Source organism: Dipodomys merriami, unplaced genomic scaffold, assembly GCF_024711535.1.
Source record: "Dipodomys merriami isolate MVZ:Mamm:240054 unplaced genomic scaffold, mDipMer1.0.p SCAF_22, whole genome shotgun sequence".
Taxonomy (NCBI): Eukaryota; Metazoa; Chordata; class Mammalia; order Rodentia; family Heteromyidae; genus Dipodomys; species Dipodomys merriami.
Window position 1 is genome coordinate 8,449,556 of NW_027203604.1, and position 490,723 is coordinate 8,940,278.

The window sequence follows — 490,723 nt, forward strand, 5'->3', positions numbered from 1 at the left end:
AATCTTAGCTACTTGAGAGGTGGGATCTGGAGGATTATGGTTCAAGGTCATATTAGGCAAAAGTTACCAAGATCCTATTTCAACCAAAACCTAAGCATGGTGGCATATGCCTTTCATCTCAGCTATGTAGAAAGCATAAATAGGACTGCACTCGAGAATGGCCAAAAGAAAAAAAAATCCAAGATGCTATTAGAAAAATAACTGATAGGGCTAATGTCTTGACTCTAGAGGTAGAGTGCCTGCTTAGCAAGTATGAGGCCTTGAGTTCAAACCCCGGTACTTAAAAAAGATCTTTGAAAAATAACTAGTGGTAAAAAGGGCTGTGAGTGTGACTCGACACAAACACACACACAAAATTTTGGGACTCCAGACTCCTTGAGAAGGAACAGCTATCTCAATGAGTTGAAATTTTCTGACAGTGACAGAGTAGGTAGTACAGACCCAAATTCAATTTGTGAACAAAAGAAATGGAAGAAAATATTAAACACATTTAATGTATATATATATATATATATATATATATATATATATATATATATGTTCGGTGTTGAGGCTTGTACTCAGAGCCTCATCATGACTCTTGTTTGCCTTTTTTGCTCTACCACTTGAGCCACAGCTTCACTTTTGGCTCTGTGCTGGTTAAATGGAGGTAAGAGTCTCTCAGATTTGTCTACCAAGGCTGATGTCAAACTATGATCTTCAGATCCTCAGCTTCCTGAGTAGCTAGGATTACAGGCCTGATCCACCAAAACTTGGCTCACATTTAAATTTTTTGAAAACACAGGAGGCCAGCATGGTGAGACAAGACTTCCGACTAGAAACAAGGCATACTCTGGAATTTGAGGTTATTACTAAAGAGATGTTATCTAATTCTTACAGCAAATACTAGCCAAGTGAGGATGGAGAGGGTTTTAGACAACTTGATGGGACCGAAGATACAAAAACCAGAATTCAAGTCCTCTCAAGGAAGAGGGGCCTGATAAATCATCCAAATTCTGGTCTCCTAAACATAAGAATGAAAACCCAGGGGCTGGGAAGGTGGCTCAGTGGTAGAGGGCTTGCCTTGCATGCCTGAGGCCCTGGGTTTGATTCCTCAGCACCACATAAGCAAAAAGAAAAAAGCCGGAAGTGGCGCTGTGGCTCAAGTGGTAGAGTGCTAACCTTGAGCTGAAGAGCTGAGGGACAGTGCCCAGACCCAGAGTTCAGGCCCCACGACTGGACCCAAAAAAAAAAAAAAAAAAAGAATGAAAACCCAACCAACCCAGACGCCGGTGGCTCATGCCTGTAATCCTAGCTACTAAGGAAGATGAGATTGAGGATCACGGTTCAAAGCCAGCCTGGGCAGAAAAGTCCATGAGATTCATCTCCAATTAACTACCAGAAAACCAGAAGTGGTGCTATGGCTCAAGTGGCAGAGCACTCACCTTGAGCTGAAGAGCTGAGAGACAGTGCTCAGGCTCAGAGTTCAAGCCCCACGACCAACTAAAGAAAAGAAAAGAAAAGAAAAAAGAAAACCCCAGATACTCTTCATAGAGACTGAAGTCCAGGTGCAAATAATGTCAGTACATGATTGGATAAAAGCAATCAGGGACTGATAGTGTGCCTGGCCTTGCCCCGTTGAAAGCCAGGGCAAATCCTCTCTGGAAGGAAACATTATTCAGACCATCTTCTCTCCACAATTTTAATACATAGTGCTTGGTAACTGATTTAAATGGTCCCCACATATATGAGGAGACATGACTAAAAATCCAAGGAAAACAATAGTCAACAGAAGCAGATCATTAGGGGGATCTACATAATGGGAAGAAATTGAGAAGGCAAGGAAGCAGATACGTCACTAAGAACTTCTCCATATGCATTTAAAACTACTAGGCTACCCACTAACAAACCACTGCAAAGGCCAAGCAGGATAAATACATAGAAAATCACACCTATACATAGTGAGGATAAAACTGCTGAAAAGACAAATTGATATCAAAAGAGATGGAAACAGGACATCAGTGGCTCACACCTGTAATCCTAGCTCTTCAGAAACCTGAGATTGGAGGACTGAGGCAGCTCATTTTTCAATGGGAGACAGATTATAAATATTAATATTAAAATATTAGTAAGTCCCAAATTAGAATTTCATACACACTAAAAGTAATTTTCAAACATAAATGTAGGGGCTGGGAAGATGGCTCAGTGGTAGTGTGATTGCCTTGCATGCATGAAGCCGTGGGTTCAATTCCTCAGTACCACATGAGCAGAAAAAGCTGGAAGTGGCACTGTGGCTCAAGTGGTAGAGTGCTAGCCTTGAACAAAAGAAGCTCAGGGATAGTGCTCAGGCCCTGAGTTCAAGTTACAAGACTGGGGGAAAAAAAGCAAGCTAGCCAGGCTCTGGTGACTTACCCCTATAATCATCTAGATATTCAGGAGGCTGAGATCTGAGATCTGAGGTTCATAGTTCAAAGCCAGCGAGGGAAGAAAAGTCTATGAGACTTGTCTCCAATAAATTACCAAACAAATAAACAAAAAAAGAAAGCCAAAAGTGGAGCTGTGGCTTAAGAGCTAGAATGCTAACCTTACATTAAAAAAATGTAAGAAGCCAGGTACCCGTGGCTTACACTTGTATTCTTAGTTGCTCAGGAGGTTGAGATCTAAGTATCTCAGTTCAAGGCCAGCCAGGGTGGGCAAATCTGAGATAGTTTATCTCCAATTATCTGGCAAAAAGACAAAGAACTATGGATCAAGTAGTAGAATACCAGCCTTGAGCGAGAAAGTCAACCAAAAGTGCAAAGCTCTAAGTTCAAGCCCCAGTATTGGCTCAAAAACAAAATAATCAATACAAAGGCTGAAAATATACTTCAGGAGTAAAACATATCCTTAGCATAGGATAGGTCCTAGCACAAGGAGTGGGGAGGGGAGAGAGTGCCTGGGTCCAGAGGCAGCTTGAACAGGGGCTCTCTAGGGGGCAGGGGATGGATGAAGGAGAGAAGGAGATGGATGAAGGAGAGAAGGAGAAGGCACAACTCTGTTTATTCCAGCAAAAGCCTCAGCTATATACACTTTCTGTATTTGTCAAATGCTTGCATCACATTGTTCCAGGAACCACCAGGCCAACAAGCACAAGACAGTACGTATCCTTCCTCGTTCAATTTCAAACAATCTTTGTCTACCATACTCCCTCAGATAAGCCCCCAGACCCAAAGCTGAGCAAAACACTTCCTCAAATAAAAGGACAAGTACTTGCAGCCAGCAGGGTTGGAGTCAATGGCCGGGAGCTTTTGCTCACACATTGCCAGCTCCCGGCACTTCAAGATCTGCAACAAGGGAGAGAAGGGTAGGAGAAAGGGAGTGAGGGAGGGCAGGAGAATGGGAGGGAAAGAAAGAGGGAGCAAATGGCACTTCTAGAAAACAAAAAAGAATTTGTTCCCACTACATCCACACTGAAGGAAGCAAGAAAAAAATATATCCCATGGGACTGGGAATGTAAAGCAGAGATAAAATGCTCTCCTAGCATGCACAAGGCTTTAGGGTCAAATCTCAGCACCTCCAAAACAGAAGGCAGTACAAAGGAGAATGATTCCAGGAGAAAACTTACAGAACAAGAAAGAATTAAAAAGTAATGAAGCCAGACGCTGGTGGTTCATGCCTGTAATCCTAGCTACTAAGGAGGCTGAGATCTGAGGATCATGGTTCAAAGCCAACCTAGGCAGGAAAGCCCATGAGACTTTTATCTCCAATAAAACACTCAGAAAAGCGGAAGTGGTGCTGTGGCTCAAGTGGTAGAGTGCTATCCTTGAGTTGAAGAGCTCAGGGACAGTGCCCAAGCCCAGAATTCAAGCCTCACGACTGACCGAAAAAAAAAAAAAAAAAAAAAAAAGGTAATGAGAAGGGTGAGCTGTAATGTAGTTCAGTGGCAAAGCACTTGGCTAGCAATGCAATGGTCTCAGTTAAAATAAAAGACAAAAAAAAGTAATTAGAAGGGTTAATTCAAATAAACATTGAAACAATAACTAGCAATGCCAAATATATGAAGAATTAAAATACATGACATCAACACCATATAAGTCCTCTTGTTCAGAAGTGGTATAGTACTAATTTAATAAGGAAGTCTGCTTATTGTATTCATATCTGACAGTGCACTTAAGTCAAAATCATTACTACAATAAGAGAACCATTAGCCGGGCGCTGGTGGCTCACGCCTGTAATCCTAGCTACTCAGGAGGCTGAGATCTGAGGATCGAGGTTCAAAGCCAGCCCGGGCAGGAAAGACCATGAGACTCCTATCTCCAATAAACCACCAGAAAACCGGAAGTGGTGCTGTAGCTCAAGTGGTAGAGCGCTCGCCTTGAGCTGAAGAGCTAAGGGACAGCACTCAGGCCCAGAGTTCAAGCCCCACGACTGACAAAAAAAAAAAAAAAAAATAAGAGAACCATTTAGAGTGATACTTTCAATTAAGCAGAAAAACTATAAACTTGGATATATGTAAAAAAGGCAAAAATTAGTAGCTCTAAAAGAGAAATTCACAATGTTCTGTAAGATTATGACACATATTATTCAGTGTCGATTAAATAAGATTAATATGTAGTGACTAGGAAAGGAATACTTTTTTCAAGTATCTAACTGCATTTTTTCTAATAAAACAATCTAAAATGCCAGACAATTTTGTCTCATTGTATTAGAGGGGAAGAATTCTAGGTTTTGAAACACATTTTTCTTTCTTTCTTTCTTTCTTTTCTGTCCGTGGTGGGGCCTGAACTCTGGGCCTGGGTGTTGTCCCTCAGCTCTTCAGCTCAAGTGCTCTACCACTTGAGCCACAGTGCCACTTCCAACTTTTTCTGCTTATGTGATGCTGAGGAATTGAACCCAGGGCCTCATGCATGCAAGGCAAGTGGTCTACCTCTTAGCCACCTTCCCAGCCCACCCCCATTTTTCTTCAGTTGCCCATTTTTCAAACAAGAAATTAGTAAGAAAGTAGTTTTATTCTTTTCATTTTTGTTTTGCTTTATGCTCCCAAGACTTGCTGGCTTGGCTGGCATTCTACCACTTGAGCCATGCCTCCAGCATGTCATTTTGCTGGTTATTTTGGAAGTGGAGCCTCAAGGGTTTTTCTGCTTGGGCTGATCTCAAACCTCCATCCTCTGGATCTCAAGCATCCTGAGTAGTTATGATTATAGGCATCAGTCACCGGTACCCAGCAAAAGTGCAGTTCTCTACATTGATGAGGATCTGAAGTACCATCTTCCAGATTTGGGTTGCTGTGGCCACGTTCTATGATCCTAGGGTCAGCTCTGAAGTGACAAGAAATTATAAAATCCTTCCTTACATCATTGATCACAGGCTGAGATCATGCATATGGCTCTGGGAACCTACTGCCACAGCATATACCAACAAATACTATAAACAACAGTGGGAATTTCCCAAAGGAAGGGAAAACAGTTAAGTCCTTTCTTTGAATTTTTAGTGCTAATTTTCACAAAAACTGACTTCTTTTTATTATAGACTTGAATTGACTTGATTCATTTCCTTAGGAAGATTAGACAATGAAAAATATTTCTTGCCAATTATCTTGCTATAAAATTTTGGGGCTGGGCACCAGTGGCTCATGCCTGTAATCCTAGTTACTCAGGAATCTGAGATCTGAGGATCATGGTTCAAAATCAACTCAGGCAGGATTTTTTTTTTTGTCAGTTGTGGGCCTGAACTCTGGGCCTGGGCACTGTCCCTCAGCTCTTTAGCTCAAGGTTAGCCCTCAACCACTTGAGCCACAGCGCCATTTCCGGCTTTTTCTGCTTATGTGGTGCTGAAGAATCGAACCCAGGGCCTCATGCATGCAAGGCAAGTCCTCAACCACTGAGCCACCTTGCTAGTCCATGGCAGGAAAGTTGATGAGATTCTTATCTCCGATAAACTACTCAGAAAAATCCAGGCATGAACTGTGGCTCAAGTGATAGAATGCTAGCCTTGAGCACGAAGAGACTCAGGGACAGAGCCCAGTCCTGGAGTTTAGGGCCAGCAAAAAAAAAATGGGATTCATATTTAATAATTTTGCTATTCAGGGCATAAAAATTCAAAAGTCCTGAATTTATTTAGTTGCTGCTTTATCAAAAAAAAAAGAAACAAAAGTAATGTGAGTAATCTTTTTGTATGTTTTTTTTTGAGGGTGGGGGTTAGGGTACTGTTGTATTGTCCAGGCTGGTCTCAAACTCCTGGACTCAAGCAATCCTATCTCCGCTTGACTACAGATGGGATCACTGCACCTAGCTTTTGCTTTATTTTGTAGGGGCCTGAAAATCTGTTGGGTAACCAAACATGGTTGCTGTTAAACACTTGCTCCAAAGTAAGGGTAGTAATTGACATTAGTTACATGAACTAGACATAGGTTTTCTGTTTAGTATGAATTTTCTGGTGTTTAATAAGATTTGATCTGATGGTAAAGGCCTTTCCACATTCAGCACATATATATGGCTTCTCTCCTGTGTGAATCCGATGATGCTCATGGAGTTGTGACTTCTTAATGAAAGATTTCCCACAGTCACTACATTTATAGGGTTTCTCTCCAGTATGGATTCGTCTATGTCTATTTAAGTGTGATTTCTGGATAAAGGACTTCCCACATTGAGTACAAATATAAGGTTTCTCTCCTGTGTGAATTCTCTGGTGCATAATTAGTGTTGATTTTCTTGCAAAGGCTTTCCCACATTCACTGCACTCATAATGTCTTTCTCCTGTGTGGGATTGCTGATGGATATGAAGGCCTGATTTCCGAGTGAAGGCTTTTCCACAGTCACTACATTTATAGGGCTTCTCTCCAGTATGAATTTTCTGATGTGTAAAGAGATTCGATCTATCAGTGAAGGCCTTTCCACACTCAGCACATCGATATGGCTTCTTGCCTGTGTGAATCTGCTGATGGACATGGAGTTGTGATTTCTTAGTGAAGGATTTCCCACAACCACTACATTCATAAGGTTTCTCTCCAGTATGAATTCTCTCATGAGTAATAAAATGAGATTTGTGGAAGAAAGCCTTCCCACATTCTGGGCAAACATAGGGTTTTTCTCCTCTGTGGATTCTCTGGTGCATACTTAGTGTTGATTTCTGAATGAAGGCTTTCCCACATTCACTGCATTCATAATGTCTCTCTCCAGTATGGCATTTCTGATGGATCCTGAGCCGTGACTTCCAAGTGAATGATTTTCCACAGTCACTGCACTTATAGGGTTTTTCTCCAGTGTGAATTTTTTGGTGCTTAATGAGATTTGACCTGTCAGTAAAGGCCTTCCCACACACAGTACATATATAGGGTCTCTCTCCAGTGTGAATTTTGTGGTGTATAATGAGATTTGTCTTGTGAGTGAAGACCTTCCCACATTCTGAACATATAAAAGGATTCTCTCCTGTGTGGATTCGCTGATGTACATGGAGTTGTGACTTTTTTATAAAGGATTTTCCACAGTCACTGCATTCATAAGGTTTCTCTCCAGTATGAATTCTCTCATGTGTGATAAAATGTGACTTCCGGATAAAGGCCTTCCCACATTCAGTACATACATAGGGTTTTTCTCTTGTATGGATTTTCTGATGCATACTTAGTGTTGATTTTCTTGTGAAGGCCTTTCCACATTCAGTACATTTAAAGTGTTGATTGATGGCATATAATTTTTTATGTGTTTTGAGGACTGAATTCTGAGAGATGCTTTCCCCACATTTGCTGTATTCATAATGTTTTTCTCCTGCATGATTTCTTGGGCATCTGAGCAGATCAGAGTTCTGAATAAAGGTTCTTCCATACTTAGCACATTCATGGGAATTTTCCTCACTTTGAGTTTTCTGATGGTTTGACACAAGGGAAAAATCCTCCAATTCAGTACATATCCAAGGTTTCCCACCTATACAAATTCTCTGAGATATAGCAAGTTGAGATTTCTGAGCAAAGACTCTCTCATGTTTGTGACACTCAGGCTGTTTTTCTTCAGCACAAATTTCTTGATGCTTAGAGAGAGGCAAGTCGTGGGTGAAAAGTTTCACATAGTCAGAAAATGAATAAAGGTTATCCTCAGTAGGAACTTTCCAATGCTGAGTGAGAGCCTGCTTTTGACTCAGAAGGGGCTGTCTGTCTTCACAAGCATTCACAGTTGTGGGAAAATTCATATATGTAAAAATATCACTATATTCCGTCATTTCATCAACAGTTTCTGTCAGATTGTTTCTGCTGTGATTATATAAGCTTCCAAGAGGCTCTGAACTCTCTCCACATGAGTCACAGGAAGGGAATCTTTTTTCTGAAGGAGCGAGGTGTGTGTGTACAGGAACCATTTTCTGTGTCCTCATGTTCACAGTCCCTCTCACAGGCTCTTGTTGCCTTGTTGCAGAACGAAACACAACTTCCAGGTTTGCTCTGTTTTTTCTCAGATCTCCCTCTCTGTTTCTCATCTTGCCACAATTCTCTAATAGCACAATAAGAGTCATGTCCTTGGAAAAGACTAATTCTCTCAGATTGGAAAGAAACTGCTTCACAGGGTCCCTGTTGTAGATTCTCAAAACCAATGGCCTCATCTAAAAAGAAAGAAAAGATACAACTGACACACAAAAAATTAGTGGGACATGTAAGGATTGATACATTAAATTAATTAATGGTGAAAAACAAGAAATGGGTGAAGTGCTATATAAATATAACATAGATATTTAATATATATAAATATAAGTGTATCATTTCATATATAAACATAGTATGATAATATATGGCTATGAAAGTAACCCATTGCACTTATGATAAACAATAGTATTTAGATGTATTCTTCTAAGTCTTATATTAGCTCATTTAAACTATTTGCTTTTTTGTGTTTTGCATTATCAGAGATTTGAACTCAGGACTTATTTGGATTTGTTAGGATGTTAAGATATCTGAGTCATGTTTCCAACCCTCCTTTTCACTGATTGTTAGTATCGATATTATTTCCAGCTTGGGTATATTCCAGTACCTCCAATCATTTTATTTTAGGCTTACCATCATCTCTAGGATCACAGGCACATCCCTGGGTGGGAAAGTTGATGTCAGCCTGACCATTTCTATAAACTACAAATACCAACATTCTAGGGACTGGGAAGGTGGCTCAGTGGTAGAGTGTTTGCCTTGCATGCATGAGGCCCTTGGTTCGATTCCTCAGCACCATATAAACAGAAAAATCCAGAAGTGGTGCTGTAGCTCAAGTGGAAGAGTGCTAGCCATGAGCTGAAGAGCTGAAGGACAGTGCCCAGGCCCAGGGTTCAGGCCCCATGGCCAAAGTAAAAACAAAAACAAAAAAAGAAACAACCAACATTCTAGATTTTACCTATACCCCACAAATTCAAGGACAAATAGTATATTCACTAGAGTAGACACCTTTGGGAAGGATAAAAATAAATATGGGGAAAGGGGATGGAAAGGAATAAATCAAGTAAGAGGGGACCTTAAACATATTCATGATAACATCAACCACAAACTAAAGCAATAAGCATAACTCGATATCTTGCACATGAGGTATAAAAGCTGCTGTGACCTATCAAGAAGTACAAGATTAAGTTTGTGCTATGTTGCACTGGCCAAGGAAGAAGCAAATGTCCAAGTGCCCTCAAAGTCAAGTTAGAGAAGAGCACAAAGAGATAATAAAAAGCTCATTCCTAAGTGACACAGAAGGAAAATAGAGCCTATGAAAGAAAACAATGAGCAGGAGTGTGGCACACCACGGTTTGTACAGAAGGTAGATCTGTCAGTGTTCGAATATGTAAGAAAAGAAGCTAAGTCAGGGGTGCTGGCTCAAGTCTGTAGTACTAGTAACTTGAGAGGTAGAGATCAGGGGATGGAAGTTCAAGGCAAGTCCTGGCAAAAAGAAATTTACAAGATGCACTCTCAACCACTACGCTAGCTGGGCATAGTGGTGCTCCTCAGCCATGGGGAAGCAGGAAACTACAACTGTTATCCCCAGTGACACCAGGAAGCACAAGCAGGAGGGTCGCAGCCCAAGCCCAGGCATAAAGTGTGACCTCACATCAAAACCAACCAATGGGCCAGGTGGTGGTGGCTCATCCCTGTAATCCTAGCTATTCAGGAGACTAAGATCTAAGAGTTGTGCTGCAAAACCAGCCCAGGCAGAAAAAACCCATGAGACTCTTTCTCTAATTAATGACAAAAAAGCTGGAAACAGAGCTGTGACTCAAGTGGTAGAATACTAGTCTTGAGCAAACAGTCCAAGCAAGAAAGTAAGGCCCTGAGTTAAAGCTACATGTGTGAGTATACACACACACACACATACACACACAAAAGAAAAAGAAGAAAGAAAAGAAAAAAAGGATATTAGATAATCTAGGGTTTTGCCAAAGTAAATTAAGCAAATTATAATAAATTCTCTCATAAGAAGTGAAGCAGCCTGGTGCTGGTGGCTCACACCTGTAATCCTAGCTACTCAGGAGGCTGTGATCTGAGGATCATGGTTCAAAGCTAGCCCAGGCAGGGAACTCCAGAAAATCTGAAGTGGCATTGTGGCTCAAGTGGCTTCAGGGACAGCACCCAGGCCCAGAGTCCAAGCCCCACGACTTACCTCCCCTCCACCCCCCAAAACAGTGAAGCAAAGCTAGATGCCAGGGACTCACGCCTAGAATGCTAGCTACTTAGAAGGCTAAGATCACAGCTTGGGCAGGAAAGTCTGTGAGACTCTTGTCTCCAATTAACCAGTCAAAAACCAGAAGTGGAGCTGTGGCTCAAAATGGTAGAGTGCTAACTTTAAGCAAAAAGAGCTCAGAGACAGTGCCCAGGTCCTGAATTCAAGCCTCATAATCAAAAAAAAAAAAAAAAAAAAGATGAATGAATGAATGGATGAATAAATGAATTTAAAAAGTCAAGCAAAGGAGGCATTGGAAGGAATGTAGTTTTGGAAAGCAGTATTTAAACATTCAAGGGTCTATATCAACACTATCCAAGCAATTCTGAAAGTTCCAAACATAAGAAGGAAAAGTCCTATTCTTGGCATTGAAAATATCCAACCTTTCCCAGCACAAGTACTGGGCCATTGTACTATCTTCTGAGTTCTTGGCTCTTGACTTACTTAAACATCTTGGACTTGAGATTTTACCATCTAACACACATAGCTCTTTTCCTTACTCCAAGTTGAAGATGTATTCCAGTTTGGGAACTTGACACTCTATGGACAAGAAAGAATAAAGGACTTGGTTTCAGAGGCCATGCAATGAAACATGCCATGTGTCCCTCAGAGATGTTTACTGGGAACAGAAGTATATTCACCAAAGCCAAGAGATATTATTAAGAATATGGGACAAAATTAAAATAAAACCGTCACTTCAAATGCCCTACAGATTTTAGAAGTTCCACATACCTCAGAAAAGTCAGATTTCAAAAATCCCACTAAGAAAGAAAGTACAATAATGTGTGTAGGTGAAGTTGTTATACAGCGGTAGGGCTGTACTTACCCACGGAGATCAGGTTGAAATAGTTGTCCAGCATCACATCCCTGTACAGGTTTTTTTGAGCAAGGTCCAGGTGTTGCCATTCCTCCCTGCTGAAGGTTATAAGGACATCCTGGAAGGACACTGATCCCTGAAAAAAAGAACAAAAACAAATAATTATCTCACAGAAAGGATCAAGACTACAGCATTGAAACAAGGTGTTCAAGACCTCACTTCTGTGTGTGTCTGACTGTGTGTGTGTATGTGTGTGTGTGCCAAAACTGGAGCATGAACTTCAAGGCCTTGTGCTATAGCTTGGCTTTTTCTCTCAAAACTGGCATTCAGCCACTTGAGCCACATCTCTACTTCTAGCTTTTGCTGGTTAATAGGAGATAAGGGTCCTTCAAACATGTCCATCTGGGCTGGCTTTGAACTGTGATCTTCAGATCTCAGCCTCTTCAATAGCTAGGAATACAGGCATGAACTAATGATACCCAATTAGGAATCACTTAACACAGCGGGTGCCAGTGGCTCATGCCTGTAATCCTAGCTACTCAGGAGACTGAGATCTGAGGATCGAGGTTCAAAGCCAGCCCGGGTAGGAAATTCTGTGAAACTTTTATTTCCCAATAAACCACCAGAAAACCGGAAGTGGTGCTGTAGCTCAAGTGGTAGCTAGCTTTCAGCTAGCTTTGAGCTGAACTGCTGAGGGACAGCACTCAGGCTCCATGACCAACAAAAAAAAAGGAATAACTTAATGGTATATGATATTTAAGTTCCCATTAAACACCCATATTTACATTGAAAAATTGTGTTGAAATTATCATGCTACAGTAGTCCTTTTTCAAATTAGTGTGTCAGTTACCCAGGAATAAGCTACAAAAAGTTCCCAAGCTGTACATATTTCTATGCAATTTTCTCTGTATGCCATATTCTAATAATAGCTCATTCAATAAAAGAAATATAACATGACATTCATTTCACATTCAATTATCAACTAAGTTAATTTGTTATTTAAAAACAACCATTAAAATTGGCTGTTTAAGCTAGACAGCAGTGGCTCCCACCTACAATCCTAGTTACTTAGCAGGCTGAGATTTGAGGATCCTATTTGGAGCCATCCTGATAGGCAGATAAATCCAAGAGGACTTGTATCTTCAATTAACTGCAAAAAGCTGGAAATGAACACACAGATTAAATGGGAGACTGTGGGTGAGCCAGAAAGCCAAGCAAGAGCACAAGACCCCGCGTTCAAGCCCCAGTACTAACACAAATACATTCCTATTCTGGGAAGCAGAGGCAGGAGGATTACTACATAGCAAGTTCAAGGCAAACAAAAAAAAAGGCTGTTTTTTTCAAAACAGTAGTACTGGTATATGGGTAGACATAGAACAAAGGAACATAAATGAGAATCCATAAATAAACTTTTATATTTATTGTCACTATTCACTAAGGGACTAAAAACAAATTTAAAAGTAAGTAATAAAGAGTCTTTTTTTTTTTTTTTTTTTGGGTCCAGTCATGGGGCCTGAACTCTGAGCCTGGCCGCTGTCCCTCAGCTCTTCAGCTCAAGGCTAGCGCTCTACCACTTGAGCCACAGCACCACTTCCGGCTTTTTTCTTTTTGCTTATATGGTGCTGAGGAATCGAACCCAGGGCCTCAGGCATGCAAGGCAAGCGCTCTACCATTGAGCCACCTTCCTAGCCCCCTACTTTTTTTTTTGGTCCAGTTGTGGGGCCTGAACTCTGGGCCTGGGCGCTGTCCCTCAGCTCTTCATCTCAATGCTAGCGCTCTACCACTTGAGCCACAGCACCACTTCCGGCTTTTTTTTCTTTTGCTTATATGGTGCTGAGGAATCGAACCCAGGGCCTCAGGCATAAGCGCTCTACCACTGAGCTACCTTCCCAGCCCAGTAATAAATAGTCTTTTAAGCTGGACACCAGTGGTTCATGCCTGTAATCTTAGCTATTCAGGAGGCTGAGATCTGAGAATCACAGTTAGAAGCCAGCTAGGGCAGGAAAGTCCATGAGACTCTTATCTCCAATGAACCACCAAAAAGCTGGAATTGGAGCATGGCTCAAGTGGTAGAATGCTACCCTTGAGCACAAAAGCTCAGGGATCGTGTCCAAACATTGAATTCAAGCCCCATGACTGACAGAAAAAAAAAGTGAATAGACTACTCATGGATTGGGAGAAAAAAAATTCAAATCATATATTTGTATCTAAAAATATAGAAAGAAGATTCATAACAACAAAAAGTCAACCCAATTAAAATGGGAAAATGATCCAAATATGTGTGTGGATAGATAGATAGATAGATAGATAGATAGATAGATAGATCCAATAAAGACATACAACCACAAACAGCTGGGTGCCAGTGGCTCATGCCTGTAATTCTAGCTACTCAGGAGGCTGAGATCTGAGGATTGTGGTTGAAAGTCAGCCCGGGCAGGAAAGACCATGAGACTCTTCAATAAACCACCAGAAAACCGGAAGTGGTGCTGTGGCTCAAGTGGTAGAGCACTCGCCTTGAGCTGAAGAGCTCAGGGACAGCACCCAAGCGCAGAGTTCAAGCCCCATGATGGATTTAAAAAAAGAAAAAAGAATAAAAGACATATAAACAGCTAAAGCACATGGAATAATAAAGCACCATTAGCCATCTCAGGGAACTGTAAGTCAGAAATCACAAAGAGATGACCCTTTAAATTCACTAAGAGTACTATAATTTAAAAAGTGCTTATGGAGCTGGGAAAGTGGCTCAGTGGTAGAGTGCTTGTGGCTTATACCTGTAATCCAAGCTACTCAGGAGGCTAGGGTCTGAGGATTGATGTTTGAACCAGCCCCAGCAGAAAAGTCTGTGAGATGCCCATCTCTAATTAATCACAAAAAAGCTGGAAGTGGAGCTGTGGTTCAAGTAGTAGAGTGCCAGCCTTAAGGAAAAAAAAAAACAGTGAAGTGAAAGCAAGAGGCCCTGAGTTCAAGCCTCACTACAACACACACACACACACACACACACACACACACACACACACACACACACACAGATAGAAAATGTAAACAATAGTATAAACATTAAAGAAGTTTAATTTGTACCTTTATAACTGCCAAAAAAAGGATCTCTGGGCATACATTGTTTCACTGGAGAATTCTGCCAAATATGTAAAGAAATACCCCAAAAGCCAGGAGTATAGTGCAGTGGTAGAGGCCTTGCCTAGAATGCATGAGGCTCTGGTTTCAATCCTAGCATACTACCAATACTTCCCCCTACCTACACTCCCTGAAAAAACCCAGATTTTTTTTTTTTTTTTTTTTTTTGGTTGGTCGTGGGGCTTGAACTCTGGGCCTGGGTGCTGTCCCTCAGCTCTTCAGCTCAAGGCAAGCACTCTACCGCTTGAGCCACAGTGCCACTTCCGGTTTTCTAGTGGTTTATTGGAGATAAGAGTCTCACAGCTTTCCTGCCTGGGCTGGCTTTGAACCATGATCCTCGGATCTCAGCCTCCTGAGTAGCTAGGATTACAGGCATGAGCCACTGGCGCCCGGCTAAACCCAGAAATTTTATAGAATCTATTTCAGAAAACAGAGAAGGGAATATTTCCTAATTAATTCTATGAGGTCAGATTGCCTTGATTAGAAAAGTCCAAAAAATTTGGACAAAGTACAAAAAAAGTAAACACAAATTAATCTCTGGCAGAATAATATAAAACCACACATTACAAATTCATTTATGAATTAAATTTTACCATGATATCCAAACCAAAAACAACACAGCAAGAGAAAAGAGCAAGGGCAATAGCTCTTAAAATTTGATGGAAAAATCCATAACAAGCCAGGTGTTGGTAGCTCATGCCTGTAATCCTAGGTACTTGGGAGGCTGAGATCTCAGGATCATGGTTTGAAGCCAGCCTGGGGAGGAAAATATGTGAAACTCTTACTTCCAATTAACTACCAGAAAACTGGAAGTAGTGCTGTGGCTCAAAGTGATAGAGCACTAGCCTTGAGTGCAAAAGCTCAGGGAATAGCACCCAGACCCTGAGTTCAAGACCCATGACCAACCAAAAAGAAAACAAAACCAATGAATGACACCAGGAGGCCCTTAGTTCAAGCTCCAGTACTGACATACACACACAAATTATTTTTCTCCAATATCAAGAGCCAGGAAATCAGTATCACTGGTGAGTTATGTTTTAATAATATATCCCATGTCTCTAATTGCCACTATTGGAAGATCAAAGACAATTGTATAGTTCAAAGTTTGTTGCCATGTGTGACAACCACAAGACTCACAAGTCTTTATCTTCCAGTTTGACTTGGAGCTGATAGTTTCTTCTTGTTTTCTCTGATCTTAGGTTTTTATTTATGTATACTGGTCTATCTTACTATATGGTGTGTTAGAAGCCTCCTAGAATCCACAAGAAAAACAAAACAACACAACAAATAGATGAAACAAATAAGAACTCACCAGTGACTTGTTCATTGCTGGCTCTTCTGGAAAAGGGGCAGTGATCTGACAAAACAGAGCAGTGCAGGTGAGAAGAGAAAGTGGCAGTGTCATACATGAACACAGCCATCGTTTGAAGCCTAAGTGCCTCAAACATAGGCATCCCTTCCTTTTGTGTGTGTGTGCCAGTACTGGGGCTTGAAACTCAGGGCATCCTGATCTCACTTGGCCTTAAATCAAGGCTGGTGCTCTACCATTTGAGCTGTACCTCCAGCTGGACTTCCAGCTGTTTGTTGGTTAATTGGAGATAAGAGTCTCATGGGCTTTTCTGCCTGGACTGCCTTCAAACCATGATCCTCAGATCTCAGCCTCCTGAGTAGCTAGGATTGATTACAGGCTAAGCCACACCTTTCTAGAACTACATAAATTGACAAATCATCTGAGGTTGAGTAAGGACTTAAAGGCAGGAGGTTTACCACAACAATAACTAAGCAATAACTAAGGTTAGAAACACCTTAGCACTCAATGGTGTAGAATGCTATTATACACAATTCCAAAACACAGACTGTTACATGAAATTAAAATACTATAGAAAAACTATAAATGCCAAGTAAAAATTAAAATATAATCTGGGTACTGGTGGGTCACACCTGTAATCCTAGCTACTCAGTAGGCTGAGATCTGAGGATCATAGCTAGCTAAGAGAAGTCCATGACACTATTATCTCCATTTAACTACAAAAAAAAAAAAACAACTGTAAGTGGAGCTGTGGCTCAAGTGGTACAGTGCCAGTTTTAAGCCCCGGTACCAGCATGTTTCCTTCCTTCCTTCCTTCCTTCCTTCCCTCCCCTCCCTCTCTCCCTCCTTTCCTTCCTCTTTCTTTTTCTCTTTCAAGAAAACAAAATTAACAGTTATGAATTACAGGCTTGTGATTCATGTTTACTGTAAAGTGGAAGTTAAAATTGTCTAAAACTTTAAGCTTAGTAATTCTGAATACTGAAACATACACTTAAGACACAGTAAAAAAGTTCAGTATTGACCATAACAATTTTCATCTTTCCTCAGATTAGCTATGTTGCAGGAGTGTACCTAATCAATGAGCATATTTAGGTTAAATCAGTTTCACTTTGTTAAATGTTGTTCATAAATATGACAATACACTGAAAATTTCAGATGCATGTTAAGAAACATGCTCTTCTGTGAAACTCAGATATAGGGACTATGGCTACAATTCAAAGTAAAAACATTGGCATGCTTGTTAATTCTTGCTTTTTGGTTTACTATACTATAAGGCATGTTCATGTGTATTTTCCTCTTTTTTTTTTTTGTAAGAACTGGGACAATTTTGAGATGTAATACCAACTTTAGAAATTTGGTCATGTCGCCAGGTGCCAGAGGTTCATATCTGTAATCCTAACTACTCAGGAGGCTGAGATCTGAGGATCATGGTTCAAAGCCAGCCCGGGCAGGAACATCATGAGACTCTTATCTCCAATTAACCACTAGAAAAATGGAAGTGGTGCTGTGGCTCAAGTGGTAGAGCCTTGAGCTGAAGAGCTCAGGGCTAGTGCCCAGGCCCAGAGTTCAAGACCCATGATTGAGAAAGGAAGGAAGGAAGGAAGGAAGGAAGGAAGGAAGGAAGGAAGGAAGGAAGGAAGGAAAGAAGGAAGGGAGAAAGAAGGAAAGAAATTTGTGTTGTTTGTATGAAAATCAGAGTCTTTGATTTAAATCTTTCCTGTATTGTGATTTCCATTGTTAAAATATATATTCCTTTAAAAAAATGACAAAAAAAAAAAAAAAGGCTGGGAAGGTGGCTAAGTGGTAGAGTGCTTGCCTAGCATGCATGAAGCCCTGGAGTTTGATTCCTCAGCACCACATAAACAGAAAAATCTGGAAGTGGTGCTGTGGCTCAAGTGGTAGAGTGCTAGCCTTGAGCTGAAGAGCTGAGGGACAGTGCCCAGCCCAGAGTTCAGGCCCCATGACCGAAAAAAAATGACAAAAAAAGTTAAAATAAAACCTTTTTTATTTATAGTACACTGTGTACACACACACACACACACACACACACACACACACACACACACACAGGTAAATTCATTCATGTGCATAGAAGTTATCTGGAAGGAAAAACAGTAACATTTTAAAATAATATTATACTTTGGTTATGGTACATTTGATACTTATATTTTTTTCCTGTTTTTCATTGTTGGTGTGTGTGTGTGTGTGTGTGTGTGTGTGTGTGTGCCAGTGTGTGTGTGTGTGTGTGTGTGTGTGCCAGTCCTGGGGCTTGAACTCAGGGCCTGAGTACTCTCCTGAGCTTCTTTTCCTCAAGGGTAGCACTCTACCACTTGAGCCACAGTGCCACTTCTGACTTTTTCTGTTTATGGGGTGCTGAGGAATTGTGTGTACTGAGAGCTTCATGCATGTTAGGCAAGCACTCTACCACTAAGCCACATTCCCAGCCTCTTTGTTGTGGTTTTTTGTTTGTTTGTTTGTTTTTTGGGGTCCAGTCATGGGGCCTGAACTCTGGGCCTGGGCGCTCTCCCTCAGCTCTTCAGCTCAAGGCTAGCGCTCTACCACTTGAGCCACAGCGCCACTTCTGGCTTTTTTCTTTTTGCTTATGTGGTGCTGAGGAATCGAACCCAGGGCCTCTGGCATGCAAGGCATGCGCTCTACCACTGAGCCAACTTCCCAGCCCCTTTGTTGTGGTTTTAATGTTTATATTCTTATTTGCCTGCACAAAGCAAAAGAACTTTAAAGCATACAATTTCTTCCCAATGTTTTTACACTAGGATTTTGTGACTAACTTAGGTTGTGAAAAATAATCACAAAAACACCAATAATGGGGGCTTTCTAGTTTTCTCAAGGTTATTTTTCATACATAGTTCTAAAAAGAAATTTTTCAGTGGAAATTGGCTAGAATGTGCTAGCCGATCACATTCTTAACAGTGGAACCAAGTCACCAAATGACTGTGGCCATTGCTCTCCAAATGTTTTAGACAACTATCTAACAAGGAAATGTTAAATAATTAGCAGGAGAAACGTATATATACCAGGTGCTGGTGGCTTACTCTTGTAATCCTAGTTACTTAAAGGGATGAGATATTAAAATCATAGTTGGAAGCTAGTCTGGACAGGAAAGTCCATGAGACTCTTATCTCTTAATTACCTACCAAAAAGCTGGAAGTAAAGATGAGGGTCAAGTGATAGAACACCAGTCTTGAGCAAAAAAGCACTAACTGATGTTAGCCTAACGTCCTCCATCTCAGGAGCCACTCTGCTATCTTAGGCCCTGCTGTAAAGCATGGCCTTGCCCTGAAATCTGGTGACACAATCCCTTCCCCAAAATTAGCTAGCTCAGGCTTTATGTCATTGGGTGACACAGGCAGCTGCAACCATAAACCTTAGACCTGCCATAACAAAATCCTGACTCATGCACCTCACAAACTATCTCACACAAACCAGACTGCAGAGTACTCCCCACCCCTAGTGACATTCCCGCCCCCCAGCCATATAAACCTCTTTGCTCAAGGAGAAGTGCTATGGCTACCCAAGAGGGTCAGCCTGTCAGCTTGCTTCCAGTAAACTTTGTTGTATGTGACTTGGTATCCATGTGGTCTTCTGGGCTGAGGCTTTCATTTGAGAATTCAAGGTCCCGGTACTGGTACCAAAAATATGTTGCCTTACCTTTATACTTTCTACTTGTATATCTTATGCCTAAATGAGTCATATAAATCTTCAAAAAATCAATATTTAATCTCAGAAAGTTAATAGTAATTTTGTATCATTTCAACACCATTTATTGTTATTACAAAATCTGTAATGTACACAAAGTACAATGATGATATCAGACATTATCTGACTCCACAGTCTCTCCAATTACACCCAGTGGGGGCACCATCAGTTCTCACTCATTAACCCATTTCAACTGTCATTTGGTGCAGTGACCCAACTGCAGAAGCCTCAGAGTCACCATTTCCCATGCTCTACTGTAGTCAGGGATTATAGCACCTCCAAGGCTTCTTCTGGCACTCCTTATTCAATCTCATGTCCCCATCATGAGCTTCCATGCTTACATTAATATCCACCACCCATCTCCACAAGTCATCATGAGATGCCCAGCTCCAGACACACCTGCAACCCATCATCAACACAACTAAACCTGAACCATTAGTCAGGCTTCCCCAACACTTCTGCACACACACACACACACACACACTCACACACAGAGTGATGTAGTTAGGGCAACTGAGCATCTAATACAAGACTTTAGAAAATAAAGGTAAGAACAAAAAATTACAGCAAAGGGAGAAAGATAAAAATAATTACACGAGGGGCTGGGAAGGTGGCTCAGTGGTAGAGGGCTTGCCTTGCATGCGTGAGGCCCTGGGTTCGATTCCTCAGCACCACATAAGCAAAAAGAAAAAAGCTGGAAGTGGCGCTGAGGCTCAAGTGGTAGAGTACTAGCCTTGAGCTGAAGAGCTGAGGGAGAGTGCCCAGGCCCAGAGTTATGACCGGACCGCCCCCTAAAAAAAATTACACAAGAAATAAAATCAATATAAAATGAGTTACAGAATATAAACACACAGAGCCAGTGTTTCAAATTGGTCAATGAAGTGGATAACCCTTAAAATGCCTGATATTTAAAAGAAGAGAAAGAATGACATATAAATATAATAATTGGCCGGGAGTCAGTGGCTCATACCTGTAATCCTATCTACTTAGGAGGCTGAGATCTGAGGACTGCGGTTCAAAGCCAGCCCAGGCTCTTATCTCCAATTAACCACCAAAAATCCGGAAATGGTGCTGTGGCTCAAGTGGTAGAGTGTTTGCCTTGAGCTGAGGAGCTGAGGGGCAGCGCCCAGCCTGAGTTCCAAGCCCCGCAACCGACCAAAATAATATAACATATATAATAATTGGAATGACAAAGGCAATACTAATGAGGATATGGAAGAGAGCAAAATAAGGTAAATAGGAACTCGCACGCGAGCCCATGAGATCATATATATACATAGGTATACAGATAAATTTGATCTTTGGCGAATATGCCACGATCCTGAGTCAGAACCTTAAGTGGGTCGCCATCACTCATCCCTGTCCCGTGACCTGGTCCCCATGGCCGTCAGCTCCCACTTCTTCAGCTGGTCTCCCCCCCCCCCCCCCCCCCCGCATACCCAACATCCACGGCCCCTCCTCCCCTCCCCCCCCCCCCCCCCCCCCCGTCACTGCCCCAGGGCGCACCTCGGACTGCGGAGACCCTTCTTGGAGGAGCGCGGAACGCTCCACACCCTGCACTCACCTGTTCCCCTCCGCGCTCTCTGCCGCAGGCCGTGACCCGAGAGGCCCCAACTACACCGTCACCGGCTTCATTTTAACAACAGCCCGTGGATTCCTGGGGGTGGGGGGCGGAACGCGAGCTTCAGGTGCGCATGCGCACTACGAAACCGCTTGTACGGACCAGTGGTCAACACGGTGCTCCGCTAATCTCATTGCAGATTGGGTGCTGAGGTTCAGCGCCAAGATGGCGGCGCCCGGAGGACACTGCAGTCTGTAGGCGGCCCTGCTCGGAGTGACGCGGCGACGGTGGGGGTGAGCCACTGGAGGTGCCAATGTACCGCCAGAGCTTGTTGCCACGAGTTACCCACATTTTCCTCAGTGCCCTTGCAGCTTCAGCACTGATAACCCAAACCGGCTAATCGGCATTCGTAAAACACGGCATGGCATCCAAGAACAACACACAGCTCTGGGCGCGCATCTCCGTACCGTTTATCCAGGATAGGTCCTGTGCTGGGCTCACACCTGTAACCCTAGCTATTCAGGAGGATGGGATCTGACGATGGCGGTTCTAAGCCAGCCTGGGCAGGAAAGTCGGAGAGGCTCATCTCAAATTAACGAGCAAAACAGTCGCAAGTGGAGGTGTAGCTCCAGCAGTAGGGCACCCGTCATAAGCAAAAAGCCTAGCAAGAACAACTCTACCGATCACTTTGGGTAGTTACATTTTAACACGAAACCTTCCTATTCACTATTTAAGGGTATCTCTTCATCTGTTTGTGCTTTATTTGGTAACTTCCAGAAGTTTTCAGTGTAGCGGGTCTTTTGCCTCCTTGCTTTATTGTTTATTATTTTATGTATTTTATTCTGCTCCTCCTTCCTGATTGTGAGGATCCAACCAATGGCCTGACACCTGGCAGGCAAGCGCTGTCACTGATGTACATCTCCAGCCTTACATGTCATCCTCTTTTGATGTGATTTTTAACTCGAATTCTTTACTTTTTCATTGCATAGAAATGCAATTTATTTTTGTGAATTTTGATAGCTTAACTTTGCTGGACTTATGAGGTAACAAGTATCTTTTTTTAGTGGATTTCTTTCCCCCCACAGTACTGTGGTTTGGACTCAGGGATTACTGGCTGGTACTTTACCACTAAACTACACTTGGAAGCTTTTTGCTCTACTTTCATATAAGGTTGCAAGCTTTTTGCCCAGAACAGCCTTGGGCTATGATCTTCTATTTAGGATTGATGCATACCTGATATTACAAGAATGAATGAATGGACTTATTTGCTGAGATGAGACCTCACCAGCTTTCTCCATAATCATTCCAATCTTCACCATCCAAGTAGCTAGGATTACAGCTGTGTGTACCATGCCCTAGAGATTTCCACCTAAGATTATATCATATGTAGAGAAAGGTAATTTTATTTCTTCTGTTTCAATGTGAATGCTTTTTGTTCCTTTTTTGCCCTTGCTTTGGCTAGAGCCTCTAGAACAAAGTTGAATATAAGTGGTGAAAGTGAGCTTCTTTACGTTACTGATTTTAGAACTAAAGGTTTTCCACTATTAGTATGATGTCAGTTCTTGGGTTTATTATAAATTACTTTTATTATGTATTCCCAATTGTTTAGATCCAGAAAAGGGAGGCTGGGAATGTGGCTTAGTGGTAGAGTGTTTGCCTAGCATGCATGAAGCCCTGGGTTTGATTCCTCAGTACCACATAAACAGAAGTCAGAAGTGGTGCAGTGACTCAAGTGGTAGAACATTATCCTTGAGCTGAGCTGAAAAGCTGAAGGACAGTGCCCAGGCCCACAGTTCAGGCCCCACAACGAAAGGACTTCTTAGACTCAGTAATTGTAATATTCCTCCTCTCCTATCTTATACTTTTAGTTGTTTTAGCATTTGGAAAAATTCCCTGACATTATTTTCCAAGGATTCTGTTCAGTTATTTTCTTTTTTTGTTTTTGTTTTTTTGGGTCCGGTCGTGGGGCCTGAACTCTGGGCCTGGGTGCTGTCCCTCAGCTCTTCAGCTCAAGGCTAGCGCTCTACCACTTGAGCCACAGCGCCACTTCCAGCTTTTTTTTGCTTATATGGTGCTGAGGAATCGAACCCAGGGCCTCAGGCATGCAAGGCAAGCGCTCTACCACTGAGCCACCTTCCCAGCCCCAGTTATTTTCTTTTTTGTTTTTCTTTTTGTGCAGACACTGGGGCTTGACCTTGGGACCTCAAGTTTTTAGCAAGGCTAGTGCTCTACCACGTTGAGTCACACCTCCACTTCTGGCTTTTTGCTCGTTGATAGGAGATAAGAGCCTCATAGACTTTTTGGCCTGAGATGACTTCAATTCTTGATCTTCAGATCTGTCTGCTGAGTAGCTAGGATTAGAGGTATAAGCTACCAGCACCTAGATCTCAATGTTGAATATTTAATTTCTGCTGTGTGATCAAGAACATTTTCACTTTTTTTTTTTTTGTCAGTATGGGGTTTGAACTCTGGGCCTGGGTGTTGTCCTTCAGCTCTTCAGCTCTACCACTTGAGCCACAGTGCCACTTCTGGTTTTTTGGTGGTTTACACCAAACAAGAGTCTCACAACTTTCCTGCCTGGGCTGACTTTGAACTGCAATTCTTAGATCTCATCCTCCTGAATTGCTAGGATTACAGGTGTGAGCCACTAGCATTGTGCTGTTTTCTGATGGTGTACTACATAGGGGAGAATAGGACCCCAATCGGAATGGATGGTTTTGGAAACATCCCAACAGATACATCCAAGTGTGTTTTACTAATTTCCTAGGCATTTCTCAATCCAATGGAGTTGACAATCAAAATCAACCATTACACCATTAATAAAATACCTTTCAGTAAGGATCCTGAGTCCTTGCAAATTATTTACTCTAAGAATTGAGTTAAGAAGAACTCCAAACTTGCAAATATTTGTTATTGTGATTCTGCTACCCAAGGCCACAATCACTCTATTGTCTCTCTAGAAGATAAACCTTCACATGCAAAGTGGCCAGTGTTGTCAAGCAGTGTGGTAATGGGGAGACACTTGAATTGTTCAGTCTTCCCTAAATTTATTTATTTATTTTTTGGGTCCAGTCGTGGGGCCTGAACTTTGAGCCTGGGCGCTGTCCCTCAGCTCTTCAGCTCAAGGCTAGCACTCTACCACTTGAGCCACCGCGCCACTTCAGCTTTTTTCTTGTGTGGTGCTGAGGAATCGAACCCAGGGCCTTGAGCATACAAGGCAAGTGCTCTACCACTGAGCCACCTTCCCAGCCCCTCTTCCCTATATTTATGTCTCATCTTTACCTAGACATCAGCTGGTGCAGAAGATTCTGACCCTATGTTTCTTAATCCCTCAATTGTTTGTTTATAATTGTTTATGTTTTCTTCTACCTATCAACTTATTTAATATTCATTTATCTGCTTTCTAATTCTCCCAAATCTGGCTGTTGTTTTTCTTCATTTCTCCAACTTTTGTGGGTTTGTGTTTGGGTACACTGAGGAACATCATTCAGATCAGATCATTCTTCAAAAGAATGTAATGTGGATAGCTGTTCTACTCTCAGACATACTGATGCCAGTGACACAAATCCCGTTGGCTGATTTTGGACATTGATCAATGCAGGAATACGAGGCTAGGACACTCACTGTTTCTAAACTTTGAACTAGACTAAATAGAACCTTTATCTGGAGACTCCACTAGTCTGACCATGAATTAGTTTCAGAGTTTCATTGTATTCTACAGTTTTTCTAATCAATCTTCTTGTATTTCTTTCAGTGTCAAACCCATTGTTTTTTTTTGTCAGTCGTGGGGCTTGAACTCTGGGCTTGGGTGCTGTCTCTGCGCTCTTCAGCTCAAAGCGAGTGCTCTACCACTTGAGCCACAGCACCACTTCCAGTTTTCGAGTGGTTTATTGGAGATAAGAATCTCATGAACTTTCCTGCCTGGGCTGGCTTTGAACCGTGATCCTCAGATCTCAGCCTCCTGATTACCTAGTATTACAGGAGTGAGCCACCGGCGCCCGGCCCACATTGTTGTCTGATGGGGTCTCTACCTATACTTGCTCCCCCATCCCCTTATCATTCAGTAAATACTGACATATCTAATTTTGCCTTGGCATGTTTCTCTAAGGACTCAAACTGTTACCCAGGATTTTGGGAAGAGGTAATGTTGGTTTTAATAGATTATCTTAATATAGATAGTATTTTTAACATTTCAAGTTTCATTAAACTGTGGAAAAAAATGAAATTACCCCCCCCCCACACACATATATTGCTAAGAGTCTGCTTATTGTTTTGATCTGCTGAAACTTAAAATATTCCATTAAATTACCCAGGAAAATCCAGGTAGCAGAAATATAAAACATGATCACTTATTTAGGAAATTTTAGGGAGTGGAGCTGTGGCTCAAAGTGGTAGAGCACTAGCCTTGAGCAGAAAAGATCGGGGACAGTGTCCAAGTCCTGAATAAGAACCCCATAACTGACAAAAAATAAAACAAGATAAAAGGAGCTGGGCGCTGGTGGCTCATGCCTGTAATCCTAGCTACTCAGGAGGCTGAGATCTGAGGATTGTGGTTCAAAACTAGCCTGGGCAGGAAAATCTGTGACACTTACCTTCAATTAACTACCAGAAAAGCAGAAGTGGTAGAGTGCTAGCCTCAAGCAGAAAACATCAAGGACAGTGCCCAGGTCCCGAGTCCAAGCCCCATAACCACAACCACCATACTATCACCACCACTACCACCACCACCACCAACAAAAAGGAGATTTCAAATTGGCCTGAGAAGTCCATAAAATGATAAACATATATATATATATATATATATATACTATGCCATCTGAAATCACGTCTACTGTCCGTGCTTAAGAACTTAAGTACAGAAATTGTGGTGCTGAGGTAACAGTATAACCTTCTCCCAACATAACTGCATAGGTATTTAAGGTTAAGTGTGATCATTATGTAAAGTTTCAAGTCACTTAATCCCACTTCAGTTTCAGGCCAAAAGGAGCATATAAGTCATGCACCTAAAGGAAGTATCTTCAGTGAGTCGATGTGTATGTACATGTAAGGGATGGGTATGAACCAGGAAAAGGCTGACGGTACCACAGCAATGACACAGTATTAGCTCTCTGCAGTTGTTGGTAATACAGAAACATACACAGTCTTCATATTCAAAGTCTTCATGGGGATATCTTCTGTGATTTCTAGAATGTAAAGGGAAAGGTTTTATACACATATATACATAAACAAATTGACCAAAGGATGATATTTACAGAAGAGTACAATGGTGTAACTCCTTTGAACAACTAACAAACTGTTCAACAATAAAATGAATACCAGGAAGCTGCAACATGTTTTGCAGGGCAGGGGAAGGGTGTGTGTGTGTGTGTGTGTGTGTGTGTGTGTGCGTGCCTGTGTGTGTGTGTAGAGAAAACAAACTATGTCATCTCTGTCATTATATTAAATGTACATTATGTAAAAACTAAACTATGTAACTTGAGGACAGGGATGGGAGGGACGGGGGAGAGTGATGGAAGTGGTGACTCTAAATCAAGATGCACTGTACTCATAATCTAACCTGTGGAGTTGAAACCTTTCGTACAACAACTTAAAAAAATAAATGTTTTACCTATTGGGCATATACAAATATAATACATGTATATATAATTTTGAATGTTACCTGTGTAATAAAGAATTTGGTAAGATAGGTCTTACTATTGTCCCAGCTCTGAGGGAAATCTCTACACATGATCATTTATGATATTGAGATGACTCAGGGTAGACTCAGTCCAGCTAGGACTAACTATATGGTACAAGTGGGGGACTTGGGATCACATAATAACAGTCAAGACAAAGAACAACTACATGGGCAATGATTCAATCATGCCTATATAAGGAAATCTCTAAAAACTCTGGACATAAAGACTCCAGTGAGCTTCTCCATTTGGTCATACCCTATATGTTGTCACATGATTAAGGCTAGAAGGGGGTGACGCTGACCATTAAGCAAGGATGACCTGAAGTTCCTCATTTGTCCACTCTCCAGATTCTGCCCTTTGTATCTTTCTTTGTCTGGTTCCAGTTGTTTTCCTCCCCTATAACAAATCTGTGCGTTTTAACACCTTTCAGTGAGTTTGTCTTTCCAGCAAATTACTGAATATGAGGGCTCAATAGCCTTAGGTGGTAGATGGTATCTGAAGTGATGATAATCGTGTGTGTGTGTGTGTGTGTGTGTGTGTGTATGTGTGTGTGTGTATGTGTATGTGTATGTGTGTGTGTGTGTGTGTGTGTGCCTGAATGAGTTTTTTTCCTCAAGGCTAGCACACTACCACTTGAGCAACAGCTCCACTCAGGCTTCACTTAGTGAAAGATTTATTATAGGGCAAGGATAACAACTGGAACCAGACAAAGAAAGATACAAAGGGCAGAATCTGGAGAGTGGACAAATGAGGAACTTCAGGTCATTCATCTTTGCTTAATGGTCAGTGTCACCCCCTTCTAGCCTTAATCATGTGACAATATATAGGGTATGACCAAGTGGAGAAGCTCACTGGAGTCTTTATGTCCAGAGTTTTTAGAGATTTCCTTATATAGGCATGATTGATTCATTGCCCATTTAGTTGTTCTTTGTCTTGACTATTATCCCAAGTCCCCAACTTGTACCATATAGTTAGTCCTAGCTGGACTGAGTCTACCCTAAGTCATCTCAATATCATAAATGATCATGTGTATATGAAGTACTTCTATCAGGGAATTCCGATAAATCCAAGGATTTAGAGATTTCCCTCAGAGCTGGGACTTTGATAAAACTTGTCATACCAAATTCTTTATTACATAGGTAACATTCACTTAGTCAATGCCTAAGTGGAGCTGTTAATTAAATAGTCTCAAGGACTTTCCTGCCTGGTCTGGCTTCCAACTCGATTCTCAGATATTAGCCTCCTGAGTAGCAAGGATTCCAGGCATGAGCCACCAGTGCCTAACTAAAAGTGATGATAATCTTGTGTAGATTATTCCCTCATAATTGAATGTAACTCTTTGTAGATGGAGTCAAGAATTTTGAGTAAATTACCAGAAACTATCAGATGACTTATTATCATTTTTCTTTATGAACAAGAAATTTCCTAGGCCTATAGAAATAGACTAACAGAAGTCTCCAGAGTGGCTTCTAAATGAAACTCCCCAAGAATGAAAGAATAGCTAGCTCTAGATAAAGGGAAGTAGAAGAAGAGATCCCACACGGAAGAGCTGTTTAGGGACGCAATTCCAGTGGCAACAATGGTAAAGTGAACTAGATGAATACACAGGATTATACAACGGAGCTCTGAAGTACAGCTTGGATGTCTATCCAGAGGTTGACAAAACAGGCATGGAAGCTGGGAGATGAATGAAAGGGGAGGAGATGCCAGACAGTGGCTTGTGCCAGTCCCTCTCCTGAGTTTCTGTTCTCATAAATACTGGATGTGAAATATGTCAACTGCTAATCCAATTCTCCATATTATAATGGGCCCCAATAAAGCAATGCACGTGAACATGCTTTATACACTGAAGAGTAAGGTAATTGATCGTAGTGCTAGTTGTAAGTTTCCTTCAGGTTGCTATTTTACAATACTATAGAATTTTGGTTTTTGGGGAAGAGAATAATTTTAGGGTGGACAAATATGCTTGTTTATCTAAAAAATATTTTAGGTTATTTCCAAAACAAAAAGTATTCATCTCTTTAATTATTTATTCCCTCTCTCCTTCCCTTCTATTGTCCTTTTATCCCACCCTCTCTGTTCTTTTTAATGGCACTGAGGATTGACTTGCATATGCTAGGCAAGCCTTCTACCACTGAGCTACATTCTGCCCTTAAGTATTATTATTATTATTGATTGTAGGGCTTGAACTCTGGCCCTAGGGGCTGTCCCTCAATTCTTTAGCTCAAGGTGAGCACTCTACCACCTGAGCCACAGTGCCACTTTTCATTTTCTGGTGGTTTATTGGGGATAAAATTCTCACTGACTTTCCTGCCTGGACTGGCTTTGATCTGCAATGCTCAGATCTCAGCCTCCTGAGTAGCTAGGATTACAGGTGTGAGCCACTGGCACCCGGCTTTAAATTTTTTTTTTTTGGTCCGGTAGTGGGGCCTGAACTCTGGGCCTGGGCGCTGTCCCTCAGTTCTTCAGCTCAAGGCTAGTGCTCTACCACTTGAGCCACAGCGCCACTTCCGGCTTTTTTCTTTTTGCTTATATGGTGCTGAGGAATCGAACCCAGGGCCTCGAGCATACAAGGCAAGCGCTCTACCACTGAGCCACCTTCCCAGCCCCGGCTTTAAATATTTTTTAAAAATATTATTTTCTGAAGGAAAAAAAAAATACCATCTCTTATATACTTATGTACAAATTATTAATAGCATCAAAATCTACTTTCAATGAAGAAAAAACCTTCTGGTGCATAATCAACTTACCTTGTGTTTGAGCCTCATTCAGAAAGAGCTTGAGCTTCCTGCTTCGAAGGCCAAATACCTTGGCTGCTTCATGCAGAAGACCTTGATGGGTGAGTCCATTCTGCCCAAGTGGGTTTTCAAGCAGGAGAGTGCCTACTGTTCCCATTAAACACTCTACAGAAGAAACAACATACTGGATTAATTCCCCAGGGTGTACTGTAGCAGAGGAGACAGCAGACAGCTCTACTGGGCCATGATGAAAGCTTCAAAAGCCTCCAGTGGGCACAGAAGTGACACTCTGACAGTTGGAGGTACAGTCTATACAGAAACAGCCTTCAGCCATTCAGATGAAGAGGAAGGTAAAAAGAAAAAGCAAGTTGCCAGTACCTTGGGACCAGTTAGGCTAATAAGATTTCAGTAAAAATATGTACAATAAGATACAAAGCGAGTCTGATAATTAAGGTCTGGATATGTACCAGCTTCCAGAACATTTTCCAATAAGAAAAAAAGGAAAAAAAAAACACAAAATGAAACTAGTTTCATTTAGCTGTAATTTCTACCTATTTATTATATTTTTATCTATCTATCTATCTATCTATCTATCTATCTATCTATCTATCTATCTATCTATCTATCTATCTATCTATCTATCTATCTATCTATCTATGTATGTATGAAGTGAGCTTTCTGTGCAGATAGACCATGCTGGTTATAAACTGTCAATCTTCCTCGCACAGCCATCCAAGTAGAATAACAGTAAGTATGGGCCACCATGCTTGGCTATAGCTCACATTTCAAAACACTACTTTGAAGCTGGCATGAAAAATACAGGATGGGCCGGGCGCTAGTGGCTCATGCCTGTAATCCTAGCTACTCAGGAGGCTGAGATCTGAGGATCGCGGTTCAAAGCCAGCCTGGGCAGGAAAGACCGTGAGACTCCTATCTCCAATAAACCACCAGAAAACCGGAAGTGGCGCTGTAGCTCAAGTGGTAGAGTGCTCGCCTTGAGCTGAAGAGCTGAGGGACAGCGCCCAGGCCCGGAGTTCAAGCCCCACGACCGACAAAAAAAAAAAAAAAAATACAGGATGGGTGGCTCTTGCCACCCATTATAGGCTTATGCCTATAATCCTAGCTACCCAAGAGGCTCAGATCTGAGGATCGTGCTTCAAAGCCAGCCTGGAAGTAGAATTGCTAACAGGAAAATCCATAAGACTCTTATCTCCAATTAACCACCAAAAAGCCAGATACGGAGCTGTGGTTCAAGTGGTATCCTTGATCAAAAAAGCTCAAGGGCTTGGTATCCTTGATCAAAAAAGCTCAAGGGCTTGGTTGGTGGTCTTTGTGTCTTGGCAGATACTTATTTAGTATCTGGGGACAATTTATCACAGCCAAGTATATCTTTAGGTTGTTGAGGTTTTGCTGCTTGTATTTATTGAATTTGCATTTTAGTTGTTATCTTTGTGTCATAGCATAACTTCTTTTCACAACCATGCATCAATAACTTTAGAGATTTGTAGGGGTATAAAATCTGAGAGAGAAATGTTAATGAATTAGCTCAGAATTGCTAACACAAATGTAAACTGAGAAGAGTAATCCATTAAAAGAAAAAACTGCAAGAAGTACGTACTATTAAAAAGTTGAGTTTTAATGATTTGTTGCATTAGTATGTTGTCTGAGATGAAACTCTGTAAAGAGTAGCTGTAGGAACTATGATGTTTTCTTTAATGTCATTTCCACAGAATGTTTCAGGACATATTTAGTAAACTGAGGGTATGGATAAAAAAAAAAAAATTACTACCACAGACTTTGTGCCCAGAAACCTAGACTTAAATGCTAAAGAGTTGTGTAAATTTGTAAATTCTAAAAACCTTAATTTGCTCAATAATAAAGTGGGGGTAATGAAATACTTAAATCACAGCAGTAGTGAAAGGTAAAACAAATAATATTTACAACAAATATGAAAGGTCTAAATAAGCATCTAACAAGAAGAGATATTGTTATTGCTTTTGTTGTTACTGCCTCTGTATTATTGTGATAGATGGGAAAAATTACCTGTAACATAAATAAATACCTATGCGTAAACAACGACAACAACAAAAAAGCTCAGGGGCAATGCCTTGGTCCTGAGTTCAAGCACTAACACTAGCACTAAGCAAATAAAAAGAAAACAATTTGGGGCTGGGAAGGTGGCTCAGAGGTAGAGCGCTTGCCTTGCATGCATGAGGCCCTGGGTTCGATTCCTCAGTACCACATAAGCAAAAAGAAAAAAACCAGAAGTGGCGCTGTGGCTCAAGTGGAAGAGCGCTTGCCTTGAGCTGAGGAACTGAGGGACAGCGCCCAGGCCCAGAGTTCAGGCCCCACGACTGGACCCAAAAAAAAGAAAAAAAGAAAACAATTTGTCAGACATTCTAGTCACCTTACTGTTGACTGTTGAGGGAGAACATACCTTGTGGCTTTACATTGAGGAGTTGCAGGTTAATATATTGACAAAGAAGACTGCTAGGACTGTTGGTTGAAGAGGGAGTGGATCCTGTAGTCACGCAAAGTGTTTTTCCACTAAGATTCAGTAGGTCAGTTTGGTTTTGTATTTCTAAAAAGAACAATAACAAGTTTGGAGCCATTTACTTTTTCCTACTTCACTATTAAATTATCATGATTTTTTTTTAAATGACTCTTTCCATTTATTTTTTTTTTTACCAAAGGATATTGCCTTTTCTTATAAACCAGTCTTTAATGATATCAAGGATTTAATTTTTTTGGAATGGGGAGAAAGGGATGTTGGGGATTGAGCCTGGGGCTTTGTAAATGCTAAGCACACATTCTACCACCAAATTTTCATCCTGCAAATAGTAGGAAATCAAAATGCTGCAGAATCAATGGCATGGTATTCAAAACTTAAAATTTTAGTGCCTGAGTTTAATAAGATTCAGGTACTATGTTTAAATGAAACTGTAAGTTACCAGAGAGGATTCTAAATTGTGTCTAACAGGAGCAGAATAATTTGGGAAATTTGCTTCTTGGTAAGTCCAAGGTTTTTAGCTAATTATCCAGTGAGGAGGCAAAAAGAGACACCATAGGGTAGGTGCTGCTGGACAGCGGCTGCCGCCTCAGAATGCAATGGTTCTGCAGCACAGCTGATGGGAAATGAGGACCTGCAGACATCCATGCACTTCCTCCATACCTGAGTTACCACAGAAGACAGCCAGATCTTCATTTTTAATACCAAAAATGCTAGTAACAACACTCTTTAGCTTTAAAAGGTCCAATCTGTTTTCACCTTTTGGATTTTCCAAAAGCAATACTCCACCTAAAAACAAAACAAAACAAAACAAAACCCTCACACACACAAAAAGTAAGATCACATTAAATGAAATTTAAAAATCAATGAATAAAATTTTCTTCAGCAAATGTTAAATTTGAGAAAACTCAATGGATACAAAGAAGGTTCAAACTCTTTCCCTTCCCAAGTGTATAGTACGTATGTTTCCATAATATGTATTTGGTTGAGAGCTGTCCTCTAATAAGCAATCTGTTGTCATCTTTTGCTAGATTTAAATATCATAATTTTTAATCACCATTTTGCATTTTGTGTCATTTTTTTTTTTTTTTTTTTGGGTCCGATCGTGGGGCCTGAACTCTGGGCCTGGGCACTGTCCCTCAGTGCTTCAGCTCAAGGCTAGCGCTCTACCACTTAAGCCACAGCGTCACTTCCGGCTTTTTTCTTTTTGCTTATGTGGTGCTGAGGAATCTAACCCAGGGCCTTGAGCATGCAAGGCAAGCGCTCTACCACTGAGCCACCTTCCCAGCCCCATTTTGTGTCATTTTTAAGTCCTTATGGTACAGAGTGGTTAAAAATATTTGAGGGCTGAAGGCGTGGCTTAAATGGTAGAGCACCAACTGACTAATAATCAAGCCTACCAAGCATGAGGTCTCAGTTCAAACCCTAGTACCAGAAAAAATACCCAGCCAGGAGAAAAGTCTGCAAGAACCTAGCTCCAAAACAGAACAGCAAAAAAGGCAGACTGGAAGCTCAGCTATTATCAGACCAACTCAGTGAGCAAGCCAAAGAAGAGTCAGGCTCTGAGTTCAAGTTTCAGTAACACAAAAAACAAAAGAAAACACCAAAAAACAAACTGCAAGTGGTCTTTCTTTTTGGTCTATGTACTACAACTTGAACTGGATTCTTTTTTTTTTTATTTTTCTTTTTTTTTGTGAACACACTGTACAGAGGGGTTACAATTACATGGGCAGGATAATACGTACATTTATTATCAAGCATTGCAGCCTCCTCCTTTGTTTACCCTTCACATCCCTTCCCAGCCTCCCCCCCACCCAATCCACCCCGCCCCCCCCCCCCCCCCCCCGCAACATTGTAAAGCTCGTTTTTGACATGACAACTTGTTTGAACTGGATTCATGATCAGCCTTTTCTGTTCCATTTTTCTGCTTCCATCTGGTGCTCTATTAGTTGAGACACATCTCCAGTCTAGCATTTTGCTGATTAATTGGACATAAGAGTCTCATGAATTTTTCTGCCAGGGCTGGAAAGTTGGCTCAGTGGTAGAGCACTTGCCTTGCATGCATGAGGCCCTGGGTTAGATTCCTCAGCACCATATAAGCAAAAAGAAAAGAAAAAGCCGGAAGTGGCGCTGTGGCTCAAGTGGTAGAGTGCTAGCCTTGAGCTGAAGAGCTGAGGGACAGTGCCCAGGCCCAGAGTTCAGGGCCCACGACCGGACCACCAAAAAAAAGAAAAAGAAATTCAGCCTCCTGAGTAGGCAGGATTATAAGCCACTGGTGCCAGCCCAATTTTCAAACTAGATGGTGTTTCCACTAATTTTATTTGTTGGTCATAATGTTTGTAAAAGATACCCAAGCCTGTAGATTGCTTTTGATTCTTTTCTTAGTATCTTTTACAAGGCAAACTATTTTCGTGTTGAAGTTCAATCCACTATTTTCTTTTTTATGAACAGTATTTTCAGTGTCAGGATTTTAAAACTTTTAATTGGGCTGGGAAGGTGGCTCAGTGGTAGAGTGCTTGCCTTGCATGCCTGAGGCCCTGGGTTTGATTCCTCAGCACCACATAAGCAAAAAGAAAAATGCCAGAAGTGGGCTGTGGCTCAAGTGGTAGAGCGCTAGCCTTGAGCTGAAAAGCTGAAGGACAGCGTCCAGGCCCAGAGTTCAGGCCCCACGACTGGACCCCCCCAAAACAAACAAAAAACTTTTTTTTTTTTTTTTTTGTCGGTCGTGGGGCTTGAACTCTGGGCCTGAGCGCTGTCCCTCAGCTCTTCAGCTCAAGGCGAGCGCTCTACCACTTGAGCTACAGCGCCACTTCCGGTTTTCTGGTGGTTTATTGGAGATAGGAGTCTCACCGTCTCTCCTGCCCGGGCTGGCTTTGAACCGCGATCCTCAGATCTCAGCCTCCTGAGTAGCTAGGATTACAGGCGTGAGCCACCAGCGCCCGGCCAAAAAACTTTTAATTAAAAAAAGTACTCAATATAAATTAACGTTTCTCTGAATACAGAATTTGTTTAGTGTTTGCTGGTACTAAGGTTTGAACTCAAGGCCTGGATGCAGAAGGTCAGGATTCTAGACCAGCAACAAATTAGCAAGATCTGGGGCGGGGAAGGTAACTCAGTGGTAGAGTGCTTGCCTTGGGTGCATGAAGCCCAGGGTTTGATTCCTCAGCACCACATAAGCAGAAAAAGCCAGAAGTGGCGCTGTGGCTCAAATGGTAGAGTGCTAGCCTTGAGCTGAAGAGCTGAGGGACAGGGCCCAGGCCATGAGATCAGGCCCCATGACCAGCAAAAAAAACCAAAACAAAACAAAAAAACAAATTAGCAAGATCCATCTCAAAAAAAAAAAAAAAAAAAAAATTAGCCAGGCTTCATGATGATGTTTGCTTGTGGTTCCAGTTACCTGGGAGGCTGTAGGAGGGAAGATCCTGGTCCAGGCCAGCAAGTAAAAATATGAGACCCTATCTAGACAATATTATTGAAACTAAAAATGATTGGATGTATAAATATACACACATGTATACACACATATATGTAGGCATATATACATATATATTTATATATGTATATATATATACATATACATGCATATATAGACATATGTATATATATATATGTGTATAGATGTGTGTGTATATATCTCAAGTACAAAGCATTAGTGCAAACCTTTGAGTTCAAATCCTAGTATTGACAAAAAAAGACTAACCAATCAATATTAAGATCATACTAACTGGGATCATAAGGCTAGGTAATAACTTCAAAAAATAATTAACTGGTTCATAAAACTGCAATCTCAGTATTGAGTGTAATAACTAAGTCAGGTGCCAGTGGCTCACCCTTATAATCCTAACTACTCAGGAGGCTGAAATCTGAGGGTCACAGTTTGAAGCCAGCCCAGGCAGGAAAGTACATGAGACTCTTATCTCCAATTAACCATCAAAAAAGTCAAAAGAAGAGCTGTGGCTCAAGTGGTAGAGCACTAGTCTTGAGCACAAAAGCTCAGGGACAGTGTCTAGGCTCAGAGTTCAAGCCCCAGGACCAGCAAATAATAATGAACAAATGAGTAAATAATAAAATGAATATTAACTAAATATCAAGGAAATGCAGCAGCAGCTGTTCATGTAGAAGCCAGCTAATTACTGAAAGTGGTAGACTATGAAATCAAATGAACTCCATAAAACTATGCCAAGGCACTTATGATAGCACACTTAAGGACTACTGTTTATCTGATTGGGGAAAAACAACATCAGTATGTATACGTACATAAACTTAATATTGAAATGTGGGGTCACAGAGGGCCTAGGTGACCATTTGACCCCACTAAGTATTTAGGTAAGCTTTCTTTTTTCAAATTTTTTAATTTTTATTATGAAAATACTGTACAGAGGAGTTACAATTACATGGGCAAGATAATTAGTACATTTCTTTTTTTTTTAATTGTGAAAATACTGTACAGAGGGGTTAAAATTACATGGGCAAGATAATGAGTACATTTCTTATCAAGCATTGTCACCTCCTCCTTTGTTTCCCCTTCCTAGCTTTCTTTATTAAAAGCATTATCATTGGTTATCAGTGGGTCATGCCTTTAATCCTAGTTACTCAGGAGGCTGAGATCTGAGAATCAGGCATTCCCATCTCCAATTAACTAGCCAGAAGTTGGAAATGGTGCTATAAAGTGATAGAGCACTAATCTTGAGCACAAAAGATAGTGTCCAGGCCTTGAGTTCAAGTCCCAGAACTGGCAAAAAAAATTCAAAAACATTCTCATGCTTTACCATGGATCATAATGGAGAACAATGCCTACCATGTGGTCTTTACTTATACTTACAGCATTTGGCTTCATTATTGCCATAGTCTTATTTTTTTTTTTTGGGTCCGGTCATGGGGCCTGAACTCTGGGCCTGGGCGCTATCCCTCAGCTCTTCAGCTCAAGGCTAGCGCTCTACCACTTGAGCCACAGCGCCACTTCCGGCTTTTTTCTCTTTTTTTGCTTATGTGGTGCTGAGGAATCGAACCCAGAGTCTCAGGCATGTAAGGCAAGCGCTCTACCACTGAGCCACCTTCCCAGCCCCTTAATTATTCTTTTTTTTTGCCAGTCATGGGGCCTGAACTCTGGGCCTGGGTGCTGTCCGTCAGCTCTTCAGCAAAAGGCTAGCGTTCTACCACTTGAGCCACAGCTCCACTTGTGGCTTTTTCTGCTTATGTGTGCTGAGATATCGAACCCAGGGCCTCATACATGCAAGGCAAGCACTCTACCACTGAGCCACCTTCCCAGCCCCAGTTATCCAATTTCTACAACTACTTTTTTTTTGGTCGGTCATGGGGCCTGATCTGGGCCTAGGTGTTGTTCCTCAGCTCTTCAGCTCAAGGCTAGCGCTCTACCATTTGAGCCACAGCGCCACTCCTGACTTTTACTGCTTATGTGGTGCTGAGGAATCGAACCCAGGGCCTCATGCATGCAAGGCAAGCACTCTACCACTGAGCCACCTTCCCAGCCCTCAACAACTCCTTTATGACAGATTTCCACAGATTAAAAAAAAAGAAAGAAAGAAAGAAAGAAAAGCTATATAAGGTGAGTGCTAGTGTCTTACACCTATAAGCATAGCTAATCAGGAAGCTGAGATCTGACAATCATGGTTCAAAGCCAGCCTGGGCAGACAAATTGGATGAACTCCATCTTAAATTAACCAGCAAAATGCCAGACTGGAAAGACGGCTTAAGTGATAAGAGTGCTTACCTTGCATGCATGAGGCCCTGGGTTCGATTCCTCAGCACCACATAAGCAAAAAGAAAAAAGTTGGAAGTGGTGCTGTGGCTCAAGTAGTAGAGCGCTAGCCTTGAGCTGAAGACCTGAGGGACAGTGCCCAGGTCCAGAGTTCAGCCCCATCCCCCCAAAGTCAAATAAGATTATACATGCCTCAATTTAAACCCTACTACTGGAAGGAAAAGCCATTCATTCTTACCTTGTTCATTGCCATTTGCACAAATGTTAAGATTGACATAGGCACAAGCAGGACCAGGCAGTGATGATCCTTGAGTGAGTGTAATTTCCAGGTCAGATCCCTTTAACTGAGCACATGAGAGGAAATGATTAAATGCACTGTGCTCCACTATCAACACCTTAGTATGAACAAAAGCTATTTAAAGTCAAAAGCTATAGTTTACACCCCCATTTCCTGCTCTATTTATCCTATTTTTTTAAAAATGTAAATTTTTTCTGATTATATAAGCAATGTAATTTCATTAAAAAAGAAAAAAACAAGTCAGCTAGGCCTGATGGTTGCTCACATCTGTAGTCCTAGCCACTTAGGAATTATAGATTCGTTGGATTGTGGTTTGAAGCCAGCCTAAGCAAAAAGATAGCAAGACCTTTATCTCCAGCTAATAAAGTTGGTGAAGTAGCAGACCTGTTGTCCTAGCTAATAGAGAGGCATAAATATGAGGACTGTGGTCCAGGAAGGCTTGGATAAAAAGTCTTGAAAAAAGACTTGAATAATGAAAAGACTTGAAAAACAATGAAAAGCAAAAGGGTTGGGGTATGGCTCAAGTGGAAGAAGTCCTTGCTTACATTTGATGCTCTGGGTTCTTGCCAAAAAGAGAAACAAACAAGCAGGACACTGGTGGCTCATGCCTGTAATCTAAGTTACTCAGGAGGCTGAAACTGGAGGATCCTGGTTCAAGGCCAAGAGAAGCAAAGTCTGAGATTCTTAACTCCAATTAACCACCAAAAAACTAAGACACAATGCATAGGCCTTGAGTTCAATCTCCAATACTGCACAAAATAAAGCAATTAAGTAAACAATATGCAAAATGGAAAATGAAATTACAATGCATGCCATCCCATTGAAGACAACCACTTTTAGGTTCTCCACTGTCCTATTATTCCAGATAAAATAGAAATGGATAGAAAAAATAACTCATATACTAGAGATGACCTACTTAGGAATTATGGGTCACTATCTTCCATGTCTTGGTATCTGATTTTCATAGTTACATCTAAAATACCTAGATGTAAAAACAGGAAGAGCTATTATAATGTTATGTACAAGCTACTATCATAAAGCTAAATCTGGGCTGGGAATATGGCTTAGTGGTAGAGTGCTTGCCTAGCATGCATGAAGCCCTGGGTTTGATTCCTTAGTACCATATAAACAGAAAAAGCTGAAGTGGCTGTGGATTCAAGTGGTAGAGTGCTAGCCTTGAGTAAAAGACTCAGAGACAGTGCCCAGGCCCTGAGTTCAAGCCCCAGGACTGGCAAAAAAAAAAAAAAAAGAAGAAAAAAGCTGACTACTTCAAGCTGTTTGCTTTTAATAAACATGACTCAAATCTAAATTTTCTAGTTTTAGACAAAACAGGCCAATATAGCCATTTTATTTTCTGGCAAATCACACATGCCCTAATGGCCACCTTCCCTAAGAGAACGGTTATAAGAATAGTTCTGCTTCCTCTCTATGCTTGACCACGCAGGCAATACTTTAGGACTGAGTAATATATCAATCCATATGGCAGGCCAGAACAGCCAGATTTAACCATGTAAAGTGAGACCATATCTGAAATTCAGTAGTCCAGCACACTCAGAACTCACCTGTGTTTGTTCTTGAATAAGGATTTTATCTGATGTAGGGACTGGATATGGCTTCAAAGGAGCCTTTATGGTGGCAAATATGAACTCTGTGTGGCTTTCAATAACATTATTCAGGTATCCTTCAGACTTTGCCTTATAATAAACTGTTACTTCATCAGTTGGAACCAGATTACACTGAAAAAGCATTTAGAAAAATTAAAAAAAATTTAAATTCATAACAAGGTATAACTGAGCACAGTGGCGCATGCCTGCAATCCTAGTTACACAGGAGGCTCAAAGACTGGGAAGATAGCCTGGTGCCTGTGGCTCACTCAACAATCCTAGCTATTCAGGAGGCTGAGATTTGAGGATTGCACTTCAAAGCCAGCCTGGGCAGGAAAGTCCGTGAGATTCTTGTCTCCAATTAACCATCAGAAAACCTGAAGTGGCGCTGTGGCTCGAGTGGTAGAGCACTTGCCTTGAGCTGAAGGGACAGCATCCAGACTGAGTTCAAGCCCCACGACCGAGACACACAGACACGACACACACACAGACACGACACACACACAGACACGACACACACACAGACACACAGACACACAGACACACACACACACACACGCGCGCGCACACGGTAGAGCCCAAGCCTTGAACTAAAAAAGCTCAGGGACTGCATCCAGGCACTGGTGTTCAAGCATCATGACCAATAAAGAAAAAAAAAAATTGGGAGGATTAAGGTTGAAGGCCAACTGGGGTAAAATGCCTTCCTTTTGAGATTCAACCAATAAGGCTAGGCATGGTGGTGGTGGTATGCATTTATTACTCTAGCTATAGCAGGAAGTGGAAGTGTAATTAGGAGGAACATGGTCCAAGCCAGCTTTGGTAAAATGTTTGGTTAAAAATAACCAAAGCAAGAAGAGCTGAAGGCACAACTCAAAAAGTAGAATACCCATGCCTCACAAGTATGAGGCCAAGTTCAAACATGGGTACTGCCAAAACAACTACAACTCCCTTAAAAACAAAACCCTTCAAACTTAAGATACAGACAATAGAACAGATTCTATGCTGAATAACCATGGGAAGGCATATGTATTTGTACCTCTTCAGGTGATCTATAAGACTAACTACACTATAGTATATGGTTTGCTTTGTGCTCTACTGACCAGTATTGAGGGTTGGAGGTAGGGCAGCTATCTTTTTTTTAATCATGATCATGAATGCTAAAACAAAGAATGATTGAAAACCTAGTCACAAGGTGTTCAGCTGGGACATGATGTACAAGTACTTGTTATCTGTTGGAGTAGCCTCCTTAGACCCTGACCCATAGGTCTCAGACACCAGTTTAGGGAAGATGTGTGTGACTCCTCCTTAGCATCAATGTCTCCTGGAGTAAGAGCTTCCTGACTCTTACCTAGTGGGGGTTTGGTGCCCCCTTTGGCCTCCAGGCAGTGTTCAGATCTGAATATCTTTCTCCTCTATGCTCAGAGCCCTCCCACATTGACTCTATCTTTGGTTTCCTAAGAAGCATCCACTGTAATCTGATTACCTTCTATAGCAGTCAGAGCTACCTATACAGAAGCAATTTAGTAGAAGTCCAAGTGAACTGAAAAGGCTGTAAGGAGGCACAGTGTGACAAAAAGTTTTTGGTCAGAGAAATAAAAGAAATCATATTCAGTCTGTAAGTAAGGAAGTAAGAGAGAGGAAGTAGCCTATCTTTGCTGCAGATTACTATCTGAATACATTTACAGGTCAGTGAATCATCATCATCAATTAACCACATGGCCCTCCAAACACATTGGCCAAACCAAACAAACACAAATCCAAAAACAGCAGCTTATTCTTCAATTACAAGCTGACCTTCTTGCGAAGTTTCTGGATGCGATTGATGACTTCCCGAGCCATGCCTTCATCTACCATTGACTGGTCAGGGGTGACATCTAATAAAACCAAAGCCTGCAGGAGGAACAATGCACACAGTGATGATCAGATATGGAAGGATGTTTCTTTCAAACAAAATTAACAACATTTAGAAAAATTCTATTTAAAATTAAATTCAGCCAGACTCCAGTGGCCCATGCCTGTAATCCTAGTTACTCAAGAGGCTGAGATCACAGTTTAAAAACAACCCTGGACAGGAAAGTCTGTGAGACTCTCTTTTCCAATTAATCACCAAAAATCCACAAGTGCAACTGTAGCTCAATTGGTAGAGCACTAACCTTGAGCTAAAAAAACCTCAGGCACAGTGCCCTGGTCCTGAGTTCAAGCTCCAGTACTGGTACATACACAAAAACTAATTTAAAAAAATTAAATTCAGTGAAAGCTCTAAATGTGACATCATTCACTTGATTGAGCAAATGAAATAAAATTAATCTTGTTTCTATCTTATTTGGGTACTTTGTAACTAGCTTAACTCCATCTCTGAAAAAAGGTACAGCTGTTTCTTCTTTGTAAGGTGCCCTGAGACAAAGCTTGGCATACAACTGTCTTTGGTCTATGAAAAAAAACTACTCTTTTTTGTTGTTGGTCAAGGGGCTTGAACTCAAGACTTGAGCTGAGCTTTATTTTTTTTTTAAATTTTTTCTGGGTCCGGTCGTGGGGCCTGAACTCGGCCTGGGCGCTGTCCCTCAGCTCTTCAGCTCAAGGCTAGCACTCGACCACTTGAGCCACAGCGCCACTTTCAGCTTTTTTCTTTTTGCTTATGTGGTGCTGAGGAATCGAACCCAGGGCCTCATGCATGCAAGGCAAGTGCTCTACCACTGAGCCACCTTCCCAGCCCCTTGAGCTGAGCTTTTATGCTCAAGGCTAGCATTTTACTACTTTGAGCCACAGTACCACTTCTGATTTTCTGGTGGTTAATTGGAGATGAGTCTCATAGACTTTGCTATACTGGCTGGCTTTGAACCATGATCCTCAGATCTCAGCCTCCTGAGTAGCTAGGATTGCAGGTATGAGCTACTGGTGCCCAGTGAAAATACCCACTCTTCTAAAAATTAAGAAGATGGTGGGCTGGAAATGTGGCTTAGTAGAAGAGTGCTAGCCTAGCATGCATGAAGCCCTGGGTTCAATTCCTCAGTACCACATAAAAAGAAAAAGCCGGAAGTGGTGCTGTGGCTTCAAATGGTAGAGTGTTAGCCTTGAGCAAAAGAAGGTAAGGGGACAGTGCCCAGGGCCTGAGTTCAAGCCCCAGGACTGGCAAAAAAAAAAAAAAAAGACCGTCATGTGCCCCTAGAGCTTTACCACACCACAGACTGAAAGTCTCAAAGCAGCCAACTTCTAGTAATTTTTCTTGCTCCATAACCTGCTGATTCTTTGATTCGCCAGTATGATTCAAGACATTAATTCTAAAATGGACTACTATGTGACTCAGTTTAAAATGTTTACTATGTGCCAATCTACTTACTTTTTGTATCTCAGATATTCTGAAATAACATTGTTGACTATTAATTTTGAATATTATTGAAATAATATTCACCAAAAAATCAGAAGTGAAGCAGCAACTCAAGTGGCAGAATGACAGCCTTGAGCTAAAAAACTAAGGCACAGTACCCAGGTTCTGAGTTTAAACTCCAATAATGGTAGACACACAAATTGACATAATCTTTGTCAATCAGGCACAACCCTATGAGCAAATCCTTTTAGCAAATTCAGAAACTTAATCTCACTTCCCATAGGCATAGGAGGCAGTTACAAAAATCCTGCCTAGGGGCTGGGAAGGTGGCTCAGTGGTAGAGTGCTTGCCTTGCATGCCTGAGGCCCTGGGTTTGATTCCTCAGCACCACATAAGCAAAAAGAAAAAAGCTGGAAGTGGCACTGTAGCTCAAGCGGTAGAGTGCTAGCCTTGAGCTGAAGAGCTGAGGGACAGCACCCAGGCCCAGAGTTCAGGCCCCACAACCGGACCCAAAAATTAAAAAAAAAACAAAAACAAAAACAAAAAAACAAAAACAACAAAAATCCTGCCTACTACAGCATGTGAACTGCTAAAGAGATTCAAAGCTACTGGGTGCTGATGGCTCATGAATGTAATTTTATTTGAAGATCCAGGTTCAAAGCCAGTAAGGACAGACAAATCCAAGGGACTCTTACTTCCAGTTTACTAACAAAAAATGAGATGTGGAGGTGTGGCTCAAGTGATAGAGTGCTAGCCTTGAGTAATAAAGATCAGGGAAAGTGCTTAGGCCTTGAGTTCCAACCTCAGGATTGCATCCCCCCAAAAGAGAAAGAAAAAGAACCTGATATATATATTTTTTGTCGGTCATTGGTCTTGAACTCTGTGCCTGGGTACTGTCCTTGAGCTCTTCAGCTCAAGGTGAGCGCTCTACCACTTGAACCACAGTGCCACTTCCAAGAAAAAGAAAAGAAACTCAAAGGCTTCAAAAGAGCACTGAATAAATTTCTTTAAACAGAGACAACTTTTGAGGTCCCTGGAATATATTGTGATTAAGGAGGACTGCCTGCTTTCACTGCTGATTAAAGCCTTTCCCTCCCTTTGTGGAGTTCTGTACACATCCAACTCAAATCTCTGTGCGAAGGCTTGAGGAAGTTCCCCTTCAATCCATGGAGACACTCCCACTTCCCCCTGCACGTAACAAGTAAGCACAGCAAGACTCTACCAATAACCAAATCCTACCCAGATAAACTTCCTGCTTTTAGATGTCTGGTCATACTGACTGGAGGGAGACATTGTGTCCCATCTGAACCAAAAATATTCCAGAACCTGCAACAGTCTGTTCAATCTCTTTCTTGAACATTTCCTCACAACCATAATTAATAACTAATTCTAATTTTCAAACACTGCCTTCTCTGAATTTATTTCTAACTGATAACTCAGGGAGAATATTAACAGTCTGGCTTATTTTGCTGTGTCCAGGACGGACTTGTTTACTGTGCAAACTAACACTCAAGACAATCATTAGTCAGGCAAAATCATATGATTAAACATTTGCTTAAAAAATGCATATATTAAAGCCTATCATAGAGAAGTTAAATAGAACCAATATTAAATGAATAACTGCTTTATTTATCTTGAGACAAACTATCAATAGTTTGGAAAGGCAAAACACTTCCTCATGTTCTCATCTCATGGTAAAAACTGTCTGGAATTAGTACAATACCTGAGCATCCGAATGTGCTTCAAATTGTGCAATCCCACCTGTGCTTTGGTCAAAGGTATACATGAGGCGAATGTCTTCTTCATGTAATTCATGGCCTTCCACAACAATGCTTCCTATAGGAAAAGCAGACACCATGAGCTCCTCTTCAAGCACCTCTCTACCAGTGGTATTGTATTATATACGCCATTTTTGGTGGTATTAGGGGTGGAACTCAGGGCCTATGTTCTATCATCTAACCTATATACCCCAGTCCTTTTGTGTGTTCATTTTTTCAAGATAAGGGCCAGGAGCTGGCTTCTGACATATCCTCCCAGCTAGAGCCTCCCACGTACATGGGATGACAGGCTTGTGTCACCATGGCCAGTTTGATGTGTCTTGCTAATTTCTGCCTGGGCTTACTGTGAACTAAGATCTTTGTAATCTCTGCCTTTCAAATGGATGATATTATGGGTATGAGCCACTGTGTTCAGCTTCAGAAGCCAGAATTTTAACAGTACATTATCACTAATTATGCTAGATATTCAATGGCATAGGGTGGGCACCTGTTTGTTAGATGGATGTGTGTGGTGGGCTAGGGGTCATATTTATCTTTTCTGTAAATGATAAGAATAATCTTGTGTAAGTGTGTCCTAGTCCTGAGGATTGAACTCAGGGCCTGGATGCTGTCCCTGAGCTTTTGTCCACTTGAGCCACAGCTCCACTTCGGGATTTTTTGGTGGCTAACTAAGACAAATGTCTCATGGACTTTCCTGCCCAGGTTGGCTTCAAAGCACAATTCTTAGACCTCAGCCTCCTAAAGATTATAAGTATGACCACTATAGCCTGGCTACAGGAAAAAGTTTTTATTTATAGAAAGGATGTGATGATACATGTGTAACAAGAGCCACCATATGAATTATCCCTTGGCCCGGACCTAAATGGGCTCTGTGTGAGCAGATACCTACCACTCTTCTGGAACTCCTCCAGCGCCTCACTGCTCAGCTGCTTGATGGCCATCATCACTGATTTAAAGGCCCCCTTTAGACGTTTCCCAAGGACCATGTGATCTGGTTCTGCCCTTAGTCGAATGCCGTATTTGTTTTTATCAGTAGATAGTGTAACTTTTCGAACATTCAGTTCCTAGAGGTAGTACAAAAGAGAAAATAAAAATGTGAGAAATGAAACCACTTAACACAAAAACGTATTTGTGACTGTCCACAGCAGCACTACTCATACTAGATAAAAAGCAGAGACAGCCCCAAAGTCCATCAACTGTCATGGGTAAACGCAACCTGGCATATTCATACAATGGTGTATTATTTAGCACCATAAAGGAATTATGCACTAATTCATGTTACTATGCAAATGAAGACACTACCTCTAGTGAAATAAGTCACTATTTATATAATCTGTTGGACAACAGATTATATAAATTGTGATTTCATTTATATGAAACATTCACAGTAGGCAAATTGAGAAGCAGAAAAAGTTATGGCTGCCAAAGGCTGACTTGTTGATGTTATAAGTCAAAATCAGGGCTTCACACTTCCTAGTCAAGTGCTTTGCGACTAAGCTACATCCCAGCTAGCGAATGGTCAATTTTATGGGGAAAAGATATACTTGAAAATGTTCTAAACTTGAGATAATAGCTATATAATTCTATAAATGTACTTAAGAACTACTTAGTTGTATGGTGTATGTGTGTGTATGTATGTGTATAAAGTCTCATTACCAGATGCCAGTGGTTCACACCTGTAATCCTACTTACTCAGGAGACTGAGGTCTAAGGATCATGGTTCAAAGACAGCCTGGGCAGGAAAATCAGTGAGAGTCTTATCTCCAATTAACCACCAGAAAACTGGAAGTGGTGTTGTGGCTTATAGTGTTAGACCACTAGCCTTGATCAAAAGCTCAGGGACAGCACCCAGCCCAAGTTCAAGCCCTATGACTAACAACAAAAAAAAAGTCTCTTAGCACAAAATAAAGACAATTTTGGTCTAGGTGCAGGAAGCAACTCTATCTCAAAAAACAAGCTAGGCACTGGCGGCTCACCTTTGCAATCCTAGCTACCAGGAGGCTGAGATTTTTTTTTTTGGGTCTGGTCGTGGGGCCTGAACTCTGGGCCTGGGCGCTGTCCCTCAGCTCTTCAGCTCAAGGCTAGCATTCTACCACTTGAGCCACAGCGCCACTTCAGGCTTTTTTCTTTTTGCTTATGTGGTGCTGAGGAATCGAACCCAGAACCTCAGGCATGCAAGGCAAGCGCTCTACCACTGAGCCACCTTCCCAGCCCCGAGATTTTTTTTTTTTGGTCAGTTGTGGGCACTCTGGGTCTGGGCACTGTCACTCAGCTCTTCAGCTCAGGCAATTGGCTTACCACTTGGGCCACAGTGCCACTTCTGGTTTTCTGATAGTTAATTGGAGATAAGAGTCTCACAGACTTTCTGCCCAGGCTGGCTTTGACCTGCGATGCTCAGATCTCTGGAGTAGCTAGGATTACAGGTGTGAGCCACAGGTGGCTGGCCCAGGAGGCTGACATTTGAGGCTTGTAGTTCAAAGCTAGTCCGAGCAGTTAAGTCCATGAGACTTTTATCACCAAAAAGTTAGAAGTAGAGCTGTGGCTTGAATTGTACAGTGAGTGCTAGCCATGAACAAAAAAAGCTAAGTGTAGCACTTAGGCCCTGAGTTCCAGACCCAGTATCAGAATAAAAGCAAAAAGAAAAACTAACTTCACAGAATATCGAAATGATCCTCTTAAAAAGTTTTTTTTTTTAAAGATGAACCAATATAGACACATTGTTTACCTTACCTCAATGATATACTTCTCCAAAGACTTGATATCTTTAAGAGCTTCTGGATCTTGATGGATAACAATAATTTCTTTCAAAGGATACTAGGAAGAAAGGGGAGAAAAAAGTTCACTAGGCAGCTAGTCCTCCAAATGGTAGAAAAATGGGATATGAAATGTTTATCTGAAACTCAAGTCCTATTGTTATTGTTAAGCTAAACTACTCTCATTGTAGAAAGGGAAAAAAACTCATAGCTGGGTGTTCTGTATATTAACAAAGCATTCCTAAGAAATAATCATTTATGTCTCTATAAAACAATAACAAAAAAAATCAAACCTTTATTGGAATAGTTTTGCGGTCCCGGATCACCCGTCCAAGTTCAATGACAGATTGCATTCTAGACACGGCACCCTCAGTTTTCTTGTCAATCAGTTCCTCTCTGATTGGTAGAGGTAGGAATATAAAAGAGATGAGACTCAAAAGGTGAAACTCCAAAACAACAGTCTACACCACATGAAAAAAAGGTCAGACTAAAGACGGGATGGGTTGGGCTACATTTCCTGGTGAGCATGTGGGAAAGGATATCACTTGGGCTTGAGTTGGGGGACACATAGTAAGCTTCCAAGGTGCTCTAGGATTCTGTTATTCCCTGCCCTTCCCCTTCCCCCCAAGAATCCCTCCTACTACCTGCTAATACAGGCAGCATCCTGCGGCTCTAACAGCTTTGGTGGGATAAAGTGCATGGAAGGGCTGGAGCAGGGAAGGGTCTGTTGTCTGTGTTCCTTCCCTGAGGGCTTGGGCACCTACATGCAGCTCCTCTTCTTGTGGCCTATATAAAGGTTATCTATTTGATTCCTACCGAACATGTGGCAGCATGAGGTAGTGAATACTCAGTGTGTCCTTGTCCTGGACAGAAGCAGGGTCTATGAGCATCTTTAGATTCTGGTACATCAATTCAGTGAGAAATGGAGTATAGGGAGCCTGTATGAGGACAGAGGACATCATGTTAGTTATATATAGACATCACCAGCTGACCTCATTTATACTGAGAAACTGCAAGTAAACATTTTAGAGAATGACAGTGATACGTAGACACTGATGTGAGATTACCAAACATGCTTTCTGAAAGGGAAATGACTTCATATTTAAGAACAGTAGTAGGGCTACAGCGAGAGGATCCAAATGTATCTAGACTTCTGGATGTCTAAAAACTAGAATCTCCTGACCAAGTACCAGTGAAGTCAATATTTGTGAAGAACTGAATGTCAAACCCTAGAAACCTCATCTGTAATTGGGGGAAAATACTACCTGCCTCACAGGGCACAGGTGTATGAGGTTAGGAATGGAAGGCACAAGACCTGTATGAGGCAAATTCTCCTGTTAATGTTATGGAATTAATAGACAGCTTTTTATCATACTGGCATAGCAGAACAGGATACAGGGAATTCGTTTCTCATTTTGTTAATAGTTTGACTGACAGGAACTTGTTGAAACTATTACTTGCAAGCCAGGTACCAGTGATTCACACTTGTAATCCTTGCTACTCTGGAGGCTGATATCTGAGGATCAGGGTTAAGCTACCAGGGGGCAGGAAAGTCTATGAAATTCACCTCCAATTAACCATCAAAAAGAGAGCTAGCCTTCAGAAAAAAAAAGCTAAAGGGCACCCAGGACCTAAGTGGGTTTTTTTTTTTTAATTTTTTTTTTGTAGGTTGTGGGGCTTAAACTCTGGGCCTGAGCACTGTCCCTCAGCTCTTTAGCTCAAGGCTAGTGCTCTACCACTTGAGCTACAGCACCACTTCCAGTTTTCTGGTGGTTATATTGGCAGTAGGAGTCTCATAGACTTTCCTGCCCGGGCTGGCTTTAAACTATGATCCTCAGATCTTAGCCTCCTGAATAGCTAGGATTACAGGCATGAGCCACCAGTGGCTGGCTGAGGACCTGAGTTTAAGCCATGGTATTGGCACCAAAAAACACCAATTATGCATGCATATTTTTGGTGGGGAGGGAAGGGTGGATAATTGGGGTTAAGAGTCACAGATACTCTTCTACCTGGGCTGGCTTCAAACTGCAATCTTCAGATCAGTAGCTAGGATTACAGGTGTGAGCCACCTGTGCCTGGCTTGCATGTCCACCCCCCTACCCGCCCCCCCTGCCTCCCGCCATGCTGAGTTGAGAATGTTATCCTTGTATGGTTAGATATGTAAGTTCAGGAACCTTCTGGTTACTTATAATTATGGAACCCACTTCTTTCTAAGCACAGATCCTTGTCTGAATGTGACTATATTGCTGGAAATTAGGAATCTGTATTTCTTAAGCCCTTATTTGATATGTATAAGCTGGTGGGATTTTTGAAAAGGAACTAGGTTTGAGCTGTTTTAATACTTCTATACAAAATAGATGAATAGAGAACTATACCCAAAGGGCACTGCAAGTATCCCACAGCCCCAGTGGTTCAGGAGGGGCCAAGCAATCTCACCATCAGTCTGCACAGAGAAAGTAGGACACTGAACAAGGTCTCCAGGGCCATGACACAATCTTCCAACCCATTTTCACCCTAGCAATTGAAAAGACAATCATTCAACTACTAAAAAGTCACTTACCATAAAACAAATGTTTATTAGAAAGAAGCAACCCACAAAGGCGGGCATTGGTGGCTCACACCTGCAACCCTAACTAATCAGGAGGCTAAGAGCTGAGGATCATGGTTCAAAGCTAGTTTGGGCAGGCAAGTTTGTGGACTTTTATCTACAATTAAGCATCAAAAAAGCCATATGTGGATGGAATTGTGGCTCAAATGGTAGACTTCAGAAAAAAAAGAATCAGGGACAGCACACAGGCACTGAGTTCAAGCCCCAGGACCAGCACAAAAATCCTGCTAAACAAACAGGCAAGGCAAGAGACCAGAGCAAGAAGAAATGGCAACTACCAGTGCTTGGGGTCATGCTCCATAGTTGCTCAGAGGGGCCTCAAGGAAAGTCAGAAGGGAGGCAAGGAAGGGGCAGGCATACGTATGTTTCTTGCTAAAGTATGGGCTTGGATTAGGATTCACCTATTTTTTTCCAACCTTGTTGGCATGAGGCATATGTCAGCTTCTCTTCATTAAGATGATCTTTATTGTCTGAACTCTGGGCCTGGGTGCTGTCCCTCAGCTCTTCAGCTCAATGCTAGCGCTCTACCACTTGAGCCACAGCACCACTTCTGGCTTTTTTCTTTTTGCTTATGTGGTGCTGAGGAGTCGAACCCAGGGCCTCTTGCATGCAAGGCAAGCGCTCTACCACTGAGCCACCTTCCCAGCTCCCACAGCTGTCTTAGGGCTTACCAGTCTTAGGGCTTGAACTCAGGGCCTGGGCACTGTCCCTGAGCTTTTTTTTTTTTTTTTTTTTTAATATTTTATTATTGTAAAGATACTATACAGAGAGGTAATAAGTACATTTCCTATCAAGCTCCCTGAGCTTCTCTTGCTTAAGGCTAGCACTCTATCACTTGAGCCTCAGAGCCACTTCTGGCCTTTTCTGTTTATGTGGTACTGGGGAATCAAACCCAGGGCTTCATGCATTCTAGGCAAAAACTCTACTACTAAACTACATTCCCAGCCCCACAGCTGTTTTTTCTTTTCTTTCTTGTGTGTATGTGTGTGTATTTACCCTTCAAGTAGTACTGGGTTGTGAATGCAGGGCCTTGCACCTGCTAGGCAAATACTCTACCACTTGAGCCATACATTCAGCCCTGTTTTGCTTTTAGTTATTTTTTGGGTGGGGGGGTCTCACATTTTTGTCCAGGGCCAACTTCACATCACAAACCTCTACCTCTACCTCCTAAGTAGTCAGGATGACAGGCAAAGTACCACTATTCCTAGCAGTGTTGACTAAGATGAATCATTAATAACTTTTTGTCTGAACTGCCCTCAAACTACCATACTCTCTCAATCTCTGCCTCTTGGGTAGCTAAGATTACAGGCATGAATCACCATGTTTGGCCCCTTGATTTATTTTTTTGGGATAGTGTTTTGTGTCCAGGGCTGGCCTACAAGCCTGGTAGATCCTTCTACCTATGCTCCTCACATAAATTGGGATTGTAGGAATGAGCTACTGTACCTGGTTTCCCACTGTTACTTTACATGGAGTTAAGTAATGAGATGGGCTCATGTATCTTAATTATAAATATGTAATATATAGTAATATATAATATACACATATATTACATATCTATCAGAAATATACATGTATCCTAAATACACACACACACACACACACATACACACGTATGTATGTGTGTTCATGTATCCTACATCCCCAACAGCTAAGAAGAGTTTTGTGGACAGCAAACACTTGATAAATCACCGTTTCTCTAGGAGGTAGAAGCAAGGAAGTGCCTCTCTCAAGACCTCAGCTACACCTGAGAAATCCAACTGCAAGACATTTGTTCTATTCAGTCCTACATGGGACTCACCGCTTTTCCCCTAAGATGACATGTCCACAGTTGTCGTATGAAAATACACAAAATGACGTTTTTCCCCCCCAAAATGACTCTTAAAGGTTCCTATCAAATGGCAATGACTACAGTTAATATGCAACATAAAAGGAAAAGAAAAAGCTTCAAAACCAGAATTTCCGACAATTTCCTTTGGCTGTTCTCATGCTCTTTCAACTCTCAAACATCATGCACTTTTAGCTTTACCCAACAGCACTTACCTTTAATCTTCTGCGGTTCATTCTGACATACCAATTGGTGAGAGTATCCACAAACTTGACCAGGCGAGGCACTACAGTATAAAGCCTGTAAGCTACAAGTAAGAGAATCAAACTCAGGCAACCTAGGCCAGGCCTTGGGGTAGAGGGATGGACACAATAAAGAACAAGCAGCCTCTAATAGGCAGGGTCTTCATGCATTAAGGAGACGAGAGTCAGACTGAAGGAAACACAAATGGCTAATCCATAAAGGATGTACTATATATCCTAAATTATTTCAAGAGTGCAAAATACTTTTCACTTTCTTGGAAGCTTAAGATTCTCGGAAGTTCAGGGTTCAACTCTTTTGTTTTGTTTTGTGCTGGCATTGGAGTTTGAACTTGGCTTGAGTATGTTATACCTAAGTTTTTTCTCTTAAGGCTGGCACTCTACCACTTGAGCCAAGCTCCATTTGTGGCTTTTGCTGGTTAACTAGAAATAAAGAGTGTCTTAATCTTCAGATTTCAACCTACTGAATAGCTAAGATTATAGGTGTAAGCTACTAGTATCTGACATGGGTTCAACTCTTAAGAGAATAAATGAGCCTCATACATAATGGGCAGCTAACTAGGGCCACCAATAGTCACTAAATGATGCAATCACAACTCTATGAGACAGGATCTCCTTGTTCTTCCAGATGTGAGAGCCATGGGCATGGAGGTTATGCTGGCCAGGTTGGGTTCTAAATGTAGTATGCTTGCCTTCTTGCATATGAACCACTCATGTAACTAGTGAACTCTAATTCCTAGGTAGACTGGCTCAGGTTGGGTTACTTTCCAGATCCAGCTTCATGAAAGAATTGGCAACTGGTGATGAAAGATGGCAGGAGCCTGGTGCAATAATCCTGTTTCCCTCCACTTGTACAATGCCTGAGTGTGTGGGGAGAGGCGGCATGCTTCCAGCACCATTGTTCCCTGGCAGAAGTCAGCCTTGTAGTGGCTTCCATCTCCATTATATTAATAGAACCAACAGTCTCTTGGTTTTTGTGATCTTTATGCATGTTTAGTGCGGTGATCACATTTTTGTGACACTTGTAGTATTATCAGAGACTCCAAGTCCTGGGGGGGGTGGTGGGAAGAAGGGAGTGGCAGACTAACTACAGGTCTCTTGCTCTGACCAGAGGGTGCTGTCAAACAGGGTACAGGAAAGACAGGTTAATTTTCCTGGGGTGCACAGAGATCACACACTTGTTGCCCTCACTGTGTTGATGGGTATCTGCCTTTCTACTTACGAGAAACTCTGAGTTATCTGAGAAAATAGTTTCTGTACTCAGGCTGTGTCTATCACAAATATAATGTACTTTCCCAGCCTTGTACAAAACCAAACTAAATGTTGCTACTTAGCAGAAATATGGGGAAAAATCTATATAATTATGGCTATTCCAATTTTTATATTTTTATGTAGCGGGACTATTTTTATTTTTTATTTTTGTGCAGTTAGAAGGGCTTGAACTCAGGGCCTCATACTCTTGCTTAGCTTTTTCCACTAAGGTTGGTACTTTACCACTTGAGCCAAAACTCCAGTTCTGGCATTTTGTTGGTTAACTGGAGATTCTAAGAGTCTCTTGGATTTGCTTGCTCAGGCTGGCTTTGAACCAGAATCCTCAGATTCCAGCCTTCTTAGTACTAGGATTACAGGTGTGAGCTCAAGTGCTTGGCTCAAGGATTATTGTATTTAACAATGAAAATAGACCTAACAATAATTTATTATTTTTATTGTTATTATAAAGGTAATGTACAGAGCTAACAATAATTCTTAACTGTACTAATAATGAATACACTGAGTCCGTTTCTGAGGCTCAAAGAACGGAGTCAACCCTCAGGTGAGTGGTAAAGCTAGTTTTTGTCTTTTTTTTTTTTGCCAGTCCTGGGGCTTGAGCTCAACCACTTGAAGCCACAGTGCCACTCCAGCCTTTTCTGTTTATGTGGTACTGAGGAATCAAACCCAGGGCTTCATGCATGCTAGGCAAGCACTCTACCACGAAGCTACATTTCCAGCCCAGTAAAGCTAGTTTTGAATGCATGGCTAACAATAAAGCCTCTACTCTTCGGTAGGGGACATGAGGTTGCCGGTCTCCTCATACAGGTACCCAAGGCCTCTGAAACAAACCTTTCTATATGCCTTAACAAAATGGCAAGTACCCAGAAGACACTTACAAAAAGAATAAACAGTTCTTATCCATGGGAGAAGAGGCTGAGAGAAACTTACCTGCCATTTCAGTCTCAAAGAACCCTATGAGTGACTGCATGAAGGATAGGATCCATCGGTCTGTGATGTTAGGGCTTTCTTTAACTGTGTTCTCATTGTAAAGGAATTCTATTTCTTCCTCCTAAAAATGGAAAAATTAATTGCCTGGGGGGAAATTCCATCACTAAAATGGAAAAGAAACAGCACAAAATCTGTGTTTGCAGCCTAAACTTCTGATATTTAGTACTATTTCCAAGACAAGTACTAATTTGGGACATAATGTCTTAAATTAAGTATGGTAATAAGTGAAAAAACTCTTATACTACTGCACTAAAGAGTGGCTCTAAAGCTGGGTGCCAGTGGCTCATAACTGTAATACTAGTTACACAAGAGGCTAAGGATATGAGGATCGTAGTTCAAAGCCAGTCTGGACAGAAAAGACCTGTGAGATTCTTCTCCAATGAACCATTTAAAAACCAGATGTAGAATTGTGGCTCAAAGTGGTAGAGCACTAGGCTTGAGATAAACAGCTCAGGGACAGTGCCTAGGTTCTGAGTTCAAGCCCCATGACAGAAAAAAAAAATAAAGGAGTGGTTCTAAATTGATATTTGAAAATACTGTGTAGGACTTGATTTCTTTCTACTCTGCACTTATCTTTCTTGATGCTACAGGCCTTTTTACCTATCTCTGCTCTGAAAGCTCAACTCCCTTCATGGTCTGGTTTTCATGTAGCACCAGCACCATCAGGGCAGAGGTAATAGAATTTCTCCCCAGAATTAAGTGTCTTATGGTAGGTTGCAGTCTATGTCTTTATTTTTGTGGCAATCTTGGGGCTTGGAGGGCCTGAGTGCTGTCACAGGTATTTTTGCTCAAGGCTAGTGCTTGTACTACTTGATCTACAACTCCACTGTTGGCTTTTTTGTAGTTAACTGGAGGTAAGAGTAATAGACTTTCATGTTCAGGCTGGCTTGGAATCTTGATCCTCAGATCTCAGCCTTCCAAGTAGCCACCAATGCTCAGTTTATGTCTTTTTTTTTTTTGTCGGTCTTGGGGCTTGAACTCTGGGCCTGGGTGCTGTCCCTTAGCTTTTCAGCTCAAGGCTAGAGCTCTTCCACCTGACCCACTGTGCCACTTCAGGTTTTCTGAGTGGTTATTGGAGATAAGGGTCTCATGGACTTTCCTGCCTGGGCTGGCTTTGAACCACGGTCCTCAGATCTCAGCCTCCTGAGTAGCTAGGGTTACAGGTGTGAGCCACCAGCGCCCGGCAGTTTATGTCTTCTTAATGTTCCTGGTAGGGACCCCCACCATGGGCAGCAGTATTGCTTTTTTGTTTAATTCCACACCATCATTTGTAGAGCACACCTGTCTTCTAAGGATTGTCTTCCCTACTTGGCAGGATCACATGCAGAAAAGGTGGAAGGGTTACAAAGAGAAGAACAGCTAACATGTTTGTCTTTTTTAGTTACCAGGGAAAAGCATGACTGGGAGGCCCAGGGTGCCCTTACTAGCAGAAGTTGGACTAAATACAGAGGAAAATCACACACGCACTAAATAGAACAGTTACTACAAATTCTGTTGTTAAATAGTGGGATAACAGGATGAGCGGGCTTGGAGCTAACACCACCTTAGTCTTAATGCACACAAAGGAACATGTATTGGTGATAAAGATGATGGGCCCTAGCAATGGCCAACTCAGGACAGAGGATGGGCCTGAGCCCAAGAACTTCTCAGCATGGGTTTCCTGGATGGGCAGAGATCACCACTCTGAAGGACACAACTGGCATTTTCTATCTTAACAACCTATCTAGAACTGCTGTCACAAACCAATGCCAATCTAGAGTGGTCTTCCCTGACCACCCTCTCACACAGGTGACCCTATTCCAGGCTCTGTCTCTACCCTTCATTCAGGTGCTTACTCTTGATAGACTTTTGTTGCTGTGGTACTGGAGCTTGAACTCAGGGCCTCATGTTCTTGCTTGTTTTTTTTGTTTTTTTTTCCCATTCAAGCCTGGCGTTTTACAGCTTGACCTACACCCTTACTTCTGACCTTTTGCTGGATAAGGAGTTAAAGAGTCTTCAGGAATATTTCTGCCTGGATTGGCTTTGATCTGTGATCCTTAGATCTCAGCCTCCTGAGTAGCTGGAATTACAGGCATGAGCTACCAGCACCCGGTTCTAGTAGCTAATTCTTATAATTTCTCCCCCAGTTTTACATCCCATTGGTTCCCTGAGGGGAAGGAATGTCACTTAACGTGGAATGCTTGCAAACCAGAGCTGACTGATGAACCAAATATGTGATATTACTCTTCTTCTTCTTCTTTTTTTTTTTTGTCAGCATGGGGCTTTAAACTCAGAACCTGAGCGCTGTCCCTGAGCCCTTTTGCTTAAGGCTAGCCTCTTAACACTTTAAGCCACAGTGCCAGTTCTGGTTTTCTGGTGGTTAATTGGTCTCACAGACTTTCCTGCTCTGACTAGCTATGAACCACAACCATCAGATCTCAGGCATCTGTGTTGCTAGGATTACAGGAGTGAGCTACCAGTGCCCAACTGACACAACCTCTTCTTTGGAGAAGGTTCATGTCTCCTCTATGAGACACACAGGACCCCATACAGCTGTACCAACTTGGTGTATGGCTTCCAGGGCTCCCCATCTGTGGACAGTAGAAAAATGTGGCCGTGAGGACCTACACTGAGCTTCATCTCATGGCTCAGCCAAAACACAGTCCACTGGGCTGGGAAGGTGGCTCAGTGGTACAGGCTGTTTGCCTCGCATGCATGAGGCCCTGGGTTTGATTCCTCAGTACCACATAAACAGAAAAAGCCAGAAGTGGCACTGTGGCTCAAGAGGTAGAGTGTTAGCCTTAAGCTGAAGAGCTGAGGGACAGCACCCAGGCCCAGAATTCAAGCCCCACAACCGACATAAATAAAATAAAACAAAAAACTCCACAGTTCATCGTAGTGCATACCTTGTGAAGTCTCATGACATTCTGGATGAAGAAACGATATGCATTGTACCAGGGGAGCAATACATCCTTCAGAACGTCCCGCACACCTTCCTCCTTAAAGCGGAGATTTTCTGCTCTCACCACAGGGGAATTAATCAGATATAACCTGAAGAGGGAGATATTTCATGCAGGAAAGTTCCATAGCAAAGCAAATATTGACATACTAACAGGGCAAGATTTAAACTATATACTTTCTACAAAATGGGAAGCTTGTGAATATGCTAAACAATTTGCAACACATAGAGTTCTTACTTTGTGTATGACACCTAACAAATTAAAGGATAGAACCAGATCGAACCCCATAGCAAAACATGGCAGGAGCAAGAGGAGGGTTAGTCAGATCCTTACCATGAGCCAGTTCCTCTGTTCTATGGATACTAGTCATATTCCTGGCATAGGAGAACATGGGTTCAACAGGAACAGCTGACCCAGAATGAGTGCAGTCTAGAACGTCGGTAGCAGAGGTCAAGGATGCTGCTATACATCTCTAGGACAGCCCTTGCAATAAAACAGCCTCTGATCTTAGGCTATGCATGACTGTGTCTGATGGTACAAGCTATGGGGCTGGGAATAAGTTTTACCTAGGACTTAAGGATGCTAAAGATGACGTTTATGTCCCTTTCAACTCGAAGAATGTGTAATTTCATGATCATGGCTACTTGAAACAATGGCTCTAACTTCTTCTAAATGGTTCTGCAACTTCTTCAATATTAATTTTTTATTCTTGTATAAAGGTATCCTTTGGCTGGGAAGGTGGCTCAGAGGTAGAGCGCTTGCCTTGCATGCCTGAGGCCCTGGGTTCGATTCCTCAGCACCACATAAGCAAAAAGAAAAAAGCCAGAAGTGGCACTGTGGCTCAAGTGGTAGAGCGCTAGGCTTGAGCTGAAGAACTGAGGGATAGTGCCCTAAAATAAAATAAAATGCACAATGGGATAATTCTACTACCAATAAGGAATCTAGAAAGGAAGCATAATAGAGCAAGCCCAGGGATGCCTTAGATGGCTCATGAAATCTAGAGTAAGTCTTCCACAAATAGACTATTAGGTTAGAAAATACCTTAAAAACTATGCTTAGGATTTAAAATTAGCAACTATATCAATGTAACGTTCCATATAACATAGATCCATAGTTAAAAACAAATCTAAGATTTTGATTAGTAGGATTAGAGATGCTGTCATAAAAAGCGAAAAGCAGTCGCAAGGCAAAGTACTGGTTAGTACCTGAGCGCATCAGCACCATACTTCTGGATGATCATAATCGGATCTGGATAATTCTTTTTTCTTTTGCTCATTTTTTGTCCATCACTGTAAAAGAAAAAGAAGATGTCAATTAGACAATTAAATAAGTGACCCTTCCACATGAACACAGATTATTTGCAGAAATACATAAATGCATGTATGTATTAAATTACATTAACTTAGATACAACTAGTGAGTGTTAAGGCACAACAATAAGGTAGCTTTGTTGACTCTAAATACCATGATTAAATCTATGGATAAAGCTTTAGGGTAGATTAGAGAAGATGCCTAGCATTTATCAAAGAAAAATGAAAACTTAGCATTCACAAAAAAATGTACACAAATGTTTATGATAACTTTCTTCACAATCACCAAAGAACCCAGATTGCCTTCCAGTGGTGGAAAGCTGGGAAGTGTGAGACCCTGGCTTTGAACCCCAAAACAAAATAAAACAAAAAAAGTGAAATGTAAAAAGGTTTTTTTTTTTGATGGAGGTACTGGGGCTTGAACTCAAGGGCCTCACACACTCACACATTCACTTGACATTTTTATTCAAGGCTAGTGCTCTATCCAGCCCCATATCAAGCTTTTTGCTAGTTAACTGAAGATAAAAGTCCCGTGTACTTTCTGCCTGGGCTGGCTTTGAACCTTAATTCTTAGATCTCAGCCTCATGTGCAACAAGGACTACAGGCACGAGCTACCTATGTCCAGTTGAAAAGATTTTCTGATATCTATGTGCAACATCCAGACCTCTGAGGAATTCCACTGAATGGAAAAGGGTTAATCCTCCAAAATTATATATTGGATGTCTAATTTTATTGTTGTTGGCTTGTTTTGGTGCCAGTCTTAGGGCTTGAACTCAGGGCCTGGACATTGTCCCTAAGCTTTTGTGTTCAAGGCTATCACTCTACCAGATGAGCCACAGCTCCACTGCTGGCTTTTTCCTGTGCTGGCTGACTTTCATTCTGGATCTTCAGATCTCAGCCTCCTGAGTATCTAGGATTACAGGCAAGAGCCACCAGTGCCTAGCCATGGGTATGTAATATTCTTAAAATGATGAAATCACAGAGATGGAGAACAGGTTACTAGAGATTGGGAATGGTGTGTCAAGGGTTCATGTGGGGTAAATAATGTTATAAAGACTAACAGAGATTTTTTATGGTATTGAGTGCCTGGGTAGAGTATGACCTGACTTTCAGTAGCTCTGATCCTGATATTCATACCTCTGGAACTCAGAGGTATAAACTGCCTATTTGTCAGGTGCCAGTGTCTCATACCTGTAACCCTAGCTACTCAAGAGGCTGAGATCTGAGGATAACAGATCAAAGCCAGCCTGGGCAGGAAAATCCATGAGACTCTTATCTCTAATTAACCACCAAAAACCCAGAAATGGTGGCTCAAGTGGTACAGTGGTAGTCTTGAGCAACAAAATCAGAGCTAGTGTTGAGGCCATGAGTTGAAGCCCTGGGGCTGGCAAAAGCAAAACAAAGCAAAGCAAAACAAGAAACAAACAAAAATCCCCAAGCAACAACAACAACAAAAAAAAACCCACTACATTTCAGGAATGATGGACAGAGTAAGTAAGACCTATCAGGAAAATGCCAAGTTAAGTAAGTTATAAGCATTGCCTGACTATGAGTCAGTCATTCCATTGCTTCTGATTCTCAATGTACAGTCTTCTTTAGAAAACAATGGACATGTGAAATCAGAAAATTAAAGGTGGACACACGCACAGGAATGGTAATAAAAAGGAGGATCTTGCACCAGATGTAGTGCTGTAGGCTTCTAATCCCATAACTTGGAAGGATGTGGCAAGTATAAAGATTCCAAGTTTGAAGCCAAACTATACAGTGATACTATGTCTTTAAAAAAAGGAAGGGGGCTGGGAAGTTGGCTCAGTGGTAGAGCGCTTGCCTTGCATGCCTGAGGCCCTGGGTTCGATTCCTCAGCGCCACATAAGCAAAAAGAAAAAAGCCGGAAATGGCGATGTGGCCCAAGTGGTAGAGCGCTAGCCTTGAGCTGAAGAGCTGAGAGACAGCATCCAGGCCCAGAGTTCAGGCCCCACAACCGGACCCAAAAAATAAAAATAAAATAAAGTAAAAAAATAAAAAAAGGAAGGGTGCTAGAGTGTGGTTCAAGCAAGCATAAACTCTGACTTCAAATGCCAGTACTGGACAAAAAAAAGAAGAAAAGAAACAAAAAGTCTCAGATGAGAAAGGGAAGGATTAGAGGTGGAATTTAGCTAAATTCTTCTATTTAAGAAAGAAAATGTGGCTTAAATGCAACCAGAGTATGGTTGTTTTGAAAACTTCTGGGAGATAAGAGCAGAGTATGTGGGCTGGAACTAGTCACTTCAGAGAACAGTAGACAGACTTACCTTGCCAGGACAAGTCCATTTACAATCACATTCTTGAAAGGTGGTTGTCCAAAGAGGGCTGTGGCCAGCACCAACAGAGTGTAAAACCTGTACAAAAACAAAACAAAACAAAAACCTCAGGAAAACCAGAAAGAAATTGAAGCACAGGAAAAAAAAAAAGTATTGCTTACTAGATTGAACCTGTATTTGATACATTATACTTTCTGATAATCATCACATAAAGCAATTATTCTGATTGTACATCAGAATCATTTAGGATAGGCTAAGAAATACAGAAGCATAAAATTCACAGGTCAATCAAATTAGGAGTCTTTGGTTTGTAAAACAAAATTTGCTTTAAACAGTGATATGCTGACCCTCTTGCTGCTACCAGGATCTCCAAAGGAGGGGAATCCTCACTTCTTTGGAGCCAGTGATCTGGCCAGAAATGCATGCTGAGAACAGCTGGTATATATGGGACATTCTGATGGAAAATATGTAAAAAACATTCAAGTAAAACTCAAAAGACTGGCTAGGCCGGGCACCAGTGGCTTACTCCTGTAATCCTAGCTACTCAGGAGGCTGACATCTGAGGATTGCAGTTCAAAATCCAGCCTGGGCAGGAAAGTCTAAAGACTTTTATCTCCAGCAGTGGCACAGTGGCTTAAGTGGTAGAGTGCTAGCCTTGAACTGAAGAGCTGAGGCCAAAAGTTTAAGCCCCACAAAAAAAAAAAAAAAAGACTGGCTAGGTGCTAGTGGTTCATACCTATAATCCTAGCTACTCAGAGGATGAGACTTGAGGATCCTGGTTCAAAGCCAGCTTGGGCAGATAGAAATCTGAGTCTCTGATCTCAAAGTAACCAGCAAAAAGCCAGAAGTGTGAGTCTCAAGTGGTAGAATGACAGCCTTGTGAGGAAAAAACTAAGGAAGATCTTGAGGCTCTGGGTTCAAGCTCTAGTATCAATGCAAACAACAACAACAACGAAACAATGACAACAACAACAACAAAAAGTCTAAAGACTATATTACATATGTTACAGAAGTCTAGAAAATCCTTTATTTGGAGTGTGGACCAAGTACAAAACAAAGCCCTGAGCATAAACCTCAGTATCAGTAAACAAAGCAACCAACCTACTTTTTTCTTTGTCAGGCACTATGCATTGCTCACACCCATGTTATTTATTATTATCTAGGGTGGTGTTCTCATGCTATCCTACAAGAAACATGAACCCATGGGGAGGAGACTAGACTTTAATCTTAACATAACTATAGGCCCAGAAAGCCCTCTGTTTCCAAAGAGGCAGCCAGTCCTAAAGGAATAGGAAAAGGACAGAGAAGTCACAAGACTCAGTAAAATTTTAATATGTAACACTTCATCTTTCCTTAGAGAAACAAGCTCACTAGAAAATCATCTGCTCTTCCTAAAAACCCAGAATTTGTTTCTAGAGTCTGTTCTTATGGATAAATGGGTTGAAATCTGGAAACAGCTAGCTCATGGTACAACCCTACAGCATGAATCCATTAACTAACACAAGTTGAAAAAGCAGAAAATATCAATTGTTTAATTTTACTCAAAGCAGCATTAATAATGGAAGTATTTAAGTAATGGACTAATGAACAGTCTGAGGCAGGGGGGAATAACAGTCTGACTTGGCCCCAGCTTAATAATACTGGCTTAATAAAATCAACCAGAACACTTGCAGGAAGAACAGGCATACCATCCTCTGGTTTGGTCAATGCCTTCAGCAATGAAATCTGCAGGAAAAGCATCTTCAAACTCCTTCTTGTTTTCAAATGGATAATGAACTTGAGCATAGGGCATGCTTCCACTCTCAAACCAGCAGTCAAATACTTCAGAGATTCGCCGCAATGAGCCTTTCCCACAACGGGATGGAATAGTCAGGTGGTCAATGCTAACAAACAAAAGTTGCAACTTTAAGTTAGGCACAATGGAACTTGCAGTTTAAGCATCAGTAGGAATCACAAAGCACTGACAAGATTGCAGTTATGTACAATATTTTGGTCAATGAGGACGATGTATACAAGTAATCTCATAAGATCATAATGTAGCTATAGAAATCCTGTCACTTAGTGACACTGTTGTAGTCCTAAAACTATATAGCACAATGTATCATTCACTAGTTTGTGAAGTACACAAACCTACTAAAGCTACAAGATGTATAAAAGTACTGTATAGTACATATAAATATGCAAAGTCTATAGTACATAATAACAAAGACTGTAACAGACTTAAATATTTACTTTATGCATGGTTTGATTCCTATGTTAAAAAGTAATATGCTCTATTATGCTACTGGCACCCATTTACAGCTTATGTTTAACATGTGTCTTGATGCCATCTAGAAGTTGACTATGTTGAAGAAAGATTGCTCTAAGTTTGTGAAGCATGCTCTAGGATGTTTGTATCATAGCACAATTTTCAAAGAACACATACTATGAATAAATAATGCAAGAACTATGTGCATTTACAGACTGAAATAGCAGTTCTTAAAAGCTTTCAGAGAAAATGAACTATATAACTGTAGGTGGGAATGAGAGGGAAAAACAAAGGGGTGACATCCAAAAAGAAATGTACTCTTTATCTTTGTACATTACCTTTATAATAACAATTAAAAATTAAATTAAAAAGAAAAAAAGCTTTCAGGGAGCATCAGGAGTGTCCAGTCATACACCAAAGTCACCTGATGTTTTAATCAAAGAGAGAGGGCAACTTATCTCAGCTTGACATGAACTATCAACAAAGTAATTAATAAACTAGTGTTTTACAGGTATACCTGCAATGCACTACAGACTGTGTGGTAACAGGAGGATGACAGGACTGAAGTAATTCAAGCATTCAAAAACTAACCTCTCTCGGTGGAGATCTGAGATCTTTACTCCTGACAGTTCTTCAAGTTCTGCCACGGATCCAATGCAAACTACCTATGAAAAGTGAAGAACAGGAGTTCCTTAGTGCCAGAGATCATGCTGAGTTAATTCATATAAATGAGACTCATGTTTAGTTTAAGAAATCTCTGATTTTCTTTAGAAGTTCATTAAGAACTATAAACATGGCTCAAGTAGTAGAGTTACCTGTTCAACAAGTGCAAAATTCTGAGTTCAAACTCCAGTACTGCCAAAAAGCCAAAACCAAACCTTAGTCTGGGCTGAAGGACATGGAAAAGGCAAATGCTAATTTTTCTTTTTTTTTTTAATTGTGAAAATACTGTACAGAAGGGTTACAATTACATGGCAAGATAATGAGTACACTTCTTATCAAGCATTGTAGCCTCCTCCTTTGTTTCCCCTTCCCCCGCCCCCAACCCTCCTCCCCCACCCCCCAGCAAATGCTGATTTTGCTACTTTGTTACCCATACCTGTACCAGAAGGTTCCTACATACAGAGAATTTTAAATATTCAGTCATGGCATGTGTGCATGTGTGTTGGTACTGGTGTTTGAACTCAGGGTCCTGAGTCCTCTTTTGGCTTTTTTACTTATAGATGATGCTCTATCACTTGACTCCTACTACAGAGAATTTTAAATATTCATAGTCATGGCGTGTGTGTGTGTGTGTGTGTGTGTGTGTTAAATATTCATAGTCATGGCGTGTGTGTGTGTGTGTGTGTGTGTGTGTGTGTGTGTGTGTGTGTGTGTGTACATGTGTACGTATATGCTGGTACTCCTGAGTTCTCTTTTGGCTTTTTTACTCATAGATGATGCTCTATCACTTGACTCATATCCCCAGTCCAGCATTTTGCTAAAGATAAGGGTCTTTCAAATCTTTCTGTCTGGGCTGGCTTCAAACTAAGATTCTCAAGATTAGCTTTCTCAGTAGCTAGGATGACAGGCTTGAGCCACTGGTGCATAGATGAATAGGTATTTTTGAAGGATTTACTATATGCAAATCTCTGCCAAAAACAACCTGAAGTTTATTCTAAGGTAACTTAGTTTCTTTCTGATCTCTGAATCTGGCTCTTTAACTGGAATTCAAAGATAATTCTAGAACTAAATTATATACTAGATCACAACAAAAAAAATCAGGATTGTATCTGGGTAAAGAGCTTAGAGGAGAGGCTTTGGCACCTAGAATGTGATGATCATCTGACAGGAGCTGTACCAGCAGGAATGGCTGTGGCTTTCAGCCAGGAAGGGCTTCTGCTACCTACAGGTGCTCCTGCCCTCTGTCATAATCTACTAATCTCTGGGGTACTATTGCTTATTATTGCTGCAAAGCTTGGTACTACACAGAAAGCTCTACCATGGAAGTATGCATGCATGATTATCTATCATCTATTTATACACACACACACACACACACACACACACACACACACACACATCACAAAATTAGAAGTTAAAGATCTGCCATGCATTGTTTAACTTAAAAAAAAAATCGCCAAGTTTTCCTTTAACCTTAGGTTAATGCTACAGTGATTAAGAGGACATCAAGAGAAATCAATACAACACAAGAAGTAAACAATGGGGATTTCCCTGAGAAAAACACACAAAAACACTGTGTATACGTGTGTGTGCGTGGGCAGGTGTTGATATTGGCACTTGAACTCAGTGCCTGGGCAGTATCCACTAGCTTTTTCCCTCAAGGCTGGCACTCTACCACTTAAGACACAATTCTACTTTCAGCTTTTTGGTATTTAGTTGGAGATATGAGTATCACAGACTTTCTTGCCTAGCTGGCTATAAGCCATGACCCTCAGATTTCAGCCTCCAGACTAGCCAGGATTAGACATGAGTGACTAACAATTGGCTACCAACTGAATTTTTCTTTTTTTTTGGTTCCACTCCTGGGGGTCGTTAACTCAGTACCTGTGTGCTGTCCCTAAGTTTTGTTTTTTTTTTTAAACACAAGGCTAACATTCTACTATTTGAGCCATAACACCCTTTCTGCTAAGGGTCTCACAAATCTGCCCAGCTGGCTTCAAACTTCAATTTTCAGATCTTAGCCTCTTGAACAGCAAGAATTACAGGCTTGATCTACTGGAACCTGGTCAAATAAAATTAAAATAAAATTTAAAATAAACATTAAACCTCTAAAACTAGATTCTTATATCATCCCACGAGGAAATAAAACAAAACATAAGGAAATAAAACAAAACAATAAGAAAGCAGCAGCAGAAAAAAAAAGCCGTATTTTTATACCACATTCATAAACCACGAAGTAGCAAAAGTGAACATAAAGACATATGATGCTACCTCACCTCCTTCAAGTCTTCACTGACCCACAATGGGATGGGGGTGCCCCAGTATCTGTTTCTGGAAATTGCCCAGTCATGTGCATCTTTTAGCCAATTTCCAAACCGTTTTTCTCTCACAAACTCTGGGACCCTGCCATAAACAGATTATCAATTACGTAAGAACCTAAATAAGACAAAAGCCTATGTGCAATTCTTTGTGGACTGAACACTCTAGAAATGCTGAGCTCACTGCGAGAAACATGTCTTCTGGATATGTCTTCAGTACATGCAACCATCTGTGCTGTCACCACTGATTCTTAGCATACATGCCTGCCACACTCACCTCTCCACCTTACTCTCAGCTCAAGATCCAGTAATAAGGCAATTTCCTCAGCTTGCGGTTTCTCACCTGTCTTTGCTGTCTCTCCTTCTCTGCCATCCCTCCCATTCCCAGTATTATTGCTTCTGACAGAAGAAAGCTCCTAATCCCTAGAGGTTTGGCTCCATATGATCCTTCCTAAACATAGGAATGAGTCAGAGCACACCAAGGCTCTCAAGTTATTCTCTTCTTCTCTCTTTTTTTTTGGTTGGTTATGGGGCTTGAACTCTGGGCCTGGGTGCTGTCCCTGAATTCTTCAGCTCAAGGTGAGCACTCTACCACTTGAGCCACAGTGCCTTTTCTGGTTTTCTGGTGGTTAATTGGAGATAAGATGACTTTTCTGCCTGGGCTGGCTTTGAACTGTGATCCTCAGATCTCAGCCTCCTGAGAAGCTAGGATTACAGGTGTGAGCCACCAGCATCTGGCTCTCTTCTTCTCTTCATTATTAGACTTAGTATTCTACACAAATCAGTTTCTATATTCACAGCCATCTTTACTACCATTCTGTACCCAGTACCTCACACACTGGAGAACTAATGAGCTTGCTATCCATAGAAATTCAAAACTTGTTTTAAGAAAGATGAGGATGCTTTTACTATATTAGAAAAATTACAACTTGTAAACCACATCCTCTATTATCCATTCTCCCCAAATCCAATGTATTGTTGAGGCCTTGTGGGAAGTACAAATTTCAGTGTAAACCCCCAGTGAAAAACATTTTTTGAAATACATAAAGCCTTTTTCCATTTTTGTACACACAGGCTGAAAGGATGTAATTTCCCTCAGATGTCTGTGTTGTGATATCTCCACAAAGACAAGAGCAGGAGGCAACACCTACTCCAGGACTGGATGTGATAAGCATTAAGAAGCTTTGGCAGATACAGACTAAAATAATGCTTATCATGAAATTAGACTCTTGAGTATAATCTCAGGGTCATTTCCCAGCAAGTGGCATTGCTTATTTCCATTGTGTGTATAAGAAAAGGTCTGGGACTTGAACTTAGGGCCCTGGCATTGTTCCTGACCTTTTTTGCTCATGATTAATACTCTACTACTTGAGCCACAGCTCTACTTTTGACTTTTTGGTGGTTAATTAGAGATAAGGGTCTCTTAGACTTTCCTGCCTATCCTGGCTTCAAACTGTGATCCTCAGATCTTAGCCTCTGAGTGGTTAGGATTACAGGCATGAGCCACTGGTATTCTAGTTGTCATGTTTCAAAAAATGTAATTTTAGGGGCTGGGAAGTTGGCTCAGTGGTAGAGCGCTTGCCTTGCATACATGAGGCCCTGGGTTCGATTCCTCAGCACCACATAAGCAAAAAGAAAAAAGCTGGAAGTGGTGCTGTGGCTGTGGCTCAAGTGGTAGGGCACTAGCCTTTAGCTGAAGAGCTGAGGGACAATGCTCAGGCCCAGAGTTCAGGCCCCACAACCGGACCAAAAACAAAACAAAACAAAACAAAATGTAATTTTATTGTTGTTATTAATGTGCTGTACAGAAGTATTATCATTTCATAAGTCAGGTAATGAGTACATTTCTTTTTTGGACAGTATCACCTCTTTCTTTACTTTCTCCCAGTTTCCTCCTCTGATCCCTAACTACAAGTTAGGTAAGTCATTTTTCACATAGTGGACAATGAATAGCAAAATTTCAATTGTTCACCATTGTTTTAAAAAAAGGCCAATGCTTCCTTGAATGCTGTATTGTAAGAAGAGTATTACTTTTGTCCTAAAATATTGAATTATTTTGTGTGACAACACATGGAATAAAGACAACTGATACAATAAACAACAAAAGATGACTATTAATTTGGAGGGAGTATGACTTACTATTAATTTGACCATTAATTTGAAAAGGACAGTATGAGTAAACATCTCATGCTTACCAATAACACAGGTCGTTGTTCTTCAGAAGCTTATCCGCCATGTGCTCCACGCGCACAAACCAGCTGGGCACCGCTTTGTAAATAAGTGGGGTATCTGACCTAAGAACAATGAATCACACATACAGCTGGGTAGATGGGGGCATGCAGGCACCCAGAAGAAGATCAATTTTCATTCTCTTACTAACATCACCACTGTCTTCTCAGCTAATATTCACTTTCATTATATAAACATCTGTTTCCAAAACTGTTCAGCTCCCTTCATGATACAAGAAGCTAAAACCTAAAATAAGAGTAAGATTAGAGCCAAGTTCTTGTGACTCATGCTTATAGTCTTAACTGCTCAGGAGGCTGAGATTTGAGAATTTCAGTTTGAAGCCAGCCTGGGAAACAAATCTGTGAGACTATTATCTTCCATCAATCACAAAAAGCTGGAAGTAGAGGTATGGCTCATGTGGCAGAGTAATAGTCTTGAGCAAAAAGCAAAGTAAGAATGTTAGGTTGAGTTCAAGCCCTAATGCTGGCAGAAAAAACAAACCACTACCACCACAACAAAACAACAACAAAAAATAGGATTAGAAATAAAAGTTCTGTTCATGAGTTTTTTGAGGTGTGATATGTTAACACAGAGAAAGAAATGTGGAGAATGAATTTTAGGCTAATGAAAGTTACACTTGCATCTGAATATTTATGTTGTTATTTCCCCCCTGCATGCTGGTTATTGAACTCAGACCTAGGTACTATGCATTAGCTTTTTTGTTTGTTGGTTGGTTGTGGGGCCTGAACTCTGGGCCTGAGCGCTGTCCCTCAGCTCTTCAGCTCAAGGCTAGCATTACCACTTAAGCCACAGCACCACTTCTGGCCTTTTCTGCTTATGTGGTGTTGATGAATCGAACCCAGGGTCTCATGCATGCAAAGAAAGCATTCTACCACTAAGCCCCTTTCCCAGCCCCTGTCCATTAGCTTTTTGCTTAAGCTTGGTGCTCTACAACTAGCTCTACTAGCTTTCTGAATTAGAGATAAAAGTCTCAGACTTTCCTGCTTGGGCTGGCTTTGAATTGCAGATCTCAGCCTCCTGAGTAGCTGATTATGGGCACAGACCATTGGACCCAGTCTACATTATGATCTTCTATTGAAATCTGACAATACCATTAGTTTCTCAATAAATCCTACTATAGACTTGCAGAAATATTGGTCAGTCTAAAACCAAATGTAGTGACAACACAAGATAAATTTGCATATCTCTTCTTTCTGTTTTTAATTTGGGGGTTGTTACTGGGGTCTGAACTTATTAGGATTTGACTTGCTAGGCAAGTCCTCTGCTACTTTAGCAGGTGTGCCAGCAAGTATGTCTATTTTTGTCACAGTACACCTAGGGAAAGAGACAATTTAATGCATTTATAAAACTCTCTTCCAATTAAAATAAGGGGAATTTCTAAGCACTAATTGTAGGATACACATAAAATGGACCTACAGATTTAAAGGTACAGCACACACAAGTACACAAACACACTTGAAGCTCTACTACAAGTCTTTTTCTCCTCTTACCTCCAGCAGAACGGGTAGCTGTGAGTGAAAGTGCTGGCAATAAGAAGTCGGCCATGTTCCTTCAGTGTCCTGATGATATTTTTGTCAGCATCCTTTTTTTAAAAAAATAGAAAATTTAGTCAGTAAACAACATACCATACTCAGTAACAATGCAATTATATTACTAAATTCTGACCTTTTGTTGTGAAATAAAAGACACAAGTAACACATTTCATTTAAAATTAGTCTGTTTAAGTCAGGCTCAGTGGCTCATATCAGTAATCCCAACTCTCAGGAAGAAGGGATAAAGTCAGCACAGGCAAAAGATTCAATGAAACTCCTATCTCAATCAAAAAGCTGAATGTGGCAGCCCATGGCCGAGGTCCCAGCTACTCAGGAGGCCATAGGTAGAATGTTGTTCAGAGGCTGGTCTAGACAAAAACATAAGGCACTATTCAAAAAAATAGCTAAAGTAAAAAAGGTCTGGAGGCAAGACCAAGTGGCAGAGCAACCATAAGGTCCTGAGTTCAAACCTAATTTTGCCAAAAATACAACACACACACACATACACATATATATGTACATATTATACATATATACAATGCTCTGTTCAGGGGACAAGATATAATTCAGTGGTAGAAAGCTTGCCTAGCATGCATAAGGCTCTGGGTTCAATCCACAGCAAAACAAAAAAACAGCAGCAACAAAAAGCAAACTGCTCATTTTTAACCATTCAAGTATTTTAAGTACTTAATATTACATTCCACAACACTTAAGGTGGTGAAGGTTTCCATCAGAAATGATTTAGGGTCAAAAGATAACTTTATGAGACATAAATCAGATTTTCTGACTTCTATATCTAAAGCTAAAGCAACATTGCCTCTAAGATGACTCTTTGAGAGGAGCTGATATGTAGTGGGAAAAAAATCCAAAAACACTAAAAGACAAAATAAAAATAACTTAATGGATTGATTACAACTCAGTTATAAATAATGAAGGATATCAATTAGTTGCACTAACTTCCTCAGTGGGGGAAAAAAACCTGATGAAGTAAGTATGATAAGACCAAATCTACATCATATGAACTACAGACCTTCACATACTGTCCCATGAAATCTGTCACTTCTGCTGTGAAGCAGCCTGAAGCATCCACAGGGCAAATGGGGACTGAGTCTTTCTGAATAATGTTGGCATCCATACAGACTCGATAGTCATCCTGGGAAAGGCAACAGGAGGCAGGGTGGAGAGAACAGAACAGGAAAAACAAACAAAAAAAGTGGTTGTGGAGAAAGAAGGAAGCATAGATAGATTTGGGAGGATTTTTCAATAGTTCAGTATCTATACTGGATCACTTCAGCCTCTTAACTGCAGATGACACAAGACCATTTAGAGAATGAAAAGCCTCAGAGCCAGGCAGAAATCAGACCATCCAGCCCTATTTTCCCCACCATTATAGTGACACAAAACTGTCCTAAAACTAAATCAAATTTGACTTGTCATAACAGCAAATAAGTACAGCTGGGAAAGAAAAGTAATACACAGTTATGAGGCATGAACTATTTAGTATATGGGACTAATATACACACAGATGAAATGTCCCTTACACCCTTGTCAAGAAACACCCTAAAGGATGGCCACACTGATCTAAATTAAATAAGTAAACTGGCCTCAGATAGCATAGCTGCCCTAGATTACCATCATGCTTCATAATATGTGTTAATAATTAATAATAATTAGAGCTCTGGTCAGGCAATGGTCTGAGCACTTTACCACATTAGCTTATCTCACCCTAACAAGGATGCTGGGAGAAGGCAGACTGGTTAGGATGGGAACTATATATACAAGTTTCCTGAGCCATCTGGGGGCAATGAGCCAGAAAACAAGCTAACCCAATGGATTAGACACAGTAAAGAACTTTAGATCCACAGCTTATCATCCTATGATATTTACTTCTCACAAACACATTCATGGAATTATGTTACTCACAGCACCGAAGTAAGGGGCTTGATGCACAACCCCTGTGCCTTCTTCCTCCTTCACATAGTGGTCAACAAGCACAGTGAAAGCACCCTTCTCTTTATACTGGAAAAGAAAGGCCAGTGTGTATTAGGGTATAATACAATGGGTTCAACTATGATAAGAACCTGAAAACAAAACATTCAACATGTAAAGTTATTTTTAGATAAGAGCTCACCATTATTATAGGTTGGAAAGAAACATATTGATCTGGTACTCCATTTCCTTAGATCATGGCTTACCACATACATAGGACATAATTATCTGAAGTCTTGCAGAAAAATTTTCTAAACACTCTGACCAGATAAGTGGGCCTTTTCATTACTCCCAACCTCCACAATTGTCCCAGTATGAGTTTATTGTACTGTCTCAGAAAACTTGTTCCCTCCCTAGCACAAAAAAATGCTGGGTTCAATCTCCAGCACCAAAAAGTGCTTTCCCGAAAAAGTATTCCCTAAATAATTCACTTCCTAGTGCATTTTCAGTCAATATGTGTGCTTTGGTTCTCCTTTTCCTTTTAATTGAGTTCAAGCTCTTTAGACATTAAAGTAAAATACGTCATTACCTAATCATGCCTGTAATTCAACTAGAAGTGAGGAGGTTGAGATCAGAGAATTTGAAGCCAGTTCAGGAAGAAAAGCCTGAAACATTCTATCTCCACCATGGCTCAAGTTCTAGTGGACCAGACAAGCAAGTTAGCCCAGCAAGTTCAAAGCCTTAAGTTCAAGTGTTGATTGACACCAGTGCGCGCGCGTGCGCACACACATGCGCGCACGCGCGCGCACACGCACACACGCACACACACGCGCACGCACACACACACACACACACCAGCTAGCAGTGATAAAACCTGAAGAAACCTCTTCTGGCTTATGATGAGATGTTCTTTTTAACTACACATACCATGGCATTCTGTTTCCTTACATCTTAAAACTGAATCTTTAATTGCTCTAACTTAAGTCACCTTGAAATAATTAAAAATTTAAAAAAAAAATTTTTTTTTTGGGTCCAGTTGTGGGGCCTGAACTCTGGGCCTGGGCACTGTCCCTCAGCTCTTCAGTTCAAGGCTAGCGCTCTACCACTTGAGCCACAGCGCCACTTCTGGCTTTTTTTTCTTTTTGCTTATATGGTGCTGAGGAATCGAATCCAGGGCCTCAGGCATGCAAGGCAAGCGCTCTACTACTGAGCCACCTTCCCAGCCCCCTTGAAATAATTTTGTAAGGTGTTGCATGAAGGTGTTAGGAAGTCTTTGACATCATAGGTATTTTTTTTGTTTTTGTTTTTTGGGTGAGTCGTGGGGCCTGAACTCTGGGTCTGGGTGCTGTCCCTCAGCTTTTCAGCTCAAGGCTCGCACTCTACCACTTGAGCCACAGCGCTACTTCCTGCTTTTTCTACTTATGTGCTACTGAGGAATCAAACCCAGGGCCTCATGTTTGCAAGGCAAGCACTCTACCACTGAGCCACCTTCCTAGCCCTGACATCGTAGGTTCTTAAAATCATGCACACAGGAAAAACCATGGAGTATCAATGGATCTAATTGTAAGTGAAGAAAGGCATCACTGCCCTCTGGTCTCTAAATATCCATTTCAGAATATACCTAAGCTGGGCTGGGAAGGTGGCTCAGTGGTAGAGTGCTTGCCTTGCATGCCTGAGGCCCTAGGTTCAATTCCTCAGCACCACATAAACAGAAAAAGCCGGAAATGGCACTGTGGCTCAAGTGGTAGAGTGTTAGCCTTGAGCTGAAGAGCTGAGGGACAGTGCCCAGGCCCTGAGTTCAAGCCCCATAACCAACAATAACAAAAAAAGAATGTAAGAAGAAAAAAAAAAGAACATACCTAAGCTGAGTCTGGGCAGCCTTCCTGGCTAGCTCAGCACATACCACTAAGGGCTGCAATGCTGTCCCTAAGGCAGCAAATATAATCATAGCTCCACTTAAGATTTCAGAACAGGAGCTGGGAAGGTGGCTCAGTGGTAGAGTGCTTGCCTTGCATGCCTGAGGCCCTGGGTTCGATTCCTCAGCACCACATAAGCAAAAAGAAAAAAGCCGGAAGTGGTGCTGTGGCTCAAGTGGTAGAGCACTAGTTTTGAGCTGAAGAGCTGAGGGACAGTACCCAGGCCCAGAATTCAGGCCCCACAACCGGCCTCCCCTTCCCCCCAAAAAAAAGAAAAAAAAAAAAAAGATTTCAGAACAGTTGAGTGCTAGTGGTAATCCTAGCCTACTCAGAAGTTTTAGATCTGAGGACTAAAACTTGAAACTAGCCTAGGCAGAGAAGTTTGTGAGACTCTTATCTCCAATTAGTCATGACAAAAAATCTAGAAGTAGAGTTGTAGTTCAAGTGGTAGAGTGCCAGCTAAAAAAAAGATAAAAAGCTAAGAGACAGAACCTAAGGCCCGAGTTCAAGCTCCAGTGCCAGCACACATACACATACACAGAAATATTTCAGAACAGTGTAATTTAGGTGTGTATTATGCAATTTGGTCCCAAGCAGAACATACAGTATTTGCATAAAATTCACTGAAGTTCTGAAGATAAATCAGGAAGCTTATTTAGTGGATAGGTGCTATTCACTTTATTCCAATATATACTGGGTGATTATTCCAGAGAGAAGTTTGACTTCAGCTGACTGTTCCTGTCTAGGGTAGGTAGCCCTGTGTATTGCTGTGAGTGAGCCAAGTTTTCCTGTTTTTTTTTTTTCTTTCTTTCTTTTTTTTTTTTTTTTGGTCAGTTGTGTGGCTTGAACCAAGGCCTGGTACTGTCCCTGAGCTATTTTTGTTCCAAGCTAGTGCTCTACCACTTTGAGCCATAGTGCCACGTCCAGTTTTCTGGTGGGTAAGTGGAGATAAGAGTTTCACAGACTTTCCTGCCCAGGTTAATTTTGAACAGTGACTCCCAGACTCCCGAGTAGCTAGGATACAGGCTTAACGCCACCATTGCAGGGCTACTGAGATTCTTAATAGGGTTGTAATTTGGAAATATGACGAGTCTCTCAGATAAGGAAGAGATTTTCAACAATGAACATGTATGATATACAAAAGAATGTAGGCAAATTTTTCAAAGGCATATCAAAGAACTGTTAAAGAAGGCATTTTAGTTCAGTCATGAAGCAGGAAAAAAAAAAGGATGTTTAAAATGGGAGGAAAATTTTATGAAAAAAGATGAAAAAAAAAAAGAGTCAGTGGGCAGCAGGGCAAGGGTCCATTGGTAAATGGTCAATGGCTTGCAAAGAGAATGGGTCAAGGGCAGAACACACAGAAATATTGAACTTCAACTTGAAGGTCATTAAGGAGAAGTAGAAAGACGTGAGGAATCAAGATACAGAACACCCTGCTGTCAGTGGTAGAGAGCTTGCCTTACATGCCTGAGACCCTGGGTTCGATTCCTCAGCACCACATAAGCAAAAAGAAAAAAGCCGGAAGAGGCGCTGTGGCTCAAGTGGTAGAGCTCTATCCTTGAGCTGAAGAGCTGAGGGCCAGCGCCCAGGCCCAGAGTTCAGGCCCCATGACCGGACTCCCAAAAACAAAAAAAAAAGAGAAATATACTCATTACCTGACTTATGAAATGGTAAAATCCTCTGCATATCAGCAGTAAAAAAGGATATATGTTAAAAAAAAATGAAGGAGATAAAGTTAGGACCTGTTGTAGTGCCTAGATTTAAAATATCTACCATGTCAAATTCCTTGAACGAATTCTATATACTTTTACATATGATATTATATTCTGAACACTATCTTAAACTGTAAGAATTGTCTCAAATTCTCCTAGCAGACTTAAGGACTAAAAATAAACACATTTAAATCTTATCGAAGCTGGGCACTGATGACTTATACCTATAATCCTACCTACTCAGGAGGCTGAAATCTGAGGATTGTGGTTCAAAGCCAGACCAGCAGGAAGTCCATGAGACTTTTTTTTTTTTTTTTTTGCCGGTTGTGGGGCCTGATTTCTGGGCCTGGGTGCTGTCCCTCAGCTCTTCAGTTCAAGGCTAGTGCTCTACCACTTGAGCCACAACGCCACTTCCTGCTTTTTCTGCTTATGCGGTGCTTAGGAATCGAACCTAGGGCCTCATGCATGCAAGGCAAGCACTCTACCACTGAGCCACCTTCCCAACCCTCCATGAGACTCTTTTTTTTTTTTTCATTAATAAAATAAATGGTTTATGTTTTATTTATTTTTCCCATGACTCTTATCTCCAATTAACTACCAGAAAGCCAGAAGTGGTAGTGTGGTTTAAATTGGTAGTGTCAGCTTTGAGCAAAAAAGATCAGGGACAGTACCCAGGCCCCTAGTTCAAGCCCCATGACCCCTACCTGCCTCCCACAAAAATCCTATCAAATGTAATGTAATTCCTTTTGAGAAAATTGTTTATACGCATTCCTATATAATTTTAATTTCAAATAAGAAGAAAGCAGAATTAATGACAATGCTAAAGTAGAACTTTCAGATTCAGGCACATTAACCAGACCACTATAAGAATAAGACAATGTAAATTCCATTTCAGTTAGCAAAGTATGAAGAGCTGAAGAACAGTGTCTCTGAGCTTACCTTCAGAAAATAGTCAAACAAGGGCTTGTACTTCTTGCCTTTGAGATAGGCACCAGGGAACCTAGAAATAAGAGAAAAAGCAAATTCAAATGAACAATAAGGCTAAAAGAACCTAAGAAATGAAACTAAGTCACATTAAGTCACCATCCCTTCTGGTTAGTCACAAACAAACTAAACTTAGAACTTAATTTGAACATGAACATAACTTTCAGATAATAAAGCTATCTTTCTCTTTTTTTTCCTTGAAGCTTATACTGAGGCTTGGACTCAGGGCCTTCCATTGTTGCTTGGCCTTTTTGCTCAAAGCTAGTGCTTTGCCACTTTACGCCATGGCTATTCTTCTGGCTCTTTGCTAGTTAATTGGAGATAAGTCTCTGGATTTTCCTTTTTTTTTTTTGTCGGTAGTGGGGCTTGAACTCTGGGCCTGGGCGCTGTCCCTCAGCTCTTCAGCTCAAGGCGAGCGCTCTACCACTTGAGCTACAGCGCCACTTCCGGTTTTCTGGTGGTTTATTGGAGATAGGAGTCTCATGGTCTTTCTTGCCCGGGCTGGCTTTGAACCGCGATCCTCAGATCTCAGCCTCCTGAGTAGCTAGGATTACAGGCGTGAGCCACCAGCGCCCGGCCTGGATTTTCCTTTGAACTTTGAACCTCAATCCTCAAATCTCAGCCTCCTGAGTAGCTAGGATTACAGGTATAAGCAACCAGTGCTAGGCTAAAACTTGTCTTTTAAAAAGCAATGTCAGACACACATACCCATCAATTATTTGAATAATCACCTTTCAAGGATCTCATAGTCACTTTCCAATTTATAGAGGGCTGATAATCTAGCTTCCATTAAAATGAGCAATCTTCCTCTGGCAACATCTATGAAAACAAGGAAAAAGAGTGGAGCTCAGTAATATTAGACCAGCTGACTTTAAATACAAACATCAGGCATGCTATTTTTTCTTACTGAGAAGCTTCTACATCTCTTGTACCTACAACTAGTGTGCCCACAACCCACAGAGGAACCCTGCAATGCTTCAAGGATGACAGTAAGACACAGACAGCAAAGGCAGTAAGTAGATACTATTAATTGTGTTGATATCCCTTTTAAGAAAATTAGTGAAAATAAAATAAAATGAAAAAAAAATACAAACCAAAAAAAAAAAAAAAGAAAGAAAAAGAAAATTAGTGATATACAAAGTAAAGTTCTCTGTAATCTAATCCTTGTACATGTTTATTTAGTCATCTATTCATTTAGATTATTTTCTTTTTTACTTTCTTTTTTTTTTGGGTCTGGTCGTGGGGCCTGAACTCTGGGCCTGGGCACTGTCCCTCAGCTCTTCAGCTCAAGGCTAGTGCTCTACCACTTGAGCCACAGCACCACTTCCGGCTTTTTTCTTTTTGCTTATGTGATGCTGAGGAATAGAACCCAGGGCCTCAGGCATGCAAGGCAAGCGCTCTACCACTGAGCCACCTTCCCAGCCCCTCATTTAGATTATTTTCATGGCATAAAATAACCCATGTACATACATAAAATGTGTAAGTCTACCATTTAAGCAATGCCTATTATTTTTTCTGGTTAATGAAAGATGGAGTTTCTTAGACTTTTCTGACTAGGCTTGTTTTGAACCGTGATCCACCAGTTCTGAGTCTCCTGAGTAGTTCAGATGACAGGCATGAGCCACCATGTGAAAGTTTATTTTTTTTTCTTTAGTCTAATTTAATTTTATTATTTAGTAGTTGTACAAAGAGGTTATCATTCTATGTCAGGTTATGAGTACAATGCTTCTTAATCAATGTCACCCCACCTATTGTTCCTCCCTATTTCCCACCCATCCCGACCCTCAAGTTATGTAGTTCATTTTTACATAATGTATTTAAAAATTTCAAAACAACCATAAATTATTAAAGTATTACTATAGTTTTCCAATTTGTGATTACTTAATATAAAAAACAATCCACTAGGTCTCAGCCTCCTGACTCTGACTCCACTCTTTTCTCAAATTCTTCCCTTACCAACACAAGCTAGTATGAACCTAGTTACCTGGTATAATATAGCCTTTTGGTTTTATTTTAAAAAGACATGTTAGGAAATGGCACTGTGGCTCAAAATGGTAAAGTGCTAGCCTTGAGCAAAAGAACTCATGGATAGTACCCAGGCCCTGAGTTAAGCCCCACAACTTACAAAAAAGTCACGTTAACCAATTCTCCACTTCTAAGTAGCATTAAATATATCAGCCATCTTGAATAATCACTAATACTCAGTATATCCAAACTGTCATCATTCCAAACTGAAACTCTGTGCTCATTAAACTAACTCTCCCTTCCCTCTCATACTTGGGCAACTGTATGTGCCTTCTGTTTGAGTGTGACTACTCCTTGGAATACTAATCTCTATGTGATCGCGTTATAACAGCACACATTTCCTCTTCTTTCTTTTTAAAACTTTTATTGTAAAGGTGATGTACAAGAGGAGTTCCAGTTCCAGTTTTTTGGTGATTAATTGGAGATACGTTTCAGACTCTTCCTACCTAGTCTGGTTTTCAATCTTTAAGCCTTCTGAGTAGCTAGGATTACAGGTGTGAGCCACTAGTCCCTGGCTATGCTTTAGTTTTTTTGTGTGTATGTGCGTCCGTCGTGGGGCTTGAACTCTGGGCCTGGGCGTTGTCCCTGAGCTCTTCAGCTCAAGACTAATGCTCTACCACTTTGAGCCACAGCACCACTTCCGGTTTTCTGGTGATTGATTGGATATAAGAGGTTCATGGACTTTCCTGTCTCAGCTGGCTTTGAATTGTGATCCTTAGATCTCAGCCTCCTGAGTAGCTAAGATTACAAGATATGAGCCAACACCCTGATTTTTGCTTTATTTTTTGAAGAAATGCCACAGGGTTTTTCACTGCAGGTATACCAGTTACTGTTTCTGTTTTTTTTTCCTTAACAATAATGTTTATCTTTTTCTTCTTTCTTTTTTCTCATAAACTATACAAGTCTCCAAGTCTGAAAGGCATTTATTTGTTCACAAAATACCAACCTTTTTTGCCACATAAATCTGTATGGAAAACTAGTTAGGACTATAACTCTCTACAAAACATTTTTTTTGTGCCGGTTCTGAGGCTTAAACTCTGGGCCTGGGTGCTGTCCTTGAGCTATTGCTCAAGGTGAGCACTCTACTATTTGAGCCATAGTGCCACTTCTGGCTTTTTTTGAGCAGTTTAAGAGTTTCACAGAGTTTCCTGCTCAGCTTGGCTTCAAACCATGACCCTCAGATCTCAGCCTTCTGGAGCAGCTAGGATTATAGGCATGAGACACCAGCTCCCAGCAACTTTTTTTTTTTTTTTTTAATTTTATTTTTTATGCCAGGGCTTGAACTCAGGTCCTAGGTGTTGTTCCTTAACTTTTATTATGCAAAGCTGGCATTCAACCACTTGAACAACAGCTCCACTTCCAGCCTGGTTAATTAGAGATGGAGTCTCTTAGACTCCATCTGCCCAACTCCTTCTGCCCAAACAGGCTTCAAAATGTCATGTTCTGGCATTTGCCTCCCGAGTAGCTAGGATTACCAGTATGAACCACTAATGTCTGGCTTCTACCAGGAAATAATTGAGTGACACAAAGTCCTCCTTTAGGTACCAATTTCTAATACTAATGTTTCTGAATCTTAGATTCTGTATTTGCAATAGAAACACGATGTATAAAAGTACATCACAAACTGAAAAGTTTTATTCATACTTTTTTTTTCTCACATCAAAACTACTTTAATTTTTCTTCTTCTTTTTTTTTTTTGTCTATTGTGGGCCAGGGCCTGAACTCAGGGCCTGGACACTGTCCCTGAGATTTTTTTTGCTCAAGGCTAGTGCTCAACCACTTTGAGCCACAGTCCAACTTTCAGTTTTCTGGTAGTTAATTAGAGATAAGAGTCTCACAGACTTTCTTGCCCAGGCTGGCTTTGAACTGCCACCCTCAGATCTCAGCCTCTTGAGTAGCTAGGATTATAAGGCATGAGCTACCAGTACCCGGTAACTTTAATGTTTTGTTCATTAGTTTTCAATCAGAAATTAAAAAAAAAAACTTTTTAGAGGTATCTTTCATTTATATAATACATAGGGTCTCACTACTTAAGAAGTAATTGTCCTATCAATATAAAGCACAAACAATCAGGCTCATATTATAATTAATTTAATTGACAGTCCTGGGGCTTGAACTCTGGGCCTGGGCACTGTCCTTGAGCTTCTTTTACTCAAGGCTAGCACTCTACCATTAGAGCCACAGCACCAATTCCAGTCTTTTCTGTTTATGTGGTACTGAGAAATGGAACCTAGTGCATGCTAGGCAAGTACTTCCCAGTCCTCTTACCTTTAATCTTTACATACTGCATATCAGGATTAACACATAAAGCAAGGTTACTAGGCAGAGTCCAAGGAGTGGTTGTCCAAGCAACCAAAGATATATTTTCATCTTCCTCCAAAGGGAAAGTTATAAATACTGAAGGATCTTGAACATCCTGAAATAGAAAATATTTTCTAAAATCTGTAATAACAGACACATATTTAACTGATCATAAAGAGAATTAGAAGACATGAAATTTTAGGATAACATAAGCTCTTGAAAAAAAAACACTTGCTGCCAAACAAAAACAAAAACAAAACAAAAAAACACTTCCTGCATTCTTATAATGGTTCACGACTATAATCCTAGCTACTCAGGAGGCTGAGATCTGAGGATTGCCGTTCAAAGCCAACCCAGGCAGAAAAGTCTGTGAGAACCTTATCTCCAATAAACCACCAGAAAACCAGAAGTGGGGCTGTGGCTCAAGTGCTAGTCTTGAGCTGAAGGACAGCGCCTAGGCCCAGAGTTTAAGCCCCACAAATAACCAAAAAAAAAAAAAAAAAAGAAAAAGAAGAAAATACAGCTGAGTCCAGTGGATCATGCCTGTAATCTTAGCTACTCATGAGGCTGAGAGCTAGGGGATGGCAGTTTAAAGTCAGTCTCAGCAGAAAAATGTAAGAGACTCCATCTCTAATTCATAAAATACAAACAAAAAAAAAAAAGAAAAAAAAAGAAAATTAGTGATATACAAAGTAAAGTTCTCTGTAATCTAATCCTTGTACATGTTTATTTAGTCATCTATTCATTTAGATTATTTTCTTTTTTTCTTTCTTTTTTTTTTTTTTGGGGGGGGGGAGGGGTCTGGTCGTGGTGCCTGAACTCTGGGCCTGGGCGCTGTCCCTCAGCTCTTCAGCTCAAGGCTAGTGTTCTACCACTTGAGCCACAGCGCCACTTCCAGCTTTTTTCTTTTTGCTTATGTGATGCTGAGGAATCGAACCCAGGGCCTCAGGCATGCAAGGCAAGCGCTCTACCACTGAGCCACCTTCCCAGCCCCATGGCTTGATAACTTTTTTTTTAAAAGAAATTTCTTTTCTTTTTTTTTGGGTCCGGTCGTGGGGCCTGAATTCTGGACCTGGGCACTGTCCCTCAGCTCTTCAGCTCAAGGCTAGCGCTCTACCACTTGAGCTACAGCGCCACTTCCGGCTTTTTTCTTTTTGCTTATGTGGTGCTGAAGAATCGAACGTAGGGCCTCATGCATGCAAGGCAAGCGCTCTACCACTGAGCCACCTTCCCAGCCCCCTTGATAACTTTTAAAGCCATGTATTAAGTAGAATAAAGAAAAGAGGTTTCACTACTATAATTGTCCATTCTACAGAAAGTCCATAAAGGTTTTATCAATGAAATAATTGATTGAAATTAATTCAAATCAATAAGATCTCTACAAATTAAGAATTCAGTTACATCAAAAATAAATCTATGAGAAGAGGATGCATGGCTCAAGCGGTAAGAGTGCAAGCCTTGAATGAAAAGGCCAAGGGAGAGAATGAGACCCTGAGTTCAAGTCCCAGTACAAAAATAATTAAGTGAGGCTGGGAATGTGGCTTAGTGGTAGAGTGCTTTCCTAGCTAGCATGCATGAAGCCCTGGGTTTGATTCCTCAGTACCACATAAGCAGAAAAAGCCGGAAATGGCACTGTGGCTCAAGTGGTACAGTGCTAGTTTATAAGAATAAAGGGGCTCAGGGACAGTGCCCAGTTCCTGAGTTCAAGCCCTAGGACTGGCAAAAAAACAAAAAAAGTGAAGTAAATAAGTAAATAAATCTATGGCTGAGCATGGTGGTGCAGATTGCTAGAAGGCTGAGGCAGAAAAATCTCAAGTATGAGGCTAGCTTAGGTTATATAGGGAAATCCTGTCACACACACACACACACACACACACACACACACACACACACACACACACACACACACACACACACGCGCGCGCGCGCGCGCGCGCGCGCGCACAGAAAAAACAAAAATAACAATACTATATCATCAACAACAAGAGAACCCAAAAACCAAGCAAAAAAAAACTATAGGAGGAAACAAAATCTAATTTTATGTATCACAAATGTTTACTTTGTAGCAAGGATGAAAGGGCTCACTGTTATAACTCAGTTGCCTACATATTTAACCCCTTTTCAATAAGAATATACTTTATCTATTTGTAGGCTAAAAGCTCCCTAGCAGTAATATGAAAGTACTAGCATAGGGGCTGGGAAGGTGGCTCAGTGGTAGACCGCTTGCCTTGCATGCATGAGGCCCTGGGTTCAATTCCTCAGGACTACATAAGCAAAAAGAAAAAAGCCGCAAGTGGCGCTCTGGCTCAAGTGGTAGTTGAGCTGAAGAGCTGAGGGACAGCACCCAGGCCCAGAGTTCAGGCCCCATGACCAGACCCAAAAACAAAACAAAACAAAAAAAGAAAGTACTAGCATATGAAAGTACTGTTACCAGCATAAAAGCACAAGGAACCATATTAATGATAGTATCATTAAATAAATGAAGTATATCCCTCAAAAAACTCAGATATTTATTAAAAGAATGCATAAATTTCAGTTCATTTGTGTTTTTTTTAATATTAAAAACTCCATCTTAAAATTTACTAGCTAAAAGGTGGGCTGAAGGTATGGCTCAAGTAGTAGAACACCAGTAGCCAAGCAAATACAAGGCCCAGGGTTTAAGTATCAGTACTGGTAAAAAGGAAAATGTCAATTATCATTTAAAAATAGATGGTTAGATAAAATGGCAAAATGACCAGGTGCTGGTGGCTTATGCCTAAAATTCAGGAGGCTGAAATCTGAGAATCATGGTTTGAAGCCAGCCCAGTTAGGAAAGCCCATGAGACTCTTCTCTTCAATTGGCTCAGGGTCACCACTCAGGCCCTGAGTTCAAGCTTCAGGGCTGGCAAAAAAAAAAAAAAAAAGGCAAAAATGAGACTAGTTCCTAAATATACACCAGTGAAGACTTCATATTTCAGAAAACTTGGTGTTTATCTTCTTTCTAGATGAATCAAAGCACTGAATTCTGTAACATTCTAATGTCTCAACATCTCTATGATACCAATGATGGATAACCAGTGACTCCATTTCATAAGAAAAATGACCGTAATATAATTCTGTACCTCAAATTTAATTCTTCCTACACCTTTGATATAAGGTAGCAGATAAAGCATAAAATCATCCCAACCAGTAACCCTGAAGAAGTGGTGACTAAAGGAAAAACAGGTCAGAGCTGGATTTGTTAACCCAAGAAGAGACACAAAAACATGGTCAAAGTAAGTAAAATTCATTATAATAAGACACAATATAAATACAATGAGGGGAAAAATTACTTTTGTGTGTGTGTGTGTGTGTGTGTGTGTGTGTGTATGTTTTGCCGGTCATGGGGCCTGAACTCTGGGCCTGGGTGCTGTTCCTCAGCTCTTCAGCTCAAGGTTAGCGCTCTACCACTTCCGGCTTTTTCTGCTTATGTGGTGCTGAGGAATCATGCTTCATGCTTGCAAGGCAAGCACTCTACCACTGAGGCACCTTCCCAGCCCCTTTTTGTTTTTTGTTGGTTGTGGAACTTGAATGCAGGGCCTGGGCACTGTCCCTGAGCTTTTTTGCTGAAGGCTAGCTGTCTACCATTTTGAGCTACAACACCACTTCTGGTTTTCTGGTGATTAATTGGAGATAAAAGTCTCACAGGCTTTCCTGCCTGGGTTGGCTTTGAACCGCGATCCTCAGATCTCAGCCTCCTGAGTATCTAGGATTACAGGCGTGAGCCACTGATGGCTGGTTCCCTCATTTTTATCTTAACAGTGCTTTTGTGCATGATTGATAATAATAACATCAGAACACTATAGTGACCAATGATTGGGGCTGGCACTCTACACAGGGAATACCAGTGAATACTTAACTTGATTACAGTTATTCAACCTCCATATATTAATGCAGCTTATTCTTTCACATACCTTGTAATTCTGGTGTGATTCGAAGTTAGAAAGAGGAGTATTACATGTGGTAGAGAAGGGCATGACTTTCACACCTCTATAAATGAGGCCTTTATCATACAGTTGTTTGAAGACCCACCTATCAAGTTAGGAGAAAAAGTTCTATAATTACATAACCAAAAACCTATTTGCTGAAATGCAAACAACTTTGCCAATTCCTACTGAAAAAGGAAAATGTTAGATCATATTGCATAATGACATACCAATGATATAAACCTATGCTGTACGTATCAGTGAAAAAATTTACATTTTTCTTTGGAGATGTTGAAAAAGTAGTTTTATCAACATATTAACTATGGTTGGTCTTTTCCCTTTAGTTTTCTGGTGTGTTGTTTAAATTTTGTGATAATGGACAGTTTTATAAGAGCACTGTAAAAAGTATAAAACACTGGGATTAGAATCAGGTATGACTTCCACAGTTGGTAAAAATCTTTTAGTGAACACTTAGTTGCGTTGCCTAAAGCTTAGGGTACACAGACACTACAGAGATTAACAATAATAGTCACCTAAAGTTGAACAGTGTTGACTACTCACCTCCTGCAGGTAAGTATCAACATACTTAGTGGGAACCCCTACTAAATTCTTTGTTTTCATCTTCATATTCTGATTCCTACTTGCCTATCACAGAGAGTTAAACTTTTTTTCCACTAAGCTGGGATATAGCTCAAGGGTAGAAGGATTTCATTGCATTTATAAAGTATAAAATATACTTCTCCAAATCAAATACCTACATGAAAGCAAGCTAACTGATCTTAGCACATTTCTCCATTGACTAAGACAACAAATAATTTCAACATACATACAACTTTAAGTAAACCTACCAGACAGACTCCATAAACTGTGGATACAAAGTTTTGTAGTCATTGTCAAAGTCAATCCATCGGCCAAGTCTGGTAACAGTAGACTTTAAAAATATGAACATTAGAATAAAATTAGAAAATTATATTTGCTATTATACAACAATATGCCTTTTAGTTTTTACTGTCATTATATGTAATTCTGAGAAATCAGAACAATCCATGGTTCAGGCAAATTTCTAAATAATACGTTATATAATGTTAAAAAACCATTCTTCTTGGCATTTACAAGTATTCATTTATAAACCCTACAAAAACCACTATGTGACACACAGCACAGAAACTGTTATTGCTACCAAGAATCATCAATGGATGCTAAAAATAGATTACTGAACTTACCACAAGGAAAAGACTATTTGTAGATAATCTCATTAGAAAATATTTACTAATTGCAACGGAAAAACTACAACTTTACAAAGAAAAACTGACAAGTTATACCTAAAGTGAACAAAAGTTACCATCCTGTCTTATAACATGATATACTGAAAAAGGAAATGACATCATTTTTGAGGTTTCTTGCCCCAAATACCATAAATTGAATCATTATGCAATATTAGACCATGAGGGGCATTCTGTAAAATAATTTGCCTATATTTTTCAAAAGTGATAAAGCAGCAGCTGATGTGCAGCTCAGTAGTAGAGCTTAGCATATATAAGACCTTTGATTCAGTCCCCAGCAAAATAGTCACACAGTCACACAGACAGACAGATAGACAGACAGACAGACAGACAGACACACACACACACACACACACACACACACAGCAAGGATTTGAAAGACAAAGAGTTGCTTCAGACCATGTTTGTGATTTTTTTTGGCCAGTCCTTGGACTTGAGAACTCAGGGTCTAGGTTTTGTCCCTGAGCTTTTTTTTTGCTCAAGGGTAGTGTTCTACACTTGAGCCACAGCTCCACTTCTGGCTTTTTGGTAGTTTATTTAAGAGTCTCAGAGTTTCTTTCCCAGGGTGGCTTTGAATCACAGTCCTCAGATCTCAGCCTTCTGAGCAGCTAGGATTACAGGTGTGAGCCATTGGTGCCCAACCCATGTTTGTAATTTTTTAATACAAATTATTTCAAAATGAAAAGTTCTGTGTGTGTGTGTGTGTGTGTGTGTGTGTGTGTGTGTATGTGTGTGTGTGTGTGTGTGTGTGTGTTTAAATTTAAACAGAGAAAAGAGAAGAAAAGTCTTAAGCCAGACACTGGTGGCTCATATCTATAATCCTAGTTCTCTAAGAGGCTAAGGTCTGAGAATGGCAGTTTGAAGCCAGCCTGGGCAGAAATATCCATGATTCTTATCTTCAAAAAACCAAAGTGGATGTCTGGTTCAAATAGTTAGGTGTTAAGTCTTAAGCAGAAAAATCTAAGTAAGAATGTGAGACTCTCAGTTGAAGCCTCCTCAGTGCCAGCACGAAAGAGAAAAAACAAAGTTCTCTACCTCATATTCATCATAAGATTTCCCCCTTCTAGTGACCAGGGAATAAAGTTACGCTGGGAGAAAACTGAGCTCTGACTTTACATGTAGATGAAATAAGACTTTATATTTCAGTAAAGTAAAGCCACTGAAGGTTTCTGGACAGAGAAGCATGATGAACAGTGCTGTGGAAAGAGTACAAGGCAGTCTGACTGACACCTAAATACTTGAACCAGACTTCCATTTTGACTTTTTGAAGGTAAGAGGCAAGGATTTTTATGCTCAGGCTGGCTTCAAACTGTAATTCTCGGATTTCAACCTCCTAAACAGCATGAGGAAGAGACTGTTTTAGAAGAGAACATGAAAGTGAATAAGTTAGTTGTAGGTAATAAAACAACCAGATACTGAGATTTGATGCTTGATGTGATAATAGGAATTTAAGTTTAAAGACTACGGGAATGATACTATTGGCAGAATAGGAAATTCTGAACAAGACCAGGTTAGTACTTGAAGTTAAGATGAAGAAAACAAGTTAAGATGGAGAAAACAAAAGCCAGATTATTTTTAAATCATACAGGCCTACAAATGTAATCTGAGCAGCAGAGAAGAAAGGCGAAACTTTGTTCCCAAGCCAAAAGAACGGAGAATTCTGCACACAATAAAACACTATTAAGTAGCAAACAACTTGAGAAAAAAAAAAGAAAGTGGTTCTTGGCCTGGAGGTTTAGGCTCTGATTTCAACAAACAGACATCAAAACAAAACAAGGCCTGGTCAAAACTTGAATTTTTAAAAATATGGGAATTGTTGCACTGGAACATTCTAATAAATCTGTTTGTAAGAAAAGCACAATTCCTGTCACATTCTATGAGCAGGTAGGAGATTAAATATGGAAGACTAATTAAGCACACAGAAATTAGGGGGGAAAACATGTAGCTGAAGCTAACAAACTCCTAAGTGGAAGTTAAGGCTTGTTCTTTGGTATACACAATACAAAAAGGAGTGTGAACACTTCTTGTGTCACAACCACACATGAGAAACATACTTTTGGGAAGACCTCATAAAAAGTACAAAGGACCATAAAGCATTTTAATGTCCATTTAAAAACATTTTCTGACAATAATTTAACATACCCTCCACTCAGCAGAGTATCTCATCACAATTGCCCGGCACTGACGGTTATATTCTGCAATCCCCATTTTGGCCACATCCTCTGGTCCTCTGATTCCCAGTGTCTTATCAATTTCATATTCCTGAAAAGTTGCAGTGAGTGTTAATATTCTTATAAAGTTGTATTTATAACTAACCAACTCTAGAAAATAAAAAAGCTTTTTAGTATTATTATTGTTGTTATTAAGTAGTTGTACAAAAGGATTACAATTTCCTATGTTACCTGAGTACAATGCTTCTTGGTCAATGTCACCCCTTCATTTATTCTTCCCTCTAGTCCCTACCATCAAATTACATAGTTCACCTTTACATATTATACATTGAATATAATGACTACATTTGCTCACCTTTCTTCCCTTTATTTCTGGGTTTTCCCATTCTTCACTTTTGCCCAACCCCAAGACAAATTCAACTTTCTAGTATTCACTTTGATAAACAGTACTGTAATTGTTCAGGAAAGTTATGCCTTTGAATTCTTCCCCTAATCAGTGTGTGTGTAAATGCATTTAGCCCAATGTAAACAACTTTGAAAAGAACACTAACTCTCAGAAAATCTATAAAGGTATGGGAATGTGTATTAGTGGTAGAGTGCTTTCCTAGTATGCACAAAGTTCTGGATTTGATTCCATAGTACCATATATACAGAAAAAGCCAGAAGTGGCGCTGTGGCTCAAATGGTAGAGTGCTAGCCTTGAGCAAAAGACGCTCAGGGACAGTGCCCAGGTCTTGAGTTCAAGCCCCTGGACTGGCCAAAACAACAACAAACAAACAAAAAAAGCAATGAAGACCACAAATTTCTATCATATATGTGTGGAAACTTAAAAATTCATCATACTTTGACATAGAACAGGATGAAATATATTGCTTATGAAAACAACAACAGATAACTTAAGGTTGGAGTTCAACCTACCACAGGTAAACCATGACAATCCCATCCAAATCTTCGATCAACATGAAACCCATTCTGGTGAGCATATCTTGTAACTATATCTTTAATTGTCCCTGCAAGTATATGTCCATAGTGAGGCAGTCCAGTTGCAAAAGGAGGTCCATCATAGAAGGTAAATCTAAAAGAGGTAATAAAAATACATTAAGGCCATTTAAAAATGACAGTCAAGATTTAGGACATTTTTCTATATGTAGATCCTATCACAGTAAAATGTATTAGGAAGAAGAAAAGCAGTAAGGCTAGGGAATTCGGACCTAATGGGTTAGATATTTATTGCAGGTCCTACTTTCAGAAAGTTACTACTTCCAGAAAGAGCCGGGGAGGTTGCCACTATACTATTCGTTCTTCTATTATTCCCATGACAGAAGGAAAATTTATTAGTCCTGACCCTAATTCATTTTATCAGTAAAACAAGGTAATGAACACCTATCTTATGAAGTTTTTGTACAGAAAACATACAGAATGAAAACAGAGATTAAACAGATTAATTAGGTGAAGGGAGACTAGTACTATAGTGGCCATCTATAGACTTAACCTAAGGTTTAAGTGCTAAGTAAGAGTGGAGATGAGGACAAAGGTGAGTAAGAAGGCATTTTAGAAACTCTATTTACATTATCTCTTAATAAAATGGGAGTAAAAAACAGTCTCAGAAATAACAACTCTTTCTCTGTACAACCTCCCCCTTTTTTTGTCTGTCATGGGGCTTGAACTCTGGGCCTGGGCACTGTCCTTCAGCTCTTCAGCTCAAGGCAAGGGCTCTACGACTTGAGCCACAACGCCACTTCCGGTTTTCTGGTGGTTTATTGGAGAGTCTCATGGACTTTTCCTGCCTGGGCCGGCTTTGAACTGTGATCCTTAGATCTCAGCCTCCTGAGTAGCTAGGATTACAGGTGTGAGCCACCGGCACCTGGCTGTATAACACCTTTATAATAACAAGCCTATATTGAGGCTTGTACTCAAGATTTGATGTTCTTGCTTGGCTTTTTTGCTCAAGGCTGGCACTCTTCCACTGGAGTTATACTTTTATTTCTGGCATTTTTGCTAGTTGATTGGAGTTAAGAATCTCACAAACTGTTCTGCCTAGGCTAGCTTCGAACTCTCAACTTCCTATAGGTGTGAGCCACCAGTGCCTGGTTAGAAATCACTACTCTTAACAGCTCCACATTTACCAAACAAATTGACATACTTTGGCCTATGCTTTGACTGCTTTAAGCATTCCTGAAAACAATCAAATTTGGACCAGAACTGCAAGATTTTCTCTTCTTCAGCAGGAAAATTGATGTTCTCTGGAACTTGTTGTACCATTCTGTTGCTGCAAGAGAAATCAAATGTATTATTGTGACAAAGAAATATTGGAATAGTACATACCATATTATTAAAGTGGACATACATATACTTAGTCATATTCTGCATAAATTTAGTGGGCAAAATTCACCTCTGTTAGAGTGTATCTCTCCTTTGTCGAGTAGTACTGGGGTTTGAGCTCAAGGCCTTGCACTTGCCTGGCAGGTGCTCTACCATTTAACCCACACCCAACCCTTAAGTACATCCTTACAGCGTACAGTCCTTTGGCAAATCACATCCTCTTCTACTTCAGCTCCCGACAACTACTTATTTGCTTTCTGACTTTCTAAAACTTGTATTTTGAACATTTCTTGTACAAGGAAAATATAAGTGAAACATGTACTTGTGACCTATTGTTTTGGGGTTAATTCCCTTATCAGTTTTTCAATGTTTATCCCTATAACAAGGTCCAAACATGTATTCTTTCTATGGATGAATCATATTCCCTTTGACGGACATGCCACATTCTGCTTATCTCTTCATCAGTTTACAGGCATTTGGATTGTTTCTACTTTTTTGGTTGTTGTGAATAATGTTACTATGAACATTCAAATACAAGTTTCCATGCAGACATTTCTCTAAGCTATTATAGCTATATACTGCTATAAGCAAAAGTTGGAGCTATATATTAGCTTTGTACTTGTTTCTGTGGTAGTGGTACTGTGGTATGAACTCAGGGTCTCCAGGTTGCAAGGCAGGTACTCTACCACTTCAGCCACCCTGCCAATTCCTTTTTGCCTTGATGTTTCTTAGGAAGAATCTCACATTATGCCTGGTCTGACCTGGATTTAAATTTTACTGTTTCCCTTGTAGCTGGGTGCACTTCACTGCACTCTATCTGTTTCTCAAACTTATATTACAGGCTTGAGATACCATTACTGGCTGTACCTTACTTTTTGAGAAACTACCAAAATGTTTTCAGTGATTGTACTATTTAAAATACTACCAGAAGTGAATGGGGATGCCAGTTTCTCCATATCCTCCTTAATAATCTTTACTATCTTTATGTTACAATTATCTTAACATGTATAAAGTAGGACTTAATTGTACTTTTGCTTTGCATTTCCCTAATGACTAATTAGTGACTAATGATGTGCTGATTGCCATTTGTTTATGTTTTTTGGATAAATGTTTATTCATCCTTTACCCTTCATAACTGGTTGCTTATATTCTGTGTGTGTGTGTGTGTGTGTGTGTGTGTGTGTGTGTGTGTGTGTGTGTGTGTGTATGCGCGCGCGCGCGCGCGCGCGCACGTGAGTTCTGATGATTGTAGTTCAAAGCCTGCCGGGGCAACAAAGTCTGAAACATCTCAAATTAACCACCAAAAAGCTGGAAGGAAAGCTGTGGCTCAAGTGACAGAGTGCTAGCCTCGACCAAAAAAAGTTAATGGACAGTGCCCAAGCTCCCAGTACTGGTTTAAAAATAAGTCTCTTGGATTTGTCTTCCTAGGCTAGCTTTGAACTGCATCCTCCGATCTCAGCCTTTTGAGTAGCTAGGATAACAGGTGTGAGCCACCGGCATCCAGCAAAGGCCTCATTTTTAAATTGCAGTATTTTTTCATAATGGCAAAAATATATTTTCCAAAAAGCTAAAAAGAAAATCTTGAAATCCTTTCTGATGGTGCTAAACTCATTAGTAATACAAAAAACAGAAATAAAAAACAAAAACAAGTAGCTAGTAATTTTCTTACCTACATTCACGTGACAAAAAGTACTTTTCTTAAAATAACCTCTTCCTCTAGAATAGGGGAAACTTTTTTTTTTTGGTCGATGTGGGGCTTGAACTCTGGGCCTGGTTGCTGTCCCTCAGCTCTTCAGCTCAAGATGAGCGCTCTACCACTTGAGCCACAGCGCCAATTCTGGTTTTCTGGCTATTTACTGGAGATAAGAATCTCACGGACTTTCCTGTCCAGGCTGGCTTTGAACTGTGATCCTCATCTCAGTTTCTTGAGTAGCTAGTGCCCAGCAGGGGAAACTTTTTTTGTTGTTCAGTTATGGGGTCTGAACTCTGAGCCTGGGCGCTGTCCCTCAGCTCTTCAGCTCAAGGCTAGCACTCTACCACTTAAGCCACAGCACCACTTCCAGCTTTCAGCTTATGTGGTGCTGAGGAATCAAATCCAGTCAGGGCCTCATGCCTGCAAGGCAAACACTCTCCCACTGAGCCACCTTCCCAGCCAGGAGGGAGGAAGCACTTTTAAAAAGAAAAACAAAACTTAAAGCAAAAAGGCAAAAATGTCATATTCAAAAATATTTTTTTCTTTTCTTGAAAATAGGGTCTCATATATAGCCCACGGTAGCCTCAAACTCATGATTCTTCTATTTCTACATCCTATGTGCTGGGATTACAAGCATTTGCCACCATTTAATTCAAATACCTTTCTTGCTATGTGGTTCTGGGTAGTTAATTCAAATTTTCATTTTATCTTTTATTGATTTTTCATGATTTCTGTAAGTAATAAGTTCCTAATGAGAGAAATATTAGTATCTTTAAAATTTTTACTAATAATCTCTAGCAGATACTGGATCAATTTATAACTCAACTAGTGAGCAATCCTCATTGCCTACTTCTTCTGACTTAAAATTCTAAATGAGTTGCTGACTATACCTCCAAGCCAACATCAGATTAGAAAGGGACAGGATTGCTAGCAATAAGAAAAGAGAAGACGAAAAACCTTAAGTACTCAAGAAATCGCAGCAATCTGGAGCAATGGGCTCTAGGAGGAAAAAAAACACACCTCTACAAACCTCTAGTAGTTGTGAATATACTAAAGCAATGTTTTTTTTCCCAGCTTAACATGCTGCATATTTATTCTATAACATAGCAACATACTATGCTAGCATCTACCACCTGAGCCACAGTGCCACTTCTGGCTTTTTCTGTTTATATGGTACTGAGGAATTGAACCCAGAGCTTCATGCATGCTAGGCAAGCACTCTACTAGTAACTCACATTCCCAGCCAGAATCTGGATTTTTAACAAGATCCCTAGGGGATTAGCATGCAGATCAAGGACTGAGCACCACTACTCTCACACTGTACTGACAATTATATAATTATATATGAATAAGACTTGCTCTCTCCTCTCAGACCAATCTTTTCATATATCCAAGGATCCTACATGAAGCATTTGCCTCTCCCCTCTCAGCCCAATCTTTTTATATACCTAAAGATGGACTATGAAGTACTGACTCCCACCTTAATCCCCCAGGTCAAGCAAAACACCAGGTGTGTGCTAACCTGCTTGCCCACAGGCATGCCACTCCAACCTGGGCTCAGCCAAAAGTCCCCATCACCCCAGGCTGGACATTCCACTCTGGACCTAACTGAACGTACCCACCCCTAGCCTCCTGATTTTACTCTTTTGATTCCTTGTTAAGACCCATATAAAAACCAGACCCCAAATCCAATACCTTGCACAACTTCCATACCTGCAGGAAGGTCCATGCCCCTCACCGACAATAAACAGTCCTAGCCTGTTGACGACTGAGTCTGATCTATTCCTTTCCCATTCTCTTCCATTTTCCTAACAAGGCCAATGTCTATACCAATGTAGATGATTGAAGATGCCCTGAAGTGTTGTCTTCCCATAGCTGCTATGTTATAAATCTCCTCTCTCTGTCTTTCTCGGTATCTTTTTCTTTGGCATATGGGGATAAGTGGCCAGACTTAATGTGAGACTCTTGGACTTTGAGCCTGGGGTATAAAAAAACCCCCTGCTTTCAGTATTACAATATCAGATTGGATGATTATATGTAATTGGAAAAAACCTTGTACCAATGACCGGGCTATGGCAGTTGCTGAGGACAAACAGCTACCATGCATAAATCACAGGATTGCTCTAGCCCATTGTATCCACTGGAAAGCTGTACCTGCACAACAGTATCCAGCAACCACAGGGCGATGGGTGGGGGTAGTAGCTAAGTGGGGTGAGGACAATTTGCCAAGTTATTCACAATGATCCCATCCCTCATTCCCTCCCCTATGCCCCCCACTATCAGGCTACTTTAGCCTCAATGTCTTGTCTAAAACTCTCAAAGCTTTTGTTGGGTACAGCATCACATGCCTGACATACCAGCAGTCAGGAGGCTGAGACAGAAATAAGGGACTGGGAATATGGCTTAGTGGTAGAGTGCTTGCCTCCTACTATGCACAAAGCCTTGGGTTTAATTCCTCAGTACCACATAAACAGAAAAAGCCAGAAATGGTGCTGCGGCTCAAGTGGTAGAGGGCTAGCCTTGAATAAAAGAAGCTCAGGGATGGGCTGGGAAGGTGGCTCAGTGGTAGAGCGCTTGCCTTGCATGCATGAGGCCCTGGGTTCAATTCCTCAGCACCACATAAGCAAAAAGAAAAAAGCCGGAAGTGGCGCTGTAGCTCAAGTGGTAGAGCTCTAGCCTTGAGCTAAAGAGCTGAGGGACAGTGCCCAGGGCTAGAGTTCAGGCCCCACGACGGGAACAACAACAAAAAAAGAAGCTCAGGGACAGTGGCCAGGCTTTATGTTCAAACTGCAGGACTGGCAAAAAAAAAAAAAAAAAAAAAAAAAAAAAATTCCCCCTCAAAAAATCTCAGGAGCTCACTTGCTTCATTGATTTCTCTCTGTTATTGGTGGTATTGTTTGTTTTTGCTTTTGGAGGGAGGAAGGGTGGTATCCCTTTAACTCTACTTAAATGTTTCCACTACTCTTCCTATTAGATAGGCAAGACATTTCAGTCACCAAATGATCCCCACATGCAATTAATCAGCAACTCCTGGATTCTACCTCTAGGATTCTTTCTCAGTTTCCCTTTTGAACTCCTAGATCTTCATACCTTATTACAATATGTCAAATTTCACACCAAATGTAGGTCCATCTTAGGTCTTTTCCCTTAAATAATATCCTATTAACATTTATGCTATAGACATACCAGTAAAAAGCACAAAATCTTTATATAAAGATATTCATATGTGAAAAGTGATGCCAAGATGAAATCATTCTGGAGACACCCAGATAAAATTAGGGGTGAAAAGTTACAAAGGGAGAGGGCTCATACCTGCTATACCAATGCTCTTCTAAAGGTTCAAAAGAGGAAATGTATAGCCAGGTGCTGGTGGTGGCTCATGCCTGTAATCCTAGCTACTAAAGGAGGCTCAGATCTAAAGATCACAGTTTGAAGCCAGCCCTGGCAGGAAAGTCTGAGAGATTCTTTTTTTTTTTTTTTTTTTTTACGTCAGATGGGTAATGTGCCCACGTTGTAAAGGTTTAGAGGAAGGCACATATCACAAGTGCGTGAGAACACAATCATCACGCTTATGAACAGGAAAAGGATCGGTCTGAGATTCTTATCTCCAATAAACTATTCAGAAAAAGCCAGAAGTGGAGCTGTGGCTCAAGTGGCAGAGTGCCAGACTTGAGCACTGAAACTCAAAGACATGGCCCAGGCCCTGATTACAGGCCCCAGGACTGGCCACAAAAAAAAAAAAGAAAAAAAAAGAGGAGGTGAAGGTCCTGATTTAATCCACAATACCAAACAAACCCCAACAAATCAATAAATCAGATAAATATGTTTTTTTTTGGGGGGGTAGGGGAGAAAGGGCAGTCCTCTACCAGTGCCATGTCCCCAGCCTTTTTAGATAAGATCTAGTGCTTTTGTTCAAGTCAAGACTTGGACCATAATCCTTCCTTCCACCTCTGCCTCCCTAGTAGATGGGAATACAGGTCTACACCATCTGCCCAATCCTCATACAATGATCTAAATAGAATATGTGCCAAAGAATGGTACCCTCACAAGTGAGCTAATACCAACCTTATCCTCAAGTCTCCAAGACCAATGGACTCTATCTAAGTAGCTTATACAAATTTCTCCCTGTTTGCCTGGAATTCCTGGAATATGATCATGGTATACAATGACATGCATATTCTCATTGCAGTACTCTTCTATTCCCAAATAGATACCTTTGGAGAATCTCCCTCTCTTTATTTAGGTTGGTACACAGGAATAATTCTATAGGCAAATAAGTGAAAATATTCAAGATGACTAAAAATTCAAGATGACTAAACTATGGTGCATCAAGACTGGATATCATGCAGCCAATAAAAATAACAAATAGAAGCTGGGCGCCGGTGGCTCAGGCCTGTAATCCTAGCTACTCAGGAGGCAGAGATCTGAGGATTGCAATTCAAAGCCAGCTCTGGCAGAAAAGTCTGTGAGAGTCTGATCTCCAATAAACCACTAGAAAACTGGAAGTGGCACTGTGGCTCAAGAAGTAGAGCGCCCTCTTGAGCTGAAGAGCGCAGGGACAGCGCCCAGGCCCAGAGTTCAAGCCCTACAACCAAACCAAACAAAACAAAACAAAACCCAAATTGGTATAATAGTTGGCCTAGGCTGGGGTGGTAAATCACTGGTAGAGTGCTTGACTAGCATGTGCACAAATCTGAGTTCAATCTCCAGCACTGTTAAAAGCTAAACCAAACAACTTTCTCCACACCCCTAAGTGTTAATGGGAGTTTATTTCCAGGACCCCTAGAGATGCCAAAATCAAAAGATGTTCAAGTCCTTTATATATAACAGTGTATATAACTTACATGTATAATATCACATCCTTTAGATTATGTTCAGATTACTTGTAATACCTAATATAGTTGAAGTGGTATGTAAACAGCTGTTATCCCGTATTAAGGAATAACCAGAAAAAGATAATTTGAACATGTCTACTACAGATGCAACTCAGCCCCAAACCACATGCTGGTTGAGTCCCTAAATGCAGAATCTGTGTGTAGGGGTGACTGTACACATCTCACACACATACGCGTACATATAAATAGAAGTCTCAGATACACACACTTATATATCATTTTCAAAATACTCTTACTCATTTCAATACCTCCTCTAAAAAGAAAACTACAGATGAGGCTGGAAAATCTAAGGGCCACATACCATTGTATCTCAAATCCAGTAGCAAAAGCGACTCCCTATTTTCTGAACCAAGGGGATGGGTACTTTCAAATCCTACAGAACTTTAGGGATGGTCTGCCCTTCTTCAAGCCCCCGGGCAGCTCCAGACGTGGAGCTCCAGGCTTCCCAGCTCCTCCCATTGAAAGCTGCCTTTCTCCCCCGTGTTCCCAGCCAGGCATGCAGCGGGGACTCTGAGAGCCCAGGATAGGGATGCAAGCTTGGACAGCGGTACATGCAAGGTCTCGGGAACAAAAGACAGGAAGTGGAGCTTGAGTATCTCCAGGGTGCCAAATCACCCCGAATGCTCACAAAGCAGCGAGCTCAAGAACCCCCCTCCCCGCCCCCGAGACTGCTGAGGAACTTCGGCGGGTTACACTCCTTGCACTCCTACTTCTGAAGGTCTTTCTACAATCTCTTCTCATCTCCATTTTAGAAGAACACAGACGCTAATAATGTAAAGGCAGGTGAATCTGAGGGACCCTGAGCCCCTCAAGGGGCGAGATTTACCTGATGGCCTCGGCCCGTCAGCCTAGAAGAGCCGCGACCACGCTGCAACGCGCCTGCCCGAACTGATGCAACGCCCTGACATCCCGGCGTGCTGGCCCCACGGAGACCAATCATCATGAGCAGTCTAGCACGCACCAACAACCTGGGTGGCAATTGGCTGCGTGGAGTCTGACCACGCCTACCGCCCGAACCCTGAACTGTTGTGCGGGCTGGGATCCCGGTTCTTTCCGGGAAGAGACTGGCAGAGGGACTCGCGGATGGTTGGGCTGGGCGGGGCGGGCGGAGCCGGACCTCGCGCCAAGACTCTTGAGTTCCCGTGATCTCCTTCCCCGGTCCTGGGCCTCTTCTTCTTGTGTCAGCATTTACCTAGTAGGATATTTAAGGTCTGTACATTTCACTTGTAAATCACAACTAAAATGTAATTTTTTAATACATCTAAATCACAACTAACAACGGCTTTCTTAATTACACTGTGGGGCCTGTGCAACTAATTTCAGAGGCTGCTTCCCCTGTTACCACAGGCCAAAGAGAAAGAAGGGCTTAACAATTAGCTAGACACTTAAAAAAAATTGTACTTTGTTTAAAATGCTTACCACAGCGCTCAAGTAGCATAAGTGTCTGCTGTAGAAAGCCATAAGGTCCTGAATTCAAAATCTTGGTAAGAAGTGGGTGGCTCACACCAGTAATCCTAGCTACCCTGGAAGCTGAGATCTGAGGACAGCGGTTCACAGCCAGCCCTGGCTGGAAAGTCCATGAGACTCTTATTTCCCATTAACCACCAAAAAGCCAGAAGAGGTGTTGTGGTTCAAGTAGCAGAGTTGTTAGTCTTTAGCTAAAAGCTCAGGGACAGCACTTAGGTGCTGAGTTCAAGCCCCAAGACTTGCACAAAACAAAAAGCACACCACCTCAGTATGTCTGGGCTTTGGTGGCTTCAAACCTGTAATCCTTAATTCTGAGGAAGCTGGTTGAGTCAGCCCCAGCAGAACAATCCAAGAGACTTTCCCCTTTAATTAACCAGAAAAAAAGCTTAAAGGGGAAGTGTTACTCAAGTGGTGGAGTGCTTGCCCTTGAACAAAAAAGCTGAGTCCCTGAACTCACACACTCCTCAAACAATAAAATAGCTGGGTGCTGGTAGCTCACGCCTGTAAATCTTATCTATTCAGGAGATCTGAAATCTGAAGCTGTGGATTGTGATTTGAAGTCAGCCCAGGAAGGAAAGTCCTTGAGACACTCATCTCCAGTCAAAAAAGCCAGAAGTGGAGCTGTGGCTCAAGTAGACAGTGCTAGCCTTAAGCAAAAATCTCTCTTAGAGATCTATTAATCACTCAGAGATCTCTTCAGAACTATGCCGAAAGTAGTGTCCCGGTCGGTCGTCTGCTCAGACACCCGGGACCGAGAGGAATATGATGATGGTGAGAAGCCCCTCCATGTCTACTACTGTTTGTGCGGCCAGATGGTCCTGGTGCTAGATTGTCAGTTAGAGAAATTACCCATGAGGCCCCGGGACCGATCTCGTGTGATTGATGCTGCCAAACATGCCCACAAGTTTTGTAATACGGAAGATGAGGAGACTACCTACCTTCGCAGACCTGAAGGTATCGAACGACAGTACAGGAAGAAGTGTGCAAAGTGTGGACTACCGCTCTTTTACCAGTCCCAACCGAAGAATGCTCCTGTGACCTTCATTGTGGATGGAGCTGTAGTGAAGTTCGGCCAGGGTTTTGGGAAAACGAATATATATACTCAGAAACAAGAGCCTCCTAAGAAGGTGATGATGACCAAGAGGACTAAAGACATGGGTAAGTTCAGCTCTGTTACTGTGTCCACCATTGATGAAGAGGAAGAAGAGATTGAGGCTAGGGAAGTTGCTGACTCCTATGCACAAAATGCCAAAGTGATTGAAAAACAGTTGGAGCGCAAAGGTATGAGCAAGAGGCGGCTGCAAGAGCTGGCGGAACTGGAAGCCAAGAAAGCGAAAATGAAAGGGACACTGATTGACAACCAGTTCAAGTGACCCGGATCTTTCTCTGAGCCCAGACTGGAAGCAAGTCATAAGATCATAAAGAAAAACATCTTGGTTTCTATTTATGCTCCAGGAGGATTTTGCTTCCTATTCACTAGGTCTTCAAGTCCATTTGACTTATTTTCTACGATATATATATTAGTTTTTGTATAAGGTTTCTGTGTTTTTCTTTTCGTCTATTTGGTAAAAAGTTCTTCAGCTGTTTAGAAACTATTAGTACATAAGTGTTTTTTTTCCACTTTCTAAGGTGGCTTGTTTTGTTTCCCAAAATGAATTCATATGAAAACATACAAGGCGGAATACCCAGTAATTGGTAAAGCCAAAACTCTTCCTTTATAACTAGAGGTATTTACTATTCTGAATTGCTTCTCCTGTGGAACTGTAAAATACATATTAAGATCATTAATATATTTTCATTGTAGTATTTTGAGAAATATTTGTATAAGGAGCTCCCTACAACATATCCGTTACATTTCTATACTATATGCTGAAATATTTGTTTTTATACTAATCCTAATCATTTCAACATCTGGTTCAAGTTATGTATTTTGCTTTATAAGATTGTAAAAGTGTACATTATTAGCATTAGGCAAGCATACGTCCTTCATTATATTTTATTCTTTTACAGTGATCCCTCACCCATGGCAGAAGTTACATTCCAGAAACTAGTAATAGCGCATGCTTATTAACTCCAGGTTACAGAGGGAGGAACATCAAAATCAGAGATTGCCTTGGTTAAAAAAAAAAAAAAAAAAAAAAGCAAGGGGCTGGGAAGATGACTCAGTGGTAGAGCGCTTGCCTTGCATGCATGAGGCCCTGGGTTTGATTCCTCAGCACCACATAAGCAGAAAAAGCTGGAAGTGGTGCTGTGGCTCAAGTGGTAGAGCACTAGCCTTGAGCTGAAGAGCTGAGGGACAGTGCCCAGGCCCAGAGTTCAGGCACCATAACTGGCAGAAAAAAAAAAAAAAGCAAGACTCAAAATCAAACTGCAAAATGACTGTGAACACTAGATCTTTAGTTCAATCTCTACCATTAGAAACAAAAAAAAAACTTGCCTAAATATTGGGTTGAGAAGTATTTTATAGTATGTTGCAAGGTATTGAGTGACAATCTCTAGACAAAATATTTTAACAAGTAATAAAATCATAAGAAAAATTATTGTGATCAAACATACCACATGGATCAAAGACCTGAATCATTTTTCCAGAGTAACAAACCTTCCTATTTGGTGAGGCATGCAGCTCAGTGATTTGAGAACTTGTCTAGCCTACACAAGGACTTGGATTTGATTCCATCATCTCCAAAGACAAAATTAAAACAAAACATCCAAGAAATCTGAGCATGAGTAAAACAGGCAAAAATAATGGAGGTTACTATCAGAGGAAACAGTATCTTTGAATGTGGTTGTATGTAGATAACGGGATAGGGGAGGCATCTTGATGTCATCTATTGCTTTGTAGATAAAGCATGTGAGACTTAAATATGGTCACAAACTTTCACTCTATATGTGTTTTGATCTATAGAATACTGAAGTGAGTGAGCTGGTTCTAGAGTTTGGCAATATCTGTCCTGCCTCTGGGAACATCTACCCTTGGATTCAAATTGCCATGTTTTAGAAGCCCTTGATGGGTATCCAAAAGTAGATGCTTAGTGCCCACCTGAACTATTCCAATCACAAAACATGCAGAGAATAATGCAAAAGTTTTGACCAAACAGCAGGTTTATGAGCAAAATAAATGTTACTTGGATGGTTTGCTATGATGCAATAGGTAAGAAGATATAAATAGGATTTCTATAGAAAAGGGACAACATTTAAAGTATTTATTTTGCCAAGGAGTTATTCCCATTTGCCTTGAAATCCGAAGTCTTGAATCCAAAAGGACTTTTGAAGCTACTTAGTTCCTTGCACTCTTATTTATTAACAAATATACAAACTGAGCATCTGTGTGCCACACATTTAAGAAATAGAAACATGTTAAAAACCCAGAGGATTCCAACCCTCATAGTTTGTATTCAATAAATCAATGAATACTAAGATAATTTCAGATATACCCATAATTGCTTATCATGTATAGAGGCCTATCAGTCTTCAGTCCTAGTCAGGTTTATTTAGTGAAATATTAAACTAGCTTCACTGTATGGACTAGAGATCTGACTCCTGTTGGCTACATATTTCAGGTTTATTTCCAGATGCCTGTTGCCAAGGTAGAACTTTGGGCCTGATGTACCTGCTTCTATAAGTTGCTCCCCAATTAACTGAGGCCAAGATCAGGAAAACTATGTATTTGGCTTCTTTGTCCCACATTTTTTTTTTGGGGGGGGGGTCAGTCAATTCTTGGGCTTGAACTGGGCTTTGGTGCTGTCCTTAAACTCTTTTTACTCAAGACTAGAGCTTTACCACTTTGAGCCACAGCACTGCTTCTGGTTTTCTGGTGGTTAATTAGAGATAAGAATCTTATGGTATTTTCCTGCCCCTGTGGGCTTTGAATTGGGATCCTCAGTAGCTAGTATTACAGGTGTGAGCTACCAGCTCCCATTGTTTCTCACAGTTTCTTATGATGGGCTGAAATATTCCTACATATAAGTCACTATCAGAACACAAGTGTAGACTTCTTTTTTTTTTTTTTTTTTAACTGGTCCTGAGGCTTAAACTCTGAGCTTGGGCACTGTCCCAGAGCGTTTGTTTTCAAAGCTACTGCTCACCACTTGAACCACAGTCCACTTTTGGCTTTTAGTGGTTAAATGGAGATAAGAATCTCTTGAACTTTGCTGTTGGGCTGGCTTCCAATTATGATCCTTAGACAACAGCCTCTTGATTAGCTAGGATTACAGGCATAAACCACCAGTGCTGGGCTTAAAGTTGACTGTTAATTGTTCCTTTTATATGCAAACAACAAAATGGAAGTGCAAAATATTTAGTAAATTAGATATAAATATTTCAAATAGTCTATAATTCACACAAAGACTAATTTGGAAAATGTAAGTATACCAAACCATTTATTTAAAATAGGCTTCATGTAAACTTATCAAAGGATGCCCATTAAGCCGGGAGCTGGTGGCTCATGCCTGTAATCCTAGCTACTCAAGAGGTTGGGATCTGAGGATTGCTGTTCAAAGCCAGCCTGGGCAGGAAAGTCCTTGAGACTCTTATTTCCAATTAACCAACAGAAAATCAGAAGTGGCGGTATGGCTTAAAGTGGTAGAGTATCAGTCTTGAGCAAAAGAGCTCAGGGGTAGTGCCCAGACCCTTTGTTCAAGCCATACAACAGACAAAAGAAAAGAAAAGTCCATTAGTTATTTAGGATGGAAGGTAACAAGAAGCACTGAGGAGTATCTTGTACCTCATCTTGCAAAAGTTCAAAAAAATTTTTTTGATAGTTTGAACAGGATGGTCAAAAACTTCTAGATTCAAATTATCTTCCCACTTTAACATCCTGAATGCTTGGGCTATAGGTGTACACTACCACACCACCCAGCTCCATTTTTTTCTAGTAGCCTTCTAGGAAGAAATACAGAGAAATTCCATATAAAAATAGACCATAACTAGAATGATGTTTCATCAGCCAGACTTTGAATATTCTCTGAAATTTCTTGTCAGTTCATTTTCTGGCTCAATTTTCTTCTGAAAGTCTTCTTCATATTCAGTGTTAAAACCAAGGTCAACATTTATTATTTTGGTTTTGCTTTCCTTTTGGCTTCTTTATGTTTCTTCCGACAATCCTAGAAAAATCATAAAATCAAAAACCTCTATTAATAATAAATACTAATTGTTCTCAAGGTGTTCAATAATTACAAAGTAAAATTTTGATCACTATCATTGCCAGGGTTGTCAAACCCATTTTGGAAATGCTCACTGGAGTAACAGGGACCATTCAAACATTTGGCTGTACATGTTTAGGAGACCATAATTCAGTCTTTGAAAACCTCCTGATGTCCTGTTAGTCCTGCTACATTCTGGGAACAGTCACCCAACAAGCAAGTCTGTTTCCTCACCTGCAACAGTCATAGGTTTAATTAAAAAAAACCTTAATTCCTTCCAGTACTAGAATCATGAGAGTTTAAATCAAGTTCTCAGTTGTTATCCTTTCTAAACCTTCATCTCTTATTCCTGCTATTCTTTTTTTTAAGGTTTTTTTGTTTGTTTGTTTTTGTTGGTTGTGGGGCTTGAACTCTGGGCCTAGATGCTGTCCCTCAGCTCTTCAGCTCAAGGGGAGCACTCTACCACTTGAGCCATAGTGCCACCTCTTCCTGCTATTCTTAAACCTGGGAAATTTTAACACAAAAACAGCACCTTATTTACTGGAAGAGACAATCATGAGGGGAAACAATTACTTACCATTAGTAGACTATTTGTTCGGGCTTCCCAAGCATTCTTGCTCATATTATTTCCCACACCTCTCCAGAATAAGTCAGAACCTATAAGGGAAAAAAAACAAGTAACATGAGGTAGCCTGTTATAGAAATGGAAAACATTCTTGGGTTGGCATTACCGAGATCTTCAATTCTAGTCAAAACCATTTAAACAAATTTCTACAAAACTTTGAGCTAGAGTGACTTCTAGTTTTCTGATGATTACAGACTTTCCTGCCCAGGCTGGTTTCGAACAGCAATCCTCAGATCTCAGCCTCCTGAGTAGCTAGGATTACAGGTGTCACCGGCACCTGGCCAAACTTTAAACAATGTTTCTTTCAAAATGAAAAACTTACTAGAACTTTTACTGTTTATAGATCATTACAATTACATTATGTCTTTTTGTGTATTCTAAGCTTTAAGAAGCAAAGAATTCACTATCAGCCTCAATTTTTATGAGAACTTTTAGAGTACTGAAAAACTTACAAGTTTTATATGTTCGCATCTAAGCACGTCCTTATTAACAAAAGAGGCCCTTGTTGAGGATAATGAATGAGCAGAGAATTTGGTAACTAAGGAGCTCTTGAGTCTCCAGGAGCTTTACAAGTTAATATACACTAGTATGAAAGTAACATGGGGGCTAAACCATACAACATTACAAAGGATCAGAATTTTCAGCTGTGAATTATTGGACCAGTACAGAATGATAACAGGTATCCTATTGCCTTTTAATGGAAAAATGTACTTACCGTGAAGTCTTTTATCATTTTTAGAGAAAAAGAAAAATCTAGTGGTCTCATTTTCAGGTAATATTTCTTCTCTGAAAAGGGAGAAAAATAAAAAGAAACTAGTTAATTCACCTTATATATACATATATATGTGTACACACACACACACATACACACACACTTTTTAAGGCAAGGTATATAGCCATAATGGCCTGGAACTCACTACGCAGCACAAACTGTGATCCTCCTGCCTCAGACTTCTGAGAGCTGAGATTACCAGGGTACCAACATAATCATTTTAATTTGAATACCAAAGAAGACAAAATACATTGAAAATATAAATTATGCCTTAGAAATAGCTGCTATGTTTGGTTAATGTTGCTCTGAGTTAAAATGACTCTCCCTCTTTTTTTTTTTAAATTTTATTTTATTTGTGAACATACTGTACAGAGGGGTTACAATTACATGGATAGGATAATGCATACATTTCTTACCAAGCATTGCAGCCTCCTCCTTTGGTTTACCCTTCACATCCCTTCCCAGCCTCCCCCCTCCCCCCATCCCTAACTCTTTAATTCAACATTTTTTTTTTTTTTTAAATATTTGAAGCCTTGACAACAAAGACTTAAGTACAAATTATATCTTCCCCACTCTGGTCATTGATACTTGTACTCCCACAGTGCTAGGCTTTTTGGCAGTGCTCTCATGTAGAGGTACCCAGCCCACTGCAGCATTCAAACTCACTTTCCCAAGCACATCCGAGCCCTGCCTTTCCCCTGCCCCCCAATTCTGCCCAAATCTTGAGAAAAAAATAATTACACTCTCCATTATTAAAAGGCTAGAGACCTCTAGAAAAGGTCCACCGAAGAGAAGTCTAGATGCTTCCAAAATACTTCTGAAGGCATGTCTTACTCAGAGTTTACAATGATCAAATATACTGTTACACAATTACTTACCCAGGGTTGGGCTTTTCATTATCTATTTCTTCAGTAACATCCTCCTCTTCTGAACTGCTATCTTGGAAACGGGGATCTGCCTGCCAGACAGTCTTCCCAGGTTTCAGGGCTTCAACTTTATAGGTTTCTTTATTTTTATGACAATAAAAGATGATGAAGTTATAATGAGCACCCATGTATTTCTTTATACAAAAGTGATTACACTATATACACATGTAAATTTCAAATATATTATGTAGAATTCTACTTATAACCAGTTGAAAATAGGTAGTATCATTTTGCCCCTGGTGCTGGAGAAAATCTTTTCATGTGAGGCAAGTAGTCTACTACTGAGCTTCAGCCTCAGTTCCTATGTAGCATTATCTTTGTTAATTTTCAAGTACTAAAAGAAACCACAGTCTAATCTTGGCATTGATTGTGACTAGGCAAGGAATATAACAATAAGAAAAACATAAAACTAAAGTTTTATAAAAGAACAACACTTTTTTTTTTAATGCCAGTCCTGGAGTTTGAACTCAGGACCTTGAGCTTTTTTTAGCTCAAGGCTGGCACTGTACCCTCTGAGTCACAGCTCCTCTTTCGGCTTTTTGGTGGTTAACTGAAAATGTGAATTTCCTGGACTTTCCTGCCCAGGCTGGCTTCAAACAAGGATCCTTAGATCTCAGCTTCCTGAGTAACTAGAATTATAGGTGTGAGCCAATGGTGCCTGGCACCACACAATTTTTCAAAAAGAACAGAGAATAACCTTAACATCTGTACTATTGAGAGAAGTCTAAAATATAACAAAATTCAGAAAAACTAGGTTTTCTTCTGCTTGAGGAAAGAAATATATCTTGATGTTTTCAAGTCCCCAAACCTCTTTCTAGACTGCTGAAAAAGCTACTAGGCAACCCCTTACAAGTCTCCAGAAGTTTCCAACTACTAAGAATAATTCCCAGGTTGATGGTGAGTAGGACTCATTTCAAGGTCAATTTCTCATACTTGGCTCTCAGATTAAAAAAATTATTAAAAAAAATATATATAGCATTTGAATTAACTCTATACAAGAGACTTCAGTGTTAGAATGAACCTTTTCTACAAGAATATTATGTAATCAGAGCACACAATACACCACATAAAAAAACCCTGCTAAGCCTGGCGCCAGTGGCTCAAGCCTGTAATCCTGGCTACTCAGGAGGCTGAGATGTGAGAATCGCAGTTCAAAGCCAGCCCGGGCAGCAGCAAAGTCCGTGAGACTCTTATCTCCAATAAACCACTAGAAAACCAGAAGTAGCATTGTGGCTCAAGTGGTAGAGTGCCCACCTTAAGCTGAAGAGCACAGGGACAGTGCCCAAGCCCAGGGTTCAAGCCCCACAACTGACCAAAAAAAAAAAAAAACCCCAAAACTTGCTACATTGGTATAGTTCCTTTTGGAATAACATACATGTGCTACACACACTGATGCTATTTTATGTGCCAATCTTTTACACAGAATCACAAATTATTGTGTATTTCTGGATGGTCTACCCTGCTTTTTATAGAGAACTCCCAGAAAACTGAACATGAATTTTAAAAACTGAATAAGGAATAGGTTGCTAAAGAACCGACATTTTAGGCAGGCATGGTGATATACTTCTTTAGTCCTATAATATACTCATATAAAACTCAGGGTATTTAGATAAGAAGATTATGAGTTTGAGGCCATCCTTGGTTATATGGCAAGACCCTATATCATAAAAGAGTAGTTATTTTTCCCTGTGGCTGCTTATGGTTGAGATAGGATAAAAAATTGTAACTGATGGTAACACAGCCTACTCATATAAAACAAAGAAGGCTATCTATTTCTCCTATCATAAACAATAGTTTTGCATGTCATGGCATCTCTTATGGCACTTAAAGAAAGCTATTTGCTTCACATCTTCCTGTTTTTATGTAACAGAAGAAGGTATACAATCTTTTCCTTTTTTTGGTCGGTCCTGGGACTTGAACTCTGGGCCTGGGTGCTGTCCCTGTGCTCTTCAGCTCAAGGCGAGCACTCTACCACTTGAGCCACAACGCCACTTCTGGTTTTCTAGTGGTTTATTGGAGATAAGAGTCTCACGGACTTTGCTGCCCGGGCTGGCTTTGAACCGTGATCCTCAGATCTCAGCCTCCTGAGAAGCTAGGATTATAGGTGTGAGCCACCGGTGCCTGGCTAGGGATACAATCTTTTTTTTTTTTTTTTTTTTTTAACACAATACATGCTTTTATTACAAGGCTACTGAGCATACGAGGGAAATTCATCATTCAGTAACTACATCGAAAGCACAGATACTTGAAAAAAGGGAAAAAAGATTCATTAAATTATGATATGATTAAACTATGACCAGATAGAAAATTTATATAATAAAGCCAGAAAAAAGTTGTAAAATATAGTTTACAATAATTATTCACATTCAAGGCTGTACATCAATACATACAACAATGGTGGCCCCGAACATGAATTCAATCCAAATAATTCATATAAATTAGAATTTAAATAACACAGACTAAATTAGAGGCCAACCTTAGCCAGCAAATAACCTTATAAGAATAAAAATACAAAAGTGTATATCCTAGTATTATTGCATTATTTGTTTTCAAAAGTTTTTAAAAAATTTTTGCTTTGACTGTACATCACAGTTACAGCTACAGACCAGTAGGGATACAATCTTATTCTCTGGCTTCCCTACATATCTCAGCTAGCTCCCCACGTTTCTCCCTGAAATGTAAAAATAGTAATTTCATTCATCACATTTATGGTCATGTAACACTGAATCTCATATTATTTATCTAAATCAAGGAAATAGACCTTTATCCAGACAATAGTAAATCCAGTACAGTGAATAGACAAGCTTAATCTGCTCAAAATAAAAATGTGATAAAAAAGAAAAGTACCTTCATTTTCATCTTTAGTGTGTGAATCAAAAAAGGAGAATGTGAACCCGCTGGGCTGTGTGTCCCCACTTGTCTGAGCTGCAGAATTATGGCTTCCCTCTATTTCCCCAGCACAGTCCTCTTTCTGTGGTATGTCTTCTTCCTTTTCATTGCTATCTTTTGGAGTCTGGAATATTTCTTTCAAATCCATAGCAATATCATAATACATTTCTTTAGATACTTCAGGTAGCTTCTCAGCCTCTTCTCGTTTTTTCTTTCGCTTTGCTTTACTGCAATGACATATAAAAACATGAATATCATAAAGGCAAGTTTTGAAAAATTTGAAAAAATTATGTCACATCCTTGGATAACTTTAATTCCATCCTTTTAATAATTAAGATTTACAGAGAACCTTGACCAACAAACTTTTTATACAAAATGATCTCAAACAAATGCAAATATAACTTTTTTTATTGTGAAAATACTGTACAGAGGGGTTACAATTACATGGGCAAGATAATGAGTACATTTCTTATCAAGCATTGTAGCCTCCTCCTTTGTTTTCCCTTCCCATCCCTTCCCTCCCCCCCCCCACCGCCTCCTCTCCCAATCCTCCTCCCCCACCCCCTGCACCAAAGTTGTAAAGTTCGTTTTCGACATAATGACTTGTACATCTCATTGTTGCAATGGGTCCACCTGTTTCCCTATTTAAATGATTTGTTTTTCCCCTTCCCCTCCACAAATTATACCCACATCAAATACAGTGAAAGCAGGGGTTATACCATGGGGGAGGGACATACAAAGCAACAAAGAAATAATCTTATAAATGTGTTAGAAACAATCGCATCAATGAAAAAAAACATTTGAATACTTATCTTAGGGTTCATTTCCCTAACATCAACCTATCTGACCTTTTCTGCTTGAAATGCAAATATAACTTGATTCATATTCTCTCTCTTTCTTCCTCCCTCCCTTCCCCCCATCTCTTTTGTGCCAGTTTTGGGGTTTGAATTCAGGATCTGGACATTGTCTCTTAGCTTTTTTGTTGAAGGCTGGTGTTCTACCACTTGGCTTTTTGGTGGTTAACTGGAAATAATAGTCTTATAGACTCCTGCCTGGGCTGGCTTCTACCCATGATCCTCACATCTCAGCTTCCTGATAGCTAGGATTATAGGAATGAGCCGTCAGTATCTGGTACATTCTCCTATTTCTTATCTTCTAAATTACAATTCAGAAATTAATGAAACTATCAGCTGTAAGAAGTCACAGTCAATGGGCCTATATCCTCAGTTGCAAAAGGAACATAATAAATCAGATGCTTTCTATGATTTTAAGTTTTAAATGAAAAAGGAATCAACTATAATTCAGTTTTAAAAATGAAGTAGACATGTGCTAAATTTACTAGACTCTTTTGGAATTGTCTATATTGTCATGTCTGCTCTATATTTAGAAATGAATATACTTTTCTCTTTAATCTCAGACAAAAAGTAACATGGCAGTTTACAGCACAGAGTTTTTAGAAAATAAAAGATCAAAAAATACCCTTTCCTATTAGAGTTCACTCTATACAAGCCATAAAGTTGTTAAAGATCTAAAATGGGAAGAAGCAGGATATCCTGCCTGTTCAGAGTCAGAAACAGTTTATCCTTCAGAAAATGAACCCACCTGGTTAGTTTTAAGATAGATATACTTCTTGTGAAAAGGAGTCCTGTAAGAAAACGTCACACAGCAATTCTTTTTTTTTTTTTTTGGTTGGTCGTGGGGCTTGAACTCTGGGCTTGGGCGCTGTCCCTGTGCTCTTCAGCTCAAGGCGAGCGCTCTACCGCTTGAGCCACAGCTCCACTTCTGGTTGTCTAGTGGTTTATTGGAGATAAGAGTCACACGGACTTTCCTGCCCGGGCTGGCTTTAAACTGTGATCCTCAGATCTGGGCCTCCTGAGTAGCTAGGATTACAGGTGTGAGCCACCGGTGCCCGGCTCACACAGACAATTCTAATACTTATTACAGAGGTAGTATATGTGGCTTTAAACCTGGATCCCATAACTCCTTGATGCTTCTTTCAAGAGTTTGAAGTTAATTTACCTATCCCATGAACGCGGGCTAGTCTAAATGACTCAGAGAAAATGGAAAATAATCTCAAAGATTTAGTATGTGACTTCTGGCAAAAAGAGCCAGGGAAGAAAATGAAAGCACAAAAATGTTTATTACATGGTAGTAGAAGATTATATCAACACTATCACCTTTATTAATACAGAAAATAGAAATCCAAATAATTGAGATATCACTCAGATGTTAAGAAAGTGTTGCCATTTTCTGACAGTTTCTTTTTCTTTTTTAAAAATTTCTTTTTTTTCTTTCTTGCTAGTACTGGCACTTGAACTCATGGCCTTGGGCTCTTGCTTAGCTATATTTATTTATTGATGATTGCTGGTCCTGGGGCTTGAACACAGAGCCTGGGCAATGTCTCTGAGCTTTTTTGTTCAAGGCTGGGCTCTACTACTTAAGTCATAGTTTCACACCCAGCTTTTGTTGGGTAATTGACAGTTGCATGGACTTTCCTGCCCAGGCTGGCAGTGAACTACAATCCTCAGATCTCAGCCTATGAGCAACAAGGATTACAAAGGGATTTTAATTCAACATGTCAATTTACAAGTACAATGATCTTGATCAATGTTACTTTTGCTTCGTGTTTTTGCTCACAGCTGGTACCCTACTATTGAGCCATTTTGTAGGTCTATGATTTCTTTTTAAAGTGAAATGTGAGAGCTGAGACTAAAACTTTTTTTTCATAAGAAGCCAGGACCTCACAGTAATCCCCAGTTTCCAGAAGAAAAATGACATGAAATTTAAGGAATGTTTTCAGCTGAAGATCAAATGGATGACATTATCGGGAAAACATGATGTAAAGCATGGGCCATGTGTCAGATCACAACTGCTTCCTACTTTTTTTTTTTTGGTACTGGGCTTGAGCTCAAGTGCTGTCCCTAAGCTGTTTTGATCTAGGCTAGTGCTCTATCACTTGAAACACAGCTCTACTCCTGGGTTTTGGTTTAATTGGAGATAACACTCTCACAGACTTTCCTGCCTTCAAACTATGATCCTCAGACTCAGCCTTCTGGATAGCTAGGATTATAGGCCTCTGCTTCTTTCTTTCTTTTTTTTTTTAATAGTCTGCAATAAAGGAAAAAAATGATTTCACAGCATGCAAAAATTATACAGAAGCAAATTCCAGTGTCCACTAATAATTTTATTGAACACAGCCTCCCTTCATATGCTACTTTTCTACTATACAGGTAGCGGGGAGCTGTCACGCACAGAGACTGGCTTGCAACCTAACATATTTATTGTCATGTTTACTAATATATTTACTTCCCAGAAAAACCTGTAGACCTCAGTTTAAAAATAAATCTTTGCTTATGGATAGAAGCAAAAGGAAGAAAATGCATGGGAATGAAGGGAAAGGGATGACACTGACCAAAAAGCATTGTATTCATAACCTGACTTATGGAATTCTAACTCTTTGTACAACTACTTAATAACAATAAAATATGTAAAAAAAGAAATGGAAAATTAAAAAAATAAAATCCTACACAGTGCTAGGAAACATCAGCAGTCTGAACCAATGCATCTTAGAACTGTATGTTAACAATTTCAGAAACTAAGGTAAAAAGTAGCTCAATTTACCTGTCTTTGGGTTTATCATCCGTTTTTCTTTCATAAGTAGCATGGTCATGCCTTGTTGGGTCATAATGTATAACATCCCTATGTAAAAAGAAGGGAGGTTAGAAGAAATCCTCAGATCATATATGTAAAACAACTAATTGCAAATCATAATTTAAGACTAGGAAGACTAATTTGGGGGCAAAAATGAAGCTAAATAGAATCAAAGAAGAGAATTTGTTTTTTTGGGGGTGTTTTGGCCGGTCATGGGGCCTGAACTCTGGGCCTGGGCACTGTCCCTCACCTCTTCAGCTCAAGACTAGTGCTCTACCACTCGAGCCATAGTGCCACTTCTGGCTTTTTCTGCGTATGTGGTGCTGAGGAATAGAACCAAGGGCCTCAAGCATGCAAGGCAAGCACTCTACCACTGAGCCAACTTCCCAGCCCGAGAATTTGGTTCTTGTTAGAAGAGTATTTTTAAATTATCTGCTTTTGAATTTTCCTGAATTTTTCTGATACCTTAAAAAATTTAAACATACTAAGTTACATACACACAAAATGATATACTTCTGAAAATTTACATAAAATATTTCACTGGTTAAGTCAAGAGTTGAACAGAAGTAGTAGAGAAGAGAAAATGGGTCACATGTTGGTGACCAACCCTGATGATATCCCAGGGTTTCATTACACTAGTCTATCTAAATTAAACACTTGAAATTTTCCATGCTATAATTACATAGATAAATAATTTTATTTGTTTGTTTGTTTGTTTTTTGTTGGTCCTGGGGCTTGAACTCTGGGCTTGGGCACTGTCCCTCAGCTCTTCAGCTCAAGGCGAGTGCTCTACCACTTGAGCCACAACACCACTTCCAGTTTTCTAATGGTTTATTGGAGATAGGAGTCTCACGGTCTTTCCTGCCTGGGCTGGCTTTGAACCGTAATCCTCAGATCTCAGCCTCCTGAGTAGCTAGGATTACAGGCGTGAGCCACCAGCGCCCGGCTAGATTAATAATTTTAGAATTAGTACTTAAACAAGTTTACAATGGTTTAACAAATGGGAGAAATGCTATTATGACAACTATGTATAGAATAGGACATATCTATACATAGAATACATAGATAGATATCCAATCGATAGAATATATATAGAATATGTCTATACATAGATATAGAACATATAAAAATAATTTAAGATTAGTTTCTTAACAGGAATCACTGGGTTAAAGATAAGGCTATTATAAGAGGCCATACGCGTTGTCAAGTGCTTGTCCCAAGAAGCTAAAAATGACCTGGCTAGGCTGATTGACTCAAGGTCAATCACCTAGATTGTTTTTGTGTAAGTGTGGCTGGTACTGTGACTTTACCTCAGGGCCCAGGCACTGTCCATTAGCTTTTTGGCTCAAGGCTTGTATTCTAACTTGAGCCACACCTCTACTTGTTTTGGTGGTTAACTGGAGATAAGAGACTCTAGAACTAGATCTCCCATGGTTGACTTTGAACCTCAATCCTCAGATCTCAGCCTCCTGAGTAGCTAGGATTATAGTAGGTGTGAGCCACTAGTGCCTCGCTCAATCAAATAGTTATAGCTCAGTTAAGGCACTTATGGCAAAGAGAAATATGCTAGAAAGTCAGAACATAAACCATACTTAAATTTCTTAGCTGCTGGTCCCTTGTTTAGAGGGTTGTTCAAGCTGGTGTGTAAGACACTTTGCACAACATTCAGGGCTTTCTTTTTTTCTGCAGCAAGTTCATCCTCCTCAGCACTTCTCTTTTCATTTACCTCTTTGAGGAAAAAAAGGATAAATTAGAAGACCATATGAAGTACATAAACAAAACACATCAAGATAGGATTAGAGTTTCACCAGATTTTTTCTCTTCTATCTACAAGCACAACAAATTCCGAAATCACTTGACTAGCAAACAAAATGTTCTACATTTATTCCCAATGACAAATGTAAAATTTGGACTTAATGACTTTAGCAGCAAGTCCATGGCAAGTGAAGACTGAAAAATGTAACACAGCAAGCTACTAATTATAAAATTGGAAAACTGATTTTTAAAAAATATTCTAAAGGCATTAAAATACTCTAAAAGTATTTAAAAATATTCTAAAAATAATAATCTTGATTGCATGTAAGTAAAATTGATAGTGAAAGATGGCAATTTATTTATTTATTTTGTTCCAGTTCTGGGACTTGAGTGCTATCCCTGATCTTTTTCACTCAAGTATAGTACTTTACCATTTAAATTACAGCTCCACTTTCCAGCTTTTTGGAGGTTAATTGGAATTTAGTCTTACAGACTTTCCTGCCCAGACTGGCTTTAAACTGAGATCCTCAAATATCAGCATTCTAAGTAACTAAGATTGCAGGCATGAGCTACTGTTATCTGGCCATAAGAGATGGTAATTTAATAATGGTTACAGAAATATTGGTATTACAGAAATAAAGCCATGTACCCTACAAATAAGGTACCACTGAACTCCATAAGCTGTCACTTTAAACTACTGGAAACAAACAAATACCAGAGAACAAAACTAGTTTGGATAACAGAAATGTGAAAAAAGCCCAAGCCGGTTTCTTCCAAATTAATTCTGGAAATCAACAACCAACAGAAACTAGGGAAAAAAATGACTAAGGGTTCAAAGCAGAGTCTTCAACCCTATCAAGAAAAGTTTTATAAACTATTTGGAATATAGGTGGGCAAACAAAGTAGAGTCTCAGGAGGAGAGCACGCAGAAACAAAACGAGCACATATGATAAAATAAAAAAGTATGAAAAAGCTTTCCAGGTTATAACATAATGAAAATGTCAATATTCAACAATTTATATATATATATTGTTGTTGTTGTTGGTCATGGGGCTTGAACTCTAGACCTGGGCACTGTCCCTGAGCTCTTCAGCTCAAGGCTAGTGCTCTACCACTTGAGCCACAGTGCCACTTCCCGCCTTTTCTGTTTATATGGTGTTGAGGAATCGAACCCAGGGCCTCATGCACGCTAGGCAAGCACTCTACCGCTGAGCCACCTTCCTAGCCCCTATTTTTATATACTTTTTTGTATTAAAATGAAAAGCATATTGCCACAAATTACAACAACTAAAGCAGGACTAGAATGATGATGAATCACTTCATCCCAGAAAAGATACTTTCAACAATATTAATGTTATAATACAAGCTTATTCAAGTGTTTTACTTTTTGATTCTTTATATATGGTATCCTAGAGCACATGGTATAGATAATATACTATGAGCATAAGGTGACACCTTCTCTGCAAAGCCAGATGATGAGTTTTCCTTCCCAATAGGAAAAAAGGCTGGAAGTTCTTATCTTCTCTGCTTATCACCATAGCTGAAGGAGAACATGGGGTCTGGAGAGAATTCAGGGACCCTACTACACGACAGGTACTTTAAGAGTTCCTATTCAGAAGACTGCCAGATGATCCAGACTTCCAGATTTTAGGCAAAAATCTTCACCCTCCCTATTCATCTACTCACCCTTTCCTGTCCTGCTTCCATGGCCTCCTTTGTTTTATAAATCAATTATCAGAAGGGAAAGAAAGAGCTACATTGAACAACTGTGACATGGGACTCAACTCAGACCTCCATCTCTGCCCTAGTAGCCCAGGTTGGAACAGAGCTGGACAGCTCTTCTCTACTCATAGTGTATCTACTCTTAGGTTTGGGAGGGCAGAAGAGAAACCTACCCTTTCTAGGACTGAGGAAATTAAGTTACCATTTTAACTTAAAATTTTAATCAATAGCAAATAGTCCACTATATGGTGAATAGAATAAAATGCTCTGAAAGACTCAAGACATAGGCCACAATTTTGCTCTGTGTGTTTATATTAAGGTATCACTAAAGCCTGGGCTTGCTTTGAACCACGGTCCTCAGATCTCAGCCTCCTGATAGCTAGGATTACAGGCATGAGCCGCCTGTGCCTGGCTAGGAAAGTCTTAACATAGATAGATAAAGCCCAGTTGACCCTGTCTCAAAAAAAATTATTATTATTTTTTTAAAAGGTCAGGTACCCGTGGCTCACTCCTGTATTCCTAGCTACTCAGGAGACTGAGATCTGAGGATTGAGATTCAAAGCTAGCTGGGGCAGGAATGTCTAGGAGATTCTCATTTCTAATAAACTACTCAAAAAAAAAAAAAAAAAAAGCCAGAAGTGGAGCTATATGTAGCTCAAGTGGCAAGAATGCTACCCTTGAGCAAAAGAAGCTAAGAGAGAGTATTCAGGCCCTAAGTTCAAGTCCCAGGAATAGCACAAAAACAAAGGTTGGAGGGATTTCTCAATGTTTAAGAGTACAGCAATGCATGAGGATAGGATGAAAACAAAAAACAAAAACCTATAGTACTGGCAATAAATAAATAAATTAAATAAATAAATGGAGAGGATAAAGTTAGAGATTGTACTTGGGAAAGGACTGAAAGTATTAACAGTGAAGATTAAGATACACATTAGATTTAACATAGAAAGGAGAGAAAAACCAAATTAGACAATGACAGAAGTTCTGAGATTGGGAGTGGGAAAGGGAGTAGCACATGTAAGATGGCTATGTAGAAGGTAAGTGCTTAAAGATGTATGGAACCACTGCTGTGAAAAATGCCTTCGCAGGAAGTAGAATGATGCCACCATCATTCTTCTATATCCAAGGTCCTGGGGGAAAAAATTCCTAGAAAGCAAATGTGAACAAATGTGGCAAAACCTGCCACACTAACTGATACAGATTGTTATGTAGGATACTTACCTTTCTCTATCATGCCAGAATGACACAAAGGATATTTAAGGAATTATTACTAAATATGTGTAAATTTAAGTTAATGAAACATCTGACTATACATTCTTCAGTTGAATGCCTTGAGGTGCTGTGTCTGTTAAATGAAAGAGGTCCACTGGATGATTTCCCAGCTCTATGTCAGGACTGTTTGGACAACAAAGTATTTACCTTCCTGCTCCTCTTCACTGTCACTTTCTAGAAACCGAGAATCCATGCGGAATCTGTCATCACCGCCAAAGTGTGATTGTAAATTCATGAGCTATATGGATAAAAAGTATACACAGTGACAACCAGATTCACAATAAACTGCTTATCAGACCACTTGCCAAGTACAGTTCCCTCCACCGGTATATTCACATCATTAACATTTGCATTGCATCACCTGTGAACCAATCAGAGCTAAGAGAGGATTCATGCCCCAAATAAACACTCAACACAACAATGTGAGATAAGGCCTATCTGTATTTACCTAGATTTAAGGACTACCTTGAAAAATTAGACATGCATCAAGTCAATTTTCAGTCTTCACTAACCTTCTGTCCAGCTCTGCCTTCAAACTGTGGCTTAATCTTGAACCTGTCACTGTCATCTTCGGAATCAGATTCGTCATTATCACTGCTATCAAACAGCTTTCCAGTTGTGTTACCCATGGACTCCTGTTAAATATAAATGTTTATTAACTGAGGCAATCAGGATTTCCTTCATAATGCAACCTCCCCATATATAAAAACCAACAACCTCGATGCATAAACTGGGAACAAGTAAGTGGTGGGGTCAGATGGAAACTCCTGACTCATGTTCTTCTAACTGGCCTCTAGGATCATTAATTCACATGCTCCCCAAGGATACAAAGTTCAAGGTATCATTTTTGTATGCAAGACCCCCTGCACTCTTTTCACTAACACTGACCTAATGTTGCAGATGTTGTAAAGCCCTGTCATCTCTGTGTGTGGTGGCCTGGGGAGTACTAGGTCTCACTATAGTTCCCAGAAAGATTTTATGTTGAACTGGCAGTTGAGTGGACATCTTGTTATACAATATACAGGAAATGGATCTGCTTCTGGGTATGCTGGCATAAGTGTGTATCCCGGCCACTTGCGAGGATGAGGTAAGATGACTAGCCATGAGTTCAAAGTTGTCCTGAACTATGTAGTAAGACCATGTTGAAGGAAGGGAGGGATAGAGAGAGGGAATAAGTAAGTCTGCAAAGCAGATGAATGTCCACAGGGATGTCTGGAATATCTTACTTTCATTAGCTTCTCTCCTGGGTGATTTTGCTCCTGAGTGGATGTCTCATCTGTCTCACTTTCATCATCAGAACCAAAGATGATGTGTGTTGACTTTTTCTCTGGATGACCATCCTAAGGATATTCAAAAGCATCACATTTTAGGACAACTCAATCTCATACTGAACATGTCTAAAAGCCATTATCTCCTCCAGCTATCTTTTAAAGCTTTTTCCCTTTTCTATTAAGTGCCATTATCACCTGTTTGTCCCAGAGAGAAACTCAGGACACCTTTTTCTCCACAGTGACCAAATCCTGTCAATATGACCTTCTTGGTATTTTTTTTTAGTGTATTCAAAACATCCTGCTTTGATTCTGGTCTCGACCTGAAGGTTCTCCCTGGTTCCAGATATGACCCTTTCAATTCATTGTTTTTGTCATGGTCTGATGGATTTCTCCTGAGAGGTTAAAAAATTTTACCTATAAAAGGCCCAAGATAAGTATTTTAAACTCTGCAAACCACATAGGGTATGTGTCTTATATTAAAAAAAAAAAATCCTTAGCAGCCCCATGCTAGTGGCTCATATCTGTAACACTAGCTACTCTCAGGAGACTGAGATCTGAGGACTGGAATTCCAGGCAGGAAAAAAAGCCAGCAGTGGAAATGTGATGCAAGTGGTAGAGAGCTAGTCTTGAGGGGAAAGCCTAAGCCCTGAGGTCAAGGCCAGTGTGGGCATAAAACAAAACAAAAATATTGTTAGCTGTACATAAATGCGCTATGCAATGAATGGCCTATAAGCTGCAGTTTAACACCTGATCCACAAATGTATAAAACTAATCTTCTAATTTTCAATGCCTTAAAACTCTTCACTGAATTTTTGTTTCATAGCTTTAAGAATAATGTCCAAGCTCAGCACAAACTCAGCCAGACTTATTACTATAGCTTCATTTCCTTCCGATTGTTTTTTTCTTTTTTTGTTAGTCATGGGGCTTGAACTCTGGGCCTGGGTGCTGTCCCTACGCTCTTCAGCTCAAGGCAAGTGCTCTACCACTTGAGCCACAATGCCACTCCTGGTTTTCTGGTAGTTAAGTGGACCTGCCCAGGCTGCCTTTGAACCGTGATTCTCAGATCTTAGCCTCCTGAGTAGCTAGGATGACAGGCGTGAGCCACCAGCGCCCAGCTTCCTTCCCATTTATCATCCTTAAGTTTCAGTCTCACTGAAAATACATTCTTGTATTAATTGCTCCCTTTTTTCTGGAGCATCTTTCCTTTTGCTGCTTTTACTTCTTATTTAATTCTCCTGTGTTCCAGCACATTACTCAGCTCAGGCTAAGAAATTATTCTGTCTGGCTTGCTGCCTCATGAGAACTGAATACTTGCATGCCAATCATGTGAGTCAGGAACATTATCCTCATTCTGTAAACCTAGCACTTAAGGTCTTTGGGAACTATTGGAGGAATGAAAAGGCACATCACAATAAATCCCAGACACATAGAAATCTTTTTGTAGTCACCATTCCAGTTATAGTATCTAAAGAAAATGAAGAAAATTTTAAATGAAAAATTGTTTTTTCTTGCCAGGTGCTGGTGGCTCATGCTTGTAATATTAACTATTCAGGAGGTTGAGATCTGAGAATCACAGTCCAAAGCCAGCCCAGGGAAAAATGTCTGTGAGACTCTTATCTCCAGTTAACCACCAGCAACACACACACACGCAGAGGCACGCATGCATGTATGCATGCATGCACACACAAAGCCAGAAGCAGACCCGTGACTCAAGTGGTAGAACACCAAATGTGAGTAGAAAAAGCTAAGGAACAGTACTCAGGTACTGAGTTCAAGCCTCAGTTCCCACACAAAACAAACACACATAAAAATTCTTTCCTGGGCTGGGAAGGTGGCTCAGTGGTAGAGTGCTTGCCTAACATGCATGAGGATCTAGGTTCGATTCCTCAGCACCACATAAGCAGAAAAAGCCGGAAGTGGCGTTGTGGCTCAAGTGGTAGAGTGCTAGCCTTGAGCTGAAGACTTGAGGGACAGTGCCCAGGCCCAGAGTTATGACCTAAGACTTACAAAAAAAAAAAAAAAAAAAAAAAAAAAGGGAAAAAAAGAACAAGACTGGCTGCTCTGAAAAGCATCTTTGCATTGTTCCTAGGTCCAGGTGGCCGCAGCCTCCTCAGCCACCCCGGACTCCAGTAGCTCTCTCGCCCGAACTCCCACTTTCTTTTTTCCCCTGGCTGCACAGGATCAGCGGCGTGCCCCATGGGCCACCTCAGACACGGTGTAGATACCAGCTCCGAGACACCACCAAGGTCTTGAAGGAGAAGAGGGAAGTTGTGGAGGAGGCAGAGAATGGAAGAGACGCCCCTGCCAACGGGAATGCTAAAGAGGACAATGGGGAGCAGGAGGCTGATAATGAGGTAGATGAAGAAGGTGGGAAGGAAGAGAAGGAGGAGGGAGGTGGTGATGGTGAGGAGGAGGCAGAGGCAGCACAGGCAAACGGGCAGCTGAGGATGATGATGTCAGTACCAAAAAGCAGAAGACTGATGAGGATGACTAGACAGCAAAAAAAGAAAACTAAAATAAAAAGGCCACCGTGACGCATTCACCCTCCACTTCCTGACTCACAAGCTAAGTGTGGTCACCTTCAAGCAGAGGCCCTCTGCAGGCAGCACCACCGAGCTCTCCACCACCCCACCAAAACCATGAGAATGTGCGACAGGGAGGAAAATACCAAAACTTCCAAGGCCCTGCTTTTTTTCTTAAAAGTACTTTAAAAAGGAAATGTATTTTTATTTACATTTTATATTTTTGTACAAATTGTTGGGGTCAGCCATTTTTAATGATCTTGGATGACCAAACCAGCCTTCAGAGCATTCTGTCCTTCTGCCTACTTGTGCTGTGACCATGTTCATTATAATCTCAAAGGAGAAAAAAAAGCCTTGCAAAAAAAGCAAAAACAACAACAACAAAAATCTTATCCTGAGCATTCCAGTAACTTTTTTTGTGTGTGTACTTAGCTGTACTATAAAGTAGTTGGTTTGTATGAGATGGTTAAAGAGGCCGAAGATAAAAAAAAGTTTCTTTCCCCCCCCCTTTTTTTTGTCTATGAAATTGCTGTTTATTTTGTGGGGGAGGCTGTTTGATGTATGTGTGAAACAATGTTGTCCAACAATAAACTAGAATTTTATTTTGCTGAGTTCTAACAACAACAACAACAAAAAACCCAAAAATTCTTTCTTTTTTTGGGGGTGTGTGTGTGCTGATTCTGGGGCTTAAACTCAATTCATTGTGCTCTTGGTAGACTTCCTTGCTCATGGCTCTAGCACTTGAGCCACACTTCCAATCCAGCTTTTATTCCTGGCTAACTGGAGATAAGAATCTCTTCAACTTTACCCAGGCAAGCTTCAAACTCTGATCCTCAAATCACAGACTTCCGGTATTAGCCAAGATTAGTAGGCATGAGCTGCCAGTGCTTGGCTTATATAAATTTAAAATATTTTCAACAGTTTAATTTCACTTCCTTTAGGATGCACTTTTAGAGTTACAAAAGCTCCTATCTTAAGGACACAAAGTCAAACTGGTGAATGCCTTGACAATGAACTCTAAGTGGGCACATCCACCATCATCAGATGGAAAGGCTGGACTTTGAGAGTATTTTCTTAAATTCACAGAATGAAAATATACTCACCAAATTTGCCAGTGCATTATGTACTAGCTTCTTCTGTACTTCTTTGGCTTTCTGTCTTGCCTCCAAGGCTGCCAAACGCTTCTGATTGTCTTCAGCATGCTTATCCTTAGTATTCACATCTGAAGAGTTACTAATAGAAAGTGAGAAATCAGCTGTGCTTTTCTTGTCTTTGCTGGGAGAGATCTTGGATAGTTTCACCAAAGATGTGAGGCTGCTTGAATTAGAACCCTCTTCCTCTGAAGCTTTTTCTTGATTCTTGGTACTATGGCAAGTATCTTTGTCAAAGCATATCTTGTGAGTCTTTACAGTCGCAGTTAAGGATTTCTTACTTTTTAATGGCAACAGACAGGAAATTTTACTTCCGTCTTGAAAACCATTAGAGGACAATACCTTATGGTCCTTACTCTCAAGAGTCAACTCTCTATTTTGAGGCTGAATGTGGTTTGGGCCATTCAGTTTCTCTGCAGAATGGCATGCAGTCTGTGTACATGATGGGTCATTAGTGTATGGGCCTTTATTTTCCATAGAAATGCTATTGGGATGCTCATGTTTCAAGGAACTTGGATCTTCATGAACAGTCTTTTTCAATTTTTTTTTCACTGATTCCTTCTCATAAAGAAAACCTACTCCCTTGAATGCCTGGAACTTTGGTTTGAAGTTGTTTTCTTTTGTTTTCTGATTACCATAAGTGTTTTCTTCTTCTAAAAGGGAAGCCACAATCTCCTCAGGACTAATACACTGTCGGCGTCTATAGAGGTTATGGGGAGTCTTGGGGTTCTTGGGAGCTATGTCAGACTTGCAGTGGTTGGTTGTTTCTGCACCATCACTCTCAGTATCTTTTTCTGGAATCTTCTGATCAATGCCCGCCAACTGTTTCAAATCAGCTAACGTGAGATTGATACGAGAACAGTTTTCCATCATGGCTTTATATTCTTCATCACCCTCAGACTCTTCATCACTACTGCTAGAGCTAGAGTTGGACAGAGGATTATGATTAGGTTTCACTCCATGACTGAGGACTGACTCTTTTTTTTTTCTTTTTTGTACTTTGATACAGCGATCAGAAAGTTCTTTCTTTTTAAAAGATGTTTTCTTGCGTACAGATGTTTCTGTCTTTGAAAATTCTTCACTGTTCTTAATCTTACCAGTGTTTTTCTTCATTGCAATGATTTCATCTGTATCATCTGAGTCACATTCACAATCATTTCTTGAAGTATTTTCACTAACATGGCAGGCATCATTAGTGATACCTAAATTTGTTTTGTGAACATCTGATTTGAAATCATCTCTTACAATTTCAAAGGGATCATTTTCAGATTCATTTACCGAGGAACATGTAACTCTCTGTAAGTTTTTCTCTTCTTCAATCATCATTCTCAACTCATCTTCAGAATCAATATCATCATCAGACATGCTAGTTTTTTTCTGGGAAGATTGTAAGCCAGAAGTCTGAAAATGTACACTTTGAGGTTTCTGAGAAGCATCATGGACAGAGAGTGATTTAGGAGTAACAGGGTCACAAGCTATCTTCTGTGTGGCCTTTTGCTGTGTTGCTGTGTTATCTGTTGCCCAACTTGTTCTCCGAATTGTAGCAGAACCCTTGGAGCTAGTACAGTCCTCACCCTTCTGTACTTTTATCATCTTTTGTGGAGGGCCATGAAATTCAGAGAACTCTCCTCGACGTTTCTTACTCATAGGGTCATTGCCTCCTTCCAGTTCCCAAGTGAGGCTACTTATGGGAATGGTACTTGTGAAATCCTCTGCAATTTTCTTTAGGTTGTGGCAGTATTTTGATGGATCATATTTCATGATGTCACCCAGAGTCAAGGACTAAAGCAAAAGCACTAAGTGTTAAAAAAAAAAAAAAAACCCGTCAATATGATATGAAACAAGCAATATTGTATAATCTTTTTTTTTTTTTTTTGTCAGTTGTGGGTCTTGAACTCTGGGCCTGGGCACTGTCCCTCAGCTCTTCAGCTCAAGGCTAGCGCTCTACCACTTGAGCCACAGTGCCACTTCTGGTTTTCTGGTGGCTAATTGGAGATAAGAGTCTCATAGATTCTTGCCTGGGCTGGCTTTGAACCATGATCCTCAGATCTCAGCCTCCTGAGTAGCTAGGATTACAGGCGTGAGCCACCAACGCCTTTTATTTATTTTTTTTTGGGGGGGGGGAGGGTGCTGGTCCTGTGGCTTGAACTCAGGGCTTGGCCCATACCTTGAGCTTTCCCCCTTTAAGTTTAGCATACTTCCATTTAAGCCACAGCTCCACTTTTGGCTTTTTTGGTGGTTCGTTTGATAGGAGTCTCATGAACTTTCCTTCCCAGGCTGGATCCTCAACTCAAGTCTTGATTCTCAGAGCTCAGACTCCTGAGTAGTTAGGATTATAGGTATGAGCCATTGGTACCTGTTTAATCTTGAGCCAGTCATATTTACTCTATCTTATCCTGCAGCCTGCTATAAGGCTGTTGCCTAGATCCCACAAAATGATGATTCTATTAATAATCCGGTAGAACCTATGAAACTGAGATTTCTATGACATTTTCATGGGTAAAACAAAGCACCAATATTGTAAGTTGGCAGAAATTAACTGGATGGCTTAAAAATACTACAGCAAACACTGATAATACATACCATCTGCACAGTAGTCTGTAATATGAGCTTTTCAAGGCCTCAGATATAATCTGATTTCATTCAACAGGCACCAAAATCTGTTCTCCATGCTATTTTCCTACCTACCATGTTCCTGCCTGTTTGGTATTTTTACCTACTGTTTTCCTCTTTTGGAAAAACTTTTTTTTTTTTTTTTGGGTCCGGTTATGGGGCCTGAACTCTGGGCCTGGGCGCTGTCCCTCAGCTCTTCAGCTCAAGGCTAGCGCTCTATCACTTGAGCCACAGCACCACTTCTGGCTTTTTCTTTCTTTTTGCTTATGTGGTGCTGGGGAATCGAACCCAGGGCCTCATGCATTGCAAGGCAAGCGCTCTACCACTGAGCCATCTTTCCAGCCCCTCTTTTGGAAAATTTTATCTTATCCCTTCTTTTAAGGATTTAAAAATTTTTTTAAACTGTTTTTAAAACTTTTTATTTATGTGATACCAAAAATTTGAACCCAGGGTCCCATGCATGCAAGGCAAACAGTCTACCACTAAGCCATATTCCCAGCCTCATCACTTTTCTATTAATCCAAACATCAATTTTTAAAAGTCTTCACAGTAAGACTTGTACTTTTTTCACTCTGTATCTCCAATGGCTGTGAATCCACATGTAATAAGATGAATAAATTAACAAAACTGCTTTGGCATTTATCATTCATATTGTTTAACTATACAAAACCTCATGATATTCTCTCATTTTCTCTAAATTGTTTTATGTTTGTGTGTGTGTGTGTGTGTGTGTGTGTGTGTGTGTGTGTGTGTGTGTGTGTGTGTGTGTGTAGATAAATAGATCTTACCTTGCATAGAAAGTGCGAACATATAACCTGTAAAACACCTAAAAATTTACCAATAGAGATAGTAAGATCCTAAGGTTATTTCATAAGTTTCTATCACTTTAGTAAACAGTTACCCTTAGAAACTAATCACAAAGGATATTTTATGTTTATGTTGATTCTTAAGGTGAAGAACAGGTAAGACTCTTCCAAATTTACTCACAACCCAATTCTAAAAAACAAACAAACAAACATATCAGGCAACAGTATACCTATCTATCTATCTAGATACATATATATATGCATATACATACATATATATAATTTTTAAAAAGTTAAACAGTGGGTTATTAATCCTGCTGGGGTTAATTTCTGACAATGAAACTAGAACTCCCAAACAGAAGTGTGAAAGGAAAGAAAATAAAAAGAAGTAGGTATTAATCTCGTATCTATCATGGAGGATATTGCATAAAAACAACTGATAGTAAGAAGATAATCTTGAGCTGAGTTCCAGTGGCTTATGCCTGTGATCCTAACTACTCAGGAGGCTGAGATCTGAGCATTGCAGTTCAAAGCCAGCCCGGGCAGGCAAGTCTGTGAAACTCTATTTCCAATAAACTACTCGGAAAAAGCTGTAAGTGGCACTGTGGCTCAAGTGGTAGAGCCTTCATCAAAAGAAGCTCAGGGACAGTGCCCAGGCCCTGTGTTCAAGCCCTAGGACTGGCAAAAAAAAAAAAAAAAAAAAAAAAAAAAGACAATCTTGGGTCCTATATATATTTCTTACCACCTATATAACTTGGGAGACAGCTTCTTCCCAAGTTTGGACTTCTTTTTATATAAAGTGGCAGAAAATTATGCTTGATTGTAAATCTACTCTGAAAATCTAAGTGCAGTCTATGTTAATGCTGCAAAGTAAGGTAAAAACTGACACCACAATCACATGGACTCAGGTGAATTCTTAGATTGGTTTAGGCTAACAGAGAAGACTCACTTTATGTCCTGGGACTTCTGTCCCTGGCACAGCTTTCATATGGAAATTCATTCCTCCTATCTCCTCAAAGAAGTTGCTGTTGCTTGTTTTTGATTTTTCTTTCCTTATCTTTGCTTCTTCTCTCTCTTGTGCCAACCTGAATCAAATAGGAATTACAAAGAAAATAGTTAAAATAATCAACCACACATACACGCTTGTTTTCCCTCAGTTGTCCTTAAATGTACACTATAAATAGGTTCATAGCATTAAAAGCTAAAGTAAAACAACACTTTGTTTATAGCTAATGACTTATACTATTTTCTGAATAGAAAAGACATTTTCATTGCAGAGTAACACAGAAATGCAAAGAAAGCCAGGCGCTGGTGGCTCATGCATGTAATCCTAGCTATGCAGGAGGCTGAGATCTGAGGATTGTGGTTCAAGGCCAACTTGGCAGGAAAGTCCATAAGACTCTTATCTCCAATAAATCACTCAGAAAACCAGAAGTAGAGCTGTGGCTCAGGAAGTGGTAGAGCACTACCCTTGAGCTGAAGAGCTGAGGGACAGCACCCAGGCCCAGAATTCAAGACCCATGATGAACAACAAAAAGAAAGAAAAAGAGAGAGAGAGAAAGGCAGGCAGGCAGGCAGGCAGGCAGGCAGAGAAAACAAAACATGTTCCTCATTTCATATTCTACTCCTAACAGTTTGTCTATTACTTCAGCTTCTATACAGGTGTAGGTGTAGGTGTGTGTGTGTGTGCGTGCGCGTGCGTGCGTGCATGCGCGTGCGCGCACATGCGTGCATGCACACATTTAAAAGTGCAAGCCAGCTAATCCTATAGCTATAATAGGCATCTTTTTCCCACTTCTCATTACATTCTTTGAAAACATCACTGATTGCTATACCATATGAATCATATAATCTCTTATTTATTTGTCAGTTCCCTCCTGTAGGTGAATAAACAGCATAAAATTAAGCATGGAGACATCTTGTCCTGACTCCCTACTCCAGTCAGTCTTTCCAACCCAATGTCCATTCCCAATTGTGCTCTGCTCCAGCAAAGGTCTCAACACTTTTTCGTGGCAGATATGGAGACCATAGACCACAAACTCTACTGGTATATTCAAACCCAAGGCCTCACACATGCTAGGCAAGTATTAGCTACAGCCTAACCTTTTTCATCTATATACTCTTAAATGTTTCCCAATTTGAAAGCTCCAAAAAATGTCAGGCGCTAATGGCTCATGCCAATAATCCTAGCTATGCAGAAGGCTGAAATATGAGGATCAGAGTTTGAAGCCAGCCTGGGCAGGATAGCCTGTAAAACTCTTACCTCTGTTTAATCACAAAAAGCTGGAAGTAGAGCTGTGTTTCAAGTGGTAGAATGCTAGCCTTGAGCACAAAAGCTTAGGGACAGTGTCCAGGCCCTGAGTTCAAGCCTGAGGTCTGGAAAAAAAAATCCTAAGTTTATCTTTTCTCCCTTCAAATTAACTGTGTTCAGTAGGGTGGCATACACCTATAAACCCAGCTACTCAGGAGGCAAAGACAGGATCAGGTCTGAGGACAGCCTGGGCAAAGTTAGCAATCTACTATCTCAAAACCAAGCTAGATTGGTACACACTTATAATCTAGATAATTGGTTGGCAGAGGTATGATGATCTGACATCAGCATGGACAAAAGTACTTTTTTTTTTTTTTTATGCTGGTCCTGGGGTTTGAACTCAGGATCTGGATATTGTTTCTGACCTTGTTTTATTCAAGGTTAGTGCTCTACCGTTTAAGTCACAACTCCACTTCCAGCTTTTTAGGGGAAATATCATTGGAGATAGGAGTCTCATGAACTTTCCTGCCCAGGCTGGCCTCAAAAGGCTATCTTCAGATTTCAGCTTCCTGAGTAGTTAGGATTAGGGGTATGAGCCACCATCTTCTGGCTTACAAATCCCTATCTTTTTTTTTTTTTTTTTGCCGGTTGTGGGGCATGAACTCTGAGCCTGGGTGCTGTCCCTCAGCTCTTCAGCTCAAGGCTAGCGCTCTACCACTTGAGCCACAGCGCCACTTGTGGCTTTTTCTGCATATGTGGTGTTGAGGAATTGAACCCAGGAACTCATGCATGCAAAGCAAGCACTCTACCACTGAGCCACCTTCCCAGCCCACAAATCCCTATCTTAAGCACAAACTTAAAAGCAAAATGACTGGGGGCATGGCTCAGTGGTAGAGCATTTGCTTAGCATGTACAAGTCCTGAGTTCATCTCTCAGTATGGACAAATAGTTACATAAATAAAAATAGTGTAATAATCTATTGTTAAATTATTTTTTCTAAAATCATGTGCATTACTCTTATACTTTTCATATGGATATCTAATGTCTTTATATGTTTGAATGACAATAGTATTAACATTCAAAATCAATAAAAACAATTCAGTAGCATCTATTAAACTTTAAATGGACATAATTCAAAGATTCAACAACTCCACTTTTTGCCATAAACCCCACAGAAACACATGTACATATATAAGAGGTATGTTCAAAGATCATCTACAATCATGAAAAGATAGAAATATTCTAAATATCCATTTTTTTGAAATTAAAAAGAATGGGAAGGATACATTACCACAGAAGGTCTGGGTGAAGACAATATATTTATATATTTTTATAGCTTAATACGTACACACATAAATGCAATAAATCCTTTATCTGTGAAGTCTAGGGTGAAAGAGTCAGAAATGAGAGTGGTATCAGCTCTAATTGCAATGTGTGATTTTGCTAATACCATAAAATGTGTTATTCAATTTTTCAAATAAAGAGAATATATAAAATGGATTGCAATATAAATAGGACTTAAATCCACATGGGACAAATCTTACCTGTGCAAAAAGCTTTCTTTTGCTAGCTGAATTTGAAGTGTTCCACCTTTCCATTTTGTTTTATTTAAAACAGACATACCTGTGAGGTAAAATCATTACTAAAGTAAATAGTATGCAAAAATATATTTTAAAGCTAGGCATCAGTGCCTCACACCTGTAATCCTAGCTACTGAGGATAGTGGTTGAAAGCCATCCTGGGCAGGAAACTGTGTGACTCTCTTATCTCCAATAAACCACCAGAAAACCAGAAGTGGCGCTGTGACTCAAGTGGTAGAGCACTAGCTTTGAGCTGAAGAGCTGAGGGACAGCACCCAGGCCCAGAGATCAAGGCCCATGACCAACAAAAACAAAAAAATATATATATATAAAAAAATACACACACACACATATGTATATATACTAGCACATGCTTTCTTCTAATTAGCACCAAGAAAGTAGATTTGTTTTTTTTTTGTTTTATTTTTTGGGTCCAGTCGTGGAGCCTGAACTCTGGGCCTGGGCGCTATCCCTCAGCTCTTCAGCTCAAGGCTAGCACTCTACCACTTGAGCTACAGCGCCACTTCTGGCTTTTTTTTCCTGCTTATATGGTGCTGAGGAATCAAACCCAGGGCCTCATGCATGCAAGGCAAGCGCTCTACCACTGAGCCATCTTCCCTGCCCTTCCGGCTTTTTTTCTTTTTGCTTATGTGGTGCTGAGGAATCGAACCCAGGGCCTCATGCATGCAAGGCAAGCACTCTACCATTGAGCCACCTTCCCAGCCAAAGAAAGTAGATTTGTTTAGCACAAAACACACCTAGAGAGAAGAAAGAAAAATGTGATCTAGAGACTTGTTTTTCTGTTTCACTATCAATACTTAACAGGTGTTTTTCTTTTTCTTTTTTTTTTTTTGTCGGTTGTGGGACTTGAACTCAGGGCCTGGGTACTGTCCCTCAGTTCTTTTGCTCAAGGCTAGTGCTCTACCTCTTTGAGCCACTTCTGCTTTTTTGTTTTTGTTCTTTTTTTGCTTTTTTTCCTAGTCCTAAGGCATGAACTCAGGACCTGAGCCCTGTCCCTGAGCTGCTTTTATTTGTTGTTTTTTCCTGGTCCTGGGGCTTGAAAACTCAGGACCTAGACACTGTCCTTGAGCCTCTCTGTGCCACAGTGCCACTTCTGGCCTTTTCTGTTTATGTGGTACTGAGGAATCGAACCCAGGGCTTCATGCATACTAGGCAAGCACTCTACCGCTGAGCCACATTCCCAGTCTCCCTGAGCTTCTTTTGCTCAAGGCAAGCACTCTACCACTAAGTCACATTCCCAGCCCCCACTTCTAGTTTCTGAGTGGTTCTGTAGATATGAGCCATCAGCACCTGGCTACCAGAGATTTCTTATACTCCCTAACTCAGAGTTACTAGAATGACTAAGATGAAAAAGAGTGTGTAAACTAGAATTTGTTAATAAACTAATCTCAAGAACTTTTGGTGAATAACTGACATTTATTTGATATTCCGCTGTTATTTCTCATTCTGTAACTATGAAACAATGAAATCTTTTCAGTGTGGTCAAGGCATTTTAGAATCCAATAGAAGTTCATTTTTATTTACCATTTCATACTAATTATCATTGTCCAACTTGAAAATTAACTTAAAGTGGCTGTTTCTAAATATCTGCTATCAGATTCTTTAATAACAACCATTAACTAAGTCCTATTTAGTATCAGGAGGTAAGCATTATCTTTTTTCCATTTACTAGATAAACAAATTGGAGCTTATAATTTTGTGTACCACAGCGTTCATAACATAACTGATACGTTCTTAACCATAACTTCCTATTTATCACACATACCTCCTCAAAGGGCAATCATCTTTTTGCGAATAACATTATAAAAGCTGATGGCTTTCTAATAACATGTTCCTTTTCTTTTTTAGTGTCTTGACTTTCTTATCTCCAAGTAATAGAATCTATTACTGTAGCAGCAGCACAAAAGCCACTACTCTTTGCTGAAAGGTATCACTGACTTTGAGCTTTACAAAACTCATAACAAAAGATATCACAGTTTCAAAGATATGGCCTCATAAAAGCATATTCTAACATCTGTCCTACAACATTTGATAAGGATTAGCTGCTCAAGAAAAGTGAAGACTGAAGATGTAGCATCATATCCAGTGGGATATGTGTATCAGTAGTTTCTATGTAAGTTTGGTCTTTTGTCCAAATGATGTGAGAATATGCAATTCTTTTCTGCTTGCTCAGATGGCTCTCTACCATTTGAGCCACACATTTACCTTGACCTTCTCTAGTTATTTTGGAAATGGAGTCTCACAGATTTTTCTGATGACTTGGCTTCAAACCACAACCCCCCAGATCTTGGCATCCTGAATAGCTAGGATTTTAGATATGAGCCTGGTTGAAAATAGAGCAGTTTTTGAGTAAACCCACCAACATGTGGTGCCATAGATCTTCTGACACTAATGGAATTAACTGAAACATTCTGAGATGTAGGTTATCAACATTCTCTTATTCATGGTTGTCCATCTATATGTTTTATTGCTGTTGAAGCTGAGTTTTAGAACTAAAGTTATTCCAAGTCTCACAATGATACCAACTGAGAAAGAGTATAAAAATATAAGATAATCTTACATTTTTTCAGCTCTGCTTCTGCTATGGTGATGTTAACATATGCAAAGACTTTCTGTGAGTTTCCTAAAAAGTAAAAACAAATTTATTTAAACTTATATCCAGGGAACAACGTTAAGTTGATGAACTGCTGGAAATTTATTCAATAAGAAAAATTTATTTTTCAATGGATACAAACAGCATTTTTCAAAGTATATGAAACTATTGGAAGAAAATGGGTAAGCAAAAAACCCCAAAAACCAAAAACCAAAAGTCAGTTAAAGAAAACATCTCGATTATATGTTAGTGATATTCTACTTAACAGGACACTTTTAATGCTAGAAGTTTAACTCTGAAAAGTTAGGAGATAACAAATCAAGTCATAGAATGTTTCTGATTTTGGAAGCTAATTGTAGTTAAGTTCCACAATATACGTAATATTTCCTATCACAGCATTTAGAGTTTATATTCACTTCTGAAGTTGCTTTATTTTGTAGTAATTGCTCTTCCTTTAACCACTCAGTGAAACATAAACTTACCTTGTTCATCTTTCCGTGAGATGATTTCCACATCAGAAACTTCTCCAAATCTGCTAAATTGATTCTGTAGGTCTGTCTCAGAAATGGCCTGGCTAAGACCACCCACATGAAGGCGCTTTGTTTCTCTGTTGGCTTTCATGAGGCCAGTGTATTCTAGTGGAAACAGAAATGTTCTGTGTATAAAGGAATTCTTTTTCATAATTACATATGAAACACAGTTACTTCCCTTGAACTTTCTGTGCCAGGTTGTTCATCTAAAACTGTATTTCACTTCCTATTGTATTGCTTCCAAACTTATCCCTGGAGATTGTTCTCAAGGTCTACATTTGCATTCTCTGTAAATACATTTTGGTACCACATTTACACATACACAGGTATAGAAGGTGATTTTTTACTTAATGACCACAATTAGGATATGCTAATACTTTTTATTGTCTTATTCACATTATTAGATATTTTTCCTTGTTCTCTTTTTTCTTGGTCATGGGGCTTGGACTCAGGGCCTGGGTGCTGTTCCTGAGCTCTTTTTTTTGTTCAAGACTAAGGCTCTGCCATTTTGAGCCACAGTGCCACTTCAAGTTTTCTGGAGTCTCATGGATTTTACTGTCCGGGCTAGCTTTGAACTGCAATCCTCAGAGCTCAGCCTCCTGAGTAGCTAGGATTACATGGGTAAGCCACAAGTGCCTGGCAGAAGGTGTTTTGTTTTGTTTTTTCTTTTTCCTGGCAGGTCCTGGGGCCCTCAATGCCATAAAAAAAAATTAGAGGTGAAATCAGGATCACAATCCAGTTCTAAATTCAGAACACAGAACGGTTAATACTATATGTTATGTAGTACACACTAAATACATGTATATGTATGTATGATGGAAGTGTTTCCAGAAGCATTTTAGTTGTACAACCATGCTACCTCTCTCGTTTAGTACTGCAGGAACTCAGCTCCCACTCATCCCTTACCCAACAGCAGACAGACTGCTCCAAAGGGAGATCACAAAACAGCACGTCACATGGCACGCTGCCCACCCCACCGTTCTTGCTCTGAGAAGATCCAGAGAGAAGAGAGAGGCGACGTCTTACAGTCCCAACCTTGCCCTCCCCGAAACCCACGCCTCACCGTGAGGTCCGCCAGGCGCAGAGACTAAGCCTGAGTGCTTGCGTTTCCTTCCTACTCGACTTCCAACCCAGCCTCCAAGGGTTCCGTTTCCACACAGTTCCGGAGAGGCCTTTTATTTCCTTTCTCGTGGTCCAGACTACGCTCTCCTTCTCCAGTAAATTCGCTTCAGAGCCTGAAAAAGAGCCTAAGGCAAACTGGTCTACTTTCCAGTGAAGAGCCTGAGCGCCGCGTGTTCGTTGACTTCTGGACTGGGTAGGCGGAAGTGACCGGGAGGAAGAAAAACAAAGAGACTCCTGTCTTCAGGTGTTCCGGAGCCGCCTCTGCAGTGACGTAGGAGGAGTTTGGGTAGTTCCAAAAGCCACGGGCGGGGGGGGCAGCTGAAAGTTTAGGCTTTGAATCGGAACGAACCAATTTTCAAAAGGGTCAGAACTATTAAGAGGTAACTCTCACCACGTAAGGTGGGCATCAAAGACCTGTAATATTGTTTGGGCGTAGGAGGGAACGCGCGTCGCTTTGTCGCCTTCCCCCCTCGACTTTCGGGAATGGTTAGCGCCAGGAGCGCGCGCGACTTGAAGCCCCGGGCTGGGGTTGTCACTCGCGGCAGCGCGCGCGGGTCTGAGGAGTGCGATGGAAGCTGGGTGGGCTGAGGTTCGCGCCTTGGAGGCGGAGATCGCAGAGCTGCAGCGGACCTGCGCGAAGCTGCCGGCACCCTTGGAAAACACGTCTGGAATCCGGTATGTGGCTCCGGTCTTCGCCCCCAGGCCCACTGGAGATAGTGTCTGTGGGCGGGCGAGGCGGGTGAATGTCCTGATTGCTCCCGGTTCCAACTCGCCGCAGACCCGGTGCTGAAACTGTAGCCTGGGGCCGGCCACACTGTAGACTTGAACCAATATTGATACTGTACAGTCGCATCTTCCAGTGTCCTAACCGGTTTATTCTTGAATTCGGGATTCACGTCGGGGACTGCGGTCCTTTTCCCAAAGGCTTTCTTTTGTTGATGACTGTCTAGGAAAAAGATGTCTCTTTCCTGACTGGATAATCTGGCCTGCCCCACGAAGCGGCATCTAATTGGGATTTATTCGGCTTTGTTTCTTGTCTTTTTTTGGGGGGGGGGGGAGGGAGATTGCAGGGGAAGGATCAACGAGCCACATTAAATGACACTGACTTTTCGTTTACGTTAATAACGCAAGGGACTGGGAATGTTGCTCAGTGGTTGAGTGCTTGCCAACCGTGGGCAAAAGTCCTGAATTCAGTCCTGACACGGGGGAGAAAACAGCACCTAGACAGATTTTAAAAAACATAAAAAAGCAAGTTGATATCAAGTACTTTGAATTCTGTCACTGTGTAGACTATGTAGTTGATAGAAGACTCTGACAGCCTGCTATGATAAAATTCTCTTTTAAAGCGAAAGAATGTGACAATCGGAGAAGTTGTCAAGGTCCTCCGGAAATCCATTGTCCAGACATTCTTGGTTTGAGAGAGCAAAGGGAAGAACTTTGTATCTTCTCAAATTTGGAAACCATTTCTATTGTCTAATCAGGACAAACTTGACACAAAACAGTTTATCTTTTTTTTCCCCTTAAGCTAAATGAACAAAAATGCTAGAGATGTCAAGGAGGAGAGGGGTTAAAGAAAATCAAAGTAGAGAAAAAGTCATAACTGGTAAAAAGGCAGAAAGAAACAGACCTCAGACAGGTGCTCCTCCAAAAATCAAAGTAAATATAGTGGACTTGCTACTCCAGGTGTGATCACTTGGGAATTAGTGAGACCTCCAGATTTTGGTCCTATCCCCATCTACTGATTCAGAGTATGTATTTTTATGGACACCTATCTTCCACTCTGCATATTTATGTGCACATTTTTATTATTTAATTATTGTGCATTGGAAATTTTATTTGGGGGAGATTTTATTTTTGTGGCATAGATTGTGGTACAGGATCTTGAGCCTGCTAGGAAAACTTTCTAACACTTAAGCCATGCCCTCCAGCCCTTATAAGGGTACTTGAAGTTTGAGTAACATGGTGTTATTCTTTGGGGAAAAACAGTTTCTTTACTGACCACAAGATGTCATTATTAGCCCGGGATAATATAATGGGTTATTTATGTAATCTGAAACTCCTCAGTGAGTATTAGAGTTAGAATCTTTTTCTGTTAGTAGTTGCTTTACAGAAACAGATCGCTACTATTTTACAAGAAGCTGCTTTAGTTAAGCCATATCTTGTTATAAGAATTGTTTATCTAGGAGCTGGAGGCATGGCTTAAGTGGTAGAGTGCCAGCTGTGTAACAATTGTTTTTCTGACAAATTTTGGCCAGGTGTCCTGGCTTTGGTTGATTGCTTGGATAAACTTAAGCCAGTCATGCAAGAATATAGCCCAAAGTTCTGACCAATTAGATCAAAAGCAGTCATTCTTTAGGAAAAAAGACCTAGGTGGATTGTCTGCCCTGCACACTTGTTTATTTGGACTCCTGTTAGTAGCATGCCCTCTGTAGAAGTAAACTCTTGCCATTACTGTTGAGTTGTGTGCTTATTTTCATATGACACCCCAACATTCAGAGACATTTTCAACAAGAACGGAGTTGGGAAATTAAGAAGAGTCTAGATTGTAAAGACATGAAATGTCATTCTGGCATATTACAGCACAATTGTTACCGTCTTCCTGCCTCAGCTTCCTAATAGGATAAGTTATACAGCTTTATATAGCAAGACTTTGTCCAAAACAAAAAACACATAAAAAATACCAATTTAGGATGTTTTGTATCTAGGGTTGGTTTTTTTTTTTTTTGGGGGGGGGGTCTGGTCGTAGGGCCTGAACTCTGGGCCGGGGCGCTGTTCCTCAGCTCAAGGCTAAGGCTCTACCACTTGAGCCACAGCACCACTTCCGGCTTTTTTCTTTTTGCTTATGTGGTGCTGAGGAATCGAACCCAGGGCCTCAGGCATGCAAGGCAAGCGCTCTACCACTGAGCCACCTTCACAGCCCCGTATCTAGGGTTTTATGTTAAGTTTTTCTTCACTGTGATGGATATATTGACTGTGTATGTTGGTACTAAGGCTTGAATTCATGGCTTCTAGCTCTCAATTTGCATTTTTGTTCAAGGCTGGTATTCTACACCTCTATGTCCAATTTTTTGCTGGTTTCACAGACTTTCCTGCCTACACTGGCCTCAAACCATTTAAGTGATTTTTAAGCGGAGTAGAGATAGGGAAATTGTACACAAATGATTCTGCTATATCCATGTATCTAAAAGGTAGAGCCAAATTGCTTGCCTTACAATCCTGGCTCTTATGGAAGGATTGTGAGTAATCTTGATTGAGTGATTTCCTCCTGTACTTCAGATTCCTCCTTGGTAAAATTATAAAATTATACTTGGTAAAAATTTTACAAGCTATTGTGAGGATTGAGTATTACACGTGTGTGTGTGCATAATCATTTAGAACAGTACTTGTCTCTTAACACTTACTAGTAAATAGTTGACTTCTTATTTTTTTGGTAGTACCAGAGCTTGAACTTATTGCCTCACAGTTTTGCTGGCCTTTGCTTATAGCTGGTGCTTTGCCATTTGAGCCTTGCCTCTACTCTGGCTTTTTGCTGAAAAAAAAGTCTCTAGGACTTTTTTGTCTGGCCTGGCTTCAAACTTCAGTTCTCTTATCTCAGCATCTTGAATAGCTAGGATTATAGACATGAGGCACTGATGGCCAGCTTTTTAAATTCATGTCACATACTATAGATTTTTTTGAGGTAAGTTTCTTTGCCATATAACCTAGGAGGTGTGTGTGTGTGTGTGTGTGTGTGTGTGTGTGTGTGTGTGTGTGTGTGTGTGTGTGTGTGTGTGTGTGTGTGTGTGTGTGTGTGTGTGTGTGTGTGTGTGTGTGTGTGTGTGTGTGTGTGTCTGTCTGTGTCTGTGTGTGTGTGTCTGTGTGTGTCTGTGTGTGTCTGTGTGTGTGTCTGTGTGTGTGTCTGTGTGTGTGTCTGTGTGTCTGTGTGTGTGTGTCTCTGTGTGTGTGTGTCTCTGTGTGTGTGTGTGTCTGTGTGTGTGTGTGTCTGTGTCTGTGTGTGTGTGTGTCTGTGTGTGTGTCTGTGTGTGTGTCTGTGTGTGTCTGTGTGTGTTCTATCTTTTCATGATTGTAGATGATTTTTTTTTTTGGCCAGTCATGGGGCCTGAACTCTGGGTATGGGCGCTGGCCCTCAGCTCTTCAGCTCAAGGCTAGCACTCTACCACTTGAGCCACAGCACCACTTCCGGCTTTTTCTGCTTATATGGTGCTGAGGAATCGAACCCAGGGCCCCATGCATGCAAGGCAAGCACTCTACCACTGAGCCACTTTCCCAGTCCAGGAAATACTTTTTAATAGTTGGATTAACTTTCTGGTATTTGCTTTGTAGAAAATCATTTCATGAAATACTACAATCAGATTCTGAGGAACAGGAATCTTCCAAAGACCTGAAAAGTCAGCTTGAACATTTAAAAGGAGAACTTTCATTTCTAAGTTCACTTACTGGCTTCAATTTAAGAAATTACTCCAAGAAGACAAAGGATCTAACAAGTGCTGAGATGATAGAAAAAGGTAAGTGTGGGCTGGGAAGGTGGCTCAGTGGTAGAGCGCTTGCCTTGCATGCTCAAGGTCCTGGGTTAGATTCCTCAGCACCACATAAGCAAAAAGAAAAAAGCCGGAAGTGGTGCTGTAGCTCAAGTGGTAGAGCACTAGCCTTGAGCTGAAGAGCTGAGGGACAGTGCCCAGGCCCAGAGTTCAGGCCCCACGACCGGACCTAAAAAAAAAAAAAAAAGAAAAAAAAAAAAGGTAAGTGTTACTTTAAATATGAAAGTGTTTCATTTGCTTTATTTTGTTTTTGCTGGTACTGGGGCTTAAACTCTAGGTCTGGCCTCTGTCCCTGAGCTGCTTTTGCTGAAGACTAGTGCTCTGTCACTTGAGCCACAGTGCTACATCTGGCTCATCAGTTGGATGCACATTTTTCTAGATTTTTTAAAAATGAAATTTACTAAAATATACTGTTACTCATCTACTTACATATATTGTAGATATTCATGCAAATATAATAGGTACTTGAAAATGTTTTTGCATATAAAATAATTATTCTAATTTACAGGTATAAAGAAGGTTATGCAGAGACACAGATTATCAGGAAATTGCTGCATGGTTACTTTTCAACTTGAATTTCAGATTCTGGAAATTGAGGTAAATTAAGCAGTATCTTTTGTAAGGAAGATTTTCTGTGACATAAACAGTCCCATACTACAGCCTCTAGCAGTGACTGAGTTGATTTCCCAAGTCACATTTCCTTATGACACAGTAGTATCATTCAAGATGTTTTGTTATATTTTTGTTTTTAGTACTGGCTTGAACTTGGCTTGGGCATTGTCCCTTAGTTTTTTTGTTTTAATACTCAAACCACTTCTGGCTTTTTGGTTCTTTCTTGGAGAGTCTCAAGGACCTTCCCTGCCCTGGCTGTCTTTGAACCTAGATGCTCAGATCTCAGCCTCCTGAGTAGCTAGGATTCCAGGCTTAAGCTACCAGTGCTCAGCTTATTCAAGACTTAGGTATTAATACTCCATTACTTGGTACTCCAGCACTTGGTACTATTGCTGCTGAGCCCATTGATAGAGCAGTCCTGGCTGTCACCAATAATTAGCAAATGGGCCTCTCATCTATTAATTCCTATTGATATGTAACAAATTTCCTCAGCATTTAATCTATGGAAACAAGTGTCCTTGCTCAGGACCTCTCATTAGGCTGTGGTAATCTAGAACTACAGCCATATGATGGTTGCTTGGTGCTAGATGATCTTGCATATTATATTGGACTGGTAAGACATGACATAGGAAAGGAGGCACCTTTAGTTAAGACTTTTTTTTTTTTTTGGGTCCGGTCGTGGGGCCTGAACTCTGGGCCTGGGCGCTGTCCCTCGGCTCTTCAGCTCAAGGCTAGCGCTCTACCACTTGAGCCACAGCGCCACTTCCGGCTTTTTTCTTTTTGTTTATGTGGTGCTGAGGAATCGAACCCAGGGCCTCAGGCATGCAAGGCAAGCGCTCTTTAGGGGCTGGGAAGGTGACCCTCTGGCAACCAGCCTTAAATTTCTTTTGTGTATGTGTTCATACTAGGTCTTTAATTCGGGGCCTGGACATTTTTCCTTAGCTTTTTTGCTCAAAGCTGTCACTCTACCACTTGAGCCACAGCTCTACTTCAGCATTTTGGTGATTAGTTAGAGATAAAGGGTCTCATAAGATGCCTAACCTGGCTTCAAAACACAATTCTCAGGTCTTCTGAGTAGCTGGGATTATCAGAATGAACCACAAGTTCCTAGCATGTTTAATATTGTGTGTGTCTATGTATGTGTATGTGTATGTGTTTTGTTACTGGGGTTTAAACTCAGGGTCTTGCTCTTGCTAAGCAGGTGTTCTGCCACATTGAGCCACCTCTTCAGCCCATGGACAAGAATAAAGACACAAGAAACTCTTTTGGTTTAGCTCATCAGATAAAAGAGTAGTCACAGCAAGTCCTGTGGAAATGCTGTCTTTGTGCACTAAGGGGCAGGTACCAGGATTCTTCATTTAGATTAGTTAGGCTGTGCCAGGACCCTAGTCCATTCCTTTGGATGGCATGGGGACTCTAGGTTTTCCCATTGTAGATGTTTGTATAATTGGACCAAGTGTATTTTCTTTCTTTATATCTGTGGTGATCCTGACCTCAGAGAGGTAGCATTCCACTTCTGCATACTGGCACACATTAATGGATTCTGCCTGCAGCTTGTGGGAGGTTGGTGGTCATAAGACTGAGGTCCAGCTCCTTCTCTGAGAACTGTTATACTATAGATATTGTCCAGAAACTATGAGAGGCATTTTAGTACATCTTAGGGTTTTCGGGCCTTCTCTGCTGCAGGTGTTCATATTTTCTACAATTACTTTATGGATTATCTGGGAGGGGTAAGGCTGTGGGGAAAATTAGTCTTATCCTCAGAAAACTTGTCTAAAATCCAACTGAAAAGAGACTGTTCTGTGTTGAATAGGCTGCTAGTGGCATTGCACTTTTAGGATGATTTCTTATGGCTAGAGAATGGTTGAATGCTTGGAGATGTGGAAAGTTGGGTACTTCTGGTGCCTTAAGCCAGTGAATAGATGGGGTAACAATGAAAATAAACATTGAAGCAACTAGGAGTTTTTGTCCAATATACTTTAGGAGTTGTGAGGAAAAAAGTTGGAGAGGAAATATTTGAAAGACAGGACATGATAATTGCAGAAACTCTATAAAGAGATGTGAATTGTCGTTTAAAAGTATGTAGTTCCACAGATGCAAAGATCCTTAACAAGATTCTAGCTAACAAAATCCAGAAACACATAAAAAAAATAATTCACTATGATCAGGTAGGCTTCATCCCAGAGACACAGGGATGGTTTAACATACGTAAGTCAATAAATGTAATCCAACATATCAACAGAGCCAAGGTCAAGAATCACATGATTATCGCTACAGATGCAGAAAAGGCCTTTGACAAAATTCAACATTCATTCATGCTAAAAGCTCTGGAGAAAATAGGAATAGAAGGAACATTTCTAAAAACAATAAAAGCCATTTATGACAGACCAATAGCCAATATTATACTTAATGGGGAAAAGCTACAACCAATTCTCCTAAAATCAGGAACAAGGCAAGGATGCCCACTGTCTCCACTCCTCTTCAATATAGTCCTAGAACCCTTAGCCAGGGCAATAAGGCAAGAAAAAGACATTAAAGGGATCCACATAGGGAAAGAAGAAGTTAAACTATCCCTTTTTGCAGACGACATGATACTATACCTCCATGATCCCAAAAACTCCATCCCCAAACTCTTAGAAATCATAAATCACTTCGGCAAAATAGCAGGATACAAAATAAACCCACAAAAATCAGTTGCCTTCCTATACACTGATAATGTACAGGAAGAGAGGGAAATAAAGGGAGCAACCCCATTCACAATAACCTCCCGAAAAATAAAATATTTAGGAATTAACCTAACCAAAGATGTAAAAGAACTATTTAATGAGAACTATAAAAAGTTAAAGAAAGAAATTGCAGAAGACACTAGGAAATGGAAAGACCTCCCATGCTCCTGGATAGGCCGACTTAATATAGTAAAGATGGTAATACTTCCAAAACTAATATACAAATTCAATGCAATTCCTATTAAAATCCCAATGACGTACATCACTGAAATACAGAAAACAGTCCAAAAATTCATATGGAACAACAAAAGACCTAGAATAGCCAAAACAATTCTAGGGGATAAAGACAATATGGGAGGGCTATCCATGCCGAACTTCAAACTCTACTACAGAGCTATAATAACAAAGACAGCATGGTACTGGCACAAAAACAGACCCGAAGACCAATGGAACAGAATAGAAGATCCAGAAATAAATCCACAGGCCTACAGCCAGCTGATATTCGACAAAGGAGCCAAAGACATACAATGGAAGAAACACAGCCTCTTCAACCGCTGGTGCTGGGAAAACTGGGCAGCCACATGCAGAAAACTAAAAGTGGACCCCAGCCTATCACCATGCACCAACATCAACTCAAAATGGATTAAAGACCTTAACATTAAACCTGAATCTCTGAAACTACTGCAGGACAGAGTAGGAGAGACACTTGAACTAATAGGCACAGGAAGGAACTTCCTGAACAGAGTCCCAGGGTCACAACAAATTGGAGAGAGACTCGACAAATGGGACTACCTTAAAATAAAAAGCTTCTGCACAGATAAAGCTATCGCAACCAAGCTAGAAAGACAACCAACTAATTGGGAAAAAATATTTACCAGCAATATATCAGACAAGGGGTTAACATCCTGTATATACATGGAACTCAAGAAACTAATCCCTCCCAAACCCAACAAACCAATTACTAAATGGGCAGGGGAACTAAAGAGGGACTTCTCAAGAAATAAAAATGGCAAAGAAACACATGAGGAAATGTTCATCATCCCTGGTGGTGAAGGAAATGCAAATAAAGACAACCCTGAGATACCACCTTACCCCAGTCAGAATGTCCCACATCCACAAATCAGCCAACGACAAATGCTGGAGGGGATGTGGAGAACGAGGAACGCTATTACACTGCTGGTGGGAATGTACACTCATACAACCACTTTGGAAAGCAGTCTGGAGGGTCCTTAGAAAGCTAAAGATTGACCTCCCTTACGACCCAGTCATACCACTTCTAGGCATCTACCCTGAACAACAGGAACCAATATACAAGGACACGTGCACCTCCATGTTTATTGCAGCACTGTTCGCAATAGCTAGGATATGGAAACAACCTAGATGCCCCACCACAGATGAATGGATCCAAAAATTGTGGTATCTATACACAATGGAGTATTATGCAGCCATTAGAAATGACAAAATAATGGCATTTGCAGGGAAATGGATGGAGCTAGAAGGAATCATGTTGAGCGAGGTAAGCCAAGAACGAAGAGACAAACAGTACATGGTTTCCCTGATAAGTGGATGATGAATCCAAAATGTTAGGTGATATGACAAAACTAACAGGACTTAAGAAACAAAGAACTCCCACTCATCTGGTTGAACCACTACTAAATATCCCCATGCTGCTGATCACATATATGGTATATAACATATGAGCACCGTTATATATTACAGACTGTGATAGACAATTTGCTCCAGGAAAGTTAGAATGAACTTGTGACTTTAAATGAGCATCATTATTCCACAATACTGTGAATTTCCGGAAATTAAGTAATCACTTAATCACAATCAAAAAAAAAAAAAAAACCTTGGGGAAGGGAGGTAGGGAGGGGATGGTAGGGGGAAAACAATGGAGGGGGTAACAATGTTCAAGAGGAAGTGGAAGTGTACTCATTACCTCACTCATGTAACTGTAACCCTCTGTATAGTATCTTTACAATTAAAAAAAAAAAGTATGTAGTTCCATTGATAGCTCATGTCTGTAATCTCAGCTACTCAGGATATGGTCATTGAGGTCAGATGGGTCATGGTTCTAGGACTGCCTGGGCGAAAAAGTAAGATCCCATCTCAAATCAATAAGTTGGTATGATGTTTCACACCTGTGATCCCAGCTATATGAGTAGGAGAATCATGATCTGAGGCAACCCCTAGCAAAATACCTGAAAATAACTAAAGCAAAAATGGGCTGGGACATGGCTCAAGTGTTAGAGTGCTCCTTGCCTAACAAATGTAAGGCCCTGATTGCAAACCCCAGTATTGAAAAAAGAAAAAAGGTACACAGGTGTTTGGAGACTGGTTGGTTTTGCTAACAAAGTGATGCAGAAGTATGCTCTCCCTCTCCCTGACTGTGTTAAGAGAATTCATTTTCTCTTGGAGCTTTTTTTTTTTTTTTTTTTTGGTCGGTTGTGGGTCCTGAACTCTGGACCTGGGTGCTGTCCCTCAGCAATTCAGCTCAAGGCTAGCGCTCTACCACTTGAGCCACAGCGCCACTTCTGCTTATGTGGTGCTGAGGAATCAAACCCAGGGCCTCATGCATGCAAGGCAAGCACTCTACCACTGAGCCCCCTCTTGGAGCATTTTTAATTTTAAGATTTTTTTTGGGGGGGGGAACTGGTACTGGTGCATGAACTCAAGGCCTGGTGTTCTTGTTTAGCTTTTATTGCTCACAGCTATCACTCTACCACTTGATCCACACCTCTTCATCTGACTTTTTGTTGGTTAATTGGAGATAAGAGTCATAGACTTTACTGCTCTGGCTGACTTGGAGGCCTGATTTTCAGAACTCAGACTCCTAAATAGCTTACAGGCATGCACTACCTGCACTGGTCTAATTTTATGATTCTTGAAGAAACAACTAGTAAGATTTGGGAAGCAGTGGCAGACATCAGTGAAATCAGGAATTTCAGTTGGTTGCAAATGTACCTTCTAAGATTTTTTTTTTTACCATTTTTACATACTGAGCACACTTTTGCTGTGAGATTGATTTAAAAAAAAAAAAGTGAAGACAGAACCCTTCTGGGTTTTTGTTGTTGTTGTTTTCTTGGCAGTACTGGGGCTTGAATTTAGGGTCTCAAGTTTTCCCTAGGCTGGCTTGCTGGGTCTGGACTGGCGTTATAGCTAGACTTGAGCCACACCTCTGGCCCTGTGATCTCATTTTCTAAAATCAAACTGTCCACTAGAAGGAGATGTTTAGCTGTCAGAAAATTGAAAGTAAAAGTAACTTTACAAAGTTTTATATATTTAAGTTTATGAAATTGAACCAAAAGTGACATAAAATCATGTTAGAACACAAATTATTTTATATATTATCTAGGCCAACCCTCTTATAGGAAAATGAATGCAGCTGTTGTTTTCAAAGGTGGTTGAACATAACTTTTCCTCAAATTTGTAGCCTAGTGTTGGCAGCACTATAATAATTGTGAGGAGAATTAATACGTACTGTATTAACTTTCCATAGTACATGCAGCATAATCAAATGAGTGCAAGTTTGCAGGAAAAGTGGCAGATTATGTGTATCTGTTCTGCTTGAAACACAATGAAATGAACAAATGATTTAAAAAATAGGAACTTTTTTCCTTTTTTGTGCCAAAATGGAGTTTTAGCTCAGGTCCTCAAACTTGCTAGATAGGCACTGCATCACTTGAATCACGCCTCCAGCCTTTTTGCTTTGTTTGTTAGATTCTTATATTTTTGTCTAGGTCAACCTTGCACTTTGTTCCTCCTACCTCTGCCTCCTGAGTAGCTAGACTTATAGGCATGAGCCACTGCACACAGCCCCAAAGGTCATTGTTTTATCTCCACATATGTTAAAGTAGGAAAATTTTAAATGTAAAGAATTCATTCTCAATTTTCATAGGTTCTAAAGATAATTTGCTTTTTGTAACATTTGAATTAAAACACTGAAATCCTAATATAGGGTCTTCATGAGACATATATAAATTTTGTTAACAGGGCCTTTTCTTACAACGTTTTAGAAACTGACATTTTGTGATTAAAGCTTTTTTTCACTGTATGAAGTGTATATTATTCGCTTTCTCCCATTTTCCCCATCTAGTTCCTGCCCACAAGTTGCATAGTTCATTTTTTACATAGTGTATATTGAATACCATGACTATATTTGTTTACCCTTCCTCTGTCCATTCCTGTGCAATTCTTAAGTTGTAGAGAAGAGTGGGAAGTCTAGGCTTTAAACCCTGGTAGAAAAAGATGAGCTACTGAGATTAATGCAGGGGCTCTGGGTTCAGAATATTTTAATAAGATATTGTACCTTGTGTGCCCACTGGGGAGCAGTGACCTGGTTATCAGGACCCAGGAGAGGATGGAAAGTCAATTATTTTGAAGTCTACATTTCAGAGACTCAACATAGTTCACAACTTACCAAAACGTGGTAAGCAGTGAAATCTCAGTCTTGAGGATTGGTAGGGTGACCTGCCTATCTTAATGGGTGAAAAGCCAAAATCTAACATATACCCCTGAGAATTTTGTTTTCTTCTTTCATTTCCTTCCTTGGTAACAACTCTGTTAAGATAAGTTCATTTAAATTCAATAACTTTTAGCATATCTAAGAGTAGTGTAACCACTACTCTAGCAAATTCAAGAGCTTTTTCTTCAGCTTACAAACCTCATATTCCTCTTTTTTTCATACAACCTTGAGCAACTAGTATATTGTTTTCTATGCATTTGTCTTCTTTTGGACATTTTATACATGGAATCATAAAGTATGTTCTCTTGTGTCTAGTTTTTTTTCCATTTAACATGTTTTTAAAGTCTGTGTTTCCATGTTGTATGATATGTCAGCACTTGTTTTAGTTGAATAATACTATTGTGTATTTTATTTATCCAGTTTGTCAGTTAATGAAAATAATGGTGGTTTTCACTTTTTGGCTATTAGAATAATGCTGCTATGAACATAACTCATGTACAAACTTTTTTTAATACTAGGGTTTGAACTCAAGTCCTTAGGCTTTCTAGGCAATTATTCTACTTGAGGCATGCCTCATCCCTTTTTGTTTGTAGTTTTTCAGATAGGGTCTTACATTTGCCTTGGCCAGCCTTAGTCTGCAGTCCTGCTACCTGTGCCTCCTGAATAGCTGTGACTATAGGCATGAGACACCACTTAACAAGTTTTTTGTTGTTGTTGTTTTTTTGCTAGTCCTGGGCCTTGAATTCTGGGCCTGGGTGCTGTCCCTAAGCTCTTTTTGTGCAAGGCTAGTACTCTACCAGTAGAGCTATTGCACCACTTCTGGCATTTTCTGTGATTAATTAGGGACAAGAGTCTCATGGACTTTCGCCTTAGCTGGCTTCAAACCATGTTCCTCAGATCTCAGCCACCTGAGTAGCTAGGATTACAGGCCTGAGCCACCAGCACCCAGCTACCAGTTGACAAGTTTTTAAGTGAATATTTGACTGTATTTGTCTTGGCTGTACAATAATAGAATTAATAGATCAAATGGAACTATTGAATGATGACTAATGATATGAATCATCTTTTCCTTTACTTACTGTCTATTTATGTATTGTCTTTGGATACATGATGGTTATCATCCATTCTTAAAAATTTTATTTCATTTAATTTTTTTATTATAAGGATGATACATCACCCTTACATTTATATAAGTCTACCATCCATTTTTACTTGAGTTGTCTATTTCATTGAGTTCCAATAATGCCTCTGGAATTGTTTTGATTAGATAGGGTGATAGATGCCCATAGACAGCCTACTTGACTTCCACTAACTTCTCCCACTGTTCCCTAAAGTGGATGAAAAAGCTCAACAAAGATGATAAATTATCTATACTCATTCTTCCATCCACTTAGAATATGAGGACACAGGTCAGTGTCTAAATGGGAAAGGGAATCAGAAAATTATTTGCTTTCTCCCATTTTCCCCCTCCTGTTCCTGCCCACAAGTTGTGTAGTTCATTTTTTTTACATAGTGTATATTGAATACCATGACTGGATATGTTTACCTCCATTCCTGGGCAATTCTTAAGTTATAGAAAAGAACTCTAGTCTTAGGAGCTGGCAAAAATTTCTAGGGTTATTCCCATTCATAACAACAAGGAGCCATAGATGTTAACAAAAATATGGTACAGAGTTCTTTTATCATCATATTAGACAAAGTAACCAAAAATGTAAAATTCTGATAGAATGCCATGAACTGGAGGTGTGGCCTAAGTGGGAGAGTGCCAGCTGTGCAAAAGAGCTGAGCAAAAGCACAAGGTCTTGCATTCTAGCCCCAGTAACAGCACAAAAACAAATGCCATAAAAAGCAAGGAAATTAATAAGACAGACTGGGTATAGTAGTTCATGTTAGTAATGCCAGTTCTTTATGCTGCTTTCAATATAGTTCAAGCATATTTCCAAATTATTCACTCTCTTCTTCCCTTCCTCTTATAAGTAGTACCTTAGGCTCATGTTCTATGTTTTTCAAAATTTACAATTATATATGCAAATATATTCCTGAATAAGTATGTTTTTTAGGTCTTGCTTTTAGATATGGATGAAAACATGTATCTGTTCTTTTTGTGCTTGAGCTATCCTACTATCATGCTCAATATGTCTTTCAATTCCATCTCTTCCTACAAATGACATGATTTCATTTTTCTTTACGGCTATGTAATATTGCATTGTGTGTGTGCGCATGTGTGTGCATGTGCGTGTGTGTGTGTGTGCGTGTGTGTGTATCTCCTACAACTTTATCCCTTCATCTGTTGGGCATTTTGGCTAATTTTACTCTTTGGCTATTGTGAACAATGTTACAATAAACATGGCCATAGAGTGTCTTTCTGGTATATTGATTTACTCTTCTTCAGATATTTGCCCAATAATGGTATGGCAGGGTCATAGGAAAGATGTATTTTTAGTTACTGATTTTCTTTTTTTTATTTAATTTTATTGTTAAGGTGATGTACAGAGTGGTTGCAGTTACATAGTAAGGTAGTGGGTACATTTCTTGTTGAACATTGTTTCCCCTCCCTCATTTTTCTCCTACTTTCCTTCCCCTCTCAGTGTTTCCCCCTACCCTCACCCCCACCAAGTTATAAAGTTCATTTCCAACATAATGTCTTGTGTCTTGTCATAGTGATTGCACTAGTTTACTTTCTCACCAACAGTGGGAAAAATTTTTCATGGCTCAGTAATGAGTTAAATGTTTATTCTTCCTCCTAGTATTTATGATTTTTAATATTCAAGTCATTTGAAATTATTTTGATTTATTTTTGTATGTGTCAGTTATGGGGCCTGAACTCTGGGGCCTGTCTACTCTCCCTCAGCTCTTCAGCTCAAGGCTAGCACTCTACCAGTTGAGCCACAGCACCACTTCTGGCTTTTTCTGCTTATGTGGTGCTAAGGAATGGAACCCAAGGCCTCATGCATGCAAGGCAAGCACTGAGCCACCTCACAGCCCTTATTTTGATTTTTAGTATGGATTAGGGTCTGATTTCATTCTTATAAATAATGCATTATCTTTTTTTGATTTTTCCTTTCTTACTGGAAAGCATTTAGTTTGCACTTTTACAAAGTTTTCGCCTTTATTTTATTTTGTTATTGCATTCTGATCCATAATTTTTTTTCTTTAGACTAAGGAGAATTCAACTTCTATGATTACTGACCTCAACATAATAATGGAGCCCACAGACTATTCAGAATTAAGTGAATTTGTATCTAGGTAAGCTATTTTCAGATTTATTATTTTGGGAACTACTATCATTCTAAAGTCTTAAGTTTTCTTTTAGTAAGCAAATGTAGCTTCTTGCAAAGCCTAATACTATTATAGTTTGTATTTAAGCATTCTTTCTATGACTCTTTTAGTATATATTATTGCATATTCAGTATGTGCTGAGGCATTAAAATATGAGCAAACCCAGATATAGTTCTTGATCCGCATGGAATTTACAGTCTTGTGAGAAGTCAGATACTAATCAAATAGTTGAAAGAAGTCTAAAATTGTGGTTATTTTAAATGCTACAAGGGAGAGTTACATTTTGCTGTCGAAGTATATATTAGGAATTGGGTCATAAGGGAGAATGTGGAAGCTTAGTTGATATGAGAAACCAGTAGGTATGAATTAAAAAAGACAGAGGGGTAAGAGGAAATGCAGGGATATAGTGTGTCATATAGAGTTCACATAGTCCTTTTGTGCTGGCCATGCTTTGGAAGTAGCATCTGCTATCTGGAAACTACAAAAGGAAGGATATCTATCTCCTTGGTAATGGGCATGTTGTAGCTACTTAATAAATACTTGGCCTCAGGATTTTGGGTACTTCTCCTAGACTTGGTTTCCCCCTTTTGAAAACTGAGTGGCGTTTTAGAAAAGATGTGAACATAGATCAGAGGATGTGGGTTTTAGTCCAGACTCTAACCTTGTGTAAATTGCTTCTCTTTTTGAATTTCTTCTTTATCTCTGTAACTTAAGTATCATTTTCCTAAATGTAAATTTAGTACTAGTAAGTAGACCTGTAGTTTTATAGAATGAGAATTCATATCTTTAATTTTAATTAGGAAAAACTTAGCTATTAGTTCATTGATTTGCCTCTCCTCTTGTTATCCCTTATCACAATCTGTCTTCACATTGCACAATAAACATGTCACATATAAAAAGAACTAGGTGTGATGGCACACACCACTAATTCCAGCACTTGGGAAGGTGAAACTAGAGATCACGCGCTTAAGGTCAACCTGGCTACATAGTGAGTTCCATGCCATCTTGGACTATAATATTGAGAGTTTGTCTTAAAGTAACCTAAACACAAAAGAATAACAGTATGCTTTTCTTTTCTTCTCTTTTTGTCTTTGTGTGTCATAAATTTTGTTTTTACATATATTGTGAATATTTTTGCCTACTCAATTATTTTTTAAAACAAGCCAAGTATTTTTAAAACAATTAAAAATAAGAAAACAGTTTTGTGTGTAAATTTCTTTTTTTTTTACCATTTCCAACATTTTTCATATTTTTATGTTGATTCATATTTCTCACTGTGCGTACTTATGCTGGTCTATTAGCTACGAGTTCTGTTAGCTTTTGTTTCTTTGGAAAGGTCTTTTGTGTGCCTTCATCTTTTGAAAGATATTTTAGCTGGCTATAGAAAAATGGGTTGGCTTTTCTTTCAGATCTTTAAAAGTATCCTTCCGGGGCTGGGAAGGTGGCTCAGTGGTGGAGCGCTTGCCTTGCATGCATGAGGCCCTGGGTTCGATTCCTTAGCACCACATAAGCAAAAAGAAAAAAGCCGGAAGTGGTGCTGTGGCTCAAGTGGTAGAGCGCTAGCCTTGAGCTGAAGAGCTGAGGGACAGCGCCCAGGCCTAGAGTTCAGGCCCCATGACCGGACTCCCCCTCCCCCCCCCAAAAAAAAAGTATCCTTCCATCATCTTCAAGATCTCATAGAATTGACAAGTCTTCCATAATATCTTTTGAGGATTTTGATTAGCATATATTAGTTATACAGGAGAGGTTTCCTTGTGACATTTTCACAACTATGTACAATGTATCTCAATCAACTTCATCCCACTCTCCTCCATTTTCACTTTTTGTTATTGTTGTTGTGGGGCTTCAACTTGGCCTGGACGCTGTCCCTTAGCTCTTCAGCTCAAAGTGAACTCTACCACTTGGACCACTGCACCACTTCCAGTTTGCTGGTAGTTAATTGGAGCTAGAGTCTCATGAACTTCCCTTGTCTGGGCTGGCTTTGATCCTCACATCTCGATTATAGGCGTGAACCCTGGCTCCTGGCCTATTCTCACTTTTCAAAACAATTTCATTGTTCTATTTTCATATATCTGTTTTCAGTACTGTAGTCTGTATCAATCATTTCATCTTCATTCACTCTCTTCCTTAGCCTCCCCATTTCTGCTAAGCAAGTAGGTGCCCACTGCCTCAATATGAGCCTGTTTTACTTTCCTGAGACACATTTGTTTTAGAGTGTATTAATGTACTAAGGAATTTCACTATGGCATTTCAGACATGTATAATATTTTGTTCAGAATAACCCTCTGTTGTCTTCTCTTTCCCTTCCTACATTGTCTTCATAAATAGTTCACTGTAGTTATTTACCCTTCATGTTGTTTCTTCTCTCTCTCTCTCTCTCCTCCCCTCATTTTCCTACATAGTCCCATGATTAGGATAATAATCTCTGTGTAGGTCTCTACAACTCTGAATATGTATGTCTTTTAAGTCTAACATCTACATATGACCAAAATTATATGAGATTTGGTTTTATTTTGTTCGCTGGCTTGAACTCAGCCAGGGCACTCTCTCTCTTAGCTTTTTCACTCAAGGGTGTCACTTTACCACTTGAGCCATACTTTCACTTTTGGCTTTTTGCTAGTTAACTGGAGATAGTCTCAAACCTTTCTGCTTGAGCTGACTTTGAACTGGAATCCTCAGATCTCAGCCTCCTGGGTACTAGGATTGCCCCATTTGTTAGGAAATGGAAAGACTTGGAGAAAATTATATTAAGTGAAGTAAGACAGGCCAAGGAAACATAGGTGCCATGGTTTCCCTTATTTGCAATAACGTATGTCTAGGACAAGCAGAAAAGGTCAAAAACTATGTACATATGACCGAAATAAGATGATGTTAAGCGAAATGAACCCCAAGATAGGAACACAACAAGTGGGTTTTTTTTCTTTCTTGCTATTGTTTTTAATGTATTTTAAATATACTATGTGATTTTTTTTTTTTGTTTCTCTTATATGTTCTTCCCCTACAGTATAACCCCTGTTTTCACTGTATTTGATGTCTGTGCCCTGCATCTTTATATACATTTTTCTAATTTGGGGAGGGTAAGGATAATAACAAAATGCTGAAATAAGGATACAGATTGACCTATTGTAACAAAGAGATGTACAAGATACTATGTTGAAAATGAAGTTTACAACTTGGGGGGGGGGATGGTAGGAGAAAAACAAAGGAGGAGGTAACAATGCTCCACAGGAAATGTGCTTATTACCTTACTCATGTAATTGTAACCCCTCTGTACAGTATTTTTACAACCAAAAAACATTAATAAACAAACAAATCCTTTGGATTTTAGAAAAGAGTCAACATTTCATCTAATCATCACTGAGTATAATAAATTGTAATAACTAAAAAAAATGGTGGGACAAAGGGTCAACTAATTCAACAGTGATACTTACTAAACACTAAGTTGAAAATGATCTATACAACTTGTAGAGGAGGGAGTTGGGAGGGAAACAACTATGAGAAAAGGAGAGAAGAGGTAACACTATTCAAAAAGAAATGTACTATGGGGTGCTGGTGGCTCACACCTGTAATCCTAGCTACTCAGAAGGCTACATCTGAGGATCGAGGTTCAAAACCAGCCATGGCAGAAAAGTCCATGCGACTCTTATCTCCAGTTAACCACCAGAAAACAGGAAGTGGCACTGTGGCTCAAATGGTACAACACTCGCCTTGAGCTGAAGAGTTCAGGGACAGCACTCAGGCCCAGAGTTCAAAACAAAAAAATGAAGAAAAAAAATATACTCCATGTATTTATATAACTGCAACCCCTCTGTACATCATCTTTACAACAAAAATTTTAAAAATTCTTTTCAGAAACACATTCACACCCATTCTTTTACAGTTGCTTTCATAATACAGTTACAGATATTTAGTATTCATCCTGTTCAGGAAAAAATTAGATTGCTGATTCATATGGTCGCTACGTAACACTATCAAAGTATTTTCAGAGTTGTGGTCCAATTTTGTATTCCCAGTAGTAGCATGCAAAAGTTCAATTTACTCTACATCCTCTTCAACGTTTAGATATTTTTTCTGTCAAAATGAAGAAAGAAATTTAAGAAAACACCAGGAAATGAGAAAACATTCTATTTTGATGTATTGGCATAAATAATATAAAAATTGCCATCCTCCCAAAAGCAATCTACACAAAATCCCAATGTCATTCTTCACTGAGATAAATAATCAGCTACCTAATATTTGACAAGGGAGCTAAAAATATTGTTAAGAAAAAAAATTTCTTGAACAACTGATGCTGGGAAAACATGCAGAAAACCAAGGGGATATCTTTCACCTTGTACTAAAGCAATTCAAAATGTATCAAAGACCTCAATCTGAAACTTGAAATTACTATAGGAAGAGAAACATTGTAACTTAGTGGCCTAGGCAGGAACTTTCTGAGTAGAATTTTATGGGCTCAGCAAATCAGAAAGAGAATTGACAAATGAGATTGTATCAAGCCAAGCTGGGCACCAGTGATTTATGCTTGAATCCTAGCTACTGAGAAGGCTGAGATTTGACCATCAGAGTTCAAAGCCATCCTGGGCAGAAAAGTCTATAAGACTCTTACCTCTAACTTTTAAAAGCCAGAAATGGAGCTGTGGCTCAAGTGGCTCAACAGCTTTGAGCACAGAAACTCAGGGACAGGCCCATGCCCTGAGTTTAAGCCCTTGGACTGGTACAAACACACATGATTCTGCATATCAAAGGACAGTAAGCTAAAAGCCTATAAAATGGGAGAAAATATTTGCTAGCTATACTTCAGAAAAGGGCCTAGTAATATTAGAATATACAGAGGGCTCAAGAAACCGAACCTTCAAGAAAATTAATAACCCAGTTAAGAAATGGGCAAAGGAGCAGTTACAACCTTAAATCCATCTAATTTCCCAGGGTGCTTGGAGTAGCATCCAAGTTTTTTCTTTGTAATGAGATTTTTGCCATAGAAAAAGCTTTGCCTGGAGAATTTCAGACCATTTTTCCTGCCTTTTACAAAGTGAGTGTAGCTGGAGAATAGTATTACAATCAGAACTCCCATTTAAAGACCGGCCAAGACTTTTATTAAGACCATATTGTATTGTGATAATAAATTAGTTTATTTTTCTTTAATCCTTTTTAAAAGTTCCAATTCTTTAACATGCACCCTAATGGCAAATTGCAAGGATGATTAACAGTGGTTACCATCTTTGTTTGCTTTGCTTTTTGAGATTCAACTCTTGGCTCCAGCTATCCAGTTTGTCACTGGATAATGGATGAGATGTTTCCCCAGCTTCAAGTTTCCATACAAAAATCACAGGTCCGTCATATCCACTCATGTAAAAGCATTTCAATGTGTTTCTCAAAAGAGAGTCTCAAAAGGTGAAAGTTTTAACAAGGATTTATTTTAGTGTAACAGGAGAAAATTGAGAGTAATGGGAAAAAAGAAAATTTCTTGCTACCCAGAGTATGGGAATTAAAGATTTGTTTTATTTTTTTGCAATACTTAAAGCCTATCACTTGCTAGGCTCTTATTGCTTGAATTATGTCCTTGCTTTTTCTTTTCTTTCTTTTTTTTTTTTTTTTTGCCAGTCCTGGGGCTTGAACTCAGGGCCTGGGCACTGTCCCTGTGCTTCTTTTGCTCAAGCCTAGCATTCTACTACTTGAGCCACATCTCCACTTCTGACTTTTTCTATCTGTTTAAATGGTACTGAGGAATCGAACCCAGGGCTTCATGCATGCTAGGCAAGCATTCTACCACTAAGCCACATGCTCAGTTCCCTCAATCTTTTTTGTTTGTTTTTGTTTTAGTTATTTCTCAGATAGGTCCTTATGTTTTTGTGTGGGGCTGGCCTCTGGCATTGATCCTACTATCTACTGCTTCCCGCATAGCTGGAATTATAAGCATATACTACCATACCCACCTGTTTCATTTATTGATATGAGTATCTCATAACTTTTCCCCTATGCTGATCTGGAACTGTGATTCCTTCCTCTCTCTTCCAAGTAGCTGCGATTATAGGTATGAATCACCATGCCTGGACTTGGTCTTTTCTTTTCTTTCTTTTTCATTTTTTCTTTCTTTCTTTCTCTCCCCTTCTTTCTTACTTTCTTGCTCTTTTCTTTCCCCCCTTCCTCCCTTCCTTTCTTTCCTTCCTTTCTCTCTTTCCCTCCCTCCATCCCTCCCTTCCTTCCTTCCTTCTTTTCTTCCTTCCTTCCTTCCTTCCTCTCTCTCTCTCTCTCTCTCTCTCTCTCTCTCTCTCTCTCCTCTCTCTCTCTCTCTCCCTCTCTCTCTCTCTCTCCCTCTCTCTCTCTCTCTCCCTCTCTCTCTCTCTCTCGCCTGCTGTTGTTTTTTCAATCATGGCTGTTGCTCTGCCAGTTAAGTCATACCTCTACTTCCATCTTTTTGCTATTTAATTGGAGATAAGAGTCTTGAGGATTTGACTGTTTAGACTGGCTCTGAACTATGATCCTCAGATCTCAGCTCCTGAATTATAAACATGAGCCACTGGTACCAGACCCTTTTCATTTCTGAATAGTGTTTCACTGTATTAGAGTTTGTTTAGTCACTCATCTATCAATATGTACTATGGTATCTTGGATAATATTTCCATGTATGAATGTGTATGTCTGTTCAATATTCCCTTTTTATTCGAGGTATTACATTAGTTTCAGTGACTTGTAGTCATTGTGGCCTGCAAATGTTCATATTTGTCTTCTTTCAAAAAGATACATTCACGTAACTCCTATTTTTTTTATTTTTATATTTAGGTATTTATTTTGTCACTTGTGGGGCTTGAACTCTGGGCATGGGTGCTGTCCCTCAGCTCTTCAGCTCAAGGCTAGAGTTCTACCACTTGAGCTACAGTGCCACTTCTAGCGTTTTCTGTTTACATGGTGCCGAGGAATCGAACCTAGGGACTTATGCATGTAAGGCAAGCACTCTACCACTGAGCCTGACATAACTTTTATTATAGTACAATGTTCTAATTGTTCTATTATTGGATATAATTGGTAAATTTAATTTTATAATGGTTATGTACATGTAGGAAAACATATGTGATATTATTGACAGTTTTAGACATCTACTGGGGCTCTTGGAATTGTCATCCCCCAAAGGATAAATGAGGGAATAATGAGTACATATATATATACAATTATAGGTTCTATTATAAACATTCCTGTAGGTTTTCATGTGAATCTAAATTTTCCTTTCTGTAGTATAAGTAACCAAATGTGGAACCACTTAGTCATATGATGAGAGTATGTTTAAATATATAGTAAATGACTAATTTTTTCCAGAACAGTCATATTTATTTGTATTACCGCCAACGATATATGAGAGTGGCTGATAATATTTTAGTGAATTAACATCTGAGATATATCTGACTTTGGACCTAATATTTGTAACAATTTATTTTTAGAAGAACATTTTAGAGTTTTTAATCCTAAATTTCCTCTTCACTTTTTTCCTTTATTCTTAAGAAGGAGACTTTCAGAGTTATTTTAGTTTTTTGATTGCCTTAGTTGAAATTGAAATGTGTTCCTGCCAACATTTTGTGAACAAAATCCATAACATCTGTTTTACATTTAGTCAAGTTTGGACATTGCTTAGGAAAAATAGATAAATTACAATCAATCTTAACAGCTGTAAGAGCCAACACACACATGTAAATTCTTTCAGTAATGTCTTTGAAAATAGGAATGGGGTACAAAGGAATTGTGAATTATTCTTGTTTTAAGGCTCTTTTTAAAGTAACTTTTTTTTCTCCCCAGGTAAGAGTGTGTGTGTGTGTGTGTGTGCATGTGCGCGTGTGTGTGCTTAACTCTTGGTCATTATAGCTCTTAAGACTTTCTGGGACTCTATCACATGATGAAGAACTAGGGTTTGCTCATTTGTTCAGAAAATAGAATATTGTCAGTTAGGCTTATAAGCTCTATCTTTAAAAAATGCTGTTCTTTATAGGTCTATAGTTTAGATAGATAGATTGATAGATAGATAGATAGATAGATGATAGATAGATAGATAGATAGATAGATAGATAGATAGATAGATAGATAGATAGATAGATAGATAGAGTGTATGTGTGTGTCTGTTTGTGTGTGTCTATGTGTATGTGTTTATGTTTGTATTGCTAATCCTGAGGCTTTAACTCAAGTCTTGAAATCTGCCACTGAGCTTTTTTTGTTTAAGGCTAGTTAGTATTCCACCACTTGAGCCACAGCTCCACTTTTGTCTTCTTGGTGGCTAAATGGAGATAGAATCTCATGGATTTTCCTAGTCTGGCTTTGAACCTTGATCCTCAGATGTGAGCCTCCTGAGTAGCTAGGATTACACGCATGAGCCACCAGCCCCTGGCTAGGTTTTTAATTTAAATATACTTTTAAGGTAATACATATAAGTGTAAAAATTGTACATATTAATGGGGTAACATTTTTTCAATAAATGTATACATTATATAATTTGTATCTATCAAGTTAAATGTCTTTTTCCTTAACTATTTCTTTATCATGAAAACTTTCAAAGTCTTCTACCTTTTTGAAGTGTACTGAACATTAATATTGTCTGTCATCACCTTCACTTAGTGTGATGATAATATGTAATCACAAAAGTATGTTGGAATCTCCTTCCATTTTAAAGGCAGAACAGTATGTCATTTCAGCTGTATGTCATCACTCAGCTATTCATCCAACAGTGGGTTCTTTCTACATTGTGAATAATACTGCTGTGAACATGATCTTAACAAGTATTTCTTCTGAGACCTTACCTTTAAATATTTCAAAAGCAGAATAGGTGGATTACAATTCTATTTTTAGTTTCCCATATTAGTTTCCTGTTGTTGGGTAGTGTTCTGTAGGGCCTGTTAAATACAATTGGTTTATTGTGTTTTCTTCTTTTTGCTTGTTTTACCTATTGTTGGGATAAGGTCTTGAAATCTCTAGCTATTGTAGAATTATCACATCTGCCAACTTTTACTTCATATTTTTGGTGGCCTATTTTAGATACCTACATGCTTATAGTCGGCATTGTTTTTGCCATATGAAACTTTGTTACTGATTAATGTCCTTTTTTCTCTTGTAATAGTTGAATTTTTTCCTATTTTAATGGTGGTAGTATAATTCATTTTTACTCTTTTGGCTTCAGTTTACATAAGATAACTTCCATTTTTCATTTTGTCTTTTGGATTTAAAAAGAAATTCTCATATAGGTGGCTTATTGTTGGACTATGTGTTTTTGTTTTGTTTTGCTATGCTGTGGCTACTTGGGCTTGAACTCAGAGCCTGGATGCTGTACCTTAGTTTTTCCCTCAAGGATGCTCTACTTCTATTTTTTGTTGTTGTTGTTGTTGTTGTTTGTTTTTGATATTTAATTGGAGGTAAGTCTCATAAGCTCTATTGCTTGGACTGGCTTTGAAACTCAATTCTCAGATCTCAGCCTTTTGAGTAGGATTACAGGTGGAGACATGAGCCATCACACCCTGCTGGACCATATATTTTTTTTAAATTTTATTTGATCCATGACCCATTTGCCCACCTCTTCTCTTTCAGTGGAGAACTTATTTTTTGTGTATGTTTGTGTATGTGTGTCACTGAGGATTGAAGGGAGTGTCTTGCACAGGTTTTGTAAGCACTCTACCACTGAGCCACATCCCCAGCTTGTCTTTTACTTTTTTGTTAGCATTTGTTAATTGTACAATTTGAGGAGTTTGATTATGACATTTTCATACATATGTATAATATACTTTGCCTTTTCTTATCCCTTTTCCCCTTATCCCCTTCCACGTTCAAAAGAAATTACTAACAAGGAGGGATTATCTTTCATTTTGCTATGTGTTTTCTGTGCTTGCAGCATCTTTGTCATCATCTTTATTGCTTTTTTTTTTTTTGGTGATTTTTTTTTTTTCTTGTATGCAATGCTACATGAATTTCCCAGGAAGCAGTAAAAAGAAATGTCTGCCTCTGAATATGGATGATTATAACCAAAAGAAAGGACTTAGATAAACACAGCTTGCTGAGCACTTGACTTTTATTTGGGCTATTGATAGGGTGGCAGGTGACTTTGGGCAGGTGCTCGACTGTAGTCCCGTCACTTGATTGAGTTTTGTTTGTTTGTTTTATTATTTGGATTTGAGGAACCTATGCTTCTCAGTCTGTGGGCAGTAATCAAGGGGGAAGTGGTAACTAAGGATTCTCTTTAGAGTGCAGTTTTTGCTTGAAACCATGTTTATGTTCTTGGTGGGAAAGTCTCAGAGTCTCAGTAGCAACGATCTCCTCAGTTTGATGATTAGTTGTTCTTGTCTTGCCTGGGGCAAGACACTCTAATTAATTATCTGCTCTGCTCCAGCTCCAATGTGTAAGGCCCTGGAAACTGGGCCCCAGAAGAGTCATTTTATCAACAAAATTTCCCCAGGATGTCTTTTTTAAAAATATTCTTACTTCCCAGAATTTAATAATCATTTGAGCCAGTTGGCAACATCAGAGTGGAAGAACTGTTTTTTTTTTTTAAATAAATGTTATATTGAGAAAAAGGTTTAAACCAAAGAAAATATTACCCGTGTGCTTTGAATCAAGCTACTAATTAACACAGTGTTAATCTCTGAATTTCTGGTTCCCGTTTCCCTTGACTCATGCCTGATCTGCTTTGTCTCAATAGCCCATTAAGTTATAAATGGTTAACTATTTATAAGATCAGAACTCACCTCCCAAAGGCCTCAGCTCTGTACACTGCTGCACTGGGGACCAAGAGCATTTAAGAGCCAAACCATAACAACAACATAAAGTTTTAACTTATAACTTAAAATTACAGAATGTAACAAAAACTGTGTTCCTTTACTTCTGTCTCCAATTGTTTCCAGCTGTTGATGGCACAGGCACATATGTGTACATTGTGTGCTCCAATACATAAACTAATCATTCTTTTGAATGTATCAATTTCTGAAATATATAGAAAATAATGTGTAGATTTATGAACAAGTAGTGAAGCTGATCCCTCCATATTACGGGTTCTGAATCTGTAATTTTAATCTTGTGGCTGTATCCAGAGTCCTGAATTTTTTATTACATATACTCCCTTCCATAATCCTAGTACAGGGTGAGCTTCATAAGTTGACATTTACATAATTTTAATAGATTTATTTCAATTTTGGTAGTTTCATAATATCCTTTGTTGAATTTTTTTCTCTCACAGTGCATCATATTATTTAGGGTTGACTGTTAATTTATTTGTTACATGTCTTTTTTTAAAATTTGTTTTGATGGGATTAGGGTTTGAATTCTGGGCATCATGCTAGTGACTTTAGTTTGTTCTCAGATAGTGTTGTACAGTTTTTGCTCAGGCTGGCCTCAGACTTTGATTTTCTTACCTCCCACCTAACTCTCAGTATCTGGGATTACAGGCTTGAGTCACCTCTATTTACTTTTTAAGATACTTTAGCTTTTTGCTTTGGTTCACTTTGAGCTGGTATCCTCCTATCACCCCCTCTCAAGTAGCTGGAATTACAGGAATATACTCAGCTTGTTACAATACTCACCTTGTTTGTCTCTAGGTTCCTCTTCCACCTTTTATGCCAGTCCTGGGGCTTGAACTTACTGGCCCTGGCACTGTTTCTGAGTTTTTTTTTTTCTCACAGCTGGCTCTCTACCCCTTGAGCCACAGCTCTACTTCCCAGTTTTTTGGCACCTGGTTTGAGACCATGATCCTTAGATTCCAGCCTCAAGAGTAGCTAGGATTACAGGTGTAAGACACCCGAGTCTGGCTCTTAAGCTTCCTTTAATCTGGAGTAGTTCCACAACCTTTCTTTGCCATTTTTTTTTGGTGTGTGTGTGGGGGTGGGGGTCCGGTCCTGGGGCCTGAACTCTGGGCCTGGGCGCTGTCCCTCAGCTCTTCAGCTTAAGGCTAGCGCTCTACCACTTGAGCCACAGTGTCACTTCCGGCATTTTTCTTTTTGTTTATGTGGTGCTGAGGAATCGAACCCAGGGCCTCATGCATGCAAGGCAAATGCTCTACCACTGAGCTACCTTCCCAGCCCGACTTTGCCATTTTTTTAAACTTTGCCATCTTTAGAAAACACAGTTCTTTTTACTCTTCTTTTACAGCAGATTTTTCTTGTTAGCTGTTTTTTTTCTTGTGATTAATTGTAAGCATTCTTGGATAAAATATTGTGTAGGTGATATATTGTGTACGTGACATCTTGTCATTCTTTGCATAATGTCCCTCATAGGTGATACTAAGGTTCATAGGTGATACTAAGGTTGACCACTGAATGAAACTTTTTTCTGTTTTTCCACTGTAAGATTCCTATTTTTTTCTTCACTTAGAATTCACATGTAGTCTATGACCATGCAGTTAAGTTATTTTTCCACCCTTTAGCATCCTCTAATGCTTCTTTCCTGACCCACACCTTCTTTTAAGTTCAATTTAGTTTTTTATTAGTATCTATTAAATTATACATACTGTCATTATGACCTTACCATAGATTCATGTGATATATTTTGATCTATTCATCCTTCTGGTTTTGCTGATAATTTTCTCCTCCCTTTTCCCTTCCCCGTGCATGTCCCTGTCACTTTCATTACATTGGATTTTTTTTTTTTTTTTTTTACCAGTCCTGGGGCTTGAACTCAGGGCCTGAGCACTGTCCTTGAGCTTCTTTTTGCTCAAGGTTAGCACTCTACCACTTGAGCCATAGTGCCACTTCTGGCTTTTTCTGTTTATGTGGTACTGAGGTATCAAACCCAGGGCTTCATGCATGCGAGGCAAGCACTCTATCACTAAGCCACCTTCTTAGCTGCTTGGATTTTTTTGTTGTTGTTTGCTTTGTTTGTTTTCCCCTAGTTTCCACAAATTAGAAAAAACATATTACTTACTCTGTGGGACTAGCTTATTTTAGTTAACGTTATGGTCTCCATTTCTATTTTCCTGAAATCAACCTGTTGTTTTTGGTGGCTAAGTAAATCTTCCATGTATGTGTATGTGTGTGTGTGCGCGCATACATGTGTACATGTTCCTGTGTACACATGCCAGATCTGGGGCTTAAACTCAGAGCCTACGCACTGTCCTTGAGTTTTGTTGTTCAAGGCTAGTGCTTTATCACTTGAGTCACAGCTTCACTTACAGCTTTAAAAAAAATTTTTTGGGGGGGGTCATTCATTGCAGATAAAAGTCTCATAGACTTTCTTGTCCAAGCTGGCTTCAAACTGTTATCCTCAAATCTCAGTCTCATGTGTAGAATTGTATGTGTGAGCCACCTGTATGCAGCTCTTTCTTGTTTCTTAATCTGAATAATTTCACTTGAGCTACAGTAATTTTAACCTGTTTCACTTGCTGAATGTTATGTCCATTCAGATCTGCTGTAGAAGCCCTTCAGTGAAATTTTCGTGGTTGTTATTTTCAGTTATAAAATTATTTCTTCTATTTTCCCCTTCCCTCTCTCTTGACAGGGTCTTGTCATGTAACCTAAACTGGCCTCAAATTCATAATCCTACTTCCTTACCCTCCCAATAAGATTGAACCATGAACCACAACTGGCTATGAATATTAAAATTTTTGTTTCTTTTTCTTTTTTGTCAGTCTTGGGGCTTGAACTCAGGTCCTGGGCACTATCCTTGAGCTTGTTTTGCTCAATGCTAGCACTTGAGCCACACCACCATTTCTGGCTTTTTCTGTTTATATGGTACTGAAGAATGGAACCCAGCATTTCATGCATGCTAGACAAGCACTTTACCACTAAGCCACATTCCCAGCTCTGTTTCTTTTTAAAAAATTTTTCTGCATTTTTATTCTCTGTTTATTGCCACACTTGTTTTCCTGGTTTCTGTGATTTCTTTTAACATAATTTAAGATTGCCTGGTAATTCTTTCTCTGTCTTCAATTACAATTCTTATTTTTTCCTGTGAATGGGTCATACTTGATTCCTTGCAAACTTAGTTTCTTCTTACTGTTGAGTACTAGACATTTTTGAAAATTAGCATGATCAAAAATGGAAAACAAGCTGGACGTAGGTGGCTTACATCTGTAATCCTAGCTATTCAAGAGGATTTGAGGATTATAGCTCACAAACTAGCCTTGGCGGAAAAGTTTGTGAGATGTACTCCCCCCCCCTTTTTTTTTTGGCTGTTCCTGGGGCTGTTCCTGGGCACTGTCCCAGCTTCTTTGGCTCAAGGCTAGTGCTCTACTACTCGAGCCACAGTGCCACCTCCAGCCTTTTCTAAGTTGTTAATTGGACGTTAAGAGTCTTATGAACTTTCCTGTGCAGGCTGGCTTTGAAGTGTTATCCTCAGCTCTCAGCCTCCTGAGTAGCTAAGAGTATAGGTGTGAGCCATCCTCATCTGGTGTTTGTAAGACTCTTCAGTTAATCAGCAAAAAACTCAAAGTGGAGCTGTGGCTGAAGTAGTAGAGTGCCAGCCTTGTGTGATAGCACCCAGGCTCTGAGTTCAAACCCTCAATACTGGCACATGCATATTTTTTATGATTTTGTTGAGAATGTGGAATCCAAGTGATTTAAATAATGGATAAGTTTAAACATTTGAATAGGGATTTCTAGGGTAAGATGGTAACATTGGTAGTCATAGGAAGGACACTTACAGAAGTATAGAATTCAGGATTCAGAATTTATACCAAATAGTATAGGAAAAGGAAAAAGAAGTAATAAGCCAGGTGCTGGTGGCTCATGCCTAGAATCTTAGATACCCTGGAAGCCAAGAGCTGAGCATTGCCTGAGAAAGCCAACCCAGGCAGGAAAAGCTGTGAAATTCTTATTTCTAATTAACCACCTAAAAAGTGGAAGTGGAGCAGTTGCTAAAACTGTTAGAGCAGAAAAGCTCAGGGACAGCACCCAGGTCCTCAGTTCAAGCCCCATGACTGATAAAAAAAACAAAACTAGTTTGGATTAGTCATTTAATGATATTTATTAATCATAGAATCTTACTTTACAGAGTAGAAGAAAGAAGAGATTTGCTTATGTTTTTCCGAAGTCTGCATTTTTTTGTGGAGTGGTATGAACATCGTAAGAACACATTTAAGCATTTCAAGGTAAAGTCTAAAAGTCTCTAAATTTAAGTATCTATGTAAAATGAAGCTCGGCTAATTTGAAGTTTCAGCCATAACATACTTCCCTTGAAGTTCTCAAAAAAATAGAAAATATGTTTATTGGCTTCAGAAATTTGCAGTTATTAGTAATAAGTGAGGAGTTTCTGCATACATCACTAAACAATTTCTAATGTAGAATATTTTGAATGAATATTTGGATTTCCAGATCTGCATTTTGAAAAATCACCCGGGGATATTTGAATAAAATAGTAAATGCCATTAAAGAATATACTCATAGCTGTCTTGTCATGAAGCGATACAGTCTTCTCAAGCCATACTCTATTTTGAACTGTTTATTTATTGTACATTATGAGTTTAAATATTAAGGCCTGATTTTTGTGAAGTAAGACAAGTCTAAAATACTTTAAGATACTCTTTTTTATTAGATTGTTTTGGAATCTCTCCAGATAAAAAGCTCAGTTGAATACTGTTAATATCAGTGATGTACAGAAAGCAAGTTCTTAAAGATGCAACATCATAAATAATATTTGCTTAATTAGATCATGACTATTATTTTTAATGATGGTAATAATTCTCCTTCATTTTGGGTTCTTATGGTTAAATTTATCCTCTTTGAGTTAGTTCATCTGTCAGGCATAGGGTTTTCTCCAGAATGAAAAATGGCAAGTTTCCTGACTGCAATCCTTTTAGGATTTCTCATGATTTAAAAAATATCTTGTACCAGGACAATTAAATAATATGTCTACTTCACAACTTGTAAAATGCAATAGTAATTAGGTACTATGTTGGCCTTTATAGTAGTGAGCAAATCTAATACTGATGTTTGTTGTGTATTTGAGAGGATGGTGAGATATGTGAGCTTTGGTCCTTATTTCCAAAACTGGTTTGACTTCAGGTTCTCTTCAGGCAGTTATTGATATAGTTGGTGTATTGTTTCCATGGAGGATAAGAGCTTTAGTCTTTTTGCTAGTTGGTAAAGTTACTAGGATGGAAAAAGAAGTCACATTATTCTGCAACCATAGCTGCCACACCCCCCCACTATCTATCTGTCTATCTATCTATCTATCTATCTATCTATCTATCTATCTATCTATCTATCTATCTTATCTATCATGTGTGTGTGTGTGTGTGTGTGTGTGTGTGTGTGTGTGTGTACATATATACGTTTCAGGCTGAAACTTCATACTAATTAAAATACCATCTTCTCATTCTCTCCTTGTCTCAGACTCTGGTAATCACTCTTCCATTTTCTGTTTCTGTAATTTTTGTCTGTTCTAGGTACTTCACACAATTAGGCTGTCTGTCTTGTCTCAATTATTGTACTTAACATAATGTCTTCAAAGTTCTCTTCCAGTACTGAACTTTTCTGCCAAGGCAGGCCTGTAGCTAACATTCTCCCAATCCTGGCCATTGTACTCAGAGTTGAGAAGGTCTTTAGAGCTTTTCTATTTGAGGTGGTCTTGAATAAGAGTCTGTGAGCTAGCTAGGATTTCAGGCAGAAGCCACCAGCACTTAGTTTAAGCATTTCTTTCTTTATATTGGTGTATATATGTGTGTGTATACAGCCTTATGAAAACCAGAAATTTAACAAACTTAACCACACTCTTCAGTCTCCGTCTTGCTTATGGACCTTTCTTTATAAGGCATGTATTTCCAGATAAAGTCGCAATGTATTTATATTAATTTACTCATATGATAATTAATTTTTCCAATGAAACAGCACTCTTTTACTTTGGATTTTACAACATTTATTCGTATATTTAAATGTGTTCACTGTAGTGCTAGGACTGTGACAGTATAAACATAAGCTGTATTCAGTGCTCTCAACTATTTAGTCAATTAGAAAATAAGTCAAGCACACAAAATTATGAAAAAAGCATATTAGTTATAGTCATTACTCATCAAAATAAATGAATGCACTAATGAGCATTGTCAGAACTGTTGAGGCCTTCAGAGATCATAGATGCAGAAAAATAAACTCCAAGAGATCATAGCTGTTTTTAATCTCAGATCAACTTCAACAAATGGTGTTGGAGGATAAATTTAACTTCAAAGCAATGTATTAAGACTTTTGAGTGATATATAGGCAAGAGAAAGGTTAGTTCAGGATCTTTAATCTGGCAGTTTTAAGTCATTACTTGGATTGAAGATCAGGTTTTTATTGTTAAATGAGTCTGTTCATCATGGGTATTGAGCACATGTTGCTCAAAAACTTTGCTGTGAATATTCAGTTTGTTTTGGTAAACATTTACATGCACAGGCAGTTTTTGTTTCTTTATATGTGAACAGTTATTGAGAAGGCCCCGTTCAGTAATTTAAAAAGGAAATATTTTGTACTTCTTTCAAAATTGAAAATCTTTCAGTGGAAGAACTTTATTCTTGTTTAAATGTGTCAGAATTTTTTGTTTATAAAAGCTTATTAGTTTTGAATTGCTTGGCTTTTAAAAAATGACTTATGATAAAAGAATATTTTTTCTTTATTGAACTCTAATGATGTGGCCCACAAGGTAGAAAACTTTGGATATACCTTCTAGCTCTTTATTAGAAAGTAAAATTCTACTTTATTTGGAAAATTTTGTATAGATGTAACCTATTTTTTAGGCTAGTGAAAATAAAGTAAGATAGCTTTCTTTATAAGAAGAAAACAAGGTTCCTACCTCATATGAATAATTATGAATCATGAAAGATCACTGGAAATATTTAGCTTTATAAGGCTTTAAATGTTTTCAAGATACTTAATAAAACCTAATAGGAAATGTACTCATTACCCTACTCATGTAACTGTAACTCCGTTCTACAGTATTTTTACAATAAAAATAGATATATGGAAAAAAGAAAAAAAGATAAAGGCTAGCAAAGATAAACAATTGGAACTTTCTTACTTAGTAATAAGAATATGCATCTTGAATTGTTTATACAAAAATAGGCCATTTAAAATAGATGTCTAGTATAAACCAGGAGAATTTTCAATGTTTTAAATATTTTCACATTATTTTGAACTTAGAGATTCAATCTTATTTTGAACATCCTTGTTTAAGACATAAAATTCTTTCATAGTAAGATAAAAAGTTAATGATAAACCAGTATTTAATGTTCTTTTAGACATTATTGAGACAAATTATAAGCATACTTACTTTAGCTTACACATTGCTTTGATAGTGGTTAAAAGTATGACCCTATAGGTAATCTTTTCAAGCAAGTAAAACTGTTGGGATGTTTTCCAAGGGCTATTGGATTACCCTCTAGGCGAATCTCTTCAATACGGTCCCGAATATAACGGGTGTCATTAGCCTTGCAGAAGGTGTCGTCTGTAATTGAAGTTATGTTGTTAAACTGAAAAACAGAAGAAAAAAATATTTTGCAATTCTGAAACAAGCTTTTAATATACTAAATAATGAAACCCTTCACAGAGTATTTTTTAAAGTATTTGCAAGGTGCCAGTGACTCATGCCTATAATCCTGACTTCTCAAGAGTTGAGATCTGAGGATTACAGTTCAAAGTGAGCCTAGGCAGGAAAGTCCATGAGACTCTTATTTCCAATTAACTACCAAAAAGGTGGAAGTGGAGCTGTGGCTTTTCATGATTAGTAATTAACTTTGATACTTGTACAAAACTTTATTAATTATTTTCCTATGCTTTTGTTTTAATCCTTTCTTAAATATTCTAGGGCACTAGTCTTGAACACAAAAGTTCAGATACAAAGATCCCAGACCCTGAGTTCAAGACCCAGGACCATCACACAGAATGATATTGTACATACTGTGACTCCTCATGAAAATAAAACTGCATCATTTGAACATCTGTTTTTAGTTTATACTGTATTTTAGAAGAACAAACCACTGATTATTCCTCAGATTAATACTGATTTAATGTAAAAATCTGAATATAAATAGGATTATATTAGCTGGAAAAAGTATCTTATTTAGAGTACTAGAGTGGAACTACATCCTTACATATTTTCTAAAGATTTTCACCTGTTCTTTCATTTATTTTCATTGTTTTCATTTAAATAATTCTTCATTTTTTTGATTTTCTACTTGATATATTCCTAGAATAATGCTAGAACCTTTAATCTCATTGCCCTATGAGGAAAGAAACATGAACTAGAAGTTTGAGTGCCCCCTAACTTTCAAATTTGTGTGTTAAGGCTAGAAAATAGGGAATTCATATGTTTAAGTATTAATACTTTGAATAGTTGTTGAATTTTATCACAGTATCATAATGATCTAGCCATAATTCACACATGATGAGCAAAGTTTACTAATGAGCCATAAAATGAACTCATAGGTAATTAAACCAGATATCATGGGAGTAACAGTCATACCTGAAGATGAATTATTCGTAGACTTTCTGGTAAATTAGGAGGTACAGCTTCCAGTTCATTATGGTCCAAGTAGAGGATGGCGAGGTTACTCAGTTTCTGTAAGGAAAATTTGGTTTGAGTGTTACTAGAGTCTGTTCATTCTTTGTCAGGATCCAAGCAGTATATACATAAAAGGGGATTTTGGTATAAGTATACATAAATCATATCAGTTGTTCATGTAGTAGTTCTTTGTTTTGCTTGTTATTGAATTTGGCTATACATGTAGTATGTTTTAGTCCTTAAGACATTTACAGTGAACAAACCTCAGAGCTCTACTGCATACTTCACATGTCTGTCCATTCACTTCAACTCAATCTTAATGCTACTTTTGGGGTCCTTTAAGTTGTCTTGAGGACAGCTAATTAAGTCGCTCTACCCGGGGCTGTTTTTGGATCCTGCTGCTACTTTGACTTTCCTTGAGCCTCTAGAGCTTCCCATCTCAACTTTACCAATTTCTCCTTAAGTGGTTACTCCAAAAAGATATGCTTAGCAAAATGTTGCATTAAACCCTAACTTCATGTGGATTTTTTCATAAGGATTTTGTGTTAGATTACTTTTTATGATTAGTAATTAACTTTGATACTTGTACCAAACTTTGTTCATTATTTTTGTATACTGTTGTTTTAATCCTTTCTTAAATATTCTAAGTCTAACCACATAGACATCGAACTTTCCAGTAGGCCCAATTTATATGAATTATAGTGACTTGATTTTACCAGACAATTTTGATAATTTTGTTGATTTATCCTGATCTGTTCAGAAATACATCTGTAAATCTCATTTTAAGTGATCCTCCTTTAACAGCCTCCCAAGTATCTTGGATTACAGTATTGAACCACCATGCTCTAAATATTCTTTATATGAAACTGATAAGGCCAGGTTCTGGTGGACCATGCCTGTAATTCTAGCTGTTTAGGAGGCTGAGTTCTTAGGATTATATTTTGAAGCCAGTCTGAGCAAGAAGTCCATGCAACTCTTACCTCCAACAAAAATCTGGAAGTGGAGGAGATATGCCACAAGTGGTAGAGCATAAGCCTTGAGCAAAAAAGCTAAGAGACAGCGTCTATACACTGAGTGCAATTCCTACTCCCTAGCCCCCCAAAAGAAAAATCATAGACTTTTTTTGTTTTTGTTTTTGTTTTTTTGTTGGTCATGGGGCTTGACCTCTGGACACAGGCACTGTCCCTCAGCTCTTCAGCTCAAGGCTAGAGCTCTACCTCTTGAGCCACAGCACCACTTCTGGTTTTCTAGTGGTTAATTGGAGATAAGATTTTCATGGACTTTTCTGCCCAGGCTGGCTTTGAACCGCGATCCTCAGATCTCAGCCTCCTTAGTAGCTAGGATTATAAGTGTGAACCACCAGTGGCTAAAACCATAGACTTTTAAACTATTAACATTGGTACTGTGTTTTGTCATACTATGAAGTACTTACTTTGAATGTATTTGCTTTGATTCCTTTACTCTTGATTTTGTTGTGTTTTGCATTAAATAAAATAAGCTTTGAAGGAAGAACTGGAAGCCTCAGTAGCTGATTTTCAGCAAGTGAAAGTTCTTCTAACAGAGAAAGTTTTGAAAAAGTATCATCTTCTATCTCTTCTATCAAATTACCCGTAAAATCAAGTCTTCTTAGGTTAGCTTGAGGGGAGAAATACACAAAGAAATATGAAGTTAAATCTCATGCAACAAGAAAAGTGAGTATAACAGATTATTCAGATGTTTTATCATTAGTGTGTACAATTACTGACTCAAAAAATTTTTTATGTGCTTGAGAATGGTATCTAGTGTCTGGCACATACTAGGCAAACACTGAACACTGAATTTTTCTCTCAACTCCATCAATAAATAGTTGAACAGTGAGCATCTCTCTGTTTAATAATACCTTTTTTACTATCCTAGAATCCCAAATTTGGAAAGGATCTTAATATTAAGTCTTTCCATACTTCTCAGTTTCTCATGATGAACAGGTAGTTTGAAAGAAATACTTATTGCAAATCCTGGGGACTAACTATATGTGAATGAGTGGAGTCATATAATTGTATTTTTGGATATTTTGCTAGGATGTTGCATTGTTAATTGTGACTAAATTACCATAATCTCACTATGCCTTACTTCTTACAAAGTAAGACAAAAATGTTCCCCAATTTGTTATGGCAATACAGACGGAAGGATTGAGAAATTCAATATATGTATACACAGTATATGTGTTTTGGCTTTTGTCTGGATGATTAGGAAGCAATTTTTTCTCATTGTAGTTATTTTCTAAAAACTTGCTTTACCATTGATGAGTACTGAACCATTGAGTATAGGGGAGTTAGTGGCCTGGCTTCCCATGAGTCTCTAATCACATAGGCTCTCTCACAAGTCGCTGGGTCTGGCAGAGGGGAAAGAAAGGCACAACCCTTAGTGAAGCTACATTAAGTGTTTCTGTCTGCTGCTGGTCTGGCTATTCATATCCTACCCAGTTTTCCAGGTTCAGGCAAGGTCTGATCTCTCTTGAAGAGGGAGGTAAGAGGGAGGTCCCAGTTCTGGTGCTTCCCTTACAAGCTCAGATACTGAGTAAATAGGTTGACTTCTGTTTGCCTCCTGTAAAATGGCAGCTGGGAGGAGGACTACATGGGATTATTCTCATAATGTACCTGGCAGTGGACCTGGGAGCCTGGCAGGTGCTCTTTGACTGCTGGAATGATAATGGCCACCCTACTACAAAGGCCATTCTGTTGACTATACTGTCATGTCCCCTGGCAGAATTTTGCTATCTCTGAGGTTTATGTCTATCTCCTCTCCTAAGAGGCAGCACTTCTACCTTCTTACCATTTTTTTTTGGGGGGGGGAGGGTCATGAGGGGGAATAGGGATTGGCTCTCATGCATTTCTCTGTGACTGATTAATTACACAGTTTCTAATGGAATGTTAGAATCAATAACACCAACCCTCTGACTTGCCCTGACCACCTCACTGACATGCAGTAACATGCCCATTAACAAAGGCAGAATTGGCTAAGGAAAACACATTAAACATGTTTGGAGCCAGCATCTAGGCTACCAGGATAGAGTTAATGGAAACATTTTTGCATTGAGTGGATGCATGCTTTTAAAAAACTTAGTTAAGAATTATGCATGCAGAGAATTAAGCAAGCAGAGAAAGATAGGTGCACTTAACTTCATAATTTACCCTTTACATTTTTTGTTATATTTGGAACAATTGTTTGGATGATATTTTGTTAACTAGTTAATACAAATCTTGGTTTATGTGTTTTTGTTTAATGACAACTTAATATACATTGTTGAATTAATATTTTACTATAATTAATGCCTGAATGAAGCTTTCTCTATAAGGTACAGATGCATTCTCTATAAGGTACATTGTAGATCTCTTACGTTTTGAAACACTAGGGATCTAGTTTACTTGTAGAGTACTTGTCTAGAATGTACAAGGCCCCGAGTTTGATCCCTTAGCACTGTGAAAAAGTAAACAGTTAATTAAAGTTAACAATTAGTAGATGTGGTATGTTAATGATTAGCAGAAATGCATAGAAATAGCACCATACTTAAAATAGCACTATTCTTAGTGCCATTACTGTAAAATTTACAACAAAAAGCGCAAATGAAAAAAATGATGCTAAATATGCTTTTTAGATCTTAACTTACAATACAACAGCTGACACTAGAAAAAACATTACCTTATTTAACCTTAGTTGCAAACATGTGTTTTGAGTAACTATAGCTTTTTTTGCTACTCTATGTACTTCTGTTAATAATCATAAAAGTACCACATGTACTTTTTAAGATAAAAAATAAAATTTTAAATTAAATTTTCACAGTGCTAGGGATCAAATCTATGGCCATATCCATGCTAGGCAAAAACTATCACTGAACTACGTGTATTGATTTTGTAAATAGAAGATCTACAATTAATAATAAACAGCTACTTTTTCTTCAGTCCCCACTTGAAAGCTGCTAGCATGAAACCAGTTACAGCTTATCTAATAAATGTGCAGTAAAGCTAGTGGACATTTCTTGGTTTGATTTTTTTTCAAGATAATTTTAGATTTTTTTTGAAATCTAGTAGAATTTAATAACCCAATAGCCTAAAAAGCTGACAAGAAATCAGTAATACAGTATGAAAATTTTGTGCTGCAGAAATAGAGGCTAACTGATGTCTCATGGCAACACCTTTGTTGGGTTAAAGTTTGGTAGAAAGCCAGAAGTCCAAGATTAATGACCTGGAAAGAGTTAAATGCCAGGGTTTTCAACCTTGTGGAATGGTGTAAGGAGTGTGGTTGGTTTTAGAGATAATGTTTTGGCTTTACCCCAGGCCTGAATTAGAACTTCCGGGAAGGACAGTCTTGAATAAATATTTCAAAAATAGTTTTTAAAAAACAAAGTCTTCCAGACATTTTTAACATGTTATCAAGCTTAAGAGCTATGAGTTAAAATATGTGATGTGATAGTCTATATGTAAGATGGGCTATCAAAGTAAACACCAAAGTTATCAGCAAATAAAAATGACAGGAAATTAGTGTGGAAAAATGATTTCACCACACAGAAAAAAAGGAGTTTGGTGAAGTGTGTGGATAGGTGTCTATCATCCAGCAGTGACAACCTTTGGTGTAGTAGGTCATAGGTAACAGCAACTTTTGTTTATGTCTTATTTAAACTTACGCATGTCAGCAAAATCTTTGGCAGTCAGCTTTTTAATTTTGTTGAATCGTGCATAAAGATAAGCAGATTCCTTTGGCAAGGGCGGTACTGCATCAATGTCAACTTCCTCACAGTACACGGAGCCACTTAAACAAACACACAGCAGGCACGTGGGCATTTCTAAATTGGGAAACAAAATTGTAAGTACAAGTAATAGTTTGAAAATATTCAATCGTCTTTAATAGTAAAATTGTCATTATCATGGATCCTACTACTGATTTGCATTGGCATTTAAAGAATCATAGGTGATGGAGGAAAGATAGTTGTAGTCTCCAGCCTACTTGGTACTTGATAATGTGGTGTCAAACACTGGTGCTTAATGACTCACCAAAATTTTGTTTTGCTCTAATTGCTCTCTTTATTGACAATTACATTTCCTTATTTGAATCTCCCATTCTCCCCCCTCCCCCCAAACTCACATAGCAGAAGTTAAGGTAAAAACAAGTTTTGTTTGTCAAGTTTAGTGTGTTAGAAACATTTCAGTTTGGTGATATTGCTAATCACTTTAGAAACCACCAGTGAAATGAGCAGACTATTAACTTGAATATTAGACATCACTGTACCATTCATATGTAAATCCAAATCCAACTTGGAATGACTTAACTCAGTGTTAATTTCAACACTAAATTATTTACTGCATATAGTTGTCAGATCTTTTTTAACTTTGAATAGTTCCTTGGTGGGTGTTTTCTTTTTTGGGGGGTACCTTTTTAGTTTGGAAACTGAAAGAGATTTGTCTCCGATTCTTCCTTTTTGGCAGGAATACCATGGAAATAATGCTGTGTCTTTAGTATTATGTAGCTGGAATATATATAATGTTTGTTCCATTTCTGGTATTGGCCATTTGGTTTGAGTGGTATCTGTCATCTCATTTTGTAAAATTAGTTTTCCACCTTGTAATTTATGTATTTCTTCTGGAGAAGTACTTGGAGGACCCCCCCCCCCAAAAAAAAAGTCTAGTGTGTCATCAAACTTTTACCACCAGTTCAGTTTTAGCATCTGTGTCCTCCCTGCCCATGGGACTTGAACTCAGAGCCTCAGTGATATCCCCATGCTTTTCTGCTCAAAGCTAGCACTTTACCACTTTGATCCACAGTTTCATTTCTGGTTTTCTTGTAGTTAATTGGAGATCAGTCTCACAGACTTTCTTGGCTGGGCTAGCTTTGAACTGAGATCCTCAGATCTAAGTCTCCTGAGTAGCTAGAATTACAGGCATGAACTACCAGCACCCACCTTTGTTGTTGATTTTCAGCTAAATCATTTGTCATTAGGATAGTTGACAAATAGTGGGTTTTTTTTTCTATGCCTTTTGTGTTCATTAGTTGACATTCTACTGGAGCATTCCTTTTATTTTTTACTTCAGTATCAACCTTATCTGTCTTATGAGATAGGCTATTATCATCATGCTTATTTTAATGTTACTGCAGATTAATCATGAGAGCCCTTTAAACTTTTTTCTGACACAGTTTTCTATGTGTGTATATATATTCATGCATGCGTGCGCATGTATGCACATGCACATATGCACATGCTGGTCCTGGGCTTGAACTCGGGATGTAAGCACTTTTCCTGAACTCTTTTGCTTAAGACTGGCACTTAACCACTTGAGCTGCAGCTCCACTTTCAGCTTTTTAGTGGTTAATTGAAGAGTCTTACAGACTTTCCTGCTGGTCAGCCTTTGAACCACAATCCTCAGATTTCAGCCTCCTAAGTAGCTAAGATTACAGGTATGAACCACTAGCGCCCAGCCCTGGCACAATTTTTATGTTTAATTGATACAATGAAGTGCAAATACTTAAATCATACAATTCATAATTTATAGCATGTGTTATAAACTTAGGAATCTTTTGTTTTAATTGACATCCCACCCCACTTCTCCCCCTCCAAAAAAACTTTTTTACTCATTCCCATTAGTAATTCTTCCCTTGCTCTCTGGTCCTCAAGCAGACACTGATCTACTTTTGGTCACTACATTGTAATTTGCATTTCTGAGTTCCATTAAAAAAGAATCCTTCAAAATATACTCTTTTGTCTGATTTCTTTTAGCATAATTAAGATTCATTGCTAATATGTCAGTAGTACATTATTCTTTATTACTAAGTAGAATTTCATCATCTCATTGTATACAATTTATACATTAGCTCTTAATGGATGTTGAGTATTTCCAGGTTTTGACTACTTCCAAAGCTAGTGTGAACATTTATTTACAAATTGCTGTGGACTTGACATCTGTTTGCTTGTTTTGAGACTGAATCTTGCTGTCCAACCCAGGATAGCCTTGAATTCATGATCCTCCTGCCTCAACCTCCTGAGCTCACATTACAGATGTGTGCCAGCATACACTTAAACACTAACATTTTCATTTCTTTGAAATAAATACTAGATGTGGAATGTATGGGTCTTGTGTGTATCTTATGTTTTTTATCTTTGGAAAGAAGTGCCCATTTTCCAAAGGGTTATGCCATTTTTACATTCTACCAAAGTGTAGGACAGTTCTTGTTGCATTATATCCTTGAGAACATTTGATATGGTCATTGTGGTGGTTAAATCTTGATTGAGGAAGAAAATAAGGCATATTCCTAGATGTATCTTGGGGGAGAGCACTTCCTGATTTAATTAGATCATGAAGAATCTGATCTACTAAACGGTTTAATCCACTGACGGATTCAAAATTTGAATAGATTATTAGGTTTTGGTGGAACTTGGAAAGCGGGCCCCACTAGAGGAAGTAGGCACTGGAGAACCATCTTTGAATGGCATGTTTTGGCACTGGACTCTCCTTGTTAACCGCCTCTGCTTTCTGTCTGTATGCCATGAGGTTAGCAGCCTGTACTCTATGCTTCTGCCATGGGAGTATTCTGCCTTTCCTCAGGCCCAAAGGAATGGATCCAGCCAACCTTGGACTGAAACCATAAGTCAAAATAAATCTTTCCTCTTTTAAACCTATTTTCTCTGGCATTTGTCACAGAAATGAAAAAGCTGTTATAGTCTTTTTAAATTTTAGTCATTCAGATAGGTTATATTGTGGTTTTTCATTGTGCTTTAATTTGCATTTCTCTAATGACAAATATTGCTGAGCATCTTTTCATGTGCTTATTTGTATTCACAACTTCTCTTTGAAGTTTAGTTTTTTGGTCCTAGACCTGGACTCGAATTTGGTACCAGACACTTTGGCTCATTGATGAGTGTTCTACCAACTGAGCTACTGTTTCTGTTAATATGTTTTGCTTATTTTTAAATTGAGTTTTTGTATTACAGAGGTAGTGGCCACTATGGTGGCCTAGAAACGAGAGAAATGAATAGTTAAGAGTTCCAATATTTCCTTCAAAGTCATATTTCAGTGACCCAACTTCTTCCAATCTGCTCTACCTTCTAAAGCTTCAGAAATTAGCTGGGATCATCAGCTAGAATCCCATCCTTTAAAACATTAGCTTGTGGAGTACATCTAAATGATATACTTCTTTGAGAAGTTGTGTAGTTTAATAGGGGCTATATTTTGAGTTCACTTTTAATTATATAGTTTCAGGAATGTCAATATTTTTTTTCCCTTCTCTAGTGCTCTTGATCATTTCACCATGACTTTTGGAAAAGATTCAACACATGATTAAGCTTGTATAGGCATATTTATGAGCATTAATTCTGTTCCATTGATTTTGTGTGTGTGGGTGTGGGGTGTGGGGTGTGTGTGTGTGCCAGTTCTGGGGCTTGAACTCAGAGCCTGGATGCTCTCCCTGAGCTTCTTTGTGCTCAAGACTAGTGCTCTACCACTTGAACCATAGTGCCAGTTCTGTCTTTTTCTGAGTCTCATGGACTTTCCTGTCTGGGTTGGCTTCAAACAGTGATTCTCAGATCTCAGCCTCCTGAGTATCTAGGATTATAGGCCTGAGCCACTGGTGCCTGTTTTTTTTTTTATGTTCTTTTTTTCTTATTAAGTAGTTGTACAAAGTTGTTACAATTTCATAAGTCAGGTTATGAGTACAGTGTTTCTTGGCCAAGGTTACCCTGTCCTATTGATCTTTTAAAAAATATAAAAAATCTGGGGCTGGGAAGGTGGCTCAGTGGTAGAGTGCTTGCTTTGCATGCATGAGGCCCTAGGTTCGATTCCTCAGCACCACATAAGCAAAAAGAAAGCTGGAAGTGGCTGCTAGCCTTGAGCTGAAGAGCTAAGGGACAGCGCCCAGGCCCAGAGTTCAGGCCCCATGACTGGACTCCCCCCCCAAAAAAAAATCTTATGTCATTGCCACAATATTTTGATTCCTGCAGTTATAAGACTTGCTGTTAGTCTGTACAAATCCTCTAACTTAATTCTTTGACATTGTTTTGACTATTCTAGATCATTTCCATATTTTTGAGTGTTTTGTGGTATTGAGGCTTGAACCTAATGCCTCACGCTTGATTGGCAGACGATCTACCACTTGAATTTACTTTCTGTAGGTTATTTTTTTGAGGTAGAGTCTTGCTTTATGCCTGGGCTATCTATTCTGGGTCACAGTCCAGTCTGTGCTTCCTTATATAGCTGGAATGACAAATAAGTGCCATTGATTGAAATGGAGTCTTGTAATTTTTTCGCCTGCACTGACCAGAAACTGATATCCTCTGATCTCCACCTTCCAAGTAGCTAAGATTTAATTAAACCACTTCAGCTGGCCCTTTTCCATCTTTCACACATTTATACTTGCCATTTATCCATATGTGTGTGTGTGTGTGTGTGTGTGTGTGTGTGTGTGTGTGTGTGTGTGTGTGTGTGTGTGTGTGTGTGTGTGTGTGTGTGTGTGTGTGTGTGTTTATGTTTATTTTGGATGGTTGTGGGGCATGAACTCTGGACATGGGTGCTGTCCTTCAGCTCAAGGCTAGTGCTTTACTACTTGAGCCACAGCGCCACTTCTGGTTTTCTGGTGATTTATTGGAGATAAGAGTCTCACGAAGTTTTCTGCCCAGGCTGGCTTTGAACCGTGATCCTAAGATCTCAGCTCCAGAGTAGCTAGGATTACGGGCATGAGCCACCAATGCCTGGCCATCTCTATATTTAAAAAAAAAAAATTATTTTTCGTCGGTCATGGGGCTTGAACTCTAGGCCTGGGCGCTGTCCCTCAGCTCTTCAGCTCAAGGCGAGTGCTCTACCACTTGAGCCACAGCGCCACCTCGGTTTTCTGAGTGGTTTATTGGAGATAAGAGTTTCATGGACTGGGTTCGGAAGGTGGCTCAGTGGTAGAGCGCTTGCCTTGCATGCTCGAGGCCCTGGGTTCGATTCCTCAGCACCACATAAGACAAAAGCCGGAAGTGGCGCTGTGGCTCAAGTGGTAGAGCACTAGCCTTGAGCTGAAGAGCTGAGGGACAGCGCCCAGGCCCAGAGTTCAGGCCCCACGACCGGACCCAGAAAAAAAAAAAAAAAGAGTTTCATGGACTTTCCTGCCCAGGCTGTCTTTGAACTACGATCCTCAGATCTCACCCTTCTAAGTAGCTAGGATGCCAGGCGTGAGCCACCGGTGCCAAGCTTAAAAAATTTTTTTAACAACTTTTTTTGGGGGAGGTTGTGGGGCTTGAACTCAGGACCTGGGTGCTGAACCTGAACCCCTTTGTACTCAAGGCTAGCACTCTACCATTTAAGCCACAGTGCCACTTCCAGGTTTTAGTGGTTCATTGGAGATAAGAGTCTCACGAGGACTCTTTCTGCTCTGGCTATCTTTGAACCACTATCCTCAGATCTTAGCCTCCTGAGTGGCTAGGATTACAGGTATGAGCTACTGGCACCCAACTCTTAAATAACTATTTTTGAAAAACTTTTTTTCACAGAAAGTATTCTTATTCTACCCTTTGCACTATATATGGGAACAATGTCAAATATATATTAAATAAAGTCAAAGAGAAAGGATAATTCAATTAAAGTAAAAGTAATTTAACTATAGATAATATCAAGTAAATTAGACAACTGTACTAGACCCTTTTGTTTTTTGCTTACTGGACTCCAGAAAGCTGTCACTGGTTGGCTAAGTGATGGAAGGCGATGTGATTAAACCTCCAGCACTGCTTTATATCACAAGGATGGGATGATCGATTTCTGATTCTAACAGGATTAAAAGTATTTTTTAAGATTATTGTTTTTCTTTGAGAAATGCTTACTTTCAGCATTTCAAGATATACCAGATCAATTTTTCAGTCTTTCATTTTTCCTGACCCAACCCAATTGGCTACCTTCTCAAAAATCCCTGATTCCTTTAAGCAGAGAATTATAGATACTGAACATGCTCATTACTGATGGAATCTCATTGCTTCTAGGTTCCCAGTTAAGGGTAGGAAATAAAATGTGTGTTTTTTTCTTTCTCCATAAATTATATATATATATATATATATATATATATATATATATATAAACATACACTATATTCATAACATGAATACTACTTACTCATAGAGACCCATATATACCATATTCACATGCAAGACACAATTCAGAGGGGAAAAAACAAAACTTATCTAAAGTACTTTACCTCTATGTATACAAAACTATGAGCTAATCTTTGTTTCTAGTCCGCTGTCACAGTGTCCAGCCCTTTGCCTTTCTGTATTTATAAATGCTTTTCTGGGGCTGGGAAGGTGGCTCAGTGGTAGAGCGCTTGCCTTGCATGCTCAAGGCCCTGGGTTCGATTCCTCAGCACCACATAAGCAAAAAGAAAAAAGCCGGAAGTGGCTCTGTGGCTCAAGTGGTAGAGCGCTAGTCTTGAGCTGAAGAGCTGAGGGACAGTGCTCAAGGCCAGAGTTCAGGCCCCATGACCGGACCCCCCCCCCAAAAAAAAAATGCTTTTCTGTAACAAGAAGAAACCTAGAAAGCCGAAAGTAGAGCTGTGGCCAAGTGGTAGAACTACTAGCCTTGAGCACAAAAGCTCAGGAACAGCAAGCCCCAGGACAGGCACCAAAAAACAAAACAAAAAACCCCAACCAAAAAACCAAGCAGGGCTGGGAAGGTGGCTCAGTGGTAGAGCGTTTGCCTTGCATGCATGAGGCAAAAAGAAAAAAAGCCGGAAGTGGCACTGTGGCTCAAGTGGTAGAGCGCTAGCCTTGAGCTGAAGAGCTGAGGGACAGCGCCCAGGCCCCATGACCCCCCCCCAAAAAAAAAAAACTAAGCAGTTCTTTATATTTTATAAATTATTTTTTCCCAGTCTAGGTTGTCCTTTTAGGATTTTTTTTTGGGGGGTGGGGCTGAACTCAAGGCCTCACACTTGCTACATAGGTGCTCTAAATTTTGAGCCTTCCTTCCAGTGCTTATTGTTCTGCTTGTTTTTGAGATGGAATCTTGCTTCCCACCCTTACCACCCCCCCCCCCCACAGCTGTCCTCAACCATAATTCTTCTGTTTACACTGCCTACTGTAGCTGGAATGAGGGTGCACACCATCATACTCAGCTTTTTTGTTGAGATGTGCTCTCACTTGCTTTTTGCCCAGTTAGCCTTGATCTTAGCCTCCTGAGTAGCTAGGATTGCAGATGTGAGTCACCTCACACTTTTTTTTTTGCCATGTGCAAGTTTGCTTTTCTTTTTTTTTTTTTAAGTTTACTTTCATGGAGTCAAATTATTGATCTTTTCTATATATAATGTATGTGTATATATATATATATATATAATATATATATATAATATATATATAATGTATGTGTATATATATACATATATATACATATATATACATATACATACATATATATACATATATATACATATACATACATATATATACATATGTTATTTTTTTTTTTTTGGTTGTTCGTGCAGCCTGAAACACGGGCCTGAGCACTGTCCCTCAGCTCTACCACTTGAGCCACACCACCACTTCTGGCTTTTTCTGCTTATGTGGTGCTGAGGAATCAAACCCAGGGCCTCATGCATACAAGGCACCTTCCCAGCCCTGATCTTTTCTATTAACACTTCTAAGTTTGAGGTACTTCTAAGTTTCAAGCTGTTTTCTAATAATTATATAGCTCCTCCTCCTCCTCCTCCTCCTCCTCCTCCTCCTCCTCCTCCTCCTCCTCCTCCTCCTCCTCCTCCTCCTCCTCCTCCTCCTCCTCCTCCTCCTCCTCCTCCTCCTCCTCTCCTCCTCCTCCTCCTCCTCCTCCTCCTCCTCCTCCTCCTCCTCCTCCTCCTCCTCCTCCTCCGTGCTGTCCCTGAGCCTCTCTGTGCTCCAGGTTAGTGATCTACCATTTGAATCACAGTACCACTTCCAGTTTTTGAGTGGATAATTGGACCTAAGAGTATCATGGGGACTTTTCTGTCAGGGCTGGCTTTGAACCATGATCCTCAGCCTCCTGAGTAGCTAGGATTATAGGCATGAGCCGTACACTTTAAAAAGTATATATTTCTAGCTCTTGCTTATATCTGGCATTGTTCAGCGTTTCCCTATTTGTGCATGTTTTCTCCATATGAACTTTGCAATCCATTTTTCTAGTTTTATAAAAATTAATTGGTAATTTTAGTGGGGTTGTGTAAAATTTATAAACTTAGAAATAACTAACATCTTCATGATTTTAAGCTATTCTGCTCAAGAACAAGTGATATTTTTCTGTTTTTACAAAAATGTTTCTCATTTTTTAAATTTTTATAAAAGTGATGTACAAAAGAATTACAGTTTTATAAGTCAGATGAGTACATTTCTTATTGGACAATGTCACCCCTTCATTCTCTCTCAGTTGCTTCTAATTTTTTAAGATCGGATTTTTGGATGGATGTAGTGGCATATACCTATAATCCTAACTACTTGGAAGTGAAGGCAGGAGGATGAGGAGTTTGAGGACAGCTCTAGCAAAGTTAGTGAGATCCTGTCTGAAAAAAACAAAATTTGATTTGGGAGGCAAAGATCAGGGGATTGCTGTTGAGGCCAGGCCAGATATAAAAGTTGGCAAGACTCCATTTCAGTGGATGACTGGGTTTGGTGGGGAGTACCTGTCAAGCTATAAGGGAAGCACAAGGATAAAGATCACAGATAAGATCACAGTGTAGGCTGGCCGGGGCATAAAGCTAAGACCCTATCTTGAAAATAACCAATCCCCTTTTTAATAACAATTAAAAAACTATAAAAAAAAAAAAGTAACTTCAAAAGTGGCTGATGGAATGCCTCAACTGGTAGTGTGCTTGCCTAGCATGCATAAGGTCTGAATCCCTAGTTGAACAAAAAATTTTTTAATCTATTTTTTGTTGTGGTGCATTTAAATTTTATTATAGCAATATATAAATTAGTTTATGATTTTCACTGGCTAGAGATACGAATCTCACAGACTTTCTGCTTGGGCTGGCTTTGCACTGCAATCCTTAGATCTCAGCCTCTTGAGTAGCCAGGATTATAGGTGTGAGCCAGAAACACCTGGCAGTACAGTACGTTTTGATCAGTGTCACCCCTCTGACCATTCTCTACCATTTCTCCCAGCCCCATCTTCTCAAGTTAGCCTTGGTTCTTTTTTTTTTTTTTTTTTTTTTTTTGTCTATCTGTTTTGGGACTTGAACTCTGGTCCTGGGTACTGTCCCTGAGCTCTTCAGCTCAAGGCGAGTGCTCTACCACTTTGAGCCACAGCACCACTTCTGTTTTTCTGGTGGTTAACTGGAGATGAGAGTCTCATGGACTTTACTGCCTAGGCTGGCTTCGAACCACAATCCTCAGATCTTAGCCTCCTGAGTAGCTAGGATTACAGCCGTGAGCCATCGGCACCCAGTTAGCCTTGGTTCTTGAATTTTCTGTTTTACATTTTTTTCTCATAATGTGGGATGGTAAGTATTGTACCTTCCCAAATATTTTGACTTTACCATTGGAGATAAACTTCCAGTTTGGATTTATTATTGAGGTGACTTTTGAAATAGAAGAAATAAAGTTCTATTATAGCTATTTTTAAAACATCCTCTTAAAAATAATTCAATGAGCTAGGACTGGTGGCTTACGCCTGTAATCCTAGCTACTCAGGAGGCTGAGATCTGAGGATTGCAGGTGTTCAAAGCCAGCCTGGTCAGGAAAGTCTGTGAGACTCTTATTTCCAGTTAAACACCAGAAAACTGGAAGTGGCACTGGGTTCAAGTGGTAGAGTGCTCGCCTTGAACTGAAGAGCTCAGGGACAGCACACAGGCCCAGAATTCAAGTCCCACAACTGACCAAAAAAAAAAAAAAAAATTCAATGATATATTCATACTTACCATCATTTCCTTTGTTGGGGGATAGTGGCATTATAGCCTCATCTTTTTGTAACTGAAAATTTTTCTCGTCATGTACTATCAATGTTTCTTTTTCCTGTTGAAAAAATAAGTCTGTTACTAGGTATGATAATGTCTGTAAGACTGCAAACCTGTGGCACCACAATCAACATTATAGTCATAAGTTATAGTCAACATTGTAGTCATAAGTCTCTTAGTCATAATTGGTAGCATTTCTTTCTTTCTTTTTTTTTTTTTTTTTTTTTTGGGTCCGGTCGTGAGGCCTGAACTCTGGGCTTAGGCGCTGTCCCTCAGCTCTTCAGCTCAAAGCTAGTACTCTACCACTTGAGCCACAGCACCACTTCCGGCTTTTTTCTTTTTGCTTATGTGGTGCTGAGGAATCGAACCCAGGGCCTCAGGCATGCAAGGCAAGCACTCTACCACTGAGCCACCTTCCCAGCCCCTTGGTAGCATTTCTTTTGTGCTCCATTAGGATGTTGTACATTATTTCAGTGTAAGTATGATTTTATTCGAGACTGTGATCTCCCTGAGTAAAAGAACAACTGTGTGTGTGTGTGTGTGTGTGTGTGTGTGTGTGTGTGTGTGTGTGTGTGTGTGTGTGTGTGTGTGTGTGTGTGTGTGTGTGTGTGTGTGTGTGTGTGTGTGTGTGTGTGTGTGTGTGTGTGTATTTATGTGTGTGTGTGTGTATTTATGTGTGTGTGTGTGTGTATTTATGTGTGTGTGTGTGTGTGTGTGTATTTATGTGTGTGTATGTGGTGTACTTGGTAACTATTCAACATGCTGAAATTCCAAATGGGAGTTAGTAAAGAATTATCAGAATGGTAATAAAGTTTTCTGAGGTGAAACTTTCATGTGATTCTGGTTTCAATTAATTCTCCTATAGGAAACTCTAGGACTTTAGTGTGTTCCATAGTAAATGACTCAGAAAGCTCTGTTTCTTCCTGAGGTGACGTTTTAGTTACCTACATTCCTCCATGGAGGGTTTTGTTTTGTTTGTTCTTTTGGGTGGTACTAGAGGGTTGAATTCAGGACTTCCCACTTGCTAAGGAAGCACTCTACCATTTGAGCAATGCCCCCAGTCCTTTTGCTTTATTTTTCAGATAGGGTCTTGGACTTTTGCCCAAGAGCTTCCAACTACAATCCTGCCTTCACCTCCTGGGTAGGCTCAGCTTACACCATGCCTAGCTTTAAAAAGTTTTTCTTTTAATCTGAGCAGACATCAAACCATGATCTTTCTATCCATCTCCTGTGTAGTTGGGATTTCAAGTATGTAATTCCACATCCAATATGGAGCCCCTTCCCACATTCCCCCCAGCCTCTGCCTTTTAAAAATATTTTATTTTGTTGTCAAGATGATGTACAGAGAGGTTACAGTTACATACGTAAGGTATTGAGTACATTTCTTGTCGAACACTGTTACCCCCTTCCTGGTTTTTCTCCCACTTGCTCTCCCCCACTAACCACCCCCTCCCCCGCCAAGTTGTAAAGTTCATTTTCAACATATTTTCTTGTATCACTGTTGCATTGGTTCCTCCTTTGTCCTTTGTCTCACCATTTTGTTGTTCCCCCTCCCTATTTCAGATAAATGTATATACAATACACAGGGTACCACTCAGGTCACTAGTGTTTAGGCTTCTAACTCTGGAGAATTGGCATCCTTATCATTTATCCTCTCTCCTGTTTTCAGTGTGTTTTATTCCATTAGACTTTAGCTTATTACATGCAGTAGTGTTCTTTTTATCCTTTGTAAGCTTGCTCTACCTTGATCTTGTCTGTAGCCTTTGCCCATCTGAATGCAGGCTGACCATCCTTCCCACTCATTGTCCCATTGAATTCTCTATTACACAAATATCAATCTATACATTTATATTAAGATAGAAAAACTGCTAAAGTCCTATAAATGTAAGAAGCAGAGAAAGTTATGTCTAAGTTTTTAAGTATCAGAGAATTTTGAAAGTGTTCTTGTAATTGATAAAGTCAAATTGATAAAGTGAGATAATCACTTATTTTGTAATAGAATTGTTCTTTTATTATTTGTTTGTGTGATTCTGTGGCCTGTCTTTCTTGTTGTATTCAGTTTATAATCCAGCATATTAACTTCCTCTATTGGAACAAAATAAAAACTGCTGTTAACATATGTTCATTGTGTGCTAAGAAAAGAAGTAATTTTAACTAGTTCATCTTAAAAATCTTTTTTTTAATTTAATTTTATTGTCAAGGTGATATACAGAGGGATTAGAGTTACATACATAAGGTAATGAGTACATAAGGTAATGAGTACATTGTTTTTCTCCCGTTTTCCCTCCTCTTGGATTCCCTCTCCCCAACTTGTAAAGTTCATTTCCAACATAGTGTCTTGTGATCTTAAAAATCTTCACTGTAATGGAGAAGAACTTTTGAAACAATGAATATTGTTAAATATTTGGCTACACTTCTCATTTTTTAGTGGAATGCGTGTCTGTATGACACACAGTGGGCCACAGATAGTTTTGTGCTATGTTAACTTTTTCCTAACCAGAATTCATTTCTTTGGCCAAGGAAACCACAAGTAATTACTTTGTTCATAGTGATGGGATGTGAATCCTGTTGCATAAAAGTCATCCTTACATCCTTACAGGGTGTTAACTCACTGACAGTTACAGATCCTTGTTGCAAATTGGTAAAGCATTGAAAGTGTTAAAACTGATTTAAAAGGATGTCTAATATTAAGCAGTTTTAATTTCTGGTACTGTGGGTATTTGGCATAGCTACTACTCTTGTATGTATTTCTTTGAGCCATATTTTTCTAAAATAAACTAAACCCTTTAGCAGATAATTTATCTTAATTTCTCCTAATTTATATTTGAAACAGTATCAATATGCAACTACAGAAATTTTTATAACAGTTAACATATGAATTGCAATTCATCAAGGAATCTAGCCTAGTTTCTCTTGTTTTATTTTTGGTTACTATAGCTCTTTGGTTACCATAGGTACTCTGTTAATTTAGGAGACATGCATGCTTGAAAAGTATAATCTTAAGGATAATTATTATGAGTTACTTTCAGTATTAAATTGCTTATCTTTTCTCCTTACCTTATCAAATACAATCAGGAAAAGTTAAAAACATACATTTAAATGGGTACCATTTTAGAAGGTAAACTTAAAGTAGAAATAAAGTACCTTAATTCTTTTTTCATCCAGGTATTTATCTCCATAATCTTGACTAAATATATTTTCTTCAAAATGATCTGTCCCATACTCATAGGTAGAGGGTGCGTCCTGCTGAGCTTGTGGTGCTGGTTCTGTCAAAGGCAGGAAAAGTAACAGGAGAAGTGTCGAATGCATAGTCTTCATTTCCACAGAAATCAAGCTGACTGAAAGTTACTAAACCAATGGCCTGCTGACTATGGGACAAAACTCTTCTCCTTGGAAATAAAAATTCAGACCATGGAAGCAATATTTAAAACCTTTGAGGACGTTTTGGCACACTGTACGTACTAGGGGCCAGGGAACAAGTATTTAACCCTTTGTGATCTTTAATTAGATAACATCAGTTTTCATGTATCAGTGAACCTACCAAAAATTGTTCAGAAAGTTTTTTTATCTAATAAAAAATACAAGCTATGTTAATAATTTGAGTTTCTTAATAGTTAAGTGCCTGTGTATAAGTACTAATATGTAATTGAAATCTTAGAATACCTGTAGTATAAATAGTTAAAATGAAGATCCTGTCTCATGTGAGTTAAAAATATCATATTTCAACTTTACTGCTTTATAAAAACTTCTTGATTTGTGTTGGTGTGAAAAAGCAAGTTTCTAGGACAAGTTTTATAACTTTATAACTGGAACCTTATGTTAAACATCATGAAAAATAGTCACTAACACTTAACTTTTAGGTGAAATATAGGAAAAGTCATGTTTAATATTCTTTTTTTAGTTATATTTTTATTATCTAGAAGGAGTTGTACAAAGGAGTTACCATTCAACAAATCAGTTCTCCCCCCTAATTTTCTAGTTTTTTAAAAAATGAAACAGGTTACCACTACTTTTGGTTAAGTCTTGCTCTTTTAAACTATGTAAAAAATAATATTACAAACTAAAGGAAATTTAGAACTTTAAAGGAGAAATGTACAGGAAATAATTCTCTTAGGCTCACTAGTGCATTTTATCTGAGGTATGGACACATTTCACCCTTTTTCTATACTTCAAACAGAATCACCCAGAATTGCTTGTGCTGCGTTATAGATGCCAATTTATCAGAAATCCAGATGTTGAAATTTTAAGGAGAAAGTGGACTTGTGACTTTGGCAGCTTGTATTTTTTTTTTACCTGCATCAATGTTAAAGGTACAAATGATACCTGAAAGTACTTGTTAAAATGTAATTGTTCAAGGTCTCGGAAGGCTTTACTTTTAGCAAGACTTCTAGAATTGTCACACTTTAACAAAGACTATTGAAAATAGTGTGGAAAATGAGCCTACCGTTGAAGGTGTTTTGAAGGATTTTTTCTTCATTAGGTGTTCATGCCCGTACATTAGCTCCAAGTGGGAGGATGAATGAGGAAAGTTAAGGATTTCTTTCAAACTACTGAATAAAATTTCAGGGCCCAACAGCTTTAAGAGCACTTTCCTTGTGGTAGAGTTCTTTGCCAACATTCCTTCTCTAGGGTGAAACACAGGGTGTTGTAATGGAGAACTGTGCTGAAGAGGTTTGAAACCACTGCACTCCAGCTGCCTCGCCGATTAAAATCCCCTGTCCTTTTCACCTTATTCATAAGCATTAATCTTTTAGAGATTTGTTTATGAAAATGACATCGTTATAATGCTTTCACTTTGGTGCTTTTGCAGGATATAAAACATCCTGGAAAAACCTTCAAAACATTCATTTTTGAATAAAATACAGCACCAAACCAAAGCTCTTAATTTTATGAGGACTAAAGATTTTGTCCTAACAGTGTAATTAACATGTAGACAGAAATTTCCAATATAAAAGTTTTAGTGTAAATTATTTTAGGGTTTCATCTTATAACCTCTTGATTTTCATTACCTTTAAAACTAAAGTATAAGAAATAGCTTACAAAAATAAGTTTGGGAAGTGGAGATGTGGAAGTGGAAGAGTGCCATCCTAGGGCAAAAAATGCCAAGCAAGAACATGATACACTGAATTCAAGTCCTAGTACCAGTACACACAAAAGAAGACTTTTATTTGATTTATAATACTGCAATTGGCAGTAAAAAGGTAATTTTGCGGGGCTGCGAAGGTAGCTCAGTGGTAAAGCACTTACCTTGCATGCTTGAGGCCCTGGGTTCGATTCCTCAGCACCCATAAGCAAAAAAACAAGCCGGAAGTGGTGCTCTGGCTCAAGTGGTAGAGCTGAAGAGCTGAGAGGCAGCGCCCAGGCTCAGAGTTCAGGCCCACGACCGGCCCCAAAATAAAAACCAAAACAAAGATAATTTTGCAACTGTTATAAAAATTTTCAGTTTGAATTTTAAACATTAAAGTTAGTACTTTATAGATATTTTTAAAGATTTACTTTTCATAAATTATTTACTTGTGCTAGTCACAAGCCTTGGGAGTTTGAATAAGGAAAACAATTTCAAGGCCAGGCTGGGCTCCTTAGTAAAACAGTCTCAAATTTTAAAAAATCACATTTTTATTCTTCAATTGCTTTTTTATCAAAGTTTTTACTTCTCTAAAATAAAGTTTAAGAAGTAATTTAATTTAAAATGAACACTAAAGCTCATGCTTGAAATCCTAGCTACCTAAGAAGTAGAGATTTGAGGATCATGATTCAAGGCCCACCTGGGCAGAAAAGTCATGATACCCTTACCTCCAGTTAACCCCCAAAAAGCCAGAAGTGGAGCTGTGGCTCAAGTGGTAGAATGTTAGCCTTGAGCATGAAAGCTAAGGGACAGTGCCCAATCCCTGAGTTCAAGCCCCAGGACTAGCACAAAACAAAAGAGCACCAATTTTTTTCAAGTCAAAATTAGGGTTTTGAACCTTTCTAATCAAAGTTTAGACAAATTAAGACTTGAATGTTCAATATTTCTTTCTTGTCCTTTTTCTTGTTGTTTTTTCTCCTCCTCTCCCTCTGTAGGGGAGGATCTCATACAGCCCAGGCTGGATTTGAATAAAAATCATACTGCCTCAGCCTCCCAAGTACGGAGATTATAGGCATGCACCACATGCTGTCTTGAACACTCTAGTTCTTGCTTGAATGTGGATTATTTAATTATGATATTCTCTAATTTAGCATTGTTTCGATTGTTGGTTTTGTCCACAGTTATACTGGGATTGAGTAGAACCTGTGTGGTTATTGATAGTGTTGGATCTTTGCAATATGTGGTTTGTTTTTTACTGTCTGTTCGCTGAATGCTTCCCTCAGTTCCTTGCAATGTGACTTCCTTTATAGGGTAGCTTGCTTCAAAGCCAGAGAAAGGAGTCATCTTTGAACAAGATGGGTCATAATCTTTTTACTGTCAACTTACACCTATCATGTGTATGCTGTTACCCTTGTCATTTTCTGTTGGTTGGAAGAGACACTCAGGGTACATTCTTAGTGGATTGGGGAGGTGATTATACAGGGAAGAATCTAGAATTGTCCACAGTTACACTAGGAAATAGCAAATCTATATTCTTCCTTAGAATCAGCCAAACTATAATGGAGGACACACTCCCTCAAAGTGAAGACCATTCTCATTTCAGATACCATTTATAAGTTCAAGTGATACATGAGATAATTCTCTAGAAAGAACTCACAGAAGGCTACTAGACTCATAAATATGGCTTGCACGGGGAAAGGATAAACATCAGAGTTAGCCAAAGGAACAGATTATAGGGAAAGCTAAGTTGTCCACAAAGGTGAATTCAGCCCCAGGTCAAACCCAGTGCCTCATCCTAAATCACCTGGATAGTCAGTGAAATGGCTATTACAACCCCCAAACTATAAAATTACCCTGTAGTGTCTGAAAGAAACATAGTCCTACCAGGAATGACATAAATTGCCCTCAAGAGATAAGGCAAAACTTTACCTCTATGCTGAAGCAGCCTTTAAATACAGTGCCCAGTTCCAGATAGGAAATGTTTGAAACTGAGTTTGGTTTCCATCCCAGAACAAAATGTTACATTCTAGTATAAAGTCACTTGTTTCCCTTTCCAGGAATAAAAGATGAAGTCTGCCTAATGGCTGTGGAGCAGACATTGTATCTAACTTGAAAGAATTTTCTTTGTGGAATTCTTTTAGGTGACCTTGTTGCATTATATAACCTTGATATCTGGTAGAGCATTTATTTTTTTTTTCTCAGATTTTTCTTTGGACTGTGTTCTTCCATTTCATTGCTTCTCAGCAGTTGGAAACAAAAAAATATATTGAATGAAATTGAGTCTTAAAACAAAGATTTTATAGGAATTAGTATTTTTGGAGATGTTTTAGTTATACTAATAGAGATCCAAGGATATGAGCTAGAAGTCTCTCCATCCTCAATTTCTTCCTCTCATTGTATAGGAAATAGTATGGATTAGGAGTCAGAATAGGTAACTTTCCGTTCTGATTCTATAATTAATTTTCATTTGATCTTGTAGAAGTTCCTTAACTGTGTGTATATAGTCTTTAGTTGTATAGTGGAGTTGCCATTTAACCAAGTAGTTTATGAATTTAATATATCTTTTTTTTTTTTTTTTGGTCTGGTCATGGGGCCTGAATTCTGGGCCTGGGCGCTGTCCCTCAGCTCTTCAGCTCAAGGTTAGTGCTCTACCACTTGAGCCACAGTGCCACTTCGGTTTTTTTCTTTTTGCTTATGTGGTGCTGAGAAATCGAACCCAGGGCCTCATGCATGCAAGGCAAGCTCTCTACCATTGAGCCACCTTCCCAGCCCTTGAATATAATATATCTTGAGATCAATGTCACCCCTTTCAGCATTCTCACCCATTCTTCCCCAACTTATACCTTCCCTCACTCTGAATTTTGTAGGATATAGATTAGATTCTTGATGTATTCTCAGTTCTTTTCTTAGGCCTTTTTCTTACTTGTTGAACTGTAATCTAGTTACAATCTCTCAGACTCTGCACTATTGGTGTACCAGACCTGACAATTCTTTGTTGTGACAATATCCCTAGTTTTTTTTTTTTTTTAAGCCTCAAACATTAGGACTCAGAGTCAGAGTTGTCCCTTTTGTGAACTACTGAGTGACTAGATACTTATTATACCCTTTAGAATCAAACATTCTAAGCTTTTATGACAAACCTATAGTTTAAAGCCTTTTGCAGTACTGGAGTTTAAAGTCAGGGCCTTATGCTTGCTAGGCAGGCACTTTACTGGTTAAACCATGCCTCTAGCACTTTTTATTGGTCCTGAGGCTTAAACTCTGCCTGGGCACTGTCCCTGAGCTCCTTTTTGCTCAAGCTAGCACTTTACTACTTGAGCCACAGTGCCACTTATAGTTTTTTCTATGATTTAATTGGAGATAAAGGGTCTCACATGGTGGGGAGGGAGAGGAGGATGGGAAGAGATGGGAAGGGGAACAAAGGAGGAGGCTACAATGCTTGATAAGAAATGTACTCATTATCTTGCCCATGTAATTGTAACCCTTCTGTACAGTATTTTCACAATAAAAATAAAAATTTAAATTAAAAAAAAAAAGTCTCACAGACTTTTCTGCCCAGGCTGGCTTCAAACCATGATTCCCAGGTCTCAGCCTCCTGAGTAGCTAGGATTACAGGTGTGAGCCACTGGTGCCCAGGTTTTTACTGCCTTTTTTTTTTTAAAGGAATAAATTATGCAATGCCAGTGCTAGAGTTTGAACTTCAGGCCTTTCATTTGGTAGGCAGCTCCCTCAACCCAGTGTTCTTGTTAGTTTTGAGATAGTCTCAGACATAAATAGGAGGTTCACAGTGCAGACTATCTGGGCCTATTTATGCTTCCTGCCATATCAGGGATGACAAGTATGTATCACCACATCTAGATTTTTCTGTTGAGAATGGGGACTCTTGAACTTTTTGCTGAAGCTGATCTGAAACCATGATTTCCCTTCTGATCTTAGCCTCCTGTGTAATTTTAGTTGGGATGACAAGTATTTACCCTTACACCCAGGTATTGATTGAGATGGGGCTTTTATGAACATTCTGTCAGGTCTGGTCTTGAGCTGTGATCCTTCCAAGTTATGAACATTCAGTCAGGTCTGGTCTTGAGCTGTGATCCTTCCAAGTTATGAACATTCAGTCAGGTCTGGTCTTGAGCTGTGATCCTCCAAAGTAGCTAGGATTATAGATGTGACCTATTGGTGCCCAGCCTTGAATTTCATCTTTAATCTCATGCTTATCCTTGAACACTGATCATTGTCCACAGGAGAAAGATGAGAACTTAAGTACTTTACAGACTGAAGAGTGAAAAGGGTGATTATTGATCAAGATGCATTGTATTTGTAAACTGCTTTGTTAAATGGCAATTGCTTTATATAACTACTTAAAAAGGAGGGGAATTATGACTCTATAAAATAGAATTCATGGTAGAAATGTATTTTGTGAATTCAGTTTTCCTTTTAGTGCTAAATCTCTATAATGAGTTTATCACTGAAATATATGAAGTGATTAAAAAATGTGTTCGTGATGTGATACTTATATCTTAGCCGTTAGTCAAAGCTAACAAGCACTATTAGCTTAAAACTAGGCAGATTTATATTTATTGAGCAAACTAGAACATAAAAAGAATGCTGGAATTGTAGATGTTATGATTTAATTTTGTTTCCAGCTGCTGTTATACTTTCCAAGATTTATAAAAAATGGATTTAGCGTCCGGAAACCAGGGTTTTCGTTCCAGCTGTCCTTGGGGATGTATGAATTCTTTGCAAGAGGAAACGCATATAGAAGAGACAAGGCTTATTTGTTTTCCTTGCTTTTTCCCCCCTGTGAAGCCAGTTAGGTCTGTTTCGTTATTTGCATACATCTGTATTTTAGTTCCATGCATGAGGAATAAAGTAAAACTGTATATGTAGTGTTTTGGGGTACTAAACACAGATCAAACATTCTCCACTAGCAAACTTATGAAGGATCCTATATTTTTATTTCCTTTCTTAAAGCTAAATGTGTTGTTTGATACATGTTTATTTGATTAAACTTAGATTTATATTTTATGATATGATTTGATTTGTATTTTGTGAATACTTATAAACAATGTAGCCTATTAATATAATTGCGGTGTAATGAGACTAGTGAGAAAATTTATTAGATTATCATGATTTTATTTTCTGTTTATAACTATCAAGTCAACTGGCCTAGTCTGTAGTTCTGTTACAAGTAACTGTGTCATCTTGATGTACTGTTATGTTCTTCAGTTTTCCCCTGAAAAATCATTTAGGCTTTTATTTTTTATTGTTGTTGTTTAGTTTTTATTCATAATCATAAACTTAACTCTGCAATCGAGCTAGACTTGGAGGAGAATAAGGAAAACATGGGGCCCAAAGAACTGCAGCAAAAGCACAGATTACAGGATATTGCAAGCAGATGGGGTGGAAGGGTGCTCTCCTGAGCTACAGAAGGAAATGGGCTGCTGGTTATACCTTATCAAATGTATTAGAGTTGTCTGCAGTTGGTAATCAGGCTTTTATTTTTATATTTTGTGAGAAACACTTGGGTGGATCTGAGTTCATCAGGGCATTTTTGAATAGCAAAGTAAAGTTATTCACCTTTTTCCTCTTTGAGCCTTGAACTGGACAGTAGTTTGTGATTCAGTTTATGTATACCCTTTCCAGGGAAGAACCTATAATGAGCTATTCTACCTAATAGGAGAAATCTGACTGCCTGTGAAGCAGAGGAACATTCTGGTTTGGAAGCTGGAGGAAAGCCTGCAACCTCATCCTGCTAGGCCCTACTGAAGGGTACTTTGTAGTAGGTATAGGCTTTAAGCACTTTAAGACAACTCCTAGTAAAGTCTCTCTTGTGTATCAGTCTTTTATCTGAGTAGAATATTGGGAGAAACTCAGAGATACTGACTGCATTCTGTTATGACTTCTTACGTTAGGATAAATTGTTTTCTTTGTTAGATACTTAAATATCTGCTTTCTTCAGCTAATTGACACTGAGTACAATTCATCCTTTTGAAGAATACAGTCACTCCCTATTTTTACACATTCCCTTACCTCCCCAGCCTACACAGATAGTACTCTTTTTGTATACAAATTGCCTTGTCTGAATATACCTATAAATGGAGTCATAGGATCAGGATCCTATTGCTGACTTTAACTGACTGAGCATGTTCTCAAGATTCCTTCAAGTTGAAGCATGTATTAATGTTTTGTTACTTTTTATGTCCACATTCTGTCCATTCATCTGTTAATGGACAGTTGGGTGGTTTCTTTTTTGGAGCACTTGAGTATATACTTGAAAGTAGAATTGCTGGTGCATGCTTAACTCTAGCTTAATTTACATTTCCCTAATGGCTTTTCATTAAATTTTAATTGTTCTAGCCTGAACTTTCTTCTCTCTTAAACACCTACAGTCTTTTCTATATATTAACCCCATCATAAATGTTTGAATTTATAACTTAAAATTTTTCAAGAGGGCTGGGAATGTGGCTCAGTGGTAGAACGCTTGCCTTGCATGCCTGAGGCCCTGGGTTTGATTCCTCAGCACCACATAAGAAAAAAGAAAAAAGCGGGAAGTAGCACTGTGGCTCAAGTGGTAGAGCGCTAGCCTTGAGCTGAAGAGCTGAGGCACAGCGCCCAGGCCCCACGACCAGACCCAAAAAATAAATTAATTAAATTAAATAATTTTAAAAAAGTTCTTCAAAAAAAAGTAGCTGAACTTTAACACTTGGTGTCTTTGTTGAAGGTGTGCTTTACTCATACCACTGGTGTTTACTCTTACCCTTGATCCTTATGGTATCACAGTTGCACATTGCCCTTGATCTGTCATACATCATTAAGTCATCTATACTTCTAGTTTAGTGAGGCCAGTTACATGAATCAACAGTTTTGTTCATGTTCATTCTGTGCTGTAAAGGTTGTCCCTCTGGACAGGTAACTATTCTGTTCTTGTTCATGCTACTAACTTAAATATTTAAAGAACTCAAAGATAAAAGAAAGATAAAAAGATATAATTTTATACTGACCTCTCCAGAAAAGTAAAGACTCACATACTTGAACAATACTTCCAAAATATACATTTGGTTATTGCATATTGACCAAACTGTTGTCATATATCTTGAGGCTCCCAAGCTGGAGAACCCCAGAGGCTGAGCTCTATGGATTGCAGTTCAAAGCCAGCCTAGGCAGGAATCTCCGTGAGACTTATCACCAATAAACTTCAAAAAAGCTGGAAGTGGAGCTGTGGTACAGTACTAGCTTTGAGCAAAAAAAGCTCATGGATAGCACCCAGGCTCTGAGTTCAGTATACACACATATACACTTACTCATTCACTCACTCACTATTAGCCTGGTAAAGTAAGAGAGTTAGTCATAACAGACTCTTCATACTAAGGCATACTTAAAATGCTTCAAAATGGCAGATTAAAGAATGTAAGCGACCATTAAGTTTTAAGAGATGTTAAATATTGTCCTTCAAACTTAAAGCTAATAAATAAACCCTGGCTAGTAAGCATAGGTGTTTCTGGTGTATTATGTCCCAAAACAAAGGAATTTATAATATTTTAAGAACTTTATTTTTTGAAATTTAATGTTGGCTTATGAACATAGCAGCAATCTACTAACAGGTCTTTAGATAACTAAAGCAGAGATCATTTTCTAGTTTAATTAGCTATAAGTGAAAAACAATGAATCCCACTTAAAAATGGAACACATTAAGAATATTTTATTTCATAATCTATATGTCTTGAATATGCTGGCCTCTTGAAAATCATAAATACCATTCTATCTTCTTGAGTGATAAGCCAGGGGGTAGATGTCATGGTGAGGATTCATAAATACAACTGTGAAAGCTCTTTTGGAGACAATCACAGAAAACTCTCAAAGAAATGACCACTCCTTATACTGATATACCCTTCTGTTACGCAGCCATCCTCATAATGACCAGAAGGACACAGTTCCCAGGCCCTCACTGCTAAGTCAAATTCCTTCATCTGCCCTAGGAAAATTTCTGTTATTATAAGTAACACTTGCTTTCTTTTTCAGCATGACAATATCTCGATTTTAAAAGTGCAAGAAGGCATTAAAGTTTAGTTTGTTTTTATTCCCACTTGTGTTTCTTGTTTCTGTTTGTAGGATTTGTATCATTCTAAGTAAGTTCTAATACCATGTAATCATATAGTTGCCCAACAACTTAAAAGGCAACTCTAATCTTTACTAATACATAATTCTAGATACATGACTTTGAGCAATATGTGATTAGATTTAAAATTATTCTGAGCTCTTATAAAATCATAAATGTATACCTATACAGTTTCTTGTCATTCTTAAATTTCATAGTAATGAGGGTCAAAGTGCTCTTCACTCCCAGGTTGGCCCTCGTGAGTGTTGTCATGATCTTCATGATCATCCCCATCTTCATAATCATCATCTTGAAATCTCCTGACTTGGGTCTTCAGTTCTATCATTTGACCATCAATACTCCTTTGTTCACCATAATAAATACTGTGTATATGAGGGAAACAGGAAAAGATGTATGAACTGATTGGTTCCTTCAGTCTGTTTTGGTCCACCCGAAGGTATGTTAAATGGTGGTCATATAAAGGGTCAACAGATGGACACATCATTGTCACATTGATATCTGGAAAATACAAATAAAAATTAATCCTTTATTATGTCTGTAGTTTGTTGAGGTTTATGTTATATGTAATAGTTTCGTTAAAATACTTGTAAGTGGAACTATGTTGAATTATTTTTATACTACTTAAATAATAAAATGAAGGAAGTGAAACTGAGTTTTATATTACCTAAATAAATGTGGATTTATCTTTCTGATTGTTTAAACAGACATTCCAAATCTCACTACTCAGGGTATTCAGATTTCTTCACATACTCTATAGTACTTTTTCCAGCACTCAAGGCAGTCAAATTTAATAGAAAAGACTGTATAAACTTAATGATAGACCTTTGTCTGGTACCAATTTTCTGCCATTTCCTGAGCCAGCTTCAAAACAGCCCCTTTCAGTAAATGATTCTATCTTTTAAATATCAAATATTTTAAAAATAATTTGTTGGGTGCTGGTAATCTTAGCTACTCAAGAGACTGAGATCTGAGGACTGTGGTTCAAAGCCAGCTCAAGCAGGAAAGAAATTTAAGCTCAGCTAGCTCTTTATCTCCAATTAATCACCAAAACTCCAAAGTGGAGCCAGTTGTTCAAGTAGTAGAGCTAGCCTTGAGCAAAGAAGTTAAAGGACAGCTCTCAAGCCCTGAGTTCAAGCACTGGGATCAACATAGTAAATTAAATACATACTTTCTATTTCATTATTTTCTAGATAAAGGTGTTCTAAGTTTCTTGGAATGTAGAATGCTTGCTTTAACTTGTTGTGTCCGACGTTGAGCTCGATGAGGTTGGAAAGATTAAAAGTATCATACAAGATATCTTGCAGTTTGTTGTGTGACATTCTTAGAGCATGAAGTTTTGGAAGTTTATCAAAGTAATTCTCTGGTATAGAAGAAATTGAATTATTTTCTAAGGATAGATACATAAGTGAAGAAGGCAATCCAGGAGGCATTGATTCCAATCTGTTATTACATAGGTTGAGCTGCATTAATTTTTCCATATTGGCAAGGGTTTTCTCTCTTAATGTGGAGTCATCAAGGTGATTGTGACAGAGATCGAGCATAGTCAAGTTTACTAGTCCATCCATTGCATTTGGTGGTAGTGTAGAGATTTTATTGTAACCAAGAAGGAGCCTTTCCAGAGATTTCGGAAGAGGAAATGGAAACTCTTCTAAATTGTTATGTTCTAGATGAAGTTGTAGTAGATTTGAAAACTTAGCAAATACACCATAATCAACTTTTTGAATTTTGTTGTGGCTGAGGTTAATTTCTTTAAGATGAGTTGCATTTATGAGTGAATTTGCAGTTACAACCTCAATTTCATTGAACTGAAGGTAGACTTGCTGAATGTGCGTCGGAATATTGGGGATAGTTTTGAGTTTGCGATTGTCACAGTACATAGATGACGGAAAGTTAGTTGGACAAAAGCATTCTCTGGCACAGCCTAAAGTAGGCTGATAAAAAGGAACTCCATATTCAACATTTTGACGAAATTGGAATTCAGGTTCATAATCCTCATTTGGTTCTTGGTCATAATCTTCATCCCATTGGTAAATTTCATATTGGCAATATACTTTGACTCCAAAAAAGAGGAAAAGGACATATACTGGTCTCAAAAAGCCCATGTTTTTTGTTCTATTGCAAGAAGAAAATAGAATATATTATAGAAAACTAAATACAACTCAGAATAATTCCCATAAAATTGGTAGTTATATGAAATGTATTATATCTCTATATAAGAAAAGTATCCTAGAAGAATGAGTGATTTTCAAAACAAAATTAATATGTAAGTAGCAATGTAGTAGAATTTTTTTTTAAGTCACGTAGTGCTTTGAGCCATAACCAGAAGTCTGGTGTTCTAGACTTTTTACTAAACAATCACTGTCTTTTAATAGAATCTCAGTTATCTTTGCTTATTAGAATATAATGACAAGGGTTGTGTTAGCTAGATTATGATGCTCAAAGGAAATCACTCAACAGCACTCTTGTCCCCTCCACTGTAAATGCTGTTTCTATCCTTTGGTGGTGGTCACTACCTATAAGAAGAGTGACTAACAAGTAACTAGAGAACTTTTACCTCATAGGATTATTAGTATTGTCCTCCTCTCTACAACTTCTTTTGATGATACTCTCTTCTGCCCTTTGAAAGAACATGAAATACTCTCTTTCATGTGATAAGATACTTAGAAATAGCTATCGTGTTGTCTTACTGTGTTTTTTCCTCAAGCCTATTTGCAGCATCAAATTTTACTCAGAAGACAGTTTCTAGAATCGAATTATTTTGTCTCTGTCTCAGCCCGAATAACTCCCTTTAATTATCAAATAACACAGCATTTACATCCTACCACTTTGTCATTCCTAGTAGATTAATCTTTGTATTTTTCCTCCTGACTTAATTTTTTCCTATAATACGTTTTTGGAAATACTGAAGTTTGAGTTCAGAACCTTGCATTTGCTAGGCAGGTGGTCTGTCACTTGACCCTTTGACTTTTTAGTTATCTTCAGGTAGTGTCTTATGCTTCCCTTCCATCACCCCAGACTAGCTTGGGACAGTGATCCTTCTGCCTATTCATACCCTCCTCCCTCATAGCTGGAATTACAGGAGCATACTAACATGCTTAGGTTATGTTGAGATGGAAGTCTCAATAAGATCTTGCCCTGGGCTGTCTTCAAACTGTATTCTTCCTGTTTCCACCTCTCAAGCGGTTGAGATTTTATGCATGAGCCTATGTGCAATCTTACTAATATTTTTGAGTTAAGGCCTATATATACACTTATTAAAACCACACTGTATTTCTTCCAGGAGTTTAAACCTAGTGGATGATCAGAGAAGACATATACGTAGTAAAATATAGCAGAAGATCATTGTATGAAAGATTGTAAGGAAGGAAGGCTTCATAGACAACATTGGTTTTGCTAAAACTTAAAATTATAGGAGGGTAGATTAGGCCCTTGATAAGGACCCTGATAAACTGCATTTCACTCCTGTCAGTTAATATGTTTCTTTATCAATAAAATGAGAATTGCAGTTGTTGAACATGATGTCATATGCTTCTAATCCCAGACACTGTGGAGGTTGAGGGAAGAGGAGGAATCCAGGAGGAGATACTGAGAAGTTGAGAATCAGTCTGGCAACATAGTGAAACACTGTCAGGAAGAAGAAAGGAAAGAGGAGGGGAAGTAGGAAGGAAAGGACAATGATATTTCCATTATACTTTGCCTGCTTTTTCTTCTCTGCTTACTTTTATCTTGTATCTATTATATCTGCTTATCTCATTTAGGTAGTTAGGAACATATGAAATATCCATGTAGAAGCATTTTGATGGCATGAGCATTTTTTTTTTCCGGAGACCATTTTTCTCTACCCTTCTCATCAAAGGTTTCATGGGAGAATGAATATCCTAACACAGTACTGTATTAATGAAATGAGTCATCTTCCTATTTATCGAGAATGATATTTCCTAATTTTTATCATAAGTATAATTGAGAAAAATAGTTACTTGAGACATTTTCTGGAACAACCTATTTAAGAAACATCTTGTGAGTCACACCTGTAATCATACCTGTTTGGGAAGCGGAGGGTATGGTGGCATGTGCTGGTTATCCCAGTGACCTAGGAGGCTGAGATCATGAGTATCAAGGTTCCTGGTCAGCCTGGGGAGAAAAGTGTTTGTGAGTCTTCATCTCAAAGGATGAAAGCTGGGTGTGGCGGTATGTGCCTCATATTCTAACTACTATAGGAAGCATAAAATAGGCAAGTTATGGCACAAGCATGGACCTTGGGCAGAAAATACACAAGACTTATGTCAAAATGATCACTGCAAAGAAAGGATGCAGCTGTGACTCACTGGTAGAATGCCTGCCTAGCAATTGTGAGGACCCGAGTGCCAAATCCCAGAATCACTCACCAAAACAACAAAAAACAACCAAAAAAAGATCTGAATTTTTTTTGGGGGGTGGGGGGTCCGGTCGTGGGGCCTGAACTCTGGGCCTGGGCACTGTCCCTCAGCTCTTCAGCTCAAGGCTAGTGCTCTACCACTTGAGCCATAGCGCCACTTCCGGCTTTTTTCATTTTTGCTTATGTGGTGCTGAGGAATCGAACCCAGGGCCTCAGGCATGCAAGGCAAGCGCTCTACCACTGAGCCATCTTCCCAGCCCAAGATCTGAATTTTTTATTTCTCTTCTTGCTCCAAAGAAAAAAATCTATAGAATGTAAATCTGTGTGTTCCATATATGAGCTGTTATTTAAAGTAAAAATCCATTTCTATTCCATGATTTGTCAATGAATTCTCCCCATGCATGTGTGCCTTGGGCCTGCTCATTACCATCACTATAATCCCTTCATTCTCTCAATTTTGAATGCTTCACAATCTGACAATTGTCTTTATTAACTCCAACTGAAATAATGCTATCAGTAAAACCTGAACTACATTGATCCTCTTGAAATATATTGATCCTCTTATTTTTTCCATACCTTCCTTTAACTTAGATCCCATGGTTCATTCCTATTAACATTTGCACACTCCCTGAGCACACTACTCCCTTTCACCTGGAAGACGCCAGTAATTTCCCACCTTCTGTGCCTGACTCACACAGGTGAATAGGCTAGAGAAAAACAATCAAGCAGATTGGCCTCACTGTCTACTTTTTTTTTGGTAGTACTTGGGTTTGAAGTCAGTGCCTCACATTTACTAAGCAGGTACTCTATGACTTGAACCATGACCCCAGCCCTTTTTTCTTTAGTTGTTTTTCAGGGAGAGTGTTATGTTGAACCCAGGGCCAGTTTCAGACTGTAATCTTCCTCTCAGTGATTTCTACGCATACCAGTGCACCTGACTTTTTAGTTGATGTAGAGTTTTGCTAACTTTAGACTGCCTTATAGTCCTCCCTGTATCTTCCTCCCAATTAGATGAGTTTATAGGCATTAGCCTATAATTTCATGCACTTCTTTTAAATTGTCACTTCTTGAGCACAATGAGCACAACCTCAAATGGTACCTGGCTGCTTTTCAGTAGTCTACCCATTCCATTTCCCTTTCTTTTAGAATACTGTTTTTACTTTCTTCTCTTGAACCTAAAACATCATTCTTCATTATTATTATTAATGACCTTGCTTTTTTAAAATTAAGAAAAATAGGATTAAATAATCATCCCTATTATTTTCTTATATCTATTCCTTCTGCAATAAAAATGGCAAAATGGCAATGATTTCGTTTTTTTAATAGAATATGATTTTGAAACTCATGAAGTTTATTTTTGCAAAGCCAAATATATTAGATCTGTGTTTTATTTTCCATGGGATTGATGGTGGATTGCATTTGGCGTAGACTTTGAAGAAATGTTAGTATTCTCACAGAATGAATGAAATGAAGATGATTATTTCCAAAATAGAGTCAGCCAAGTGTAAAGTGTCTGAGAAATGGGAGTTAACTGATGAAGGAGCAAAATAAGATTATTAAAACCATAATCTAAAGGGCTTAAATTCTCTCCTAAATAATATACACTTTTAACCTAATGAATTAATGTATTTGAGCTGGGATCTTTATTTTTTGATAATGGTGTGAACAAAGTATATAATTTCATCCCAAAGGACTGTGTCCAAAGCAGGCCAATACTGCTAAGCTGGAAGATCCCTGTCAGTGTTCATGAGTGTGCTCATTACTTGCTGAGTTATATAAGTGGCTGCATATGATGTGCTTTAGTAAAGTGCTTTTTTTTAGGAGTTTGATTAGTAGTTAGTTTATAATTGTCTTGAACTGTTTTCTCTGAGGCACTCTGCTAAGTTGATAGGAAACACGGAAATAAATAAGCATGGAGAGATGGTCCTCTCTATAAAGAGCAAACAATTTACAGGGGAAAAAAAAACACAAAATGAACCCTAGTCTAAGGCAGATGGCAATATAGTTTATAGCAGGGACAGATAGTACTGTGGGGCCCAGTGGTTGGATCTTTCTTAGGAAAGTCACGTCTTTTATAAATGTCATTTAATCTAGATGATGGAACATTAGAAAAATGGGTATAAATATCTGTGTGTGTGGGGGGGGGGGGAAGGGAGGGAGGGAGAGGGAAATTGGGCTTGAACTCCCGGGCTCACACTCTTTGCTTAGCTTTTTTGCTGAAGGCTAGAACTCTACCACTGTGCCACAGCATTACTTCAGCTTTTTGCCAATTATTGAAGAGGAGTCATTTGGGTTTGTCTGCCCAGGCTGGCTTGGAACTGAGGTGATCAGATCTTAGCTTCCTGAATAACTAGGTTTATGGGCATGAGCTACTAGTTATAAAAATGTTTATACCTTTTATTCACTTGATAACATCTTGCTTATAATTTAATGCTCATTGGTTTTATAGGACTTCCGGTACTCTTTTTAATTTTTTTTTTTTTTTTTTTTTGGTGAGTCATGGGCTTGAACTCTGGGCCTGGGCGCTGTCCCTCAGCTCTTCAGCTCAAGGCTAGTGCTCTACCACTTGACCACAGCACCACTTCCGGTTTTCTGGTGGGTTATTGGAGATAAGAGTCTCACGGACATTCTTGCCCCGGTTGGCTTTGAACCGAGATCCTCAGATCTCAACCTCCTCACTAGCTAAGATTACAGGGCGTGAGCCACTGGCGCCCAACCTCTTTTTAATTTTTTTTTTTTTATTATCATTAAGTAGTTGTACAAAGAGCTTTCAACTCACCAGGTCTCATTATGAGTACAGTACATCCTAATTACCCCATCCATTTTTATCTCCCATCTGTCCCAATCCCATTCAGACCTTCAAGTTATTTGTTCTATACTCTTTTTAGTATAGCAGTGAACTTTAAAATATATCTGTCCAAAGACGAGCGCCAGTGTCTCATGCTTGTAATACTAACTACTTAGGAGGCTAAGATCTGAGGATAGGGGTTCAGAGCCACCCCGGGCAGGAAAGTCCAAGAGACTTTTATCTCCAGTTAACAATCAGAAAACCAGAAATGGTGCTGTAGCTCAAGTGGTAGAGTGCTCACCTTGAGCTAAAGATCTCAGGGACAGTGCCCAGGTCCAGAGTTCAAGCCCCACGACCCCCCCCCCAAAAAAAAATCTGTCCTACTTTATTTCAGTTTCAATACAGCGAGTGAAATTGGGTTCTGTGAGTCTACTTTCTTATTAAAACATGAAGATGTGAGCTGAGAGGCAGAGATGGGCCTGGCCCTAGCATTGGGCCAAGCCACACAGGGCTCTGCCACACAGATGAACTTGGAAAAGAGTGTTGCTTGTGCACATTCAGTCTGAATTTAATCGTTGTGTTAAGACAGTTAGCAACTATCAATTAGCCATCTTATCTTTGGGAATTAATCTGTTCTTAACAATTATACAGATTACTGTTATAAAAAAGATAGTTGGGTATCTTTAGTCCCATACTTAATTATAACTAACTTTGACTTAGAATTTAAAAAAAAAATCTCATAACTAAAGCCTCTCTGAAAATAAAGAAATTCTTTGTCTTGCCTCCTTTTGGTCATTATGAACACTAGAAAGAAAACCTTTCCCCAAAGAACAATCTTTCTTCTATACTAAACATTCCCTCTACATGTGTGATTCTGTAATGCTGCCTTGTCTTGTTTCTCTTTTACTCTGCATATTTCTGAAATGAAATCTGGCCTGTTTCTATCCATGTGCCTATTATCTACTGTTTCTTCTCGTAATAATTTCCCGTTACAATTATCTTAATTTCATTTTATGTAATGAATCTCTTCTCAGACATTTGCTAATTTTGCACATTTTGTTATGACTGCTTTTCATATTCCACACCTATGCCTTCTTCCCTGTGGGGATAACTCACAGCAGAACAGTATAACTTACTATTAGACCCCCTCATTCCTGACCTCTAATCTTCAACAGGATCTAGTTAATGCAAGGGTTGATAAAGTACAGATTGTATCTTGTTAATAGTGCTGTGAATAATGTTGATTTCTTACACATAGTAGGCTCTTTATATAAACCACCTTTGTCTATTGAATACTTCTCCATGATAATATACTGTATTCCTTACTTATCTGTTCTATTGCTAGAAAAAATATGTGAAAAAGAAAATCTAAAGGTCTGTGTATTACTAAGTTTTAAATTGTTTCCATAGTGTGAAATTTTTCATACATAATAAAAGCTTTTATGTGTTAACATTTCTCTTACTTGTAGAAAACTCATATTTTCATCAAGACAGGTTCTAGTTTAAATTATTATTAATATAACAGATATACTTGGTTCTGGACAGAAACATCACAACATTTTACTATTTTAAAGATGTAATTGTTTCATCAGTATGCCATAGAGACCAGTATGTAAGAAATGAACCATTAGAAAAGTTAAACTGCAGTGCAAATCTAATTTTTCAGGATAGCCAAAATCAATGTTCTCATGTTCCTGTCTTGCAGTGGCCCAACAGAAAGTCTGTTCCTGGTGTGTCTATTTTGTATTTTATCTTAATAAAGATGTGGTGAACACTCAAAAAAAAAAGAAATGAACCATTAGTATATATTTCAAATTTTATCCAAAACAATTTAAAATTTTACTTTGTAAAATTCTTTGAATATTAAAATATCATTGTCTTAATTATTTTTAGCCATAATACACTTGAAATCTTAACCAACTTAAGCCCAATAACTAGCTTCTTGAATAAACAGATAATATATTCATATCTCTCCTAAAGAGGTGAAAGTAAAAGCAAAAACATTATATATCAGGATTTGAGTGATAAATTTTGAGAAACTCTTGCATGAAATTTGTACAAATGCCCATCTTCCCTAACCATACTCACTAGCATGGTCCAGATTTGTAGATCAAAAAGCTTTACCACATTTTTTGCCATTTAAAATTGAGAATGAAAAACAGATCCCTCAAAGTAAGAGATTGATTTCTTTAGCATGAAAAGGATCTTTCCCTACTTAAAAGAAAATCTAATCTAAGATTGGTTGGTAATTTAGAGTTAGAAATTTAATCTTACTCTGCTTATCTTCTTCCCTGAGTATTTTGTCTAAGCAAAATTTTAATGTAGCTTTAACCGTATTTTGTCTCCCCAAATTGTGCCACTATGATATTTGCAGTCTTAATACTAAACAAATACAATATACTATAACAGTAGGAATAAGTTCTTTAAAGGTTGAAAATTATTTTATCATACCTGTAGAAATTGCTTTAGCTTTCAGGAGTTGATGAGTTTGCAAATCCTTTGAGTGAATCAGAAATTCCTAAATTCTTTAACTGAGTTTCTTAAAAATTCACAGTAACTCTGTGTCCAGACAGGGCTGTCCATTGAATTACTGTAGCAATTTAAGCAAATACAATCTGCTTGGAAAACACTTGGATTGAATTAAAATTCTGTATTTCTTTTCATTATACAAAACTTTGTGGATTCAAATTAAGATGTTTGTACTCTTGGTAAGATTTATGTGGTTTACTTCTTTCTTTTCCCCTTAATTTTGGTTTGAGGTGTGGTAAGAATTTCCTCTAATATGAAAGGCAAACAGAACTAAATGAAACAACATGTACTGATTACTGTTTTTATTTTCATTTTTATGCCAAGGAATTCTTCACATTAAAATTCACTGTGACCTGGAGCCCAGTGTCTCAGCAAATTTAAGGTGGAGCTCAAAATTGTCCTTAGTCCCTGGGTTTCTAGCACCACATCAATGCTTCCTTTTGTTACAACAAGAAGTCAGAAATATGGTATTTCACATCAGGCTTATTTCTTTCGTAATGCAGTAGATTGTCATTGTAATCTCAGACTAAAGATAGAATTTTTCCATACTAAGACTTAATTATTTTTTCTGTCAATCCCTTTATTCATCTTCCTTCCAAATATAGAATGCCTACTAATGACCTTTAAAAGAAAAATGAATTCCTTGGCTATGGAAATCAATGCCTTGGACTCAACATAATTGTTGTACAGAAGATAATTTTATAGTATTGAACATAAGCAAATGAAAAGCTTCCATTGCCCAGTAGTCATTGACTTTACAGATTTAGAAAGTTTCCTATTTTACTGAATTATTCTCCTTAAAAATAACAGCTAACTAGCTTGCTTTCAATGCTAAGAGAGAGAGAGAGAGAGAGCAAGGGCACGAGCGAGCGTGTTTTCATGCTAATGCTAATATTTAAACAGAGTTAGCTGTGTCTTTTGGCAGATGATACTGAGTTCATTTGGGGGGATTCTTTCAAGCTTGAGCAAATAAGGTAAAGTAAATCCAAGAGTCCATTTTTGGTTCCTCAAAAACAGTGTTTTCCATTAAGACTTTACAAAGAACACACAAGATTTATTTTGTTATATTTCAGATTTTTTTTAAAAAAGCATTCAGTGTTTCAAATGATGCTTTGGCGGTATTATAAAATTCTAGTCTGTTATTTGAGACATTGGTATGTAAAACGTGGCAGACCACATTTGGGCCAGGATTCCATTTTGTTACCGATCCTTCCCATATGTTTTCTGTTAGTGTCTTTGTTCTTAAACCTCAAGCTTCCACACTAGGAAAAGAGAACACATCTGTGTTCTTCCAAAAGTTTTTTTTTATTACTTCCCCTTGTAATTCTCTTGAAAATTAATTTAAAACCAATCATTTAATTTTTATGTAATTAATGAAATGTGTGATTTGAAGTTAGAATAGTTTGTGTTTCCAACAAATGTTTAAAAAAAGATTTATTGGTAAATAACTAGATTATATACAATCAAAAGTGTCTAAAAGTTTTAAATAATTTGACAGTGCCTGTGAGGTCTAAGTTGGCAGTGATTGAGAATGAGGGAGTGGATGGTATAGAATCAGAACTTCACGGAAAATAGGAGTTGTGAGTGCTAGTTGGTGATCACTGATTTAGTTAGGAGGTTTGAATAGTAGCAGTTGGTTAGAAAAGTAGAACAAATTGGTGAAAAGTGTAATTATATAGTATAATTAAGCTTATATTATAATTTGCAGTCGATAGTTTCTCAAAGCAGAATGGCATAGTGCTATCTAGGAAAGGCCCTCCTCTAACCTGATGAATTAATGTAATAGGTATGACAAGTCCTCATTCATTCAACTTTTTTTTCATAAAGGACCTACTTTAATAAAATTTTGGGTGCTGAGGACTCAGCAACGAAAAAGTCTGTTATCATAGTGAAGAAAGAGAAAAATAAACATTTTTCCAGTGGAGAAAATAAGCCAAGGTAGAAGGATAGGAGGAGAAAAAAGAATGAGGCAAAGGGTACAGATTACTAGTTCTGTTACTGCTCTAACTATAAACTTGAATAGAGCAATTAAGTTATTGTGTGATGGATGATAGGAACCAAGTGTCACACTTTGAAGTGCAGCGTTATAGATAAGCAAGAGCAGGTGGTGTGAATGCTCCAGGTGTTAATGAATTAAGAGTTGGACACAGCAGTATGAATCAATGTTTAGCTAAATATACATACAGGGATAATTGTATATATGAATGTATGAAGGGACTAGTATATATGTATATGACCTTGCTTTAAAACTGCAAGACTTCTTGTTTCTAATACTACTCTAGTACCACGGCTGCTTTTTGGAAAAATGACTGATTCTAAGAGAACTAGGGTAGAGAAAGTGCAAAGTAGAGCTAGAGCAACAGAGTAGTACTAAAAGGAAAGAAGAAAACACTCAGAGGGATCTGGTTCAGTTCTGTGCCTGCCCTCAGTTTTACTATGAACCCAAGATTGCTTTAAAAAAAACACAAAATCTATTCATTAAAAATAAGAAGAAAAGCCAGGCGCCCGTGGCTCATGCCTGTAATCCTAGCAACTCAGGAGGCTGAGATCTGAGTATTGTGGTTCAAAGCCAGTCTGGGCAGGAAAGTCCATGAAACTCTTACCTCCAGTAAACCGCTCAGAAAAACCAGAAGTGGCTTGTAGCTCAAACAGTGGCTTGTGCTCGCCTTGAGCTGAAGAGCTGAGGGACAGCGCCCAAGCCCAGAGTTCGACCTACGACCGACAAAAAGAAAAAAAAAGAGGATTCCAACCAGTTACTGATGGCTTACACCTGTAAGCAACCAGGAGGTTGAGATAGGATTTTGGTTTGAAGCTAGCCAGAGCAGGAAAGTCCATGAGATTCTATTCACTACTTAACCAGCAACAAGCTAGAAGTGGAGCTGTGAGCCAAGTGGTAGAACACAAGCCTTGAGCAAAAAAAGCCAAAGGACAGAGCCCAGCCCCTGAATTCAAGCCCCAATACCAGCACTAAGTTAAAAGGGTATTTGAGATAATGTATATAATTTAGATACTTAGGTCTGAATTTTGTGAGGGAGCAAGCCATGTTGTTTTCCAAAGGTAAAAGACAAGAATCAAAGCAAGGTAGTGAGCACCAGCATCAAGGTAGATGTGTGGTTAGAATAATATTGTTTTAAAAATGGGATCTTGCTATGTTGCCCAAGCCTGTCTGGAACTTATGGGCTCTGGAACTTCTCCCACATCATTCTGTCAAATAGCTGGGACTGCAGATAATTTACCACCACCTCTAACTAGGAACCATGTTTGCAAGGTAAATATAACACTTAATAAATGAGCTATTTCTAACAGCAGGCCATTTGGGCAGCATTATGGAACTATCTGAACACTAAATGTCACATTTGCCCAGCAAACACAGTCCACAACTTTGTGTATCTGCCCCTACAGGGATCTGAGGAGCAGCTTGCTTTTCCTTCATGTACTTTTTCTGTATATGTTCACACACACACACACACACACACACACACACACACACACACACACACACACACACACACACACACACACACACACACACACACACACACACACACACACACACACACACACACACACACACACACACACACACACACACACACACACACACACACACACACACACACACACACACACACACACACACACACACACACACACACACACACACACACACACACACACACACACACACACACACACACACACACACACACACACACACACACCCCTTACCTTCTGTCCTATATAAGCCAGAAGTTTCAATGTGTGATAACAAGTCCAGAATTGCTAGAGCTGCTTGTTAAAAACTTAAGATCTAGCATCTCTACATTCTACACCTAGGAAACCAGACTCTCAGAGAAAGGGCCTAGGAACTTCCACTCCTAAGAAGTGCCCCAAGTGTTGTGAAAACATGCAGAAGCACTGATTCAAATGTCTCCTCTCCCCTAATTTGACCCTTTCTTAATTGGACCCATTGCTAAATCTTTTGTACCCTGCTTCAGATTTTTTTTTATTTTTTTGGGTCCAGTCGTGGGGCCTGAACTCTAGGCCTGGGCGCTGTCCCTCAGCTCTTCAGCTCAAGGCTAGCACTCTACCACTTGAGCCACAGCGCCACTTCCGGCTTTTTTTTTATTTTTTCTGCTTATGTGGTGCTGAGGAATTGAACCCAGGGCCTCATGCATGCAAGGCAAGCGCTCTACCACTGAGCCATCTTCCCAGCCCCAGATTTTTTTTTAATCTGTTCATGTCTTGTCAAAGTATCCAGATATTCTGAGTAAAGTCTTGCTCAGATATTCTAAATAGGGTCTTACTTAGTTTCCTTGTGTTTATATACACTTTCTTCATCCCATTTTCTTATTTTATACAAAAATTAATCTGATTATACAGTGCTTATACTTTATATCCTCCAGTGCTGTTTCATTTTGTATATTTTAAAATCGTTGGATGGGAGGAATTTGAATGTTCTCACTACAAAGAAATGATAATTATGGAAGGAATTAGGCTAATAATCCTATTAATTAACATAATGTATACATGTATGAAAATATCACACTGTAACACATATATACAAATTATTGGTCAATAAAATGAAGAATAAGTTAATTCTCATTATTGATTTTCAACTATGGAGAAGTGGAGAAGATTTGACCTTGTATATGCCCACACTTTTCTCTCCATTAGCTTTACATAGCCATATTCTTGCCTCGCTAAGACTTTTATAAGAGCTTTTGCTACTGAGAATGCAGGCTCCTCACAGCTCAGTCTCCTTGATAAATAACTCCTGCTTATTTTCTAGGTTTCATCTTACTCCAGTTGTAATCAACTACAAATTTAATTGATTTCTCCCTTAAGGCTAAACTCTCAGTAACCTCCATGATTCACCCTCTTCTCTATTTTCTGAATAGTTTCTTAATATCCTGCCTGTTTGTGATGTCCCTAGAAAACTGACCCTGTACCAATCCAAGAATTATTTGTGTGTGTGTGTGTGTGTGTGTGTATAAGTATAGTATCACTGAGAAAACACAGTAACTAGATGGTTAAACAGGAGAAAAAAGGGAAAAATGGAATAAGAGGTTCTTATCCTTAATTAAACATCTGAGTTACCTGAATCACAATACCATTTTCTGCCAAGTCTTTCCACAGATACTTTATTAATATAGAAGCAAATATATATATTAAAAAGCCATTTTCAAAAACTGGGAATTTTAGCATTGTAATTAACATTATTGATACATAGTATGATGAGTAAATGCTGTTCTTTCATCATCATCATAAAGATTTTCTAATATTATGAAGTGACTTACATACTTTAAAAGTATATATAGCATTCTGCTTGTCCAATTTTCAAATTTCCATCCCTTTGTTTTTCTAATTTTTTTATTAGTCTAGCAATGTGTTCCAACTTTTCCTTCTAGTCAGTTGTCATTTTCCAATTTTTTAAAATATGATTAGTAACAATAGTATGAAAGTAAAAATATTTGGCTTTTTTTTTGCTTTGTATTTATTTGCAGACTTCTGTGGCATATTAGAATAAGACTGCCCTCCCATGGTGAAAATTGGGTAACTTGACCAGTTTTGTATGCTTGTTGGGGGGGAGGGAGGATACTCTGAGTTATTATCTTTTTTAATGGGATAGAAGAGAATAAAATAAAAATAGTTAAAACCCTATATATACCCTATGGAAATGAATTGATGAGCCCTAAAAAAAGACTTGTAGAAACATGTTTGTAGTAGCTTATTCACAATATCCCACAATTGGTGATACTCAAATGACCCTCAGTGTTAGAAAGGGTAAGTACTATTCAACAATAAAAAGAATGATAACACATGATATTATAGATGTATTTCTATGTCATTTTTTAGCATGTTAAATTTAGTCTAAAACTTGTATACATATTCCAGTTTGGGTTAAAGGAGGTATCTCCTAACATGGTTAGTATAACCTAACTTTATGTGTAAATTGTAACCTAATTTGATATGTTGGCAGACTGTGTGACCTATTCTAACAGTAGTTGACTCTCCATTAATCAACAGAAACCTACCATTCAAACTACATTCAAGCTATTAAACTAGTTTGACCATTTACTTCCATTTCTGTACTTCACTTTCTTCTATTTGTACATATAATCTCCCCTGTGTAAGGCAGAATATCCTTAATGATTTTCATCTCTGTTGCTTTATTGTAAAATCTAAAAGAAGTTAAGATTTACAAAGCCAAATTTGTTGTAATCTTCTCACTTAAAGAAGCCAGACACTGGTTATTCATGTTTGTAATCCTCACTATTCAGGAGGCTGAGATCTGAGAATTTACGTTCAAAGCCGGCCTGAGCAGACAAATCCAAAAAACTCTTAAATCTCCAATTAACCAATAAATGGCCAGAAGGGAAAATGTGGCTCAAGTGGTATATACAAGTCTTAGCAGAGAAAAAAAAAGTCAATCTAGAGTACAAGGCCCTGATTTCAAACCCTAGTACCAGCACCAAAAAATAAAAATTTTAAACATTTAAAAGAAGCAAACGAAAATAGTAGCTAAAGATTTATATATATGAGTTCATTTCTTTGACGTTCAAGAACAGATACAATAAATCGACAGCAATGTATATTACAAAATTAGTGTCTTAGGCCTAATAATGTAGGATAATAAATGTATATCTCCACATTTGATCTGCTTTGCCCAAAGGTGCTATTTGCATTATACCATATACAGAACTTAAAATATAGCAAAGCTCTCATCAGAGTTTAAACTATTAAGCTTTAAAAAAAAATGTTGAAAAATTTTATGAACTTGGATTAGGCAGCAGTTTCTTCTGTGACCCAAAAGTTCAAGCAGTAAAATAAACTAGAAGTCATCATTAAAACCTGTTTGAGTCAAAGGACAAAAACTAAAAAGTGAAAAAGAAGCCTTAGAATGAGCCCTCCATGTAGAACATAGATTTGCCAGGAAGGGAGTGGGGATAGTGTTTTGATGGTTATATGACTTGTTTTTGTGGTGACAAAAATGCTCCAGTATTAATTATGGTGAGTGTACAACTCTACAGTAAGGACCATTGAATTGTATGCTTTAATTTTTTTTAATTGTATGCTTTAAATGGTTGAATTATATGTGAATTTTATCTCTTACTCAAAGATGATGCTGGACCAGTTGAGTCACAATTCTAGTTTTGTGAATTTTATCAATAAAACTTTTACTAAAAAAAGTTAAGGAATGGGCTGTGGTGTATGTGTCTAATTCTAGCAACTCTGGACGTTTCAACCTAGAAGAGTTGTCTTTCAAAGCCATCTTAGACAGAAAAGTCTGCAAGTCTTCATCTCCAACTAACCAATAAAAAACCTGGGCTGGAGACATATTTCAAATGATAGAGCATTATCAGTAAGCAAGAAAGCTGAGCAAACATGAGGCCTTGAGTGCATGCTGAAGTTCAGTAACCATGCTGTGAAAAATGAGACCTTCCTTATTTACCTCTTCTTAACCTTGATAGCCAACCCCCTCTCCTCCTTGTGTGTACACACACACACACACACACACACACACACACCTATACCTGTAATCGAATTCTCTCCTTGTGTGCACACACACACCACCACCACCACCACCACCACCACCACCACCACCACCACCACCACCACCACCACCACCCGTAATCTGATTCTCTCCTTATATCCTAAGTGTATTTTTGAGGTTGTTTGAGGTAAGGACAAAGGATGAACCAATTCGTCAATGAGACTCAATAGACACTATGGTAGGAATGAGCTATACAACCTAGGGGGAGGGATACCAGGAAGGGGAAAACTGGAAGAGAATGAGGGAGGGGGTAACACTGTTCAAAAGGAAATGTACTCCTTACCTGGCTCTTGTAACTGTAACCCCTCTGTACATCACCTTTACTTTTTAAAGATGATCTCTTGTATAGCACAGGAATTACATGTTGTGTTTTAGTGTTGTTATGGAGGATAAACATTAATGTTGCTTTAAAAATGTTACATGCAATTTTTTTTTTTTTTTTTTTTTGCCAGTCGTGGGGCCTGAACTCTTGCCCTGGGTGCTGTCCCTCAGCTCTTCAGAGCTCAAGGATAGCGCTTTACCACTCAAGCCACAGCACCACTTCTGGCTTTTTCTGCTTATGTGGTGCTGAGGAATCGAATCCAGGGCCTCACACATGCAAGGCAAGCACTCTACCACTGAGCCACCTCCCCAGCCCTACATACAGATTTTTTTAATTAAATTTTTTGAGTGGGAGAAGAAAAAATAAATCTAAGAATACTTCAAACTAGTATCTTAAAGATTCCCTTAATTTCCAATTGTACTTATTTTATGTTGAATACCAATAAAGAACACATAAATTACTCTTTAATTTTTGCACAGTTTTGAGCTTTTATTTTTTTAATCTGATACTCTGCCTTTTCTGTTAAGCCAGGTATGATTCTCAGTTAACATGTCTGTTTTTGAGGATAAAAATTGTTGTAGAATTGATAGATATCAAGATGCTTCCAAGCAAAGTCTTCCAAATGGACATCCTGAATATGTTCCTAGTTGAGGTGACAGCGTTACTTACATAACCTAACAATTGACATGCTACTAAAAGCTTATAATAACTGATCATAAAAAATGAGTTACAGATTTTACATAAACTCTTAAAATGCATTTTAACAGTTTTTTTTCTTTTTTTTCTTTTTGCTTATGTGGTGCTGAGGAATCAAACCCAGGGTCTCATGCATGCAAGGCAAGCACTCTACCACTGAGCCACCTTCCCAGCCCATTTTAACAGTTTTTATAGTTAATAGTCCCCAAACCAGCTCTTATGAAGTTACCTATTCAGTTGGTAATGCACACTGAAAGTTATATTCTAAGAGTTCATTTATTTATTTTTGTTTGCTTCTTTTTGCTGGTACTGGGTATGTAATCACTATCTCAAGCTTGCTTTGCTTGCTTGCTTGCTTGCTTGCTTGCTTAGTGCTTTGTCACTTGAGCCATGCTTTCAGCCTAGCTTTTTGTTAGTCAACTGAAGATGGAGTCTCATGGACTTTTGTGCCTGGGCTGGCTTTGAACCATGATCCTCCAGATCTCAGCCTCCTGAGTAACTAACATTACATGTGTGAGCCTCTGGTGCCTGCCTAAGATTTTAATCATAAAAGATGGGCTCTTACACATGAGAATTTTAATATGATTATATTGAACCATACTTCAATATGATTAGAAATATTACAGTACTATCCAAGTTTTTAAAGAGAATAGACTACTCTTCATATAGCTGTCCTTTTCAGTCTTGGTTTTTTAACAGCAAATGAGAGAGCACAAATGTTACTAAGTCAAGCATTTCATTTACAGTACAATTCTGTTAATGCACTTGGTAACAAATGGTTAAATAATGAATGTCTTTTTTTATTGAAAGAGGAATATTCAAGCAAGATACTTATATAAAATCATTTGTATGCAAAAGGAAACTGCAATAGATGCTTATTTCTGTTAATCCTTGTATATCAATAGTTTGGCAAAATTCTGTTGAAATTTTTTGTCATTTACCACTTGGGATAAATTTTTGCTTATATTATATCACCATTATTAGTCAAGTTCAAGTTTTCCAAATGTAAAAAAATGTTGAATTACACACACTCAATGGACATTACTAATTATTACTTTCTGAAGTTCCCAAGCTGAACACTCATTCTGCTTAGAACACAACGGAATGTTGCAGGTTGTATTTCCCAGTACTTCATTGGGTTGTTGAATAAACTTATTGCACTATACAAAGATTTCTTCATCTTTGGTATTGTTGGACAGAAGTCATTCACTCCCACTTTTGTAATTGAATTAGAATGAAGGAAGATTATCTGTTAGAGAAGAGGGGAAAAAAGACTAAGTTTAAAATACTGAGTAAATATAAAAGAAACACATTCTATTAAGTCAGCTTTTCTTTCCTTTCTCCCTCTGCTCCCCTGTTCAACCACTAAGCTACACTCCCACTTCTTTTTTAAAATATTTTTTAGTTTTTAAGTTACTATAAAACTGATTTACAGGGGCTGGGAAGGTGGCTCAGTGGTAGAGCGCTTGCCTTGCATGCATGAGGCCCTGGGTTCGATTCCTCAGCACCACATAAGCAGAAAAAAAAAAAGCCGGAAGTGGCACTGTGGCTCAAGTGGTAGAGTGCTAGCCTTGAGCTGAGGGACAGCACCCAGGCCCAAAGTTCAGGCCCCACGACCGGACCCCCCAAAAAAAATGATTTACAGAGGGGTAGCATATAGTTATGTAAGTCAGGTAATAAGTACATGTCTTTTTGGACATGTACTCATCCCTTCACTCTTTCTGACTCTTTGATATTTTAATTTCTGAGACAGTCTTGCTGAGTTGCCCTAGCTGACCTCAAACTTGAGAGCCTCCTGCCTTGCCTCCTGCGTAGCAAGGATTATAGTTGTACACCAGTGTGAGTGGCTATGGTTATCATTCATGGCTTTATTCATCTGTTTATTTAACAATGGTTTGCCTATATTTTTCATGTAAAATAGATATATTCATTTACACATTATATAACTTATAGAACTGAAGCTCACATAATTTACAAATATGTGTCCTGAAGATGCATTATGGAGGATGGAACTCAGGCTGAGAGACACTGCCTAGTCTGGTTGGCCACTTTGCTTCTCCCACTTTTCCCTTTCTGCACAGTTACTTCTATGCCATATTTATATTTGTTTAAAAATATTAGAAATGGGCAGAAGAATTAATTTCAATGCTCTCAAGAATTTGACTCATTCTATAAATGCAAAGAAACAGCATTTTCTGTTATTAAAGATATAGAACTGATTTTTATGTTTTATAGAAAAAACATCTGACATATATATTTGTATTAGAGCATCTGAATCTTTCTTTTGCACTAATAGATATATCAACTTTGTTTTGCTTTTTGGTGCCAGTTCAGGGCTTGAACTCAGGGGCCTGGGGCCTGGCCCTGAGCTTTTTTGCTCAAGGCTAGCACTCTACCACTTGAACCACAGCTCTATTTCTGGCTTCTTCTTTTTTGTTGTTTGTTTTAAAGGGTGGTTAATTAGGGATAAGATTCTCACAGACTTTCCTGCCTGGGCTGGCTTTGAACTATGATCCTCAAATAAATCTCAGTCTCCTGAGTAATTAGCGTTACAGATGTGAGCCATTAGAGCTGGCTTGTCACTGTGCTTTTGTGCTCAATGCTAGCACAGCACTCTCACACTTCCCACTTAAGCCACACCACCACTTAAGCTTTTTGGTGGTTAACTGGAGATAAGAATATCTCATACTTTCCTGCTTGGCCTGGCTTAACACCCAAGATCCTCAAATCTCAGTCTCCTGTGTAGTTAGGATTATAGGCCACCACACTTGTCCTTGTTTCCCAGTTTTATAGTCTTAAAATTGTTACTCATAAATAATAGTGAATATAAGAACTTTCCTTTATTCCTATTAATAGCTGTTCTATTTTTTCTTTGGTCTTTTATCGCAGTAGTACTATTTCTTGAAAGTAAAAGCAATTTACTTAACTGATTCATTGTTGGCCTAGTCAAAAGCAGAAGTGTTTTGCTTGCAAAATTACAATACTAGTTTTGATTCTTTTTACCTCTAGACTCTGCTTTCACTTTGGACAAAGACAATATAAGCCCAATCATGAAAACTGTAGGCAATACTAAAATGTTCATGTTTTGTCTTCATCTCCCCTCTGTGCTCTATCTGTCCTGGGATTTTTGTAACAGGTAATGTTCCTCTCTGTTTCCTTACTGCTCATTGTCAGAGCAAGTTGGGTGTTTACCAAAGCACAGAGGAGGCATCAAGTAAAACATATGAGACATGAATCTGTTTAGGCTGTGAATATTCATTGACTGGAACAATTGTGACTTTTGTTCTTTGTTCTTCTCTACTGTAGTTCTGTTTCATATATGTGTAATTCTCAGTGCTAGGAAGATGTAGGCAAAAGGGTTGTGAACCTGGCCAGCTTCAGACCAGCCTAGGCTACATAGATCCTGTCTGAACCCCTTCTCCCCACAATAAAATAAAGACCTGAAAGAAATCTATAAGCAGAGTATTTAATGCCATTTTGTTTTCAGTGTCTTTTGCTTCTTGAAAGATTAGAGCTTTACATCTCAAGAAAAGCCCGTGAGAAAAGTAAGCTTAAGTGAAAAGAGAGTTGGGTTTAAGTAGAGCTTTCTTAAACTGAAAGCCATAGAGGAGAATCATAGAAGTTGTGAAAGTCCTAAATTATGTGTGAAATATTATCTTCACTTCCTGTGGCTCCTGTCAGTAAAGAGTTACAAAATGAGAAAGGAAGGGTTTCTAATAATGAAAAACAACATCGATCAACACCTGGCTCTGATGGCTCACACCAGTAATCCTAGCTACACAGTAATTCCAGCACGCACGCGTTCTCTCTCTCTCTCTCTCTCTCTCTCTCTCTCTCTCTCTCTCTCTCTCTCTCTCTCTCTCTCTCTCTCTCTCCCTCCCCCCTCTGTCCCCCTCTGTCCCCTTCTGTCCCCCTCTCTTCCCCCCTCTCCCCTCCTCTCCCCCCTTCTCCCCTCCTCTTTCTCTCCCTCCCTCTCCCTCCCTCCCTCTCCTTCTCTCCTCCACCAGGCTCTGATGGCTCACACCAGTAATCTTAGCTACATGGTAATCCTAGCACACACACACACACACACACCACACATACACACACACACACACACAGAGTGTGCCAAAATATGAACTTTTTGAATGGTGCTATCAATCTACTTCCAGGCCTGGTACATGCTTAGCAAGCATTCTACCAATGAGGGGTACCTTGTGTAATATGAACATGTGATGCTGCAAATGATGACTTGCAGTTATGTATTCTTCTTTACCATTTGAAAAAAACACTTCTAATCCAGCACTACTTTGATAGTGAAAAAAATCTGGATCTTAATCTTCTTGCTTTGCCTTGCGAAAGGTTTCTAGAACAAGATGACCCTCCTTGGTTTCCTAGCCAGCTCTGCCTTGAAAGGTGCAGCAAGTTGAAGTTGGCTCTATTAGAAACTTTGCCACAATAACCTCAGCAGTTTCAATAGGTGAAAGTGGATACAAATGGGTTCTGAGCTTCTTGGGTGAACTATGTTTAAAAACAGTTATCCTAATACTCTTCTACTTGGTAAAACATCTCATGCAACCTGAAAAGTCATCATGTTTCAATTACTCTTGCTGCCTGCTAATCTTTGTTAGAGATACACTACTGTGTTTATAAAATGTAAAGTGCTCATATCTACCAAACACAAGTAGGATGCTTTACCTGGAGATATTTCAACTCTTGTAACCCGGAAGGGATTTTTTTAAGTTTGTTGTTTTCCAAGTGTATTTCTCTTACACGTTGTATGTTAGCAAAACTTCCATTTTCAATATCAGTGATTCTGTTATTTCCGAGGCCCAGCCTAAAAATGATTGAAAAAAAATAATGCATCAATTCTTAGCTTGTTAGATTTGGTAGAGTTCGCTGAAAAATAATACAACCCCACTTAGAATATAAGTCTGTCCTATTTTTATACACATTCATGAAAACGTGTTACATGGCTTCAGTAACCTTTTCAGTGTATGACAACCATCTCCTAACATTCTTTTGAAAAATTATCTGTTCTAAGCCTTTATAAAAGAAAAAAATAGTAATGTGATTGTTTTCTTCTGTCCACAGGATTTGCCTTTCCTATTAGCATAGGCCATAGGGATGGTGGTTCTTTCAAGTTTTCTCTTTATATTCTCCTTAGCAATGATGATGATAATGAATACAGTCCTCAAGCACATTCTCTGAACTGCTTCATTAACATCTTCATCATATAGGCTACTTCTTTTAACCTAAGGTTTTGGAATCTTTTACCTTTGTAGTTCTTTGTATCGTTTAAAGTCCTCCAGTTCCACAGTTGAAATTTTATTATAATCTAGATGGAGCTCCAGTAAAGTTGATGGTAGGTCTAGTAAGAAAAGAAGAATGTTTATTATATCAAGTAAGGCCAAGCTCCACTGATTAACTCATTTGTCAAGTTTCAGAGGATAGATTTTGGCAATTTTTTTAAGAACCTGCTTGTAAAAATCCTTTTATTATGGAAAATTCCAAAGTTACCCCAAAAATAGAAATTGTTATGTGAATCACGAAGCTATGTCCAGCTTCAACAAGTAGCTTTACTTGTTTTCAACAAGTTCCTTTACTCCATTGATCAACTTCTGTAGCTGCATTTTTTTTTTTTTTTTTTGTCATGAGGCTTGAACTCAGGGCCTGGGTGCTGTCCCTGAGCTCTTTTGCTCAAGGCTAGTTGGTACTCTACTCTACCACTTTAAGCACAGCACCAGTTCTGGTGTTTTGAGTGGTTAATTGGAGATAAGAGTCTCACAGGTTCTTTTCTGCCTTGGCTAGCTCAAACCACAATCCTCAGATCTCAGCCCTCTAAGTAGCTAGTATTACAGATGTGAGCTACTAGCGTTCAGCTGTAGCTGCATTTTTTGTTGCTGTTGTTGTTGATCATGGGACTTGAACCCTGGGCCTGAGTGCTGTCCCTGAGCTCTTCAGCTAGGATAGTGCTTTACCACTTGAGCCACAGTACCACTTCCTGTTTTCTGGTGTTTTATTGGAAATAATAGTTTCACAGCCTTTCCTGCTGGGACTGGCTTTTAACCACTATCCTCAGATCTCAGCTTCCTAAGTAGCTAGGATTACAGGTGTGAGCCACTGGCGCCCAGCAGCTGCATTTTTTTAAACTGCAGTATTTAAACTTAAATCCCAAATATAATGTAATTTCACCGGTGAATAATTCATTACATGTCTAACTGGTAAAGTCAGTTTTATGAGTAACCACATTCTTAATATCATATTTGAAAAAATTCCTCATCTAATATCTCCATTTGTCACAAATACATCATTTTGCAGTTGATTTAAGTAAGTCAACATCCAAAGTAAATTTATAATATATATTGGGTTCTTTTATAATCTGTTCACTGGGAATGAATGGCCATGCCTGTCATTTTAGCACTTAGGAGGCTAAGACAGGTGTATTGCCAGTTTGAGACCAACCTGGACGACATAGTTAGTTCTAGCTAGTTTGAGTTACATAGCAAGACTCTTTCTCAAAATCAACAAAAAACAGTAATAAAAGGGCTCAAGTGGCAGAAAACTTGCTTATCAAGACCTTGGTTTCAATCCCAGTGCTGTAAAGAAAAAAAAAAAAGCACCTCTCTTAGATAACATATTCTTTTTCTTCCTGATATTCACTAGTGCAGATATGGATTTGAGAAACTGTTTTCTGATTTGGCTGATGCCTCCCAAATGACCTTACTTATAATAACCCCTTTATTTCTATGACCTGGCCATTGGATGCAATCAGCTTCAGGTAGATCGTCTTTCACCTGATTTTTGTTACTCATTCATGGGTACTTCCTTAATCCATTCATTAATTATAAATTGCAAAATGATGACTTGTTTGTTTGACCCTGGGGTCTCATGAACTCCTGGGCATAAGCCACCCCCCTGGCTTAGCTTCCCAAGTAGCTGAGATTAAAGATATACATTGCTATATTTGGCTTCGATGACTTTTGTGATTTTATCATTTTTTATGGATTTAGTAGAATTTTCTAATTTTCCTTCATCAACTAGCTACTTTGTAAAATAGTTTTTACAGAAAAAGGAAAAGAACATTTGATTCTTTCAAATAATAAGTTAGTACAGCATCCAGAGGTGATCAGTTAAAATGTTTGTTTTTAATATCATTTTAAACCTACAAATGATTTATTTGTGGTATTTTATCCATTTTAGCATTTATTCTCTCAGTAGTAGTAGTTAAGGACTGCATTTGTAGTTTCCTGCTTTTGAAATAAAGGTTTGTTCTTTCTTATCTCACACTGGTATTTCCTGCTTCCAGCCCTTGTCTCATTACAAAAGCTTACTGGAAGAGTCAAACAAATTTTTGTTGTTGGTTTTTTTTTTGTCAGTTGTGGGGCCTGAACTCTGGGCCTAGGTAGGCGCTGTCCCTCAGCTCTTCGGTTCAAGGCTAGTGCTCTACCACTTGAACCACAGCGCCACTTCTGGCTTTTTCTGCTTATGTGATGCTAAGGAATTGAACCCAGGGCCTCATGCATGCAAGGCAAGCACTCTACCACTGAGCCACCTTCCCAGCCCCTCAAACAAATTTATGATATTTGTCAAAGGTTTTAGATAGCCCAGGGGGAAAGCTTTCCTTTTTTCAAATTTTACTAAAACATTTCCTTCCTATATTCATGGTAAAGGCTGAATGAAATTGATTTTTTTTAGAATATCAATAGTCTTAATAGGGCAGAACTTATTTTTTTGAATTTTATTGTCAAGGTAATATACAGAGGGATTACAGTTTCATGTATAAGGTAGTAAGTACATTTCTTTTCAAACACTGTTACCCCTTGCTCATTTTTCTCCTACTTTCCCTTCTCCCAGTGCCACCCCCCCCCCAGTTGTATCACTGTTGTATTTGGTTTGCCCTTTGCCCTTTGTCTCACCATTTAGTTGTACCCCTTCCCTTCTCTAATTCAGGTAAACATATATACAATACACAGGGTACCAAATTTCAAAGTTTACTTTGAATTCTTAAAGCAAATAAACTAGAAGGCAGGAAAATACTTCAAAATGAAGAGGTTTCTGGTTTCTTAAACTTATGATTAATTGAGCTTAATTATAATTATGAAATGATATGGTCCCTCCAGTAGGTAAGACAAAGATATTTGTTTTTTTTTTTAATCACACACTACATTCTAGCTAAATAAATAATTGCAAACATAATAGTTAATAGAAGAGTAGATGGTGTTCTGGCCAGCCAATTTTAGTGTAGATTGTAAGAAGTTGGGGGATAGGGAAATCTCTAGAGAGAGATTTAAAGAACTTGAGTGGTCTGTATGCCCCTAGGACATGAGGAAGATAAATTACTAGAGAGGAAATAGAGCATAGCCTCTAAGACAGGAATACAGAGTTGTGAATTTGGCAGATAGTTCAGTAACTACCAACACATTCTAACATGTTTTTATACTAGAACATCTATTTCCATCGCAAACAGGTGTCTTCCCACGCAATATGATTATGCAGTAGCATTTCCCAGATTAGCAGGGAAAAAGACATTTTCTCATTTTCCTCTTGTACAATCTTCCTGGTAAGGACTCCTGGGAGGTCTGGCATTTCCTTCTGCCACAGTTATAGTATTAATGGAATTGTGAATGTGGCCACCACATTTTAGTGAATGGAATTTTTTAATTCCTGGCTTCTGAGTGTCAGAGGGATCTGGAAAGAGCAGTTATGTAAGTTCCGATTTACATAAGATTCCAATTTAATTTCCTAAAGACATAATGTTCCTTAGTTTCTGAAAGAATCTTAAGAAGTTAAATCCAAGATATGCTTGAAATTAGAATCCTAGGGTATTTTGCAGTGTTAGAAAACCTGCAAGTGTGTTGCCGGGTGCCGGTGGTTCACGCCTGTAATCCTAGCTACACAGGAGGCTGAGATCTGAGGATCGCGGTTCAAAGCCAGCCTGGGCAGTCAAGTCCATGAAGCTCTTATCTCCAATAAACCACCAGAAAACCGGAAGTGGCGCTGTTGCTCAAGTGGTAGAGCGCTAGCCTTGAGCTGAAGAGCTGAGGGACAGTGCCCAGGCCCAGAGTTCAAGCCCCACAACTGACCAAAAAAGAAAAGAAAAGAAAAGAAAACCTGCAAGTGTGAAGGGTAAAGAATGGCCATGCAAGGGGAAAGGGGGAGGGGCTGGGAGATGGGAAGGGGAAACAAAGGAGGAGGCAACAATGCTTGATAAGAAATGCACTCATTATCTTGCCCATGTAATTGTAACCCCTCTGTACAGTATTTTCACACACACACAAAAAAGAATGGCCATGCCCAGTAGTGTGGGTCAGATTGTGAATATAAACACAGCAGTGCTACCCTGTCCCGCCCTGCTGCTCCCTCTTCCTCTCCTGCGGCTCTCACCTTGACCCCTCCCTCTTCCTCATTCCTTTCCTTGTCTTTACTTCCCTTTTCTCCATCTTAGTTCCATTAGTTTTAATCTTCTGGGAAAAGTTTATATATTTTTTGTCATTGTTCTCATATGCCTTATAGATATACAGTCACCTTCAAATGAATGAAGCTCATTTTATATTTGTGTGGTTCTGGATTAAACTGTTTCTTTCTGGGTAGAAAATTTGTCTTTTACTTCTGATGATATTTCTGAGTAAATGAACCCTAAGTGAAAGATCACTGCTTGATTTAATAATACCAACTTCGTTTTGTCTTAATTCTGTTTATCTTGTTAGTCTCTGGGTCAGGTGAGCAATAGAGAGGATTGCTCTTTGTACTGATGGATACTGAAAGATAGCTGTATGAAATTGAAAAATATGTTATTATGAGTTATTTTCCAAGTAGTTATCACCAAAGAAAACCTTTGTCAGGAGCAAGGAAAGCAAGATTTTCACCATGAGTTCCAAGAAAGGCAGTCATATCCAGCCAGTCATCAGGTAGTGAGCTTGGAAAGAATAGCATAGTAAACTGGTCATCTCCCAATGTGGAGGAGTACCAGACTTTGATGTACCTGCTGCAGGTCTCAGACTGTGAAGTGAATAATGTAGGATAATACCTTAGATGTAAAAGATATTGTCACTTACCATGTTCCAGACATTGTTCTCAAACTTGTATGTTGGCTGATTCATCTTCTCAGCACCTGGGAAGATGCTGGAAGAGAGCCCCTTGTAATACATCCATTTCTGCCAGAGCCACGCCTGCCCCTATCTGGCCTCATGGACTCCACACTAAACTATAGAATAGCTGGGGATAACAGTATGGCCCCATGCAGCTTTCCCCTTTTTTTCTCTATAGAATCCTCCCCCTCTACTGTGCTTCACTGATTGATGTAGATAAGTAAATGTCAGATAAGAGAACAGAAATTAAAACTTCTCTGCTTCTTGATGTTTATTCTCATAACTAGGGAAGATAATTTTGACTTAATACTGTCAAAAATTCACTACATGTTGGTTCTTTATTTTCATATGAAAAAATACTAAATTTCATCATATATACTAGCACAATGATTTTTCATTGAAGTATGGTTTTAACAATGCATACTACTAAAGTTTACAATACAGTATTTAATGGTCATTGAAACATAACAGATTTTAAAAGTAAATACAAACCTTTAGGAATTGAGGTTAGTTTTGCTTCAGCAATTCTCATATGGAATACCGTCACCCCTTCAAATGCTCCTGGCTCTATCCCATTGTTATCAAGAGGGTTTGCACTCATTTCTGTGGGGGAAAATGACATGAGTTAGCATACATAGGTTAAATGTAAAGGAAACTCACAGTACAAAGACATATCCTGGGAAGTGTGAGCTTCACTGTTCATACTCATTGTCATTTCAGGTGTTGATTTCTATCTACTCTCCCTTCTGTCAGTCTCAGAAAACATTCTGTTTTGTATTTTATAAACTAGATTGTATTTTATAAACTAGATTGTTTTTTTGCTTTGAATTATTAAATGACACTTTATTCCCCTCTAACCATGAACATGTTTTATTGTAATATTGCATCAGAAAAAATAGTATGGTCATCTTTCATATAATTCAAGATTTTTATATTCTCCATTTAATTTTCTTTCTAAACTTTTTTGATCATAAATCAATTAGAAATTATATAATTAGCAGAAATATAACTTTGAGAAATACCAGTAAGAGGCTAATTGGCAAAAATGGCAGGTACTAGAAAGAATTAGGAATAAATGAACATGAATCTTCCTTGGGAAGTTTGAGTGGATTTTCTGAGCAGACAGTATGGTTATAAGATGTCCATTAGAAGTAACATAGAATGGCTAGGCACCAGCAAGTCATAACTGTAGTCCTTTCTACTGAAGGAGGCAGAGACTAAAAGGATTGCAGATTGAGGTTTGTCTATACAAAAGGTTTTGAGATAATGTCAAAAATAGCCAACAAGCTGGGTGCCCGTGGCTCACACCTGTAATCCTAGCTACTCAGGAGGCTGAGATCTGAGGATCACAGTTCAAAGCCAGCCCAGGCTGGAAAGTCCGTGAGACTCTTATCTCCAACAAAACCACTAGAAAACTAGAAGTAGCACTGTGGCTCAAGCGGTAGAGCACTGGCCTTGAGCTGAAGAGCACAGGGACAGCGCCCAGGCCCAGAGTTCAAGCCCCATGATCAACCAAAAAAAAAAAAAAGCGAACAATGGGCTGGGAATGTGGCTTAGTGGTAGAGTACTTGCCTAGCATTCATACGCCTTGGCTTTGATTCCTCAGTACCACATAAACAGGAAAATGCCAGAAGTGGTGCTGTGGCTCAAAGTGATAGAGTGCTAGCCTTGAGCAGAGAGAGACTCAAGGACAGAGTTTAAGCTCCAGGAGAGAGAGGGGGGGGAGGGAGAGAGAGGGAGATAGAGGGGGAGAGAGAGGGAGGGGAGAGAGAGAGAGAGAGAGAGAGAGAGAGAGAGAGAGAGAGAGAGAGAGAGAGAGGAAAAGAAAAGAATCAACAAAAAACAATGATGGAAGTGTGGCTCAAGTGGCAGAGTGCCAGCTTAGCAAGCATGAGGTCCTGGATTCAAACTCAGTACCACAAAAAGTAAAATAAAATGATGTTTATATTATACAATAAGAAATTTCATGAATCAGCAATTTAAACCAGATAACTAAAGCTTAGGTTTGCATTCCATATACTATCAGAACATTATAATTGAGTAATTTATACAATACACCAAAAATACTATCTTTAAATAAAAATAACGTAGGTTTTATTAGAGTCTAGTACATAAAACAGAAACCATATCTAGGTATTTCAAAGGAAATTCTTAAAGAAAAAGTATTACAAAACCTTTTTTTAAATGCCATAAATTCTCTTTCACTTTTTTTGATGCGTGTCCCAGTCCTGAGGCTTAAACTTGGGGCCTGGATCTGTCCCTGAGCCTTTTTTTCTCATGCTAGCACTCTACCATTTGAGCCACAGTTCCACTTCTAGCTTTTTGTTGGTTAATCGGAGATAAGAGTTTCACTGGACTGCCTGGGCTAGCTTCATACTGTGATCCTTAGATCTCAACCTCCTGAGTACTTAGGATTATAGGTATGAGCCACCTGCCCTGGGCTTGTTTCACATTTTAATTAGTTTATAAATGGTTTGTCTAGCTAAGGATTATTGGATTCAAAAATGAATTGTAAGGCTGGAGGCATGACTAAGCAGTAAAGTGCCTGCTCAGAACCACCAAAGGGGCTAAGAGAGGGGGGTGAAGCTAATTGAGTAAATTATCTTAAAACCTATTAATGAAGTGCTGGGAATGTTACTTAGTGGTAGAGTGCTGGCCTAGCATGCATGAAGCCCTGGGTTCCATTCCTCCATACTTCATCAACAGAAAAGGCCAGAAGTGGTTCTGTAGCTCAAGTGGTAGAGCAAAAAGAAGGTTAGGGGCAGTGCCAAGGCCCAGAGTTCAAGCCCTAGGACTGGCAATACTCTCTCTCTCTCTCTCTCTCTCTCTCTCTCTCTCTCTTTCTCTCTCTCTCTCTCTCTCTCTCTCTCTCCCCCTCCCTCCCTCTCTCTCCCTCTTTCTCCCTCTTCCTCCTCCCTCTCCCTCTCCCTCTCCTTAATAAACCAGGTGCTGGTGACTCATACCTGAATTCCTGTCTACTCTGGAGGCTGAGATCTAGGGATAATGATTCAAGGTCAGCCTGGGCAGGAAAGTCATTGAGACTGTTATTTCTAGTTAACCACCAAAAAAGATAGAAATGATGCTGTAGCTCAAATGATAGAATGTTAGCCTTTAGCAAAAAAGCTCAGGAACAGTGCCCAGGCCCTGAATTCAAGCCTCAGGACCAACACATATACACACACCCAAAAAAGTTGTTAATGATAACAAAGTCTTCTATATAAACATTTTAATTGCCATTTCAAGATGTCTTGTTCATTTGGAAAACTTACCCAAAACATGTAAGGCATTCATTCCTTTGAATGTGTCCTTTTGTATTTTCTTTACTTTATTATCATGAATTCTGAGTTCTGCTAATGATTTGGGAAGATTAAGTGGTATTTCACTTAATTGATTGTGGGATAAATACAGCCTTCGCAACTTCTTTGTGGTTAGAAAAGTTTTGGGGTGAATCTTTGTTAGCTTGTTGTTGTTGAGAATCAGAGCCTGAATAAAGCATAAAAAGTTATATGGTATTAGGGAGTGGATTTCATTTACTGATAATTCTACAATAACTAGTTTTGGAAATTAATATGATTTCTGTCACTTGTATACTAGTCAACCACATAAAATATTTCCCATTCCAATGTAAGCTTAAAAAAATATTTACAGTGGGGTGAATATCTGAAGTAATACTGTAATTGAATAGACACTTAGTTGGAATAGTGCAAAGCTTTAATGCTTTGTAATATGCATTTAGTTTTGATAGAAATTCAGGTTTTTAAAAAAATCTTTGAATAGACATTCACAAGTTTGAAGCTTCAGCCTCTACTCCTCTGTGTGTAAGTGCTCAACAATATTATCTTTATTTTATCTTAAAATCTGTGGACTCTAAAATTTTTTTAGTGTATATAAAATACATTTTGCATGATTTTCTCTATGTGGAAGGCTTCATCTGTAATGTTTGCCATTTCTCCCAGTGGGAATACAATGAGGAAAAGCCCCTCATACTTCTCAGGGCTCTAGAGTAGCACCCTTCAGAAGGGATTTAACCCCAGAGAATGAAGACCTTGTGCTAGAACGACTGTGTTCTTGGTAGCAGCTTTTTTTTTTTTTTTTTGCAGCTTGACATGTCTAAAGCCACACATTAGGGCTATTGTGTGACCAGCCATTTCCATCTGTTGGGATCATGAGATTCTGGCATGTGGGAATTTCAGAACCAAATCTGTGGCAAAATCTTACTGGTTTTCCTGATAGCTATTTTGGAAGGACATAGCTCTCAATTCTCCATTGCCAAACTACACGTAAAGATTTTTTGATGACACAAAAGCATATTAAGTTCAGGGCCTTTGTCAATCACTCTTTAATCTAGCCTATCTGATTCTCTCTAGGAGAATCTCTCTGATTCTCTCACTCCTTTTGTAAATTTCTTATCTATAGCTATCTTCTCTTCGTTTTAACATGACACATGCCTTATAGATATTACATTGTTGTTTTCCCATAACATTCTGGCTGCCCGGTAAACTTTCTTTACCAACACATTTACTCATTTTACTCTCAGTCCTTTGTGACTCTTTTGCCACTGTCTTTCAGACAAACACTCTGTTAAAGGTTTCACCTAGAAAGGTTAAGTCTAGAAAAGGGAAAACTATTTTGTTGCCAAAATAAGTTCCTTTCTGAATGTATAGTGCCAGGTAAGAGTGTATTCACTTTTCTATTAGTTACACTGAAAAATGAGGCCAGGCAAACTTAAAGCGTCATAAAGATGGCTTATGAACTCCCACTTGACCCTGTGAGAGCAATTTAACAGAAACAGGCACAATAAAGGAAAGTGACTTGCTTACAAGTAAAAGTCAGAACTGTCTCACCTAGGGCTCTAGTAATTTAGTTAAGGGCTTGTTTTGTTTCATTTTTGTTTTCTAGTTAATAGATGTCATTTCTGGAACTGCATAAAAATTATAAATAGTAAAATTAGGTTAACAGTTTTTATTCATCACTGTAAAATACGAAGCCAACAATGCCTGAATTTGATGGGCTGGCAGAGTGACTCCAGATCAGCTGTACTTTCAGTGTTGGCTTTCTGGCTATCATAGAGCCACAGAGTCATCACAAACAAACTTTTGGTTATGTGTTAGAGCAAAAGACAAGTGTAATGTGCAGAAAAGGACAATAAGTCATGATGAACCTATCAGTGATAGTGGTAAGAAGTGGTGGGTTGGTCTGAAAATGTTTAGGATCTCACATATCCTTCTCTGTGCCAGAGACACAGGTAAAGCATAACTGACAGTCACAGAATGTCTAAGATATTTGATTTCTCCTGTAAGACAGGTACCACATAAGGAGATATAATTAAGTATTGTACAACTATCACTACATCTGTATTTCATAATAAAGCATGTACTTTTAAAAGTGCTTTACAGCCTGGAGTAGTGGCACAGGTCTATAATCAAAGCTACTTGGAAGGCTGAGATAGGGAGATTATTAAATCTAGTTGTTGTTGGCATAATTTGGAAGGAGCTATCAAACCTCATTTTTCTTGCAGTGCATTCCTTCAGCATGAAATTTTCAAGGCAGCCTACCCAGGCTTCAGCCTCTTTGTGATTTTCTTGCTAGTCCTCCTTACTATGAAGACTGCCTATCTCTCAGTGTGCCTGAAACATGATGGCATGTGTGGCAGGAAGCAAAGCGACCTCACACCTCTCAGATACAGGATCTGTACCTGCTCCTGCCAGATACAGCAAGGGGGTAGCACAGTTATATGTTCTTTTTGTTTTTGGTCAGTCCTGGGACTCGAATTCAGGGACTAGGCACTGTCCCTGAGGTTTTTAGCTCAAAGCTAGCGCTCTTGAGCCACAGAACCACTTCCAATTTTCTAGTGGTTAATTGAAGATAAGAGTCTCATGAACTGCCTGGACTGGCTTCAAAGAGCAATCCTCAGGTTTCAGCTAGGATTACAGATAAGAGCCACCAGTGCCTGGCGAAATGGTCATGTTTTCTACCTTGTCCCATTAGTGTTGTATCATACATAGATATGACAGGTTGTAGTTGTTTTTTTTTTTTTCTCTGACACAGCCTGGAGTGTGGGGAAAATGACCTAGAAGAGGTAGTCCTGCCCGACCATCCCAGATAGTACAGAGTCATCCTAGCCCATGCTAGTCTTGGCAAATCAAGAGTAGTGCTGAGGGCAGGAGGTAATGCCTCCAGCAGTGACAGTGCATAATTAGGCTTTCCCTCCAAACTCAGTTTTGTACTAACTCAAAAATTCGACAGGATGGCTCAAAATGTTCCAATTGGGGATTAAAATACTCATATAACTATAGTAAGAGAAAAATTCCAAAAAAGTTTCCATCCATGTATATGTTAGATAATATTTTCTATGTGCTGCTATTAGAGGTCAACAAGATTGAGGAAAAGACTTCTTATACACTCTGGAGATGATTGCTGTGAATAATTGCTTATTATTCATTTTAGTGTTTGGTGACTATTGTTACCTGAGTGGATTTTAAAATAATAATTAAACTCTCAGCCCACTGCCTTTTATGTACCTATTGTTATTCAGTAAGCATCAGTTGAATTAAACTATAACTGAATTATAGCCATAATTTTTAGTTGGCTAGAACCTTGATAAATACAGGGATGCTATAATACTTCACAGAAAATAACGACTCCTTTACTAATGCAATATAATTAATCATTTTAGCAATGGTACTTTCACTTAAATATTTGAAAATATGAACATATGTTCTTACATAAAGTGAAGTGAGTCCTTTAAAATCATTTTCTTTGATTTCCTTAATTTTATTGTTTTGAAGGTCGATCATTCGAGTATCAAATGGAATGTTGCCAGGGACTGAGGTTAAACCTGAAATAAACATGTTATATAAGTATTAAACATTGATGTTGAAGATGAGATCACTGATATTTTTAAAGAAATACATATTTTTTAAACCTATGATTATCATTAAGTAGCAGAGGACTTAGTTGTAACAGATGACAAAAGTACTGTTTGGAAAAGACCTTTTCTTTTTAGTGATACTTGGATTTGAACTCAGGGCCTTGTACTTACTAAGCAAGCCTAATCACTTTTTTTCTTTCTTTTTTTTTTTTTTGTCGGTCGTAGGGTTGAACTCTGGGCCTGGGAGCTAACCCTGAGCTCTTCAGCTCAAGGCAAGCACTCTACCACTTGAGCCACAGCGCCACTTCTGGTTTTCTGATGGTTTATTGGAGATAAAGTCTCATGGACTTTCCTGCCAGGTTGGCTTTGAACCATGATCCTCAGATCTCAACCTTCTGAGTAGCTAGGATTACAGGCTCCCAGCCTGATCACTTTTTTAAGAAGACTCAAAATACAGAAAGTTGTGCTTAGAAAATATATAAATTTGATTTATTTTCATGTACATTATCAAAAACTTTCCTACTCAAAAACTTTCCTACTCACTTGCTATAAATAATCAGCTCTGCTAATTACTTGCAAATTCTTTGATTTAAAAATTCTTTTTTTTTTTTTATCTGAGTCCAGCACTCAAACTTGGTACCTGGTACTTTTGTTCATTAGCTGGTACTCTACCAACTGAGCGACACCTCCAACCCTATAAATTCTTAATCTTACATAACTTTATTTTTTTATTTTATTTTTTTTTTGGGTCCGGTCATAGGGCCTGAACTCTGGGTATGGGCACTGTCCCTCAGCTCTTCAGCTCAAGGCTAGCACTCTACCACTTGAGCCACAGCGCCACTTCCGGCTTTTTTTCTTTTTTGCTTATGTGGTGCTGAGGAATCGAACCCAGGGCCTCAGGCATGCAAGGCAAGTGCTCTACCACTAAGCCAACTTCCCAGCCCTCTTACATAACTTTATTAGCATGTAAATGTGGATTATACCTTTTCTTCATTACCCACAGTAATTCAAGGAGAAGGTAATTTGATTCATTTCTCTTCTATCCTGGTACCAAAAGCACATTAGCTGCCATTCATCTTTGTAGGTACTACAACTGTTGTTGTTGTTTTTTTTTAATTCTGAGATACATAACAGTTTTTAAAACTGTAAAAATTTTATACTTGAAAACCCATATCTCATTGCTTTCTACATCAGCATTTTACTATATTAAATTTTACTGTTTATCAATTTATCTTTTATTCATTTTAAGTGAACATCAGATATTTTCACACTTTTGGCAGAACTATTTTTACAGAATAGTTGTGAATTTAATAGACTTAAAAGTTAAGGCATCATATATCCAAATATTTTGAACATCTGTATTCTGCTTAATAGCACTATGTATTTTTCCCTTCCATACTTTAAAATACTTTCAAGATATCTAACCATAGATAGGAAGGGAAAAGATTGCTTTCTACATTGGTAAGATAGCAATGTAGAGCCTATTTTGTTTATTGCTATGGATTCATTTTGCCATCTTTGTGAAAATAAGATATTATTTTGATCTTAGGCAATGAAGTAGAAGTCTTATTAGAAGCTAGAGTTTTACAGGAAGGATCCTTCTTATAACACTGATTTTTGCCAAACCTACCCTGCCTTGTCCCTGGTAAAGTTAAGGCTCTGAAAGTTTTATTTTATTCGAGAAAGGAAGAGTGACCAAGTAAGTGTATAGACCTTTTCTTGATCATGCTACTAGGGGAAATGAGATGTATCTGCCAGCTTCTCAGATGGCTCAAAGAGTGGTCTGCATGAATGACCTCCACAGTGGAGCAGGTATTCCATCTTTTGAAAATAGCTGAGTACAACTCTTGATATGCATTCCATTGATCCCTGCTCTAAGCAGCATGTGGAATGTGTTCAAGAGACTCTCTTCAATTAGCCACTAAAAAGCCAGAAGAGGAGATGTGGCTCAAGTGGTGGAAAGCCAGCTTTGAGTGAAAAGGCTAAGGAACAGCACCCAAGCCCCCCTGTTCAAAGCTTAGTACCATCTTGTGCACATGCATGCATACACAAATAACCAAGGCAAAAACAGGCTGGGGCATGTGGTAGAGTGCCTACCTAGCAAATCTGAGGCCCTCAGTTCCGACCACAGTAACAACACCTCTTATCCTACCCGGCACAAAAACAGTAAAAAGTAAATTGGGACAGTTAATCTTGATTGAATTGAGATGTACCTAGAAGATTAGTAAAGCACAACTTTGGGTATGTCTGTGAGAGTGTTTCTAGAAAAGATTGAGTGGGGAAAAAAATCGCCCAAAATGTGGGTTGCACCATCTTATTGTGGGCCCGAATGGAATAAAATGGGATAAAGGGGAACACCAGCTCCTTTCTCTCTTTATCTTCTCTCCTTTCTCTCTCCCCCCCTCCTTTCTCTCCTCCCTCTCTCTCCCCTTCTTTCTCTTCTCTTCTCTTTGTCTCTGATAACAATGAGGTGAGCTACTCTGCTACCTCTGGAGTGATTTAAACTCTGAAACCAAAAGCCAAAATAAATTCTTCCTCCTTAAGTTCTTTATATCACATATTCTGTCACACTTATGAAAAAAACTAATCCAGAAAATTTACATAAGTAGATACTGATCAGAACCACAATCCCAATAAACTCATTGTCGTAATTAGCTAGGTTACAGGAGTGAGCAACTAGTATTCATCTTTTTTTCTGTCCTTTTAATTTTGTCAGAACAGTATTATTCTTCAAAAAGAAGTTGATTTATGTTTTTACCTAGATCAGAACAGTGCACAACTCGTGAGTAACATTGGCATCCAAACGGACATGTTGGAAACAGATCAAATGGGAAAAAGGGGTTTACTGGCTCTTTCGTTGGAAAAAGAGAGTTATCGTCACTGTCGTCATCATCATCATCATCTGCATCTTCCATGTCCTTCAGCATCATATTCTTCAATGACATATGCGAAGGGCTGAAGAAAGGTTTGGCAGAGCATACAGCCAAGAGCAGTAGGAGCACATATTCCTTCATGCTGTCTTTTATAGAAGTCTGATCTAGGACTAAGTAGACATAAATTATTGAGTTAGAGTTTAAACATATATACTTGTTTGTGCATAAGTTTCTCAGTGCTAGCAAGAATATGATAAAATGGCATTTTTATCCATGGTAGGTAATATAAGAATAAATCTATAAGAATTTTGTGGAAGCCACGTACCAGTGGTTCATACCTGTAATCCTAGTTACTCAGGAGGCTGAGATCTGAGCATCATAGTTCAAAGCTAGCCCTGGCAGAGACTCTTATCTCCAATAAACTACCCAGAAAAAGCCAAAAGTAGCACTGTGGCTCAAGTGGTAGAGCACTAGCTTTGAGCAAAACGTCAGGGAACTTGCTTAGGCCCTGAGTTCAAGCCCCAAGACCAAAAAAAAAAAAAAAAAAAAAGAGCAATTTAGCAGTTTGGGAGCTTCAGCAATTCTACTTTTAGAGTCTAGTTTTAGGAAATAATTCTAAACTACACAAACAGGCTGACATATAGAGTATGGGCACCAGTGGCTCACACCTGTAATCCTACATACTCAGGCACCAGAGATCTGGAAGATAGTCCATTCAAGATCAGCTAGGGCAGAAAAGTGTTAGAGATGCCATTTCCAAAACAGAGAAAAGCTGGGCTGAAGGCATGGCATAAGTAGTAGAAAGCAAGCTGAGCAAGCATGAAGCCATGAGTTCAAATCCCAATAGTGCAAAAATAAATATAGAATATAAAATACATATTCTGTGAAATAAAAAAGCAAATATAAAAATTCACAATCAGTATACGTATAAGCACAAAGAAGGAAAGTAATTTTTAAAAACACCCAACACAAATATACCCAATTAATGATAAACTCTGTTGATATAACTATGGATGATGTTTTAACCTTTAATTTTTATAATTAAAAATAAATACTATTATCACTAGAAAATGAATAAATGTTCTAAAATAGAAAAGTAGGTCATCATACCTTCTGTTGTCTAACATCTGAGAAACATTCTCAGTGTCCCATAGACAACAAATAGAAATTTTCCTCAACTGATTCATCCTTGCCAACCTCACTCTCATTTTTGGTCACTTTTTCCAGTGTCATTTGAATCTTTTTGCCTTCTAATCTATTCCATTGTCCAAAACTTGATCCAAACCATCTGATGTCCAGATTGCTCTATCTTACTCATTTCTGCACTTGAGTTCTGTCTAGTTGGTTGGTTGGCTTTGTGGAAACTGGGTTGTTTCAAGTTATTTTCACAAACTCACAGGTACAAATAAAAGATTCTAGTATTAGAATCTGAAAATTCTAATAGTCTCACAGGTACATTTGCATATTTCTTAACTGTCACCTGTGATTATTGTAAATTTTAAGAAAATTTTAGAAATTAAAAATATGAAATTATCCAAAGTAAGTGTGTTCTAGAAATGTTTATTGACAAGATTCAGTCCTGGTAGGAGGACACCTGCTCACTGACAGGGTATAGAGCTCCACAGCCTCTGCCTAACAGCTTGCTGGGTCTGTATTTATTGCCTGGGTGCCAGTAATGGCTGTAAGAGAGAATGGTAGTCAGTCAGGGCTAGCCCGGTAATCAGGAAAACCTATCCTGTGATCCTGGTTATATTTCCCAGAACCTCAAAATCAACTTTCACATCTCCAGGTAGACATTTTTTTCTAGATTTAAGAATAATTAGTGAATTCACTAACTTAAAATACACATTTATATAGTATATGTCTTGTTTTAGTTGTTCTTATTGCCAGTCCTGGAGCTTGAACTCAGGGCCTGTGCACTGCCCCTGAGCATTTTACTCAAGGCTAGCACTCTGTCACTTGAGCCACACCTCCATTCCTGGCTTTTGGTGATTAACTAGAGATGAGTTTCACAGCCTTTCCTTCCTGGGCTAGCTTTGAACCAAGATCCTCAGATCTCAGCCTTCTGTAACTAGGATTATAGGCATGAGCCACTGGCACCCAGCTTTTGATAATCCCTGAAAAAGAGTTGGAAAATCTTGTCATTAGTTATTAACCTGGTAATAACTTTAAATAATTTTATATGCTCCAAAAATCTAAATGGTGACATGAATATTTCCCCTTAGGTCAGTGCTTGTCAGCACTGGCCATATTTGGAGTGCACCAAATGCTTGTAACAGTGTTTAAAAATATACAATATAAAACCTGTGCATCAATGGCTCACACCTGTCATCCTAGCTACTCAGGAGCCTCAGATCTGGAGGGTCTCAAGTCCAGCTTAAGTCCTAGAGACTCCATCTTCAGAACAACTAGAAAAAAGCTGGGCTGAAGAATGCTGAAGTTGTAGAAGGCCAGCTGAGTAAACACAAAGCCCTGAATTCAAATCCTAGTAATGCCAAAATAGAGTATGAAAAATAGAATACAGATTTTTGTGAAATAAAAAGGTAAATATATAAGTGTGGTACCTCTGTGATTATCTATACTTGGATGTGCTAGGAAAGCATTTACAGGATAGATCTCAAAATAGCTAAACTTTGTATATAAAATAATCTTACTCTGAATTCCATTTTTAAAACTAATTCTAATCTCTCATCTATACATGCTTTTTTTTTTTTTTTCTTCGCTCGTGGGCCTGAACTCTGGGCCTGGGCACTGTCCCTCAACTCTTCAGCTCAAGGCTAGCGCTCTACCACTTACTTGAGCCATAGGGCCACTTCTGGCTTTTTCTGCTTATGTGGTGCTGAGGAATGGAACCCAGGGCCTCATGCATGCAAGGCAAGCACTCTACCATTGAGCCACCTTGTCAGCCCTATACATACCTTTTAGAAGTGTCAACAGCATTTTTCCTAGACCCTTCATTTATGTTAAATAAGGAAATGGTCATCAAAGAACTTGAAATGTAACAAGTTAGGTCTCCTGTGGCCCAACTCTTTCTGGGACACTTGATGCCACAGCTCCATGGAATAAGGCAGGGGCCTACAGAAGCATGCATAGTAGCTTTGCAAGCACACATGCCATCTCTTCTTATTCAACCAGCAAACTTGGGTGGGGAGTGTTTGGATTGGAACGACTGTGTGGTCTTGCGTGATGCAGAGTGCAAGATTATACTGGCAAAAAGAATCTGTGAGAATCACCTGTGGTGACATCTGTCCTGTCACTGCTGCGGGGTGTCTCTGCTAACCATTTCTGGAAGTCCTGATACAGGGTTCTAGTGAAGGTCCCTGGGCTTCATTTTCAGTATCATGTGTTTCTGTGTTTCTTCTCAGCTACCTGTCTAATTTTAACCAACTGTGATATTTTGATATTGGACCTCTATGTGATCACTAGCTCCTCAGTGTTTTGTCCCCAGGGCCTCTTGACCCTTACCAGAATCAAAGTTTGTCCCTAATTCCAGTGTATTTGAGTTTTTATTTATTTATTTATTTATTTTAGCATCCTTACATTGCAGTTCTTTCTTCCTGGTACACAGCTATTCATGACCTTATCTATTGTTAGCAATGACAAACTTACAATTACAGTACCATTGGAAGTCCTATCTCTGGCTTAGTTTGAGGTTGCCAGAGTTGTTCAAAGAGCATTTTTAAGTACTACCAAAGACATGATTTCGGTATGCTGAATAGGTGCGGAAAATCATACCTTTTCTCCTTCCTCTTCCCTCTTATACTTCCTACTCAAAAACAACCACAGCTCCTAATCAGCCCTTCTCAGATAAATATTGGATTGCTGGTAAAGCTAATACTCAGAGCCATGTGTATTCATAGAGGAAAACAAAAATGGAACTCGGTGTTGACACTGAATCTAGGGGTAGAGGCTCTCTTAACACTAGATGTGGATGCGTAGAACTTGGAAAGTGCCATACTTCACCAAGTATGTTTCTGTTCCTCTTGACCCTTACTACAGCTAAAGACATCTGTAAAAACACATATTGCATATGAAGAAAAATAATGAAATAGAATATATAATGCCTAGCAAGAGCAGTAGATTGAAGTACTTTGTACATAGTTTTTAAATTATGTTGTTTTTAAAATATTTTTTAAATTACGTTTTCTTTTTTGAGACATAGTCTTACTATGTAGCCCAGGCTAACTTCAAACTTGTGCAATCCTCCTACCTCAGCCTCCTGAGTGCTAGGTACAGGTTTACATTGGCCACATTCAGCATTACACTATTCTAAATATCTATAAACCAAATCTTATTTGCTTTGTTCTCACTTTTGCCTTTTATTTAGCATTGGATAATCCAGGTGTTAACAATCAAAAGTTTCCCAGACACCTATCTCCCTCAAAAATCAAACAAAAATACCTGCCAGTGAAACTGTTCTGGAATTCACAATTTATTGAAGCCTAACCCCATTTTCTGGTCCACAGGAAATGGGATTTTAATGAAGGTTTGTTTTGTTTTAGTTGGCTGTTTTAAGTGTTATCTCATGGAAACTTTGAGCTATATGGGCTTTAGTTTCTCAGTCTATACCAGAGAAACTATTAAACGTATAATATACTTGAAATATAGAGCTAAGGAAACTATGGAACTTTTAAAAAAATGTGTAACAAGAAGAATGTGCTGGAGTTTCAGAGTGGCTGCCAAGAACAGATTTTGGTTTTCTGTGTGGCCTGGCAGCTGGAGTAAGGGCTGGCCTTAACTCCTGTGCATGCCACATGCTAGTGTCACAGTTTCCTTTGGTATTGTTGCTTCAGTGAGCTCTGGAGCTTCTCCTCCAGTTTTGGCTGTTAAGTTCAGGCTGAAGAATGGGATCAGGTATGAAAAGCAGGATTTGGAACTGAGAGAATAACAAGAAAGGTGCACAGCTCTGAGAACAGAGAAGCTTGCCTCTCTTCCACATCCTGCCTCAGCTGTCCTAAACAGCCCACTGTCTGTCAGTGAACATCAGCCAAGGTCCCTGCCTTTCTTAGACTGACGGCTATCAAAGGAGCATCCCTGCATTAATTCACAAGTGAGGTAGAAGTCAGACACAGTGGCTAAATTCTGTAGTCCTAGATATTTGGGAGGCAGAGAATGGGAAATGGCAGCTCAAGGCCTGCCAAGCCCCATCTCCCCCCATTTTTTTTTCTTTAAAAATAAAGTTTGGGGCTAGGAAGGTGGCTCAATAATAGAGTGCTTGCCTTGCATGCATGAGGCCCAGGGTTCAATTCCTCAGCACCATACAAGCAGAAAAAGCCGGAAGAGGAGCTATGGCTCAAGTGGTGGAGCACTAGCCTTCAGCTGAAGAGCTGAGGAACAGCGCCCAGGCCCAGAGTTCAGGCCCCATGACTGACCTAAATAATAAATAAATAAATAAAAATAAAGTTTGTAAGACACTTTCCTCAACCAGTGGCTGGACATGGTCATGTGTGACTTGTTCCAGGCTAAAAGGAAAACAAAGTGGATGGATACAGCAGTGTGCACCTGTCATTCCCAAAGACTCAGAGAATCATAAATAGGAGGATCAAAGTCCAGGCTGGCTCAGTCATAAAGAGAGACCCTATCTCAAAAACAACTAGTGCTAAGAAGGGTCGGCTGAAGAGTACCTGTCTAGAAAGCATGAGGCCTTGAGTTCAAATTCCAATATATCAAAAGAAAAATAGAGGGAAAATGAAAATAGGAAATTGAGAGTCTGCCTCCCTGTTGGCATTATGTATTCTAGTTAGGGAGCACTGCAATTTGCTGCTTTAGCAGCTGGGTCCTTCCCAGGTGAACAGTGAAGGCTGTTGAATGCAGGGCCTGCTATCTAGTAGAGACTCTTGCCTGTTGATGGAGGTTCTAGAACATTCTGGACAACACTGTATGAGTAACTCCAATAAAAGTACTAGTAGGTTGGAACATAGTACTTTGAGGCATTATTGTCTAGTATTGCCCGCTTCTGGCTATTACAAAAGTCTTTCGGGTCTGGGCACTGAGCTTTTGTGCTCAAGGATAGCACTCTTACCACCTGAGCCACAGCTCTACTTCTGGCTTGGTGATTAATTGGAGATCAGAGCCTTATGGATTTTCCTGACCCGACTGGCCTTGACCTGTGATCCTCAGATCTCAACCTCCTAAGTAGTTAGGATTATAGGTAGGAGCTACCAAGTCAGGCTGAAAAGTCTTTTTTATTTTTTTTCTTGTTAGTCATGGGGCTTGAACTTGGCCTGGGCGCTGTCTCTGAGCTCTTCAGCTCAAGACAAGCACTCTACCACCTGAGCCACAGCACCACTTCCAGTTTTCTGGTGGTTAATTGGAGATAAGCGTTTCATGGACTTTCCTGCATGGGCTGACTTTAAACCAAGATCCTCAGATCTCAGCCTCCTGAGTAGCTAGAATTACAGGGGGAAGCCACCAGTATTGGTCCAGGCTGAAAAGTCTTTTTATTGAGACCAACAATGCCTTCTGGCAGATTCTTCTCTGTGTTCTACTGTTCTTTTGACAGCCATATAAAATATATCTCTTTGCATTGTTATCCTGGTGTTTGCAAAGAAATGTCAGATCAACCTTGATATCTTGAGGTAATTTACCATTTAGACTCTTGATCTGATGTTGCTGGTTCTCTACTATAGTCTTGAGGAACCCAAGTATATGCCCTAAGCCTCTCCCTGTTTTAGCTGTGCAATTGTTTATCCATAAACACTGGAGTGTAAAGGCACAAGCCCTATGTAGCAATGCTTTCTTCGAATAATGAGAACAATATAGGGAATAGTGCTATGATTTATTTAACATAATATTTTTTAAATTTACTGAATGGTTCAATCTCACTTATATTTATTTTGGCAGCATTTAGCTTATGGTATTTTTGAGCTTTAAAAAATATGTCCTGTTCTCTGGAAAACTCAGTATTTTTCTTACATTGACCAGTTTTGATAAAGATTTCTATTCATGGGAAGCTTTGAGTTTGAGTCTCAAATTTCTCTTAATCAGAAAACTCTTGGGAATATTATTCTACTGCTCCTGCTGTTACTAGTAGATTGTAAGTGTTCAGAGCTAAGAAAGCTCTCTGAGTCATCCCTCCCCAACTCCACTGAGGCTTGTAGGCACCCAGAACTCCCTGGAGGCAGCAGAGCTGAAGGAACTCCCTCCTCATTCAGGTTGCTTTCAGCTATGCTCACACATTCTAACTGATTTTCATCTCCTAGTTTCTTCCAGCCCATAATCAACCTTTCCACTGGGAAAGAGTAGGAGAGTAGATTTGGCTAGGTTCTCATGAGCATTTATAACAGGATTGGAATTATAGCTAAAACATGTAGAAGTTTCCCTTTTACTACTTAACTGGTCCTCATACTTGGAATGGAAAATATGTGTAAGTGAAATGGTATTTCTCAGCAGACACTATATTAGGTAAATAAGTCATTGTGCTTTTGAATTCCCATGTTTAAAGGTCCACTTAACTTTTTTCTATCAGTTGTAGATCTCAGTTATAACATTCTTCGTATATCTCACAGAAAAAAATCCAGACTTCATACAAGTATATTCAAAACAGAATCTTGTAAGCTAAAAAGTTAGAAGTCCAAGCATACCTTTGGAAACCTTTTTTTTTTTGCCGGTCTGGGGCTTGAACTCAGGGTTGGGCACTGTTCCTGAGCTTGTTTTGCTCAAGGCTGGTGCTCTATCCCTTGAGCCACAGAGCCACTTCCAGCTTTTTCTGTTTATGTGCTACTGAGGAATTGAACTCAGGACTTTATGCATGCTAGGCAAGCACTCTACCACTAAGCCACATTCCCAGCCCATGCCTTGGAAACTTAATCTCAGTACAGTTTGTTCATGGACAGTGATATCTATCTTTTTTTTTAATTTGGTCAGTCATGGGTCTTGAACTCTGGGCCTGGGTGCTGTCCCTAAGCTCTTCAGCTCAAGGCAAGCAATCTACCACATGAACCACAGCACCACTTCTGGTTTTTGTGGTTAATTGGAGATAAGAGTCTCATGGACATTTCGCTCAGGCTGTGAGCCTCAGATCTCAGCCTCTTGAGTGGCTAGGATTACAGGTGTGAGCCATCTGCCCCCAGCCAATGATATCTTTTAAAATAGCATATTCTTAAAAAATAGCTTATTTTACTTCAGAAGTATAAATAGCATTTGGATTAAAGAACTGGCTTTTTATTTTATGTCAGTTTTCTCCTACATCAGTTTTTTTAAAAAATATATCTAGCAACCTAACTACTGTTATAAAGAACACATTTCTGCATCTCCATTTGTCTGATGTTTCCTACAGTGCTTGTAAAGTTAATCTGTTTTGTCTCATGTCTCAGATCAAGTATCAGAATATTTTTTTTAATGTAGTGGTTAGTTGTAACAGAAGACTGCATACCCTCCATTCTTTCCACTACCACATTTAATTGTTGAATGCCAAAAACTAACTAAAAGCATCAAAATGTTTGGATGATCTGTCTCTGTCTCTCTTTCTCAACAGTTCAGTGATTCTTAGTGCAATTACCAAAAAACAACTATTTTTAGAGAGATAAGATAAATATAAACCCTTTAGGTTCCCTGTGACTCAGTCCTTACAACATGTGCCACTGCTTCTTAGCTGCCATACCTCTAAATAAATTAACATGAAATTAACATTTCACTTAGATTATTAATGAAAAGCAAATGCATTATTTAATTTTAGTAAAAAATTGGCTTTGTGAAAGGAGAAAGGAAATCTTTGGGTATGTTAAATTCTGACTATGGATTTTATTAAAAAGAAGCCCCTCATCTTTCATATCATATAGAGAACTAAACTGTTGCTGATAAAAGTTCTGTCTTAGAATTATGTAGATTGCAGTTTTATCTACCCAATATCATTTTATTGCATATAAATAAGTTATCAAGAAAAAAATACCAGTAGTCACATACCCAAGTAAAACTGACTCTTGAATAATTTACATGTTTTATAAAAATATATTACCAATTATCAGTTTTATACTTTGAAATCAATATTTACTGTTTCATTTAATGTATATGTGGTGGCCTGTCCCCAGACTTCATTATCATTAATTATTAATGTTATTTTCTTAAAAGAACATGGAAAGTATCTGCTTAAATAACTTTTCAAATTAGTTATTTTGACATTTATAGTAAAACCTAATTACAAGTTTCATTTGATTGTAAAAAAATAAAGGCACATTTAAATTTTTATTATAAGATATAAAACTAATTTGAGGAACAACTTTAAGCTTGTATTTAAATGCTGATTTTAAGATACTATATAGCAAAGCCTTAAACTTCATAGTATTATTTACAAACATTTATTAGTAATAATGACTCCTTAATATTAACTATAAAGTAATTGTACAATGGTACTTGTAAGCCAGACATGAAAACATACCTTGTCAGAAGAGAGTAGTTTTCTTGAAAAGTAGTACAGGGCAGATAGCTACAATGTAAATGTTCTCAGGCACTGTTTAAGAAAAAAGATGAGGAGGTGCTACATTTAAAAGAGAAAACACCCTCCAGTTACAGCCCCTGGTGTGGCTGCACCCTGGCTGATACTGGAATAAACTGCTTCCACAGATTAGTCCATGTTAGTACTGAGGAGCAAGATTAAAACTTGTTACTGCTCATATGTTTTCCATCACTGTTTGTATCGTAGCCAAAACTTCTAGCTAAACTCTAGACGTCTACTGGAAGATTCAGAAGAAATAAAAAAAGGAGTTTAATAATATATGGCAACTGGCCATGGAAGTTGCAGTCATAGTCACTCAAATACCTGATTTTTTTTAAATTCTTAAGTAAATGAATACTTATAAATTACAATTTCAAAAATCACTCACTGTGTAGACTAATAAAACATTTATCAATTGTAGCCAAGAACAGCAATTTTAGTGAAATGTAAACCCAAACTCCAGATGTATCAGAGAAAATAGCCATATTTTGTTTTCTCCCAATGATTGAAGCTACTACATTGGACAGATTTCCCAAGATTTTTTTTTCTTTGAAAGCACTTATTCCTGTGATAGATATGTTAGGGGAACTACAGACTAGGGTCTGTAAGCTGTGTGTGGTGTATGTAGACAGTTGTGTACAGCAGGTAACTCTGCTAGGATTGCTGAAGCCATTCCTTCGAAGACAAAACTGTGCCCTCTCTGCGCTGTGCTCTCACTGTGTGTAAGAGAGCATAGAAGGCACTATTCTCTGAAAAGCCCCATTTCTACTCACACCTCCCCCCAAAAAAATTACCCAATACCCACAGCTACTCCAACATAACTCTTTAAGAGAGGACATTTTTCTGACTCTAAGAATATTAAAGACTTTCTTGTATAAGTGACCATAATGGATCACTCGATTGCTGTGTATCTTGAAAGACACCTTCTTTGACGAGCTTTTCCAATGGGTAAGCAGAATTTTTCTCTCATTATAAAGAATCTGTGCAACCATTTGTTCCCATCCTCGAGGGAAATAGCACAATTTGTTGAAGCAAGACAACCACAGCCATGGAACACTTGTGCCTAGCATGTTCAGAGCAACTGAGCCATGGGTTCATCCTCTCCTCACTGAAGTGAAATACTTGTCTTTAGACCTCAAGTGTGACCATCACAGGCAATCTCATACTGCCAGCCTTCAGTGCAGCTCATGTGTTGTTCCAGCCCTCCAGCACCGGATGGAATGTTCAGTTATTCAGTTATATTTGGGTTAGAAATATATTCATTAACTTGATAAATTGGAAACTTCATGAAAGTATGAAGTATATTTTATTCATCCTTGTGTCCAGAACAACCAGCATCTGCCTGAAGTCCATTAGAACAGTCATACACAGGAAGCCCTGGAGTAAAATTCAATTTGTTCTCAATAATACTTTGTTTTATTAATTAACATTTTATTGAGGCATATATTAAAGAGAGATAAACACCATTATGGTATAGCTCACTAACTCTCACAAACTGATTTTTGTTCAAAAAAATCACATTTCTTAGTCCTTCTTCATCCTCTGAAATTGGAATATAATTTCCAGTTTAAGCTACTGTCTGACTTATGTAAATAGAATATATGGTGCATTTACTCTTGTATCTGGCTAGTTTCATTAAATATAATGTTTCATTTTCATTACTATGTAGTATTGTCAGAATATGCTACAAATTATATATTCAACTGAGTTAATTACCTTTTTTTTTTTTTTTTTTGGCCGGTCATAGGGCCTGAACTCTGGGCTTAGGCGCTGTCCCTCAGCTCTTCAGCTCAAGGCTAGCACTCTACCACTTGAGCCACAGCGCCACTTCCAGCTTTTTCTGCTTATGTGGTGCTGAGGAATCAAACCCAGGACCTCATGCATGCAAGGCAAACACTCTACCACTGAGCCACCTTCCCAGCCCCCGAGTTAATTACCTTTTAAAGATCTTCCATGAACACTCATAATCTCTGGGAGTCATGTATATGTGTTTTATTCCATGTCTAAAAAGTAGAAGATTTTATCTTCTTGAGAAATCAAGTTTTCCTATGCATGGTACCTACTTTTGCATGGAAACAATTGTCTGGAGCTCAGGTTCCTCCTTCTAGGGGGATGTGTGCTTTCCCTTTTCTGCTCATGCTCTGTCCACATCAACTACCAGGAAATTTTATTTCACAGTCCAGATCTATAATTTCTCTTCCTAACACTAATTGGCCTTAAATCCTACACAGCAAATTGTCTGAAGATGGAGGGCCATCTCCCTCCTCTGCAGCATTGGCAGCTCATGGACTCACTGCTGCTAGGTCACAGAGTTGAGTTCACTTGTCATCTTATGTGACTGTGAAAACAATTATTGCCCCAGATGGTCATGTTGTATGGATTTAGTTGAATTTGTATGTAATAAAGGACTTATCAATTTAAGTGTAGACATATAATTTATATGTCAAATATTACGAATCTCTCAAAAGTTAATTTGTGTTGAGAAGTCAGTACTAGTAATGATTTTAAGTAAAGTTCTCAGCCTTTTTCCACTGAGAGGGTCTGAGAACAATGAGTACATGTAGTTTCCAGACCTGTGTTTCTAAATAACTTTTCCTACTGAAAGTAATGAGTGCTCTTTGGAGAAATGGCCAGTAACAGATCTATGAAACCTGATTAGGTTTTGAACTTCACAAGACATTATTGGGACATCTGAGGTCTGAATATGGATAGTGTATTATTCTGAATCAATGTTAGATTTCTTGGATTTTGGTAAAAATCAAAGTGATAATTATCTCAAGATTTTTTTTTTTAAATGCCTTCAGGGCTGGGAAGGTGGCCCAGTGGTAGAGTGCTTGCCTTGCATGCATGAAGCCCTGAGTTCAATTCCTCAGCACCACATAAGCAGAAAAAGCTGGAAATGGCACTGTGACTCAAGTGGTAAAATGCTAACCTTGAGCTGAAGAGCTGAGGGACAGCGCCCAAGCCCAGAGTTCAGACCCCATGACCGACCCTCCCCCCCCTCCAAAAAAAAGCCTTAGTTCTTAGGTTATCCATATGAAGTGTTGCACTAATTGTTGTCTACAATATAAATTCAAATGGCCCAGAAATATCCCCCATGGATGATGGGTGGATATTGTTGTGGATGGAAGGATACAGATGGATCAATAGATACAGACTTAAATGTAGTACAGAGATCATATATAGATGGATGGATGGATAGATGTGGATATGGAAGGTGAGAAAGATGAAAGAAATGTACACAGCATTAATTGGGAGTATAGGAGTGAGATATAGAGGCGTATATTACATTACTATTGAAAGTTTTCTGTAGCCTTGAAATATTACTAAATAAATGGGGTAATAAATACATTAAAATGAGGCAAATATGAGGACAGTCATAATTTTAGCTTTTTAATTTATCCTTTTATTACTAAAATATTTTTGGCAAAATTTATGTTAATTCATACGTAGACAGGGATTCTTAACTTGGGCATACAAATCCCTGCAGGAGTTTTAGAAAGAGAGAGAGAGAGAGAGAGAGAGAGAGAGAGAGAGAGAGAGAGAGTGTGTGTGTGTCTTTTTTTTTTTTTAACAAATCTCTGCATACATGAAGTGTTTTTTTGTTTTGTTTGTTGTTTTTGGTCAGTTGTGGGTCTTGAACTTTGGGCCTGGGTGCTATCCCTCAGCTCATCAGCTCAAGGTTAGAGCTCTACCTCCTGAGCCACAGGGCCATTTCCGGTTTTCTGGTGGTTAATTGGAGAAAAGAGTCTCATGGAGGGCTGGGAAGGTGGCTCAGTGGTAGAGTGCTTGCCTTGCATGCTTGAGGCCCTGAGTTCGATTCCTCAGCACCACATAAGCAGAAGAAAAAAAAGCCAGAAGTGGTGCTGTGGCTCAAGTGGTGGAGTGCTAGCCTTGAGCTGAAGAGCTGAGGGATAGCGCCCAGGCCCAGAGTTCAGACCCCACAACCGACCTCCCCCCCGCCCCCCCAAAAAAAGAGTCTCACGTACTTTTTTGCCTGGTCTGGCTCTGAACCACGATCCTCAGATCTCAGCCTCCTGAGTAGCTAGGATTATAGGCGTAAGCCACTGGCGCCCGGCTACATGAAGTGTTTTATATGTATCCTTTTCTTCAGTGAAGGGTCCATTGTAAATTTTGTCATATTGTCAAAGGGATCTATCTTTCAAACAGTTAAGAACTACTGCCCTAAAATATATAATTTTTATTTTCCTTCTGAGTGTTGTAATCTAGTGGCATTAGCCTTCAAATGGTTCATATATCAATTTGGTACCTATGGATATAATTTCTAATTTTGTAAAACAGACAGATCTTTAGCAGATCCCCAGTAAAAAAGATTTGCTTGTATCAGCTGATAGTTTAATGTAAGTTTACTTGACCACAGGGATTCTGTTACTTAGAAACAAACCAGAACATTTTAATAACATGAGGTATTCCTTTCCTTTTCCAAACTAATACTCAGTGTAATCACATGTTATTTTTAATACAATCATGCTTTCCCTGGTGTGGAGTTCACATTCTTCACATTTTATGCAAAGGAAAAAATAACCTAGTGCATAAGTTTTGATTTTTATCCATTTACATGCACAAAGGAAACATAATTTCACAAAATAATAGATTCTCCAAGATCTACTTACTAACAGAGTAACAGCATGTGACAGATTCAATTCCAGCAGTGCTTACCATTGTAAATATTTCTGTACAGCATATGGAAGCAAAGGCATGTGAGTAATATGCAAGTTTTCCTTAAAACATGTAGAATCATGGGGCTGGGAAAGTGGCTCAGTGGTAAAGCGCTTGCCTTGAGTGCATGAAGCCCTGGGTTCGATTCCACAGCACCAGATTAGCAGAAAAAGCTGGAAGTGGTGCTATGGCTCAAGTGGTAGAGCTCTAACCTGGAGCTGAAGAGCAGAGAGACAGCGCCCAGGCCCAGAATTCAGACCCCACAACCAACAAAAACAAAACAAAAAACATGTAGAATGAAACATGCATTAGACAGACCTACACAGTTTGTAGTAGAAGTCTTTTACAAATGCCTGTGCTTCTGTTGGGTTAGACTCAAGTGAAGTTGATAAACATAAAGCCTGAAAATGAAATAGAAAAGGGACAAACAGGGCTGAGAATGTGGCTTAGAGGAAGAGTGCTTGCTTAGCATGCATAAAGGCCCTGGGTTTGATTCCTTAGTACTACGTAAACAGAGAAAGCCGGAAGTGACTCTGTGGCTCAAGTGGTAGAGTGCTAGCCTTGAGCAAAAAGAAGCGCTGGGACAGTGCCAGGCCCTGAGTTCAAGCAAAAAAAAAGAAGGAAGAAGGAAGGAAGGAAGGTAGGAAGGAAGGAAGGTAGGAAGGAAGGAAGGAAGGAAGGAAGGAAGGAAGGAAGGAAGGAAGGAAGGAAGGAAGGAAGGAAGGAAGGAAGGAAGGAAAGGGACAAACTTGCTCGGGGAATCCTGTACACAAAGTTTGATGCTGTATCCAAGGATAGGAAGGCCTAGACTCATCAGTGCAGATTGGCCTGTTGGAGACACTCAGAAATCCATGCACTGGACAGGCTTATTGATCAAATGTTTTTTCCAGTTTGGCTAGCTGTTTTAAGTAATATACTGTTTTTCCCCTTTTTAGGTATTACAGGAAATCACAGTAATATTTTTCAACTATAATGAGAAGTAGCTTAGACTCTTCCAGCTTTCTTACCCACTGGGCTCACTCATCCTGGATCCTACTCAGGGCTGATCTGCACAGAGGTTTCATTTTGTTTTGCCATGGACATGAACATGCATCCTGACACCTTTAGAAATGTGGTTGATCAGACTTGAGTTTTGTTGTAATCCACCTTCTCCTCCGGAGGGTGATGGTTCACTAAGCCACTAGCATGGCCACAGGGTCTCTATTGTATCTGTGCTGGTTGCAAAGCCTAAGGCTTTTAACTCTATGGCCCTCTACAGAGCAGGTCCTGGTGGAACTGGACCACTCCTTTCTCCACTCTTCATACCAGTCTAAGGAGCCTTAAGTATTACCACCAACTTAAAAGGCCTGAAATCTTAACCTCACTGAGTACTAGTTTTCTGAATGCAGACATTGATAGCCATTCATTTAATATCTGTCCTATGCCTGGCACTTTCTCAGCATTACCTCATTTAATCTTCCATCACCCATAGACAATACATGTTTTCCAATTTTGTGCATGAGGTAACTGGAACCCAGACCCACAATATTTGTGAAGGACCCTTGCCAATACCAATTCCAATTCAGAGTCATGCTAATTTTTTTTTTTTTTTGGTCGGTCATGGATCTTGAACTTGGGACCTAGGTGCTGTCCCTCAGCTCTTCAGCTCAAGGTGAGCGCTCTAGAACTTGAGCCACAGTGCCACTTCTGGTTTTCTGGTTATTAATTAGAGATAAGAGTCTCACAGATGTTCCTGCCCAGGCTGGCTTTGAACACTGATCCTTAGTTCTCAACCTTCTGGGTAGCGAAGATTACAGGCATGAGCCACTGGTGCCTGGCTAATCATTTTTATTTTAAACTACAAGACAAGAATCTCTACATTTCACAAACATTTGAGATTCAAGGGTCCCTGGCAATCTTCTGGTGTTAGAACTGGCTATAACAACAACAAAAAAAGAACTAGCTATGAACTTCTTGTAATGAGCACTTTCAATATTTTGAATTTTGAATTGATGAATGAGCTGAGTTGGTATTCAACTAAGAAGAGAAAAGTAGTTCCTTTATTTCCTATTTTGTAAATACTTCCACGAGGAAACTTTCCATTCTTTCTCTAATTAAGAGGAGGAGTGGAGTTGATTTCATACAGGGTTTTATCCCATCCTTTGCCATTTCACTTAAACAGCAGAATTTGAGTATTCCAATAACATAGAATTTTGGGACATAGTAATTCATGGTATATTTAAATGATGGCCTTGGAAGGATAGAGTCAATGTTGCTATTATACAGAACAACCAGATTGATTACTAAGTACTACCAGTTGTCAAAGCATGACTTAATTGTTTAAAACATAAACTCTTTGGTTTCCAATGTCCGTCAGAGAAATTATTTCTAATTTTATGACCTGTGTAAATCTTTTTCCATTAGGTTTCTTATTTTTCTTTTGAAAACCCTTAAAATTTGCAAATTCATTCCTGGCTTTTTATTATTATTTTTAGATTTAGTATTCATATTAGTTTTGAACAACAGATGAGCATAGTTTTGCATTGTGGACCAAAGGGACAAACTCTTTATTCAGCAGCCAGTTTAGCACTTATTTTACATAGAATGCAAGGGTCCAAGAAAGGAATTCTGGTTTCTCCAAATTTTTATGATCTTTTCTTGAGAAAAAACCCTCATCTCTACCCAGTTATTGTGCAAAAGCAACATTATGCAACAAAATAATACATAAGTAGTAGTAGCAGGTATCCAGTTAAATCTATAAACTCAGACTGTCCTGGAGTGGTGGCACCGACATCAAGTGCCTAGAAGGCTTTTGAGGATGTAGACTCTAGGTGTAGTTCCTCCTATGACTAGGTGCTGGTTCTGGGAAGTCAGAGGCTATGGTGACTTTAGCTTTGCCCTTTTTTTTTTTTTTTTTTTTTTTTTTTGTCGGTCATGGGGCTCGAACTCTGGGCCTGGGCACTGTCCCTCAGCTCTTCAGCTCAAGGCGAGCACTCTACCACTGGAGCTACAGCGCCACTTCCGGTTTTCTGGTGGTTTTATTGGAGATAGGAGTCTCACGGTCTTTCTTGCCCGGGCTGGCTTTGAACCGCGATCCTCAGATCTCAGCTTCCTGAGTAGCTAGGATTACAGGCGTGAGCCACCAGCGCCCGGCAGCTTTGCCCTTTTGAAATGATGCTCAGTGCCCTTTTATTCACAAGCCCCTGCAGGCACATGTCCTCAACCTGTGTGATTGTTTCCAAGCCTGTGTCCTATTTTTCTGTCATCTGTTTTCTAACCAGGTCAGAAAGGTAGTTCAGCACTACCTTTATTTTTTTATTTTTGGTAACAGTCCTGGGGCTTGAACTCAGGACCTAGGTGCTGTGCCTGAGCATTATTGCTCAAGGATAGTGCTCCACCACTTGAGCTCTATTTCCAGCTGTTTTGGTAGTTAATTGGAGATAAGAGTCTTAAAGGCTTTCATGCCTGGGGTAGCTTCAAACCACAGTCCTCAGGTGTGAGCCACTAGCACCCCAACTTAGCACTAGCTCTTCTGATCAACTTATCAGCAGCCTCATGTAAACTAGAGAAGTTGCACTCACTGGTCATGTCTTTGTATACTTCTTATCTGTTCAGATGACTACTCACTAAATTCCTTTTGGTGTCTCCTTTTCATCCACACTATATGAGTTCCCACTTAGATACTACTCTTTCTGGATTTTTTTTTTTTTTTGGTCGGTTGTGGGGCTTGAACTCTGGGCTTGGGCGCTATCCCTGCACTCTTCAGCTCGAGGCGAGCACTCTACCGCTTAAGCCACAGCACCACTTCCAGTTTTCTAGTGGTTTATTGGAGATAAGAGTCTCATGGACTTTTCTGCCCGGGCTGGCTTTGAATCGTGATCCTCAGATCTCAGCCTCCTGAGTAGCTAGGCTTACAGGTGTGAGCCACCAGCAGCGGCTCTCTTTCTGGATTTTTATAGTGAATGGCTTTCACGTCCTTCCATCATTGTGTTTATGATATATTCTCTTCTCAGAGCATTCTAATGGCATACTGTACTTTGCATCTAATGAAGCTAGTCTCTTCCTTGTATAGCAAGCCTTCCCTTCTCATTCCTCCAGTGGTCAGAACACACTTAAGTCATGCTTACTTTGTGTTGTCTCCTCAGCTTATTCTGCCTCTGGGCCCAGCTCAGACCTCGATCTAAATCTATCAATTCAAGGGAACCAATTTTGCTTAATCCTAGAATGTACTGCTAGCACAAGTTTGGGTTTAGCCTAAAACATGGATCCTCTCAATCTCATCTTCCCAAGTAGACTGCACCTTTTTTTGTGAATTTTCATTTATTCATTTGTGGATTATCTTACAAGCTAGAATTACAGGATGAGGCAGGCATTATGCCCAGCTTAAAATATTGTTTTTTAACTTTAAAAGATTGAACTTCTAGAAGTTTCAAAAATAGTACAGAATTTTTGTATCTCCTTCTGCTAGTTTCACTTAATGTTAACAATGTACATAGCTCACAGTGCTGTGATTTAAACTAACAAGTTGGCATTATAATCCTGATTTAACTTCCTACATGTAGTTTAGAGAAGGAACTAAAGCTAACTCAATATGGTGGCATATTTATAATAGTAATTACAATACAAGGTTTTGTAGAAAATAATAAACTATAACAGCGCAGTAAATTCTACCTGGTCTTTTTCCTGTCAGAAAGACCTTTGGTCTTGAACTATCATCACATATAAAATTTTTTAAATCAGCTAATAGCAAGAGTAAGGTTGAATTTGTTTTGTTCAAATTTCTTCTGGTCTGTCTCAGGATAATAATGGGAAATGGGGGATTTTACACCTTCACTGAAATTCCTAGAAAACTACACCTTTTCTGTGAATTTATTTATTCATCTGTGGATTAACACTGCAAAGCAACTTGACTTGCACCATAACATTGAGGATAAAATGAAGATTCTCTCTCTCTCTCTTTCTCCCTCTCCCTCTCTGTCTTCCTCTCCCTCCCCTCTCTCCCTTCTCTCCTCTCTCTCTCCTCTCTTTCTCTTTCCTCTCTCTCTCTCTCACCACTCCTAGGGCTTGAACTCAGGGCCTGGGCACTATCCCTGAGCTTCTTTTGCTGAAGGCTAGCACTCTACCACTTGAGCCATAGCACCACTTCCAGCTTTTTCTGTGTATATGATACTGACTGAGGAATCGAACCAAGGGCTTCATGCATGCTAGGCCAGCACTCTACCACACATTCCAAGCCCGATTATGTCTCTTATTAGTGACATGCTACTAAAATATATGAGCAAAATTTATAAATGGCAAAAGAAAATTTTGTATTACTTGATGTTTTGTGGTCTAAGAACAATACTTGAATATGATCTTATACATAAAAATGCGTAGGATGATATTTCTCTAGTTTTGATATAATTGTTTTCAAGATGAAGATGTTCCAGAGTTGAATCCTCATCCTCTTCAATATTGCAAATTTGTTCTGGAAGAATATGCCTGAAGAAAAATAGACATGAAAGTCACTAATAATCCAAGAAAGAAGTTACTTTTTAAGATTTAAGAGTTCAGTTTACTTTTCACTTTTTGTTTTATTTTGTTTTTGGTTCTGGTACTGGGTCTTGAATTCAGTGCCTGGGTACTATGTGCTCAAGGCTGGGAACTCTATAGCATTTGAAACACATCTCCACTTCCAGTTAATTGGAGATAAGAGTTTCACAGGCTTTGCTGCCAGGACCGGCTTCAAACATTGATGATCAGATTTCAGCTTCCTGAGTAGCTAAGATTGCAGGCATGAGCCACTGGTACTTGGCTACATATGTTTTAAAATATACTTTTACTGTTAAAATAATTGAATATTCTTCTTATATCCTTGGTCTTAAACCATAACCTAAAAGTTTTTAAAGGATTTCAGGAAATATCAGCTAACAGCGAAAGTCAGACCAATTATAAAGAACATTTTGTTCTGGCTTCCCCTGGTGTAGCTCAGCATGAACAATGCTAGAACAAATTCCAATATCAAAGATGTAAATGTGAAAATAGAAACTATAAATGCACTCAAGCACATGGTCACAACCTGCAAATGGGGAAAACCTTGTGATTTGAAAACCAGAATGACCAAGTATGATGGTTTGTGTCTGTAATCCTATCTGCTCAGGAGAGATCAGGAAGACTGGTTTGAGGCTAGCCCCTGGGAAAATGCTAAGACACCCATCTAAACAAACAAGCTGTCTGTGAGGGTTTACAGATGTAATCTCAGCTAGCCGAAGGTTTAAATTGCACTTACAAAGTGTCTCAGGTTAATCTTCCAGTAATTCATGCTGACTAGGAAGAACGGAACAAACATATACATAAAAATATGCCCCGCCCAAATGATAATAGTGATTCAATATATTCAAAATTTTGCTTCTATAAAAATCTAGATAGAGGCCGGGCGCTGGTGGCTCACGCCTGTAATCCTAGCTACTCAGGAGGCTGAGATCTGAGGATCGAAGTTCAAAGCCAGCCCAGGCAGGAGAGACCATGAGACTCCTATCTCCAATAAACCACCAGAAAACCGGAAGTGGCGCTGTAGCTCAAGTGGTAGAGCACTTGCCTTGAACTGAAGAGCTGAGGGACAGTGCCCAGGCCCAGAGTTCAAGCCCCAAGGCCGACCAAAAAAAACAAACAAAATCTAGATAGAAGGGCTGGGAAGTTGGCTCAGTGGTAGAGCGCTTGCCTTGCATGCATCAGGCCCTAGGTTTGTTTCCTCAGCACCACATAAGCAGAAAAGGCCGGAAGTGGCTCTGCCGCTCAAGTGGTAGAACACTAGCCTTGAGCTGAAGAGCTGAGGGGCAGTGCCTACCTAGGCCCAGAGTTCAGGCCCCACGACTGGACCCCCCCCAAAAAATAGTCATCTGATCTGCATATGAGTTTATTTAAAATTACTTATGTAGGTGAAAGTAGTACTTAGTCTGTTAACAATGTGCAGTATTATTTGAACCTGTCTCCAAGTTACTGAGTACTGTGTAATAATACACAACAATAACTATTAAAATGCTTACTGTCAACATATAAAAAATAGAAAAACACTAAAATGAATTTTTATATACCCCACTCAGCAATTATTAACACTTATTAAAGTTATTAATACTTAATCTCAACTCCTTAGTGGCTTTTTTTCTTTTTCTGTCAGTTGTGGGGCTTGAACTCAGGGTCTGGGCACTGTCCCTGAGCCTCTTTGTACTCAAGGCTACTGCTCTACCACTTTGAGCCACAGCACCATGTCTAATTTTTGAGTGGTTCATTGGAGCTAAAAGTCTTACGGGGAATTTTTTGCCCGGGCTGGCTTTGAACCGTGATCTTCAGATCTTAGCCTCCTCAGGATTACAGGTGTGAGCCACCAGCACCCAGCATGTCCTTTCTTTCTTAAATCCTGGAGTTCATGCCATCATTGTTTAATCATACTTTTAATCAAACACAACTTAAATTCATTATTGAAAGAGTCAAATTTTACCGAATCCTATTGTTGTTCAGCCTCAGAAAATGTAGTGCTTTCATTTCTTGTATCCCAGGTGGTATAGATTTTAAATCATTGTGATCCAGAAATAACTCTCTCAGAGAATGATAGGCCCCGTAGAATGAGACTCGGTCCACACCATCATCAGAAAGTCTGTTGAATGACAGGTACAAGTATTCTAGGCCTGGCTCCATATGGCCAAATACATAGCCAGGGATCCGTTCAATCTGGTTCCCCACGAGTACAAGGTGCAACAATGACTTGGGTAGGTAGGAGGGGACATGGTATAGCTTGTTGTAGGAGAGGTCAATGGATTCTAGGTTTCTGTAACAAAGAAAAAGTTAACAGGGTAGGGACCTCAGGAAAACAACACTAGAAGCTCTAAATCTTTTCTTTTCTTTTTTTTTTTTTTTGGATCAGGCTCAAGGCTAGTACTCTACCATTTGAGCCACAGCGCCACTTCCAGTTTTCTAGTGGTGTATTGGAGATAAGAGTCTCATGGACTTTCTTGCCTGGGCTGGCTTTGAACTGTGATCCTCGGATCTCAGCCTCTTGAGTAGCTAAGATTACAGGCATGAGCCACCAGCACCCAGCTCAGCTCTAAATCTTAATAAGGCCAGCTGTTTGCAGTAATGATTCTAAATAGAAACTTATTTATTGCCAGCTTGGGTCTATCTGGCTCCAAAGCTCATGTTCTTACATCCATCCTGCCTCCCAGCTCTAGATCCAACAAAAGGGCACAGCAGGGTCCAGGGAAGAAATCTCAGATCCTTGGGGTAAAGTGGGGAGCAAAGGAATTTTTGGTTTGTGCTAATTTTGTTTTCTTTTCCTCTGCATTTTCATTCCACATTTGTTTTGATGATCTGACACACCTGGGACTTGGAATGAGACAGTGATCTAGAAGTATTAATGTGCTGGAAGGTCTGGGGAATGTGGTGAACTCTCTTTTCTTTTAGGAACTTCCCCTGAGTCTTCTGGAGCATCTGCGTATCCCTTTTCACCTGGTAAAGACTCTTACCCTCACAGGGGCCTCCACAATCCTCCAGTTGGCTATTCAGACTTCTTTCATCTCTCTCTATCATACTTCTAACAACCTGTATCCCAAGATGTGCTTTACTCAGGACCTGTGGCTCATCTGTTGGACTTGCTGCCAGACCACACCTCTGATTCCCAGGCCTCATCTTGCCCCTTTACTGAAGCAAGGCAGCTTCTTTCATGTATTTTGGACAAAAGAAGGTGGAGTGGAACTGGAGGACAAACCTAGTCTTTGGAGCCTGGTACTTCTACCTAATAAGGATTAGGAAAAACGATAACACATTTCTTCCTCATTGTGTGCAGGGGATTATTCTAGTTAAGCCTGTTGACAACTTGTGAGGTAGGCAGAGCTGGACCAGCAGTTGAGTTATAGTCAGATCTCAGATCTTGCTAGCTTAACACTTGGCGCACATTGGCAGGGTGTCCATTAGGTAGTAGTGATCCTAAATCCTGTTACATAATGAGCAGTTTGGAAACTTCACAAAGTAACCCAGTTTTGAGAAAGGATGCTAAGAAAATTAAATACTTACTCTTGATTTATCCAGGCTAAAGGAGCAATTCTACTTTCTTCTATCTTATTGTAACGTAGTACAATCACATTTATCTTTCTGGTATGATTGAAACAAATTTCAGTTATTTCTTCAATTTGATTATTTTCTAGGTATAATTCCTATAGAGAGAAAATACTATTATTTTTCTTCTTGTTGTTCTCAGTAATATATTCAATTTCAGAGACTAAATTTTAATGTAGAATATTTGAAAATACATATGAGTAGAATATTATCAGTCTTTTACTGCTTTTTAAAGTGAGTTCATACTTTTTGAGTTTCAAATTTTATGTCTAGTAAAATAAAAAGTACTGTCATACTGATTATAGAGTTAATATGTTTCATTTTTAGCCAGAATTGTTACAAGATATAGTATCACCATATATTTATATAAATCTTTCTAGCTTGTAAAATTTATTCATGTAACTCAAAGTCCTGGGAAGTAAGAAGGCCCTCTGGTGAAGGGCCTGAAAGGACTGTAATGCCTGACCAAGACTCCAGGGCTATTACAGCAGGGGCTCATCCTAGCTGACCTATACCTCCAGGCCAGCTTCCCAGCATTCTAAGAGATCTATAAATTTTTAGGCTGCTGTTTTTACTCTTATATATATTACGATTAATTTAACTTAAAGATAATTATGTTAAGAGCTTTAATTTAGGATCTGAATTAAGTTTACTAGAACTACCAATAATATTTGAATGGCTGGCTGCCTTCAAATTAAATTCAGTTAGCATTATGAATTTTTGTTAATAAAGGATCTAAATAAAAATTTTCCTTGTATTCCCTAAAACATAGAAGTAGAATTCTTCAATGTAACTTTCTGTTTCTATCATAAGTTTCTTCTTTACCACTTAATTTGGTATTTGCTAGAAATATTTATTAGAAAATAGAAATTCAGCTATCTTTGCTTTTATCTTCACATATACTCAAGAAGTGAGTTAGATTAGTGACTTTTTTAATTAGTCACTTCATGAGCTTTTTAAAGTATAATTTCCAACCTAATGATCCTAGTAGGGGACAAGTTAAATAAATCCTGGTATACCAATCCTTTAGTTGAAAATTCTGCAGCTGTAGGAAAGAATGATGTGAGTCTTGAGACATGAGTTAGGTGAGGCTGGCGTGAAGCAGAAACCTTGGATTTATAGTTCATATGTTTGCATACTGTTTGCCTAGCACTTCCCAGGTTGGTGGAGTACGTCCCTTTGGAGAGAAAGAAGCCAGGATGGAAGGTTTGAGAGGTTCAGACATAGAGAGAGAGGCACATTCATCTTTTGTATTATCCAAATTATTGTGTTTTAACCAGTTGCATAGATAATCTACATAAAATTTTAATTGTTTTTTAAATTTCTGACTCTGCTCTCCAAAAAATCTAAGTTGGCATATTCAGGATAGGTACAAGAGATTGTATGCATTAAGAACTTAGGTGGTTCTGATATAAAGCCAAATAGTGATAAATTCCACTGTTATATAACTCTTAGTCTGGAAACAGGAACAAGGAGAGTGGTAGCCATGACAACAGCATGAGATCACAACAGATAACTGTTCCGGATCACTGCACTAGAGGAGGTTCCATCCCAGCTTCTGCTGGATTAATTACATAGCGTGGTAGAAACAAGCTCCGATAAGGAAACTTGGGTTCCAGCTGGCTCTGTCCGTATTTTTAGACTCTCTAGACTTCAGTGTTTATAGTAGAGGAAATGAGGAATGTTGATACTTGAACACTCCTTGAAGCAAGAAGCTCACACTCCAGAGAACTCTTAGGTTGACTCTAGAACAGCTGAAAGAAGGAAGGGACTTTGGTCCTGGAGGTAATCAAAAGGCAGTCTCAATAGAACAGGTCAAAATTTGTAAGGTACAAAACAAGGCCAAGGCCTTGTTGATACAACACTTGGATCTATACTAATAGGATTCAGTTACAGCGTATGTGGTTTTACCTGGAACTTGAGTGGAGTCAGGTTGTTGTTTTTAACAGTTTGAGCTTAGTCTAGATTCTATTTGGGACAGTTTAAATTGTCTTAGAGATACCTTTTGAAAGTTGTGATTTCTGTCCAAACTCTCACTTCCTCTTCCCCATTCCCCAAAAGGAACTGTCAGTAGTACCATTTATCATCTTGTTAAGGGCATCTAAAGCTCAGATTTACAGTAAATTCTGAATACAGCACAGAAACTTTAGCAATTTAATAAATGTATATTTATAACTAAAATCTTTTAAGATATGTTTATTTTGTTATTATGTTAAAAATGTGGTACATTCAAAACAGTAGAAAGATACTGGTACCTCAATAGAATCAGGAAGACCCTGTGGTATAATTCTAAAATTATTTCTTCCCAGACGTAGATAGGATAGGCTCTTCAAGGGTTTGAAAGCTAAAGGATTGACATTGGTTTCACTGAGATTGTTTCCTTCCAATTCTAAGGTGACCAATTGATTTAAGTCTAAAAACACAAAATTATCAAAATATTAGAATCATTGGAAAACATGAGGTTTGGCTGGTAGTGGGGCTTAGTTATAGAACGCTTGCCTAATATGAGCAAGTCCATGAGTTCAGTCTCTTGTATCAGCCAGAAAGAAGAGTCATACCATTTTGGTTTTTGTTTTGGTAATACTACAGTTTGAACTCAGGGCCTCATATTTCCTAGGTAGATGTTCTTCCACTTGAGCTATGCCCCTAGTCAAGCATGCAGGTTTATAGCCTACATGTGAAAATTTAGTATATGTGGAGATAACAGTTACTTTATCTGCATTCCCCACCCCCATAGATCTCTTTTCTAAGTACTTTGCACATCACAGATGAGCAATTCAAAAAAATTGCATAGTCCAAATAAGAAACCATTCAAGAATTGAGTTGTATCTGGGTGCTGGTGGCTCACACCTGTAATCCTAGCTCAGGAGGCTGAGATCTGAGGATTGGGGTTCAAAACCAGCCTGGGCAGGAAAGGCCGTGAAACTCTTATCTCCAGTAAACCACCAGAAAACCAGGTATGATGCTGTGGCTCAAGTGATAGAGCACTCGCCTTGAGCTGAAGAGCTGAGGGACAGTGCTCAGGCCCAGAGTTCAAGCCTCATGACCAAAAAAGAAAAAAAAAAAAGAATTGGGTTATCAAATGTTTATAAAAGAAGCAAGAAAGGGATAGGAAAAGGTACTCAGAAGTCAGGGGTATTCCTAGAGGCCACTCCAGCCAAGAAGGAATTTGGAATATAAGTAGGCAAGTAAAGAAGATTATAGGAAGTAATTGGAAGGATTTTCAAAGACCTGTAGCTAAGACTGGCAGTGTCATACATAATAGGTTGGAATTTATTCCTTTTTCCAAAACATAAAGGATTACTTTCACTGGCAAACCTTCAGTCTTTGAATAAGGGAGTTAGAAATAAAGCAAAGCAGTGAATTCCGAATTTATTCATTTTGGGGCATAGAGTGCAACCAAATAGGTATTTTTTTTTTTTGGGGGTCCGGTCGTGGGGCCTGAACTCTGGGCCTGGGCGCTGTCCCTCAGCTCTTCAGCTCAAGGCTAGCACTCTACCACTTGAGCCACAGCACCACTTCCGGCTTTTTTCTTTTTGCTTATGTGGTGCTGAGGAATCGAACCCAGGGCCTCAGGCATGCAAGGCAAGCGCTCTACCAATGAGCCACCTTCCCAGCCCCCAAAATAGGTATTTTTTTATGTTGCTGCTGTTGTTTCAAATGGGAGTATTTGAAAGAACGATGATCAAATATTCTCCACACATTCAGATTTAGCTACTAAGAAAGGCCTTAATACAAACAAGTTTTTTGTTTTTTCCTGCACTGGCCTCAGGAGTAATATCATCTAGGTCAACTGGAAGTTAGTTTTGAGCTAGAGCATGCACCACTCAACGATGTCATACCCAGGGGCCTCTGAGTCAGTGGTCAGGGCGTAGCCAAGATTCCCAGAACCAAGGATGTTTGCCTGTCCAACTTCTGTTATAGACATTGCCCCAAATACCCTGTACAACTCAATCTACTTAACCCAAAGAAGGATATCAGGAGTAAAGATACAAACCATGTTAGAAGATTAAAGAGCTCTGAGTTGGATAAAAGTAGACATCTCTTAAGAGTAGGAAGATTTGGGGCTGGGAAGGTGGCTCAGTGGTAGAGCGCTTGCCTTGCATGCATGAGGCCCTGGGTTCAATTCCTCAGCACCACATAAGCAAAAAGAAAAAAAAAAGCCGCTGTGGCTCAAGCCCTAGCCTTGAGCTGAAGAGCTGAGGGACAGCGCCCAGGTCCAGAGTTCAGGCCCCATACGACCAGACCCGCCCCCCCACCAAAAAAAAAAAAGAGTAGGAAGATTTAAGTTACAATGGGAGAAATTTTCAGGCTGAAGCGAAGGTAAACTGCCTTTGGGTGTGCTGGGGATAGAGGCCTCATCCTAGTGGGGTAAGAGAAATGGCCTGGGGAAGGACTTTGTATCCTGGATGCAGATTGGCTCTCATTCTCTCTCTGCCAAGAAGCAGTACATGGGATGGCATGATAAAGCCACGTTGTAAAAGATTAGGATGGTACTTAGGGTCAAAGGGTTGGATGACAGGAAATAGGGAGGCCAGCCCGGAAAGTGGATAAGTGGTTTTATTTCCTCATTTTTTTCCTAAAATTAAAAGTAGTGAGAATTTAGCATTTCTGTGTACAGAGATGAAGTTTAAAATGTAGAAGTTTTCCACTAAAGGAAGATAGTGTAAGTAGACTAATGGTCATTACATGACCTGAAAGAGAAACATAGAGCTAATCCATGATTCCTTTGATGTTTTGAGGAGAGTGGGGAGAAAACTAGATGAAGATAGTTTCTGGTTTAAGTTGATGTTGAAAGAAGATTCATGAACAGGAAATAGAAGTAAGAGCAAACTTTGTGGGAGAGGTACCATGACTAGTTGTGGACAAGGTAATTTGTCAGTGTTCCTGTTGGGCTAGAGTGGCCACAGTGGTCATGACTTGGTTGTTTTGGTCATTAGGCCTGACAAAAGAAAGGGCCTAAATAGCTAACATAAGTCTCTGAGTTCAAATGCCAGTACCATCAAAACAAATTTTCTGAAGCAAGTCTGTTTTTCCAGTGTTCTCTAGCTTTCAATCTTCTCCATCAGTGGTAAGCCTTCCCTCTTTCTTTAGTACATATTCACCTCTCAAGCATCTCCCACAATTTACTTGCTCTCATGCCCTTGATTCACAACTGGTTTACAGATGACCTGCCTGCAATCCCCACAGCAGAGTTATCTTGTGTCCTCATGTATTTCTGGTAGTTTTTTTTTTTTTTTTCCTCACTGTACTGCCTTCTTCCCAACTTCTCTGTGACTATCATAAGCAGAAGCTACAGGGAGGAATGTTAGAGAGCAGCAGCCACTGATGGTCAAGCCAGGCACTCCATACAAGAGGGCTGCATCATGGCACCTAGAGGGACAATGTTTAGCTCACTGGCCCACTGCCAGAGAGCCTGACCATACCATCCACAGCAAGACTCTTGGGAGCCAAGGGCACCCAGCAGCTGCTGCGGCCAAGAGAACATCACTACTCAAGGGGCTAGTGTAGCTGCAGGATTCAGAACCCAGCCCAAGGCCAGTCTGCAGGCTGGGCTATATAGAAAGACCTTGTCTGAAAAACAAACAAAACTTAGATTATGATCTATAAGGTATCATTCTGATAGTAGAGTTAGAAATGTAAACCCATATATAATAGTTCATACAGCCCATCAGTACACTTATTCTAAATTTTATGTTTTCAGTGTTTTTAAGAGAGCAGTAAATTTTCCAATTTTTTCCATATGACAAAGCCCATCAAAATTCGTGTTTATTAATGTTTTTCATGTGTGCCCTGAAATCCATCTGGAAATAGAGTATTTCCATAACTATGTAATCCTCAGGAACTGGTCATTATTAATTACTGTTCTTTTTTCATAACCAGAAACGTTTTGTGGTTATAAAAGTTTTGGGAATTAAAGAAATAATTTAATTTTTCCCTCTTTAAATGCTTGGTTATCAACATTTACATGATAGACAAATCAAGTTAAGAGAAAGTACCAATACTATACACAGCAGTGCTATGTGGTCTGTAAGATGAAAAAGTAAAATAGGTGGTTTTACCCTAAAGAAGCTCACAATCTAATCAAAAATATCAACTCGAATTAATGAAAATGTGGTATAACTTCAGCTACCCAGCACTTTCCAGAAACAAGCACAAGAGGAACTAGTTACTGCAGGTTTAAACACCCCTCACCAAAATATATCCATAAGGAAGGCACGTTGAGGTGGTACCATAGCACCGCACATACAATCTTATTGAATGTGTTAATAGCAGGACCCAGTGCCGTACATGCTTATATCTTTTTTCTTTTTTTATGCAGTACTGTATGGTTTGAACTGAAGGCCTTAAACTTGTTAGGCTAGCATGATATCAGTAAACCATACTATCTACGCCAGTACACACCCAAGTGGCAATCTACCCACTTTAAGTCTTCCTGTTGTTGGTAAGATCACAAGCACAAGGCTCCTGTCCAGGTTGCTATCATGGAAACAAAGTCAAATTTTTCTGCCTAACCTGGCACCATGATTCTCCTAATACTATCTTCCCATGTATTTTGTGATGACAAACACATGCCACTTCGCCCCAGCTATTGGTTGAGAAGGTCTTGCTAACTTTTCTGCCCAGGTACATACAGTCCTTCTGTTCTTAGCCTCACAAGTAGCTAGGATTACAAGCATTAGCCACTGGCACCCAGCTGTTAAATTTCTTTATAATTAAGTCTGACAGTGAAAAGTTAAAATGTTTATCAACTTAAATGGAAAAATGACCCAATTTTTTCTATTTATTTGGTAATATCATAAATCAATTTCTATAGGACAAGAGAAGAAAAGTTATAAGAAAAACTGTCATGAAAAAAATATTAAATACCTGATAAACTTTCTTCATCAATAGCCTGAAGATTGTTCTCATTGATTTTAAGTTCTTCTAATGTCGATGGTAATTCTGAAGGAATCTGTACCAAATTATTTCCATCCATATTCAGACGCATTAACTTCTTCAGAAACTTTTAAACAAAATCTCAGAATTACCATTTTATCTGATGGCAGCTATACAGTTACACCTTCTACATGTTGGTCAGTTTAAATAGATGCTGAAAGTCACACAGACCTAAGGCTTGGGCAGTAATATTTAGACTGCATGGCAATCTGCATATCAGTTTCCCTTAAACAGTTAAATATTATCTTAATAATACTTCTCTGGCCTTTGTAGCAAACTATGTTTGTTAATTTTATATTCCTCTTGTGAGTGTTTATATTGCAGCTCTAGAAAGCAAAAGAATGCTACTGCAGTCACTGGATCAGTCATATTTTGCTAGGACTGAGGATGTTGCCTTCACAGCAGCTGACAGAATTTTGCTTAATTCCTACAGTAATTTGTCATGGATGCTAACAAGTAGATGTTAGCCCTTCTAACATTTATAAAATTCACCTTCTTATCTGCACTAATATCTATGCTAGGAAAAGAGTCATAAAACAGCAGTAATTGCTGTGGCAAGTTTTCAAAACAGGGCTCCAAGTATCATCAGTTGTTCCTATATAGTTACTCAGTTAACTTTCAGGAAAAGGCATGTCCACATTGTATTCTTGTGTTTGTTGGCCAGACCTAGCCTGCACCACCACATTTTACTGAAGTTATATGGAATGATTCACTTCTCCAGTGATACTCAAATTTCAGCGGTCTTAGAACAGGATGGAAAAGAATGTAATCTCCCATAGTTGATCAAATGTAAGAAAAAGTATGACTCTCTAATGCCAGCCCTTCACATTGAGCAGGCATCTGAATCTCTCCCACTACCTCCCCCTACTCCAGAGGAAAACCAAGAGCAGAGACTATAAGAGGCCAGGGACATTCCCAGAGAGTAAACAGAGGGCCCAGAAAACTGTCCAAAGGAACAAAAGTTTTACCTAAGGAAATACACTGTGTTATACTGAGGTCTTTTGAGGGGAGCAGTACTGGGGTTTGACCTGAGGGGTTCATGTTTGCTAGGCAGGCTCTCTACCATTGAGCCATACCTCCAGTCCCTCTTGCATTTTTTTGAAGTGGGTCTCACTTCTTACCCAGACATACACCTGTATCACAATCTACCTATTTCAGTCTTCCCATCAAAGCTGGGATGTAGGCAGACTCCACTGAATCCAGCTACCTTCCATTGAAATGGAATTTTGCAGACTTTGGCCTCTGTTGACCACAAACAGCAAAATCTTTCCCATTTGGGCCTCCCAAGGAGATAGGATTACAGGCATGAGCCACTGCTGCTTGGCTACTTATGGTTTTTAAAGTACATATATTTCTGAGTTTTCATTTACCCAAACCAACTTTTTGTCTCTTCTATTTTTGTTTTCCTGTGTAAATTTTCATCTGAGCCCATTTGTGGGTTTTTGTTTCCCCAGAACCCCATCTGCTAAAAATCCTCCATCAGACTTTTTCCCATTGTGCAGAAAAAAGGAAGTTGTGTCTCGCTGACCTGGAAATTTTAATAAGAGGTTCCAAATAAGCTCTACTTTAACACTAAACAATACTTCATATTCTAGGAGACCAGATATCAACATATTTTCAACTCCTTAGAAATTGCTTTGTAAATTCAAAATGCCAGTTAATGTCACTGATGTTATTACTGGTTAAGACTTAGATTAAGACTAAATGTTGGCAAAATAAACTGTAGTCAAGAGAAAACTAGAATGCAATTTAGGAACATCAGAAATGAAACTTTGTTAATGTGAATGAAAACCAGGACAAAAATCTTTCTGCTTTTTTCTCCCTTCCCCCCTTCCAACCCCAGCCAATGGCAGTCATGGTGAATCTGTCCATGGGGATTATTAAATACAAATTGGAATGTTTACCTTGAATGCTTTGGGACCTATGGCCAAAGAGGTAATATTATTTTTGCTCAGATCAAGCCTTTCCAAATTTGGTAATCCATTAAATGCTTCATCCGGAATGGAGGTAATGGAATTCTCTAGGACACAGAGCAAATTAGTTTTATTGGGCACATGTGCAGATACATGTTCATGAATATGAAGTGAGAGTTATATATGGAGGAGAAAGCAATACTCAGAACATTGACAGGTTAATACAAATAAACATGTTTGGAAAAATAACAAGATTGGGACTAGATGATTTTACATAGTCAAAAGTTTCAAGAATAAATTGTGGACAGGCACCGGTGGCTCACGCCTGTAATCCTAGCTACTCAGGAGGCTGAGATCTGAGGATCACGATTCAAAGCCAGCCTGGGCAGGAAAGGCCATGAAACTCTTATGTAATAAACCACTAGAAAACCAGATGTGGTTCTGCAACTCAAGCGGTAGAGTGCTCACCTTGAGCTGAAGAGTGCAGGGACTGCACCCAAGCCCAGAGTTCAAGCCCCACAACCAACCCAAAAAAAAAAAAAAAAGAATCTATTGTGGCCAGTACCTCATATTTCAGATGAAACTGCTCAAAAGAACCAGAATATAGTCTGCTGGACAGTGCTAGTAGCTTTTATGCTTCTATAGCTGGACAGTGCTAGTAGCTTTTATGCATCTATAACAAGGGTATGTTTCTGCAAGGCTATAGAGAAACCAATTTTTATTCTTCATACTTTTCATTACCATTTCTTTGCACTCAAAATATGGTGCTAGTTTTGACAAGTAAATCACTCACTGCCATTCACTTTTCCTTCTCTTCACAAAGGAACTTGGGCTGGGCACAGGTGATGCATACCTGTAATTCCATCTACTCTGGAGGTTGAGACCTGGAGGATCATGGTTCAGAATCAGCCTAGACAATGCTCAATCATTACCTTACTCATGTAACTGTAACTCCTCTGTACAGCATCTTTACAATAAAATAAAAAATTTTTTAAATCAGCCTAGACAGAAAAGTTTGTGAAACTCCATCTCCAAAATACTGAGGGGAAAAAAGGCTGAAACTGTGGCTCAAGTAGAACACCAGCAAGCAAACAGTAGTTTAAACTTGAATTTAAGCCCTAGTTCTCCCCTCCCCCACCCCTCCCACAAAATGAAAGCTTGGGAAAATAATCTCTTAGACTCTCCTCTCCAATAGTTAATATTATGCTTCTACTGTCTTCTATCTACAGAAGATCCTACCTGCTTTAATTTTATGGACTTTTGTTTTGACATGTAGTTATATGTCATGTAGTCAGTGGCTAAATGAAAAAAGCAAGTTAACAAAAACATGGTAACTTTGTAATGCAATGTCATACCACTTGAGTTTTTCAGCCTTTCCAAGCAAAACTTGACTTTGACAGCCTGAGTTTTCCTAGAGCACAGTGTACCTCACATAGGCTATAAGGAGAGGGCCTGGGGGGGGGGGGGGCGTATAAGGAATTCCTTAGGTGATCATGTGAAAGAGGGATGAAAGTAGTGTCAGGGAAGCCATGAAGGTTCTCGCGCATTTGACACTTGCCATCTCTGCACATGTAACTTTAAATCCATTCAGGTGCCCTCACCTCTACATCCTTGGGGCCAGCCTGGCATTTCCCTACCAGCTAGCCCCTCACAGCTGGTCCTGCTCTTTCTCCACTCTGAACACTTCAAGTGGGCCCTATGGAGACATGGGCAAGGATCTAGACACCACATTCCCATTCACTGAGGAAGATAGGCAAGGCTGAAAACAGCTGACAATAGGAAGTACTGGCTTTGTGGGAACTCAAGGACATTTTGGGGAACAATAAAGTTGCTACCCTGAAAAACTGTTGGGCACTTTCTATCCATACAGTAGAACACCACCTGGCACTAAAAAGATGTAAAAACAACAACAACAATAACAACAACAACAACAACAACAAAGAAACCCAATCTAAACAGTAAGTGCTGTGTGATTCTGTAAGAACAGGAAACAGAACCATTATATTCTGGTAGCCAAGCACAAGTGTAGATATTGACATGAGGAATTTTGAGAAGTGATACAAGTGTTCTATATCTTGATTATTATGGCATTTATTCAATTGCATGTGTTTGTCAAAACTCATAAAAACTCATTAAAAAAAACTCGAACATTTCTGGTAACAATAAAGTAGCTACCCTAAAAAAACTGTTGGGCAGCTTCTGTCCATACAATAGAACACAACCTGGCACTAAGAATGTTCTGTCATATTAATTGTATCTCATTAAAACTTTCAAAAAAGGGCCATTAAAACAACTTGGTATGCCAGGCACTAATGGCTCACACCTATAATCCTTGCTGATCAGGAGGCTGAGATCTGTGAATGGAGATTCAAAGCCAACCCAGGCAGGAAAGTCTGTGAGATTCTTTATCTCCAATTAACCATCCAAAATTTGGAAGTGGAGTTTTGGCTCAAAGTGGTACATTTCTAGCTTTGAGTAAAATAGCTCAAGGATTGAACCCAGGCCCTGAGGTTAAGCCCTATGGTTGACAAAAAAAAATTTTTTTTTAATTGTGTGTTAGCCAGGCACCAGCTCATGATTGCAATTCTAGCTCCTCAGGAGGCTGAGATCTGAGGATCATGGTTTGAAGCCAGCCAGGGAAGAAGTCTGTGAGACTCTTATCGCCAGTTAACCACAGAAAAAGCAAGAAGTGGAGCTATTGGCTCAAGCATAGTAGAGTTCTAGCTTGAGCACAAAAGTTCAGGGATAGCACCCAGGCCCAGAGTTCAAGCCTCAGGACAAAATAATTATAATTTGCTTTGGAATTTATACCTAATGGAGCCATTTTTCAGTGAGTGCCTGACTCTTTTGCACAATTCATATTATGAAGGTGATAAAAATTAGTCTCTATTATTAAAGCAAAACGTAACATTCATAAAGTATTCATAAATGTACAAAACTAAAACAAGTCAACATCTCTTACCTATGAGTTCCAGACTTGTTATCTCTGGTGCTGTCAGCGGTGGGATGTGGGTGAGGGTGGCATGGATGCAGCTGATGGTCCTGTAGGAGAGGGAGCAGCCCTTGGGCAGGCGCGGCCTGCCTCTGGGAGGCGCAGGGATGGGGACTCGGGAAGGCATTTGGAATACGTCTCCTCTTATGGTATCTTCCTCCTGCTCCTCCTGCTCCTGCTCCTGCTCCTGCTCCTCCTCTTCTTCCTCCTCTGCTTTCTCCTGATTCTCTTCTTCCTCTCCCCTTCCAGGATGCAGTCTTTGCTGTACTGACTTCTCTTCCCCAGGCTTCAGCTTTCTCTCTCTCCTGTTCTGCTCACTGTGAAGTTTGCTCTGATCTCTAGGTTCAGAAGTCTTTTTCTTATGCTCTTTATCTTCTTTAATTGCTTCTTCATCCTCCTCAGATTGAAGTGTTTCTTTATTGTGTACTTGGTCCATCTCTACCTGAGGTGGTGGCGGTTGCTTATGAAGTAAATCGGTAGCTTCTGTTTGTTCTGAAGAATCACCAGAAAATTCAGTTCTATCATTTAATGTTGCACCATTGGGAGGGGAATGGGAGACTAATGACCACACAAGTAGGAGATAGCAGGGCCAGTTGATGATGTTAATAAAGGAAAAAGTATGAAGATGAGAGATAAGTAAATATTATTCCCTCCACATTTTTAAATGCTATCTAAAGATGAAATGCTTTTTAAAATTTTTCCATGAAAAGTCTAATTGTAACTTTTCTTCTGTTTTGTTAGATCTGCTGTTGATAATTTTTTGAGCCCACATGACTAGTTTTTACACAAAATAACTTAATTCTTATTTATGCAAGAATATAGCACTACCTGATGTCTGAAGAGGGAATAATATTGCCATATGATGCAAAATGGAAAGCAGTCCTTTGTAATACTAAAATGTTACCTTATGTAATACCTTTATAATAGATACTGTTCCATTCATCAGGGCTACTGATAAGGTGAGAATTTATAGCCTATCAGATATTTTAAAAGGTGTCACAGATGTATATATTACCTGATTACAGAAGTGTAACTTTTATAGCTTTATTATTATTATTATTATCATCATCATCATCATCCAATTTTCTTTCAGTTTCTGATATCTTCTGGTTTCTAATCAAATTACTGATAGAAAATTCTCCCTTTCGAACTGGGAAGGTGGCTCAGTGGTAGAGCACTTGCCTTGCATGCCTGAGGCCCTGGGTTCGATTCCTCAGCACCACATAAGCAGAAAACACTGGAAGTGGCGCTGTGGCTCAAGTGGTAGATTGCTAGCCTTGAGCTGAAGAGCTGAGGGGCAGCGCCCAGACCCAGAGTTCAGGCCCCACAACCAACAACAACAAAGAAAATTACTTTAATTTAGACTTCTGCACAAAATTGCTCTTTGTCTTTCCACAATGTTGGGGGTAAAATAGATAATAGCAGGAAGTTATTTTTAGCTTTATGTCTTTGGAAGAAAGTAGGGAAGACTTAGGTCTAGACTCAGTTATACTCTGAATAAAGAGTACTAGGTATGAGTACACAATACATACGATTTCTTCCAACAAAATTTAAAATTCACTTGATCCTCTCTCTCTCCCTTCACTGAATACTGTTTATAAACCATCTCCCAAAAGAAATCAGGAAATATAAATATTTGAACAAATAACTTGTGATAGCATTACAGTATATATTATAAAGTCAAGGTTTTTTTTCCAAATCTCTAGCAAAGCATGCCAAAGGTATAGGAAAATATTAGTAAACTAAGGCTACCATATTAAAACATTTAAAATCCCTCCAATATGTCCAAGTTATTTTTCCAATATAACTTCAACCTTTCATGAATACTTAAGTCTTTCATAAATACTCTTAAAAGTCTTGAAAAATGTGTTGGAATGTCTTGATCTTATCTTGTATTTTACTCCCTGGAATTAGTTTATCTAAACAATCACATTTCTAGCATTTTCAAACAGCATAATACTTAAATGGAATACCTGATAGTAAGAAACAAAAATGCAATTCCTAAGTATTCTAATATTCCTTCTGGCTGGCAGGAGATTTTTATAGACATTGAACCTGTGATCATCTGTTTTCATGGTTGTAATCTTCCTTCTATAGACAAGAGAAAATGTCCCTATCCTTTCTTGTCAAATTATTTACCAAGCATTTGTTTATTTTCATATGTCATTTTTTTTTTTTGGTAAGAGACCTTTCAAGGGTGCCCATTTGGTTAGTTTGAATCTCACTGAAGAAGGGGATCAGGAACCAGGTGCAATGGTTCAGCCTGTAATCCTAGCAATCAGGAGGCTGAAATCTGAGGATTGTAGTTTGAAGCCAGACTGGGCAAGAAAGTCGGTGAGATTCTTATCTCCAATTAACCACCAAAAAGCTGGAAGCTGTGTTCGACTGGTAGTAACTAACTGTGAGGAAAAAAACTCAAGGACAGCAGCCAGACCTGGAATGCAAGCCCCAGAACCAGCACAAAAAAATGGGGAGGAGAATAGTCAGTGAAAATCCAACAAAGCCAATGCTATGACTTCATGTGTGCAAAACTGCCACACAAGAAAATCATGCTCCAGGACATACTCCTGTATCTCCCTAGGATTTCACAGGCCTTGATGTGGGTTCCTGGGTTGCTTTTGTGTGGTTGAGGCTTTGTGTTCTGCAGTAGAAACCACTCCTTTATTCAGAATCTTGGATTACGTGAGAGAATGTATGTACAAACCAAAGCAGAACCCTCAATACACAATCACTCAGTCTACTGTAGAAATTGTCACTGTATCACCAATGCTAAGGGTCAGATATGGGATATAATCTGACAGCTGTAACTATAAAGCCACAATCTCTTATGTCTGTACCCTTCTACATATTTTCCCAGATGTTTATATGTTTATCAGCATTGTGCCATATTTCATACCCAAATGACTAAAGTTTATCATGATTTACACCTTAATTTAATGACAAGATAAAAACAAATAGAAGTTAAAGACTAAATCACATGTGAGACTTTGTTTTGGCTAAATCTCTGTACCAGCATTAGAGCAGACCGGGCAGCATTCTCCATCAGGTACAACTGTGTAGGGGCACATCTGAGGTTGGCACATGGTTTTATCACAAAGCACTCTTCCATCTGAGCAGAGGCAGGTACTACAGGGATCAGGAGACCATACAGCTTTGTTGTACATAGTTATGCCCTTTACCAAGCAATGTCCCTTCTTTCCTATAAGAGAACAGTAGTACATTTAAATTTCTTAAGTAATTATCTGCATCTATGAACCAAAGTTAAACTGATATGGGTGTACATGAATAAGATTCTATGTACATCCATGTACAGGACAGAAATGTCCTACAGATATAACCCTTTGAAGTACTTTGACTCTTCAGCTCCTCTTACTCAGTCACGGTGTGACCTCCTTGGGGAAACCTAACTGAATTGCATACCATAACAATATGGAAAACAAGTACAAAAAAACTCTTACAAGCCAGTGGCTTATGCCTGTAATCCTAGGTACTCAGGATTCTGAGATCTGAGGATCACAGTTGAAAGCTAGCCCAGGCAGGAAAGTCTGTGAGACTCTTATCTCCAGTTAACCACTGGAAAACTGGAAGTGGTGCTGTGGCTCAAGTAGTAGAGTGCTCACCTTGAACAGAAGAACTCAGGGACAGGCCCAGAGTTCAAGCCCCATGACCGATCAAACAAACAAAAGAAAGACAATACATTTCAAAACTTAGCAAAGAATTTGAATCAAGATTTCCCCAAAGAAGATAGACAAATGGACAAGAAGTCATGAAAGCATCATTAGTCATTAGGGACATATATAAATCAAAGATACAATAAAATCCTACTTCACGTTCACATGTATGAAGGTCCTAGGTATGTACTGAAAAGAAAACATGTTCAAAGCAAATGCTCAAAACGTACACACACACACACACACACACACACACACACACACACACACACACACACACACACACACACACACACACACACACACACACACACACACACACACACACACAAATGTTCATACTTGTGTCATGAACAATAGCCAAAAGATGGAAACAATCCACATGTCCATAAAGAATAGATTAAAAATAGGTAAAATATAAAATATCTTCCCATTTCAAAATATGTCAACTATAAAGAGAAATAAGTTCTGATACGAACTAAACATGGATATACCTTGAATACATACTCAGTGAAAGAAACCACATGCACAGAGCCATATAGAAGATGATTCTGTTTATATGAGATTTCCAGAATAGGCAAAAACACAGAAGGCAGATTAGGGTTGCCAGGGGTGAAGGTAGGTGGGAATGAAGGGTTGTGTACAAGCTTTTCTTTTGAAATGATGAAAATGTTCAGGGATTATATTGATGAATTGTGACTATACTACGTACCCTGAATTGAACACTATAAATTGGTATGTTTCATGTTATATGTGGTGATACAATAAAGACCACCAGAAAACAAATTGGGCAAGTAAGGAATGTTTAGTATGTATAGTCTATTTTATTTATATATATACACCACTCATACACGCACACAGAAATACAGATCTATACCACTCTGTTCTTGTATTTGTTTAAAACTAAGCTGGGCTGCTTCTATTGTCCCAGTTATTCCAGAGCTAAGGCAGAAAAACTGCCACTACAGAAGGCTAATAGTTTCAGGCTAGCCTGTGTAGCATAATAAGACTCCATCTCAGAAAACTATAAAGGCAAATGAGAGACATAATATGTATACTACTTTGAACTTGGATTGGAAATGAATGTTATCATTCTGTAGCAGTTAATGATACACTATTATTGCAGTCCATTTCTTTGCCTTCCTTTTAGAAGGATTTGGCTTTATTTATACAATGTATAAGGCATTGGCCACAGATGATTATAAAGGATTTTTTTGTCTTTTCAGTTTTATTTAGTGGTAACATACCCACAGTATACTGTTTTCCAAACCTGAAAAAATATGGATTAATACATACTAGGGTTTTTTTTTTAATGCCTACTTGAAAGCCTTTAAGTAACTCACATATGTAATTCTAGCCACTCAGAAGGCTGATATATGAGTATCACAGTCCATAGCCAGCCTGAGCAGAAAAGTTCTTGAGACTTATCTCCAGTTAACCAGAAAAATGCTGGACTGGAGACATGGCTCAAGTGGTAGATTTCCAGACATCAGTGGAAAAGCTAAGCAAGAGCACAGAGTTCAAGCGCTGGTTCTCTCATGTTCTCATTCTTGAATTTTCTGTCTTTCTCTCTCTCCCTCCCTCCTTCTCTCCTCTCTCTTTTTCTCACACATAAAACACCTAGTTGTGCTAGGCGTAGTGGCTTACACTGTAATGCTAGCTATTTGGAAGAGAAACATCAAGACAGTCAGAGTTTGAGACCAGACCAGGCAAAAAGTTACTGAGACTCTAGCTCAACAGTAAAAGCTGAGTGTGGTGGTATGTGCCTATCATCCCAGCTATAGTGTATGTATGAAGAGTATGTTCTGGGCCAGCCTGAGCAAAAAGGACTGGAAAAATAAAAGCAATACTAGTATTGCTACAACAAAACACTTAGGTGAAATCTTTGACAGAATTTCCAGTCTTTCAGCCTTTAAAAAGTCAGTTATTTGTTCTAAATTCATTGGCTTTCACTGTATTTGTGGTTGAAGTTGAAAAAATATTTAAGACCTGTGTGTTCATAAAATTGTTATTTCTATTCTATATGATCTGGACAGATAATCTGTCATTATAAATGAAGAAACACTTTAGGTTTACAAGTATATTATCTGTTTTCTGATTGTGAGTACTTAAAATATGGGCATAATAAGTATGCTCAAAGAAAATAACTTCATCTTATAATACAGCAGTAAGTAATTATTTTGTTGTATAAGTATACTCACTAAATGGTTTTTTAATTATTTAAAAGTTTATGTTTAGATTAAACCAAAGGTACTGCAAGAACTTGACTTTTTCTTTGAAGATTTAACTTCAGAGTTATTCTTGTTTTCTTTCCCTCTTCCCTCTCCAACCTTCTCCTCCTCTTTCTCCATTTCTTACCTGGTAGCACATTATAGCTTGATTCTACTCCAGGAAAACTAAGAAAAGATTCAAACTTTTCCTCCACACTGTAATCAAAGTTGATCATGGGCAGTCTTGCTACTGGTGGAACAGTTATTGTTTGCTGAGTTCCGAGTTGTTGGTTTGACCTATGGTTGAGTAAAGAACTTTTCCTCAATCTTTTGTGGTACATTTTCCTCCTTTGTTTCTTAGGAGTTTTTTCATTTTGTCCAAAGTCAGTTTGAAAAATGATAAGAACAAAACAAAACAAAAATGCAAATTTCATGTTTGATTCTTTTCACCAACCAATGTCTAGAATGAAACAAAATTTCAAAGTTAGTGATGAGTAAATTTTTATATCTGAACATTGGTTTCTAGCTGCCTAAATGCCTTAGTAGGAACTCTTTATAAACTAGCACTGATATGATATATATAATATTACTACCAAGTCAAACTTGGGAGTGTTTCTATCAGAATCAAAGGATTTTTTTATGTCTTTGTTGCTAGACCAGTTTTGAGCAAAGTTATTCTGTATATGGCCAGATAGTAAATATCTCAGGCCTGTGAGCTGCATATTCTCTGTTATAACTATTCAACTCTCCTACTGTAGCATGAAATCAGCCATAAGCAGTGTGTAGTGACTGGACCTGTGTCCTAATAAAATTCATAGTAAAAGGCAGTGGGCAGAAGTTAGCCATTGGGCTTCAGTCAACTCACCTCAGTGTGCTATGGGCTTTTGATGATCTACCAAGGTTCCCTGTGACTAATATCACCCACAACCCCTTTCCCCAGCCCTTCCCTTTTTATTTTGATTGCTCGCTTTAAATTTTTCTTTTCATAAATGATTGTATGGTGGTACCATACAGAAGTAACTTGCAATAGCATCAGTGTAAGGAAGCAAAAGATAGGAAGAGGTCTTAATCAGCTGGTTTTGAGGACAGTGAATGACCACTGCTCATGGTGAAGCTGGCAAACAAATGTGAGAAGTATATATTTAGCCCCTTAGTGCCGCAGCATTGTAGTCAGGCATGCTGATGCAGTCCCTGTGAAGTTGAATACCATGGGCAGGCAAAGAGAAACCTCCACAGTTATCTCAGGGACTGTCATCAGAGGATTCTCCTAGCCTAGTTATTCCTATCAGGAAATCAAAAATCAGAAGGCAAGACAGCTTTCTTCAGGGTTTAACTCCCCATGTGCACCCCCACTCCCTTCCCCTCCCCCGCTGCCCACCTAGCAGCTCTTTTCCTGTGGCCCTCACTTAGGTCCCCTCGCTGTCAGTATCCTGATGACAACCCTCAATGAACTAGAAATAAAGGGGAATTTTGTCCATGTAATAACTTGTTTATGAAAAGCTTGAAGATAACATCACACTTAATGGTGAACTACAATATTTTCCTAAGGTCAGGAAAAATGCAAGAACATGCATGTGTAACACTTCTGTTCAAAACTTCACTGGATTTTTTGAGCTAGTACAGTAACAACATCAAGAAATAAATTGCATCCAGATTGTAGATAAACATTTTATCATCTCTAGAAATAAGTTGTATGGACTTCCCCTTTCAGACCCAAATATATTTCATCTTTCTACAAAATTTAAGGAGACTAGAACTTTAATTCTTAACAATTGTAAGCTGGCATTTGCTAAGAAAACTCCAGCCAAATTGGAAAGGAAGAAGTAAAATAGACTTCATTCACAAGTATCTCAGTCATTTATATAGAAAATCATATGGAATCTACCAAAGAGCTCTTATAACTAGCAACAAATTTTAGCAAGGTTCCAGGCTAGAATATCTGTAAAAATGAAGATTACTTCTATGTGCTATAGCAATCAGAAATAGATGATGAAAATAAATAATTCATAATACCATAATTGTGAATTATTTGTTTTTGTCAAAAGCTGGGTAAAACACAAGCCCTTAAAACCCTAAAATGATGCTGAGAAAAAGGAAATAAGATTTCCTACAAATGGAATTGTATACCATGTATATGGTATATAATTTAAATTCTCAATTCTCCCCTAAATTAACCTATAGATTGGTCACAAAGTCAATCCAAATTCTAGCCCTTTAGAAAATTTCACAAGCTAAGCTGGGTATGATGGCATACGTCTGTAATCCCAGCTATTTAGGAGGCTGAAACATATGGGAATGGTAAGGTCAAGGGCAGCCTGAGCAACTCAGCATGACTTTTGACTAAAAAATTCAAAGGACTGGTAGTATAGGTCACAAACAGAGCACTTGACTAGCATGTGTTAGGCTCTGGCTTTAATCCCCTGTATCTATCCATCTCTCTGTCTTACACACACACTCTCTCTCCTTCCCCCCCACAGAGAGAGAGAGAGAGAGAGAGAGAGAGAGAGAGAGAGAGAGAGAGAGGTTGATCCTAAATGGACATGGAAACTACAGTTAATACAGACTGTTCTATGGGGAAAGTATGTGAGTGCTGCTTCTGGATTAGGATGGCAGTGTGGCTGAGAAACAGGTGAAGGCAATCATTGGGGGTCACAGGGGAACTTTGGAGGATGGTAAATATGCTCGTTTTCTTGGCTGTGGTCATAGTTTTACAGTAACTTATTTTCACTTGTCTTCACCCCTGTATTTGGACAGAACTTCCACTTTATTTTCTGAACAAAAGGAGTTATGTGGAGTCATGCAAGTGAACCAAATATACAGTCTAAAGTCATCTGAGGCACCTACTGTGGAGGACCTTGGGAACCAGGCTCTGAGCCTGATACCAGTTTAGACCTGAGGTCAGGAGATTATGTATCTGCATTGTTTTTAAGTGGTTAAAAAAGAAAGTTGGGGCTAGGGATGTAACTCAATGGTAGAACATTTGTCAAGCATGGGAAAGGCCCAGAGTTCAATGCTGAAAAGAGAGACTATTTCATGACATATTAAATCATAAGGAGTATACATAATAGTTTCTTTGGAACACAGCTATACTCATTTGTTTATGGTTTATGATAATGGACTATACAGAGTTCATTGGCTGAAACAGACACTTGTAACATAGCCCACACAATCTAAAATATGTGACAGAAAAGTGCCAACTCACAATTTAAACATGTGCTTCTCAAATGAGGGTGATTCCCCGCCCCCCAGAAGATACTTAGCAATGTAGTAGTCATAATTGGGAAAGGCAAGACAGTTCTCCAGAGTTAAGATGCCAAGGACACTGAACAAGATAACCTGCTCTCACAAAAAATATCAGTAGGTTGAGAACCCTGATTTATAGAAATAATTTTTTTAACTTATTAGGATTTTAAGGTAGTTTTACTTTTTTTTTTTTTTTTTTTTTGCCAGACCTGGGCCTTGAACTTGGGGTTTGGGTAAGAAAGCCAGCCTGGGCAAGAAAGTCCATTAGACTCAATCTCGCCAAAAGTCAGTAGTGGAGCTGTGGCTTAGGTAGTAGAATACTAGCTTTGAGCAAAAAAAGCTCAGGGACCACACCCAGACTCTGAGTTCAGCCTTCAGGATTGGCTTAATAAAATTAAGTAAAATAATCAAAAAAAAAAAGGGCTAGAGGTATGGTTCACTGCAAAGTAGGAAGCTTTGAGTTCAAACCTGTTACCCACTAAAAGAAACAGTTTAAGATGTCATCTAATATTAATGTAATATAGTTGCTTGCTTTTGTTTTGGTTTGATTTGGGAGAGGGGGTTGCTTAATGTATTTTTGCATCATTTTACTTTTTCTATTTTCTTGCTTCCTTTAAAATGAATGTTCAATGTTTTATTATTCCATTAGTAATTATACACTTTCTTTTCTTTTTTTTTGGGGGGGGGGTCCAGTCATGGGGCCTGAACTCTGGGCCTGGGCGCTGTCCCTCAGCTCTTCAGCTCAAGGCTAGCACTCTACCACTTGAGCCACAGCTCCACTTCCGGCTTTTTTCTGTCTGCTTATGTGATGCTGAGGAATCGAACCCAGGGCCTCAGGCATACAAGGCAAGCACTCTACCACTGAGCCACCTTCCCAGCCCATACACTTTCTTTTCTGTTCTTTGCCAAAATTAATACATGTTATTTTTGACTTATCAAAGTCTAATATATTAGACCTAATATAAAGGTCTAATATACCTTTCCCTTTCCCAAAATAATGCAAGAATTGTATGAACTTGGACTCTGGTTACCCCATCCTATCTGGATCCATGTTTTTTAGTTCTCTTTAGATTTATAACTTCAAAAGATTATTAAAATTTTCTTATACCCAACGTTCATTTCATTCAGGCTTTTTCAGCTTCAGCAGGCTGAAATCACTATTTGGGGCCACATTCTTTTTCCGTGAAAGATGGCCTGTGTATTGAAGGATATTAACAGCACGCTGGTCTCCACCACTATCCCCTTTCTTCCCATTTGTGACAACCAAAAATGTCACCATCCATTCCCAAAAGTAACCTGCCCCTCAGTTGAGAACCACTTGTTTAGATTTACTTGAACATTTATCCTTTCTATTTCTCCTCATTCCTTCCCACATCTTGAATTCTCTACTGGGATTTTTTTTCTAATTAAAGGTATTCAATTTTCAGTAATTCTTTTTGTTCAAGTTTACTGAAGAGTGGCTGGTTCTTTTTGTCTGAAAATGCTATCTACAACTTTCATTCTAAAAGTACATTATTTGATGTAGTATTTTAGGTTGACAAATACACTGTTCCAATTTTGTTTTTATTTCTGTTGATTCTATTGAGTGTCAAGTCTCAATTATTTCTCCTTTAAAAGTAACTTTTTTTCTGCTTTTAAGATGTTTCCTTTGTTTTGGATTTCAGCTGTTTTACTCTGACACATTTAAGTACAATTCTCATTTCTGACCTGATAAGGATTCATAGCACATTTTGCATTTATGGCCGTTGAATTTGGAAATTTTTTATCCCTTGTCTCTTTACCTAGTGCGTTCTTTCCTCTCTTACCTCTCTTTTCAGAACTACAGTGACTTTGTGTAACAGGATCCTGGGTGTATTTGTTGTGTTGCTTTCTCTTTGAATTTCTGACCTTTTATAGCTTCATGATTTATTCTGGTTATTCTTTTTTTTATTTTATTTTATTTTTTTTTTTTTTTGGGGGGGGGTCCAGTCGTGGGGCCTGAACTCTGGGCCTGGGCACTATCCCTCAGCTCTTCAGCTCAAGGCTAGCGCTCTACCACCTGAACCACAGCGCCACTTCCGGCTTTTTTCTTTGTGCTTATGTGGTGCTGAGGAATCGAACCCAGGGCCTCATGCATGCAAGGCAAGCGCTCTACCACTGAGCCACCTTCCCAGCCCTTTTTTTTATTTTTTGTTGGTCATGGGGCTTGAACTCTGGGCCTGGGTGCTGTCTCTGAGCTCTTCATCTGAAGGCTAGCACTCTCCCACTTGAGCCACAGCACCACTTCCAGTTTTCTGGTAGTTTATTGGAGATAAGAGTCTCGTGGATATTCCTGCCTGGGCTGGCTTTGAACTGCAATCCTCAGATCTCAGCCTCCTGAGTAGCTAGGATTACAGGCGTGAGACAGCAGCGCCTGGCCTGGTTATTCATTGTTTGTTTTTTGTCATTCGTGGGACTTGAACTCTGGGCCTGGGTATTGTCCCTGAACTCTTCAGCTCAAGGCTAGCGCTCTACCACTTGAGCCACAGCCCCACTCTGGTTATTCTTTTAAATGACCTGATTTGTTCCTGCTTGCCTTAGCTGTAGTTTATGTGTTGTTAAATTCACCCATTGGCTTCCTTGTTTCTTTTATTCTATCTCTTCATTTTCAAGTTTCCAATTCCTTGCTGAAACGTAATCTTGCAGTTTACATTTTTAACATATTAACCCAGTTTGTTTTAAAGTATATATATGAAAGCTGTTTTCTGTATCCTGTTTCTGTTTCCATAGTGTTACTTCTTTAGGTGTTCAGCCATATTGTTTGTTGCCTCTTCATTTGTCTGATGATATTTGACTTAGTGTCAGACACTATAAAAAGTTACGAAAATACTTCAAGATGTAGAACAATGAATTTCCCATCCAAAAAAGATTTACATCTGCTCAGTCATAAGATTAAGATACTCCCAGTCCTCCATGGAATGACTTGAAGCTGGGCTTCAACATCTCCAATAATATCACATCTTGGGTCCAACTTGCAGCCCGCTGATTTCACCAGCGCCACTCTTCACCACCTCCCCGTTTGCTTGACCATATTTTTACTTTGTTTTCCTCTTGCCTCATAAGTCTGTGGTAAAGCTCTGTTAAGTTTCTCAGTCACCTCCACTGGAATCCACAGATGGTTCCAAAAGAAAATATTTTCTAAACCTCTCTAGTTTCTGTCCTCTTCCAAATACTGGGCCTGTTGTTTTTCTCGTTTTTCTGCATGTTTTCAGCAAGCCAATGAATCTGGCTTCTTTCATCAGAGGAAACTTCCTCAGATTTCTTTTGTTTGTTGAAGAAATACACACACACACACACACACACACACACACACACACACACACACACACACACACACACACACACACACACACACACACACACACACACACACACACACACACACACACACACACACACACACACACACACACACACACACACACACACACACACACACACACACACACACACACACACACACGTGTGTATTCCCCTTTCTCTTAGAGAATGTTATAGTTTGTAACTGCTTGATTCCTATGTCTGAAAATGTCCTTTATAGTTGAAAATAAAATTACGTCTTCAAAATTATTTTAGTCATTTTCCTCAAATACTTTTTGACCAAATATATTGGTCTGTATATTTAGTGTTGATGAGAAATTTGACTGAAATTCAAATTAAATTAAAGGGATAATTCTCATCCCTTTGTAGAAATCTTTTTTTCTTCCTATGGCATTTTTTTTCAAATTTTCAATGTATCTTTCATCAGAAGTTTTAAGAGCTGGGCGTCATGACTCACATCTGTAATCTTAGCTGAAGTGAAAATAGTGATCACAGTTTGAAAAAGTTATTTCTTATCTCAAATAACAAGCTAGGCCTGATGGTTCATACCTGTAATCCAAGCTACAAAGGAAGAATATATATAAGAGGATTTGCAGTATTACACTGACCTAGATAGAAACTGTAAGATCTATCTGAAAAATAATTCAAGCAAAAAGGTCTAGAGATGTAGCTCAGTAGAGTGTTTGACTAACAAGCACAGGCCCTGAATTCGAAGCCCAGAACTGTCAAAAGGAGATACAAGAGAGATGAACACATTTTACTATAATGTATCTAAACAGTAGGTGGTTGTTTGATTTCCTGCCCCCCACCCCTTCTTAACATTTTTTTTTTGTCAGCTGTGGGCCTTGAACTTTGGGCCTGGGTGCTATCTCTGAGCTCTTCAGCTCAAGGCAAGCACTCTACTTACCACTTGAGCCACAGCTCCACTTCCGATTTTCAGGTGGTTAATTGGAGATAAGAGTGTCATGGATATTCCTGCCTGGGATGGCTTTGAGCTGCGATCCTCCGATCTCAGCCTCCTGAGTAGCTAGGATTACAGGAGTGAGCCACTGGCACCTGGCTCCTTCTTGAGATTTTTAACTTAGGAACTTCTTTCTCACACAAGCTGTCCTTACTCTGTTTTCTCTCATGCTTATTCAGTGTTTCCCCCCTTTAACACATTCCCATCTCAGTTACTATCTCACCAAAAAGCTCACCATATTTCCCAGGTCAGGTACATAGTTACGTATTAATTTATAAAATAATCTTCTGTTATTTATCAGTGTTTGGAGAGAGGAGGACAAGAAGACATCAAGATGTTCACTTTGTTCTCTTGAATCTCAGTAGTCCTTTTTTTTGTTTTGTTTTTGGCCAGTCATGGGGCTTGAACTCTGGGCCTGGGTGCTGTCCCTCAGCTCTTCAGCTCAAGACTAGCGCTCTTCAGTAGTCCTTTTTTATCCAGTCAAATCACCCTCTTCTAAGTCAGGCTCTCCCTGGTTTTATCTGTGTGGACATGTCCCCACATCACCTTAGTTTGACAGCTAGCAATCTCTGAGATATCTTTATGTCAACTTCAGCACCAAACTTTTGCTCAGGATGCATTTATATTATTACTCCAGCCATTTCAGTAGCATTTCTCTAGGTCTAAACACTTTACTCATTTCAATATTATTACTTTTAGTCACTGCAATTAGACTATATTTTAACAACCCCAAGATCTACTTTAGTTTCAGAAAAAAAGTGAGCATGCAACACATAAAGGAGCAAATCCATTAGCTTTTTGGCACCTGAAATTGAAAAGGTTGAGTCAGAGAAAGGTAGCTTGTTGGAAAGAATGAAAAGTAACCTCAAGGGAAGGAAATATGAGAAGTAGAGCTATGGGGCAGGATGGGCTCTGATGAACACTCAACATGAATGGTCTGTATTGCCATTCATCTGTGGAGACCCCTCAACCACCACAACCACCATGCTATGATGGGTAACACATGTTAAAAGTCAGGTCCTGGATATCAGGGCTTTGGAGATAAACTCCCATGAGTCTTAGGAATCCTCTTTGTCCCTGAGCCTTGCCTATGTGAATGCTTAGGAGAAAGAGTGCCTGCTGTGTTCAGAATACCCTCACCCTCCCAAGATCCTCACCCTCGGCCCTCTTTCAGTCTGTCTCCTTTCCCAGACTGATTCAAGTTTATCCAGAAACCTAAACAGATAAGTGCAGAGGTTGGCAGAGCTGTCCTGATCTTGACAAAACCAGCATCCAGGCTCATTAATACATTTAAATGCATTTTATGAAATAGCCCTTTAATACTAAGTTTACAATGGACTTTTTTAGTGACTTACAGATTTTTCACTTGATACTTAATATTTAATTAGTAATTTTATAACTGCATGGATATGTTTATAGATGAAAAATTTTATGACACTTATCACAATGCCATATTTATCAAGTAGTTTTTGTCTTTTTGGTACTTTTTTATTCATGTCAACATTCAATAATCATCTATAAACTCATGAACTTACTATTTCTCACTTAAAGCTTTTTCACCAATTGTCCTAAATAAGCTTTAAAACATCTAGAATCTTAAACTTACATGAAGTCATGATCTGTCTCTTATCCTTCAATCCATCCAACAAGCTTAAAATGAAACATGCTTTTAATTAATATTTATGTTTTAGGACTTAAAACTTGAAAAAAAAACATTCCAAGCCACTTTTTACTTCTACTTATCATATAATTCTGTCTAAACATTAAGATAATCCTAGTTCTGAAAAGTTTAAAATACTTGGGAGATAATCATCCTGAAAAATAAAAACAAGTAAACAGAATAACAACACTTTGAACTTTAAAAAAATTATCAGTAAAGAGCTTATTTTCTCAAGGATTAAACACAGTTGCACATAAAATACCCATATATTAAAACCATTCCACATGCTTTAGTAGAAACTGAAAATTTAAAACTTTTTTACCTGGAAAGCTAAACTAAGTAGTCTTTGCTTGGTGTCATTTAAGTCTCCAGTTGAAAATGAAAGAAAATCAGAGCTTTCTTTAAAAACAAAGAACAGAAGAAAATGTTGAAAAATGTTAGCTGACTTCTTAGTAACATCTAAAATAACTGCTTTCCCTTGGGGATAAGTGCCTTTCGGTTCTTCATGAAGAAAATTAGCCAAGAAAATAACTAGGGAAAATGGTTACCAAGGGAAATTTTTTTTTTTTTTTTTAATCACAGGAAAAGTGGAAAACATCAGCGAGAGCTGGGGGAGGGAGCATTTCCTTTTAGGCTGAAAAGGCAGAGCTAGAGTCAAAGAAATGAGCTTAAGAAATCTGTGGTTTTCCAGGCTGTTTGCATGAACAATCTCAAGTTCACACCAGCCAGCTTTTCTCTTTAGCTTTATCAAACTTCAGGGATGATGTTCTTGTTGGACAAGAGACTGTAGTCTATCGATAATCTCTTCTAAACTAGATTATCATTACTTAAATTTCCTGTTCCTCTCTTGTCCATCTGCCTCCCACCTTCACACACAGTGCTGTAAACAAAAACTGGTTACATATTACCGCTTTTGGAAAGTATGTAACTTTTGATCACTAAGTCATAAAAAGAAATCCTACAAGGGACATGTACAGCTCTTAATTGCCTTGTTAATCTAGAAACTTAGTTGCCTACTTCCGCCTCAAGCTTCTTCATCTGTTCATGGGCAAATGAGAGATAGGGCAGGATTCCAAACCCAGCTCTGCTGCCTGTGGGCGCCCTTGAATCAGTTGCCCAGTGCTTCTCACTGACAGTTATTCTTCTGTCTACACAGTATTGACCTTTCAAGTTTGGGGAGATATGAAAGAATAATATAAGGAAAGCAACTAACTTGATGCCTATCATTAGATTTATGACTAAGAACTGTTTTAAAACTCAATTCTACTTCCAGGGTCCAGATTACTTGTCAAAGAAGAGCTAAATATTTGTTTTCACCAAATCTTAAAATGACCTGGATAGACCAACTTAAGATGATGGTTTTACATGATAGACCACCCAAATTCCTAAACGTAATGGAAACTTTTCAAAATATAGAACTGTTCTGCAAAGTAATAACTAGTACTCTTAGAACATGTAATTTTAAGAAATTCCTTAGACTGAAGGCAGTGCCATATGAAGGAATATCCATGGCCTAACTATGTGGGAAATGGGTCTTCTAGGCTTGGGAATTCCAGATCTGTGAGGTTGGATGGAAAACTACTTCTGAGGATTAAGAAGAGGACCCAGTCTAACTGACGTATCCATTATTTGCTCACGGAATATGCAACACTGATATCCACAAGTGCATCCACTTCATTCAAGAGGATGGGTAGTGACATGAGTGGCTTGCAGAACAGAAAGCTACCATGTCCAAAACCTAGCTGTAAATGCAACCCAACTTCAAGCACAAACCACATAAGTTTCATCTGCATTTTCAAAGCTTTCGGTTATTTAATCTTAAATTCTTAGAAGTAGGTAGTTCAGGGTTACTAAACATTTAAGAAGAGTCTAACATCAGAGATTAAGACGTGTGTGTGTGTGTGTGTGTGTGTGTGTGTGTGTGTGTGTGTGTGTGTGTGTGTGTGTGTGTGTGTGTGTGTGTGTGTGTGTGTGTGTGTGTGTGTGTGTGTGTGTGTGTGTGTGTGTGTGTGTGTGTGTGTGTGTGTGTGTGTGTGTGTGTGTGTGTCCGGGGACAACTTTGGAGATTAAAATTTTGCTAACACACATAAGAAACTCAGTAGTTATATTGGGAAATAAAAGTAAGACAGCCTTCTAAAAAATAGGACCAAATGAAAAGAAAAGTAGATGAAAAACAAAGCAGGTACAATGAGAGAACAAAGAGAAGAGTTCAGTATCTTGTCAGGAGTTCCAGGACCAAATGAAAAGAAAAGTAGATGAAAAACAAAGCAGGTACAATGAGAGAACAAAGAGAAGTTCAGTATCTTGTCAGGAGTTCCAGGGAGAGAAACGGAGAAAATTGTCTGTCCAAGTCAATAAAGAAAAAAATTCAGAGGAATGTCACAGGACTGAAGAACAAGGAGGAAAGAGGCTGTTGAGCATAACAGATGAGCCCTGACTGACAGCAAGGCACCTAATTTTGAAATGTAGGAGACCTGGGGATAAATCATCCTAGATACTTGCATTGATGAAAATAAGTCATCAATTCATGGAGTACACTGACTTCAGACTGCTGAACAGCAGCTCTGCAAACAAGATGGTAAATAAATGCTTTTAAAATTCTGAAAGGGATTGAATTGTTCTCAATAAAAGAGCATTACCAGACAAGACAAAAAAAAATGAGCAACCCACCCACAAATGGGCCAAAACAGTTCACAGAAGAGGAGGTGTCAGTGGTGAGTAAAGAGAAGACAGTAGTTTCTTAGACTCAGTAAAAGTCAAGAAATATACGTTATAACAGGTTGCATTATTATTGCCAGAGTCAAGTATTGATTACACAAGTTTGGGCGTAGAATTAGATTGCCCAAATAGCTCCAACATAGGCTTGAAGACCACTGCCAATCAAAAATCACAGCCTGATTTGAAACATGTATTCTGTTGGGGGAGAGGGGACGGATGTTGATGACATGCCTATTGGGCAGTCTGGGGAGCAAACAGAAGCTACCATATTTTTGTGTACAGTCTAACAATAGCTATACTGTCTATCCCCACCCTTCACTTCTAGATATCTATTATATATTTTTTAATTTATTTTTGTCAGTCCTGGGGTTTGAACTCTGGGCCTGGGCTCTGTCCCTGCGCTCTTCAGCACTAAGCAAGTGCTCTATCACTTGAGTCACAGTGCCACTTCCAGTTTTCTGGTGGTGAATTGGAGATAAGAGTCTCATGGACTTTCCTGCCTGGGCTGGCTTTGAACCACAGTCCTTAGGTCTCAGCCTCCTGTGTAACTAGGATTACAGGCAAGAGCCACTGGCACCCAGCCTAGATATCTATTATAGAAATTCATCTTTCTGTGCAAAAATGTCCATCCATGGAAGTACTTTGAAGTACTACAACATGGACTTAACAAAGAAAAAAAAAGAATTTAATCTACCATGCAAAATTGACCCTAGAATACCCAGAGGAAAAAAGATATTCCAACCTGTATATACATTATGATCATGCCTTCTTTTGATACGTGATTTAGCATCTTACTGGTGAGCAAACTGGAAGAAATTACCAAAAACAACTAATAGTAGTTATCCCTGTATGATGGAATTAGAAGGAATGTAGTTTGTGTTTTGTTTTATTTTCTTTATAATGTTTTTAGCTTTTTATAACAAGAATATAAACAATAAACACCAGAAGCACTCTTAAAGCAATAGCATAGGGAAATAACAATAATTACCTTGTGAGACTAACAAGTTGGAGAAAGCCAAATTTTGCAATTTTTGAGGCCACTTCTCTGGAAACTTGTGGTTTAATGGATGGTTACATGAGCCCTTTTGCAGAGCTACTTTAGCCACACCAAGTACATGGAAAACGCTGGTATTACACTTTCTCCTACCCATTTTATTATTGCAGGCATAATGATATCCTCACACTTGGCTAAGACAGTGCTCTAGAGGAGTATTATGTAGGTTACCAAAAGGACCAGAGCAAGTAGCACCAGTACCACAGCTTTCTATCTGCAAGGACCTTGGAATTTATTGTAGGTACCACTTGAGGACAGTATTTTTACCTTGTGCCCCAGATTGAGTTTTTCTTTTGTTAGATATAAACCCCCGGGGGTAGGGGTTTTTTAGAGGAGAGTCCTCACAAATTACATAAAATTTAAGGTAAATAGTTAAAACTTCTAGTTTTGTATATCCAGTAGTGGGAAATTAGATGATTTCCCCTTTTCATAGAAGTAACCCAAAAACCATATCACATACAAATCATCTTAAAATCATTAATAAGGAGAGAAGATCACTGGGCCCAGATCTAGAGTATTTGTGGCCTTTTGCCTTGGGGTATGTTTTGGTACCTTTGTCAAAAATGAATTGTCCATCAATGCGCGGATTTTATTTGTGGGCACTCTATCTGTTGCGCTGGTCTCTGTCCCTTTATATTGCCCCAGTACATCGGCAGTTGCCTGAGGTGAAGGGGTTGAAGGATGGGAAGAACTGTTACTGAATAATATGGTTTCTTTTCTGGGTGATCAGAATGTTTTAAAAATAGGGGGCAGAGGCTGGGAATATATTGCATAGTGTTTGCCTAATGTGAGTGCAATTCAGGAACTGATCCCCAGCATAGAAAAGAAAATATTTTAAGTAATGATACATCTGTATCAGGAAGATAGCAACTCAGTGATGCCAACACTGTCTTAGAGTATTGGAAGAAAATCTTAAATTTTAAGTAAAGGAAGCATTAAAAGAAGGGAATAATTGAAAGAAATAGAAGAAGTGAATAATTCATAGTTCAAAAGGTCTGACCAGAGCATGTCCTGGTTAATCAATATTTCAATGTTTGACTCTGGAAGAATTCCAGAGATGTTATCACTTTACCACTGGAATTGAACAGGAACAAGTTTCTGGTAGGTGGTCTCCTAAGCTTTGGCCATTTTTTTTATAAGATGATAAGAATATGGCATTGTTTGTTTGAGAGACAGTTTGCCTTCTTTTTTGAGTATATATGAATCCTGTCCTTCCTAAAGCCCAACGTAGTTAAACTACCTGGGGCAAAGAATGGTTCAGATCAAAGAGAACAGATTCAGAAGGAGAAGAGGAGGCATGAGTATGTAGTTTTCAGTTAATTCAGACTTAGCAAAAGCAGCTTTTAAGTTGCCATTTACAGTGATTGTTTCCAACTATGAATATACTAAAAACCATTGACTTGTATATATGATTCATAAGTACATCTCAAGCTCTCACAACAAATACTGTGTGATAAAATACTGCAGGTTATATCTTTCTGGGTCACTAAAGGCCAATGCAGTGGAAGGAAAAGGAATAAGGAAAATCTGTTATTTCTAGATTGTATATAGAAAATATGAAAGAATTTTCTATTGAATTATTAAAATCATCTTTAGAATTTTCTGGAGATACAATTAACATATAAAATGATATTTTACATAGTGAAAGAATAAAATCAAGGAAGAGATATTTTTTGAATATCATTCATTTTTAAAAATATATGACATATTTAGAAATAACCATTAAAAATGAGTAAGCTATTCTGAGATAAATTTATAACGTGTGTGTGTATGTGTGTGTGTGCGTGCATGCGTGTGTGTGTGTATGTGTGTACATGTTCCAGTCTTGGGGCTTGAACTCAAGGCCTGAACATTGTTCCTGAGCTTTTGTGCTCAAAGCTAGCACTCTTCCACTTGAGCCACAGTTCCACTTCCCGCTTTTTGTGGTTAATTGGAGATAAAAGTCTCACAGATTTTTCCTGCCCAGGTTGGCTTCGAACCGCAATCTTTATTTCTGAGCCTCCAGTGTAGCGAGGATTGCAGATATGCGTCACCAGCACCTGGCTAATTAATAAAAAAGGATTTTGAGTGAAACTGCTTATGTTGATGAGGAGAAAATAACTATACCCAGGAGAAGGAACATTCATTGTTGCATCTTTAGAGTTGATAAAATCTCATTTAAATCCTACAGTTTATATAGGTAGTGGTATATATACCTACTACACATATGTACATGCATGTGGAATGCACATGTATGTGGCATGCATGTGTGCACATGCACACTTGTATTCTAACATGTATATGGAAATGCAAAGACCAAAGAAAAACCAAGATGTTTCTGAATAAGAGTGACTTTCTATCCCAAATATCAACTCTTAGCATAAAAAGCTACAGTAACTGACACTTTGATAATGAAAGAAGGATAAACAATAGGCAATAAAACAGAAAAGGTGCCCAAAGGTACACCTGGCCCTTGACTTGTGAGAGAAGAGGGTCTGGCGCATGGTGGGTAGTCCCTGAGCCATACAGAAAATGTGAAGGAACTGAGGAGGAAGACAAAGCAGACTGCAGACAGGAAAGCAGACTGTGGAGTTGTTCTGTTTTGTGCTCTACAGATTAGAATCAGTAAAGTTACAGGCAGGCTGATTTGGGATTAATTTTTTTTAATTAGGGGTGACACTGATCAAGATACACTGTATTCATAAACTGCTTTGTAAAATGGCAATTCCGTTTGTACAACTACTTAAAGATTATAAAATAATTTTTAAAAATATTAAAGGCAGCCAGGCACTGGTGCTCACACTTGTAATCTTAGCTACTCAGGAGACTGAGATCTTAGGATTGAGGTTCAAAGCCAGCCTGGGCAAGAAAGTCATGAGACTCTTATCTCCAATAAACCACTAGAAAACTGGAAGTGGTGCTGTGGCTCAAGCGGTAGAGGCTTGCCTGAAGCTGAAGAGCACAGGGAAAGTGCCCAGGCCCAGAGTTCAAGCTCCACAACCAACAACAACAACAAAGAACTGGGTTGGGAAGGTGGCTCAGTGGTAGAGTACTTGCCTTGCATACATGAGGCCCTGGGTTCATTTCCTCAGCACCACATAAGTAGAAAAAGCAGGAAGTGGTGCTATGGCTCAAGTGGTAGAGCACTAGCCTTGAGCTGAAGAGCTGAGGGACAGCGCCCAGGCCCCAGAGTTCAGGCTCCATGTCTGACAAAAAAAAAAAAAAAAAAAATTAAGGCTGCGCTGGGAGCAGGTGGCTCACGCCTGTAATCATAGCTACTCAGGAGCCTGAGCTCTCAGGACCACAGTTCAAAGCCAGCTCAGGCAGGAAAATCCATAGACTCTTTTTTTTTTTTTTTTTTTTTGGTTGGTCATGGAGCTTGAACTCTAGGCCTGAGCGCTGTCCCTCAGCTCTTCAGCTCAAGGTGAGTACTCTACCACTTGAGCCACAGCACCACTTCCAGTTTTCTGGTGGTTTATTGGAGATAAGAGTCTCATGGATTTTCCTGCCTAGGCTGGCTTTGAATCTTGATCCTCAGATCTCAGCGTCCTGAGTAGCTAGGATTACAGGTGTGACCCACTGAGCCCCGGCTCTCATGAGACTCTTATCTCCAATTAACCACTGGGTGGGGGGGAACAGAAGTGGCACTGTGGCTCTAGTGGTAGAGCAGTAGCCTTGAGCTGAAGAGCTGAGGGACAGCACCCAACTCCAGAGTTCAAGGCCCACAACCAACAAAAAATAAAAATAAAATATTAAAGGCTGAATGTGGTTGTATATACCTGTAATCCCAGCACTGGGGAGGCTGAGGCAGGTGGATCATGGCTAAACACTACATGTGTTCTCAAATTCTCCAACCAAATTTCATTATAATTATCCTCCACTCTACAGTGGAGGAAAACTGAAGCATTACAGCAGCTGAATGACAAACTTAACTTGCTGATAAATGAAAACACAGACAAGGAACCCCAAGTATTCTGATTTCCTTTTCCTGTAGCACTCAAGGTAAAGCTTCTGGTCCGCATTTCTTTCTTTCCCCAACACGCACGAAAAAGCACATTAGCAATGCCTACTCTCTCCTTCATATTCCTATAAATCTACTGATTTCAGTTGAAAAACAGATTGCTCATTACCTGGAGAGATTCAATGACATATAGCTGCTATGAGGACCTGGCTCAGACCCTGGCCAGGTTACTTACTGCCTCAGCCAAGCCTGGATGAGTCATATGCCTCCTTTGGGATTCATACTTTTATTGAGGGGCAGGCAGCACTGAATTTAATTCAGGGTTTTGTGCTTGCTAGGCAGGGGACTCTACCACTTGAGCCATGCACCCAGCCCTCTTCAGTTATTTTTCCAAACAGGTCTCAAATTTATGCCCAGACTGGCCTAGATTATGATCCTTCTATTTACATCTTACACACAGTTGGTGATACAGGTACGTACCACCGTGCTCAGGTCTTTATGTGTTGAAATGGGAATGGAGGTATCAATCTTTTTTTTCTTTTGTATCTCCTCCAGGCTGGTCTTGAACCACAATCCTCCACATCTGTTTTTCCCATGTAGCTATAGCCACAAGTATGATCCACTATATCTAGCTGGGACTCAGATTTCTAAGCGTTAACATAAGATCTTTAGAGATTTCTTAGGTTGATTCTCTCAGGCATTATATAATGTGGTATTCTAGCTTTGAAAACAGGCAGCCATAGCCATGGCCTCCAGAATGTTCTTTTCCCTGTAATTTTCCTCCTGAATCTCCTGAAACCTATGCTTAGCATGAGATTGATGAGAGAATTGCACATATGGTAGTTTTAGCATTGACTGGGAATGAGGATTCTTTTCCACTGATATACTGTCTGAAATAGATGGCTATAAACCAGGGTGACCACAGTATTTACAAAGGTATTTAATGAAAAAGAAGACCTTGGCAACTCATGAAACCCATCACTCATGGTGGTGGATAAAGAGACATTCACTTGAGGTTTAATAAATCAAAACAGAGTGTTTGTCATAGCCTCATTTTTTCCTCATTACAGATGGATGATGATATCATTTTCATTTCCCTTGGAATCTTTTTGTGTCCAGGAAAAGGAAAGACTAACGTTAACTGCATTTCTTATGCTGTATTTTTATTTTTAAGAAGAATCTTAGTTTTAGTTTTTACCAGATATGTGGGGGTTCTGTCTCTTTCTCCCTCCCTTCCCCTCTCTTCCTCTTTTTCTCTCCCCCCCCTCCTGCTATTTCTCCCCCCTCCCTCCTTCCCTCTATCTCCTCTTTGTGTGTGTGTGTGTGTGTGTGCGCGCGCACACACACGCGCACGTGCCTGCATCCATGCCCACATGTGTGTAAAAGGATTGATCTGGGAGTATTCTATGTGCTAAGTATAAGCTGTACTACTGAGCTATAACCCATCCCCAGAAGATTTTCAATTAGCTTTCCCTCCCTCGTTTTCTCCATATGAAACTGTTGATATATTTTTTCAATACTGGGGAATTGGGTACTAGGATACATGGATACTAGCACTCTGTGTATCACTGAACTGCTCACCTAGTTCTGAAATACCGATGTTAAAAAGAAAACTAGAACTTTTCCCCAAACTGCAGCAGAAGAAAAATTTCATAATTGTTGAGAGACATAAAGAAGAAAACTAAAGCCAGGTACCAGTGGCTCATGCCTGTAATCCTAGCCACACAGGAGGCTGAGATCTGAAGATTACGGTTCAAAACTAGCCCAAGCAGGAAAGTCTGTGAGACTATTACCTCTAATTAACCACCAGAAAATCAGAAGTGGTGCTGTGACTAAAGTGGTAGAGCATTTGCCTTGAGCTGAAGAACTCAAGGACAGCATCCAGACCCAGAGTTCAAGCCCCATGACTGACAAAAAAAAAAAAAAAAAAAAAAACTAAAATCATAAGGACAACAGGGATGTGATAAATGGTATATAAATAGCATTTCATAGTACAGTGGTTGCCTAAGTGAAGAGTTTGAGGGTTCCCACTTATTAGGCACAAATAAGTGTAACATCTACCTTGCCACAGTGAAGAAATATTAACGTTTTGTTACTGTTAGTAAATCTGTATTATTCTGCTCAAACCTCAAGCCTCTACTTTCCGACTGCTTGTTCTTTTCTTTGTTAAATATCTCTTCCAAGAAGGGACCTCCAACTCCACAGGTCTCCCTCAGCGCAACAGGCGTGCCTCTCTACCTCCTTTAGATTATGAATGAAAATTTCTGTTTCCTCCAAAAATTTTGTAAGATCCTTGTGGATTTACACTTGTGAGTATCTGTGATTAAGTTATACATAGATTTTTATAAAGTGCGTTTTGAGTTCATCATTGAAATGCATAACAATAATGCATAGACCTGATAGTTGACTAGAATAAAAAAATCTCTAAGATATCATATTTACTATCTCTGTATTAAACAATGGCTTGGGGCATAGCTCAGTGAGAGAGCACAGCCTTACCATGTCCAAGGCCCTGTGTTTAGTCCCCAAGACTACAATACAAAACAAAGCCAAGTGTGAGCACTTCTGTGATTGGAGAAATGCCAGCTGTTTTGGAAACAAGCAAGAGAGTATTATGTGCAGTTAGTCAGAAGTGTATAGCAGCAATCAGCACAGATGATCCCCTTCCTCCAAAAACTTTAGTCTTGTGTTTTACAGCCCCACTCTGCTTTGTCTCACTTCTCCAGCTCTTTTGGTAGTTGTTCCTCCTCCTCTTTTCCCTCCTCCTCCTTTAGGGAATCATGGTGGTCATGATGCTAAAAGTTAGAGTGAAATGGCCAGATCATATACAACAGACTTTGGAAATGGCATTGAAGGCTAAAGGAGAAGAAGCTAATTGGGCTGCATTTTGAAAAGAAATGGAAATGAGATACCATTTAAAGACTACTGTATTAATTTAAGAAAGGGAGATTTTAGCTGGGCACTAGTGGCTCACACCTGAAACTGCTCAGAAGCCTGAGATGTGTGGATCACAATTTGAAGAAATTGTAGAAAAGGCCTAAAGATTCCATCACCAAATAATCTACAAAAAAACTAGGCTGGAGGTGTGGTTGGTGTGGTAGAGCCCAGCCATGAGCAAAAACAGCCAAGTGAGAGCTTGAAGTCTGGAGTTTGGCACGCGTACACACACAGACTGTTGAGCAAGGCTTACAGGAAGTAAAGAGAATTCTGCAACTAGCCACAGAACAAGAACTTTCATAGATTAATGGACATATCAAATGATGGACTATTTGGGTCATTTTATCAAAAATGCCAAGCAGTTCTATTCTAGCAGTTTATCTTACAAATTGTTGTACAAATATACACAAACCTCTTTATGGATATTATTGAAAGATATAAAGTAGTAAAAAGCCAGGTAACCCAAATGATTGTAAGTAGAAATTAAATTACAATATATGAGCAGATTCTGGGGAGACACAGAGTAGAAGCATGGTGGGTCTGCCTCCCCACCTAGACAGTTGCACTGACACAGTCTGTCTGATGTAACTAGTTTGGAATTCTGGACTCTACTGAGGTCTTACAACATCCCAGAGGAACGCATGTGTAGTAAATTGTGGTTAATTTGGCTAATTTCATCTTTTAGCACAGTAGCAACAACCCCCAGCCTAGTTCCCTGGCATACAGCTATGCTCAAACCTTTAAGTGGTTAAGTAACCTAAACTTTGTGGGGGCCAGCATAATCAGGATTTGTCCTCTGATTGTTTCTGATCACAGAGATGTGGAGAGTCTGATGAAATTGTGGTTGTCCTTCCTTGTGCTATAGCAAACCCTTCATCCTCAGGCTAAAGCAACTTCCAGAGGACTTAAAGGGCCAGCAGCCCATCCTCCTCTGCTTCTCCCTGTTGTCTTCTCCCTCCTCATTCCCACTATGGGAACAAGATACTGCAGACTAGGACATTGCAAAGTAACTGCACACACAAGGAAAATACAAAATTGACTTAGTGAGTGCTGCAGGAAAGGCACCAGTTCTTAGTATAGATCTAAGAAGACATTAAGTTTATGTCTCAGGCTAATTCTTGGCTCAGAGAAAGCCTATCACAATTACAAAAAGAAATTAAAACACAAAATACAAGACAGGCACTGGTGGCTCATGACTTTTAGCTACTCAGGAGGCTTAAGATCTAATGACTGCAGTTCAAAACCAGCTCAAGCAGGAAGTTTGTGAGACTCCTATATCCAATTAACCACCAAAAGCCAGAAGGCATGAGTTCAAGCTCACATACTGGCAAAGAAAAAGAGACAATGGTAATTATCAAGACAGAAGAAAGAAAACAGACTGAAAAAAACTGAACCCAAATGAACTACACAACTTGTGGGTGGTGATGGGAGGGAAAACTGGAAGTGAGCAAGGGAAGGGGTGACATAGTTCAAAAAGAAATGTACTCTTTACCTGACTCATGTCACCCTCTGTACATCAGCTTTGTAATAACAAAAAAGAGAAAAGAAAAAAACCCAGCCTATGGGACCCGTGGGACACCATCAAGCAGACTAGACTGACATCTACAATGCAGAATTTGTCACAGGGGAAAAGAGAAGGAGGCAGAAGACTTAAAGAAATTTTTGAAAGCAGAAAGACAGAAGCAACGTGCAACATACAAAGAGTTCATAGTAAGATTATCAGTAGATCTCTCACCAGAAACTTTGGAGAGCCAAAGCCATGGGCTTTTTTTCTTTCTTTCTTTCTTTTTTTTTTTTTTTTTTTTTTTTTGTCGGTCGTGGGGCTTGAACTCTGGGCCTGGGCGCTGTCCCTCAGCTCTTCAGCTCAAGGCGAGCGCTCTACCACTTGAGCTACAGCGCCACTTCCGGTTTTCTGGTGGTTTTTATTGGAGATAGGAGTCTCATGGTCTCTCCTGCCCGGGCTGGCTTTGAACCACGATCCTCAGATCTCAGCCTCCTGAGTAGCTAGGATTACAGGCGTGAGCCACCAGCGCCCGGCCATGGGCTTTTTTCCAACATGCTAAAAAAGCCAGGCACTGGTAGCTCACACCTGTAATCCTAGCTATTCAGAAGGCTGAGATATGAGGATCATGGTTCAAAGCCAGCCCAGGCAGGAAAACCCTACTCAAAAAGGGGGAGGGGGGAGGAGGAAGAAGAGGAGGAGGAGGAAGAAGAAAAAGAAAGCTGGAAATGGAGCTGTGGCTCAAGTGGTACAGTGCTAGCCCTGACAAAAAGAAACTCAGGGAAAAAGCCCAGGCCTTGAACAAAAGTATCCTTTCACAATGAGGGAGACTCTAATTCTAGCACTCAAAAGGCTGAGAGAGGATGATCAAGTCAAGGAATGTCTTAATTTCTTAAATACTGAAGGTATCACCAACCTACACTGTAAGACATGCTCCAGCAATTCTGCAGGATAAAATGATAGGATCCCAGATAGTAACTCAGTACTACCTAAAGAAGTAAGTTTCAATAAGAAAATAAATGCTTGGGCTGGGAAGGTGGCTCAGTGGTAGAGCGCTTGCCTTGCATGCCAGAGGCCCTGGGTTCGATTCCTCAGCACCACATAAGCAGAAAGAAAAAAGCCGGAAGTGGCGCTGGGGCTCAAGTGGTAGAGCGCTAGCCTTGAGCTGAAGAGCTGAGGGACAGCGCCCATGCCCAGAGTTCAGGCCCCACGACTGACAAAAAAAAAAAAAAGAAAGTGCAGAACAACTCACAAAAACTCTCAAGAGCTGGAATCAGGAATGGGGAAATCTCTTCTCATCAACAAAATCTGCAGATTCTCAACCTCACTTTCTTTTTTGGGGGGTTTTATATTGCCTTATCCCCACCACTTTCTATAACTCTAGTTCATTCTTTCAAAAAGTGTTGTCTTCTGCAGTACAGCTGTTGCTGTGTTGTCAGGCATGTGGCCAAAGGACCCATCTGTGTGTCTTCAAGTCTGTATCCTCAGTTCAAACAACTTCCCAGATGGGTGGTCTGACTCTCAAGTTCGGATTTATCCAAGACATTCTTCTTGGGCCAGCTTGGATCATATGTCCATCCTGGTCCTAGTTGCAGCGTGTACAGGCATAGCTGGGTAGGAGTAATATAGGTTACTATGGATTGAAGCATATATTCAGCGAATATATGCTTAATATAGTAATATAGGTTACTATGGAGTTGAGCATATATTCGTCTGTGTGGACTGTCACTTGTTAAAGCCTTTGTAAAGAAGAGAAAAGTTATTACTATTTAATATAATTGTCTTCTGAATAGAACTGCTGTGTAATCTAATACAAGCTTTATACCTATTAATTTGCCAGAAACTTTTGATTATTTTCTTTTCCATTAATTCATTTGTAATAGTATTTATAAGTGCTTATAGGCATCTTATACTGTTTTTAGCTCTGTCTCATAAGAACTATAATTTGATGTAAGATGCAAAGACAGTGCATGGTTTGATTCTTAACATTTTTTTTCTGAATTAAAGAGATGAAGTTTTTTTTTTCTTTTTCTTTGTAAGGTAATTTAAAAGCATTAGTTATAACATACACTGTCCTCAGTGAGTATGAGTTGTTTGGCTTTCAAACTGACTAATTTCAAGCAGGCTTTAGTGAAATAAACAATAGTTTCTCTATGAAATCACCACATAGAAGCTGGAGGAGCTGTGCCATCATCTGTTTATGCTAGTATGCCATTTGGTGTCTATAATTCAGAACAGAAGTGAATTTGAAATGTTTACATGCTGAAAATAGCTTCTTTATGTTGTTATAAGGAAACTAAGTTGTGAGAAACAAAAAAGCCACCACTTAAAAGGCCAAATTATAAGTCTTTATTGGAGAGCTGGAGGACTGCTGGTGGACTCTTGTCTCAAAGACCAGCAGCCCTGAATGCAACTAACACAAAGCTTATATAGGCCAGAACCTGGTGCGTGGAAGTGTAGGACACTTAAGGAAGTGTAGGACACTTAAACCTAACAGAAGTTAAATACAAACAAACCATCTAGGGAAACAACCAGGAGAAATCAAGGGTCAATTATTTGGAAAAGCATAGACCCAGTCTCCTTACTTCATTGTCAGGAGGAGAGCATTCACAATGATTGAGCACTCCGTAATAACCAAGTTCTGTTTATGATCTGGTGACTCCTTAGTGCTTGGTGTTAAATAGGACAAATATTGATCACACCATGGTGATAAGTTAGTTCCACTTCCTCGTACTATTTCAGCAACCCTACTGCTATCTCAATCCTGGTGCAGCCACTTCCTGAGGTACCACTGACATGACTACTATCTGTAGTGCTGCAAAGTTTTTCCACACAAATCCAACCCAGCATAAGTCAGCCACTTCTGGCTATACTTGTGTGTATGCATGCATGTGTGTATATTTATGCACATACACATGCCAGTGCTTCAACTCAGGGCCTTGTGTTCTTATTTGGCTTACTTACAGCTGATGCTCTGCCACTCCAGCCATACCTCTAGTCTGGCATTTTGCTGGCTACTTTGGAGGTGAGGTCTTAGGAACTTTTCTGTCCTGGCTGACTTTGAATGGTGATCCTCCTCCTTTGAATTGCATCCTGAGTAACAAGGATTACAGGTGTGAGCCACTGGGTCCAGTTAACACATTGTTAGGAAGATAACACTAGTAGAGAATCAAGAAGCTGACTCCGTTGTTATTGTCTGATTGTTGACAGCCTCTTAATCCTTGCCCTCTGTTTGCCCCTTCTGCCTCACATCCAGGCAAACTGATAGGAAAATTCCCATTGTGGTGCTAGCAGGCACTTATTGGCTCATCAAGCAACCTTCAGTCCTACACTGGCTCCTCAGAAAGCCACATGCAAGCGCTACTTTCTTTATTCTTGGTGCATACAAGGCTGCCAGTCACGCTTTCAGTCGAGGTACCAAACCAGCTTTTGAATGAGGATGTCTATCCATGCTGTATAGAGCAGCCACACCAAATGTGTAGAGACAGCAGGGACAGCCCGGCCTGGCACACTGCTGCTAAGGGAAATGTGCCTTGCACTTCCCATCCCACCACAGCTGCCCTCCCTTTGCTGAGGCATTGTTCCTCCAGCTTACGTGTGGTTCTGCTTGGGTGGGTTCCACCCATCCCTCAGTTAACGCACATACAGTGAAACTTTAGCAGAAGCTACTGTATAGTGAAAACACATTTGCTAACTGCCTAGCTAATTAGGTAAAAATGGATTATCTCTCACCAAAAAGAAAAAAAAAAAGACGTGTAAATATGGCCAACCGTGGTGACTACATCTAGTCCCCTGTACCATTTTAACCATACAGAGTGCTAGGTTCAGTATGATATGTTTAAGGTGTGAAGTCAAGCTCAAAAGAAAGAAGTACAAAGGTCCCAAGAGCCATTAGTAAGAAATCAACCAGCACGAATGCTGAGACTCGAGGCTCCCATAGACTTCAGAGCAGATGGGGCTCAGGGCTGGGGGACTCCTATCCAGATGCCTTGGGTCAGCATTGGGTGGTGTTTTGGGGAGACCAGTGTTCTTCCCAAGATTTGGAGCCTTAGACACTTCCCTGTCATTGTTGAAAGGATGAAACTGCCAGCTAGCTTGTTAATATGCAAGGAACTTTGTTACTGAAGGAAAAAAAAAACAAACTCAAAATCTCTGGCATAGGTCTGTATGTATGTCCTACCTAACCTGTGATCTAGATAGAAACCCAGGTCTAAAAATGACTTAAGTGGTAAATATAATGAACTCCCTAGCTCTACAGGAAGCCACCATGAAATTGTCCTGGAGGGCCATTTTTATAACAGTACTCACTGAACTGTCACAGAAAACATGCCTCTTACAGAAGGGAAATGAGACTAAAAAATTATCCATTACTTAAAAAAAACTCCATTATGTGAGAATTATAGGACAATTTGGATAAGACTGTAAAAAGATACCAGAGTGATAACAGGACAAACATAAGAAAACAAAAAGTATTTTTTAAAAGCCATAAGGACAGGAAGATAATACAATGGAAACGTAAGAATATAGTTTAAAAACATGGAATAGGGCAGTTCAACATACATCTCATTAGAATTTTCAAAAATAAAGATAGGCATTATATTCAAAGAGGATTAGAGAGAGAGAGAGAGAGAGAAAAAAAAAAAAAAACACCAGGCCTGGTGGCTCAGTCCTGTAATCCTAGCTGCTTGAGAGGCAGAGATTAGGAAGGTCAAGGATTGAGATCAATTTAGGCAAATAGTTTATCATACCCCATCTGAACCAGTTAAAAGCTAGGCACACTAAAGTGTGCCTGCCTGTCATCCAAGGACTGCAGCCTTGGAAGGCCCAGACATAAACATGAAACCCTATTCGAAAAATAAAGTAAAAAAGACTGCGCATGGCTTAAGGTAGAGCACATAACCAGCACAAGTATGGTCTTGAGTTCAAACCCCAGTATTGCTTTTAAAAAAATCAGTTTGGAAAAGTTATCAAGTCCTAAGTATAGTAAATTAGAAAATAAAGAAAAAACACTAGACTTCCTTCCAACTCCGTAGGTTGCCTTTACTGAACATTTCATCTATATGGAATCACAGAATCTGTGACTTTGTGTCCTTGGCATCAATCATGTTATAGCAGACACGAGCATTGCTTTCTTTCTGTTGCTCAAGTGTGGACATGCCACATTTGCTTATCCATTCACCAGTTGAAGGAAATTAGATTATTTGAAGTTGTCCATAATGGGCTGGGAAGGTGGCTCAGTGGTAGAGTGCTTGTCTTGCATGCCTGAGGCCCTGGGTTCGATTCCTCAGCACCACATAAGCAAAAAGGAAAAAAGCGGAAGTGGCGCTGTGGCTCAAGTGGTAAAGCGCTAGCTTTTAGCTGAATAGCTGAGGGACAGCGCCCAGGCCCAGAGTTCAGGCCCCACGACCGGACCCAAAAAAAATGAAGAAGTTGTCCATAAATAACGCTGCTGTAACTTTGATTACTGCATGGACATTTTATTTTTTACGAGTGGGATTACTGGGTTGTATTGTGAACTTATGCTTGCTTCTTATGCAACTACCAAGTTATGGTGATATCACAGAAAATGGCAGCATAAGACACTCAGACAATCAATGAGTCCAGCAAAACCATCATAAACTGGCAACACTTGAAAACCTAAGCATTACCAGAACTCTGGGGTCTGATGAAATGCCTGTAGAGAGTAGAGGAGCAGGTGAAGAGGGGGAAGCTAGACTTCAGCAGGGCCTCATTCTCTTGGCTGCCTATCTTCTGTCATTCATCCCTATGGTAGCGATGACCACAGCAGTCCATCTTCCTGATGCATCTTGTGGGTGCCAGGAAACAAATGCAAACCTTCTTCAAATACTGACTTTCCCTGGTAGTTCCCAAAGGGACCAGAGCAGGGGCTAGTCCCTTTCTGAGAAATACAGCATCTATACACAGCTACTGAGTGTTCTATCTGTGCCTGAAGAACAAGCTGGGGCTGACGGGAAAGCAACAGATAGATCCAAAGGTCCTAGGAAGGAAGCTTAGGAGGAGTTTCTTAGGGGATAAAGGGGGCTTGAGGTGGCCTCCACATTTACCACGGGAAATACTGTAACATTGAAGCCTGAGACCTGCGAGAGGCTAAGGCTGCACCTCTGACAGGGCCAGCAGGAGTGAAGGCTAGGGCACAGTGGTGGGCAGAGGGCCTCACACCCACCTCAAAGCCAAGCAGCAAGGGCCTAGGAAGGTTTTTTTTGTTTTGTTTTGTTTTCCTCCCTGTGGGCTCTAGGCATCTAAGAGCTCTCTCAGTGAGGTCACTGGCTGACTGTGAGATAATACAGTAGACGTTTCAGTGACCACACACAAGCAGGAACAATCTTTGCAAAAATCATTAGGAAAAGTCATTAAACAGAAAACTGCAGCCCTCAGCAATCAACAGCAAATTCGCAGGACAAGGGAGAGCATGGTTCTCAGAGTTACCATATTCTAGTAGTTAAAATGTCCAATTTTTTTTTTTTTTTGGTCTGTCGTGGGGCCTGAACTCTGGGCCTGGGCACTGTCCCTCAGCTCTTCAGCTCAAGGCTAGCCCTCTACCACTTGAGCCACAGCTCTACTTCTGGCTTTGTCTGCTTATGTGGTACTGAGGAATCGAACCCAGGGCCTCATGCATGCAAAGCAAGCACTCTACCACTGAGCCACCTTCCCAACCCAAATGTCCAATTTTTAACAGGAGCAAAAATACAGGGCATAAAAGTAAAGCTGACAGAAACCAGCTTGAAGAAGCCTAAGTAGTGGATTTACTAGACAAAGACTAAAGGAACTGTCTTAACTCAGAAAAAACTATAAATGAACTAAAGAAAACAATATAGGAACAAAATGAGTATTAATAATGAAACAAATTATAAAAAGGAACCAAATTGGTATTTTCATACAGTGGAATAATCAGGTATGTAATAGCATAAAATAGTAAAGTATGGATGACTCTTGAAAATCTTTTTTTTTTTTTTGGTCAGTCATGGGGCTTGATCTCTGGGCCTGGGCACTGTTGCTCAGCTCTTCAGCTCAAGGCTAGAGCTCTACCACTTGAGCCACAGCGCCACTTCCAGTTTTCTGGTGGTTAACTGGAGATAGAGTCTCACAGACTTTCCTGCCCAGGCTAGCTTTGAACCGTGATCCTCAGATCTCACCCTCCTTAGTAGCTAAGATTACAGGTGTGAGCTACCAGTGCCCGGCGACTCTTGAAAATCATATGTTCAGTAAAAGAAGCTAGACACAAAAGATTACATATTGTATAGTTCTATTTATATGAACTATTTAAAATAGATAAATTCATAGAAACAAATGAGTAGATGCTGGTTGCCAGAGACTAAGGGGAAGAGAAATGGGATTAGCTAGTTAATGATGTAGCTTTTAATATGAAATTAATGAACATGTTTTGGAAGTGGCTAGAGGTAGTGATTACACTGAGAATGTACCAAGTATTGCCAGATTGATCACTTTAAATGTTTAGTTTTATGTAAATTAAAAGAGCTATGGGCTTAAAAGGGTACCTAATGTACCTTCTCCCTCTCCATAGTTCTCCCCTCAAAACATGGTGTCAGAAATAAAGTTATTTACAGAGAGAAAAAAATGTTAATTAATTTGTCAGACAAACCCTCAGTGTTTTGTTCTTGTTTTCTGCGAAAAAGATTAGGTAATCTTTTTGTTGTTGTTTATTTGTTTTTTGCTAGTCCTGGAGCCTGGGCCCTGTCTTAGGCTTCTTTTGCTCAATGCTAGCACTCTACCACTTGAGCCACAGTGCCATTTCCAGCTTTCTACTGTTTATGTGGTTCTGAGGAATCGAACCCAGGGTTTCATGCATGCTAGGCAAGCACGCTACCACTAAGCCACATTCCCAGCCCAGATTAGGTAACAATATCAGAGAGGGAGGGTGTCTCTCCAGCCACATATCTCTAGAAGTCTCAGAGCTGGCCCTGAGTTAGTGATACAAGAGGATTCTCCCTGCCAGAGGTGTGTGTGCAGCTCATAAGGAGTGAACATAAAATACCTGCATTACTAAGAAATGTAAGGGGACAGTTTTTACTCTGCCTGTAATATATACATACCATTTCAGGATTTAAGAAAAACATCTTTTAGAAAAAAGAAAAAGGAAACTTGCACATCGTTTTACAAAGCAGCTACTGTACCAACAATGTGTAATCCCCCACTTTCTGCACTCTCTCTCCACACTTGTTATTGTCTATCTTTTCTTGCTATAGCTATTCCAACCATGTGAAATGCTTCTTTATGCTTTCAAGGAAAAGCTGAACTAAGTATCCTGCAAATTCTTTTTTCTTTCAAGTTATTTATTTTTTAAATGTTTTTGTCGGTCCTGGGGTTTGAACCCGTGCTTGAGCACTGTCCCTGAGCTTCTGTGCTCAAGTCTAGTGTTCTACCAACTGAGCCATAGCTCCACTTCCTGCTTTTTGTGGTTAATTGGAGATAAGAGTCTCACTGACTTTCCTTCCTGGGTTGGCTTTGAACTGTGATTCTTAGATCTCAGCCTCCTGAGTAGCTAGGTTTACAGGTATGAACCACCAATCCCCCCACTCAAGTTATTTATAATAGCTCTGTCGGTGAATGCCTGTCTAAGCTACTTGGTCTTATACAATGTAATTGTAGTCTAAGAATAATCACATGTTCACATTTCCTGATTATCAGTTTTTATCCTAACTATTTTCATAGGTTGTATAATAATAGTGTATTTGTCCGATAAACAGAAACTATACAGTATCACCCTGGACCCTTCCTCCTTCCTCCTCCCAAAGGGCTTATTATTTCTGAGAATGTGCTGGTTGGTCCCTTGGTAGAAGCTTGGCGACTAACCCCTTCTTCCATGTAGGCTATAGTTAGGTAAATGCTTTCACATGTCCATAAGTGTTAGCATAAGCCAGTCATTTAGGAGCATGATATGGGAACATCATTATTCACCCACTAAGGGTGTGGGACAGAAAAGACCCGAAGATCTCTGCAAGTGCTCCTGAGAGACAACTGTAGCAGGGGAGTAGTCCTCTGATGGGATTTTTGGGGTACAGAATCAAGAGGGCTTCTTTCTCTGATTCTGTTCCACATAATGGATTATTAACCACTGTCGAACTGGTTCATCTCAATGCATTGATCTGCTTTGTAGGAGCAAATGACATGTCTACTTCAGACTTCGGTACTTAAAGCAGTTGCACCTATAATCCTGTTCCTGTTACAAATGTATAAATAGGCACTGTGCTTAAAGATACTTAATTGTTAAAAAAAAAATATAACTCCTATTTGTTTCGGGCTAAAAGGTGTGTTTGAAGAACTGGAGTCTGTCTTTTGGTTGCTCTCTCTTTAAGAAAAGAGTGGACAGCTTGGCTGCCTTGGCTCTGTCTCTCTGTTTCCATTCCTCTTGTTGGCCCAGCTCTGCACAATCAAAGTTAGCCGTTATGCAAGCCTGCAGGCCTCAGGGACCCTTGTCCTGCTCAGCCCTTGAGCACAGCATCTGCGTGTTTCCAAATAAAGCTAAGAACTGTGCAGTCCTTTTCCTTTTTTTTTTTTTTTTGGTCAGCCTTAGCTTCTGGAAATTAGTGTTTCTTCAAGTTTATTTAACCCTACAAGCTAGCTGAATTACTTTTTAAAAGATGTTTATTATTTTTAATTGTCACAAGTTGAATTATTAGTAGAGGAAGATTGTAAAAGATAATTAGAACCAAGGTGCTAGTGGCTCACATGTGTAATCCTAGCTACTCAAGAGGCTGAGATCTAATTATCCTGGTTCAAAGCCAGCCTGGGCAAGAAAGTCCGTGAGATTCTTATCTCCAGTTAACCATCAAAAAGCTGAAAGTGAAGCTGTGGCTCCAGTAGTAGAGTGCTAGCCCTAAGCAAAAAAGCTAAGGGACAGCACCTAAGTCCTGCGTTCAAGCTCTAATACCAGCACACACACAAAGAAAAAGGCTAGAAGATCACAAGCATCGAAGCTCATGTCTACAACTAAATCTTCATCTAATGAAGATTTCTAAGTTGACCCATTTATCTTAGTGTAGTTACTTATAATAGAGCCTAATTATCATCATATAAGCATATAGAAAAGGCATATATAAATTAGTACAGCCATCAGAGCTGCAGAGCAGGAAACAGAATATGAGCAGTTTCCAGAAACCTCTTCATTCCTTCCCAGTCATTCCTTCCCTCAGGCAAACACTCTCAGGACTTCTATGGAAGGACCCATCTGCTTACATGGAGAAGGCCAGCCTTGGGCAGTGTCCTAGGAGGCTGAGCTTAGTGTGTAACTCCAGACAGTTCTGATTGCTATAGGTGCTCTATTGTATGGACATGCCACAAAGCAGTCCTGAGCAGTCCCTCTTCTGGTCATTTTGAGCTGGGCTGCTGTGAGTGGGTTAGCACATAGTCAAATATATATGTATATATATATATATATATATATATATATATATATATATATTTACATTACATATATGTATTGTATATACATGTATTATATATATACATATATATATATATATGTATTATATCTAGGCTGGACCTGATGAATCATAGCGAATATACGTCCCATGTTGCCCGGTAGTTTTCCAAAGTAGCTGTGCCAGTATATCCTCTCAGCAGCACAGAGGAGGGTTCCAGCTGCTCACACTTGTTTCAGCACTTTTTTTAAAGCTGTTCTTAGCCATGTAAGTGTGCATGTAAAGGTAACCTTTTAGTCTTAATTTGCATTCCTCTATGCAGTGTTTATTTTGTTCACTTGTCAATACCAGCGTTTAACCCCACGCCTGTGTTTTTTTTATAGGGCCATACAGGGAATGAGATATAAACCCAATTCACAATGGCCTAAGGAAAACAGATACAAGCTGCTTCTGTAGCTCTAGGAGGGCGGGAGTAGTTCTGATCATGAGAGTGGCTGTCTTTGGAGAGAGCCACCCCCAGCTATCCAGCAACTCCTGAGGTACCTTTCCCTGCACCCATATCTCAGTTTCAGGAAGCTGTCTGCTATGGGTGAAGCACTGTTAGTGCTATGATGAACTGGGTTGGGCCTAAGCATAGATGATCAGAATTAGAAAGCCTCTGGGCAAAGTAAAACAGGTCTGGGGCCATCTGCCATAGTCACACTAGGGACACCCCTGTTCTGTCAACTCATTTTGAATGAGTAAGTCAGTTTAAGCTTATCATATTGTGCAGGGTGATCTGACGTATTTTTAATAAGGGTTACACAAAGCCATTTTAGGACAGCAGAGGATTTCCTTCTGCCTTTATTTCCCCTAATCCAAGAGAGATTCTACACTGAAATATAAGTGGTTATAAAATATTTTGCCTGTTCATGGATGACCTGCTGAGTATATAAATGAAAACACAGTAGTTGCTACTCTTCTATTATCTCCTTTGAGTTTTAAGGCAAGCCCATAATAAGCTGGTTCCTTCCTCCTGCCTGGGCCAGCAGTGAAGGGGAACAATGATTAGTGCTTGTGGAGCTGCTTCTGTGGTCTGTGGCCAGACAATGAAGCGGGGATAATTCTAGGACCCAAATAAAAACTACGCATTTGTTCTCTTTTTTTTGGAGGGGGGGGGGGGGGTCCGGTCGTGGGGCCTGAACGCTGGGACTGGGCGCTGTCCCTCAGCTCTTCAGCTCAAGGCTAGTGCTCTACCACTTGAGCCACAGCGCCACTTCCAGCTTTTTCTTTTTGGCTTATGTGGTACTGAGGAATCGAACCCAGGGCCTCATGCATGCAAGGCAAGCGCTCTACCATTGAGCCACTTTCCCTGCCCCACATTTGTTCTTAAAATTATTTTTTTCTGTGTATGCCAATCCTGGAGCTTGAACTCAGAGCCTAGTTACTGTCTCTGAGCTTTTTTGCTCAAAGCTAACACTACCGCTTGAGTCATAGCTCCACTTCCTGCTTTTTTTCTTTCTTTTTTTTTTTTTTGGTTGGTCGTGGGGCTTGAACTCTGGGCCTGAGCACTGTCCCTCAGCTCTTCAGCTCAAGGCGAGCTCTCCGCCACTTGACCCACAGCACCACTTCCAGTTTTCTGGTGGTTTATTGGAGATAAGAGTCTCACAGACTTTCCTGTCCAGGCTGGCTTTGAACCAACCACGATCCTCAGATCTCAGTCTCCTGAGTAGCTAGGATTACAGGCATGAGCCACCAGCCCCCAGCTCACTTCCAGCTTTTTGGTGATTGATTATAGAGTCTCTTGGACTTTCCTGGCTGTGCTAGCTTCAGATCCTCAGATCTCAGCCTCTTGAGTAGCTAAGATTACAGGCATGAGCCACTGACACCTGACTTGTTTTTTTATATTACTGGGGTTTGAACTCAATGTCTTGTGCTTGCTAGGCAGGGTGCTCTACCGATTTAGCCATGCCCTCAATTTAACCCTTCTAAAGTGGCAGTAAAAGCATGCACAGTAAAGAAGAGAAGCAGTAAAATGTTGGAAGCTAGGAAGCAGATGAAAATAGTGTTTGGTTAAGACCAAAGAAAGACAAAGAAGCCTGGTTTGCTCTGTAAAGTCCCAGTGGGCTGGGGAATGAAAGGCAGCAGGCGCCTCTGACAGAACAGGGAAGTAGAAGGACTAGTTGACAGTCTCTATAGAAGAGACCCCCTCATGTCATGTCTGTCCCCACCATGGTGGCAGTCCAAAAAGACAAAGGAGTTCTAGACTTGGGACCCACAATCACTTTTTTTGGGTATGTTCCAGTCCAGAGGCTTGAATTTAGGGCCTAGGCACTGTCCTGGAGCTTTCTTGCTCAAGGCTAGCCCTCTCTCACTTGAACTACAGCACTACTTGTAGTTTTCCAATGGTTAGTTGGAGATAAGGGTCTCACAAACTTACCTGCCCAGGCTAGCTTCGAACCACAATTCTCAGCTTTCAGCCACCTGAGTTGCTAGGATTGCAAGTTAAGCCACCGATGCCCTTCCCTCCTTCCCCCTCACTTTTTATAACTTTCCCTACAGCAATAACTGAGTTTTTAATTAAAAAGTAACAATGTACAGGAATTGTCTTTTATTAGATCTTTGAGATTAATACATGATTTTTATTTGTAGATGGCACTAGATAAGGCATATATGAACAAGGCTTTTTGAAAGGTATTTGTGCTTTCCAACAACTGTTTTGTTGCTACTTGACATCAAAGTCAGTCACCAGCACCACATGGAATCATGGTATAAGATTACTGTAAGAAAACTTAACCCATTGATTACAACTGCACTTAAATTTAGAAATGTTAGATAGTATAGAATGTTTTTGAACTTAGGTTTTAGAATCTTGAGTGCTTTAGGTCTGAGTTTACTAGCCTGTACTCCTTCATGAAACGTTGGTTTCATGAAAATTGGCATTATTCCAAAGATCTCTGGGACTGCTAGGAATCAAAAGTCTCCTGTTTGTCACACGTGAAGGTACTGTGAAAGCTGAGGCTCAGTGAACCAAAGGATTTGGGGCTAGAGTGAACCTGAAAACCTTACACTTCTGACTCAAAAGTGTATGATTCCACTGAAATGAGACCACATTAACTTTAAAATACAACTAATTTCAGACTTAGACATTTATGAAATTTAGGGTTTGAGTTTAAACCTTAGTAATGATAAAATTTTCCAGTAAATATCTGTAACATAGTACTCTCATTGTCCATTATACTTATTAAAAATTATACAAAGAGAAAAATGTGTAATTATCTCTCTCTCTCTATATATATATCCAGCTTCCTAATTACCATTCCTGACTCCATGAAACTGACCTGCCTTTTCTCATCTGTGGTCTAAGGGGGTAAGAATTACTTCTCAAAGCAAACAGTTGCTACATGATTAGCTTAGAATGACAATCTTAGAAAACTACTGAAGACAACAGTGAGATTCTTTAGTAAATCCTCAAGGAAGGCCAGGAGTTTTAAGTGTATTGCCTTAGACTAACTGCAGGGGGTGTTTCTTGGCTGCATAAGTTAGGGGTTTTGCCTACTTATCTCCCCTTTTCATTCTAAAATAGAAAGGTACAGAAGATTATCTGGATCCCGCACTCCTTTGTTACTTCTTTTAGTTCTACTTGCTGCCCAGGGTCCAGTCTTGTCAGTAACTTGAGGGTTTCCTACGAAAATGCTACAGGTGTTTTCCAGCTGATTTGAGGTGCAGCTTTTTCCATGTATGGGCTTGGAAGGTAGCAGGGCTCCTGTTTTCCTGTGCAAGCAAAGGACAGGACCAGCTCTCAGTCCCCAGCGGATCTCTTAAGTCCAGGAGGAGGAAGGCACACAAGGTCAGGTCAGCAGTATACCCATGTTTCAACAAAACCAGAGCAGTGACCAGCCATGTGCTGATGGTTCACACCTGTAATCTTAGCTACCCAAGAGGCTGAGATCTGAGGATCGTTATTCAAAGCAAGCATGGACAGAAAAGTCCATGAGATGCTGCTCCCCAGTTAACTAGCAAATGCCAGAAATAGAGTTGTGGCTAGCCTTAAGCAAACAGAAATAAAAACAAAAAAAAAAAAAAACTAAGGGTTCATGCCCAGGCCCACAGTTTAAGCCCCACTACTAGCAAAAATAAAAAAATAAAAAAAAGAAATTTCCAGTAAGCAGACCCTCTTGAAATAGTTTACGAATAGGAAAGAAATGCAGGTGTGCCAGAAGGAGAGATTAAACAGGGAAATACCATTTCGTTTTCTTTAGTGGTATGATATATGGTGTACCATAGAGGAGGATCAGAAGATAGGGTACCACTTGACTGTCCACAGATGTCCTGCCTCTCAAGATGGAAGTCACTATGAATACCAAAGATTAAAGCAAAACATAAATGAAGTTTAAGAATGCAATTATAAAGGCTTTCTAAAGAGTATTTGTAGCTTTGAATTCAAGGGAAATACTTGAAAACTATAAGGAAGTTAGAAGAAATAGGGGAATGAAGGAATTACCATGGGAATTTCACCCCTTGAGTTTTGAGAATCATTTTGTTGTTATTGAAAAGCACAGAAACTGTATCTTAACTGGACACTTATATGAATCCCAGGGACAAGGAGGTGAAAGAGAAGAAAGCTCATCTTAGGCTTGGGGACTGAGGTCAACAGGGGATACACAAGCCTCCCTCTCTCCCAAGAGATCCCTGGCTCAATGATCGCTATGTCCTCTGGAATGATTGGATAGTGAACATTGTTTTTTAATCTGCTCTATTTCCTAGGGTCACTTCCCAAAAGGAAATTTACATGTGTTTCCTGTGCTCCATGCACAGGGACATGTCCTGATTCCCTTCCACCCAGTGTCGCCTCTAGCTTCCCAGCTGGCTTGTCTGGGCTGGTATTTTGTCTCAAACATCTTACAGTGCCAGAAGTTGCCAAGATCACCTCACCCCTAGGATCTGCGCCTTCTGCAGAGAGTGTGACTGGCCTGAGCAGGCTTTGTAGCCTGGACACACTGAGCTCCACCACTGCAGCACAAAAGCAGCCACAGCTGAGCCTGACTAGGCCAGTCAAGTGCAAATAAACACTGATGTTTGACCTCCAGTTTTCATAGGTCACAAAAGCCTTTTTTCCAACCATTTTTAGCTTGTGAGCCATATAGAAGCCAGGGACATGGAACCTCCTGTGTTGTCCCCATTCTGGTCTCCCTAGTGACATAAGCTGATCACTCAGGCTGACTTGGCTATTATTAAAATTCCCAAAGTTGGGCTGGGAAGATGGCTCAGTGGTAGAGCGCTTGCCTTGCATGCATGAGGCCCCGGGTTCAATTCCTCAGCACCACATAAGCAAAAAGAAAAAAGCTGGAAGTGGCGCTGTGGCTCAGGTGGTAGAGCACTAGTCTTGAGCTGAAGAGCTGAGGGACAGTGCTCAGGCCCAGAGTTCAGGCCCCACAACTGGAAAAAAATAAAAAAATAAAAAAATAAATAAAATTCCCAAAGTCTTTGCTTCAAAAATGCCATTGGACTCTATTTCCAATGAATTGGATCTCTCCCACCCCAGAGGTCCCCAGGTTCCCACTAGTGCATCCCAAAACTGTGCAAGAAGTGGGTAAAGGGAAGAAAGGCCCCTCCTGGAGTTGAGGCACCGGGGTGGGGTAGGGCTCATGCCTGGAGAATGTTTGACACAAGCCTGAGCAGGTTCTGAGACATCAGTTCAAGATGACCCTAGGCACACCCAGGCTGGGCCTTCCAGTCCTGGGAGCTTCATGTTCATTTTCCCAGGTTCATCATCCACCGTCAAGAGCTTGTTTCAAGGGCTTGTTTGTTTTTCTAAGCAACATTTAGCACACATTTTTAAATTCCCTCTGGAACAGCAGTACTTGCCACGACGTCCTCAGCTGTTCCCAGTTATTTTCATGTATGCTTCTGGCAGTGCTGGTCCCAGAGGAGCTTGTCGTGGATGCTGAGTTCATTGTTGACGGTGTCTAACCTCCAACCCCCCCAGCCCTCCAGGGAGATGTGAACACTTCCTGAGCTGCGAGCTCTGCACCCGTTGTTCTTCACAAGCAGATGACTCTAGGCTGCAGACGTGTGGCTGGGCCTCTGTTTTTTATGTGTGTCTCAAATCCTCAGGACTATGTCCAGGAAAGTTCAGATAATTTGGGATAGAGGATGTAATTTGGCAATGTAACTCCTTCATTCAGCTCTGTTTATGTTATTTCATGTAATATTTACTTGAAAATTATAGTTCGAGAGAAAATGGTTGAAAGTCCACACTATTAGACTTGGAAATTCAGTCTTTCCATCCTCTGTGTAATCAAAAGATTTAAAGGTCAGCACTGTCCATCCAGCCGGACAGCCTGGGGCTTTGTTAACATTTCAGTTGGATGGTATGTGGACATTTGTGCTTTCCCTTGCAGAGGCTGTCCTGATCTGGAAATTGCTGTAGAATAGCCAACCCTCCTCTAGCTTATGACAGTCTGAAAACCCTGTCTCCCATCTCCCCAACGGACTGTAGCCTGATTCACATGCCATACTCTGACCAAAAAGTCCAGAGGACCCATTTGCATTAGGGTGCCAGTGTCTGATGGATGGTGTCTATGTTGTCCCCATGGTTAGAGGTTTTGAAGCTAGTGCCCCCCTTCCTGCTGCAGAGGAGCTGGTGGTGAGGTTCAGCGGGCACTGTTGGATGGTCATGAACTGGCTGATCAAACACGGAACCTCAAAGGATGAGGAAGGCACAAGACAGGAGGATGGCAGACCATACCAGCCTGGCATATCTGGCAAGGCCCTATCTAAGAAATAACTAAAGCAAAAATGGCTGGAGGCATGGCCAGAAAGAAAAGCACATGTGGGTGGTTCCTCTTATACAAAATACTCAGAATAGGGAAATCTATCTCTACTTAGAAAGTATGTTGGTGACTTGGCTGGGGGCAAGAGTTTCTTTATGGGGTAATATAAACCTTCTAGAATTAGAAAGTGACGAGGTTGTGCTTATTACCTTGTAAATATACCAAAATCCACTCAACTATGCCCTTTAAAGAAATGAAATTGTTATACAAATATTTTTTTAAAATCATTGAGTCAGTGAGAGAATAACCTGTGGGAAAACATTCGAGATAAATCAATGGTCTATGGGCATCCATAATGCCCACAGGATTCAAGGGTTCACCAGCTACTACCATTGCAGTGCTGTGACTGAAATCTAACACAGAGGCTTTCTGTAAAGCACCAAGCAGCCACGGCACCAGCATGGGGTCTCAGGTGAGACAGACTGGATCAAGTTGCCAGCATTCCCACAGCCATTTTCCTTTCATAAACCCCACAAATGCAAACTCTCACAGATGGCCAGCACCTGAATAAACACCATCTAAATCACAGCCTTGGCATTCCTCAGTGGGGCTCAGGACCTTCCCTGGGGCCCCAACACAGATAGGCTAGTGCCTGCCTGCTGGTTAGAACGCACAAGGCTGGGACAAGACCCCTCCCATAGCACAGCCTTCCAGTACTTTTCCTCCAAACCACAGCCATCACACTGTACCCAGAACAGAGTCCCAGGTCTGAAACTGACCTTTGAGAGCCTGGCCATCTAAGGTCCTTTGCAGATCAGGTTTATAGTTTGTTCTTGGCACTAGGGATTAAATTCTAGGCCTCTCACTCCTTTGGCTTTTTCACACTTCCACTTCTGGCTTTTTTCTACTGGAGATAAGAGTCTATCAGAGTTGTCTTCCAGGCTGGCTTTGAACCTTAACTCTCAGCTGTCTGAATAACCAGGATTACAGGTGTGAGCCATTGGTGCTCTTAGATTTACAGTTTTCTGAATAGCCTTTTGGTGTGCAAGCATTTTTCCCAGAAGGTATTCTAAGCTATCCTGTACATATCTCTGCCTTATCAGGTCTTAACCCTTGGCCAATTTGATTGTCTTTTATCAATATGAAATACAATGATACCTAAAACTGGGCTGGGAAGGTGGCTCAGTGGTAGAATGCTTGCCTTGCATGCATGAGGCCATGGGTTCGATTCCTCAGCACCACATAAGCAGAAAGAAAAATGGGAAGTGGCGCTGTGGCTCAAGTGGTAGAGCACTAGCCTTGAGCTGAAGAGCTGAGAGATAGCGCCCAGACCCAGAGTTCAGGCCCCATGACTGACAAAAAAAAAAAAAAAAAAAAAAAACCTAAAACTTTTCATCACAACTCCTATCCTCTCCTGTGCTAAGCTACTGAGACTTCTGTGCACTTCTACTGAGACTTGGACTTTATAGTACTTCTGATTACCTGTGATTGTAACAAGGCTTCCCTCTTGATGTCCACAGGGCTATCCTGTCAGCTCTTAGTTGCTTCCTTCTATTCCTAGCTGCGCTCTGCGACAGAGTTACCCCTCAGTGAATGGAGCAGGATAGATGGAGTGACACTACTATTGCCTTACACAGATGGGACTTTTCACACAAGTCCAATTCTTCAGAAGCGTATGCTGAGTGTCTGACCTCTTCCCAATATCCGTATTTCTACTTTGGGCTTTAAAAAAAAAATTTTTTTTTAAAGGGAATATGCTTGCTTATTTAGTGAAACTTCTCATCTGAATTCTCTTTTGTTTGGGGGGTGGAGATCTGTTCTCTTCCGCTTAGAGCCTCACACTGGAGGCAGCCCAAGCCCCCAGCCCTCCCTGGAGTCCTACAAGCTGCCGCCAAACACAGCTTGGAAGCTAAACTGCCACGTTCACACACTCTCCTTTACATTCCTCAAACAGTTGTTATTAATTAGGAAAAGGCTGCTGTTTAAAACTTAACCAGCACTTTCCACTTAAATCACTGAGGTATATATTTTCTCCTAAAAACTTGTTTTGCTGAAATAAGTAATTATCTGTAAGCGTACACCAGACCCACTCCAGTTTTGGTGTCTGGATGTGCTCTCTGTTGGTGGCTTCATGGAGGCACTGGCAGCTGCTCACTGAGACGGAACTGGTTCTTTTAAGTGTCTGACGCATCTCTGTCCCCATACAACCTCATTTGCTAAGCTGGTTCAACCCAGCAAGCTCTGGCCCCAGGTCCCACAGGGCTTTCCAACTTGCGGCCTGCCCTTTGAGGCATCACCTTAGGCCACCAACCCTCCACCAAGCACCGAGTCATATGAAAAAAGTCTTTGAAAGGCTGCCCTTAGGATCTTGCATTGTTGAGTCCGCCATAAGACCTCTCATCTTGCAGTGTGTCCTCAGATGAAAGGACAGGCATTTTGGGGCCACTGTTTCTTACAGAATAGGGCTTCTGTTTAGACACCTATAAAGCAAGCACTGTCATAATGACATAATCTGATAGAAGCTCCCAGGATAACAGATGCATAAACATATCTGAGTCATCATGTCATGTGAGAGAACCCTAGCCAAATTAGAAACCTGCAACCAGGAAGTGACACAGCATGTGCTTCCACCACGGTTGGGGTGCCTGGGTGGGGTCCTGCCTATGCCAAGAAGTATACCAGGTTTAGGTGTGTTGGGAGCATTCATTGTGGCAGAGTGGCAACCACTGCCTTCAAAGAGCTTCCATTTAGAAGACCTTGATGGCAGATGCTAAAACCCTGAACTTCCTGATGGGAAGCGGGTGAAAAAAACTGGCAAGTTAGAATGGAGTCACACAGGGGTTACCTGACGTGTTAATGCTGGGAAAGGCGACAATAAAGGGAGCCTGGAAACCACGGGGCAGTAAGATGATGACTGGATGGTGGCCAGTGAGGGCAGGGGTTCTAGCAAACAGTACGTATAATACCTAGATCTCAACCCCAAAAGTGGCTCTGACTGACCAGTCAGTGGCCCTGGACCCAGCCCCATGCTCCCTCAAGATGATCTGCCTACAACCATTTCTCTCCCCATACAGGACAAGTACCCAAGCACCGTGCACCTCTCAGAGGGGCCCAGCTCACACTGCATGGAGATCCGCAGTGCCAGCCAGCCTGGGTAAGTACACAGCACCATAGCCTTACACCCCTGTGCAACAAAGATGAGCTGTAGAAAAGCTAAACATAAAAGCACTGAATGAGGACTGAGCACCATCCATGGGAAGCAATCATAGTAGATACTCAAACTTTGGAAGCAGGCCAACTGTGCTTCACTCCGTAAATTACCTAGCAGAGGAAATTTAGACTAGAAATGAGTGAGGGAAGGAGAGGATGACGAGTGGAGCTGTAAAAGGCCAGCAAGGGATAGCACTCTACCTTACCAGGGAAGATAGAAATCTGTGTATAGATCCACTGTTACTACAGAAATGAAAGACAGGGAGCAGGAGCTCATGGAAAGCCCCTGAGAAGCTAAAGGTGGAAAAGCAAGCACCCAGCTCCCCTTAGCGGCTGTTTCCCTTCATCACCCTCAAGCCCATCATTTTCTCTCGTCTGCCATCCTCTTGCCTCTGCATGTGCACCTGTGTATCTGTGCACATATGCTTCAGAACCTGCATGTGAATGCTCAGCCATGCTTTGTTCTCAAGCCTTTAAGGTTCTTGCCTTCATGTGACTGCAGTTCACTGCTCATCGTCTACTAAGTGAATAGACATTTTTCAGGCCTGGAGGAGGGTCTGGGCTCTCTGTTCCAGTTTACTTCTCCTGTCATGTTGCATAGAGGTTTCTCCTGGGTGTAGATACTGAAATTCCTGAGTCATAGAGTGGTGTGTGCACAGCTGTCAATGCTAAGCCATTGTCATCCCCACCAGCAATGCCTTAAGAGTTCCTGTTGCAGGGCTGGGAATGTGGCTTAGTGGTAGAATGCTAGCATGCATGAAGCCCTGGGTTTGATTCTAGAAGTGGCAGTGTGACTCAAGTGGTAGAATGCTAGCTTTGAGCACAAAGAGGGCTCAGGGACGCGTTCAAGCCCAGGCCCCGGGGCGGGGGGAGTGCTGTTGTTGCACATCCTCTTGCAGTGAGTACAAAGCTGTGGCCCTGCTTTCCACCATCCTGTGGACTCATACTTGGTCTTCCTCCATGGACAAGTACCTTTAAAAGCAGGCAAGCCCAGCAAACACAGATGGAAACCAGGTTGCTTACACGTTTTTTTGTGTTTTTTTTGTCGGTTGTGGGGCTTGAACTCTGGGCCTAGGCACTGTCCCTCAGCTCTTCAGCTCAAGACGAACGCTCTACCACTTGAGCCACAGCACCACTTCCAGTTTTCTGGTGGTTTACTGGAGATAAGAATCTGAGGGACTTTCCTGCTTTGAACCTCGATCCTCAGATCTCAGCCTTCTGAGTAGCTAGGAATACAGGCATGAGCCACCGGCGCCCAGCCAAGTTACATCTTTTAATCACACTTCAAAAGCACTGGATGTTTGGTCTCTCTCAGGTTTGAATTGATGGTGGTTTGGAGGATACAAATAAATGAAGAAGGAAAGGTTTTGCCAAAGCTGGATCTCCTTACCAAAGTCCCTCACCAAGGTAGGCTCGGTGCCCAAAGCCACTGTGTGTCTCATCTGGTTTTACATTGTGAGAATAAAAAATTTCATTAATATACTTTAGCTACAAGTTTTTAAAATAAGTTTAGGTGCTTGCTTGCCAACGGCTTACTCTTCTGCATATAAGTAAATTTTGCCCTGCTGAGAAAAAAATTACACACATACACACACACAATAACCACTCCAAGGGTTTGTCTCCTCTGCCCTCCCAGGCTTAGAGAAGAAAAATTCTAGCCTGGAGCTATAGATAAAAGTTTCCATTCCACTCATCTCTATCCTGTTTCAGGCTTCCATTTTCTGTCTGGAGGAAGAAAGGTCTTGGTGACACAAATACCTTGGTTTATTACCCAGTTTGTGTTTTCTCCACAGCCCTCCAACTGGATAAGAGGAGAGTCATAGAAACTGCTCCACTCAACTTCCGTACCCTATTAGGAACGCTGGGAATTGAAGCTGCTCTAGAGAGCCTGATAAATTGCTTTGTATGAGAAATGGCTAGTTCCAGAGGGCTAAGATGCTGTGCTGAGTAAGATGCAAGCGACTTAGACTGAACATGAATACTCAGAATCTACACCCTAAGATGCTGCATGTATACAGCCATGGTACACTAGATGCAAACTCTGACATTAAAAATACAGCAATTTAAATACAATGTCAAATATTCATTGTTTTTATTTTATTTTTTAAACCAAGAGTAGTTTTCTGTCCTTGGATAAATATGGAGGAGCTGTGCCCTGACCTCCACCAACTCCTGCCACCAGGCTCTAGGACTAACTACCAATGAGATTTCATTTCCTTAACATTCCTCCAATCCCAGGGGACCCACACCCAGCCACCAGTCTGCAAAGCAGTATCTCTCACCAAGTCCTGATGTTCTTGGTCTTCCACAAAGGAAAGTAGGACAGTTAGCTTTAAAAACAATGCCCAAGTCTGAAGACCCGCTCCCAGGCCAGGAGTGGTAGTACACGCTTGTAATCTCAGCACTAAGGAGGACTTTAAATTCAAGGCCAGCCTGGGCTATAGCAAGACTGTCTCAAAAGAAAAACAAACACACATACCTAGTTGAGTTTGTGGTTTAGTGATAGTGTATAAGACCTTGGGTTTCACTGCTACTATGCCCCACAGACCCACCATGAGATCTAAGTACACTACCAGCCTCTCATATGCAGAACTGAATGTTGATGGACCCTTCAAGTCACAACTGTCAGGACCATAAGCAGTTATTTTCCCACCATCAGGACAACCTGAAGTCTGCGTACAACAGCAAGTGCACACAGCAAGGCTAGGCCCTGTCACAGCAGCTTGGCTGAGGCCAAGGATTCCAGAACACCCTTCTCAGATGCTCAAGAGCATGCAAACTCAGGGCCCAGACCATACACAATGGCATCAGAGCCATCCCAATCTCAGATCAGCCACAGTGAACCACCTCAAGTCAATACTGACAAGATTGCCTTCCCTGCATGGGCTCCACAGGTACAAAAGCATGAATTCCATGCATGTGACTGAGGCGCAATCTCCAATCCCCCATCCAGCATACACAGCAAAACCCGGGGAAAGTGCTAAGTGTTCAAATGAATAAGGAACCTTTGTACACCTGAGTATGGAACAGAGAATATTAGCATAGCATTCTTAAGAAATTCTACAACAACTGGCTTGATTCAAACAAATGTAATTCTCAAGTTATCACAAAATTTCCCACAAAAAAATTAATCAGCAAAATATTTTCCTCATTTTTCATGTAGCATTTTCATACAATTTCATGGTTTCACTTATGTTACAATAAGCCTTCATTAGTCCCTCAAAACAATGATATAAATAATCAGTCTGTACAAGCTACCATAGAATAAAAAATGAAGCAAGATTCCCAATGATTTCATAGCAGCCAGGCACACTTTTGGTGACCCCCTCCCCCGCCATCTCCCCCTCTCCCCCCCCCCCCCCAGTGGCGCCAGCTAGGAGCCTTCAGCAGCCTGCTGGAAACAGCAAGGCCCTGGGCCACACACTCCACATGCCTCCAGGCAAACCGAGAGAACAATGTGGCCTGGGAGGGAAAGGAAACCTCAATTCTTCAACCACCCAAGACCCTAGAGTGCCAGGAAAACTCTGGGCTATCAGGCAGGCCCACCACACCCACCCCAGAGCCACAGCAGCAAGTTACAGCTATGCTTCCAGCTTCCACAGCAGCAATTTCAGGCAGGGAAGACACCTTTTCTCCCCTACAGTGAAGATAAAATCCTGAAGCCAAAACAAAAGCAATGCTCATGTGAGTCGTGTCAATCCCAACCCGACTCCCTGCTGACCCTTCTCAGAGCTGAGGGCTTCGGTACCTCCACAGGGACCCTGAGTCTAGACTACTCAGAACGGATATCCTCACTAATCCCTGATCATTCTGACAGCAGGGAATCACCTAAAGCCTGTGTTGATGTGTGGCTTGCATTGAAAAAGTGACCAGTAACAGCCTGGCAAGTTCCAGTAGTTTCCATGTTTTCTCAGAAGTCCAAACTATCAGATGCTCGTGACAATTCAAGTTTTCTACATCAGGAGTCTGGTAGTAGGATATCCAAACCTTGGGGCTTACAATAAGGCTTTTCGCATGAGAATTCGACCTGAGCCCTGGCCGGAAGGAAGAACAACTACCCAGGATGTCTTCCCAGGGCTTAACGGACACTTCCATCTTCAGAATGCAGGAGGCTTCTTGGGACACAGCACCGTGTCCTACATTCCTTGTCCTGGAAGATGTTTCTAGTGCTCTCCAATTCTGTGTCTCCAACAAGAGTTAAAAACAAAAGTATTCACAGCCAAAAGTCACCCACCACGATAGAAAATAGCTCTTTCAACCTTCACGTTCCAGTTCAGAGACACTGCAGGAAAAAAGTTAGACCTTATGTAGAACTAATGTGCAGTCTTCACTTTCCTTGAACCTGGTCGACACCACAGCATCGTCTTTGGCATGCACAGTCTTTGTGTAATAGCTGACTATCTTGCTGTCCAGTTTATACTGGTGAGGAATGCTCTCATAGGGCTTGAGGTCGAGGTCCAGCACAGACACAGAGAAGGCCAGCCGGGACCGCGATGAGGCGACGACGGGCCTCTGATCAGAGCTGCAAGTAACAACAGCAATTTCAGCACACACAGGCCCTACAAATCGCCTCATCCCAGCTCACAAAGAGCACCCATTCTGTGTCTGTCTGCATCCTGGTTTTGTCTGTGCCAGCTATACGTACGCACTAGCACATGGAGCTTCTGCCAGGTACGTGCCTGCCACGACACGGGCCAGCACACCAGGCCACACCAGAAAAGAGGGTTACAGAACAGGAAGATGGAAAAGCCATTATGCAGAATGCGTGAGTGATATTCCCCACACCCCAGTGGTCTTAAGCAAATGCTGCAAAAAAAATCACTTTATCATGAGCCAAGCATTACAAAACCTAAGACAAAGTAAGAAAAAAAAAAAAGATCAGGTTCTCCAGCAGCCAAGTGGATGAATGTGGAGAACAGACTTCTCTTTATGTGCCTTTCCCATGTCTGGGAAGAAATGCAAACTCCTTTATGCTTTCCACATTTGGAGAGAGATCTGGTTTCATGTTTTACTCTTATATCTTCAGTGTTCTGTTTTTCAGAGCAAGCTTTTGTGGCTTTTTTCGGAAGTCTGAACCATCACTTGTACTTAAAAATCACTTTCAGAATCACAAGTCTGGTACCAAGATTGCTACGTGCCCTACTTTGCTCAGAGGACTCAACATGTATAGTCAGCACAAAATGAAGTCCAAGAGAAGTGTTCTGGGATCTGGGTATAATGTTGCAGGCCTGTTATCCCAGCACTTGAGGCTGAGGTAGGAGGATCAAAAGTTGAAGGCTAGCCTGAACTAAATGAACATAATTTGCACCTAGCAGGCCTTGAGTCTCATTCTGGAAGCAGCTTGCTCAGTTACTGAAAATTGCTAAACTGTACAGTCCTGGGGATCCAGTTAGCTGGGCTGAAATAGTCCACATGACTAGGACAAGGACTCTGTAGCTTAAAGGACATCTCAATTTCTCAGGTCACAAGCAGCACCAAAATGACACAAACTGAGACATGAAGGATCTTCTAAGGATCTGGGGAGGGTCTGCCTGTGGTCAGCCACAAGCTCCACATGAGACAAGGCCAGCAGCCAGCATACACCAGCCTGTCACACCACCATGCTTGTCTGCACCTGCTGCCCTGAGATTAAGCAGGGACTCCCAGGGACACGGGTGTCCCTCTAGTAGCTTCAGACACAAGCAGAGATCATCTATCTGCAGGGGAGCTGCTGCCCTTGCCTGGATGGACAACCATTCTCCAGAGCACTGACCAGCTGGGAGGGTGGCCAGGGGGACAAGCAGACAAGCCAAAGCTGCAGCCACTGCCCAAGCTGTGTTTGGAACAGGAAATCAAGAGGAGCTGAAGGATTTAGGAACAGGTGAACAGCTCTCCTGGTGGTTCCAAAATCCCCAAACACCTGCAGCAACAAGAAAGTAGACTTAAGACTTTTCTTAATTATGAAAGGAAGAAATAGCATTGGTGAAGCCTTTAAGTGGTATAAGCTTATTATTGTACTCAGCCTGTCAGCCGTAAATTATAATTTAAGGATCTAAATTCAGCCTTGGGTTTACTCCGCATCTCATAAATGCAAAGATGACTAAATTGGTCTGTGGGTTCCCCAAGTGTCACACTCCAGGCCAGGTATAGACAACACAAGCATCTGTTCCAGCCTTGTAGATTTTCTCTGGGGAGAAGCCATAGGTAGGCACAAAGCCCCTTCCCTCAGCCACCACCCAGAACCCGTTGAAGCCCCTTCTACCAGATGCATGTATGCAGCAGTGGGATGTCTTCAAGGGTCCTTTCCACTTTGCAAGGCCTCTGAGAGCCTCTGGCTCTCAGCCCATCACCACAGCATGGTCCCTACTCTGGTCTGGAGACTTGAGCATAGCAGGGGAGGCACCTTAACAGGGCAAGGCCCACTCTTCCTCTTCAAAACCCTCTGCAGAATTTCCAGAACCCATCGCTCTTCAACTGTGTCACCGAGTTCTAAACTTTCATAAGGTTAACTTCTCCCAAATAGATCTGAGAGATGGTTCTGGTTCATAATTAAAATTAATATGTACATTTTTGAAACAGTTACATTTTAACATTAAGATTAATAAGAATGGAGATCCATTCTTAAGCGTTTCACACATATGGATTTAAGCTTTGCTTTGTCCTTACTAAGTTTTTGCCTATCTTTAAATATACTTCATTGTTATCAGTTCAATTTTATCCTAAAAATTAACTCCTGAGCCTGGCAGAATGAAATGTTAAAGGACAAAATGGGAATAGCAAATTATAACTGAATAAGCAGGGAGGAGTTGGCGCGAGGGGGGGAGGGGGGAGGAAAGTGGGAAAACAAGGGAAGGGGTAACAATGCTCGACAAGAACTGTACTCATTGCCTTACTCATGTAACGGTAACCCCTATGTACAGCATCATTACAATAAAATTAAATTAAAAAAATAATTGAATAAGCAAATGGCAGCACCCCAATTCAACCACTTCCTAACTTTGCACAGTCTGTTGTCACATCAGAATCCTGCTGCATGTGCTTTCCTGTACCAGCACCACAGCCTCTGAGACTGCAGAACAGGAGTTCCTGGAAGCCAGAGGGCCATCAACACACCTGGGGAAGACGCATACCAGGTGGCCAACTTCACAAAGGCAAAAGGGGCAGTCAGTCCAGTTGGGCCAATCCATTGTTCTTGACTACACAACTATTTCTGTCAAGTCTGAGCCACTGTTGGTCTTTCCCTATTTTTTTAAGTGTAAACCTTAAAGGACAGACAGAGTGTTTTGTGAGCAGGGTGATTCCAGTCTCTCCAGCCCAATACAAGCAGCTCACATGGCTAAGAACCTTTGACATGGACTCTCTCCTCCCCACCCAGCAAGTGGCAGTTTGCAAGTGGCAGTTTCCACACTCTGGCTCAGGGTATGATGGGAAGGAGCTCAGACCTCGTGTCTCCACAAGTGACACACTGATGAAAGGCATGATCAGCATCTGTCTTTGGGGGACCTTGGACATCCAGGCAGACTTTGGCAGTTAATTCTTTCAACTAGTCCTGGTGTGAGCACCCTGCATTCAAGCACCTGCCATTTCCCAGCTGCATCCCTGGCCAGGTAGGTTAAAGGATAGTATCTTCATGGTGGCTCTCATCTAACACAGTAGCTTTTGCAGCTGAGGGAGGCCTAGTACCTAAGCACTGGGGAATAACGAGAGTTTTCAACTAAATACAATCACCTGTGTGCTGGAGTTATGCCCTGTAAATGTCCCTCAGAGAGGAGCTGTGGCTTAAGTGGTAAACCACAGAAGGTAAGGGACAGCACCAAGGGCCTGAGTTCAAGCCCAAATACTGGCACAAAAATATTCCTCAGCTTGTCACATGAAAGAAGACAGGCCTCATGGGAACAATTTAGCTCAAAACCATCAGAAAAATGGGCGGGCATTAGCTAGTGACCAAGGAACATGTGAGAAGAATACAGAACATCCCAGAGGACCATGTGTGGGGTAGGTATCTCTGGTGAACAATAAGGAAGCTCTCTGACCACAATGGGCTCATCCTGAATTCCTGAAAAGGCAAGGAAGGAGACTGCAGAAAGCAACAGCCCTCAGTGAGGGAGGCTGCAAGCATGCCAAGTAAGCCACTTAGTCAGGACAGGAGGCAAACAATGGAGGTAATATTTAAAGGGTTTAGCCGTGATGGTGACAGAAAAGTCAGCACATCCCAGTGAGCTAGTAAAAGACTAGAAGGACCCACACGGAGCTCTGCCACTTCAGAGTTAGGAGCTTCGGCTGGAGTGGATGCAGGTTCTGTGAAAGCATTCTTCCACTTCACCCGCACTACTTTGTTATTAAAAAAAAAAAAATTCTCCACAAGAGTCTAAATTACAAGTTTTTAGAGAACAGGCGTTAAGCCCCATGAGGGCTGTGTCTATAGGCCTGGGGGTAAAGTGTAAGGCCCTGGTTTGATCCCCAGGGCCCCAAAATAAAACCACATGGTACCACATAGCCCAGAATGTGCTGGTCCTGCCAATCAGGGTTTCTAAATGTGGGGAGCCTCCTTGTCCTATTACTCCATACACTGTCACCCAAGAACAGGTGTCACGCGCACCCACCTCACCTTGTATCCTGTAGACAGGGGGAGAGCGCGATCATGATAGAGCAGTCCTTGGCAGTCATGGCAACTCGGTACTGCTGCACCTGTGGGGAAGGACACATCATCTCCTGGTCATATGCCGCCACCAAAAACAACCTCCCTAACAGTCAAGTGTGGAAGTCCGTTCTTGTGATGAAATCTGGGATAAGGTTCTGAGATTGGCTGACATGGAGCAAGGGTGTTTGTTTGTTGTTTTAATGGCATGGGAGGGGGGTCCTCTCCTGTGGCAAAGCCCATCACACCCGCCCTGCCCTCTGCCCTCACAGTGCAAGCAGTACAGGGAACCCAATTTCAGCCCTGAAACTGAAGACTTGTCATCAGCAAGGTACTATAGTCTGTCTTTAGAAGAGCAAGCAGGGGGTTGCTTTAGCTCTCCAGTACCTTGACCACACTGAGAGGATGTAGCAAGCTTCACGCCAACCTTCTAGAAATTAGGCATGTAGTGGTCAGTTCAGGGGACACCAGTTCTAACCACCATGGGTTCACTGGAGACAACTGAATCACCTGCAGGTCCCACTGTACAGACAAGAAAATTAGGCACAAAGAGTAACTTGGCCGATGGCAGGGCTGACCCCAAGCCAGGAGCCAGGGCTCAAAGTCTGAGCTCTTCTACAGCATGGTATAGACAAGATCTGTGCTGGACTTACAGCAACACTTGCCAGGACCCACAACAAGCACATGCCACAAGCACACAGGGAGAGCCAAAGGGAAAGTCACCTCTGCAGCACACATTTTCTTTCCTTCTTTGGGCTTTGATCTCACACACACACCAGTACTAGGACTTGAACTCAGAGCCTGGGTGCTGTCCCTAAGCTTTCCTACTGGGCTAGTTTCAAACCACAATCCTCCGAGCTCAAGCTCCTGAGTAGCTAGGATCACAGGCATGAGCCACCAGCACCTGGCTTTCATTTAGATAGTTTTAGCTTGGATAGGCCTCCACACGTACAATGGGACCATACCTCCTGGGACCACACACCCGCAACCTGGGGGACAAAGGACAGAAGTAGCTCCAAGTACACACACATCAGGCAGCCTGGTGCTCCTGGGCCGAAGAAACTGATCAGCAGTAGGGAACATGCAACTCTTGCCCTTCACCCCACCCACTTAGCAAAGACATTCTTTCATACAAACCCAGTAAAAAAAGAATTAAAGAGCTAAATACAAAAAGCATGTAACATGGGCTGGGAAGGTGGCTCAGTGGTAGAGCGCTTGCCTTGCATGCCTGAGGCCCTGGGTTCGATTCCTTAGCACCACATAAGCAAAATGAAAAAAGCCGGAAGTGGCGCTGTGGCTCAAGTAGTAGAGTGCTAGCCTTGAGTTGAAGAGCTGAGGGACAGTGCCCAGGCCCAGAGTTCAGGCCCTAGGACCAGACCAAAAAAAAAAAAAAAAAAAAAAAAAGCTTGTAACAGCCAGTGGTCACGCCTGTAATCCTAGCTATTCAGGAGGCTAAGATCGGAGGATTGCAGTTCAAAGCCAGCCCACACAGGAAAGTCCCTGAGACTCTTATCTCCCAATAATCACCAGAAAACTGGAAGTGGCACTGTGGTTCTAGTGGTAGAATGCTTGCCTTGAGCTGAAGAGCTGAGGGACAGTGCCCAGGCCCAGAGTTCAAGCCCCACGACCAACAAAAAACAACAACAAAAAAACCCAGGTAACATTCAGCATGTTTTTAGTGTACCTTCTAACCAAGATATAAACCAAGAAGCTACAGAAGACTCATTCTTAAAAACTAAAGGCCTTGGGCTGGGAAGGTGGCTCAGTGGTAGAGCGCTTGCCGTGCATGCTTGAGGCCCTGGGTTCGATTCCTCAGCACCACATAAGCAAAAAGAAAAAAGCCAGAAGTGGCTCTGTGGCTCAAGTGGTAGAGCGCTAGCCTTGAGCTGAAGAGCTGAGGGACAGCGTCCAGGCCCAGAGTTCAGGCCCCACAACCGGACCCAAAAAAAAAAAAAACTAAACTAAAGGCCTTTTAAATATTACTAATCCAAAGGACAAAGACAAGTGAAAGGCAAGAAGAAAATATGTACAACATAAAACAAACACTTATCAAAAGTTAAAAAGATCAATACATTTATCTGTTTTGCTGGGTTTGTTTTGAGACAGGGTCTCACAGAGTCTCACATGGTCTCTTCTGGCCTCACATTAATGGTTTTCTGCCTCAACTTTCCAAATGCTAGGATTTAGGTATATCCAACCATGCCTGGCTTAACACGTTAGAGATCAATATGGAAAAAGAAAACTATGTATATAAGTAGACAAATTTATATAAATTTCATGCATATTTTATATATCAAAGTTATACATACATAGAGATAATTATAACAGTGAAATATTTTCCTCCTTTCAAATGGGTAAATTTTTGTCTCAAGACAAAAAAATGAAGTGGTAGGATTTTCACTGAGTAATGCTGGCATAGGTAGTTGGACCAACTAAAGAAGTAGTACAAAATATCAAGAAATCTGCTTAAAGGCAGAGCTAACAAGACAGGGAGAGTGGATTTTTCCAAGAAAGGGGTAGGAAAATTCTGGAGGCTTGGCTGAAGAAGAGTTTGAACCAACCTGCAGGGCAAACAGAACAGGACCATCATGGACCTCTTTTGAGTTAGTACCCCAAATGCAGCCCCTTTAAGATGAAAGGTGAGCCAAAGTTGACAGGTCCTCCAAGACCCTGGAGCTTCACTTGGAAGACATCAATCATCTAAAGTGGATTCAAGTGACTCCAGCTTGCTAGTGCGTTCCAGTCCTCTTGGCAGAAGCTGCCTGAAATCCCTTCGGGAAAAAGGTAGGATCCTAGATCTCAAGTTCTTTCTAAAGCAATCATGCAAATGCAATTTCTGGCATCCAAGCAAAAATATGCAAGCATAAGAAGACAGGATGACATGATGAAAGCCAGCAAAACAAGAAGAAGAGAACAACAGGGGCCTGGAGGATATGAAAATCTGTACTTTCCACTCGATTCTGCAGAGGACTGAAAAAAAAAAAAAAACCAATCCAGAATAGTAGAAAAAAATAAAAAGATCACACACAGGACTCCAACTGCTGGAGTGCCAGACACACATGCTCAAAGAATTCAAGACAAAACAACTTTAGAAGAGAACTGGAAACTATAAAAATGGACCACTGAGTAGAAGGAAGATTTTTTTTAATCTTTCTGAAGCCAAATCTGCTATTCAGGATCTGCTCTTTTTATATGTTATACATATCGCTTTATTTTACCTAACTTACTGGTTGACTGTTGAAGAGACTGGGACTTCTTTGAGTTACTCTAGGGTATGCAAAATAGTGTCTTTAAGACTGTTCCTAGCCTTGATCTACTCCATTTTGTAAAGCAATAGTTTCAACCTAAACTACTCCATTTTGAATATATTTTGAGTAGAAGTGCCAAAACACAATTACTTTACATCTTATTTCTATAGGTAAACTACCACCATCTGTCAGCATACCATAAGACACAAACTTATCATTTATTTGTGCCAATAACCAATATATCAGCAGATATATTAAGTCTTATCAGAAATTCTCAGCCTATAAACTTAACTAAACCCACCAGCCCAATGATTTACATAACTCCCTCACCTGAGACATATAAAGGAGGGACACCTAGCACTGGGACACAGCAGCACACACTCATCTGACTACCATAGGACTATCCAGTGTTTGTGTGATCTATGCTTTGTCAACTCTGTCCCAGGGACTTTAGCTCAGCTCCATACCCTGCTTGACATGACCTGGACTCAGCTCTGCCCTTGAAGCGCCGGAGGCACACTGTCTTCTGACACCACTCATCCTCAACAGCTCTGTTCCTTATTAGCATCTGATATGACACCTGCAGGGGCTCAGCTGCATCCACTCTCAGCTCTTGCCCTGGGCAAAGCCTCTGTGAACCCTCCCTGGCCATCCTGCAAACTTGATATTATTGTGATACATAATGTGTGATCTGAGATTAATATTAGTAATTAACATTGGAATAAAGAACCTGTACTGTTATGTAACCTCAGAAGTTCTTGGCAAATTAACATCAACAAAATTGACACTGTGTCAATGTGTTATTCAATAAAATCTGATATTGTGGAGAGAGTCAATGTTTCTGACATAGCTCACTGTTAACTGTATTTCTACTAAGGTACTAGCTGACAAATGGACCATCTGTGGCACTCTTAAAGACAGCATGTTTAAGAAAACTACTTCTCTAGCCCTTTGAGACACCGTTTACTCTCACTTCACATATGCCAACATCTTAAAAAGGCCAAGTAACAGTTTACTGAAATTAAACTTAAAATATAATTAAAAATAGATAAAGCATATCACATTAAATGGTGCTTCAATGAGCTCAAAACTCTTGACAAAATTCCTGTTAAGGCTATTCACTTCATTATTCCTATTAGCAACTATAAGAGCCTTCTAGTTTTTTTTCAGTCATGGGGCCTCAACTCTGGGCCTGGGTGCTGTCCCTCAGCTCTTTAGCTCAAGGCTAGCACTCGACCACTTGACCCACAGGGCCATTTTCAGTTTTTTCTGCTTATGTGGTGCTGAGGAATCGAACCCAGGGCCTCATGCATGAGAGGCATGCACTCTACCAATGAGCCATCTTCCCAGCCTCGCTTCCAGTTCTTTTTGTTTTGTTTTTCTTCCTAGTGTCAGTATTTATGGCTTGAACTCAGGGCCTCACGATTCTTGATTGGCTTTTTTTTTTTAATCAAAGCTGGAGCTCTACCACTTGAGCCATAGCTCAACTTCCTAGCTTTTTGATGGTTTATTGGAGATTAAGAATCTCTTGGATTTGTCCGCGTGGGCTAGTTTCAAACTGGGATCCTCAGATCTCAGTCTCCTGAGAAGCTAGGTTATAGATGTGAGCCACCAGCATCCAGCAAAAGCAATTGGGTACTACATGAGCCAGCAATCAAATCAGGCCTCCCACATTGCAGGTGAGAATTCTACTACTAAACCACTGATCCTTCCAGTTTTGTTCTTGTTTTTCTTACTGCTTTGAGGGCTTCTTTTTCTTCATTCTGGAATAATAAATAACTGAACCCTACTACTGAGGTTAATTTATAGAGTCCCTATTCTGTAATTCTTACGTTTCATAGATAATAATCAAAATGCTAACAATGGAAATTATGAAAATGTAAACCCTTGTTTATATAGATCCCTTCAGTTGTTCCTTGGAATAACTGCATCCATAGAAGAGAACGTTATTTTGCTGTTCCAGTTGGGGAATCTGAGTTATAGAATCTTTTGCAAGACTGGATGATAGGCAAGATGTGGGAGACTAAATCTGAGCATGAACAGCCTGGTTCCATAACAAGTCATGGTATTCCAATACAATTTGCCATTCAAATACATTAAAATGTAATGACAATATAAAGGCCATAGGATTTAGAATTAAACATTACAGTGCTGTGATTTTTAAAACAAAAACATACAAAAATCAGTATTACAACCTCGAGGTAGGTTTAAAACGCAGATTAGAAAGAAAAACTTGAAAATAAGATATCTGAGTAGAAAGGATAATTTCACCAAATATAAACAAGACTGACAAAGGCCAACTAGTAATTTCTTCTTGAGTATTACAGCTGGGCTGCCTGAGAAGGTTGTTGCCCTAGGATGGTGGGAATCAGCCTGCAGAGGAGGCAGCTGGCTGCTGTGGTTGGAAGCATCTGCCACAGCTTCTTCAGAGGCATTAGTAATTCCACATGACCCAGTCCAGAGTTAGAATGCAAATGTCATTTAGGGAGTATAACATAACTACCGGACCTACAGTTCTAAACTTAAAGACAATCATTTAGGGGCAGAGACCAAAACAGAGTAAGGAGATGAAAACAGTTCTAAACTTAAAGACAATCATTTAAGGGCAGAGACCAAAATAGAGTAAGGAGATGAAAAAAGAAAAGAAAAGCTGAAGAGAATTGCTAAGCTGAAAGACAGGCCAAACATAAATACCCAGAATGAAACATGCGAAGGAAAACAGCTGTAAAATGAAAAAAAAAAAGAGTACAGATATGGTGAATAAAGAGAATGTGTCTAACATATGTGTGAGTAAAGTCTAGGAAAGAGGAAATGGGCAAAACTCAAACCTTGCAATGTACTGGCTCAAAAGGTAAGGGAATTCCCCAATACTACCCACTCTTGTCACCACTCCCAAAAGAACCAAAATGAAAACTTTCAGCGGGAAACAACTGGCAAGGCAGAGCAGTCAAACAAGCAAATGCCAATGTGAGTGTTGCTTCTAGGAGCAAGCTACAGGGTAAAGGATATAAACCTCAGACTTCTGCCTCTGGAGAAGAGCATTCCTTCTAGAAATCTGTTCAAGAATTCCCTCAGATGATGAAAATATGAGCTCACAACCACAAAGCACCAAACCCAATCAAAGCAACAGAGATGCCGGTGGCTCACGCCGGTAATCGTAGCTACTCAGGAGGCTAAGATCTGAGGATCTTGGTTCAAAGCCAGCCGGGGCAGGAAAGTCTGTGAGACTCTTATCTCTAGTAAACCACTAGAAAACTGAAGTGGCACTGTGGCTCAAGCAGTAGAGTGCTCACCTTGAGCTGAAGAGTGCAGGGACAGCGCCCAGGCCCAGAGTTCAAGCCCCACAACTGACCAAAAAAAAAAAAAGCAACATACATGAGTTGGCCAAAATGGTATTTTTTTCATTTCACATTTAAAAAAAATTTTTTTCTACCAGTGCTAGGACTTGAACTCAGGGCCCCACATTCAGCTTTTTCACTCACAATTGGCATCTACCACTTGAACCATACCTTCACTTCCACCTTTTTGTTAATTAGCTGGAGCTAAGAATCTCACGGACTTTTGTCTGTGCTGGTTTCAAACCAGCTTCCTTGAGTAGCTAGTATTTAAAGACATGAGCTATTGACACCTGGTTTACTTCCCAGTTTTTATTTTATCTAAGTCACATACAGAATAACTATTCATAAACTGCTTAAAGACATAAAAGATGTTAACAGAAATAAGTAACAAGAAGCTACCAAAAATACCAAAGTAATGTGAAAATGAATCACACAGAACTGTCAGGAATTAAAATTAAAAATGGAACCACTGAAGGAAAAAAGGAACCAGTGAAACAGCAGATTAGACACAGCTAAAGAAGGAAGTAGTAAACTGGAAAACTGAGCAGAAAAACAAAACTTCCAATGTAACACCAAGATGAAAAATATGAAAGGGCAGTTAAAATGTGGAAGAGAAAATAGTCTGCTACACTAAAGAAAACAGTGGCTGGGTGCCAGTGGCTCACGCCTGTAATCCTACCTACTCAGGAGGCTGAGATCTAAGGATCACGGTTCAAGGCCAACCTGGGCAGGAAAGTCCCTGAAACTCTTATCTCCAATAAACCAGAAAACTGGAAATGGCACTGTGACTCCAGTGGTAGAGGGTTCACTTTGAACTGAAGAGCTGAGGGACAGCACCCAGGCCCATGAGTGACAAAAAAAGAAAAAAGAAAACACAATAATGTACAAGAAAACATATTAGAGAATTTTCCAGAACAAAAGCCACAAATCTACAAGTAGAAAAAGTACAACATAAACAAAATGAATAAGAACAAGACAACTAATTACAATGAACTGAACATCAAATGATAAGTCTAATAGCAGTCAGACAAAAAAAAGACAGTTCCATCACCCTCTGGGCATAGACGCTTTAACAGGGGCTGTCTCTCAACAGTAACAACCACAGTCACAAGATGTATAGAATGTTTAAATTTCAGAAGCGGGAAAGAAGGGGGGAATCAACTTCTTTTCTATATCTGGGGGGAAAAAAACAAAACTTGTTCTGAGAAAAAAGTAACTTCCAAAAGATATTTTTCAGGGGCTGGGAAGGTGGCTCAGTGGTAGAGCGCTTGCCTTGCATGCCTGAGGCCCTGGGTTCGATTCCCCAACACCACATAAGCAAAAAGAAAAAAGCCGGAAGTGGCGCTGTGGCTCAAGTGGTAGAGTGCTAGCCTTGAGCTGAAGAGCTGAGGGACAGCGCTCAGGCCCAGAGTTCAGGCCCCACGACCGGACCCAAAAAAAAAAAAAAGATATTTTTCAGGAAGAAAACTAACATAATTATAGACAAATCAGACAACTTTGGTAAAATGAGCTACCTCCTAACGATACAAACTACTGAATAATATATGAAGAAAGATTTCAACCCCAACCAGCAGTTAAGAGTTGCTAAAAGAAATCAAAAAGGTTCTAATAATAGTACTGTATGCCTACAGTCCCAGCTACTTAAGAGGCTGAGGCAAGAGAAATCTAAGTTTGAAACTAGCTTGGGCAACGTGTGAAACTCTGACTCAAAAAAAACCAACAACAAACCATAACGTTATCATTGGAGCAATATGTATACATGTATATACATACACACACACACAAACACACTGTAGAACAACACCAATCATAACAGCCAAAGAAAATGAAAACCTAACCCAAATGTCTATCAACTGATGAGAGGATAATATATGTTTAAGTCTATAAATGGGATACTGAGCCAATAAAAGGGGGGAGAAAATACTGATATATGCTCCAAATCTTATCAGTGAAATTTGAAAGCCTTAGGCTAGCCAGACAAAAATACTCCATATTGAATATCCTATTCATAAGCAAAACTTGGAGTCAACAAGTCTCTTTTAGAGATAGATAGTAGACCAGCAGTTACTTAGGGCTGAGGGAAATGGAGACAAAATGGAATGATAACTAAAGAGTATGAGCTGGTTAGTTGTTTTCAGTTACTGTTTTGTTTACTTGGCAGCAAGGAGGTTTGAACTTTGGGCCTTGAACTTGCCAGAGAGGTACTTTGCCACAAGAGCCACTCCCTTACTCTCTTTTAGTTATTTTTCCAGATAAAGTTTTATATTTTTTGCCCATGCAGCATCGGATGCAATCCACCTACTTGGGCCTCCCAAGTAGAGGGGGATGATGGCACCAGCCATCACGTCTAGCCCAGCTATGTTTTTGGGTTTTTTTGCTGAAGCAATCACATCTCCTAAAATTGCATGTGGGGAAAGTTGCACATATCTGTAAATACAGTTAAAAAAAAATGAACTTGTACACTTGGAGTTAATTGTATGTCATGGAAACAATATCTTATTAACTCTTTTATAGATAGTTGATCATGTATGGAATGTCAAATAAATCTCAATATATCTATTCCAGATTAAAAAGGGACTCGGGACATGGCTCAAGTTGTAGAGCTCTTGCCTAGCAAGCACAAGGCCCTGAGCTCAAGCATCAGTTGAAAGGAAGGAAGAAAGAGAGCAAGTGAGCAAAGCGAGCAAAGGGTGAGGAGAGGGAAAGGAAAGAGAGGGTAGGGAAGGAAAGGGATGGGAGGAGAGGGAGGAACAGGCATAGTCGTTCATATAACTGTAGCTATTTGGGAGTAGAACATCAGGGGGACTGAGGTTCAAGGCCGACTCAGGCAAAAAAATTAGTAAAACTACACCTTCTCCCCAACTAATAGCCAAGTGTGGCAGTATGCTCCTAACATCCCAGTTTCACCAAAGGCAAAAACTGGAGGATCAGGAACTACAGCAGCCCTAGCAAAAATGTGAGACTTTATTCTATTTAAAATGCAACTAAAGAGCCAGATTCTGGTGGCTTACACCTTGATCCTAACAACTCAGGAAGCTGAGATCTGAGGATCATGGTTCAAGGCCAGCCCAGGCAGGAAAGCCCATGAGACTCTAATCTTAAATTAGCTTGCGAAAATGCTGGAAATGGAGCTGTGGCTCAAGTGGCAGAGTACTTACTTTGCGCAGAAAAGCTCAGGAACAATGCCCAAACCCAAGTTCAAGCCTTACTACCAGCAGAAAAGAAAAGAAGAGGGGAGGGGAGGGGAGGGGAAAGGGAGGGGACAGGAGGGGAGGAGAGGGGAGCGGAGGAGAAAGGGAAAGAGAAAGGGGAAGGGAGAGGGGGAGGGGGAGGGGAGGGGAGGGGAGGGAAGGGGAGGGAAGGGGAAGGGGAAGGGGAAGGGGAAGGGAGAAGGGGAAGGGGAAGGGGAAGGGGGAAGGGGAAGGGGAAGGGAGAAGGGGAAGGGGAAGGGGAAGGGAGAAGGGGAAGGGGAAGGGGAAGGGAGAAGGGGAAGGGGAAGGGAAAGGGAGAAAGGAAAAAAGGAGAAGGGGAAGGGAGAAGGGAAAAAAGCTAAGATATGGCTCAAGTGGTGGAGTGCCTACCTTGTTAAGTTCAAATTCTAGTACTACCAAGAAAAAAGATAAAGGGAAACGACCAGAGGACTAAAGGTATCAGGCAATGGTGGACCAAACATGGAGATAAATCTAGACAAACATCTTTATAAATAGAAATAGCCTGGGGTGGCTTCAATGAAAACCACTAATCTTATTGTGCACAGGCCCAGGGTTCTAACCTCAGCACCACTAGAAAGGAAATTCAAGAAAGAGACAAAAACATCAAGTAATAACTACATGTATGCTGGAAGAAACAACTAGAATTAAAACATCCAAGTCCCTTATTGTATGGGAGCCAAGGTGACAAAAATTAACATTAGGCTCTATACAGGGCCAAATTGGACAAGCAGGAACTCAAAGGACAGAAACAGCAAGTTAAGCAACAGAGATCAGTCCCTTCAGGGAGACGGCACAAACCCAGCCCCTTACTATTTCTATGAATGAAGATTTCCTGGGACACAACAGTGCTGTAGATGGCTCCTTCTGAGCTTCCACAGCAGTAATGAGATAGAAACAGGCACATATAGCCTGAGTCACTTGTGGCTGGCCTTCCCAGAAAGCTGTACCAGCCTTCTGCTGACCCTACTCCAGGCTCTGCACAACAGAAGATAGAGATTCTTAGACTGAGATCTTAGGATTGATGTTCAAAGTCAGCCTACGCAGAAAAGTCCGTAAGACCCTTATCTCCAACTAATCACCAAAAAGCAAAGTGAGCCAGTCGCCAGTGGCTTACACCTGTTATCCTAGCTGCTCAGGAGAGTGAGATCTGAGGATCACAGTCTGAAGCCAGTCCAGGCAGAAAAGTGGCTTGAAGTCTTCCTGTGTTGGACTATGAGGGCTTGCTCTTTTTCTCCTTTAAGGACATGGGTTGAGGTAGTTGAATGTGAAGAAGTTGGTTATGAAACTATCTCAGGGCTCAGGACACTGCTGTCTTGGTACCTCTAGCTATCTATCATGTGGATAGCTAGGATTACAGACATGAGCCCCCAGAGCCCACCACCAGTTAGTTATAGATAGCAGTGTGATGACTTGCTTTAGTCTGAAATTACACTTTTACCGATGAGGTTTCAAAATTGAAATGAAACTTAAAAATAATCCATGTTTATCTAGATTTAAAAATATCGAAAAACATAGATGCAAGGAATGTGGCTTAGTGGTACAGTGCTTGCCTAGCATTCATGAGGCCCTGGGTTCAATTCCTTGGTATCATATGAACACAAAAATAATTTAAAAATTAAAAAACAAAGCAGGATACTTACACACACACAATACTAAAATATATATAAAGGAACTGAAGTCCTATTTCCTCTGTTGTAGAAAAAGAAAAGCTACCTTTTTTTCCTAAGTCACTGTAAGCAAGTTACAGATATTACAAGGAAGCCTCCTCTGCTGTACCCTGACCCAGAGGTTACACTGTGGATTTCTGGAGCCTGAGAAAGTGCCACTCTGCACCACATCCTACCTACCATGCAGTCTGGGCCTCTGAAGTATATCTCAGGCTCCACAAGGCCTCTCGGCCCTCAAACCACTAGCAACATTAGGGTTCTTTCACCAGAGGAAGAACAGACAGCTACTAGGACAGACAAGACCCAGGACCACCACGGGCAGTTGAGAGGGGAGGCACCTCATTCCCTGAGAACAACGCTTCTTCACTGTTTTAATGTTTTGCAAAACCTCTGTGGCCTAATAAAGTGTGTAACATTTCAAAAAGGCATACAACAAAACAGTGCGACAATATAAAATACCAACGTATTGTTAAAAACACTCATTACACCTCAGACAGCACTGACCATCAGCACATCCTGAGATGTTTGCAAATGTGGTAGGAGGAGGCAGCATAGTCCTGCCCTTCCCAGAGTGGTTCCACCCTCACCATGAAAGAAAACACTCAATTTCAGGTAGAAGTCAATGATAATAGGATGTAAGTTTCTTCCTACCTATATACATGGAACCCTGAATTTCCCAATGTTCACAGAAGTGGAAAGGACAGGGTCCAGTGGTCCTCATTAAGAGACTTGTCTGGGCCAAACTATGACCTCAGGTCTGAGGAAGCAGGCAGCCAACACAGACAGCAGTGGGACCCAGACCCTTGGCCAGAGCCTCAAGGAGAAGGCCAACTATGCCCATTCTAAAGCTTCTGAGAAGGATGCAGATTGGCCACACAGGGCCAGGGTCCCAAGCAGCTGAATTCTCCACTTCCTACCTGTATGGGTCAAGGGAAACCATCCTTGGACATTATATATACCCTACCTACCCCAGCCCATCTAGGGAGAACTGAGACCTCTGGTCTCTTAGATCCCCAAGTTTTCTTCTGTCACCATCAGGGGTAGGAGCAGGGAAGGCCTGAGTAGGGCCAAGACCCAACAGAGCACCAAGTCCCGCTCTGCTCACCTTTGTTAATGCGAAGGCCACGGACCCATCATCCTCAGTGGACAGATCAAGCAGCTTCTGGTAAAATGCTTTGTCATAAGGCCCATCTATTTGTAATGATTTTCTGAAGAAGAAAGCACCAAAAACAAAACCATAATAAAACAGGATGGCAAAGCTGCCTGGTTTAAGATGCTAACTTGAGCTAAATCACAACAGCTTTTAGTTGCTTTTTTCTGAAACAGGGTCTCATTTTGTAGCCTAGGCAGACTTTAAACCCAAGATCCAAAGGGCACCTAATAGATCTACTGCTCCCTCATATTATCTTTGTTATCCGCAGCATCAAAGCCTTAAACAGAATCCAGCAAGACTGGGGCACATGGAGCATGAAGGCCGAGTCTCCTGCTGTTCAACGAAGAAACAAGATCACACAGCCCAATAATAAGAAAGAGGATCCAGCCCCTTGAAACTGCAGAGGTGTGTGTCCCAGAGGCACCTAGTGCAGGCCTAGGGCCAGAGGCTCAGATGACAGGGAAGATGAAAGCAGCTAAACCAGTGTACATGGGCAGAGATGAGACAACACTGCCCTCTACAGGCTGGCCTTGACTGAAGATTTTTGGAATTCGGTTCCCAGACATTTTCTTCTACAAATGAGTAAATGACCACAAATCTCAGACTCCAGGGCCCCCAGGCACTGCATTTACAGCTGGGTCTTGGAGTTGGGACACGGGAAGAGGTGATGTGCATAAACCTTCTGTTGCCAAGTGCAGGGGCTCTTGTTCTGTTCTGGAATTGGAGCAACTTGGGCCCCAGCCCATCCTCAAGTCTCCCTCATGCTGGCCTCCACTAACACCAGCTCACCTCTGCTCAGGAAACTCCTCCAGGTACTGCTCAACCCGGTTGTACAGAGGGTAGAGTCCTTCAATGTCCAGCTGGTCCAACATCTGCACCTGGAGGGTTTTGTACAGAAGACAGCCCTTCGGTAACCCCGAGCGCTCTGGGGCGTTTTTTCCTACCAAGAACATCAGGGGAAAACGAGAGCAGGTTTATTATCAAAGACTGAAGACTTGCGGGGGGGAGGGTAGACATAGGCTGGCACAGACCAGAAGGCTCATCTGGGATTGCCTGCCCGGTGACTCAGGCGAGGACTAGGTGCTGACGGCAGACACTGTGTCCGTCTCAGAGCTGTGGGGTTGGAATACACTCAGAAGCCCTGGACACACCAGGCCATGAATACAAGAGAGGTGAGGAACTCAAGCATCTCACTCTTTTCTGTGATCTCCAACCATATCTCTCTTCTTACAACTCCACAAGCCCCGGAAGACACTTTAAATCAAGTTTAGACATATCTTCATTCTAAATAAGACAAAGCCCAGAACTACAGAAGATCAGACTGACAGCCTCAAATCTCTAAAACCAAAACAAAGACAACTAGGACTGCCTCCAGAGTTGAGCCATGAGCCCATGCTAAGAAAGGCAAGCCCTGACTGCTGCAGGACAAGCTTAGAACAGCTTTGACCACTGTCAAAGCCACCACCAAGGACCCATTCTCAGAGACAGATTGTTAATGCAAAGGCCACGGACCTGCCATCCTCAGTGGACAGATCAAGCAGCTTCTGGTAAAATGCTTTGTCATAAGGCCCATCTATTTGTAATGATATTCTGAAGAAGAAGACGAAAGCACCAAAAACAAAACCATAATAAAACAGGATGACAAAGCTGCTATGTATGAAAGCCACCTGAGCTGAGAGAGGCCACATCCTGGACCATGTCCTGTCCTTGCAGCAATCATCTCTAGAAATGGAGCAACTACACACAAAATCAGAATAGGGAACATCATGCAAGGAACAGCTGCAGCCATCTGCAGGCTACTGTAGGCCTGCACTCAGGCACGCTGGCAGAATGCGCTTAGCCATGCAGAAGGCAGAAAAATGTAAAGCAAACTCACCTAATGAGGGCATGTGCCAAAAGTTACAGGACCCCCATGCAGTGAATACCTACCACACAGTAAATAAAAGGTGGGGGGTGGGGGAACCGCATTTGCTGATAGATTTATGCTACTTAAGGAAAACACACCGGTTATTAACAGCATGTGAGGGTGATCATACTATTTTAAATATTGCATAACCATGGGCTATGCTTGCTTTTAAATAGGCATTAGGAAGATCTTTCTGGACACATTCTGCAGCTATATGCCCAGACTATGGGTTTAGCTTGAACAAAAATCTCTGACACAATAACTTTTGTCACAAGAAGAAAAAAAAAAAGCCACCAAATTCACCTGTAGTAAGAAAAGTTCAGCCTGGAGGACAGCCACGAAGACAAAACCTGGAGGATTTCTATGATCATGAGCCACTTTCAAACTCAAGGGTTTCTGTGGTGCCCCACATCCTAATGAGCCATTAGGACTTAGGGCAGTGGCGGGGCTAATCTGGTACCTCATCTTGTGAGGAAGGCAAGTAGGACCCACAGGCCCGATGAATCTACTTTCACCTTATGACAATCTAGCTTTGAAGGACTCCTGGTCTCAGTTTTTACCCAATAAAGCCGAGGAGAACCTGCCTCCAGTTATGATGAGAACAAACAAGAGGATACTGCTCTAAATGGCAGAGATTCACACACATATGCACAACAGTCCTGGAAAAATCCTGCAGCCCAAACAGGCCATGCATTTACAAACCTAGCTACAAAGTGAGAAAGTGAGTCTCTAACTCAGTGTGAGGCAATGAGGCCTCACTCTGGGGAGCTCTGATGAAACCAGGCAGCACCCCTAGAGGTACAGCAAAGCCAGTTAGGGCTACAACAGGTCACTTCCTAGGCTCCAACCCAGCTGCCAGTTGAAAAAGACAGTCCTAAAGCTGCCACAGTCCCTACCACCCGCTCAGGGAAGGCCGGGCCCTACCTTGACGGCACAGGCTCCTGCTGAAAGGGCTGGCTTCACAGACTCGTGGGCCTTGGAGCCCAGATCTCAGGGCACCCACTCGGGACTTGTCCGAGCCACTCAGCAGCACCCTTGTGATGACATGCACCAGCTCCCGGATCACGGCCCTTGTGCAGTGGGGCCCGCTGGTCAGGCCATTGGAGGGGAAGAAGAAGGGCTTCAAGTGGTGCGCAAGTTCCCTCCAGTCAGCCACAGGGCTCCGGGCATCACTACAACCGTAAATCAGTTCACCGTTCTTTAGGCAAGAAAGAGAGAAAGATGGATCTTACAAGCTGGTAGAGAACACCTCAGCAACTGCTAGGGTGGGCAGGTAGACATGTTCTGGACAAGCCTCATCAGGGCCAATGTACACTCTGGCACCTGTGGGAAAACCACTCTCATGTGCCATGTCATCAATCAAGAGGCAAGTCCTATGGAGCCTGAAATGTTCAAAAAAACCTGAGACCTGCACACTGGTCTCACAGCCACAGCTCAGATAATCAATCACACAGTGTGTCTGAAGCAAACCCTCAGCACAAAGCAACAAAGTCTCCAAGACACAGCTCAGTTACTTAAGGGCCCAACCAGTGACTGGGAGTCAAGCAAGGCAAAACCCAGGACAGAGGCTAGAGCCATGATGGGGGCAGCTGTGGAACCCTTCCTGTTCAAGACCATCCTGCTACTTCACAGGAGCTCCTTTTAGCATACCAGCTAGGGACGTCTGCTGCCTAGCCCCCCCACAACTGGGCTTTTATAGAGGGCTTACTGGGCCTTGCTCCCAAGCTCACACAGCTAACCCAAGGAGTATGACAAGGCCCTTAAATCCTTGTTTTTGTCCATAAGAGTGATGTGTACTGTGGACAGTCACAAGGCTGGTCATATGAGCCTGCAAAGCTATTATTACACAAAGATATTTATAGCTTCTATCTCGGCCACTGTTTCCTCAGTACTCTTTCCTCAGTCACCGTGGTAATGGAGCAACCCAGTCCTCCCATCAGGCGGGAACTGAGGCCATCAGCCCAGCAAAGCTTTCAGATGAGACCTTGAGACAGAAGCAACTAAGCTTCTCCTGCACTCCTGACGTCTGCAATGCTGAGGCAATACGAAGTGTGTGAAGCTAAGGTCTAGAGTTAGTAGTACATGGAGAGAGGCCAATCTTTGCCAGACTTTTGTATGGCAGACTCTCTTCCCTCACTGGATCATGGGATGACTCTCAACGGATACGGTCCACGTCCATGGGATGACAGGGACATGCTACGTCACTGCTGGTCAAGCTGGGAAGGAGACAAAGGAAGGCAGACAAAAGCAGGACCCAAAGAGGCCAGCTGAGGCCCAGAGCAGGACCATATGTACCCACAGTGAAGCTTCCCCCTCATCGAGACCCCAAGGTAGCAGAAGGACTCCCAACAGAAGGGCCTCCCCCCACAGCACCAGGGATCCAGAAGTTTAAGCATCCACATCCCTCAAGGCCCCAACAATGCCTCTCATCACAAGTGTCCGATACAGGGTCACTGACCACACCCAGTTAGTTTCTCCATGGCTGGGGGGGGGGGGGGGTGTGGAGGGTGGGGGTGGAAGGGAAGGTCCTGCTTTACTGGGTTGGGCTGCAGAACTCAAGCACGGCAAAAGCATGAGACGCACATGAGCGCTAAATGGGCTTGCCACAGAGAATGCACTATGTTATTGTCCTACTATTCTAAAAAGCCAATCCTTATCACTTCTCTCCATCCATCTCTTTGGAAACTATTGGCTAATCCTGGGTTTTTCCACTGATGACTTCTCCAGAAGCACAGAACAACAGGGTGCTGGGCCCAGGAACCTGGAGTGTGAGTCTAATTGGGGTCAGAAACCAGCCGCGCTATAGACTTCATAGGAAGTGCTTATCTTCTAGATTGGTCCCGAAGACATCAGACTTGTAGGGCCTGGTCTGAGGGCAGCTCAGAACAGATGTTACTTTCTGTGTGGCCACCACCCTCTGGCCAGGATCAGAGTGTAGTAGGCTCACCTGGAACTTGATTTAAATGCCAAATTCCTCAAGTCTTTAAAAAGTTTAAAACTACTTTTGAAATTATGTCTTCCTTTATTGAATTTGGAAAGGCAGAGGCAGTCAGTTATTCCAATCAGCCACCAAGGCAGACTTTCTGAGTTAGACAAGGGGAATGGCTCCCTATTCACACTAGACTGTGTCCCATTTACTTGGAAGGGCACTGGCCACAGCAGCAAGACAAGCAGGCCTTCAAGCTCACCAAACATAGGGGTTAGGAAACCCACCCCAACCCTGCTTTTTTAAGTAGGTCTACTGCATGGACCAGCTCTCAAGAGGTAGCCAGGACCTTACAAGGTCACAGGGTCACATTTCCAATATGGGCACAGCACCCACCTTCCTCAGTCTCACCCCTTCTTTCTTACCCCCACATCACTTGGGCAACAGCCAGGTGACCAAAGGGCCAGCCCATATGGGGACAAGGAACTAAAAACAGTCACACTGGATGGAGATTTCCTCGTCCTGACACCTTAGACTTAAGAATTTGCTCATAAACAAAGAGCTCCTTGAATCACAAGTTCCCTAAATAAAGAGTAAAGGCAGCCATCACAGAGCCTGGCAGTTGGCACTCAGCTTAGAGAGACCTGGGCAGTCGGCCAACCCAGCTCCTGTCCCCCCTCCCCCCCCCCCACCTCTCAGACACATGAGCTTGGGATAGAGGAGCACACAGGACAGGGCAAAGCTGTCTTCATCCTGGGTGTGCCTGTCAGCACAGAGGAGAGTGAGCCTACCTTCACCCACCCACAGACCACAAACAATCTGGGCCACTTGGCTCCTGTGGGATTGGAGATACAAAGATGGAGTCCTGCGACTAGAAAGTTTATGTGGCTGGCAGGGGCATGAGGACCCCAAGGCTACATCAGACTCACAGGACTGAGCCTTAGGCAACCTGGCCAGATGCTCCATTCTCTGCAGCCACTGAGCTTATGACCAAGATCAGAAAATAGGTAGACCTGAGGACAGCAACAAAACAGAAGCAGCTCTCACCTTAAATATCCTCAAGTTGTTCTGTGCCTCCTGTAGCAGACTCTTCAAGGCAAAGTGCATGCGCTGTTTGTTTCTAAAAGAACAAAGTGTTCACAGGCTTTAAAGGCAGTGAGGATCATCTTGGTTTCCACACCTGGCTCTAGGCTAAGCCAGAGACCCAGAACCCAAATAGCTCCAGTGACATTTTCTCCTCATTATAACCTATGCATGGGTAGCTGTGGGAGACTCCACTGAGGCAAGGGGAGCAAGAAGCCACAGGGGTCTGCAGCTTTACACCCCTTGCTCCTCTGCTGCAGCTTCCAAAGACTGGGGCAGGCACGTGCGACTCATGAAGGTTCTCTGACAAAGTACAGGGAACAGGGAGACAAGGAAGCCTGATTTCACCATCTATCCACAGCCATCTGCCTATTGGCATGTCCTCGCCTGCTCTTCTTCTTAGCACAGATGTCCCTATCACTCTCCCTAATCATGTTCCAGCATCTCTCTCTCCATGGAACCTCAGGACCCCCATTTGGGAAAATCCACCCAAGGCAAGAACACTGAGCTCTGCCTAGAAACCACCACTAGGGTGGTAACTCAGCATGCATCAAATTAGTGGTACCCATAACCCTCTGATTCTGACCATTCCAGGTGAGGATCCCAGCTCAGGTCTGATAAGTTATAAATGTTTAACAATGATCTTTATTACTGATGACTTCTGAACTCACAGCCTTTGTCTGCTCAGGTAAATCAACATGTGATTTACAAGTGAACACACTGCTGCCTCACCCAATCCCCACATGAAGAAAACAGACCAATAGTTTGTTTTCTGGAAAACAGACCAATAGTTTGTTTTCTGGAAAACAGACCAATAGTTTGTTTTCTGGCTTGTGGATCTTCAACATTTGATTTTTAACTTTTTAACTCCAAAGACAACTGTCTTAGCCCTGAAAGTTTTGCCACAGCCTTGAACCCAAAGGCCTGAGTGATGAGCATGCACACACCGCTCCCAAAGTCAGTGCTGAACACTAAGAAAGGCAGCAGAGGGAGGAAGGGTGAGAAGAGGAAGAACCAACAAAGTTAAGTATGAAAACCAGAAGCAGCAAACAGCCCTACTTTAACTGGAGTCCAAAGAAAGGAGGCTAGGAAGGACAGGAGCCCACTTATCAATAAGGACATCAAAGGTTCACAAACATGCACCATCCTGTGGCTGGTTCACTCCTGGAGGAGTGACCTAAGTGGGGGCAGGTAGGGACTGTCATAAAAACAGGTATCACTCTGGCACTGCCTCACTCCAGCCTCTCCCAGCTCAAACCCACTTTACCACAGGGAAAGAAGACTAACTCTAACAGCCCCTGCTGCTGCTGGACTCTCCCCAGCTCCTGGCCACCTCTGTCTTGCTAGCCACAAATGCTCTGGACCAAGACTGTGTACAAGACTGAGGCATGTTGGGTGCACAACAAAGGCCAAGCAAGGGCAGACCCAAATGGGTAAAAGAGGCCACAGGTGTGTCATCAAGACAGAAACTGCTAAATCGTTTAAATAGGGATACAGGTGGACCCAATGCAACAATGAGATGTACAAGTCGTTATGAAAAATGAACTTTACAACTTTGGCAGGGGGGCGAATGGGGGTATATATGGGTGGGTGGGTGGGGGTGGGATATGCGAAGGGATAGGAAGGGGAAACAAAGGAGGAGGCAACAATGCTTGCTAAGAAATGTACTCATTATCTTGCCCATGTAACTGTAACTCCTCTGTATGGTATTTTCATAATAAAAAATTTTTAAAAAGAGAGAAACTGCTGCCAGAGAAGCAGTCTTTTTTAATTTCTAGGGACAAAAGACAAAATTACGACAGTCCAAATGGATGAGGTCAAGACAGCATCAGCTGTTCCCTGATGCAAGACAAATCTGTGAAAACTCCAATAAAGGAACATCAGTAAAACAGCAGCTACTTCAAGCTTTTGAGCAAAAAGACAAAGCCTCAAGCCCAGGGTTTCTCAGGCACTGAGGGCAGGGAAACTCTGAAGATGGAGTGGAGACCCCAGGCCCACCTCAGAGAACAAGTAATACCTTAAAATCCCATGTCTACTCCATGTCACATAATACCCCACACTCATTTCACAGAACTAACTCCTCCAAGTTCCCACCTCACAGAATAGCTTCTCCCTCTTCTCCACAGTCCCCAGCTCATAAGATGCCAGATAGCAGGGCACTTCCCCCCTCCAACAGGGCCAATAAACAGTGGCTCTTACCCTGAGTAGAGATCAAGGGGACAGTATTTACTTATCTGCTTCCATTTCCCAGTTGCTACCTGTTAAAACACAATTATGACAACATCAGATGTTACTGATTGGATACTCATGCCAACACAGTGCAATCATTAACACAAAGAACAGCATAACACCAAGATGATTAAAATGGACTGCAGCTTTGGCTCAACTTGGTGGAAAGGGATCCATCTGACCCTTATCCACAAAAATCTTAACCAACTTTTGAGACTCGTCACTCCGACCTAGTCCTGCACATGAGTAGAAAAGAAAAGCAACTAGCACCTGAAAATTACATGTCCAAATTCTGAAAAAAAATCCTCCAACTTAGCCAATAATGGAGGTGTAGTATAGGTAATTTTGTGTTGCTAACGGAATAATAAATTGGCACAACTTATAAAGTACACCTGTCCCCTGACTCAAATCTGCAAGGAATCAAAACAACACTGAGATTCCACCTCACCCCAGTCAGAATGGCTATAATCAAGAAACCTAATAACAGTTGCTGGAGGGATGTGGCCAAAGGAGAACCCTACTGCATTGTTGGTGGGAGTGTAAACTTGTTCAACCACTTTGGAAAGCAGTATGGAGGTTCCTCAAAAGACTCCACATAGAGCTCCCTATGATCCAGCAATCCCATTTTTGGGCATTTACCCAAATTATCACAAACAAGACCACACTAAAGCTACCAGCACAACTATGTTTACTGCAGCATTATTTACCATAGCTAAGATACGGAAACAACCCAGATGCCCCTCAGTAGATGAATGGATCAAGAAAATGTGGTATATATACACAATGGAATTCTATGCCTCCATCAGAAAGAATGACATTGCCTTATTTGTTGGGAAATGGAAAGACTTGGAAAAAATTATATTAAGTGAAGTAAGCCAGGCCCAAAGAAACATAGGTCCCATGGTTTCCCTTAGTTAATAACTAGTATAAGTCTAAGACAAGCAGAAAAGGTCAAAGCTACGTACATATGACCATATAAGATGATGTTAAGTGGAATGAACCCCAAGATAGGGACACAAGTGGTTTTTCTTTCTTGTTATTGTTTTTAATGTATTTAAAATGTACTATGTGATTTTTTTGTTTCTCTTGTATGATCTGCCCCCATAGTATAACCCCTGTTTTCACTGTATTTGATGTCGATGCCCTGCATCTTGTATATATTTTTTTTATTTGGAGAAGGGAAAGGAAATAACAAAATGCTGAAATAAGGATATAGGTTGACCCTCTATAACAATGAGATATACAAGACACTATTTGAGGGCTGGGGAAGGTGGCTCAGTGGTAGAGTGCTTGCCTTGCATGCATGAGGCCCTGGGTTCAATTCCTCAGTATCACATAAGCAGAAAAAGCCAGAAGTGGCACTATGGCTCAAGTGGTAGAGTGGTAAAGTGGTAGAGTGCTAGCCTTGAGCTAAAGAGCTGAGGGACAGCACCCAGGCCCAGAGTTCAGGCCCCACAACGGGCAAAAAAAAAAGACAAGACACTATCTTGAAAACGAATTTTACAACTTGGGGTGAGAGGGAGGAGTTGGGGAGGTGGGGAGAGAAGGGATGGTAGGGAAAAGACAAAGGAAGAGGTAACAATGCTTGATAGGAAATGTACTCATTACCTTACTCATGTAACTGTAATCCCTCTGTACAGTATTTTTACAATTTAAAAAAACATATAAAAAATAAAGCTGCAAGAAATCTAAAAAAAAACTAGCACAGGGGGCTGAGAAGGTGGCTCAGTGGTAGAGTGCTTGCCTTGCATGCATAAGGCCCTGGGTTCGATTCCTCAGCACCATATAAGCAGAAAAAGCAGAAATGGAGCTGTGGCTCAAGTGGTAGAGTGCTAGCCTTGAGCTGAAGAGCTGAGGGACAGTACCCAGGCCCAGAGTTCAGGGCCCCACGACCGACAAAAGAAAATAAAACAAGCACAGGGCAAAAAAGGTATGAACAGGGACAAAATATTCACTGTAGATTATAAATAACAGTGGAACCAAGAGAGACAATCATCAGCAAGAAAAGATACTACTCAATGGAGCCAGCACACAATGGAGAAATGAATAGATAATAGGCTGCCATTTCCAGAAAGAGGTGGAGCAAAAAAAAAAAAAAATCAAGATTTATTCAGAGTATCATATAACATGTGGTTTATATATGCATGCACACACACAAAAATAAAGATTTATATATGCATGCATACATTCAAATACACATTGAAAAACCCTTAAAGAACATACAGCAAACAATCCTCAAAGGTGATTTTAGTAATACCCAGAAACAGTGAGTGTTTGTCACCTTAAAAGTCCTATTCTGTCCTTTAGATCTGAAAATCATTGTTATAATCACAGTAAAAACCAGTAACTTGGTAGCTGCCACAAAATGAACAGGACAGGACCATCTTCAAAGCTTCCATCCCAGAGTACTAGATCTGGCTTGAGTCTTGGTTCCAGGAAAATTTCACTTATATGTTTGTCTTTACTAACCTGATTCAGAGCTTACTAAGTATAGAGCCCTTTTCCCTAGGGGGGTGGAGGGGGACTTGTCGAGAGATTTTTAGAAATAATTGTGCCACTTCACATGGTTTTCTGAGAAGATAGGTAATAGTTGGGACAAATAATAGGCTTATCTAAAGCTTATAAATAGGCTGGGAATGTGGCTCAGTGGTAGAGCGCTTGCCTTGCATGCATGAGGCCCTGGGTTCGATTCCTCAGCACCACATAAGCAAAAAGAAAAAAGCCGGAAGTGGTGCTGTGGCTCAAGTGGTAGAGCGCTAGCCTTGAGCTGAAGAGCTGAGAGACAGCGCCCAGGCCCAGAGTTCAGGTCCCACGACCGGGGGAAAAAAAAAAAGAATAAAGCTTATAAATAAAAAGTTGAGGGGGCTGGGAATGTGGCTCAGTGGTAGAGTGCTTGCCTTGCATGCATGAGGCACTGGGTTCCATTCCTCAGCAGCACATAAGCAGAAAAAGCCGGAAGTGGTACTGTGGCTCAAGTGGTAGAGCACTAGCCTTGAGCTGCAGAGCTGAGGGACAGTGCCCAGGCCCAGAGTTCAGGCCCCACAACTGACAAAAAAAAAAAAAAGAAAAAAAGAAAAAGTTGAGGGGCTGGGAATGTAGCTTAATGGTAAAATGCTTGCTTAGCATGAATGAAACCCTGAGTCCAATTCCTCAGTACCACATAAACAGAAAAGGCCAGAATTGGCATGGTGGCTCAAGTGGTACAGTGCTAGCCTTGAGCAAAAGAAGCTCAAGGACAGTGTCCAGGCCATGAGTTCAAGCCCCAAGACTAACAAAAAGAAAAAAGTTGAAAGCTGGGCACTGGTGGCTGAGATCTAAGGATAAAGGTGTGAGGTTCAAAGCTAGCCCAGTCTGTGAGACTGTTATCTCCAATTAATCAACAACATGCTGGAAGTGTGGCTCAAGTGGAAGAAAGCCAGCCTTGCACAAAAAAGCCAAGTGAGAACATGAGGACTTTGAGTAGTTCAAGCCCCAGTACCAGCATGAAAAGGGAAAGACAAAGGATTAAGAGGAAGGCAAAGGATTAAGATGTACAAAGAAGATCTGAAAAGGTCTAACCCATCCCTGTGAATCTAGAGGCAATGAACAGACTCAAGAAAAATCTGAGAAGGCCTTAACCTCTCACCTGAGATGATCAGATTCAATGGCAGTGAAAGCTAAAATACAGTTGTCAACTACCCTGCTGATTATTAAGTGGGCTCCAACACACATATATAGAGACCTTTAGCAAGGATTGGGAGACTTTCTGGTTCCTGGAACTTAAGAAAACATATATTAAAGTCAGATGCCCGTGGCTCACATCTGTAATCCTAGCTACGTAGGAAGTAGAGATGGGAAGGATCAATTTGAGAGCAGTCTGAACAAAAAAGTTTGTGCCCCATTTCAATCACTAAAAATGCTGTGCATAGTGTGTGTGAATACAAAGATACATATTGTGGGGCCAGGAAGGTGACTCAGTGGTGGAGTGCTCGCCTCGCATGCATGAGGCCCTGGGTTCGATTCTTCAGCACCACATAAGCAGAAAAAGCCAAAAGTGGTGCTGTGGCTCAAGTGGTAGAGCATTAGCCTTGAGCTGAAGAGCTGAGGGACAGTGCCCAGACCCAGAGTACAAGCCCCATGACAGACAAAAAAAAAAAAAAAATACATATAGTATTTTATATGTTACATATGTATGTACATATGTATGTATACTATTTGTGAATATATATACAAGCAAATGAAAATACCCAGCAAGATAGTAGGACATAGATCAACTTTAAAAAATCAGTTGTATTTCTCACTTCATATCCATTAGGATGTATACTATTAAAAGAATTTTACAGAAAAGATGTGGTAGCCCCTATCTATAATCCTAGTGATTCAGAAACAGAGGTAGGATTAAAGAGTCTCAGAACAGTCCAGATCCTATCTATATAAACAAAAGAATTAGTGCTAGTGATCTTGACTAACATGAAATCTAGGTTCAATCTCCAGAAGTAAAAAGAAAAGAAACGAAAGGCCAAATGTAGTGGTACATCCTTGTAATCCCAGCATTCCAAACAGTGAGGCAGAAGGACTGATGGTTCAAGGCAAGCCTGGAATACATAGTAGGTATCAGGCCAGCCAGGGATACAGGACAAGAGCCTATCTCAAAAAACAAAATGCAAAAAACAAAGATGACAAATGTTACTTGTGCTGTGAGGAAACTGCAACCCTTGTACCCTGTCCACTACTGATGGGAATGTAAAATGACAACCCACAATGAAAAAGACTACAGAAAGTCCTCAAAATTAAAAACAGATTTTATGATTCCGTAATTTTACTTCCAGTTGTATAAAATACTTAGGCTGCTATCTCTACAGCAGCACTGTTCACAATAGACAAAGGTAAAGGTAATCTAAGTGTTCATCAACAGGCAAATGGATAAACAAAACATAATATATTCATATGACAGACCATTATTATTCAGCCTTAAAAAGGAAGAAATATGCAATATGTTATGACATGAATATACTTTGAGAATATTCATATTCATGAACTATAACGTAACAACTCTACACAAAGTGACTTGCTTCTTTGGCTGGCACTTTACCACTTGAGCCATATTTCCAGCCCTGTTTTTTGCTGGTTATTTTGAGACAGTCCCACAAACTTGTCTGCCCAGGATGCCTTCGAACCACAGTCTCCAGATCTCAGCTTCCTGGGTAGCTATGAAGCCACGAGTACTCAGCTTAAAACAGAACAATCTTAATGGTCTATGAATCGTGTCTTATTTTTTTTTTAAGTGACCAAGACCCATTTGCAAAATGAAAAGTCAACAGAAAAACAATCACATTTTCTTTTATTCTTCTGAAACATGAGTGGTCTCACCTTAGACTAAGACACACAGTGTTTTGCCCTCCAACAGCCTAGCTATGGGCTCTGCTCACCTTGAGGTGCTGGTGCATGCAGTAGCGACACACTTTATGCTTCATCTCATGGGTAACATTACTGGAGAAAGGAATAAAACCACATTTTGGCTGCAATATAAACAGATAACAAAAAATGTTTAGAGAGAAACCACATACACATCACTAGAATTGACAAAGACAGGCAAGGTCAGATAGAAATGTCTCCAGAAGCTATTCTCATTTTCAGCTCCCTCAGCACATTACACATCTCTCTGTTTCTAGAGGACCCAGGCTGGCCAGCCCTCCCACTGGGAAACTGATGAAGGCTCTGGCTGGCCAAACTAAAGTACAACAAAGCTCAGCTTTGTGCTTTCATTACAGAACACCTCTGGCAGACTGGAGGGAATGGAGATGGGCCCAGGGTACCCAACAATAAGAATCAGAACCATTGTGCCCACTGACACTAGCGAGTGGCCTGGAAAGTGCCCATCTGATAGTTGCTGGGCTCCCAAAACATCAGGGAATCCAGCTGCCTTTTAAAAGTGGCACCCTCTGAGAAGTGCAACACATAAGGTCTGTGCTCAGCACATTGGAGCATGTGGCTGGGGAGACAGAACATGATCCTCTTGAGGATCATAAGGTGTAACTACTCAGGCCAAGGCAATGGCCCAGAGGTCACTGCCCTAGCAGTAGGGAAGAAGGTAGGCAACAGCCAGATATATGGAAAGGCTTCCAAGGGTGCTTGAGCAGCCACCCTCAATACAAACAGGTGAAGCAAGGGAGTCCTAGCCCTTCTGCAGTTCCTACTGCTTGCACCAAACAAAAAATCCATCCTGGACCACTAGCCAGCATATAGAAGGGCCTCTGAAGGGCATACAGACCTCTGTGCTTGAAAGACAGACCCTCCTACACAAGATGCAGAGTTATCCATTCACAGAGATTCCTAGAATTGGACCCTTAGCACCACAAGCACTGTGCACAGTAAAGCAGCTAAATGCATTGGGGAAGAAGTTTGATTCCTGAGTAGGGTATGGAGGGAGAAACAACACACTTCCCTCTTGTGAACATTAAGCAGGGATTTCCCAGCACAGATAAACAGAATGGGTTTCCCACTGTCCGCAGCAAGGAAGAAGCATACACCTAGGGTCTGGAGCTGAAAGGAACCAGAGCATGCAGGATGCAGTGAGTGGCTTAAGTAGGGGAGAAAAGCAAGTTCCTGAGAAAGGGCTGAGAAAGGGCAGATGCCATACAGACTGACCTTTTCCTTTACCGACATCACTGTCTTTCCATGAAAGCTTACCTTAATCTCAACACACAGAATTGGCCGGTGTTCTGCAAAGCGGTAGGTCTGAAGTCTGGTTAAGTTGGGAAGGCACATAGCATAACCACTGAGTGTGTCCAGATCCTTGTCACAACGAGACTCTACAAGACAGAGTAAGGATCATACTTGAGTCAGTACAAGGGACTGTAAACTCTGCAGATACTGGAAGAAAGAATCCTGTAAGGGAGGATTCTAAGACAGCCTGGGTACAGGGAAGTCACTAAGTCTAAGGAGAAGTATATTGTTATTGGGTACATGTATGACAGAAGAAAAGTAGCTTATTATGGGCTGTGTGACAAATGCAGTCATCTCTGGAGGACTGAAGACTGAATCTGTTTGACAGGAAGTCAGCTTCATCATGCTCCTGAATTCAGCAAAAGCCCGGGATTCTGAGGCTCAGTGAGCCTTCTGGGCTATCACACATGGTCACTTAAAGAGTAAGTGCTGCCCACACAGCCCTGTAGGTGGGGACCCTGCCCTGTGCCTCTTTCCCTGCCTGGTTTCATCCTTATCCTTCAGCCATAATAAAACCAGAACCAAGGCTAACAGTGAGAGCTGAAGTCTTTCTAGATGTGAGCATGGCCTTGAGGAATTTTCAAATGAGCAACAACTATTACATGTGAGTAGACTTTGAAATGGCCCCCAAATTCCACAATTCCCTTAGGGCAGGAATTCAGGAAGGAGGTAGGCTTTGGCCCCTTCCTTCCTCTTCAACCTAGGCCTTTCCTAATACATCTCTTCTACTGTGCCGCAGCATGGCTCTGCTGGAAGCTATATGGATGCCACCAAACAATGCTGGGCTCCAGGCTTCCCTTTCACATAGCAAGGATTCTTTTAACTAGCTACTGGGGTTTTTAAATGAAGTAAGATGAGGTACTGGTGGCTCATGCCTATGATCAGTCCTCGCTACTCAAGAGGCTGAGATCTGAGGATGTAGGCCAACCAAAGCAAAGAAGTCAGGAAGTTAGCTCCAATTAACCAGCAAAAAGCTGGAGATGGAGGCATGGCTCAAGTGACAGAACACCAGCCATGAACTAAAATGCCAAGTGACAACACAAAGTCTTAAGATAAAGCCCCAATACAAGCAAAAAAATGAAGTAGAGAGACGGAGGAACATGAGTAGCTGAGGAAAGAAGCCACAGCTGGCCTCTGTCTACCATGTAGAGACAATGATTAGAGCCCAGACACTAACCTGTACCTTTGACCTGGTTCTTGACAACAAAGCCACCAGCAAAAAGCAGAAGCATGGTGCTGAGAGGATGCAGATATGTGGATAATGAAGTTTTTGGCAACAGACCTGCTAAAAACTATCAGTATCTCACATGGGTGGTTATTTCAAACATGTTGGAACAGAACTTTTAAAATCACAAACAATATTCCTAAATTATGACAGTCTTACCTGGTCTTTCAGACTGTATCTTCAAACACAGCTGTTTCACAAACTCTAAAGGCAGCTGAACTACTTCCTGTTAAGAAAAAATACAAAATGCATGGGTTACTCAACAGCAAAACTACAGGTATAGCCACAAAATTCTGCACCAAACCACAGCTAAAATGGTGACTTTCACATTACTTGCACTTAATCAGAATTTTTAAAATGATAGTTTAAAAAATTCAGTGAGTGGGTTTTGGCAATAAAAGCTGATCTACGATTCTCAGAGCTTGTGAAGGTTAAACAGAGATGCTTTCAATGTAGAAACACAGCAGGAGCCCAAGGCAGTTCTTGGGCCACAAGGAAGACTCCCTGACCCTTCAGACAAACGTAGCATTTCCCACTTTCACCTGAGCAGCAATTCTGAGTGTGATAGAATCAATCTTGGCTAAGATGGCAGGTGGGTCAGTGAGTCAGCCATGGAGAACTGTGTGGCTAGTAAAAGGATTTAAGTCACATTGCTTACTTACCATCTTCCTGTCCTTTTGTGTTTCTAGAGTAGCAGAATTGTGGCTTCTGGAAAAGTCACAAAGGGACACAGAAGACCTAGCACAAGAATACTGGAATCTTGCCAGGGGGAGAACAAAGCAGCCTTCTCCATCTGGGCCTGGCTTGCTCTAGTCCACCCTGATCCTGCTCCCTATCCTGCTATTCTAGCTCCATACTGTGCCTTCATTGTCTACTTAAATATGCTATGAGCTAAGGAAACATGAGGTATTAAACACTTAGGTACTTAAATACACACCTAGTATTAGTACTTTGGTACTCAAAGTACTAATGGGCAAGAGAGAGAAATGTGAAAGTTTAGAAATTCAAAACTTGGTCTATCTCACACAAGTTCTTGCTCTGACTGAAACCAAAAGTCCAAAGGGACAGATGCTGGTCACAATCCTGTGTGGTGGGATGATGAAAAGAACTGCTTGGATATTCCCACCCAAGAAATGCAGTGGTCTTATATCCTGGCACACATGGCTACACAAGCTATGCCCACTGCCCTCCTGAGTCCACAGTCACAGTGAAGAGCAGACCTGGGTTTCCTCTAAACAACTTCAAAGGACTGATTTTACAATGAGGATGTGTGTGTTTCAATTCAAGATAAAAATGTTCACAGGTGGCATGCCATTTTAGGTTAGATGGCATTGCCATCAACCTGACCACATGAGCATATGACAACCAACATTATACAAGGCATTTGCTGGAAAAAGCCAGAGTTGACACCCACAGAATGTTCCTCCTGGAGAAAGCTGATGCTGAGACATGGTAACTCTCAAAGGAATGACAAGATGCTGCCCAGAAGGATACAGGCTACAGAAATTCCAGTTGAGTGAGTCCCATCAAGCCTACCTATGAGCACATGAGGTTCAAATGGGGAGTTAATGACATCCCACACAGCATTCAAACTCAAGTAGATCCAGTCACAAGAGACAGGATGGGAGCTTGTAAAATTCCATGCCCCTCCAATACTTAAAAGAGTTCCCGAGCCAGATGTCAGTGGCTCACATCTGTGTTCCTACTCAGGAGGTTGAGATCTAAGGTTCATGGTTTGAAGCCAGCCCAGGCAGGAGAGACTCTTATCTCCAATTAACTACCAAAAGAAGCTGAAGTAGACCTGTGGATCAAGTAGTAGAACACTAGCCTTGAACAAAAAAGCATAGGTAGAGTGCCTAGACCCTGAGTTCAAGCCCACGGCCAGCACCAAAATTTTTTTTCAAATGAGTTCCCTAAATTCTCCACGGAGAATCCACACTCTCAGACATACCACCTCCAAGGGCAGAACCAGTGGGCTTCCTCACAGGAACTGATGTGTCTTGACCCAGGACACACAGGATAAAAGGCCCTTAGGGACTCTACCTTACCTAACTAGCTACACATCTGTGCTTGCTGCACAACATGGCCCTGTCAATGCAGCCTCAGGGTCACACAGTTGCTGGGAAACATAATCAGGCCCACACTGAGAGCAGCCAGCTAGGACATGATCACCTGAGAAAAATCCAGCTCTAGTTTATTGGTAATGTCAAAACATAGAGGAGACACACAAGAGGATGGTGACCTATAGGCTAAGCCCCAGTCACTACAGCTTCATTTACACAAGGGGGACAGAAAGTACCAGAGGTATTGCCAGACATCCCTGATCCTGCCACTCCCTGATAAGAGTCCCCACTGCCTACTTCATTGACCATCACAACTGAGACCTCCACAGCCAGTCCTCAACCTGGGCAACAACAACCTGCTCAAAAAAGAATATGATACCCACAAGACCACACACATTCCCACCCAGCCCAGTGGGCAAATGGCACCTCTGAAAATATTCTCTCCACAAGGAAGACACCATCCAAGGGGCACATCCTGGACAACAGAATAGACTAAGCACACAAGCAGCAGCAGCTGATAAAAAGGCAAAACTGAGGTGACTTTTGGAGGCTCCAGACCACAGCTTTGCTCAGAAAGCAATCCAGGTCAGATAGGTGGGCCAGAGAGCGCCCCTTGTCCTGTCATCAGACAGACAAACTGCAAGCAAGGCCAGCATAGACAGCAGCATGTTTTCATGGTTTTTCTTCCAATACCAGCTCATTTTTGGTGCCAGTCTAGGGGCTTGAATTCAGGGACCAAGAGCTGTTCCTGAACATTTTTGTTCAAGACTAGCGGCACTCTACCACTTCAGCCATACAATTCCTCTTCTGGCTCTTTATTGGTTAACTGGGGATAGAGTTTCACAAACTTTCATGCCAGAGCTGGCTTTGGATCACAATCAGCAGATCTCAGTCTCTGAAGTTTCTAGGGTTACAGGAATGAGTCACTGGATCACTAGTTTTTTGTTTTTGTTTTTTGTTGTTATTGTTGTTGTTCTTGCCAGTCCTAGAGCTAGAAGTCAGGGCCTGGGCACTGGCCCTCAGCTTCTTTTGCTCAAGACTAGCACTCTACCACTTGAGCCACAGCCCCATTTGCAGCTTTTCTGCTTATGTGGTACTGAGGAATCGAACCCAGGGCTTCATGCATGCTAGGCAAGCACTCTACCACTAAGCAACATTCCCAGCCTCACTAGCTTTTAAAACTAAATTGGGCAATTATAACACGCAATGTGATTGTGGAAGTAATAAAGAGTCTTCCAACAAGGAAAAATCCAGATCCTGATAGATTCACAGATGAATTCTAAAAGAGATTTATAGTTGAACTAACACCGGCACTCCTCAAACTTTTCCCTGAAATTGAAATGGAAAGCAACTCTAAACTCATTTTATGAAGCCAGCATCATCCCAAAACTAGGTAGGAATCCAATGAAAAACCAGAACTATAGACCAATCTGTATGATGAACATAGATGTAAAGCTCATCAATAAAATACTAGCATACATAATTCAGCAACTCATTAAAAAAATCATACATTATGATCAAATGGGTTTTATCCCAGAGATACAAGGCAGGTTGAACACATGTAAATCAACATATATATACACTCATATATATATATATATATATATATATATATATATATATACATATATATATACAATATATATATTTATATACACACATCACATTTACAGAACTAAACACAAGAAACACATGATCATCGTAATAGATGCAGAAAAAGCCTTCAATAATATACAACATCTGTTCATGTTAACAGTTCTAGAGAAGCTAGGAATAGAAGAAAGATACCTTACAATAACAAAGGCTATATATAACAGACAAACAGCCAACATCATATTAACTGGTGAAAAACTAAAACAATTTCCTCTGAAATCAGGAACAAAGCAAGGATGTCCACTCCACTCCTTTTCAATATAATTATAAAATTCCTAGCCAGATGATAAGGCAAGAAAAAGACATAAAAGGGCCAGGTGCTGGTGGCTCATGCCTGTATTCCTAGCTATTTAGGAGGCAGATAAGTGAGAATTGCAGTTCAAAGCCAACCCAGGCAGAGTCTATGAGACGCCTATCTCAAAAAAAAAAAAAAAAAAAAAAAACTACCAAAAGACCAGAAGTAGAGTTGTGGCTCAAGTGGAAGAGCACAAGCCTTCAGCAAAAGCAGCTCAGGGACAGGTTCAGGCCCTCCGTTCAAGCCTCAGGACCAACACACACACACACACACACACACACACACACACACACACACACACACACACACACACACACACACACACACACACACACACACACGCACGCACACACATGCACGCACACACATGCACACACGCGCACGCACGCGCACACACACGCACAATAAAAAAGGGATTCACATAGGGAAAGAAGTGAAACTATCCCTATTTGCGAACAACATAATCTTATATCTAAAAGACTTGGAAGACTCTATCCCCAAGCTCCTACAGCTGATCAATTACTTTGGCAAAGTAGGAAACAAAATTAATCCCCAGCTGGGCACCAGTGGCTCTTTGGCAAAGTAGGATACAAAATTAATACACAGCTAGGCACCAATGGCTCATCCTTGTAATCATAGATACTCAGGAGGCTGGGATCTAAGAATCACAGTTCAAAGCCTGCTGGGGGAAGAAAATCTGTGAGACTGTCATCTCTAACTACCAGAAAACTGGAAGTGGAGCTGTGGCTCAAAATCGAGCACTAGCCTTGAGCAGAAAAAACTCAGGGACAGCACCCAGGCCTTGAGGTCAAAAGCCCCACAACCACCAAAATAAAAATAGAAACCCACAAAAACTCAGTAGGTTTTCTGTATACCAACAATAAATAAGCAGGGAGGGAAACCAGGGAAACAAATCCATTTGCAATAGCTTCAAAATTTATAATTGAGAAATTAAAAATTGAGAAATAAACATAACCAAAGAAAACCTTTATGGTGAAAACTATAAAAATTTGAAGAAAGGGGCTGGGAAGGTGGCTCAGTGGTAGAGCGCTTGCCTTGCATGCATGAGGCCCTGGGTTCGATTCCTCAGCACCACATAAGCAAAAAGAAAAAAGCCAGGAGTGGCACTGTGGCTCAAGTGGTAGAGAGCTAGTCTTGAGCTGAAGAGCTGAGGGATAGCGCCAGAGTTCAGGCCCCATGACCAGATCCAAAAAAAAAAAAAAAAAGAGTCTCACGGAGGCTGGGAAGGTGGCTCAGTGGTAGAGCGCTTGCCTTGCATGCCTGAGGCCCTGGGTTCGATTCCTCAGCACCACATAAGCAAAAAAAAAAAAAAAATTTTTGAAGAAAGAAATCAAAGACAATATCAGGAAATGGAAAGACTTCCCATGTTCATGGATAGGTAGAATTAGTATTGTGAAAATGACCATACTTAGGAGAAGATCTTCACTAGCCATACAACGGACAAAAAGAAATGCAAATCAGGGCTAGGAAGTTGGTCAGTGGTAGAGCGCTTGCCTTGCATGCATGAGGCCCTGGGTTCGATTCCTCAGCACCACATAAGCAAAAAGAAAAAAGCCGAAAGTGGCGCTGTGGCTTAAGTGGTAGAGCGCTAGCCTTGAGCTGAAGAGCTGAGGGACAGCGCCCAGGCCCAGAGTTCAGGTCCCACGACCGGACCCAAAAAAAAAAAAAAAAAGAAATGCAAATCAAAACAACATTGAGATATCACCTCACCCCAGTTAGAATGGCTATAATCAAGAACTCTAATAACAACAGATGCTGGAAGGGATGTGGACAAAAGGGAACCTTACTTCATTGTTGGTGGGAATGTAAACTTGTTCAACCACTTTGGAAAGCAGTATGGAGGTTCCTCAAAAGACTCCACATAGAGCTCCCCTATGACCCAGCAATCCCACTTTTGGGCATTTACCCAAATTATCACAAACAAGACCACACTAAAGCTACCAGCACAACTATGTTTACTGCAGCATTATTTACCATAGCTAAGATACGGAAACAACCCAGATGCCCCTCAGTAGATGAATGGATCAAGAAAATGTTGTATATATACACAATGGAATTCTATGCCTCCATCAGAAAGAATGGCATTGTCCCATTTGTTAGGAAATGGAAAGACTTGGAAAAAATTATCTTAAGTGAAGTAAGCCAGGCCCAAAGAAACATAGGGCCCATGGTTTCCCTTATTTGCAACAACTAGTATACGTCTAAGTCAAGCAGAAAAGGTCAGATAAGTTGATGTTAGGAAAATGAACCCTAAGATATGTATTCAAATGCTTTTTTTTCTTTCATGCAATTGTTTCTAACATATTTATAAGATTATTTCTTTTTTGGGGCTGGGAAGGTGGCTCAGTGGTAGAACACTTGCCTTGCCTGCATGAGGCCCTGGGTTCGATTCCTCAGCACCACATAAGCAAAAAGAAAAAAAGCCAGAAGTGGCGCTGTGGCTCAAGTGGTAGAGTGCTAGCCTTGAGCTGAAGAGCTGAGGGACAGCGTCCAGGCCCAGAGTTCAGGCCCCATGACTGGACCCCCTCCCCCCAAAAAAAAGATTACTTCTTTTTTGCTTTGTATGTCCCTCCCCCACTGTATAACTCCTGCTTTCCTGTATATGATGTTGTTATAATTTGTGAAGGGGAAGGGAAAAAACAAATCATTAAAACAGGGATACAGGTGGACCCATTGCAACAATGAGATGTTCAAGTCGTTATGTAGAAAAACAAACTTTACAACTTTGGTAGGGGGGCAGCTTCGGTGGGGGGGAGCCAAGGGGAGGATGGGAAGGGGAAACAAAGGAGGAGGCTACAATGCTTGATAAGAAATGTACTCATTATCTTGCCTATGTAATTGTAACCCCTCTGTACAGTATTTTCACAATAAAAAAAAAAGAAAATGACCATACTGCCAAAAGTGATCTACAAACTTAACACAATCCCAATTATGTTCTTTGCCAAGATAGAGAAAACAATCCAAAAACACCCATGAAACAACAAAAGACTTAGAACAGTCAAAGCAATACTCAGGGGCTGGGAAGGTGGCTCAGTGGTAGAACACTTGCCTTGCATGCATGAGGCCCTGGGTTCGATTCCTCAGCACCACATAAGCAAAAAAAAAAAAAAAAAAAAAAAAGCAATACTCAGCCAGAAAAAAAAAAAAGCAATTCTGATCCCAGACCTAGAGCTCTACTATAGAGCCACAATAATAAAAACAGCTTGGTATTGGCACAAAAATAGACCCAAAGATCAATGGAAGACACAGAAATAAAACCAAATGCTTACAGGTATCTCATATTTGATAAGGGAGTCAAAGATATATGGTGGGGAAACGCCTCTTCAATAGCTGGAGTTGGGAAAACTGGGCATCTATATGCAGAAAATTAAAAGTAGATTCCTGATTCCCACCATGCACAAATATCGACTAAAAGTAGATCAAAGACTTCAATGACAGACCTGAAACTTTGAAATTACTGCAAGAGGGAGTAAGAGAAACACTAGAAGTTGGCATTGGCAGGAAATTTTTTGTTGTTGTCGTTGTTGGTTGTGGGGCTTGAACTCTGGGCCTGGCCGCTAACCCTCAGCTCTTCAACTCAAGGCTACACTCTACCACTTGAGACACAGTGCCACTTCCAGTTTTTGAGTGGTTAATTGGAGATAAGAGTCTCATGGGGACTTTCCTGCCTTGGCTGGCTTTGAACCACGATCCTCAGATCTCAGCCTCCTGAGTAGCTAGGACTACAGGCGTTAAGTCACTGGTGCTCACTGACGGGAAACTTTTTGAAGAGTCCCAGGGCACAGCAAATAGGAGAGAGAGACTTGACAAATGGAATTATATCAAACTAAAATGTTTCTGCACAGCAAAGGACAGTTATGAACAACGGCCAAGACTGGGAGAAGATCTTAATCAGCAATACATCTAACGAAGGCCTAATATCCAAAATATACATAGAGCTCAAGAAATAACCCCCTCGCCAGGCGCCGGTGGCTCACACCTGTAATCCTAGCTATTCTGGAGGCTGAGATCTGAGGATCGAGATTCAAAGCCAGCCCTGGCAGGGAAAGCTGTTAGCTCTTATCTCCAATAAACCACCAGAAAACTGGAAGTGGTGCTGTGGCTCAAGTGGTAGAGGGCTAGCCTTGAGCTGAAGAGCTGAGGGACAGTGCTCAGGCCCAGAGTTCAAGCCCCATGAATGATAAAAAAAAAAAAAAGAATCCCTCCCAAAGCTAATAAACCAATCACTAAATGGGCAAAGGAGCTAAGGAGAGACTTCTCAGACAAGGAGGTAAGAGTGGCAAAGAAACTTATGAGGAGGGGTTGGGAAGGTGGCTCAGTGGTAGAGCGCTTGCCTTGCATGCATGAGGCCCTGGGTTCGATTCCTCAACACCACATATGCAGGGGGAAAAAAAAGCCGGAAGTGGCGCTGTGGCTCAAGTGGTAGGGCGCTAGCCTTGAGGTGAAGAGCTGAGGGGAAAGTGCCCAGGCCCAGAGTTCAGGCCCACGACTGGACCCAAAAACAAAAACAAAAACAAAAACAAAAAAAAACTTATGAGGAAATGCTCAACATCCCTGACTATAAGAAATGCAAATCAGCCAGATGCCAGTGGCTCATACCTGTAATCCTAGCTACTCAAGAGGCTGAGATCTGAGAATCATAGTACAAAGCCAGTTCAGGCAGGAAAGTCCATGAGACTCTCATCTCCAATAAGCCACCAGAAAACCGAAGTGGTGCTGTGGCTCAAGTATAAAGCACTAGCCTTGAGCTGAAGAGCTGAGGGACAGTGCCCAGGCCCAGAGTTCAAGCCCATGACCAACACATACACACACAAAAAAAAGAAAAGACAAGAAAAGAAAGAAAGAAAAGCAAATCAAATCAACTCTGAGATTCTCTCTCACCCTAGTTAGATTGGCCAACATGATGAATTCAAAAAGCGCTGGAGAGGATGTGGAGAAAAAAGAACCCTATTGCACTGTTGGTGGGAATGTAAACTAGTACAACCACTCTGGACAGCAGTCTGGGGGTTCCTCAAATAACTAAACATAGATCTTCCCTATGACCCAGCCATAATACTCAGGAGCATCTACCCTGAACATCATGAACCAGAATACCAGAAAGACATGGCCACGTCCATGTTCATCGCCGCACTATTCACAATAGCCAAGATATGGAAACAGCCCAAATGCCCTACAATAGATAAAGGGATCAAAAACATGTGGTACTTATACACAATGAAATATTACACAGCCCTTAGAAAGAATATGTTATGGGGCTAGGAAGGTGGCTCAGTGGCAGAGCACTTGCCTTGCATGCATGAGGCCCTGGGTTCAATTCCTCAGCACCACATAAGCAAAAAGAAAAAAAGCCAGAAGTGGTGCTGTGGCTCAAGTGGTAGAGCACTAGCCTTGAGCTGAAGAGCTGTGGGACAGCACCCAGGCCCAGAGTTCAGGCCCCATGACGGGACCCCAAAAAAAGAAAGAAAGAATATGTTATTTTCAGGGAAATGGATGCTCTCATATGCAGAAGCTAGACCTAAAATATAAGAGGATATGATAAATTATACAGGACTCCAGGTATTTACACACAGCGAGGCTAAAGGAGGATATTCTTAGGGAAGGAACCTAAAGCCACAATGCCTCTGTGCCTATGAACATATAAAATAATGTTTATTGAAATGAATCCCAGGAAATGGAAACGAGGGTTGTTTTTCCTGTGTTTTTTCTTCTGTTGCTGGTGAAAATGGTATTGTCTTGTTTTTGCTTTTGGTGTTTTAGTTTCTTGGGGATTTTTTTTTGTCATGTTTGTTCATGTATCTATCTTTTTGGAAGGTATGGGGGACAGAGAAATGGAGAGACAAAGGGTGAACAAATGAAACAGTGGTATTCACTAGACATTATATTGAAAATGAACTATACAAATTGTGGGTGGGGGCAGGAAGGTAAAACTGGGAGAGATTGAGGGAAGAGGTGACATTTTTCAAAACATTACCTGACTTGCAAAATGGTAACCTCTCTGGATATCATCTCAATAATAAAAAAAAAATAATTTAACTGGGCAACTAGGCTCTACAGGATGAATCCAGTGACTTGGCCTATGTTCATGCTGTTGTGCCCCTCTCTACAAGGGTAGCAGCTTCTAGGGCAGGATCCAATGTGTTCCCTAACCCAAAGAAGGCACTCTAGGAGCAGAAGGCTAAGCTGTCCCTTTGGGCTCAAGGATGGCCGGATACCCACTTGAGTGTCTCACCAAACAGGAGCCTAGGGCAGAGCTGGATAACAGTGACAGAGTTCGCTCCAACTTCATGGTCCTCAACTGTTAGATGGCGCAACAGAGAGCAAGGCACCTGAAGACTCTGACTATTCAAGGGTTACCATTAAGCACAAAATTCCAATGACAACTGAGACACTGGTATGGTTAATATACGACCTTTCCATGAATTGAGATTTGAATAAAGATCACTTACCCCACAGTGAACACAGTGTTCCCCCAAGAACTCCTTCATGACATTTTTGCCAAAGTCCACAATGTTTTGCAGGTGCTGAAATATCTCTTCAGAGGTCTGCAAGAGACAAGCACAAGATACCCTCAGCATGAACCTCTGGTGTCCCTCTTCCTGCCACCAAGAGCACCACTGCCATCCAATACACCCACTGAGCAGATGACTGGAAAATTAAGTGTCTACTTTTAAATATAGAATAGTGTTTTCTTCCCAATCAGATGTTTTTAAAGGGTAAAAAGGCAGCCTCCCTAGCTAGCTTGGGAAGCTGAAAATGGCAGGATGTCAGCTCAAAGCCAGACTGAGTAGGAAAGTCCACAAGATTATCTCAATGAAGGGAAGTTAGACACAGTAGCGTCATAGTTAAGATTATAATAGTGTGCCTCTCTACTCAACTACAACTATAGGAACCCTAAAGTCAGCAGATAACAGTCCAGGTGTATACACAGTCCAGGTGTATACACAGCAGGAAGTGAAACCCTAAACCAGGCACCAGTGGCTCACACCTATAATCCGGGCTACTCAAGAGTCTGAGAACAAGGATCTCAGCTGAAAACCAGTCTGAGCAGGAAAGTCTGAGAGATTCCCATCTCCAATTAACTAGTAAAATGCCAAACTGGAAGAATAGCTCAAGTGGTAGAACACAAGTCATAAGCAAGAAAGCCAAGAGAAAGTTAAAAGTTCTGAGTTCAAGCCACAACACACACACACACACACACACACACACACACACACACACACACACACACACACACACACACACACACACACACACACACACACACACACACACACACACACACAGAGCAAAAAGACATAGCTTGGTGGTAGAGTACATACATAGCAGTACTCCAGTCTCAAGCCAGATGAGACATCCCAAAGGTGAAAAGCTTGAAGGGTCCAAGATGATGACTCCCAAGTGTGACAAAGGCTGGATTGGTAGAGCGGGCTTGCCCTGAGCTCATGGGGCCTTTTCAGGGCAAACCTAGAGGTACTCGCACCCAGCCTGGATTTGGGAAGGTCCCAGGACTGAATAGTCATCCCTAACGCTAGGGAAATCATTGCTTGTATCAAGTGGTGCCTCCTGCACACCAAAGCATTGTAAATGTGCTACAGCTCCCACAACAGGATCTCATCACAACTCAGCCTGACAGAAAGGCCTAGAATATGCTTGGTGGCCCTGCATGGCTATGTCATACCTTCTGACAAAAAGCCCATAAGACCAATAGGAGAATGACCACAAGTCCTGTGATCAAGCAGCTTTATTGCACTGTGCTACCTACATACTACATGGAGCAAATGCTCGCTGAAAAACGCTGCTTTAGTAGATGGTTGGAAGGTTCACCACCAAGGCAGCAGTTGTCCATAGTGGTTCATGGTACTGTACTTGGACAACTCAGCCAAAACAAACCTGATGATCTATCTGACCTTGCCCAGTGCGACATTTAACATAATATAGACCCTCTACTAGTGCCATACACTATTTTCACAAACACAATTCCACAGATGGGGAAACTGAGGCAGCAGAAACTGGGGAACTTGGCAAAACAAAGCCAAGACCTGGTCCTGTGTTCCTCACCACAAACTGAGCCCTCTGAGCAGGACCCACAGGCAGAGCAAGGGCAACTCCTGCTCAGTACATGCAGATCAACCATGGTGACACCCAGTGAGTGACATGTGGTGACACACAGGTGTCATATCAGGAATGGGAGCCTACCACTTTTTTTCTTTCTTCCTGTCATGGGGCCTGAACTCTAGGCCTGGGCGCTGTCCCTCAGCTCTTTAGCTCAAGGCTAGCACTCTACCACTTGAACCACAGTGCCACTTCTGGCTTTTTCTGCTTATGTGGTGCTGAAGAATGGAACCCAGAGCCTGATGCATGCAAGGCAAGCACTCTACCACTGAGCCACCTTCCCAGCCCCGAGCCTACCACTTTCTATCTGAATGTTTATGTCATACTTCAATTTACACAACTAGAATGCACAAGGAAAAAATTCCAAGTCTTCTTAAACAATGGCTATAATGATTGTGTGGCCATCCTGCCAATCTTACCTTCTTCCTATTTGGAGGAAACTTCAGAAAACGCAGCACCACACAGCGCTGTTGGAAAACAAAAGAAAAGTCTGATTAGTACTGGCTAACACCCAGACATGTGGTTCAACAGCTGGGCAGAAGGGGCCCAGCCATTACGGGAGCTCTCCAAGGGGAGACAAGGGTGGAGCCACTTCCAGAGAGCGTGGCACAGGGCAGCCAGGACAAGCTGTAGTCTTTGACCTACCTACCACTCCTAGATATTTATCTTATGAAAGAGAATTAAGGAAGCTCAAACAACATTAGCAACTGTACATATGACGACATAAGATGATGTTAAGTGAAATGAACCGCAAGACAGGGACACAAGTGGTTTTTTCTTTCTTGCTATTATTTTTAACGTACTTATAGTATACTATGTGATTTTTTTGTTTGTTTGTTTCTTTGGTATGTTCTTCCCCCATGGTATAATCCGTTTTCACTGTATTTGATGTTGTGCCCTGCATCTTGTATATACACTTTTCTAATTTGGGGAGGGGAAGGGAAATAACAAAATGCTTAAATAGGGATACAGGTTGACCCATTGTAACAATGAGATCTACAAAACACTATGTTGAAAACGAACTTTACAACTTGTTTGGAGGAGGGAGGGAGGAGTTGGGGAGGTGGGGAAGGAAGGGATAGTAGGGGAAAAACAAAGGAGGGGGTAGCAATGCTCGATAGGAAATGTACTCATTACCTTACTCATGTAACTGTAACCCCTCTGTACATTATTTTTACAATAAAAAATGTATTAAAAAAATTAGCAACTGTATGTAAGTAAGCAAGTTCTTATAACTCCTAAGGAAGGTCCTAGAAACGACTGGTCAGGCCCAATTACTTTGTGAAAATGAAATTAAACTCAAACAACTGAGCACTTTTCTATAGGTATACTTACACTTCAATTTTACATTTTTAAAGTAATTTTTAGCCATGTATGGTGGTAAACCCCTGTCATCCTAGCACCAAGGATGCTGAAGCAGGCGTATTTCAAGTTTAAGGCCAGCATGGGATACACAGCAACAAGATCTTGCCTAAATATATAATACTTACAAATAAAAATAACTAAAATTATGAAATGAAATATATGTATAAACTGTATGAAGCGGTCTGAAAGGACATTCAGGACGAGTTTAATAGCCTGTACAAGACAAAGAATAACAATTTTTTCAGTTTAATTATTCCAATGTATTAATATTTTCATATTATACACAATAGGAAGGCATATTTTAGCTGGGAGCCGGTGGCTCACACCTATAATCCTAGCTACTCAGGAAGCTGAGGTCTGAGGCTCGCAGTTCAAAGCCAGCCTAGGCAGAAGTCCCTGAGATTTTTAATCCCCAATAAGCCCCCAGAAAACCGGAAGTGGCGCTGTGGTTCAAGAGGTAGAGCGCTAGCCTTGAGCTGAAGAGCTGAGGGACAGCGCCCAGGCCCAGAGTTCAAGCCCCACAACCGACCAAAAAAAATTTAAAAAAGAATGCATATTTTATAGAAAGAAGAAGAATGTATGTGAGAGATACTCTAACAACATGTACAAAGGTGAGCGGCAGGAACTCTGGGGAGCACTTGAGCCACACAGGACTGACAGTAGGTCACAATGAAGAAGGCTTAGATTCTTGCTAGAAGTGGTCTTTTTGCTACACTGAGGCAGGAGGATCACAAGTTCAAGGGTAGCCTGGGCTACACAGAGACCTTACCTCAAAAAAACAGGAAAATTTATGGGCTGGGAAGGTGGCTCAGTGGTAGAGCGCTTGCCTTGCATGCATGAGGCCCTGGGTTCGATTCCTCAGCACCACATAAGCAAAAAGAAAAAAAGCCAGAAGTGGCACTGTGGCTCAAGTGGAAGAGCGCTAGCCTTGAGCTGAAGAGCTGAGGGACAGCGCCCAGGCCCAGAGTTCAGGCCCCATGACTGGACCAAAAAAAAAAAAAAAAACAGGAAAATTTATTTAAAAAAAAAAAAAAAAAAGGAGGTAAAGGGAAGACATTCTAGAACAAAAATGCCTGAGCAATAAAAGCTCTATAGAGAGAAAAAGCACCCCTTAGCAATGCAGCTACTGCTCCTAAAACCCAGTGGTCTTGGTTGGGACTTCCTAGTCCCATTCCAGCCATTGGTTCATTTATTTAGTTTTACCTTGGTTTTTGGTGGGGTTTTTTTGTTTTTGTTTTTTTGTTTTTTGTTTTTTTGTCAGTCATGGGGCTTGAACTCTGGGCTTAGGAGCTGTCCCTCTGCTCTTCAGCTCAAGGTGAGCTCTCTACCGCTTAAGCCACAACGCCACTTCCGGTTTTCTAGTGGGTTTTATTAGAGGTAAGAGTCTCACAGACTTTCCTGCCTGAGCTGGCCTTGAACCATGACCTTCAGATCTCAGCCTCCTGAGTAGCTAGGACTACAGGCATGAGCCACTGGCTCCTGGCTTTATTTTGTTATTTTTAAGAGACAGGGTTTCCCTATGTTTTCATGCTGACCTCAAACTCCTTAGTACAGTAAACCTTCTGCCTCAGCTCCCCAAGTGCTGGAACTCCACGGGATGGACTGAGTATGCCACTACCGGCCTTGCTTCCCCTACTTATTGAGGTCCCACTTCCAGTCAGTGCCAAGTGCTTGGTACATTGCTGGACAGCTACACTTCCTAAAATGAACCCTAGACTGCTAGCTGAGGTCCATGGGACACAACAAAGGTCAAGTCATATGGGTCATATGGAGCAGAGCTTTGAGGTGTGTCCAAATCCTAGAATAATGTCTCCACCTTCTAGTTGTCAGGCTCCTAGTGACTGCTGAGGTTCGAGTCAGGGAGTTGAGAGTATTGGCTAGAGAGCTGGTTCCCAACAGAGAGTATAGACAAAGGCCTTGCGAGGCCTTCTTGGACCACCCTCAAGTGGGTCCTCAGCCACCACCACATCCATGTACAGTGGCTCAGCTTCCGTATTACCCACAGGAAGTCTCCTTTCCCTTCCCATTAAAGAGCTAAAACTAGCTGAGCAAATCTAAATGTAGCAATGTGTACACATCAAGAGAAAATGCTTCCTCCACCCACTCCTTTATCATCCAAAAACTGTCACCAGAAACCCAATTACCACTCCCACAACTGCAGGGTGAGCTTTAAAGGTCAATCTAAATATCAGCACTCAGGATACTCTCAGGTTTGCCTGTCCCATATGACCTGTGCCAACCAGTCAGTACCAACTGCCTCTATCAGAGGAATAACTGGGCTGGGCCGGCTAGAGGGGTGTGGTAATTAGCTAATGCCAGACTAAAGCCCATCAAGGAAATTGCCTGGCAAACTCATGGTGACAGTATAAAGCAGGTGAAAAATCAACCCCATACCAACTCTCATTAGCCAGAAGATACATGAGTCCAAGAGGGACCCTAAGGTGGAAAGTCCAAAATAGAAATAGATAAACAGGATTTCTACCTACCCAACAAAGGCAACAAGTCATTAAGATTGGAAGGAAGGGCACCAAAGTATTAACAGAACTTATTTTCTAAGTGGGGAAGTGTTGGGAGAGTTTTACTTTCTTCCTCCTACTAGTCTTTACTAGTAGAAGGGCAGATAAAGGACGAAATATTTCATATTAAATAAAAGTAAAAGGCCACAAAAAACCAATACATTAAAAGAGACACCTGCTGATATGAAGCCTGAGGGAATGTTAGCTTTCAATTATTGTAACAAAATACCTGAGAAAATCAACTTAAAAAGAGAAAGGTTTATTTTGGTTCAGGTTCATAGGTATCAGTGCTAGACTTGCTTGGCCCTGTTGCTTTGGGGCCTGTGGCGACAAAGCACATTTATAGGGTACATGGCAGAGGAAGCCTATTCACCTCAGGCAGCTGGGAAACTTCACACCCACAAGTCCCAGAACAACACCCCAAGCACCCACACAATTTGCAGAAAGGATCTGAGCTCTCCTTAGAATCTCAAACAGAACAAGAGGAAATGAGCAGTTCTCCTCATGCTTTTAGTAAACATTCTTTGTTTGCAGGTCAATTAAATGGTAAAGAATTTCATGTCATCTCTATCAATAAAGAAAAACATTTACACATTAAGTATGGAAATATCACAATGAAACTCCTCTTCTCTGTATATTATACACTAATCTTTATTATTATTAATCTTTGTTATTATAGAGGTGATATACAGAGAAATTACAATTACATGAGTCAGGTAATGAGTGCATTTCCTTTCCTAAAGTGTCTTCTGTTCCCTCATTCTTTCCCAGTCCCTCCCTCCTGTCTCCACCCATGCATTTCAATAGTGTACTTTCATCAATGTCCATTGCTGCATTTTTTCACTTTTTTTCCCTTGAGTTCTGTACCCTACCCCTGTAACCTCCCCCAAAGATATACACATGAATAAACCATAATGTAAAGACAGAATCATCAAAAACTAAAAACTTTAAAAAAAAAGTCTCGTCTCCATATCTTGGTGTTTATTTCAGTGTGTATATTATTTTATATAAATATGAAGAGGCACTTAGCCATTGTGCCCTTGTGTTTCTCCCCTAAGAATATCCTCTTTTGGTCTCACTGTGTGTGAGTATCTAGAATCCTGTATAATTTGTCATATCCCAATGAGGTTTAGATCTAATTTCTGCATATGCACTGTTTGTCTCTCTGAGCTTACCTCACTTAACATGATTTGTTCTAGTTCCATCCACTTCCCTGCAAATGACATTATTTTATTCTAATGGCTGTGTAAAATTCCATTGTGTATAGGTACCTACCACATTTTTGGGACCCACTCATCTATTGTGGGGCATCTAGACTGTTTTCTTATCTTTTATTGTGAATTGTACAGAAATGAACGTGGATATGCAGGTGTCTTTATCATATTCTGGCTCATGATGTTCAGGGTAGATGCCCAGGAGTGGTATGAGTGGGTAATAGGGAAGGTCTATGTTTAGTTTTATATATACCCTGTTTTTTTAAGAAAGGAAAACATGGTCAAATATATTGTTTACAACTATAATAACAGAACAAGGAAATCTGAATTAGTGGAAGAGAGAGTGATGGAGGTGAGAGTGATTAGAATGTATTGTAAACATGTGTTGGAATGTTATCAATGAAGTCCCTTCTGTGTAACTGAAGCAAGCTCTTTATGTGAGTGTATATGTGAGAGAGAAAGAGAGAGAGAGAGAGATTGATTGATTGATTGATTGATTGATTGATTGGGGGAGGAGGGTCCCCTGGGGCTTCAACTCATAGCCTGAGCGTTGTCCCTGGGCATTTTTGCTTAAGGCTAATGCTCTACCACTTGAGCCACTGCTCCACTTCCAGTTGAGTTTTTTGTTTTTATTTTTGTTTTGGGAGGGTGGGAAGTAGTAAATTGGAGAAAAGAGTCTCATAGACTTTCATCTTGCCTACACTGGCTTTGAACTGTGATCCTGAGATCTCAAGTCTCCTGAGTAGCTAACATTACAGGCATAAACCACTAGCACCTAGATAAAGTAAACTCTTTTAATGATTAATTTTAAGAAGAAAAAAAATAGTAGCTTTAATGTTCTACCCTGAGGACAATGTAACCTATGGGGTTCAGTGTCCTGGATACCTGAGATTGAACAACAAACTTTCACAAGCCAACTCAAGAGCCAAACGCAACAGGCAGAGGTGGAGACAAGTGCCGACACCTGGGAAAGAAGGCAGCTAGTGGCATAAAAGGAGGCAATAGGTTCCAAGAACCTATGATGTGGCGCTAAAGTGAGGGCTACGTCTTCAGACATCTCCTCGTGGGAGCCTTGGACTCCAGAAAGCCATAAGAGGCAGTACAGTAGTCTATCAAGCTTATCAGAGAATCTGTATCAGATAGGCAGAGGAACCTGAGGTATTATGTCTGGGAAATGAACACACTACATAGCTATCTCAAACTAAGAGAGAACTTAGCCCAATGGTTAACACTGAAACTATCTGGGGCTGCCTCTAAGAATAGGGGTTGTAGAAAGCTGACTACAACCTGCCAGGGACACTGCTAAAATGCCTCTCTGTGACCTGGTCTGCTGTTTATCTTTCTGCTCATCCCAGCACACCCCATTCCCCTTCTGGAACTCAGAGGCAACATCTGCATCCCAAAGTCCCAATTCTTTCTTTCTCTCAGTCCCAGGTTACCCATGGCAAGGGCATCACCATGCTCCAGTGGCCAATCCAGATGCCCCCACCTAGTCCCTTGCCCCCTGTAGGATGGCAGTGTGCTTGTGTATCAGGTGCTGCTTAGAAGGGAAGGCATACAGGGGCCCTTTCTAAGGGCTTCTCAACTCTGAGAGTGACGGTGATCTCACAAAAAAAATGAGCATCTTCCTATGTGATAAGACTTGGCAAAGGACTAGAAGGTCTAGGAAGCTGAGAAGTGGGGTGTACCTGCTTCCACACTTGACTCCATAAGTAGAAGAAAGCCAGGCGCCGGTGGCTCACACCTGTAATCCTAGCTACTCAGGAGGCTGAGATCTGAGGATCATAGTTCAAAGCCAGCCCGGGCAGGAAAGTCCATGAGACTCTTATCTCCAATAAACCACCAGAAAACTGGAAGTGGCACTGTAGCTCAAGTGGTAGAGCGCTAGCCTTGAGCTGAAATGCTGAGGGACAGCACTCAGGCCCCGAGTTCAAGCCCCACGTACGACCCAAAAAAAAAAAAAAAGAAGTAGAAGAGCCATGAACATACCCAGTGTCCAAGAAGCAGGGAGTCCTCCAAGTCTCACTCAACTACTCTCTACCCCATTCCCATATGTATCTTCTCTCCTTGGACACAATTGCCCCTGAAAAACTGCCTTCCTGGGGCTTCCTCTATCCTCTTGGTATACAACCTGAGAAAACATGCCAGTAGGCATACACACTGAAGGCCCACGCAATTGCAAAGGCTTCCAGCTGTTCAACACTCAGCACAATACAGTTTATCTACTATCAGCCACAGGTGTGAAACAATTCTTTATGAGACTTTGCAGTGATAAACTTCCATTTCAAATGGTGAACTAAAACCACCACCAAGCGGGAATGTATTTTTGTTGGTTTTGGTGCTGATGATGGGGCATGAACTCAGGGCTTTGTGCCTCATGCTTCACTTTCTCCTTCAAGGCTGATGCCCTGCCACATGAGCCCCATCTTCACTTCTGGGTTTTTGCTGTTTAATTGTTAATAAAAATTCTCAGGAATAGCAACAGGGCTGACTTCAAACTTCAGTTCCCCAAATCTTAGCTAGAATTACAGGTGTGAACCACCAAGACCCGGCCAAAAAAGAGCAAATTTAATTCAAAACAAGTAATAAGGGCTAGGGAGTAGAGTTCAGTACTAGAGCACTTACCTAGTGTGCTTGAGGCCCTGGGTTTAAGCCCCAGCAAAGTAGCAGTAATACTAATAGTAGGAGTAATAATAATAGCAGCATGGGTCCAGGACAGCCTGATGGCTCAAAGTTTTAAACTGTAAAAATAAAAGAAACATTGGGCTGGGAAGGTGGCTCAGTGGTAGAGTGCTTGCCTTGCATGCATGAGGCCCTGGGTTCAATTCCTCAGCACCACATAAGCAGAAAAAGCCGGAAGTGGTGCTGTGGCTCAAGTGGTAGAGTGCTAGCCTTGAGCTGAAGAGCTGAGGGACAGGGCCCAGGCCCAGAGCTCAGGCCCCATGACTGGCATAAATAAATTTATATATATATATATATATATATATATATATATATATATATATATATATAAACACAACTACAATGATTGGAACTATGGTGAGCAGCCATCCTGGGAGGGGCTAGGCTGCCCTGAAGAGGCCTGCTCAGGGAAGGGAGTAGATTATTTGACTACTGGAAATGTAGAGAGGGTGAGAACAATCAAGTGCTAGTCTGTCAAAGCCTCTGCTCTTTCAACACTAAATGTCTTTTTGCTCCAATCTGGAAGTTTCATTAGCTCCTAATAAAAGCCTTACATTAGCCTTGTTCATTATAAATTCACCCAAAAATCTTAAGTGGAGCCTGATTGATTTCTTTAGTTCCCTGCCTGTACTTAATGGTTACTAAAGTACAAAGGTAGAACCTATGGGCCAGTTTACACAATAGCTTAACAACTACATTACCTGTGCATCCCTGAAGAGCTGTTGGAAAGGGGCAGGGCTTTCATCTCTAATTCTACAAGAATCACCAGTTCAAGTGGATGATAGTTATCACTTGCCAAACATAAGTTACCCACTGATATTTTAGGCAATTCTACCAAGTGCATTCTAATCCTCACTCCATTTTCCAAATGCAGTCACTGAATTGAGCCTCCACTAATCCGTGGTAGAACCAGGAATCATCCCAGCTCCCTTTGCTTCTAACTCAATCTAACCACTCCCTCTGTGACAGTCCTTCCCTCCTACTCCCCCAGCCCACCACATTCCTGAGAGGTTGTATCAGACTGCAAGACCTCAAAAGAAATCTAGGGCTGCACACAAATCCACATGCTCCTTCCTCTTCTTGGGTTCACCTCCGTGGGAGTCATTGAAGTTTCTCAAAGTCTTATCCCATTAAATTAAAAAGGGGAAACCCTATATTTTGCAAAGATTCCGGGGGCGAGGCTGTGGGCAGTGCCCCGTTATTATTAACAACAGAAGCCGAAAGAACAGCAGTTCCGTGGTCGGAGCGACAGCATCTCCAGCACTTCCCCCAGTGCTGCCTGGACCCTGGTCCTTTCAGTCCACCGCGGCCTCACAGGCGAGCACCCGGGGAGGTGGCTGTACGACAAGAGGTCGCGTGGCACCGACGGGGCGTGGAAGGGGGAGATCAGAATCGACCCTGGGATGTAGGAGAGCACGGGGGGAGGGGATAGAGGACCGAAGAGTGAGGAGGGCTCTAGGAGGGACGGAGGGCCAATGGGAAAATAGGGCACTAAGTGGAAGACGGGACAGTGGACCGAGCACAGAGGTAGGGGCAAGCAGAGGAAGAGAGATGGTTACTAAGGGATAGTGGGGAAATAACGGGGAATGTTACTGGAGTGAGGCCGAGCTAGGCTAAGAAGGTGCTGGGGGCCGGGGGTGGGGGGGGAGAACCCACGGACCCGGCATGTCGGGTGAGGCCCGGAACCACACCGCCCGACAGCCGCTCACCTGCGCGTGAGCCACCACCAGGCTCTTGTTGCCTTCGCCGTGATACCTCCATTCATTCTCATCCATCTTCCCCTCTTCCATGCCCCGGCGCAGCCCTGGAGCCTCACTGGCCAGGACGCGGGGATGCGAGCTGGGGGCCGCCCGCCTCGCCGGGGTGCAGCCGCCGAGACCTGGAAAGCAGCGCCTGTCAGCCGCCCACTGCGCTCTACTCCGCCTGGGCGACTGGTAGGCGCGGGCCGCCGGAAGCCACGCCCCCAGGGGCTGCCATGGCCGAACCGGGCAACTTCCGGGTTCCCACCCACTTCACCTCCATTGACCGTGGCGGTAGATGGGCGGGAGGTCATCTTAGGTGCTGGCAGAGTGACTCACTTCCGGTGCGCGGTCCCGGGAATCGGAAGGGAGGTTTCCGGACTTGGCGCCGGATGTGAGGCCGACGGGAGGACCCGGCGGCTGCTCGGCGCCCGGCGTTGGTGGGAGGTGTGCGGTATCGACGACCGACAATCTTGGGTCCCGGGCTGCCCCACCGGGCGATCGCAGCGAGATGCTAGGATAGAAGTTGACTCTTCGCATGCTCATGAAGCAGAGCCACACCAGGTCCAAGGAAATAAACATAGTGTAGACTCTCCGCGCGGGGAAACGGGACCCGCGGGCGAGGCGAGGGTTCCTGTCGGGACGCTTTGGCCGGGGGACCCTCTAGTGATTCAGCCGGGAAGCGAGACTCGCACGTCGGTGAGCCGGAGACTCAGGGGCCTCCGTTTACCTCCTGGTTCGGGAAAGAAGAATGCATGGGATCAGCTTTCCGGAACCCTCCGCCTCAGGACCACTTTATTGCTCTTAAAAGCTAAGGGGCGCAAAGGCTTTTGCTGGTGTAGGTTATGGCTTCCAGTAGTATATTCTTAGTTAAAGCGAAGTATTTGAAAACATTTTCCATTTAAAAATAAGCACCTAAGCCTGGCGTTGATGACACATCTGTTAATCCTAGCTACTCAGGAAAGTACTGAGACTCTTCAATTAAGCAACAGAAAAGCCGGAAGTGGAACTGTGGCAGAGCGCTAAGCCTGAGCAAAAAAAAACTCAAGGACATCATCCAGTCGCCTGAGTTTAAGCCCCACAATCTGAAAAATAAACACTTAGCAGTGTGTCCTGTCTGTGTGCTGGCACTGGGGCTTGAACCTAAGCTAAGGCCTGGGTGCTCTCCCATAGTCTTTTTGACCAAGGCTGGCCCTTGAGTCACACCTCCAATTGTGCCTTTTGCTTTTTCCTTTATTTTTTACTGCTTAACTGAATATGATTCTCATGGACTTTTCTTCCCAGAATGATTTGGAACCTCAAGTCTCAGCCCTCTTGAGTAGCTAGGAATCCAAGCATGAGCCACTAGGGCCCATTTTCACATATATTTTAATAGCTATAACACACAAGAAAAAGAAAAGCCGGGAGCCGGTGGCTCATGCATGTAATCCTAGCTACTCAGGAGGCTGAGGTCAAAGCCAGCCCAGGCAGGAAAGTCCGTGAGACTCTTATCTCCAATAAACCACTAGAAAACCAGAAGTAGCGCTGTGGCTCAAGCGGTAGAACGCTCACCTTGAGTTGAAGAGCACAGGGACAGCGCCCAAGCCCAGAGTGCAAGCCCCACAACCGACCAAAAAAAGAAAAAGAAAACAGAGTTTTACATTGCAACTCTTCAAAACTCTGGCTTAATGAGACATCACTCTCACATTTGCTCCTGCATTCGCTGAATATTGCTGCAGTACTGAATATTGCTTTAGTTAATATGTATCAACAAAATTTAGCCTATTGTAGGTATATGGTTCATAAAGGAACAGGATCAAACTTTGAGAAAGACTAACTTGGAGTACCACTGGGCACCTGGCCAGGCTTTGGGAATAGTAAATTGAGGCCAGTGAGTCAGCAGAGTGAACTGACAGCTTTAAGCATTTCTTTCCCCATCAACACTTAGACCCACAGGGGAGGTATTGGGAGGTTGTTGAAGATCTTTCCAGGAATGGTTGAAAAATAGAAATAGCCACCCCTATAAGTAAGTAGATGTATGTGTGTGTGTGTGAGAGAGAGAGAGAGAGAGAAAGAGAGAAGGCAGGTACACACTGATTAGATGATCTTAGGGATCACAAAATCCAGGCCTTCCCACACCCTATAAGGCCAGGTGATCCTGAATATAGCTGAGATTGTGTTTGTCAGCTCCCTGAGAAAGTGTGAGGTTCCTGAGAGTTGTGTGTGGTCAGAATCAACACTACAGTAAAAAATTACAATATTTCCAGGCTGGGAAGGTGGCTCAGTGGTAGAGCACTTGCCTTGCATGCATGAGGCCCTGGGTTCAATTCCTCAGCACCGCATAAGCAGAAAAAGCCAGAAGTGGTGTTGTGGCTCAAGTGGTAGAGTGCTAACCTTGAACTTAGAGCTGAGGGACAGCACCCAGGCCCAGAGTTCAGGCCCACAGCTAACAAAAAATAAAAAAAAATTTAAAAATTACAGTATTTCCTTGAGGAAACCTTGAAACGGAACTTGCGAATTGACTTTTTGGTGGATGAGGTGGGGTGTATTATCACTGACACTACTTAGAATTACCACTATCTGATGATTGTAAAAGGATTGCATTGTGATTTTCTGACTGATTTTAAATTCACTTACAGTGCTCACATAAATCCTCCTCACCTTGATACATACACCACTTGTAGAGTTAGAATCTTTTCTGTAAAATTGGTTACTAGACATAAGCATCACCATTTTAAGTGTAGCCACCATCTTACAAGAAAACTTAATTAAGCCACATTTTGTTAATATGAATTGTTTTTCTAGAGGCTGGAGGCATGACTCAAGTGGTAGAGTGCCAGCTGAGGAAGAACTGCTTTTCTGACAAGTTCCAGCTTAGGCCAGGTTCCACAAATTTAGTTGGTTGCTCAGATAAGCATTTAACCACTTTCAAACTAGCCAATCACAATAACGTAAACTTAAGTGCTGACCAATCAAAACAAGGGGCAGTAACTCAGAGATAACCTGAGTGGGCTGCCCACTTGCTTACTTAGCTTCCTATCTGGTATGCCCTTCTATAGAAGTGAAGTCTTGCTTTACCAATCCTGTCAAGTTGGTGTCTTTATATTCTACATGACACCTCAAAATCCCGAGACATTTCCAACACATTAGATACTAAGAAATAAACTCGGGTACTTTGCAAGAAATGTGGTAGAGTAAGATTGGGGAAGGTAGGTGCAGAGGAGAGCAGTTTCATCTGAAAAGGTTGTAAGAAGGAAAGAACAGTGAGCAAGGTACCTGCTCTGGCTTCACACTGCCTTCTTGAAATAACACCAACCCAGAGGTTTGTTTGTTTGGAGGGAAGTGCCTTTCCTCTATTCCACTTATGTCATCTGACTTAAATGAACTCATCACTATACTCAAAGCTAGACTTGTGGCCTTGACCCGAGGAATCAGAAATTACATTTCCTGGGAATTGCATCAGCTCTGTGGCTAGTTCTTGAGGCACAATGGGCTCCTGATAAAGTTCAATTTAAAAGAGAAAGGGGAGAAGCATACTCAGCTGGGCAATGGAAGTTCACATTAACCTGTGTGGCCAGCAGTGACGTGAGCAGTACATGTAACAGGAGAACAACTAGGAAACAGAAAGGACAGGTACACCATTCTACAAATTGATTTTAAGTTTCTGAAAGCTATCTTGAAGCCCTAACTCCCAATGTTATTTGAAAGTGGGCCTTTTTGAAGGTCATGAGAGTACAGCCCCTATGATGACATTAGTGCCTCAAGTAGTAGAATGCCTGTCCTGCAATCTTGAGACCTTGAGTTCAAGCCCCAGTATGGTGGGGTGGGGGGAGAAGAGAGAGAGGGATCAGTTTTTTCTCTCTACCATGTAAAGATACAGCAAGAAAGCTGCCCTCATCAGAACATGACCATGGCTTGATGGAGTCTTGATATAACCACAGACAAAAGAGTTGGGTGGTAAAATACATTGCTGTGACTATCTTTGAAAATACCATTTGCCGGGCGCTGGTGGCTCACGCCTGTAATCCTAGCTACTCAGGAGGCTGAGATCTGAGGATCGCGGTTCAAAGCCAGCCCGGGCAGGAAAGACCGTGAGACTCCTATCTCCAATAAACCACCAGAAAACCAGAAGTGGCACTGTAGCTCAAGTGGTAGAGCGCTCGCCTTGAACTGAAGAGCTGAGGGACAGCCCCCAGGCCCAGAGTTCAAGCCCCACGACCGACAAAAAAAAAGAAAATACCATTTATCTGGGTGCTGGTGGTTCATGCCTATAATCCCAGCTATTCAGGAGAATGAGATCTGAGGGCCCCAGTTTGAAACCAGCCTGGAAAGAAAATACATGAGGCTCTTACCTCCAATGTAGCAAAAGGTTGGAAGTAGAGCTGTGGCTCAAGTGGAAGAGCACTTGCTTTGAGAGAAAAAGCTCATTCAAAGCCCAAGGCCCTGAGTTCAAGCTGAAGAAAGAAAGGAAGGAGAAAAGGAGAGAGGAAGAAACTTAAAAACATTGATAGTAAAGTTATAAAATCTAGAATTGAGTTCATAGTAATCTACCAATGTAGATTTTAGTTTTGGCAAAGCTTTGTGGGTTATTGCTTTGGGAGAAGCTAGTAAAGGATATTTGGAAATTTTAAAACCGTTACATAATAGAAATTTTATTTACAAAAAAATAATTGTTTAGCTTCCTTAATAATTAACCATTGAAATAATGAAGTCAAGACAAAAAGTCTTAGGTGGTGCTTGCTATGGATAGCAAAAAGGGGCAGATACACACCTCTGCCCACCATTAGTGGGAATAGAGGAATATTGTATTGGAGTTCAGCCTGGCTATATTATTAAAAGCTAATCAGCTCATCTCAATCAATTCATTAGTTTCACATTTATAAATTTAGCCTACAAAACTCCCCTAGCTGCTCAGAGATAAGTAAAGGGTTTTCATACAGAAACAGTGTTAGCCCAATGAGCTCCCTTCCCATAGCTTAGTACATTCCTTCCTCTTTCTACAGCTTAGCATGTTCCCTTCCTAGGCAACACTAGTCCCCATGTAGTAAAGGCAGTAAATAATCAGCCTCCAACCCCCTTTACCTTGGGATGGCACTTCTCTGAGGCAGCTACCACCTTATAAAGCAACAAGAGCCCCTTAGAGTGACCTTCAGGTCTGGACAGCTGCAGGGTACCTTATCTACTATTTGGGCAGCAGCCATAAATCCTAGTCTGCCATGATGAAGCCCCTAGCGCTCATGTCCACATCAGGGGCTCTACCTCCTAGCCCCTCCTAAACCTCCTAGGTTATATAGGTCACCCCAGACAATAGCCAGCACTGCTTCTCACTTCTGCCTTGTGAAAAGGTCTTGCAGGCCCCTTTCCCAGCAATAAACCTTTCTTTGTTCTCTGTACCTGGATGTCTGCGTAGTTTTCTGGCAAAGTCCAAATAATCTAACAAACAGGAAGTGTAATGGATAGAACTTGATCCCCAAATTGAGACACCTCAGTCTGGTCCAGACAGGAATTAGCCCACCTCAGTAAGAGGTGGCTCTGCACTTTGTGTCCTAACAAGTTCCCAAGTAAGTCTTGGAATCCCTCAATTATGATATAGCTAGAGACATAGAAACAAGAGATAGAGATAGACTGCTAGAATTAGTAAACCAAAACCTATTCTGTATTGACCTGAAAGATGTCAAGGGCTATGCTTAAGCAAATCAAACATATAATTGAGTAGATGTTTATATGAATATGTGTGTGAGAATATGCATGCATATGCATAAATGCGAAGAAAAAATAATATAAACTCTTTCCTTGGAAAAACAGGTAGAACTACAGGAGAAACTGTAATATCCTCTTACATTTATATATTGTTGACTCTTTGACAGAATACATTCATGTACCTTCCTCCCATGTCCACTAGAGATGAAACTCAAGGCTTCACACATACTAAGTAAATGTTCTACAACTTAGCTCTACCAAATGCACATACTATTTCTGAAATAAAATCCCATTAAATGAATAAATTAAACAAATGAAGATCTGTCTTCATTTAAGAAAGATAAAAATTTATAGAAAGGAAGTGGCGCTGTAGCTCAAGTGGTAGAGCGCTCGCCTTGAGCTGAAGAACTGAGGAACAGCGCCCAGGACCAGAGTTCAAGCCCCACGACCGACCAAAAAAAAAAATTTATAGAAAAAGCTGGGCACCAGTGGCTCACTCCTGTAATCCTAGCTACTCAGGAGGCTGAGATCTGAGGATCACAGTTCAAAGCCAGCCTGGGCAGAAAAGTCCGTGAGACTCTTAATCTCCAATAAAACTCTAGGAAACCAGAAGTGGCGCTGTGGCTCAAGTGGTGGAGTGCTCTCCTTGAGCTGAAGAGCGCAGGGACAGCGCCCAGGCCCAGAGTTCAAGCCCCATGACTGACCAAAAAAAAATTATAGAAAATATTTATGAAAATAATTACATAAATTTTTTTTTTGGGTCCAGTCATGGGGCCTGAACTCTGGGCCTGGGCGCTATCCTTCAGCTCTTCAGCTCAAGGCTAGCACTCTACCACTTGAGCCACAGCGCCACTTCTGGCTTTTTTCTTTTTGCTTATGTGGTGCTGAGGAATCGAACCCAGGGCCTCAGGCATGCAAGGCAAGTGCTCTACCACTGAGCCACCTTCCCAGCCCAAATTTTTAAGAGTAATGTATGTTGTTAAATACAGGAACAGCTGTTTATGTTTGAATAGGAAAAACACTGAAGAAATGTGTGTGTGTGTGTGTGTGTGTGTGTGTGTGTGTGTGTGTGTGTGTGTGTGTGTGTGTGTTATGTCAGTACTTCGGCTTGAACTCAGGGCCTGGGCACTTACCCTTAGCTTTTTTGTTCAAGGCTAGCACTCTACTACTTGAGCCACACCTCCACTTCCAGCTTTATGCTGGTTAAATGGAAATAAGTGTCTCATTGACTTTTCTGCATAGGCTGTCATTGAACTCTGATAGGATCCTCAGATCTAAGCCTCCTGAGTACTAGAATTACAGGCATAAGCCACTACCACTTGACAAATGTGTACCTTTTTAACTGTGACAACACTGAAAATGTTGCCTGTTGCCTGTTGTATCAAGGATACTATTTGCTTTCTTTTTATTTTTCTAGTCCTGGGCTTAAACTCTGGGACTGGGTGATATCACCCAGTGAGTTCCTTTTGCTCAGGGATCGCATTCTACCTTTTGAGCCACAGCACCACTTCTGGCTTTTTCTGTGATTAATTGGAGTTAAGAGTCTTCCGGACATTTTTGCCTTCCTGCTGGGGCTGTGAACCACAATCCTCAGATCTCAGCCTCTGAGTAGTTAGGATTACAGGCATGAGCCACCAGTACCTGGCCACAATTTACCTTTGTAGTTAGCAAACTACAAACCATAAGGAAACTATTCATGCAGCAGCTTCAGCATGCTCAGCTACATGTGTGGACTTTGGGATATTTGGGTCACCTGCCTCTGCTATGGTATAAGACTCTGCTTTCCTGAGACAACTCCACTAACTCTGAGGGGTCCTCCCAGGATGGCAAGTTTGGAGTCCTAACAGAACACATGGCCTCTTCCCACTCAAGTAAAAATGCAGTCATTTCCATGGGATTTCAGTCCATTTCTTCTACTACAATAATGCCACTCACTGTGTCATTTATAATGGAGAGAAAGTCGTCAGGTCACATTTCTAGAGACTGAGACACCTAGTATGAAGATGCCAGTGTCTAGTGAGGACCTTCTGCTGATCAACACATGGCAGAGAGCACCAGATGGCTGAAAGAAAGAGGACATAAGAAGCCTTCTATAAGAGCATTCAGCTAGGCGCCAGTGGCTCACACCTGCAATCCTAGCTACTCAGCAAGCTGAGATCTGAGGATCATAGTTCAAAGCCAGCCTGGGCAGGAAAGTCCATGAGACTCTTATCTCCAATAACCCACCAGAAAACCAGAAGTGGCTCTGTGGCTCAAGTGGTAGAGTGCTAGCCTTGACCTGAAGAGCTGAGGGACAGCGCCCAGGCCCAGAGTTCAAGCCCACGATCCTGCCCATTCAGGAGGTCAGAGCCTTCCAGGACTAATCTCATCTCTTAATCCTGTTAACAATAGTAATGAAATTTGGGGGGCAGGGAGGCCTGTACTGGGGCTTGGGCTATGTGCTTAGTTTTGTCACTCAAGACTAGACCTCTACCACTTTAGTCACACATCTACTTTTTGGTGGTTAATTGGAGATAAGAGTCTCATGGATTTACTAACTGGGCTGTCTTTGAACAATGATCCTCAGATCTCAGCTTCTTGAGTATGTAGGATTCAGGTGAGCGCCACTGGCACCTGACTCCTTAGCTTTTATGTAGTCCAGGAAGATCAAGACCAAGGGGTGATGGTGCCACAGCACCCAAGGAGAGGCTCCCAACTCCCTCCAAATGAGGACATTTCATATGACCATGTTTAACTTAAGACAAAGAAGTACAATCTATCAAAGGAAAGATAAATATACTTGTCTACATTTAAAAATTAAAATTTCTAGATAATCAAAGACGTTCATAGAGACAGAAAAGAAGGCTGGTGATGGCCAGAGACTAGGGTGGAGATAGGTAAATTTGGAGGTTAGGGGGTGAAGAGAGAGACTTAATGGATTACATTTCAGTTTTGCAAAATGAGAAAAGCTCTAGAGATGAATGGTGGTGATGATTGCACAATGTTATAAATTAATGCTACTGAATCATGGTTAAAATGATACAGTTTTGTGATGCATTTTACCATAATAAAAAATCAAAATATACATGAAAGATATAATTACATTACACATAAGTGATAGCAAATCAAAAATTACACATCAAAGCTATAGAATGCAACCATTGCAAAGAATCAATTTGTATCCTTTGTGATGGCTGCATACTATAACTTAATGATACATTAAGTTAAAATGGTCAATAGGATAGTATGTATACTGTGTTACCATTTGTATCAAAATGTACAGTAACACAAATAAATAGCCAGTAAATGTTCCCATGTGCTAAAATATTTCTAGAAGGATATATACAAAGCTGCTAACAATATAAAAGGCAACTTAATAGATGCTTTTGGTCAGTTGCCAGTGGCTCATGCCTGTAATCCTAACTACTCAGGAGGCTGAGATCTGAGGATCATGGTAAAAACCAGCCCAGGCAGGAAAGCCCATGAGACTATATCTCCAATTAATCCCCAAAAGCTGGAAGTGGAGCTGTGGCTCAAGTGATAGAGCATCAACCTTGAGCAAAAAGCTCAAGAACAAGCTACTCAGGATGCTGAGATTTGAGGATCATGGTTCAAAGCCAGCCCAGGCAGGAAAGTCTGTGAGACTCATATCTCTAATAAACCACCAGAACACCGGAAGTGGCACTGAGCTGAAGAGCTGAGGGACAGCAAAGTAGGCCCTGAGTTCAAGCCCCACAACCAAGAACAAAAAAAAAAAAAAAAAAAAAAAACTCAGGGACAGTGCCCAGGCCCTTAGTTCAAATCCTAGGACCAACACACACACACACACACACACAAACACACACACACACACACACACACACACACACACACACACACACACACACACACACACACACACACAAAGATGTTTTTGCTGAGTCCTGTGAATTAACTAAAACTCCCCCACTTTGTACCCTTTGATCTGAGCTATTCTCTGCCTGCAGTCAACTTTGCAATCACTATGGACTGCAAGATAACTATCTTGGAAGTGGAAGGCAAACTACCCTTCAAACAAGCAATGGCTTCTTACTATCTTAAAGCAAACAGCCAAAAAGTCAGAAGACCACCTTATTCCTGTTCTATTCCAGTAGTAAAGTAACAACAACTTCTCCAGAATTATTCTGTAGACAAAAGACTGAGCTAATGGTCAACTAGGACATAGCTGTGACTTGAGACTTTTTAAACTACGAATACCTCTTCTATCCCCACCCCATTCTCCCTATTTAACCTGTAGCCAATGTGTACTCTTGAGACCCCTGAAGATGTACTGAAGTGTTGCCTTCTCGTGACTGCCATGTAATAAATCTCCTTTCTCTGCCCTTCACCATGTCTCCTTATTTGACATATGGCAGTGAGGACTCTTGGACTTTGGGCTTATGGTCTAAAATCCAGTTTCAACAGTTCTATATACAAGTAGTAGAATGGGGGGGTCAGTGTATTATATTCTGTTCCCTCTTTTTATGTTTTAAATTTTGTACATACAGATGCACATATTTTACCTATTAGGAATAAATAAAAGTAAACTCTGCTTTCTAGTACAGCACATGAAAAGCTGATCTTATCCTAACCATAAGTAAATAACAGAACAAATTGAAAATCAACTTTTCTTAGACCTATCACAGAAACCACATTTCAGAACAAAGAACCCTAGTTTTCCAACGGTGCCAGATTCTGGTGCTCATACCTGTAATCCTAGCTATACAGGAAACTGAGATCTGAGCGTCATGGTTTGAAGCTACCCCAGGCAGTAAAGTCCATGAGACTCTTAGCTACAATTAACAAGACAAAAAAAAAAAAAAAAAAAAAAGCTCAAAGTGAAGCTGTGACTCAGTGGTTGAACACTAGCCTTGTAGGCAAAAGCTAAATAAAGGGCAGTGATCAAGCACCACGTTCAAGTCCACAATACTGGTACTAAAAATAGAGAGAATTTTCTACCAGTACCAAGCAATCCATAATAAAATCTAAACTTCAATTGACAAATCACTAGTGGTGTGGTGCCATATGGACAAATCTGAGAGTTAAAAACTCCCTGGGCAAGGCAAGTAGAGGCACTTAGAGAGCTGCTACTATATATTACTTCCAAAAGTCAAATTCTCCCACTGAACATCACAGAAAATCATCTGGTGCTGGCAGAAGGAGGGGGAAAGTAGCCATCTTGAAATACACCAGAGTACCCAGGAGAAACGTTTCCCTAGCAGCCTAATCAACCTAGAAGGAAGGGAATTGGCCAACACCAGACCATTCTAACCACACTCCCCAATGTGAGGTCAGGGGAAATAAAACTGAAACGCACTTGTGAATTTCACAGCTTAGGAACATAGACTCTCTAAAATATAAATCCAAGCCCAGCACTAAGTGTCATTTCTGTAATCTTAGCAACTCAGGAAGCTGAGAGCTGAGGACCTGGTTCAAACCCAGCCCAGGCCAAAAAAAAAAAAAAAATCTATGGGACTTTTAGTTACAATTAACCAGCCAAAAGCCAGAGTATAGGTATGGCTCAAGTAATAGAATGCTAGCCTGAGTGAAAATATTAATGGACAGCACCCAGGCCTTGAATTCAATATCCAGTACTGGTATACACACACATTCAAAAAATTATATATAAAATATGACATACATTAATATGTATAATAATATATAAAATAAAATATGTAATAATTTAATAATGTATTACATACATATACAATATATTCATTAATAAATATAAACTAATACTATCTTATTTCTTATTTATTTTTGCAGGTCCTGGGGCTTGAACTCAGACCTGAGCACTGTCCCTGAGCCTCTTTGTGCTCAAAGCTAGCACTCTAGCACTTGAGCCATACCACTACTCTGGCTTTTTCTTAGTTTATTGCCTTTCCTTCCTAGGTTGGCTTTGAACTGTGGTCCTCCAGTCTCAGCCTCCTGAGTAGATAGGTTTATATGTGTGAGCCACCAACACCTGGCTAATATTTGTTATATATAATAAATATTATATATGTATTACTATAATAAATATATGTATTAATATATGTTAATATTAACATATCTATATAAACATATTATAGTAATACATACATTATATTGATATAATATAAATTAATTTAATACAAATATTATTATTTTATTACTTTATTTTTTGCCAGTTCTGGAGCTTGACCTCAAAGCCTGAGCACTGTCCCTGAGCTTTTGTGCTCATGGCTAGTGTTCTACCACTTGAGCCACAGTTCTGCTTCCAGCTTTTTGTGGTTAATTAGAGATGAGCGTCTCATGGACTTTCCTACCCAGTCTGGCTCCAAACTGTGATCCTCAGATCTCAGCCTCCTGAGTAGCTAGGATTACAAGTGTGAACTACTAGCACCTGATAGATAGATAGATAGATAGATAGATAGATAGATAGATAGATAGATAGATAGATAGATAGATAGATATCACATATATTATACATTATATATGTATATTAATCTAACAGAATTCCACCTTTGCTCTACCCTTTACTACCACATTTCCAAAGGCCAATTTCCTGAAGCTCCTTTTACCAATATATAATGCCTGCATTTTAACAAATTACAAGTCACATTTAAAGTCAAACAAAAAAAGACTAAAATATGCTAGTACTGTTAGACTTATCAGACCAGAAATTTAAAATATTATTATGCTAAAGGCTCTAGTGAAAAAAGTAGATGGGCAGTGTCAGCAGAAAAACAGGAAGACCTGATAAATTAAATGCTAGAGATCAAACATGCTTTAGCAAGACGTGAAAGTAGAAGGAGGAACTATTTGGGAAGAGGAAGAAAATCAAGAGGAAGAGGAACAAGAGAGGGCAATGGGGAGGTGAACGTGAACCAAGTACATGATATGCATGCTTTAAAATGTCACAGAAAAGCCCATTTCTTTGTACATTACCCCAACTAGACAGCAATTGTACTGGGAGAGTCTGATGTAACTATTGTGGAACCCTAGAGTCTATCAAAAGCTTGCGAATTCCAGGGACAGAATTAGATGGTAAAATGCAGTTGATTTTAGTCAGCATCAGCTCTCAGTGTGACTTTAGCTAGTCATCCTGCCCCTCTAAAACCCCATCTATCACAGCCATGCACTTGTTCCAGGAACAGCTTGAACCACTAAAAATCATCACGAATGTCATGAAAGACACAAATGTACACATTCAGAGAGCTCAAAGACCTGTGGCTCATGCCTGTAATCATAGCTACTGTGGAAGCTGAGATCTGAGGATCATGGTTCAAAGCCGGCCTAGGCATAAAAGTTCGTGAGACTCTCATATTCAAAATTCTGAGAAAACAAATATTGTTGAGATGTGAACAGATGTTAACAGGATCTCCCACTTATGACTGTTGGGAATGCAAAATTCCATGGCCAGTTTGCAAGACATTTTAGTAGATTCTTAAGAAAAAACAAGTGTGTTCTTATTATATGATCAAGCATTTGAATCCCTTGGTGTTTATATAAATAAGTTGAAAGTTTATGTCCTCTCAAAACATTACACACTGATATTGATGCTATCAAAACTTAGATACTTAACAAATCTGGATCTCCTTCCCTTGGGGCTAAGCAAATAGCACATCTAACCAGGTACTGGAGGCTCACACCTGTAATCCTAGCTAGTCAGGAGGCTGAGATCTGAGGTTCATGATTCAAAGCCAGCCTAGGCAGAAAAGTCCATTATACTTTTATCTGCTATTATCCAGAAAAAAGCTGGAAGTGGAGCTCAGGTGGTAGAGCACAGTCTTGAGGAAAAACTTCATTGAAAGCATAAGGCCTTGAGTCCAAGCCCCAGTATGGGCACCAATCCAAACCAAATCAAAACAATAAAACTAGATAGCACACACATATAATAGCCATTTAATGCTAAAAGAACTGAGCTCTCAAGCCACAAAAAGGAATAGAAGAATTATAACTGCCTAAGTGAAAGGAGACAACCAGAAAGACTACATATTGTATAATTTCAGCTATACACAACATCAGGAAAAAGCACAGGACTAACAAGAGGAAGGGATGAATAGCTAGAGCACAGATTCACTGCCAATGGATAATCTAATAGTAAACACATGCCACTACACATTTGTCCATATAATATAAATTTTAGACTTCATTATTATTACTTTGTGTGTATGTGCGTATATGGGGCTTGAACTCAGAACCAAGGAGCTGTCCTTTAGCTTTTTTGCTCAAGGCTACTATTCTACTACTTGAGCTACAGCTCCACTTCTGGCGTTTGGCTGGTAACTGGAGATAAGAGTCTCATAGACTTCCCTGCTGAGCTTACTTCGAACCACAATTCTCAGTCTCCTGAGTAGCTAGGATATAGTAGGAATGAGCCACTGCTGCCCAGCTAAACTATCAACTTAAAGCAGCAATGCTGTGTCAATGTTGGTTCATTGATTGTAAAAATGTACCACTCTACTGAGTGATGTTAACAGTGGAGAAATTTGTTCCCAGGTCAGAGAACACTTTCTATACTTCCATCTTGCATTTGCTATCCACCGAAAACTGCTCTAAAAATAATGCCCATGAATAAATGAACAGTTACTTTGAAAGCCAAAAAAAAAAAAAGAACTTCTACAAATCAAACAGACATTGAGTGCCCCAAAACCAATGAAAATGTGGCATAATATATACAATGGAGTATTATCCAGCTATAAAGGAGAATAAAATTGTGCTGAAGGCAAAGCTCAGCAGCACAGTGTTACCTATCAAGCACATGGTCTGAGCACAAACCCCAGTACCATAAAAAAAATTGTCAATTGCAGGAAATGGATGGAACTGAAAATTAGCATGTTGAGTGAAATTGCCAAATTCAGAAAGACAAATATCACTTGATTTTTGCTCCTATGTAGAATTTACACCTAATAAGTAATAATATGGGGACTCCTTGGATACTTGAACAGGAATCAGTTGGAGGAAAGAAAACCACAATCCTCAGATCTCAGCCTCCTAAATAGCTAGGATTATAGCTTCAGCCTCCAGCACCCGGCTGGCTATACTATAAGGAAGAGTAACGGAAGAGATAAATTTGATCAAAGTGCATTATATGCATATATGGGCCTGTTACAAAGAGCTCTCCCTTAGCTGTTTCACTTCAAGCTGGTGCTCTATACTTGCTTGAACCATAACTCAACTTCTAGCTTTTTGCTGTTTAATTTGAGATAAGAATATCAGAGATAAGAATATCTGTCTAGGTTGTCTTCAAACTGCAATCTTCAGATCTCAGCCTCTGGAGTAGCTAGGATTGCAGGCATAAGCCACCAGCACCCGGCCAATGAAACTCTCTTTAACAAATAATGTACCCAATTAAAAAAAAAAAAAAGCAGGGAAGGGCTCCTTAACTCTCATTTCCTGCATGTAGAGTAGGATTTTTTCTGTCATTTTCTATTTCTCCCTGCTTTGAACTCTTATACTAAAATAAATCATTGCTACAACTTAAAAAATAACAATACAAAAAAACCCCTCCAGGCATTGAATTTAAAAGAAAGATGGTCAGGGGCTGAGAAGGTGGCTCAGTGGTAGAGTACTTGCCTTGCATGCCTGAGGCCCTGGGTTCGATTTCTCTGCACCACAAAAGCAAAAAGGAAAAAGCCGGAAGTGGCACTGTGGCTCAAGTGGTAGCGCTCTAGCCTTGAGCTGAAGAGCTGAGGGATAGCGCCCAGGCCCAGAGTTCAGGCCCCATGACCAGACCCCCCCTAAAAAAAAAGGAAGATGGTCATAAATTTGAAACAAGCAATCCCCAGAGAGGACTCTTCATGGCCAATAAAACAGGAAACAATGTTGGTGCCTTAGTAACCAAGCAAATGCAAATTCAAGCTCCACACACTTATGTGTCAGAGAAATACTGTCCCATGCTTGGAAATACTATCCCCTGTCAGATTGGAAAATATTACCAAGTCTGACTATAGCCCAGGCTAGAGAGGAAGCAGGTTAACAGAATCTCTCTGTAGGGCTGGGAAGGTGGCTCAGTGGTAGAAAGCTTGCCTTGCATGCCTGTGGCCCTGGGTTCGATTCCTCAGCACCACATAAGCAAAAAAGAAAAAAGCCGGAAGTGGTGCTGTGGCTCAAGTGGTAGAGCGCTAGCCTTGAGCTGAAGAGCTGAGGGACAGTGCCCAGGCCGAGTTCAGCCCCATGACCGGAACCCCCCCCCCCAAAAAAAGTACAGAATCTCTCTATAGAGCTATAAATTGGTGCAAAGACATAGAGGGGACACTGTGGTGACCTGAGATTGCCAGGTGCTAGGATGGGCCCTTCCTGGCATGTGCCCTAATGAGCTGCTTCCATGTGTGTGAATGATACAGTTAGTGGGAAAGCAGGCAGACAGAGAATTATGACCTATACAGCTTTCAGATGGCAGGATAAAAGATGATCCAAAACCTGCCTGACAACAAAATGGGAGCAAAATCTTGACACCACAACCTTACAGGAAACAGAAAAGAGACCCACCAATCACAAAACCATCTTCAGCCAGGCACTGGTGGCTCATTCTCGCAATCCTAGCTACTCAGGGAGGCTGAGATCTGAGGATTGAGGTTCAAAGACTTGGCAGGAAAGCCCAAGAGACTCTTTTTTTTTTTTGTCGGTCGTGGGGCTTGAACTCTGGGCCTGGGCGCTGTCCCTCAGCTCTTCAGCTCAAGGCCAGCGCTCTACCACTTGAGCTACAGCGCCACTTCCGGTTTTCTGGTGGTTTATTGGAGATAAGAGTCTCAGGGTCTCTCCTGCCCAGGCTGGCTTTGAACCTCGATCCTCAGATCTCAGCCTCCTGAGTAGCTAGGATTACAGGCGTGAGCCACCAGCGCCCGGCTGCCCAAGAGACTCTTATCTCCAATTAGCCACCAGAAAATTGGAACTGCACTGTGGCTTAAAGTAGTAGCATGCTAACCTTGAGCAAAAGAGCTCAGGGACAGTGCTCAGGCCTTGAGTTCAAGCCCCATGATCTACAAAAAGAAAGAAAAGAAAGAAAAGGAAGAAAGAAATAAAGAAAGAGAGAGAGAAAGAAAGAAAGAAAGGAAGGAAGGAAGGAAGGAAGGAAGGAAGAAAGGAAGGAAGGAAGAAAAGAAAGAAAGAAAGAAAGAAAGAAAGAAAGAAAGAAAGAAAGAAAGAAGGAAGGAAGGAGGGAGAGAGAGAGAGAGAGAGTCATTTTCAAAGACCCTCCCAACTCTATTTAACCAAAGGTCAATCTTTGTTAACCAGAAGTCAGTACAAGATGACTTGCACTGATGCACATGATGGCTGAAGTGCTCAATCTTTCCAGGGCATGTCTATGCCATGTACTCTCTTTCTGTGCCATATTTCTTTTCTAATAAACTTTCCTCTCACCTCTCCTTACATTTGGGTCTTGCCTGTATACTTCTCCTCCTCCTCCAAATCCTCCCCCTCCTCCTTGTGCCTTCTTCAAGCCTTGTAAAGGTCTTAAACTCAGGGACAAGGCGCTCTCCCTTAGCTTTTAGCTTTTTCCCTTGTGTCTGGTGTTCTATATCTTGAGCCACAGCTCCACTTCTGGCTTTGTGCTGATTAAATGGAGATAAGTGTCTCATGGGCTTTCCTGCCTGGGCTTCAAACTTTGATCTTTAGACCTCAGAATCCTGTGTAACTAGGAATATAGGTGTGAGCCACTAACCCCCGCAGCTGAATTCTTTTCTTACCAGAGGCAAGGGTTGAGGTCAATTTAGCTGCCCTAAATTTCTGGTAACATATTTGGTGTGTTGTGGCAAGTTAGGGATCGAATATGTTCTTTTCAGACTTAGATTACCAAAAACTAACATTTTTGTGCCATAACTCAAATCAAATAAGGCTATTTCTGACTGAGGTATCTTCTGGTATGAGACTTATTGCCTTAGATCCAACAAGTCTGTTTCTTTTTTTTTTTGGGGTCCGGTCGTGGGGCCTGAACTCTGGGCCTGGGCACTGTCCCTCAGCTCTTCAGCTCAAGGCTAGCACTTTACCACTTGAGCCACAGAGCCACTTCCGGCTTTTTATTTTTGCATATGTGTTGCTGGGGAATCGAACCCAGAGCCTTATGCATGCAAGGCAAGCACTCTACCACTGAGCCACCTTCCCAGCCCCCAACAAGTCTGTTTCTATGGGAAACCAAAAGAAGAAAAGCACAGCAAAGCTGGAGGTGTGGTTCAAGTGCCAGAGCATCTATCTAGCAAGTACAGGACTTTCGGTTCAAACCCAATAGTACCAAAAGGAAAAGAAAAAATGGTCATGCCTCAAAAAACAACACGTGCCAGGCCCAGGTACCTCATGTTTGTAATCCTAGCTACTCAGAAGGCTGCAATATGAGGATTGAAGTTTGAAGGCAACTTGGGCAGACACATTTTTTTTTGTAAAGATACTGTACAGAGGGGTTACAGTTATATGAGTAAGGTAATGAGTACATTTCCTATTGAGCATTGTTACTCTCTCCTTTGTTTTGCTCCTACCATTACTTCCTTCCCCACCTCCCCAACTCCCCCCCCCCCCCCCCCGCAGACAGATTTTTTGAGACTTATCTCCAATTAACCATCAAAAACCTATAAGTGAAGGTATGGCTCGAATGGCAGAGCACCAATTGTAAGAACAAGAAGGCCATGAGTTTAAGTCCCCAGTACTGGCACAAAAACAAGAGCAAAAACAAAAAATGTGAAGAAAGAAATAATGAGAAACTGCTGGGTGCTGGAGCTTACACCTGTAATCCTAGCTACTCAGGAGGCTGAGATCTGAGGATCTTGGTTCAAAGCCAGTCTGGCAGGAAAGTCTGTGATACTCTTATCTCCAATAAACCACCAAAAAACCGGAAGTGGCGCTGTGGCTCAAGTGGTAGAGTGCTAGCCTTGAGCTGAAGAGCTAAGGGACAGCGCTCGGGCCCAAAGTTCAAGCCCCATGACTGATGGAAAGAAAGAAAGAAAGAAAGAAAGAAAGAAAGAAAGAAAGAAAGAAAGAAAGAAAGAAAGAAAGAAAGAAAGAAAGAAAGAAAGAAAGAAAGAAAGAAAAGAAAGAAAGAAAGAAAGAGAAAGAAAGAGAAAGAAAGAAAGAAAGAAGGAAGGAAAGAAGGAAAGAAAGAAGGAAAGAAAGAAAGGAAAGAGAAAGGAAGAAAGAAAGAAGGAAAGAAAGAAAGCCCCATGACTGACTGACAAAAGAAAGCCCCATGACTGATGAAAGAAAGAAAGAAAGAAAAATAAATAAATAAATAAATAAATAAATAAAATGGGTGCTGGTGGCTCATGCCTGTAGTTCTAGCTACTCAGGAGGCTGAGATCAGAGGATCCCAGTTTGAAGCCAGTCTAGGAAGAAAAGCCCATGATTCTTATCTCCAATTAACCACAAAATCCAGAAGTAGAGGTGTGGCTCAAGTGGTTGAGTGCCAGCCTTGAGTAAAAAAAAATTAAGGGACAACACTCAACACTCAGGCCCTTTGAGTTCAAGCCCCAGCACAGGTGCAAGGGTGCGCATGTGCGACACACACACACACACACACACACACACACACACACACACACACACACACACACACACACACACACACACACACACACACACCAAGAAGAAGGGAAAATATAGGAGGTGAGAGAAAGGAAAATCAGGGAAAGAAGGGACCAGGATAGGACTTTGTAAGTCTGCTAGAAAGCCATTCTTGTTGGGGGGGGGGGACACAGTTGCTTCATGTGCTGGGGGTAGAGGGGAACCTTGAAGAGGGTTCTTAAACACCATGGCATAATTCCCCGGTTTGTCTGCAGTGGTAAAGGGACATAAGCACCTGTGACATGTACCCACATCATCTTTCTCTTGAGTTCAGTACATGATGCTTGAAAGATTAGAAAACATCTCAGCAAGCCTGAACTTCCATAGGTTAGAATTGGCTACAAGGAGCCACTAAAGAGGCTAGCCTGGGACCCACTGTCAAGGCTAAGAGTATTCATAGGCCAAGTTGGGGCCAAGCAAAAAGTTCCAGCCTGTGGGCAGCCTTATGGTATAGGAAGGACTGATGCACAACAAAGCTTTAGGGGGCTGGGAAAGAGAGCCGGAAGCACCAGGCAGCCTGGCAGGAACTCCTGAGAGGCAGGCAGGTTCAGGACTGTTGCCTACTAGGGATGTGGGAAGGAGAAGCCCTTGGGAGCCTTTAGGAGTATGAATGGTAGCAGAGATGACAAATTCCAGGGAACTTCCTGAGTCAATGGTTATGCAAGTGTGTGGGCAGTTGTGACACAGGGCTGGGTTATGGTGTGAGGCAGGCTTGGCCAGGATCTACACTCCTGCCTATAGGGATATGTCACCATCCCCATGTATAAAGTGAATGCTGGCACACCATGGCTTCCAGGCAACCCTGGCATGGGTGTCCAAGCACTGCAAAGAACCAGCCAAGAAACAGCTGGATGGTACCCCAGGTGGAGGGGCAAGTAAATGCCTGCCTACAACTGATGGATGGCATTGGACAATTGGATGCTGCTAACACAGCCTCAGCCTCACCTGGCTCCAAGAAGATGCTCCAGGCTGTAGAACCAAGAGGAATGAACAGTGTCCCCACCAGGACGGAAGCTAGCAATGGGGTTGTGCAGAGGGAAGAAAGGCCATGGTTCCTGGCTTAAAATTGCCTTTGGGAAAGGAAGCCGCCCTTTCAGTGAAGGTGCCTGGGACTTAGCTCTACCTCCATTAAATTTGTTTTATTTTATTAAGTAGTTTTACAAAGGGTTTCAATTCCAGAAGTCATGTATGAGTACAGTGCATCTTGATCAGTGTTACCCCTTTCATTGTCCTACCCATCTTTCCCTATTGTATCCTACCCTCAAGTTATATAGTTCAATTTTTACGTAAATTTTACTGAATGAAATGACATTTCCTCCCTCCATCCTGTGCTCTGCTCCCTCCCTTTTATGAGCCCCTGCTCTATGGAAAGAATGTCCTCCCCTGGTCCAGGGGAAAAATCCCAGGTGGATTCTGTCCTAGGCCTCTCCCAAGGGGACCCACCTCAGATTAGCAATTTGCAGACCTAGCCAAGCCATTGACAATGAGCCTGGACATGCATAAATGACTCACAGCTCTCGAGAATATTAACCTGCTTCACCACATCCTCAGCCAGTGAATCATAGCGTAAAAATAATTAGAAAACAGATAATGCTATGGATCTCTGATAACAAACATAAACACCCTACAATTTCAGTGCTGGTAGAATGATGGAAAAGTGAGCACTTTCCTCCGTACTGGAAAGGGTGGGCTCCTCAGGTATAATCTTTCTGCGAGATAATTTGGCAACATCTATTAAAATATAACCTAGGCAGGAGTTGGGGATATGGTTCACTGATAAAATGCCTGTTTTGCACACAAAAACTCTGGGTTCAACCCCTAGCACCACAAAAAATAAAGTTTGCAAAAACTCTTTCCTAGGAATTTAACCTTTCGATTGAAATGAATTCCTTTCTTTCTTCTAAGCCAGGGTTTCTCAGTTCCCGAACTCCTGACATTTTTGGATTGGGGAATTCTTTTTTTTTTTTTTTTTTTGTCGGTCGTGGGGCTTGAACTCTGGGCCTGGGCACTGTCCCTCAGCTCTTCAGCTCAAGGCGAGCGCTCTACCACTTGAGCTACAGTGCCACTTCCGGTTTTCTGGTGGTTTTATTGGAGATAGGAGTCTCACGGTCTTTCTTGCCCGGGCTGGCTTTGAACCGCGATCCTCAGATCTCAGCCTCCTGAGTAGCTAGGATTACAGGCGTGAGCCACCAGCGCCCGGCTGGATTGGGGAATTCTGATAGGTCAAGTTGTGTCTGGGAAATGGAACTGTGACTTAAGTGGTAGAGCATTAGCCTTGAGCAAAAAAGCCAAGTGAGAGAACAAGGAAGGTCCTGAATGCAAGCCCCAGTACCAACACAAAGCGGAAAAAAGGAAGTTGAGATGGAAGGTGCCAATTTGAGTAGGTCCGTAATGGTGATAGTAGCCTTTAACTGACAGCCCGGCTCTCTTATCCATTGGACTCTGTAACACAATACCACAGTCCAAATGGCTTTTTATCTTTTTTCTTTTTTAATTGAGATTAGGTGAATACATACATTTCACATATGTCACAGTATTGTGGAATGGTGATAGTCACAAACACATTTTAACCTTTACAAAGCAAATTGTCATTATCATGGTCAATAAAGTTTGTGAATTCTATGCACGTTGACAATTATTTCTTTTTTTATTGTGAAAATACTGTACAGAGGGGTTACAATTACATGGGCAAGATGATGAGTACATTTCTTATCAAGCATTGTAGCCGCCTCCTTTGTTTCCCCTTCCCATTCCATCCTCCCCCCACCCCCGCTCCCCCACCCAACCTTCCCCCCGCCCCCACCAAAGTTGTAAAGTTCGTTTTCGACACAACTTGTATGTCTCATTGTTGCAATGGGTCCACCTGCATCCCTATTTAAACTATTTGTTTTTTCCCTTCCCCTCCACAAATTATACCGACATCAAATACAGTGAAAGCAGGGGTTATACTGTGGAGGAGGGACATACAAAGCAACAAAGAGACAATTATTTCTTCCACATCAAGTGATATTTACATTTCTTTCCTTTTGCTGAGTGTGAGCTGTTCTCCTTTTCCCTCTCATTCCTCCCTTCCCATCTCTGTCTTTGGGTTGCTTAGTTCATTTTCTTCTATGTCCAGTGCAGCTGATGGGCCCCTCTATTGTATGTTTTCCCATTTCCCTCTGATTCTGTATCCTCCTCCTAGCTTCCCTCCGTTGTGTGCATATATATATATATATATATATATATATATATATATACACACATATATATGTATATATATATATATATATAAATTATATGTGGTCAAGAACATGGAGTCATTTAGCATTGATGACAAAATGACTGGCAGTCCTTTGTTTCTCGAATTCTGTTTACTTTGTCATATCTCCTTGCATTTTGGCTTTGCATCCACATATCAGGGAGACCATGTGCCGTTTGTCTCTGCTCTTGGCTTACCTCACTCAAAATGATTTGCTCTAGTTCCATCCATTTCCCTGCAAATGCCATTATTTTGCCCTTTCTAATGGCTGCATAATATTCCATATTATATAGGTACCACACTTTTTGGATCCACTCATCAGTAGTGGGACATCTGGGTTGTTTCCATATCTTGGCTATTGTGAACAGTGCTGTAATGAACATGGAAGTGCATGTGCCTTTGAATCCTGGTTCCTGTTGCTCAGGGTAGATGCCTAGGAGTGGTATGGCTGGGTCATAGGGGAGGTCTATATTTAGCTTTCTGAGGACCCTCCAGACTGCTTTCCAAAGTGGTTGTATTAGTATACATTCACACCAGCAACACAGTAGGGTTCCTCTTTCTCCACCTCCAGAATTTGTCATTGGCTGAATTTAGGATGTGGGCCACTCTGACTTGGGTAAGGTGGTATCTCAGGGTTGTTTTTATTTGCATTTCCTTTACAGCCAGGGATGATGAACATTTTCTCACATTTCTTTTTATCTCTTCTTCTTCTAAGAAGTCTCTCTTTAGCTCCCTTGCCCATTTCATGATTGGTTTGTTAGATTTGGGAGGGGTTAGTTTCTTGAGTTCCCTGTATATACTGGATATTAGACCTTTGTCTGATATATTGTTTGTAAATTTTTTCCCCCAATTAGTTGGCTTTCTTTCTATTTGGTTGCTATTTCTTTAGCTGTAAAGAAAATTTTTTATTTTAAGGCAGTCCCATTTATGGAGTCTCTTTCCAATTTGTTGTGACCCCAGGACTCTGTTCAGGAAGCTCCTGCCTGCCTGTAAGTTCAAGTGTCTCTTCTACTCTGTCCTGCAGTAGTTTCAGGTATCAGGTTTGATGTTAAGCTCTTTAATCCATTTTGAGTTGATGCTAGTGCATGATAACAGGCTAGGGTCCACTTTCAGTTTTCTGCATGTGGACATCCAGTTTTCCCAGCACCAGTAGTTGAAGAGGCTATGCCTTTGGCTCCTTCATCAAATATCAACTGACTGTACCTATGCAGTTTTATTTCTAGGTCCTATAATCTGTTCCATTGGACTTCAGGTCTCTTTTTGCCAAATGGCTTTTAAACAAGAGAAATTTATTTCCCAAGACCCAGGAGGCTGATGTCCAAACTCAAGGCATTGGAAGACTGGGTGTCTGGAGAGGGCCTGTTCTTTATTGGTGGCACTTTCTATGTATCTTCACACTGCAGAAGAAATGAACAAGCTCCTTCAAGTCTTTTATAAAGGCACTACTAATCCTGTGTGTACCAGTGGCTTACATCTGTAATCCTACTCAGGAGGCTGAGATCTGAGCATCATGGTTCTAAGCCAGCCCAGGCAAGGAAGTTTATGAGATTCTAATCTCCAATAAGCTAGCAACAAGCCAGAAGTAGATGTGGCTAAAGTGATAGAGAGTTCGCTTTAAGCAAAAACATTTTTTTAAAGAAAAATGTATCAGTCTGAGTGAGGCTGTTTATTCCTATTTGGGGTCCAAGACATGCTAGTCAACTAAAGCTGATTGCAGTAATCCCCTGTCACAGGGACAGGTTTAAGGACAAACTGTGACTTCCAGTCACATCTCCTCACATTTCCGTTGACTCTTAGTTATGAGACTTTTGTTTGAATTACCAGTTGTTTGAATTATCAGTATCATAAAACAGAAAATGTGTAGCATCAGCAGTAGTAGTGTCTTCTCTTCCAGGAGACTGGTCTACATTGAGATGCAGTCCTTGAACTGATGTAGACTCCCGAAGGATAGGATTAGGGTACCTAGAGGCTTCGAAGTAGGCGGCAGAAAACTCCCAAGGGAAGGCACCCTTAGGTTAGATAGGCCCTTTGAGCCAGTGGTTTGAAATCCCAGATAGCCTGGAGGCTTGCACATTTACAAGCTAGGATTAAGAGAGAAGAATAAACAAACTCTAAATTGAAAGACATCAAAAAAAGCTGTTCAGATTGAAAACAAAGGGATGGAAGGCTGTTCTGTTAAGTAGGAACACCATAGACTTCTGCAGCTTGTACCAGAAAGTCGGTAATTCTCATGATTAAACAGTTTGTTGTATGCATCTAGTGAATTTCCAGAGCTCTGAAAGGATTAAGTTTTTTCTTTGTTTTGTTGGGCTTTCTCCAGATTCATAGGAACTTTTTTTTTTGGGGGGGGGTGGGGGGTCCGGTCATGGGGCCTGAACTCTGGGCCTGGGTGCTGTCCCTCAGCTCTTCAGCTCAAGGCTAGCACTCTACCACTTGAGCCACAGTGTCACTTCTGGCTTTTTTTCTTTTTGCTTATGAGGAATCAAACCCAGGGCCTCATGCATGCAAGGCAAGCGCTCTACCACTGAGCCACCTTCCCAGCCCATCATAGGAACTCTTTAGGAAAGGATTTATGGTAACTTCATGTCAAAAACTCTGAGTAGTGGAGCTGGGAATGTGGCTTAGTGGCAGAAGGCTTGCCTTGCATGCTTGAGGCCTTGGGTTTGGTTCTTCAGTGCCACATAAACAAACCAACAGAAATAAAATTATATAAAAGGAATCATTTAAAAAAAACAAAACTCTGAGTAGGGGCTGGAAATGTGGCTTAGTGGTGGAGTGACTGCCTAGCATGCACGAAATACTGGGTTGGATTCCTCAGCACCACATACACAGAAAAAGCTGGAAGTGGCGCTGTGGTTCAAGAAGCTCACGGATAGTCCCCAGGCCTTGAGTTCAAGGCCCAAGACTGGCAAAACAACAACAAAAACAAAAGCAAGTCTGAGTAATGTTTTACTTACCTAGGTTTTTATTGTTTGGTTTGGTTTTTGTTTGAGACAGGGTCTTGCTATGTAACCTAGTCTAGTACTGTGTACATGCCCGCCTGTGCATGTGCCTGTACTGGGGCTTGAACTCAGGGCCTTGGGGTTTTGCTTGGCTTTTTCATTCAGCTAGTGTTTTACCAGTTGAGCCATACCTACTTCAGGCTTTTGTGTTGGTTGTTTAGAGCTAAGAGTCTTTCAGATTTGTCAGCCAGGACTGGCTCCAAACCTTCATCCTTAAATCTCAGCCTCCTGAGTAGATAGGATTATAGGTCTGAGCTTGGCCTCCCAGTCTTTTACTGAACCACCACATTTGGTTCCAAAAAACACAGTTTATTGCAAAAATTATTTATTTATTTATTTTTCATTTTTTTTGTCGGTCGTGGGGCTTGAACTCTGGGCTTGGGCGCTGTCCCTGTGCTCTTCAGCTCAAAGCAAGTGTTCTACCGCTTGAGTCACAGCACCACTTTACAAAAATTATTTTTAAGGTTAGCATTGTCTACTTTCACTCACAAACTACTTGTACATTTATTCCACTTGCTGGGTTGCAAAGGCTGAGAGGTTTAGGGCACTGGATGGATTAACATGGGTTCTATCAATGAAATGTGACTGCAGAGGGCGGGTGCCAAATCTTTGGAGAGTAGTGATATGCAGGTTGTAAATTTTACAAGGACTCCATTCTGTGTCCCACTGACCTCTCACTTAGCTTCATAGGCCATGGCAGCTGTGACTTTGGCAATGGTTTTCTTTATTATTTATTAGCACATATCATTTGTACAAGGGGGGTTCATGTGACATTTCCATATATGTACACAAAGGATCTGATCAGCTCCATCCACTCTGTCACTCTCTCCTTACTGTCTTCCTCTTAAGACAGTCTCAACTGGGTTCACTGTTCCATTTTTGTGCATGCAGCTTCTTGACAGATATTTGGATCACGGATACTGTGATGACTCGAGTTTAACCACAGGTCTGATCCTTCTTCTCTTCTAGTCCTTTCCATGATTTTGCAAACAATTAACTCCCTCTATTAAGACCCTTCTTGCCAGAAACATATAGAGTTATTTTCATCTGTTACAATTATACTTTTGGGGTAGTGTGGAATAGCTGATACTGACGGTTCAATGCTGGTACTGGTACTGAGTGCTGGTACTGAGTGTTCAATTCAGGGCATGGGGACTGTCCCTTAGCTTATTCTTTCTGAGCTGGCACTCTACCACTTGAACCACAGTTTCACTTTTGGCTTTTGGCTGGTTAATTGAAGATACTCATGGACTTTCATGCTTAGGCTGGTTTCAAACCATGATCCTCACTCAGATCTCAACCTTCTAAGTGGCTAGGATTGTAGGCGTGAGCCACTGGCACTTGGCTAACTAACTCTTCTTTTAGCCAAAGCCACTATCCCTTTCAGGAGTCCTATCTATATCTGACAAAGAAGTCTATGAATCAGCTATAGTTTCTGGACTTGAATGCTATAAATGGACAAGACATGGATTATCTCACCGAGCAGTATTTATATATCTTATGTAAGTGTCAGTATTATTTAAAGTGTATGTGTGGGACAGGGGCTGTGAGAAGAAGCTGTTTTGTGGCTGAAAACTCAAGCCTTTTAGTTCAGGCATGCAGAACCCTGCTGCAAGAGGCTTGGAAGGCATGTGGTTCTTCCTCTAAACTTCAATAGTGAAAGGTCATTTCCTCTTCTGCCAACTTATATGATAGGGAATTATCCTCTCATAACAAAGTTTTTGACATCTTGGGAACCCAGAAAGGGCACATATTTGAACACTGGTAGTCAGAGTAAAAATCTGTTAAAAATGGGTCATCTAGCCAAGTGCCAATGGGCTCACACCTGGAGTACTAGCTACTTAGGAGGCTGAGATTTGAGGATCATGGTTTGAAGCCAGCCTGGGCAGGAAAGTCCATGAGACTCATCTCTCTAATAAACTACTCAGAAAAATCCAGTAGTGGAGCTGTGGCTCGGTGGTAGAGCACTAGCCTTGAGCAAAAAGCTCAGGGACAGTGAGTAGGCCCTGAGTTCAAGCCCCAGGACTAGCATATACACGTACACACACAAAAGGGTAATTCACACGAGTCCATCTCCTCTCACATAGCCTTGAGAAGTTTAAGCAGAGGTGTCATATTCATTGGGAATCCAGGGGGACCTAGTGGTAGTGTGTTCATTTTGTAGGGCTGCCATAATAAAATACCTCAGGATGGCTTAAACAACAGACATTTATGTTCTCACAGTTGTAGAAGCTGGAAGTCCAAGATCAAGGTATTGTCAGCTTTAGTTTCTTCTGAGGCTACTCTTAACTTGTTTTTTTTTTTTTTTTTGTCGGTCGTGGGGCTTGAACTCTGGGCCTGGGCGCTGTCCCTCAGCTCTTCAGCTCAAGGCGAGCGCTCTACCACTTGAGCTACAGCGCCACTTCCGGTTTTCTGGTGGTTTATTGGAGATAGGAGTCTCACGGTCTCTCCTGCCCCGGCTGGCTTTGAACCGCGATCCTCAGATCTCAGCCTCCTGAGTAGCTAGGATTACAGGCGTGAGCCACCAGCGCCCGGCTCTACTCTTAACTTGTAAATAGCCGTCTTGTGTTTATTTTCATGTGGTCATTCCTCTATGTAGGTCTGTTTCTTAATCTCTTTTCATAGGACACTCATCAGAATGATTAGGGCTCATTTAAAGGCTCCTTTCAAATTACTTGCCTTTGTTTTTTGCTTGTTTGTTTTTGTCTGGTACTAGGGCTTGACCTTAGGGCTTGGCTTTTTCCACTCAAGGTTGGCACTCTACCACTAGAGTTACACCTCTACTTTTCTATTTCTGGCTTCTAGCTGGTTAATTAGAGACAAAAGTCTCACAGACTTTTCTGCCCAGGCTTACTTTCAACAGTGATCCTCAGATCTAACTCTCCTATGTAGACAAGATTGCAGGTGTGGGGCACCAAAACCCAGCAAACTGTCTCTGTAAAGATATCTCTAAATAGGCTTGGCGCTGGTGGCTCACGCTTGTAATCCTAGCTACTTAGGAGGTTGAGATCTGAAGATCGGTACAAAACCAGTCCAGGCAGTAAAGACCAGACTCTTCACTCTAATAATCTACTCAGAAAAAGCCAGAAGTGGTGCTGGGCCTCAAGTGGTGGCCTTGAGCAAAATGAAGCTCAGGGACAGTGTGCAGGCCCAGAGTTCAAGTCCCAATACTGGCAAAGAGGTGGGGGGGGTACTCATTATCTGACTTATGAAACAGTAACCCCTCTGTACATGACCATTAAAATAACAATATTTAATAATAAAAGAAAATAAAAATCATCTAAATCAGTGATGAGTGGGTAAGCTTTTCTTTCACCCAAATCACTGTCCCTGGAAGAGTTGTATCAAGACCTGTGTGAGAAAAGCATAAGCCATCCACATTCCTGGACTTGGATTGCCTCACTGAGTGGTATATCATGGTATGACTCATCATCAGGCAAAACGCCTCTCTAGCCAGAAACATGTGAATCCAAACATGTTTTATATTTCCAAAATACAGATGGGGCAAGTACAGGAAAGACATACTCATTCCAAAAGTGATGCTTGAGAGCATCACTCCTTCAACCATGGTAGTGACTCTTCACTGGAGCCCTGGAGCCCTGAGATGTTGTGCAGGAACCTGAGGCTCCTGGGAATCATCACATGACCTGCTGAAATGAAGGAGGCCCTGCCTTGTGACTCCAGAGAAAAACAGCCTCCCACCACACCCATCCCTGATCTCTAAGCCTGTGGCAGAAGTTGCAGCCCTGCTGATTTGTCAATCATCTTTAGGTACATAGTTCCCTTTTCTTGTAGGATAATGATGTCCAAGTCCTGTTCTGTAGAATCCCAAATGCCTGACAGCCTTCTTTCATTCTGTCCTCTATCTCAGTCCCAGATGGCTTACCTTCATCTCTAGCCTTGGCTTCTGCTCAGGTGGCTAACACTGTGGGCAATTTGCTTAGGAGTAACTACCCAGTCACATCCTTGGTGTTTTCTCTAGAACATGTTTCTCTCTCTCTCTCTCTCTCTCTCTCTCTCTCTCTCTCTCTCTCTCTCTCTCTCTCTCTCTTTCTCTCTCTCTCTCTGGTTGGTCATGGGCCTTGATCTCTGGGCCTGGGAGCTGTCCCTCAGCTCTTCAGTTCAAGGCTAGTGCTCTACCACTTGAGCCACAGTGCCAATTCTGGCTTTTTCTGCTTATGTGGTACTGAGGAATTGAACCCAGGGCCTTATGCATGCAAGGCAAGCACTCTATCACTGAGCTACCTTCCCAGCCCCTCTCATTTTTATAATAGGTACAGACAAAACTGTAAGACAAATATTGAAGTTCTAGTTCCTTACTCCTTAAAACAATTCCTTATTCCATTAATCTCTTTTCATAACAAGGAGAAATCAGGCCTTAGCTTCAATGAATAGAAATCTCATCAGAAGTTGGGCACTGATGGCTCACGCCTGTAATTCTAGCTACCCAGCAGGCTGAGATCTGAGGATCTTGCTTCAAAGCCAGCCCAGATAGAAAAGTTTGTGAAACTCTTATCTCCAATAAACCAAATCTGTAAGACTCTATCTCTAACTAACTACTAAAAAAAGTTTGAAGTAAAACTACAGCTCAGTTGGTAGAACACCAGCCATGAGTGAAAAAACTAAGTGGAACACTTAGGCCCTGAGTTCAAACACAGTACACACACACACACACACACACACAAGTTAAATGTTATCGTTGAGTCATTTCTCCTTTAAATTCTGGCTGCTTTTGCTTCATGCATTTTAGAATTCTTTGGTATATAAATGTTTATAGCCGTAATATATTCTTGATGTATGGATTGTTACCATTGCTTCTCATAAAAAGTTTGTCTTCAAATCTATTTGGTCAGATACTAATGTAACCACCCATGCTGTCTTTTCATTTTATATGAAATATCTTTCCTATAGTTTGACTAATTAGAGTGTGTCTTCGAATGTAAAGGGAGTCACCACCTCCAAACACACAATACTGAGGTGCTAAATGCAATTTGGTAGGTGAATTGATCAAGATTCAGGTCTGTACTGAATGGTTCATTTATTGGTACAAAACCAGGAAGAAACCAGGGGCCTATGGCTCATGCACAAATAACATCGTTATGGTTTGCAAAATTTTAGCTTGCCAGGAGCTGGTGGCTCACGCGTGTATCAGGAGGCTGAGATATGAGGATCCCGGTTGAAAGCCAGCCAGGGCAGGAAAGTTCCTGAGATTCTTAACTCCAACTAACCATTAAAAGGCAGGAAGTGGAGCTGTGACTCAAGAGGTAGAGTGCTAGCCTTGAGCGAAAAGGCTCAGGGACAGTGCTCAGGCCCTGAGTTCAAACCCCAGGATACCACTTCCTTCCCCCTCCCAACTTCAGTCAGCCACCAGTCACTTTTGTTTACATTCTCATGTGTAACAGCTCACAAAAACCTTAAGGGCGAAGAGCCCTCCCTGCCCATCCGTGGGATCAGCCAGCCCCACTTACCGTCTTTCTCCACCTTTGCCTGCCCGAGGCCCGCAAAGCCGATGACGACAACAGCAAGCTGCCCTTCCTCCAGTCCCTGGGGCTGGACCGCCTGGGAGCTGAGGCTGCCCCGGAGCGGCTGCGCCCCCAAGTGGACGCGTCCCCGCGCTGCAGCTTCGTGCGGCGCCCCTCCCGGAGCGGAGCGCCGCGTCCAGGCCGAGCTCTCCCAGCCAGGTGGACGGCTAAGGCCGCCGGGAAGTGCGAGGGCGCCCCGCTTGTGAGGGCCTGGGTGGCGCCCTCCGCCGGCTGACACGCTGCCGCTCGGCATCGACGGCCTCGCGGGTCGGATTCGGGGCCCGGCTCCCGCTGTCGCCCGCGGTTTCATCACGTTCCTCGTTCCAGCCCCGAAAGCGCACCGCCACGCACACCAGCAGCAACGCAGGCTCCGCGTTCAGGGTGCACCGGCCATGCACGCAGAAGACCAGCCCCCCCCCCGCCCCCCATAACCAATGCAACTGCACGTTCGCGAGCTTCCCCCCACCAGCCCCATATCAATGCTGCGTGCACACAGGCCACCGGCTGAGCCTTCCAGGGCCACCTGTGCGACCCGGACTTGGCCAGTCCTGACCCCCTGGTGCTACACAAGAAGAGACACACGGACCCAGAGATTCCCCCCAGCCCGCCCCGGTCACCCCTCCACTCCGTGGTCGTGACAGGTCCCACTTGATCCTCTCCCACACCGTGACTGATATTTATTGAACCCCAGGACCCGGCTGGGCAACCTGGCCACGACAGGCCACCATTCTGACTGAAGGCCCAGGAGGGGAGACAATGACCATTTTAATTTCAAAATGGTGCAGCAATCGTGTCAAGTGCTTTCTTGGAGGAGAGGAAAGAGCAGGAGAGGAAAGAGGCTCAGTTTCCTGAGAGAGCCTTTCTGAGCTGTTCATGACATTATATATATATATATATATATATATATATATATATATATATATGTATATAATATTTACATAGTGACTGTGGATGATATATTGTATTATTGTAAATAAGAAAAACTGGAAGGCCTTGGGGTTGCCTGGATTGTTTTTGTAAAACTTGCTGCCTGCCTGCCTGCCTGCCTTTCTCTCTCTCTCTCTCTCTCTTAGGTTGTGGGGCTTGAACTCTGGGCCTGGGTGCTGTCCCTGAGCTCTTCAGCTCATGGCTAGGGCTCTACCACTTGAGCCACAGCACCACTTCCAGTTTTCTGGTGGTTAATTGGAGATAGAGTCTCACAGACTTTCCTGCCAAGGCTGGCTTTGAACCAGGATTCTCAGCTCTCAGCCTCTTGAGTAGCTAGGATTACAGGCATGAGCCACCTGTATGCCCGGCTCTTATTTCTTAATTTAAAAAGTTTTGCATCTTTTGGGGAAAAAAAGACCTTAAGGAAAACAATAATTCTTGATTCCTTTTTTGAGAATGGGATGAATAGAAGGCCTCCTAGGAGGAAGGGGTGAGGGGAGATTTTCCTTTTACTTTCTAGGAGGAGGAGCTTCATGTGGGAAGATCCCTTCCCCTCAGAGACTGAGCTCAAGAAAGCAGAGTCTTGGATGAAGGAAATGAGCTCAGGAAAAACATAAACAAATCATAACACATACAGCCCTTTCCAGCTCTGTGTGAATGTGACTAAAAGATGAGCTCATAGTGAGGCAGATCTGATATGGAACATCTGGAGCTCTGTGGGAAGGAGACAGCCCAGGACCTCCAGGACTGGAAAAAGGACCTCTTATTCTGTGTGATGAAGTCAACACACCCCAAGAGCATTCCTGGGGTGGGGGTGGGGCTGTCAGGAGACTTCAAGTCCGCTAGTTACACAGCTGTGTTCACTGTCAATCAGAGCTGCATGTTAGGATATATGCACTTTTCTGGATGCCTTGAATAAAGGTTGACTTAAAATAATACTATTTATCCCAAAGGCCTAAGTGATATCAGCCAGAACCACAATGCCACCAGTCATCCACTAAGCACCTGCTTGCATGCCAGGAACCAAGGACATGATACAGCTCCAATCACTTCTGAGAGCCAGTTCTTTCAACTTACAGGCTGTCAATCAAGGACAACCAGCTACCAAACTGTTCAACAAGTACTCCAGCTACCAAGACTATGTTGTTTTTTTCAGCCCTAATGGCCTGCCAGAGAGTGGAGTGAAACTGCTACAGGAAATATAATATGGAAAATAAGAGGGCAGGAGACCATACCCTTGGAAGGAAAGGCCAAGTAGGAGGCCTTTTAGCATGGGCTGCATCTCCTCACAGGACCCCAGGGCCCCATTCACTAAGACAACAAAACACTTAGTGCTTGGGTTGTACAAGGATGAGGAATGCAGGGGCAGACTCAGCACCTGGATGACGGGTGGCTCAATCATAGTCAAAAGCAGAAGAGAGGCAGGCCACAGTGAACAGTGAAGACGGGGGGGGGGGGGGGGGCAGGCAGAATTCTCTGAAAGGGGACTGCCTTACTGAGCCAGGCTGCCTGCCTCTTACCTCCCTCTCTTTGAGGAGACTCACTCCAGACCAGTTGGGGCCTGCTGAGTCCCATAAAGAACAACTGAAACCAAAGTAGGTCATAGAAAAGAGGGATTGAAGCCAGGCGCCAGTGGTTCACACCTGTAATCCTAACTACTCAGGAGGCTGAGGAATTGCAGTTCAAAGCCAGCCTGGGCAGGAAAGTCCGTGAGACTCTTATCTCCAATTAGCCACCAGAAAACTGGAAGTGGCACTATGGCTCAAGTGGTAGAGCACTTGTCTTGAGCTGCAGAGCTCAGGGACAGTGCTCAGGCCCAGAGTTCAAGCCCCATGAACAACAACAAAAAAAAGGATGGGACTGTCAGGGTGGTGGCTCCAAAGGGGTGGTAAGACCCTCAGTAGAAGAAATTTTAGAAGGAGAGCCTGACCAGAGATTGATAGTCCTGTAGAAGGTCACAGATAGATGAGGCTGCCAGAAAGGAGGCCTGAGTGTACTAGTACCATTGCCCCTGTGGCTAGAATACTGTTCCCTTCTCTAATATCTACAGTCATTCTAATATGGTTTTATGTTGACAAACAGTTAAAACTTGGTACTTCAACCTATTTATTCCTGGGTTTACACAGCAAGACAGGATTCCACAGTATCCACTTCCTAGTAAGGATAGTATAGGCTACTTGGAATTTTTGCGTTTTGGTGCTTGTACTGGGGCTTGAACTCAGGGCCTCAGACTCTTACTTAGCTTTTTTGCTCAAGGCTGACTTTCTATCACTTGAGCCACACCTTTACTTCTGCTTTTTAGTGGTTGATTGGAGATAATCTTTGTGAATACAATGTGCTACTGGTATTCGCATTCAATGTGGTGTGCAATCTGGAGGTGCACTCCATACCCAGGACAGACCCCAGGCTGCTTCCAAGCTCCCACCCCAGGGTCTCTGATAGGCTCACTTTGCACTGCTGGTACCAGTCACCTAGAACAGGAGTCAAAGCAATCACAGGGAACAAGCCATGTGCTTCATCTTTTTATTATTCTTTATTTATTGGTCCTACCAACATGACTCTTTACCCAGGCCCACTGTTCCTATGAACGCTGGCTTTGTAGACATTCATGCCTATGTTCCAAGAGTCTTGGGTAATTTTTCCCTCGTATTCCTTTCCCATACTTTGCCTCATTTTCTCAGAAACTGAAGGCATTTGCTTATTATTATTTGTTTGTTTGGGTCTGTGTAAAGATTCCTTGGCAGGAAAACATGCATATGACTTTAAAATAAAGACCAACATTATGACACTAAGGTAATGCACAGAAAAAAAATACAGTACTTAGACATCATTGCAAATAAATACCCCATACAGATGGTTATCTTAAATGTAACAATATTTCTTATGAGTCAACACTGTAACAGAAGGTAAAAATAGGAGTCCCAACAACTAGGAATAAGAAATGCTCGTTCCAGGAAACAGAATTCTTTGAGCCTTGCAATTTATATTATCAAAATTTGTCCTTTTTTTTTTTTTTTTTTTGGAGGACGGAGGCCAGTTTTTCTCCTCCACTAGTACCAATCTGACCACACCAGTGAACCTCACTTAGCAAGCAGTTTGCTAAGGAGCTTTAATGAGTTCTGTTTCCTGAAATTAACAGTGATTAGTTACACCAAGCAAGAGAAGATAAAATGTCCTCCTTTTCACATTTGCAAAGAATACTATGGCTAACCCTCATCCCCTAATCGAGTGCCGACCAACCTTGCCGACTCTCCTGCCGCCCTCTGCTCTTCACAAACGTGTTCATACAGCTTGCTTAGTTTCTCCCATAAAGTCCATTTGGTTCCCAAAGCACACTCAAAGTTTTGTGTTTCTTTTTGTTTGCTAAGCCCCTGAATTTGCAAGTAAAGAATCACTGACTAACAGAATTTTGCACAATTACTGGTTTTTTTTTTTTCCCCTCAATGAGATGCCCAGGGACAAGTGTGAGGTGGGCACCTGCTCCCACCTGCTGGTTCACACTGGCCTTCAGCATTCCCACCTAGCTCTTTGCTGCCCGTTTCAGAGAATTTACTTCACTGGGACACCTCCCTTAACTGATGAAGGCACTACTGGCAATGATTACTAACAAAAAGGTGTTGAAATATAACACCCTAAAAATCGACGACTGTAGAATTTTCTAAGTGTACCACAATTTGGCACAACAACCAGAGTAACAAAACAATTCCAATTTGGAATTTCACTGGTACAGTTGTATAAAATTCTGTTAATCAGCCATGCTTCACAATGTCCTAAAACCCAGAAAATTCTGGAATTTGTAGGTAATACTACTCATTCAATAATTTATCTTTTTTTCTCAAGTGCCTATTACTGTTTTAACCAGAGCAAAGGTCAAGTTTTCTTCTTGTTACATTGAACTATTCCTAAGAATAATAATAATACAATATGAAAAAAACCCCAGAATCAGAATACCCTGGATTTCTTAATGAACATGGCATTTAAGATCTGTAATTTCAAACATGAACCATAATGCCGTATAAACTAAAAGGCTGCTGAACCACAGTGTGGATACATTTAGCTGAGCCCCTCACTGGGTCGAAGCCCCATCTCCATTCTAGAGCTACACACTATGTATGGAGCACAGCTCTGCCTCACGTTGATGCCAGATCAACAGACTGGGAGCTAAGACAAACAGCTAACGGACCACGAGCACAGACCATGGCATCTGAGACCGTCTCTATACGAGGGAGTAGGGAAGCAAATATAATATCAAAATATCAAAAGTGCACAGGTTGATTGGGTAAAAAAGGAACGTGTGTAATAAGGAGACCCCTGCAGTGGGTGTTCTGGCAGGCTCTAGCAAGCCTGACAGTGGCTGTGGAAGCAGGTTCTTCGGCTGTGCAGAGGCTTTTCCAAGCAGCAGCTCGTGGCATTCTCAACATTAAAGCTTTTTTTTTTTTTTCCACCCACCAAAAACTTGTGGAATGCTATTTTGAAAAGAATTGCAGTGGCATATCCAAAATGTTTCTAAAATGTGATTTTTTAGGCTGCCCTTCCTTCCTCTGCATGGGCCACGGGAGGGGGTTGGGGGAAGGGGCTGCAGTGTGACAGGGCTGGGCAGTCACGTCCTCCCAGCAGCTACTCTACAGCTGAAAACAGGAGAAAATAAGACAACATTAGACAATGGTCACCTGACACTTAACAACTAAAGCTCTTGTGCTGGGAGTGAGCGAGCTCGTTAGTTGGCAGAGTCGACGGGCATATGTTAGGGAGGCCAGTGGCTCCAAAGTGCCCACAAAGCCCCTGTAAGTACAAGAGAAGCTGCTGCTGGCCCAGAGAGGAGAGAAAAAGGCAGAAAGTATGTGAGCATGCGAACAGCCATCTTTAGGACGGACATGCAGGGGACAAACATGGCCTGTTCTACACTCCAATGTGCATCTGTTCAGTGCCTAGTCTGGAGGAGACCAAGATACTCTCGGCATCTAGGGAAAGTAGGGACGGACAGCTGTGAAAGGGTCAACAGAGTCTCACATCAGGCAACAATGTCAATCCCCTTTCTACTGGGACAGACTGGCAAGCAGCCTCAGGGGAGCAAGGGGAAGCCTCAGGTCTGGATGCCCTATGGGGACAGGGAAAGGAATACTGAAATGAGTTCTGTTTCACAGTGCGGGAACTCAGGTGCCTGATGCCACAGCTCTGCACTAATGGAGCCTCCAGAAACAGGAGAGTACTTTGGCTACTTAGCCTCTTTCTGTCCTCACTCCCAAATTGCACTAGAAAACCATAAACCTCCTTTCTGCCCTGGACCTGTGCAAAGCTCTCCTCGCACAGGGCTGTGTTGTGCTACATCTGCGTGTATCTGTAACTCAGCCAAGCCCGCTAGCAGCTCTCAAGACTCTGCTTCTTCAGGTCTGAAACCCCCTACAAAGAAGGCCTGAACATGGATAGGCAGCTGGGTATAGAAGGAAGGGCTGCACACCAAGGACCAAGGTCTGGCCAGGCACTTGGAAGGAACACTTTTCTCATTTAAAAAACAAAAACAAAACAAAAAAAACCCTGGCCCTTGAGCCTTGCCACCTTGTTATCTCACAGGCCGGCCAGCAGACCAGCATGCAGATCTCAGAAATGAGAAACTGTGGCCTCCAGCCTCTGTTCTCCCAGGCTATGGTCAGCTGTCTCCAACATATGTGGTTCTCATGTGTAGAATGCAAGAGTCCAGGGCCATTCTTCTCTGGATTTGGGGAAGAAGTTCTGCACTTAATCCTGAATGTGACTTGCAGATGCTGCACGGACTATAATGTATCATTTCTCCTAAAACTATGCCAGCCCACCAGAGCTGTCCTCTGAGGCTGGACCTAGGATGCAGGTCAGAACCTCAGGGAACTGCTTTCAGGTGCTGACACAGACACATGCGAGGAACATGCAAATATGAGCTCCAGGTTCTGCCCTTCTAGGGATATCCAGGGAGGGGAGCAGGACTTTCTCCCTTGGGTTCTCCTGACATACCTGGGGCTCCTGGAAGACACTTCCACACATCTGTCTTCCACAAAGATATGAAGCGCCACCCCATTGCCAAAGCCCCCAAGACAGCAGCTGACACTGGAGGCAATGGAGCAGGAAGTGACACAAAGCTCATGGAAGTGTCTTGGTACCCCACACCACCACTTGGCTAGAATCTTGCCCTCTGTGCATTAGTCACGTTAAGACTGGCCTAGCACCGCTGTCCCGCTGCTGGGTTAGTTGAGGTGAAGCAGATGTTAGCTGCAGCGTGCGGAACCCCACAGCCCTAGTCGCAGTAAATGCTGTGCTTCTCATTGCAGAACACCTGGTTGGCCAGCCCGGTGCCCTCAGCCCTGTCACTGGCACAGGCACAGGTGTGACTTACGCTCGGAGTGGCTGGTTTGGCCTTCGAGGCTGCTTTTGTGCGGCCCCGTCGGGTCTGCTCATGGTCCAGCTCAAGCAGCTCCAGTCGCTGCGTGAGTGCCAGCTTCTGTTGGATGGCCATGCGCAGCAGGGAGTTAAGTGTCTTCTTTTCATCCTCAGCCGCTGCCAGTTGCCTCTGCATCTCATCCAGCTGCGTGATATACTCATCACACCTGTGGGGACCAAGAATGTAGTTGAAGGGCCAAGCAAGGACCTCTAGACCCTGGTATGGCTCCTGAGTTGGGGCCAGGGTTAGGGGAGGCTTGTTCTGGTTTCTTTCAGCAAAAGATTTTTCAGCAAAAGACTTTGATGAGGGCCAGAAAAGCACTCGGAGCCCAAAAATATAAAGCTAGCTTGGATTCTGTGGGTTTTTTTTTTTGTTTTATCTGGAGTGGGAACAGATAAGAGGCTGCTTTGTTCACAGGCTAGAAGTGGTTCCTATAACAAGGCTATGACCCTCAGCAATTTGGCTTTCCTGGAGTGGGGTGCACTCCCCACTTTAAGCTACTTCCTAGCTTCAACAGGAGGACATTTGAATATAAACTGAGATTTGAGTATAAACTGAGGCAAGACCAGGCTTGTTCTCACTCCAAGCCATGATGGATGCTTATTAAGTCTGCTGGGCCACACAGTCAGAGTCAAGGAAAGGTGTGAGTGGATTCTATAATCAGTTCTTCTTGGTCTTTGGGTGGAGGCTCAAGTACCCACCAGGGGGATGTGCAGGGGGGATACCTGCACTGGTTTCCCTTCATTTGTCTAGTTGGTCCCTTGACAGCATTCTTTCAGGGACACATGCTGAACTGTCTTTCTCATGGGTCTGAAGTCCTGGTTTGAATAAGTTAAACCTTTAAATGAAACAAGTTTAAAAAGCTGGTGTTTTCAAATCGGAACTATAGAATTTTTTTCCCAAGAATGATCTTATATCCCGGGAAGAATGGAAGGTTCTAGGCAGGAAGAATGGAAGGTTCTAGGAAAACCCTGAAACTCTCTTTGACCCTATCTGCTATAACAAGGCCCCCTAAGTGGATACTGAGAAACTGGGAGTGTCTGGCCTGGCAAGAGGAAAGCAGACCTCTGCCAGTTCCCCATCCTAGAAGTCTCAGCTTGCTCAGAATAAAGCCAAGTTGATCAGGTTCCATGCCATTCCAATGTCCACCAGCAGGTGGTGGCACTATCTGGTGCAGTCTGAGTCTAAGCTTTCCCATCCCAGGAAAGCATGGGTAAACACTTAAATGGCTCCCAGCTCACCTCAGTACTAAGAGCCCCAATGAGAGAAGAAAGAAAGCATGAAGTTTCTCCTCCTCACTCTTCCCCCACAGGGAGGGTAAGGGATGGGTAACCAGGTGTGGAGTTGGAGGAAAACCTCTTTGAATCTAAAAACCTAAACCTATGCATGTGCCTTATGTCCAAGTTTGGGGCTAACTTGGACAGAAGTTAGTACTCATAACTGTTTGATCCCACCCACCCTAAAAGCTCATTCCTCCCAGCCCCTCTGCTTCTCAGCCTCTTTATGTTCAACAGCAGGACAATTTAGGCCTGGTAGGTTCTCATTAATAGCAAAATTAGATATAGCTCATAGAATCAAGCAGCTGGGGGCTAGACTAGGCAGGAACAGAAACAGGGAAAGGACTATATACCTCCTACCAAACATAAGCCATGTGGTACCCCCAGATACGCTTTACTGGGCACCTCCCTACATGATACATGACAAGCTAAAGTGCAGCTACCTAGAGATTCTGGTGATACATGGTCCTCACAATGCCCCACTTGCCCTGTCACCAACTTGAGGCCCCTGTGTGTCATGATGGGCTGGGGTCCATAATTCCAAACCCAAAAATCATCAGCCCTACATGGTGCTGGACACAGAAACTGGACCAGCAGATCTGCAGGTCTCAGGCAAGAGGTTTAAGGGCTGTGTGTGATGACCACTGATGGCCACAGAAGGGAGAGGCTATAACCACAGCAGCAGCAGCAGCAAGGGTGCAGACAGTGAGTTACCTGGTGGCAAACATAGCTCGAAGTGAGGAGAAGGTAGCTGCATCTTCCTTCAGGGCCTTGAGCTCATTGCGCAGCTTCATCATGGTCTCGGTCACCATGGCCTTCTCATTCTCATACTTGCTCTTCAGGTTGGCGAGGGCCACCTCAGCAGTCTGGGACAGACAGGCACAGGGTGTTTGGGTGAGGAGAGAAGAGCTGTCCTAGAGATGCTCTGGGCTACAATGGGGACCCTGGGTCCAAAGTGGGGGAGATTCTTCCTCTGATGCAATCCTGGGGACAAACTCTGGCAGCAGCATGTCTTAGTGGGTACCACACACTTGTGATCAATAGAGAAAGATTGTGTCCCCCCCAAACCTGCCCGGGACCCCCACAAATTTCCACATCACTCTCCTCAGCACATTTAGGACATTTGTTGTAAGGTGGAAGAAGTTCTTATTGGCCAAGTTCCTTAGATGAAAGGGGACATTGAGCCCAGCTACTCACTCTAGCCTCCTATATGGGAGCCCTGAGCAGAAGAGGTCAGGTGTCTGTGCTAATACAGGGCCATCCCTATCTTGTGGGCCTGAGAAGCACTGCAGTGGATGAAGGATGCAGGCCAAGGGTGAGAAATACCCACCTGGTCAGGTCAGTGTGACCAGCACCCCCCAAGGCTGTCTCACCTGCTTGTTGGCCTTGAGCACAGTGCGCAGAGTGGTGATCTGCTCCCGTTTGGTGCTGAGCAGTGACTTCAGCTTGAGGATTTCTTCCATGAGTGCCTCCTTGTCCTTGTCCACTGCAGGGCCCAGCTCCTGGGAGGCAATGCGTTGGCGAGACAGCTCTGTTGTGCGGTCCACAGCTGCCTGCAGATGCTTGATCTGGTCACGGATGATAGCAATCAGGTTGTAGATGTTCATGGGTTCCCGGCGGGGGTCACTCAGAGGTGATGGCAGTGAAGAGCTGGGTGAGGGGCTGCTGTCCCCGGTCCCACTATCTGCTCGGCCTGCTTCTGTGGCCAGCAGACCCTTGGGCAGGAGGATAGGTGAGCGACGCCCCCGGCCCTCTGGGCTAGTACGGCCTCCAGGGCTGGTGCGGCCGGCTCCACTCTGGCCCTGGCCTTCTCGATAGTAGTCCAGCATGACTCGGTTGGGTGTCTCATTGTTGCACATGCACACATGGTGGTAGAGGTTGGCCAGCTCCTCACTGAAGGTTACCAGCTCATCCTGAGCCACACTCAGACTGCCCTGGGTCTCACCAGCCACATCGCTCACTTTCTTCAGCTCCTTCTCTAGCCTGGCCAGCAGCTCACGGTCCTGGTGGCTCGCCTTCTCCAGCAGGGAGACCTTCTCAGTGAGGGCCTGGCCCTCAGCCTCATAGCGGCCCTTCTCCTCAGCATGCTGGGCTTCTCGAGCTTCATGGGTACTACGCAGTTCCTTGAGCTGCTCCCGGAGTTCTCCAGCTTCAGCCACAGCCACATGGTACTTACAGGCTAGGATCTCAGGTCCATTGATGTCCACCTCATAGTAATCACCGTCTTCGTGGCTGTCATGGTCCTTCTCATTGTCCAGGGCAGTCTGCTGCTCCTTGCCGGTCTGCAGGCGACGCAGGGCACTCAGGTTCTCTGTGAGGCGGCTCACCTTCTCATGTTGCTCAGACAGGGTTCCCCGTGCCTGCTCCAGTTGCTTCTGGGTGTCCTGTAGTGTCGCCAGCAGCCCTACCTTCTCTCGCTCCATCTGCAAAGATCCAAGCATGAACAAAGCTCATCAGTGTGCTTAACAGACCTCCAGGATGTCCTAGCAACATACCAGTTTGTGCTAGGATAGACCATGGGCTCTGCAGATTCCCTGAATACCAGTAACACACAGTGTAGTGTAGAGTGGGCACAATTCACACTGAGCCTTAAGAATGCTGCCCTGGGGCTTGGCAAGTACAGCAGGCTGTCACGGGCTGTTTAGTGCCTCAGTGCTCTGCTCTGGAAGATGGGAGCTCAATTATTTGCTAGATCAAGAGTGGCCAATCTCCCAGGAGGTAAGCCCATGCATTGGGCCCTAATGTCATTTCAACATGTGGTCTGGGAGGGGGAATGTCACATGAGGGGCCAGCATTATATAATTTCAATCTGACACAGTGTGGGTAACAGGGCAGCATGGATACAGGATGTCAGACCTTACCCAATAATCGGAAACCTACTTCTCTGGGATTCTACTCTCTGAGCTACCAGAGTTTCACTTATGGTAACAATAGGATTTAAAGGCAATGTGAGTAAATTAACACTAGCCACCTGTCAGGAAGCCCGGCTTCCTGACAGCAGAACTTTTGGTGATTTGGAGGGGACAGGATGGACCTAGGGTCAGCAGACATGGCCCTGCCTGCTTACCTGCACCAGCTGCTGCTTCAGCTTTTGGATCTCGGAGATATGGAGCTCACTAAGCAGGTCAGAGACAAGACTAGGGGAAGGTGGTGCCAGGCCATCTTTCCTGGGTGTGGATGTCTTGTTGTCCAGCGGTGGTTTGACCATGCCACCATGCTCAAAGCCATTAACCAGGGCTTCGGCATCATTGTTGGGCTCGGCAGTGGCATCATCGCTGAACTTGAGGCCATCCAGGGAGACCTGCAGGTGGCTGGTGTAGAAGGAATCATTAATGCTCATGTAGTGTGACAGCTCCTTGCGCAGACTGTTCTTTTGCTCGCGCTCTGTCTTCAGCGTCTCTAGTGCCTCCTCCAGCTGCCGTTCAGAAATCTCCTTGAGCCGGATGGCATCTTCCAGCTGGCTGTTAAGGTATTCAGTCTCTTCCTCCAGACGCTTGATCTCATGCTTGAGACCCTCAAACTCCACCTGGGAAAAAGAGGTAATGTGGAGGCTGTTTGGATCTCATATACTAGGAGAATGTGCTAGGGAACCATCCTGCAGAAGAAGCAGAACTGCCCAGACCATAGCCCTTTCTCCACTCAGGGATGTGGATGCTAAGAGGATTTCAGAGCATGAGCTGGGAATGCACAGAAATGCTCAGCCTACTGTCAGAACCAGTGTGCCTGAAAGGACTGGGCAACACAAACATTTGGGATGTGCGGAAACTGCAATGCCACATCTATGCTGACAAATTTCTCTTAGGTTTTAAAAAATAGTTGGGTGTGGTGGCTACTGTGTGCTGGTGGCTGCTGGGTAGCAGTGGTTCATATCTGTAATCCTAGCTACTCAGCAAGTTGAGCTATGAGGATAATGGTTCAAAGCCATCCTGGGCTGGAAAGTTCATGAGAATCTCCAATAAACTATGAAAAAAAAAAGCTGAAAATGGAGCTGTGGCTCAAGTGGTAGAGCACAGCTTTGTACAAAAAAGCTCTGGACAGAGCCCAGGCCCTGAGTTCAAGCCCCAGGATCAGCACAAAAATAAAAATTTAAATTAAAAATAAATAAATATAGCTAGGTGCCGGTGGCTCATGCCTGTAATCCTAGCTACTCAGGAGGCTGAGATCTGAGGATAGTGGTTCAAAGCCAGCCTGGGCAGGAAACTCCGTGAAACTCTTATTTCCAATAAACCACCAGAAAACCAGAAAGTGGCGCTGTAGCTCAAGTGGTAGAGTGCAAGCCTTGAGCTGAAGAGTTGAGGGACAGGGCTCAGGCCCAGAGTTCAGGCCCACGACCGACAAAAAAAAAAAAAAAAAATTACCAAGAGTGTGCTAACTAAAAATTCTGTGAAATTACTCAATTTAATACTAATAGCTAACCAAGTCTTTAAGGCACATTAAATACAAACTTCCATGTGTGCTATGACAAAAATCTTATTTCAAATTGTATTAAAAAAAAAAAAGAAAATTAAATTCTTCCAAGGCAGACAATCTCAGCACTAAATCTTCAGAAAACAGACTTGTAGGAGCTGGAAGGCTAAAGGTAGAAGGTAAAACATGATCAGTTTTTACAACTTGACACTGTGTTTGTGGGCAAATATAGAGCAGGTAGCAAATGACATTTGATGTGAAGAACTTAGCAATTTTATGTGTGTATGATGGTCTTGTGGCTTGAACTTGGGGGTTTGAGTGCTGTTCCTGGGCTTTTTCTCTCAAGTCTAGCATTCTACCACTCCAGCCACACCTCCACTTCCCGTCTTTTGGTGGTTAATTGGGGATAAGAGTCTCCTGGCTGGCTTCAAACCATGATTCTTAGATATCAGCATTCTGAGTAGCAGTAGATTGGATCACTGGCACTCTACTGAGTCTGTGACAATTTTTTTTGTCGGTTGTGGGGCCTGAACTCTGGGCCTGGGCGCTGTCCCTTCAGCAATTCAGTTCAAGGCTAGTGCTCTACCACTTGAGCCACAGTACCACTTTCGGCTTTTTCTGCTTATGTGGTGCTGAGGAATCAAACCCAGGGCCTCATGCAAGCAAGGTAAGCACTCTACCACTGAGCCACCTTCCCAGCCCTTGTGACAATTTTTAAAAACATATTTTTTTTTTACTCCCCAATATCTATGTAAAATAACAACTAATAAATGAAGCAATGAAGAACTCTTCATGGATTTGTGTGCTCATGAGAGGTGGGCATGAAGCCCCAATGTCAATGACATAAGTAGGAGTAAGGAATTACAGGAGAGTTGTACATCATCAATGGCAGGGTCTTTCCAAGCCTTAGCTTCTCCTGTCCTCAGGACTCTAATTAGCATGAGGTATCTTTAGGTCACTGAAGGACTGGAGGTTGTGAGCTCTGTGGTTTCCTGGGAAGCAGAATCTGTTCCCTGCTTCCTTTTGCAAACACTAGATTTCTACATAATGTATGAGTTTCCTCATGCAGGATATAAATACTAGGTTCAGTGATAGTGAGACTTTTCTGTTCTAAGAGCATCTGGGATGTAAGGGGTTTCTGAGGAAACCAAGGCTGGCATCCATGATATTCTGGGACAATCCTGGGATATTTACTGGGAAAAATAGTTTCCAGCAGGACTGTGGCTCTTGGAAAGTTGGGAGCGTGTTTGGGCCCTAAGTGGTCCTGAGTCCAGGTTCACCTTGTTCCATCAGGGGGCCCTCTATGTGCCTGCTATTGTCAGAGTTATGTCAGTATTTCAGGCTTTCCAACATCTGAGAGAAGACAGAGCCTAGAAGTTTAGTCTAGGGTTTTTTGTTTTTTGGTCAGTCATGGGGCTTGAACTCTGGGCTTGGGCACTATCCCTGTGCTCTTTAGCTCAAGGTGAGCGCTCTACCACTTGAGCCACAGTGCCACTTCCGGTTTTCTAGTGGTTTATTGGAGATAAGAGTCTCACAAACTTTTCTGCCCGGGCTGGCTTTGAACCGTGATCCTCAGATCTCAGCCTCCTGAGTAGCTAGGATTACAGATGTGAGCCACCGGCACCCAGCTAGTCTAGTGTTTTTTGTTGTAATCTCTTGGATTTGTTGTTGTTGTTGTTTTAATACCTTGAATTGGCCAAAGGTCAGCAAATACTACAGCCTGTCCTTGTTTAGTGGTTCTGAAGTATCTAGATCCTGTTTGCTCTAACCTCATTGGTGGTAGGCCTCAGGTTGTAGAACAACATAGGAAAATGGAAGATGGGTAGACAAGAGGGCTGAGAGACCTAGAGGTGACCGAGGCACCCACCCACACTCTGCAGCTGACGACTTGCCTGGTTTTGTCTGAGCACAGACACTTGCTTCTGCAGGCTGATGTTCTCCTCTTCTAGCTCAGAGTAGTCCTGTAGTAGGCGGGCCTCCCGGAACTTGTACTCCTTGATGTCATCCCGAAGGCGGCCACGCTGGATCTCCACGTTCTGGTTAATCTGCCAGGGCAGAGACAAAAGAGGTGTGAGCTTCCACCCCTGGCCCCATCACCCTTGCACCTCACCTCCAAATGGCATGGGGAGGAATTTAGAGTGGACAGGCACAGCATGGCATGTCACAGAGCTAGGACTTAGGATCCAGGGAAGCATGATGTGTAGGGAGTAGTTTACACATAATCAGATCCTTTTAGCTCTTCTCAGCTCTGGAACGTCTGGCAAGTGACTGAGCCTACTCTGACCTCCCCACCCTTGGTTTTCACCCATAAGATAGGGCTATCCTGTTGATAAGACTGATAAATGAAGCAATGCTGTGGTACAAAGTTTAGAAGTGATCCAACAATTAAACAGTGTATACTCCAGAAAAATAAGATACATCCACACAGAATCCTGCACACCAATGTTCCCAGCATCAGTGCTCACGATGGCCAAAAGATGGGAGCAATTCAAGTGTCCATCAACAGGTAAATGAATAGATAAATGTGGTCTGAATACACAGCACACTACTATTTAGCCACAATAAGGAAAGATATCCTGACACTTGCTACAACATGAATGAAGTTTGAAGACATTCTGCTGAGTAAATGAAGCCAGTCAGTCACAAGTGATTATACATTGTATGATTCCATTTACATGCAATGTCTAAAACAGACAAATCCACACAGACAGAAAGTGGATTTGTGGGGCTCGAGTGAGGGAATTAGAGTGACTGAGAATGGAGTTTCTGGAGTGATAAAACATTATAAATTCACAGTGAGGTCTACCTGGTAGATGGCTTGCCTAACATATGCCTGGTCCTGGTTTTATCCCTAGTCCCACAAAAAGAAAAAAGAAAAGAAAATGACTGTGGGATGGGGTACACATTTATGAATATGCTAAAACCCTGGGTTATACACTTTTAAGTGGGAGAGATGTACAGGATACGTTACCTTAACAATGCTATTAAGACATTGGTTCAAGACTCCCAGTCACCGGAGAGACAATCACTGGGAGAGGCTAGTTGCAGAACCCAGGTGAATGGAATGCAATCTAGAGTCTAGGAACTCTCTACCTGCTGGTCTGAGCTGTGTGACTCTTAGCCTTGACCTTCTAGAAATTCAGAGCCATATTTTTCTTTATGATGGGAGCTGTCCTATACACCTGTCCTGTCCCCTACTCGCAATGCCCTGATGGCCTCTATGGGCCCTCAACATTCCTGCTAGCACTGTCACCTCAGCTCATGCAGGGTTTGCTCTTGATCATATCCATGTGTTCCATCTGAAGAACACAAGACTCCAAAACTCCACACAAGGCCACACAAAACAATAATGTCAGATCAGTAATGTCACAACATATAGCAAGCACTCCTCATAAATGCTTAGCACTAAGATGGTACTTAACGTCGATGCCATATAGACACAGCCCTGTCAGTGACTCAAGGAAGTAACAAAGTTGACACCAGAATAAAAAAGATACTGAAGAGGGAGAACACTGAAGGGGGCAAAGCCTAACCTGGGAGGAGAAGGCAAATGAGGTATGTGCTGTGAGGAGAAGAATCAGTCCCATCACAGCTATCACAGGCAGGACTTTAGTCCCTGACTGAAAGTTTGGGTGCCATGTAAGCCAGTGCATACCTAGGCTCTCTAAAAACAATCTAGGGCTCAGGTAGCATTCTGACAAAATAAGTGCTCCCAATTCTTGCCTTCTCTTTTGCAAACTTAAGTGTTTGGTATGCAGTAGGTACTCAAATATATGCAGTACGACTCCCTGGCCACCGGCTGGCTCCTCAGGTGGACTGGAAGGTGGGGGGGGTAAGGTCTTGAGACTCATCAGCTCCCCAGGTGCATAGGACAAGAATGATAGACCTAAAATCTATCTGGGCAGTGTGAAGAGAAGTGCTAAGAGGATTTGCAAGGCAAAGACAAAGACAGCGACCTGCCCAACTAAGACTGAGGCAGATGGCCAGGCCAGATACCGACAGCACACTGGGAGTGTTCTTCAGAAGCAATGCCTCTGCCAGAAGGCTCCCTACGAGTCTGTCCTTGCACCATCACTAGGCCCAGAATCTAGGTGATTACCCACAATCGAGCTTTCTATGTCTGAAGAGTGTTTGGCTTCTATAGGCCAGTGGGTATATGGTCTTGTGGTCAGATATAAGCATAAAGAGGTACATCCAAGTCACACCTGTAGCTTGGCAATACCACATGGCAAGTGAAGGTGTTGTAGGAACCAAACATGTACTTTTGCTCCATGCACCCATACTTCTATACCAACCACAACGTGTAGGCAACAAGGCCCTACTGGCCTAATGCCTGGCTCCTCCACCCAGCACACACCCACGCTGAAGGCTCAAGCAGGCTCTGACTGGTCACTGGGGGTTAATGTTCTCTCAGGGAAATACGTTCTCCCAAGAGAGCCCACATGATGTCAGCCCAGCAGTCAGGGACAAGCTCTGCTCTGTGCAGACAAGGCCCAGAAGAGGAGGACCCCCCTGACCACAAGAAGGGTATGACAACTGGCCTGCCTCAAAAGGGACACTGGTCATGGGGGTTTGCAGCCTTCTTTGCTGCCCCCACTAAAGCCCCCAAAATCTGTCCACTCAGAACACTGTTTGCCTTGATGGCCTAGGGGAGTGGGTAGGGCTCTGGTACACACACACACACACACACACACACACACACACACACACACACACACACACACACACACACACACACACACACACACACACACACACACACACACACACACACACACACACACACACACACACACACACACACACACACACACACACACACACACACACACACACACAGCTCTGAGTCATTCCTCAGATAATCAACCACTTACCAAAGGTTCAGACCTCCTAGAAAGAACACCAGCAGGACAAAACCTGGCCAAAGCTGTCCACTGCAGATCCTCTTCACAGCACACAATGGTTAGGAGTCAGAAGTCCAGAACCACTCTACCCCTACCAGCTTGTTTACTTTTATATGACAGAACACTGGAGAATCACCTGGATGACCAGTTTGAGGAAGTCAGAACTACCTGCCACAGGTCCCGTGTATTTGGTACCCCTAAGGCTTCCTGGTTCTTACAGTGTGCTAGGGGTGGAGAGGATCAGACACATAAACCAGTAGTTTCTAGAGAGGTGTTGCAGGAGGCAAGTAGTGGGTCAAAAGGCACAATCCATCATCAAAGGCTCACTGACAGCAAGACCAGCTCCAACCCACAAGGATGCCAGCCTTGGGCAGTAAGGAGCTCAGCAAGCGTCTCAGACCAGGAAGCAATAGCAATGGAGAGTAAGGAGCTGAGTGTGGCTACGACAAGTGGTAAGACCAGAGCCTCCACCTCAGACCCAGTAGGGTTCCCATGGCTCTGTAGCAAGGGAGGGAAAGCAGTGTGGGGAGGGGGCTTCACAGGCTTGGGGATCAAGGTGGGGAACTTCAGGAGACAAAAGAAGGCTGTGTATAGAGACTCAGAATTTCCTCTTGAAACACAAACAGGAACAGCAGGAATCTCTTCCCCTTAACCTCAGACCTGCTTGTCTTTAATTGACTGAGCTCATTTCCGGACCAGCAGAGTCATCCAGCCCTCTTGGCTGCCCAGAGAAGGGATAGAATGTGAGGGATGGATGAGAACCTTGCACTGGCCTTTTTGGAAAGGGAGGTACAGATAGACAGATGGCAGCCAGGGAGGTGGGTAACAGCCTCTCCTCTCATCCTCATCACAGCCTTACTTGTGGGAGGAAATGAGATCATCCATTGTGGCTGCATGGTTGCCTCCCCAGCTCCAGGACAAGCCTCTCCCCAGGTCGTACTGAGCCAACAACCACCAGCCCTGCAGGGCCCTGACTGCTGTACACCCTCATGGCCTGTTGACCTCTCAGTGAGAATATCCACTGCACAGGGTGGGGCTTCTACAGCTGGAACAGATGTCTAGAGATGATTGGGGCAAAGGAGCACAGGGTATTCCCTTCAGGGGCTCTTAGAGACTATGAGTGTACAGACAGGAAAACTAAGACTGTAATGAGAACAGGGCCTTGCCTAGGCCTTCAGGCTCAGTGGGAGCTAAAACATCCCTCCAACTCTTAGCCAGGTGGCCACAGCTAGGGCTGCAACTCATGTGGGGCCTCTGGGTCTTCTACTCTCCTACCCTTGCCTTGGTGATAGAATATCACCCTTCCTTAAAGACCATGGACTTTCTTAAGCCCCCTCATCTCCTGGCAGGTTTCTCTCTGGATTTTGTTTGTTCTGAGAGTCACCACACTGCAAATTGGACCATGGCCTATTCAGTCTTTACTAGGACTCATTTCTCCTTGACATTCCCCATTCTTCCCCTCGGGGGAAGAATGCCCCTACTAGGCCAAACATGGCCAAGCACCGAATGAAACAAAAGATCCTTGAGGTAAGGTGTTGTGCAGTGACAGAACATCCTGTAGGCACTAGGCTGGAGCTCTATGGAAGTATGACTATTGTCCTGACCTGATCTGAGTCTGCTCATGGACCTGTATTGTTAGAAAGTTGTTAACAGCTTAGACACAGCAGGCTTCATATTTTTACCTCTGTGGAGGAGACCAGACAATGGCTGGATAAAGCCAGAGGCCAACACAGCCCAAGTGTTCCCCAAGCTACATTCTTTTTGCATATATTTTTTGTTGTAAAAATTCTGTACAGAGGGGTTACAGTTACATGAGTAAGGTAATGAGTACATTTCCTATCTAGCATTATTACTTCCTCCTTTGTTTTTCCCCCTACCAGCCCTCCCCTTGGTCCCCCACCCGGGGCAAAGTTGAAAGTTTGTTTTCAACATAGTGTCTTGTACATCTCATTGTTACAATAGGTCAACCTGTGTCCTTATTTCAGCATTTTGTTATTTCCCTTCCTCTTCCTAAGTTAAAAAAAATGTATATACAAGATGCAGGGCACCGACATCAAATACAGTGAAAACAGGGGTTATACCATGGGGGAAGAACATACAAAAGAAACAAAAAAATCACACGGTACATTATAAATACATTAAAAACAACAGCAAGAAAGAAAAAACCTCTTGTGTTCTTATCTTGGGGTTCATTTCACTTAACATCTTATATGGTCATATGTACGTACAGAGCTTTTGACCTTTTTGGCTTGTCCTAGACATATACTAGTTACTGCAAATAACAGAAATCATGGGACCTATGTTTCTTTAGGCGTGGGTTACCTCACTTAATCTATTTTTTTTCCAAGTCTTTCCATTTCCTAACAAATGGGGTGGTGCCAAGGCACATTTTCCCAAGGCACATATGCCACATAATGTACTGTCACAGTTACAAACATCACCCCCAAATCCTGCTCACCTCCTTCAGCTCCTGAGCCACAGATGTAAGGCGTTCATTCTCAGATTGTGTGTTGGTAAGGACATTGCGCAGCTGTTTCAGCTCTGTCTGCAGCTCTAGCACCTTTCGCACATAGTACTGCTCCTTGGAGGCTGACTCTTGGATCAGGCTCTCCTCTCGGCTCTCCCCATCTGCAGCCACCTTCTTGTGGTTTGTGTGGGCCTGTCCAAATGCCTGTATTGAGAAAAGACATTCATGAGATGCACATCCTGAGGCCACGGAGTAAGAAAAACCCAAGACGACAACTAACATGAAATGAGAGTAGGGTCTTTGATCTAGGAGACTGTCTGTGGCATGCATATGTATAAACAAGCACTAATATGCATATGAAGTGAGCACACTTCATCATAACAGACAAACTAGTCTTAGTGTACGCAGTACCAGGACAGGGCATGGAGGACAGGATACCATGAGATGTATTTTGTGGCAAGAGCAATGTCAATATAGGATAAAGTGCCAAGCTTCAGCCTGGGGGCCAGCAGAGAAACTCCTGAGGACCAATTGGGGTCTAAAGGTACCATGAGCCTGGCTAAGCCAACATGGAAGAACCCTGGAGTTGCTACTTATTGCCCTAACTTCCTCCCAACTCCAATTGGGAAAATCAAGCTCAGGAAGATATGCTAACCACCCACACACGGGGGTGAGGGAGTCCTCCTATCCAGCTGCTTGATGTTCACATAGCCTTTAATTATTCTTGAGAAAACCTGGGCTGGCAGTAACAACCCTAACCCTGGGGTCAGTGATGAGGTAGGAATCAGCCAGAGAGGCCAGCACAGTATGCAGGCCTAGAAAGTACCAGACAAGGAGTGAGCAGCAAGGGGGCAGGGCCCTGAGCCCAGGGAAAGGTGAGAGTGGCAAGCAATGGGTGCTGGGTATCAGCTTATACTTGAGGTCAGTAATTGTGCTGCATCCTTGACCTAGCACCTTGGTTGGCCTAGACTTCCATTCCATGCTTCCCTAGAAGAGCCAGGCCTTCAGCAGGAGTCTTCCCTGCTTCTTTCCTCCCTGACTCTTTATGGGATGCATGTCACAGCAGGAAACGAGATCAAGAGAAAGGGTACCTACCTGTAATCTTAGCTACTTGGGAGGTTGAGAATGGAAGGAACATGGTTCTAGGCTAGCCTGAGCAGAAAAGTCCTTTATACTCCATTTCAAATGAGAGAAGCTGGATGAGGTATCGTGTGCCTTCCATCCCAGCAATGACAGAAAGTCTAAAATAGGCAGACTGACTTCTAAGTATATACCTGGCAGAAAGCAAGACCCTGTCTCAAAAATAACCAGCAAAAGAACAGGGCTGAAGGTATGGCTCTGTAATAGAGTGCCTGCTTAGGAAGTATGAGGCCCTGAATTCAAATCCCAGTACCCTCCTCTCCCCAATTAAAAAAGCCACTAAAGAGAGAGAGAGAGAGAGGGGGGGAGAGAGAGAGAGAGAGAGAGAGAGAGAGAGAGAGAGAGAGAGAGAGAGAGAGAGAGAGAGAGAGAGAGAGAGAGAGAAGGACTTTTTCAGTCTTAAGAAGAGGAACATTTTCACTCATTTATTACTTAATATTAAGTTTAGGACTTCAGTCCAAGAAAACAATTGGAGAAATATAGAAAGCCAACTGTACAAGGATGTTATTAATCAGCTAGACAGTTGTTTTTGAATATCAATAAATCAAAACATAAGAGAATGACTCATTTCTTTCCTGACAGGGAACCAGCCAAAAAAAGTCAGGTCTGGTGGGATGACCCAAAAGGGAGATAAGCTGGGCACCAGTGGCTATGCCTATAATCCTAGCTACTGAGGAGGCTGATATATGAGGATTGCAGTTCAAAGCCAGCCCGGGCAAGAAAGTCTGTGAGACTCTAATCTCCAATTAACCACCAGAAAGCTGGAAGTGGTGCTGTGGCTTAAGTGGTAGAGTGCTTGCCTTGAGCTGAAGAGCTCAGGGACAGTGCCCAGGCCCAGAGTTCAAGCCCCGAGACCGGAAAACAAAAACAAACAAACAAACAAACAAACAAAAAACAGTAACCACAAAACAACCAAAGGGGAGATAAGGGAAGACAGGCACACTTTGTAGACCTTGAGAACATGAGATCCTGCCTGTAAGAGCACACATATGGGCTGAGCCATGTGCTATATGTCCGGTGATGGTGGGGGAGCCCTCAGAATGGGCTAACAGGACAATACGGACCAGCAGAAAGCTCAGGGTGGGCATTAGGACTGAATAGGGATACTGGACATCTAAGACACCCATGCTCCCTCCCCAGATGGGAGCATCTGTTCCCAGTCCTCTGCCATTTACTCTGTATTTCAAATCAGCTCAACTTTGTGATGTATTTTCTATTCTCCTTCATCCTAGAGTTTGAAGAAGGACCAAGTCACAAACTCCTATATCTCCATGGCACTTGACCATAGGAGACACAGAGCTGGCACCCACCCAGAGCTCCTTGCCTGAGTAGTACCCAAGTTCCTCATCAAGTAAAGGGGAGTAGGAGGCTGCAGGCCAATATGAAGCAGGTCCTTTGATGCCTAGTCCAGCACCTGTGGCTGCTCCAGATTCACCATAAACCTGGAGCTGAGGACACAAGTATTTCCTCAGCGCTTTCTCAAAGTGCAAGGCTGAACACTGTGACACATTGTTCAAGCCCAAGCTTGCCCTTGAATCTCCTCTCCACCCAAGCTCCCAGCATTTTCAAACACACCATGATGGAGACTGTTGACCTCAGCAGGAAAGAGATCATCAGAGACTGAATCTACCTCCTATGTGAAAATGTAAGGACTGGAAAATGATAGCAACAATATGCATGAATAATAAATAAGCAGCAGTTTTCAGGCCACTGGCACTGGCTGAAGGAGACTGAAACCAATGGTAGAGTCTGTGGAGTAGGAGCTGGGAGACAGTAGGCAGAACAGCAAGGGCAAGCAGAGCTGCAGCCTGGCACAAGTCTTCACCGAGGATGGTTAGTGTGCAGCTGAGGAAACCATAAAAAGGAGCACACAGAGGGGCAGTGAGAACAATCTTTACCAGTCTCTGGGGTGTGTATGTGGGGGTGGGGGTGGGGGTGTTGTCTTGATTCACACACAGCAGAGGGAGCACTCCCAGGGACTGGAAAAATCAGCCTGGATTACACACTGTATAGGTATGGCAGAATAATGCATAGACACTCTGAAAGCATTAACCCATTTCCTAGTCACTACATTCCAGGACAAAGCTCAAGTACACAGGCAGGAAAGCAAAAACATTTCGTAGGTTAAGAGCCCCCAATGAATGGCTTTGAGAAGGAAAACATCAATGGACAGCACCCAGAGCTGACATACCCACAGGAGCAAGAAGTCAAATACCAGTACTGAATCCTACTAGTTAGGGACAGAGAGGAGGTCAGATGTGCTAAGCAAAGATAGAATATATTAAAGACCCAAATGGAACTCCTGGAAATGAAAGGTAGGAAATAACAGTAGACACACTGTGTAGTAGATAAGTCCATTCCGAAACAGAGCAAACTGCTCCAATGAAATACAGAGAAAAATAGCTCAAACAAAATCCAATAAGCTAGACAGAGCATTCCTCAGTGAAGTGTGGAACCATTCCAAGGAGCCTTACTTATGGGGAACTGGAATCCCTTCAGGTTACAAAGAAGGGAAGACAGAAAAAATATTTGAGGAAAAAAGGGCTGAAAAAGTTTCTAATTTTGGTGAACTATAAATTCACAAATACTAGCAGCACAAAAATATAAAGGCACACAAAGCACAAAAAATATAAAGGCAGCTATGCCACAGCATAAGATAAAATCATTTAAACTTAGCAATGCAACAAAACTACTAAAACCACGGTGAACAAATGCAGCAGTGGTATTCATTAGACAGGATGTTGAAAATGAACTATGAACCTTGTGGATGAGGATAGGAGGGGCTGGGAAGGTGGCTCAGTGGTAGAGCGCTTGCCTTGCATGCATGAGGCCCTGGGTTCGATTCCTCAGCACCCCGTAAGCAAAAAGAAAAAAGCTGAAGTGGCACTGTGGCTCAAGTGGTAGAGTGCTAGCCTTGAGCTGAAGAGCTGAGGGACAGCGCCCAGGCCCAGAGTTCAGGCCCCACGACCAAACCCCCCCCCCCCAAAAAAAAGAGGATAGGAAGGAAAAACTGGGAGAGAGCCAGGAAAGGGGCATCACTGTCCAAAAAGCAATGTACTCATTACTTGACTTACACAACTGTAACACTCAGAACAGTACCCTTTACAATAACAATTTAAAAAATTAAAAATACTACTAAAATCAGCCAGAGGAAAAAGGATACAGGACTTACAGAGGAGCACAGATAAGGATGATGGCAGATCTACCTGCTAAGCCAGAAGACAACAACATCTTCAAACCCAAACAATTATCAGAAAAAGAGGTAAAATAAGGTGCGATAAAGATTTTAGACACACAAAAGCTGAAGGAGGGGCTGGGAATGTAGCTTAGTGGTAGAGTGCTTGCCTAGCATGCATGAAGCCCTGGGTTCAATTCCTCAGTACCACATACACAGAAAAAGCCGGTAGTGGCGTTGTGGCTCAAGTGGGAGAGTGCTAGCCTTGAGCACAGAGAAGCTCAAGGAAAGTGCCCAGGCCCTGGTTCAAGCTCCAGGACTGGCAAAAACCAAACAAACAAAAAAACAAAAGCTGAAGGAATTTATCAACAGCACACCTGTATTTCAAAGTATATTATATAAACTCCCTCACACAGATGAAAAATGGTACCATATAGAAATCTAAATCTATAGGGAAAATTAAAAGCTCTAAAAAAGATTAACTAGGTGATATGTGGGTTAAATATAGAAGATTTGTTCTTTTTTTTGTCAGTTGTGGGGAGAACTCTGGGCCTAGGGCTCTTCAGCTGAAGGCAAGTGTTCTATCACTTGAGCCACAGTGCTACTTCCAGAAGACTTGTTCTTAAGTTCCATTAAACTTACAATTAATTTCAAGTCTGGTGTGGTGATAAACATCTGAAAGCCTAGTACTTGGAAAGCTCAGCCAGAAATATCATGAGTTCAAGGCCAACCTAAGCTACACGGTGAATTCCAGGCCAACTACATAGTGAAACTGTCTGAAACAAACGTACAAACAAATCTCAAAGCCAGACCTAGGGTTGCTAAGGCCTGTAATCCTAGCTACTCAGTAGGCTGAGGCCTAAAAATCAAGATTTGAAGACATCTTGGGCAGACAAATCCAAGAGACTCTTATTCTAGTTAGCCAGCAAAAAGCTAGAACTGGAGGTATGGCCCAAATGGCAGAGCACCAGCCTTGAACAAAGGAAGCTAAACAAGAGTACAAGACTCTAAGTTCAAGCTCTCATACCAGCACAAACAACAACAACAACAAACCCAATCCAAACCAAAATAATTAATTTCAGCAACCTCTATCATAATTCCAAAGACCTGCCAGGTACCAATTGTTTAAGCTTGTAATCCTACCTATTCAGGAGGCTGAGATCTTAGAATCATGGTTCAAAGTCAGCCAGGGCAGGAAAATCTGTGACTCTTATCTCCAATTAACTACCAAAAAAACCCAGAGTAGAGTAGGCTCAAGTGGTAAAGCACTAGCACAAAGCAAAAGGGCTCAAAATTTCCAATTTCAAAGCATAGTAAAATATGATTACAGTACGGTACAGTATGGTACTACCACAAGAACAGACAGAGATGAGCAACTATAAACCCTGTATATGGTCAACTGATTCTTGACAAGAGTACAAAAATAATTCAATGATAAAAGAATAGTTTTTCAACCAATAATGCTAGGACAAGTGAATATTCATATTAATGGTAGGATCTCTGGAAAATCCCCAAATAGATCTAACAACTAAACCCACTTCTAAGTAACCCATGTGTCAAATGAAAATACTTTGAATAAAAAAAATGTACATGAGAATTTATAGCATGTCAAAAACAAAGTACTTAGGATAACAATAGTACTAAATGCTTGTTTTGAAAAGAAGTCTAATGAATAAGTTATCAGTTTCCATCTTCAAAACCTAGTCCAGGTACCATGGGCCCAGGCTGGTGGTGTCTGGTTGCTCAACCTAGTATCATGAAAGATGTACTAGGACGGTCTGTCACTCCCTCTAAAATCCCAGGACCCTTTCCACTCTGGTATAGAATTGGAATTGATACTTAGGGGATCATTACCTACTAAAGCTAAACATGTACTTGTTCTCCAACACGGCATTGCCACTCTTAGAAATGTGCTGGGGAGGATACAAGAAAAGGCACATTTCTAAGAACATTACTGAGAAAAAGTCCAAACTAGAAAGGCTCTAAGATCTATCAACAGAGGGTGTGTCAATACATTGTGACTTATTTACACAAGAGAATACTATGCAGAAATGAACAATGAATATTGTTATATGAAAGAGATGAAACACATACCCGTACACACTGTGACTCCGTGTACGTATTAGGTTCTAAGAGTAGGTAAAGTTAATTTATGCTGACAGGGCAAGTGCCTTGGAGACCCCTATGAAAGCTTCTAGGGTCTGTGAGATTCTCATTCTTGATCTGGGTGCTAATTACATGGATGTGTTCAGCTTGTGAAAATTCACATTTCTGATTTATGCTCTATATTTTACTTACTTTAAAAAAAATCATGTAGCTCCAAAAAAACCACATGCCTATATATGTCAGGTTCCAGGATTATTTCCCAGCACTGAATAAAAATAAAAATAAAAACAACAAAAATAGAAGAAATGAGCATGACACCAGTGGCTCATGCCTGCAATCCTCGCTCACTACTAGGGGGCTGAGACTTGGAAGACTGTGATTTGAGGCCAGCCCAAAGTCCAAAAGACTCCATCTCCAAAATAACCAGCAAAAAGCCAAGCTGGAAGTATGGCAGAAGCCAGTCATGAGTACAAAAATTGAGCAAGTACAAGTACCTGAGCTGGAAAAAAACAAAAGCAAGATTTATGAAAAGACCAATCAAACTGATAAACTTGTATTAGAATAATGGGTATGGGTAAAGAAGACAACTTACCAGAATCAGCTAAAAGAAGAAGTAGCACTACAGCTTCTACAGAAATTAAGAGAAAATGGTAAACTCCTCTTAAGGACAGAAACTACCAGAACCCACGGAAGCAGAAATAAACAACCTAAATATTCTTCTATTAAAGCAATTAATGTTAAACATCAGGACTCAGATGATTCACTGGCAAATCCTTCCTAATATTTAAAGAGGAAATAAGTTCAATTCCATATGAACTTTTAGAAAACTAAAGAGTATGGAATCATTTTATGAAACTCATTATTCTATGACCCAAATCTCATGAACTAATATTTCTCATGGATGCAAATATCTTCATAAAATTTTGTTAAATGCAATCTACCAATATGTAAGAAGGATAAGGCATCATGATAAAGTGGAAATTATTCAAGGGATCTATAATAAACCAGATGATTTTGAAAATATAGGACTTATTATAATGGTGCAGTAATCAAAATATATACTATTACATCATGATAGTGAAACAGACTTGAACAGAATCATGAATCCAGATGTAGATCCTTGGTATAGTCAAATGATCTAGAGCAAAAGCAACTTGGTAGGAAATAACTTATCTTCTAACAAATAATGTTCAAATAAATGAACATCTATAAGCAAAAAGTATGCTTCAAAGCCAAGCAAGGTAGTGCATACTTGTAGTCCCCAGTACACAGAAGGTTAAGGCTGGAGGATCATTTGGGCCCAGGACTTTAAGAGCAGCCTAAGTAACATAGCAAAACTCTTTCTGAAGCCGGGTGTGAGTGACTCCTACTTATAATCCTAGCTATGTATGAGGCTGAGATCTGAGGATAGCTGTGCAAAGCCAGCCTGAGCACAAAAGTCCCTATAAGACTCTTATCTCCAATAAACTACTCAAAAAAGGTGGAAGTGGCACAGTAATTTAAGTGGTAAAGCACTACTCTTGAGCACAAAGAGGCTGAGGAACAGTGCCCAGGCCCTGAGTTCAAGACCCAGGACTTTTTGCCAGGACTGGCAAAAAACAAGAACAAAAACACACTTTTTCTGAAAAACAAATTTGTGGACACAGTTGCTCATATTTGAAAGCCTAGTTACATGGGAGGTAGAGAGTAGGAAGATTGAAGTTTAAGGCCAGCCAGGTAAAATTATTAGGGAAACCCCATCTCACATGATGGTAAATGTCCAGCATCCCAGTTATCTGTGGGAGGCCATAAAGTAGGAGGATTTCAGTCCAAGGCCTCTCCAAGGAAAAAGCAAGATTTTATCTGAAAAATAACCTAAAAGCAGAAAGGGCTGGAAGTTCACGGCAAGTGGTGGAGCTCTTGCCGAGCTAAGCACAAGGTCGTGAGTTCAAACCTCAACAATAAAAAGAACTTTGATCCACCCATGCCTCCCATTAAATGTGAAAACTGACAAAAAAAAAAATCAAATGTGTAAAAGTAGGCAAAAAATTCACCTAGAATATGTACACACATAGGAAAATATCTCATGAATAGATATTTAACACATTAGTCATTAGAGAAATATAAATTACAAGCACAATGAGATACCAATATATTACCTATTAGAATGTTATAAATTAAATCTCTACTCCATAACTTTTAGCGCCGAATATAATGTAAGTACTATGTAAGTAGTTATTGCATGGGTGGAACATTTTACAAGACCCTAGAAATCATTTGGTACAAGACAGAACAGGCTTATATGCTTCTCTGGCTGCCAGCAGCCATAATGATCCATATCCATATTGATCATTTTATATGGCCCTCAGTCTAAATATAAAATATTCAAATGGCCTTTGGCAGAAGAATGGTTCTTCACTTCTGTGGGAATAGCAAGAAAAACTTGCTGGAATTTTTTTTCAAATATTCTTAGTTTATGCTTGCTTGACTCCCCAAATGCACAACTCAAGGTACAAAGGTTCAACTATATCAAATATATAGATATATAGATATATAGTTATCTATTCTTTGGTTCTTATCCAAGACAAATGAAAACATATTATATAAAAACACTTGCACAAGAATGTATATTTCAAGCCGGGCGCCGGTGGCTCACGCCTGTAATCCTAGCTACTCAGGAGGCTGAGATCTGAGGATCGCGGTTCAAAGCCAGCCCGGGCAGGAGAGACTGTGAGACTCCTATCTCCAATAAACCACCAGAAAACCGGAAGTGGCGCTGTAGCTCAAGTGGTAGAGCGCTCGCCTTGAGCTGAAGAGCTGAGGGACAGCGTCCAGGCCCAGAGTTCAAGCCCCACGACCGACAAAAAAAAAAAAAAAAAAAAGAATGTATATTTCACTGTATAGTGAGTTTGTGGACAGCCTACATACTAAGACTTTCTCTCAAAAAAAAACACAACTGAATAATCAGCAGGAAAATGAATTTATAAAAGCCAACAGTACATCTGTATAATAAATTACTACTCACAGTAAAAAGAAATCAGCTATTTATAAGTAACATCAAAATCACCTAGTGCAAAGCCAAATGAAAAGGGTATATATGATATGATTCCATCACTATAAAACTCAAAAAAGTGCAAACTGATTTATATTGTGGAGGTGGTGAATGGGAAAGGACTACAAATGGGGAGGAAACAAGGGAGGTGAGGTACATGTTTTTTTTGTTTTGTTTTTTTTTTTTGTCGGTCAGGGGGCCTGAACTCTGAGCCTGGGCTCCATTCCTCAACTCTTCATCTCAAGGCTAGCGCTCTACTACTTGAGCCACAGTGCCACTTCCGGCATTTTCTATTGATGTGGTGCTAGGCAAGCACTGTACCACTGAGCTACCTTCCCAGCCCCATTGGTACATATTGATGGTCTCATGAGCATATCCTATATTATATTTCACTAAAAAAGCAACTCTGATAGTTCTGAAGCGTCACACTCACACTGGACAGTGTGAACAGATGAGGCAAGGATGTCATTAGCGAGGAGGCTAGGGTTCAAATAGGTGGAGACACGTTCTGTCACATTTCTTTCTTCTGACCGAAACACCCTCAACCCTACCTCATGAGTCCATTTCAAAACCTGTCTTCTCTAGGATATCTGACATCATTCCCTCTAACTTTCTTTCCAGCTAACAGGTTGTTCCCTCCTATTCCCTTCTGAGCTGCTGCTCTAGGAAGGGGAGCTTTGGTCTGATTTGTGGAATCACTAGCTGTGGGCCCATGTTTGCAGATTTTTTGATTACCCTGCTGTTAGGGTTCAGAGTGGGATACTCTAGGGAAGAAGGACAGGAAGACTCAAGCTCCCACCCTCTTCATCTGGCCGGGAGGAAGAGGCTACACCCTGGTCTCCTAGGGGCAGATGCAGGCAGATGCTGTTTTTGACACAGGCTCCAGGCCACACCCTGCCTTCTGCTCTCAAGCTGCCCAGGCTCAGCAAGATCCAACAGGGCTGGAAAAGCCCAGGCATGAGATCTCAGTCAACTAGGCGCCTTCAAGAGGGAGCCTGGCCTATGTTTGCGTCTGACCAACAGACAGCCCGTTACATTGGCTTCAATGTCAGCCACACTCATGTGGACATAAGGCATCTATGCCTCTAGGGAGCAAGGACCAAACATGACTAGGAAGTTTGGGTCCTCCCTTATGGATGTGGCCTCTGAACAGGCTATGGGGTCCAGGCTGGTCTGTCAAATGTAGTATAGGAGTGGGGAGTGGGGAATAGGGCATGTGCATGCAAGCTCCAGGGCAAGAGAAGAAATCACAGAGGCTCCAGAGAACAGCATGAGCAAATATAGGAGGGGATGGGGAGAAAGGAGGTCCTGGAATTCAAAAGCATCAGGAGTCTCTTTAAGGGCAGTAGAGAGAGGTGAGGGTTGGAAGATGATAGAAGGGCCTGAGTAGGAAGGAAAGAACCCTGGGAAGATGAAGTGGGGGGACAGGGTGTTAAGTCTGGTAGCATACATCAGGCAGGTAGGGCATATCTAGGAGCAGGCAAGTATCTCCTTTCTGTCATTGCCTGTCTTAACTGCAGAGTGACCACCTATAGGTCTCCAAACACAGCACACTAGGTCTGGAGTCACCTCATCCTTGCTCGCTCAAGGTCTAAGTCTCACTACAAAAGTCTCATGAGGAAAGGAAGTGATGGGTCCTTCTCAGGACAGTCCAGGATCTGGCTGGCTCTTCCTTGTTCTCCCTAAGGGTAAATACAGGTAGGCAGGTGACTTTCTTGCTAAATAACGGCAGTACCAGTGACCTGTAGGATCCATCATGCAACTGCAGCATAGAACACAGTATATGTGGTAGCCAGTTTTAAAGCTCCATAGGTCAATGGGGAGGGGACTCTGCAATGCACTGACTTTGCATATGGAGAAATGGAGGCACAACAGAAATCAGTCTTGAAAACACTGTACAATCTGGGGGTGCTGTGGGATGGTACAGTATTAGGGGGCCATGAGAACAGAGTCTTTGGGCTACATCTAAGAGATGAGCTCAGTGTCCCCAACCCTCACTCCTGGGAGACAAATGGCAGGAGTGGGACAGGCTCTAGGAAGCACATCGTGGTGTTCCTCAATTTCCTCATCTGAAACCTGAGTTAAAAAGACCTTCAACCTAAGTCTGTGGTTGTCAAGTTTTACTTAACACTTAATTTACCAGAGTTTGAGTGGCCTCTCACCCCACTAGCCTCATATAGCCCCCAACAATACAAATTTAGTCAGTCATTCTTTGTACTCTTCTCCTTCCTGGTGGCCCAAAGGAAACTTCTCCTCCATAGTCAGCATACATCAAACTCAGGACATGGCCATGGTTCTTGTCCCCTGAACCAGCATAAATATGTTGAGTCTACCTCCCATAACCCCAGAGTGAAGGCAAGCATAGGGGATGGGAGGCCAGGTGGCTTCGGGAGCTAGCCAACATCCAGGCTCCAGCTCATATCAGATGTTCAAGTTCTCATCATTCAGAACAAAGGTTGAGGGCCAGAAGCAGAAGCAGGATTTTGGGACATCACAGACTACTGAATGGTGGTATTGCAACCAAATTTATTGTAAAACCAAGCTGGTCTATGAGCTGTGGTTTGCTGTTCTGAACACTTCTCTTCATCTCACAACTTGGAACACCTGCTAAGCTCCCTATTGTCATCTGGGTGTCCTTACCAGCCTGGAGGAACTTTCAAGTGTTATGTCCTATGGTTATAAGTCCAATATTGTGCCTCCCCTCCACCAAGAAAAGGAAGAAAGAGAAAAGAAAAGCTTTAAATTGTTGGGCAATAGTGTGAGCCTATAATCCCAGCTATTCAAGAGGCTAAGACCAGAGAATCATTTGAGTCTAGGAGTTCTAGGCTATAGTGTGCAACACTGATCTGATGATACTAGTGCTGTTTGGCACCAATATGGTGACTTTCCAGGAGCAGGAAACCACCAGGTTGCCTAAGGAGAAGTGAACTGGCTAGGTTGAAAAATCTCTAAGTATATGCTGGAAGAGTTACAGCCTTGATCCTGAGCCCGGTGCAGAGGAGGAAACACAAACAACTGCTCAGAGCCTAAGAGAATGGAAAGGAGTTCTAAGTGGAAGGAACAGCATGGGCAAAACACCAAGGTAGGGCTAGAAGACATGGGTCCTCATAACAGGTCCTCTACAGCCTCAGACAATAATCTTTTCCCTGTCCTCCTTGGCCATGAAAACCCCCAACCTTGCTAAACCACAAGGCAGGAGGGACCAACTTCCTGAGCACTTCCTAGTCATACACTAGAAGAGTGGGTAGCCAAGCAATCTGGGCTCACCTCTTATCTCTGCCACTGTCTACAAGGCTTGAACTTCAAGGTTAGGTATGTGGAAGTGAGTTCTGTGCTGAAGAAGCTGGTACCACGTAAGGGGTACCCATAATCAGCCCAAAGTCAGTGCCTGTTTCTTTCCACTTGCAACATCATTGGCTAATACCTGATAGTCCTCACAGGTTATATACCAAAAATCCTAAATGTTTTCACTGCTCATACACATGTGGGAAGTATCTCTGCTACTAATGTCTTCAATTACAAAGAAAAGCAACCTAACCCTGTTTCCACTATTCAGAGAGCAATGTACATACTTCACAATGAGAGCTGACTATCTGCTCCAGTAGTACAGTCTCTGGACTAATGAGCGCCTGGGAACATCAGACACTGAGCATTAACAACCCCCTTCCATGCACATACTGCCTATATACTGTCCACAGAGGCCTTCACTAGAGAAGGCCTACACCAATACAACAGGGAACAGGCCTCTGGGCAGGGCTGGCCCCTGGAATTCTTTCTTCCTAAACCAGTTTTGGTCATTTGATGCAGCAAGTACAACCCTAACCAAGCCAGGGGAGCTGGCCTCAGCATTCCAATGAGGCAAGGTTTGTTCCAGGAAACACTTTCATCAACAAAGCTGGATCCTCCACGCCTTTTGTCTGGGCTTATCCAGCACCACCCACTGAAGACAGTAGGTCTCACATTTGTTCCAGAAGGTCTACCATGCCAGCCATCAGGGTGTATCCAGCTCCTAGAATGGCTGGGATTGGAATCCCAGGAATCCTTGAGTTATACCAGCTGCTCACCCTGGCATGTCAGCCTGGGTAGGGTCCTTCCACGACCTGTTGAAGTAGAGATATTGTACTCTTCCTCAGGGCTAGGGGCCATAGTTTAAATGTATTTTTTATCTGTTCCAGAAACCAGAAACACCCCCTGTATATTACCTTGCTTTCTATTCAGGCTCGTTGAATAACCCAGGGGATGGTACATACATCCCATCAACCTTAGTACAGTCTTATTAAACTTACTAACACTAACATATCTGGTCTCTGATGCTGAGAGAGCAGACACAATCAGATTCCCTAGGACCAAACTGTTCAATAAATACCAATCCACTGAAGGATACACACACACACACACACACACACACACACACACACACACACACACACACACACACACGCACGCACACGCGCGCACGCGTGCGTTCCTGAACTTGACAAGTCACAGTATTTCAACATTTGATGATTATCAATGTGGAATTCAATGTGTTTGAGGCCTGAAAGGAAGCTGAAATGGGTAGCAGAATGATGTGGGGACCTGGGAAGTGCCACCCACACATGTCTGTGAGTTTTGGGCCGCTCAATGTAGCTGTTCAGAGTCCTGCATAACCAGGATTCCACAGGACACCAAATGGCATCAAATCTTATTAAATTCAAGATGAGACTCATGCCTACTAAGCTGCTATAAATACAAGCTCAATACTATTATTTCAAGATAAAGAATTTATACCACTAAGAGATTAAACTTATAATCAAAGTTTGATTAGATCTATTGTCACTGAATAAGCCTAACACATCATAAGTGAAAGTGTCAACTAGACAAAGAACCAGAGATTTGGGATCTCCACAATAGCAAATATGGAACAGGCACATAGAGAAGACTCAACATCAGGGCTTGAGGACTCAACCTTCTTTCCAAGAAAGGTCTTTTTATGAGGAAATGAGATCACAAAGACATGTAAAATGACGCCAACATGGTCTAAAAAAGGAAGAAATTTCCTTTTATGTTTGTCCACTATGGGAGAAGCAAATACAACATTTCATAAGTTTTCTGTAAATCTAAAACTGTTGTAAGAAATAAACATTATAGAAAACTATGTTAGCATGTACTCAAACATGGAAACTGGGGGAAAAAGATCTCTTAAAAGATATATCAGGGAAGATACAGAACAAAACAACAGGAAACTGAGTAAACAAAAAATAGTAACAGCATATCAAAACTGAGAGACCATTGCCAAGCAGAACTGCTGGGGGAGGGACACTGCACTGAGAACAATGATAAAAAGGAAGCAGCATCTCTACTCTGAGATTGCAGAAATTAAACAAAGTAGCAAGGCAAAAGTCTTACACAAGGAAAGTAAGGCAACAAAAACCCAGAAAAGAAGATTCTTATTTTTGTTGACTATTGCATTTACAATTACATAGTTCTACTCCTTGTCAGCACAATGATACCCATATATGATTTTAAATTTCTCACTTCACAAACCAAACTACGACACAAATTAAGCAACACTGTACATAACACTAAAGCATTTTTCTACCTGCTTACTGAATTTACCAATAACTTAACTCTGTGTTGAAATTGCTGGATTCTCTCACTACTTTTCTGAGGTGGATGACTTATATTTCCTTTTTGGTATCACTCATTTTAATTTTACAGGTGCCAACTGGTTATGATATTATGTATGTGTTTAGATGTATGCCTATATGTATATGTATATCCTAGAAGAAAATGTTAAGACTTGGTCATACTGTATTTTTCCCACTCAAGTACAAAAATGTTTTCAAGGTTGTAAAAAGTGTATAGTTGTTAAATTGTACGTAAAGACATATATATTTTTAAAAAAAGAAAAAAATAAAGAGAAGAGGAAAAAGTTTTTTTTTTAACCTAATGGTTATAATTCAGGTTGGTAAGCCAATACAAAGTCCATCACTCTAAATCTGGGAAGGAACACTTTCCGACTATATTGCCGTTACAATCTGAGCACTGAGCTTCTATGTCACAGGTTCTACTTGGAATGTTGGGGCAAAAATAGCAACTGCAGGCTCTGTTGCATGGGAGATCTGAGCAAAGGGAAGGAGTGCTTGCTCAAGAGGCACCAAGTAACAGAGCAGTGGTTCTTGAACTCAAAGTCAGGTCCAAGGTGCCTCATTCACTCAAATGAGGAACATTCAAATAGACCCTCAATAGATCTTCCCATCCTAAGCGTGGGTGCTCATGGGCCAATTTCATGCTGAACACTGAAGCAAAACAGCGAAATCTCAGTAAACAGAACCAGTATCTTTATCTCAAAAATTAGTCACTGTGATCAGGATGCCATCTCCAGAACATAAGCCAGGGCAAACCAACTCAATTTAAAAACAAATTGTATTTCGCATCTGTGATGGAACAAGGTTAAGTCAACTAAGTAAATCATAATCTATGTCCAAAGGCAAACTACTAACTTATGCCACAAACTAATAAGTCCCTTTTGTTCTTTCTTGAGGTACTAGGGCTTGAACTCAGGATCTTGTGCTTGTTAGGTGGTACTCTATAGGTAAGAAACCACCAGATGGGTACCACAGCCATAGTGCTAGAAGGAAGCTGCCATAAATTCTTAAAGATTACTTTAACAGTGAAAGTTATCTGTAAGATAAGACAAGCAAAAAGACTCTGGTCCTTACTTACATTAAAAAAAAATTCTTTTGGCAGGGCATCCAGGGCTGATGCCTATAATCCTAGCTACTCAAGAAGCTGAGATCGGAGGATCAACATTTAAAGCCAGTATGACCAGAAAAGTCTATGAGACTCTTATCTCCAATCAACCAGCAAAAAGCTGAAGTGGAGATGTGGCTCAAGTGATAGAGCACTAACCTTGAGCGAAAAAGCTAAGGGGCAGTATCCAGACCCTGAGCTTAAGGCCCACTACTGGCTTAAAAAGGGAGGAGGAGGGCGAGGAGGGCGAGGAGGAGGAGGAGGAGGAGGAGGAGGAGGAGGAGGAGGACGAGGAGGAGGAGGAGGAGGAGGAGGAGGAGGAGGAGGAACCAGCAAAAAGCTGAAGTGGAGATGTGGCTCAAGTGATAGAGCACTAACCTTGAGCGAAAAAGCTAAGGGGCAGTATCCAGACCCTGAGTTTAAGGCCCACTACTGGCTTAAAAAAAAAAAAAAGAAGAAGAAGAAGAAGAAGAAGAAGAAGAAGGAGAAGGAGAAGGAGAAGGAGAAGGAGAAGGAGAAGGAGAAGGAGAAGGAGAAGGAGAAGAAGAAAGAAGAAGAAAAAATATATTCTTGCTTCATTTTTCACTTCATCAGCACAATAATTGGGTACTGATGTCATCACATGACATGGCGCCTCTCTCAAATATTGTTACAACATCAGCACATTGCCTGTCTGACATGAAAAAAACATTTTAAGGCCTGGAATGATGGTTCAACCTGTAATCTCAGCTACTTGAGAGGTAGACACAGGAGGATTATCTTTTAATACCTTTACAGAGTTGTATGATCATCCACATCATCACTCCTCCTCAAAGAAATCTCCAGCCCCATTAGCGGTAACTCCCATGTTCCTCTCCTCCAGGCCCTAACAACCACCAATGCATTCTGGATATTTCATATAAATATAATAATATATGACCTTTTGTGACTGGCTTCTTTTACTTGGCATGTTTTTGAGGTCATTCATTTTTATAAACAAATGTCAGTAATTTATTCCTCTTTTATGGCTGAATACTCTGTGGCAAGACCATGGATAAACATCTGTTTATCCATTTGATTATTTGATGGATATTTGGGTTATTTCTACATGGGGCTATTTGGAATACTGATGCTATGAATATTAATCTTGTATATTAAGCGTATATGGATAAGAGTGGAACTGCGAAGTCATATTTTATCTCTTCAATTTTCTTTTCTTCTTTTTTTTTGTGGAACTACTACATTGTTTCCATAGTGGCTACCCCATTTTATACTCCTATTAGCAGTGAAGGGTTCCAATTTGTCCACATGCATGCCAACACTTCATCCCTCCCTCCTTCCCTCCCTCCCTTCCTTCCTTCCTTCCTTCCCTCCTTCCTTCCTCCCCGCCCCCCTTTACTTCTTACTTTCTTTCTTTTTTTGGTCAGTCATGGGGTTTGAAATCAGGGCTTGGGCACTGTCCCTAAGTTTTTTTGCTCAAGGCTAGTTCTTTACCACTTTGAGCCACAGTTCCACTTCCAGTTTTCTGGTGGTTAATTAGAGAAGAGTCTCACAGAATTTTCCTGCCTAGGCTGGCTTTAAACCAGGATTCTCAGATCTCAGCCTCCTGAGTAGCTAGGATTACAGGCACTGCATTATCTGTCTTTTGACAAGAGCCATCCTAGCTAGTGTGAGGTTTCTTCCCATTTTACAAATTAACAGTAACAATCATAGCTATCATTGCGTAAGACTCCTAAGGTACATCATTTCGCTTAATATCTATCTCAAAGTTCTAGGAATTCATGTTCCCATTTTATGGAGGAAGAAGCTAAGGCTCCTAGAGTCTAAGGATGTGACAGGGTAGAGGCATACCATCTCCCTCTGCTGCATCATGCCCAGAACACTGCCCACAGCAAAGGGATCCATTCCTTCACTATCAAGTGTCCTATTTTAGTAAGAAGGGAGATATAGTACCCAACAGGACCCTGGACAAAGGTTCTGACATATCTTCAATTGCAAGAAACAGGAATGGTCCATAGAGAAGACAAACAGCTCTAGAAGGAGGGTACTGTCACACATTATTCAGAATGGCTAGTATTTAACACCATCACCAAGGATCCAGTGGTGAGGAGGGGGAAGACAAGAGCTCCTGCACACTGCTGAGTTATCTGGGGACAGCCCATCCATGTCACCCAGCATTTTACCCAACTGAAATGAGCCTCTATTATCTACCTGAATGTTCCAACAGCCCCAGGCTAGAAATGACCAGGATGCTATCTTCCTAATACTGGGTGAGGAAAGTGTGGTACAGCCATGCAATAAGCCCCAAGCAGTGAAGACTGCCCCAATCCAGGCAGCAACCAGGCTGTCTCACAAAGTAATGCTGTGTGAACACAGAGAACAAGCATTGTAAAGCTCCATGGATACTAAGTTGAAAAGTAGGCAAGGTTAATCTATGACATCAGAAGCCTCTAGAAGACCCAGAGCATATGATGCCCACCAAGCTCCCCCCTGGGCCTGAATCCAGGGCCTAAGTGCTATCCCTGAGCTTTTTTACTCAAGGCTAGCATTCTACTACTTGAGCTACAGCTCCACTACCAACTTTTTGGTGATTAACTGGAGTTAAAAGACTCTCGCAAACTGGGAGCCGGTGGCTCATGCCCGTAATGCTAGCTACTCAGAAAGCTGAGATCTGAGGATGGCAGTTCAAAGCCAGCCGGGGCAGGAAAGTCCATGAGACTCTTATCTCCATAACCACCAGAAAACTGGAAGTGGCACTCTTGCTCAGGTGGTAGAACGCTTGTCTTGAGCTAAAGAGTGCAGGGATAGCATCCAGGCCCAATGTTCAAGCCCCACAACTGACCGGGGGGGGGGGGGGGGAGGGGGGGGAGGGGAGGGAGAAGAGCCTCACAGACTTTCCTGCCCCAGGTGGCTTTAAACTACACTCCTCAAATCTCAACCTTTTAAATAGCTAGGATTACAGGTGTGAGCTACTGGGTCATGGCTAGCACATGATTTTTTGATCTGTGAGTGGCTGCATGAGTGTGTCCACTGACAAATCATCTTTGTAATTTCTGTACTTACCTTACACCTCAATGAAAGACTTCTGGTAAGCTCCCATGTGAGGGCTGCCACTGGAAATGTATACCACTGTATGTGCCTCATTATAGGCAAATTACACCTCAATTTTAAAAATGAGGACTGTAACAAAAGAATCATCCATATGTCAGTCACTTCAGAAATGTGTACTCCTTGGGAGGTCAGAGGCATCAGATCTACCTCACACTGAACTTTCCCAATCCCAACAGCAGGTGATGAGATCTCCATGCAGAAGTGCCCACCAAACTCCCAAACAAAGAAAGAATCTTCTAGAGAGGTGAACAGAACCCTTTGTCTTCTTTCTTGGATCTAATTCAGGCCACATCTCAAAGCCAAGATATTAAAAGGGGTTCCAAATGGACTTAATACCACCCACCCTATCCCTATCAAGAACAGTGGCCACAGTGACTTGGCTTACTATGGGAAATCAGTTGGTGCTGTGGAGAAGTACGTTTCCCCAGAACCAGACACAGTAGGCAGTGGGTCTAAATGTCCTTTTCAAAAGCCTCTGAGGGTGCCTGGAAAAGGCCGATCCTTCACCTCTTTCACGGGAGCCCTGTACATAGCTCTAGAACACAGGTCAGAGCTGGAGTCAGCCCTGGGGCCAGTAGGGAGGGCTGGACCCACTAGGTAGAGAGAAAAAAATCACCAACTCCCTCAGAACTGCCGAATCACCTCCAGGTCAATGCCTCACTTTGGCCAATGACTAATCACTCCAGTTTACAGATGCTGGTGGATGCTTGAGCAGGAGACAAGGGCAGGGCCATCCAGCCAGACAGACATTGGGCAGGGCAACACTCTTTGCAAAAGAAGAGCCAGGCCTATCCTGAGGATGTTGTACTGGCACCAAGTCTATTCCTGATCTTCATGGTGGGTATAGGGATGAAGAAAGTAAGCCCATGCTTAATAGAGAGCAGATACTCAGATCTGTAGAACAAATGAAGGACAGACAAAGGGACATAGCTGGAAGATGATAGGTACCATACTCAAAGGAGGTAAATGGAGATGATGATGAATCAGATGCTGGAGCACTGAAAGTACAGAGTAGGGCTAGGTGACTCTAGAAGTATAGGGAGCTCTGGGATGCTAGGTAGGCTGGTCTTGCAAGTTCCTGTGGGATATCTAATCTTTCCTGCCAGTGGAAAGATCATACTGCCAGTGACCATGTGGCAAGTACAGCTCCTACTTCCTAGATCTGGTCTTACCCAATGGTCCCTGGGCTAATGAACACTCTACATAGTATCCATGTACACAGGATCCTGCCACAGGCTAAATCACAAATGATAGATGGAGTGAGAATGTTCAAGATCCCCAAGTAGAAACTGCATAGAGATGGACTGCCCACTTGTCTTCCCACAGAATTATTCCATAAGCAGAGACACTCCTGAGACTGATTTAATTGCCCCAGATATGGCCTGGGCTTCAGTATGATAAAAGTCCTAGATGATTTTATGTGTAGGCAGATCTAGGCACACAGGCCTGCCAATTCATCTAACGAGAAACCAGAGACAGATTATAAGAGACTCTCATCACACTCACTGGCTGTTCTTATCATTCACACTGGGTAAGGGGACTCCAGGAAGGACCTCCCCAAACAACACCCTCCTCCCATTGTTCAAAGAGACTTCCTGAACAGACACAGGCCGCAAATGGCATAGGCTTCAGAGCCTTTAGAAAGAGACAGTGATCTTATCTGATCTTGACAACAGTCTTGCAAAGTAGAACCTGTCACCTCTACTTCACTGGTAATCAGACTGAAGCTCTACAAGGTCAGATGACTTTCTGAGTGGTACCACCAAGGAGTCTCACACACACAAAAAATGATAATAATAATAATATATAAATAATTCACCCTTTGAGAAAGGGTGACTCCCAGAACAGTGTATAGGGAGTGCCAGGGAATTGCTGAGGAGTCTAGATCCTAAGGCCCTCCCATTAGCAGATGTCTGAAAAGGCTGCAAAATCCCTATGAGAGAGGATAGGGATCTCCTGGGAATCAGAGCCAGGTGGGCACAGTACATATCTATTTCTACCACACTCCACTGCTAAGCATGCCTCCCTTGTTTATCAGGCCACATGCAGGAGACATACTTTGCCCCAGGTTCCTCCAAAGACCCATCTATCCTGCTCACAGCGAGAGACTGAGGAAGATAGTCCATCCCCTTCCTGCTATATAGTTCCTTTTCCTCTAGGACTCCTACACTTGTAGCTATAGGGGTCACTAGAACACCTAGAGAATACTAACACAGGGCTGTGATGTCTGTTAATTGGTCCCTGACTACCCATGATCCCCCCTCTGTGAGGCCAGTAACAATCTGCAGTGGCTGTCCCATTGCCAACTGAGAACCCCAGCTGCCCTGGGCAGCGTCCAAATACTAAGCTGCTTTTAGAAAACTGGGGATTCGTCCCTGGGCAGGAGGGATTTAGCTGGAATTGGGTGCCATTTAGAGAAGATTACACCCTAATTGCCCTCACATCAGCAGAGAGGCTTTTGGCCAGCTGAGCCCTGGGGCTGACAGGGTTCCCCATAGACCCTGGCTCACCTGCCCAAGGACAAAGAGCTCACTTCTGGGACTTGGGGACCAGCTATAAGCAGCTGATTGCCCTATTACAAACCTTCATTCAGCAGTCTGGTCAGACAGGTGGGGTGGCCTAAACCCTCCCACCCTTGGTCCCACCAGGCAGCTTTCCAGTTCACATCTGTGCCAGGCCAACAAAGGATGGCTCAGCAGGCAGAGCAGCCTGGGCCAGGCTGGAAATCACAGAAGAGTAGGGCATCAGCCAGGTTTTCTTCTCACTTCATCTCTGGCCCTCTCACATTTCTTCACCTCATTAGCCTGTTTTAGGAAGGGACATCACCAAGGCCTGATGTCAGCAAGTGTCAGGAACCTTTAACTTAGGCCTTAGAGTCTTTCCCACCACAGGACACATGGTAAAACAGGAGCCTGAAGAGAAACAGACACTGGCTGTAATGATACAAATGCTAGCTTGTCCAGAAGCACTGGAAGAGGGGTTGGATCTGTGGGCAACATGGTAGCCAGGCATCAATGTCACAGGCACCCTTTGTCTAGTGTTGCAGTGCTCAGAAAGATACCAAACAAATCCAATCTCAGGTCCTTTTCAGGTCCCTGTCACAAGGGATGTATATATCCTAAAACCCTCAGGCTAAGACTGAGGGATGCTAGGACTCCGTGTATACTAAATACAGTGAACCCAGCTGTCTTGGTCTCTCAGGGGAGTCTTTGGTTCCTGCTCATGTGGTCATATGACCTCACACATGGTCACTCTGAACACCTCTCTCCTGGGGTCACTTGGGCCGGGTCATAGTCTGCCTCAGCTCAATTACTTCGCTCAACTTACATTGAGCTTAAAGGCTCAAGGTAACAATGGTGGGAAGTGAGGCCTAGTGGAAGAGGTCTGAATCATGGGAGTAGAGCCTTCAAGAATGGATTGATGGCCTGGCTCACACCTGTAATCCTAGCTACTCAGGAGGCTGAGATCTGAGGATCATGATTGGATGCCAGCCAGAACAACGGAGCAAGGAAGTCAGTGAGACTCTTATCTCCAATAAACTATTCAGAAAAAGCCAGAAGTGGTTCTGTGACTCAAGTGGTAGAACACTAGACTTGAGCACAAAGAAACTTAGGGACAGCACCCAGGCCCTGAGTTCAAGCCCCCAGGACCAGCAAAAAAAGAAAAGAAATAAAGCCATAAGGAGACAAGGTCAAATCTTACATGTATAATTGCTAAAGATAAAAGCCAAGTTATAATGGCCTCATACTATATGATTACAATTATGTGACATTCTGGAAAAAAAAACTATAGAGTTGGTTGGTTGAGGCTCAATAAGAGATGGGGTTAGAATAGGGGAAGCATGGGATTTTTTAAGGTGGTAAAACTATTCTAAACAATACTACAATAGGAGATAAACAGCACTATTCATTTAAGACCAGGTAACTTCAAACAACAAAGAGTCAACCTTAATATATACAAATATTTAAAAATCATTAGGGAATCCCAAGATAGAATGTAGAATGTAGAATAGGTATATATACAGATTGTGTGTGTGTGTGTGTGTGTGTGTGTGTGTGTGTGTGTTGTGTGTGTGTTTATATATAACTAAAAACTTCACAGAAAGGAGTGACAAATATGATGGCAATGTAAGTGGTTTTGGGAAAAAGTGAAATCTGTAACACTAAAGGCAAAAAGAACACCACAGAAGCCTACTGGAGTATGGGTTAACAATTCAATACTATGAATTGTACCTGTACCTATGAAATGGAATGAACAATTAAGTTATTGTGTAGTGGGTAGTGGGAGCCAGGTGTCTCATTGAGTGGGATGCTATGGATAGTGAGGTCAAGTGGTGAGAATGCTTCATGTGGTGATGGATTAGAGTTGGACACAGAAGTATGAGGTCATGTTTTGCTAAATAAACATGCAGATGGCTACATTCAGAACTATACTGTTAAATGTATATCAACATAAGTTAGTAGATACACATATTATTTACTTGCTCTATAGCTGAATGTATCTAGAATTGAGGATATCTTAGTACAATGAGCAACCTAAAAACTAGATCTTTGTAATTTTAATACCTTTCCCATTTTAAAGGGATTCTTGGAAGGAATGGCTGATTTTTAAGACTGAGGCAGGACACATATAAGATAAGCCTGAACATCATGTAGTATCACAAAGTTAATAAAGTGTTTTAAAAGGAAAATAGGCCAAGTGCAGTGGCTCTGGGAGGCAGGGATGGGAGAATCACTGTCAGAGGACAACCCAGGCAAAAAGTCCAAGAGACATTAGCCCACTAAAAGCTAGACATAGTAATGTCTAGCAAGATCACCCTCCAGGTCTACCCAGGCATAAATGCAGGACCTTAATTTAAAAACAACTAAATCAATAAGTGCATGGTTTAAATGGTAAGGCGCTGCTTGCAAAACAAGCTCAAGACCTTGAGTCCAACCCCAGTACCACCTCAAAAATAACTAAAAAAATAGGAAAACGTATCACAGTGATTTTATATGTCATATAAGCATAATATACAGCCATAGCTGGAACAATTTGAGTAACAAAATAAATTAGTACTGAATATAACCCAATATATAAGAGGAACTTTCACTAGTCTATAACGATCAAATAAATAAAGGGTGGGAGAAGGATAAGTCTTTGATTTAATTTTTTCCCCAAATAATTTGCATATGACTTCCTTCCAAAGACTGTATAAAATAGGAGGGGAAAAGTAACTTTAGAACAGAGAAACCTAACAACACTATCTCAGTCAGGTAATCAAAGTCAACAACAACTGGGATCCATCTTGTTGACAATGTGTACTACTGATATGAGAGTAATGAGACAGGCCCTTGGCTTTGTGATCTCCGTACCTCAAATCCACAGTCCCAATCTAATCATGAGAAACTTGAAACAAATACCAATTGAAGGACAAAACCCCAACCAATCTTCCTTAAAACTGTCAAGGTCATCAAAAATGAGGAAATCATAGTCAAGAGGAGCCTCAAGAGACAAGAAGATTAGATGAGAACTTGAGGCAGAAAAAGAATGCAGAATAGATGTACAAGTCCTCCCGTCAAAAAAAAAACTTTAAGCCCAGTACCAGTGGCTCACACCTGTAATCCTAGCTACTCAGGAAGCTGAGATCTGAGGATCATGGTTCAAAGCCAGCCCAGGCAGGAAAGTCCGTGAGACTCTTATCTCCAATAAAACCACTAGAAATCCAGAAGTGGTGCTGTGGCTCAAGCAGTAGAGTGCTCACCTTGAGCTGACAAGCGCAGGGACAGTGCCCAAGCCCAGAGTTCAAGCCCCACGACTGACCAAAAAACAAAAACAAAACAAACAAAAAAAATGAACTTTACAATTTGGGGGGGGGGTGTGGCAGATGGGAAGGGATGGGAAGGGGAAACAAAGGAGGAGGCAACAATGCTTGATAAGAAATGTACTCATTACTTTGCCCATGTAATTATAACCCCTCTGTATGGTATTTTCACAATTAAAAAAAAGAGGAATGCAGAATAAAAATTAAGGTAATCTAGATAAATAGGGACTTTAGTGGCAATGCCTTGATATTGTTTCATCAACTGTTAATAAAAATACCACACAAATGTCTGATGTTAATTAAAAAGGCAATGGCATGTGGAAGATACAAATATTAATTTTTTTAATTAATGATTAAATAGCAGCACAGTTCAACACATTAAATGGGCTAAAACTACACACACACACACACACACACACACACACACACACACACACACACACACACACACACACTACATGGTGCTTTATTTTAACAAGATGCTGAGTGGTTTAATGGTATGTGGTCTACCAGGTTGGCAGCTTCCAAGCAGTAGTAAGGTGGTAGAAACAGGATAAGAAGTGTATCATCAAATGTGGGGAGAGGTAAAAGAAATAGGATGGGCAGTGTATCACCAGATATGGGGGTTTATATCCTATGTAGTCTCATATGGTTCAGGTTAGCTGGGTGGATGGCTCTGCATTTACTTTTTTTTTTTTTTTTGGGTCCGGTCGTGGGGCCTGAACTCTGGGCCTGGGCACTGTCCCTCAGCTCTTCAGCTCAAGGCTAGCGCTCTACCACTTGTGCTCTGCATTTACTTAAAAAAATTTTTTTTATTGTAAAAATACTGTACAGAGGGGTTATAGTTACATGAGTAAGGTAATGAGTACATTTCATATCGAGCATTGTTACCTCCTCCTTTGTTTTTCCCCTACCATCCCTTCCCTTCCCCCCTCCCCCCTCGGCTGTCCACCCCTCCCAGTTGTAAAGTTCATTTTCAGCATTTACTGCTTTTAAAGGATGGAATTACACAATACAAAAATTCTCATTATGATCAAACTGTTCCTTAACAATACTCTGGAGCAAGTGTATATATCCTCCTATATCCAAGCATTAGAGAACTGAATGTGCCACACAAAAGAAAGCTCTCTGGTACCCATCAGTGAGCATGAATATCTCAGGTCATACTCCTAGGGTACTCATGGTATCAATCCCTCAGATTCAGGGACACAGTGCTCATCAGCCAGCCCTGGATCCTGGTAGCTACTCTGTGAGGGAAGGAACAGGCACAGGATACAAGAAAGAAAGAGCAAAGTAACCAAGAATACTAGGCAGGAAGCAGCATGTGTTGCAGAGAACTTAGACATAATACCATCACTGGAGTGAAAAGCTGGTTCCATTGCAAGGCCTTCAGAAATAAACTGGCCTAAAACAAGGAAACTGAGGCCAACAAAGGGCAACCAGCTCTGGGTCACAAGTCTAGCCAAGATCAAATGACTCTGCTATGCTAGAGATAGAGTTTGAAGTCAGTCCTCACTCTGACCTTCATGTTCTTACTTGCAGGATGGGAACAGCTGTCCCTCCTTTCTGGTTTAGAACACTGGGCTTGGGCATGGTATTCAGGATATGTCTATTAGATGTCAACTCAGTTCAGGTAGGCACAGTTGTTCAATAAATGCTGGTACAGGAATGGCTGGATAGATGACCCAGCAATGTCATCATCAACTGAAGTTGGCTCCCTGGAAAATATTAAGACAGAAGGGTGCCTAGTCATGCCAGATAAGATGGGAGTTTGCCTGCTGGGCTCCTCCAAAGCACTGGGACAGGGATAGGGACAGTTGCTGGGTAAAAGTACACAGGACTTTGCATATGGCTGTCTTGACTCCAATAAAACATGCTGGTCCTGCTGGGCTCCTGACAGAGACAAACCATACAACAAAATTTATGAGCCAAATTTGGGAAACACAAATGCTACTTGATAGCAGACAACATTAATGACTAGCAATTATTAGGGGGTTTTTTTGGTCATGGGGCTTGAACCTGGGCCTAGGCACTGTCCCTCAGCTCTTCAGCTCAAGGCTAGCACTAGAGCCACAGCACCACTTCCAGTTTTCTGAGTGGTTTATTGGAGATAAGAGTCTCACAGACTTTCCTGCCCAGGCTGGCTTTGAACCACGATCCTCAGATCTCAGCCTCCTGAGTAACTAGGATTACAGGCGTGAGCCACCGATGCCCAGGTAGGTTTTATGTGTGAAAAATCAAGTGTGGCCAAGCAATTGATTCAGAAGTAGCCATGCAGGATAAACTGAGATACAAAAGCAAAACTGGCCATGGCTACAAACTGCAGGTATGGGCAAGAGCACAGACAAGCTCACCATGTCCTTCTATCTACTTAAACAATATTTTCTTAAAAAAAAAAAGAACTGTGACAGATGTGTGAAGATTTCCCCTGCTTTCTCTCCCTCCACTCAGTACCAGGGTTTGAGCTCAGGGCCTTGTACTTGGCTCAGCTTGTTCTCTACCAACTGAGCCATGCCTCCAGCCTGGCCTTCTGTTGGTTATTCTGGAGATAGTCTTACATACTTTTCTACCCAGCCTGGCTTTAAACCTTGATCCTCAGGATCTCAGCTTCCTGAGTAAGATTACAGGCATGAACTACTGGCTCTGAGCAGTTTCTGCAGCTTTATGTTGTCTGTGTTATCTCACACACTCCTGGGAAAAAGAGCTAACAACAACAACAACAACAACAACAACAAAAAGTCAGATGTTCCTGTACTGATCATTTACTGTCTACACATATTTCACAAAGACACTACTTCTCTGCTTTACATTCTGAGGTTCCTAAGATACACGTTAAAAAAAACACACACAATATCTTCTAAAAATGAAGTGAGCCCCATGTTCCTTGATCATCCACCTGAGCAAAGTAGCCCTTACAGTTCTGAGGAAGAGAAGGGGCACCTGTCCTGCCCAGTTCATCAGCCTCATCTTTCTGACTGCTGGGACACTGGCCTAAGCCTAAATGACAGTTTTCTGATCTCTACCCTCAGAGGAAGGACTGAGGTCCTAAAGTGACAGGGAAGTCCAGCAGAAACCCTAAATGAACTTGGGATAGGGCTTACCAAGTTGTAAGCTCGAGTGTTCTTAGAGCACTGGGCTGTGGTGACAGGTACCAACCATTATTAACCCATTGTGGTCTAGACAGGCAGAGTGGCTTATCTAGGGCCACATATTTCTTTAACATCTAGGCAGGGTCCAAACTCCCACTCCAGTATTAGAGTGTGGAGACCACAAGGCTGGACACCATCACAGAACAGCCTCCTCTCCTGCTCAGGCAATGCCTAGCTCCTCTGGGGCCCAAAGTCTCCCAGCATTAAGCCTGGGCCTCCTATGGCCCCACCTGCTAAGCCTCAAGGCATGCTTGGCATCCCTGAAGACAGGTCCACTCCATCACAGCTATGTCAGCCACATGCCAGTGGAAGATGGCCAAGGCCACACCTCCACATGCTGGCAGGACTGTCCTGGATCAGCCATTCACGGCCTGGAACAGATTCTCTGCCAAGTTTAAGTGCCTAGTTTCCAGGCACTGCAGAAAACAGCACTAGGGCCTGATATGGGAGTTCCAGACACTTTTTAAAGTGGAAGGGCCCTTTAAGATTCTTTCTTGACCTTCTGCTCCATATCTGGTAGTTGGAAAGGGAGGCCCAGGAGTCAGTGACATGAGTGGGACCACATGACAACTGTTTGGATGTCTCAAGTTGCCTCTCTCAAACTGCCAGGCCTAGGAGCACTTTCAGTGAGTCAAGAATTTACAAGACCCAAACAGGTAATCGTTATGTAACTAGCGGATCACCACCAATTGGCCCTCCAAAAATCCTTGGGTTTCCATCTATCTTCCAGTCCCTGAGACCCCTCTGATCAAAAAATAGACACAAGACAGTTTCACGAACTATAAGAAGAACAGGAGAATCTTCTACTCAGTTTAACTAAGTCCAGGATTTCTCTTACTCTAGAAACCAACACGCCAGCCTTACCTCTGGTTTCTCTGTAGCATACCAAGCAGTAGACCTAGAGGGCCTTACCTCTGGTTTCTCTGTAGCATACCAAGCAGTAGACCTAGAGGTGGAACCTCAGCTAATCCCTCTATTATCCCTGCCTCCAGCAGTGACCCAAGTGCTGGGAACAACAGCTCAGGCAAGTTCAAAAAACACTAGTCAAGGGAGCTTCCCATAAAATATCCAAGCTTGAAGGGTAGGTGGGACTTTCAGGAAGAAAGGTAGGATGGTCCTACAAACTGGAAAGGTATGACACACAGGGCAGTCCTATGGAGCCAGCAATGAGAGACAAGAATGAGAAATCACAAAGAACAGGGAGGAGTTGCAGGTACTGCAATGAGGAGATCTAGGTTTGAATGAGGTGGGAGCACAGGTGATTAAACACTTGATATATCCAGCCCAGCCCAACACCCAATTCCATCCACTCCACAAAGACAAAGATGCCAACATCCCAAAACTCAGCACCATCCAAGGTGGCACAGCAAAGCTGTGAGGGCACCCAGATCTGCCCCTTAACTCTCTGATGAGACCCACATGGCACCCAGACTCAGCCCATTCACCTATGGTACCTGTTGTGCTGTACCAACACATTTGTCTCCTGGAAGCTGAAGTTGACACAGCTAGATGTTCCATGGCCGCTCAGAACTATAAACACCTGTGGCTGGCCAAAGCTTACCCAATTCTCTTCCCACCAAGCTGGAGAAGGGGAGAAGACACAAGGTAACTTGGGACAGATGTGGCCAAGTCAGACTCAAAAAAATCATTAGCAAATTGAGTCATTGGGTATCCTCCCCACTGCTAGCCTTACCCATGCTGTCAGCAGGATACAGGCATCCCCCTAGGGAGAAAGGTAGCAGGGCCAGCAATGACTCTACTAACCCACCATGGGACCCCCCTCAGCTTGTCAACCATCTTCCTTCCTTCAATGATTGTTATGTTTATAAATACAAGAAAGAGTGTCAGCAACTCCACTTATAACATAACTTGTTAGTAACTAAGCCCATTTTAGCAGGCTGTGGATGGCTCACACCTGTAATCCTAGGTACTCAGAAGGCTGAGATCTGAGGATCAAGGTTTGAAGCCAACAAGGATGGGAAAGTCTGTGATTCTTATCTCCAATTAACTAAGTAGAGCTGTGGCCAGTGATAAAGCACTAGCCTTGAGCACAAACGCTCAGGGACAGCACTAGGCCCTGAGTTCAAGCCCCAGGATCAGCACAAAAAAACAAACAAAACCATCTTAGTTCAAGAAATAAACTTAAAAGAATTAAAGTGGTTTACCACTCTAGGGGAGAGAACTCCCAGAAGGTACTGGCTCCCTAAGTACTGACTTTTGAGATAGGAGTTAAAGTTTTCCAATATGATATTGACAAAGATTAAACAGGTGAACAAGAACCTACGCTGGTATGGGTATGAAGAACAGGCACAATCTATATGATTAGGAGGTAAACCAGAAAACATTTTGGCAGCACTTCTGAAATTAATGCACATTCCTCCCAGGGGTGAGAATGTCCAGCCTGAGGGCTGTATAAGGCCCAATAAATCACTTAATCAAACACATGATGGGACAGACATGTATGTTTCTCATTGGCTGCCCCCAGCCTGTATTGATAATTTTGTATGAACTGAGAATGATACTATAAATATCAAAATGGTCCTAGTCAGTGTAAAGGTTCCCCATCCCTGCTAAACTCTGCTTGGGACTTTAAGCAGAATATATCCCACTTTACAAAGAGGAGAGAAGTAGTTTGACCAAAGTTGTGTGGAGGAGCGAAGGAGTGATATTAAACTAAGAAAACACACAAAAAGCCACTACAGAAATGGTAACACATTCTTCCAAATTCTGCTAGGGACTTACCAAAAAGATAATTGCCCTAAGATTATGCCATGTTCTTTACTATGCCAAAACACAATTGGGTCCATAATAGCAAAGAGCTTACAACTGAAAGGCTCTGAAGGGGGGACCATTTAAGTCAGCAACAGTCTCTTCTCAAGGCAGATACCACTGAAGGAAAGTGATTAATATAAAAGGGGACTATAAGGGCTGGCTAAGAGCAGTTCACAAGCTCTCCACAAGGAAATAAGGCTACCTATCACTGTGTGCAGAGGGAGGAGTTCTCTAATTGATAGTACTAGCCTGCATGGAGAGAGAGGGGCAGGGGTAAGATAAGTCCTGCTGTGGCAGACTAGAAAGGGCATGAAGGCACACTCAACTCACATTTTCACAGGCCCTTGCCTTCCTCTATCATTGTCCCCCTACACCTTGATGGAGGCTCTTATAGGAGGTGCCACATCCACCCCTCTACTAGATCTACTGCCAATGGAGGCTGGGATAGAGAAGGTGCCAACAGTCATAGACAGTTGGGTATGAAGACTTAACTCCCAACTTCCCAGAGGAGCTAACCCAGCACCTGCTCTGCCTAGGCTTTGTCTTAAAGATCGAATCATTCTTCTCCAGTGTCATAGAGAGAGTCCTACTGATCGCCCTAAGAAGGTAAGAGAAACTCCAGAGTCCAGGCACCTGTCCAAGGTGCCAGAAAGTTACCAATAACCAGGATAGTCTGATGGAGGAGTACAATGTCAAGAAAACCAACAGGCTTTCTGCTGCCTGACCCTACCTCAGGCTTTTCCAAATATATAATCTTTAAAACAACCCTTTCTGAGCCAGCAAAGCTACACTCCCGTTTTGTAAAAGGGAAGACCGTAGTCACAACACTTGCAAATGGTAGAGCCTGAGTCCAAACCCAAGTGTGTCCACCCCAAAAATGTGTCCTCTTAAACCTCCACAAGAAGGGTGGTAAGTCAGGGAGGACAGAAGACACAGTGATGTTTAAATAATCCCAGAAAATGATTGCCCAAATTCCTCCTTACTGCCCCCTCTTGCAAGCTGTCTGCCAGCCTTGGATTGAAGGGGTTGAAGGTGTCTAATCTCTCTCCCCACAGTGGGAATGACACAGGCCACTGAGGTTTCTTTCCTGGAGGAACAGGCGCCACATCAAGGGGGAGGGTCGAGAAGGGAGGACAGAGCAGGAAGTGGACGAAGGAAGCCATGCATCCGAGCTAAACCGGTGGGAGAGCAATCATGGAAGATGATGACGAGGTCAGAGCACTTGGGCCAGAGAGGATGCTAGCGGACCCTGGCCCGTGACAGGACGAAGTGCAATTTGGGACCCTGACTTCCTCGGGCCTTTATGTCCCTTCCTGGCCTCTGGGCACTCACGGAACTAACAGAAAATACTCCAAAAGCAGCTGCACCAACGAGAGGGGAAGTGTTTTGTTTGAAGGTGACAGAGTAATGGCCACCCAGATCCAGGCTCAGCCTTTCCTAGCGGGTCACTCGAGTCTGTGCGCTCAGGATCTGCCCACCTACCCACACGCACATTACAGACACACCCTGGACAGCGACGACCACCGCAAAGCATCAGCCCTTACGAAAAGGAAAAAGGGCCGCCGGGGCCTTCAAAGGAAGAGGCTGGCTGGCAGAGGGGAGTTGCAGGGTGCCAGGGCACTCCCCGCCCCCCCCTCCGCCCCCAAGCCGCAGTCGGGTAAGGGCCCGCCGGCCAAGGCCCAGCTCACGCCCTTACCCTGCCCGTGCCCCCACCCCCTGCATCCTCCACCGGGCAAGGGTGACCTAGCCCCACAGGCCCCAGGCACCCACGGGGATCCCGGGACGGGGGTCGAGCGGTGGCAGCTTACCTCTTTGAGCTGCTCCATCTCGCTGCGGATGGCCTCATAATCCACCTCGAGCTCCTCGAACTGCAGCTTGAGCTGGTGCTTCTCCTCCAGCACCGCCAGCCCGTACTCGGCCGCCTGGATCTTCTCGCGCGTGGTCTCGGCCAGCTCGTGGGACAACCGCTTCACTTCAGCGCGCAGCCACTCCGGCTGCGCGTCCATCACCAGCCGTGCGTACTCTTCTTCCTCCGACGGCGCGGACATAGTGGCCGCGCGCCGAAGCCGACTCTCCCACCAAGGTTCCTGCAGGCCGGACCCTCCCGAGCCTCCTGAGCCTCCGCCGCCGCCGCCGCCGCCCAGCCCCGACGGCCGCCCGCGCCGCCGCACTGCTTCTCCCTAACTCGCGCAAGGCATACTGGGGGTTGCATTCCCATTGAGAGAAGACTACAAGACCCACCATGCCCCGCGTCCGCCCGGTTCACGGCTGTGATTGGTCCGTACTTTGAGGAGGCTGGCTCTCTGACGCCTTGGCGAAGGTGTCCGCAGTCTCGGCGGTGCCTACTACAAAGATCCGTTGCGCGGGTCTCCCGCCCAACTCCGAGCGGTGGTTGGCCAGCGCCACCGACGCCCTGATCAGTTGCTGGTCGGTCGCCTCCCATTGCTTCAGACTCGACCTGTCAAACCCGGGGGCCCAGTGACTACCCGGAGAACGTCCGGTTTGGGGTTCCCGGCCTAGGGACAAGCAAGGTAGATAGTGTCCGGACGCCATCCGGCCGCGTTATTGCCCCGCTTGTAATAAAAACCTGGACACCCTGTGACTCGCGCTCCGTGTGGGCTGCTTTGGATGGAAGCGTGGCGGGCGTTGCTGGGAAGAGGCCGGTCCGTCGGGGACGCCGGCGCTCGGGGGATGGGTAGGGGAGACTTTTGAGCGACTGTGTGCCCCCCCCCTCCGCCCACTGCTGGGCGAGGCAGTGCGGGAAGGAAGGTGGCCCTATGAGCACAGGGTCATAAGTGAGTTTAATACAGTTGCTGCCCGGCACCCATTTGCAGATGCCGTGCCCTTTACCTTAGACCTAGAAAGAACTTTCCTCCCTTGGCTGGTAGTTTGTGTCCAACTGCTTGGGCCTCTTCTCTCTGAGCCCACACAGCCCACAACTGCCGAACGTCATGAAGATATAGTGGTCAACACCAGCGTCGCTTAAATAAGTTCGTCCTACCCTCCCGTTTTTATTAAAACTAGCCAATCCACGCCTCCTTCTCTAAGGTAAAATAAAGGGATAATGCTATGGACCCCAATAAAGGCACGGTCCTACAGTCCCCCTCCCTCTTTTTTTCATGCCCCAACCTCTCTGGACCTGTAACAAATTTGTTTCATCCATTTTTATTTTACTTCCTTGTTGTGTCTCACCTGACAATGACATCAAGCACACCTAAATACTCCCCAAGCTCCTCCCCCTCCCCCAAGAAGTTACCTTGGCTTACTACCACTCTCAAGAGAGTAACCTTACTAGAGGTCTGCGGCTCATGCCTGTTCCTAACTACCCAGGAGGCTGAAATCCAGAGGATTGTAGTTCAAGGCCACCCTGGACAGAAAAGTCTGTAAGAATCTATCTCCAATTCACCTTCATAATGTGAGACTGGAGAGGTGGCTCAGGTATTAGAACAACAGCCATGAGCAAGAAAGACAAGCCGGAGTGGGAAAGGTATTCCTGCTTGTTCATTCATTAGCAGTATGGATCTATAGATTCTTTTATTCAGTAGATTACAATTCATTATTTTTTCTTTTGTTTGGGTTTTTAAAAACTGTATTTTTTTTGTCTATTCTTTGTTCATTTGGGGATCAAACCCAGCACACTGCACTTGCTAGGCAAGCGCTTTGCCACTGAGCTATATCCAGCTCTTAACTTTTTTTTCCCTTTGGCATTTAAATGTTAGATTTGGCCAGTAGACGCCCCTCTACATTGGCTTTTCAAAGTGTAATAACTTTTTAGCACTTTTTAAATCTCTGTCACAACACATTCCAAGATGGAGATAATATTATACTTACTGTGTCCCAGATGGAATGATCTATTTCTCCCATGAAGCCTTAATTCTTTTAGTGTTTTAATGTCTTGTTTATGAAGAATGTGTCATATTTTGACTTGTGAAATGAAATTATTTTTAAGGAATTCAGCCATAGTGGTAATAGAACATGACCAACCAGTTTGGTTACTGTGATTATTCTGATGTTACAGTGAAAATCCTATGTGTCTGCCTGGGGCAAGCTGTTTATAATAAATGGGAGAAACCAGAGGGAAAAGAAGGAACAAGCCTTATTCAAACAAATGCACAGCCTCTAAAACACATGCACCTGACCCAGCTTAGCCTGACAGGGAACCTCCCCACCCCCATCTTATACCTGAGGTCCTGGTCTGTGAAGGGAAAGGGACAGCTATGGAAATCTGATGCAGGTACTTTGAACTTGGAGACCTGATGTGGCTAGGATGATCTCAGGCGCTTTCAGTTACAAACACATGTGGTCATTAGCATTGTGGGCTTCCTACAAGAGGGATGGCACTGATCTTCAATGTTAGGACTGTGTGGGAGGAATCTGGGATACATGATGTGTGATGAGTAAGTATGGAGTAATTCAGAAATGCTTCCCTCAGGAGGTGACACACAAGGGCAACCCAGAGGATGCATAGGAATTGGCTAGGTCAAGGCTGTGTGACTAAGGTACTCACAAGGATAAGAAAAGCAGGTTTTGTTCTCCCCTACCCCACTCTGTAGAATCTATAGTATGGATGAAGGGCTACTCATATTGAACACTCTGGGTCCCCAACACTGCCAAGTCCTTGATATGCATTCCTTTACTTAGTCCATACAATACCTGAAATTAAGACCATCTGCTTTATAAATGAGGAGACTGAGGCTTTTAACATCTGCCAGCAGATGTCTGTCTTGCTTGTGCTTGAAAACAAACTCTCCTACTTGCTGGCCCCATCCCCTTCACTTCTGCCTGTATCATGGCAGTCATGTTCACACATGCTCCCCCACCTAAGGGAATGCTTAGGTTCCCAAACCGAGTCTCACCCTGTCCTCTTCAAATCCAAGTCAAAGCCAAATCATCACAGCCTCCTCGAAGGCTGTGCACATTTCAGAAGGGCATTGCCCTCACACCAACCTTCTGGGTTTTGACTCCTTTCCCTGAATTTATTTCCTTCCTCTGGTGGGCAAAATATGTTGTACTGTGAAGTATCTCCTATATTAGCAACTCCCAGAGAGCATGGACTTTTTCTTTCTTGTTGGTTATGTGGCTTGGACATTGTCCCTGAGCTCTTTTTGCTCAAGGCTAGCACTCTACCACTTTGGGCCATAGCTCCACTTGAAGGTTTCAGGTGGTTTATTGGAAACAAGAGTCTCAAAGACTTTCCTGCCCATGCTGGCTTTGAACTCCAGTCCTCAGATCTCAGCCTCCTGAGTTGCTAGGATTACAGGTATATTCCACTCACATTAGGGGCCCTAGACAGCGTCCCGAAGAATTTAGCTTTACCCGGCACTGCTCCCTGGATGCCTGCTCGCTCTGTTGAAAAGGCAAAAAATGCACAGAAGGATGGAAGCATCCCTGGCAGAGAAGGAACCAGAAACAAGTTGTAGTGGGAACTTGGGGATATCAAGAATGCATACAGTGGTCCCCTCTAGGACTTGACTGCTTAGCCAGGGGCCTGCAGACAAAGGAAACTCCTCCTGCCAGTCAACCTGCTGTGTCTTTGTTAGCAAAAGTGCCAAAGTCCCATTGGAAGCTTCTATACACAGATGCTCCAGTTGGGAACTGGGTGATGGCCTGTTCAGGTATGCTTGACTAAGCTACCTAGACAGGCCTGACATACCTGAATATCTATGCTGTATGACATCAGAGGGTCTTTGGCCTAAATTAAAATGTCATTTATTCAATAAGCTCCTCTCTATGCCAGGTCTGGACAGTGCCAGGGCAGGGGTGGGACATGGATTCAGACATAGAACTGATGGCAGTACCGAAGACTTCAAAAGTTTTTTGAGCTCTAATCCTATGCCTTGGTAAATGTTTGCTATCTTTCCTAAGCCTCATAAACAAGTTAAAGACAGGTTCCACTGCTCTCATCTCATAGATTGTGGAACTGAGGCACAATGAAGTAAATGAAGCCCAAAGTAGCTGGAGGAGCCTCACACCTGATCCCAGGACTGTGTGTATGTGTGTGAGACTCTGTATTCCCAGCTTCCTGCTCCATCGCCTAACCCTCCCTGAATGGAGCAATGACAGATCTGTCTTAAGGGGCTCACATTGCAGGAGGTACGGATGTCACCTGCTAACTGCTTTGATGTATAGATGATGTATGTATGTGAGGTTCTGGGGGCTGTGAGGGGCAGCGTGGAGTTGAGGAACATGGGCTGAGTCTCAGAGGATGAGCAGCTCTTTGCCAGGCACCGAAGTTGTACCCAAGAGAAGGCCTGCAGACCTATGAAAATGTGAGTTTATGAATGAGTGTTATTGAAGGCTGAGTGAATTTGGGAGCCTCTTGTCATGTGGAATGTGTACATGAGTATTTGTGTGTGTGTGTGTGTGTGTGTGTGTGTGTGTGTGTGCGCGCGCGCGCGCACATCAGGAGAGGAGGTCTGTTGGCATTAGATTACCAAGCTTTGTCATACCAAACTATGTTTATCACGAGTTACCAAGATCATGTTGACCAAAATGACTTGAGATTTGTGACCAGTTGAGATCTCTGGAAGAAGGAATTACTGAGACAATTAGGGGTTAAACTTTGTTTATTAGGGCCAGGAGTCAGTGGCTCACACCTGTAATCCTAGCTGCTCAGGTGGCTGAGATCTGAGGATTATAGCTCCAAGGCAGCTCACAGTAAGAAAGTCTATGGGATCTTACCTTCAGTTCGCAATCAAAAAACCAGAATGAAGCTGTGGCTTATGTGGTAGAGTGCACACCTTGAACAAAAGGGCTTAGGGACAGCACACAGGCCTTGAGTTCAAGCCTTAGGAAGGCAGGAAGAAGCCCCATGATAGGAAATAGAAGAGGCTGAGCAGGTCTGCAGCCTTGCCTTTAAGCCCCTTGGCAGGGCTCAACTCCATGTGGGGTTTATCTAGCTCAGGCAGGTACATGCAGATACAGTAATTGTTCCCTTTTAGTAGAATATTTTCAAAGTTTATCCATGTTGTAGCAAATACCCAGAGCTTCATTCACTTTTATAGATAAATACTTGTCCATTATATGAACACATTTTCTTGATTCATTCATCTGCTTGTAGACAACCTAGATTTCCGCCCCATTGTGTGTTTTTAAATGATGGTACTATACCAGTTTCAGAGTGAGGAATGCTTTCACTTCTTTGGAGTATTTACTTAGTAAATATTGCTGGGTTACATAATAACTCTGTTCAGCTTTTGAGGAACTGCTGTTTTTCTTAGCAGTTCTACTGTTTAACTTGTCTACTAAGGTATAAGAGTGTCACATTTTACACAATCTACCAACACTTCTTATTTTCTGTTTTAAAAATAGTAGCAACCTTATGAATCTGAGGTAGTTTTTCATTGTGGTTTTGATTTGCATTTCCCTAATGACTAGTGATGTTGAACATCACTTCATGTATTTACTGATCATTTGTGTATCTTGTGTGAAGAAAATGTGAAACTGGATTAAGAGTGCATAAGACCCCTGTATCTTATTTCTCATTTTTTTTGGGGGGGGGGTCTGGTTGTGGGCCTGAACTCTGGGCCTGGGCACTGTCCCTCAGCTCTTCAGCTCAAGGCTAGCGCTCTACCACTTGAGCCACAGCACCACTTCTGGCTTTTTTCTTTTTGCTTATGTGGTGCTGAGGAATCGAACCCAGGGCCTCAGGTATGCAAGGCAAGCGCTCTACCACTGAGCCACCTTCCCAGCCCTATTTCTTATTTTTTTGAGAGAGAAAGGGTCTCACTGTGTAGCCTATGTTGCTCTCAAACTCATGATCCTTGTGCTTCCATCTCTTGAGTGCTGGAATTTCAGGTGTGCACCACCATACTGGATTCATTTCTTAAAATGTGTCAATCTACCATGCTCTCAAAAATTTTAAACTTAACCATAAAATGGTAGCTCAGAAAATAAAGGAAAGCATTGACAAAGTGGATTGCATCGAATTAAGAAGTTTATTTATGTTATAGGAAGTCGCTTCCAGAATGAAGTGATAGCCCATAGCCTATATTATTGATCTCTTGCCTGTTATTCATCAGGCAAGCAATCAATAATAAGAATGTATGAAAACACTATGTACTGAATGCCATACCTGTAATCCTAGCTACTAAGGAAGCTGAGACCTGGAGGTTTGCAGTTCAAAGCCAGCCCAGACAGAAAAATTGGAGACAGTCTATCTTCAAAATAACAAACAGAAAGGCAGTCTAGAGGCATGTCTCAGGTGGTAGAACACCAGCCAAGCAAGCAAGACAAGAAAGTGTGAAGTACTAAGTTCAAACTCTGGAGGCAGCCCCCCACCAACACACACACACACACACACACACACACACACACACACACACACACACACACACACACACACACACACACACACGTGAAAATAAAGAGTTAAAGGAATTAAACATTAAAAGAACCAATAATTCAATTAATAAGTAGACAATTTCACTGAACGGATAATTCTCACAAAAGTGAAAGTGGCAAATAAATACATGAAGAAATTTTCAGCATCCTTAGTCTTAAAGGAAATGCAAATAAAAGAACACTGAGGCAAAGCAGTGCTGGCTCACACCTGTAATCCTAGCTGCTTAGGAGGTTGAGATCTGAGGATCACAGTTTGAAGCCAACCTAGGCAGGAAAGTCTTGAGACTCATATCTCTCATGTAAACTAATGCAATCACCAATCACCAATTAAGCACTAAAAACAAAACAAAACAAAACAAAACTAGAAGTGCAATTGTGGCTCAACTAGAAAATAGCTAGCCTTGAGCAAAAAAGCTTAAGGACAGTGCCCAGTCCCAGGACTGGCACAAAACAAATAAGAAAAACCAAACAACAGAAAAAAAACCCACTGGGATTCTATACTACTGCAGCAGAATGGATATAATAAGTAAAGGATTAATATCCAGAATATGCAAAGATCTTAGAAAATTAAGCAACAACTAGAACAAATAATCCAATTAATGAATAGGTATACAAATTGAACAGAAAACTACCAGAAGATGAAATACCAATGATTAATAAGTAGATGAAGAAATGTTCAACATCTTCAGCCATAATAAAATGCAAATCAAACCCACACTAAGATTTCATATTACCCCAGTGAGATGGGCAATCAAAAAACCATATGCCAGCTGGGCAATGATGGCTCATGCCTATAAACCTAGCTTCTCAGGAGGCTGAAATCTAAGGATCGAGGTTCAAAGGCAGCCCTGTTCATGAGTTATCTCCAATTAACCACCTAAAAACTGATGTGGAAGCTGGGCTCTGGTGGCTCACATCTGTAATCCTAGCTACTCAGGAGGCTGAGATATGAAGATTATGGTTCAAAGCCAGCCTGGGCAGGAAAGTCTCAAATAAAACCACCAGAAAACTGGAAGTGGTGCTGTGGCTCAAGTGGTAGAGCACTTGCCTTGAGCTGAATAGCTCAAAGACAGCACTCAAGCCTAAAGTTCAAGCCCCACAACCAACAAAAAACAAAAAACTGGAAGTGGAGTGGTGTCTCAAAGTGATAGAACATTAGCCTTGAGCAAAAATTCTCAAGGACAGTGCCTGGACCCTGAGTTCAAGCCTCAAGCCTCATGCCTAACAGATATATATAGAGAGAACACAAATGCTGGAGAGGATGTGGTAAAAAGGAACCCTCATACACACTGTTGGTGGGAATGTAAACTAACGCAATCACTGTGGGAAGTACCATGGAAGCTCAAAAAACTAAAAATAGACATACCTTATGAACCCCACCATTTAGGCCTATATTGGAAGGAGTGTAAATCAATCTACAAACAAGATACTTGTATACTCATTTTTATCATAGCCTAATGGCCCAATCAGCCAAAGTAACCAGCAAACAATGAATGGACAAGAAAATAGGATATATATTTATACATAATATTTGCATATACATGTACATATATTATTTGCATACATGTATGTGAAAATCTACATACAAGAGACACCTGCACATTCATATTTACAGCAGCACTATTCACAATAGCTAAACTATAGAATCAGGCTAAGTGCTCCTCAGCCATTGAATGGCTAAAGAAAATGTAGATATACATTATAAACTTTTTCAGCCATAAGGAAGAATGAAGTTATGTCATTCTCAGGAAAATGGATGGAACATTGAGGATCATCATATTAAGAAAAATAAGCCAGATTCAGAAATACAAATAGTGCATGTATTTCCTCATCTGAGGAATCAATATCTTTAAAAAATGATTTGAGTATAAAGGAGATGCTTGGAGAGAGCCAGTGATATGATGGTGGGGTAGATATGATCGAATATATGTGTGTATGGTAGACTAATGAAATCCATTGAAATGTAAAAAGGAGGAACAAAGAAAAAGTAATAGAGGGGATGAATATGATAAAAATACATTATATGCATATATGAAAGCATCAAAATATCTTTTTTATTTTTTCAAAGTCTCAGTATAATTAATTTGTTCTAAGAACAATTTAATCATAATAAAGTGAAAAATGTATGTCTCAGTAGATTAGTTAGCTATTTTTGTCAACTAAAATCAGTGTGACTTTGTTATAACGTTTCCAATGTATACTTATTTTATTGAGTTTAATAAACTGTTAAAATGATTCTGTAGCTTTTAATTCGATGAGTTAGGTCTTAACCCAACAGTGCTCATTTCTATCAGAGATAAACCAATACTAAAATTATACATAACCATACATGAAAAATATACAGAGAAAAGTCAACTCTTAACAAGAGTATATATGTGCATATCCCTTGATCATTTACTTTTTTTTTTTTTTTTTTTGGGTCCAGTCGTGGGGCCTGAACTCTGGGCCTGGGCGTTTTCCCTCAGCTCTTCAGCTCAAGGCTAGCGCTCTACCACTTGAGCCACAGTGCCACTTCCGGCTTTTTTCTTTTTGCTTATGGGTGCTGAGGAATTGAACCCAGGGCCTCAGGCATGCAAGGCAAGCGCTCTACCACTGAGCCACCTTCCCAGCCCCGATCATTTACTTTTATTAAAAAAAATTTTCGGGCTGGGAAGGTGGCTCAGTGGTAGAGCGCTTGCCTTGCATGCCTGAGGCCCTGGGTTCAATTCCTCAGCACCACATAGGCAAAAAGAAAAAAAGCCAGAAGTGGCGCTGTGGCTTAAGTGGTAGAGCACTTGCCTTGAGCTGAAGAGCTGAGGGACAGTGCCCAGGCCCAGAGTTCAGGCCCCATGACCGGACCCCCCAAAAAATAATAAAAAAAATTTCATCTTAGGGCAGAGAACTCAGGTGGCTCATGGTAGAGTGCTTGCTAGCATGCATGAAGCCCTGGGCTAAATTCTAAAGTACCACATACACAGAAAAAGCTGGAAGTGGCACTGTGGCTCAAGTGGTAGAGTGCTAGCCTTGAGCAAAAGAAGCTCAGGGACAGTGCCCAGACCCTGAGTTTAAGCCCCAGGACTAGCAAAAAAATTTCTTCTTAAAATACTGTATGATACGGGCTGGGAAGGTGGCTCAGTGGTAGAGCGCTTGCCTTGCATGCATGAGGCCCTGGGTTCGATTCCCCAGCACCACATAAGCAAAAAGAAAAAAAGCCGGAAGTGGCGCTGTGGCTCAAGTGGTAGAGCGCTAGCCTTGAGCTGAAGAGCTGAGGGACAGCGCCCAGGCCCAGAGTTCAGGCCCCACGACTGGACAAAAAAAAAAAAAATACTGTATGATAGGCACTATTTGTTTGTTGTCAGTACCAGGGCTTGAACTCAGAGAGAGAGACAGCAAAAAGGAGGAAGAGAGAATAAGCTGGACCTCATCAAAGTTAAAATCTGTGCTTATATTTGTGTGTGCATGTTATGGTCCTGGGGCTTGAACTCAGGGCCCAGACGCTGTCCCTGAGCTTTATTGCTCAAGGATAATGCTCTGTCACTTGAGTCACCACTCTACTTCCAGCTTTTTGGTAATGAATTGGAGATCAGAGTCTTCTGGACTTTCCTGCCCAGGCTGGCGTCAAACTGTGATCCTCAGATCTCAGCCTCCTGAGTAGATAGGATTAACAGGAGTGAGACTTCAGTGCTTAGCTCAAAGAACAATTTTTAACATGATTGAACATCTTTCAAATAATGTATGTAGTTACAGGGTCCTGCATTCAGGACCCTCTGAACACAGAGGTCAGCTACAAGTTGAGATCTTGAAGCCTGCACAGCACGTCTTAGCGCCCCCTGCTGGTGAAGTGTACCTTGAGATCCCTACTTGGGGGAGGCTTGGGAGTGAAGCATTTTCATCTGGAATGTCAGATGAGGAGGTGGCAGAGGAGTAGAGGAAGAAGGAAGCTCTAACAGTGCACTTTAATAATACACTACTAACAGCAAGTTTATTGGGTTTCTCTGGTTGCCAAAACAAGATACTATAACCTGAGAGATTGAAACATAATTCCTCTCCCCACTTATTCCAGCCCACAGCCCATTCAGTCTTGGTGGAGTCTGTAGTCAGCTCCCCTGTGATTTTGTCTTCACACTCTGAACATACGTTATCTCTTCTTACAAGGGCACCAGCCCTCCTAGATCATCCCCTCTTCCAGATGATCTAACTTTTTTTTTTTTTTTTTGGGCCGGCCATGGGGCTTGAATTCTGGGTCTGGATGCCGTCCCTGAGTTTTGTGCTCAAGACTAGTGCTCTACCACTTGAGCCACAGCTCTACTTCTGGCTTTTTAGTGGTTAATTGGAGACAAGACTCTCACAGACTTTCCTGCCAAGGCTGGCTTCTAACTGCAGTCCTTAGATCTCAGCCTCCTGAATAGCTAGGATTACAGGTGTCAGCCACCAGCACCCAGGCTTGATCTAATTTATCTCACCCTCACAGGTTCTACTATGTAGCTTTTACATATGAATTTGAGAGGGGGTGAGGGATGCAATTCAATCCATAGCCAAATAAATAATAGATATCAGATAGTATGCTGGTGGATGTTTAACAATCTATCTCCTAATAAAAGTTAAAGGCCCAGGGGCTGGGAAGGTGGCTTAATGGTAGAGCGCTTGCCTTGCATGCATGAGGCCCTGGGTTCGATTCCTCAGCACCACATAAGCAAAAAGAAAAAAGCCGGAAGTGGTGCTGTGGCTCAAGTGGTAGAGCGCTAGCCTTGAGCTGAAGAGCTGAGGGAAAACGCCCAGGCCCAGAGTTCAGGCCCCATGACCGGACCAAAAAAAAAAAAGTTAAAGGCCCAAAGCTGGGCACTGATGGCTCATACCTGTAATCCTAGCTACTCAGGAGGCTGAGATCTGAGAATCAAGGTTTAAGGCCAGCCTGAGGAAAAGTCCAAGAGACTCTTCAATTAACCAGCAAAAAACCAGAAGTAGAGGTGTGCCTCAGATATTAGAGTACCAGATTTGAGTGGAAAAAACTAAGGGACAGTGCATAGTCCCTGAAGCCCCAGTACCAGCACCCCTTCAATATACAATTAAAAGCTAAGTTAATAGAATGTTGTGGTTCCTATACTCTAAATACTCCACCCATGGCCAATTTCTTTTTTTTTTTTTTTTTTTTTTATTTTTTTTATTTTTTTATTTTTTTTTTTTTTTAATTTTTTTTATTGTAGAGATACTATACAGAGGGTTACAGTTACATGAGTGAGGTAATGAGTACACTTCCACTTCCTCTTGAACATTGTTACCCCCTCCATTGTTTTCCCCCTACCATCCCCTCCCTCCCTCCCTTCCCCAAGGTTCTTTTTTTTTTTTTTTTTTTTTTTTTTTTTGATCGTGATTAAGTGATTACTTAATTTCCGGAAATTCACAGTATTGTGGAATAATGATGCTCATTTAAAGTCACAAGTTCATTCTAACTTTCCTGGAGCAAATTGTCTATCACAGTCTATAATATATAACGGTGCTCATATGTTATATACCATATCACCCATGGCCAATTTCAAGCTACCAATGTCAATTTAGTTGAATGGTATTGAGAAAAGACATATAAATTATTGTAGGATGATTCTACCTTCAGATAAATAGATGAGAATAAGCTTGAGAGCACAGATAATAGTAAAAGGTAGCACAGTAATTAGGCAGTGATGAGACTTTTTATAACATATAATTGGAGTCTGCTTGAAAAACAGGCTTAAAAGTGTCAGCCAGGCACCAGGGACTCACACTTATAACCCTAGCTATTCATATTCCCTGCCCATGATATGCTGTCTCTCAAAACAATAAGGCCTATTGATCATACACTTGACCTCAAAACTGAGCCAAAATAAACCTTTTACCTTTATAAATTGATTAGCACAGGTACTTTGTGTTAGTGATAGAAAGCTGATGAACACACTGCCCTGAAACATAATCATGATGATTAGGTTGTAGTTCAGAAATAAAAAAAAAAAAACACTTCAGGTGTTTAAAACAAAAAGGGATTTTTTTTGTGGGGAGGAGGGCAGGTGTTGATCATGGGGCTTGAACTCAGGGTCTGGGCGCTGTCCCTGAGCTTTTGTGCTCAAGTCTAGTGCTCTACCTCTTTGAGCCACAGCTCTACTTCTGATTTTCTGGTGCTTAATTGGAGATAAGTCTCATAGACTTTCCTGCCCAGGCTGGCTTTGAACCATGATCCTCAGATCTCAGCCTCCTGAGTAGCTAAGATTACAGGTGTGAGACATCAGCACCTGGCCAGAAAGGGATTTAAAACAGTAGATCAATTGTTTATAAAATGATAGAAAAGGTTGGAAGAGAGGAAGTCAGGGATTTGGGGCTGAACCTCAAAATTATGTGATAGCAGCAATGTTCCAACTGTGTGTCAAGAAGCTGTAGAAAACCATTGCCAAGGTCACAGCTGCCATGACCCATAAAGCTGGGTGAGAGGTCAGTGGGACATGGAATGAGGCCATTGCAAAAGTTCACTTCAGCCAGAGCCTGTCGATCACATGCTATTAGTGCACAAAGAATCGCATACTCTGCCCCACACCTTCTAGATCTCATGCAATCACATCTCATTGGTAGAACCCTTGTCCATCCATCCAGTGTCCTTTGAAATTTCACTGAGAAATTTGGTTTTTAACTTTCTGGCCCTTATAATGCAAGAGAGGGGAATAAATGCACAAGTAACTTGTGAATGAATAGACAATGTCTAGCACTGTAACAACAATGACAAATCTTTGCAGTAAAAATGTAATTTGGGGGCTGGGGACATGGCTTAATGGTAAGAGTGCTTGCTTAGTATACATGAAGCCCTGGGTTCGATTCTTCAGTACCACATAAAAAGCCGAAAGTGGTGCCATGGCTCAAGTCATAGAGTGCTAGCCTTGAGCAAAAGAAGCTCAGGGACAGTGCCCAGGTCCAAGACTGGCAAAAAAAGTAATTTGGAGCCATGTATGGTGGTTCATGCCTGTAATCTTAGCACTTGGGAGGCTGAGGTAGGAAGATGATGAGTTCAAGAGCAGACTGAGTTACACAGCAAGATTCAATCTCAAAAAACACCAAAAAAAACCCGACTAAAATCAACTCTAAAACAATAATAAAGTTCATAAGCAAATGTTAGAGTTTTGATAGGATGAAATTAGCAGGTCTATAGATTCTCTTCCCGTGAAGAATCTATAAACATGGAGGAAACCTGAAACAATAAAGCAAAAGAAAAAAATCCTTTTAGTGCTCTGGATATGCACCAAATGCATATAACAAACTGTTTATTCATGAGAATTACTGGCATTTAGGTACAAACAGAAGTCTATGGTGTTCCTGTTTGACAACGCAGTCTCTTTGTTTTCAGATTGAACAGCATTTATGATCTGTCTTTTAACTTGGAGTTTGTTTATCCCACCCTCTTAATCTTGTCTTTGATACTTTTAATAAATGTTCTGCTTGAGTTATTGAACTTTCCAATTCTAGAATGGAAACTTCCATTTAGTGCTTTGTTGTAAGTCCTATCTTTATTAAGGCTCTCTGTTTGTTGAATCATTGTTATAATGCATTCTTTCAGCTATTTAACTATGGATTTCCTTAGCCCTTTGAACTTACTTATAATAGCCACTTTAAAAGCTTTGTCTACTAAATCCAGTATTTGAGGGACAATCACACAATTCCTCTTGAGTCTCTTTTTGTCTTGTGTATGGATTTGTTCATGCCTTATAATGTTTTCTTGAATACTTGACATCTGAAAGGACATATTACATTGGATTATCCTTCTCTTCTCATGCAGCATTATTGTGTTTGCTTTGTTTGTTTGTGAACTCTGTCTCCCCAGCAATGTGTGGTTGTTTTGTTCTTATGTTTATATGGAAGTCCTGTTTCCCAGGTTTTGTCTCCGTGACTTCATACTTTAGCATTTGGCCAAAGGTTTATCAGATTGTACACCACTGATGGATCTGTGTTTGGGCAGGGAAACAAATTCTAATTGCACCTACTTTTAAGTTTCCCCCATCTTTTACTTACATAGAATGGAGAGAGACTCCAGAACCAGGAGAGGAGAGGAAGAGGGAAAACAGCTTTTTGATGTCTATGTTTACATGTTATTAATTCTGTCATTGGACCATGATCACTTCCTCCAACCACCATGAAGTGTGAGTAAGGGCTCGAGGGCTGTGACCCTGATACATTGTAATTCCAACACCTAGTGATGAGATAGTAGGTAGGTGTCTGGTTATATTGGGATATTATGTGAAAGAAATGGTTGCTGGGATGGCGAGAATAAGGTGAAAATGTGGAGGAAAATTGGAATTTTTGAATGGATTTATATAAACTGATTGCATGTACCTCCTTTACCTGAATGTGTTAATGGAATGGATAATATGTCTGACTAGAGAACTCTTCCTTACATTGTATTGTAAAACAGGAAGCATGTTAAGTTTGCTCTTCTACCAATATTGATTGGGTGCAGGTGAGCATTTATAGAATTGCCCCAGTTGTTAATTTGAAAGAGTATAAAGAAATAAACAAACATATAATCCTTTTAATTAATATACATTAAGACCTGGAATCCTAGCACTGACAAATTTGCTGCTCACACCATTGTGTAGCTCACACACAAAAAAAGGCTGACAGTTCAAGGACCACTTAGACTGGAAGGGATGACAAGAGCTCATGAGCATCACCCAGTGGTCAAAATGGGGAAATTTGAACCAGGAAATTTCCTGTCCAGGCCATAAGAAATATATTGTTTGAGAAATTACTAGCTTGCATCTAACTGGGTGTTTCCAAGCCAGTCTGGGCAGGAATGTTTGTGAGAGTTCTTATTTCAGTTAACCACTGAAATCTGGAAGTGGATCTGTGGCTTAAGTGGTAGAGTGCCAGCCTTAAGTGAATAAAGCTAAGGTACAATGTTCAAGCCCCAGTACCAACAAAAAATAAAAAGCAAGAAAGAAAAACAAGGAAACAAACAAAAACAAATTTCTTGGAATGGTCTTTCATATAGTGCTCGTTTCCTGAGATGCTCGTAGGACAAAGGGAGGAGGGTGTCACATAAGTTTGGGAATTGCTACCCAGTGCTTCTTGGGAGATAATAGCATAATAAAAGCTTTGGCCATAGAAAAAATGGCTCATTCCTACGCCTCATTACTTGGGAGACAGAGATCAAAAGAATTTAAACTGGAAGTCCATCCAAGCAAAAAAATTTGTAAGACCCCCATCTCAACCAATAACTGAGTGTAGTTGTGCATGCCGGTTATCCCAGTTGAATAGGAGAATGAGATTGGAAGGATCATGGTTCCAGACCAGCCTTGGAAGCAATGTTTTTTGAGACTTGCCCCCTCCCCATCTCAACAGAAAAAAAAATGGGCATAATGCTGTGTGCCTATCATCCCATATAAGGCAGGAAGTATAAATAAAGCGGACCATGATCCAGGCTAGCTCAGAAAAACAACTGGGACCTTGTCTTTGAAATAACCAGAGCAAAGAGGGCAAGAGGCATGGCTCAAGCAGTAGAATACGTGCCTGGCAAGCTCAAAGCACAGATTTCAAATTCCAGTAAATTAAAAAAAATACTTGCTGGGAGCTGGTGGCTTACTCCTGTAAACCTAGCTATTTGGGAGGCTGAGTTCTGAGGATTACAGTTCAAAGCCAGCCTTGGCAGGAAAGTCCATGAGACTCTTATCTCCAATTAACCACCAGAAAACTGGAAGTGGCACTATGGCTCAAGGTGGTAGAGTACTAGCCTTGAGCTCTACCACTTGAGCCACAGTGCCACTTCTGGCTTTTTCTGCTTATGTGGTGCTGAGAAATTGAACCCAGGGCCTCATGCATGCAAGTCAAACACTCTACCACTGAGCTACCTTCCCAACCTGACAAATCCTTCATAACAAAGGGCTCCCAACACTGTTTAAGTGGGAAATGTGATACTTATTTATACTTGGCAGAGGGAACAATTTAAAAAAAAAACACCTACTAATGTATTAGAAGTGTCATAAGTTTCTAGTGCCAGGGAACTGACAGGGGAGAGATTAGACCACTAAATCTCATTAGAACTCAGGCATATCCCTAAATAACCAACATTGCCTCTCAGCTACAACTAGCACATTTGACATGGCACTGTTGGAGGTGCTCTAATAAATATCTAGCTAATGTCCTCTTCTCAAATTCAAAAATTCATCTTGTAGTTAATGTCAAAAGGCTCCCAAAGTCACAAACAGTATTTATTTTTATTTTTGTTACAAATAGTATTTTATCTGAGTGACCTAGAGCCATTATTTAAGCTTACTAAGCCTCTTCTTTTTCCATTTTTTAAGAAGAGGAAAATCTAGTTTCTTCTTTACAAAATTTGATTGATAATGGAACTACTATGTTCTGGAGGTTGAATGTCCCTCAAAGGTGCATAAGTAAAAATTTTATCCTTAGGGTAGCTCTATAAGGAAGTAGTGGAACCTTTAGAATATGAGGGTCTAGTGTGAGGTCTTTAGGTCATTGGGGTATGCCCTTGGAAGGGATTGTAGGACTCTGAAGTCTTTCTCTAAGCCTGGCTCGTGATGTAACATGCATCATCACTGCCATCCATTGTCTTCACCAAACCAGTGGAGCCAATCTGATCTGAGGTTGAATCTCCAAAACAGGGAATTAAGTAAACCTTTTCTTCCATAGGTAGCTTTTCTCAGGTATTTTGTTGAAGTAACGTGAAGCTACCACTGGAAGGTATCTCACAGTATTGTGAGCTCTCCATGAAATGATGCCAATATCAGTACTCATAAGTCTGCTCGCCCTGTCTGTGATAGAACAACTCTTCTACAAGACAAGGATTTCCCTACTTTAAAGACAGGGCATTAGTTGTTCCAGTGTACTTTCATCTTGGCATGCCCTGAGCTAAGGCACTCGGCAGAGACTGAGGAAGGCACCCCAGGTCTCCACATGAAAGAATCCATCCAAAAATATCAAAGATCTCAAACAAGTTCCTCTTTTTCCTTGGCAACAGCTCTTCCTTTATTCAGATTGTTAGATCAGCCACTTACAATGAAAGAAACAGATTTATAGAACACTGTAAGCATTCAGAGACTAAAAAGACAAACAAAAATATGATGAATTTTTCAGAAAACAATCACAATATTGATATTTGAAAGGTTAAGTGAAAATTTTGCAAAGAAATGATGGTTGAGCTGGGCACTGGTGGCTCATGCCTGTAACCCTAGGGGTCTGAGATCTGAGGATCGGGGTTCAAAGCCAGCCCTGGCAGGAAAGTCCATAAGACTTTTATTTCCTATTAACTACCAGAAAACTGGGACTGGAACTGTGGCTCAAAATGGTAAAGCACTAGCCTTGAGCAAAAATGCTCAAGGGCAGCATCCAGGCCCTGAGTTCAAGCCCTATGACTGACAGAAAGAAAGAAAGAAAGAAAGAAAGAAAGAAAGAAAGAAAAAAAGAAAGAAAGAAAGAAAGAAAGAAAGAAAGAAAGAGAGAGAGAGAGAAAGAAAGAGAGAGAGAAAGAGAGAAAGAAAGAAGAAATGATGGTTGAAAGGTGGACATGCAAAAGTGGGAGGAAGAAGAAGTTAGATTCCCTGCACTTTTATCATTAGTGCTATTTAACTCTCCTGATAAGAATATAAAATAATTATGTTAAGAAAGTAACATAGGGCTGGGAAAGTGGTTCAGTGGTACAGCGCTTGCCTTGCATGCATGAGGCCCTGGGTTCGATTCCTCAGCACCACATAAGCAGAAAAAAAAAGCCGGAAGTGGTGCTGTGGCTCAAGTGGTAGAGCTCTAGCTTTGAGCTGAAGAGCTGAGGGACAGCGCCCAGGCCCAGAGTTCAGGCCCCACGACCAGACCCAAAAAAAGAAAAAAAAAAAAAAAAAGAAAGTAACATAACTAGGAACTATGTTCAATAAACTTTTTCCAAAAGGAAGAAGAATACCAGGTAATCAATATATATTGATATATAGTTACATAATTTAGAATCTTTTTTTCCTGGTACTGAGGCTTGAACTCAGGGTCGAGGCACTGTCCCTTAGTATTGTTCACTCGAGGCTGGCACTGTACTAATTGAGACACAGTTCTACTTTCAACTTTTTGGTGGTTAATTGGAAATAAGAGTCTCATGGACTTTCTGGCTTTGGGCTGGCTTTGAACTATTACCCTAAGATCTCCATCTCCTAAATTGCTAGGATTAAAAGCATGAGCCACTGGCACCCACCATAGAATCATAACATGATATAAATTATTCAAAATGCTCACACCATTAATCACTAAAACTTCATGTTCAAGCAGCAGGTATATATATAAATGCTAGCTAACTGTCTCAGTGTTTTAAAATAGCAATAAATTAAAGTATTATACATGGTAGATTAAAAGCACCTATGTATGTAGTTTTATACTTGGATATAATCAAAAGGCTGGGAGGCCTGTTTGGTTCTATAGCTATGCTGAACCTTCAAAATGTTCTCAGTTTTCATTCTGTTCTGGCAAACTATATTCAAATATTAATTTGGCAATAGCATCTAAAATATCTTTTTACTTATGCTTTTTACTTACAGTGAATTGTGTAGTTTAATACTGATATGAATCTTCCTGCTCACGTTCATATATCTTCTAAATATGTAATTTAAAAACTTTTCTCCCTAGGAAACCCATTTCATTCCCTATTTTTTTTTTACCCAAATTAGGGATTTATTTGTGTTCATTAATTCCTTTGTGCTGGTACTGGGACTTGAACTCAAGGCCTCACACTCATTTTTTTAATGTATTTTGTTTTAATTTAAAAATTCATTAAAATTAATAAATAGTTCAACAAAGAAGTTATAATTCCATAAGGCAGGTTATAAATATAATGAATCCTGATCAATGTCACCCTTTCCATTATTCTCTTCTATTTTCTCTCCTCCAATCCTACCCTTAAGTTATGTAGTTCAATTTTTTTTTTTTTTTTGGGGGTCCGGTCATGGGGCCTGAACTCTGGGCCTGGGTGCTGTTCCCTCAGCTCTTCAGCTCAAGGCTAGCGCTCTACCACTTGAGCCACAGAGCCACTTCCGGCTTTTTTTTTCTTTTTGCTTATGTGGTGCTGAGGAATTGAACCCAGGGCCTCAGGCATGCAAGGCAAGCGCTCCACCACTTCCCAGCCCCTATAGTTCAATTTTTATATAATAAACATTGGCTATCATGACTACACTTGTTCACCCCTCCTCTCTCCATTCCTGTGCCCTTTCCTTTGCCCTCCCCTACCCCAATACCACTCCCTGATATCCATTTTGTTAAACTTTCATTAGTTGTTTAAAGGAGTTATACCTTTGGCCTCCTCCCCGAAGTATACAATCCTTTAGTCAGTTTGTTTGTGAATGCACAGAGCCCTGTATATGTTTTCATGTATGTTTGCATTCTAGATCTAACTTGTACATATAAAGGAAAACATGTGCCGTTTGTCTTTCTGAGCCTGACTTACTTATTATTACTTAACATATTTTTTTTCTAGGTCCATTCAGTTCCTTGAAAATGACACAATATTATTCTTTCTAATGGAGGAGTAAAATTCTACTATATATATGTATCATTTTTTAATTGATTCATTCACTTGTAGGGCATCAGGTCTCACACTCTTGTTTAGCTTTTTGGCTCAAGGCTGTCACTCTACCACTTGGGCCACACCTCCACTTTCTGGCTTTTTGCTAATTAACTGGAGATAAAAGTCTGTCAAATTTGTCTGTTTGGGCTAGCTTTGAACCTCAAAAAACTGCAGAGTAACTCAGGCAGCTGTTAAAGCAGCCAGTATGAATCAGTCTTATCTCAACATGATATTCACCTGCAATCTGATTTTGGACTGTGTCTGGACACAGTCTCTCTCTTAGTGGTACTGAGATTTGAACTTATGGCCTTAAACTTACTACATAGACAGTATACCACGTGAGTTGGGGCCCTAGCCCGTTTAGTTTCTAGTTATTTTTCATGCCCCACCCCCACCTCTAGGCTGGCATGGACCACCATTCTCTCCTTCTCCACCTTTGGGGTAGCTGGGATTACAGATGTGAGCCAACATACCTGACCTAGATTTCTAATTTTTGAATATATTTGATTTCCATATTTAGAATGCTTTTCCCAGCCTTCCTTTAGTGATTCCTATTTATCTTTTAGGAGTCACATGCATTTCTCCAGGAAGCCTTTATTCTGCTGTCAAACTGCATTGCATCTGGGCTGTTACAGAGCCTCGTTTGCTTCTACTAAGCCGATTTAGACACTGCTTTGGCTTGCACAGTTACCTATTCTGTTACACCAAGTTATTGGGAGCAGGATTCCTTCTCTATTTATGTTTGCATTTAAAAGTTACATTGTAGCTGGGCATCAGTAGCTCACATCTGTATTCCTAACTGCTCAAGAGGCTGAGATCTGAGTATCACAGTTCCAAGCCAGCCTAGGCAAGAAAGTCTCTGAGACTCTTATCTCCTATTAACCACCAGAAAACTGGAAGTGGCGCTGTGGCTCAAAGTGGTAGAACACTAGCCTTGAGAGAAAGAGCTCAGAGACAGCACCCAGGCCATGAGTTTGAGCTGCATGACCTATGAAAAAAAACTAACAACTTGACATTACATAGTGCAAGGATGAATGTAAATGTATGCTAATTTTTGACTACGGACAGAACTATTTCACAGACTGTTGATCATGTAGTCCCAGGAATTCTGACTCAGGAGGGCCCTGCATTTGGTGTAATGTTCTACTGACACCATTTTTAGTTTAATAATTAATTGATCACAAATTATTAATTAACTAATGCTTTACTCTTTAAGGTTATTCTTTTTGTGTGTTTTTTAGGTTCTAAAAAATAAAGCTCTTTTATTCTCAGAGGAGAAACAATAGAAATTTCAGAAGCAACAAGAATGAACAAATTAAAAACTACATGATAAATATGATATTTATTAATCTATACAGAAAGTATTTGTTCTGTAATTGGGCAAAGCAAAATCAGTTACTGTAGAAATTTCAAGTATGAAAGGAAACAACAGGACTTTCCATACAGTACAACTGTACCTCCATAATGACAATATAGTTTATAACATCAATTGTATCAGTATATTTATATCTTACTAATTTTACCATTGATAATAATTTTTTGAAAATATTTTTCTCAAATTGATAGGGAAAATTTTTATAAAGCTAGAAGTGAAAACAAAGTACCAGTGAGTGAGTGCACTGACAATTTTAATCTACAAAAATATGCCTTTTCCACGTAAACCAATCTAATTTAGTATACACTAAATATAAATTTGCATTTTATATCAAATATATATTAAAATTGATATAGTCTGTTTCTTCATCCATACCATTTCTAGACATTTTCTGAAGAATCCACATTCAAACTAATTGTTGTAATGTTAATCATACAAAATATAATTAAGAGAGGAGGTATTTATATTTTAGTAGGTAGATGCTCTCTCTGCTCAATCTTCCTTTTGGAAACAGACAATCAACATGATTTATAACATCATTTAAAGTCCTTGAATTTTAGAATACATTGTTTTTATATTCATAATGTCATCTAGAATGATCTATGAAGCCATGTAACTGATACAACCAAGTAATAGCAGACTATGCACAGATACTCACTGGTATTGTGAATACTGGTTTTGAACTCAGGGCCTAATGTTTCATTGGCTTTTTCTGCTCACTGCTAGTGCTTTACCATTTGAGCCACAACTCCATTCCCTCATTTTAAGGGTTAACTGGAGATGAAGGCTGGTTTTTTTTTTTTTTTTTTTTTTTTTTTTGCCTGTGTTAGCTTTAAACTTTCAACTGCAATCCTTTGGACACTTGAATCATTTTTTAGAGTTCAAGGTCATTTATTAGTAGTTTTTGAATAGTAAAGGAATATTAAAGTACATCTATTATATGGCTAAGTCATTGGTAATGGCAACAATCAAAATCTTCTAACTCAGAAACAAATATGTTACATTAATAATGATGTTGATGGAAGGGAATTTTTTTTTGTCTGAAATGGAGACTCAAATGCAATATCTGATGCTTTCACTTATTGGGAGGTACCCTGCTACCCCTCCGACCCCAGTGGAAATATTTTTATTTGCTAGACCACATTTAGGGAGAAAGAAAGGAAGGAGGGAAGAAGGGAAGGAGAGAGGGAGAGAGAAAGAAAGAAAAGAAAGAAAAAATGGAACGAATAAAGGAAGGAAGACTGGAAGAAAGAAAGAAAGGAAGAAAAGGTGCTGGGAAGGTGGCTCAGTGGTAGAGTGCTTACCTTGCATGCATGAGGCTCTGGGTTTGATTCCTCAGTACCACATAAGCAGAAAAAGCTGGAAGTGGTGCTGTGGCTCAAGTGGTAGAGCTTTAGCCTTGAGCTGAAGAGCTGAGGGGCAGCCCCCCAGGCTCAGAGTTCAGGCCTCACAACTGACAAAAAAAAAAAAAAAAAAAGGAAGAAAGAAAGAAAAAAGAAACTTAAAATAAATCAAAACTGATCAGTTCCTATTATGAGCAGAAGTATTCAGGTGGAATAAAAAACATGTAAAAACAGAAAACTGCTCCATAGTGGAAAACCTATGTTGGAGACCTATGTTGGAAATATTAGTTTCTATAAAAGACCTGCTAAGTTTCAATCTCTCTCTTTCAACATTAAGTCATTTGTACTTCAGGATTTTTTTTTTTAAACTCTGTCATTAAAAAGCCGTAGTTTCCTATAATCCACTTTCTAGCTTCCAAGCTCCTCCTTCATTGCCCAGAAAAACTATATCATGAATTTGTCTTGTCTGCAGTCCAAGTTTTCAAAATCCTCTAGCACTGACACATATGTTCATTCCTAAATTGACACAAATGCTGTCATAACATACAGAAAGAAAGTGGTGTTAGTCAGTTTTGTATCTGTGTAACAAAATGCCCAGGATAATCAACTTAAGGAAAAGAGAAGTTTTTCTTGGTTCACAGTTTTGGAAATTTCAGTCCATGGTCAGTGGCTCCTTTACTTTTGAACCTCTGGTGGGCTGCACATCATAGTGGGAGCACATGGAAGAGGAAGTTGCTTACCTCAGAGCAACTTGGAAGCAAAAAGGAAAACAGGAAGAGGTTGGGGTTCCAATGGCCCTTTCAAGGGCATGTTTCTCCAGTGACCTAACTTCTCTTCATAGGTCTCACTTCTTTTTTTTTTTTTTTTGGCGGTTGTGGGGTTGAATTCTGGGCCTGGGCGCTTGTCCTCAGCTCTTCGGCTCAAGGCCAGCGCTCTACCACTTGAACTACAGTGCCACTTCCGGTTTTCTAGTGGTTTATTGGAGATAGGAGTCTCACGGTGTCTCCTGCCCGGGCTGGCTTTGAACCGCGATCCTCAGATCTCAGCCTCCTGAGTAGCTAGGATTACAGGCGTGAGCCACCGGCGCCCGGCCCTATAGGTCCCACTTCTTAAAGGTTCTGTCATTTCTCAATACCAGCAGCAGCAAGTAAAAAAGCCTTTTTGATGAATGGTCCTTTGGGGGATATTTATCCAAATCACAACAGAAGTTCTAAAAATAGCTTTACCCATTCAATGTTATGTTTACGAACTCATCTACATCAACATGTGTAGATTTAGCTCATTCATTTTCACTGTATTATCTTGTGTTCCATTGTATTAATTAGATATACATAACACATTAATTCCTCCTGCAAGTCATTGGTATCTGACCTTTTATGAGGACATTATTTTAAAGAAGGTTCTTGTACAAGTTGCCTTGTGAACAAATGCTTCTGTGTCTACTATTCTGATACTAATTACAGGTAACATATCACATCAAACAATTTTTTTTTGGTTGGTCATGGGGCTTGAACTCTGGGCTTGGGTGCTGTCCCTGCGCTCTTCACTCAAGGCGAATGCTCTACCGCTTGAGCCACAGTGCACTTACGGTTTTCTAGTGGTTTATTGGAGATCAGAGTCTCACGGACTTTCCTGCCCGGGCTGGCTTTGAACCGTGATCCTCAGATCTCAGCCTCCTGAATAGCTAGGATTATAGTCGTGAGCCACTGGCGCCTGGCTACAATTTTTTAAACATTAAAAACAATAGGGTTAAGAATGTTTCTCAATACTAGAGAACCTGCATAGCATTTGTGAAGCTCTGAGTTCAAATCTCAGCACTGGAAAAAACAAGAGAAAGGAAGGAAAAAGGCAGGGAAAAGCAGGGAAAGGCCAAATAAAGGAAGAGAAGGGAAGAGCAAGATATTAAAATTACCTTGATGCAAACAAATTTGTAAATCTATGAGATATGTAAATACCCAGAATAAAGTAATTAGCTAAACTGATTCAGAAAAAAATTCTGAATATTCCTCAAACCTCTAAATAAATAAATAAAAGTGGTAATTGAAGACTTTTGTACCTGAAAAAAATAATCTGAGCATAAGTTTTACTATAAAGTTTAACTAGACTTGGAAAAAAACCATATAATTCCAATACTCTGTAAACTTTCTAGAGGATGCAAAAGGAAGAAATGCTTCTAATTCATTTATGACACTAATATAAACCTAATACCAAAACCTGACAGGGATTATACAGGAAAAGCAAATGGCAAATCAATCTTCTCATGAATGACATGAGTGATGTTACAATATCCCTAAAGAGAGCATTAAACCCCCAGTCCAGCCTTGTACAAGGCAATCAGTTGAGTTAATCCACGCAAGTTCACAGCACCATATCTATCCTATGCCTGATTTTGTTCCATAAGGATTTATTCAAGGCATTCTTGTCAATTCTGGCTGTATTTGTCTTTTGTCTATGTCTATGTCAGTGTATCACTATCAAGAACAGCATACCTTGGAAGATTCTACTGTATGTTCCCTCTCTGTGTTTCCTGGGCTGGCTTAATGATGATCTCAAATTTGCTGGCCTAAGATAATAATGTATTTTGTCACATGAAAAGTCTCAAACATGCAAAATCAAGGCATTTGCTGGACTGTGATCCCTCCCAGAGTGCTAGGAGGGACCTGTTTTAGACCTCTATCCAGCTCCTGGTGGCTCCAGTTGGCTTTGGCTTGTTACTCTTTGACTCTGTCTTCATGTTCTGTGTCTCTCTCTTAAAAGGACACTGGTCCTAATTCAGGATTCTCTCATACTGCGATCCTTAAATACACCTAAAAAGGCCTTATTTCCAAATAAATTCACATTCATAGGTATAGGGGGTGGGATGGGGAAGTTAGGACTTAATATCTTTTTTGGGGGAGGCACAACACAATACCCACTGATATTCTTTTTCAAAACGTGTCTTAGTTCTTGGACTTTTAGTATTTAGGATGAATTTTAAAAATTCAGTTTCTAGTTGCCAGAAAAATTGCTGTTTTCTATTGCTGCTATTAAATGACTACAGGCTTGTGACTTAACAGAAACATACTTTTTTTTTTTTTAACAGTTCTTTGGTTTAGTAGTCCAATCCACATCTCTCAGAACTAAGAACCAGATGTTGGCAGTAGTCATTCCTTTTCGAGACTCTGAGGAGAAACTTGTTCCCTGAGAATTCAGGTTGTTGGCAGAACTCAGTTCTTTGCAGTTGAGATTTTCATTTCCTGGCTGTAAGCTAAGGCTGTACCCTGTGCTTACTGGCTGAGCATTGCTTGGCTTCTGGGACCTGATTCTCTTTTCTGAGTAGGAAGTGCTTGAACAGAGTTTTGTAACATGTCTTCCCTCTCATCTTCCATTCTTCCCTTCTTCTCTCCTTTCCTCCTGCCCTCTCTCCCTCCCTCCCTTTTTCCATCCATCAATGTCTGGCTATGTAGGCCAGTCTATATTAGAATTCTCCATCCTCCTGTCATACCTGTGGTAGATTTGACACAGTATGGGTTCATGGCCATGACTGGGTGGTGATGGAGTTTCCCAGCTTAGCACACTAGCTTGGGAATTTGGATCAAGTTGACACCACCACCTGCTCTTTCTCTTCTGAATTAGCCTCAGGGTGGAGGCCAATGGGAGAGGACATGCGACTGAATAGGTAGGGTGGCAGGAAGTTTTATAAACTGTTAACAGCATATGGGCAAGGCAGGTGCTTGTGGCTAGGATTACAATCCTAGCTACTAAGGAGGCTGAGGTTTGAGGGTTGTAGTTGGAAATCAGAGCAGGTAGGAACGTCTTATCTCCAATTAGCCAGAAAAAAGCTAGAAGTGGAGCTGTGATTCAAGTGGTATAGAGCTGTGATTCAAGTGGCATGGAGCCATCAATGAGTGAAAAAGCCAAGCAAGAGTGCAAGACCCTGGGTTGAAGCCCCAGAACCGGCACATACAAGGAAAGTATGTGGGCAAATGCAGAGGAGAGCATGTGTGGTTTGCTGAAGACAAGAAACATAGGCCTTGTTCTTCTTTGCAGCCAAGAAGAAATGTTGTATGGGCACAGGTTGTCTGGTTAGGATATCTTTACATCTAATGGATAAGGTTCAGAGGTCAAGCATGTCTGACAATTTTCTGTGTGCCATAGAGAAACCTACACTGCTTGAAGTTCAAGTACAGACACTTTTTCTTTGCATAGGTCTTGAATTTCAAAAGTCCAACATCAATTAGGGCCCTTTGGAGCTGAGTTCTATGTGACATGGTCAGGCTGGTATGTGACTGGTACCTTTGGGGAAGCTGTCTTGGGGGGACAAGACTTAGGGTGGATCCTGGAAATGTGGCAGTACCGGCCCCATTTCACCCTGATTCCTACTTAGTCTGTGATGCAGTCCATTTTCCTGAAAGACAATTGAGTATTGCAGCAAAAAGATCTGAATTTGGACAGATTAAATGAAGCCACTAATTTAAAGTGCTAGAACATAATGAACGCTCTAAAAACAAAGGAAATTCCAATTAAGTAGCAAAAATCTAGAAATAGAGGCATGGTTCCAGTGGTAGAGCATCAGCCTTGAGTGAAAAAGCCAAGCAAGAGAGTAAGGCCCTGAGCTCAAGATGATCAACATACTCTGGGCAGTGTAGGATATGCTGAGCTTACAGTCATTTTTCTGCTCATCTTTAAAATGACCATGTGAGCATGTAAAAAATGAGTCACTGTTCATGCAGGACAGAGGACTGCAGCTAAGGTTGGATGGTGGGTGGGTTATAGTCAGTGCTGAGGTGGGAGAGTCATACCCTTTGAGAAAGAAAGTGCTTAATCAGTAGTTTCTACCCCTTCCCACCTCCTTATTGGAAACTCAAGGAGTAAAGGGTAGAAAAGTCCTGGGAAGGGGGCTGGGAAGGTGGCTCAGTGGTAGAGCACTTGCCTTGCATGCCTGAGGCCCTGGGTTCAATTCCTCAGCACCACATAAGCAAAAAGAAAAAAGCTGGAAGTGGCACTGTGGCTCAAGTGGTAGAGCGCTAGCCTTGAGCTGAAGAGCTGAGGGACAGCGCCCAGGCCCAGAGTTCAGGCCCCATGACTAGACCCAAAAAAAAAAAAGTCCTGGGAAAAAGTTGACCAGGATTCAGGAAGGACCGAGTGGGAAGGATTTTCTGATCTTAGGAGAATAGTTATTAATAGAGGAAAAGAGTAGTGGGTTGCTGAGTAAGAAAAATATGCTTACAACAACACATATGGTTGATTCTGGTTTCTTTCCTTTTTTTTTTAATGGAAAGTACATAAAAATAGTGCTGATTCTGGCTGGCATTCACTGGGCAATGGCCTTGAGCTAGTCCTGGTCTCAGAACCATGAACATTGGTTTTCCTTTGCATCTTCTAGCCAAGAGGAGAGAGGACCCGCTAGAAAGTCTCCACTTCACAGAGAACATGATCGGTTGCTCAAGGTGGGGGCTGAGTCCTGCAGCTTTTAAGGACATCTTTTTCTTTCAAATATTTTTCTTGTATATATTTGTAATTTCCTAAGTAGTATAGGTGCATTCCCTTTGCAAGTGTTTGTCTATGTCTACATACATATACTAAAAATATCTGAGCAGGAAGTGCAGACTTTGTAGTTCTTTATACTTCCTCCAGGTCCTCTAAGCACCTCATGGAAGATGGGGAAGGGAGGAGGGGGGATGGTGGTGGTAAGGACTTTAGACTTTCCCCTGATAGATTCCATATATGTGGGGAGATGATGGATGTGTGGACCAATGGACAACACCTGACAAACTCTTGGCTTGGAGGTGGACAGCTGGACAGCACTGGCCACTCAGAACTGACACTTTCGTATGTGTGCCAGTCCTGGGGCTTGAACTCAGGGCCTGAGTGCTGTCTTTGAGTTCTTGTGCTCAAGGCTAGCATACTCTCCCATTTGAGCTACAGCTTCACTTCTGGCTTTTTCGGCTTAATCAGAGATAAGAGTCTCATGGACTTTTCTGCTGGTGCTGGCTTTGAACCTGGATTCTCAGATCTCAGCCTCCTGAGTAACTAAGATTGCAGGTGTGAACCACCCATACTCTGCTCAGAGCTGCCACTTTATGACTTCTGGTAAGCCAGTGAACATTCTGGGCTCTGGGACAAGGTTAACTTGCCTTTTCCACTTATAAAAAGGGTACACCATGGCTATGAACTATGTGAGCTCCTCACCCGGCCCCTCTCCCCATCAATCACCACACCTAACCACACACTCACACCACACCATACCACATCACACTGACACCTCTCTCTCTCTCTCTTTCTCTCTCTCTCTCTTTCTCTCTCTCTCTCTCACACACACACATACACACACACACACACACACACACACACACACACACACACACACACTCACACACACACAGCCTCCACACAAAGATCTCCTCAAGCAAATGCTCATTTCCCTCTATAGCTCCCCTGTGCATGAAGTAAAGTGTCTATCTACTTTGGTGCTGGCCTGTTGAATTATCTCTACTGCTTCAGGATACTCTATCAGTCTGCCACAGGTGGTGACTGAGCAGTGGTGTCAAGAAAAATACTTAGCCTTCCCTCCAGATCCCTTTTCCAGTCCAAAGCCTCAGGGACTCATCTGATCCCTGAGACCATAGGCTCAGGCTCACCACCAGCCCAGAGCCTGCCGCGTTGCCATGGAGACCAGTTTGTGGCATCCCAGGCTGAGCTCCTGCCCCTCCTCACTGGCTCTCCACGTGCAGGCTTTGTCAGGGCTCAGTGTGTCTCTGCAGCTGTGACCAGCAGAAGACAAGGGAGCTGCCAGGGAGGCAGGACCACCCTGCAGGACCCCAGCCAGCTTCAGTTCTAGGCTGATTGGCACCTAGAAGCACAACTCAGCCCTTGAGATCCCTGAAGAGAGACCCCACCCCTGAAATCCTCTTCCTTTGCACCACACCCAGGGTTCTTCTCACAGCCGTTCCCTCACTGAGAGCTCTCATCCATTTCCAAGTTTGCCCGCTCTAGCCTGAGAGGAGACATGGAGTTTGTTTTGCTTGTTTTTAACTGATCGTCATCTCTAAAGGACGCTGG

General features: G+C 41.1%; 11 protein-coding genes and 3 non-coding genes across 22 annotated transcripts; 3 read left to right on the top strand and 11 right to left on the bottom strand.

The window, feature by feature from the left end:
* Nucleotides 1-4,948: 4,948 nt before the first annotated feature.
* On the bottom strand, nucleotides 4,949-21,330 carry Znf484 (zinc finger protein 484). The gene is given in 6 exon segments (XM_070033261.1): nucleotides 4,949-8,308; nucleotides 8,310-8,544; nucleotides 11,070-11,165; nucleotides 11,452-11,578; nucleotides 15,887-15,931; nucleotides 21,165-21,330. Coding segments are annotated over 5 exon segments (2,424 nt in total). The 5' UTR covers nucleotides 15,902-15,931; nucleotides 21,165-21,330; the 3' UTR covers nucleotides 4,949-6,357.
* Nucleotides 21,331-21,640: 310 nt separating this feature from the next.
* Nucleotides 21,641-98,165, bottom strand: Iars1 (isoleucyl-tRNA synthetase 1). The gene is made up of 34 exons (XM_070033262.1): nucleotides 98,080-98,165; nucleotides 90,487-90,612; nucleotides 89,262-89,418; nucleotides 88,315-88,434; nucleotides 85,738-85,820; nucleotides 84,878-84,995; nucleotides 80,913-81,060; nucleotides 77,351-77,438; nucleotides 76,575-76,635; nucleotides 72,002-72,097; nucleotides 71,109-71,231; nucleotides 70,037-70,128; nucleotides 68,492-68,590; nucleotides 66,255-66,381; nucleotides 63,907-63,980; nucleotides 62,756-62,950; nucleotides 61,059-61,145; nucleotides 58,663-58,746; nucleotides 57,404-57,548; nucleotides 54,459-54,579; nucleotides 52,215-52,306; nucleotides 50,000-50,077; nucleotides 48,380-48,501; nucleotides 47,857-47,959; nucleotides 47,541-47,624; nucleotides 45,700-45,874; nucleotides 44,756-44,868; nucleotides 41,502-41,597; nucleotides 39,666-39,839; nucleotides 38,044-38,149; nucleotides 32,750-32,875; nucleotides 32,015-32,158; nucleotides 29,590-29,742; nucleotides 21,641-26,344 (listed from the first exon to the last, which is right to left on the bottom strand). The coding sequence occupies exons 2-34, from the start codon at nucleotides 90,603-90,605 to the stop codon at nucleotides 26,262-26,264; spliced, it is 3,786 nt and encodes a 1,261-aa protein (XP_069889363.1). The 5' UTR covers nucleotides 90,606-90,612; nucleotides 98,080-98,165; the 3' UTR covers nucleotides 21,641-26,261.
* Nucleotides 94,410-94,542, bottom strand: LOC138834969 (small nucleolar RNA SNORA84). Its single transcript, XR_011374314.1, has one exon. It is a non-coding gene; the product is annotated as a small nucleolar RNA SNORA84 (small nucleolar RNA).
* Nucleotides 95,846-95,946, bottom strand: LOC138834966 (small nucleolar RNA U13). The gene has a single exon (XR_011374312.1). It is a non-coding gene; the product is annotated as a small nucleolar RNA U13 (small nucleolar RNA).
* Nucleotides 98,166-98,317: 152 nt separating the features above from the next.
* LOC138834675 (STING ER exit protein) lies at nucleotides 98,318-102,625 on the top strand. Its single transcript, XM_070033266.1, has 2 exons — nucleotides 98,318-98,462; nucleotides 99,243-102,625. The coding sequence occupies exon 2, from the start codon at nucleotides 99,425-99,427 to the stop codon at nucleotides 100,091-100,093; it is 669 nt and encodes a 222-aa protein (XP_069889367.1). The 5' UTR covers nucleotides 98,318-98,462; nucleotides 99,243-99,424; the 3' UTR covers nucleotides 100,094-102,625.
* Nucleotides 102,626-103,080: 455 nt separating this feature from the next.
* On the bottom strand, nucleotides 103,081-134,125 carry Nol8 (nucleolar protein 8). 3 transcript variants are annotated; one of them, XM_070033263.1, is made up of 17 exons: nucleotides 133,875-134,125; nucleotides 132,764-132,916; nucleotides 132,249-132,311; nucleotides 129,632-129,710; nucleotides 126,786-126,921; nucleotides 125,956-126,026; nucleotides 122,370-124,179; nucleotides 118,700-118,813; nucleotides 117,986-118,108; nucleotides 117,621-117,711; nucleotides 114,317-114,452; nucleotides 112,695-112,772; nucleotides 109,032-109,300; nucleotides 106,137-106,263; nucleotides 105,202-105,272; nucleotides 104,439-104,518; nucleotides 103,081-103,822 (listed from the first exon to the last, which is right to left on the bottom strand). In XM_070033263.1, the coding sequence occupies exons 2-17, from the start codon at nucleotides 132,900-132,902 to the stop codon at nucleotides 103,772-103,774; spliced, it is 3,438 nt and encodes a 1,145-aa protein (XP_069889364.1). In that variant the 5' UTR covers nucleotides 132,903-132,916; nucleotides 133,875-134,125; the 3' UTR covers nucleotides 103,081-103,771. The 3 variants fall into 3 exon arrangements, with proteins under 3 accessions (XP_069889364.1, XP_069889366.1, XP_069889365.1); XM_070033265.1 differs by lacking the exons at nucleotides 125,956-126,026; nucleotides 129,632-129,710; nucleotides 132,249-132,311; nucleotides 132,764-132,916; nucleotides 133,875-134,125 and having other exon boundaries at nucleotides 122,370-124,213; nucleotides 126,786-126,856; XM_070033264.1 differs by lacking the exons at nucleotides 125,956-126,026; nucleotides 126,786-126,921; nucleotides 129,632-129,710; ... (1 more) ...; nucleotides 132,764-132,916; nucleotides 133,875-134,125 and adding an exon at nucleotides 124,616-125,945 and having other exon boundaries at nucleotides 122,370-124,213.
* A 137-nt stretch (nucleotides 134,126-134,262) lies between these two features.
* On the top strand, nucleotides 134,263-319,819 carry Cenpp (centromere protein P). Its single transcript, XM_070033278.1, has 8 exons — nucleotides 134,263-134,608; nucleotides 138,257-138,438; nucleotides 138,980-139,068; nucleotides 149,435-149,523; nucleotides 164,500-164,596; nucleotides 317,629-317,708; nucleotides 319,080-319,171; nucleotides 319,558-319,819. Exons 1-8 carry the CDS (start codon nucleotides 134,502-134,504, stop codon nucleotides 319,671-319,673), a joined length of 852 nt encoding a protein of 283 aa, XP_069889379.1. The 5' UTR covers nucleotides 134,263-134,501; the 3' UTR covers nucleotides 319,674-319,819.
* On the bottom strand, nucleotides 165,958-188,497 carry Ogn (osteoglycin). Of its 2 annotated transcripts, XM_070033277.1 has the most exons (7): nucleotides 188,324-188,497; nucleotides 187,024-187,191; nucleotides 183,844-183,937; nucleotides 173,639-173,797; nucleotides 170,411-170,613; nucleotides 168,940-169,035; nucleotides 165,958-167,947 (listed from the first exon to the last, which is right to left on the bottom strand). In XM_070033277.1, exons 1-7 carry the CDS (start codon nucleotides 188,495-188,497, stop codon nucleotides 167,777-167,779), a joined length of 1,065 nt encoding a protein of 354 aa, XP_069889378.1. In that variant the 3' UTR covers nucleotides 165,958-167,776. The 2 variants fall into 2 exon arrangements, with proteins under 2 accessions (XP_069889378.1, XP_069889377.1); XM_070033276.1 differs by lacking the exon at nucleotides 188,324-188,497 and having other exon boundaries at nucleotides 187,024-187,287.
* Nucleotides 195,994-206,951, bottom strand: Omd (osteomodulin). 2 transcript variants are annotated; one of them, XM_070033267.1, is made up of 4 exons: nucleotides 206,675-206,951; nucleotides 201,101-201,191; nucleotides 198,229-199,172; nucleotides 195,994-197,558 (listed from the first exon to the last, which is right to left on the bottom strand). In XM_070033267.1, the coding sequence occupies exons 3-4, from the start codon at nucleotides 199,160-199,162 to the stop codon at nucleotides 197,245-197,247; spliced, it is 1,248 nt and encodes a 415-aa protein (XP_069889368.1). In that variant the 5' UTR covers nucleotides 199,163-199,172; nucleotides 201,101-201,191; nucleotides 206,675-206,951; the 3' UTR covers nucleotides 195,994-197,244. The 2 variants fall into 2 exon arrangements, with proteins under 2 accessions (XP_069889368.1, XP_069889369.1); XM_070033268.1 differs by lacking the exon at nucleotides 201,101-201,191.
* On the bottom strand, nucleotides 215,074-244,742 carry Aspn (asporin). The gene is made up of 8 exons (XM_070033269.1): nucleotides 244,519-244,742; nucleotides 235,028-235,312; nucleotides 232,124-232,236; nucleotides 228,668-228,881; nucleotides 225,891-226,001; nucleotides 220,585-220,678; nucleotides 220,006-220,144; nucleotides 215,074-216,577 (listed from the first exon to the last, which is right to left on the bottom strand). The coding sequence occupies exons 2-8, from the start codon at nucleotides 235,281-235,283 to the stop codon at nucleotides 216,380-216,382; spliced, it is 1,125 nt and encodes a 374-aa protein (XP_069889370.1). The 5' UTR covers nucleotides 235,284-235,312; nucleotides 244,519-244,742; the 3' UTR covers nucleotides 215,074-216,379.
* Nucleotides 251,771-326,370, bottom strand: Ecm2 (extracellular matrix protein 2). 3 transcript variants are annotated; one of them, XM_070033272.1, is made up of 10 exons: nucleotides 326,352-326,370; nucleotides 276,195-276,506; nucleotides 273,176-273,364; nucleotides 270,136-270,723; nucleotides 267,165-267,280; nucleotides 265,192-265,327; nucleotides 260,577-260,734; nucleotides 258,280-258,419; nucleotides 256,712-257,038; nucleotides 251,771-254,715 (listed from the first exon to the last, which is right to left on the bottom strand). In XM_070033272.1, exons 2-10 carry the CDS (start codon nucleotides 276,478-276,480, stop codon nucleotides 254,547-254,549), a joined length of 2,109 nt encoding a protein of 702 aa, XP_069889373.1. In that variant the 5' UTR covers nucleotides 276,481-276,506; nucleotides 326,352-326,370; the 3' UTR covers nucleotides 251,771-254,546. The 3 variants fall into 3 exon arrangements, with proteins under 3 accessions (XP_069889373.1, XP_069889374.1, XP_069889372.1); XM_070033273.1 differs by lacking the exon at nucleotides 326,352-326,370 and adding an exon at nucleotides 285,572-285,940 and having other exon boundaries at nucleotides 270,136-270,657; XM_070033271.1 differs by lacking the exon at nucleotides 326,352-326,370 and adding an exon at nucleotides 285,572-285,940.
* Ippk (inositol-pentakisphosphate 2-kinase) lies at nucleotides 321,130-376,912 on the bottom strand. Of its 2 annotated transcripts, none has more exons than XM_070033274.1 (13): nucleotides 376,704-376,912; nucleotides 367,637-367,684; nucleotides 365,552-365,647; nucleotides 355,233-355,299; nucleotides 353,813-353,934; nucleotides 352,552-352,641; nucleotides 347,114-347,172; nucleotides 344,879-344,951; nucleotides 341,830-342,103; nucleotides 339,789-339,939; nucleotides 338,952-339,054; nucleotides 326,352-326,431; nucleotides 321,130-322,286 (listed from the first exon to the last, which is right to left on the bottom strand). In XM_070033274.1, exons 1-13 carry the CDS (start codon nucleotides 376,782-376,784, stop codon nucleotides 322,061-322,063), a joined length of 1,470 nt encoding a protein of 489 aa, XP_069889375.1. In that variant the 5' UTR covers nucleotides 376,785-376,912; the 3' UTR covers nucleotides 321,130-322,060. The 2 variants fall into 2 exon arrangements, with proteins under 2 accessions (XP_069889375.1, XP_069889376.1); XM_070033275.1 differs by having other exon boundaries at nucleotides 322,199-322,286; nucleotides 326,347-326,431.
* Nucleotides 376,913-411,125: 34,213 nt separating this feature from the next.
* On the bottom strand, nucleotides 411,126-461,269 carry Bicd2 (BICD cargo adaptor 2). 2 transcript variants are annotated; one of them, XM_070033281.1, is made up of 8 exons: nucleotides 460,890-461,269; nucleotides 428,072-428,284; nucleotides 422,602-422,754; nucleotides 419,370-419,828; nucleotides 417,676-418,725; nucleotides 417,017-417,168; nucleotides 414,981-415,191; nucleotides 411,126-413,244 (listed from the first exon to the last, which is right to left on the bottom strand). In XM_070033281.1, the coding sequence occupies exons 1-8, from the start codon at nucleotides 461,127-461,129 to the stop codon at nucleotides 413,239-413,241; spliced, it is 2,484 nt and encodes an 827-aa protein (XP_069889382.1). In that variant the 5' UTR covers nucleotides 461,130-461,269; the 3' UTR covers nucleotides 411,126-413,238. The 2 variants fall into 2 exon arrangements, with proteins under 2 accessions (XP_069889382.1, XP_069889381.1); XM_070033280.1 differs by having other exon boundaries at nucleotides 411,126-415,191; nucleotides 460,890-461,233.
* On the top strand, nucleotides 444,842-444,946 carry LOC138834968 (small nucleolar RNA U13). The gene has a single exon (XR_011374313.1). It is a non-coding gene; the product is annotated as a small nucleolar RNA U13 (small nucleolar RNA).
* Nucleotides 461,270-490,723: the final 29,454 nt, after the last annotated feature.

Bases quoted from the DNA above. Each gene is read 5' to 3' on its own strand.
- Iars1 (XM_070033262.1), bottom strand. From the start codon at position 90,605: ATGGTACAACAAGTTCCAGAGAACATCAATTTTCCTGCTGAAGAAGAG. The intron at 68,591-70,036 runs GTAAGAGGAGAA...CATTGTTCTTAG, and splicing joins AGCTACCCGTTCTGCTGGAG to GTCAGATACCCCACTTATTT. The intron at 29,743-32,014 runs GTATGTTCTCCC...TTTCTTCTGTAG, and splicing joins CCTCAATGTAAAGCCACAAG to AGTGTTTAATGGGAACAGTA.
- LOC138834675 (XM_070033266.1), top strand. From the start codon at position 99,425: ATGCCGAAAGTAGTGTCCCGGTCGGTCGTCTGCTCAGACACCCGGGAC.
- Nol8 (XM_070033263.1), bottom strand. From the start codon at position 132,902: ATGAAAGCCAACAGAGAAACAAAGCGCCTTCATGTGGGTGGTCTTAGC. The intron at 106,264-109,031 runs GTACTTTTCTTT...ATAAAAATAAAG, and splicing joins CACTAAAGATGAAAATGAAG to AAACCTATAAAGTTGAAGCC. The intron at 105,273-106,136 runs GTAAGTAATTGT...CTCCCTTTTCAG, and splicing joins AATGAAAAGCCCAACCCTGG to AGAAGAAATATTACCTGAAA.
- Cenpp (XM_070033278.1), top strand. From the start codon at position 134,502: ATGGAAGCTGGGTGGGCTGAGGTTCGCGCCTTGGAGGCGGAGATCGCA. The intron at 134,609-138,256 runs GTATGTGGCTCC...TTTGCTTTGTAG, and splicing joins GAAAACACGTCTGGAATCCG to AAAATCATTTCATGAAATAC. The intron at 149,524-164,499 runs GTAAGCTATTTT...CTTACTTTACAG, and splicing joins TTAAGTGAATTTGTATCTAG to AGTAGAAGAAAGAAGAGATT.
- Ogn (XM_070033277.1), bottom strand. From the start codon at position 188,497: ATGTTGGCAAAGAACTCTACCACAAGGAAAGTGCTCTTAAAGCTGTTG. The intron at 170,614-173,638 runs GTAAGTTTAAAT...TCTCCCCTCAAG, and splicing joins CAAAGATTTTGCTGACATGC to CTAACCTAAGAAGACTTGAT. The intron at 169,036-170,410 runs GTAAGTACTTCA...TTTTCCTTACAG, and splicing joins TCAAAGCAAATACATTCAAA to AAACTGAGTAACCTCGCCAT.
- Omd (XM_070033268.1), bottom strand. From the start codon at position 199,162: ATGGGCTTTTTGAGACCAGTATATGTCCTTTTCCTCTTTTTTGGAGTC. The intron at 197,559-198,228 runs GTATGTATTTAA...TGTATTTTCCAG, and splicing joins AGAAAATAATGAAATAGAAA to ATATCAATGTGACAATGATG.
- Aspn (XM_070033269.1), bottom strand. From the start codon at position 235,283: ATGAAGGAATATGTGCTCCTACTGCTCTTGGCTGTATGCTCTGCCAAA. The intron at 232,237-235,027 runs GTAAAAACATAA...TGTTTATTTCAG, and splicing joins TGTGCACTGTTCTGATCTAG to GTTTAACCTCAGTCCCTGGC. The intron at 220,679-225,890 runs GTTTGTATTTAC...TTTTCTTACTAG, and splicing joins ACTAACCTCAATTCCTAAAG to ACCTACCATCAACTTTACTG.
- Ecm2 (XM_070033272.1), bottom strand. From the start codon at position 276,480: ATGAAATTTGCATTTTTGTTTTGTTTTGTTCTTATCATTTTTCAAACT. The intron at 258,420-260,576 runs GTACCAGTATCT...TTCTCTCTATAG, and splicing joins GTCTTCCTGATTCTATTGAG to GAATTATACCTAGAAAATAA. The intron at 257,039-258,279 runs GTAAGTATTTAA...TCTTTGTTACAG, and splicing joins TTAGCCTGGATAAATCAAGA to AAACCTAGAATCCATTGACC.
- Ippk (XM_070033274.1), bottom strand. From the start codon at position 376,784: ATGGAAGAGGGGAAGATGGATGAGAATGAATGGAGGTATCACGGCGAA. The intron at 352,642-353,812 runs GTAAGCTTTCAT...TTTATATTGCAG, and splicing joins TTCTGTGTGTTGAGATTAAG to CCAAAATGTGGTTTTATTCC. The intron at 339,055-339,788 runs GTGAGCTGGTGT...TTTCTTCTTCAG, and splicing joins GAGGAGTTTCCTGAGCAGAG to AAAATCATTACAAATAGATG.
- Bicd2 (XM_070033280.1), bottom strand. From the start codon at position 461,129: ATGTCCGCGCCGTCGGAGGAAGAAGAGTACGCACGGCTGGTGATGGAC. The intron at 428,285-460,889 runs GTAAGCTGCCAC...TTCTCAATACAG, and splicing joins AGATGGAGCAGCTCAAAGAG to GCATTTGGACAGGCCCACAC. The intron at 422,755-428,071 runs GTGAGCAGGATT...CTGCCCTGGCAG, and splicing joins TGGCTCAGGAGCTGAAGGAG to ATTAACCAGAACGTGGAGAT.